Genomic DNA, 562,224 nt, shown 5'->3' with positions numbered 1-562,224 from the left:
CCACTGGGAATGTGATGAAAGCTGAATAGAAGCTTAAATAAATCATTCTCTCTACTATTATTGTGACATTTCACATTCTAAGGCACGGAATTTTTACGATGATTAAATGTCAGGAATTGTGAAAAACTGAGTTTAAATGTATTTGGCTAGGTGTATGTCAACTTCCGACTTCAACTGTGTATATATATAAACATTCAGTACCAGCCAAAAGTTGGCACACCTTCTCATTCAAGGGCTTTTCTTTATTTTTGTAGATTAAGACTTTAGACATCACAGCTATGAAATAACACAAATGGAATCATGTAGTAACAAAAAAAGTGTGAAACAAATCAAAATATATTTTAGATTCTCCAAAATAGCCACCCTTTGCCTTGATCACAGCTTTGCATTCTCTCAACCAGCTTCATGAGGTAGTCACCTGGAATGCTTTTCCAACTTGAAGGAGTGGAAGGAGATCCCACATTTTTTTATTTATTTTTATATATTTAACTAGGCAAGTCAGGTAAGAACAAATTCTTATTTACAATGACAGCCTACCGGGGAACAGTGGGTTAACTGCCTTGTTCACATATGCTGAGCACTTGTTGGCTGCTTTTCCTTCACTCTGCGGTCCAACTCATCCTAAACCATCTCAATTGGGTTGAGATCAGGTGATCGTGAAGGCCAAGTCATCTGATGCAGCACTCCATCACTCTCCTTGGTCAAATAGCCCTCACACAGCCCGGAGGTGTGTTGGGTCATTGTCCTGTTGAAAAACAAATGATAGTCCCACTAAGCGCAAACCAGATGGGATGGCGTATCACTGCAGAATGCTGTAGTAGCCCTGCTGGTTAAGTGTGCCTTGAATTCTAAATAAATCACAGACTGTCACCAGCAAAGCACCCCCACACCATCACACCTCCTCCTCCATGCTTCATGGTGAGAACCACACATGGGGAGATCATCCATTCACCTACTCTGCGTCTCACGAAGACACGGCGGTTGGAACCAAACATCTAAAATTTGTACTCAGACCAAAGGACAAATTTTCACCGGTCTAATGTCCATTGCTCATGTTTTTTGGCCCAAGCAAGTCTCTTCTTCTTATTGGTGTCCTTTAGTAGTGATTTCTAAGCAGCAATTCGACCATGAAGGCCTGATTCACGCAGTCTCCTCTGAACATTTGATGTTGAGATGTGTCTGTTACTTGAACTCTGTGAGGTGCAATCTGAGGTGCAGTTAATTGCAGATTTTCCTGAGGCTGGTAACTCTAATGAACTTATCCTCTGCATCAGAGGTAACTCTGGGTCTTCCTTTCCTGTGACGGTCCTCATGAATGCCAGTTTCATCATAGTGCTTGATGGTTTTTGCAACTGCACTTGAAGAAACGTTCAAAGTTCTTGACGTTTTCCGGATTGACTGACCTTCATGTCTTCAAGTAATGATGGACTGTCGTTTCTCTTTGCTTATTTGAGCTGTTCTTGCCATAATATGGACTTGGTCTTTTACCAAATATACCACCCCTACCTTGTCACAAAACAACTGATTGACTCAAACACATTAAGAAGGAAAGAAATTCCACAAATTAACCTTTAGCAAGGCACACCTGTTAATTGAAAACATTCCAGGTGACTACCTCATGAAGCAGGTTGAGAGAACGCCAAGAGTGTACAAAGCTGTCATCAAGGCGAAAGGTGGCTACTTTGAAGAATCTCAAATATAAAATATATTTTGATTTGTTAAACACTTTTTTTAGTTACATGATTCCATATGTGTTATTTCATAGTTTTGATGTCTTCAGTATTATTCTACAATGTAGAAAATAGAAAAAATAAAGAAAAACCCTGGAATGAGTAGGTGTGTCCAAACTTTCAACTGGTACTATATATATATATTTATAATATATATATATATATATATATATATATATATATATATATAGTGGTGTAAAGTACTTAAGTAAAAATACTTTAAAGTACTACTTAAGTTGTTTTTTGCTTAGCAGGACAGGAAAATGGTCTAATTCAAGCACTTATCAAGAGAACATCCCTGGTCATCCCTACTGCCCTCCACCTGGAAGACTCACTAAACACAAATGCTTCATTTGTAAATTATGTCTGAGTGTCGTAGTGTGCCCTTGGCTATCCGTAAATTAAAAAAAACAAGAAAATCGTGCCTTCTGGTTTGCTTAATATAAGGAATTTTAAATGATTTATACTTTTACTTTTGCATATTTTAGCAATTACATTGACTTTTGATACTTAAGTATATTTAATATCAAATACTTTTAGACTTTTACTCAAGTAGTATTTTACTGGGTCACTTTGACTTTTACTTGAGTCATTTTCTATTAAGATATTGTTACTTTTACTCAAGCATGTTAATTGGTTAATTTTTTCCACCATTTTTAAAAACGTTTAATATATATTTTTGTATATAAATCTACAGATCAATTTGCAATCAGGAAATCAATATATTTTTGATTGTTTCTTTTTTTTCTTCTTGTACTAAATTGTGGTGATGGGGGGGGGGGGGGGTACTAATGGAGAGAAACTATAATCTTGTATAGTTTTGGGGACTGCCAAACTGGTTATATGTGTCTATGTGCTGTCAACCTACAGTACGATTTAGTTGCCTAAGTAATAGAGACAAGAGTGTGAGTGTTTGTATTGTTGCGGGTCTCGTTGAGTCTTAGAGGTCAGATAGCATCCATTCATAGATCTTCAGATGCAGAGGGATTCTGAGGGAGGCACAGTCAGGTGCAACAGGCCAGGTTACACACACACATACACACATACACACGCTCTTACCCTCATGACCTCACACAATCACAATATCACGAGCATGCACAAACATAGTTTCACACTTCACAACCATACTCCCTGAACAGCAATGTAGACAATAGTTCCTTGACTGCCAAGAGCAGGATCACAAAAGGGGAAAAAACACATGCACGAACATACCCGCTTGCAGACAGACAGACAGACAGACAGACAGACAGACAGACAGACAGACAGACAGACAGACAGACAGACAGACAGACAGACAGACAGACAGACAGACAGACAGACAGACAGACAGACAGACAGACAGAGGGAAAATGCTACGGGGTAATTAGAAAGGCGTAGGGGGAGGGTTTGTGTGTTTGAACGGTCACAAAGAGTGAATGGATTGTGGTGGGGTTGAGGTGAGTTGAGACCAGGTGAGACAGGCGGAGAGTGTTAGCTGGAGAACGAAGAACACCGTGTGTAGGACGTTTTGTGCTGTTTAAAAAGAAAACCAAAAGTCCCATCATTGTACTGCAGCAGGTTCATGACCTACAGTAAAATAACGTAACCAAAATTCGTATTCCCCTATTTCTCAGGTGTTGATTGTCCCAGACATACAAGTCCAGTATTCACTTGTCTTGAGAGAGCAGTGGCTGACAGAACTAGCAACGGAAAGGACGACTGATCCATTGTAGGTCAGAGGAGTCTTATAATTACCAAAATGTTACAATAGTAAATGATTAGACCCTGGATAGTGTGGACGTCTCCAACGAACCCATGACAACCACCGTCGCTCAGCACATTTGACATTTTAGCCATTTAGCAGATGCTCTTATCCAGAGCGACATAGAATTAGTTCATTCATCTTAAGATAACTACTGTAGGTGAGACAACAACACATCAAAATGGTATCAAGTACATTTTCCCCCAACAAAGTATTTATCGGCAAAGTCAGTACTAGTGGGAAAAGACAGTGGTGTGGGGGCATGCAAATTGATAGCAATTTGATGGCTTCTTGCGGTCAATTTGCAGAATAACACTGCATTATAATATTGGATTACCGTCACATTATAACCCTTCCTTCGCTAACTGTGCCTTCAGAGTCGTCTTTACATTACTACAAGAGGTTCCTGCTACAAACCACATGGCACACAGTGAATAAATTACACATGGAAGACATCAGCAAAACAAACACACACAAAAAAACAACTTCTGCATTGGTATCAGGTCCATGGGCTCTGGTATCTAAACGACTGTCGGTCTGCCCTCACAAACTACAGCAGGGCCAAAGGATAGCGCAGGAAAAAACACACACAGCATCCAGTGGTTTTAAGCAGGCGCTGGAGATCAGAGAATATGTTGAGCGAAAAGAAACCTCAGTCCACACACTGCGATCTACGCTCCAACGGCCTCGGACAGTAGACTTATGGTTCCCGAACGGCGTGTGATTCGTGTGTCTGGGTATGTCTCCCAGACCGTACTGTGATTTGTACAATGTTTAAAAGTATAATAACTAACTACTATCCAGCTGAATGTAATAGACATATGTTTACATGTTAAATATCACATCATATCTACATTTTATAGAATATTTGTATACATTTATATGAAATTCAATGTGTATTACATTTTTTTTAAAGTAAAAACAGTGGTAAAGAATGCTAATAGTAAATGGATGTTTGCTAATAGTTATTAGCTGTGCGTGTGATTATACAGTAGTTGTCAGTAGTCTAGCTGGCAGTAGTAAGTGGATGTATGCGTGTGTGTGTGTCTTTACATGTGTGTGTCAGTAGTCATAGGTGTGGACATTCTGGCAGTGTAGTCCCCAGTCGGTGTGTGCGTCAGGGCCGGGGGGATGTATCCGGTCACTTTCATCTGGATTTACACTAGTGTACACGTTCTTCTCCTGTACACACACACACACACACACACACACACACACACACACACACACACACACACACACACACACACACACACACACACACACACACACACACACACACACACACACACACACACACACACACACACACACACACACACACACACACAGTTGAATGGCAGCGGTAAGAATTGGTGAGGGAGAACAAAAAAATAAATAAAACCTTCAGTGTCTCATAACATACATCAGTAACATCACAGTATTATGTGCTCTATCTGTCGCACAATAATGACATCACAGTAATACATACAACAGTCCACATTCCTTGGGTCCCTCAAAAGAGAGGTTTACTCACAGTGAGAGACGGGGGGCTGGGTGGGTGGGCTAACAGAGGGGTCAGGTGCTGAAGGCAGGTCTATGGTGTCCATGGGTATCTTCACTGGAGGAGGGAGGGGACTCTTGGACTGTGGCAGAGGGGGGAAACAGGGGGAAACTATCAGCATGCAGGAGGAACTGACAGAGGAGTGGCTTAACAGAGACGTAAGGGATGATGCCCCAAATACGCACACACACACACATCCAAGCACCCGCTCACACACACACATTGCATGCTTAAATCTAAGCAAAACAGCCCAATTCTACTACACAGACAGGATTGAACCATGCAGGTGAAAGTTGGAGGGAGAAAGACATCAAGACACACACACACACACACAGACAGACCAACCAACATCGAGGCAGACAGACAGGCAATAGTAAGTGTTATACAGTGCCTTTTCAGCAACACTGTGGGACAGAGAAAAGAGACGGGTATTAGTCAGAGATAACAATCCCGAGGAACAACACACATCGATATAAACACTCAACAAAACAGATGGAGCCACTCCTACACACCACACTGGCATTACATCCTACTCCCACTGTCATTGTGGCACTGTGTGTGTGTGTGTGTGTGTGTGTGTGTGTGTGTGTGTGTGTGTGTGTGTGTGTGTGTGTGTGTGTGTGTGTGTGTGTGTGTGTGTGTGTGTGTGTGTGTGTGTGTGTGTGTGTGTGTGTGTGTGTGTGTGTGTGTGTGTGTGTCTCTGCTAGTCCTCGTCTCTCACCTCCTCGTCGCTCTCCGGCTCTGCTGCTTTGGTCCTTTTGTTGTCTTTCTTTTTCTTCCCGTCCTTCTCCTTCTTCTTGTCCTTCTCCGGCAGGATGTCGTCCAGCCAGGCCAGGTCGTGTTGAGAGAACATCAGGTCCATCATCTTACGCACCACCATCAGACCCAGGATCTACACATCGAAAAAAGTATGTCTCCCCATCAATCTATGCACCACACACACACACACACACACACATTTACAATGGAAAGAAGGTATAACCAAACGAGCTTCAGCCCAGCTTAAACGTTAAAGGGGAAATTCAGGTGCTCGACTGAGGGATTTGAAAATCCCCAAAACATTCCTTACCCCAGGATACTTCCACTGGTGACTATCCGGGAGAATAAAGAAAATAATCACTCTGCTGCTGCATAAATCTGGTTACTGATCCCGTCAATAAATCTATCAGATATATGCAGCAACAGAGTGCTCCTTTTCTTTATTCTCCCGGATAGTCACCATGTTGAAGTATCCTGGGGTAAGGAATGTTTTTTTTACATTAACATTTTAGTAATTTATCAGACGTTTTATTCCAGAGCGACTTAAAGTCAGTGCATTCATCTTAAGATAGCTAGGTGGGACAACCACATACTGTATCACAGTCATAGTAAGTACAATAAAGTAGCTATCAGAAAGGTTCAAGGTAGTAAACGGGGAAAAAGCCAAGTGCATGTGTTTTGTTTTGGGGGGGTCGTGGTCTGGCGTGAGAAGGGGATGCGAAGGGGGCGGATGCTGTGGGATTATTTAAGATACTCTTTGTAGAAGCAGGGTTTTGGATGTTTTCGGAAGATGGGCAGGGACTCTGCTGTCCTAGCTTCAGGGGGGAGCTGGTTCCACTATTAGGGTGCCGGGACAGAGAAGAGCTTGGACTGGGCTGAGCGGGAGCTGCCCTCTCGTAGGAGTGGGAGAGCCAAGAGACCAGAGGTGACAGAACAGAGTACTCGGGTTTGGGTGTAGGATTTGAGCATAGCCTGAAGGTAGGGAGGGGCCGTTCCTCCTGCTGCTCCATAGGCAAGTATCATGGTCTTGTAGTGGATGCGAGCTTCGACTGAAAGCCAGTGGAGGGTGCGGAGGAGCAGGGTGACATAGGAGAATTTGGGAAGGTTGAACACCAGGCGGGCTGCAGCATTCTGAATAAGTTGCAGGGGTTTGATGGCACAAGTGGGGAGCCCAGCCAACCGCGAGTTGCGCCACTTCCTGTGTGAGGCAGGGCCGTATGCTACGGATATTGTAGAGCATGAACCTGCAGGAGTGAGTCACTGTTTTGATGTTGGCAAAGAACGGCATGGTGTTTTCCCAGGGTCACACCGAAGGTTCTTTGCACTCTGGGAGGGGGACATTGTGGAATTGTCAACCATGATGGAGAGGTCTTGGGATTTGGCAGGCCTACCCCGGGAGGAAAAGCAGCTCCGTCCTGTCGAGGTTGAGCTTCAGGTGGTGGGCCGACATCCAATCTGAGATATCTGCCAGGCACGCAGAGATGCGTGTCGCCACCTGATAGGAGCGGCGTGCCAGGTAGGATGCAATCCAAGAGTGTGAAAAGCCTGAGATGCCCAGCCCTGAGAGGGTGGAGAGGAGGATCTGATGGTTCACGGTGTCAAAGGCAGCGGATAGATCTAGGATGACGAGAACAGAGGAGAGAGGGTCTGCTTTGCCAGTGCGGAGAGCTTCTGTGACACAGAGAAGAGCAGTCTTAGTTGAGTGACCCATCTTGATGCCTGACTGGTTAGGATCAAGAAGATCATTCTGAGAGATAACGAGAGAGTTGGTCAGAGACGCTCAAGTGTTTTTAAAATAAAAGAAAGAAGGGACACCGGTCTGTATTTTCTTTTATGTCAGAGGGACTGAGTGCTGATTTCTTGAGGAGGGGAGCAACTCTGGCCAGTTTGAAGTCAGAGGGGATGGTCAGGGAGGAGTTGATGAGGGCAGTGAGAAATGGGAGGTCTCCAGAGATGGTCTGGAGAAGGGAGGAAGGGATGGGGTCGAGCGGGCAGGTTGTCGGGTGGCCGGACCTCACTAGTTGCAAGATTTTATCTGAAGAGAGAGGGGAGAAAGGCGTAGGGTCGTTTTGTGTGAGTGGGACCAATGGACTCTATAGGCTAAGTGAATGAGGAGCGGATGTCGTTAACCTTCTTTTCAAAGTGGTCGTCCGCGGAGAGCGGGGGGGAGGGGTGGAGGATTAAGGAGAAAGTCGAAAAGAGTTTCCTAGGGTTAGAGTGATAGAAAGTGGTTTTAGCAGCAGATACAGAGGAAGAGAAGGTAGAGATGAGGAAGTGAAAGGATGATAGGTCCTCCGGAAGTTTAGTTTTCCTCCATTTTCGCTCAGCTTCCCGCAGCCCTCTTCTGTAAGCTTACAATGAGTCACTCGGAAGGGAGGTCCGAGCCGGCCGGGAGAAAAGGGGACAGTGCAAGTCAAAGGATGTGGAAAGGGAGGAGAGTAGGATTGAAGAGGCAGAATTAGGATACAGGGGGGGGGGATTAAGCAGAAGTGAGAGATAATAGGATAGGAGAGAATAGTGGGAGAGAGGGAGTGAAGATTGTGACGGCGCATGACCGTCTGGGTAGGGGCTGAGTGGCTAGGGTTGGAGGAGAGGGAGACAGAAAAGCAAACACAGTAGTGATCAGAGACTTGGAGGGGGGTTGCAGTGAGATTAATAGGGAAACAGCCTCTATTAAAGTTGAGGTCAAGCATATTACCTGCCTTGTGAGTGGGAGGAGACTGGGAAAGGGTCAGGTCAAAAGAGGCAAGGAGAGGGAAGAAAGAGTTAGAAAGAAATTAATTGAAGGCAGACGTAGGGAGGTTGAAGTCGCCAAGTACGAAGATCGGTGAGCCACCGTCAGGAAATGAGCTCACCGAGCTCATTGAGGAACTCTTAGGGGACCTGGTGGGTGATAGATAGCAACAATGTTAAGCTTGAGTGGACAAGTGACAGCATGGAATTCAAATGAGGAGATGGACAGGTGTGCGGGAGAAAAGAGAAAATCTCCACTTAGGAGAAATTAGTAGCCCGTTGCCACCACCACCACGACCAGATGCTCTCGGACTATGAGAGAAAACACAGTCAGATGAAGAGAGACCAGCTGGAGTAGCAACTTTCTCTGGGGTGATCCATGTCTCCGTTAGGGCCAAGTCAAGGGACTGAAGGGCAGCATAGGCTGAGATGAACTCAGCGGCCTTGACCACAGATCGGCAGTTCCAAACGCTGCCAGAGACCAGGAATTTCACATGGGTTGTGCGCGCAAGGTACACTAAATTAGAAGGTCTGTAAAGCCTACAGGGAAGGGAGTGAACAGGTATAGAAAACACACACATAGTTGCCAAAGCTACAAAAAGAGCAAAATGAAATCATCTGAAAATAACTAGGTAAGATAGTCAAATGAGAGAGTGGTGTGGAGTCTTCCTCTCTTTCCTTCCTCAAACAACTCGACAGAACAACTCGGCCGAATCGCCTTTGTTTCAGTGGCGGTCTTAGCTTAGTGATGAGAACGCTGCTGAGAAAACAGGGTAGACTGAAGTACTACCATTAATTGCCTTGTAGAGGTGAAGAGCACACCTCCCGGTACTAATTACTGATTGCCTAGGAGAGGAGTGTGAAGGAACATTTTATGTTTGTGCTTTTCTAATAACCAATTTGACTGGGTTCATACAAGTGACTGATTGATCGTGCCTGCGAGGAATCCTCACCATCAGCCTAAGCAATTTGGCAGTACGCCCAGAACAAAGGGATATCTCCGTTTCAAGGTCTCAGCTTGGAGAGAAGAAGCCTCGTGAGGTATTGGTCGGTCGCATGCATGAACCAAACGTTAATGATGAATTAATTATGAATAGTGGATCATGTAAATCATGCAAATATAACCTGTCTGTGTAAGCAGTATATAAGAGATCTAATGGGACTCTCCCGACCGACGTGTACTATGGTGCATTCAGTTTGTTGGAACCTCTCCAGCTTGCTTGTAATAAAGAATGATTTATTTAATATTAACTTCAGGTTGTCGCTGGTATTGAATTTCCACGACACTACCCCTCCAAAACAGACACACACACAGAGCGATCACCATGACAGGGAAGATGATGGCAGCTACGGTAGACTTGAGGGTCCAGAGGACAGCCAGACAGATAATCTGGACCAGGGTGAAGAGATGGACTCTCCTCAGAGGAACGTGACGCAGGAAGGAGAAGTCTGGCTGGTGCTTGGCTGGCATCAGGTACAGCTTGATACGTTCCCAGAACTAGGAGGGAGAGAGGAGGTGGGTGGGTGAGTACACACACACACACACACACACACACACACACACACACACACAAATGTACCTGTATTCCTGCGAGTGAGGCTACTCCCATGTAGAGGAAGACACCGTAGAGAACAGGCATGGGGATGTACTGGGGGGAAACACAATATACAGGTTAACACAATCCTCCATAACACATTTACATTTTACATTTAAGTCATTTAGCTGACGCTCTTATCCAGAGCGACTTACAATTTGGAAAGTTCATACATATTCATCCTGGTCCCCCCGTGGGGAATGAACCCACAACCCTGGCGTTGCAAGCGCCATGCTCTACCAACTGAGCCACACGGGACCGTAACACCATGCACTATGTGATGTGGAGACCCATTCTCTCACTGACTCACCTGAAGGACAGGAGCCAGGAAGATGGAAACTCCAGTTAAGACAAACACCAGAATACCCGTCAACCTCTGCTCCCTGTAAAACACACACACACACACACACACACACACACACACACACACACACACACACACACACACACACACACACACACACACACACACACACACACACACACACACACACACACACACACACACACACACACACACACACACACACACACAGTTAGAACAAACATCACCGTCAACCTCTAACACACTCACCCTGTCACCCACACCCACTATATCTCTCCTCACACATACAAACCCCATATCCCTCCCTACCTGACTCCCAGGAACTGGGGCTGCTCTCCTGGGGCGCTGGACTCACTCTCCATCTTCAGAGAGTCGATGTGGGCGATGGAGATGACAGTAGCAGCCACGTACCAGGGCAGGCCCAGGAAGGAACACACTGCCATCAGAATACCCACCCAGAACAGGTCCAGATGGTACCCACAACCTTTCTGTTGGAGGGAGAAGGAGGGGAGGGAGATGGGGAGCGGAGAGAGAAGGAGGGGAGGGCGAAGGAGGAGAGGGAGAAGGAGGAGAGAGGAGGGCAGCGGAGAGAGAAGGAGGGGAGAGGAGGAAAGGGAGAAGGAGGAGAGGAGAGAGAAGGAGGGGAGGAGAGAGGAGGAAAGGGAGAAGGAGGAGAGGAGAGAAGTAGGGGAGGAGAGAGAAGGAGTGGGAGAGAGAAGGAGGGGGGGAGACAGAAGGAGGAGAAGGAGGGGCGTGAAAAGGAGGGGAGTGAGAGGGAGGAAAGGGAGAAGGAGCGGGAGAGAGAAGGAGGGGGAGAGAGAAGAACGAGGGGAGACAGAAGGAGGAGAAGGAGTGGCGTGATAAGGAGGGGAGTGAGAGGGAGGGGAGGGAGATGGGGAGCGGAGAGAAAGGGAGGGGAGAGGTAGCATTCAAGAGTTATTGTGTTGCTGTTGTGTTCATGGTTGTATTTTATGGTTATTGAATGGCCGTGTTTATGTTGCATTTATATTTATGTTCTTGTTTTTTTGTTGTTGGAGAAGACAGCTCAGAACAGAGTGTGATGGAGAGGATTCACCGAGGGCCTACGCTCCCTAAGTAAGTAGGTGTGTTCATGGTTGCAGTTGTGTTATGTTGTCATTGCGGCCATACTGTACCTTGAGTTTGTTCTCTTTGCGGTTGACGATGACGGCGCTGATCTGTTGGTCCATGAAGATGAGGATGGTGACCAGGAGAGCAGGGACGGCGCTGGCCACATATACCCACCACGGGCACTTACCAAACGGCATCACCACCCAGCCACGGTCTGGACGCGTCGGCTACAACACACACACACATTTATGTAACCTTTATTTACACAGGGAGTTACTTTGAGGCCCAGGTCTTTTTTTCAAGTGAGTCCTGTATGGTGCTGAACACACACACACACACACACACACACACACACACACACACACAAACACACACACACACACACACACACACACACACACACACACACACACACACACACACACACACACACACACACACACACACACACACACACACACACACACACACACACACACACACAAACACACACACACTCAAATGTCATGCAGTTTACATGCATCACTAAATCCAACAAAAAGACACATGCAACTCGTATACAACTCAAACACATAGGCCAAAATCAAACATATTGAATCACACTGAACAATGCATGCATCTGTGAATCACGCACACAGACACATTGGGTCAAGGGTCAGAAATACCTGAAACTCTGTGGGTACAATTAGTTTGGGTGTGTCCAGCCCTACAAGCATATCCAGACCCACAAACGTCATGATTGACATGAAGATGGAGAAATCACTGATCAGCTTCCTCAGCTAGGCCCACCCACACACACACAGATCAACAAGCAGACAGACAAAAAGAGGGGCGGAAGAGATGGAGGAAAAAAGACAGAGAGGTCCAAAACAAATAGACCGACAGGAGAGAGGGATGAAATAAAAGAGAGAGGTGTGAGTGTCAGTATGTTAATGTCTCAAAATCATTCATTTAAAACAGCCTTTTTATCCCCGAATCATTTCAGGAAGAAGGAAGAGATGGAGAGGGAGAGAACGAGCGGAAGAGAGGGAGTGATGGAGCGAGGGATGAGGGGAGGAGAGGACCTTGACTTCAGTGGGCACGTGCAGTTTGGGCGTGTCCAGGCCTAACAGGTAGTCTATCCCACAGAACACCAGGATGGAGATGATGATGGAGAAATCACCAACCAGGGAACGGCACTGGAGCACAGACGGGAAGAGGACGGACGTGGACAGGAAAGGACAGGGTGGGGGGAGGATCGGGGGGGGGGGGGGGGGGGGGGGTTAGGGCGAGAAGGAGAGGGGTAAAGTGGGGAGAGTTGACAGCCAAGGGAAGAGGTTGAGTTTACGTTACCTACCCATCACGCAATATGTAATAAACACCAAGCAAAGATCCCCTGCATCCCACGTCTCACATTCTATGTCCCCCCTGTGTCTCTCACCTTGGTGGGGAAGTAGCGACTGGTCTTGAACTTCTTGAGGGAGACGGTCATGGAGTAGGTGCCGAAGAACAGGATAAAAGATATGAGGGCCAGGTCAGGGACGTACTTACACGCGTTCCCCAGCAGGGCGCCGCCATACTTCACACACTCCTTCTTACTCAGCTGACTCCAGTCCAGACCTGTTAAGTTATACTACACAGACAGAAGGAGAGAGAGAGAGAGAGAGAGAGAGAGAGAGAGAGAGAGAGAGAGAGAGAGAGAGAAACAAGAGAAGAGGGAATACAGAGTAGTGCAGAAACGAACGTGGACAGGCAGCACAGTGCTCCTAGTCCTGTGACTATGTTAAGTCCTACAGTCTATTTTTGGCCACAGGCAGACTGTCCCCCATAGACTCAACCATCTGAGAAACAGATGAGTGAATGTGTCCCCGTTAGCTCCCGAGCCACTTACCAAATCAGTCATGTTATCGTCCGCTAGTGGAACTGAAACGTTAAAAGCCATCGCAGCAGCTGTTAGAGAGAGAGAGAGAGAGATACAGAGAGAAGTCAGGTGCCCCAGCTAGATTACATGATGCCAGTTATATGGGAACATGACCGATTTGTAGCATGATGTAGCAGTATACTCACTCAGATAGCAGCCAGAGAGAGAGAGAGAGAGAGAGAGAAGCAGAAGCATCAGTTACAGTAGTTAGGAGGGCGAACACAGACAGTACAAGGGGATGGCAGGTAGACTCGAGGTTAGCGTGTTGGGCCAGTAACCGAAAGGTGGCTGGTTCAAATACCGGAGCCGGCAAGGTGAACAAAAATCTGTTGCTGTGCTCCAGGGGCTCTATACAATGGAGACCCTGTCCATGACCCCACACCCTGCGGGTGTCTCGGGGGGAGTTGGAATATGCCAAAAAAATACATATTTTCATTACACACTTGTGTGTAACAGACAAATATAAGCACCCTCCCCAAAGCATTATTATTATAGGATACACATCCCCAAACTAGGGGATACGTCTAGAGTAAGAATTGTCAAGGATGTGAACTCCCTAAACTGTCCTGCAGATGGCAATACTGCACTTCATTGGTGTCGGTTCTAGTGAAGCACCCAATTAAGAAGGGGAGGGGAGGAGAGGAGGACGACACTGAGGAGAAACAGGAGGAAGAACGGGAGAAGAGGAAGAACGACATGAGGAGGCGAGACAGCAGCAGAAGAAGAGGAGGGAGAGGCTCACCCTGGTCAGGTGCGATACATTCACACCTGTATGTGGTAACGTAGTCGGGCTTGAAGACACGGTTGATGGGGTAGTACTTAAAGGAGCCCACCTGTAGTAACACATTGCGGAAACAGTTAAGACACCGCGTGAGTGCGTGCGCCCGTGTGTGTGTGTGTGTGTCACCCACCATCTTCTTGATGGCGTCGGAGATGAAGATGAAAGAGATGAGGCTGGAGAAGCCCTCCTCGGTGAAGCGGGTGATGTATTTGATGATGTAACTGGCGTCCGTGGCGACCAGGATCAGACACTGCAGACAGGAGTGGAGACCAATCCACAGACGCAGCTCCATGTAGTCTATAGTGTTAGACCTGGGACACACATACGCACCAGCGTCAGAAGAAACAAACTAAGTGCACAAAAGAAGGATCAGACAGATACAGTGTGTGTGTGTGTGTGTGTGTGTGTGTGTGTGTGTGTGTGTGTGTGTGTGTGTGTGTGTGTGTGTGTGTGTGTGTGTGTGTGTGTGTGTGTGTGTGTGTGTGTGTGTGTGTGTGTGTGTGTGTGTGTGTGTGTGTGTGTGGCTCACTTGCAGAACTCATAGAGCAGTTTCTCGAAGATGAGGATGGGTCCAGTAGAACTGAGAATGATGAGGGGCTGACCTCCTAACAGACAGAACACTGTCCCTGCTAACGCTGTACCCAGGAAACTCTCCATCACACCCTGCCACAGGGAGAGAGGGGAGGGGTAGAGGAGTTGAGACTGCTGTGTAACTTACGCATGTTGGCGTGTAAGTGTGGGTGTGGGTGTACCTGGTAGTTGTCTGTGGCGTCCCCCAGCAGGCCTCCGAAGGTGATGGCGTTGGTGATGCAGCCCAGGTAGATGAACAGAACAGCAGAGATGGACTGGATGTGAAAGCCCTGGGAGAAATCACTAAGGATCCACGGAACCTTCCTCTTAATGTCCAGCCACAGGCCTCCACAGAACCTGACACACACACACACACACACACACACACACACACACACACACACACACACACACACACACACACACACACACACACACACACACACACACACACACACACACACACACACACACACACACACACACACACACACACACACACACAGGTAAGCCCCCCCGGCTAGTTCTATTGGCCCCTGCTTAAAATATTTTTTATTGCTTTCAAATGACAATTTGAGAGTGCCTGCATGTTGCTTTGGGGGTCTGGAGATTCAATTATAGGAAAGTAAACCTCCCAGCATTCCCATACCTGCCAGTGAATTGCAGTTCCTCTCCCAGTTCGTGGGGGGTGGGCATCTCCTCGTCCTCTCCTCCTCCTGGCCCCCCAGCCGTCCCGGTCCCGTTCACCTGGCCTAGCTCGTTCAGGTTCAGCACAGACTTCCTTTTGGGTAGGGGGGTGGAGGTTCAGTGTTGAGTTTGGACTAACTAACAGACGAACTAACCCAGGAAGAATAGCTGCTGCTAACAGGGATCCAAATAAACGAAACTTAATTGAATGTTTCAATTGATCAGTCAGTCACTAAATACATACAGTTTGTACCTCATGTCAGCAGAGGGGACCTTCTTGGGGGGCTCAATGCGTATTTTGGGGTCCCACTCCCCTGGGGGCAGAACGATGACCTCATCCAGAAACTCATCAATCCCCGCGATCAGGTCGTCACGGTCCCGGGCTTTATACGCAACGTCACTGAACAACTGACAGGACAGTAGAGCACACAGTTATACACGGCATATGATGGTGTGTGTGTGTGTGCTTGTGCGTGTGCGTGTGTGTAAAATAAAGAGGACAGAGTTGAACTGCAGAGCCCTGTGTGTAACATACTGACTGAGTGCGTAAGGTAACATATCCACAGAATATCTTGAGGTTAAAAAAAAACAACAACAATATGACAACATCCAATAAAAACGTTTGTCCCTCATTGTGTTTTTTTTGTGTGACTTGACTCCAAAAAAAAAATGATTTGCTCATTCTTACGTCATCCACCATGAGCGTGGCGATAGCTCGGCCAATCTCGTTGTAGGACTTGCCTTTGCCATGAGGACCCAGCAAGACAAACAGAAACCTGCCAGGAGACAAGGGGTTAACACAGCTGTAGAGCAGCAGGAGACACACACACACACACACACACACACACACACACACACACACACACACACACACACACACACACACACACACACACACACATACGTGTACCTGGTAGGTACGGGGACCTCGGTCAGGCCTCCCAGTGTGGTAGCCTGGGCCAGACGTACGAACGCTACAAATGGTTTATCCAGGAAGTCCACTTCTCCAATCAGAACGTTGGACGCCTCTGCATCACGAGGAATCTTCTTCATGAACTTATTTTTCATCTAGGGGGGGTAGGAAGCAGGATGGTAAAGAAAGAGAGAGAGAATGGAGAGAGAGGTGGCAGAGGAACATGAGAGATGTATTTAGAGACCAAAGAGAGACCAGGGCTGCATTCCAAACACGTAAAAGACACACGCTCTCCCCTCAGGCCTCAAATAAAATGGACACTTCTGATGACGTATCATGACTTATGATGAGTTGACACTTGCAGGGCGAGGGAAGAATGAATGAATTTTAAAATGGACCGCCCTTGCCCGGAAATTTGTCACTCGTTCGTCCCACGTTTGTGTTTTCAGTTATCACGGAACCACCGGTATCTGTTGTGTGTGGTTTATATGCCCTACAGTCAATTATGATTGCATTTCATATCTTGGCTAGAAGAGAAGGCATCCGCTGACATCGAACGCTAGCCATCCGATGATATCAGGTAAATCGAAAATTACAATGTATAAGTGCGATGTCAGGGAAAGTTGGAATGCGCTAGCTAACGTAAGCTAACCAAACAAAAACATCATTACTTTTACGAGACGTGTTTGTGCCGGTCATGTGCGTTAGTAGCACAATTCCTAACTTATTCACGCTCGTTTTTTATTTACACCTGTTGACTTCTTCATGTTGATGTCGGTTTGAAGTTTGGCAGACTTTTCTTAGCGGATGTACAATCATTGAAGAATGAAGGCTTTTGTAGCCAAAATGTAAAGGCATGTCTTCCTCTACTGTAATGTCCCACGGCAGAGTGGCTGAAGTTCTGTCATTATTATGTCAGTGTTGATATCTAATCGATAGCTGATCACTCACTGCATGTGATGCATAGGACACGAGACACACACACACACACACACACACACACACACACACACACACATGCACTCCAATGGTACTGTAGCTCAATATTGCTACATACACACACACACACACACACACACACACCCACGCAGACATTCTCCATTGGCCAATCAATACTGCTGCATACAAAAATCACACAAAGCTCAACTCTCAATGCGGTAAACATGCCTCGCTCCTACCTCCCAGTAGCACGTGGAAGTGGAGTGGTTGATGCTGAGGTCAAAATCACCTGCTAATCTTTTAGTGTTGCTTTCAGAGTCAAATCACTTTCTGCCCCTCTGTCTACCTCCACCCCCTCTCTCTACCCCCTCTCTCTACCCCCTCTCTCTACCCCCTCGCTCTCTCTTGCTATACCTCTCTCCCCACCTCTACCCCCTCTCTATCTCTTGACCCACGCTATCTCTCTCTACGTCTCTCCCTCCCCATCTCTCGGTCTCTGTGACCTACAAACTTTTAGAAAAGAAGGTTCTATCTGTGCCTAAAAGGCTTCTTCAACTGTCCCCACTTGAGAACCCTTTGAATAACCATTTTGGGTTACAGGTAGAACCCTTTTGGGTGGAACCCTTTTCACAGAGGGTTCTACATGGAACCCAAAAAGGGTTATTCAAAGGGTTATCCCATTGGCGAAAAAGAAAAAGAACCCTTTTGGAATCCTTTTTGCTAAGAGTGTTCTCTGGTAGTAATTTACTGCCTCGAACATGACGTAAACAATACCTCTATTCAGTATAACAGTCTACTTCAAGGAATACCTCCCCCTTTCTCTCTGTGTGACCTAGTCAGGTGCTGGTTAAAGCCGGGCTGTCAAAGCTCCTACATGTACAGAAGTTTGAATATGAGGACATGGATGTGTGTTTGTGTGTGTATGGCAGGCAGGCAGTTCAAAGTGACCGGAGGGATATTAACGGGGCTAGTTAAGTTGCTTTCTAAATGTAATCTGTTACAGTTACTATACTGAACAAAAATATAAAACGCAACATGTAAAGTGTTGGTCCCATGTTTCATGAGCTGAAATAAAAGATCCCATTAATTTTACATACGCACAAAAAGCTTATTTCTCTCAAATTGTGTGGACAAATTCATTTACATCCCTGTTAGTGAGCATTTCTCCTTTGCCAAGATAATCCATCCACCTGACAAGTGTGGCATATCAAGAATCTGATTAAACAGCATGATCATTACATAGGTGCACCTTGTGCTGGGGACAATAAAAGTCCTCTCTAAAATGTGCAGTTTTGTCACACAACACAATGCCACAGATGTCTCAAGTTGAGGGAGCGTGCAATTGGCATGCTGACTGCAGAAATGTCTACCAGAGCTGTTGCCAGAGAATTGAATGTTAATTTCTCTACCATAAGCCACTCCCAACATTGTTTTAGAGAATTTGGCATTATGTACAACCGGCCTCACAACCGCAGACCTTATGTAACCATGCCAGTCCAGGACCTCCACATCCGGCTTCTTCACCTGCTGGATCGTCTGAGACCAGCCACCCGGACAGCTGATGAAACTGAGGACTACCTGTTTGTAATAAAGCCCTTTTGTGGGGAAAAACTCATTCTGATTGGCTGGACCTGGCTCCCCAGTGGGTGGGCCTATGCTCTCCAAGTCCCAACCATGGCTGTGCCCCTGCCCAGTCATGTGAAATCCATAGATCAGGGCCTAATGAATTTATTTCAGTTGACTGATTTCCTTATATGAACTGTAACTCAGTAAAAATCGATAAAATTGTTGCATGTTGCGTTTATATTTTTGTTCAGTATAGTTCAGTTGTAATCAGTAATGTAACTTTTGGATTACCCAAACTCAGTAAAGTAATTTAATTACTTTCAGTTACTTTTAGATTACTTCCCATTAAGAGGCATTAGAAGACAGAAATTAATATTACCAATCTATTCCAGGACAAATCAGTTTACCTAACTTGCCATGAATGGATATTTTCCTTTATAGGTTGGTTTTGTAGGCTTCGTCTAACCAATTGCTTTCTACTACAGATAATAATACGATTAGGTTATATCTTTATATTAAAATCCAAAGTCTGTCAGAATTCCAGTCATTCCATTTAATTTAATACGCCTTGATCTTCAAGAATAGGACTTGGAAATATAGATTAGCCAAATTGTTTTACTGAAGATTAACCGCAAAACGAAGGACTAATTAGCCCACTCTGTTGTTTATGATTTTGTTGTCATGGAGGACTGATTGGGCTCACTGCTTCGAGTATTAAAATAAATGCTGCTCTTATGGAATGGCATGCTTTGAGCACTACCGAAAAGTGCTATTTGCATATGAAAAATGGATGCCATATGCTGCATTTGCTATAGGCCTATTGTTTGTTTTTGTTGGTGACACTTTGATATGTAGATCATTTGCAGCTCTTTAAAAGGCAACTCCACAGTTCCATCAATACCAAAGCCCGCACCCCGCCTCTGTTTTGGTAAAAATCCCAGGAATGGGCCTGGAGAAATGTAAACACTCTCAGAGTAATAGACAGATCTATGGGTGCAAGGACTGACCATCCATGATATCAACATTTAACCATGTTATGAGGCTATACAGTGTTTGTTTACATTGACAATGTTTACACACATTGGAGAAAAACAAGCTTATATTTTGGGTTCTCATGGGGTGGGTCATTTGTGTTTTGTATTTTATTATTTGTATTTATTATGGATCCCCAGAAGCTGCTACTCTTCCTGTGGTCCAGTAATATTAAGGCCATTTACATACAGTTGCTGGGCTGCTGGTTTTAAACATTACACATGATTACCCACTACTACAACACATCTACAATACACAGGAAGTTGGTGGCAAACTTAAACTCGCACTGTCTTTCAATGCTGATCTGAATGTCATTGAGAAAACAGATAAGGTGTCAAAGATTTTCTTCCCGCTCAAACATCCTTTGGGAATTTAAAAAGTAATCCTCAAAAGTAATCACCTCGTTTTCCAAAAGTATTTATAATCTGATTACAATATTTTTGCTGGTAACGTAACGGATCACATTACCGTTTTTTTGTAATCTGTTACTCCCCCAATCCTGGTTATTAAGCCACTGTTTGGGGGAGTAAATCATTCAAGTGGACTCAGATGGTGTACTGTACGTGTGTGGCTTTGAAGTCCCCCAAACTCTGTCAGGGTGGGCATTGACCCCCTACACATACTCAGCGTCCCCCCCACACACACACCATCTCTATCCACAGCTAAACAATAATACCCAAATCTGTCCTTTGGCCCACGTCGAAAGGAAAGGCAAGTGACTCACATGAGAACAGTAATATTCTTTATCCTGCCCTCTCTCTCTCTCCCTCTCATTTTTGACGGGTGGACGCACCCAAACAATTAAGCCGAGACGAACAACAGGAGCTTAGGGTTATGCAATGTAATAACTTTTCCTTCACACACACACACACACACACACACACACACACACACACACACACACACACACACACACACACACACACACACACACACACACACACACACACACACACACACACACACACACACACACACACACACACACACACACACACACACACACACACAGAACAATGATCTTTGGTGTTACCTGGTCTGTGCTTGGCTTGTCTGAAATGTCGTTCATGCTTCGGCTTTGCGCAGGATCTGAAACATATCAAAAACAAGTAGACACACACCACTTTCCATTGCACTCCACACAAACTCGCATGCACAATAACATGCTCACACGATTCCCCTATTGACACCAATGAATGACTTCGGGCGGGTGAAAGTCTGAGTTAACTAGACGTGAAGTTAGCAATCCCCTCAGCGTATTCACGGGTCGAGAGTTTGTGTGGCGCCCGTTTAATTTTGGACGTTGTGTGGAAGAGGCAGCAGTAGACATCTCCAACCTATCTTTGTAGGTAAACACCAGCTATAGGTATAGTGTGAATGTGTCTTTGTGGCACTGTAGACGGCTTGGGGGTGTGTGAGCAGAGCTTGCCTGATTGTTTCAACTGCCGATTACATCTAACGGATCATTCCCCCTAAAAGCTGATTTATGATTTAGGGACAAATTCATTAGCAGAGAAAGAACAAGAACATACCTCGGTTAAGACCCCCCCCCCACACACACACACACACAAAAATGGACGCAATATGTATTTAGTCCTGCGTAGCCAGACCGTGGGCAATGGCACATTCAAAGATTGCGGAAGTAAGCTGTCTGGCTCAAGAGACTACTGTGTATTAGGAGCCCCCCTGAAATACAGTGTGACCAAAAACTAGCACACTGAAATCACACACATATCTCTATGAGGTTTTGAGGTTAGATATGTGAATTAAAAACACATATCTCTATGAGGTTAGCCGTCAGAGACAGGAAAGAGGGTGAAAGAATATTAGTCTGCATGTATACAGGTGTGTCTATGCGTTGAGTGTGTGTGTGTGTGTGTGTGTGTGTGCCTATGCACTTGAGTGTGTCCGTGCACGCGCAAGCGTGCGCGCGTGTCTATGTGTCTGTGCGCTTGAGTATGTGCGTGCGTGCAGACTCACGCAGGCGGCCAAGGCTGCCTGACTTGGCTCGTAAGTCCTCTGTAGAGTGATGGAGGCCAGAGGCTGAACTAGGAAAGCGACTGACGTTACTACGACTGACATTATGAACAGACTGGGGACTACGGCCTAGAGAGAGAGAGAGAGAGAGACAGAGGGAGGGAGGGAGGAGAGAGGGAGCGCGAGTAGGGGGAGAGAGGGGGAGAAAGAAAAAGGGGGAGAGACACAGGAGGGTTGAGAGAGAGAGAGAATAGGAGAAAAAGGTGGAGGAGAATGAGAAGAGAAAGGTTGGAGTAAACAGAGGAGAGACAGTGAGGCAGTTTGTGAAAAGAGGAGAGAGAAAATATTATTGCTGTATGAGTCAAATCAGCATGATACTACGACAGAGATGAAAATCAACAAGATCACACAACACAGCACACACACTCTCACTCACTGGTGGGGGAATTGTTTGATTTGCCCATGTCGGCTAGCGAGAGGTGGATGGGTTTCTTATGCTGGTGGCGATGTTTCCGTAGCAACACAAAGCTGACCTTCTCCCTCAGTTCTGGACCAATCAGACCGTCTGCCACCTGGCGATCCACGATGTCATCTGGGGTCAGAGGTCAGGGTGAGAGTTCAAGAGTCAGTTGTGCTCAATCCCAAGTCAACCCTTAGCCCCTGTCCACTTCCTTATGCACTTCCAACCGGCCTATCTCGAGGGCAAGATGGATTTGAACCATATTGCTTACACCTATAAAAATCGTTTGAGTCTCCCGAAGTGCACAGGGCATAGGGACGACTAGGGCTTGATTTGGGAATGGGCCATGGTCTGGGTCACACATACACACACACACTCACCCACTATCTGTGGCAGCGAGTATCCCTCCAGATCCAGCAGCACACTGCCAGTCTGGATACAGGTCCTCAGCTCAAACAGACTGTGGAGGGTCAGGGTGGACACATGGGGCTTGCTCCACCTCTCTCCTCCCTCCTCCACCTTCTCTTCAAACTTCACCCACCTGGAGAGGAAGGAGAGAAACCCCATGAAGCCTTTCGATGTCTGGTTATTAAGGCAGGGGGGACCGACACCAGCTCCGTGACACTACTGTAGGGCTTTGTTGCTAACACTCTTCTAATGAAAACTATCTACAGGTTCCCTACCAGCACCTCCCCCTAAATCCCACCTAAAGCCCCCCGACAATCTCAAACTAATGAGGGCACACACTCCAGGGTGGACACACACAAATGGTTGAGGTGTGTGTGTGTGTGTGTGTGTGTGTGTGTGTGTGTGTGTGTGTGTGTGTGTGTGTGTGTGTGTGTGTGTGTGTGTGTGTGTGTGTGTGTGTGTGTGTGTGTGTGTGTGTGTGTGTGTGTGTGTGTGTGTGTGTGTGTGTGTGTGTGTACCTAGCAGACTCTTTCCACTCCATCTCGTCTCCATCGTGTTGCAGCGTGTCCATCTCCGTAAACAGAGTGGGCGTCGGCATGTCGTCATCTTCACCCAGGATGTAGCGCAGCCTCTCCGCCGCCGGGGACACTGGGAAAAGGAGTTCACGAGAGACGAAATATCAAGCTATATAAATAGAATTAAAACACGTATGCATCTACGCATCAAACACATTTACTAACAGCGTGTGTGAGAGCTGTATAAGATATTCCACTAGGATGTACGGCTGATTGACAGTTGATGCAACAGCTTTGGATTGCCGTGACACCGTGTACTCAACTAGGGCATCAAGTTATCAGAAGTCTTAAAGAATGTGTGTGTTTATTTCTTTGTTTATTTGGAACTATTAGGAACCATTTAAAAATGTTCAGCCCGCAACTCTAACTGAATTGGACTGGAAAACTGTAGTACGACCAACCGGGACTCTCAGAATCTCCTGTCGGTGGATCAAAGCTCATTAACTTGCTCCTAACCCCAGGGCTCTAATAACACTGCCATCACACCACTGTGTGTGTGTGTGTGTGTTTGCGTGTGTTGCTCGGCTCCTGGTGGTCCTAATGCAGCTTACTTTGATCCTGTGTGAGTTCCCTTCGACCCCTAACCTAAAACAACACCTCTGATCTTTAACCCACTCACCCCCCCCCCCCCCCACCCCCCCCCCCCCCCCCCCCCCCCGTCAGTCACAGAGTCCCAGTCAATGTGGGTAAATACCTCCCTGCACCCCCCCCTGCACCCCTCTATACAGTCCATGAAAAACAGCCAATGAATAACCTTCCTCTGGTCACTGGGTAGCTAAGCTAAGCAGCACACTGCCTAAGAGCACTGCCCAGCACTGGCCAAGAGTTAGCCAGCGTGAACACATGGAAAGGTCCTGTTTCTAACAGATTACTGCCCACTGATCACACACTGGTTGAATAAGCGTCGTTTCAATAAAATGACATTGAACCAATGTGGAATAGATGTTGAATTGACGTCCGTGCCCAGTGGGTGAGGACAGACATGCAGACCTTGAGGCCCATATTTTATACAAAATGAAAATCAAATATAGATCACAGAGAGGGAGTGAGAGAGAACAACTGAGTGAATCAGAGAGAGAGAGGACAGACAGAGAAAGACTGGTCCTTCAGGGAGCACTGAGGCGAGTGGGCAGCTCTTGACCTCAGATTCCAGTCAAAGACAAAACAGACACCTTGCTACGGTTCTTCGCCTTAGATTCAAACTATCACGCGAGAACTAATCTATGTTCAGTCTACCCGAGGGACCGCTCAGTAACATCCCAGGGACCGGTGCCGGTCCAAAGACCAGAGGTTGAGAAACACAGGCCTCACATGACATTCCCAATGACACGCCCATGTGACAGTGACGGACACCTATTACATGCAGGTCGTTGTTCAACGTCATTCATTAAAATCAGTTCCAACATGGCGAAGGTGACCGTATAACTGACAAGTCACCCCTGAAATACACCCAAATAAGAACCAAGTCTTACTACACAGAAATGACACAAACAACATCGTTATAATAAGAAAGCAAATAAACATTAAGATCGAGCTCTCCCCTCCATTCTCTTCCTGTTCTCTGTACCTCCTCCCCTCCTCTCTTCTTCTTATTTTTTTACCTGTGTGTGAGCCAGGCAGTGTCCAGCGAGAGGCCATACTGGAGGTGATGGAGGAACCAGAGTCCTCCATGGCTAACCACTGGAACCACAACCAGAGACTTTCAGTATACACCTGTACTCCCAGCGGCTCAGAGAGAGATATCCCCAACCAGCTGATAGGTCAACACACTACAGGAGGCTGCTGTCAATGTCCGTCCAGCCCAGAGAGGTAGCACCCTACTAGTCTTGCGGAACCAGACGAGACCCCGACACCGTATTCTCGTTTGACAATTGACTTGTTCTGGAGAAAACTGAAGACAATGGAGTCAAGACTAGACCTCCACTGACGGGACAACCAGGAGAAGAGTGGACACACTCCTTCTTTCCTTCTTTTTTTCCTCCCCACAACTTTCCTGCTCTCTCCCGCTCCCCCTCTCAACGTGTTGCTCCGCTGTCGTCCTCTTCTTATAGCTTCACGCTCTTCTCTTTTCGCCAACTCTGCCTCGACACCTTTCGCTATCCAATAGGCCTTCGTTGTTTAGCGAGCCATGTTTTGCCGTGTGTGGGATGGTGTGTCGTCAGTCAGAACCCAGCGGTCCAAAGGGCTGCACACTGTTCTGTGTGTTCCGTCCTGCTCCGGAATTGTTTTCCTGTGGAGTTGTTTTGGTCTGCTTTAATCTGAAGCAGAAATCCACTGAAATCTCCAGAGCAGCGAAGGGCCAGAGGCTTAAGAGGCCAACACACACCCCACAGCACCCTGAAGTACTCTCCACCCCCTGACACACACACACACACATGCACCTGTGCACACACCCACCGCAGCAGCCTCAAGTACCCTTAACCCTGTGACACACATGCGTGCACACAACAACTACATCGACTTCACTTTTGGCGGTGGGCGCCTTCCTTCCCCTTTTGTGTCCGTGTTCTTCTCCTTGCCTCCGTCCATCCCGGGATCTATACTCTGATGAGTCAATGACGTGACATACTCCTCCTGTGGAACTGGGGCAGTGGAACCCCCTTGAACACATACGCACGTAACCACACACACACACACACACACACACACACACACACACACACACACACACACACACACACACACACACACACACACACACACACACACACACACACACACACACACACACACACACACACACACACACACACACACACACACACACACACACACACACACACACAGGACCGGTGGTATACCAGGGTTTGAGTTCCTCAGCTCTAATCAGCTTACCAGCTTCAAAACGCTGGTCTCCACGGGAACAGGAACCACGCTTTGACACATTCATTACACGCACGCACGCGTGCGCACACACACACACACACACACACACACACACACACACACACACACACACACACACACACACACACACACACACACACACACACACACACACACACACACACACACACACACACACACACACACACACACACACACACCTTGCTGCTAGTTATAAACACGCCTGGAAATGACAGGGGATCATTCCTCAAGACAGCAACAACTGTGGCTGGTCATATACTTCTCACATGTGTACTACTTAAAGTGCGCGTGTCCGCACGTGTAAGTCTGTGTGTGTTTGTGCGTGCGCGTGCGTGTGAGTGCCCACCTGTGGAGTCAGGGTCAAATATGTCATGTTGTTCCTGCTCCTCCTCCTCTTTGTAGTGTTCCTGGTAGTCATGGTGATTGTCGTGGTGTATGTGTTCGTGACGTGCGTGTTCATGGTGTGCGTGTTGGACGCGATGTGTGTGGTGTTTCTCTTGTTCGCGCTGGGAGCGGTGTTTACGGCGTCTCCTTTTGCTGTAGCCGTGTGTTACCGGCACACCAATATACACTGGCTGGGGTTCTGAGAGAGACAGAGAGAGTAGACAGTGAAGAGGAGACAGAGAGATGGTTATCATCCACACAACATTATTTTCCAGAACCCTTTTCTTGACTTGACTGAACGTACACGTGTCTGCTCCTTCCATACATTGGACAATGCACACACTAAACAACTGTGTGTGTGGCCATACTCACCCTTAACATCTTCCTCATATCGGTGGTGACTCCTACTTCTACCTCCCTGCCAATCATGTGCCATCCTGAGAGAAAGAAAGAAAGAAATAGACATTAAATTCTACAACCACCTAAAAGGAAGCAATTACCAAACCTTCCATAACAAAGCCCTCATCTACAGAGAGATGAACGTGGAGAACAGTCCATTAAGCAAGCTGGTCCTGGGGCTCTGTTCACAAAACACAAACAGACCCCACAGAGCCCCAGGACAGCAACAAAATTAGATCCAACCAATGAGAAAACAAAAAGAGAATTACTTGACGCATTGGAAAGAATTAACAAAAAAACGGAGCAAACTAGAATGCTTTTTGGCCCTAAGCAGAGAGTACACAGTGGCAGAATACCTGACCACTGTGACGGACCCAAACTTAAGGAAAGCTTTGACAATGTTCAGGCTCAGTGAGCAAAGCCTTGCTATTGAGAAAGGCCGCCGTAGGCAGACCTGGCTCTCAAGAGAAGACAGGCTATGTGCACACTACCCACAAAAATGAGGTGGAAACTGAGCTGCACTTCCTAACCTCCTGCCCAATGTATGACCATATTAAAGACACATATGTCCCTCATTTTACACAGACCCACAAAGAATTTGAAAACAAACCCAGACTCCTATATCTATTGGGTGAAATACCAGTGTGCAATCACAGCAGAAAGATGTGACCTGTTGCCACAAGAAAAGGGCAACCAGTGAAGAACAAACACCAACACAAATACAACCCATATTTATGTTCATTTATTTTCCCTTTTGTACTTGAACTATCTGCACATAATATGACACCGAAATGTGTTTATTCTTTTGGAACTTTTGTGAGTGTAATGTTTACTGTTATTTTTTTATTTCACTTTCATTTATTATCTAGTTCACTTGCTTTTGGCAATGTTAACATGTGTTTCCCCATGCCAATAAAGCCCTTCAATTGAATTTGAAATTGAGAGAGAGATGAAGGACGAGAGCCTGTACACTTCTTCCTCCTTTGATTCTCTATCGCTCCACCCTGCCTGGTTTCATTACAGAACCCTTTGATATAGGTTTCTCTTGAACACACACACAGACAGATGAACTATACACCGATACAGGCCCTTCAGACCTCTCAGACACAATACACTGAAGAAACTCTGCAGGCACAAACTCCATCTTAATCTGACATACCTGTATATGTAAAGGCATGCAGATTTCAGTGGAACAGTTTGACAGTGGGTGTACACTTTTGAACTTCAGTAGTGCATCACATATCCCCCATAAGGGTTGAGTCTAGAGATCTATGGCTGTGGCATGAATGAAGTGAACAACTTTGTTCTTCACTGTTGAATGTTTTATTCAAGTCATCACTTCATAAAACTAGTTCAAAGAAGAACCTGAATGACCCCCAATTTATTTCCCAGGTAAACTCATTTGTATTCCATGTTGTGATCACGCCCTCTCCTGGGGAGGATCATCACAACGTACAGTATCACCATTTGGCAGTGTGGTAGTCACTGACATTCAAGCCAAGAACTTTTAGTTGGGTGTAGGTGTAAGCAAAATGGTGATGACTCCACCTACAGTGCCTTGCAAAAGTATTCATCCCCCTTGGAGTTTTTCCTATTTTGTTGCATTACAACCTGTAATATAAATTGATTTTTATTTGGATTTCATGTAATGGACATACACAAAATAGTCCAAATTGGTGAAGTGAAATGAAGAAAAAAAAACAATTATTCGCACATATGTATTCACCCCCTTTGCTATGAAGCCCCTAAATAAGATCTGAAAGTAACCAAATACCTTCAGAAGTCACATAATTAGTTAAATAAAGTCCATCTGTGTGCAATCTAAGTGTCATGTGATCTGTCACATGATCTCAGTACATATACACCTGTTCTGAAATGCCCCAGAGTCTGAAACACCACTAAGCAAGGGGCACCATGAAGACCAAGGAGCTCTCCAAACAGGTCAGGGACAAAGTTGTGGAGAAGTACAGATCAGGGTTGGGTTATAAAAAAATATCTGAAACTTTGAACATCCCACAGAGAACCATAAAATCCATTATTAAAAAATGGAAAGAATATGGCACCACAACAAACCTTCCAAGGGAGGGCCGCCCACCAAAATTCACGGACCAGGCAAGGAGGGCATTAATCAGAGGCAACAAAGAGACCAAAGATAACCCTGAAGGAGCTGCAAAGCGCCGCAGCAGAGATTGGAGCATCTGTCCATAGGACCACTTTAAGCTGTACACTCCACAGAGCTGGGCTGTACGGAAGAGTGTCCAGAAAAAAAGCCATTGCTTAAAGAAAAAATTAAGCAAACACGTTTGGTGTTCGCCAAAAGACATGTGGGAGACTCACGAAACATATGGAAGAAATTCTGGTCAGATGAGACTAAAATTGAGCTTTTGGGCCATCAATAAAAACACTATGTCTGGCGCAAACCCAACAACTCTCATCACCCCGAGAACACAATCCCCACAGTGAAGCATGGTGGTGGCAGCATCATGCTGTGGGGATGTTTTTCATCGGCAGGGACTGGGAAACTGGTCAGAATTGAAGGAATGATGGATGGCGCTAAATACAGGGACATTCTTGAGGGAAACCTGTTTTTGTCTTCCAGAGATTTGAGACTGGGACGGAGGTTCACTTTCCAGCAGGACAATGACCCTAAGCATACTGCTAAAGCAACACTCGAGTGGTTTAAGGGGAAACAATTAAATGTCTTGGAATGGCCCAGACCTCAATCCAATTGAGAATCTGTGGTATGACTTAAAGATTGCTGTACACCAGCGGAACCCATCCAACTTGAAGGAGCTGGAGCAGTTTTGCCTTGAAGAATGGGCAAAAATCCCAGTGGCTAGATGTGCCAAGCTTATAGAGACATACCCCAAGAGACTTGCAGCTGTAATTGCTGCAAAAGGTGGCTCTACAAAGTATTGACTTTGGGGGGATGAATAGTTATGCACGCTCAAGTTACGTTTTTTTGTCTTGTTTCTTGTTTGTTTCACAATAAAAATATTTTGCATTTTCAAAGTGGTAGGCATGTTGTGTAATCAAATGATACAAACCCCCAAAGAATCTATTTTAATTCCAGGTTGTAAGGCAACAAAATTGGAAAAATGCCAATCGGGGTGCATACCACTGCCACTGTAGCCGCCAAGAACTTCAAACACTTAAGTAGAATAGGCTAGAGAAGTTAAGCCAGGTCTCGCTGATTATTTATCTCAATGGGATTTCCTGGTTTAAATGATGGTTAAAGGAATAACCCTGTGACTGCCCGTTCAAACCACACAGCAATCTGGTAACCCTGGAGATCAATTGGTGACTGACTGATTGAGAAAACTCAATGGAAAACCACAGCTGCCCTGAGGATGACGACACAACAGAGAGAGATGAAGAGGGAGGCCAGTGTATGGGAACATGCTCAAGGAATTTCCCTCAAAAAGATCATTAACATGATGCACAGTTAATAATCCACCCTAACTCCTTTCCCATAGACACGTCTTACAGATCTGAAAGGGTCGGATTGGTCTAAGAAATATGGCGGAAACTCCATCTGGGCTAGGTGGACCCATACTTTCAGGCTTAAACCCAATCCGATTCTTTCAGATCTATGAAAATTGTCCAGGGGGTGATAGGGGTTCATTTCTGACTGGGCAATAGTGTATGCAGTGAGACAACATACGCAACAGAGATGTAATGATTTTACATCTGTGCCCCTGTGTGTGTGTGTGTGTCACACTCAGTGTTTTTCTAGGCTGATCAATACCTCTGTCAGTCCTGATCACCAGCTGGGCCCTGAGCTCCTGATCACTGGGTGTGAAGGACATGTTTCACATCCCACATACACCCTAGTTGCAATTCATTAGTAGGACAACTCTGAACATGGAATATTTTGGACTGATTAGGCCTACTAACAATCACAGTGGTAGGCTTACAGCTGGGGTGGCCAGCTCTGGTCCTTGAACATCCTGCTTATTTGGGGTTTGATTCCTTTGATTTAGAATTATTTTCTACCTGGCAACCAGGTGTATGCACTTTCATTCAGTAACATTTACTGATTCATTAAGTAGCAGGGAGAAATTAAAACCAGCAGGACTGTGGAGCTGGAGGCCCTGAGTTCTGCATCCCTAGTCCACGTCCTTCACTGCGTCACAATTCTCATATTGGTCAAATTAGTCAAATTAGGGTCATTCCATTCAGTTTACTTCCTGAATTGAAATGGAATTGACCCAAACCCTTAGCCTGGTAATGAGGCAGAGCAGATTGCGCAATCAACCCATGCCAATAGTTCGGAGTCCCTGTCACTATCACAACCAACTGGCGTTGAGCTAAAACCGAGATGAAAGCATTCTAAAATCTCTCAGATCTATTCTCAGACCTCCAGCTGTCGCACATATCATACTCTCTCCACAACGGCACACCTGATTCAACTTTTATCGTAATTATCAAGCCCTTGATTTTGTCAGGTGTGCTGGTGTGTGCCCTGAACCATGATAACTTCTTTCCAGGGCGAACTAACAAAGCAACACAACTAGCAGAGAAACAGCTCATGTTCACAATACGTACTGTCGCTCATCTGGCCATGGTAGGTTAAATCAGTACTAGTCTGATATGCAGGTACTCTATCAAATACTCTCCTGTCTTTTCAATATGATCCCCAAAGGCTTTAAATAATGCAACAAATGCAGGTAATGGCTGGCCCAGCTTTCCAAACCATCACTGATCAATTAGAGCTATTGATTAGGATTTTTTTTTAACGACTCAATGTTTCATTAAACCCATTCGTCTTTCAATGTAACTCCAACAACAGAAAACTCTCGTGGGCAAACACAGCAGAATCCGGCCAAACTTTTTAAACAAAGAAGTTCACCGTCTCTCTCTTAAACCGTAAAAGAGGGTCTATTCAGTGACGTTGTCAGAACAGGCGGACCAGTTTGCAAAGAAAACATATTCTCATGCAATCAGACATAAAAGGAGAAAAAACTCAACCACTCAAACATGGGTTTGAACACCGTTCACAAGAGAGGCAATCAGAATGTATTACCTGTGCAGAGGGTTGGAGCTGGAGCTGAGAAGAGTATTGCTGTAATAGAGACGCAGGTCTCAATGTCACTCTGGGCTTCGCTGCTTCCAACTGTGCTGTGGCAGGGCCAGATAGTTGTAGGATCTCTTTCCTGTGTGTGTGTGGACTACCCTGTACCAGGGCTTGTGTGTTGAGTGTGACAGAGGCCAGTGATGTATGCACTGATCCAGTCACGTTCCCCATCACCTCTCTCTACTGGGCCCAGTAACATGGCCTGGTGCGCGCATGTGCACACACACACACACACACACACACACACACACACACACACACACACACACACACACACACACACACACACACACACACACACACACACACACACACACACACACACACACACACACACACACACACACACACACACACACACACACGTAGCCTAAGATGGACTGATACCGAACCAAACCTCAGAACAGTCAGTTTTACAGCCCCATAGTTTTACCTCCATACAACTAGTAATACACTTTTTATAATAAAAAAAGGTTGACAGCCATGCGTCCTCCGAAACACAACCCTGCCAAGCTTCTTGATACACTGCTCGCTTAACCCAGTAGCATCAATGTGTCAGAGGAAACACCGTGCAACTGGCGACCGCAGTCAGCATGCACTGCGCCCGGCCCACCACAGGGAGTCACTAGAGCACAATGGGGAAATGACATCCCGGTCAGCCAAACCCTCTCCTAACCCAGATAACGCTGGGCCAAATGTGGGCTGACTCATGGGTCACAGCCTGGGATTGGACCCAGGTCTGTAGTAACACCTCTAACACCTCTCTAACACCTCTAGTGCCTTAGACCGCTGCGCTACTTGGGAGGCCAAAGTAATACATTTCTAATGTTTCTGTAAGGTTTTCATGAGGTGGAACTTTAGGAGGATGGAAACACATTGTTTAAAAACACTGCAGAAAGCAGCAGGGAGTACAATTGAGGAGTACATGAATGGAAACCTAGAATTAGAATAGATTCTCGATTCCTCTCTCTGGAAACTTTTCTACCACCCTCAATAGCTACTACCATGTGTGCAATGTTCTTTTCAGATAGAAGGGACATTGTGTATACAATATAACAGCCTGGCGATGTAGAACTATTAGGCCTACTGCGTGATGAAATAAGATCTATAGGCCTTGCTAGAACTAAATAAAACAGTGTAAACTCCTGCACTTAAAAACATGTGCTTTCGTTCACAGTCTCGATTTCTATGAGTTGATTGGCATATATTTATTGACCACACCCCCCACCCATTCACCCATCAGAGGGCGGGAAAAGAGGGAGGTATACTGCGAATTATACCAAGAGCTTCAAGGTTCTTGTTCACAGTCAAATCGATCTGTCTGCTGTCCTACATGCTTAAAACCATTCTGCACTTGTCATAGTAGTTTATTGATCTGTGTGTCCTGTCACTGCTGTGAATTTACCATTCTATTCCGATCTGATTAGGCCTACACCCAATGCATGTTCACTATGGATATCGGTCCGATATCGATTGATCAAAGCGTATCAATGGACAGGATATCATTTACTGATTATGTGGTGAATGGGAGCATGCCAAATTTCAGCATTCAATTTGATACGCCCACGCCCCATTGAATTAACTAACCTACCCTTGGATAGCCAGGGAGGGACAAATGTTTAGGCTGGACCACATAGAATTGATGTGATACTTCATGCAGTAGCCTGCCATTTCCACTCCAATAGGTGTCGCTAGCCACCCAACCAGTGGACTTTATTTTCTCCACTTCTAAATTCTAATTCATATTGTTGTCGGACTCCGGGCGGATGATCTTTGAAGTCCCGCAGTTAGTCAGCTGTGATGTCTATCCTCTAACCCAGTGTTCCCAGACTAGCTACAGTTGAGCTGACGACAACCTCACGCACACTTATAGACCCCAGCTATTGACTGAATAGGCCTGCGGACTCGACACTCATCATAGTAGTAGACTGATGTCGACTCGGCTAGTGATCCCAGCAGGGCAGCCGCAGCTTCAACAATCACGTCAAACAGATGTATTGCTGCCCTGCTACATTGTGACACCGTCGGGCGTCCAGCATTGACATCAACCATTGAGGGAACGCTTCCTTTGAAATCAATGAAAGCTGGGGTGTATTCATTACGCCGATTCTGTGTTAAAGCCTTTCTTAAACGGAACGAAACGGGGACCTACCTGAATTTGCCTAATAAAAACTGTTTTTTAATTCGGCTAAATGATTTCAACCCTGCTATAGAGTACTGCAGTATGAGTTAGAATACCCATAAAACCTAATGGTCAAACAGGGAAATGTTTCAAATCGTTTTCCCACCATACATTTTTTTCATAGGGGATTTTAGAAACACTTGAAATAAGGGCTGTGTTTTGTGTAGGCTTACCCTGGTGTGACGTTTTGATAACCGTGTAAATCTCTCTAGGACAAGAGAGGTGAGGAGAAGTGGAAGAGGGATGGGATGAGGAGGAGAAGCGGAAGAGGGATGGGATGAGGAGAGAGGTGAGAGATTGTCAAAAATGTTCCGGAGTGAACGATCAAAGTCAATTTCCTGGTATTTATCATTCGATAGCCCGGCATGTGTGTGTGTGCGTTTGCCATAGACCAATAGGTGTGTGCCTTATGTCAGTAAACCATGGAACTCTGTGAGTTTGTTCTGATCTTCTGAATTCAAATGCTATCATTTCTAGTTACAGTCCAGCCATCACTTCCCACAACTCCACTCCTGATTACAGTAGGTAGCATACATGACAACACTGCTGGACTGGCTAACTCCTACACTGGCCAGTCTAGTACTCATCACAGAGTGTGCGCAATTCCTAACTGTGCCAGTCCGATAATAAAAACTACTTAAAAAACAACCTGCTGTCACTGTTGGTCATTGTGTGTGTGTGTCTTCAGCCTGTGTTTTAACACTGTAATCAACCAGAACTTGTGATGAACACAATGTGTTTTCTATGTCTGAACACACAAACCATCTGAGTGACTAATTAAAAGAATACACACAGACCTCTCATATCAACAGTTATCATCATATTACAGAGATAGGGAACATGAATAACTAGAAAGGCTAAACGAATCCTCCCCCAAGGAGACATTATAATAGCATAGAGATAAGCATCTTCTCCCAGTCATATCCTCTCAGCTAGTTAATATATTACATAAATATTAGTATAAAGATTTAATACAAATCAAGTTTATAATTGTAATAATATAATGGCCTTTCCAAATAGCAGAGGAGATAAATAATCGTTCAATCTCAGAAAGTACATAAGCAGATAGAAAGAGCATACATCTTCTGTTCTCTAGGGTGCAGTAACAGACAGTCTTCCTCCCTCGCTCTCTCTCTCCCTTAGGATCTCTATTTTTGGTTCGTCACTCTCCTTATCCCTCCTTATCCCTACAAACACGCGCACATGATCGCTTCCTTATCTTTGCTCATTAATATTCATTAGCTGGCGACATCACTGCTTAATTAATCAGGCTAATTTGCATATCTCCCATCCTATTTCCCATTAACAGAGCCACTGGATTACCCTAATCCTGTTGCGCACGAACGCACGCATGCACACGCACACACACACTCAAACAAAGGTGTACACACTCAAACACACACACACATTCAAATGCAGACATTCAAACATGAACACACACACAGATGGCTTGGTTTTTCATGTCTGATGAGAGGGCGAGATATGGAGAGGACATACAATTGAGAGCATCGCAATACACACAAACACAAACACACACGCCAGAAAGGAGACAGATTAGACACAGTTTTGTACTCCACATCACATCATATGGACAGCATATACAGTACACAGTACCGGTCAAAAATGTGGACACACTTACTAATTCCAGAGTTTTTCTTTATTTGTACTATTTTCTACATTGTAGAATAATAGTGAAGACATCAAAACTATGAAATAACACATTGAATCATGTAGTAACCAAAAAAAGTGTTAAACAAATCAAAATATATTTTATACTTGAGATCAAAAGTAGCCACCCTTTGCCTTGATGACAGCTTTGCAAACTCTTGGTATTCTCTCAACCAGCTTCATGAGGTCGTCACCTGGAATGCATTTAAATGAAAAGGTATACCTTCTTACATGTTAATTTGTGGAATTTCTTTCCTTCTTAAAACGTTTTAGGGCTAGGGGGCAGTATTCGGAAATTCGGATGAATGACGTGCCCAAAGTAAACTGCCTGTTACTCAGGCCCAGAAGCTAGGATATGCATATAATTGGAAGTATTAGATAGAAAACACTGAAGTTTCTAAAACTGTTAAAATAATGTCTGTGAGTATAACAGAACTGATATGGCAGGTGAAAACCCGAGGAGAATCCATCCGGAATCACAGCCCATTCAAATGCTTGTTTATGGGAGATTCAAAGTAATACATCCCAGATTGCAGTTCCTATGGCTTCCACTAGATGTCAACAGTCTTTAGAAAGGGTTTCAGGCTTGTTTTTTGAAAAATGACTTAGTAATTGTAGTTTTTCAATGTGGCTCTCATTTTGGACTGTAGTCTTGTGGCGTGTGTGGATGAGGGCGCGCACTTCGTTATTTATCTCCGGAATTGAACATACTACATTCCGTCTTAAATTTTATTGTTTATTTACATATTAGGGTACCTGAGGATTGATTAGAAATGTTGTTTAACTTGTTTGACGAAGTTTATTGGTAACTTTTGGGATTCCTTTGTTTGCACGTTGAACGAGTGGAACGGGTAGATTACTGAATCAAACGTGCCAACTAAACAGACTTTTTTGGGATATAAAGAAGGACTTTATCGAACAAAACAACCATTTGTTGTGTAGCTGGGACCCTTGGGATTGCAAACAGAGGAAGATCTTCAAAGGTAAGTGATTTATTTTATCGCTATTTCTGACTTTTGTGACGCCTCTGCTGGTTTGGAAAATGTTTTAATTATTTTGTGTGAGGGGTGCTGTCCTCAGATAATCACATGGTATGCTTTCGCCGTAAAGCCTTTTTGAAATCTGACAACACGGTTGGATTAATTAACAAGAAGTTAAGCTTTTAAACGATGTAAGACACTTGTATGTTCATGAATGTTTAATATGACGATTTTTGTATTTTGAATTTTGCGCTCTGCAATTTCACCGGATGTTGTCGAGGTGGGACGCTAGCGCTCCACCTATCCCAAAGAAGTTCATGCGTTTGAGCCAATCAGTTGTGTTGTGACAAGGTATGGGTGGTATACAGAAGATATCCCTATTTGTTAAAAGACCAAGTCCATATTATGGCAAGAACAGCTCAAATAAGCAAAGAGAAATGACAGTCCATCATTACTTTAAGACATGAAGGTCAGTCAATACGGAAAATGTCAAGAACTTTAAAAGTTTATTTTAAGTGCAGTCGCAAAAACCATCAAGCGCTATGATGAAACTGGCTCTGATGAGGACAGCCACAGGAAAGTAAGACCCAGAGTTAGCTCTGCTGCAGAGGATAAGTTCATTAGAGTTACCAGCCTCAGAAATCAGCAATTAACTGCACCTCAAATTGCAGCCCAAATAAACGCATCACAGAGATCAAGTAACAGACACATCTCAACATCAACTGTTCAGAGAAGACTGTGTGAATCAGGCTTTCATGGTTGAATTGCTGCAAAGAAACCACTACTAAAGGACACCAATAATACAAAGAGACTTGCTTGGGCCAAGGAACACGAGCAATGGACATTAGACCGGTGGAAATCTGTCATTTTGCCTGATGGTTCCAACCACCGTGTCTATGTGAGACGCAGAGTAGGTGAATGGAAGATCTCCCCATGTGTGTTTCCCACTGTAATCAAGGCAAAGGGTGGCTACTTTGAAGAATCTCAAATATAAAATATATTTTGATTTGTTTAACACTTTTTTGGTTATTACATGATTCCATATGTGTTATTTCATAGTTTTGATGTCTTCACTATTATTCTACAATGCAGAAAATAGAAAAAATTAAGAAAAACTCTGGAATGAGTTTTCCACATCTTGTTACATTACAGCCTTATTCTAAAATGGAATGAATATTTTTTTCCAATCTACACACAATACCCCGTAATGACAAAGTGAAAACAGAGCAAAAACCAAGCCATGAGGTCGAAGGAATTGTCCGTAGAGCTCCAAGACAGGATTGTGTCAAGGCACAGATCTGGGGAAGGGTACCAAAAAAAATCTGCAACATTGGAGGACACAGTGGCCTCCATCATTCTTAATTGGAAGAAGTTTAGAACCACCAAGACTTTTCCTAGAGCTGGCCGCCCGGCCAAACTGAGCAATCGGGAGCCTTGTTCAGGGAGGTGACCAAGAACCTGATGGTCACTCTGACAGAGCTCCAGAGTTCCTCTGTAGAGATGGGAAAACTATCTCTGAAGCACTCCACCAATCAAGCATTTACTGTAGAGTGTCCAGACGGAAGCCATTCCTCAGTAAAAGACACATGACAGCCTGCTTGGAGTTTGCCAAAAGGCACCTAAAGGACTCAGACCATGAGAAACAAGATTCTCTGGTCTGATGAAACCAAGATTGAACTCTTTGGCCTGAATGGCAAACGTCACGTCTGGAGGAAACCTGTCACCATCCCTACGGTGAAGCATGGTGGTGACAGCATCATGCTGTGGGGATGTATTTCAGCGGCTGGGACTGGGAGACTAGTCAGGATCGAGGGACAGATGAACGGAGCAAAGTACAGAGAGATCCTTGATGAAAACAAGGTCCAAAGCTCTCAGGACCTGTCTGGGGGCGAAGGTTCACCTTCCAACATGACAACAACCCTAAGCACACAGCCAAGACAACGCGGGAAATTGCTCCCAAGGATGAACCAGACTTGTGGAGGTCTACAATTTTTTTTCTGAGGTCTTGGCTGATTTCTTTTGATTTTCCAATGATGTCAAGCAAAGAGGCACTGACTTTGAAGGTAGGCCTTGAAATACATCCACAGGTACACCTCCAATTGACTCAAATGATGTCAATTAGCCTATCAGAAGCTTCTAAAGCCATGACATAATTTTCTGGAATTGTCCATGCTGTTTAAAGGCACTGTCACGTTCTGACCATAGTTCTTTTGTATTTTCTTTGTTTCAGTGTGGTCAGGGCGTGAGTTGGGTGGGTAATCTATGTTTTCTATTTCTGTGTTGGTTTTCTGTGTTTGGCCTGATATGGTTCTCAATCAGAGGCAGCTGTCAATCGTTGTCCCTGATTGGGAACCATATTTAGGTATCCTGTTTTCTGTTGGGTTTTGTGGGTGGTTATTTTCAGTCTTTGTGTGTCTGCACGAGACAGAACTGTTTCGTTTCGTGTTATTCTCGTTCATCATTATTTTGTTTGTTTGTTTAACGTATTCTATTAAAATGGATACTTTTCACGCTGCGCCTTGGTCCTCCTCTCTTCCTCCATACGACGAACGTTACACTGAGAGACTAACCTAAGGTTCCAGGTACTTAGGCGTTCACCCCACTCCTCCATCTCTCTTTCTCACATTCATCTTTCTTTCTCACTCCCTCCATCACTCTTTTGTACATTCAGATTTGGAGACCTATGTGCCAAGGGTTTGTCTGGAGGATGAAATGTTTGTTTTAGTCTATCCCACATGAGTTATAACACCCCTCTTTGTAACTTTCCATTACTTCTCTTTCCCCCTCCCCTTGTTTCCCCTCCTCGTCTCCATTATTTCCCTCCCGCCCACTCCCCTCCTCCACTTCCTTTCACTTCCCATCCCTCTCTCTCCTCTACTCTCCCCATCCCTCTCTCCTTTCCTATCTTGAGGTGGATTGTGTTGTTGTTCTGAGTAGTATTAGTAGTACTAGGTGACGTGTGAAATTGGCTTCCATTCCCCTGTTGTCCCCTGTTGTCCGACCCTGTCTGGTCAGAGAGAGAGAGAAGGGGGGGGGGGGGGGAGCAGGGTAAGACAGTGGGAGGGGGGAGAGAGAGAGAAAGGGAGAGAGAGAGAAGGGGGGGACAGGGTAAGACAGTGGGAGGGGGGAGAGAAAGAGGAGAGAGAGAGAAGGGGGGGACAGGGTAAGACAGTGGGAGGGGGAGAGAGAGAGAAAGGGAGAGAGAGAGAAGGGGGGGTGCAGGGTAAAACAGTGGGAGGGGGGAGAGAGAGAGAAAGGGAGAGAGAGAGAAGGGGGGGCAGGGTAAGACAGTGGGAGGGGGGAGAGAGAGAGAAAGGGAGAGAGAGAGAAGGGGGGGCAGGGTAAGACATTGGGAGGGGGGAGAGAGAGAGAAGGGGGGGGCAGGGTAAGACAGTGGGAGGGGGGAGAGAGAGAGAAAGGGAGAGAGAGAAGGTTTGAGGGAGAGAGAGAGTGGGTGGGTTAAGAAGAGAGAAATGGATGACAGAGCGATAGGATATGGGGATAGAGAGTGAGCAGCGAGAGGAAGAGAGCAGAAAGACAGAGAGAGAGACCGAATAGAGTAAAGTAATAGTAATGCGGCCCCTGTCTTGTAAAATAGGCTTTAAATCTCTCCAGCCTTGAGATCCAGACAACACAATATTTATAGCGGGAACTCACACAGACCACTCTCCCTAATGATGCTCCCTCTCTCTGGTAGAGTGGGAGAGAGGGATGGAGGGAGGAGGATAGATAAATGAAGGTAGATAGGGAGACTGAGGAGGAAGGGAGAGAGGAAATGAAGAGAAATACTTGAAATAGTAGACTAAACTCCAGACTTCTGACAGCAGGCCCAGGCATCGACCACGAGGAGCGGAGAAGGGATTATGTTATTTTAGAGCAGGGGACCCCAATTACATTAAGCCGTGGCACGCTTTTTCATTGAGCAGATGGTCGGGGGGCTGGAATATAGTTATAAATAATTTGTACGCGGCAAATTGACAGCAAAAATCCCAAACAGATATAGTATTTCACAAAAACAAAATAATTTCAAACATTGATTACATTGGGATACGATCACATATGTCTCTCTATTTATGTGTGGGAATACTTTAGAACAGATTTCGTCAATTAAAATCACTTTGAGCTGATTTCCTTTTGATTTTACAGTATTTCATTTCCAACAACGACAATTATAAAAAAGATATACATTCATTGCTTTTGCTCAGAAAACTTGGGGGGCCGTGGCCCGCCTATTGGGGAATCCTGAGGGTTGAGATGAAGCCTGGATCGGCTGTCAGGAAGGGAGAGTCATTTAAATGCAAAAATATAGAAGGTCTATGAGTCTGACATGACGGCAGACCCACTCAGAGGACCATATTTTATATAGATGCAGAAAACATTACTTGCAGAGGGAGAGAGATTTCAATCAACACCTGAATACATACATAAATACAGTACATAAAGTATTATAATACATGCACTACATGCCTTGCCGTATGTGTGTGTGTTTGGGGGGGGGGGGGGCTTTACGCGCGTGCTATGTGGCTGAAGTGTGTGTGTGTGTGTGTGTGTGTGCGGCATGGGCATGGCATGCGCCTTCAAATGCTTGGCATTGTGATGGACTCACGAGAGCACATAGTGTTAGTCCATCCCAGCCCGCGCGCGGAGAGAAAACAGTGACACAAGGTTTAGGCCTACCGTTGACGTGGAACTTAACACGAATACAGAGAACGAAGACCATTTCACCGGTAACTCTGATTCCGAGAATTTCGTGTGGATTTGGGAGAGAGAAGTGCGTACACTTGACCAGTGACCCAGGCAACAGAAGAAAGTAACTGCATGACTGCTACGATATTATCCCAGATCAACATTATAATCACTTTCTTTTGTCGTTTTTTTCTGTCACAGTCAAAATATTTTGCGTGTTATAACCCTCCGCAAAAAATTAACATCAGAGCCGTAAAGAATATATATTTTTTGTGAAACAACAATCAAAAATATATATTTTTTATCACACTAAATTCGGCAACTGGAAATATCTAAACTTATTATTAAATATAATATTTATTATTTTACCATATAATATCTGGATTCTTACTCTTTCAACAACAAAGCTCTGAGATCTGAAGATGGACTTGCTGTTGAACATGACGGATTACTACCCTTCCGTTAACGCCACTAACGGCTCCGGTTTGAACGACAAAGAAGACTATAACCAGTTCGTGCAGCCGGTGTGGCAGATCGCTCTTTGGGCAGTCGCCTACTGCAGCATGGTGTGCATCTCTATGATCGGTAACCTGGTGGTCATCTGGATCATCCTCGCGCACAAACGCATGAGGACCGTGACCAACTATTTCCTGGTAAACAAACACATCTTATTAAAATCTAAAGAAGGAGATGGCTTTTTTTAATTTTAATTTAAATTATATATATTTGTATTTTAAAATAATGTGTGTGTGTTTGTCTGTTTGTCTGTGTGTCTCTCTCTGTGTGTGTGTGTGTGTCTGTCTGTCTCCCTCTCTCTCTCCATCTGTCTGTCTGATCCCTCTCTTCCTCTCCTCCCAGGTGAACCTAGCCTTTGCAGAGGCGTCCATGTCTGCCTTCAACACAGTGATAAACTTTGCCTACAGTGTCCATAACGAGTGGTACTTTGGTTTGGGCTACTGTCGCTTCCATAACTTCTTCCCCATCGCAGCTGTCTTCGCCAGCATATACTCCATGACCGCCATAGCACTGGACAGGTGAGCAGTGTGTGTGTTTGTTGTCACTGGAATGTACTCCATGACCGCATGACCGCAATAGCTCGGAACAGGTGAGAAACCCCATATACTGTGTGTGTGCATGCGCGTGCATGCTTTTGTGTGTGTGTGTGTGTGTGTGTGTGTGTGTGTGTGTGTGTGTGTGTGTGTGTGTGTGTGTGTGTGTGTGTGTGTGTGTGTGTGTGTGTGTGTGTATGACCACGCCACAGCCAGCTACAGTAAAGCTTACATAACATGTACGGTGCCTTCATAAAGTTTTCATACCCCTTCACTTATTCCACATTTTGTTGTGTTACAGCCTGAACTCAACAGTTTTTCTCACCCATCTACACACACTACAAAGTCAAAACATGTTTTTAGAATTTCAGCAAGTTATTAAGTTATAGAAAATGAAATACAGAAATATCTCATTTACATAAGTATTCCCACCCCTGAGTCATTACTTTGTAGAAGCAACTTTGGCAGTGATTACAGCTGTGAGTCTTTCTGGGTAAATCTCTAAGAGCTTTCTACTCCTGGATTGTGCAACATTTGCCTATTATTCTAAAAACAATTCTTCAAGCACTTTCAAATTGGTTGTTGATATTTGCTAGACCCCCATTTTCAGCTCTTGCCATAGATTTTCAAGTAGATTTAAGTAAACACTGTAACTCAGCCACTCAGGAACATTCACTGGTAAGCAACTCCAGTGTAAATTTTACCAGGTTCTTGTCCTGCTGAAAGGTAAATTCATTTTGCCTGTGCTTAGCTCCATTCCGTTAATTTTTATCCTGAAAAACTCCCCAGTGCTTAACGATTACAAGCATACCCATAACACGATGCAGCCATCACTATGCTTGAAAATATGAAAGTGATACTCGGTGTGTAGCCTAGCGGTTAAGCACATTGGGCCATTAACCGAAAGGTTGCTGGTTTGAATCTCCGAGCCGGCAAGGTGGAAAAATCTTCCGTTCTGCTCTTGAGCAAAGCAGTTAACCCCCAACCAGAACTGGGTGTTGATGATGTTGATTAAGGCAGCCCCCCGCACCTCTCTGATTCAGAGGGGTTGGGGTAAATGCGGAAGACACATTTTGGTTGAATGCATTCAGTTGTGCAACTGACTAGGTATCCCCTTTCTCAGTAATATATTTTGCTGGATCTACCCCAAACGTAACACTTTGTATTAAGGACACATGTTAATTGCTTTGCCACGTTGCAGTATTACTTACAGGTCTGGACAATCACACTTTTTCCCCATCCCTAGGAAACACACCTGATTTAAACTAATTGCATTTTTATCAAAAGTGTGACACCAATCAGGCCCCCGAGGACTAGGTTATTATTGTGGAGTAACTACAATGTTGTTGATCCATCCTCAGTTTTCTCCTATCACAGCCATTAAACTCTGTAACTGATTTAAAGTCACCATTGGCCTCATGGTGAAATCCCTGAGCCGTTTCCTTCCTCTCAGGCATACTGAGTTAAGAAGGATGCCTGTATCTTTGTAGTGACTGGTTGTATTGATCAGGGGTTGGAACCGGTTCAAGGAACAGAAACGAAACCGGGAACAAAAGTGGTCCACAATGTTCTGGAACAGAACCGTTATTTTAAAAGCATGGCAAATGGTTAACAACGTTATATAAAAAAAATCTAGTGCCACAAAAAAACGTAACAAAGTGAACATGCAAAGCCCTCACTCTGTCCCTCAGAAACGCATTACAGCATCTGCCAGCCAGCTGAAAATATTTGCCAGTGTGCGTGTTTAGGCTACTTGCCCCACCCCTTTTTGAAGGTTGCTAATGACGTTACCATAGGCTACTGTACTGACGTTTGAAGCATGAAAAGATAGGAGAGAGATTTTTAATTAGCTAGAGAAGAATGGATTAACTTTTTCCTATGCTACCTAAGGACACTATAGGCCAAGTTATCTCGTTTCACGTTGGATTTATTCAAGCCTGCTCCTAATCCCTCTCTCCCTCTCTAAACAACTAACTTGCCTGCGCTATCCGCACTGATTGGTGATGTAAATGAATGAGCTAAATGTAAAAAAATGTTGATTTCACAGGTTAAAAAAGGAACGGAAAGGAACGATATCAACCGGTACTTTTTTTGGTTTCGAACCGGTTCAGAACCTTTGCTGGTCGGCACAGTGGAACGGATCAAAGAATAATAGTGGTTCTGTTCAGAATGAAACGATTGGAAAATAATTTCGATTACAAACCCTGGAATTGATATAGCATCCAAAGTTGAATGAATAACTTCACCACGCTTAAAGGGATATACAATGTCTGCTCTTTTTTTTGTACCCATCTACCAGTCGTTGCCCTTCTTTGCGAGACGACATTGGAAAACCTCTCTGGTCCTTGTGGTTGAATCTGTGTTGAAAGTCGCTGCTCGACTGAGGGACCTTGCAGATCATTTTTACTCCTGAACTTATTTAGGCTTGCCGTAACAAAGAGGTAACAAAGGGGTTGAATATCATTTTACTTTGACATTATGGAGGATTGTGTTTAGGCCAGTCACAAAAAATCTACATTTAATCCATTTTAAATTCAGGCTGTAACAAAATGTTGACATGAATACTTTCTGAAGGCAACAGTCATAAATCCCCTCTATACTCTTCAGCATTGGCTTCATTTAAATTAAAAAATATATATATATTTAAGCTTTAATTAACCAGGGAGGCCAGTTGAGGACAAGTTCTCATTTACAACTGCGACCTGGCCAAGATAAAGCAAAGCAGTGCGACAAAAACAACACGAAGTTACACATAAACAAATGTACAGTCAATAACACAATAGAAAAATCTATGTACAGTGTGTGCAAATGTAGAAGAGTAGAGAGGTAAGGCAATAAATAGGCTATAGAAATAATTACAATTTAGCATTAATTAACACTGGAGTGATAGATGTGAGTGCTACGGGGCGGTAATCATTTAGGCAGGTTACCTTCGCTTTCTTGGGTACAGGGACTATGGTGGTCTGCTTGAAACATGTAGGTATTACAGACTCGGTCAGGGAGAGGTTGAAAATGTCAGTGAAGACACTTGACAGTTGGTCCGTGCATGCTTTGAGCACACGTCCTGGTAATCCGTCTGGCCCCGCGGCTTTGTGAATATTGACTTGTTTAAAGGTCTTGTCTAGTCACAACTCAAGTGGGTGTTGTGTGTGTGTGTGTATATACTGTATGTGTTTGAAATGTGTGTTTATGAGCAACCTTTTCCCCGAGATCCATTCTCCAACCCTGCTTCTCTCTCGCATACTGTCATCAGTATGTCGCCACAGCGTAAGTGCGTGTGAGCAGCCTTTTCCTTCAGATCATCCCTGCTCCCCTCTTCTCCATCCCTCCTTCTCTCCATCCCTTGTTCTGGGTTCACTGTCAGAACACAGATCCCCCTCTCATTAGTCTGTCACCACAATGTCAGAACAATCTGAACATTCCAGCATTATTGAAGTAGTCAGCTTTCAGCTCTCTCTCTCTCTCTCTCTCTCTCTCTCTCTCTTGTCTGTGTATGTGTATGTGTGTGAGAGAGAGAGCAGCCTTTTGCCCCAGTTGATACTCACACAGAGTGCCCAGCAAACCGGGAACATTCTCAGAACATTACATTAAGATTCCCCTTAAGTTCCAGTTAGGGTTTGACTTAACATTAGGATGATAACATCCCACAAACATTCAACATTTTTGGGGGATTACCAAATATTTTTTTTAGAATTCAAAGTTGGAAATTAAATATCCTTGGAATTTTCTCCTAACATTCACTAAAATGTTGGTCACAATTATCTGTAAAACTACCACAGAACATTCCCCTAAGGTTCTCATTAGGTTGCCAGGGAACGTAATAACACAACGTTCCGGTAATGTTCTTAGAACATACTGCCGCAACAAAATGTGGGAGCAATAGAAGAGTTTCCGAGGAAACATTACTGGAACGTTCTGCTAATGTTGATGGATATGTTATTCAAAACACCCATAACAACAAGCAGGGAATATTCCTACAATGGTCTCATAAAGTTATAGCGTGACATTATGATATAATGGTTTTAATAACGTTCCCTGAGCATACATCAGAAATTAAGTAAGAGAAGTTAAAAATCTTGGAATATTCAGCTAATGTTGATGGAGATATTACTACTACCACCTATAACAACAAACAAGAAACATTCCTATATTATAAAGTATTTTGTAAGGTTTGACAATCCATAATTGTTCTAAAAACATACTTCAATGAAAAGGAAAAAGTAGTTATCAAAACATTGCTTCAACGTTCTTCTAATATTGAAGTGTAGTGCCAAACTTTTAAACAAATGGCATTTCAATCTTCTCACATCATTATATTGTATTAGGGTATTATCCAAAAATAGCTACAGATTTTTTTAAACAATAGTATTCGAGTATATTTGAACCCGTGATCTGCCATCTTCAAGCCGTCGGCTACTTAATCTGCGGCGCCACCAGGATCATAATGTTTTACTTAATCTGCGGCGCCACCAGGATCATAATGTTTCTAGTGGATTTCCCTTTGTACTGAAATCCTTCAATTATGATCTAAACTATGGCTATACAGTATGTCTTAGTACACATGCACATGTATGTACACCTCACTGAAATCTGCCAAGGCAATCATTTAACACGATTTGTGAAATCAAGTTTGTAGGGAAAATAACAGTCAAAACAACTTTACAGTATATAAAGAAGACGAGTAAATAATAATAGAGGATACTTCTGTAACGATCGTCGTTAGAATGAGACCAAGGTGCAGCGTGGTAGGCGTACATTTTCCTTTCATTTGAAATGTTCCACCAAAAAAACAATAAACAACTCAACGAACGTAAAGCTAGTAGTGCAAACACATGCAACACAAAAAGACAAGATCCCACAACAGAAAGTGGGGAAAAAGGGCTGCCTAAGTATGATCCCCAATCAGAGACAACGATAGACAGCTGCTTCTGATTAGGAACCATACTCGGCCAAAAACAAAGAAATAGACAACATGGAATGCCCACCCCAAATCACACCCTGACCTAACCAAATAGAGAAATAAAACGGCTCTCTAAGGTCAGGGCATGACAACTTATTTTTCTAGATTGAGTTTTTCTCTCTTCAACAACCTGGAAGTAAAGGTGCAAAGAGCTTTATATTTGTGTTTGTCCAATCCCAGTGGCCCAGTGGCTTTATTCCAGGGATACCATTCCAAAGTACTACGCTATTATACTATAAATGTATAAGATATTGTCATGGGACTGACTGATGAAAGAAACCTCCGTGGCCTGTTCAAAATGTAACGTTATCGTTCTGGAAAGCATAGGAATAACATTCTAAGAACATTGAGGGAATGTTTTCTGCAGCCTGATGCAAACGTTGTAAGAATGTCATCACAACTGGACAGATTTTGTGTTTTGGGAACCTACCGTATATCTCTTGTAATGTACCCACACTGTTCCCACAACCTAATGAAATGTTCGTGGGAATCTTTAAAGAAGTCAGGACAGCTGTTCTGTCGACATTCTTGCGACATCAAGGGAATGTTTTGTGCACCCTGGTTGAAACATCGGCGGAATGTCAGCAGAACTGGACAGTTTTAGGTTCCCAAAACACTATCTCTTGTCATATCCCCACAATGTTCCCACAACCTAAAGAAATGTTTTAGGAACTTTTTAAAGAACATAAAAAAAAAGTGCTCTGGGAACATTCTTTTGACATCACGTTAGTGTTTCTTTGCACGCTAAAAGAAACATTGTATAATCATCCCCACAACTGGACAGTTTTAGTGTTTTGGGAACATATGTTTAGTGATATCCCCACAATGTTCCCACCAGACTGTTCGTACAACCTAATAAAACATTCTGGGAACCTTGAAAGAACAGACGAAATGTGTTCTGGGAACTTTCTTACAACGTCAGGCAAATATTTTATACAAACATTGTATAATCATCAGCGCACCTGGACAGTTTTTGTGTTATGAGAACCACAGTTGGACTGTGGTTCACAGAGGGTGGTGCAGTCAGCCCAAAGCATCACCGGGGTGCACACTGCCTGCCCTCCAGGACATCTACAGCACCCGGTAACACAGGAAAGCCAAGAAGATCACCAAGAACCTCAGCCAACCGAGCCACAGCCTGTTCACCCCGCTACCATCCAGAAGGCGGAGACAGTATAGGTACATCAAAGCTGGAACCGAGAGACTGAGAGGCCATCAGACTGGTTAAACAGTCACCACTAGCCTTAGTCACTGTTACTAGCCGGCTCTCACCCGGTACTCGACCCTGCACCTTAGAGACTGCTGCCCTATGTACATAGAGTCATTAATTGAACACTGGTCACTTTAATAATGTTTACATGTTGTTTTACCCACTTTATATGTATATACTGTATTCTAGTCATGGCTCATCCTATATAACTACTGCTGTACACACCTTTTTTATTAAAATACAGTCCATACTCTCTATACATAACATTATATGTATATATACACTACCGTTCAAAAGTTTGGGGTCATTTAGAAAAGAACACAGACACTGGACAGAGAAACTCTGCCTAGAAGGCCAGCATCCCGGGGTCACCTCTTCACCATTGACATTGAGACTGGTGTTTTGCGGGTCCTGGTGTGGGTGAATGGATGATCCCCGCATGTGTATTTCCCACCGTAAAGCATGGAGGAGGAGGTGTTATGGTGTGGGGGTGCTTTGCTTGTGACACTATCTGTGATTTATTTAGAATTCAAGGCACACTTAACCAGCATGGCTACCACAACATTCTGCAGCAATACGCCATCCCATCTGGTTTGGCTTATCATTTGTTTTTCAACAGAACAATGACCCAAAACACCACCAGGCTGTGTAACGGCTATTTTACCAAGAAAGAGAGTGATTGAGTGCTTTCATCAGATGACCTGGGCTCCACAATCCCCCAACCTCAACCAAATTGAGATGGTTTGGGATGAGTCGGACCGCAGAGTGAAGGAAAATGCAGCCAACAAGTAAACAGCATATGTGGGAACTCCTTCAAGACTGTTGGAAAAGCATTCCAGGTGATGCTGGTTGATGCCAATATTGTGCAAAGCTGTTATCAAGGCAAAGGGTGGCTATTTGAAGAATCTCAAATATAAAACATATTTGGATTTGTTAACACCTTTTTAGTTACTACATGATTCCATTTGTGTTATTTCATAGTTTTGATGTCTTCACTATTATTCTACAATGTAGAAAATAGTAAAAATAAAGAAAAACCCTTGAATGAGTAGGTGTTCTAAAACTTTTGACCGGTAGTGTATGTATATATATTTATATTCCTGTCTCTGACATTGCATGTTCTGATATTAATTTATTTTATTTTTCTGTTTTATGTGTATATTGTTTTATAACATTTTTGCTAGGTATTACTGCACTGTTGGAGCTAGAAACACAAGCATTTTGCTGCACCTGTGATAACGTCTGTAAGTCTGTGCACGCGACCAATACACTTTGATTTGATTTGCCGCAACCTTGCAAATGTTCTGGGAACTTTAACAGAACCAAATTTGTTTTGCTGGGTATTTACAAGAGGTGTGTCTGAGGATGATCGATTTTACCTCAACAGGCAGAGGGAAGGAGGGAGAGGAGGATAGAGAGGGAGGTAGGGATAGAGAAAGGCTGGGAGAAAATGAGAATGAAATGGGAAGGGGCAATAATCAAGCGCCTAGCGGGGAGGGGAGGAGAAGAGGAGACGAGCGGATGGGAGGAGAGGGAGAAGGGGTGGGAAGGATGAAGGTGGAAAGGATGAAGGAGAGGAAGGGTCTGCATGTGTGTGTGTGTTACTGATCACTATGTGTATGTGTGTTTGTTCCAGATACATGGCTATCATCCACCCCTTGAGGCAGAGGTTGTCTTCGACAGAGACCCGTGTAGTGATCGGAGTGATCTGGGTGTTAGCTCTACTGTTGGCCTTCCCCCAGTACTACTACTCAGCTACAGAACAGCTGCCTGGTAGGACTGTCTGCTACATCCAATGGCCCGACTACACCAACAACACAACCATGGACTTCAAGAAGATGTGAGTACTGACACACACACAAAGGAGTTTGTTTAATGGAAGCATTAGACATTAGAGAATAAACTGCATCATTTTCTGTCTGTAAAATCTGATTTAGTACTCACCTCCTTTTTCTGTCTTTGAGCTAAAGGTCATCCCACACCATGATAGCCCCAAAATATTTTTTGTATCACAGATTGTTCTGGCAATTCTCACATAAAAACTTCAGGGTGAAGGAAGTATGTTTAACATGCTTTTTACATTTATGCCACAAACCATATTTAAGAACAACATGATGAAAGTGGCCATTTTAGGTCCTTTTTAAACCTATACGTGCCTCCTGTAAGACCCTATGATCCGGGAACCGTACATGATACAGACACCTCGGTGTCATTATACTCCTTATACTGTGTTCTAATATATGGAGTATGTATAGATTCTGAAATACAACTACTCACATTCATTTATTCAACATAAAACAAGTATTATTAATACAGTATATCAAAAGTACACCTTTTGATTTAGCTCATTCTTAGACATTGTTTAGAAAAATCTACCCTTCAAACGCATAACCTTTCCAGAGTGGTCTCTTTGCTACTTTTGAAGAGATTATACATTTTATACATACAAATTGGCATTATTAGGTCATTAACCAATCACAGCCCTCCTGTAGGATTGCAAATTCGGCAAATCACCAGCAGATGGAGTTCTCTTTGAATCAATTTTCCCATTCACTGTGTTGGTGGTGTGCTTTAGAGTATATTGTTTAAAACAATATATCTAAAAATAAACAAAATCAAAAAAGTACTTTTGAGATATTCATATTCATGTGTTTATTTATTTTTATTTGTATCAATACATGCTCTGTAGAGCACACTATTAGAAGTATAATGACACCAAGGTGTTGTCTGTATCATGCACTTTTCACAGATCATTGGGTCTTACAGGGGGCTTGTAAAGGTCAAAGAAAGGCCTAAAATTGCCACTTTCATCGTGATTTTATGGTAAAAACCATATCAAACATCCTTCCTCCCAATGCAGTTTCTATGTGAGAATTTGCCAGAACAATCTGAGATACCCCAAAATATTTCCGGCCCATACTGGAATGGAATCACCTTCAAACGTCTGGATGAATAAGCCCATCTTTTTTGCTTTGTAAACATCCTAGTCTAGTGGAATAGATTCATCAATCTATCCAACCTCGATTAGTCAACAGATTGATGAAGAACCAGACACATAGTAGATGCACAGCCTCTGGGTGTTGTGTTACGATGAACCATCGTTAGGCAGAAGTCGTAGGACTTCAAGGACTTTAATTAATTGCATTGCTGTTGTTGTTTTTCTGTTTTTAAAATGAGCAAATTCAAATCAAGTATATTAAGGATCTGAATATTCCTCGTTAATTAACAGCCTAGGCTCCCTAGACAGCCATGTTCCAAACCGGGACAATATACTGTAAGTTTTTCTCTATAAATGATACAAGTTTTATATCGTTAGTCAATGACGCAGCATTTAAGAGGGCAATTGACATGATGTATTATTTTTGTTTCAGAGGATAATATTTATATGACAAAACAGTACATTTCTACACGTTATCCTTCGTTTGGCACCGCGTCAATTTATCACAAAGCATGATCATTTTTTATCGTTTTGGCATGTCAAACGGTTATGTCATGCGGTGCAATCGTCTGATGTTGACTTTGAACAACAAAAGTGTTGTGAATTTGGTGTAACTCGTAAGAAAACTGCAAATATTTAACTTTGGCATACACATGTGTTCATCCGAAGAGGAGGAGCAGGGATTCGACCAAAATGCAGCGTTGTAGTTCGACATATTATTTATTTACAACAAACAGACGAAGACGAAAAACTATTGAATAAAATACAAAACAACAAACGAAGTAGACAGACCTGGACTACGAACTTACATGTAACGAAGAACAAGTACTGACTACAAACGAACGAACGAACGAACGAACGAACGAACGAACGAACGAACGAACGAACGAACGAACGAACGAACGAACGAACGAACGATACAGTCCCGTGTGGCGCGACAAACACAGACACAGGAGACAACCACCCACAACACCCAATGTGAAAACACCTACCTTAATATGATTCTCAATCAGAGGAGATGAAAACCACCTGCCTCTAATTGAGAACCATATCAGGTACCCATTCACCAACATAGAAACACAAAACATAGACTGCCCACCCAAACTCACGTCCTGACCAACTAACACATACAAAAACTAACAGAAAACAGGTCAGGAACGTGACAACATGTGATAATATAATGAAATATTGTCCAAATATTTGACGAGGATGGAATTATTTTCTTTTAAATAATTGAATAATTTTATTTGAAAATCACTAACATCATATAGTACAACCAACCGTAGAAGGCGATTTTTTAACTACATAACATCATTTCTGTCCATGTGTCATGATATGACATCAAAGCCTACACTGTAGTGGACCCTTCAATTCAGCAGAAAGAAAATCAAATCTCCCACAAATGTTAACAAATTTCACATCTCTGTCCTCTGTCATGACAGAGGATGATTTTCACTGTCATATGGTTAGGGCCCTGTGTGGCTCTGGATCTGATTTTCTTCATAGCGCTAAAGGTCCCGAAGCTTCTGCGCATGTCTTAATTCTATACTATGGACACTCTGCTATGATCGTAGAGAACAGGCTACTCCGGCAAATGGTTCTCGTTTAATAAAGTCAGATCAAAGTTGAATCAATGTCTGCACGATCACATCATGATAGTATTCTACCGAACAGAATATAAAAGCATAGTATAACGTTACGGGAAGACAAAAACACCACCACATTTTTCTCTCGTATGGCCAAAACTCAACTGCATGCCACTAGGCAAAAGACACAGGTGGGCTATGCTACAGTTTGTTAACACCCTATGCTATAAAATTCTCTCACTGTACATCATTCACAACAACACTGTAGGCCATATAGCTCAATAAGATCTGTATGCAGATCCCTGTTAAACTGATTGAGATCAAATGGTTGATGCTGCAAGGCCGTTTCACCGGTAAAACTTGAAGAATTATCATTCATGATTGACAGTGAGAAATGTGAAGGGAAGGAGACCAACAAAATGTGAGTGTAAAGTACAGGTATTAAGACACACCTGTGCAGAACGTGATCCCCATGTGCACAGAAGCTTTGGGACCTTCTGCGTTTGGAAAAGAAGTCGGATCCGCAGCCACAGCCTTTGGTTAATCATGTCACATGACTTGGAGTTTAACCTTTATTTTAAGCCTTTTCCAAATGAGACTTAGATAAAAAATGTAAGCAATTGTCTGAGGATGTTGCTGGACCATCTGATATAAAAAGAAAAGGGGACAGTTTGATGAAAAAGCTTTAATTAAAGGTTCAAATCCAGGTTATGTGACACGATTAACCAAAACACAGGGGCCTACATATGGCACAACCACTAATATAAAATGGTATATAATAAAAACATGTATTTGTTCTTTCAAATAAAGGTGCATATGCATGTTTTTCTAAAAACTCCATGACAACCTTTGAACGGAGAGTTAAAAGCCAATTTGTTTAAATTATGCCTGTTTTCAGCCACTAGGCCACCGAGACTTTATGGTTGCAGTCGTAAATTCACTCTGGCTATCTACTCCGATTTCAGCGCACTCTCGTCTACGTGTGCCAGAAATCAGAAAAGCTGGTTAATTTACAAACGAGCAACACCCTTTGACTATGACTGGTGTCAGTAAACGTCTGCAAAAAAACGTTGATAAATTGTTGCCAGTAGCACAGTTACAGTCACCAGCTCTCTAGATAACATGAAAACAGCCTAACCAGCTTTGCTAGTGTGAGTAAAATGGTCAGAATGATGTGTTCTCTCATTTGTGTCAGGAAGTAGCTAGCAAGCTAGCCAACTTTAGCCAATTATCTTGGGTGTTTGACTGCCGTTGTGAGGTCAGAATGCTTGGATCAACCCTACTCCTCGGCCAGAGCTGAACGCTCCGAGAGCGAAACGCTCAGAATTGACAAAAAGACAATCTGACAATGCTCTGACTTTACAAACACCCAGAGCGCACTCTGAACGCACTCTGGCACTCCAGAGTGAATTCATGAACACCCCTATGTCAATTAATTTGCATAGCCAGGTAAACAGATGAGGGGACAAGATCACTTGCAGTGACAGACTTACTGAGAGTTTAGGATAATTTACATGACACATTATCAACTTCGATAGCTGTTTAATTATATATATATATATTTAATGAAATTATGAAAAATATTTATAACATTCCACCCATGAGGCAACTGGAGAGCGATTTGGTCATTTAACTGCAGGAAAGGGGTCTTCCTGCTTGCTTATTGGATAATGTTTTATAGCTGGTTTGCTAAATAGCTTTCTAGCAAGCTATGCTCAGGGGTGGAAGTTGGCCAGAAACCTCAGTGCTCCTATCTCCTCTGTGCTTGGGGCTACGAACAAATGGGAAAATGCATGCAATAGCCTCTATCCCTAGCCAGTTCATGTAGGATCAGCTGCTAGATAATAATAATAATAATACATTTTATTTGAAGTGCTTTTCACAACACCCAAAGTAGCTTTACATACACCAGAAAATCAGCAGGATAAAAAGCAACACAATCACATATTAAAATAAGCAAGTATATAAAAGTCCACAGAGCATAAGGACAGACTAACCAGGGAAGTGAACTAGACAGAGGGTAAAAGCTAAGACAACAGAGAATCCGGGTAAGTCCGTGTGAACCGGTGTGTGTAGTGTGGACACTGAATATGCGTATGGATTGTGAGGTTCTGACAGGGAGAGGGATAGAGAGGTCCAGATCTGAGGAGCTGCACAGCTAAAAGCCCGGTCTCCCATGGAGCGGAGCCTGACGCGAGGGATGGCGAGGAGGCCAGTGTCAGAGGAGCTGACGACATATGTTAGTCAAGAGTGTAGGGTAATCTGCATCAAAATGTTTCAACAACAATATTATGCATTTACCTGTATTTAAATAAGGTTTCCTACTGTCAAATGACTAAATCGTCCTCTAGTGGCCACATGGGTGGAATATTATTAATATTTTTCATAATTAATAAACATTATTTTAAAAAACCTTCCTAAAATCCGGTGTTTCTATGTCAAACAGTTTTGTTATATTTCAGTCTTCTGTGATGTGTATATAATGTGTAATATTGGGATGCAATATTAAGCCCATAACCATGTGTGTGAGGTGGATACTTCTGTGTTATAGTAGATTTGTTTAAGACTACCAAGAAACACTCTGTATGACCCTGATTTCGCCCCCTGGTTTCTAAGCCTTGAGACAATTGAGACATGAATTGTGTATGTGTGCCATTCAGAGGGTGAATAGGCAAGACAAAAGATTTAAGTGCCGTTGACCGGGGGTATGGTATGGTGTAGGTGCCAGGCGCACTGGTTTGTGTCAAGAACTGCAACGCTGCTGAGTTTTTCATGCTCAACAGTTTCCTGTGTGTATCAATCTATCAAATGTATTTATAGAGCCCTTTTTAAACAGCAGTTGTCACAAAGTACCTATACAGAAACCGATCCTAAAACCCCAGAGAGCAAGCAATGCAAAGGCACGGTGGCTAGGAAAAACTCCCCAGAAAGGCAGATACCTAGGAAGAAACCTAGAGAGGAACCAGGCTCTGAGGGGTGGCCAGTTCTCTTCTGGCTGTGCCCGGTGGAGATTATAAGAGGTCATGGCCATTTAGGCCAGACCGTTCTTCAAGATGTTTAAACATTCATAGAAGACCAGCAGGGTCAGATAATAATCACAGTGGTTATAGCTGAGCATTTAGAGGTTGAGATAGCATGTGCAGGGGGAGGACAGCCAGGAATAGTCATGCCTGGTAGTCCTGAGGCATGGTCCTAGGGCTCAGGTCCTCTGGGAAAGGAGAGAGAGAGAGAGCAAGAGAGAGATGGGAGAATTAGTGGGAGCATATCTAAGATCACACAGTACACCAGATAAGACAGGAGAATTACACCAGATATAGCAGACTGACCCTAGCCCCCCGGCACATAGACTATTGCAGCATAGATACAGGAGACTGAGACAGGGAGGAGTCAGGGGACACTGTGGCTCGTCCAAAGGTTCCCCGGACAGAGACAACCAGGCAGGATATAACCCCACCCACTTTGACAAAGCACAGCCCCCACACCACTAAAGGGATATCAACAGACAAAATGTCCTCGTTCCTCCCTGTATGCAAGCTATTCATTCATAAAAAATATATATAAGTATATATATATATAAAATCAGCAAAAAAAGAAACGTCCTTTTTTCAGGACCCTGTCTTCCAAAGATAATTAGTAAAAATCCAAATAACTTCACAGATCTTCATTGTAAACGGTTTAAACTCTGTTTCCCATGCTTGTTCAATGAACCATAAACAATTAATGAACATGCACCTGTGGAACGGTCGTTAAGGACGGTAGGCAATTAAGGTCACAGGTATGTAAACTTAGAACACTAAAGAGACCTTTCTACTGACTCTGAAAAACACCAAAAGAAAGATGCCCAGGGTCCCTGCTCATCTGCGTGAACGTGCCTTAGGCATGCTGTAAGGAGGCATGAGGACTGCAGATGTGGCCAGGGCAATAAATTGCAATGTCCGTACTGTGAGACACCTAAGACAGCGCTACAGAGAGACAGGACGGGCAGCTGATCGTCCTCGCAGAGGCAGACCACATGTAACAACACCTGCACAAGATCGGTACATCCGAACATCACACCTGCAGGACAGGTATAGGATGGCAACAACAACTGCCCGAGTTACACCAGGAACGCACAATCCCTCCATTAGTGCTCAGACTGTCCACAATAGGCTGAGAGAGGCTGGACTGAGGGCTTGTAGGCCTGTTGTAAGGCAGGTCCTCACCATACATCACCGGTAACAACGTCGCCTATGGGCACAAACCCACCGTCGCTGGACCAGATAGGATTGGCAAAAAGTGCTCTTCACTGATGAGTCACGGTTTTGTCTCACCAGGGGTGATGGTCGGATTCGCTTTTATAATCGAAGGAATGAGCGTTACACCGAGGCCTGTACTCTGGAGCGGGATCGATTTGGAGGTGGAGGGTCCGTCATGGTCTGGGGCGATGTGTCACAGCATCATTGGACTGAGCTTGTTGTCATTGAAGGCAATCTCAACGCTGTGCGTTACAGGGAAGACATCCTACTCCCTCATGTGGTACCCTTCCTGCAAGCTCATCCTGACATGACCCTCCAGCATGACAATGCCACCAGCCATACTGATCATTCTGTGAGTGATTTCCTGCAAGACAGGAATGTCAGTGTTCTGCCATGGCCAGCGAAGAGTCCGGATCTCAATCCCATTGAGCACGTCTGGGACCTGTTGGATTGGAGGGTGAGGGCTAGGGCTAGGTGTTATGCAGGTGAATGAGGACCCAAAAGCGACGTAATAGAAACAGAGTCTTTATTCCAGTATCAAACAAACAATGATTCTCCTGGATATATCAAAGGTAAATCCAAAACAGGAAACTGAAATCCTCTCGTCAGTAGAGAGGAACGACAGGAGACGCGACCACAGACTGCAGGTCGCTTCAGGAAGGCACAGGCCGTAGCTGACATAGACACCTGCTCACACGCAGCATCTGAAGAAGGCAAAAACACGACAGGGCGGAACAAGGACACAGGAACAGCAAACATCAAACAAGAATCCGACAAGGACAGAAGCGGAAAACAGAGGGAGAAATAGGGACTCTAATCAGAGGGCAAAATAGGGGACAGGTGTGGAAGAGTAAATGAGGTCGTTAGGAGAATGAGAAACAGCTGGGAGCAGGAACGGAACGAAAGAGAGAGAGAGCGGGAGAGGGAGAGAGGGAGGAGGAGAGAGAGAGAGAGAAAGAGGAAAAGAACCTAATAAGACCAGCAGAGGGAAGCACAGGGACAAGACATGATGATCAAAGACAAAACATGACAGTACCCCCCCACTCACCGAGCGCCTCCTGGCGCACTCGAGGAGGAACCCTGGCGGCAACGAAGGAAATCATCAATCAACGAACGGTCCAGCACGTCCCGAGATGGAACCCAACTCCTCTCCTCAGGACCGTAACCCTCCCAATCCACTAAGTACTGGTGACCACGTCCCCGAGAACGCATGTCCATGATCTTCCGTACCTTGTAAATAGGAGCGCCCTCGACAAGGACGGGGGGGGGGGGGGGAAGACGAACGGGGGCGCGAAGAAAAGGCTTGACACAAGAGACATGGAAGACAGGGTGGACGCGACGAAGATGTCGCGGAAGAAGCAGTCGCACAGCGACAGGATTGACGACCTGAGAGACACGGAACGGACCAATGAACCGCGGAGTCAACTTGCGAGAAGCTGTCGTAAGGGGAAGGTTACGAGTGGAAAGCCACACTCTCTGACCGCGACAATACCTAGGACTCTTAATCCTACGTTTATTGGCGGCTCTCACAGTCTGCGCCCTGTAACGGCAAAGTGCAGACCTGACCCTCCTCCAGGTGCGCTCACAACGTTGGACAAAAGCCTGAGCGGAGGGAACGCTGGACTCGGCGAGCTGGGACGAGAACAGAGGAGGCTGGTACCCAAGACTACTCTGAAACGGAGATAGCCCGGTAGCAGACGAAGGAAGCGAGTTGTGAGCGTACTCAGCCCAGGGGAGCTGTTCTGCCCAAGACGCAGGGTTTCGAAACGAAAGGCTGCGTAATATGCGACCAATCGACTGATTGGCCCTTTCTGCTTGACCGTTAGACTGGGGATGAAACCCGGAAGAGAGACTGACGGAAGCACCAATCAAACAACAGAACTCCCTCCAAAACTGTGACGTGAATTGCGGACCTCTGTCTGAAACGGCGTCTAACGGGAGGCCATGAATTCTGAACACATTCTCAATGATGATTTGTGCCGTCTCCTTAGCGGAAGGAAGCTTAGCGAGGGGAATGAAATGTGCCGCCTTAGAGAACCTATCGATAACCGTAAGAATCACAGTCTTCCCCGCAGACGAAGGCAGACCGGTAATAAAGTCTAAGGCGATGTGAGACCATGGTCGAGAAGGAATGGGAAGCGGTCTGAGACGACCGGCAGGAGGAGAGTTACCTGACTTAGTCTGCGCGCAGTCCGAACAAGCAGCCACGAAACGGCGCGTGTCCCGCTCCTGAGTAGGCCACCAAAACCGCTGGCGAATAGAAGCAAGCGTACCCCGAACGCCGGGGTGGCCAGCTAACTTGGCAGAGTGAGCCCACTGAAGAACAGCCAGACGAGTAGAGACAGGAACGAACAGAAGGTTACTAGGACAAGCGCGCGGCGACGCAGTGTGAGTGAGTGCTTGCTTTACCTGTCTCTCAATTCCCCAGACAGTCAACCCGACAACACGCCCTTCAGGGAGAATCCCCTCGGGGTCGGTAGAAGCCACAGAAGAACTAAAGAGACGGGATAAGGCATCAGGCTTGGTGTTCTTATTTCCCGGACGATAGGAAATCACGAACTCGAAACGAGCGAAAAACAACGCCCAACGAGCTTGACGTGCATTAAGTCGTTTGGCAGAACGGATGTACTCAAGGTTCTTATGGTCAGTCCAAACGACAAAAGGGACGGTCGCCCCCTCCAACCACTGTCGCCATTCGCCTATGGCTAAGCGGATGGCGAGCAGTTCGCGGTTACCCACATCATAGTTGCGTTCCGATGGCGACAGGCGATGAGAAAAGTAAGCGCAAGGATGGACCTTATCGTCAGACTGGAAGCGCTGAGACAGAATGGCTCCCACGCCCACCTCTGAAGCGTCAACCTCGACAATGAATTGTTTAGTGACGTCAGGAGTAACAAGGATAGGGGCGGATGTAAAACGCTTCTTGAGGAGATCAAAAGCTCCCTGGGCGGAACCGGACCACTTAAAGCAAGTCTTGACAGAAGTCAGAGCTGTGAGAGGGGCAGCCACTTGACCGAAATTACGAATGAAACGCCGATAGAAATTAGCGAAACCGAGAAAGCGCTGCAACTCGACACGTGACTTAGGAACGGGCCAATCGCTGACAGCCTGGACCTTAGCGGGATCCATCTGAATGCCTTCAGCGGAAATAACAGAACCGAGAAATGTGACAGAGGAGACATGAAAGGCGCACTTCTCAGCCTTCACGTAGAGACAATTCTCTAAAAGGCGCTGGAGTACACGTCGAACGTGCTGAACATGAATCTCGAGTGACGGTGAAAAAATCAGGATATCGTCAAGGTAAACGAAAACAAAAATGTTCAGCATGTCTCTCAGTACATCATTAACTAATGCCTGAAAGACAGCTGGAGCATTAGCGAGACCGAACGGCAGAACCCGGTATTCAAAATGCCCTAACGGAGTGTTAAACGCCGTTTTCCACTCGTCCCCCTCTCTGATGCGTACGAGATGGTAAGCGTTACGAAGGTCCAACTTAGTAAAGAACCTGGCTCCCTGCAAAATCTCGAAGGCTGACGACATAAGGGGAAGCGGATAACGATTCTTAACCGTTATGTCATTCAGCCCTCGATAATCCACGCAGGGGCGCAGAGTACCGTCCTTCTTCTTAACAAAGAAAAACCCCGCTCCGGCGGGAGAGGAAGAAGGCACCACGGTACCGGCGTCGAGAGAAACAGACAGATAATCCTCGAGAGCCTTACGTTCGGGAGCCGACAGAGAGTATAGTCTACCCCGAGGGGGAGTGGTCCCCGGAAGGAGATCAATACAACAATCATACGACCGGTGAGGAGGAAGGGAGCTGGCTCTGGACCGACTGAAGACCGTGCGCAGATCATGATATTCCTCCGGCACTCCTGTCAAATCACCAGGTTCCTCCTGAGTAGAGGGGACAGAAGACACAGGAGGGATAGCAGACATTAAACACTTCACATGACAAGAAACGTTCCAGGATAGGATAGAATTACTAGACCAATTAATAGAAGGATTATGACATACTAGCCAGGGATGACCCAAAACAACAGGTGTAAAAGGTGAACGAAAAATCAAAAAGGAAATGGTCTCACTGTGGTTACCAGATACTGTGAGGGTTAAAGGTAGTGTCTCACATCTGATACTGGGGAGAAGACTACCATCTAAGGCGAACATGGGCGTGGGCTTCCCTAACTGTCTGAGAGGAATGTCATGTTTCCGAGCCCATGCTTCGTCCATAAAACAACCCTCAGCCCCAGAGTCTATCAAGGCACTGCAGGAAGCAGCCGAACCGGTCCAGCGTAGATGGACCGACAAGGTAGTACAGGATCTTGATGGAGAGACCTGAGTAGTAGCGCTCACCAGTAGCCCTCCGCTTACTGATGAGCTCTGGCTTTTACTGGACATGACATGACAAAATGTCCAGCAGAACCGCAATAGAGGCAAAGGCGGTTGGTGATTCTCCGTTCCCTCTCCTTAGTCGAGATGCGAATACCTCCCAGCTGCATGGGCTCAGTCTCTGAGCCGGTGAGAGGAGATGGTTGAGATGCGGAGAGGGGAAACACCGTTAACGCGAGCTCTCTTCCACGAGCTCGGTGACGAAGATCTACCCGTCGTTCTATGCGGATGGCGAGTGCAATCAAAGAGTCCACGCTGGAAGGAACCTCCCGGGAGAGAATCTCATCCTTAACCTCAGCGTGGAGTCCCTCCAGAAAACGAGCGAGCAACGCCGGCTCGTTCCAGTCACTGGATGCAGCAAGAGTGCGAAACTCTATAGAGTAATCCGTTATGGATCGATCACCTTGACATAGGGAAGCCAGGGCCCTGGAAGCCTCCTTCCCAAAAACTGAACGATCAAAAACCTGTATCATCTCCTCTTTAAAGTTCTGATAAACGTTAGAACACTCAGCCCTTGCCTCCCAGATAGCTGTGCCCCACTCCCGAGCCCGACCAGTAAGGAGTGATATGACGTAAGCGATCCGAGCTCTCTCTCTTGAGTATGTGTTGGGCTGGAGAGAGAACACAATATCACACTGGGTGAGAAAGGAGCGACACTCAGTGGGCTGCCCAGAGTAACATGGTGGGTTATTAACCCTAGGTTCCGGAGACTCGGAAGACCAGGAAGTAGCTGGTGGCACGAGACGAAGACTCTGAAACTGTCCTGAGAGATCGGAGACCTGAGCGGACAGGGTCTCAACGGCATGACGAGCAGCAGACAATTCCTGCTCGTGTCTGCCGAGCATTGCTCCCTGGATCTCGACGGCAGTGTTGCGAGAATCCGTAGTCGCTGGGTCCATTCTTGGTCGGATTCTTCTGTTATGCAGGTGAATGAGGACCCAAAAGCGACGTAATAGAAACAGAGTCTTTATTCCAGTATCAAACAAACAATGATTCTCCTGGATATATCAAAGGTAAATCCAAAACAGGAAACTGAAATCCTCTCGTCAGTAGAGAGGAACGACAGGAGACGCGACCACAGACTGCAGGTCGCTTCAGGAAGGCACAGGCCGTAGCTGACATAGACACCTGCTCACACGCAGCATCTGAAGAAGGCAAAAACACGACAGGGCGGAACAAGGACACAGGAACAGCAAACATCAAACAAGAATCCGACAAGGACAGAAGCGGAAAACAGAGGGAGAAATAGGGACTGTAATCAGAGGGCAAAATAGGGGACAGGTGTGGAAGAGTAAATGAGGTCGTTAGGAGAATGAGAAACAGCTGGGAGCAGGAACGGAACGAAAGAGAGAGAGAGCGGGAGAGGGAGAGAGGGAGGAGGAGAGAGAGAGAGAGAAAGAGGAAAAGAACCTAATAAGACCAGCAGAGGGAAGCACAGGGACAAGACATGATGATCAAAGACAAAACATGACACTAGGGCCATACCCCCAGAAATGTCCGGGAACTTGCAGGTGCCTTGGTGGAAGAGTGGGGTAACATCTCACAGCAAGAACTGGCAAATCTGGTGCAGTCCATGAGGAGGAGATGCACTGCAGTATTTAATGCAGCTGGTGGCCACACCAGATACTAACTGTTACTTTTGATTTTGACCCCCCCCCCCCCTTTGTTCAGGGACACATTATTAAATTTCTGTTAGTCACATGTCTGTGGAACTTGTTCAGTTTATGTCTCAGTTGTTGAATCTTGTTATGTTCATATAAATATTTACACGTTAAGTTTTCTGAAAAAAACGCAGATGACAGTGAGAGGAGTTTATACAGTATATACACTACTGGTCAAAAATGTTTCTTTATTTTTTACTATTTTCTACATTGTAGAATAACAGTGAAGACATCAAAACTATGAAATAACACGTATGGAATCATGTAGTAACCAAAAAAGTGTTCAACAAATCAAAATATATTTTACATTTTAGATTCTTCAAATAGCCACTCTTTGCCTTGTGGTGGCTTACCACTTCGGGGCTGAGACGTAGTTGCTCCTAGATGTTTCCATTTCACAATAGCAGCACTTACAGTTGACCGGGGCAGCTCTAGCAGGGCAGAAATTTAACAAACTGACTTGTTGAAAGTATTGGACGTTGAAAGTCTCTGAGCTCTTCAGTAAGGCCATTCAACTGCCAATGTTTGTCTGTGGAGATTGCATGGCTGCGTGCTTGGTTTTATACACCTGTCAGCAAAAGTTGTGGCTGAAATAGCCAAATCCACTAATTTGAAGGTGTCTCCACATACTTTTGAATATATAGTGTATGTACATGTCCAATGCCTCTGCCTTGATGACGATGTCAGTATTATCAGCAGCACCTATCTTTTACGAACATTTTCTGTTTTTAATCTACTTTCTTTTTCTTTTCTCTGCCCCGCTTTGAAAGAGACTAATTGCTGCAGCTTCATTTCTATGAAAGACCTTTTTTGCAATCACATTTGCAATTGTTTATACTATCAAAATAAAAACTTTGATTACATTATTATTAACATGGAAAATATGTACACTCGTGTTTTGAGAAGAAAAAAAAAAGTTTTGAGAATGACACAAATATTAATTTCCACAAAGTTTGCTGCTTCAGTGTCTTTAGATATTTTTGTCAGATGTTACTATGGAATACTGAAGTATAATTACAAGCATTTCATAAGTGTCAAAGGCTTTTATTGACAATTACATGAAGTTGATGCAAAGAGTCAATATTTGCAGTGTTGACCCTTCTTTTTCAAGACCCATGCAATCCGCCCTGGCATGCTGTCAATTAACTTCTGGGCCACATCCTGACTGATGGCAGCCCATTCTTGCTTAATCAATGCTTGGAGTTTGTCAGAATTTGTGGGTTTTTGTTTGTCCACCCGCCTCTTGAGGATTGACCACAAGTTCTCAATGGGATTAAGGTCTGGGGAGTTTCCTGGCCATGGACCCAAAATATTGATGCTTCGTTCCCCGAGCCACTTAGTTCTCACTTTTGCCTTATGGCAAGGTGCTCCATCATGCTGGAAAAGGCATTGCTCGTCACCAAACTGTTTCTGAATGGTTGAGAGAAGTTGCTCTCGGAGGATGTGTTGGTACCATTCTTTATTCATGGCTGTGTTCTTAAGCAAAATTGTGAGTGAGCCCACTCCCTTGGCTGAGAAGCAAACCCACACATGAATGGTCTCAGGATGCTTTACTGTTGGCATGACACAGGACTGATGGTAGTGCTCGCCTTGTCTTCTCCGGACAAGCTTTTCCGGATGCCCCAAACAATCGGAAAGGTGATTCATCAGAGAAAATGACTTTACCCCAGTCCTCAGCAGTCCAATTCCTGTACCTTTTGCAGAATATCAGTCTGTCCCTGATGTTTTTCCTGGAGAGAAGTGGTTTCTTTGCTGCCCTTCTTGACACCAGGCCATCCTCCAAAAGTCTTCGCCTCACTGTGCATGCAGATGCACTCACACCTGCCTGCTGCCATTCCTGAGCAAGCTCTGTGGTGGTGCCCCAATCCCGCAGCTGAATCAACTTTAGGAGACGTCCTGGCGCTTGCTGGACTTTCTTGGGCGCCCTGAAGCCTTCTTCACAACAATTGAACCGCTCTCCTTGAAGTTCTTGATGATCCGATAAATGGTTGATTTAGGTGCAATCTCATTGGCAGCAATATTTTTGCCTGTGAAGCCCTTTTTGTGCAAAGCAATGATGACGGCACGTGTTTCCTTGCAAGCAACCATGGTTGACAGAGAAAGAACAAGGATTCCAAGCACCACCCTCCTTTTGAAGCTTCCAGTCTGTTATTCGAACTAAATCAGCATGACAGAGTGATCTCCAGCCTTGTCCTCGTCAACACTCACACCTGAGTTAACGAAAGAATCACTGACATGATGTCAGCTGGTCCTTTTGTGGCAGGGCTGAAATGCAGTGAATTTTTGGGGGGGGATTCAGTTCATTTGCATGGCAAAGAGGGACTTTGCCATTCATTGCAATTCACCTGATCACTCTTCATAACATTCTGGAGTATATGCAAATTGCCATCATACAAACTGAGGCAGCAGACTTTGTGAAAATGTATATTTGTGTAATTCTCAAAACTGTTGGCCACGACTGTATGTATGTATGGAAATAAATTATTGATCTATTATGAATTATTATTTGTCTGTATGGATTCATTGACCTTTTTGGAGGCCTTTTTGTCAACAATGTGGCAGGGCAAAACACCCCTCCCTCTCCATTTCCAACTTTTAAGCTTCCCACAGATTTTGATGCTGAACCAACCTACTGAAGCAAGACAGAATGAAAGCGATGAGCTGAGCAGGCAGGAGAGTTGTATGGTTTTAGTCATGTAACACACACTCTTATCCAGAGTGACTTACCTTCAAACAAGCAACCTTTCAGTTACTGGTCCAACACTCTCATCCACTAGGCTACCATTAGTTCATAGACAATACTTGTGTGAATATAACAATGTATTTAAATGTTAATTCATTAACTTTACATTTTGTCACTCGAAAAAACTTATTTCTCAATTGCCCAAGAATCAGAAAGTGGTCTGTTTAGCTATTAATAAATTCTTCATACAGAATTTACTCTACTAATTACCTGACGTTATTGATTTTATAGTTCGATTGCGGGTTATAGGCATTTCCACTTCTAAAGGAAATGTTCCGGCGTTCGCGGACATCCCATTCACGGTAAACGCTGCTTATGTCAGCTCAATCGGAAATTGCCTTTAAAAGCCGCAATGCCTGTAACCCACGATCGGATCGAATCCCGGCCTCACTCTTTCCACAGTTCTCTCTCTCCCACTGTCCCCACTTTTTTTTGCCTCTCTCTCTCACTTGTTCGTGCTGTTTTTCTCGCCCTCCACCTGCCCTCCCTCTCCCTCTCTCTCTCATGAGTGTGTGTGTGTGTGTGTGTGTGTGTGTGTATGTGTGTGTCTGTGTTATTTAGTATCTCCATTAGTCTCAGGTGTTGAAGGGATTGAAGTCATTTCCATAAGCAGCTGACTCCCTGTAGTTAGTCTGATGGTAATGTTAGGGGCTAGGAGATGATACATTCTCTTTTTCTTTCCTCCTTCCTCTTCCTCGTGACCTTTCCTCCTTCCTCTTCCTCATTACCTTGCCTCCTTCCTCTTCCCTCCCCCTCTCCTCTCCTGCTCTCAGTTAATTGATTTCATGCATCTTTCAGTGCGTCTCGTTGCTCCCTGTAGCGAGACTGATAATCAATCAGCAGACAGTGTGTGTGTGTGTGTGTGTGTGTGTGTGTGTGTGTGTGTGTGTGTGTGTGTGTGTGTGTGTGTGTGTGTGTGTGTGTGTGTGTGTGTGTGTGTGTGTGTGTGTGTGTGTGTGTGTGTGTGTGTGTGTGTGTGTGTGTGTGTATGTGTGGACAGGCGGACGCAGAGATAAGGAAGCAATTCAGAACTCTGTGTTCTACTAGACTACTATCTGAGTGACATTCCTGTCCGACAATCTCATTTGTTTGTGTGTGTAATCATTTGGTGGGTCCCTGTATTTGTATAAGTGTGCATTATTACGCATGTGTGAATTGGAAAAGTTTTTTGCGTATTCCACTCTCCCTGAGACACCCTCGGAGATTGTGGTCATGGCTAGGGTCTGCCAATATCAATGGCGACACTGGAGAAATTAGGGTGAAGTGCCCTTGCTCAAGGTCAATTTGACAGATTTGTGTGTGTCTAACTAACTTTCTATGTGTGTAGGTACTATTTGTCTGTGGTGTTGCTGTACTATTTCCTGCCGCTGTGCATTATGGGATGTGCCTACCTGGCGGTGGGCTTGTCCCTGTGGGCGGGGACTATCCCTGGAGACTCCACCCACCGCTACCGAGAACAGCTCATCGCCAAACGCAAGGTACACACACAATCAACCACACAGACATAACACTCCCTTTCTCTCTCTCTCTCTCTATTTCTCCCTCCCTCCCTCTCTCTCTCTCTCTCTCTATTTCTCCCTCCCTTTCTCTCTCTTTCTCTCTATTTCTACCTCCCTTTCTCTCTCTCTCTCTATTTCTCCCTCCCTTTCTCTCTCTCTCTATTTCTCCCTCCCTTTCTCTCTCTTGCTATTTCTCCCTCCCTTTCTCTCTCTCTCTATTTCTCCCTCCCTTTCTCTCTCTCTCTATTTCTCCCTCCCTTTCTCTCTCTTGCTATTTCTCCCTCCCTAATCTCTCTCTCTATTTCTCCCTCCCTTTCTCTCTCTCTTTTTCTCCCTCCCTTTCTCTCTCTCTATTTCTCCCTCCCTTTCTTTCTCTCTCTCTCTCTCTGTATTTCTCCCTCCCTTTCTCTCTCTCTCTATTTCTCCCTCCCTTTCTCTCTCTCCCTCCATCCCCCTCCCCTCTCTCAGGTCGTGAAGATGATGATCGTGGTTTGATTGACGTACGCCTTTCCTTCAACTCTCTACCTCCCTCTCTCAGGTCGTGAAGATGATGATCGTGGTGGTGTGTACGTTTGCGGTGTGCTGGCTGCCGTACCACATCTACTTCCTGCTCCAGCAGTTCCACCCTGACCCCATGCAGCTGTTTGAGTGGCGCTACATTCAACAGGTCTACCTGGCTGTCATGTGGTTGGCCATGAGCTCCACCATGTACAACCCTATCATCTACTGCTGTCTCAACGACAGGTGGGTCTACGTACATACACAGACATGCTCACACCATTCTGTGGGTGGCAATGAGCTGGTCCCATTTGTCTCTTTGTTCCTCTGTCTGTCTCTATACGTATATGTATCTCTCTCTAGGTTCAGAGCAGGCTTTCAGCAGGTGTTCTGTTGGTGTCCGTGTGTTCCTGCAGGCTCCTACGAGGGACTGGAACTCAAGTCCACCAGCTACCTACAAACTCAGGTGTGTGTGTGTGTGTTTCAATTCTGTCTACTTTGTATATGCATGAATGTGTGTATAAACGTTGTCTCCTTTATCTCGGTTTCCAGGTGAGTGTGTACCGAGCCAGCCGGACGGAGACCAGTGTGTCGACAGTTCTGCAGCCCACTGAGGAGGAGTGCTGTGGGGCCGAGCTGCCAGCTAGCCCCCCTATCAGCCAGACAACTCTGGAGCTCACCTCCATGGACTCACAATCTGCCCCAAACACCCCCGACAGCCCTGTTTTTTTGCGGCAGACGCAACATGGATTACTAGCTTAATAAACACCGAACTGGACTAGTGTCCGAAACATTTCTGTAGGTATATGTGCATTAGTACAGTACCAACTAGTTCACTAAGAAGTATTAAACAGGACTAGCGTCTAGAGCGCTTCTGTAGGCAGACATGGTTTGATGGACTACAACCTTTAGTTCTATTATCCTCGTCTAGTATACCTGACCAGGCCAAGTGGGGAGCACATAAGAATTCTTTCCATCATTCACCACACCGTCCCTGTGTACCCCCTGCCTTACCCCCCTGCATTCCAGAACCATAGGGCTGTGTTTGGAAGACCACCACTTCCCCTAGCAACAACAGCAGCCACAGGTCTCTCGCTAAGAAAACACTGATGATTGTGTGTGTGAACAGTGTCAGGCAGGGTGTGTGCGTGCCTGCATTTGTTTCTTCGTGCAGGCGCGCGTGTGTGTGTGCGTTGTTTCGTTTGTGCAAGCGTGTGTGTGTGTGGATTTCTGCGAGGTGATGTGTGCTGGCCCAGCACTTGTTGTCAGGGATTGCTGCTCAAAGCCGACAATGTGAGGAGCAGTACTCTGTCTGTCTGGTCAGAGCACAGGGCAGATACACTACATGACCAAAGGTATGTGGACACCTGCTCGTCAAACATCTCATTCCAAAATCATGGGCATTAATATGGAGTTGGTCCCCCCTTTGCTGCTATAACAGGCTCCGCTCTTCTGGGAAGGCTTTCCACTAGATGTTGGAACATTGCTGTGGGGACTTGCTTCCATTCAGCCACAAGAGCATTAGTGAGGTCAGGCACTGATGTTGGGCGATTAGGCCTGGGTCGCAGTCGGAGCTCCGATTCATCCCAAAGGTGTTCGGTGGGGTTGAGGTCAGGGCTCTGTGCATACCAGTCAAGTTCTTTCACACCGATCTCGACAAACATTTCTGTATGGACCCTCACCTTCTGCACGGGAGCATTGTCATGCTGAAACAGGAATGGGCCTTCCCCAAACTGTTGCCACAAAGTTGGAAGCACATAATCATCTAGAATGTCATTGTATGCTGTAGCGTTACGATTTCACATCACTGGAACTAAGGGGCCTAGCCTGAACCATGAAAAACAGCCCCAGACCATAATTCCTCATCCACCAAACTTTACAGTTGGCACTATGGATTCGTCCGTAAGACCGCCACATGAAAGACTCCTTGTTCAGGACCATTTAAGACTGTTTTTGAATGAGTAGGTAATGGTCAACAATGGTGAATGCCTTGGAAAGGTTTACAAATAGGGAAGCACAATGTTTTTTATGATCTAGGCAATTTAACACATCATCTAAAACAAGCATTAATTGAGAGTCAGGTGAACTACTGTTCTGTGGTCTGGGGAAATGCAACAGCAAGTGACATTAGGAGGCTGCAGATTGCACAGAGCAAAGCAGCAAGGATTGTTTTACGGTGGAGATATGGTTCTTCTGTTGCAGTCATGCGCAATGCTCTTGGTTGGTCATCAATCAACAAGATAATTGAAAAAAACATACTTATTTTATTTCATAATATACAACATTTAAAAGGGCCAAACTCTATTCACAACGGTATTCAGTTGGTAAGAGACAGACATTCAGTAAATACTAGGAATAGATTGTCCACCATCTACGTTATCCAGACAGAAAAGAGAAATAGGTTAAATAACATTTCGATTTAGAGCAATAAAGAAATTGAATAATTTATCTGAGCAAACCAGAAACCTTTCAATATATAAATTCAAACAATACTTTAAAACCATTTAAATACAATACATAGGAAAGTTGTGCTGGACTATCTTTTTAGACTGTTAAGAGTATTTATCTGGTCAATATGTTAGTGTATTATGTCTGTTTGTAACAGTGTGTTATATGTGAAAATGTGATCGTATTATAAATTGTATTTGAATGTTTAAGGACTCTTGGAAGATAAGTCCAAATGAGGACTAAAAGAGATCCTAATAAAATTCTAAATCAAATATAAATCTAAAACAAGCATAGTGGCTGAAACAGTGCTGTGTTCCACATCTAAAACCAGACTGGTGCATATTTAGAATAGAGTTAGAAGTAAAAAAAAATAAAAAAAGAAGGTCCTTAGCTGGGAGTTGGTAAGAGATTCTAGTACCTTGGCTGAGCAAGAAAACTTGGAGATTTGGCCGGTAATTATCTAAGTCAGAAGGATCTCCCCCTTTATGTAGGGGGAGGACGTGCCACTTTCCAAATTTTAGGGAGGACATCAGTAGCAAATGCCAAGTTAAAAATACAGGTTAAAGGTTCAACAACGAGTGGGGCAGAGAGCTGTAGTAAGAAGGGGTCAAGTGAATCAGCCCCTGTGGATAAAAAAAAAAAAATACTTCTTAGACATCAAATGGTTGAAATTAAAATAAAGTACGAGAGTCTGGTAGAGCATCGTTCTCTACAATCTGTTCTGAGGTGACTAAAGGACTCCTTTTAGTGGGAGGAGATTCATTTTCAGAGACTATCCTTTCAAACAAGTGGGCAGCTGAATCAAAAACGGTTATTAAACGCACTACACATTTTAATTTTGTCTAGTATGGGACCAGAGGCTGTCAAAACCTGCTGAGGCAACGAGGAGATGGAGTTTTGTGTCAAAGATTTGACCACTTTCCAGAAAATTGCTGGATTACCACCAATTTCTGATACTCAATTCAAGAAGTATGTTGATTTAGCTTTTCTAACCAGAGATCGACATCTATTTCTCAAATGTCTGAAGGACTGCCAATCAGACATAGAATCAGTCAGTCTAGCCTTAGCCCAAAGCTACATTTCTGCATGAACCAAGGATTAGATTTAAACAGGGAAATAAAACAATTAAGGGCCTGACCCGAGTCAGTGATAGTAGACAGCAATTAAACAGATGTGTGAGTATACGTCTATGTTGTAAAAAACAATATTATCAACTCCCACATCCATGATTTTACCTATGCACATTTTGTTTTTTGATAGTTCACTGAAAAATGTGGGTAAGTGTACTTATTAAGCCCACCAAAATCTAAGTTTAGACATTTCTAACATATACTGCCCTAATTTTTGTAAGAAACGTGGAGCTAAAATGAAAGGTGAATCTCTTATGTGAGCTTTTAGGAATTTACTTACAAAATGTAATAAGGCATACAAATATTTGATAAAAAGTCTGGACTGGGCTTGGGTACCGAGTGTAAGGGGGTTCCAAATAAGCCCACCTCTAAAATATATATATTTTTTAAATTAACAAATGTTCAAAACTTAGAAACTGACATTTCATGTGTAAAATTTGAATATATATAACTCCCCTGAAGTTATTAAAATAAATGAATCATTGCTATTCATCATGAAAGTAGCACTTATAACAGGGTGGTAGTCCAATATTATCCACAGAGATCAATGTGGACTTACGCTTTTGTTCTTTGCAACCAGTACACACCTGATTCAACTAATCAACTAATCATAGACTTCAATCAAGACACGATTAGTTGAATCAGGTGTGTTACTGCTTGGTTGGAACACAAACCTGCACCCACACCGGCCTCTCTGTGTATAAGAAGCAACGCTCAAAGACCATAAAACTCACAATTGTCAACGAATTATCTGAAAGCTGAATAACAATTCATGTACTGCTAAACTTGTTAATTAGTTCAACTTGTCTTCCTTGAGCCTGTCTGTCTGAAGACAGTTCCAAATCTCCCTCTGCTGTGTATAAAAAAGGTACAGACTAAATGTCCACTCCAAACATCTTAGAGAGAGTACAGAGGTTTAACAATTTTCTAAATGGTTTCTAATCTTGGTAAAGACACCGTGGCTAGATGAAGAATATGCATAATTGTAGTTTTTGTGTGTTTTAATCAACTTAAATCTTAACACAAAACCTATTTATGCTCATGTTCATTGAATATTAGAGAGCTCAATACCCCATCGCCATGTGTTTCAATGAAAACCGGGCTGTATAGGAGCCGTACTGAGTTTAATTGGAATAACAGTAATTGATGAGGAAAAAGACGGAATAGCAAAGTCTACTCATTAAATATTTGGAAACCAATGGTTTGGGGCATAAATATACACTATACACGACAATATTCTGCAAAGTTAGTATTGATCATATTGAACAATATTTATTTATTGTCATTTACATTCTGTATAGAGGGAGTGATTTCTGTGCTACCTAATCCTTTAAGCCCACCTAAGATAAATGTCATATTTTTTTTAAATGCCGTCTATGCATAACATTGCAAGGTTAATTTAACAGTAAAATATGAGAAAATGTATTTAAAATTGTAAGCTGCGAATGCCTGAAATCTAATATCTTGTAGTTCACTAAGTTATGTTGCTACTGTGAGACAGTGACCAGCAGGCACGACTGCTAGCATGAAAAACCCATATTTTCAATTGGCAAGAAATAATAATAATCTATCATGTGCATATATCAGCACAGGCATCTCTTAATTGTACATAAAGTATAATCACTTATCTGAGAAGGTACAAAAAAGATCTGTAAAATGTGTTTATCTGAGGGTAGCCTCAACACAAAGTTTTTTTTTTTCGTCTTTGAAATTGGCCACTAGTGAGAAGTTACACATAACTGTCAATAACTTAGAATATAACAAGTTATGGATATAACAACCAGATGAATAAGTTGGAACATTAAGCCCAAATCTTAGTTTTGAGTGGGCTTAATGGGTATGTGGGCTTAATAGGTACGCTTACCCTAAATGTGCAGAGGTAAAATGGAGAAACACATGGTAGTATGTGACTTAGTATGTGTCTATGCTTTCATGTGTGTATGTGTCATGTACAGTATGTATGTGCTGTATATACATGCTTGGTTGACACAAACAGTGGCACTGGAAGTCTCTGCCACAGCTGTGAGGGTAGGGACTGTTGTCCCTCTGTGTGTTGGTGGAAGACATCTATCACAGCCACGTATGACAAGCCAAGTGTCACCCAATGCTCATGTCTGTGTGTGTGTGTGGGTGTGTGTGTGTGTGTGTGTCTGTGATTTGCTTTGAACACCTGACTGAGCATCCAGTAGCTGCAACTGCTCCTTCCCTAAACCGTGTGTGTGTCTGGCAGAACATGGGTGCACAAACACACACACACACACTGACCACATTCTATGCCTACTGGTTCAGCTATCTGTGTGTGCTGAGTACATGACGATAAGTAGCATAGTGCGATTGATGCATGGTTGTCACTATTTCATTTAGAAGGTAATCAAACCATTTTAAATACCTGAAGAACTGAGAACATTCTGTCCTCCATGATTGCCATTTCACACAACGTTTTATAAATCATAGTCTCGGTTATTTATTCTTATTGAGTGTGTTTACATAAATGAACATGAAAAGTTGAACTGTTTTACGAGTCATGTCATGTTCTGTTATCGTGACTCTGTACTGAATATACAACTGTATCCATGTTTGGTTTTGTCGTGCATCAGAAGATGTGGCCTAGAGCTTTACGGTGTTCATATTTGTGGTGTATTGAATTAAATTGTGACCATTATATTCAGCTCCCTGACTGTAGTATGAATACACATTATTTACTGCGTCAAACAGTAGCCAGACTTCCTTCTGTCAAAGTTGTGAACTATCGGAAGAATGCTGCTGATACACACAAAATGTACGCATTTATGATACAGAAAACTACAAAACTACTAAATTACTTCTAAAGTTGTGTATTATATGTTGGACAACATCAGGAAAGTTAACTTGGAAATGTCTAAATGGGAAGTTCACTTTCTCTAAGTGTTTGTCTCGGCAGACAGCCTGCAGGATAATCCATTCAACAGGAGGACCCGCTGCCTGCCTGGGGAGATGCTGTAAACAGCCTGTTGATTAGTCTTACGAGAACACTTTAACTTCAAAATTAGAGCACTATATAGGGAATACGGTACCTGAGTAACCTGAGGAAAGTTAACTTAAGTCAAATTTACACCTTGCGCTAATATGTGGGTTTTGTGATCTGACCAATATTGACATTTTAGTCATTTACGCAGATGCTCTTATCCAGAGCAACTTACAGGAGCAATTAGGGTTGCTCAAGAGCACATCGACAGATTTTTCACCTTGTCAGCTTGGGGATTCAAATCAGCGACCTTTCAGTTACTGGCCCAGTGCTCTAACTGTGTCTGCATTGTGACCAGATTTCGCGGTGCAAATTATTTTTTGATATTATTTTAAACGAATATGAATTGATTTATTTTTAAGATAATTGATGCCATGAGTCAATGGTGGTACCTGTCAATGGTTTAATAGGCCGGTATAGTGATGATTTCAATGGTTTAATCCAGATCTGTTGACACTTTATTGATATCCAGATACAATGGGTCCCTGGCTACCTCTAGGGGTCGTCAGGAAGATCTGATCACAATCAGATCACAATCCCTCTTTTAACTACACCTGTCAAAAAAATTCAAGACAAAGGACACATGTTAGAACCAGGTATAAACGAGGCTTGAGATGAGCTCTGACTGTCAACAGGTGCCACCAGAGCCTCTTTAACACCTTGAACAAACGTGAGTTTCATGATCTAAACAACATGATCCAATCACTATCTGATCAAGGTTTGTTGCGTCTACACATTGTAATAAAATGTGTCGCTTATCTGTTCACTGTGTTTGCATTGTGACCAGATTAGATGGTGCCTCCCTGTTTGCATATTATTTGAGAGATATTCTTTCAAACTAACATGGACGTATTTTAAGACAATTACTGACGCCGTAAGTCAATGGTGCTACCTGTCAATGATTTTAGAGAACGTCATAATGATGATTTAAATGGCTCAACCATCCAGATCTGTTTACACAATGTGTGCCGGAGGTGGTCATCTGATCCCAATAAGACAATGTGTATTTTAATCGTCTACACCTGTCTAAAATTGTGGGCACAATCAGAATGTGTACAAGATCAGGACAAAGGATGAACATTAGCACCAGATATAAATGGGGCTTGTAGGTGAAGATTCATGCGTATTGTTGATTTTCAGTAATCTGTACTGTTCTCTTTGAAGTAAAAAGAATAATCGATATAAGTTTAAATATTAGACATGTGTAAACAGAATGAAGGCTGAGGCCATGTTAGTGTACAAAGCTGGATAAACATTGAATTGACCATTGGACATGTAAAAAACAGAACGTAAGCAGAATCTGTGTGGATGAGACAAGAAAACCAACAAGACGTGTCTGGTCTGGGCCATATCTGATCTTGTGAAGGCTACTGGACACACACTTGGGTTAATCATACATAGACAACATCGATCTGAACTTGTGAAGACCTTTGGACAGGAACATTAGCTAATCAGGGATAGGCAACAGTAGGAGTATGCATGTCAGGCCACCAATAGAATCTATGCCCCAATGTCTGAGCCAATAAGAGAATGGAAACTAAGTAAGACAACAAGATTCATAAAGTGAAGTGACGACATTATGTAAGGGTAAGACTGTATAAAAACCAAGCACTAAGAATGAAGATTCAGTTCTTCCATGGAATTGCTCGGCTTTGTTACTCTCTGTAATAAAGTCTATTTGAATTCACAAGCTCCGGTATCAGAGAAGTATTTGATTCAATATTTTCCACAACAGACTCTGGTGTCTGGAGGAACTCCACCGGAACAACTTCAGTCTGATCTCATAATAGGTCTGCGAAAATTAAATCAGTTGCTAATTAATCTAAGCCGTGCAGCTGATATTATGGCAGTTAACACATCTGATTGAGTGTTAACAGTCTGAGTGAACACACATTTTAATTTAAATTCAATTGATAGTAAATAAGGATATTGTAAGCCCTCATCAGCCACCTGTGACTGCGTGTTCTGCAATGAGTGAGTGTGTTGAGTGTGTTGACTGTGTGTTTACTGTGCTTTTACTGTGTGTTTACTGTGTGTGTGTGTGTATCAGAGAGAGAAACATAACTGACACATAACTCCTTTGTGTTCCTATCCAATAATGACAGATCATTTTTATTGCTCCTCTCTGTTCAAACCCGTGTTTGACAGCGCTGGTATGAACAAAAGAGAGGGAGGGAAGGGAAGGGAGGGAAGAGAGGAAGAGAGAGATGCAGTGGGAGCAAAAGCAAGGTAGACAAAGAAAGAGACAGCCCGAGACAGAGAGAAAAAGTGACTGAGAGAGGGGAGGAGAGACAGAAACAGGTCATAGAGATATAGACACAGAGAGAGGTTGTTCTGGTTGGCCAGGTTGTTATGGTTACAGCTCCACTACGTGAACCCATCTCCTTTAGCATGAGTGTGTGTCTGTGTGAGAGAGAGAGAGAGAGAGCGTGTGTGTGTGTGTGTGTGTGTGTGTGTGTGTGTGCCTGTAATATGTGGCAAATTGATGTTTGATCAATATTAGCAGCTTTCTGTCTCTCTTCTCCTCTCACTCTGGATGCCATTAGGGCCTATAGGAAATTACCTGCAATTTTCTCGCCATTACGTGTTCACACACACACACGTACTGGCGAGAAAATTGCAGGTCATTTCCTATCCAGAGTGAGCGTAGAAAGAAAGCTGCAGATAGCTGAATATTGATCTCATATCAATGTGCCAAATATTACAGACACACAGACACACACACAGACACACACGGACGTTACAGCAAATAATAATGCAAATCATTTATTACATTTGTAAAGTGCTTTTCAATTTACAGAACAAAGTGCATAAAATAAAAAATTTGACACAGCAACTAGACATAGCAACGGACACAAAGAACACAGCTGACACTACAAATGACAAGTACACCAAGGATGACAGCTATCAACAGACAGCCTTCCTGTCACACCCTGATCTGTTTCACCTGTCTTTGTGCTTGTCTCCACCCCCCACCAGGTGTCTCCCATCTACCCCATTATCCCCTGTGTATTTATACCTGCGTTTTCGGATGGTCTGTTGCCAGTTTGTCTTGTCCCGTCAAGTCCCACCAGCGTGTTACAGTGTTTCCTGTGCTCTAGTTTTTATTTTTCCTAGTCTTCCCAGTTGACTGACCTGTCTGCCTGTCCGACCTGATCCTGCCTGCCGTCCTGTACCTGCCTGAATCTGATTCGGATTGCGACTCTTTGCCTGCCTTGACTTACCTTTTGCCTGCTCCTTGTTATTTAATAAACTCTGAGACTCATACTATCTGCCTCCTGTGTCTGCATCGGGGTCTTAGCCTGAGCCTTGATACTTCCTAAAGAGAAAGGTCAGTTTTAAAGGAGCCCAGAGTCTGGGGTGCCTTTAGGTGGTCCGGGAGGGACCTCGGTGCTTGGTCCTGGGGGCGTGGAGAAGCAGGCTATCGCTTGACCTGAAGGTGGGGTTATGGAGGGAGAGCAGTTATTTGCGATAAGGATTGGGCCGAGGGGCATTGCCATGAATATCCTGGAAAGTCAGCAGGAGGGTTTTGAATTCAATCAGGAATTAGACGGGGAGCCAGCGCAGAGGTGCTAGGATGGTGGTGATGTGATGGTGTTTCCGTACTCTCATCAGGATACTGGCAGCACTGTATTGGAGCTTCTGGAGACTTCTGCCAGGGATCCCGATGAACAGTGCATTGCAGTCGTCCAGCATTGAGGACATAAAGGCATTGACAAGCTTATCTGCATCCGAGTGAGTGAGGGTGGGACGGCGTTTGTCAATGTTCTCGAAGTGATAGAATGACGCTTTACACAGTTGTTTGACGTGGCTGTCAAAGGTCAGGGAGGAATCAAAGGTCAGGGAGGAATTTACACCCAGATTGGAAACTGAGGGGGAAAGAGAGATTGTCTTGTCCTGCATTGGTGAGGTGTGTCTTTGGTGCGTGCTGGACCTGGTGGGGGGTGCCAACAAGTAGGGCCTCGGTTTTCCTGCTGTTCAGTAGAAGGAAGTTTCTGTTATGTAGTTTATTTATATGTAGTTATTTTTTTATGTAGTTTATTTATAGATTTTCAGATATGAGAACAGAAGGAAAAACAGTACAACAACCCCAACCCCTCATTCACCCACCAATTGTCAAGGTGTGGGTGTAGCTGGTGCTTTGGAAGTCAGGCGCAGGAGAGCAGAGATGAGTGGACAAGGCACTTTACTGAGGCAATATATGAATAGAACGCAACCGCGTCACAAAAACAAATGCCCTCAGAACAAGTGAGGCAGCACTAAGTACAAAATAACAAAGTACAAAGTACAGACTGTCAAAAAGCACGGGTGTAAAATATAACCCGGCGCAAACCAGCCGGAAGAGTGCCAACCTGACAATAAACAATTACACACCCAGACATGGGGGGAACAGAGGGTTAAATACATGACAAGTAAGGAGGGCAATGTAAACCAGGTGTGTGGGAAAACAAGACAAAACAAATGGAGAATGAAAAGTGGATCGGCGATGGCTAGAAGACCGGTGACGTCGACCGCCGAACGCCGCCCGAACAAGGAGAGGAACCGACTTCGGCGGAAGTCGTGACACCAATCCCATCCCTCCATCCAAATATACAAGTTATACTAAGTAAAAGATGCTCCACGTATTGTATGAATGGGGACCAGGTTAAGTCTAACTTTTGTCTGGACCCATGCAGTGTACCTAACCTTTTCTGGAGGCAGAGATGACATCACCTCCTTAACCCACTGCATAAAGGAAGGCGGCTTTGCAGACTTCCAGTGAAAGAGGACAAGACGGTGAGCTAGCTGCGAGGCAAATTCTGTCGCATTCGCCTGATATGTGATAACATTCTGGTCTAGGGGAAGTACTCCAAAAATAGCATTGAACGTGTTGGCGCTAATAGTTTTATTACACATACAGTACCAGTCAAAAGTTTAGACACCTACTCATTCAAGGGGTTTTCTTTATTTTTACAATTTTCTACATTGTAGAATAATAGGGAAGACATCAACACTATGATATAACGCATGTGGAGTCATGTAATAACCAAAAAAAGTGTTAAACAAATCAAAATATATTTGAGATTCTTCAAAGTAGCCACCATTTGCCTTGATGACAGCTTTGCACACTCTTGGCATTCTCTAAACCAGCTTCATGAAGTAGTCACCTGGGGCCGGATTCACAAAACATTACTACCGAAAAAACGTAAGAAGTTTCTTAAGGAAAAAAATAAGAAGTTCATAAACGCAATTCCTCAAAATGATCTTAGGAATTCGTAGTTTTCTTAGGAACTTTGTAAATATCTTCTTCTGTGTTATTGACATTAGTGACGTGCTTGAAACCAATAAATAAGCTTATGTGACAGGATTTGGTTATTTCGTTATTTTTCACACATTATAGCCTTCAAACTAGCTACATCAAAATCAGAAATGGATAACCAAGGAAAGCACAATAAAAACTTCAGAAAGCAAGAGCTTGAAGTGATGGAGGAGGAAATAGCAGCCAGGAAAAAGTTGCTGTTGGGGAGACTTGATAGCTGCGGGGTCGCTGCAGAGACCAAAAAGAGAGGATGGGCGAGAGTGGCCGAGTCTGTCTCTGCCGTCGGGGGTATGGCAAGGGACAGTGACGCCGTGTAAAAGCAACATTATAGCCAACAACATAGCTAACGACGTTAGCGTTAGCTAAGTTAGCCAAGTTCTTCTTTGCAAATCTACGATATAGCGCTAGCTATTTAACACTTCTAGAATATTGTAATATATTGTTTATTACTAGCTAGCTAGATAATGCATGTTTAATTTGTTTTCTTGCTATATTTAAATATCCAGTAGCCAACTGTGTCTGTGGCGCAACAAAACGTTAATGTTTACAGACGTATCCATTCGTCTCAAGACAAGGTTTTAGCTGTCCTAAAGTTAAGTATATTTCCAAGAAGAAATCCTAAAACGTTCTTTTCAAGAATCCCATTTCTTCTTAACTTTCTTCTTAGGAAGCAACATAGGAAAAAAACTTTTCCAAGGACTTTATTGAGGAAAAGCGACTTTGCTCGTCTTTCTTCATAAGTCTATAGTTAAGAAAGACATACCTTCTAAGAAGAAGGTTTTGTGAATCTGTTCCCTGGAAGGCATTTCAATGAACAGGTGTGCCTTGTTAAAAGTTAACTTGTGGAATTTCCTTCCTTCTTAATGAGTTTGAGCCAATCAGTTGTCTTGTGACAAGGTAGGGGTGGTATACAGAAGATAGCCCTATTTGGTAAAAGACCAAGTCCATATTATGACAAGAACAGCTCAAATAAGCAAAGAGAAACAACAGTCCATCATTACTTGAAGACATGAAGGTCAGTCAATGCGGAAAATTTCAAGTGCAGTTCCAAAAACCATCAAGTGCTATGATGAAACTGGCTCTCATGAGGACCGCCACAGGAAAGCAAGACCCAGAATTCATTAGAGTCAACTGCACCTCATATTACAGCCCAAATAAATGCTTCACAGAGTTCAAGTAACAGACACATCTCAACATTAACTGTTCAGAGGAGACTGCGTATATCATGCCTTCATGGTCGAATTGCTGCTAAGAAACCACTACTAAAGGACACCAATAAGAAGAAGAGACTTTCATAGGTCAAGAAACACGAGCAATGGACATTAGACCGGTGGAAATCTGTCCTTTGGTCTGATATGTCCAAATTTGAGATTTTTCGTTCCAACTACCGAGTCTTTGTGAAATGCAGAGTAGGTGAACGGATGATCTCCACATGTGAGGTCCCCACAGTGAAGCATGGAGGAGGAGGTGTGACGGTGTGGGGGTGCTTTGCTAGGTACACTGTCAGTGATCTATTTAGAATTCAAGGCACATTTAACCAGCATGGCTACCACAGCATTCTGTAGCAATACGCCATCCCATCTGGTTTGCGCTTAATGGGACTATCATTTATTTTTCAATAGGACAATGACCCAACCCACCTCCAGGATGTGTAAGGGCTATTTAACCAAGAAGGAGAGTGATGGAGTGCTGCATCAGATGACCTGGCCTCCGCAATCACCCGATCTCTACCCAATTGAGATGGTTTGGGATGAGTTGGACCGCAGAGTGAAGGAAAAGCAGCCAACAAGTGCTAAGCATATGTGGGAACTCCTTCAAGACTGTTGGAAAAACATTCCAGGTGATGCTGGTTGAGAGAATGCCAAGATTTTGCAAAGCTGTCCTCAAGGCAAAGGGTGGCTACTTTGAAGAATCTCAAATATAAAACATATTTTGATTTGTTTAACACTTTTTGGGTTGTTGTCTCCACTATTATTCTACAACGTAGAAAATAGTAAAAATAAAGAAACCTTTGAATGAGTAGGTGTGTCCAAACTTTTGACTGGTACTGTATTTGTATTAAAACTATTAGCCCCAACCTGTTCACTGCTATTTCTGTAGTACTTCCCCTAGATCAGAATGTTATCATACATCAGGCGAATGCGACAGAATTTGCCTCGCAGCTAGCTCACTGTCTTGTCCTCTTTCACTGGAAGTCTGCAAAGCCGCCTTCATTTATGCTTTGGGTTGAGGAGGTGATATCATCTCTGCCTCTGGAAAAGGTTAGGTACAATTTGCATGGGTCCAGACAAAAGTTAGACTTAACCTGGTCCCCATTCATACAATACGTGGAGAGCCCTTAACTTGTATATTTTAGTAAGCAGTCATGTCTGTTCTAGTGGCCATATATAGTGCTTATTAGATTCACTATAATTATGATACCGATTTTTTCCCCCCATTGTTTTTGTTTTGTTTTTGTTTCTATTATTGGTGTGGATGGATGGGATGGGTTGGTGAATGAGGGGTTGGGGTTGTTGTACTGTTTTGTTTCTGTTCTCATATCTTAAAATCTATAAATAAACTATATAAAAAAGAAACTACATATAGATAAACTACATAATAAAAACTTCTCTGCAGATCCTCTCAAGCTCTGAAAGGTTGGATGGGGAGCGTCGTTGCACAGCTATTTTCAGGTCTCTCCAGAGATGTTCAAGTCCGGGTTCTGGCTGGGCCACTCAAGGACTCCTGCATTGTCTTGACTGTGTGCTTAGGGTCATTGTCCTGTTAGAAAGTGAACCTTCAACCCAATCTGAGGTCCTGAAAGCTCTGGAGCAGGTTTTCATCAAGGATCTCTCCGTAGGGTATCTCTGTGCATTGAAATTGCTATCGTTAATATGCAATTGTGTTCGTTGTTTGTAGCTTATGCCTGCCCATACCATAACCCCACCACCACCATGAGGCACTCTGTTCACAATGTTGACATCATCAAACCGCTCGCCCACATGTAGCCATACACATGGTCTGCGGTTGTGAGGCCGGTTGGACATACTGCTAAATTCTCTAAAACGACATTGCAGGCAGCTTATGGTAGAGAAATTATCATTCAATTATCTGGCAACAGCTCTGGTGGACATTCCTGCAGTCAGCATGCAAATTGCACTCTCCCTCAAAACTTGAGACGTCTGTGGCATTGTGTTGTGTGACAAAACTGCACATTTTAGAGTGGCCTTTTATTGTCCCCAGCACAAGGTGCACCTGTGCAATGTTCATGCTGTTTAATCAGTTTATTGATATGCCACACCTGTCAGGTGGATTGAATATCTTGGCAAAGGAGAAATGCTCACTAACAGGGATGTGAACAAATTTGTGCTCAACATTTTGATAAGTACAATTTTTGTGCATATGGAACATTTCTGGGATCTTTATTTCAGCTCATGAAACATGGGACCAACACTTTACATGTTGCGTTTCTATTTTTGTTCAGTGTAATTACTATGACTATGCCTAATTCACTTACTCTAGGCTCCACTAGCTTTATCAGCTTGAGCTTAATTAAAAGGAATGAATCATGTGGTCAAGCATAGCCAAGTGTGTGCTCATCTTAAGTCTGGACATCGTTTTTCTCCAGGAGACACATCTCCGGTCCAGCGACCATGATAAACTAAAGAGAGGATGGGTGGACCAAATATTTCACTTCAACTGTAGTGCTAAGGCCAGAGGGACAGCCATCCTTATCAGAAAAGCCACCCCGTTTGTCTCCTCCAAAGTCAATTCAGATACTAATGGTAGATATGTTATAGTGACGGGGAAATTGTTTAACACACAGGTTGTTCTGGCTAACCTCTCTGGTCCTAATTGGGATGACGCAAACATTTTTCCTGACTTCATTGCAACACTTCCCGACCTCAACTCTCATCATTTGATACTGGGCAGAGATTTCAATTGTGTACTACATCCAAGTCTAGACAGATCCAGACCGAAGCCCAACAATGTAACTTCAAAATTGAGCGCAGTAATCAACTCATTTCTAGAATCCCATAATTTGTCTAATCCGTGGGGGAGGAGCAATCCCACTGCTAAACAGTACTAATTTTTTTCTCCAGTCCATCGCTCATACTCTAGGATTGACTTTTTCCTGCTGAACAATAGAATTCTTCCTTTTGTAACTAATAGCCAATATCACAGCATCTTTATCTCAGACCATAGCCCTGTCCAGCTAGATATCCGCTTTCCAGACAGTATTACTACTATCATGTAGTGCCTTTAAAGATATATATATCAACTCACATAGATTTTATTTACAGGTCAACTGCACCCCTGACATTTCTCATTCTACTGTGTAGGAGTCGTTAAAAGCGTATCTAAGGGGCCACATTTTTTCATACACATCGCATGACCACAAAAAGTGCACTAAGTGCATATCGAAGCTATCTAAACCCATTATAGATGTGGACAACAGATATGCCTCTTCTCCAACTCCGGAACTCTACAAAAAGAGACTGCTACTTCAATCGGAATTTAACAATTTTTCCCACAAAACAAGCCGAGCAGCTTCAGATATTTTATGAACACGGAGAGAAAGCTGGAAAGTTATTTCACCAGCTTCCACAATCCGCTGGTAGCAGCACCATACATGAAATCTGTGTTGCAGTCACGTTCTGACCTTAGTTCCTTTGTTATGTCTTTATTTTAGTTTGGTCAGGGCGTGAGTTGGGGCGGGCATTCTATGTTGTTTTTTCTATGTTTTGTTCAATTGTCCTTTTCTATGTGTTTGGCCTAGTATGCTTCTCAATCAGAGGCAGGTGTCAGTCGTTGTCTCTGATTGGGAGCCATATTTAGGTAGCCTGTTTTCCTTTGTGTTTTGTGAGTGGTTGTTTTCCTGTGTCTGTGTTTTCACCATACAGGACTGTTTCGTTTTCGTTTCTGTCTTTCACGTTGTTATTTTTGTATTCTTAGTGTTCAGTTATTAAATTGAATATGGACACTTACCACGCTGCGCTTTGGTCCTCCTCTTCTTCCAACCACGACAAGCGTTACAGTTGCAGCTGATTTAACTTCTACCAATCCCAAAGAAATCAACAATCAATTTAAGCAATTCTACTCTTCTCTTTACTCGTCAGAGTAAAGAGCAGGTCCTCTCGCACATTTTACAGACAGTGATTCCTAGCATAATTAACTCTCACCAAACTGGCTTTATCTCAGGTAGGCAATCTTTCTATAATATAAAGCTGCTATTTAATGTTCTTTATTCTCCCCACTCAACTCTACAGCCAGAGGTTGTCATCTCTCTTGATGCTGAGAAGGCTTTTGACCGGGTTGACTGGGAATATCTATTTACAGTACTAGAGAGATTTGGGTTTGGACCGTCATTTCTTTCTTGGATTAATATTTTGTACTTATCCCCAGTGACTTCTATTTGCACCAACAATGTTACCTCCAGCTACTTCCCTCTCCACAGGGGTGCCACGCAGCGTTGCTGTTTATCCCCTTTCCTATTTGATACGGCTATTGAGCATCTTGCTATCGCTCTGCGGGCGGAGGAGAGGATTAAGGGAATACTAAGGGGCGAAATAACTCACAAGATGTCCTTATATGCAGATGATGTTCTTCTATATATCTCAAGCCCTGTGGAGTCTATACCCTATCTCTTAGTCATGCTACAAGGTTTTGGAACACTGGTGTGTTTACGGACATATTCAATCTCTCCCTATCCCAGTCTGCTGTCCCCACATGCTTCAAGATGGCCACCATTGTTCCTGTACCCAACAATGCAAAGGTAACTGAACTAAATTACTATTGCCCCGTAGCACTCACTTCTGTTATCATGAAGTGCTTTGAGAGACTAGTCAAGGATCATATCACCTCTACCTTACCTGTCACCCTAGACCCACTACAAGTTGCTTACTGCCCCAATAGGTTCACAGATGATGCAATCGTCATCACACTGCACACTGTCCTATCCCATCTGGAAAAGAGGAATACCTATGTAAGAATGCTGTTCATTGACTATAGCTCAGATTTTCAACACCATCATCATTAAGCTCGAGGCCCTGGGTCTCGTTGTTGTGCAACTGGGTCCTGGACTTCCCGACGGGCCACCCCCAGGTGGTGAAGATAGGAAACAACACCTCCACTTCGCTGATCCTCAACACTGGAACCCCATAAGGGTGCATACTCAGCCCCCTCCTGTACTCCCTGTTCACCCATGACTGCGTGGCCAAGCACACCTCCAACTCAATCATCAAGTTTACAGACAACACAACAGTAGTAGGCTTGATTACCAACAACGACGAGACAGACTACGGGGAGTGTGGTGCCAGGAAAACAACCTCTCACCCAACATCAACAAAACAAAGGAGACGATCGTGGACTTCAGGAAACAGCAGAGGGAGCACCACCCTATTCACATCGACGGGACCGCAGTGGAGAAGGTGGAAAGTTTCCAGTTCCTCGGCGTACACATCACTGACAAACTGAAATGGTCCACCCACACAGACAGTGTGGTGAAGAAGGCACAACAGCGTCTCTTCAACCTCAGGAGGCTGAAGAAATGTTGCTTGTCACCTAAAACCCTCACAAACTTTTACAGACGCACAATTGAGAGCATCCTGTCGGGCTGTATGACCGCCTGGTATGGCAACTGCACCTCCGACAACTGCAGGGCTCACCAGAGGGTGGTGTGGTCTGCCCAACGCATCACCGGGGGAAAACTACCTGCCCTCCAGAACACCTACAGCACCCGATGTCACAGGAAGGCCAAAAAAGATCATCAAGGACAACAACCACCCGAGCCACTGCCTGTTCACCCCGCTATCATCTAGAAGGCGAGGTCAGTACAGGTGCATCAAAGCTGGTACCGAGAGACTGAAAAACAGCTCCTATCTCAAAGCCATCAGACTGTTAAATAGCCATCACTAGCACAGAGAGGCTGCTGCCTATATACACAGACTTGAAATCACTGGCCACTTTAATAAATGGAACACTAGTAACTTTAATAATGTCACTTTAATAATGTTTACATATCTTGCATTACTCATCTCATATGTAAACTCAGCAAAAAATAAGCGACGTTGTTGCCGGTGATGTCTGGTGAGGACCTGCCTTACAACAGGCCTACAAGCCCTCAGTCCAGCCTCTCTCAGCCTATTGGGGAAAGTATGAGCACTTATGGATGGATTGTGCGTTCCTGGTGTAACTCGGGCAGTTGTTGTTGCCATCCTGTACCTGTCCCGCAGGTTTGATGTTCGGATGTACCCATCCTGTGCAGGTGTTGTTGCACGTGGTCTGCCACTGCGAGGACGATCAGCTGTCCGTCCTGTATCCCTGTAGCTCTGTCTTAGGCGTTTCACAATGTGGACATTGCAATGTATTTCCCTGGCCACATCTGCAGTCCTCATGCCTTCTTGCAGCATGCCTAAGGCACGTTCATGCAGATGAGCAGGGACCCTGGGCATTTTTCTTTTGGTGTTTTTCAGTCAGTAGAAAAACCTCTTTAGTGTCCTAAGTTGCCATAATTGTGACCTTAATTGCCTACCGTCTGTAAGCCGTTAGTGTCTTAATGACCGTTCCACAGGTGCATGTTCATTAATTGTTTATGGTTCATTGAACAAGCATGGGAAACAGTGTTAAACCCTTTACAATGAAGATCTGTGAAGTTATTTGGATTTTTACAAATTAGCTTTGGAAGACAGGGTCCTGAAAAAGGGACGTTTCTTTTTTTGCTGAGTTGATATACTGTATTCTATACTATTCTACTGTATCTTAGTCTATGCCGCTCTGACATTGCTCGTCCATATATTTATACATTCTTAATTCTTTACTTAGATTTGTGTGTATTGGGTATATGTTGTGAAATTGTTAGATATTACTCGTTAGACATTACTGCACTGTCGGAGCTAGAAACACAAGCGTTTCGTCACACCCGCAATAGCATCTGCTAAACACGTGTATGTGACCAATATAATTTGATTTGATTTGAATCGTTTTATTTTCCTGTTTGTTTCAGACAGTTACTACATCACTGAGGCACCTGGACATCCACATCAAGGTGTGTGTGAGAGTCTGTTCTGAACCAGTGTTCAGACTTCTAAAGCCTGTGGGGAGACCTGGGTTATATGCTCTGTTTGATGTCCCACATAGGACTGTCATCCCTGCCTGACCTCAGAGGAGAGGAATGGAGGGAAGAATGGAGAGAAGGATGAAGGGATGGAGAAAGGGTTCAGAGAGAGGGCAAGTTAAAATAACACACACCTGCATACAAAGAAACACCTGCATGTACACCGATAGACTAACAAACAGACACACACGCAGACACACAGAGCCAAAGTAAGACATACATTGTCGTGGTAACAGAAAAACAAAGTTTAGCCGCTCTAAAGGTCACCAGACAGTTAATTCATCCCCTTTTTCTTCCATAACTCCGCTCTCTGTTTCTCTCCCCCCCTCTCTCTTTTGATCTCTCAGCTTTAATAGATTCCTCCCTCGCTTGTTTACATGACTGCTGTCTTGTTTCATTTCCCTCTCTGTTAATCTTGTTCCCCCTGTCCCTCTTTCTTTTGACCTCTTATGTCATCTCCCCTTAGACTTGCTCATCTCTTGTTCACTGACATACACTCCTCCAGGTGTCTCTCTCACTTTCTCTCTCCTTCTCTTTACCCCCCCCCCCCCGCCCTCTTTTTTTTAAGGCCATCTCTGCCCTCTGGCTCACATCCATCTGAGAGGAGGCAGAGGGGGATGAGGACTGGTTCTGTCCCTCAACAGCAAGCATCTGTTTCACTCTGGTGCCATCTAGTTGATCAGACTAAAACTGCAGCAGACTATATTCTCTCTCGCTCGCTCTCTCGCTCTCTCGCTCTCGCTCTCGCTCTCTCTCTCGAACACGAACACGAACACGAACACGAACACGAACACGAACACGAACACACGCAAACGCTTATTCAAAACAACAGCTGACTCATAGAGTGGTTAGAAGGTGCAGTGGAAATATGTAGAAAAACCTGTCTGAGAAGGAAGAGAATAGGAGAAGGAGAGTTTGGTGAGTGATTAGGGGGTGAATAGATAAACTGTAGTAGTCAATGGGAAACCCACCAATAAATGCTTCAGAAAAGGCATTGCAAAGTTACAACATCATTACGTAGATCATTTAATGAATATGAACTGTTAGTAAAACGTTTATTGGAGACAGGAGATCAAGTAGAGACATAGGACGAGGTGGATTATTATATAATAAGGCCTTTTATTAATATGTAAAAATATCTTAGTAAATCGTACAGTACGGCTCCTTCTGTCTGACTTGTATGAAATCGTCGGAAGAGAGACCCTCTACACAGTACATACAGATTATATAGGCAACAAGCAAAGTAGGTTGATCTTGTCGTCTGGCCTTCCGATTGGTCGATCTGGGTCGTGGGTAGTCCTGTTCGGCCTGATGTCGACGTTTCCATTGGCCCTTCCCACAGTTCATTGTCTTAAAGTCTCATCCTTGAGCAGAATGCATGTGCATCTGTTTTAACAGAGTCCTATTCATGGGGGAGGGTTGAGTATGTGGGTCTGTGGTTACTTAACAAGGTACAAAATGTGGGGGTATAGTGGGGGATGGGTGGATGTTGTGCCAAGTTATAGCTTATGTTGAGAAGTGGTTTTAAAACAAGTTACCAGTATCTTATACAATTTCTTACAAATCCCCCTCTTCACGTCTCACAAGAGACGTGACATAAAAGTAAAAAAGACAAAAGCTATGGGATAAAATTTGTCAGAAGACAAATTTTAATTCCCCCTCTTCACGTCTCACAAGAGACGTGACATAAAAGTTTCTTAGTCCTCAAATAGATAGACAGGTCCAGCTTCCCCATCATCAAGCAATGGGAACATTTGGGCCCTTTCCTGATTAGGGTCTATGGCAGCAGTGATAACACGGCTAGCAAGCGTCCGCGCACATGGAATGCAACAGCATCCACAAAGTACAAGAATGCCTGCAAAAACGGAAATAGATACTAGGATAGAGGAAACCAGCGTCTTATATTTACCAAAAGCATCCATCCATGAGTCCCACATAGAAGTGTCCACTCCAGAATGCTGTTTCATCTTACCATTAAGGGTACGAAGTCCCTCCAATGCTACAGTCAGACTCCCATCCGTAGCTGTGTTGTTGGGAATGAAAGTACAACACTGTTCACCAAACATAGTACAGACCCCCCCCGTTCTGCCAATAACATATCCACCGCGATTCTATTTTGAAATGCCATCAGGGATGTAGCTGCCAATTGTCCATGGACCGCCTCAAAGCCTTGTTGAGTCCAATTTCCCAGTTTCTGGATATTAAAATGAATGTAGTTAATTCTGTCCACATTTTTATTAACCGTACACCACCAGCAAAATGATGATTCAAAACCCGCGGCTACTTGGTCAACCAGTTTATACTCATCTGGTACCCCCCTGGGGACTCCAATTGCATCAATGTACGTTGGGTCCCCAGCAGCAGGACCCACCGTGCGCTTGGTCCTGATAGGCCAATATTCAGGACCCAGAGCTTGTATACGGGTGAGCAGATCTCGGACGCCTATGGGGTAAACAGAGATGGGCAACAGAAGAGTTACAAGTGCACAGGTACCCGTGGCATTGTGGGGAAGTCTGTCCAACAGACTAGTTCCCCCACACCACCACCACACATCAGCTCTAGACACTGGTTTAAAAATTGCCGTAAGCATGTGAGTGTACCAGCACCAACTATCAGGGAGCTTACCCAACAATGTCCCTCCACCTGTCATGTTTATGCATGTAAAGTTAGCTCTAGCCACACTGGAGGAGAATATCGGTTTCTTAACCACCGTGGTGACTACCGGATAAACAGTGTCCCACTGTGAACACTTCTCAGGTGGGTTGTCTTTGTCCATAAGGGGCAATAGACAGTCTCCGCTAATAGCGGCTGGGACTATGCGGAGCAATGGCCTAGCTCCCATGCAAACTACGCAGCTTTGCAGGGTCATGTTAGCTGCTTGTTCGGTCAATAGTAGCCAATTGTTATAGAAACCTGAGATTCCGGTGGCAGTAAGAATGGTATCATCAGGGGTGGTAGGAGTGGTGACCATATTAATAGGACCCCAATCGCCCTTCCCCTTAGATGTTAAAACAGTAAACCGGTCAGTAATAGCAGAGGGCTGAGCCTGCTGTGTAATGCAGATTTTTACTGGCCAGTAGAGTAGATCCTCGCTAGATTCTACATGTGGTGCTAGTATAAAATCCTGACAACCCGTCCCAGTACCTGGTCGGATAATTAGCGATAGACCCCAATTGCGCAGTCCAGTCCTAGTCAGTGACAATCTTTGTCGCCAGATAAGAACTGCTTGCCCTGATGAATAACTGGACCAGTCAGGACCAGTCTCAGCGACCAGGCTCTTCCATGACCACTCCTGAAACCCCCCTCTTGTCATATACCAGTTAAATCTGGTGTACTCCAGAGCATGCCCTCCCAGGCCATTCCTAGCTTTTCCCAATACCCCCCAAGACAGTGTAATGGTGGTGGTCACATTAGCGGGTACACAAGGTGGTGCTTCTAACCTCTGTTGGAGTGCAGGGTTGGTCTGTGATTATAGTGCTACGTTTGTGTATGGCAGGACTGGTGAGATCGAGGGTAATGTTGGACGTGACATTAGTAGTTGTAAGATGTGAGTAGGGTGGATGTGTGAGCTGTTGTATAAGCCATGTGAGAGTTCCTAGGGACACTCCAGTAATGATTATGAAAATAACAAACAAGGGACCTGAAATTCCCAGTTTCTCCCAGGGATTGAGATATCCCTGTCCTAGGCAAGTAGCCTTAGTTCGTGGAAACTGGGGCTGGCGTCCCATTTTCACCAACTAAGGTTTGTTTGGTTGGAGTCGAATTGAGATTGGCCAAATCGGCCCTGACTTCAGTCAGAGTTCTGGAAGGAGTTGGGGCTGGTGTACAATGTGTAAGGTGATGCCAAGGTGCGCCCGATTTACCCTTGACCTGGACTGAGTGTGAAGTAACCTCCTTCAGTTCGTACGGTCCAGTCCACCTGGGTTCTAGCCACTTTCTCTTGTGGACTTTCACCCTTACCCAGTCGCCAACTTTTACCTTCCGTGGTGCAGGATCTCCCGCCAGCTCTCCCTCTTGGACCTTGTGAATCTGTTTGGAGAGAGCTGCAGAAAGTTCCGTCAGTTTTCTCACATATTCAGACATTACAATTTGTTGTACATCAAGGGCGGGCATATGACCTCCCTCTCTTGGTGGACCCGGCATGACCCTACCAGTCATTATTTCATGAGGAGAGAGGTGGGTGCCTGCACCTGGCGAGGCTCTCATGGCCATCAATGCCAGGGGCAGGGCTTCAACCCACGTCAACTTCGAACCTGCACATACCTTAGCTATCTTAGCCTTAAGGGTCTGATTTGAGCGTTCCACGAGGCCCTGCGATTGGGGCTTGTACACTGACCCAAACTTGTGCACAATACCAAATCTTTCCTCCACCTGTCTTAGGTGTTGGTTACTGAAGTGGGACCCATTGTCGGATCGGATTTGCCTGGGGACCCCGTACCTTGGTATGAGTTCGGTTTGCAGCCACTTAATGACCGATTTTGCATCCTCCCTTGCTGTTGGTATTGCCTCGACCCATTTGGAAAACCTGTCTACCATTACCAAAAGGTACCTTTTCCCATTTGTCACATTGTCTTGCCCCATATCTGTGTAATCTATGCTGATGTCCTGAAAACAAGCGTTAGGGACTGGGTATGAACCCATGGGCGTTTGATATGGTTTCTTTGGATTATGGCTACCACAAATGCTACACTCATCACAAAACAAATCTGTCATGTCTTTCATGTGGGGGTGCCACCAGATGTAGGACACCTTCTGTAAAGTCTTTAGTTTGCCTTCGTGTGTGGGCCCATGAGCTTCCCGTATTAGTTCTGGACAGAGGTTTGCAGGGGCCACTAGTCTGCCATCATGGCATCTCCACAGTTCGTCAGGTCCTTTGGTGGCCCCTTTCTGTCCCCATACTGAGTGTTCATAGGGTCCTGCTGTGAACTGGAGTTCTTCTATGTGTTGCTTTGTGAGCTCAGTCCGAGCTGGTTGGATCTGTAGTACCATTTGTCTCGGGGTGTATCCGCCAGCTTTCTTGGCTGCTTTATCAGCTGCATCATTTCCCTCGCTGACTCTGTTTTTCAGTTGTTGGTGTCCTTTACACTTCATGATGGCCACCCTCTCAGGTAGTGAGACCGATTTAATCAGTTTTTTCATCTGTGCCTTGTGTTTGATTGGAAGGTTTCCTGTGGTGGTGAAGTTGCGTCTAACCCATTGTGGTCCATCAGTATGGACTGCTCCATGAGCATACGCTGAGTCGGTGTAGATGTTCACAGTCTTTCCTTCAGCCTTTTCCAAAGCCTGTGTTAAACCTATGATTTCTGCCAGTTGGGCCGATGCAGGTTGTGGGATGATGGCAGATTCCAAGGTCACGTGTGACCCGTCTGGAAGCTGTTGTACCACTGCGTATGCTGCTATGTTCCCTTCCTCTCCTCTATAGCAGCATCCATCTGTGTACAACCATAGGTCAGGGTTGGTGAGTGGTTCGTTCCCCAGGTCAGGTCTCAGTTTCAGTTCTTGTGCAGCTCTTTCTGTGCAGGAGTGGGGTAGACCTTCTTCAGCATTGAGTGCGTCTGCCATGTTTTTGTCAGTGTTGACAAAAGTGATGTGTGATTGTGTGCATTTATTCTGGATTCTTGTTTTTCTTTCAGCGCTGAACGTGAATTCTTTGCTCATCAGATATGCTGCAACCCCATGGTGGGTGTGGATTTCCAATGGATGGCACATTACCAGGTGGGCTGTTTTTTCAATAGCTTTTGCCACTGCAGCCACATACCTGGAGCATGTGGTTTGTCCTACTTCAATGTGGTCCAGTTTGGAGGAGTGATACATCAACACTCTTCTCTCCCCCTCTTGTTTCTGAAAAAGGATGGAAGATGTGAATCCTTCCTTTTCAGAAACATCCAGATGGAATTTGTTCTTGTATTCAGGTGCTGTCAGAGCTGCTGCCACTGAGAGATCTGTTTTCAAGAGTGCAAAAGCCTTTGATGCTTCAGTGGTCCATGTCAATGACGAGTGTAGGTTCCTTGGTCCCGCCTCTCGCACTATTTCTCTCAGAGGCTCCGTTCTGGCAGTGTAGTCTGGGATGTGAGTTCGGCTGTACCCTGTCAAGCCAAGAAAAGACAACATTCCCGACACCGTGATGGGGCGTGTGTGATGAAGTATCGAGTCTCTGTGGGTTTTAGAGAGTCCTGCTCCTTCTCCCGAGATTTCTCTGCCAAGGAAAAGGACAGTTCTGCGACAGGACTGGACTTTGCTCATTTTCACTTTGTATCCTTTAACAGCAAGGAAGTCCAGTAACGTGTTTGTCATCTGTAGACAGAGATCAGAAGTGGGAGCCCCCAACAAAAGGTCGTCTACATATTGGATCAGTATCACACCTTCTGGGATTTTCAGCTCTGCCAGGTGTGTCTTAAGGATATGATTGAATATTCCGGGTGAACACCTATAACCCTGTGGCAAAACAAAATAAGTGTACTGTTGATGTTCATACGTGAAAGCAAAGAGTGGCTGAGAGGCTTCATCAAGTGGGATGCTAAAGAAAGCATTAGCCAGATCCACCACCGTGAAGTATTGGTGTTTTGGTGACAGATTGCTCAGAGTAATGTGAGGGTCAGGGACAGGTAGATCTATCGGTGCAGTAACGTCATTTACTGCTCGGAAGTCTTGAACCATCCGGTATGTTACTCCTCCAGCTTTCAGCACTGGTAGGATCGGCGTGTTCCATGGAGATACAGTTCGATAGATAACCTGTGCTCTCAGTAACCCATCAATGGTCGGTTTTATCCCCATGATCTGTTCGGGTTTCAAACGGTATTGAGATCGGTAGATAGGTATTTGACCTGGATATAGCAGGGTGATGGTGACTGGTTCCACCTGTAGTTGGCCCACATCAAAAGGGGTGTGAGTCCATATTCTTTCATCTATGGTGGAGATCAATGCTTTGGTAGATGGGTGGTCAGTGTATGGCTTGCCATGGTGTCTTGGCAGGGTAAGTCGTTCTGGAAGACAGTGTTCTTCAGTGTCAACAGTCATGAACCTCCACATGTTTTCAGTGGTGGCCTTTTGTATCCCCGGTGTTTGGGTGGGTTCCCACTGAAGTTTGGATGCTCGTCTGATCATAGGGCCCAGGCTTCTTGCTTCGAAACCGTTTCCCACCGCTAGTGTAACATGGGGAGCCGACTCCTCCCCTAGTAGGTACCAGGATTTCAGATGAGGTGGTAAGATGACTGGTGCTGCTACTCCTTCTTGTCCACACACAATGGTGCAACACCTAATGGATGGCGTTAGGTGCATCATGTTCTCATCCCAGTCATCAGTGTATGTGTTCTCGTCATTTTCTGTCACATTCAGTGTACAGTGGATTTCAGCTTGCGGGGTTTTGTATGGGTGTAATGCATATATCTGTGACTTCAGTTGATTGAACTTAAACTGGACCTCTGGAGTCCCAGGACCTGTCTCCATGCATTTTAGCCAATAGATTTCTTGTGTTGCTGACAACTCAGGGGTTGGGATGATGGGTAACATCAGCACCCTAACAGAGTGAACCGGTGTTGAGGGAATGGGATCAATGGAGACCTCCACGCCCCTTTCAGTAAGGTAAATTGAACATTTCAGTTTACACAACAGGTCTCTCCCAAGGAGGTTGATTGGGCAATTGGGACAGTATAGGAACTGATGCTTTATATTGGATGGGCCCCAAGAGAAAAGCAACGGAACTGTTTTATGTTGTGCTTCGGGTGTTCCTGATACCCCCACCACCTGTATTGATTCCGAAGAGAGTGGTTGACGGGATCTTATAGCAGAGTATGTACACCCTGTATCTACAAGGAATTGGTGAGTCACTCCTTCCACCTCACACAGGATTGTTGGTTCTGTGTGTAAGGGGAAGTGCTGGCCCCCCTTCCCGTCCGGTGGTGGTGGGCAGCTTCAGGACCATGGGGCATATTCGTCTGACATGCCCTGGAAGGGAGGAGGTGGCTGCTGATTTGGGTCTGGATTCGGGTGGTTGTATGCGGGTTGAAGGGCTGCACGTGGTTGATACATCATTGGTCGGACTCCTCCCCTCGGTCTCGGGGCGTATCCTCGTCCCCTATTCGCCATCCACTGGTTTTGGGCCACTGTCACTGGGTATGGACACTGACGAGCCATATGTCCTGTCTGCTTACAATTGTAACAGTTCCCCCAGGGTCCAGTGTTCCTTGGTTGTTGTCCCCATGTAGACGAATAGCCTGGTTGTGGTGGGTAATAGTATGGTTGTGCGGCCATCGGAACAGGTTGTTCCATCCCGGGTGCTGGCATGGGAGGTCCCTGTGGTACCATGGGGGGTTGTTGTTGCTGTATCATTTGTGAAACCGTTTTTTCAATGATTTGTGAGATGTCTTGTTGATCTTCAGCCACCATTTGTTTCTTCGGTTTATCTCCTTTCTGGGCCTCTTTCAATTGTAGTTTCAAAAGTTGTACCTGTAGTGACTGGACTTGTGTTTCAGCCCCTCCCTTGTCCTTATTGTATTGTGTGATGTGGTGATGCACATGGGAATTGAACTGAGCCTGGGGAAGTGCCATTAACCCCACAGTGGCCCTAAGTTTAGTTCGGACCTCAATTGGAGCACCGCTCACCACCATTTCCTTCCACATGCTGACCGTGGTGCCAGTATGGTCATATGGTTCTTCATGAACAGTTCTCCATGTGGTCTTCGCTCTGTCGAGGTAGGCTGCCGGTTGTTCCCCTGTATTGATGGTGAATGATGAAAGGGTTGCATGGTTTCGTTCTGTGGGATATGCCCTTCTCAACACTGCCCACAATTCCGCTCGGAAGTCTTCCTGGGCTAGTGCAGCCGGGGCTGTGGCCAGATCTGCATTTCTTATCAGAGCACTCATGGTGGTATGGTCTGTTGCTCTAGCCAGAAGGGCCCTCATGTCACCTAGACAGAGCCGTAGGCCTGACGTCAGTGTTTGTAGTTGAAGGAGCCATGCAGAGGCCCCCCCATGCAGACTGGGTAATTGTGCCATCAAAGTGGTAAGGTCTGTCATTTTCCAGGGTTGGTATTCTTCATGCCCTCCGTCCGGAGTGGGCCTCAACGGCATCTGCATCTCCTTTCCACCATATTGGAGATCCCAGTCTGCCCTGGACGAGACACCCCTGCTGTTCTGTTCCCTGAGACGTACGGACTGTCTGATAGGTTCGACCAAATCTGTCACCTTCCCCAACATTACCCCTTTTATATGGTACGAGCCTTCTCCCCGTTCAGCATCTTCTATCATAGATTTGGCCTGTGCCACTGAGTCCCTGATGTCTCTCTCCACCTCTTCTTCATCTTGTCCTAATCTGTTCTCACCTTCATCGTCCTTGCTGTGATTTCCTCTTAATGAGGCCCCAGAGGAGCATTTTCCTGGTGGCGACCATGACCCTTCAGAGATTAGTTGACTATCCCCCCGTGTTCTGTTTCTGAACCAGTCTGGGTTTGGAGTGGAAGAAAACTGAATCAGCTCTCTGTCTTCTCTCTTCAAAGGGCCTGGTTGAGACCCACCATGTCCCTGTAGTGAGGCGGGGTTCGAACCCCCCCCACGTCCCTGTGTGTGCGCTCTGTCCCTTTCCTCCCTTTCTCGATGATCAGGCCTCTCTTCACACACGAGTTGCCCTTCTTGGATCCCCAAAGTCATGCTTCCTTTTAGGTGTCCTCCATGCACCACAAACACCGGTGCCTGTACCACAGCAGGGGTCAAAAAAGGGTTTTGAGGGAGGTGTGTAAATGGATTTTGAAAATAGGGAGGTGGTGTTATTTTCTCTCCCTGTGGCAGTTCTGGGTATAAATGGGTTGGGGCCGATGGGGCTGCTGTGGTGGTAGGTGGGGCGTCATTATTGTTGGACATGCCCTCTTTGGTGTCAGTTGGGGCTCCAGTGACCACCCCCATCATATCAGGTTTTCTGTAAGGGAGCGCTCTTCTGATTTCCTCAATCGCCCATGTGCCTATTTTTAGCTCTGCCTCTGCTTTCTCCCTCTGTTTTGTACCTTCCTTTTTGAATAAGTGGTTCTTATTCCTTTCAACTTCACTTTCTATCCCTTCCTTCACTACTTCCTCTAATTCTTTCTCCATAGTGAGGAGTTGCCCTTTTGATGGGGCCACCCCACTGAGGTAACCTGCCTGTGTCCATTTTAGCCTCACTCCTTCCCACACCTTCTTAACTTCCTTATACTGCATCTTTCCCCCTGATCTGTCTTTCATTCTCTGATCTAAGTATTCATTGAATTTGTGTTTGGGGACGGTGGTCGTGGCCATTTTGTCGTTAAGCTATGTCTGGCTCTATGCTATTTTGGTGCACTTAGCCCGTCACTGGCCAAAACTAGCGATGTATCTCTGGTGTCTGTCTCCCCCTTGTGCACAAAGAATTTTATTGCTTTATGTTTGGCGAATTAATTAAATACTTTCCCAAAGTATTTCGGCAATATCCTTTTGGAACAATATACTAGTATTATCAAGCGCTTCTATTTTAAATATAATAATATTTTTAGGAACTATTATCAAAAAGTTATTATTCGTTTTCACTTTTTCGATTATTTAAATACTTTGCCAAAACATTTCAGAAATGTCCTTTTGGGACAATATATTAGTATATTCAAGCGTTTCTAGAATAAATATTTAATTAATTCTAGGACTCATTTTTCTCAAACTAATTAAAAAAACTAAAAACTCAAAAACTAACTAATTAATTAAATACTTTCCCAAAGTATTTCAAACGTGTCCTTTTGGGACAATATATGGTGTATCCTAGCGCTTCTAGAATAATTATCAAATGAATTCTAATCCTTAAGTCAATCCCAGCAGCACGAGAGGGAAAAATCAAGTCAATTTATCAGCAGAAAAATTGCTTCAAAACAGCCCACCCCTTCTAACTCGGCGGTCCCTTTCACACAGCCTCAATTTAGCATATGGCTAATCAGTGGCAATCGGCCTCGTGGAACGTTCCATTACCCACATTGATTTGGAGTGTTTCAGGTTTAATACCTTCTACCATTAATTTCGCTAACACAACTTGAGCATACAATATCACATTAGATTCTTCACGGTAACACCTAGCTGATCAATCTATTGCCCGACTATTTGAATCTAATTTTAATTTTAATTAATTTTAATTAATTAATAAAAAAAAATAAAAAAATGTTTTTTTATTTTTTTTATGGATCCTCACGGTAACACTTTAGTTGATTGCCAATTCAACTATTGCCCGACTATATGGATCTCATCTTAGATTCTTCACGGTAACCCCTATCCGATCACTTAACTCAGTTATGGCCCGACTATTTGAATCGTTATAAAGGTCATTCCTCACTGTACATCTAGTCGATCAACATATCGATTAGTGCCAGACTGTGTGAACAAGTCTTTTTATTACTTAGATATCTTTACACAATGCCTTAGATTCTACACAATTTCACAAATATAACAGCAATTCATACTCAGCCTCAGAAACACTGATCTTAATTTGGGTAATTGACTATAATATAATATGCAGATTTCGATTAAACCGGCTCTGCTTACCTTATATTTGTCGAGCTCTTTGATCAGTATTCTTGAGGCAAGATGAATCACTGAATTTCTCCTGCAGGAAGGTCACCTCTCCTTCTGGAATCTTTCTCCCACTCGCCTCCTGTCTCTTGAACTTTCTATGGGCCAAATTCAAAAGGTTTTAACAACCATCCTCTGCTTACCAAGTTTCTGTTAGTAAAACGTTTATTGGAGACAGGAGATCAAGTAGAGACATAGGACGAGGTGGATTATTATATAATAAGGCCTTTTATTAATATGTAAAAATATCTTAGTAAATCGTACAGTACGGCTCCTTCTGTCTGACTTGTATGAAATCGTCGGAAGAGAGACCCTCTACACAGTACATACAGATTATATAGGCAACAAGCAAAGTAGGTTGATCTTGTCGTCTGGCCTTCCGATTGGTCGATCTGGGTCGTGGGTAGTCCTGTTCGGCCTGATGTCGACGTTTCCATTGGCCCTTCCCACAGTTCATTGTCTTAAAGTCTCATCCTTGAGCAGAATGCATGTGCATCTGTTTTAACAGAGTCCTATTCATGGGGGAGGGTTGAGTATGTGGGTCTGTGGTTACTTAACAAGGTACAAAATGTGGGGGTATAGTGGGGGATGGGTGGATGTTGTGCCAAGTTATAGCTTATGTTGAGAAGTGGTTATTAAAACAAGTTACCAGTATCTTATACAATTTCTTACAGAACACTGTGTGCTTTAAAAATTGTACAAGTTGCAGATTAATAAAATATTATAAATCAAAAGGTAACATTTCTAAATCATAGCACACTTTGGGTAATTTCAACTAGCGCATTTTGGGTAATTTCCCCAAGCGCATTTTGGGTAATTTCCCCTAGCAACATTATGAGGTTGCTATGTTACACCCAGGTTACAATTGTTAAACATGTTCCGTTGTCCATGCTTGCAGGAAGCAATTTATGTAAAGGACCAGTGGAATCCTGAAATAATACTAGATAAGAAGCTGTTGAAAGGTGCTAAAAGCATTTTTTCAGCCAGAATAGCGGTTTATGTAGCTTTCTGGACCTTGAATGTTTTGAGAGCTGTTGTTAGCTAGCAAATTGCTCTCTTTAGTTTGGATAGCAGGCAAACACAATGGTGGTCCTTGTAGGCTAAATATATTTGGCAAAATGTCTTATATTAACTGAGAAAACCACTACATGGTTAAAACATATGACCTAATTTCAGGGTTAATCTGGATTAGTGAAGGACTGGTAACGTGCTGCTTGAATTTATGCAAGGACGAACATGAATAGTGTGAGTAGTGTGGAAATACAGTAGTATTTTTGTTGTGTCTTTCCAATATTTAACTATTTTTTTGATGTTTTTGATTCATATTTTAATAATTTAATTTAATGTCCTTGTCTATAACTGTTCTGTACTTTGTCATGTATTTGTTTGTTTTATGTGGACCCCAGGAAGAGTAGCTGCTGTGATTCTAGTAAACTAAACTCAAACGCACAATTACACTACATGACCATAAGTATGTGGACACCTGATTGTCAAAATTCTAATTTCAAAGTCATGGGCTTTAATATGGAGTTGGTCTGCCCTTTGCTGCTATAACAGCCTCCACTCTTTTGGGAAGGCTTTACACTAGATGTTGGAACATTAATGAGGTCGGGCACCGATATTGGGCGATTAGGCCTGGCTCGCAGTTGGCATTCCAATTCATCCCAAAGTTGTTCGATGGGGTTGAGGTCAGGGCTCTGTGCAGGCTAGTTAAGTTTATCCACACTGATCTCGACAAACCATTTATGTATGGACCTCGCTTTGAGCATGGGGGCATTGTCATGCTGAAACAGGAAAGGTCCTAGCCCAAACTGTTGCCACATAGTTGGAAGCACAGATTACCCTTCACTGGAACTAACTAGCCCGAACCATGAAGAACAGCCCCAGACCATTATTCCTCCTCCACCAAACTTCACAGTTGGCACTATCCATTCAGGCAAGTTGCGTTCTCCTGGCATCCGCCAAACCCAGATTTATCCGTCGGATTGCCAGATGGTGACGTGTGATTCATCACACACAGAGAACACTTTTCCATTGCTCTAGAGTCCAATGGCGGTGAGCTTCACACCATTCTACCCGACCCTTGGCATTGCGCATGGTGATCTTAGGCTTGTTTGCGGCTGCTCGGCCATGGAAAGCCATTTCATGAAGCTCCCTACGAACAGTTATTGTGCTGACGTTGCTTCCAGAGGGAGTTTGGAACTCGGTAGTGAGTGTAGCAACCAAGGACAACAATTTTTTGCACTAGGCAGTCCAGTTCTGTGAGCTTGTGTGGCCTACCACTTCGCAGCTGAGCCTTTTTGCTCCTAGATGTTTCTACTTCACAATAACAGCACTTACAGTTGACCGGAGCGGCTCTAGTAGGGCAGAAATTTTTGAATTGAAAGTCATTGAGCTCTTCAGTAAGGCCGTTCTACTGCCAATGTTTGTGTATGGAGATTGCAAGGCGGTGTGCTTGATTTTATAGGTGTGGCTGATCGTCACCGAATCCACTTATTTGAAGGGGTGTCCACATACGTTTGTATATATAGTGTAGTTGAACCACTCAGATGTTCACATTCATAACATTATCTACATAACGTTGTTGACATGTTACAGTTTTGTTTCCAGGGTCACTGAACAACACGTTTGGTTGGTGGCAACATAGAAATAGAATGAAGAGAATGGGCTTGGAAGCTCTAACCCTGGCAATTTGACTGGTAAACTCGCAATGGCTGCCTGGTATTGTGATGCAATAATTTCCATGGTGTTTCGTTCTATCAACTGATGCTGGATTGTCATGGTAATGTAGAATGTTCATTCAAATTATGCCAACTGATTTGGCTCATGCAATGGAAAGTGCTTTTTGTAATGTCATTAGGTCAATAAATCACAGCACATATTGAAGGGTACACTTCCTGCTTTTACTTCGTGGCATGGTTACACTCACAATGGCTGCCAGTCCACCCAATATGCCATTATCATCTTGGAGACATCCTTTCTATTTCTATGGGTGGCCCTGGGACTATAAGAGAGGACTGAAGAATCAGGAAGATGTCTAAATATTCCAAACCAACTCCTTCTTCCTCTCTCTCTTTTCCAAGTTGTTGCATATCAAGTTGTTTTTGATAGTTTGATAGTCTGAGCATCTATAGGGACTATCCAAACAGTGGGATCTTGGCAGTTCAGCACATGCTATAGACTACAGTGCATGTTTTATTCTTCTCTCCCCTCTCTTTCTCTGTTGTGTGTTTACAGTCAAAGCTCTGAGGAAAAAGAGTCTCGTTCCTGATTGTTGGCATAGTAACCGTTGTGATCGTCATCATCTTCATTCTGTTGACCACTGGAGTCATTCCCATGAATGTCACACCTCCCACACCACCCTGAGACTCACGCATGCACACACTGCATTACACACACACACACACACACCGTGTGAATGTTAATGTCTTTGTATGCATTATAAATAAAAAAGTGCACACAATCATGCATACAGTTCTATAATGTATGCATACAAACATGCGTACAGAGCAAACACACACATATCTGAAGCATCATGGGTTATATTGCACTTTAAGTATGAACAGGTCTTTGTGTTATAAATCAATAAAACTATGTTTACCGTCATCACACAGGCACGCACACACCTGATGTAAAATATTACACAGGAGACCAACCCAGCAGTGGAAGTAATGTACTCCAATTCATGGCACATTTATTCATTTATTTACAAAGTTATTCTCGCCACTTAAAAGGAGTACGACGGAGCAAATTCACAAATCCCACATCAGCCATCTCATTCAAAGATCCTGTGTTGCCAAAAAGCACACAATGAAACGCATCCAGACCCTTGTATGCGTCCCAAAAGACACCCTAATCCCTAAATAGTGCACTCTGGCCAAAGGTAGTGTATTATATAGGGTGCCATTTGAGACACAGCCATAGTTTGGACACAAGCATTTTATGTACTATGCTCTTTACATTCAATCACAGAATTATTACTGTGTACAGTATGGTCTATGGCAGGGCCGACAACATTTGGTTTGGCCTCTCATGGTAATGTAGCCCATGTCGGGTAACATATGTTTTTATTGCTAGGTAAGGTAGTCTAGCCAGCTATCTAAACCTTGTAGTAGGCTAGTCACCAAATTACCAACTGGGCATGCAGGCAGGGCATGTGCCCAGGGGAGCTACCCACCAGGGGCATCCCACTGATTGTTTACTTAGTCACTCACTCGTATCATATGAACATGGCATAAGTCATGGCAACATTTGTACAGTGGCGCCTGGGGGGGGGCGACACACACTAAATCGTCTTGCCTGTGAGGTGGTAATCAGAATGGAGTTAGGTTTCAAGATATGGCTACAATGTTTGAAGTGTGATTTTATGTTTGCTTACTAAAAAGCTATTGTTTACTTTTTTTTCTAAATACTTATACGTTCAGCCCGTGGTCCACCACGGCCAAAAGTTTGAGCACACCTGGTCTATGGCCACAATAGACACAGGACACACCATAAACGGCCCAATTCCAAATGAACCCCTGGCCCCTAGCCTTGGACACCCATGAGCATTTGCTGTATGGTGAAAATCCAGAGGGCAAGGTGGAGCTACCAGAGCTATCCAATCCTCTCACATCTACACGGAGTCGCAAGGGTTTAGGAGTCAATTTGGGCTTGGGCAAAGGAGAAGTTCCCAATTGAAAAGGCACATTGGTGTAGTAAAACGTCAGTCATTATTGGTGCCTATGCCATCAGCAGAGGGACATTTCTAGATCAACTAATTTACTTTGAATGAGGCGTTATTCTTAACATTGCAAAAAAAAAAAAAATCATGGGTTGAGGCAAAAAAAAATCCATTCATGGCAGGGCCCACAAATTTAGGTGGGGGAAAAAAAAGAAAAAAAAAAAACTCTGACCTACTACACATAATAAACCGTAGACCTATAAATAATAGACTATGAGACTAGAACAAACTTCCTGATATAGCAGTAATAATCACAACAGGCTTGGCAACTTCTCTGGATCAGCAACCAGGAGATTAGTAGGCTAGGTGGCCACAAACTTAACCCTTTAACACTAGGAGAGCCGAGAGAGTCATTTTGACTGGAAATTCACTTTTTCAATTACTCTGCCATTTTTTAAAGCTGTCAACCCTGTCCTTGACTTGTCCTAAATAAGTCCAACACGTGATCGTTGTTAGAATCGTAATGCTTATAACCTAAATTCTGGTTGATATTAAGAGGATGTCATTCCCCCCCCCCATCAGGTCTGTGCAGGTGCAGCCGATGGCCCATCAGGTCTGTGCAGCTCTGATGGGGGGAAAAATGACATCTTCTTAATATCAACCAACCATCCTCTTAATATCAACCAGAATTTAGGTTATAAGCATTACGAATGCTGACGAAACTACACCTAAACTATAGCAAAAGTAATTTCACACATAGTTAGCATAAAGACCAGATTAAATTGACAATAATGTAATGGGTGAGAATATTATTAATTGCATATGAAGAATCTGATGAACAATTAAATGGTCGATAACCTATAGGGACTAATTATAATGCATGGGCAGAGAAACACAGGACACAGTTCTATTTCCAATTCAATTCCTAAAAATCATTGACTGGAAATACTGTTTGGCTGTTTCATGCATTTGCCTATTTTCCTATATAAATAACAGACCCAGTTTCATCCATGTAGGCCTACCCTTATAAATAACGTAGAATCCCTTCTATTTCAAAATGAGTCAAGCTAGGCTATTAACGCGGGTAAGACAAGAGCCTATTATTTGCGAGGCACATCGGAGCATACATTTAAAGAACTTTATTTCACTGGACTGATGTCCATGAGTCGAAGTGGAGAAGAGCGTTTCATGATTTCAATTTTTTTTTTTTTTTTTTTTTTAAGTGTTGAATGAAAACAGCATTGTAAGCGCTGATTGAATTTACTGAAAATGTCTTAAAGGCCCTTAAAAATTAGAACTGAGTAATATAGAGGGGGACTGGAGGCCCTTCATGGTGAAATCACAAATATCAAATAACACGGCATATGCTCCAACATCCTCTTCTAGAAATGGCATCTTTAAAAAAATGTAAACAGTGAGCTTTGTTGGCTAGTGAGTCTTTGCTGGCTCACGGTGAGTATCCTACAGTCTAGCCTAGCCCCCACAGCTATTGCTACGGTTTACTGCACATGGTATCAGTGTGAAGTGACACATGCAAGAACCCTCCCATTATTTTGAAATTGGTAAGCTGACAGTTTCTCTTACTTCCCGGTAAATAATTCATTCAAATTCATTACATAGGCCTAAATGAAATGGATTTTATGTACAGCACCAGATTTTATGTAAGATGCCCTGAAAAGGTATCTGCCAAATAAAATGTATTGTAAATATATATCCCTTTCATTTTCACACACACCCTTCCTTCTGTTTGCATAGACATGTTTAGGCCAGTGTTTGACTTGCCAGTACTCATTTTGGGTGCCGGTACAGTTTATATTTAAGTGCCAGAACTCCTTAATACTTTGGAGTTAATATTCAATAGGAGGTGCAGGAATTCAAGCAGAAGAACACTGGAGTTGCCAGTACTCAGTTCCAGTGAGCTCCTGCCCAAGTCAAGTACTGTGCGTAGGTAAAAAAAGACAAATAATATCCCATTTGGAACACAGACAAGTTTTGCGTTTTTGGAGCAACCTGAGTGGGTGGGCCTTTGCCCCTGGGTTGGGGATAAATCCCATCTAAATTACAGTCAATTCAGAAAGTAAACCAAATTCCAGTTTCCCTAATTGAAAAGCATGGAAGATAGTTGGAATTTCAGTCTACTTCCTGAATTGACTGGAATTCCCCCAAAAACAAGTTCACTTTTTGATTCGTTGGTCTGGTGAGATATTGTAGAATGAAGTTGCTTTTAGGTGCCGATTTGGGGTCACTTTTCCATTTCTTCCCCTAAAGGCTAAGGGTAGGATTTTCTGATCCTAGGTCTGTGCATACAGGCAACTTCTACACAGACCAGAGGAAAGGAAAGCAAATACAGATCTAGTGGAGTGGTTTTCTATGGCATTTCAGGAATAGTAAAAACACATGATACTAAGTTGTTAAAACATCTGAAGAAATGGAAGGACAAACAGACGAGGAAAGATTCACATAACAGCGAGTGAGGATGCGGTGATGTTCCATGATGTATTCTGAGAGTGGATCCTCATTGGAGGGTTGGACGGGACACCACCAGAGAGCAGAACAAACCGGGGTGGTTCTGCCCTTCCCTGTTGATCGGTGAGTCCTGAACAGAATGAAGGTCTCCAAAGTCTCCCAGAGCAGATGCAGGACCAGGTGAGAACTGTACCAGGTGAGAGAGTTTATAGCTGAGAGAGAGAGAGAGAGATATAGATAGCAGGAAAGAATCAGTGGTTTTTGGAGTTCCAGTGATCATCAGTCTCAATAAAACACATGCAGACAGAGTCCTGCAGAACTGGGCTAGGCAGCTCTCCCCTACATGCGTGTTAGTCCACGTGGTCCTGTATTAGAGGGGTTTGCTCGCTGGATGAAGTGCTGACGCTGGCGTCCGGTATGACAGTCCTCTCACATTTTATGATCTGTCAGGAGAAAGAGAAACGGGATGGGAGAAGTCAGAGGAAAGAGAGCGAGGGTATAAGAGAACGAATGTTAGAAGCACAACACTCAACGTAGTGAGGATCAAGTCTGTTTTGGAGCCGAACCAGGCAGCTGACACCACTGTCATTTCATTCAGTTAATGTGTGCATCACAGGTGGCACCTTATATTTGGAAGAACAGGCTCATAGTAAATGGCTGGAATGGTAGACATGGTTTCCTTGTATTTGATACAATTTCATTCACTTCATCCCATTATGAGCCGTCCTACCCTCATCAGCCTCCCGTAGTGGGCATAGATTAAACTTTTTAATGATCTATCAAACTCCCGCACCAACACCTTTTCACTACAAAAGGCCCATAAACATAATGCCTCGTCCCAAACAGACATTTTTAGACACTTCTTTCAGTTCATTTCACATTGGGTGTATTCATTCGGCTGATTCTGTTGTAAACAGTTTCATAAACTGAAGCAACCGGAACAAAAATGGAGGAACCTACCCGAATATGTTCAATAGAAACTCTTGAGTAGTTTACCTTTTAAGAACCAAATGGAAGCAAACTGTTTCCGTAATGAATACACCCATTTGACTACAGAGCGTCACCTGTAATCCACATTCTGTTAACATCATTTGAACTCCCAAAACATTGATCCTAATCGTATAACAGTAGTCTTCAACCAGAGGGTCTGCTGCAAGAGAATGTGTTAACTATGGCCTGTCGGAGTTCTGGCTCAAACCATGCTCAGATGGACACTTAAACACACACAAACATGGGCAGACCACTGCGTCGTATGAAACATGGCACAACAGCAGTGGATAAGAAGACTGTTGATTTTAAATGATAGTGATGTTGGTAAATTAAATATGGGTCAGCGTGATGCCTCGTGTGAGGCCTCAGTTTGTGTTCGTGTGTGACCTGTAGAAAAAAGGTGTACACACACACAATATACAGGAAAAGGGTGAGTGTGTATGTCGACCTGAAACCTACCTGTGTCATTCATGATAAATGTGTCCATCTGTTTGTGGGCATCTGAGCCGTTTACTGGGTCTTTAACCGTTGCCTAAAAGATAGCCAGACCTTTACTAATGAGCCAGTCAGAAGCAGCTACAGGAAATCATTGACCAACCTGATTGGCTGTCAGGTGGTTGATTTGACTGACAGACAGGAAGTGCAGTATTTAGTCACCCAGCCATTGGGTCATTTAATCATGGGCTGAATGTGTGTGTTCATGCAGTGTGTGTGTGTTCACGCAGATTCAAAACTGAGAAAGACAACAGATTGAAGGTGGAGCATGCAGGGGTCATGCGATTGGTTAATGACGCACCGCAGACAGTCTTGACCAATCAATTGTGACATTTGGATCGATTGACACCTGACCCAGTTGAGAAGGGATGATCAGATTCCATATTCCTCTGATCAAATCAACTTCGTACAGTAACACAATCAGGCTGAAACTGACACGTTATACGCATCGTTCTCCCCCGTGATCAGGAAAACTCCGGTCCGGGAAGGCCAGTGTGTGCAGCGACAACCCAGCTTCCACACACCTGGTTCAGCAAACACAACAGTATGCACGGTCTTCAATCTCCATCAACATGACCAACAGAACTCGACTAAAAATCTAAGACCATGAACACTGTAGTGTGTAAGCGCTTGGCTGGAGCAAAAGCCTGCACACGGGGGAGCAGCCCCCCAAGGACCAGAATTGGCCTTCCCTTCCCCTTATAATCAAAGCCGATCAGAAGCTGTCAGGGTACATCATTTTATATTCATATTGCCGTCACATGCAGGCGTGATTGGGAACAGTAATGTGTAGACCAACCCCATGGTTCTCTATCACTGTGGGCAGATCTGTTTTCAACAACACCTGCAAGAAAGAAAACCGTTCACACCACACAAGTCATAACCACATGACCTGAAATGCCTGTGTACGTGTGTGTGTGTGTGTGCATGCCATAACCATATACAACATGATCACATTGCGTTCCAAAACTAAAATAACCTTGGAAATGTGCATAGAACTGACTTGATACGCCAAATAACGCCATACTTAATCCTGAAGTATCCTTTTAAGAACATTGGCAATGAGGCCCTTTATCTACTTCCCCAGAGTCAGATGAACTCATGGATACCATTTCTGTGTCTCTGTGTCCAGTATGAAGTTAGAGAAGGTACTTTCGTGATCCAATGCTAACTAGCGTTAGCACAATGACTGGAAGTCTGAGGGTATCCGCTAGTATAGACACCCATAGACTTCGTCATTGCGCTAATCTAGCATATACCCATAGACTTCCAGCCGTTGCACCAACTCTAGCTAGCATTGGCTTGAGAGTTATGTTCATGTGTTTATCAAATTAACTGGCTTACGTATAGAGTTAGCTGTGTAAAATACAACATATGCCCTTGGATGAGTGTGTGTTAAGGAAATCTCTCGCGTGATTAGTCTAACGAGAGTAAGGCGGCGGGGGTGGCACTGTGTGTGTGTCCAAGTGGCACCACTGTACAGTATAAAATCACAGTCTACAGCTACTCAGAGGGAGATGGGGGAGACCTCACAGCACCCTTACTGGTGGTTAGAAAGGGGAGTGCCAGTGTGTTGGTTTGTTAGCCGAGGCTGTGGGAAGAGCCTCTTCTCTGGTGGGTAACAGAGGGCTGCGCAAGAGTCACAGTACCTAGTACCCATGCAAACCAAATAATGACTCTTATTTCTCTCCTCTCTCACAACTACTTGCAGCACATTCAGTTTGTGAACACGCATACTATACTCTCTCTCCCACACAAAACGTTCCCATCCACACAGGCAGCGAGCGGTGACCATGTGCTGTAGAGGCCTTACCTTCCCGCTGTAGTGTAGTAGTACAGCTCCCAGTGCGGTGGCCAGGCCCAGGCCTAGGAAACAGTACTGCATGTACACCATCACCATTGGCAATACCACCAGGTTGGTGTGGAACGTTTTCACGATGGCACCGTCCATATACCCATTCTACACGAGAGAGAGAGAGAGAGCGATGTAGAGAAAGACAGGGAACACAAATCTGATGAGCGGACAGAGTTATGAGGGTGTTAAAAGGGTTAAGGTTATATACACACACGTTAGGGCGGTGTTGCTTAATCCTGGTCTTTGGTGAGTTGATTAGTGGAATCAGGTTGGTAGTGCTATTGCAAAAACAAAAAGGTGCACCCCTTTGGGTCCCCAGGCCCAGGATTAAGAAACACTGATCTAGGGGTATGGGTGAGAGAGATAGTGTGTTGGTTAGGTTTGGAGAGTGATGGGGGGGGGGGGGGATAGAGGTACAGTGAGGGAAAAAAGTATTTGATCCCCTGCTGATTTTGTACGTTTACCCACTGACAAAGAATTGATCAGTCTATACTTTTAATGGTAGGTTTATTTGAACAGTGAGAGACAGAATAACCACAAAAATATCCAGAAAAACGCATGTCAAAAATGTTATAAATTGATTTGCATTTTAATGAGGGAAATAAGTATTTGACCCCCTCTCAATCAGAAAGATTTCTGGCTCCCAGGTGTCTTTCATACAGGTAACGAGCTGAGATTAGGAGCACACTGTTAAAGGGAGTGCTCCTAATCTCAGTTTGTTACCTGTATAAAAGACACCTGTCCACAGAAGCAATCAATCAATCAGATTCCAAACTCTCCACCATGGCCAAGACCAAAGAGCTCTCCAAGGATGTCAGGGACAATATTGTAGATCTACACAAGGCTGGAATGGGCTACAAGACCATTGCCAAGCAGCTTGGTGAGAAGGTGACAACAGTTGGTGCGATTATTCGCAAATGGAAGAAACACTAAATAACTGTTAAACTCCCTCGGCCTGGGACTCCATGCAAGATCTCACCTCGTGGAGTTGCAATGATCATGAGAACGGTGAGGAATCAGCCCAGAACTACACAGGAGGATCTTGTCAATGATCTCAAGGCAGCTGGGACCATAGTCACCAAGAAAACAATTGGTAACACACTACGCCGTGAAGGACTGAAATCCTGCAGCGTCCGCAAGGTCCCCCTGCTCAAGAAAGCACATATACATGCCCGTCTGAAGTTTGCCAATGAACATCTGAATGATTCAGAGGACAACTGGGTGAACGTGTTGTGGTCAGATGAGACCAAAATGGAGTTCTTTGGCATCAACTCAACTTGCCGTGTTTGGAGGAGGAGGAATGCTGCCTATGACCCCAAGAAACCATCCTCACCGTCAAACATGGAGGTGGAAACATTATGCTTTGGGGGTGTTTTTCTGCTAAGGGGACAGGACAACTTCACCGCATCAAAGGGACGATGGACAGGGCCATGTACCGTCAAATCTTGGGTGAAAACCTCCTTCCCTCAGCCAGGGTATTGAAAATGTGTCGTGGATGGGTATTCCAGCACGACAATGACCCAAAACACACGGCCAAGGCAACAAAGGAGTGGCTCAAGAAAAAGCACATTAAGGTCCTGGAGTGGCCTAGCCAGTCTCCAGACCTTAATCCCATAGAAAATCTGTGGAGGGAGCTGAAGGTTCGAGTTGCCAAATGTCAGCCTCGAAACCTTAATGACTTGAAGAAGATCTGCAAAGAGGAGTGGGACAAAATCCCTCCTGAGATGTGTGCAAACCTGGTGGCCAACTACAAGAAACATCTGACCTCTGTGATTGCCAACAAGGGTTTTGCCACCACGTACTAAGTCATGTTTTGCAGAGGGGGTCAAATACTTATTTCCCTCATTAAAATGCAAATCAATTTATAACATTTTTGACATGCGTTTTTCTGGATATTTTTGTTGATATTCTGTCTCTCACTGTTCAAATAAACCTACCATTAAAATTACAGACTGATAATTTCTTTGTCAGTGGGCAAACGTACAAAATCAGCAGGGGATCAAATACTTTTTTCCCTCACTGTATAGAGCAGGTTAGGGGGGTAAGCGAACCCAATAATAGTCTAATCACCACTCACCTCCTCAAACCAGATCATGGGCATCACAACCTCTGAGATCTTCCCAGTTTCCCTGCAACAGAAACAGTCACTCACAGAGATGCACACAAATACATTCTAAATAAAAAACTGAAACCCACAGATTGAATGGGATCCTTCAGCTTTTTGGCCTTTGGGGTTAAAGGTCAGGGATAAGGAGTTGTCATCATGAGAGGAGTGCTGGTTGGGGGGGGGGGGGGGGGGAAATAGGGGTTATAAATAAGAGGGGTTGAGGGTTAGGGGTTATCCTTACGTGATACCCGACACCTTCTTCATGTACAGGTTGAGCTGCAGACGGATAGACACATTCAGAGGCACGCCAGTCTCCTGCAGAGAGAGAGAGGGAGATATCTGTACACAAACTGAGAGTCCAAACCATTAAGACGGCCTAATATTGAGTTGCACCCCCTTTTGCCCTCTGAACAGCCTCAATTCGTCAGGGCATTGACTCCAAGGTGTCGAGAGCATTCCACAGGGATGCTGGCCCATGTTGACTCCAATGCTTCCCACAGCTGTGTCAAGTTGGCTGGATGTCCTTTGTGGTGGACCATTCTTGATACACACGGGAAAAACTTTGCAGCGTTGCGGTTCTTGACACACACTCCGGTGCACCTGGCAACTACTACCATACCCTGTTCAAAAGTACAGCAATCTTTTGTCTTGCCCATTCACCCTCTGAATGGCACACAAACAATCCACGAAAAGAGAGAGAGAAAGGAAGAGGATAAGAACAGAGGAGAGAGAGTGTCAATGCAAAAATACTTGCTATAGTAAGCAAGTAAACAAATGCTCCGTTGAAGGAGAGGAAACTCACATCTAATGAGAAAGCAGATGTCTACACTGCGCGTCCTCTAAATACTGCGGTGATCAATGGAAAAATATTTAGTATTCGGACAAAAGGCTCTCTGCCCTCTTAGTTGGAGAGACAGTCGTTACGCTTAGGGAGAGCTAGAACCATACATCTAGTCTCACCTCTTCTACCAGGATAATTCCATTACACTCCCTTGTTTCCAAACACAGTTTTGTGCCACAAACGATAGTGCGCATCCCCTCATAACTTGACAGGCAGTCTACTTTACAGACACCAAGCCATCCACAGCTAGCTTAAAGTCTGCACTTTGTCAAAACAGGAAAAAACACACACCTAGCTAAATGAACACAAGGGGCATACACGTGCAGACGCATACGGACACAACCACTCCACTATGAGCTCAAACGGAGAATGAGCATCAGTCCAACCTCAAACTGTTCAGTTCACTGGCTTATTCATTTTTAAAATGACAATGAAAAATGTGTAAAAACGCCAACTGTGATTAAGATAGTCCTGAACTCAAATATACAGCATCTTCAGAAAGTATTCAGACCCCTTGACTTGTTCCACTTTTTACATTCCAGCCTTAATCTAAAATTGATTAAATTGTTCCCCCCCCTCAATCTACTCACAATAGCCCATAAATGACAAAGCAAAAACAGGTTTTTAGAAATTGCTAATTGATTAAAAAACAAAAACGTAAAAATTTCACAAGTATTCAGACCCTTTACTCAGTACTTTGTTGAAGCACCATTGGCAGCGATTACAGCCTCGAGTCTTCTTGGGCATGACGCTACAAGCTTGGCACACTTGTATTTGGGGAGTTTCTCCCATTCTTCTTCGCAGATCGTGAAGCGCTGTCAGGTTGGATGGAGAGCGTTGCTGCACAGCTATTTTCAGGACTCTCCAGAGCTGTTAGATTTTTGTTCACGTCCTGGCTCGGCCACTCAAGGACATTCAGAGTCTTGTTCCGAAGCCACTCCTGCGTTGTCTTGGCTGTGTGCTTTGGGTTGTTGCCCGGTTGGAAGGTGATTTTCATCAAGGATCTGCCTGTACTTTACTCTGTTCATCTTTGCCTTGATCCTGACTAGTCTCCCAGTCCATACCGTTGAAAAACATACATACAGCATGATGCTGCTACCACCATGCTTCACTGTAGGTGCCTGCCACTGTAGGTGCCAGGTTTCCTCCAGATGTGATACTTTGCATTGAGGCCAAAGAGTTCAATCTTGGTTTCATCAAATCAGAGAATCTTGTTTCTCATGGTCAGAGAGTCCTTTGGGTGCCTTTTACTGAGGAGTGGCTTCCGTCTGGCCACTCCACCATAAAGGGCTGATTGGAGAGCTGCAGAGATGGTTGTCCTTCTGGAAGGTTCTCTCATCTACACAGAGGAACTCTGGAGCTCTGTCAACTCCCTGACCAAGGCCCTTCTCCCCCAATTGCTCAGTTTGGCCAGGCGGCCAGCTCTAGGAGTTGTGGTTCCAAACTTCTTCCATTTAAGAATGATGGAGGCCACTGTGTTCTTGGGGACCTTCAATGCTGCAGAATTTTTGGTACCCTTCCCCAGATTTGTGCCTTGACACAGTCCCATCTCGGCGCTCAACGGACAATTCCTTCGACCTCAATGCTTCGTTTTTGCTCTGACATGCACTGTCAACTGTGGGACCTTATATAGCCCAATCAACTGAATTTACCACAGGTGGACTCCAATCAAGTTGTAGAAACTTGAAGGACGAGCAATGGAAACAGGATGCATCTGAGCTCATTCGAGTCTGAGCAAAGGGTCTGAATACTTATTTACATAAGGTATCAGTTTATTTGTAATAACCTGTTTTCACTTCATCATTATGGAGTATTGTGTGTAGATTGATGTAATCCATTTTAGAATAAGGCTGTAACGTAACATGTGGAAAAAGTGACCTACTTTACTCTTTGCCCTGCTGTCCATTGCGCTGCACTTTGTACCGGAAATATTTCCCCACAATCTACTGTAAGTGATAGAAAATCTATGCAGCCAGAATACACTACCAGTCAAAAGTTTTAGAACACCTACACATTCAACAATTTCTTATTTTTGTCTATTTTTAATAAACTATTTTCTACATTGTAGAATAGTCAACACATCAAAACTATGAATTAACATATGGAATCATGTAGTAACCAAACAATAAAGTGTTAAAAACAAATATTTTATATTTGAGATTCTTCAAAAATCGCCACCCTTTGCCTTGACAGCTTTGCACATGCTTGGCATTCTCTCAACCAGTTTCACCTGGAATGCTTTTCCAACAGTCTTGAAGGAGTTCCCACATATGCTGAGCACTTGTTGGCTGCCTTTCCTTCACTCTATGGTCCAACTCATCCCAAACCATCAGTTTAGTTAAGGTCGGGGGATTATGGAGCCTAGGTCATCTGATGAAAGCACTCCATCACTCTCCTTGGACAAATAGCCCTTAAACAGACTGGAGGTGTGTTTTGGGTAACTGTCCTGTTGAAAAACAAATGAGCACACTAAGCGCACACTAGCAATGCTGGTTAAGTGTGCCTTGAATTCTAAATAAATTACTGACAATGTACCTAGCAAAGCACCCCCACACCTCCATGATTTACAGTGGGAAATACATACGCAGAGATCATCCGTTCACCCACACCACACAGACATGGCGGTTGGAACCAAAAATCTCCAATTTGGACTCCAGACCAAAGGACAGATTTCCCACCGGTCTAATGTCCATTGCTTGCGTTTCTTGGCCCAAGCAAGTCTCTTCGTATTGGTGTCCTTTAGTAGTGGTTTCTTTGCAGCAATTCGACCATGAAGGCCTGATTCATGCAGTCTCCTCTGAACAGTTGATGTTGAGATGTCTGTTACTTGAACTCTGTGAAGCATTTATTTGGGCTGCAATTTAAGGCTGGTGACTAATGAACATGTCCTCTGCAGCAGAGGTAACTCTGGGTCTTCCATTCCTGTGGCAGTCTTCAGAGCCAGTTTCATCATAGCGCTTGACGGTTTTTTGCAACAGCACTTGAAAGAAACTTCGAAGGTTCATGAAATAACACATGGAAATGTGGGTGGACTCTGCACTGTTGAGTGGATTGTTAACCAGCTCCAGATATGTAAATTCAATAAGTTGTTTTAACATACTCTTCCTTTCTGGGAAAAGTCCATGGCAGGCATCGTTGTCACCCTGTGAGACACATCTCAAACTAAGAGCATTGTATGTGGTACAAATCATTCCTTAAGTGCTAGACCTTAGCTGAATCTGGTAATGAATGATGTGGCTGTTGAACAAGTTGAAGAGACTAAATTACTTGGCGTTACCTTAAGATTGTAAATTGTCATGGTCAAAACATATGATTCAATGGTGTCAAAGACGGGGAGCGGTCTAGCTATAATAAAGAGATGCTCTGCTTTTTTGACACCACACTCCGAAAAAGCAAGTTCTGCAGCCTCTAGTTTTGTCTAATCTTGATTACTGTCAAGTTGTGTGGTCCAGTGCCGCAAGGAAAGACCTAGTTAAGCTGCAGCTGGTCCAGAACAGAGCGACACTTTTTGCTCTAAATTGTAATCAGAGGGCTGTTTTAAATACTGAAACTTGAGGCATCACTTCTTTTCATAAGAAACATTGTATTGACTATGCAAACAATTTGGGATTTTCAACTTACACACAGCTCTGACACATACTTATCCCACCAGACATGCCATCAGGGGTCTATCCACAGTCCCCAAAGTGACACCTCGCAGCACAACTCCTCTCCCCTATTTGACCAACATAGTTTGTGTATATGCATTGATATGTAGGCTACGTGTGCCTTAAAATAAATGTATGTTCTGTCCTTGAGCTGCTCATGTTCTGTATTATGTTTCATGTGGACCCCAGGAAGAGTAGCTACTGCTATTGCAACAGCTAATTGGGATCCTAATTTACATACCAAAAATACCTTCCGCTTGCTACATAACTTCTGAGTGACAGGAAACATAAGCGCCAATCAGCCTACACCACTGCGCACTCACCAGTCTAGAATAGCCACGTCAGCAAATGACTGCTGTCTGAACCCACAAACAACTCCGATTTGGTCACTTGTAACTTGCTGTTCGGACAGTCAGTATTCCAACCCTGATTTGAGCAAAAAGGCCTGCAGTTTGATTGTGAAGAAGACATTGTTGTCCAAGCAGACACCTAACTCTGCCTACTTTCACAACTTAAGTCATGAGTCGTTTTTCATCCCATCTGAAACATCAATACCTGCCTATAATCCCGTCACACCATATGACTTAGCTAACAAAATACCCAAAAAGTTACATATCAATATCTAAAAAAAATATTACTATGACTCAATTTTGTTTACTGTAGGTAGCGTTAGCTAGCGCAAGTTAGTTGTACCTGAACCAAAACTCCAGTATTTTTCATCATATAGCTTGTTCTGCAGCTTCTTTTTAAACCCTGTGAGACCCAACTTTGCAAAAAAAATGCATTCGCTAATTTGCATCCTGTACAGGTCCTAAACTAAAAGTCTAACACTACAAAGTGCAGCTCATTAGGCCCACGTATCTCTTAGTAATATTTGCTGTGTGTCAGTATGATTAGTGGCATCTGCAGCCTCAAACATTGGAAAACTGTCCACGCATCTGACACCACACTGATCACCTACAAAAGCTCATGTAGTAAGTCATCCACGCAAGTACATGACTTGAAAATGTGTGTTCCTTCTTTATGTTAAAAATAAATGAAGAACTCCAGAAACAAACATTTCGAGCCAGAGTTAGTTTTGTAAGTGTGGCAAAAACACCACATTGGGCTTACAGGGTTGCCAAACAGACATTGGGTCAAGATCATATATATATATATACTGTACATATATATTTTTTATTTTTTTTTATCCCCTTTTCTCCCCAATTTTCGTGGTATCCAATTGCTAGTAATTACTATCTTGTCTCATCGCTACAACTCCCGTACGGGCTCGGGAGAGACGAAGGTCGAAAGCCATGCGTCCTCCGAAGCACAACCCAACCAAGCCGCACTGCTTCTTAACACAGCGCGCCTCCAACCCGGAAGTCAGCCGCACCAATGTGTCGGATGAAACACCGTGCACCTGGCCCCCTTGGTTAGCGCGCACTGCGCCCGGCCCGCCACAGGAGTGCGATGAGACAAGGATATCCCTACCGGCAAAACCCTCCCTAACCCGGACGACGCTATGCCAATTGTGCGTCGCCCCACGGACCTCCCGGTCGTGGCCGGCTGCGACAGAGCCTGGGCGCGAACCCAGAGACTCTGGTGGCGCAGCTAGCGCTGTCAAGATCATATATTGATAGACAAGTTGGAGAGATTGTTTCCCTTCCAAATACGGACAACCAAATACTTCCGTAACTTTTCACATTAAAATGTCATAGATATATCTATCTTTGAAATTATTGTGGTTTATGAGACCATTCATTTTATGGTAAGTAGTAAGGTTTTCTTCAAATTAAGCCAGAAAAGCCAACCAAATATTACTAAAAATGTGTTAGATGTTCTCCATACATAGAACACACAAAATAGTTACTTTAATAGTACTTTTTAAAAATTTTATAGTATTTTTATTCTAACATTTGGATTGGTCAAATGTATCAATTTGGCTATTTCAGATTCAATATGACTTCATTTCAAATGTATACACCATTTTCCATCGCATGTATATGCTTTTGAGCCATTTTCATGTGATTTTAATATATATCAGTTATTTTAAATGTTTTTTACCATTGAACCCCAAAGTTGCATTTTTGCAACAGTTCCAGCAGATTGTCTTATAAAAATGACTTTGTAAGAGGCTTATTACAAGTATTTGACGAGTAATACGTTTTTCCCCCTTCATTTGGCTCTATGCTTGGGTCTCGCAAGGTTAAATAGTGAGCCAACATGTCAGCACTTTCACTTCCCTGACTGATCAAAACTCGTTTTCAGCATTCTCTTTGTCCCTCTGCAGCAGGCGTATAGTGAGCAACACGTTTGAAACCTCAAAAATCGCAAATACATATCGACTCGTGAGAATCACACTACATATCTCAGCAACTAAGTATCGTGAGGTCTCTGGCAAGTCCCAGCCCTAATATGACTGGATAACATTAGACTTTGGTCAATAAGAGCAATCTCCCCACCATTGGCATATTCAAATTTTACTGCCTATAGCCATAAAACAGACCACTAAATCAAATGTATCGACTGAGTCCACTAACTAACACATCAGTATATCTATAGGTTACATTCATATGCAATGTTACACATGTGAACATTAACAGATAAATCAATAGATGATTGATCTGTCATTATCTAAACCCGAGTTTAGATCGTGACAGACCTTGACTGTAACACACAACCGCCCGACCCGCCCACCTTCTACCCCCAAGCCATAAGACAGTTACATAGTTAACCAATAGCTACCCGGATTATATGCATTGACCCTTTTTGCACCAACTCTTCACACACACACTGCTGTTACTGTTTATTGTCTATCATGTTGCCTAGTTACTTTATCCCTACCTACACTATATGAATACAGTACCGTTCAAAAGTTGGGGTCACTAAGAAATGTCCTTGTTTATGAAAGGAAAGCAACATTTTTTGTCCATTAAAATAACATCAAATTGATCAGAAACGCAGTGTAGACATTGTTAATGTTGTAAGTGACTGTTGTAGCTGGAAATGGCAGATTTATGGAATATCTACATAGGCCTACAGAGACCCATTATCAGCAACCATCACTGTGTTCCAATGGCACGTTGTGTTAGCCAATCCAAGATTTTCATTTTAAAATGCTAATTTATCAGCTTTTGCAATTATGTTAGCACAGTTGAACTGTTGTGCTGATTAAAGAAGCAATAACTTTTTTTTTTTTTTAAATGGCCTTCTCTAGACTAGTTGAGTATCTGGAGCATCAGCATTTGTGGGCATTTATTATTCGATTACAGGCTCAAAATGGCCAGAAACAAAGACCTTCCTTCTGAAACTCGTCAGTCTATTCTTGTTCTGAGAAATGAAGGCTATTCCATGCGAGAAATTGCCAAGAAACAGAAAATCTCAAGTATGTAGTACACAACTTTGTATCTTGTCTGAGCCGCTTGAATTGTGACTCCACTTTGTCTCTATACTGACATTTTGCCTGTTTGATTGCCTTGGAGGGAATGACTACTCTGTATTCGGCCATATTCCCAGTCGCCTTGCCATGGTTAAATGCAGTGGTTCGCGCTTTCAGTTTTGCGAATGCTGCCATCTATCCACGGTTTCTGGTTAGGGTAGGTTTTAATAGTGGGTACAACATCTCCTATACACTTCCTGATAAACTCAGTCACCGAATCAGCGTATTCGTCGATGTTATTCTCAGAGGCTACCCGGAACATATCCCAGTCCACGTGATCAAAACAATCTTGAAGCGTGGTTTCCGATTGGTCACACCAGCGTTGAATAGACCTTAGCACGGGTACTTCCTGTTTGAGTTTCTGCCTATAGGAAGGGAGGAGCAAAATGGAGCCGTGGTCAAATTTGCCGGGGGGAGGGCCTTGTATGCATCATGGAAGTTAGCGTAACAATGGTCCAGTGTTCTTCCAGCGCTACAGTCAATAGAACTTCGGCAGCGGTTTCCTCAAATTTGCTTTGTTAAAATCCCAAGCTACATTAAATGCAGCTTCAGGATATATGGTTTCCAGTTTTCATAAAGCCCAGTGAAGTTACTTGAGGGACGTCGTGGTGTTGGCTTGAGGGGGGATATACACGGCTGTGACAATAACCGAAGAGAATTCTCTTGGGAGATAATACGGTCGGCATTTGATTGTGAGGCATTCTAGGTCAAGTGAACAAAAGGACTTGAGTTCCTGTATGTTGTTACAATTACATCTCAATTACCTCGTACCCCTGCACATCGACTTGGCACCCGGTTTATATAACCAAGTTATCGTTAGTCAGTGTGTGATTTCTAAAATATAATCTCTGCATTGTTCTGAAGGGCCCATAAGTAAACATTTCACTTTTAGTCAACACCTTTTATTTATGAAGCATGTGACAAATAACATTTGATTTGACATGCACAGTTCTGGCTGGGAAGGAGTTCTATGAGAGTTGTGGCCCGGGGCTGTGGATGGGACCACCAGGTGTCAAGCTGCAATCCAACCCCAGATGGTCAATCCCACATCAGGGAGCCTTCCTCTCCATATCCTCTCCCTCCTGGAACTATGCATTGCTCAACAGTCCACGTCTGATCCCACTGCCAATCGTTACAGCAGCAGTTACAAACCATAATGTCCTCACTTAGATAATGACGCCTCCTTGTATGGAAGTAAACTACCAAGAGATCTGGCCCTAATTGGCACAGTTGGTAGCACACCGCATATGCATTAGCCCTGGACCCAAAAAGGTGACTGGCTCAAACTCTGCTGTTGTTCTTAATCTATTTATAGGAGCAATCATGACACCATCATAAAACCCATTTCCTAGTACAGTAATACACAGAAATGCTGCAATTCCAATTTGGCTATCGCTAAAAAAAGGTCACTGACTGTCTTGTGCCAGACAGTTTACCATGCACACGTTTTAGATATTTAGCTGCCAATGTCTGTTCCAGAGAATTTCACTTTGAGACTTGGGAACTTTTATAGTTTCACCACGGACTGGGTGGATTACTGCATGGCAGGCAACCTAACCCACATACATGACCCCCAGGCCTTAGAGGATTGTTAAGATGGCAGCTCTGTATGTTTCTTTGGTGCAATCTATAGAGGACATTTACACTAACCGCTGCCACAGAAAATCGCTGTATATAATTAAGGACCCCCAGCAAGCACGGTCACTAATGGCCTTCAGTCCGACAGAACAACTCACGCTGTGGTCAACGTTCTACAGCAAGGCATCGCGAGTTGACGAGGTAAAAAAATATAAAAAAAAATAAATCTAAATCTGTCGATGTGCTCTTCAGCAATGCACTTAATAACCCTTTGCTCCTGTAAGTCGCTCTGGATAAGAGCGTCTGTTAAAATGACAAATGTACTATGAAAAGAGTCTAGTACAGACTGTACACCATATCCAACTTGGCACAGGAGCTGGACAAAAAAAGAATTGGATGATATCTGCTCTCGTTGGCTGTCCCACAAGTGTATTTTAAAAAATCAAGCTCTCTGTGATTACAGTTGAAGATCACGACGTTTGCGTCAAACATTGAGTGGATATGAACATTTTTCTATGAATGAGTCCTGCCTCTGAACTCATAGGAGTCACAAACACACTATTATTTTTGTAAATACGAGAATGAATGTCCAACAAGTTTCCACCCTCAGCCAGGGGACAATAAATTTGATCTAAAATTAGATGACAATGCTAAGAAATTGCTATGGCCAAGCCTTCTCTGTATGCGTCAGGTGATTGCCTCAAGGACAGGCTGTACGGTGTACGTTCGCTACGGCTATGAGATCAGAGGTGTTTACACAATCAATTTAGATAAGGGGAAATGGCCTCGCTTTTACTGCCAGAGTTATATGTTTATAACATTAATGTGAATGGGCCCAATTTGCACCATTAAAAGCACACACACACACACACACACACACACACACACACACGTCTATAAATGGGGGAGAACTTGGCACAGATGCTTCAGGCTGTCAGACAATGTGGCGCACCCCCCGTCAGATATATGGAGCGTCGTAAATCAAGTCACCATTTCATTTGACCTTTTTGACACCAAGCGGCGACTGTGTCAAAGACCACCTACCACGGTATTGAAACACTTACGCACCCGATACAGACCAGTGAGGCTAAAAACCATCGGCGCAAATCTAACTGGAAGTCACTGCATGTCAGAGAAGTGACATCCTTCATCTAAATAAAACTCAGGGTATAGTTCAGGGGTTAATTGATTGACTGCGAAACTGGAGAGCCACATTGGCTCTGGGTGACAGCCCGTCAGAAACCCACTGGTCTTTGACCCTAATAGATCATAAAGGTGTGTGTGTGTGTTTGTTGTGTGCGTCGCCGTCCAATAATCTGATCTCATCTTATCGAAGACCTATTAGAACAAAGGGGACGAGTCCACAGTCAATGGACACAACTTCCTCTTGCTAAACTCAGCAAAAAAAAAGAAACGTCCTCTCACTGTCAACCGTGCTTATTTTCAGCAAACTTAACATGTGTAAATATTTGTATGAACATAAGATTCAACAACTGAGAAACTGAACAAGTTCCACAGACATGTGACTAACAGAAATTTAATAATGTGTCCCTGAACACAGGGGGGGGTCAAAATCAAAAGTTAGATACTGACTAAGTACAGCAGTGCATCTCCTCCTCCTCCTGGACTGCACCAGATTTGCCAGTTCTTGCTGTGAGATGTTACCCCACTCATCCAACAAGACATTCCTGTCTTGCAGGAAATCACGCACAGAACGAGCAGTATGGCTGGTGGCATTGTCATGCTGGAGGGTCATGTCAGGATAAGCCTGCAGGTACCACATGAGGGAGGAGGATGTCTTCCCTGTAACGCACAGCGTTGAGACCGCCTGCAATAACAAGCTCAGTCCGATGATGCTCTGACACACCGCCGCAGACCATGACGAACCCTCCACCTCGATCCCACTCCTGAGTACAGGCCTCGGTGTAACGCCCATTCCTGCGACGTTAAACGCGAAACCGACCATCACCCCTGGTGAGACAAAACCGCAACTCGTCAGTGAAGAGCACTTTTTGCTAGTCCTGTCTGGTCCAGCGACGGTGGGTTTGTGCCCATAGGTGACATTGTTGCCGGCGATGTCTGGCGTGGACCATGCCTTACAACAGACCTACAAGCCCTCAGTCCAGCCTCTCAGCCTATTGAGGACAGTCTGAGCACTGATGGAGGGATTGTGCGTTCCTGGTGTAACTCAGGCAGTTGTTGCCATCCTGTACCTGTCCCGCAGGTGTGATGTTCGGATGTACCGATCCTGTGCAGGTGTTGTTACACTTGGTCTGCCACTGCGAGGACGATCAGCTGTCCGTCCCTTCTCCCTGTAGCGCCGTATTAGGCGTCCCACAGTACGGACATTGCAATTTATTGCCCTGGCCACATCTGCAGTCCTCATGCCTCCTTGCAGCATGCCTAAGGCATGTTCACGCATATGAGCAGGGACCCTGGGCATTTTTCTTTTGGTGTTTTCCCCCCAGAGTCAGCAGAAAGGCCTCTTTAGTGCCCTAAGTTCATAACTGTGACGTTAATTGCCTACCGTCTGTAAGCGGTTAGTGTCTTAATGACCGTTCCACAGGTGCATGTTCATTAATTGTTTATGGTTCATTGAACAAGCATGGGAAACAGTGTTTAAACCCTTTACAATGAAGATCTGTGAAGTTATTTAGATTTTTACGAATTATCTTTGAAAGACAGGGTCCTGAAAAAGGGACCTTTTAGTTTTTGCTGAGTTTATCAGTGTTCCACTTCAGGACAGCGTGTATGCGTTACTCACAGGGTGGATGTCTATGAATAGTCCGTGTTCGTCCTCAGTAGGCTGTAGTCCCTGTACGTAGTCCAGCAGCACAGGGTCAGCATTGTAGAAGTGGGGTTGGGAAATGAACACTGGGGCGTCTAGAACACAATATTAAGACAACGTCACCTTTACTTGTATTAACATCATCATCATCAATAGCACCATTATCATTCACCATCATACATTTCCTTTGTAACAAGTACACTACCGTTCAAAAGTTTGGGGTCACTTAGAAAACAAGAATTTCGATGAAAACATACATGAATTGAGTTGCAAAATGAATAGGAAATAGTCAAGATGTTGACAAGGTTATAAATAATTATTTTTAATTTAAATAATTGTGACCTTCAAACTTTGCTTTCGTCAAAGAATCCATAATTTGCAGCAATTACAGCCTTGCAGACATTTGGCATTCTAGTTGTCAATTTGTTGAGGTATTCTGAAGAGATTTCAACCCATGGTTTCTGAAGCACCTCCCACAAGCTGGATGGGCACTTCTTACGTACCACACGGTCAAGCTGTTCCCACAACAGCTTAATATGGTTGAGATCCGGTGACAGCGCTGGCCACTCCATTAGACAGAACACCAGCTGACTGCTTCTTCCCTAAATAGTTTTGCCATATTTTGGACCTGTGCTTTGGCTCATTCTCCTTTTCTAGGAAGAAATTGGCTCCAATTAAGCGCCATCCACAGGGTATGTATGGAGTGAAAGCCTTCCTTCTTCAAGTTCACTTTTACCCTGTACATATCTCCCACTACCACCACCGAAGCACCCCCAGACCATCACATTGCCTCCACCATGCTTGACAGATGTCGTCAAGCACTCCTCCAGCATCTTCATTTTTTCTGCGTCTCACAGATGTTCTTTGTGATCTGAACACCTCAAATTTGTCTGTCCATAACACGTTTTATCTAATATTCCTCTGTCCAGTGTGTGTTCTTTTGCCCATCTTAAATCTTTTCTTTTTATTGGCCAGACTGAGATATGGCTTTTCTTTGCAAATCTGCCTAGAAGGCCAGCATCCCGGAGTCGCCTCTTCACTGTTGACGTTGTTTTGCGGGTACTATTTAATGAAGCTGCCAGTTGAGGACTTGTGAGGCGTCTGTTTCTCAAACTAGACACTATAATTTACTTGTCCTCTTGCTCAGTTGTGCACCGGGGCCTGCCACTTCTCTTTCTATTCTGGTTAGAGCGTATTTGTGCTGTTCTGTGAAGGGAGTAGTACACAGCATTGTAAGATATCTTCAGTTTCTTGGCAATTTCTCACATGGAATAGCCTTCATTTCTCAGAACAAGAATAGACTGACGAGTTGCAGAAGAAAGTTCTTTGTTTCTGTAATCGAACCCGCAAATGCTGATGCTCCAGATACGCAGTCTAAAGAAGGCTAGTTTTATTGCTTCTTTAATTAGCACAAGTTTTCAGCTGTGCTAACATAATTACAAAAGGGTTTCTAATGATTAATTAGCCTTTTAAAATGATAAACTTGGATTAGCTAACACAACATGCCATTGGAACACAGGAGTGATGGTTGCTGATGATGGGCCTCTGTACGCCTATGTAGATATTCCATTAAAAATCAGCCGTTCCCAGCTACAATAGTCATTTACAACATTAACAATGTCTACACTATTTCTGATCAATTTGATGTTATTTTAAAAGTGGATTTTTTTTGTTGCTTTTCTTTCAAAAACAAGGACATTTCTATGTGACCCCAAACTTTTGAACTGAGACAAGAGGTTGAATCATAACTTTGAACTTAGTTAGTGGAAGGTGTTTCAACAGTGCTGGCCCATGTGATATTTAAGAGTGGCTGGCCCAGTACTCCAGGTGTCTTGAGAGTTGGAGGGTTAACACCTAGTTGGCACCCCCCCTGTGAATGGAATTTATATGTTTAAATGAGTGATTAGAATAGTCCACCCTGAAACCATATAATTGTATGAAATTGATTAGAATCATAAAATTATTATTAATGTGTGTAGTCTTAGTCAGTAAAAGACTAATTAATGATGTGTAGTTTTAGTCAGAATTAGGGTAAAACAATACATCTGTACAATTAATCTTTATAGTATCTTAAACACTGTCTGAGCAAAACTCGGGGCCGACCTTGCTAGGGGCCTCAGAGAGATTGGGAGAGGGCAGTGAGTACTCCCTAATCTTGAGGGAGGACAGAGAGTGCTTCTCACGGTCCCCAATCTTTGTCGGCTGGGTATTGATACAGTATGTGCGTAGGATACCTACTGTTCGTGTGTATGTATGTGCGTATGATATCTACTGTTTGTGTGTGAATGTAAGTGCGTAAGGAGCCAGTATAAAATGAATAGTTTTGTACAACGGACCAGCGCTCTCGTGAATAAATATTTTGACTATAATAGCTGGGGCCTCCGTCTGTTTCATTCAACCAGTATCTTACAAAATCTGGGTTTCAGACTGAGTAGTTTAATTGGGTTTATGAACATGGAGAACATAATTCTGACACTTCCTCAAAAATGGGAATCGATACATAGTGCTTTCATTTCTAATACAGTAAAATGTATGTATGAAAATACCCTCAAATAATAAGTGACATTCTGCCTGTACTGTCACCTGATATGAAACATTTGATCTCAAATTCAAAATGCTGGAGCACAGAGCTAAACTACAAGTTTTAGCTCCACTGTCCAAAGAAATAGGTAGAGGAGTGTATATGAATCTGTGTCTACACTCACTGGATCTGCAGCTGCTGACGTTGAGGAGGCCAGATTGTCTGCAGGGACAGAAGCCCTCATTGAGAGCGTAGTCGGAGCCATTAGCGAACATAGTCTTAGGAGCCACAAAGCGATAGAGGGGAATCCCTTTCATTATCCCCTCACGCTGGTACACCAGCTCCAAAGACCTATAGAGAGAGAGAGTGCGTGAGACTACCTAGTCACAACACATTCAACTGAAATGTGTCTTCCACATTTAACCCAACCCTTCTGAATCAGAGGTGCGGGGGGCTGCCATAATCGTCATCCACGTCTTCGGAGCCCGGGGAACAGTGGGTTAACTGCCTTGCTCAGGGGCAGAACGACAGATTTTTACCTTGTCAGCTCGGGGATTCAATCCAGCAACCTTTCGGTTACTGGCCCAACGCTCTAACCACTATGCTACGTGAGTGTTTGAAAGCGTGTGTACCTGCAGGCGTCAGGACTGTAGAACGGCAGTGTGGACTCCTTGGTCATGAAGGGAGGCCACATTTGTCCTGCTGTACCGTTGAGCATGTTACACTGGGGAGTCTTCCAATATATCAACTAGAGAGACAGAAGGTTAACATCCGTTACACATTGAGCTCTTTCTAGAACGGGAAAGAAGAACAAAAAATTCATTCAGGATTTGACTAAAGTCAAACTTTATATATTTATATTCATTTATTTAGCTGAGATAGTCAGATTCAGAGAGTTTAATAGTCACATGTACAGGGTTGTCAGTGTGATTGCAGGATCCAGTGAAATAAAAGAATGAAAATGGTCATAAAACCCATAGAAATAGCACTATAAACACATAACCACTGTGGCAGTGATGAATAAATAATACCCATTGGGGTGGAGGCAGAGTGAAGCCTGTTGAGGCGGTGGGGGGGATGATCATAGGGAGCACACCATGACCATTGAGGGGGTGGGGGAACCAAGTGAAAAAGTCCACTCCGTAACAGTAGCGGCAGATAGCATGGTGGGTAGGAGCGTTGGGCCAGTAACAGAAAGGTTGCAGGATCGAACCCCCGAGCAGACAAGGTAAAAATCTGTCATTCTGCCCCTGTGCAAGGCAGTTAGCCCACTGTTCCCCGGGCGCCGATGACGTGGATGTCACCCGCACCCCTCTGATTGAGAGGTTGGGTTGAATGCGGAGGACCCATTTCAGTTGAATTCATTCAGGTTGTACAACGGACTAGGTATCCCCCTTTCACCATTGTTTTCATGGAGTCCTTTTACAAAAAGGGCCCAGATTTGTTTTCCCTCACCTGTGCTTCTAAATTGCCCCTCTCAAACCAATCTGTAAAGGTGAAATGTCATGGCTGTGTGATCCCTAAACGCCAAACATCTCACCTTGGTCAAGCCGTTCCATGAGTTCACTTTGTGAATCAGCCGGATGTCATCCTTCCCCGTGTGGACGGTGAACAGACCAGTGTTGGAGTTGTTGAACTGATGGGAGAACACAGAAAGATGCGCTTTTTAGTGACTGATATGTAACCAAACAGCCAACTTAAAACAGGCTGTAGATAAGAGGTACTTCTATATTATTTGAGAAGGTCCGGTCACAAACACACACTTCCTATGTGTAAAATGTTAAAAAGCCACAGAGGTTTAAGGCTGACCTCAGTACTGCAGGCATGGTTAACAGAAAACAGGATCCCCCATTAGAGTGAATGGAAAAAATGCCAATCTTCGTGGCCAATATAAATAAAAACATTTTTGAAGACAATCATGGTACCAATAAATGCTTCTAATACACCAGATAAGGTTCTTGAACAGATTATTTTCTATATACATTAAAAAGAACCCCCCCCACAGAAGAAGTTAAAGGATTATTTTTATGCCAATTGAAGCCTTGAACTTGAGTTACTCAATGGAGGGGGCAGCACTGAGCTAGCCTGCAAAGTCACTTCCAGGAGTAACTCAAACTGCACATATTAGGTCTCCGTGAAAATAGCATCTTAACAGCGCATTGAAGCCAAATAAAGCCGGTTAAGTCTTCACGTAGGAATGAAAGGTGCCAAGTGATCGATGGCTTTTTCCATTCATACATAGTCATTGCTCACTACCCATGCGACCCCAAACTGTTCAAACTGTCCCCTGGGGATGGAGTGTGGAAGTGGTCATGTAGTGTCCGTCTACGTTCCAACACCAAACTACCCTCCTGGGGTGTGAGGCCACTGGGCACATCATTTGGCTAGGATAACTACAAGATTTAGCTGGTTAGGCTAATTTACAAGATTTAGCTGGTTAGCCTAATTTACCTATCTAACACTTGATCAACTGGACATTTCTGACAGGGTATAAATAGTGCTTTAAGGTCTGCCTGTGAATTACATAATAGGGAAACTGCCCACGCACTACATCATTTCAAAGCCTGACTGAGGCCTCGATTAAATTAGATCAAGCATTAAAGGGATACTGTGAGATCCTAGCAATTGTTTTTCTACTTACTCAGAGTAGAGATGAACTTGTGAATAGCATTTATGTCTCCGTGTGCAGTGTGAAGGAAGAACGAGGTGGTGTCGCAAGCCGATGCCAACTAACGTTAGCACAATGTCGAAGTCTAAAGGTACACTAGCATATGCTACTTTACCTGTAGACTTCTGGTCATTGTGCGCTCATCTCCTCCACCCGCTCACTCACCTCAGAGAAGAGGCCAAACTTGCCAGTGGAGGGCAGCATCCCAGGGAACCATTTATTGAGGAAGTCCACCAGCTTGCTGTCGTAGCCCCACATCAGCTCCCCTACAGACTTGTTTAGGAAGGGTCCCTCCTCAAAGCCCTTAAAGGTGGTGCTGAGCAACAGACGCACTGCAAATGGCATGTTCTCCATCATCACCGCCGCACCCTGGGAGACAGAGGGGAGAGGGAAAAGAGGGTGGGGAGAAACGGGATGAAGTGGGGGAGAGATGAGGGGGGGGGCAAAGACATAGGAGTCAAGTTCATATTGTGTGTGTGTGTGCAGCAGTGCTGTCTTACCAACACCAGCATGTTGGGGATGGTGACCACATCCGACTCGTTGCCCACTGACATGCTGGGCTCAAAGAAGTAGCTCCTGTATTCAAGATACGACACTGTGTCGTTGGGATGGAACGTGATGTTCTGCTTCTGAAGACGCTTCCTGAAACACACAACCACAAAACTCAGGTCAACCTCCCAACTGACCGATGCAAATGGAGACACTTTACAACATTAGAGGGTTTATAGACGTAATAGTTAAGATGACTGGAGATCTGATTGAATAGCTGATTAAGAAAAGAAGCAGAGAAAGGGGATCGAGAGTTAAGCATTGTTATGGATTTAGAACATCCACCATTGTTGTTTTTCAACAACAAAAAAACAGAATTTCTGACACAGTTGGCCAGACTCATTTATCTGTTTCAATAGTAGGCCTACTATTATTCTACTTGCACTGAACAACTTGCAGGGGTAGGGCATGTCAGTTCTCTTATTAAATCACAAAAGGCCATTCCACTGACACTGGCTTCCTAAAATCGCTTACTGAGATTAAAACAGAAGTTATTCAAGGATAAAGGATAAAGAGAAAGGGAGGTAAGGTAATGAGAGAAGGACAGTCAGTTCGAGAACAGAGTAGGGATGCACGATATATGCAAAATGTAATTGTGATTTATTTTTAACCAAATTTTGCCATGTCGATTTTTTGTAAGTAGAAAGCAGCATCGTTCTTGTTTGGAACAACCGGCTGACTGCATTTGACCTAACAGAAGCGCATGGAAACTTAGCTTGAGTGATGGGGCGGGGCTTAACGTGTGCGGAAAGCAGCCGCAAGAGCAGAAAAAAATGAACTATCAAAAAGTTGGTTACATGAGCATTTCAAAATATTGCATGCAATATGGATCTTACAATATGAATATTGCACGTCAGTATTGCAATTTTGATGCGAATTCAATTGATTGTGCAACCCTAGAACAGAGACTGGATAGATAAATTGGATACGTTACAGGGTGAAACAGGCAAGATCCAAAAGGAAAGGGGTTCAATTTGGGGAATTTCTTCCATTCTTCGCTGCAGATCCTCTCAGGCTCTGCCAGGTTGGATGGGGAGCGTCGCTGCAGTTATTTTCAGGTCTCTCCAGAGATGTTAGAACAGGTTCAAGTCCTGGCTCTGGCTGGGCCACTCAAGGACATTCAAAGACTGGTTCCGAAGCCACTGCTGCGTTGTCTTGGCTGTGTGCTTAGGGTCATTTTCTGTTGGAAGGTGAACCATCGCCCCAGTCAGAGGTCCTGAGCAGATTTTCATCAAGGATCTGCCTGTACTTTTCTCCGTTCATCTTCCCTCAATCCTGACTAGTCTCCCAGTCCCTGCCCCTGAAAAACATCACCACAGGATGCTGCCACCACCAGATGCTGCCACCACCATGCGTCACCATAGGGATGGTGCCATGTATCCTCCAGACTTGACACTTGGCATTCAGGCCAAAGAGTTCAATCTTGGTTTCATCATACCAGAGACTCTTGTTTCTCATGGTCTGAGAGTCTTTAGGTGCCTTGTGGCAAACTCTAAGCGGGCTGGCATGTGCCTTTTACTGAGTGGCTTCATCTGCCCACTACCATAAAGGCCTGATTGGTGGAGTGCTATAGAGATGGGATAACCTTTCAGAAGGACAACCATCTCCACAGAGGAACTCTGGAGCTCTGTCAGAGTGACCATCGGATTCTTGGTCACCTCCCTGACCAAGGCCCTTCTCCCCCAATTGCTCAGTTTGTTCCTAGAGCTGGCCGCTCTAGGCCAGTCTTGGTTGTCCAAATGCACTGTATATCGCAGAGGCTTTTGGTGGATCAGAACAGAAAACTTGTTTGGGAAGAACTGATGGCACAAACGTACAATTTTGCAGGACAATCACACACGTCGGGGCGTTCCTCCATTAGGGCATCACCCCCTCCTCCTCAAGCATCCCATTGGTTCCTGCATGAACATCCCCCGGAGCACACCATCTTCATGTTTGTGTGGCACTTGATTTCCACTGATCGCCGACGCAATTAAAATGTGGGTCAAAAATGAATTCTTCAGGGGTGAAGGTTAAGTTTGAGTGTTAAATTGTTACATGCTAGCTAAGGGTTAAGGCTAGGTAACATGTTAGTTAAGGGTTAGAGCAGCATTCCCCAAACTTTGGGTCACACGAATTGACAATGGGGAAACAAAAAGCACTCGCAAATCTGAGCTCTTTGTTGCAGGTGCATGGTAACAGCTGAATAAGACGAAGGAAAGACATCCGCACACTACTCCTGCTAGTATCACTGCTCTTTAAGCTTTACGAATCCGGTCAGGTGTGAAAGCCTACCTGTATACGTATGGTCCTCTCTGCTCCACCATGGGTTTCTCTCCCGCAAGGACTTCGGTGGGGTTGAGGATGTTGAAGAAGTAGACAGACATGAAGAACGGAACAGGGACGTCCTTCCACATGGTGTAGGACATCTCATTCTTAGGGTCTATTATTAAGTTCTGAGAGAATAATGATAAAAGCATATTATTATACATAACATATACAAGGTGTTCAGTATGACAGCTTGTTCCTCTCTGCAGGATGGGATCACTGGCAGTTGACACTCATATCCTGTGTTCCTGATCTACAGGAGAACCAAACCCATAACTGTGTGGCTGCCAGAACCAGTGTTGGCAATAAAGGATAGTGGTAGCAGTATAAAGTGACATTAACCCCAAGGGGGAATTGGTTATGGCAGAATCATCCTTAAAAACAGGAGCAACATCTTGGGAAAGCAAGACATACCGTAGGCCTATACACTATGTGAAGTCAAACATGCAATGCACAGGGCTCCCTGCTGGCTGGGGCTTCTGTATGTCAGGATAGGAAACAATACATTTAGGTAATAGGGCATAAAGTGCATTGAAAATATACTGAACTAAATTATAAAAACGCAACATGTAAAGGGCTGGTCCCATGTTTCATGAGCTGAAACAAAAATTCCCAGAAATGTTCCATATCCACAAAAGCTTATTATTTCGCTAAAAATGTTGTGCAGAAATTTGTTTCCATTCCTGTTAGTGAGCATTTGCCAAGATAATCCATCCACCTGACATATCAAGAAGCATGATCATTACACAGGTGCACCTTGTGCTGGGGACAATAAAAGGCCACCATAAATGTGCAGTTGTCACAACACAATGCTACAGATGTCTCAAGTTGAGGGAGCATGCTACAGATGCCTCAAGTTGAGGGAGCATGCTACATTTACATTTACATTTAAGTCATTTAGCAGACGCTCTTATCCAGAGCGACTTACAAATTGGTGCATTCACCTTATGACATCCAGTGGAACAGCCACTTTACAATAGTGCATCTAAATCTTTTAGGGGGGGGGGGTGAGAAGGATTACTTTATCCTATCCTAGGTATTCCTTAAAGAGGTGGGGTTTCAGGTGTCTCCGGAAGGTGGTGATTGACTCCGCTGTCCTGGCGTCGTGAGGGAGTTTGTTCCACCATTTGGGGGCCAGAGCAGCGAACAGTTTTGACTGGGCTGAGCGGGAACTGTACTTCCTCAGTGGTAGGGAGGCGAGCAGGCCAGATGCTACAGATGCCTCAAGTTGAGGGAGCATGCAATTGGCATGCTGACTGCAGGAATGTCCACCAGAGCTGTGGCCAGAGAATTTTGAATGTTCATGTTTCTACCATAACCCGCCTCCAACATCATTTTAGAGAATTTGACAGTAAGTCCAACCGGCCTCACAGCCGCAGCCCACGTGTAACTATGCCAGTCCAGGACATCCACATTCTTCACGCACGGGATTGTCTGAGACCAGCCACCGGACAGCTGATGAAACTGATGAGTACTTTCTTAATAAAGCCCTTTAAGGGGCAAAATGTATTTGGATTGCCCTCCCAGGTCCACCCATGGCTGCACCCCTACCCAGTTACGTGAAATCCATACACTACTTTCTTTGTTTCAATTGACAAATTTCCTTCTATGAACTGTAAATCAGTAAAATCTTTGAAATTGTTGCATTTATATTTCTGTTAAGCTTAGGCAGAGTGGTTAGGGTTAGGTTTGAAATTAGATTTAAGAAAATAAATTGTAGAAATAGGTGGGGTATATAATCTTGTGGCAGCTAGTGACAATTTATTTTCTTGAGCGGATAGTCAGGGGGCTGGTACATAATTACAAATCATTTGTAGAATCGAAATTGGCCGCAAGAAGCCCGAACGGATATAATATTTGACTAAAACAATTTCAAACCTTACATTTGTTTGCTTATTCCTTATTCGTCCATATATAATCTTCCCAGATCCTCGATTTCCTTTGTCTGCGATTATGGACTGCCCGCTTCAATTCAAATCACTGGTTTCTAATGGGTTTCAACTAAAATCAGAGACTGATGGCCATGGCAAAATGTTGATCTGTGTGGTCAGAACCATTTATTTGTGGGTTTTGTTGGTGTGTGCTTGGGGCTGTGGTCTTGCTACTAGATCCGATTGCAACCAAGTTCCAGCCTCCTGGCAGAGGCTACCAGGTTTTTGGCTAAAACGTCCTGGTACTGGTTTAATGATGCCGTTGACCTTACCAAGGGCTCCAAGACCAGTGTCATGACTCCTGGGAGGATCCAAAGGATCAGGTTACAGCGTATCAGCTCTACAGAACTCCCGCAGAGGGGGGAGAGGGATTGATGTATTTTTTGTTGTGGACACCTCACCCCCATCGGAAATTGTAAGGCAGCAGACGATTCCTTTCTGCTCTAGTTGGAGAGATGGGAAAGTCTGTGTGTCTTATGAAGAGTTTACAGCCCAAAACTAACATTAAACAATGGACACGGACAGATAGAGATACCTCTATCATCCTCCAAATGCTGGTAATGATAAGAGGTGGAATGTGGAAAATTAATGTCTATATTGTGATGTCATTAAAAGTTAAAAAGACATTATGACAAAAACACTAACTTGTTTTTATAATGAGTATCAGGTGTACATACTTTACATTGTGTAGAAAATATCCAGATGAAAGAGAGCGTTTGTGACAATAAGTCTGATTTTAGTTATCTAACGAGATCATAGTAAATTGTGATACCTTGCCTCATAACTAGCTACGCCCCAGGGTACCCAGAGAGCGTGTCAGCAAGACGGAAAAGGACCTTTCTACCCGAGGGTATAAAGCATTGGAGTTAAGAATTAACAGACTAGGATGACCACGTGCTGCAGCAGGGGTCTACGATTAGTCACGACCACAAAACGCAACACGAGGTTGAAGACAAAGGAACCTCTTAAAACCTCTTCAAATCATCGGTTGTCTACACAGTTTACACCCGAGAACAGCCGAAGAACAAGGCCTCACGAGGCGTAACTCAGCCCGCAAAGTCCTTGGCCCAACAAAGACCTTCAACACGTAAATACATACATTACACTTCTTACCCAAAAGAGCGGCAGTTCAGGGCTAGGTATTAGGGATACACTAAGCGTAGTTTACAAACGTATCCAAGTGTTGCTTCTCTTTCCCTCTTTAAATCTCCATCTTGTGTAACACGTGTCATATTGTGTTGATCCACTAGGGACTGTTGTCATCGTATTAAGTTTCTAATCAATACCGGGTGTGTGAATGTGTATGTTATAATTTAGCTTGTTAGTAATTAAATAATCAAATCAATGTGTGGTACAGAATGATCAGTGAGACTCGGTTTTGTGCAGATTATGCGAGACTGATATGAGGAAAATATTCATTATTGACTCATGATATTCTTGAGTTAATTTGGGAAACGGTAACTCATTAAACAAACTCTTCCCACGGTGCCCCAGATTCCTAATGAGTTACATGATAACTTAAATTGGGTAATTAAACTAAGTAGATAATTATTCAATGAATAGCAGTCATCACATTAATGATATTCACGTCACCAGTGAAAGCAAAATAGCCCCATATCAGATCCACCACCATATTTTACAGTAGATATGGGGGTTATTTTCTGCTTATGCATCCTTATTTCAAATATGCACGTTCATATCAATCATTTAAGAGGTCACATTTCTATATTTTAGTTTTAAGAACCAGGAACTTAAAGCTGAAAATTATGCATTACACTGCATAAAAAAAGTACATGATCAAGAAAGAACTAGCTTAACATTTGAAGGAAGTTGTGGGGCAAAACCAATCTATAAAGAACATATCAAATAAAGAGTTTAGATTACTATACTGAACCTTTCTTGACTGTGGCTGTACTATCTAGAGTAAACCACCCATTCACTGATTTTGTCCTTTTGTGGGTAGAATTTTTGGACAAATTATCTATAGGAAAGTCACACACACGAGAATTTGGCTATTTCAGTCACACTCGTGACCGACAGGTGTATAAAATAGAGCACACCGCCATGCAATCTCCAGTGACAAACATTGGCAGTAGAATGGCCTTACCGAAGAGCTCAATGACTTTCAACGTGGTACCGTCATAGGATGCCACCTTCCCAACAAGTCAGTTCGTCAAATTTCTGCCCTGCTAGAGCTGCCCCGGTCAACTAAGAGACGTTACTGTGACGTGGAAACGCCTCGGTGCAACAACAGCTCAGCCAGGAAGTGGTAAGGCCACACAAGCTCACAGATCGGTCCCGCCGAGTACTGTAGGGTGTAGAAATCATCTGTCCACGGTTGCAACACTCACTACCGATTTACAAACTGCCTCGAAGCAGCCTCAACACAAGAACTGTTAGTTGGGAGCAGTGCAGTGTTAGTTGGCCGTGCAGCCGCACACAATCCTAAGATTACCATGAGCAATGCCAAGCGTCAGCTGCAGTGGTGTAAAGACACCGCCATTGGACTCCGGAGAAGTGGAAACGCGTTCTCTGAAGTGATGAATCACGCTTCACCATCTGGCAGTCCAATGGACGAGTCTGGGTTTGGCAGATGCCAGGAGAACGATGCCACTGCCAACTGTAAAGTTTAGTGAAGGAGGAATAATGGGCGGGGTTATTTTCAGGGGTCAGGGTAGGCCACTTAGTTCCAGTAAGGGAACTCTTAACGGTACAGCACACAATTACATTCTTACGATTCTGTGCACAAAGCGAGGTCCATACAGAAATTGTTTGTTGAGATCGGTGTGGAAGAACTTGACTGGCCTGCACAGAGCCCTGCCCTCAACCCCATCAATTATCCTTTGGAATAAATTGGAACGCAGACTGTGAGCCAGGCCTAATCGGCCAACATCAGTGCCCGACCTCACTAATGCTCGTGGCTGAATGGAAGCAAGTCCTCGCAGCAATGTTCCAACATCTAGTGGAAAGCCTTCCCAGAAGAGTAGAGGCTGTTATAGCAGCAAAGGGGAGACCAACTTCATATTAATGCCCATGATATTAGAATGAGATGTTTGAGGAGCAGGCGTCCACATACTTTTGCTCATGTAATTTCCAGAAATGAAATCAAAGTATTATATCGCTCAGAGAACTTGGGGGTGTCAAATCACAGCCAGTTGGGGAACCCTGATATAGGTCTACAGTCATCGACACCAACCGAAAGTCTTGCAGGTGTTTACTCAACACAGTGGTGTAAAAAGTAGCCAATTGTCATTCTTGAGTAAAATTAAAGATAAGCGAGTTACTTAAGTAAAATTATTTGGTTTTATATTTACTTAAGTCTCAAAGTAAAAAAAGAATTGCTCAAATAATTTATTTTTAAGTCTATTTCAAATTCCTTATATTTAGCAAAACAAGGAATGATTTGATTGTTTTTTTTTGTTGTAAATCACATCCACAGAAGTATCGACCGCAAACAGCGGAGTACGTTCTGACTTGTAGAGAACTAGTTAATGTTCCAAACAAATGTATGGCATTAATCTCAGACTGTAACCACATGGTTGGTATTAAGCATAGTTAAGCCCTACAGTAAAATGCCTCGTTTGTTTTCGCTTTCCCAACAATGCAGTAATCAATATCAATATAAAACAAATAAAAAAGTAAAGTAGAAAATAAAAATAAATACCAGTAATAAATCAGGTTCATTCTACGCTATACGTTAGTCGTGACTGACCAGGATAAAACGATGCCTTTTCCATTAGACGTTGGCCTACAACAGAAATATAAAACTATAGGAAAAAGCTACATTATATAGCTTTAATCTCAATCACTTACCTTCACAATTTGGTCGTCAATGATGATTGGTCCAACGAATAGAATAACTAAGCCAAACAGTGCAGTGAGTGTACCTGCGACAAAAAGTCCGATTGCTAACTTAGATTTATTCATTGTTATGAACACAGTTTAACTGTTCACCAATAAAACTGTAGGCCTACTGAAATGTATAGATAAGAACAACGCATGTACGCTATCTGCAATTTCAAATTCCCTGGCTTTTGTTCGGAGCGCTGCCTTGTTCGTTGCAGATCTAGACAAGGCAAGAAGATTACGGAATGTCAACCAACTCACAACAACACCTCAAGTGTTGAAGGACCTTGCCACTCTCGAGAATATGATCTTAAAGTCCAAAAACAGATACATGAATGAGGCTTGTCTTGAAACCGACTGTAAGCGATCATGAGCGGAACCGCAGTGTTTATATTGTACAAGCCACGCCTTCCTACACGCTGAGGCTGGTGGGGGCAGTAGTTTATTTTTAACAGAGACGCATTTCATTTGTAAGTCATAACGTTTCGTGCAAAATCTAAGAAAGTGTGATATACACATTATTCATGTATATAAATATTGTATGAATAGCGTTTCCTCACATTTTAAGAACTGATCATCCACTAACATTTAAAAACTAAACACATTTTATAAACGAGGCCCCAGGTGGGAAAAGGAAGATGGAGCACAACATATTGACCAGTCACCTTTTGTGTTGCAGTTGTGAATTATGAGGCAGACAGACAAACAACAGACAGTAAAGAATAATGCCATGTGTAAATTGTGGTGAAACGCTCCTGGACCGAAAGAGCCCCGTGGAAGACAGCAAATCTGTACACTCAAGGCTGACTTACTGTCATACACATGACAGTTTCAGATGAGTTTTTGAATCCTCCAGCCCTTCAAAGGAACAGTAAAAGGGAAGCCTTTAGTTTAGACAGAAAACACCACGTATTCGTTAACCATTTATGTATTAGAAGATTGCAGTACATTAGGCTTGGCATTAAGCTCTGCTACTCCAGGGCAACTCACTGCCAGAGCATACATCATGTAAGACAATAATAATTACAGGCAGTGAACAAGATATGCTATACCAATCCCCCTGACCGAAAACAAAAGCCGAGCCCAAACAGGTGGAGGCTGGGGTGCGTGGTGGGAAAGCAGAAAACAGACATGCGCCACGTGGCGTCCAGCGCATGTCAAATCAGAATTTGAATGACTTTTTATTCGTCACATACGCAGTGTACAGCAGGTATAAAAGATGCAGTGAAATGCTTATGTGGTAGCTCCCTCAACAATGCAGTACATCAATCAATCTCAATAAATGGTCAAATAGTCTACACAGTTTAGTAGATGTTGTAGTGGGTGCGGCAAAATGCTTACGTTACTAGCTCTTAACACCGCAGTAAAATGTCAAAGAGTACACAATCATTTTTTATTTTAAATACATCAAGAAATGACACAGTGTATCCAATGAACAACCAAATAGCACTGTAACAATTATCCAAATGCAATTGACACAATATATACTAAGAGTGATATGTACAGCAGTAGATATATTAGAATCTAGTATATACATGAGTCAAGAATCTTGTACTGTGACAAATCTTGTACTGTGACAAACTCATATCCTCTTGGTCACAGGCAACCGGTAATGTCCTGCTACAGTGCAGCTACACCACCAGATTTGTGAGTGTGAAAGAAATATGGCCACTCAGTTACTGAGTTTATTTATTTACCTAAATGTCTGCATCTTTGATGTCTTACTTGGTGTAATTTTTCCATATATATATTTAATGTTGTTTGGTCCTTAGTGTGAATTTTCTTTTCCATGACATTTATTGTAAAGGTTTAGCTGCTGTGCTGTTTTTGTTTTTTGGCGAGAATGCATTTCTGCACGTCACACAGGCCGCACAGAACCAAGAAAAGAATTGTCCAGTTATCACCACGAAAGTATCATTAGCTTAAAACGAGCAGTGCTAAAGGACACTTGATGAAGAGCAAAGGTGAAAGTAGATCAAATTTATTCCGGGTACAGGACCTTGCACTGCTCCAAAACATTTTGTGGGCCTAATCATAGATTTACATATAATATGAATTCAATAGGATCTCTATGGGCATAGTCATAAAGATATTGTATGTAATTTCACTTGTAAAGTGTATTACCTTTTATTGTGGCATAAACACAACCAGTCATGATGTTTTTTTATCTGACTGTCAAACAAACACTTTCAATGGCTCCTTCACTAGGCTACCCAAGCGGATTCATCCACTTGAAACATATTTCCAGCCTCCAAACAGTGGTGATTGGAAGGAGACTGTTACACAAAACATCAAAAAGTGTAATGACAGTTTGATGGTTATGCTGAGGAAGGTAGAGCACCTCTTTTGGAAGGTTTGCAAACTTGGTAAAAGAGTGTCAGTAATGAGCTACAGTGTGAAGAGGTTATTGTGTATTTTCCTGTAACTTAACGGCAGCTTGTTGCGAATTTGTCATTTCTTAACAGGAAACTACAATAACTTACTTGCGAAATGTTGCCTGTAACAAACTTGCTGCCACGAGCAATCTTGCCATAACCTACAGTGCCTTCACTAACTTCTGTTGACAACATGCACATCGCTTGCTGATTGGCAGCATACTCTAACAGTGGTAGCCTATCAGAAGATTGCAGGCACAGTTTATTATAGGTGTGGCTTTCAGCTAGCGCTTTTCGGTCTCCCAGAAGAGGGAATGTCATCCCAGTTAATTTGGTCTGTTCATAAACAATTAAGTTGTGCGCTAGCAGGAGGAGGCGAGTTTGATAAGTAATCACCCCGTTCTTGTACAAAGGACTGAAGACAGCCTTATAATAAAGTGATTTTTTTTAAAACCTGTTTTTCATGTCTCCAAAATGTTTTACCTTGTTAAAGAATTTTGTACACATTTAAAACAGCTTTTATAGAATTGAATGTTTTTATAAGAAAAAGTACTTTTATTCATGGTTGTTTCTATTGTTTTTAACAACATGTACTTTTTTAACAAATTTAAATGTAATACTTGAATGCTGTTTTATGTTGTTTTTATGTGTATAAAATTACATGTGTATAAAATATATATGAGCTGTTTTAAAGGAAATTAAACAAAACTTTTCCAAAAGAAAAAATAGCAGGAGGGAGCGAGTTTGGTCAGGGCCTACCCCGTTCCTGTACAAAGGACTGACAACAGCTTTATAATAAAGTTACTTTTAACATGTTTTCATGTCTTAAAAACGTTTTACCCTTGTTAAATCATTTGTACACATTTGAAATGCCTTATACAGATTGGATGTTTTACAAGAAAAAGTACTTTTATTCATGGTTGTTTTTATTGTTTTTAACATGTACTTTTTAACAAATTTAAATGTAGTATTCAAATGCTGTTTTTTATGCTTTTATGTCGTTTTTATGTGTATAAAATGATCTACAAAAATATAATTGAGCTGTTTTTAAAGAAAATTCAACAATAAAACTTTTTCAAAAGAAAATGTTATATCAGGAATAGCGTGTTGACTAGCAGTAGGCAGTGACTTTGATAGCCATGGGATGGTATGGACGAAAGGATGCCTCAGAAGGCATATTTTCTACTGTTCAAGCCACTCTGTCTTTGGGTTGTTGTCCTGTTGCATCACCTAACTTCTGTTGAGCATCAATTGGTGGACAGATAGCCTTACATTCTCCTGCAAAATGTCTTGATAAACCTGGGAATTCATTTTTCTCGTCGATGATAGCAAGCTGTCCAGGCCCTGAGGCAGCAACGCAGCCCCAAACCATGATGCTCCTTCCACCATACTTTACAGTTGGGATGAGGTTTTGATGTTGGTGTGTTGAGCCTTTTTTTCTCCACACTTATTGTTGTGTGTTCCTTCCAAACAACACAACTTTAGTTTAATCTGTCCACGGAATATTTTGCCAGTAGCGCTGTGGAACATCCAGGTGCTCTTTTGCGAACTTCAGATGTGCAGCAATGTTTTTTTTGGACAGCAGTTGCTTCTTCCATGGTGTCCTCCCATGAACACCATTCTTGTTTAGTGTTTTACTTATTGTAGACTCGGCAACAGGGATGTCAGCATCTTCCAGAGATGTCTGTAAGTCTTTAGCTGACACTTTAGGATTCTTCTTAACCTCATTGAGCATTCTGTGCTGTGCTCTTGGAGTCATCTTTGTAGGACGGCCACTCCTAGGGAGAGTAACAACAGTGCTGAAATTTCTCCATTTATAGGCAATTTGTCTTACCGTGGACTGACTTTTAGAGATACTTCTGTAACCCTTTCCAGCTTTATGCAAGGCAACAATTCTTGTGGACTCCAATCAAGTTGTAGAAACATCTCAAGGATGATCAAAACAGGATGCACCTGAGCTCAATTTCGAGTCTCATAGCAAAGGGTCTGAATACTTATATACATAAGGTAATATGTGTAGATTGATGAGTATTTTTTTTAAAAGGCTGTAACGTAACAAAGTGGAAAAAGTCAAGGGGTCTGAATACTTTCCGAAGGCACTATACATGGTTGTGTAGACGAGAGTTTGGAATGCCATGAACTAAGAGGTTGTGAGTTCAAATCACAAGTAAGTACAAGTTGAGTAATAATCACTGTATAAATAAACATAAGCAATGTATTCAAAGTGTGTCAAATATGTAAGTTATTTGGAGTTATTTTAAAAATGTGAAATGTCAGAATAATAGTAGAGAGTATGATTTATTTCAGCTTTTATTTCTTTCATCACATTCCCAGTGGGTCAGAAGTTTACATACACTCAATTAGTAATTGGTAGCATTACCTTTAAATTGTCTTTGGGTCAAACGTTTCTGCTAGCCTTCCACAACCTTTCCACAATAAGTTGGGTGAATTTTGGCCCATTCCTTCTGACAGAGCTGGTGTAACCGAGTCAGGTTTGGAGGCCTTCTTGCTCGCACACGCTTTTTCAGTTCTGGCCACAAATTTTCTATAGAATTGAGGTCAGGGCTTTGTGATGGCCACTCCAATACCTTGACTTTGTTGTCCCTTTTGCCAGAATTTTGGAAGTATGCTTGGGGTCATTGTCCATTTGGAAGACCCATTTTCTATCAAGCTTTAACTTCCTGATTGATGTCTTGAGATGTTGCTTCAATATATCCACATAATTTTCCTCCCTCATGATGCCACCTATTTAATGAAGTGCACCAGTCCCTCCTGCAGCAAAGCACCCCCACAACATGATGCTGCCACCCCCGTGCTTCACGGTTGGGATGGGGTTCTTCAGCTTGGAAGCCTCCCATTTTTCCCTCCAAACATAACGATGGTCATTATGGCAAACAGTTCTATGTTTGTTTCATCAGACCAGAGGACATTTCTCTAAAAAGTACGATCTTTGTCCCCATGTGCAGTTGCAAACCGTAGTCTGGATTTTTTATGGTGATTTTGGACCAGTGACTTCTTCCTTGCTGAGCGGCCTTTAAGGTTACGTCGATTATAGAACTTGTTTTACTGTGGATATAGATACTTTTGTACCTGTTTCCTCCAGCATCTTCACAAGGTCCTTCGCTGTTGTTCTGGGATTGATTTGCACTTTCCTCACCAAAGTACGTTCATCTCTAGGAGACAGAATGCGTCTCCTTCCTGAGTGGTATGACAGCTGCGTGGTCCCGTGGTATTTATACTTGCGTACTATTGTTTGAACAGATGAATGTGGTACCTTCAGGCATTTGGATATTGCTCCCAAGAATGAACCAGACTGGTGGAGGTCTACAATGTTTTTCTGAGGTCTTGGCTGGTTTCTTTTGATTTTCCCATGATGTCAAGCAAATAGGCACTGAGTTTGAAGTTAGGCCTTGAAATACATCCACAGGTACACCTCTGACTCAAATGATGTCGATTAGCTTATCAGAAGCTTCTAAAGCCATGACATAATTTTCTGGAATTTCCAAGCTGTTTAAAGACACAGTCAACTTAGTGTATATAATCGTCTGACCCACTGGAATTGTGATACAGTGAATTATAAGTGAAATAATCTGTCTGTAAACAATTGTTGGAAAAAGTACTTTTGTCATGCACAAAGTAGATGTTCTAACCGACTTGCTAGAACTATAGTTTGTTAACAATACATTTGTGGAGATGTTGAAAAACGGGTTTTAATGACTACAACCTAAGTGTATGTAAACTTCTGACTTCAACTGTATATTTCACTGGTCATCCCCAAAGCAAACACTTCCTTTGGCCGCCTTTCCTTCCAGTTCTCTGCTGCCAATGACTGGAACGAATTGCAAAAATCACTGAAGCTGGAGTCTTATATCTCCCTCTCTAACTTAAAGCATCAGCTTTCAGAGCATCTTTACCGATCACTGTACCTGTACACAGACAAATAGCAGACCCAACTACCTCATCCCCATATTGTTATTTCTCCTCTTGCTATTTTGCACCCCAGTATCTCTACTTGCACATCATCATCTGCACATCTATCACTCCAGTGTTAAATGATAAATTGTAATTTTTTCGCCTCTATGGCCTATTTATTGCCTTACCTCTCTACTCTTCTACATTTGCACACACTGTACATAGATTTTTCTATTGTGTTTTTGACTGTATGTCTGTTTGTGTAACTCTGTTGTTGTTTTTGTCGCACTGCTTTGCTTTATCTTGGCCAGGTCGCAGTTGTAAATGAGAACTTGTTCTCAACTGGCCTACCTGGTTAAATAAGGTGAAATAAAAATATAAAAATAAATAAGCTTTCACCAAATTGACAGGAGGTTCATGATTTTGATTTCCAGGGGTGGATTATCTGTGTCTTCCTTTCCTGTGTCGGTCCCTTTAAATAATATTCTTAAAACATTCTCCGAATGTTACAAAAGTTTTCATGGAATTTTTTCTTAACGTTCTCAGAACAATTTGAGTAGAACTATGAGGAAACCTGTAGGAAATGTTATGCTGAAGTACTGAAATTCCCACAAAAGAACATTGTTTCTTAACATTCTCTGAACTTTCTGAGAACATTCCCAATGTTAAACCAGTTGGAGAACGGTCCTAGAACATTACCAAAAATGTTAATGAAATGTAACCATGTTTGAACTTTTAGGAAACGTTCAGTTAATGTACTGAAATACCAAGAAAGTAATGTTTTTTTTTTGTGAAGTTCCTTAATAAATGTGCTGAGAATGTTCCATAGCCAAGCAACTATCCTGGTTTTATGCAAATTAACCGTAGGTCAAATATGCTCTCACCAAGCTTTAAGAAACATATGGTTCTCACAATGTTGTGTGCTAGCTGGGTGGTAAAAAGCTTGAACAGCAATTGTGGCCAAAGATATTTGAGTTGTGTTCATTAAACCACACATATTTTACACTTTGGGAAGACATTTACATTACATTTAAGTCATTTAGCAGACGCTCTTATCCAGAGCGACTTACAAATTGGAAAGTTCATACATATTCATCCTGGTCCCCCCGTGGGGAATGAACCCACAACCCTGGCATTGCAAGCGCCATGCTCTCCCAACTGAGCCACACGGGACCACAAGACATGGCACGCCCTGACCTTAGAGAGCCTTTTTATGTCTCTATTTGGTTTGGTCAGGGTGTGATTTGGGTGGGCATTCTATGTTCTTTATTTCTATGTTTTGTGTTTCTATGTTTTGGCCGGGTATGGTTCTCAATCAGTGACAGCTGTCTATCGCTGTCTCTGATTGGGAATCATACTTAGGCAGCCTGTTTTGCCACCTTAGGTTGTGGGATGTTGTTTTTTGTTAGCTCTGCGTAGCCTACGGAACGTGACGTTCGTTGGTCTTTTGTTGTTTTGAGTTCGGATTAAATAAAGAATCATGAACACGTACCACGCTGCACCTTGGTCTCATCTTTCCGACGAGCGTTAGAAGAAACTGCAGTTCGCTAAAGCATCTGGGCCTCAAATGGTGTTTTAATGGTAGTCTGGTGAGAGAACAGGCTGCAGGATCAATCAGTCAGTCTTACTATTGGTCTTAGAGGGGATACCCCCTCCAGTTGTGTGTCTTCTCACCCAAAAACACCTAATCCTGGAGCTGACTCGATGGGCTGCAACACACAGACCTGATGCCACTATTAGCTCTACACGACAGACAGGCATGTCTGTTCTACACACTGTGTTTCTATCTGGACATTGTGTATGTTCTGTCTGTTTTTCTGTCTTTTATTTTGATCAAAAAATATATATATATTGAGAACTATAGAAACTGATTGAAGCCGGTGATAAATACTGTTATCATGTGATCAGACATAAAAGCCTGGTGTTACAAGCGCCTTGCTCTACCAACTGAGCTTCAAAGGACCTGTCTGGTGGAGTGATCAAGAGTTGTTCTGTCACATGCCCTCCCGCCCAATCGCTGACGGAAGCATAACACTGTTTTTGACACAGGCACACACTCTGAATCACACGGCCTCTGACATGGTGACAGTCACATTACCAAACACGTGGTTTTCCCACGAGTACTTCCTTTTCTTTGTCTACAGTAACATTTTATCAGGTAAAAACTGCACTGATTTCTATCAGGTTTATTCACAGTGGATACTTTTATTAGTGGTAGAATATGAAGTCAAGAGGACGTCCGTCTGCCCTCTTATTGATCAGTCAGACTCAAACTGAATTCTGATTATAACTTGATTAGATCTACAAAAAAACATTCCTTTCCTAAACATAGCTAAATTCTGTTTTCGAATAGTTTTCTCTCAAGGTATGCATTGTTTTTATAAGCGTCTCAGAGTAGAATTGCTGATCTTGCATTTAAGATTATAATGAACGAACGGGGGACAACTGCCCACAGTGGTGTTGGAATGAAGAGGATGGCCAATCAAATCACAGTGGAGCGATGCACACAATTACTCAACAGCTTCATTTGTTTGTGTTGGGAGAGGTGGACTCAATTCATTACAAATACTCAAAAGTCATGCAGCAGTTAATTTTCCATACTTAATAGGTCACATGCAGGTGATGAGTGTTACAATAGCAAAATAGTTTTAAAAATCCATGTGGTGTTTGGGGAAACTCATAAGGCGAGTAGTAATGTTAGTTACTAGCCAGTAGTAATGTTAGTTACTCGCCAGTAGTAATGTTAGTTACTAGCCAGTAGTAATGTTAGTTACTAGCCAGTAGTAATGTTAGTTAGTAGTAATGTTAGTCTGGAATTCAATCAAACACATGCAACCACAGTGGAAATGGCAATATATCCACTGTCAACTCCCTCCACTGGGACACGCTGCTGTGCAAATCAAATGCAGTTGAGAAAGATTCCAGAAAACGTGCACTGCTTTTTGATTGTATAGTATTTATCCTTTGGTGGTATTTATATTATATGACCAGATTAGTGATTTTATTTTGTGTTGCAATGACATCCTGGTATTTCAAGTACAGTACACTAAAGTATATACAGTACCAGTCAAAAGTTTTAACACACCTACTCATTCAGTGTTTTTTCTTTATTTGTACTATTTTCTACAGTGTAGAATACTAGTGAAGACATCAAAACTATGAAATAACACATATGGAATCATGTAGTAACCAAAAAAGTGTTAAACAAATTCAAAATGTATTTTATATTTGAGATATACCCTTTGCCTTGATGACAACTTTGCACACTCTTGACAGTATCTCAACCAGCTTCACCTGGAATGCTTTTCCAACAGTCTTGAAGGAGTTCCCACATATGCTGAGCACTTGTTGGCTGCTTTTCATTCACTCTGCTGTCCAACTCATCCCAAACCAACTAAATAGGGTTGAGGTCTGGGGATTGTGCAGGCCAGGTCATCTGATGCAGCACTCCATCACTCTCCTTCTTGGTCAAATAGCCCTTACGCAGCCTGGTGGTGTGTTTTGGGTCATTGTCCTGTTGAAAAACAAATGATAGTCTCACTAAGAGCAAACCAGATGGGATGGCGTATCGCTGCATAATGCTGTGGTAGCAATGCTGGTCAAGTGTGTCTTGAATTCTAAATAAATCACAGACAATGTCACCAGTAAAGCCCCCACACCATCACACCTGCTCCTCCATGCTTCACAGTGGGATCCACACATGCAGAGATCATCCAGTCACCTACTCTGCATCTCACAAAGACATCGCGGTTGGAACCAAAAATCGAAACATTTTGACTCATCCGACCGAAGGCCAGATTTCCACCGGTCTAATGTCCATTGCTCATGTTTCTTGGCCCAAGCAGTGGTGGTTTCTTTGCAGCAATTTGACCATAAAGGCCTGATTCATGCAGTCTCCTCTGAACAGTTGATGTTGAGTTGTGTCTGTTACTTGAACTCTGTGAAGCATTTATTTGGGCTGCAATTTCTGAGGCAGCTAACTCTAATGAACTTATCCTATGCAGCAGAGGTAACTCTGGGTCTTCCTTTCCTGTGGTGGTCCTCATGAGAGCCAGTTTCATCATTTCCTGTGGCGCTTGATGGTTTTTGTGACTGCACTTGAAGAAATTTTCAAAGTTCTTGAAATTTTCCAAATTGACTGACCTTCATTCCTACTCACTATGCCTACTAAGCAGAATGCCTTATCCATCTGCCCCATACTTCATCTTCTTTCATTTCACTAACGGTTCCCCACCAATGTGAAAAAGATGGCGCTGGAGAAGAAGGCTGATGTTTTACGTGTTCCTATCCAATTGTGTTTTTTTGTTTGTTTCTTTGCGTTGTTTGTAACTTTTTTTTAAATTATTAAGACTTATTTTGTACATAATGTTGCTGCTACCATCTGTTATGACAGAAAATAACTTCTGGACATCAGAACTGCAATTACTCACCATGAACTGACAGAATTATTTTTTTCCTTTAACGAGTCCGACGAACCCGACGTGAATGACATACTGCTTTCTCGGAAACAGGCCCAGATCCCCATCATTTGCGTGAAGAGAAGGGTCCGGAAAGTGGGCTGCCTTCTGAGAATTCATAGGCAATCGTATAAACTGCCTTCCATTCTCCTAGCAAACGTGCCATCTTTGGAAATAAAATCGATGACCTACGCGGAAGATTAAACTGCCAACGGGACATTCAAAACTGTAATATCTTATGCTTCACAGAGTCGTGGCTGAACGACGACATTATCAACATACAGCTGGCTGGTTATACGCTGTATCGGCAGGATAGAACAGCGGCGTCTGGTAAGACAAGGGGACAGCGGACTATGTATTTTTGTAAATAACAACTGGTGCATGATATCTAAGGAAGTCTCAAGGTTTTGCTCGCCTGAGGTAGAGTATCTCATGATAAGCTGTAGACCACACTATCTACCTAAAGAGTTTTCATCTGTATTTTTCGTAGCTGTCTACATACCACCACAGACTGATGCTGGCACTAAGACCGCACTCAATGAGCAGTATTCCGCCATAAGCAAACAGGAAAACGCTCACCCAGAGGCAACGCACCTACGGAAAAATACTCTGGACCACCTTTACTCCACACACAGAGACGCCTACAAAGCTCTCCCTCGCCCTCCATTTGGCAAATCTGACCATAATTCTATCCTCCTGATTCCTGCTTACAAGCAACAATTAAAGCAGGAAGCACCAGTGACTCGATCAATAAAAAAGTGGTCAGATGAAGCAGATGCTAAGCTATAGGATTGTTTTACTAGCACAGACTGGAAAACGTTCCGGGAATCCTCCGATGGCATTGAGGAGTACACCACATCAGTCATTGGCTTCATCAATAAGTGCATCGATGACATCGTCCCCACAGTGACCGTAAGTACATACCCAAACCAGAAGCCATGGATTACAGGCAACATCTGCACTAAACTAAAGGCTAGAGCTGCCGCTTTCAAGGAGCGGGACTCTAACCCGGAAGCTTATAAGAAATCCCGCTATGCCCTCCAACAAAACATCAAACAGGTAAAGCGCCAATACAGATCTAAGATCGAATCGTACTAAACCATCTGACCCTCGTCAGATGTTGTAGGGCTTGCAAACCATTACAGACTACAAAGGGAAGCTAAGCCGAGAGCTGCCCAGTGACACGGGCCTACCAGACTACGTGATCAAGACAAAGGAGACGATTGTGGACTACAAGAAAAAGAGTACCGAGCATGCCCCCATTCTCATCGACGGGGCTGCAGTGGAGCAGGTTGAGAGCTTCAAGTTTCTTGGTGTCCACATCACCAACAAACTAACATGGTCCAAGCACACTGAGACAGTCGTGAAGAGGGCACGACAAAACCTATTCCCCCTCAGGAGACTGAAAAGATTTGGCATGGGTCCTCAGATCCTCAAAAGGTTCTACAGCTGCACCATCGAGAGGACTGGATGCATCACGGCCTGGTATGGCAACTGCTCAGCCTCCGACCGCAAGGCACTACAGAGGGTAGTGCGTACGGCCCAGTACATTACTGGGGCAAAGGTTCCCACTATCCAGGCGGTGTCAGAGGTTCTCCACTATACCAGGCGGTGTCAGAGGAAGGCCCTAGAAATTGTCAAAGACTCCAGCCATAGACTCCAGCTCTAGTCATAGACTGTTCTCCCTGCTACCACATGGCAAGCGGTACTGGAGCGCCAAGTCTAGGTAAGAGGCTTCTAAACAGCTTCTACCCCCAAGCCATAAGACGCCTGAACATCAAATCAAATGGCTACCCAGACTACCCTTTTACACCGCTGCTACTCTCTGTTGTTATCATCTATGCATTGTCACTTTAATAACTCTACCTTCATGTACATATTACCTCAATTACCTGGACTAACCAGTGTCCCCGCATATTGACTCTGTACCGGTTCCCCCTTTATATAGTCTTGCTGTTGTTATTTTACTGCTGCTCTTTGATTACTTGTTACTTGAAATTCTTAATCTTATTCGTCATTTTTTATTTTAACTGCATTGTTGGTTAGGGGCTCGTAAGTAAGCATTTCACTGTATGTTCTACACCTGTAGTATTCGGCGCATGTGACTAATAAAATGTGATTTGATGTGTCTCCATGCGCTCACTTCCTCCAAATGGCCCTGGTTTCCTGTTCTAAAGCCGTCACGAGACACTGCAGTTTAACTGACCCCCGGCCCAGAAAGACAATTTCCATAGACGGCCACATAGATAAGTAAGATTAGAAAATTCTTAATAAGACACATTAGTCATCTGTGCACAAAACATCCGTTGAATTAATCAAACAATTGTCGCTGAGGCAGTTTTTTTTTGTCATCATTCACAGCCCAACGTGATGACGTTGTGCGTTAGTGTGCATGTCAGCATAAACTGGATGCAACCTGGAAATAGGCGGTCCATAAATTGGCATATGCAAACGTTAGTAGATTACATTGATAACAACGGTCAGACATCTTGGAAGAAATCTCCAGTTCTTATTATACCTCAGTGAGTAGGGCCCGACATTACAGTCCAAGATATTGATATCGGAGAGTACCAACAGTCATTTGTAGTTGGGACACTGTACAGACGGGTTGGTTGTTTAGCAACAAAACCGACACGTGCGCAACTATGGGGCAAAAGAGACGGGGTTGGCTTAGATTGTTGATAACATGTAAATTATGTTTAGTCTCCAAGTATTTAACTAAAACATAAATACATTTGCACAATGAGCATGTCACGCCCTGGCCTTAGTATTCTTTGTTTTATTTATTATTTTAGTTAGGTCAGGGTGTGACATGGGGAGTGTATGTGTTTTTGTAGTGTCTAGGGTGGTTGTAAGGTTTAGGGGGTTTATTAGAGTAGTTGGGTTTGTTTAGTATAGGTATCTAGCTGTGTCTATGGTTGTGTGTAGTTGTCTAGGGAAGTCTATGGTTGCCTGAATGGGTTCTCAATTAGAGACAGCTGGTTATTGTTGTCTCTGATTGGGAGCCATATTTAAGGTAACCATAGGCTTTAGCTGTTTGTGGGGTATTGTCTATGTCGATGTTCTATGTTGCTTGTAGGCACTAGTTCATATTTAGCTTCACGTTTGTCTGTTTTGTTATTTTGTAAAGTGGTTTCGTTTGGTGTTCGTTCTCTTCAAATAAAAGGAAGATGACTTACTTTCCACGCGCTGCATGTTGGTCCTCACTCTCTACTATAGACTATCGTGACAGAATACCCCACCAATGCGGGATCAAGCAGCGCGAAAAGCGGCAACAGGAGCAGCGCAAGGAGGAATGGAAATGGGAGCGTAATCTGGACTACACTACGTGGGAGGAGATCGACAGGTGGGCGATCGACCCAGGGCGAGTGCCGGAGCCAGCCTGGGATTCTCTGGAGCAGTGTGAGGAGGGATACCGGCGAATGGAGGCAGCACGACGACGCGGTAGGAAGCCTGTGAGTCAGCCCAAAAAAATTATTGGGGGGGGGCTTAGAGGTAGTGGGCCGAGGGCAGGTAGGAGACCTGCGCCCACTTCACAGGCTAACCGTGGAGAGCGGGAGTACGGGCGAACACCGTGTTACGCAGTAGAGCACACGGTGTCTCCTGTACGTGTTCATAGCCCGGTGCGGGTTATTCCACCTCCCAGCACTGGTAGGGCTAGATTGGGCATTGAGCCAGGTGCCATGATGCCGGTTCAACGCGTCTGGTCTCCAGTGCGTCTTCTCGGGCCGGCATACATGGCACCAGCCTTACGCATGGTGTCCCCGGTTCGCCTACATAGCCCGGTGCGGGTTATTCCACCTCCCCGCACTGGTCGGGCGACGGGGAGCATTCAACCAGGTAAGGTTGGGCAGGCTCGGTGTTCAAGGGAACCAGTACGCCTGCACGGTCCGGTATTTCCGGCACCACCTCCCCGCCCCAGTCCAGTTCCACCAGTGCCTACACCACGTAACAGGCTTCCAGTGTGTCTCCAGAGCCCTGTTCCTCCTCCACGCACTCGTCTTATGGTGCGTGTCTCCAGCCCGGTACCACCAATTCCGGCACCACGCACTAAGCCTCCTGTGCGTCTCCAGAGTCCTGTGCATCCTGTTGCTGCTCCCCGCACTAGCCCTGAGATGCGTGTCCCCAGTCCGGTACCACCAGTTCCGGCCCCACGCACGAGGCCTAATGTGCGTCCCCAGGGTCCAGTATGCCCTGTTCCTTCTCCCCGCACTAGCCTTAAAGTGCGTGTCCTTAGCCCGGTGCCTCCAGTTCCGGCACCACGCACCAGGCCTACAGTGCGCCTCATCCGGCCAGAGCCATCCGTCTCCCCAGCGCCATCTGAGCCATCCGTCTCCCCAGCGCCATCTGAGCCATCCGTCTCCCCAGCGCCATCTGAGCCATCCGTCTCTCCAGCGTCATCTGAGCCATCCGTCTCCCCAGCGCCGTCTGTGTCATCCGTCTGCCCAGAGCCATTAGAGCCGCCCGTCTGTCCCGAGCCGTCAGAGCCGTTAGTCAGTCAGGAGCCGCTAGAGCCATTCGTCAGTCAGGATCTGCCAGAGCCGCCAACCAGACAGGATCTGCCAGAGCCGCCAACCAGACAGGATCTGCCAGAGCCGCCAACCAGACAGGATCTGCCAGAGCCGCCAACCAGACAGGATCTGCCAGAGCCGCCAACCAGACAGGATCTGCCAGAGCCGCCAACCAGACAGGATCTGCCAGAGCCGCCAACCAGACAGGATCTGCCAGAGCCGCCAACCAGACAGGATCTGCCAGAGCCGCCAGCCAGCCGTGAGCAGCCAGAGCCGTCAGCCAGCCGTGAGCAGCCAGATCCGTCAGCCAGCCGTGAGCAGCCAGATCCGTCAGCCAGCCGTGAGCAGCCAGATCCGTCAGCCAGCCGTGAGCAGCCAGATCCGTCAGCCAGCCGTGAGCAGCCAGATCCGTCAGCCAGCCGTGAGCAGCCAGATCCGTCAGCCAGCCGTGAGCAGCCAGATCCGTCAGCCAGCCGTGAGCAGCCAGATCCGTCAGCCAGCCGTGAGCAGCCAGATCCGTCAGCCAGCCGTGAGCAGCCAGATCCGTCAGCCAGCCAGGAGCAGCCAGATCCGTCAGCCAGCCAGGAGCAGCCAGATCCGTCAGCCAGCCATGAGCAGCCAGATCCGTCAGCCAGCCATGAGCCGTCCAGCCAGGATCCGCCAGAGCCGTCCAGCCAGGATCCGTCCCTCAGTCCGGAGCTGCCGTCCCTCAGTCCGGAGCTGCCCCTTATCCTGGTGCTGCCCCTTATCCTGGTGCTGCCCCTTATCCTGGTGCTGCCCCTTATCCTGGTGCTGCCCCTTATCCTGGTGCTGCCCCTTATCCTGGTGCTGCCCCTTATCCTGGTGCTGCCCCTTATCCTGGTGCTGCCCCTTATCCTGGTGCTGCCCCTTATCCTGGTGCTGCCCCTTAGTCCGGTGCTGCCCCTTAGTCCGGTGCTGCCCCTTAGTCCGGTGCTGCCCCTTAGTCCGGTGCTGCCCCTTAGTCCGGTGCTGCCCCTTAGTCCGGTGCTGCCCCTTAGTCCGGTGCTGCCCCTTAGTCCGGTGCTGCCCCTTAATCCAGTGGGGTTAATGTGGAGGGTGGCCATTTGGAGGAGGCTACGTAAGCGGGTAGTGACTATGGTGGGGTGGGGACCACGACCTGTGCCGGAGCCGCCGCCGTGGAAGGAAGCCCACCCAGACCCTCCCCTAGACTATGTGCTGGTGCGCCCGGAGTTCGCACCTTAAGGGGGGGGTTATGTCACGCCCTGGCCTTAGTATTCTTTGTTTTATTTATTATTTTAGTTAGGTCAGGGTGTGACATGGGGAGTGTATGTGTTTTTGTAGTGTCTAGGGTGGTTGTAAGGTTTAGGGGGTTTATTAGAGTAGTTGGGTTTGTTTAGTATAGGTATCTAGCTGTGTCTATGGTTGTGTGTAGTTGTCTAGGGAAGTCTATGGTTGCCTGAATGGGTTCTCAATTAGAGACAGCTGGTTATTGTTGTCTCTGATTGGGAGCCATATTTAAGGTAACCATAGGCTTTAGCTGTTTGTGGGGTATTGTCTATGTCGATGTTCTATGTTGCTTGTAGGCACTAGTTCATATTTAGCTTCACGTTCGTCTGTTTTGTTATTTTGTAAAGTGGTTTCGTTTGGTGTTCGTTCTCTTCAAATAAAAGGAAGATGACTTACTTTCCACGCGCTGCATGTTGGTCCTCACTCTCTACTATAGACGATCGTGACAGAGCACTTGTCTCTCAAATACATTGTTACATTTGTTAGTTAGCTAGCTAGCAAATCTTTGCAAATATTAGCATTGACATGAAGTCGGTAAAAACACCTCAAGACAAGACATGGTATCAATAACAATACAACGAGCTGAAAAGCCATCTTTGATTCCCCACATGCTTTTTGTCATTGTCGCTAGATATATCTGACCGTTCAGAATCATAACAACTCTCAGCTTCCCGGGCATATCAACAGGCTAAGCTAGTTTGCCTTAGCCTGTATGGCTGAAGCTCCCGGTAGCTGCCCTGCTGTGTGAAACGTTAGCTGTGTGAGAAGATAGTCCAGTATTTGAGGCCAGAATCGTTTTCCTTGTCAAATCACACATACAACAGGATATACCAAAAATAACTTGACAATGACGTGCAAATGTTTTCAAAAGTGTTTATTCCTCCAAAATCACATTTCAACCATGGATGGAAGTAGTTGTTGAAATAATAATGTTTGCAGTAACATTTACATCATCATGAAAACAAATATATATCTCTCCTGACGTGTTCAGGACTAGGGAGTAAGTTGAGAAATAAATAGAAGTTAATACATTTAATAATTTTGCTCTAGTGTTGAAATGCTCTCCTGTGTGGTGACAGTCTGGAAAGAGAAACACATCATGTATTTATGTGTGTGTAGTCACTCTATCATTCCAGTAGAGTGACTGTAGTAGTATTGTGTGTGTAGTAGCAGTGTAATCTTTCAAGTTCATCTTCCCTCCTACGTTCTGCTCCAACCAATCAGGGCTCTTCATCCTCCGTCTCTGTTTTTCATGGGGTCAGGCTTGTCGTCTGTGCTAGACAAACCCATAATGAGGATTGTGAGGCAACACACTCTGTTATAACATTAGACTGTTTATTTATCAATTATAACGTCTCACCTTTTCCACCCTTTTCTGCATCTTAGGGATGAGGGCAATCATGTGACCAGCGTCCTCCTTCAGCTTCTTATAGGTCGAAATTGGAAGCGCCACCTTTTCCAGTCTGCTACTAAGACCTTCCTGGCTGGTGGATTTTAGCCATATTAGCATATTATAATATTTTTTTGTATTTATTTAACCTTTATTTAACTAGGCAAGTCAGTTAAGAACAAATTGTTATAAGCAAGGGAGAGTGAAGAAAGGTAAATAGGGGGAGGTGGTAGAGAGAGAAAAGAAGGTTAGCCTGTCTAAGTCTATGACATTAACAAGATGTATAATAGGAGTCCAACATATTATGTGAGTGAGTGAGTGAGTGAGTGAGTGAATGTGAATGAATGAGTGAGCGTGTGTGTGAGAGAGGGAATGAAAAGAGAGAGAGGTACGTGTGCATGTATAACCCAGTGTGTCTGCCTCCAGGGCCTGCAGCTGGCTGGGGATGTTGACCACACTGCCCCTGTCGGACACCACCTCAGCCCCTACGCCTGGTGTTGCCTCCCTGGACCCTCCAGACTTCCAGCCATACGCCTTCTCCTTCACTGCAGCTCCACGTAACAGCCCAAAGTTACTTCAACACACACAGAGAGAGACTTAACATGTTTGTGTCCAGTCGTGGCCAAAAGTTTTGTAGAATGACACAAATATTAATTTCCACAAAGTTTGCTGCTTCAGTGTCTTTAGATATTTTTGTCAGATGTTACTATGGATCACTGAAGTATAATTACAAGCATTTCATAAGTGTCAAAGGCTTTTATTGACAATTACTTAAAGTTGATGCAAAGAGTCAATATTTGCAGTGTTGACCCTTCTTTTTCAAGACCTCTGCAATCCGCCCTGGCATGCTGTCAATTAACTTCTGGGCCACATCCTGACTGATGGCAGTACATTCTTGCTTAATCAATGCTTGGAGTTTGTCAGAATTTGTGGGTTTTTGTTTGTCCATCTGCCTCTTGAGGATTGACCACAAGTTCTCAATGGGATTAAGGTCTGGGGAGTTTCCTGGCCATGGACCCAAAATATTGATGTTTTGTTCCCCGAGACACTTAGTTATCACTTTTGCCTTATGGCAAGGTGCTCCATCATCCCGGAAAAGGCATTGTTCCTCACCAAACTGTTCCTGGATGGTTGGGAGAAGTTGCTCTCGGAGGATGTGTTGGTACCATTCTTTATTCATGGCTGTGTTCTTAGGCAAAATTGTGAGTGAGCCCACTCCCTTGGCTGAGAAGCAACCCCACAGGATGCTTTACTGTTGGCATGACACAGGACTGATGGTAGCACTCACCTTGTCTTCTCCGGACAAGATTTTTTCCGGATGCCCCAAACAATCGGAAAGGGGATTCATCAGAGAAAATGACTTTACCCCAGTCCTCAGCAGTCCAATCCCTGTACCTTTTGCAGAATATCAGTCTGTCCCTGATGTTTTTCCTGGAGAGAAGTGGCTTCTTTGCTGCCCTTCTTGACACCAGGCCATCCTCCAAAAGTCTTTCTCTCACTGTGCGTGCAGATGCACTCACACTTGCCTGCTGCCATTCCTGAGCAAGCTCTGTACTGGTGGTGCCCCGATCCCGCAGCTGAATCAACTTTAGGAGACGGTCCTGGCGCTTGCTGGACTTTCTTGGGCGCCCTGAAGCCTTCTTCACAACAATTGAACCGCTCTCCTTGAAGTTCTTGATGATCCGATAAATGGTTGATTTAGGTGCAGTCTTACTGGCAGCAATATCCTTGCCTGTGAAGCCCTTTTGTGCCAAGCAATGATGACGGCACGTGTTTCCTTGCAGGTAACCATAGTTGACAGAGGAAGAACAATGATTCCAAGCACCACCCTCCTTTTGAAGCTTCCAATCTTTTTTTTTGAACTCAATTAGCATGACCGAGTGATCTCCAGCCTTGTCCTCGTCAACACTCACACCTGTGTTAACGAGAGAATCACTGACATGATGTCAGCTGGTCCTTTTGTGGCAGGGCTGAAATGCAGTGGAAATGTTTTTGGTAATTCAGTTCATTTGCATGGCAAAGAGGGACTTACAATTAATTGCAACTCATCTGATCACTCTTCATAACATTCTGGAGTATATGCAAATTGACATCATACAAACTGAGGCAGCAGACTTTGTGAAAATTAATATTTGTGTCATTCTCAAAACTTTTGGCCACGACTGTATGTTACATGACTGGTTATGAATGTGTTTGTGTAAAGGTTCAAACAAGGACTTTGTCATTGTCTATCGTAAGTGGTGTCATGGTCAAAACATACCCTACATAAACTGTGGCATGTAAAGAAGGTAGATGTATCCAGTATCTCTGTTTGTCCATTATGTCATTAGCTATTCAATATATATATTTATCTTGTAGAAACAGAGTAAAGTACAGATCCTTATCTTTATTGGCCACCACTCTTTCACTCAGTGTGTGTGTGTGTGTGTGTGTGTGTGTGTGTGTGTGTGTGCGTGTGTATAATGGTGTGAGTATGGCTCATTCACAATGTTATCATCCAGCAGGAGAGTAAAAGTGAGGCCATTTCTGCTTATTTAAATTGATTGTGTAAACACCTCTGATCTCATAGCTCTAGGGCAGTTGGAATATCCACTTTACATCCTGGCCTTGAGGCAATCGCCTGACACATAGAAACAGAGAAGGCTTGGCCATAGGAATTCCTTAGAATTATCATCTAATTTTAGATAAGAGAATGCATAGCCTTCCATGCTGATATTAGGTTCTGGCTCCTCCCAGCGAGATGCTATCTTGTATGGACATTGTCCCTCCACACACACCTTATTCAACAACTCCTGCACCTGGGTAGGTGTGAGCCACAGCACTCGTGACAGTTAGATGTTGTGAAGGACAGCTCGCCTGACGCTGCCGGTGAGCTGTCGGTCAAAGAACACACAGGCCAACAACCCCCCACGCGACAGCACCTACAGAGAGGGAGAGAGATGAGTGAGAAAGGGCGGAGAGAGATGAGAAACCATGAAGTATATTAGCTTTCTCTCTTGAGCGACTCTAGTCTTCACATAGTGTATGTGAGTCTTACATTGTGCTTTAAGAGGCAGTCGGATCTCTCACATGTTATCCCCTCTCCCAACTTCTCTGAAAAGAATTAAGAACAACATAATGCAATTTTAGTACACACTGCTTCTGGCATATAACTTTCCCCAAACCAGTCTTTTTGTATCTTCATACCCACTTCTTTCTCGCTCTCTCTCTTCCTCTGTTTCTCTTCTCCGTCGTCATCAGTCTCCTCCTCCCTATCCTCCGCTGCTCTCTTTCTTTATCCGCTCATCCTCCTGAAAAAGAGAGAACATGTATCATGTTGTTTATTGTGTGTGTGTGTGGGTGGGTGGGTGGGTGGGTGGGTGCGTGCGTGCGTGGGGGGGGAGATAGAGAGAGGTCATTATAATCATTTATTTTGTATCATGAGGATTAACTTACTCCAAAGCAGATTAGTACATTACATATCAGTGTAACTCAGTGTGGTCTAGGGGACTACTTTACCTCGAAGGCCTCCTTGGTTGTGGAGGTGTGCTGCTTCAGGAGAGAGGAGAGGGGGACGGAGCAAAGGGCTAGCCCAGGACTACGCTTCGTAACCAGGCACAGGTTGGCAGGGAGAGGGGCCTCCTCCTGATACACAGACATTCTCAAAGCTTTAGAATAGCAGCGAGCTGTGACTACTAGATGATACGGATGGAACTCACTCACAAACACACACACACAAGGTCACACACATCTGATGTTGAGTTCTGAATGTGTTCTAGTCCTCCTCTGTAGGTACCATCCGCCAGACATCAGGTAACAGAAACACTTATACCTGCTGGAGAGAGAGGGAGGGTTGTTCATTCCAATTCACTGTCACTGGTTTGTAGATGGAGTACCACATAGAGCGGAAAAGGGAAAAACAAAACAAGCATCTGATTGGCTGTTGTACTGCTTATGTATATGTGTGTGTATATCTGTGAGAGTTGAGAGCGGGCGGATTTGATTATACTGAGCCGTGGGGCACGGGTCTACGGCCCGTGACGTGAACGGGCAAAAACTGTGATGCATCATCCAGAAACATACATCTCTTATCCATAAAATATCTGTTTGTATTTTCAAACTAGTTTTCATTGGGAATGCAGATAAAGCTTTTTTGTTTTAAATCAATACTCAAAATGCATACGGCACTTCTGTTTTGAGCCAATTACGTCACCATTTTTTGGGGCCGACTTTGCCTTTGAACAGGAGGCTGCCCGATTCCAAAACGGATACACTCATCTTTAACCCAGTGCAAAACACGCATTCCTGGACGCCCGAATGAATCTAATCTCCTCAGTGTGTGAGCATGAACATGTGCTTGTGTGGTGTGTGTGTGTGACTGACTGTGAACGTGTGTGTGTGTGTATACTGACCACTGGGAGCAGGCGCTGAGGTCCAATCCACTACGTTCCATCACGCAGTGCAAGGCAGTCCTCAGCAGTGCCTGAGGGTCCTTCAGCAGACTTGGACCCCACTTCCCCCAACAGGAACTGTCGAAGAAGGGGGAGAGGAGAGAAAGATGATGTGCTTATTATAGTTGAGGTAAATTTCAGTCTGTACCCAATCACAACGTAACCGTCCTCACCTTGATGAAAGAGGCATGGTGCCCACAGCACTGTCTGTACAGCTCCTCTGATCTAGCCATGGACAACAGCAGCACCTGTGACACACACACACAGTTACCATCCATTGGGCAAACAAGACACACAGGTGGTGAGTGTGTGTGAGGGCCTTATTCTGTGCCCTCTCTCTCTGTGTGTGTGTTGGTTGGGCTCGGGCTGGGCCGGACCTATGTAGTAAGAGACAGGGCTGTGGGAAGGGGAAGGGGGGGGGAGGGAGGGAGGGAGGGAGGGAGGGAGGGAGGGAGGGAGGGAGGCTGTCAATCCAGTTGATTGTCAGGTGGCAGAAGAAGGAGGTGGGGGTAGCGACGCTGTAGCTCTAGACTGTCACAGGACACACTGAGGGAGACAGGGAGAAGGGAGGGGCGGATCAATTACCAGATGTACAGATTTGTTGAATGACTGATTGGATAAATTAATGAATGACAGGTGGATTCACCAATCTCTGGGGAAGCAAGAGAAGAGGGCAGGACTTTGAGATGTGGTAGTGGAGGTCTTTTTGGGATGAGCTCACTTCTCATCCTCCTTCCACCTCCTCCTCTTCTGGTCACAACCCCTCACTCTGCTGTCCTCCCTGAAACACACAGACGTACACATGGCCCAATCTCACAGAACATACATTTTCCTTTGAGGTGAACAACGAGACAAATCACACACCTCAGCGGGTCTCTTTCTGGTGCCTCTGCCCCCCCCCCCCACACACACACACAATGGAGTCTGCAGCAATCCCTCTGAGAGAGAGAGCGAGTGAGAGAGAGAGAATGTGAGAGTGAGAGATTGACATTGCGAAGAGAGAGGGAGAGATTTTAAATGGAACCCTATTCCCGATATAGTTCACAACTTCTATAGCCTTTCTGTGACCCTAGGTGGATCTAGGCCAAATTAGTGCACTATATGGAGAATAGGGTGCGATTTTGGTCTACTGACGCTTGGCCTCAGAGTGGCGTATGCTGGGGATGAGAGGGGGGATCTTGGGAGATTTGAGGAGAGGCTGCGGCTTGCTACCCAGCATGCCTGGTTTCTGTCAGTGTGCTGGCATCATGGAGGGCAGAAGAGGAGGAGGACACTTTGATGTCTGAGAGATGGAGGAAGAAAGAGAGGATGAGGGGTAGTTTACCTGGCCGAGTTGAACTTTTATTTTTATCTTTGTCTCTCTATTCAACCCTCTTGTCTGCCTTTTGTTTGCATAAGGTGATTAGTCAGGTCATAGGTTAGGTTAAGTTTAAAGGTAGACTTAGCGACGAGATGATGTAGACGCACAAAGTAAACTGTAGCAGTGGGACAATTTCTGCAACAACCAGGAGCATTGAGGCACGAGGCTTCACATCTCCGCTGTTTTGGTTACCACGTTGGAGCAGCGTGAAGCAGACCTCTGCATATGCGCAGATACTCTGTGTGACTTTGTGAGAGCAAAGCCTTGCAGCATGCTCATCTCAATGGCCCCGTTCAAGCAGATCACTTTTGTGATGACCATCGTTGGTCACCGCCTTTCAAAGTGTGTTGCATTCCGGGGAGAAAAATTGTCAGACAGGTGCAAGTGTAGCACATGTGGATGTGTAAAACGTACTCCTCAGCCTGAAGTGTCCCCACTTATGCAAGCAAATAGCTAGCTTTTAGTGTGGTGCTGACTGGTAAGATACTTCGGGAGGGTGGTCACGTGTGCTAGCAAGGCATAGGTACTGGGTTCGAGCCTCAGTGCGAGCATAATCAGGAGAAGGTGGTACTCGCTAAGCAAGCAGCGTGACGTCCTGTACACCTACATTGCTTACAACCATTTTCAGGTTCTTGCCATAGATTCTCAAGCAGATTTAAGTCAAAACCGTTACTCGGCCACACAGAAACATACACTGTCTTCTTGGTAAGCAACTCCAGTGTAGATTTAGGTTATTGTCCTGCTGAAAGGTGAATTAATCTCCCAGTGTCTGGTGGAAAGCAGACTGAATCAGGTTTTTCTCTAGGATTTTGCCTTATCTTAGCTCCATTTTTTTTATCCTAACAAACTCCCCAGTCCTTACTATCATACTCATAACATGATGCAGTGACCACTATGCTTGAAAATATGAAAGTGATACTCAGTAATGTGTTATATTGGATTTTCCCCAAACATAACACTGTATTCGGGACAAAAAGTGCAAAGCTTTGCCACATTCTTTAAGTGCCTTGTTGCGAGCAGGATGCATGTTTTGGAATATTTTGTATTCTGTACAGGTTTCCTTCTTTCACTCTGTCAATTAGGTTAGCATTGTGCAGTAACTAAAATGTTGTTGATCCATCCTCAGTTTTCTCCTATCACTGCCATTAAATGGTTTCCTTCCTCTCCGGCAACTGAGCTAGGAAGGACGCCTGTATCTTTGTAGTGACTGGGTATATTGATACACCATATAAAGTATAATTAATAAATTCACCAACATCAAGGGATATTCAATGTCTGCTTTTTTATATTTTTACCCATATGCCAATAGGTGCCCTTCTTTGCGAGGCATTGGAAAAACTCCCTGGTCTTTGTGGTTGAATCTGTGTTTAAAATTCACTGCTTGACTGAGGGACCTTAGAGATAATTGTATGTGTGTTATGCAGAGATGAGGTAGTCATTTAAAAATCATGTTAAAACTTCTTTGGGATAGGGGGCAGTATTTTCACGTCCGGATGAAAAGCATGCCCAAAGTAAACTGCCTGTTACTCTGGCCTAGAAGCTAGGATATGCATATAATTTTTAGATTTAGATAGAAAACACTCTAAAGTTTCTAAAACTGTTACAATTATGTCTGTGAGTATAACAGAACTGATATGGCAGGCAAAACCCAGAGGACAAACCATCCCCCCCAAATTTTTATTTCAGCTTACCACTATTTTCAATGGCTTGTACTATAATTATAAGCCCAAGTCCTCCCAGATTGCAGTTACTAGGGCTTCCACTAGATGTCAACAGTCTTTAGAAAGCGTTTCAGGCTGGTTTGTGGAAAAATGACCCAGAAATTGTAGTTTTGGCTGTAGTGTTTCCAAGCGCGTGGAAGAAAGCGCGTTCTTTCTTATTTATCTCCGGTAATGAACATACTATTCTCTGTCTTAAATTTTATAGTTTATTTGCGTATTAGGATACCTAAGGTTTGATTATAAACGTTGTTTGACTTGTTTGGAAAAGTTTATTAGTAACGTTTGGGATTCATTTTGTATGCATTTTGATGGAGCGAAACTGGATGGATTATTGATTGAAGCTAAACTGAGTTTTTATGGATATAAAGAAGGACATTATCGAACAAAAGGACCATTTGTGATGTAACTGGGACCTTTTGGAGTGCCAACAGAAGAAGATCATCAAAGGTAAGGCATTTTTTATATCGCTATTTCTGACTTTCGTGTCGCACTTGCCTGGTTGAAATATGTTTTTCATGTGTTTGTATGCGGGGCGCTGTCCTCAGATAATCGCATGCTTTGCTTTCGCTGTGAAGCCTTTTTGAAATCTGACACGGCGGCTGGATTAACAACAAGTTAAGCTTTATTTTGATGTATTACACTTGTGATTTTATGAAAGTTAAATATTTATAGTCATTTAATTTGAATTTGGCGCTCTGCAATTTCACCGGATGTTGTCGCACGCCTTTCCCAAACAGGTTTTAAACACTAATATTGAAGACAGAGTAAGGCCATGCAACTTATTGTCTTGTTAAGCACATTATAACTGTTTTAGGCTTCCCATAACAAAGGGGTTGAAGTCTTATTGACTCAAGAAATTTCAGCTTTTCATTTTCAAGTAATTTGTCAAAATTTTGAAAAACATAATTCCATTTTGACATTACGGGGTATTGTGTGTATGACAGTGACAAAACAAATCTAAATGTTATCCATTTTAAATTCAGGCAGTAAAACATCAAGGGTTTTGAATACTTTTTGAAGGCACTCTACATGAACTTTACAAAAATTACGTGATCCAAGGTCATGACGTTTTGACTGCAGTCAACTGCAAGTTTCTGCAGTTGCTTCTCACCAACTGCCCCATGCAGCCATCACCTGCATTGTGGGAGGCTCTATTGTCAACCAATCGTTAAGGTGTTCTTGTTTAACCCACACGAACATGAGAAAATACATGACTGAAACAGGAACCAATTTTCCCAGGATTTATGTGTACGCTGGATATATTCAAATATATCTCTCTCACTAATTGATTGTACAATGTGTACACATTATATTATGATTTCAGTTTGTGAGTGAGTGATATGGGGCTTAGATACATGTTAATCTCAACATAAGAAAACCTTTTATTAACAATGGCAACACTGCCATCTGAGACTTGCTGTTGGAAGACCACATTAGTGTCTGACTTTGGGCTGTCGCATTTGCACCTCCTCCTATTTCACTTCTAGACTTTCGTCTACGATCGGTTGCTTTAGCCTTACCACTCAAACACACCCAATATCTGCGGTGCTGTTTGTGGCAACGTCATCTCGCTGAGTCTACCTTTGACTTTGTAATTTAATCTCAATGTGACCAACCAGATTTAGATGTTTGAACCCCCACCCCCCCACCCACCCGAAAAACTTGAAAACCCCATTAGATTTTTGCCCCCCAAAAAACTAAAACTAAACATAATTCATGATGGTTTTTATTTTATTTTAGTTCGTTTTGTAGATTACATTTAGAAATTACAGCAGTTTAAGTCATTAATCGTTAATAATGATGAGTGATTAAAATTAGCAATCCCCATAGACAAACAATGGCAGTAGAATGGCCCGTACTGAAGAGCTCAGTGACTTTCACCGTGGCACAGTCATAGGATGCCGCCTTTCCAACAAGTCAGTTCGTCAACTTTCTGCCCTGCTAGAGCTGCCCCGGTCAACTGTAAGTGCTGTTATTGTGAAGTGGAAACATCTAGCAGCAACAGCATCTCAGCCACGAAGTGCTAGGCCACACAAGCTCACAGAACGGGATGGCAGAGTGCTTTAAAAAAATTACGGCCTACCCCGGCCAAACCCTAACCCGTCTCCATTTTGAAGTAGTGCCATTTTCTACCAATATTTCTATGAGGGGCGGCAGGTAACCTAGTGGTTAGAGCGTTGGGCCAGTAACCGAAAGGTTGTTAGATCAAATCCCTGTGCCGTCGAGGTAACGATCTGTCGCTCTGCCCCTGAACAAGGCAGTTAACCCACTGTTCCCCGGGCGACCGAAGATGTGGATGTTGACAGAGGGGTTGTGTTAAATGCGGAAGACACATTTCAGTTGAATGCATTGTTGTGATTGGTTATCCCCCTTTCCCTAATGCTCTCTCTCTATAGGTCTTTGGAGCTGGTCCTTGTAAATAAGAATTTGTTCTTAACTGACTCGCCTACTAAAAAAAAAAAATGAGTTGGTTAACAAACTGAAAGGGTGCATACTGCCATCTGGAGTGTGTTGTTTGAAGAGGTATAAAGCCAAGGTTGGTGATTTACTGCCACCTGCAGTAAATTCATTATCTGAGCCTTCCTGGTGACATGGATGGAATTATGTGATCCTTCCTACAAATCTTGATAGATAAGCAGCACATATCAGCCTACAACTTGTAAATCATTTTCTCCATTCCTGTTCAGAAAGTGTGATTATACTGTGTCCTAATAGCCTTGTTAATATTCATTATATTTCACTTGTAAATAAATGAGATTTTCGTTTTGGTTTCTTTTATTTTTTGTTGAGTGTGTATTGATTTCAGGACCATGGATATTACCAGGTAATTTAAAGCTGTGTTTCTGGATATGTAAGACACAGTCCCCCTCAAAAACGAACCATATTTGGTTAGTAGAGAATAGAGACCCACCCACTTTAGCTGAGCCAGGTAGAATAGTTCTCTCTACAACCCAATAAACTATGTATCCCATGTACAGTGTATTGCATTTGGGGCTATAGAAGAGGTGGAGAACGAAGTGGATACATAGTTCGATACAGTGGATTTGGTGGACACTGGATTTGTTCGATACAGTTTACCTCCAAAACGAACCATATTTGGTTAGTAGAAACCCTACTTTCTATTTTCCACCCCACTTTAGCCAAGACCGGTAGAACAGTACTCTCTACAAGCCAATATTTTCCCCCAAATATAGTGTATTTTATTGGGGGCTATTGAGGGGTGGAGTGAAAAGCCAGCAGCAGGTAATGTAACATAGTCCCCCAAAACAATATTTGGTTAGTAGACACCCTACTGAGTATTTCACACCCCAGTTTATGAGACAGTTAGTAAAAATAAAAAAATCTTTACAAACCAATAAGTATCCCATATACAGTGTATTGCATTGCTAAGTTTTGCTTAAATAGTCAAAATGATTCATTTATTTTTCATATATGGTTGCAATGCTGTGAAAAACAGTTGCACTGCACTTTGCAGGGGACATATTTTGAGAAAAAAAAATCTGCGTTCGTGCCCCGTGGCTCGTGCGGTCAGCATAGTATCCTGCTGCTTGGAGAAAGGTATATATCATGTATATATCGAGATTAAAAACGTGTGTTTTTAAGGAAAAGTAGTCTAATATCGCCATCCAGAGTTTATTGGTATTTACAAAATTGAGTTGTGGTATAATAATCTATTTGATCTATTATTGCATACGTGATTTGTAAATATTTTAACTAATTAAAAACGGCCAAAATATAGATTCGAAAATGTATTAATTGACGGGAATAATGTTGCCTTTCGTAAAAACAAATAAAAAATGTTCTACGCGTCCCTGCTCAAGTGATGGATGACGTAGAAGTCAAGCGACGTACACACGTGTTGAAGCCTGGTGGAATCAGTAGAGACAAGAAATGGCTACCGACAGGCTGCAGTTCCATGAAATGGGCATAGATGATCGCATTTTAAAGGTAGATGTTCTTCTCTCCTGTGAAACTATATGAGGATAACTGAATTGTTAAATTGCATGACCTCAATTGTGATATAAATCTGAGAACTATACGCCAGTAGACACTGAACGATGCTAGGATAGCTAACATACATCGCTAACGATAGCTAACTGTTAGCTAGCTACCATGTAAAAGTGTTTACTTTGCCTGTCAATCTGTCTGGATATCAACGTATTCAATTTTAAATGGGACGTAGAATTAACCTAGTTAGCTATGTAACTACGTTATTTCAATATGTAGCTAGTTATTTAAACAATCACCTTAAATACAGGAAATTCAAGAAGTTGTCATGCAGAATATTTCAGAAAGAAACGAATGAGATAAGATAACGTCCCACAGCATTTTGTTCTGATATGATATCCTAGCTAGTAACTTAGACACTTATTTTTTTCCCCCACCTAGGCGCTGGCGGACTTGGGCTGGGCTCAGCCCACTTTGATCCAGGAGAAAGCCATTCCACTAGCTCTGGAGGGCAAGGACATTCTAGCCCGGGCCAGGACTGGCTCAGGAAAAACAGCTGCTTACGCTGTGCCCGTCATCCAGCGTATCTTGACATCCAAACAAGTGAGAAGTAGTAGTAGCAAAGGCCATACTGTATCAAGTGGTTTATAACATTAGACCATGGGTGTCAAACTCATTCCATGGATGGAGGGTGGTATGGCTGTGGTCTAAACATCACTGTTACCATGGGTGCTCCATGGCTATCAGTCCAAAATAAGTCGCTTTAAAAAATATTCAATAGTTTCAACAAGCCAGAATGTTGAATAAAATAATTTTTAAACGTACTATACTGGTTGTCTGTGCTGTTGGTACATTTGGCTGTAGGAAGTGTGGATGGGGTATCCACAGGAAAATGTTGTTTACCCAACGTTTTGCAGCACCGGTAGGTTCTGATGAGTTTCATGTGATGCACAATATGTGAACAATAGCTGCAGGTAACCGAACGTTGTCGACCAAAGCGTGTTCCTTTGCAAGCACCTGGAAGTGCTTGTGAAATTTGCCGGCTGATTGCGTGGGATAACATTTGGTCTGTGCTTTCGGGTTAAACTCGGCCATTGTTGACATACTATGCAAGTCGCATGCTAATAGCGTTCGCATTGAAAATATAAAACTGATATACAGACCAGCATACTGAAAGTCCGGTTAATAGCACTACTCTCTGGGTATTTTGTCTCCGATTACCTCCTACATGACAAAATTAGAACAACGGGTAGAGTACATTCATGGGACTGTTCACAAAATGTTAGACGAGAGAGAGGAGTCTTTCACGCTCTGATTCATAGAGGCTAGAGCGTGGCCAAGTAAGACCTCAACCAGGTGAGTGCAGTTCCTAACTAACCAGTGATCTTAACTGATTATTCTTTGGTCCATCAAGTACAAGGGAGGAGTGACTTGAGTCTTCCCTCCGTTGAATGAGTTTGACACCTGTGCTTTAGACCATCTCTGGTAGTAGTGGCATAGCCCTTCGATTGGGCTAAGAGTAATCAGTAGTTATAGCGAGGGTGAAACTGCTTGAACCTTGCTGTGTTCTCTCCAGAATGTCCGTGAGCAGGCAGTGAGAGCGTTGATTCTGGTTCCTACCAAGGAGCTGGGGCAGCAGGTACAGGCCATGATCCGCCAGCTGACTGCCTACTGTGCCAGAGACGTGAGGGTGGCAGACATCTCCGGCAAGGCTGACCTGTCTGCCCAGAGGTCCGTTAGCTCAACTGTCATCATCTAACATATTGTTACAGGATACATTGTTCTGGTCTGTGTATTAATGCCTGGGAAGAAGGATGTGTAGTCTTCATGCTTGTGTGTGTACCTGCACTTACTAGTGTGTGTGTGTGTGTTTCATGACAGGCCCATCCTGATGGAAAAGCCAGATGTGGTAGTGGGGACCCCCTCTAGGGTTCTGGCCCACCTCAGTGCCCAGAGCCTGGACCTGCAGGCCTCGCTGGAGACCCTGGTCATAGATGAGGCTGACCTGCTCTTCTCCTTCGGCTTCGAGGCCGACCTCAAGGGCCTGCTGTGGTAAGACACCAAGACGGAGAGACGTACACACACTCTGATAGTGTCACCAATCTATAATGGAGTACTGTTTGTGAGTGGTTATGTTGAAATGTGCTAGATTTCCATCCAATTGGCAAAAGATGTATGTGACTGTTCTAAAATCAATATGCTCATTTTCCCAACAATAGATGTTTCCATCAAATTGACGTGTTTTGCGTAAAGGGCTGTGCGTGATGACAGTGCACATACAAATAACATTTGCGGTTAAATTCCCTTGTACCGACCCCCCCCCCAAAAAAAATACAAGCTACATGGGTTTCCATCGCTTTTTCAACTCTACTGATAATTATATCACAATTAAATGTTGCGATGTATAGCGAATGTACCCACTCTGGTCTTAGCAGGTGTTCTCTAGCTAATAGCTTGCAGATAGTGCGGGAAGACTACCTACATGATGAGATTATTGTGGATAAGCGCAAGATTATTTTTTATGTGTCACACGGCAGCCAATCATGCCCCCAGAATAAGACCCTCGATATTCATTTGAAAAGCAGCGTCGACCCTCATCACCGTGCACTTCCACCCCCCTGTGAAGTTCATCATACCTTATTTCATCTGTAGCCTAATAAAGTGCGTGCTTTACTCGCATCGCGGTGGGAGGACCACACAATAAGTCGCTCTGGATAAGAGCGTCTGCTAAATGACTTAAATGTAAATGTAAATGTAATATCAGTGCTTGTCTCCGTTTACTTCGATACGATGGTTATTATATCAATCTTTTCGCATAAAGGGGTTTCCACCGCAATTTCTCGCATAGCTATCTTTGCAGACACAGAAAGATCCCACCTAGTCTAGGGTCATTTTGTTTTGTTGACACGTTTCCTGTTTCCATCAGGCCTGTCGTCACATTTACTTTACTTGCGTAAAAAGGTTGGATGGAAACCTGTTTAGAGGGAATCTCCCTTTCCCATGTACCTTACATTTTATTTGTGTGTGTCATTCCATCAGCCACCTGCCAAAGATCTACCAGTCCTTCCTAATGTCAGCTACTCTCAGTGAGGATGTCCAGGCCCTGAAGGAACTGCTGCTGCACAATCCTGTAAGACAAACACAAACAAGAGTAGTGCTCATTTTAGTTTTCCTTTTCAAAACGTTTTTCGACAGTGTGCCCAACTGAACATGGCCCTGCTTTAATAGCATATTCTCTGTCGGAATTCCTCTCATACGGTGTGTGTGTCCTAGGTGATTTTAAAGCTGCAGGGCTCCCAGCTGCCAGACAGCTCCCAGCTGCAGCAGTACAGTGTTCAGTGTGAGGAAGAGGATAAGTTCCTGCTCATCTACACCCTGTTGAAACTGCACCTGGTTCAGGGCAAGACCCTGGTGTTTGTTGGGGCAGTGGAGAGGTGCTACAGACTCAAACTGTTCCTGGAACAGTTCAGCATCCCCACCTGTGTACTCAACTCTGAGCTGCCTGTCCACTCCAGGTGAGGAGGGAGGGTGGGAAGGAACGATATGGATGTTGATTGACATCCATCCGTTTATCCAACAAAATCTGAACACTTTCCTGCGCTCTCTCTCTCGCCCCCTCTCCCCAGGTGTCACATCATCACCCAGTTTAACCAGGGGTTCTATGATTACATCATCGCCACGGACGAGCAGGTATTGGTTGATCCCACCACCACAGCGCAGGCCGCCGAGGGGAAAGGGAAGAAGAAGAAGAAGAACGCAGGGAGGTATGGGATACTGCACCATACAATTTAGTCATTTAGCAGTCGGTCGTTTTAAAACGCCTTATCCAGAGTTGAAATGATACTGTTTGTGCCCAGTTTGGACTGAAGCTGTTTGTTGTAGCAGAGAAGGAGCCACTTAGTTAGGAAGCTGTTCTTCAACTCTGCACTAATGCAGGGGGGTAATCAGTAGTGTACACTGTAGCAAAACGTTTCGCAACGGAAACGAGAGTTCCTATTGGACAAATTCACGTGGGTTCGGTTCATAGGTAATACACCCGAGGCGACGGTATAATGACCCTTGACCTCTCACACCTGACTCCCACAGAGCCAAGGACAAGGAGTACGGCGTCTCCAGGGGAATCGACTTCCAGAATGTCTCCAACGTCATCAACTTTGACTTCCCCACCACCGTGGAGTCCTATATCCACCGTGTTGGGCGGTCAGTGTCAACATAATACAACAGAATACAATTGTATTGCCCAATTTTGATGTAACAAGCCTGTACCTCCTGAAATAACACACAAAGGCTACATCTCAAATCACGCCCTATTGCTCCTGTAGTGCACTACTTTTGAGCGGAGCTCTAGAAGAGGGTGTCATTCAAACTTTGCCCCTGAGCTCTCCGCTCAAAGGATGAAGGTATTGGGTAAAGCTGAACAATTCAACCTTTTCCTCCTGTAGAACGGCACGCGCAGACAACCCAGGCACCGCTCTCACCTTCATCTCACACACAGAGCTCCCCCTGCTGGTAGAGGTGGAGGAAGCACTCATGGGAGGTAAGATCAGCCACTGTGTTTCTATCTGAGGTAGTCTGTCTTTGTGACAGACCCTGTTCTCTGTGCGGATGTAACGGTAGTCTGTGTGTGTTTGACCTAGCGCCTCTGTGTTGTGCGTTTTCAGATAACGCTGAGTGTGCTCTGAAGCCGTACGAGTTTAAGATGGAGGAGATTGAGGGCTTCAGATACCGCTGCCGGGTACGTACATTACACCTGGGATGTTATATCACACCTGTTCACCTCACACTAGAGGGCTGCGGGTCCCAACAGAGATCATTGCGGCGCGGTCTGGATTTTTCATGCTGCGGTTGGGAGCAGGCGGTCAGACAAGACAACTTTGGGATTCAACTATTTTTGTTGTTCCGCAGATCATTTGGAAACGGTTGTCTTTCTGCTTTGCATGAGTCGGCCTACATATTGTGTTAAAAGCCCTTTTTTTTGTACAATTCGCTCCTGAAGTTAAGTAACCCTCCTGGTCGGGCGTGTGAGATCAAGTGCACCTAGTTTGAGTGGTCTCAATGAAAGAGAGTAGGCTGCCTTTGCATGGGCGGGGAGAATCACGTGGCGGTTACCTCCAAGGAAATGTAGTTTTAAATATGATTAGACTAAGTTTTGCCAGTAAATATTGATAGTGGAAAGATGTGGAGGCGCAATCCTTAATGACATGACGGTATAAAGGCGCAACACGTGCGCATAGGCTACCATGGTGAGCGACGCGGGCGGTTTGATTTTTCATACAAATGACCCATTTTGTCTCTGCCTGAATATCGTCCTCCTTAAAGGTAGGCTATATCCTATAGGACAATGCAATATGTAGAAAGTGTCGCTGTCGTCATTCTTGCTGCTTCCAGTTCAGTAGTCATACCTGCCAGATCAGGTTTGTGTGTGTGTGGTCTCAATTAGAGTAGGATACAGCCTTGTGCATGGGCAGAGAAGCATAGGGCAACTTTCCAAGGAAGTCTTTCCAAGGAAATGTACTTCCTAAATATGATTAGCCTAATATAATGGGCCATGTGAGAATGTCTGGTAATTTAACCTACTACTTGGGTTATTTTTGCGTGTTTTTGATATGGCTGGCAAGTGAGCTGCGTCCCATACGCCTAAAATAACATTGTGGGACTGCGTTTGGGCTCGGGACCAGTTCTTGCGGTAGCGGGTGGGAGTTGGACAGAACCAGCGGGTGTGGGCAGGTGCGGTATGAAAAGCTGTGGGCTATACACCAGGTAGTTTGGATTTTGTATGAATAAATGTTTGTGTCTAGGATGCCATGCGGTCAGTAACTAAGCAGGCGGTGAGGGAGGCCAGACTGAAAGAGATCAAACAGGAGCTGCTCAACTCAGAGAAACTCAAGGTGAGTGGGCTTCTCTCTCTCTCCTTCTCTCTCCTGCTCCCCTTTGTGTTTCTCTTCCTTTTCCACGGCACTGATTGGTCAGTTGTTCTGTCACTTAGACGTACTTTGAGGACAACCCCCGAGACCTGCAGCTGCTGAGGCACGATAAAGACCTGCACCCTGCTGTCATCAAGCCACACCTGAAGAACGTACCAGAATACCTCAGTAAGACACACACGTTGCTAAGGGGACCTCTCCTATCAATGGTTTTCAACATTACACTCAGCTTACGGTGATATGTAAACACTATTCTCATTGGCCGTTTCAGTCCCTCCGACGCTGAGGGGAGTGGCCAACCCAATGTCCAGCAGGAAGAGGAGGAGGAGAGAGAAGCCCAAACCTGACGGGGTCGTCAAGACAACCTTTAAGGTAAGGTTCCGAACTAACTCTAGCCCAGACATAACTCTAACCCTATACCCCTAGCCTTAACCCTAACCTAGCTCAACAAAGACCAGGCTGGGGAGTTGCAGCTGTTCCATTAGCTTTTTCCCCCCCATTATTTCCTTCACACTGGGTGCAACAAACAATAAGCAAACATTTACTTTCAAAACTGTAATGGATACTCTGATCCGTCTAACCCCGTCTCATCCCTCTTTCTTCTTAGAAGGACTTCCGAAGCAAGAACCCCTTGAAGAGTTTCCGCTACACTGGGGGGAGGAGCCGAGGGGGCAAGGATGGCAAATCCTAGGCCTCCATGTCAACGTGCACCAATCAGACTTGCTGTGCACAGCTGGGCTATGACATCACCAGTTTCCAGATTAGTTCAGATGGAGAGGAGACAAACTGAGGAAGCCATTGTAGACTACTGAGATGCAGCCGGTGTGTCCAACATCAGGGTGGTATTCACTAGATTCCAAACGGAAGAGAACAGACTGAAACAGGGCGGGACTGCCTGAACTTTTCCAATAAGAAACGCTTATTTGAGTTTTGCTACGTCTTGAACCGGTGTGCGCTAATGAATACCACCCAGGTTTGAGGAACCTACCAGCAGCACCATTACTCCTGTCAGTGAACCAACATCTGAGTTTCCATTGTCTGGTTAGAAAACATGTGAACTCAACAGAATGGGCCTTCCCTCAACACAACAGGTGTTTCTCACGGTAATGTAAAAAATGACTGCATTACTCTGAACCTCCACTGAAGCAAATGACCTTCACTAGTGTTCAAAATCCTAATTTGAAGAATGAAAATGGCCATTTTGTTTCAATAAGTAATTTCCTATTATTGAATTGGAATCTCAATTTACTTCCGTAACTGAAATGCAACACCTGTTTTACTACACACGTGATGTACTTTGAAATGTCTGTGTGATTTCAGATGGTTACATGTGGGTATTGTGTCTTTGTAACATAAGAATTCAGAAAAGTAACATTTATTAAATGGTTTGTGCTCTTTAAGCTGTTTGCTATTAATCATGTCAGTTGCAGAGGTCTCTCCCTCTAATGAAAGGTTGTTTGGGGACATGCTTTGGATGTATGCATGAAGTGGTGCTATACGAGTGGACACCGTGTAGAAAAGCTAGAGGAATTTACAAACGCCATGACATGGTTTAAAATAATTTAATTGGTTGTAATTGCAAGGCCATATCTTGTTTCCACATTTAAAACAATGTACGCGTATGGTTACATTTGAGAACGGTAAGTGATTATTTATTTTTTTTACCATGAAACAAGTATATTGCATAAAATGTTCCAGGTGTCAAAGGCATGCTGCACACATGGTTGGTAGGCAGCTTAACCTGAATGATGGTATAGAACATTTGGTACATAGTGGGGCTGTGCTGTGGTGTACTTGGAGGCATGGGCGTGCCATGGCCTGGAGGGAGTTATACCATGGATTATTTTAGTAGTCCAAGGGCATGACAAAAATGTTTTTGTCCATCCAGTTTCCAGAGACAGGTATAGAATCAGTTCACAGTCCAGGCCTACATGTAGAGAGAAGGCACGTTGCAAGTCCTGGGATTTAGGTGGAGAATTAGAACACAATCACCCCAAAAGTCAAATGGTCCGTGCTATCTGGGCCTTGGGACGTTCCTATCCATTCATTAAAATAATTAAGGGTTAAGTTTGAGTAGGGACGTCCCGAGGATTCCGGATTGTACTGACCAAGTCAAACAATTTGATGAGTTCTTCCAGTCGTGTGTGCAATTAAGTCACTATAACCAGAAAACGGCACAATCAACCGCAAAAAGAGGACGGGTTTGTATCAACTAGCTAAATATAACATATATCAGACAACGTTTTGTTAAAAGAATAATCAGATCAAGTGTCTATCAGTAACGAATTCACCAATGTTAGCTAACTAGCTGCACCAGCAATAGTTTGTAGTCATTAGAATATTTTGTAGGACTGTTGGCTCTGTACGTTTCAGCTAGCAGTATTTCTGGTTGAACCTCAGGGTACATAAAGATAACTGGAAACAATGTCAGATTGAAATATCACTAATTATTCATTGATTTATAGGCTGATATATTTCGTTTTTCAGACCCCCTGGCCCAGAAACTCACTCCCCCAGTCTGTGAAGAGGAGGTTTCCTGTGGGCAGCTGCACTGAACAGGAGTGGAGCCCCAGTCTGGGGCAAGAGGACCCAGAGCCCACACATATTAAAAGAGAAACAGGACGAACTCAGGACCGGTCAGGAGGAAGAGCAGTTTCAAGCTATGGAGTTTGACGCCAAAGACCCCATATTCACTATTGCTTGTGTGAGAAGCCTAACCCAAAGTGAAGAAAACAAAGGGAGACTACCCAGCTACTCAACTGGACAGATAAAAACAGAACCTGATGGAGAGGGCAACAAATCAAATAGTTTTTGTCACATGTTTCATAGGTGTAGACAGTGAAATGCAGTGAAATGCTTACTTACAGGTCCTTTTCCAACAATGCAGAGTTAAAGATAAGATAAAAAAAATAAAAATAGAAACTGACACGAGGAATAAAAACACAGTTAAATAATGATTTAAAATAACATGGCTATATATATGAAGCTCCATCTCTGAAGCTGGAAACACTTCTCTCCCTCACTAGCTTTAAGCACCAGCTGTCAGAGCAGCTCACAGATTACTGCACCTGTACATAGCCCATCTATAATTTAGCCCAAACAATTACCTTTCCCCCTACTGTATTTATTTATTTTGCTCCTTTGCATCCCATTATTTCTATTTCTACTTTGCACATTCTTCCACTGCAAATCTACCATTCCAGTGTTTTACTTGTTATATTGTATTTACCTCGCCACCATGGCCTTTTTTTTGCCTTTACCTCCTTTATCTCACCTCATTTGCTCACATTGTATATAGACTTATTTTTCTACTGTATTATTGACTGTATGTTTTGTTTAGTCCATGTGTAACTCTGTGTTGTTGTATGTGTCGAATTTCTATGCTTTATCTTGGCCAGGTCGCAGTTGCAAATGAGAACTTGTTCTCAATTAGCCTACCTGGTGAAATAAAAAATATAAAAAAATATATATACGTAGGGAGTAAAAAATAACATGGCTATGTACAGGGAGTGCCAGTACTGAGTCAGTGTGCAGGGGTACAATATAATTGAGGTAGACATACTGTACATATACAGTCCATTCGGAAAGTATTCAGACACCTTGACTTTTTCCACATTTTGTTACGTCACAGCCTTATTCTAAAATGGATTCTAGAAAATAAATAATCCCTCATCAATCTACACATAATACCCCACAAATAGTGACATTTATTTTTACAAATGTATTAAAAATAAAAATCTGAAATATCACATTTAACATAAGTTTTCAGATCCTTTACTTAGTACTTTCTTGTAGCACCTTTGGTAGCAATTACAGCCATGATGCTACAAGCTTGGCACACCTGTATTTGGGGAATTTCTCCCATTCTTCTCTGCAGATCCTCTCAAGCTCTGTCAGGTTGGATGGGGAGCGTCACTGCTCAGCTATTCTCAGGTCTCTCCAGAGATGTTAGATCGGGTTCAAGTCCAGGCTCTGGCTGGGCCACTCAAGGACATTCAGAGACTTGTCCCGAAGCCACTCCTCCTTTATCTCACCTCATTTGCTCACATTGTATATAGACTTATTTTTCTACTGTATTATTGACTGTATGTTTTGTTTAGTCCATGTGTAACTCTGTGTTGTTGTATGTGTCGAATTTCTATGCTTTATCTTGGCCAGGTCGCAGTTGCAAATGAGAACTTGTTCTCAATTAGCCTACCTGGTGAAATAAAAAATATAAAAAAATATATATACGTAGGGAGTAAAAAATAACATGGCTATGTACAGGGAGTGCCAGTACTGAGTCAGTGTGCAGGGGTACAATATAATTGAGGTAGACATACTGTACATATACAGTCCATTCGGAAAGTATTCAGACACCTTGACTTTTTCCACATTTTGTTACGTCACAGCCTTATTCTAAAATGGATTCTAGAAAATAAATAATCCCTCATCAATCTACACATAATACCCCACAAATAGTGACATTTATTTTTACAAATGTATTAAAAATAAAAATCTGAAATATCACATTTAACATAAGTTTTCAGATCCTTTACTTAGTACTTTCTTGTAGCACCTTTGGTAGCAATTACAGCCATGATGCTACAAGCTTGGCACACCTGTATTTGGGGAATTTCTCCCATTCTTCTCTGCAGATCCTCTCAAGCTCTGTCAGGTTGGATGGGGAGCGTCACTGCTCAGCTATTCTCAGGTCTCTCCAGAGATGTTAGATCGGGTTCAAGTCCAGGCTCTGGCTGGGCCACTCAAGGACATTCAGAGACTTGTCCCGAAGCCACTCCTGCGTTGTCTTGGCTGTGTGCTTAGGGTTGTTGTCCTGTTGGAAGGTGAATATTCGACACAGTCTGAGGTCAAGAAAGCTCTGGAGCAGGTTTACATCAAGGATCTCTGTACTTTGCTCCGTTAACCGTTCCCTCGATCCTGACTAGTCTCCCAGTCCCTACCGCTGAAAAACATCCCCACAGCATGATGCTCCCACCACCATGCTTCACCGTAGGGATGGTGCCAGGTTTCCTCCAGAAGTGATCCTTGGCATTCAGGCCAAAGATTTCAATCTTGGTTTTATCAGGCCAGATAATCTTGCAGATAATCATACAAATCATTAAAATCCAGACAGAAAATATTTACACAAGAAGCAACCTAATATCACACAGTCAACTCTAGTCATTTAGTAAGTTCACCATTCTGCGATTCTCACTGTTAAACATCGCACAGTGTTCAACACAATGCTCTTTATGTCATCATTTGATCTGAACACAGTCACTTATTCACAATTTGACAAACACTTGATAATGCCTAGAATTTCATGGTTGCATCCCATTCGTGTGGCAGTAATCTACCCTAAAAAAATCCATGCCTTTTGTGGCCATTGGCCGTTGTGGTCTTCTCCCTGAGTGCTGCGCGCTCCGCATCACCTGTCACTCACATGGCTCTCCTTCACATCTTTCTCATAAGGTACAAGTGAAGACAGACACACCCGGGACGCAACCGCGCGTTCCTAGGTGCATATTGAAGATATTGGAAGAACTGTCCACATTTACTTTTCATCAGCCAACAAGATGAGTAGGCCTAACGAACAAAAGCACTAGCCTATGTCAGTCTACTATCCCCCATAGTACAAAATAAATGTTGCGCAACGAGCTCATGGGCTCTCATGAAGTGTTTGACTAGATTTTTGATTACATTTTCATTGATGTCAGAGTGATTAGAAGGACAATAGAGTGCTGAGTACCATGCAGTTAACACGTTTGGTAGGTTACTAATGACCAGCATCAGAGCTTGGAGAAGCCTAATTACCGTGACTAAACGGTTACGTGAAATTTGACTGCCTTCATGACTCGTGATCCATGGTGTGGTGGTAATATGGTCACTACAACAGTCCTAAGTGTGGTGTCCCGCAGGGTAGCAGACTAGGGCCATTATTGTTTTCTATTTTTACAAATAACCTTCCAATGACCTTTAATAAAGCCTATGTGTCTATTTACGCTAACAACTCAACAGTATACATGTCGACTGCAACAGTAAAATAAATAACTGAGACACTTCACATAGAGCTCCAGTCAGAATGGGTAACTAGCAATAGGCTGGTGCTAAATATCTCAAAATATAAAAGCATAATTTTTGGGACAAATCACTCGCTCAACGCTAAACCTCGTTTAGATCTATTATTGAATAATGTGGCTATTGAGCAAGTTGAGAAGACTAAACTGCTGGGTGTAACGAAGCAGCACGTAACACACTTAGATGAACACGGAGGGAAAGTGTCAGTAACATGCATGTCAGTCTCCTGGCTCAAAGTTGAGGAGAGATTGACTGCATCAGTATTGGTCTTTGTGTAAGGTATTGATGTGTTGAAGGTACCAAACTTTCTGTTCAAGCAGTTGGCACTCATCGGCACAACACAAGACATGCAACCAGAGGTCTCTTCACAGTCCCCAGGTTCAGAAAAAGAGGCTGGGAAACGCACAGTATTAAATAGAGCCATGACTACATGAAACTCTCTGCCACCCCAGGTAACTCAAGCTAGCAATCAAAACAGTTAAAAAAACACATAAAAGACCACCTTACTGCACAAAGGGGACTGTGAAGAGACACAGCCATTTTATATACAGTATATACTGTATATGTTTGAATTTTCATTGGATAGGCAAATAAAGCGTTTTAATCAAAAACAATCACTTTTGCAAATAGAAACAGAATCCTACTCATTACTCCACGTGCTTAATCTACGTCACTTTTGTTTTGAGCTGACTTCGCCGTTGGCCAGAATGGGGCGGCAGCCTGGATCCAAAACAAATTCACTTTTCACCCGGTGCAAACTCCACCCACCTGGGCACCCGGTCCAGCTTAATCGAATCTCCTGATTGACTTGTTAATAGAGACAGGTGACTAAACATAATTTAAACGGCCCTACTCCAAAAGAGCCAAGTGAGCTACTGGGTGTGCCGACCAATGTGCCAATCCTGCAGGAACACTTCTTGATTCAGCTAATCAAGGAGCAGCTGATTAGTAGAATGTGTGTATTCATACTGGGGCTGGAACAATGTCCTGCGGAAGTGTAGGGCAGCCCTACTCTACACAAGGATGGTTAGCCAGCCACCCCTGTCATAAACCATATTGGGCTGGTTTCCTGGACACTGATTACACATACTCCATGTTCAACTGAAATGATCAATTTAAAGGTCTTTTTAGGCCATGACTAGGATTAATTGTGTCCGGGAAACTGGCCCATCGATAGATAGATAGACTTTGTCTTCTAACGCAGCCTGCAATGACCAAGACATGTTTCACTTTCAGCTACATGCCGCTGCTGTCATGCAGATTTACTGTCATGCTAATTTCCATCCACATGGATGTGCATGCACACATGTGACATTATCACACTCAACAGCACAGGGTTTGTAGCTAATGTTAGTTAGTTAGCTAGACAGCTGTTACAAGTTACAAACTTGTTACTGACATGGTGAATAACGACACAACAGGACATATAGGCAGCAGTTTTTCCTGTAGTACAACGTTTAATAACAAAACAAAATTAGCTGTAGCAGCTAAGAAACTAGCCAGCTAGCTAGTGCCTAAAAGCTACAGGGAGAAGTGTCACTGTCGGATCAACTTTCAGTTTTTCAACACAGCAACAGATTTCTGCTAATGACAGTTTGTCCGGTTAAAGGCTGTGACAAGTGACAGCTGGTTGACAACTGAAACATAGCTAGCTAGGTAGATAAAGTAGTTTTACCTTGCTCTTTCCTCTCGACACCAGAAACTGCTGGCTAGCTAATGTTAGTCTAAATCTGAACAAAAAATTGCGAATATAGCTAACGTCACTGCCTGGCTAGTCTATGTAAACAATGTTATTCACTATAAGCAGAGATGTTGCTATCTATAACCATTAAGGTATCCCCCCCAAAATCCCAACTTCCTTTCGAAACTTCCTATGGAGGAGTGAGAGGGAGGGAGAGGAACAGACGGGAGCCAGCTGGTCATGTCCAGTACAATCTTCTCTATTGCTTGGGGTAAAAAAAGCTCAAAAGCTGATTGTATATCATGGACTCGAGTGACAGCAAATCGTGTCGGCCCTGGAACAACTCTGATTACATTGGAAGCTGACAGTCTACCTTGACTTTGTTGTGGTGACGGTGACCATTCTATATTCCCATCTTTAGACTAGAGGACCTTGTCCTCTCTTCTCTGGATGATGGTTGTTGCATGCTCTCTCTCTCTCTCTCTCATCTGATGGAGGCGATAGTATGGCAGATACCTCCTCTGAAGCCTTTTCACCAAAGAAGAATTCACAGTCTGGATCATCAACGGCATTGTCCTCCATCTCTGAAATGTCCTCTGTCTCTGAAACCTCTTCTTCTATTTGACTGTCACAGTCCAGAATTTGTGATAAGGCTTCATTGACTGAAAGTCTTTCTCCCGCACTGAGAAGGAGAAGCTTGGGAAAGCTCCTTTTCACCCCAAAATAATTATAAAAGTGCAACCAGAACCAGTCAAAACAAAATACATCAAAGACACTTGTTTATTTTGGATGTATCTATACACATGAAAGCCTCCGGGTCAAAATGACCTCCAACATCATGTTTTTATACACAACCTAGACAGACATTCCACAACACATCAGCGTGTCCCCATTTTGAAGTGAGGTTCATGACCCTGAATGAGGAAAAGTCATTTCATTTCATGGAGAAAAAGAGAGGTCAACTAGTATTTTAGACAACTCAAACGTGGAAATGGGTCAAATTGACCCGCAACATAATAGCAAGGCTGGATATCTCAGAGTAGGCTTGCTTGAGTAATTAATACCAATAACATGCCTTTGACTCCCTGATCTGCACAGAAAGAATGTCACCTATTCTCTGATCAATGTGTGTGCGTCACAAAAATATATCAGAATAAATGTAAAACCATCAAGAGACATTCATAGAAGAGCACAAAGAAAGTATTATTATTTTAATATAAAAAGTGCTACAAAAATGCAGTTACAATATTGTCTTTCAGCAGAATTAAAGTTGTTTTTTATTTCCCACAATTTGAATAATGCCTTGTAGCTATGATTGTGTATTTACAAACTGTAATTTGTTACTTTAGCAATTCAATACAATTTAGTAATCATCAAACTTGTAATCAAAGGTGTAGTCCTCTGTGGGCTCTAACTCCTGGATTTCTGTGAGGATCTCGGCCTGCGTGGGCTCTGTGTACGAACTCTCCACAGGGAACCACGAGTCATACCAGGAAGTAGTGCTCTCGGTCACCAGCTCCGCCGTCGTCGTGGGGGCCGGTGTGGTGGTCGTGGTGGCAACGGTCGTGGTGGTGGAGAGGTTGGCCCTGAGTCTCCGCAGGCGCAGCTGGCGCAGGCGCATCATCCGTAAGCGGCGGAGATTCTTAGCATTCTGGGAGTCGGCCACCCTGCCACGGGTGTCCGTCTTTGTGGTGTCCATGCTGCCGACGGCTCCACCACTGATATCAATTCCTGCCTGGGGCGGTGCCTTGGTGACAAGCCGTATTGGCCTCTTTCCGTGGAGGTCCATGATCTGCTTGATGCGATCCCAGTTGGACTTGGCCAGGGTGAAGCTGCAGGGGGTGGCCCCGGAGTCGTAGCCCACCATGCACAGCCGGATCTGGGGAGTGTGACCGTCAGCGCGGGCCATCACACGGTACTCCCCAGGGTTCAACAACCGCCAGTAGTCTCCGGCTGCAGCTACGGGGGGGGGGGAGAGCGAGAGGAGCAGAAAGAGAGAGCGAGAGGATCAGAAATGTCATGTTATATAATCATTTTGGAAGGAACTACCATGTACATTTGTCTTTGGTCTTCCTCTGCGATGTGCTGTGTGTGTGTGTGGTTAAATGCAGGTTTACCAGTCTTGACGTCATGCTTGATACCTTCCACAGAGATGGTGGCATTGGCCAGAGGTTTGCCCTCCATGTCCCTCACTATACCCTTTATCCCACGATGCACCTGGCACAGGAAACAGAAACTCTATCAGGGCTCAACACTCAGATGACATCACTGGGCGCAATTCAATCAAGTGCAGCATTTACTCAGTGGCATTTAAGGAAAGGGGGATTCCTAGTCAGTCGTACAACTTAATGACTTCAACTGAAATGTATCTTCCGCATTTAACCAAACCCCTCTGAATCAGAGGTGCGGGGCGCTGCCATCGACATCCACGGCACCCGGGGAACAGTGGGTTACTGCCTTGCTCAGGGGCAGAACAACATATTTTTACCTTGTCAGCTCAGGGATTCGATCCAGCAACCTTTCGGTTACTGGCCCAACACTCTAACCACTAGGCTACCTGCCACCCTTACTTTCTTGGGGACCTGAATATTGACTGGTTTTCATCAAGCTGTCCGCTCAAGAGGAAGCTTCTTACTGTAACCAGTGTCTCTAACCTGGTTCAGGTTATTAATCAACCTACCAGGGTGTTTACAAACACTACAGGAACAAGATCATCCACATGTATTGATCACATTTTTACTAATGCTGTACAACTTTGTTCTAAAGCTATATCCGTACCCATTGGATGCAGTGATCACAATATAGCGGCTATATCCAGGAAAGCCAAAGTTCCAACAGCTGGGCCTAAAATAGTGTATAAGAGATCATACAAAAGATTTTGCTGTGACTCATGTGGATGATGTTAAAAATATGTGTTGGTCTGATGTGATTAATGAGGAGCATCCAGACTCTGCACTTGATGAATTTATGAAATTGCTTTTTCCAATTATTGATAAACATGCACCTGTTAAGAAACTGACTGTTAGAACTGTTAAGGCTGAGAAATTGAAAAACTGTATGGTTGAAAGAGATGGGCAAAAGGAGTGGCTAATAAGTCTGGCTGTACATCTGACTGGATTATTTACGGCAAATTGAGAAATTATGTGACTAATCTCAACAAAAAGAAGAAACTTTATTATGAAGCCGAGATCAATGATATAAAGAATGATGGAAAAAAACTTTGGAGTTCTTTAAATGAAATTATGGGCAGAAAGACAAATTCAACTCCATCTTTCATCAAATTAGATGGCTTATTCATCACAAAACCATTTGATGTTGCCAATTATTTTAATGATTATTTCATTGGCAAAGTGGGCAAACTTAGGCAGGAAATGCCCACGACAAACAGTGAGCAATTATCTTCATGCATAAAAAAACGAATTATGAAAGAAAAGCAGTGCAAGTTTGAATTTTGTAAAGTTAGTGTGGGAGAGGTGAAAAAAGTATTGTTAATGATCAATAATGACAAACCTCCTGGCATTGACAACTTAGATGGAAAGCTACTGAGGATGGTGGCTGACTCTATAGCCACTCCTATCTGTCATATTTTTAATCTGAGCCTAGAGGAATGTCTTTGTCCTCAGGCCTGGGGGGAAGCCAAAGTAATTCCGCTACCCAAGAGTGGTAAAGCGGCCTTTACTGGTTCTAACAGCAGACCTATAAGCTTGCTGCCAGCTCTTAGCAAACTGTTGGGGAAAAAATTGTGTTTGACCAAATACAATGCTATTTCTCTGTAAACAAATTAACAACAGACTTTCAGCATGCTTATAGAGAAGGGCACTCAACATGTGCTGCACTGACACAAATGAGTGATGATTGGTTGAAAGAAATTGATATTAAGAAGATTGTGTTAGATCTCAGTGCAGCCTTTGATATTATTGACCATAGCCTGTTGTTGAAAAAACTTAAGTGCTATGGCTTTTCAACCTCTGCCATATTGTGGATTCAGAGCTATCTATCTAATAGAACTCAAAGGGTTTTCTTTAATGGAAGCGTCTCTAATGTCAAATATGTAAAGTGTGGTGTACCGCAGGGCAGCTCTCTAGGCCCTCTACTCTTTTCTATTTTTACCAATGATCTGCCACTGGCATTAAACAAAGCATGTGTGTTCATGTATGCTGATGATTCAACCACATACGCATCAGCAACCACAGCTAATGAAGTCACTGAAACCTTTAACAAAGAGTTGCAGTCTGTTTTGGAATTGTTGGCCAGTAATAAACTGGTCCTGAACATCTCTAAAACTAAGAGCATTGTATTTGGTACAAATCATTCCTTAAGTGCTAGACCTCAGCTGAATCTGGTAATGAATGGTGTGGCTGTTGAACAAGTTGAAGAGACTAAATTACTTGGCGTTACCTTAGATTGTAAACTGTCATGGTCAAAACATATAGATTCAATGGTTGCAAAGATGGGGAGAGGTCTAGCCGTAATAAAGAGATGCTCTGCTTTGTTGACACCACACTCCAAAAAGCAAGTTCTGCAGGCTCTAGTTTTGTCTTATCTTGATTATTGTCCAGTCGTGTGGTCCAGTGCTTCAAGGAAAGACCTAGTTAAGCTGCAGCTGGCCCAGAACAGAGCGGCTCTTAATTGTAATCAGAGGGCTGATATAAATACTATGCAAGCCAGTCTCTCTTGGCTAAGAGTTGAGGAGAGACTGACTGCATCACTTCTTCTTTTTATAAGAAACATTAATGTGTTGAAAATCCCAAATTGTTTGCATAAGCCAACTTACACACAGCTCTGACACACACACTTATCCCACCAGACATGCCACCAGGGGTCTTTTCATAGTCCCCAAATCCAGAACGAATTCAAGAAAACATACAGTATTATATAGAGCTTTTATTGCATGGAACTTCCTTCCATCTCATATTGCTCAAATAAACAACAAACCTGGTTTAAAAAAACGGATAAAGCAACACCTCGCGGCACAACGCCTCTCCCCTATTTGACCTAGATAGTTTGTGTGTATACCTTGATATGTAGGCCACGTGTGCCTTTAAAAATGTATGTAGTTCTGTCCTTGAGCTGTTCTTGTCTAATGATGTTCTGTATTATGTCATTCTTTATTATGTTTCATGTTTTGTGTGGACCCCAGGAAGAGTAGATGCTGCTTTTGCAACAGCTAATGGGGCTCCTAATAAAATACCAAAATACCAAATACCAAACGTTCATAAAATAACATAAAGTAACAAAAGGCACAGTAAAATACATTTCATTTATGTTGTCTTTGTAGTGTGTATTCTGACCTGTTCTATGAAGGACAGTAGTGCCTCTCGGTTGTTCTCCCACTCCAGAGGCAGCTCACTCTCGTGCGGAAACTTGTCACAGCCCAGGAAGACGGACAGCTCAAAGCAGTTAGTGTGCAGGTAGCTGAAGTCATTCATACCTGGGGGTTTAAATCACGAGGGAAGTATAAAACATGAGATAGTGTTAATTAGGAGTTTCTTAACGCTTTCTGCTTCTCTCTATCTCTCTCTCTTTAACCCGATTCTTCATACTTCTTTCTTCCGCTCTCTGTCACACCCTGATCTGTTTCACCCATCTTTGTGCGTGTCTCCACCCACCTCCAGGTGTCGCACATCTTCCCCATTATCCCCAGTGTATTTATACCTGTGTTCTCTGTTTGTCTGTTACCAGTTCGTTTTGTTTCGTCAAGCATACCAGCGTTTTCCCCGTGCTCCTGTCTTGCTCTAGTTCCTGTTTCCCCGGTTTTGACCATTCTACCTGCCCTGAGCCTGCCTGATGTTCTGTACCTTGTCACGCCACCCTGGATTACTGACCTCTGCCTGCCCTGAGCCTACCTGTTGTTCTGTACCTTTTGGACTCTGCTCTGGATTACTGACCTCTGCCTGCCTTTGACCTGTCATTTGCCCGCCCCACTGTTTTTGTAATAAACTTTTGTTACCTCAGAACTGTCTGCATCTGGGTCTTCTCCTGAGCATTGATACTATCTCTCCTATCTCTCTCTCTGCCGCGCCCTCCTTCAGACTCCTCTCTTCTCTCGCCTCTCCTCCACTCTTCCCGTCTTTCCCCGTCACCCATTGACACTCACTCCCCACCACAGGTTTCCAGCTGGCCCTGTTGATGATGCCCTGACCCCCAGAGATGTCGTCGGTGTGGCAGGAGCCCCGCTGGGTCTCCGTCATGGTCAGGTGGCTGTGGGCGTACGACATGGCCAGCCAGCGGAACATGGTGTCGTCTGCCGTCTCCCGTAGTGCGTCCCCGTTCTGACGCTGCATCCGGGCCCACGTTTCCTCGTTCATCTCATGGTCCATACCGGGTCGAGACCCACGCCGAGACCCCAACGTCTGTTGAAAGACACAGGAATCAGATTATGTTAATGTAATAGAAGATAGCAGGGCTGGAACTGGGATCCTGTGCAGATTAAAATCTATGGGTACGTCTGAAATTCCCTAGATAAAGATTCCCAATATAGGATACTACTTTTCCTGCTTTATCTTATTTCAGTCACAACCGAACACACCCCTGCAGCCTTTGGAGGCCGCTGCATATCAAACGGGTATGCCACCACTTTTTCTCCCCCCTGCAAATTGGCCCCCAACACAAATGGGGTCCGCTCCATCCAGTTAATGACAGCTTTGGTCTCCAGGGCAACCTACAAAAAGAGAGAGAGAGAGAGAGAGAAAATAGAGATGTAACCCCAGAAATTCAAACTGTAGTATAATTGGAAATTGTCAGAGAGAGAGAGAGAGAGAGAGAGAGAGAGAGAGAGAGAGAGAGAGAGAGAGAGAGAGAGAGAGAAAGAGTGAGACAAAGCGAGAGAGAAAATAGAGACTGTAGTGTAATTGGAAATTGAGCAGTACAAAATCAATAACAGAAACAACAACAACAACGTCTCGAGCCCAAACACCCACAGAGCCATTGAGGAAGTTCTCTGGGAGTGGGATGTGGTGATTGGGTACAATGCGTGGGACCCAGCCCCTGTCCTCTGCCCCCCACAGAACACTGTTGAGGTCCGGGAAGTTCTGGAAGATATCGTATCCCTCCTCCGTCCAGTGGCCCAGACCCCAGTTCCCCATCTCAGAGCCCTAGAGATGAGAGAGGAGAGGTGAGACAATGCGATCTCTATTGGAGAGATTATTGCAAATACATTTCTTAGAGCAGGCAGTTTGCGACTAGGGGGGAGAGAAATTAGATATGGAAAGGACATTATGTAATGTTACATTGGTTCCAGTTTCATCAATTAATATATATCCCTTGTTGGAGCAACTTTCTGGATTGAGCCCAGGTCCCTCACCATCTCGTAAGCCAGTTCGTAGGCGTCTGGGTTGAGTGAGGGAACCAGGTGTATTCTCACACCCTCCACCAGGCGGCGCACTCTGGGGTTGTCGTCATTGTACTCCTTACACATGAACTGCATCAGCAGGAGGAGCAGCTCCCGCCCCAGCACCTCGTTGCCATGGAGACCCGCCGTGTAGCGGAACTCCGGCTCACCTGTTGAGTAAGATGATGTCTTTATGTGACAGTGTCTTGTGATCACTTAGTATGTGTGCGAGTTCCGTTGCTGTATGGCTCACCTATTACTCACTCGCTCGCTCACTCACTCACTCACTCACTCACTCACTCACTCACTCACTCACTCACTCACTCACTCACTCACTCACTCACTCACTCACTCACTCACTCACTCACACACACACACACACACACACACACACACACACACACACACACACACACACACACACACACACACACACACACACACACACACACACACACACACACACACACACACACACACACACACACACACACACACACACACACACAGTCTTGTACAGCTAACCTTGTGGGGACATACAATTCAGTCCCATTCAAAATCCTATTTTCCCTAACCCCTAACCCTAACCCTAAACCTAACCCTAACCCTAATCCTAACCCGTACTCTTACCCTAACCCTAACCCTAACCCTAACCCTAACCCAAAAACCTAAACTTTATCCTAACCCTAAACCTAACCCTAACTCCTAACCCTAACCCTACAACTAACCCTAGCTCCTAACCTTAATATTTAACTTAATTCTAACCCTAACACTAATTCTAACCTTAACCCTAAACCCCCTAGAAATAGCATTTGACCTTGTGGGGACTAACAAAATGTCCCCAGCTGGTCAACTTTTTGTTCGTTTACTATTCTTGTAGGGACTTCTGGTCCCCACAAGAATAGTTAAACACGTCCACACGTCCACACGCACACGCACACGCACACGCACACGCACACGCACACACACACACACACACACACACACACACACACACACACACACACACCTGTCTGGTGTTCCCCGGGGTTGTCAGAGATCTCCATGGCGTACATCTTCAGGCCAGCAGAACTCTTCCCAATGTTATAGATCCTTGTGATGTTAGGACACTCCTCATTTATCACCTTCATCATCTGGGATGGAGAGAGGGAGGAGAGAGAAGGGAGGGAGGAGAGAGAAGGGAGGGAGGAGAGAGGAAGGGAGGTGGGAGAGAGGAAGGGAGGAGAGAGATGTGGGAGTGATGGAGGGAGGGAGATGGGAGTGATCGAGGGAGAGATGGAAAGATGGCGGGAGCGAAGAGAGTGATGTGTTAGGTGGGCGTGATGGAGGAGGAGAGGGAGCAGGAGGAGAGAGAGGGAGAGGAGGAGAGAGAGAGGAGAGGGATGAGGGAGAGATGAAAGAGGGAGAGTGGCTATCTCACCTGACATACCCACCTGTGCCCCACTCTCATTTCAGACTCACCTGTCTCATGTCCTTATAGTTGTGGTGTCTGTAGTCCAGGTCGTCTGTAGGGTGGACCTCATTCTCACTACGGAAGCTGCCTGCGGGGAGTGAAGGGAGGACAAACATTGGAAGCATGTGGTGGAAGCATGTGGTGGAATTCATATGGGAGATATCATTCATGGGAGAGTAACGGGGATGGTTGTGGGCGTGATGATGATCATTTTAGAAGTTCTGGAGGTGATGGAGTTCGGGATGTGATGAGGTTCTGGAGTTTTTGGAGGGGATGTTTTCACTGATGTGATGGGGTTATGTATAGTATTGTACTCACTTGGCAGTTGGCAGGCCATGACCTCAGCTCTGAGACACAGGCTACCGTTCCAGCTCTGGGGGAGGATACGGATGTAACGTGCCACGATTGGCCAATCAAACTGCACCATCACTGGACTGTCCCTATCCACATTGCCATAGAACAACTGGAGGGATGGAGAGGGGCAAGATTAGAGAGGAGGAAAGTTGAGAGATAAATTGGATAATAAATTGGCAGCTGCACTGACCAATCTTAAGAGGTTACTCACCCACTCAGCATAGCCATCATGGAGCACCGTCCAATCACGACTGTCGTTACTGAAGGACACGTGGAACGTGGACACAAAATCTTCCCTGAAATACAGAAAGAGAGAGAGAGAGAGAGAGAGAGAGAGGAAGAGAGAGAGAGAGAGAAAGAGAGAGAGAGAGAGAGAGAGAGACTTTACAAGTCATACGAATATCCAAGTTGTGTAATCTTTAACATTCATAGTGCCAGTTGATTCCACAGGAAATATTCAACTTCCTATTACTTTTTCCTTATAATCACTTTTGCAGCATTCTGCTTATCTAATGGATAAAAAAAACCTATTGATGTTTATGTTGTTTGGTTTGGATTAATTTCATGTGTTGTTCATTTCAAATCAATTGTGCAGGCTAATGGGGATTCCAACTGGCCCTGGCTGTGTGAACGGTGCAGTGACCCCAGGGCAGTGATCCTGGACAGCAGGACTTACGCTGAGTCTGAATTCCTGCCCTGTACAATGACTCCAGTGAACTCCACCTCTCTGCGAGCGTCCACCTCAAACCAGTGGTTATGCTCCTCTGGCTCTGCGCACCACGCACCCCCGTACACACCGTCGTCATCACCGGAACTCTGGGGAGACAAAATAATCCCCTCACTGGTCAATCATGCAGCATCCCCTAAAGATATAACTGAGGAGATAGTTGGAAGGAAAAGCTCCCTAGGTTGGAATGAACCTTGAGAGGAACCTGTGCCCATTTTACAGTACTATGGTGACAAGATGGCGCCGACAGACATGGCAGCTCTGCTTCTAGCTCCTAAGCAACTTTCCAATATTTAGTATTTTGTGTTATTTCTTACATTATTAGCCCAGAACATTTATTGTGTTATTGCATACAGCCAAAAATAACTTTTGGATATCAGAGCGACGGTAACTCACCAGTATTACGACCAGGAATATGACTTTACCAAATTGGATCTTTTGTTCATACCCCCCAGGGCAATTGAACTTATCCCAGAGGCTGCTCCAAGACGCCGGCGGCGGAGAAGGTATTCGGAGTGGGCTTCTAGTCCGACTCAGGAGGCGTGCACATCATCCACCACTTCCAAGTATATTACTCGCTAATGTTCAGTCTCTGGACAATAAAGTAAACGAGCTCAGGGCGAGGATCTCCTTCCAGAGAGCCATCAGGGACTGTAACATACTCTCTTTCACGGAATCATGGCACTCTCGGAATATACTGTCCCCGTTCATACAGCCAGCTGGGTTCTCAGTACATCGTGCAGACAGGAATAAAGAACTCTTCGGAAAGAACAAGGGCGGTGATGTATGTTTCATGATTAATAACTACTTATGGCGTGATTGTGATAACATAAAGAAACTCAAGTCCTTTTGTTCACCCGACCTAGAATACCTCACAATCAAATGCAGACCGAATTACCTCCCAAGAGAATTGTCTTTGGTTATAGTCACAGCAGTGTATATTCCTGGACATAATGGACATAATGCAAACTGGACATAATGCAAACTGGAAACCACATATCCTGAGGCCGCATTTATTGTAGCTGGAGATTTTAACAGAGAACATTTTAGGAAAACACTACCAAAGTTCTATCAACACATTTGCTGTAGTACTCGCTCTGGTAAAACACTCCCCCTTTTGAAATACCTACAAGGCCCTCCCCCGCCCTCCCTTCAGCAAATCAGATCCGAACTCCATTTTACTCCTTCCTTCCTATAGGCAGAAACTCAAACAGGATGTACCCGTGCTAAGGTCTATTCAGCGCTGGTCTGACCAATCGGAATCCATGCTTCATGATTGTTTTGATCACGCAGACTGGGATATGTTCCATGTAGCCTCTGAGAATAACATTGACGTATACACGGACACGGTGACTGAGTTCATCAGGAAGAGTATAGGGGATGTTGTTCCCACTGTGACTATTAAAACCTACCCAAAGCAGAAAACATGGATAGATGGCAGCATTCGCGCAAAACTTTGCGCAAAAGCGTGATCCATCGCATTAACAATGGCAAGGTGACTGGGAATATGGTCGGATACAAACAGTGTAGTTATCCCCTCCGTAAGGCAATCAAACAGGCAAAACGTCAATACAGAGACAAAGTGGAGTCGCAATTCAACGGCTCAGACAAGAGACAATCACAGATTACAAAGGGAAAACCAGCCACGTCGCGGACACCAACGTATTGCTCTCAGACAAGCTAAACACCCTTTTCACCCGCTTTGAGGATAACACAGTGCCACCAACGCAGCCTGCATCCAAGGACCGTGCGCTCTCGTTCTCCGTGGCCGATGTGAGTAAGACATTTAAGCGTGTTAACCCTCGCAAGGCTGCCGGCCCAGACGGCATCCCTAGTCGCGTCCTCAGAGAATGAGCAAACCAGCTGGCTGGAGTGTTTACGGACATATTCAATCTCTCCCTATCCCAGTCTGCTGTCCCCACGTACTTCAAGATGTCTACCATTGTTCCTGTACCCAAGAAAGCAAAGGTAACTGAACTAAATGACTATTGCCCCGTTACACTCACTTCTGTCATCATGAAGTGCTTTGAGAGGCTAGTTAATGATCATATCACTTCTACCTTACATGACACCCTAGACCCACTTCAATTCGACCCAATAGATCCACAGATAAAGCAATCGCCATCGCACTGCACTCTTCTATCCCATTTGGACAACAGGAATACCTACGTAAGAATGCTGTTCATTGACTATAGCTCAGCCTTCAACACCATAGCACCCTCCAAGCTCATCATTAAGCTCGGGGCCCTGGGTCTGCACCACGCCTTGTGCAACTGGGTCCTGGACTTCCTGACGGGCCGCCCCCAGGTGGTGAAGGTAGGAAACAACACCTTCACTTCGCTGATCCTCAACACAGGGACCCCACAAGGGTGCGTGCTCAGCCCCCTCCTATACTCCCTGTTCACCCATGACTGCTTGGCCACACACGCCTCCAACTCAATCATCAAGTTTGTAGAATACACAACAGTAGTAGGCTTGATTACCAAAAATGGAAACCGCAGAGGGAGCAAGCCCCTATCCACATCGATGGGACCGCAGTGGAGAAGGTGGAAAGCTTCAAGTTCCTCCGCGTACACATCACTGCCAATCTGAAATGGACTACCCACACAAACAGTGTGGTGAAGAAGGCGCAAAAGCGCATCTTCAACGGCAGGAGGCTAAAGAAATTTGGCATGGTCTGTAAGACCCCCACAAACTTTTACTGATGCACAATTGTGAACATCCTGTCGGGCTGTGTCACCGCCTGGTAAGGCAACTGCACCACCCACAGCCGCAGGGCTCTCCAGAGGGTGGTGCGGTGCATCACCGGGGGCACACTGCCTGACCCCCAGGACACCTAGAGCACCCAATGTCACAGGAAGGCCAAAAATATCATCAAGGACATCAACCACCCGAGCCACGGCCTGTTCACCCCGTTATTATCCAGAAGGCAAGGTCAGTACAAGCGCATCAAAGCTGGGACAGAGAGACTGAAAAACAGCTTCTATCTCAAGGCCATCAGACTGTTAAATAGCCATCACTCACCGGCTACCACCCAGTTACTCAACCTTGCATCTTCGAGGCTGCTGCCCTATATACATAGACATGGAATCACTGGCCACTTTAATAATGGAACACTAGTCACTTTAATCATGTTTACATACTGCTTTACTCATCTCATATGTACAGTGGGGAGAACAAGTATTTGATACACTGCCGATTTTGCAGGTTTTCCTACTTACAAAGCATGTAGAGGTCTGTAATTTTTATCATAGGTACACTTCAACTGTGAGAGACGGAATCTAAAACAAAAATCCAGAAAATCACATTGTATGATTTCTAAATAATTAATTTGCATTTTATTGCATGACATAAGTATTTGATCACCTACCAACCAGTAAGAATTCCGGCTCTCACAGACCTGTTAGTTTTTCTTTAAGAAGCCCTCCTGTTCTCCACTCATTACCTGTATTAACTGCACCTGTTTGAACTCGTTACCTGTATAAAAGACACCTGTCCACACACTCAATCAAACAGATTCCAACCTCTCCACAATGGCCAAAACCAGAGAGCTGTGTAAGGACATCAGGGATAAAATTGTAGACCTGCACAAGGCTGGGATGGGCTACAGGACAATAGGCAAGCAGCTTGGTGAGAAGGAAACAACTGTTGGCGCAATTATTAGAAAATGGAAGAAGTTCAAGATGACGGTCAATCACCCTCGGTCTGGGGCTCCATGCAAGATTTCACCTCGTGGGGCATCAATGATCATGAGGAAGGTGAGGGATCAGCCCAGAACTACACGGCAGGACCTGGTCAATGACCTGAAGAGAGCTGGGACCACAGTCTCAAAGAAAACCATTAGTAACACACTACGCCGTCATGGATTAAAATCCTGCAGCGCACGCAAGGTCCCCCTGCTTAAGCCAGTGCATGTCCAGGCCTGTCTGAAGTTTGCCAATGACCATCTGGATGATCCAGAGGAGGAATGGGAGAAGGTCATGTGGTCTGATGAGACAAAAATAGAGCTTTTTGGTCTAACTCCACTCGCCGTGTTTGGAGGAAGAAGAAGTATGAGTACAACCCCAAGAACACCATCCCAACCGTGAAGCATGGAGGTGGAAACATCATTCTTTGGGGATGCTTTTCTGCAAAGGGGACAGGACGACTGCACCGTATTGAGGGGAGGATGGATGGGGCCATGTATCGCGAGATCTTGGCCAACAACCTCCTTCCCTCAGTAAGAGCATTGAAGATGGGTCGTGGCTGGGTCTTCCAGCATGACAACGACACGAAGCACACAGCCATGGCAACTAAGGAGTGGCTCCGTAAGAAGCATCTCAAGGTCCTGGAGTGGCCTAGCCAGTCTCCAGACCTGAACCCAATAGAAAATCTTTGGAGGGAGCCGAAACTCCGTATTGCCCAGCGACAGCCCCGAAACCTGAAGGATCTGGAGAAGATCTGTAGGGAGGAGTGGGCCAAAATCCCTGCTGCAGTGTGTGCAAACCTAGTCAAGAACTACAGGAAACGTATGATCTCTGTAATTGCAAACAAAGGTTTCTGTACCAAATATTAAGTTCTGCTTTTCTGATGTATCAAATACTTATGTCATGCAATAAAATGCAAATTAATTACTTAAAAATCATACAATGTGATTTTCTGGATTTTTGTTTTAGATTCCGTCTCTCATAGTTGAAGTGTACTTATGATAAAAATTACAGACCTCTACATGCTTTGTAAGTAGGAAAACCTGCAAAATCGGCAGTGTATCAAATACTTGTTCTCCCCACTGTATATACTGTATTATATTCTACTGTATTTTAGTCAATGCCACTCCGACATCGCTCGTCCTAATATTTATATATTTCTTGATTGCATTCTTTTACTTTTAGATCTGTGTGTATTTGTGTGAATTGTTAGATACTACTGCACTGTTGGAGCTAGGAACACCAACATTTTGGCTACACCCGCAATAACATCTGCTAAACACGTGTATGTGACCAATAACATTTAATTTTATTTGGTGTCCAGTATGTAGTATTCTAAGTATATCTGCAGTACTATGGTGTGTATGTTCTGTGTGTATGTTATGTAGTATATATTATACAATACAGTGTGTACCTGCATGTGGAGCAGAGAAACCGTGGTGAGACTGAGACAAGGCAATACTATGGTGTAGTACTGTGTATCTCTATACTATAGTGTAGTGTAGTATAGTGTACTCTGTGTACCTGCATGTTGAGCCTGCCTCTCTGAGCTGAGAAGCCGTGGTGAGACTGAGACGAGGCCAGCAGCTGGTCATCATCAACACGATGGGACTCCAGGCCTAGAGGAGGGCATTCTGGGAAAACCAAACAAAACAACTGAAAACTAATGGGACACACACCAAAACAAAACAGTTCAGCCAGCCACGCTAAATGTTTTGGTCTGTAGTCGTCAAGAGCAACAGGCTAAAAACACAGTCCAATACTGACCACATCTTACACAAATAAACACAGGCACGCACACTCACCCACAAACACACAAAATGCTTTTTTGAATTCTGTTCTGAAAGGGCTAAAAGGGAATGGTTGTTTTCAAGTGCGGCAAAAAGTTTTTGCTTTCTCATAGCATTCTTTTTCCTTTTTATGAGGTCTCGGAGGCCAAAACACGAGTCTCCGATCTGGTACTTGGAAGAGAAAGAGAGAGTGAGAAAGAGAGAGAACAGGCTAGTCGTCTCCTCGTCTGACTGTACAGTAAACATCTATTTCTGGCCGGTCCAGAAGGCTGATTGGGGAGAAAACAAGGTTACTACAGGAAACAGAAGAAAACAGGCCAGCATTCCAACAGTATCTAACTGCGACAGATAAACACTCACATATCAAACACTGTGACCGAGACATTTACTGCAGGGAAGGGTTGGGAGTATAGGGTTAGGGGTTCAAGTAAAGTTGAAGCTGATCATTGATGAATACGATTATGAGGTATTGAGGTGATTTTCTTACTCTTGGACTCGGCGTGTAACGGGATCTGCCTCAGCCTCTCCGCCTCTTCCTCTTCCCACATCTTCCTCAGCCGCTCCACTGTGGTGCAAGACACCGCCATTACTCTCCAGCTCAGCAAGCATCAAATACTGTACTTTCATATGTTCTGCCAGTATAGCACTGCACAGTTACTGCCATTCCATTTCCCTCCAATAAGTCTGCATATTCTCATAAACAGATGGCTCAGTTTACTCTATCGAACTATACTGACAGGCCTACACTGAGTGGTGAATTTATCTCCACTTTACATCATCAAATGTACACTTGAAATCTCTCAGCCTGCTCTGCACACACTCAAAATTAACCCCAACCCCCCTCCTACCCTCCCTCCCTTCTTCCCTCTCTTCATCCCTCCCCCCTTGTCTGTCTCACGGATACTGAGGCCCAGGGCCCCAACACGTGACAACAGCTGTTTTGATAAACCCTATTCATTTCCTTATCGCTCTCCCTCCCTCTCCCCCTTTCTCTCTTTCTCAATCCACCCCATTCTCTCTCCAACAGCCACATGGAGATGGACTTCTCTCCTTCCACTCCCCGACATTGACAACGTCGCAATCCACAGGCTATAACATACCGTGTCCCATAAATAACCCAGTCGTCTAAGTGATGAATTAACACATACGGGTGTTAAAAGGGACAGAGCTACAGGGTTCTCCCTGACAGAAAGATCAAAGGGATTCAGACCTTTTTCCTCCTTCTCCTTGCGAGCTTTCTCTGCCTCCTCCTCTAGCTTCTTAGCTGCCACTGTGGAAAGAGAGAGAGCAGAGGTTAGACGTTACAGGGGGGAGTGCTCTTACAGAGCATGATAAATAACCAGACAGACAGGTGGTGTACCTACAATCTGCATAATCATACTCTTCGTACCAGGGCATGGGCGGCACAGTGGTTTCCTCTGAAAGAAAAATACATTTATTTGTGTGCATGTTAAATAAATGCAAAATAAACGATTGAAAATAGTACTGTAATTTGTTACGTGGCGGGATTGGCTGTTACCTGGTACATACATAATGACCTCAGTGGTGGTCCTCTCTCTGTCAGCTGTAAACAGACGTTTAGATGTCTTACAGGGCTGAACAACAACAGTTTTCTGTTTCTGTACTCTACATGAACGTGTTTCCTCTCAACTGTCACGAACATTAGGCTTTGACAATATTAGTGTCTTGCTTTTTTTTTGTCATTTCTTATCGATGACGTATGATCATAATCTCTGCCAAGCTGAACTCATGCGTCAAAACAGAGAAGATTGGATTGAAAGTGACTGTTGAGTCATGTCAGACGCACGCTTGGCATCCCAGTAATCTTGGTCATGCTCTGTCAGAGTCTTGGAGCCAGTAGAGGGAGGCGTGGGCCCCGAGGGTCTCCTGTCTACTGGGCAGAAACAACACAAACACAAACCCCAACGCAAAGTCAACAGAGACCTATTGGCTACAAAACCTGCGCATTGCGAATGAACAAGATTATACGGAAACGTTACATGAACGTGACCCTGCTTGTTTTCGAAGGTCTAACGTGAAAAGAACCAGCTCATAGCACAGAGATAAGCTGATTTCTCATATGTGATCCCGTTGTCTTATATCAAACCATCTCTTACCCTGGCCTGGCTCTTGAGGCTCCTTGGGAGTCACAGGTGGAATCACTGCAAAGACAGATCTGTTAAGTCACCAACCGTTATATTCAGTCACAAACCAACACACTGCATTAAAAGACTATATTGTCTACGCAACCTACAGCCCAGCTGCACTAAAAGACTAACGTAATATTGTAAAGCATCTTTGGGTCCTAGAAAAGCACTGAATAAATCAAATATACATCTGTAACATCATTATTAAAGCCTCTGTATAAGTACATCTATCCCAGCCCAGCTCAATCAGCAGTTTCTCCTCCTCTTCCTCCAGAGTGGGTTTTTTGGCCACCGGCTCCACCCCCTCGTCCTTCCTTCCAGTCGTCTTGGAGGCCTTCGTGGCTTTGGGCTTGGTGACCTTGGGTGCCTTGGTGGCTTTAGGTGCCTTGGTAGCCTTGGGCTTCTTAGGTGCCTTGGTGGCTTTAGGTGCCTTGGTGGCTTTAGGTGCCTTGGTAGCCTTGGGCTTCTTGGGTGCCTTGGGGGCTTTCTGCTTCTTGGCTTTGGCCTCCCTCTCTGCAGCTTTCTTTGCCCTGGCTGAAGAGAGAGAGAGAGAGAGAGATAGAGAGAGTGTGAGAAAAAGCGTTCAATTAAAAATGACCACCACCATTACTACACCCTAGCTCCATCCAGAAAATTTGAGAAAGAGAATGAAAGGTTGGAACAGAAGACGGGACCACTAACTACAGCAAGAGACAGAGAGAAATCTCTCCACAGGTATCCCTTTGCCCTCTCTTTCCTTCTCTTCTCTTTCCTATTTCCTGAAGGACAGGCCTGAACACATTCCCCCTCTCCCACAGGGTTCAATGGTTCAACAATGAAGCTGAACCCTTGTACGGACAGACAGGGTCAGCCAGGTCACTGCTTTGTTTTGGTTTGCAGGCCAGGCAGCCAGCTGGCCAAGCTCAAACCCACTGTGTTGACGCTCCTTCAACTCTCTGAGTGTCGACAGCTGTCCAACTGTTCCTGGTTGGTTCGTTGTGGCTTGTGGATCATGCTTCATTAATGGTATAATAATTTACACTTCAGTCCCCGCACCAAGCAATAAGTTGAGTTGTAGAGCTACAGTGCTCACCCAGGAAAGTATTGTGGAATACTACTATCTCATATAATGATTTAAAAGCAGTTTACTTATGGTTAACAAACATTTTTTTAAACTAGTTTGTAATCAAAAGTGTTCAGAGACTTGCCATACTCAGAGACATTGCAGCTGTGGAAAGAGTCTAGTCAACCATTGCCATCCATGTAATTGCCCTCAGACTAGCAGACAGACACAGGACTGTAACACACAGAGTAGTAGCTTAACTATCCCCAGACTAGCAGACAGACACAGGACTGTAACAGACAAAGAAGCGCTTGTTTTCTCCCGGTAGACTTCAGTAGACCTGCTCCTGCAGCTCTGTTATGGTTCCATGATCACAGCATTACCTAGCTGTCTAAAATGTAAATGTCAACATCCTCACACACACAGCCAGGCCAGCTAAACACACTGCCCAGGAAACTGTCTGCTCTTTCTCTGTCTACTCACCTTTTCCACTAACCTCCTATTGGTAGGTAAGGATTTTCCTCAAGTGCTGTTAACCAATGAATAAGTGAGAACTCAAGCCTGAAGAAGGCTGTTTTTCCCATGAAGATACGTGGATATCTGAAGGTAAAAACAAGAAAACTCTCCTGGATCCCTGTGAGACATCTTTGGCACTGTGAATCATGCCCTTTAATCACAAGTTAAATACATAAATCAAGCATTTTTTGTTCATAATTGTATCTCCCTGCAGCACAACCAAATGAAAGATCACTCAGTGGTTCCTGGTTCTGCAAACTCAGCCTTTTTTTTTTATTGTAGCCTAATTCTAACAGCCCGGGATGGATTTGGAAAGAACTAGTAGAGTTGTGGCTTTGCAGTGGAAAATGTAATAGTGCACACATTAAACATCAATTCCATTGTTACAACTGGGCCCAGTCATTAATTCTCTCTCCTTACTGTGAAAATGTTTCTGTATTTTACACAAATCTTCTGGAAATTGACGGCCTGGGTATGCAGAAAGATGTTATAATATATTCAATCAGATAGGCAAACAATGCAATATTTTCTCTCAGATAAATGATATAAAGTGTGGGGAAACGGAAGTTAGGTGGAAAATACTGTATCCTTGAAAACCGGAAACGTACCCTTTCTTCCCACTGAGTGAGCACAACTGTGCATCAGCCAAACACCACATGGTTACTAACCGGTTAAATCCACAGTAGGGAGTCTTCCCCACTTTTCCACAACACAAACTTGTAAAACTTTTTAAGTAAACTGTATGCATATGTATACATGCCTCTTAGAAAATTGGTCTTCGGAGGTCATTTGTGGATAATAAAGACTACTGCACTACAGAGTCTGGACGTCAACAGTCTCACTGAAAACATATTGTTGACGCAATGGAGAGTGTAGCGAGGATGGAGGGGGGGGGGGGGGGGGGGGGGGTTTGGTGACGTAAAGAGGAGGGTAAAGAGAGAAGGGTTATAAAAAGGAGGATGATGAAGGGATGGAAAGGAAACCCACTGAACCACCCCTTACCACCCTGCTTCTACCCCTTACCACCCCGTACCTCTTACCACCCTGCTTCTACCCCTTACCACCCTGCTTCTACCGCTTACCACCCCGTACCCCTTACCACCCTGCTTCTACCCCTTACCACCCCGTACCCCTTACCACCCTGCTTCTAGCTCTTACCACCCCGTACCCCATACCACTCTGATTCTACCCCTTACCACCCCGTACCCCTTACCACCCTGCTTGTACCCCTTACCACCCCGTACCCCTTACCACCCCGTACCCCTTACCCCCCTGCTTCTAGCCCTTACCACCCCGTACCCCTTACCACCCTGCTTCTAGCCCTTACCACCCCGTACCCCTTACCACCCTGCTTCTAGCCCTTACCACCCCGTACCCCTTACCACCCTGCTTCTAGCCCTTACCATCCTGCTTCTACCTCTTACCACCCTGTACCCCTTACCACCCTGCTTCTACCATGATCCAGACCAGATGTGTTTGCCATCTACACATGCAAGCACGCACACACACACACACACACAAGCACACAAGCACACGCACACATGCACACTGCTGAACTGGGATGTTTCCCACTGCCCAGAAATTGTGAGTGAGAAATTGTGAGTCATTTTTGACAGTAAGATGCTCAAGGAACGACTCGGGCTCCCACACATTGTTCAGTACTATTATTACATATCTAAACCACAGAGAAACAACATTATAGAAAAGTGCTGCAGCTCCGTTACCCTCCTCTCTCAGATCCGATAGCATCAGGCATGTTGGGTTTGGATGAGACACACCACGTTGGTTGGCTCCATGCACACGTGTTTCAGAGGGGAGTGTGTGGGAAGCATTCAGCTGGGAGCTCTACTGGACCAGGATCGTCTCTGCCAATGCCTCTGTCAAGGTCTCCACGCATGTTTGTGAACAAGACGCAACAAGGGGGAAACTGGGCCAAGTCTTTGGTAAGTTTGTTCCCAAGAGGTTGTTACAGGGATTGCTGGTTGATGGACCACCATGAAGATACAGTCAAGGAGAGAAAGAGGACAAAAAGAAGAAGAAGAAGAAGAAGAAGAACTGAAGGAGCCACCTCTTACCTGCCTCTACCTCCTCTGGAGATTTCTTCTTCTTTGGTTTGCTCTCCTCCACCTCCACGCCAGGGTCGTCCATCATAACCTCCTCCCTGTCTTCCTCCACTTCTCTCCCATGAGCCACAGGTCCAGCCTGTCTCACCTGTAACTGGACATGTCCAGTGTCCTGTCCCTCCATACCTCCAGCCCAGCCCAGAACCCAACAGCACAGGGCCAGAGACACCCACAAACTCAACACTGCACCCCTCATCTTCTTACTACACTCAGAACCAGGACCAGAACTCGCAGTGCAACCTGACCCCAGCTCTAAGAAGGCCTTATCTGCCGTGCAAGAGAAGATTCCTCAGTCACTCTGGTTGCGCCAACGAAACAAAGGCAAGGTTGCAGACCAAATAGGTCAACTAATGTTTCAGTGACGCACAAAATCCTCAGGCCACCCACAGACTCTCACACAGACCAGTCAGAGTAGTCAGCTAACAGATGACCTGCATGTGCTAGACGAGCAACAACAATAGACCATCCAACAGTCCTCAGGTTTAGAAGAAGTCTCAACCGGAATCAGTCTGTCTTGAAGAGTCTCTACGAGCTTGAAGAGTCTCTAAGAGCCAGGAGACTGAAGGAAAGATTGTCGAAATCTTTGGTGTGTAGAAGGTTTTGGTTTGTAGAAAGCTGTGGTGAAAACTTTGGTGTGCAGATGCGTATAGAACTTAGTCCTGTTTGGTGGTGTGTCAGAGAGAGGAGAGGAGGAGGATAGAGCTGTGGGCTCAGGGTTTTTAAGCAGCCTCCTGGCAGAGACCAAGGAAAGGAACCGCAGATGCATGCAGGAGTCTGGAGTCTCAGAAGCAGTTACACAGCACACCTCCTGGCTCCCGTCTGTTCCTCTCCCTCTCACTCCTCCGTAGGCATTCTTCTCTTATCCCCTCTCTCCTCCTCTCCCTCTATTCCCCTCTCCCTCTCTTCACTAAACACAGGGGAGGAGCCTTCCACACTTCACATTCCAGAGGAGGAGAGATAGAGAGGGAGAGAGAAAAGAGAAAAGAGAAGAATAGTAATGAGAAAAAGCTTTTTAAGAATGTTTAGACTCAAAAGTTGACAAGAGTTGACAATTGACAAGGCGTTTGCACAGAAAGACAAAATAGTGAATCCATTTTATCCAGCTAGGTCAACATGTTCAATGTGTTCCGGAAAAACAACAGTATTTACACATTAAATGATTTGTTGGAGAGGAAAACTCTTTCCATCTTTAAGAATGTACCCACATCGTGTGGTTGGATATAAGTGCTTCAGCAGACTTGCTAAAAGACTGCACACACACACACACACACACACACACACACACACACACACACACACACACACACACACACACACACACACACACACACACACACACACACACACACACACACACACACACACACACACACACACACACACACACACACACACGCCAAAACAACCCAGCTCAGCTTCACATGCCTCCAGGTCATACAGGAGATGTCAGGACCTATCCCTCTCGCCTACTCTGCTCTCAAGCAGAAAACAGGAGAGAAAGAGAGAGAAAAAAGAGAGAGAAAGTGTGGAAAGGAGAGTGTGAGCTGAAAGTGAATTTCCCCCCCAAAAATACATGAAGTTACACTGGTTCCCAAAGGTGGGTCGGGACATAGCGGTGAGTTGCAGTTCATTCCTTCAGAGTTATCTGGGTTTCCGGCTAGAAACATTGAATGAGAAAGAACCTACAGCTTTGCGTTGGTCGATATACTCTTATAACAAAGAAATATGTTCGTTACTATTCATTTGTCATAGACTTGTACCGAAAGTGACTTACAGCTAATACATTTAGTATGACCCCAACTCATGCTGGGACTACTGATTCTAGGGGCCACTGAGTTACAGAGAGTTATTTCTCCTGTGAGAGTAATGGCAGTCAGATGTGCTGTGATGTCTACGCGCTCTATTTCTAGGCCAGATGTGCTGGGATATCTACGTTCTCCATTTCTACTCTGGAGCAGTGAGTCAGACTGCAGAATGTCAGCAGGAGGACATTCCTTTGTATTGCCATGCATCAAAGAGCACATCTGATCTGATGTACAAAGAAACGATAGAAGTCTGCTATTCACAGATCGTCAGAAGTCGGTGAGCATGAATTAAAATGCTATGAACTCTGGGAGGTAATCCAGCAGTGTATGTACTTAGCTCTACATACCTGGTTATCATATGTTGTACATTTGATCATGTATAAAAGTTATAAATGAATGGGTTGTGAATTCCTGTACAGTTTATGATTTGGTAGATACGTCTATGTTGAAGCCTCAAGGACGGAAACATACCTTCTTCATTATTACTGTAGCATGTAACCAGTCACCCAATCAGTCATACTGATGTCTGCATTGTATCATCTGTATCTGTGTGTCTCATGGAAAATTGGCAGATTTATTTCCATAAGATCTCGTCTCTCTCTCTCTCCTGTTCACTTACACACATTTGGCCTCGCTGTTACTGACTGTGATAGGCCTACAAAGGGTGACCTGCTACTATTAACTGTGTGTGTGTGTGTGTGTGTGTGTGTGTGTGTGTGTGTGTGTGTGTGTGTGTGTGTGTGTGTGTGTGTGTGTGTGTGTGTGTGTGTGTGTGTGTGTGTGTGTGTGTGTGTGTGTGTGTGTGTGTGTGTGTGTGTGTGTGTGTGTGTGTGTGTGTGTGTGTGTGTGTGTGTGTGTGCACTATTGGACTCAGTCTTATATTAGTCCCACAGTGACTGAGGTCATTTCATGGAGAGAACCAGAGAACCCACCCTCCATTGTTAAAGACAGAGTCAGTGTTGACACTGCCCAGCGGCTGTGTCCGATTATCAAAGCAAGGACAACGAGCTAGGTTTAACCCAATGATGAGGACCATCCAATGACCCATATATTAGCCTGGGTACCAGTCTGTTTGTGCTATCATTCCACTCCTTGCCTCTCTTTGTCATGTGAAGCATGAATGATAGCACAAACAGACTGGTACCAGCTACTACATACAGTATATCAACAGAACCAACAAAGTATATACCCACGGAAATCAATCCAGAGATCAAATATCCTATCATGTGGATGTTGTTCTTTAATTCTGGAAGAAAAAATTATTTGTTTCTTATTAAATGTAATAGAAATTCAAGTCGCCATTTTCTCTCTGTTTGAGTTAACAATGTTCTCCCTGTTGTGCATTCTTCTGCGGTGGATCCATCTGGTTGTAATAGTGGTGCTGGAGGGGGTGCCTGGTGGTCAAGGAGGAGTTCTGCTCCACTAAGATCTCCAGAACAAAACAATGTGCTTTAGTTCAGATGGCTGTACAGTGCTTTTTAATGGACAGAGATTATTACATGGAAAGATCTTCCATATAAAAAGCGTAAGGGTTAATATTCTGTTAGAGAGATCGCATATCTCAGTGGTTACAGAGCAGTGTCGACGAGTTCCCTTATAACTTGAAGTGCTCTCTAACTTCTGTCTCGGTCTGTCTGTCCCCTTTGGCTACATGACAAAGTACAAGGAAATTGCTGTGAAACAACCAAGCCAAAGCGATTTACACCAATGGGTATATCTATTATTTTACTGTTCCTCTTTGGTTTTTGAGTGACACTTGGAAGTTAGATTGCAGTGCTCTGAATTGCCATATTAGGGCTGCCCTAAAATACCCTGAACATTTCGAGCTGCTTATCTTTGAGGATCCATATTAAGAAAACATAAGAAGCATAACAAGGATTATTTAATAGCTGCGTCTCCTTAGTGATTATTCTGCTGGGGCTGGTGATAGTGAGGGAGGTGGTGGAGGGGGATCTAATAACTGATGACCCTCTGACATCGACGATAACACAGAGCATGTGGTGGGTCGCACACTGATGTGCTCTGGCTGTTTGGATCCAGTGTGTGTATATATATATATATGTGCTCCTGCTGGCCTGATTGTATGCCTTCCTCATCTGAGTGGTGCTGTCTCTCGTCTCAGAGACCAGGAAACCACTTGAAGGACTGGCGGCTATTACGATCATATCCGCGCCATCTGTGCGTGTGTCTTTCTTGCATAATAAAATGCAGGAGTGATTTACTTATTTTATTTGGAAGAACACTCATGGTACAGTACAAAAATATTTCATTTTCATGCATGGAAATGTATCAAAATAAATTCAAAGCTTTCAACAGTAAGAAAGATAAGCCTATCAGTCAACATGTCACAGCAATAATCCTTTGGCACATTACAGGATAGCTTGGCATAGTTTTCCCACTGGCTTTCAAACAGCACATAAATAGTAACTCAAATACTTACATTAATTTACAGTGGACTATAGTATATTGCACAAATACATTTATGATAGAGCAGGTTATAGTATCTAAACTGTGAACTCCGACTTCAATCTCCTCACAACACCAATGTCAGTTCTTACAAACAGGCTCCATCCTTTCTCATTTAATACGGATGACGGTGGTATTGTGGAACGAGGAAGCTTGGTGGCGTGAATAGTTGAATCTGTGGTCCCTGGTGACAATGCATAGTGCTGTATAGTGGCAGGGTTGTAGGATAGACAGGAAGTGGTGAGGGGTATCCGACTCCACACTGGAGCTCCTCTTCAGGCACCCCTTTCCCCTCACACTCTTTCTTCCACTTGGTGCGTCGGTTTTGGAACCAGATCTTCACCTGGTTCTCTGTGAGACAGAGTGTCGAAGCAATAGCATAACGCTCAAATACAGACAGGTAGTGGCTGCTATGGAAACTATGTTCTAGAATGCGTAGTTGATCCAGGGTGAACGCTGTCCGGACCCGCCGCAACTTGCCCTTTGACCTCTCCAGGCAGTGGCACGCAGATGCAGGATGGGCCTCGCTCGCTACCGACGACATAGCTGATTCCACTGTGGTGGCGCATTCACTGGCTGCTGGACCACTTGGGAATTCTACTCTGGATTGGCGTTCAGGAATGGCTGCCCCACCTGAATAGAAAATAGTAAGTTTAGAGCAGGAACTCATCCATTCTTAAAATAAATCAGCAGTTATGATGATATTAGTTGAATGCTGACGAAGAAATAACCTTTTCATGAAAGTTTGTCATTATGATACTAGTCTGAGGCTGGGCCAATAATAAATAACCCAACACTGACCTCTCCTGGGATGAAACTAATACTACTGCATCTAACGTTGGAGGATACTCTTATTAAACTAAACTTCTGCATTAAACCTATACCTCAGTCCAAGGATCATATTTAGAAAAAGCAACAGCTCACTAGTAATTAAATTGTTTCGAAGCCATTCGTGTATTTGTAAAGCTTTAAATCCCTTTAAGCTTCCAAAATGAATAGATAGAACAACAGATATCTCACCTGTGGTCCCTATCGCTGCGTCAATTTCAATTGAACCATGGTTTGGATGAGTACTGCTTGGTCTCCCAGTGAATTTAGACGGATCCAGGATGTCTGCAACAGAGAAAGAGGTTCTGCTGACCTGCAGCAACTTGTCTGGCTGCATTTCAATTTTTTGTTCTGTAAAATTGGACGAAAAGGCACGTTGTTCGCTGAAGACGGTGGCAGACAACTCGAGTAGACTACCACTACGCACGTATCGCATATCCACCTTGCTTCCCTGTGATCTAATGCATGTGGCCCGTCCGCCACATCTATTTATACAGGTCAAGAACACGCCCATCACAAGCATAACATTTACATTTCCAAAACAGTAAAGGTCCACAATGACAAGTCACTGCGCAATGCAAGACAAAACACGCGCTCCTTCTTCCTGCGTGCCTAATTTGGCGCGCGCCACACACACACACACAAAATCGACCTCGTGCGCGGAAGAAGGAACCCCCGCGCGGGTACTTTAAAATGCTAATGCGCGCGCTCAGCTAGCTGGGTTACTTATTGCAGGGCATCTGGTTAAAATGTGCCCCTTTCTTTACAACCGTGTTCCTGTTTTGTCGTTTGAGTTGTCGTTATTTGCAATTGTGTGATTTTACGCTGGTAGGACACGTAAACGCGGGTTGTAATGCTAATTAATCGACTCTACTCAGAGGGATTTGCAGGCACAATTCTGCTGCTTCACTTGTGCACGAATATCAATAGAGGCATTTGGTTTTTTTATTGAATGTGGTAAAAGTGTATAGCTTTGTAGTCAGTCTAATCACACAAAGTACTTAGCTATAATTAGAGGGCCACACAATTAGAACTAACAAGATTATGAGTGCCCATCTGCCTGTTCAACAGGAGGAAACTAGACTCTGATTTTTATCATTGGGACGCATGTTGTGCCTTTTTGTTCATTTATTTCCACTGTAGTCATTAAGTGCTAATGTAGCCTACTGTTAGAAAGCTAGTTTAAAAATCCCTTGATATTGGTTCTCCAAATGCTCTTCATTGGTGTACAGTTTCTCACCAGTTTCCAAATACACCTGCTGGGGTTGAAGTGGGAACCTATTGCTATCCGATTGTGGACTGTTATAGGTTACAATTCAAACCAGTCAACAAACGTCTATACAAAATCTCTTAGTCTCTTTCATGTCAACCAAACCAAGATGAAAGCAACATCAGCCACAGAGCATAATATGACCACAGAGAGATCCACCGGGAAGTTTGTACTGTATAATAATCAAGCCCACTGATAAGTGCACATTGGATAAGTGCAAACTTTGTTTAGGTGGTGCAGCGCAGTGCAGTCTACTAGTCTTCCAAATAACTGTAGGGCCTACTATACATTCTTTGCAGCCTACATGTTGTATATCTGCATCCTCTATCAGGAATGGTCTATAATTGCACCAAGCACTTTTAAGCATTAGTAATAGTCCTGTCCTTGGCTGTACAGTAGTAATATGACTTCTACTGATCTGTAGTCTCCAGAGAATGAGTAAAGGGAAAGAGGGGGGGGGGGGTGAGAGGCTCCAACCGAAGGGTGGTCCGGAGGGGTATATGAGGGGGTTAAATGACCTGACCCCTTGGAGCAGGCCAGATCGTAAAGGTGGGATAGCAGGATGGCATCTGCCAGCGTCCTCCCAGCAGTGACCCCTACAGAGCGGCTGGTATTGAGGGGAGTAGAGAGGCCGGCCCACCGGGACAATTAGCAGATGTCACCAGTGGGCCTGACCCTCCCTGACCCATGCCTTTGTCCAGCAGGACCAGAGGAGACCAGGGGGGGACCATTTATGAAATGTGTGGTGAAGAGCATCAAACTTGTCAACCCACACCAAGCACTGGCTTACCCAGGGTCGAAGAAAGAGTCCTAAGTACTATTGCATCAACTTTATTCTATATTCTTGACATAATCTTGACTTAAAAAGTGAGTGTATTTACCTTACATTTTTACATGGCCTTCCATATTGCTAAAAATCGAATAAAACTGGTATCTGATCTAAATCTGACGGAGAGGGGTGAGAAGGAGGTGAGGATAAGGAGGGGGGAGGGCAAGAAGAAGACTGTGGAAGAGGCAGAGATTTTCTCGATTATACAGTATACTTTTGATCTTTAACCAGGCCCAGGTCTATCCTTTGTGTCTATTAGTAAAGCCTAAATAAAGATTGAACTTACCCATCAACATTGTGTCATGATAGACATCATGCATTGTGGTTAGATATCGTTAGCTATACCGATGGTAGAGCCTAGGCTACAGTGGGGGAAATAATGAACTAGTATCCATCCGTATCCCTCTCCTTTGGTGAAATGTATGTATCCTGACAGTCATGGTGTAATTGAGAATTGAATGGGCATACAGGGGGTACCCCATTCATAACTACCCCTCACCCCTCTCCTCCTTACCCCCCTTCGACCTGCCTCTCTCCACTCTATCTCACAGATGGGCTCCACTACCATAAGAGAGCGAAAAGGAGGAGAACCTACAAATATGTAATCTCCTTAACAACAGTTAAAAGCACTTCTAACCACACTCAGGGGTGCTCTTAGCATTCCACAGCAGTAGGATTCCTTTACGGTCTATCTGTCTGCCACACTTTTGGACACACGCCTATGGGGTATAATGGTGCCCTTCTGTCCTCATGGTAAAGCCGGAGGAAACTGCCAATAAATATCAGAATGGCATTATAGCATTGATTGTGGTAATAAATGTGTTTTAGACATGTTTAACCACACATTAGTGTGTGTGTATGTCGAACTGCTTTGCTTTATCTTGGCCAGGTCGCAATTGTAAATGAGAACGTGTTCTCAATTTGCCTACCTGGTTAAATAAAGGTTAAATAAATAAATAAAATAAAAAACCACACATTAGGAAGGGGTTTGTCTGTGGTCATAAATGTAAGCGTATGTGTTCAAACAAGAAATTGCTATTTCATTTATAGATGTGGGGTTTGACTAAAAAACATGTTTTACAACAGGCGTGGGCAATTCCAGTCCCCGAGGGCCTGATTGGTGTTACAGTTTTGCCCCAGCCCCAGCTAACACACCCGACTCCAATAATCACCTAATCACGATCTTCAGTTTAGAATGCAATTTGATTAATCACCTGTGTTTCTGTTCTACAATAATGCAGCACTCAGAGTGTTGTTTTTTATAAGGACCATCCTAGCAGAGAAAAGTCTAAGTGGGAACCTTGGGACGTTCACCTCTGACCCAATTTAAGTTGAAATGTAAAACGGGTTATGGTATGGTATGATTGATATAAGGGTTAAGGTTATGGTTAGGCAAGAGTTTGGGTTTAAGGTAGGGACTTCCCAAGGATTCCAATTAGCAACTACCCTCCGAGCAGTGCAAAACAATTTCATGGAACACTCACAGTAGTTTCTACTTAATTGTCACTGATATAGGATCATATTTCCCCTACCCCAATGCATGTATAATGTTCACATGCGAAAAGCTGAAACTGACTCCAGATCAGCGCTTGGCGTTTAGCGTCAGTTTACACCAAGACGTCTCGCGAGATGTGATATTTCATAGATTTGAAACATGGCGTCGGAAGGAGAAGCGGGCAGTGCTTCTGTTGTTGAACCAGATACTGGAGACTGGTAAGTCTCCATTAAAACAGGGAAAGGGCAGTCGTTTTGTTTGTTGTTTAAGTTTGATGCTAGACAACCAGATGAATATTGCTCAACAAGCTAGCCCGCTGACGTTAGCTAACTGAACTGAACTGAAGCTAGCTGGCTAGCAAGCTAACAACGTTAGCTGTCTCATTCAAATGCCCAACTAACTTGCAACAAACCAACTAAAGCATGAAAGAACAGGTTGATTTCCTTGTCGAATATTTGCTTCTAAATAAATCTCTAGCATGAATCCTGCAGAACCTAGCTAACTAGCAAACCAAGTGAAAATAGCTAGCTCAGGTCCGGGAGTTACGTGCGGCTTGCGGATGCTGAGCCAAGGCTGAACGTTCTTCAGCGCGGCTCTGCATATTTCTCTATTACTTTCGTTACTCACAAAAGTAAAGATGTTACTATAGTTCTGAATAACATTTGTCTGTGTGCACAAGCTGTCATTTATCCCAAATACGAAATTAACGAGTTTTGAACGCTTTATCCTAGTTGTCAGCATTGATTTGATTGGTATTTTATTAGGATCCCTAACGTTAATACTAGTTGTTGCGAAAGCCGCAGCTAGTCGTACTGTGGTCCACACAGAACATGACATAATACAGAACGTTAATAGACAAGAACAGTTCAAGGACATAACTACATACATAGCCTACATATCAATACATACACAAAATATCTAGGGCAAATATGGGACAGGTCTTGTGCTGTGAGGTGTTGCTTTATCTGTTAAAGAAAAACAACAGGTTTGCTGTTCATTTGAGCAATATGAGATGGGAGTGCCATGCAATAATGGCACTATATAATACTGTATGCTTTCTTGCATTTGTTTTGGATTTGGGGACTATGAAAAGACCCCTGGTGGCGTGTCTGGTGGGATATGTGTGTGTGTCAGCTGTGCATAAGTTGACTATGCAAATCATTTGGAATTTTCACATTGTTTCTTATAAAAAGTGATGCGGTCAGTTTCTCAACTCTTAGCCAAGAGACTGTCATGTATAGTATTTATATTAGCCCTCTGATTACAATGATGCGCCACTCTGTTCTGGGCCAGCTGCAACTTAACTAGGTCTTTCTTAGCACCACTTGACCACATGGCTAGACAATAATCAAGAGAAGACAAAACTAGAGCCTGGAGGACTTGCTTTGTGGAGTGTGGTGTCAAAAAAGGAGAACATCTCTTTATTACGGACAGACCTTTCCCCATCTTTACAACCATTCAATCTATGTTTTGACCTTGACAGTTTACAATCTAAGGTAACACCAAGTAATTTAGTCTCAACTTGTTCAACAGCCACACCATTCATTACCAGATTCAGCTAAGGTCTAGAGTTTAGGGAATTGTTTGTACCAAATACATAGCTGAAGCTAAGCTAATGTTCATGTTGATATGTTTGTTTACTTTCAGTGATACTGGATTTGGGGACCTGACGGGCAACATGGACACTGAGTCATCAAATGGCAAAGAGGCCATGGTATTACACCGCTTATACAGCAGTTCTCTGGGCATCCCTGTTCTCAGACAGTAGCTAACCCTTTCCCTGTGTTCTCCTCAGGACACGGGTGGTGAGGGTTTGGAGGCGGCTGACACCCAGACAGGTTCTGGGGACGAGGAAAGCGGCAGGCACCAGGGAGAGGTGGAGCTGCAGTGTGCTCTCTGTATGAAGTGGTTCACGGCCGACACCTTCAGCATTGACACCGCGTACGTCTGACTCACTGACTAACTCAATCTCTCTCTTATCATGGAGGCCTTTGGCCAACTGATTTTAAGACTAATAAGCTTGTTAGACCTTTTTAAATTGCTCCCTGTAGCTCGACTAACCAGGTACTGGCTGAGATGAACATATCAGGATCAAGTTTTTTTTTGATGAGTCTTTCTCCCTCTCTCTCTCCAGGACTTGTTTGCCTTTCATGACCAACTATGTGTTCCATTGTAACGTGTGTCATCACAGCGGCAACACCTACTTCCTCAGGAAACAAGCCAGTAGGTGTTCTCATTCAGCTGATACACTTCCGTGTGTGTGTGTGAGCTTGGGGATTATTGATGGTCTGTTATCGATTGATTGTACTGATTGAGTGTCGCTGTGTGTTCCAGACCTGAAGGAGATGTGTCTGACTGCCCTGGCTAACCTCACATGGAGGTCCAGGACTCAGGAAGAGCACCCCAAGACAATGTTCTCCAAAGACAAGGTCAGTCCTCTCAACAGTCCCTACATAATCCACTTTGAAAGCCAATGTGATCTTTTGAAAAGGCTTGATACTACATGTCACGCCAAGATACGACACAGTCTTTTGCGTATGTTTTTCCGTTCTTTACACCTGCTTAAAGACTCTGGATGTGTTTTGTTTGTGTTTTCCTGTCCTCCCCCTCTCTCCTTGCAGGACATCATCCCGTTCATTGATAAGTACTGGGAGTGTATGACCACCCGACAGAGACCTGGAAAGCTCACCTGGCCCAACAACATAGTCAAAACCATGGTGATTCTATGAGCAACCACCGACTTACACATATGCACCAAACTGCACACGTCACACCATGGAAAAAGTACCATGGATAAAGTAGCCGGACTTTCTCTTTTAGAATCATGTCTTTACTTGATTTGACTGTGTTTCAGAGTAAAGAGCGGGATGTGTTCCTGGTGAAGGAGCACCCAGACCCAGGCAGTAAGGACCCAGAGGAGGACTACCCCAAGTTTGGCCTGCTGGACCAGGTAGGAAAATATAATACAATACAACACAACACACACACACACACACACACTGTGAGGCTGACTATAGGTTGATTTTTCATCTCAGGATCTGGGCAACATTGGACCATCTTACGACAACCAGAAACAGACCACCGCTGCTCCCACTCCTGGAGGGCTCAACGGTAAGCTCAAAACATACCAACACACTCGCTAAACACATCGACACAAATTCGCACCAAACACACGACACGTGTCACACACAGTTTTTCATGGAATTAGTTATGAAAGTGTCACAGAGCATAATTCCACACTAAAGCCCTAAGGGGTGTTATAAATGCTCTGTACATGCTGTGTTGCGTTCCAGGTGGACCTTGTTTCTCAGGTGAATATGATGTGGTGGTTTGGTATCTACCGCTGAGCTCTGTGTTTTGTGCTTTCGCAACTTTCCGGGTAGAGGTTGCCATAGGCACAGATCTAGGATCAGCTTACCCTCCCCCATTCCTTAGCTAAACAATTAAGGGGCAAAATGCAATCTGACCTTAGATTAGCGTCAATGGGCAACTTCACCCTGCTCCAATGGAAACCTCATCCCTCACCTGCTCTGCGCTTATGCTTGGTTCCCTGAAGCTTTTACCCTTTTGAGCTGGCTTTTGATTAGTGGACTGATTGAATGATTTCATTTCCTCTGGCTTTCTGCTCCTGAGTTCCCGGGCTTCATCCCAATGCTCTGGAACAGCCTCGTCTTCCTTTCCGTACCCAGTGGTGAGTGGTAAAGGACAGACCAAAGGAGGCTGTTATTGTTGGGATGCAGCCGCGAAGTGGTGTGAAATAATCCCCTGGCTTCCTCTTGAGTGTCTGCTACTCTTCTTTCACCCTAATATGTGGTGTCCCTCCCTGCTCAATCCACGCTTGTGCCTCTTTGGTGACTTTTTGCTGAATGTGTGTGTGTTCTATATTGTAACTTGTGTATTTGTCGTGTGAAGGTGGTCTGGCCCCCGGCCCAGGGAAAGGTAGAGGAGCCAAGCGTAAGCACCAGCAGCAGCAACAGGAGGGATCCACAGCCGGATCAGCCAAGAGAACACGCAGGTACAACACAGACTGAAGCATATGTCCTTGGTGTTCTTATAGGTCTGAAGAGATATAGGATGTATTTTAATATGCAATCAATGTAACTCTCCTCTCTCTCTCTGTTATTCTCCTTCTCTTTCCCTCCACCTCATTTCTCTTTCTATCCCAAATACACACAATCCTGTTCTCTCTCATTCTTTCCTCTCTCCTTCCCCTCTGTAGTGACCCTCTGTTTTCGGCCCAGCGTCTACCCCCCCATGGTTACCCCCTGGAGCACCCCTTTAACAAAGATGGCTACCGCTACATCCTAGCAGAGCCGGACCCCCATGCCCCCGACCCAGAGAAACTAGAGCTGGACTGCTGGGCTGGGAAACCCATCCCCGGAGACCTCTACAGAGCCTGTCTCTACGAGAGAGTACTGCTAGCCCTGCACGACAGAGGTATACACACACACAGGAAATCCTACTGTAATGTAGTGGAGATGGGCTTCTTCTTATTAGCCTTAACCAGTAATGTCTTTCACCTTCTCTGAGAATATTGTCTGTGTGTGTGTGTGTGGGCATCTTTGTGCTTGTGTGTGTGTCTGTAATTTCAATTTTACGACACTGATACCGAGTGTGTGTGTGTATATACAGTTGAAATCGGAAGTTTACATACTTAGTTTGGAGTCATTAAAACTCGTTTTTCAACCACTCCACAAATTTACTTTGCATGACACAAGTAATTTTTCCAACAATCGTTTACAGACAGATTATTGAACTTATAATTCACTGAATCACAATTCCCGTGGGTCAGAAGTTTACAAACACTAAGTTGACTATGCCTTTAAACAGCTTGGAAAATTCCAGAAAATTACGTCATGGCTTTAGAAGCTTCTGATAGGCTAATTGACATAATTTGAGTCAATTGTAGGTGTACCTGTGGATGTATATCAAGGCCTACCTTCAAACTCAGTTCCTCTTTGCTTGCCATCATGTAAAGATCTAAAGAAATCAGCCAAGACCTCAGAAAAGATATTGTAGTCCTCCACAAGTCTGGTTCATCCTTGGGAGCAATTTCCAAATGCCTGAAGGTACCATGTTCATCTATACAAACAACAGTACACAAGTATAAACACCATGGGACCACGCAGCCGTCATACCGCTCAGGAAGGAGACCCGTTCTGTCTCCTAGAGATGAACGTACTTTGGTGCGAGAAGTGAAAATCAATCCCAGAACAACAGCAAAGGACCTTGTGAAGATGCTGGAGGAAACAGGTACAAAAGTATCCATATCCACAGTAAAATGAGTCCTATATCGACATAACCTGAAAGGCTGCTCAGCAAGGAAGAAGCCACTGCTCCAAAACCGCCATAAAAAAGCCAGACTACGGTTTGCAACTGCACATGGGGACAAAGATTGTACCTTTTGGAGAAATGTCCTCCTGTCTGATGAAAAAAAAATAGAACTGTTTGGCCGTAATGGCCATCGTCATGTCTGGAGGAAAAAGGGGGGAGGCTTGCAAGCCGAAGAACACCATCCCAACCGTGAAGCACGGGGGTGGCAGCATCATGTTGTGGGGGTGCTTTGCTGCAGGAGGGACTGGTGCACTTCACAAAATAGATGGCATCACGAGGCAGGAAAATTACGTGGATATATTGAAGCAACATCTCAAGACATCAGTCAGGAGGTTAAAGCTTGGTCGCAAATGGGTCTTCCAAATGGACAATGATCCCAAGCATACTTCCAAAGTTGTGGCAAAATGGCTTAAGGACAACAAAGTCAAGGTATTGGAGTGGCCATCACAAAGCCCTGACCTCAATCCTATAGAAAATATCTAGGTTCAACTGACAAAGCATGTGCGAGCAAGGAGGCCTACAAACCTGACTCAGTTACACCAGCTCTGTCAGGAGGATGGGCCAAAGTTCACCCGTATTGTGGGAAGCTTGTGGAAGGCTACCCAAAATGTTTGACCCAGGTTAAACAATTTACAGGCAATGCTACCAAATACCCATTGAGTGTATGTAAACTTCTGACCCACTGGGAATGTGATGAAAGAAATAAAAGCTGAAATAAATCATTCTCCCTACTATTATTCTGACATTTCACATTCTTAAAATAAAGTGGTGATCCTAACTGACCTAAGACAGGGAATTTTAACTGATTTAAATGTCAGGAATTGTGAAAAACGGAGTTTAAATGTATTTGGCTAAGGTGTATGTAAACTTCCGACTTCAACTGTACATGCATATGAAATATTGTTGAAACAATAGATTTTCAGGACAAAACCTTAAAATGTATGATCAAGGAAAACAAAACCTGTATGTGAATATTCTAAGTTATTATATTTCAGTAATCACTTTAATTTTGTTCAATATGGGAAAAATAATACATTTCCCAGAATGCATTGTTTAACCCTCAACTTAACCCTGAAGCCTTACATTTATTTTCCAATCAAATGCAATGGTTGGTGGAAATATAATTGGCTATTATTAAGTTTCAAAGAGCATATAGACATTTTTTATAGAGAAGTTATATATTCTTTGCTATCTGGAAGTGTGACCTGTCAGATTCAATTAATTTATTTAACTTCCGACTTCAACCGTATATGTATGTGTGTGTTTATGTGTATATATATTTATTATCTGTGTGTGTGTGTGTATATATATATGTGTGTATATATATATATATATATATATATAGCCTTTTTTTTTTGACTTAGTATTGATTCCATGTTTTTTTAAAGAATCTATTCTGGATTTGACAGTTTTCCATTTCTTTACATTGAATACTGCGTTGAGGATGAGCTTGCAAGTAAGCATTTCACGGTTCTTTTCACACCTGCTGTATTCTGTGCACATGACAAACGTTGATTTGAGTTGTCTGTATGCAGCCCCCCAGCTGAAGATCTCAGATGACCGTCTGACAGTGACGGGGGAGAAGGGTTACAGCATGGTCAGAGCCTCCCACGGTGTCAGGACAGGATCCTGGTACTTTGAGGTCTCCATCGATGAGATGCCCGCCGATACCGCAGCCCGACTGGGCTGGTCTCAGCCTCTAGGTAGATACTACAGAGACACACACTCGCACGCACTGAGAGACAGGTACAAACACCACAGCTACATCTAGTGGGTCTCGATACCACGCGTTAAAACATGTCCTGTCTCCCTGTGTGTGTGTGTGTGTTGTAGGTAACCTGCAGGCCCCTCTGGGATATGATAAGTTCAGCTACTCGTGGCGCAGTAAGAAAGGGACACGCTTCCACCAGTCTGTGGGGAAACACTACTCCTCAGGCTATGGACAGGGAGACACTCTGGGCTTCTTCGTAGAACTACCGGACGGCACTGAGACAGCCAAGGCACTGCCTGACACGTACAAAGACAAGGTCCTTTAAAAATATATATTTTTCAAATACCATAGTTGATTAATGAGTAACTGAGAATTAATAAAATATCCTAATTATGATTAGCAAATAGCAGACATCCACTCTCTGTTTTTATGAGACTTGACCGCTCATCACTTTGTGTTTTGTGTTCACTCAGGCGCTGATTAAGTTTAAGAGCTACCTGTACTTTGAGGAGAAGGACTATGTGGACAAGGCAGAGAAGAGCCTGAAGACTGTTACCCCCAGCAGGGTGAGGCTCCAGCATAGAACTAGAACCAATATCTCAGACATTCAAAGCAGTGGAACGCATAACTAGAACCAGTAGATCATTCAACGTAGTGGAACGCATAACTAGAACCAGTAGATAATTCAAAGCAGTGGAACGCATAACTAGAACCAGTAGATCATTCAACGTAGTGGAACGCATAACTAGAACCAGTAGATCATTCAAAGCAGTGGAACGCATAACTAGAACCAGTAGATCATTGAAAGCAGTGGAACGCATAACTAGAACCAGTAGATCATTCAAAGCAGTGGAACGCATAACTAGAACCAGTAGATCATTCAAAGCAGTGGAACGCATAACTAGAACCAGTAGATCATTCAAAGCAGTGGAACGCATAACTAGAACCAGTAGATCATTCAAAGCAGTGGAACGCATAACTAGAACCAGTAGATCATTCAAAGCAGTGGAACGCATAACTAGAACCAGTAGATCATTCAAAGCAGTGGAACGCATAACTAGAACCAGTAGATCATTCAAAGCAGTGGAACGCATAACTAGAACCAGTAGATCATTCAAAGCAGTGGAACGCATAACTAGAACCAGTAGATCATTCAAAGCAGTGGAACGCATAACTAGAACCAGTAGATCATTCAAAGCAGTGGAACGCATAACTAGAACCAGTAGATCATTCAAAGCAGTGGAACGCATAACTAGAACCAGTAGATCATTCAAAGCAGTGGAACGCATAACTAGAACCAGTAGATCATTCAAAGCAGTGGAACGCATAACTAGAACCAGTAGATCATTCAAAGCAGTGGAACGCATAACTAGAACCAGTAGATCATTCAAAGCAGTGGAACGCATAACTAGAACCAGTAGATCATTCAAAGCAGTGGAACGCATAACTAGAACCAGTAGATCATTCAAAGCAGTGGAACGCATAACTAGAACCAGTAGATCATTCAAAGCAGTGGAACGCATAACTAGAACCAGTAGATCATTCAAAGCAGTGGAACGCATAACTAGAACCAGTAGATCATTCAAAGCAGTGGAACGCATAACTAGAACCAGTAGATCATTCAAAGCAGTGGAACGCATAACTAGAACCAGTAGATCATTCAAAGCAGTGGAACGCATAACTAGAACCAGTAGATCATTCAAAGCAGTGGAACGCATAACTAGAACCAGTAGATCATTCAAAGCAGTGGAACGCATAACTAGAGCCAGTAGATCATTCAAAGCAGTGGAACGCATAACTAGAACCAGTAGATCATTCAAAGCAGTGGAACGCATAACTAGAACCAGTAGATCATTCAAAGCAGTGGAACGCATAACTAGAACCAGTAGATCATTCAAAGCAGTGGAACGCATAACTAGAACCAGTAGATCATTCAAAGCAGTGGAACGCATAACTAGAACCAGTAGATCATTCAAAGCAGTGGAACGCATAACTAGAACCAGTAGATCATTCAAAGCAGTGGAACGCATAACTAGAACCAGTAGATCATTCAAAGCAGTGGAACGCATAACTAGAACCAGTAGATCATTCAAAGCAGTGGAACGCATAACTAGAACCAGTAGATCATTCAAAGCAGTGGAACGCATAACTAGAACCAGTTGATCATTCAAAGCAGTGGAACGCATAACTAGAACCAGTTGATCATTCAAACCAGTGGAACGCATAACTAGAACCAGTTGATCATTCAAAGCAGTGGAACGCATAACTAGAACCAGTAGATCATTCAAAGCAGTGGAACGCATAACTAGAACCAGTAGATCATTCAAAGCAGTGGAACGCATAACTAGAACCAGTAGATCATTCAAAGCAGTGGAACGCATAACTAGAACCAGTAGATCATTCAAAGCAGTGGAACGCATAACTAGAACCAGTAGATCATTCAAAGCAGTGGAACGCATAACTAGAACCAGTAGATCATTCAAAGCAGTGGAACGCATAACTAGAACCAGTAGATCATTCAAAGCAGTGGAACGCATAACTAGAACCAGTAGATCATTCAAAGCAGTGGAACGCATAACTAGAACCAGTAGATCATTCAAAGCAGTGGAACGCATAACTAGAACCAGTAGATCATTCAAAGCAGTGGAACGCATAACTAGAACCAGTAGATCATTCAAAGCAGTGGAACGCATAACTAGAACCAGTAGATCATTCAAAGCAGTGGAACGCATAACTAGAACCAGTAGATCATTCAAAGCAGTGGAACGCATAACTAGAACCAGTAGATCATTCAAAGCAGTGGAACGCATAACTAGAACCAGTAGATCATTCAAAGCAGTGGAACGCATAACTAGAACCAGTAGATCATTCAAAGCAGTGGAACGCATAACTAGAACCAGTAGATCATTCAAAGCAGTGGAACGCATAACTAGAACCAGTTGATCATTCAAAGCAGTGGAACGCATAACTAGAACCAGTTGATCATTCAAACCAGTGGAACGCATAACTAGAACCAGTTGATCATTCAAACCAGTGGAACGCATAACTAGAACCAGTTGATCATTCAAACCAGTGGAACGCATAACTAGAACCAGTTGATCATTCAAACCAGTGGAACGCATAACTAGAACCAGTTGATCATTCAAACCAGTGGAACGCATAACTAGAACCAGTTGATCATTCAAACCAGTGGAACGCATAACTAGAACCAGTAGATCATTCAAAGCAGTGGAACGCATAACTAGAACCAGTAGATCATTCAAAGCAGTGGAACGCATAACTAGAACCAGTAGATCATTCAAAGCAGTGGAACGCATAACTAGAACCAGTAGATCATTCAAAGCAGTGGAACGCATAACTAGAACCAGTAGATCATTCAAAGCAGTGGAACGCATAACTAGAACCAGTAGATCATTCAAAGCAGTGGAACGCATAACTAGAACCAGTAGATCATTCAAAGCAGTGGAACGCATAACTAGAACCAGTAGATCATTCAAAGCAGTGGAACGCATAACTAGAACCAGTAGATCATTCAAAGCAGTGGAACGCATAACTAGAACCAGTAGATCATTCAAAGCAGTGGAACGCATAACTAGAACCAGTAGATCATTCAAAGCAGTGGAACGCATAACTAGAACCAGTAGATCATTCAAAGCAGTGGAACGCATAACTAGAACCAGTAGATCATTCAAAGCAGTGGAACGCATAACTAGAACCAGTAGATCATTCAAAGCAGTGGAACGCATAACTAGAACCAGTAGATCATTCAAAGCAGTGGAACGCATAACTAGAACCAGTAGATCATTCAAAGCAGTGGAACGCATAACTAGAACCAGTAGATCATTCAAAGCAGTGGAACGCATAACTAGAACCAGTAGATCATTCAAAGCAGTGGAACGCATAACTAGAACCAGTAGATCATTCAAAGCAGTGGAACGCATAACTAGAACCAGTAGATCATTCAAAGCAGTGGAACGCATAACTAGAACCAGTAGATCATTCAAAGCAGTGGAACGCATAACTAGAACCAGTAGATCATTCAAAGCAGTGGAACGCATAACTAGAACCAGTAGATCATTCAAAGCAGTGGAACGCATAACTAGAACCAGTAGATCATTCAAAGCAGTGGAACGCATAACTAGAACCAGTAGATCATTCAAAGCAGTGGAACGCATAACTAGAACCAGTTGATCATTCAAAGCAGTGGAACGCATAACTAGAACCAGTTGATCATTCAAACCAGTGGAACGCATAACTAGAACCAGTTGATCATTCAAACCAGTGGAACGCATAACTAGAACCAGTAGATCATTCAAAGCAGTGGAACGCATAACTAGAACCAGTAGATCATTCAAAGCAGTGGAACGCATAACTAGAACCAGTAGATCATTCAAAGCAGTGGAACGCATAACTAGAACCAGTAGATCATTCAAAGCAGTGGAACGCATAACTAGAACCAGTAGATCATTCAAAGCAGTGGAACGCATAACTAGAACCAGTAGATCATTCAAAGCAGTGGAACGCATAACTAGAACCAGTAGATCATTCAAAGCAGTGGAACGCATAACTAGAACCAGTAGATCATTCAAAGCAGTGGAACGCATAACTAGAACCAGTAGATCATTCAAAGCAGTGGAACGCATAACTAGAACCAGTAGATCATTCAAAGCAGTGGAACGCATAACTAGAACCAGTAGATCATTCAAAGCAGTGGAACGCATAACTAGAACCAGTAGATCATTCAAAGCAGTGGAACGCATAACTAGAACCAGTAGATCATTCAAAGCAGTGGAACGCATAACTAGAACCAGTAGATCATTCAAAGCAGTGGAACGCATAACTAGAACCAGTAGATCATTCAAAGCAGTGGAACGCATAACTAGAACCAGTAGATCATTCAAAGCAGTGGAACGCATAACTAGAACCAGTAGATCATTCAAAGCAGTGGAACGCATAACTAGAACCAGTAGATCATTCAAAGCAGTGGAACGCATAACTAGAACCAGTAGATCATTCAAAGCAGTGGAACGCATAACTAGAACCAGTAGATCATTCAAAGCAGTGGAACGCATAACTAGAACCAGTAGATCATTCAAAGCAGTGGAACGCATAACTAGAACCAGTAGATCATTCAAAGCAGTGGAACGCATAACTAGAACCAGTAGATCATTCAAAGCAGTGGAACGCATAACTAGAACCAGTAGATCATTCAAAGCAGTGGAACGCATAACTAGAACCAGTAGATCATTCAAAGCAGTGGAACGCATAACTAGAACCAGTAGATCATTCAAAGCAGTGGAACGCATAACTAGAACCAGTAGATCATTCAAAGCAGTGGAACGCATAACTAGAACCAGTAGATCATTCAAAGCAGTGGAACGCATAACTAGAACCAGTAGATCATTCAAAGCAGTGGAACGCATAACTAGAACCAGTAGATCATTCAAAGCAGTGGAACGCATAACTAGAACCAGTAGATCATTCAAAGCAGTGGAACGCATAACTAGAACCAGTAGATCATTCAAAGCAGTGGAACGCATAACTAGAACCAGTAGATCATTCAAAGCAGTGGAACGCATAACTAGAACCAGTAGATCATTCAAAGCAGTGGAACGCATAACTAGAACCAGTAGATCATTCAAAGCAGTGGAACGCATAACTAGAACCAGTAGATCATTCAAAGCAGTGGAACGCATAACTAGAACCAGTAGATCATTCAAAGCAGTGGAACGCATAACTAGAACCAGTAGATCATTCAAAGCAGTGGAACGCATAACTAGAACCAGTAGATCATTCAAAGCAGTGGAACGCATAACTAGAACCAGTAGATCATTCAAAGCAGTGGAACGCATAACTAGAACCAGTAGATCATTCAAAGCAGTGGAACGCATAACTAGAACCAGTAGATCATTCAAAGCAGTGGAACGCATAACTAGAACCAGTAGATCATTCAAAGCAGTGGAACGCATAACTAGAACCAGTAGATCATTCAAAGCAGTGGAACGCATAACTAGAACCAGTAGATCATTCAAAGCAGTGGAACGCATAACTAGAACCAGTAGATCATTCAAAGCAGTGGAACGCATAACTAGAACCAGTAGATCATTCAAAGCAGTGGAACGCATAACTAGAACCAGTAGATCATTCAAAGCAGTGGAACGCATAACTAGAACCAGTAGATCATTCAAAGCAGTGGAACGCATAACTAGAACCAGTAGATCATTCAAAGCAGTGGAACGCATAACTAGAACCAGTAGATCATTCAAAGCAGTGGAACGCATAACTAGAACCAGTAGATCATTCAAAGCAGTGGAACGCATAACTAGAACCAGTAGATCATTCAAAGCAGTGGAACGCATAACTAGAACCAGTAGATCATTCAAAGCAGTGGAACGCATAACTAGAACCAGTAGATCATTCAAAGCAGTGGAACGCATAACTAGAACCAGTAGATCATTCAAAGCAGTGGAACGCATAACTAGAACCAGTAGATCATTCAAAGCAGTGGAACGCATAACTAGAACCAGTAGATCATTCAAAGCAGTGGAACGCATAACTAGAACCAGTAGATCATTCAAAGCAGTGGAACGCATAACTAGAACCAGTAGATCATTCAAAGCAGTGGAACGCATAACTAGAACCAGTAGATCATTCAAAGCAGTGGAACGCATAACTAGAACCAGTAGATCATTCAAAGCAGTGGAACGCATAACTAGAACCAGTAGATCATTCAAAGCAGTGGAACGCATAACTAGAACCAGTAGATCATTCAAAGCAGTGGAACGCATAACTAGAACCAGTAGATCATTCAAAGCAGTGGAACGCATAACTAGAACCAGTAGATCATTCAAAGCAGTGGAACGCATAACTAGAACCAGTAGATCATTCAAAGCAGTGGAACGCATAACTAGAACCAGTAGATCATTCAAAGCAGTGGAACGCATAACTAGAACCAGTAGATCATTCAAAGCAGTGGAACGCATAACTAGAACCAGTAGATCATTCAAAGCAGTGGAACGCATAACTAGAACCAGTAGATCATTCAAAGCAGTGGAACGCATAACTAGAACCAGTAGATCATTCAAAGCAGTGGAACGCATAACTAGAACCAGTAGATCATTCAAAGCAGTGGAACGCATAACTAGAACCAGTAGATCATTCAAAGCAGTGGAACGCATAACTAGAACCAGTAGATCATTCAAAGCAGTGGAACGCATAACTAGAACCAGTAGATCATTCAAAGCAGTGGAACGCATAACTAGAACCAGTAGATCATTCAAAGCAGTGGAACGCATAACTAGAACCAGTAGATCATTCAAAGCAGTGGAACGCATAACTAGAACCAGTAGATCATTCAAAGCAGTGGAACGCATAACTAGAACCAGTAGATCATTCAAAGCAGTGGAACGCATAACTAGAACCAGTAGATCATTCAAAGCAGTGGAACGCATAACTAGAACCAGTAGATCATTCAAAGCAGTGGAACGCATAACTAGAACCAGTAGATCATTCAAAGCAGTGGAACGCATAACTAGAACCAGTAGATCATTCAAAGCAGTGGAACGCATAACTAGAACCAGTAGATCATTCAAAGCAGTGGAACGCATAACTAGAACCAGTAGATCATTCAAAGCAGTGGAACGCATAACTAGAACCAGTAGATCATTCAAAGCAGTGGAACGCATAACTAGAACCAGTAGATCATTCAAAGCAGTGGAACGCATAACTAGAACCAGTAGATCATTCAAAGCAGTGGAACGCATAACTAGAACCAGTAGATCATTCAAAGCAGTGGAACGCATAACTAGAACCAGTAGATCATTCAAAGCAGTGGAACGCATAACTAGAACCAGTAGATCATTCAAAGCAGTGGAACGCATAACTAGAACCAGTAGATCATTCAAAGCAGTGGAACGCATAACTAGAACCAGTAGATCATTCAAAGCAGTGGAACGCATAACTAGAACCAGTAGATCATTCAAAGCAGTGGAACGCATAACTAGAACCAGTAGATCATTCAAAGCAGTGGAACGCATAACTAGAACCAGTAGATCATTCAAAGCAGTGGAACGCATAACTAGAACCAGTAGATCATTCAAAGCAGTGGAACGCATAACTAGAACCAGTAGATCATTCAAAGCAGTGGAACGCATAACTAGAACCAGTAGATCATTCAAAGCAGTGGAACGCATAACTAGAACCAGTAGATCATTCAAAGCAGTGGAACGCATAACTAGAACCAGTAGATCATTCAAAGCAGTGGAACGCATAACTAGAACCAGTAGATCATTCAAAGCAGTGGAACGCATAACTAGAACCAGTAGATCATTCAAAGCAGTGGAACGCATAACTAGAACCAGTAGATCATTCAAAGCAGTGGAACGCATAACTAGAACCAGTAGATCATTCAAAGCAGTGGAACGCATAACTAGAACCAGTAGATCATTCAAAGCAGTGGAACGCATAACTAGAACCAGTAGATCATTCAAAGCAGTGGAACGCATAACTAGAACCAGTAGATCATTCAAAGCAGTGGAACGCATAACTAGAACCAGTAGATCATTCAAAGCAGTGGAACGCATAACTAGAACCAGTAGATCATTCAAAGCAGTGGAACGCATAACTAGAACCAGTAGATCATTCAAAGCAGTGGAACGCATAACTAGAACCAGTAGATCATTCAAAGCAGTGGAACGCATAACTAGAACCAGTAGATCATTCAAAGCAGTGGAACGCATAACTAGAACCAGTAGATCATTCAAAGCAGTGGAACGCATAACTAGAACCAGTAGATCATTCAAAGCAGTGCAACGCATAACTAGAACCAGTAGATCATTCAAAGCAGTGCAACGCATAACTAGAACCAGTAGATCATTCAAAGCAGTGGAACGCATAACTAGAACCAGTAGATCATTCAAAGCAGTGGAACGCATAACTAGAACCAGTAGATCATTCAAAGCAGTGGAACGCATAACTAGAACCAGTAGATCATTCAAAGCAGTGGAACGCATAACTAGAACCAGTAGATCATTCAAAGCAGTGGAACGCATAACTAGAACCAGTAGATCATTCAAAGCAGTGGAACGCATAACTAGAACCAGTAGATCATTCAAAGCAGTGGAACGCATAACTAGAACCAGTAGATCATTCAAAGCAGTGGAACACAACTAGAACCAGTAGATCATTCAAAGCAGTGGAACACAACTAGAACCAGTAGATCATTCAAAGCAGTGGCAACCATAGACCATATTGGATGTACCATTTGGAATGTTGATGAATTTGGATAATCTCAATCTATTTTTGTCAATATCAAACGTTTGTTGACAGTAGGTATAGGAATCGGCTTTTCCATTTGTTGAAATCTCTGTTCTTCCCTCTTTCTAGATGCTGTTCTATAAGAATGGGGTGAACCAGGGTCAGGCCTATGAGAACCTGTTTGAGGGGCTTTACTTCCCTGCCATCTCTCTCTACAGGGGCTGCACGGTTAGTGCTGTGTGTGTGTCTGTTCTATTTTCTCTCTATCTCCATCTGCAGCAGCCTTAAAGTATGGGTCGTGACCCACGGACCTGTTAATGGTGGGTCGTGACGTGTCAGAGTCAATTTATAATTATTTCATTAATTACCGAAATTGATTTGGCAAATTGAATTTGCTCTCTCTGTTCAGTGCGCGCTCTGCTTAGCAGCGGTCTCTGCTCAGTTTGGCAGCTGCGGAAGTGTGAGAGGGAGATGCCCATGTGCTTCGCGGTTTACCAGAACTTTTTTCTGCAGTTTTCTTTAAGATCACTCGGCGACCCACACGCTGCAGCGCTGTCGTTCAAGTCACTGTCTTGTTATTCCCACTCGCCATCACTCACCGCTGTCATCAAATGGACTCATGCTAGCCACAAGTTCTGACTGAGCTCAATTCATACAAACTTATAACGAGGAGCGTCCACAATGTGTTTTGTGCGGGGAAGCGCGTAGTAATGAGTCTCTCATAACGAACAAATTAATAAAATGACACGTCCTGACCAAACATCCAGAGCATGATGGTAAACCCAGGGAGTTCTTTCAGAACAGGGCAGAATGCTTCAGGAAACAGTGCTTCAAACATGAAAAAGTAAGTCAGCTAGCAAGGCATTGTTGTCATTTTATAACAGGTGATGATAAGCAGAAATAAGGGCATACTAACTGTCATAGTAGATGTGAGTTTCTCTTTCAAACAATCCCCTGGCCTTGTACACAGCTAATAGCTAACATTCGCCAAAGCAAGCTAGCTACCCTAGTAACAGTACAGATGAAGATGAAAAATGATCAGGCCTACTGTACATCTTACTCATACCTATGCGAGTCAGGGTTCTCAACTCTGACATACTTATAAAACAAGTACAGAAACCGTTTCAAGGCTGAGCATGACCTCAGTGTTACACTGTCAAAAACAGAGCCCAGAATAGACATGCTCTCATTAGGACTGTGTGTTTTCTGGTCTACATCTGTGTGATGTGATCAATCAGTTTATTCCAGTTCAGAATAAAAAATATGTATTGTATTTTAACAGCAACAGTTCCAACATAGACAGATATGTACGAGTGTTTTTTAATGGTGGAAAATAAACATGAATATATATTTATATGGATATTTAATTCCATTATTATTTGTTTTTGTCTCTATTGCATTTGTTTCAGGCATAAGGGCAATGAAATGTACCGATATTTATGTATAGTTGCATAGTTGACATCCTCCGATGTCAACAACTACAGACCAGTATCCCTTCTTTTTTTTCTCTCCAAAACTCTTGAACGTGCCGTCCTTGGCCAGCTCTCCTGCTATCTCTCTCAGAATGACCTTCTTGATCCAAATCAGTCAGGTTTCAAGACTAGTCATTCAACTGAGACTGCTCTTCTCTGTGTCACGGAGGCGCTCCGCACTGCTAAAGCTAACTCTCTCTCCTCTGCTCTCATCCTTCTAGACCTATCGGCTGCCTTTGATACTGTGAACCATCAGATCCTCCTCTCCACCCTCTCCGAGCTGGGCATCTCCGGCGCGGCCCACGCTTGGATTGCGTCCTACCTGACAGGTCGCTCCTACCAGGTGGCGTGGCGAGAATCTGTCTCCGCACCACGTGCTCTCACCACTGGTGTCCCCCAGGGCTCTGTTCTAGGCCCTCTCCTATTCTCGCTATACACCAAGTCACTTGGCTCTGTCATATCCTCACATGGTCTCTCCTATCATTGCTATGCAGACGACACACAATTAATCTTCTCCTTTCCCCCCTCTGATAACCAGGTGGTGAATCGCATCTCTGCATGTCTGGCAGACATATCAGTGTGGATGACGGATCACCACCTCAAGCTGAACCTCGGCAAGACGGAGCTGCTCTTCCTCCCGGGGAAGGACTGCCCGTTCCATGATCTCGCCATCACGGTTGACAACTCCATTGTGTCCTCCTCCCAGAGTGCTAAGAACCTTGGCGTGATCCTGGACAACACCCTGTCGTTCTCAACTAACATCAAGGCGGTGACCCGTTCCTGTAGGTTCATGCTCTACAACATTCGCAGAGTACGACCCTGCCTCACGCAGGAAGCGGCGCAGGTCCTAATCCAGGCACTTGTCATCTCCCGTCTGGATTACTGCAACTCGCTGTTGGCTGGGCTCCCTGCCTGTGCCATTAAACCCCTACAACTCATCCAGAACGCCGCAGCCCGTCTGGTGTTCAACTTTCCCAAGTTCTCTCACGTCACCCCGCTCCTCCGCTCTCTCCACTGGCTTCCAGTTGAAGCTCGCATCCGCTACAAGACCATGGTGCTTGCCTACGGAGCTGTGAGGGGAACGGCACCTCCGTACCTTCAGGCTCTGATCAGGCCCTACACCCAAACAAGGGCACTGCGTTCATCCACCTCTGGCCTGCTCGCCTCCCTACCTCTGAGGAAGTACAGTTCCCGCTCAGCCCAGTCAAAACTGTTCGCTGCTCTGGCACCCCAATGGTGGAACAAACTCCCTCACGACGCCAGGTCAGCGGAGTCAATCACCACCTTCCGGAGACACCTGAAACCCCACCTCTTTAAGGAATACCTAGGATAGGATAAAGTAAACCTTCAACCCCCCCCCCCTTAAAAGAGTTAGATGCACTATTGTAAAGTGGTTGTTCCACTGGATATCATAAGGTGAATGCACCAATTTGTAAGTCGCTCTGGATAAGAGCGTCTGCTAAATGACTTAAATGTAAATGTAATGTAAATGTAATATTTTCCTAAGCTTGGGTCCCAGGAAAAACCGAATTTCTAATTTGCGTCCCAGGCTGAAAAAATTTAAGAACCCCTGCCCTACAGCACTGTAAATAATTCAATGCCCCAAAGTTTTGTGCTCTGATATAGCCCAGTATCTACTTCCCATTTCCATTTGAATTACATTATGTTGATCGTCCCTCCTTTCTCCCAGGTGTCCGTTAACTTTGGACCACATTTCAAACACCCTCCAAAGGACCTCAAGTACCAGCCAGTGAGTACACACACATGCATGCTTTTTTTATTTGATTAGTCAAGCAATAGAGATACAGTACTTGGGAGTTTTGACGTCACTTGAGGTTGTAGATGGGATTAATTGGTGTCCCGTTTGTGTGTCTCCCCAGATGAGTGACATGGGTTGGGGAGCGGTGATCGAACACACGTTGGCTGACATGCTGTACCACGTAGAGACAGACGTGGACGGACGGCGTAGCCCGCCCTGGGAAGGATGAACACACGCGCACACCAGAGCTCAACACACAGACGGCCAGTTGAGTGTTCGGACAAAGGCACGGAGGAGTCCATTCCGGCAGATATAGGTGGGTTGATGTCGACCTGAACACCGACACACTGTACTCTCTTTGTACTCTCTCACTGTACTCTCTAAACATTACCTTCATTGGTAACTTTTGAATAAATCCTAATGGAAAAGATGTGTGTGTGATCTAAAATAGGGAGACTTTGATGTCAGTTGACAGTGATTTTTACGTGTGTCTGAACATAACACTCTTAGCTTATGAAGCACTTCCAAGTGTTTCAGCATTGTAAATTCATGTACTAGTATGCAAAAACAGTTAAAGGGAAGTGTAAAAAAAAAAATACTTCATATTCATCATCTCCAGCATCACCCCAACGTCAACATATGTGAAAATGGCGCGTTTCTGTTTTTGTAGTAAAAAAGATAGAGAACGTAAGTGTTTCCAATGACATCATCGGTGTGCATCATGTGATTTTAACCAATTACGAGTAGGCATTGCCTACTAATTGGAAATACAGTTTCCTCTTTTACTACAAAACATAGAAACGCGCCATTTTCACATATGTTGGAGTGGAGATGATGAATAAATTGTGAAATTTCCCTCAAAAGGAAGGAACAAATCTGTACATTGTTTTGACCCAACTAAGCTTCAATTTCATTATCCAATTTAATATATCTAACGTTTGTCAGCACCCCAGGTAGTCTTATTGACAGACGTTCTCTCTTCAAATGAACAGATTCAGTTGCCTATGTTCTGTTATTTGTCATAATACACTATATATACACAAAAGTATGTGGACACCCCTTCGAACTAGTGGATTTGGCTGCTTCAGCCACACAGGTGTATAAAATCGAGCACACAGCCATGCAATCTCCATAGACAAACATTGGCAGTAGAATGGCTTTACTAAAGAAATCAGTGACTTTCAACGTGGCACCGTGCCACCTTTCCAACAAGTCAGTTTGTCAAATTTCTGCCCTGCTAGAGCTGACCCGGTCAACTGTAAGGGCTGTTATTGGAAGGTGGAAATGTCTAGGAGCGTTGAGCAATAACGAAGTATGAGGCTCAGCTGCGAAGTGGTAGGCCACACAAGCTCACAGAATGGGACCACGAGGGCTGAAGGGCGTAGTGCGTTATCTGTCATTGGTTGCAACACTCACTACCGCGTTCCAAACTGGCTCTGGAAGCAACGTCAGCACAAGAACTGTTCGTCGGGATCGTCATGAAATGGGTCTCCATGGCCGAGCAGCAACAAGCCTAAGATCACAATGCCAAGCGTCGGCTGGAGTGATGTAAAGCTCGCCGCCATTGGACTCTGGAGCAGTGGAAACTCGTTCTCTGGAGGGATGAATTACGCTTCAGTATTTGGCAGTCCGACGGACAAATCTGGGTTTGGAGAATGCCAGGAAAACACTACCTGCCACAATGTGTAGTGCCAACTGTAAAATTTGGTGGCGATGGAATAATGGTATGGGGATGTTTTTCATGGTTAGGACTAGGCCCCATAGTTCCAGTGAAGGAAAACCTTAACGCTACAGCATACAATGACATTCTAGATGATTCTGTGCTTCCAGCTTTGTGGCAACAGTTTGGGGAAGGCCCTTTCCTGTTTCAGCATGGCAATGCCCCCGTGCACAAAGCTAGGTCCATACAGAAATGGTTTGTTGAGATCGGTGTGGAAGAACTTGACTGGACTGCACAGAGCCCTGACCTCAATCCCATCGAACACCTTTGGGATTAATTGGAACGCCGACTGCGAGCCAGGCCTAATCGCCCAACATCAGTGCCTGACCTCACTAATGATCTTGTGGCTGAATGGAAGCAAGTTTCCGCAGAAATGTTCCTACATCTAGTGGAAAGCCTTCCCAGAAGTGTGTGTGAGGCTGTTACAGCAGCAAAGGGGGGACCAACTCCATATTAATGTCCATGATTTTGGAATGAGATGTTTGACGAGCAGGTGTCCACATACTTTTGGTCATGTAGTGTAGCTGCTAGCAGGTCTCGTAGATGTAAAATACGATTGTTTTACCAAGTAGTTTGGTCTGTCTGTTTTATTTGTACGATGTTATTATGTTTTACATTCATACTGGTTTTAATAAAGTGAAGATTTTTGGAAAGATTTGTTTTCAGGCTCTTTATTCTGAGGTTACATACAAAACACAGGTAGGTACAATATCAAAACACTGTGTCTTTGATGAGGGTTCCCTTTGATCGTTCTCATTCTAAATGAGTGTTTTACAGGAATAAGACCGCCTCTCCTCAGTATGATAGTATGGGGATGGTCCCTTTGGCCTGTGCTGGTGAATGACAGACGGTATGGCCCGAGTGTGTGACAAAGACATCTCTTAAATAAAGCCCTGTTTTATCCCTTCATCTTTAAAGTGTGCGTTCTGTAAATGCTGGAGAGAAAGTGAGAAAATATGGCCACAGATTCTTGTTCTTCTTTGGCTGTGTTTGGGTTGTTGATTTGCAGAAGGTGGCAGCGTAGCCTAGTGGTTAGAGCGTTGGGCTAGTAACCGAAAGGTTGCAAGTTCAAATCCCCGTTCTGCCCCTGAACAAGGCAGTTAACCCACTGTTCCTAGGCCGTCATTGAAAATAAGAATTTGTTCTTAACTGACTTGCCTAGTTAAATAAAGTTGAAAAAAAAAAAAAAAAGTAAAAAAAGGCCTACAGTACTGACTGGTTGATCTGTGTATTGATCAGTGTGCTGATTGATCATCAACACCAACAAATTATTCATATATATTCATTTTACTCTACACCGGGTAAGCTGATTTGAGGGAATGTTCTCATTTACAACAAAAGTTGCAGTGGTGAGAGGGTTTGAGGAAGCCCATCCATCAACAGGTGTGTGTCTTGTGGAAGATGCGGTCCAGCAGGCTACGTTTAGGTTTCTCTGGGGCAGGATTCTGGTCCCAGTCCAGGTCAGGGGGTCTAGAACCCTGAGGGCCAAACACATTCAGCTCCTTGAAACAACCCATCTCTATCATCTATAGATAGAGACGGGGGGGGGGGAGAAGGGAGTGATCTCTATTAGCCTATGACATAACCATACCTAACCTTGTGTTCAAATTGCTACCAAGAGGATAAATTGGATTGAATTGAACAAAACGTAACTAAATCAAAGGTAATTTGCTGCAGTTGACTTTACCTCTGTCTGCCAGGGTATGGCCACGCAGCCTGTGTTAAACTTGGTGTAGAAGTCGTTGTCTGTCCTCTCCAAAATGACTCCTTTTACTGTGGAGAACTCATCAATGTCCCGAACATCCTTGCAGTACACCGCCCTGGGCTGGACAGAGGGAGGGAAGGTTGGGGATGATGACGACATGCCTTCATTAGGGTTAAGGCTATAGTTGGGGGTTAACAAGTAGAGGTTAGTGGTTACAGATAGGGTATGTACATTCGGTTTGAAGGGTGGCTCAATGACTCCGGCCTCCAGCCTCCTGAAGTTGATGGTGCTGAAGAAGGGATGGGACTTGACCCCTTCCACCCCACACCTTCGACACCCCAACCTCTGTCTCGGGTCTTTGGTCAACAGCTGAGAGAGCGGTGGGGAGTGAAAGAGAAGGATTAGTGAGAGCGAGAGAGAGACAAGCATCGATGCAGTTATAATATAGAACTATAGGTAACTGCTAAAATAAAGGAAAAACTTGAGTATATTGAAAGCAGGTGCTTCCACACGTGGTCCCTGACCCATGCTCCGGGTCAATTATAAAAATGACCAGTTGTCCATTATAAGAGATCTTAGTGACTTTCAAAGAGGGGTGTCAAAGGAGCATTAAAGGTTGTCTCTGTCACCAGATCTTAACCCAATAACGCGTATGGGAGATTCTGGAGTGGTGCCCGAGACAGTGTTTTCCACCACCATCAACAAAATACCAAATTATGGAATTTCTCAGGGGGAAAATGGTGTTGCATCCTCCCATCAGAGTTTCAGACACTTGTAGAATCTATGCCAAGGTGCATTGAATCTGTTCTGGCGGCTGGTGGTGGCCCAACGTCCTATTTAAGACACGTTGTTGGTGTTTCCTTTATGTTGGCAGTTACATTTGAACTACATTTAGTTGACAAGCTTCAGGTCAAAGCTGAGCAAAAGTCTAGTCTCACAGAGCGGCAGAAGTCTTCTGTCTCGCTGCTAAATGTCTTCCTGTACTCCTCTTCTGTCTCCTGTATCCTTCTCTCCATCTCCTTTTCCGTCAATTGCTCCCCTTGTCTTTTGAACGGGGATCGTCCGGCAGTCATCTCGTACACAAGGCAGCCCAGGCCCCACCAATCAGGGCTTATCCCGTAGTACTTATGGCCAATCACCTCTGGAGCTGAGGGAAAGAGGGATGGGTTTAGAAATGTCTACTCCCTGTTTGTTGTTGCTCCTAAATGAGATCTTTAATGAGACTTAGTACAACATCTGGAAGGAAAATGTGAATGTAAAAAAAAATATATATTCATTTTGACCACTGTGGGTATTTGGCATCTAAACAGTGTTGTAATGATATTTCATATACCTTACACCTTTTGAAGTCCGCAAGATATGAATACACAGCCTGTGTTGGAGCCAACTTCAAGACCATGATTGTAATTTTGTCAAATCGCCATCACAAAAGTTCAAAATGTCCACTATTTCAACTGTATTAGGGCAAAATGTTGAAGTGGAATCAACCAATCACATTTTGACTTAATGGATGGGACCATTTTTACAATAATTTAGGGGAACTTTCTGTCTTCTTGAAGGCCAACAGCTTACTACGCAATAGCGAGCAGTAGTTTTTCCATGGACGGGCTAGCTAGCTTTTGTTGTCAGCTAGTTTGCAGCGGCAGCAGCAGGTGTTACCAAAGAGGGTGTTGTTGCTAATTTGTTAGCTTCTCCCTTTTCAGGAATAACTTTCAACAAGAAATTACATTTCAAATGATCATCTGGTGAGTGGAACTTTTTTAAATTTATTGCAGCTCGTTTGCTGTTAGCCATCTCTTTGAAAATAACTTGTGTGTGAAACATTGTTGCATTTAAAGTGGAAGTGACAGCATTTTAGCCACATGCAATCTTATTAAAATCAGTTCATATAAACCCCCAGGAAGAATGCCACTTAAAAAAAACATTTTCTGACAAGCGACTACTTACATATGGTCATTTTCATGTTTTCATAAATTCTTCATGTTTGGGAATTACGTATTCTAAGGCATTTGTGAAAATTCTATAGCAATATAGAGTGGGAAAGCGGCCGTGCATTTGGACAATTAATACACTACAGTAAATAAAACTGAATAAAAAGATCTGTGTTGTCCAGGACCGGTCTACACAGACTGGTGCACCATAGCCAATCAGAGCTAAAGTAGGCCTTTATACAAACAAGCCATTTGTGTCGGAAATACTTCTTAAAAATATATCTTAGACACCGGAGCTTGTGAATTCAATATTGACTTTATTACACAGTAACAAGCCGAGCTGGTCCACGAAGCAACTGCTGGTCCCAGACTGAGATCACTTTATATACCGTTTCAGTTTGACACAACCTACATAGTCACTCCTCTTTATGTATATGATCCACATCTTTTGGTGTTCTGCAATTATTATTTCATAATCTTACTTCTAGTCTGTCTATGACCATCTACTTGGTTTCTCCTCCCCTTCTTGACACATACTTCAGGGCATAGATTATATTGGTGGCGTAACCATATCAATGATACAAAAAATAATACAGACATGCATTCATAATGCAGGTGCATGTGCAAGGACAACCACGGGACTAGACAACGGCCTCCCCCAAGCCCACAATGATTGTGCTCACCACTCCGAGACACGCAACACATGCACCGGAAAATCCCCGGTATATGCCACACGGGCCTGCCATCATTCACTTTGAAATGAACTGTTTTTACAGGCAGTTGAAATAGTGTTACTTTAGATCATTACAACACATTCACCAAAAGCCACAAAATACACCTGAATCGATTTCTGAAAATAAATATGTAAACACCACAGGAGTCCTCTTACATTTGGGAACTTTACAGTCTTATTGATCAAACAACTATGAAAAAGGTAGGCTCCCTCACACACATCAACAACTAATACTAGCCAGAGCAAGATGGGCCAAAATCTAATGAAGGAACATTAGATAAACCTTCTCAAACTTTTTCAGCTACTTGGCTGTCAAAATTGCACTGAAAAACGATGGGGAATTGTAGCCTCCTCATCCTTCTGCAGCTCGCCTGCCAATTCTTGCTTGTCCCAACCAAGCACCCAAGCTAACTGGCTAAAGTTGGCTAGCTAGCATCTTCCAGACACAAATGAGAGAACACCTCACGCTGACCATTTTACTCACTGTAGCAGGGCTGGTTAGGTTGTTTACATGTTATCTAGGGCGTTCTTGACTAACTTACTTTTTTTTTGCCTACGTTTACTGACACCGGTCATATTCAGCAGGTGTTGAGCGTTGGTAAATTCATCAGTTCTGCGCTCTGGCACACTCAGATGAGTGCTCTGAAATAAGAGTAGATAGCCAGAGTAAATTTGTGAACGCAAGAGACATGCTAACTGGATAACAGTTGTTCAAGTTCTTGCTAGCTAACCAAATGACACCTGCATCTCTAGCTGTGTGTAGCCACCGAAAAACAATATGAGGGGAAAAGTCAGTCACTCACCCACTCCTCCAATGGCATGACATCCTCCTAGCTGCTAGCTAATGTTATGCTGTTTCATATTAAAATGCTGACAGTTCCACTTTAAACTTTGTCACTGGTTACTTTGTGTGCTAAATGTGATGTTTCTTTGGGAAGTAATAGTTGTACATTTAGATTGGGAAATGCTTAATGGTTTTTGTATTGTTATGATTGGGACTTACTGGCTTATGTCAGAGTTTATGGACTGCTTATCCTTTAACGTCATGGGAGCTCCCGTGTGGAGCAGCAGTCTAAGGCACTACATCTCAGTGCTAGAGGCGTCACTACAGACCCTGGTTCGATTCCTAGTTAAATAATGGTGAAAAAATTTAATGTTTGACCTGTCCCCAAATTAATATACTTGGTTCAAGGTTCGTTTTGATATTTCAACCTGTGTGTCCTGATCGCGTCTGGTGTGGATGGACAAAATCAATATGCTCTCAATGGCGTGCGCTCGAGCCCGGTATAGTCAGCATGTAAGCAGTACCCTAGTGGGCATTACGTATACTTCCTTCTTATTCCCTACTGATGCGTATCGAAGTAGTGGAGGTATACGACTTATTATGTAGTACAATAGAGAAATCATGCATAAAGCTGCCTACACAATCGCAAAGTACATGAAATATATTCACATATGCGCCGCACACATAGCTTACTTTCAACGGAATATCATCTGCAGGCAGCAAGTGTGTGCAGCTCAACTGGTTTTGGCATGGAGCAGCTCACCGAAGAATGACATCGGTAGCCGGTAGGGTAGGAAAGACGTTTTAACTTATATCTGCCAGTAAATGCTAAGGAAACAATGGGTACGCAAACCAGGTATTGAAAAAGTTTAGTCTGAGGTGTTGGTTAGTAGGTTATTTGTGATGTGCAATTTTCTTCATGTGCTATTTGCATCAGGGGCGTAGACATGGATGGGGCCTGGGTGGACAGAGGCACACCCACTGGTGAGCCAGGCCCTGACTGGCCCACCCAATCAGATTTGATGTGGTTTAAGCATTGTTGTGGACTTAGACCATCAAATTGTTTAAAAAATATATATATTTAAAAATAAAACTACTGACAGTGAAAATCAGAAAAATCTATAGGAAAACAAACAAAACAGGATTTTTCACACGGTGCATTTCCTTCGCTGGGCGGGCCGTGTGGGAACTTTTTGGCAAAATTTGAGTATACCCACTCCACTGCATAGGGCCGATGGAAAGACAGCAGTCACAGAGAATATATTTTTATTTTATTTAACCTTTAACTAGGCAAGTCAGTTAAGAACACATTCATATTTACAATGACGGCCTACATCGGACGATGCTGGGCCAATTGTGCGCCGCCCAATGGGACTCCCAATCATGGCTGGTTGTGATACAGCCTGGATAAGCATTATACATTCATGGCGATTTAGCTAGCTAATTTGGGTTGTTATTGTACCTGAAATGCACAAGGTCCTCTACTCTGACAATTAATCCACAGATAAAAGAGTAAACCTGAGTTAGTTTCTCGTAATCTCTCCTTCAGTCTTTGTCTTCTTTGGACTTTATATGGCGGTTGGCAACCAACTTTAAGGTGCATTACCATCACCAACTGGACTGGAGTGTGGACCTTAGTTCATCTTCAATCACCCATGTGGGTATATGCTCCTATAAACCAATGAGGAGATGGGAGAGGCAGGACTTGCATCGTGTCAAGCGTCACAAATAGAACCAAGTTCTATTTTAGTGCCTGGCTACGCAGACACTCGTGAGCAGTTTGGATGCAATGATTGAATAACGTATGTGTACATTTATTTTGCAACCCTCGCTCACGTAATGCGAGCGGTGTGGTTAGCATGTTATACCAGCCTGTAGCCTCCACTACACCACTGGCCCTTTGTGTTTGACGAAAAGTACACTCCTACATTTCTGTCCTTTCAGAATCACAAACCTGTCACACTGAAAGACTATAGATTCACTACTTCACAAACATGGCTATAACATGTATAAAGGCTGTTAAGATACTGTATTAATGTTTCAAGAAAGGAGTGTATATATCTGGCGAAGTGGTTTTATGCGCTGACTTAATAGATGCTGATAATTGAGTTTTTTTACTCGGCTGGTCTCGGGAAGAAATTACGAGTCCTTACTGTCCGAGACCGAGTCAAGGCCCAGTACAAATGTATCCAATCAATATGTGGTCTCGAGACCGGTCTCGGGTACTACAACACTGACTGAAGCTAGTGTAGCTCTGACTGATTCTGATTTTCGCTTTGTGCTACTCACTGTGGAGAAGAGTTATGAAGTGCGGTTACTCTTTCTATTACTCAATCTGCTCGAGGTGTTGGACGAATTCGGGAACTTTTGAGATTGTGGAACTTTAGCGGTGTGTGTCTTCTGTTGGATTCGCGCTCTGAGTTGAGCGCTCTCTTTGCAGCGGAGAGAAAAGCAGACGCTTTGCTGATTGTCTGTTGTGATGACGTTGTGTGTTGGGCTCATTCATTAAGCTGTGCCGTGCTAAACTGTATTCCTGCTGTGCTGATGGTTGCAAATCAATGGGATTTATGTTCAGTGTTACGTGCCTTTTTAAAATGGCTACAATGGAAACTGCAAAAATTCTAAGGATCTAGAAGTGCACTTACTTATTAAAAGAGATGAGATCACAAAGCTTATGGTGGGCGACGAAAATGTTGAATTGGTTGACAAAGTTGTGCACTGATTTCTCAAAGTTGGTTGAGTTGCATGATCTCAATGAGTCCACAAAGGCTTTGTTACCTGCAGAGGAGGCAGAAAAGGATCCGGTTGAATGGTCTGGCTCAAACGCCAGTCTGAAAAGACAGCCTTCTTACTGGTTGAAGTTGAAGCATTGAAAAGGAAACAAGCATGGGAAACACTGGTAAAGCAGCAAAGGTTGTCCTCATCACCTCTTAGTGTACCAGTGTTTAAGGGTGACACACTAGACTACAGGTTCTTTGTTCGTGCCTTTGAACATGCTATTGAAGACCGTACCGAGAACACCAAAGACAGGCTGTGCTTTTTGGAGCAATTCACCATGGGCCAACCCAGACATCTAGTCTGCAGTTGCCAACATGTGGAGGCTGACAGATTATGCAGATGCCAAAAGGCTCCTGGGGAAAAAAACACTGGAGATGAGTATAGAATCGCCACAGCTTACATTGAGAAGGTTCTAAGCTGGTCGCCAATCAGGGTTGAAGATACCGAAGTTTTTCTCACTGGATGCCTCAACACTATGGATAATGTTCAATATAGGGAGGAAATGGACAGCCCAACAAATGAGAGCTATAGTCTCAAAGCTGCCATATAAGTTTTAAAGAAAATTGAAGAGGGTCGGCTACCTACAAGAGAAATGGAAGAAGAGACAGGTTTGCTGATCTGGTTACCTTTTTGTTGATTGCCTAGCCAGGATAGCATAACATCCTGTGTTTGGAAACCTAAGGGAAACCCCCCCCACCTCAGCAGTGAGGGGAGGTTCAGAACCTGTAAATAGGTCAAGTGTTTTGAAAGAGAGGGAAAATGGTTTTGCCATCAGTGTCACACCAGCTGTGAAAACAGTGAAAGAGCTGGGTTGGCAATCCCTCTGGTGCGGCACTCCGGCAGTGTCCGTTCTGTCAAAGAGAACACAGTCACATGCACAGAACTGAACAAAAAGACACATCGAGAGAAGTTGGACTTGTTGAAGATCCAAAGGAGTCTGCTTCGGTTGTCTGACCCCTGGAAACACGAGCAAAGGATGCACACAGACTTACCCGTAAAGTTTGTTTGCGTAAACATCCTACCATGTTGCACATCACCTACAAAAAGGTAAACCGCGGCAAAATAAATGAAAACGGAGAGCAGAGTGTTACCAGCGCGTTTGTTCATTTGGATGGAGATGCTGAGAGTCACGCTGGAGACGGGAATCCTCATTGCATCCTAGTCATCGTGCCTGTCAGGGTTAATAAAATCACATTAAAAAATGTAAGAACTTAACTCCGATTGGAAATTGGACTAATGGATCATTGCATGCAGAATGTCAGGTTATTGGAATCGCTTATGAATCGCCTGTGACAACAAATAAGGGTTGTGGCAAACATTTCCCTGCGAAACAAGAAGAATCCGGGAGCCAAGTCTTCCGCGACATTGCTCATCAAAGGACATTGGTAGGTGTGCTAAACTCTTGTGTTGCGTGAAGCAAATTGAACATTTTGTTTTGTAAATTGAAGCATTGTGGAATAGGAATTGGAGTCAGTGTTTCATAGGGAAATGCTATCCAATATGTTGATGCTTCATTTATGAACAGTAGAACAGAGTATTGGGCTCTGTATTATCTTCGCATTGGTGAAAAGGCAAAGAGTGGCGTCATGTCATTGAATAATCAAACATTCTGGTGAGTGGGCTTCATGAGAAGAAGATGGATTGTAAAGGAAGAAGTGGAGAACTACTGCTCTGATAACATGTAAGAAATTGATAGATAAAAACTCCAAAATGGTGGATTGGCAGCGATGCTCCACAGGCCATCGACCCTGCTGGTGACGACCGTGTTGGAGATGGATCCGATTGGTGTGGGTCTCTGGCGGTCCCTTAGGAGAAGGTGGTGGCAACCCAGGACAGATTGTCTGCCCTGCTGTTACTGCCCACCCCATCTACACACAGGAGTGGCACACTGGGGTCAAGCTACTTTAAAAAAATGTAACTAGGGAAGTCAGTTAAGAACAAATTCTTATTTACAATGACGGCCTACCCCGGCCAAACCCGGACGATGCTGGGCCAATTGTGCGCCGCCCTATGGGACTCCCAATCACGGCCGGATGTGATTTTTTAATTTTACCTTTATTTAACCACGTAGGCTAGTTGAGAACAAGTTATCAATTTGCAACTAGGACCTGGCCAAGATAAAGCAAAGCAGTTCGACACATACAATAACACAGAGTTACCCATGGAATAAACAAACATACAATCAATAATACAGTAGAAAAATCTATATACAGCATGTGCAAATGAGGTAGGATAAGAGAGGTAAGGCAATAAATAGGCCATGGTGGCGAAGTAATTACAATATAGCAATTAAACACTGGAATGGTAGAATGTGCTGAAGATGAATGTGCAAGTAGAGATACTGGGGTGCAAAGGCGCAAGATAAATAAATAAATAAATACAGTATGGGGATGAGGTAGATTGGATGGGGTATTTACAGATGAGCTATCTGCAGGTGCAGTGATCTGTGAGCTGCTCTGACAGCTGGGGCTTAAAGCTAGTGAGGGAGGTAAGAGTCTCCAGCTTTAGTGATTTTTGCAGTTTGTTCCAGTCATTGGCAGCAGAGAACTGGAAGGAGAGGCGGCCGAAGCGTGCTACGGGTGGGTGCGCGTGCTACGGGTGGGTGCTGCTATGGTGACCAGTGAGCTGAGATAAGGCGGGGCTTTACCTAGTAGAGACTTGTAGATGACCTGGAGCCAGTGGGTTTGGCGACGAGTATGAAGCGAGGGCCAGCCAATGAGAGCGTACAGGTCGCAGTGGTGGGTAGTATATGGGGCTTTGGTGACAAAACGGATGGCACTGTGGTAGACTGTATCCAATTTGTTGAGTAGAGTGTTAGAGGCTATTTTGTAAATGACATCGGTGGGATGGTCAGTTTTACGAGGGTATGCTTGGCAGCATGAGTGAAGGATGCTTTGTTGCGAAATAGGAAGCAGATTGTAGATTTAATTTTGGAGATGTTTAATGTGAGTCTGGAAGGAGAGTTTACAGTCTAACCAGACACCTAGGTATTGGTAGTTGTCCACATATTCTAAGTCAGAACCGATGTAGCCTGGATTCAAACTAGGTACTGCAGTGATGCTTCTTGCACTGAGATGCAGTGTCTTAGACCACTGTGCCACTCGGGAGCTACTACAGAACTTAACTTGTTATGCTGAACAGGGGCAAAGTGCTAGCCACCTCTGGTCCTGAAGATCATCCCTCCACGAAGACACATCCACACACATACATTGTGTAATTGTTTCTTCCCTAAGTCAGAGAACAATTAGGGGCCGGTGTGTAGGAGCCATTTTTTCCTGTTTATGTGTTGTGTATATGTTGTCTGTCAAGGGCTATTTTAACTTGTTTTGTACACTATACGGTTGGGTCAATGGTCGTGTGTGTGTGTGTGTAGGTAGCACAGGTGACCAGGAAGGGGTAAGCACAATTGAGAGGAGAGTGCATTCAGTTCTTAACCATATCACAGATACAGCTTATAAAATGCTTCTCTCTGCACCTTTTGTAAAGGAATATGTGTATTGGAGCTATTTATATTTTAAACGCGCAATAAATGGGAACTTCACCTGACAGGAGTAACGTTTGGAAAGTTGATTCTTGTGGACGGCTCTCTCCTGTGCCCGCGGCTTTTCATAGGGAATCACCACTACAACCTGTAAGTGTACAGTAGGTTAGAGCCACGTACCCATGTAACCCAGGGTCCCCACCCTGCCTCGTACCAGATTCCCCTCAGATAGCTTCACCGCCAGGCCCAGGTCTGAGATACGGATGTGCCCTAAGAGAGGAGGGGATAAGTGGAGCATTAGTTCATATAGTATGGTAGCTACAGATTATTTCACGTAGATTGACGTTTTCCCATGACAGGGAAAATCATGGAACACAAAGTACATTTACATTTACATTTAAGTCATTTAGCAGACGCTCTTATCCAGATCCTCTTATACAAATTGGTGCATTCACCTTATGATATCCAGTGGAACAACCACTTTACAATAGTGCATCTAACTCTTTTAAGGGGGGGGGGGTTAGAAGGATTACTTTATCCTATCCTAGGTATTCCTTAAAGAGGTGGTACAGTGCATTCGGAAAGTGTTCAGACCCCTTCACTTTTTCCACATTTGTTACGTTACGGCCTTATTCTAAAATTGATTAAAGAAGAATGTTCCTCATCAATCTACGCACAATACCCCATAATGAGAAAGCGAAAACAGGTTTTTTGAATTTTTTCAAATGTATTGAAAATAAAAAACAGACACCTACGTAAGTATTAAGACCTTTTGCTATGAGACTCAATTGAGATTAGTTGCATCCTGTTTCCATTAATCATCCTTGAGATGTTTCTGCAACGTGATTGAAGTCCCCCTGTGGTAAATTCAGTTGATTGTACATGATTTGGAAAGGCACACACCTGTCTATGTAAGGTCCAACAGTTGACGGTGTATGTTGGCGCAAAAACCAAACCATGGAGTCGTAGGAACTGTCCGTAGAGCTCCGAGACAGTGTCGAGGCACAGATCTGGGGAAGGATACCAAAACAATTCTGCAGCATTGAAGGTCCCCAAGAACACAGTGGCCTCCATCTGAGGAAGAAGTTGGAAGAAGTTTGAACCACCAAGACTCTTCCTAGAGCTGGCCAAACTGAGCAATCGGGGGAGAAGGGCCTTGGTCCGGGAGGTGAACAAGAACCCAATGGTCACTCTGACAGAGCTCCAGAGTTCCTCTGTAGAGATGGGAGAACCTTCCAGAAGGACAACCATCTCTGCAGGACTCCATTAATCAGGCCTTTATGGTAGTGGCCAGATGGAAGCCACTCCTCAGTAAAAGACACATGACAGCCCTCTTGGAGTTTGCCAAAAGACACCAAAAGGACTCTCGGACTATGAGAAACAAGATTCTCTGGTCTGATGAAACCAAGATTGAAGTCTTTGGCATGAATGCCAAGCGTCACATCTGTGGAAATGTTTTCAGTGGCAGGGACTGGGAGACTAGTCAGGATCGAGGGAAAGACGAACGGAGCAAAGTACAGAGAGATCCTTGATGAAAATCTTCTCCAGATCGCTCAGGACCTCCTATTGGGGCGAAGGTTCACCTTCCAACAGGACAACAACCCTAAGCACACAGCCAAGACAACGCAGGAGTGGCTTCGGGACAAGTCTCTGAATGTCCTTGAGTGGCCCAGCCAGAGCACAGACTTGAACCCGAATGAACATCTCTGGAGAGACCTGAAAATAGCTGTGCAGCGACGCTCCCCATCCAACCTGACAGAGCTTGAGAGGATCTGCAGAGAAGAATGGGTGAAACTCCCAAAATACAGGTGTGCCAAGCTTGTAGCATCATACCTAAGAAGACTCGAGGCTGTAATTGCTGCCAAAGGTGCTTCAACAAAGTAATAAGTAAAGGGTCTGAATACTTACAGTATGTAAATGTGATTTCTGTTTTTATTTTTAGTAAATTGCAAAAATTACTAAACCAGTTTTTGCTTTGTCATTATGGGGTATTGGGTGTAGATTATAATTTTTTCCCTATTCAATGTAATCCAATGTCGAATAAGGCTGTAACGTAACAAAATGTGGAAAAAGTGAAGGGGTCTGAATACTTTACGAATGCACTGTATATGAGGGAAGAAGTAGGATGTTTCTGGCAGGTGACATTGGCAGTGTGTGTGTGTGTGTGTGTATCCTGTGAGGTAGTTATTAATTACAGTGGTATGGTTAATATATTCTATAGGTGCTTCCAACACACTGCCAAGCTTGGAACAGGTGCAAATAAGTTGATCTAAATATATACTAGACCCGCTTATCACACACTGTTAACTTACTTCCTGATAGACCAACCGTTTGTGTGAAAAGAAAATCTGAAATTACGTCACCAGGATATCCTGCTTGGGGAAACTAGATTCTGCATTGATGGAAGAGTGATCTGATCTGGGCGTGAAGCACAGATAAGGTTGCGACAGGGGCGCAACTTTCAACTTTTGTTTGGAGTGTTTATCTGGCTGAATAATAATAATTATGTCCCCCCCCACCACTTCTAAAACCAAAGTTGCGCTCCTGGATTGCGATATTATTAAAGTGCCAATTAAAAGTACCATTGTCATCCAGAAGTATGTTCTCCGGTTTTAGATCCCTGCAACAAAAAACAAAAGACAGAAGTCAGTACAGTGCCTTTTCAATCTCACAATCTGTTTTAATCTGGTTGTGTTCCAGTTCTCCACCCTTTTCCAGAAGTGTGCAAGAAGTGGACAAACAATTTCTCGCACAGATTTAACAACGGGGGCCAACTCCTTCCAGTCAATGCTTACACCAATCCTATGCTTTTAAATCCATGAAGGGGGAGAGTGTGCGAGTGCACACTTCTGGAAAAGAGTGTCGAATCAGGACAGAGCCCAGTGTCTACTGACCTGTAGACAATGTTCCTCTGGTGGAGGTGGTGGAGACCACAGCAGACCTCAGCAGCATAGAACTGGACCCTGGCCGGCTCCAGGCCTGGAGGACCCATGTTATAGATGTGGAACCGCAGGTCTCCTCCGTTCATCATGCTTAGCACCAGACAAAGAGATCGTTTGGTCTCATACGCATACGCCAGACTCACCTAGAGATAGAGTTGTGGCAGGATGGAGGGGAAGAGAGGACATAGAGAGACAAAAAGGAAAGAGGGGATGAGAGAAAAGGATGGAAAGAAAGAGAAGAGGATGGAGAGAGGGAGAGAGAGAGTCGGATTGTGTGAAGAACCCTACCACAAATCTGCTGTTGAGCTTTTCCAGTATCTGTTTCTCGTTGAGGGCCATGGCCTCTCCTCTCCTCTTCTTCATGTGAGTCTTCTCCAGCTTCTTACACGCATACATCTTCCCAGAGGCTCGCACCTGGCATGCCCACACCTGGGGGAGAGGGGAGGAAGGGAGAAAAGGATGGGGAGGAGGAGATTGTATGAGCTGAATCCTCACTATCAAAATTGTAGTTAATAATTTGTATCTCAAGTTGGATTTGGGCTCTATGTTTTCAGAGTTTTGATTTCTCTCCAAAACTTTGTGAAAACATGTTTGTTTTGTCGTGAAAGAAGCCTAACCTCCCCGAAGCCTCCCTTGCCCAGCATCCTGTACTGTCTGAAGGTGTGTTTGGTAACGGGCTGTCTGGGGGGAGAGAAATACACAGTTAGTGGCTGGGTGTCAAGCACTTGGGGACATATCTCACTTAGTTTGATTACTCAGTCAAACACACACCCGTCCATATGCACTGACCTCTCTACCATCTTCCACTGCAGAAAACGCTCAAAGTACATGCTCTGCAGGTACTGAAGGAAGGGGGCACCACTCAGGAACTCATGGAGGTCACTGTAAGCACACAGTGAAAGAAGGGTGAATTACTTCCCAGCACACACATTCACTCACATGCGTGGGGTAAGATAGGAGGGAAGGGTGAGAGCAACACGGGGAAGGTTGGAGTAAGAGGGAGGTCAGGGTTTCGAGATCTGTGGTTAGGACAGGGGTCAGACTCACTCTGTGCAGTCAACGAAGATGTCTCTACCGTGCCACACCTCCAGACTCTCTCTGCACCTCTTACCATAGCTCTCCACAACCTGTACACACTCAGACGACTGGCAGGAGAACATACACAGTTACTTAGCACAAATCTAAAGTCAGAAATCAACCTTTAGTGTGTGTGTGTGTGTGTGTGTCGGTGTGTAAAGACGGTACCTGTCTACTGAGGAACCTGTTAATGATTTGCATGCCAAAACTCTCCCTATCTTCATCTGATTGCACCTCATACTCCCCCTGTAAAAATTCAAAGAGATCTGCACTTGTGATTCCTGTTTTGTCAACATGAATTTTGAAGATCTCTGTCTAGTATCTGTCACTGATTGCTTGATCGTTCTTCATGAACGACCCAGGTCACTAAATCTCAGCATGCCATTGAGTCCAGGCCAATAAGGAAATACAGAGAGATATGAATAACAGTTATTTATAACCCAGTAGACATAAGTCGTCTTCTGCATACTGTAACATACTTTACATACATTTCTAACAAAGTTATCATGTTAGAACTCTTTCCTGGCTGTGCCCAAAACACACACCCTTCGGGAATATGGCATCACTTTGCTATGACACAGGTCTTTCAGCAGAGTGTACTTTAACATCAGCTCACAGCATTCTGTCGGATCATCTCCCCCAAAATGGACCATACCACCTCCTTCACAGTGAATAAGGCCTATATAGTAGATCATACCATTTTGTCCAGTAGGGAGTTGCAGTGCCGTAGCTCAGGTTTGCTCTGACAGAAGAGACAGAATAGTTGTCTGCCAATAGGCTGCTTCACACACAGACTGGAGTAGTCTCTCGCTGAAACAAACACATTACAAACATACAGTATTACACATACAAAATGTGCACTCACACATGCACATAGACACACATACACACCAGGGTTGTGCTCAATTCAGAATTGAATTGAGAATGCGTCATAAATCATTTTGAATGGAAGTAGTGAACATGATACAGAATTTCAATTGAAATTGGTACTAAAGGCAATAGAACTGAATTCAGTGAAATTAATTGAAATTCAAAAGCCTCTTCTATTGCATATTAGGTGTAGCCTATACAAATATACATATTGTACATAAAACATCAAACATGTCGTTATATACAGTTGAAGTCGGAAGTTTACATACACTTAGGTTGGAGTCATTAAAACTCGTTTTTCAACCACTCCACAAATTTCTTGTTAACAAACTATAGTTTTGGCAAGTCGGTTAGGACATCTACTTTGTGCATGACACAAGTAATTTTCACAACAATTGTTTACAAACAGATTATTTCACTCATTCACTGTATCACAATTCCAGTGGGTCAGAAGTTTACATACACTAAGTTGACTGTGCCTTTAAACGGCTTGGAAAATTCCAGAAAATGATGTTATGGCTTTAGAAGCTTCTGATAGGCTAATTGACATCATTTGAGTCAATTGGAGGTGTACTGTGGAGGTATTTCAAGGCCTACCTTCAAACTCCGTGCCTCTTTGCTTGACATCATGGGAAAATCAAAAGAAATCAGCCAAGACCTCAGAAAAAAAATTGTAGACCTCCACAAGTCTGGTTCATCCTTGGGAGCAATTTCCAAACGCCTGAAGGTACCACATTCATCTGTACAAACAATAGTACGCATGTATAAACACCATGGGACCAGGCAGCCGTCATACCGCTCAGGACACGTTCTGTCTCCTAGAGATGAACGTACTTTGGTGCGAAAAGTGCAAATCAATCCCAGAACAACAGCAAAGGACCTTGTGAAGATGCTGGAGGAAACAGGTACAAAAGTATCTATATCCACACTAAAACAAGTCCTATATCGACATAACCTGATAGGCCGCTCAGCAAGGAAGAAGCCACTGCTCCAAAACCGCCATAAAAAAGCCAGACCACGGTTTACAACTGCACATGGGGACAAATATCATAATTTTTGGAAAAATTTCCTCTGGTCTGATGAAACAAAAATAGAACTATTTGGCCATAATGACCATCGTTATGTTTGGAGCAAAAAGGGGGAGGCCTGCAAGCCGAAGAACAACATCCCACCGTGAAGTACGGGGATGGCAGCATCATGTTGTTGGGGTGCTTTGCTGCAGGAGGGACTGGTGCACTTCACAAAATAGATGGTATCATGAGGCAGGAAAATTATGTGGATATATTGAAGCAACATCTCAAGACATCAGTCAGGAAGTTAAAGCTTGGTCGCAAACGGGTCTTCCAAATGGACAATGACCCCAAGCATACTTCCAAAGTTGTGGCAAAATGGCTTAAGTACAACAGTCAAGGTATTGGGGTGGCCATCACAAAGCCCTGACCTCAATCCCATAGAAGATTTGTGTGCAGAACTGACAAAGCATGTGCGAGCAAGGAGGCCTACAAACCTGACTCAGTTACACCAGCTCTGTCAGGAGGACTGGGCCAAAATTCACCCAACTTATTGTGGGAAGCTTGTGGAAGGCTACCCAAAACGTTTGACCCAAGTTAAACAATTTAAAGGCAATGCTACCAAATACTAATTGAGTGTAAGTAAACTTCTGACCCACTGGGAATGTGATGAAAGAAATAAAAGCTGAAATAAATCATTCTCTCTATTATTATTCTGACATTTCACATTCTAAAATAGTGTGGTGATCCTAACTGACCTAAGACAGGGAATTTTTACTAGGATTAAATGTCAGTAATTGTGAAAAACTGAGTTTAAATGTATTTGGCTAAGGTGTATGTAAACTTCCGACTTCAACTGTACATGCATATGAAATACTTATTTTCCACCATAATTTGCAAATAAATTCATAAAAAATCCTACAACGTGATTTTATGGATTTATTTTTCTCATTTTGTCTGTCATAGTTGAAGTGTACCTATGATGAAAATAACAGGCCTCATCTTTTTAAGTGGGAGAACTTGCACAATTGGTGGCTGACTAAATACTTTTTTGCCCCACTGTATATATATATATATAAACACGCACGCACGCACGCACGCACGCACGCATCGTGGTAATGAGCCATCCTCCCCTCAGCAGCCTCCACTGGTGTCTACAGTACCCCTTGGGGAGGGTATACACACACACACACACACACACACACACACACACACACACACACACACACACACACACACACACACACACTGACCGATGGTGTTGCCCAGCTCCATACACTGGCTGATGTGAGGGAAGCGCAGCATCCTTCTCCATTTCCAACTCCTGCCTTTTCCTCCTCCACCTGGAGAGAGATGCAATAGGGTAGGGAAGAATGAGAAGACATTTGATATTACAGCTGAGCTGTCATAGTATACTGTTTTTCTTAACCAAAAGCATGTGAGTTTATTCAACCCTTTGGGTTATGTATTGTGTGTGATATGTTAACAGGCGGCTTCAGAAGTAAAATAAATAGATAAACAATAACAGGTCAGATTCAGGCTTCTAGTTGAGCAGTTACAACCTTAGCCTGAAGGTCTTTGCTCTGTTTACCTTTTCGTTCACCTCAACACACTGGAAATAGATTACTATCAGTATGTCAACAACAGCCTTTGTTCCAGTGTGTGTGTGTGTGTGTGTATAGTTTCGTTGTCAATCAGGTTCCAGCCCTGGCATCCATCAACTCCAAAAGAGAGATCTATAAATAGGTCTAGGAGCAAGAACAAAGCCTATGGGTCCACATACAGTAGCACTGCATCCTGCACACACACACAGACACACACACATGTTTGGGACCAAACCATTGATTCCCATTCAAAATCCTATTTTCCCTAACCCTAATTCTAACACTAATTGTAAACCAAACCCTAAACCTAACCCCTAAGCCTAAAATAGCCTTTTTCTTTGTGGGGACCAACAAAATGTCCCCACTTGTCTGAACTTGTCCAAAATGTCTGGTCCCCACAAGGATAGTAAAACCAAAAACACACACACACTCACAGTGTAAACAATAGCTGTTTCCTGCTTACAGGTGTTCCCTACTGATGATGTCGTTGACAGATGGAATCTAGAGAGGAGTCCAACCTGTTTTGTGACCTCACGCAAAATCCCAACATTAATGTCTCACAGAATGGACAAACAAAATCTAAATTCAACTTTTGATGTGTGTGCCTACCACAGGAGGTTGGTGGCACCTTAATTGGGGAGGACAGGCTCGTGGTAATGAGCCATCCTCCCCTCAGCAGCCTCCACTGGTGTCTACAGTACCCCTTGGGGAGGGTATACCCCAAAAAGCGTATGTTGGAGAAAAAGCAAATAAGAAGCGTTACATATGTTACATGAAATGGACCAACTTTTTGGGCAGACTGAACATATTAGCAAAAGTCTGAGTTTGTAGACCTTAGGTCAAAACATGCATTGTCAGTTGGAAGGAAAGGCTTGGTTGAACACATAAACAATCATTAAAAGAAATGTGTCATTTCCATGAGTACTTTACAGAGTAAAAACAACCGTTGTGGATGTTACAGAGTCTGAAATAGACATTCAAATCTTAAACATTTCTTGATTAAAAATCTATCACAACACATTTGTTGTCATTTGGAATGTTTTTTAAAAATCCTGTAGAAAGCATAGTATATTAGGATTGCATACATGTAGCCTGGATAATATACGGCCTGGCACCACACCCTAATAGGTCATTTATTTTCTCTTGATGTATTTAAAAATGTACCTTTACCAGTTAAATAAAAACATTTTGGAATATTTAAATGTTTCTGAAACATTGTAACAAAGCATGCAATTAAGACCATAGCCGTGCCTATACTGCCAATCCACTTTTCTGGACACTGGATGAAGTCAGTATATTTTGGGGGGCTTGCATTTGAAAAGGACACGTATCTTTCTATCTAAAAAACAGTACTGCCATATATGACAAATGTATTTCAGCATATATTTTCCAAGAGAATCTTAGCTAGAACCTATAATTGTCAAGATATCAACAATTGCTTAAAGTAAAAGTCTGAAGAACACAGTGCATTCGGAAAGTATTCAGACCCCTTGACTTTTTCCAAATTTTGTTACGTCACAACATTATTCTAAATTTGATGAAATCATTTTTTCCCCCTCATCAATCTACACACAATACCCAATAATGACAAAGCGAAAACAGGTTTTTAGATTTTTTGGCAAATGTATTAACAATAAAAAACAGAAATATCTTATTTACATAACTATTCAGACCCTTTGCTATGAGACTCAAAATTGAGCTCAGGTGCATCCTGTTTTCATTGATGATCCTTCAGATGTTTCTACAACTTGATTGAAGTCCACCTGTGCTAAATTCAATTCATTGGACATGATTTGGAAAGGCACACACCTGTCTATATAAGGTCCCACAGTTAACAGTGCATGTCAGAGATAAAACCAAGCCATGAGGTGAAAGGAATTGTCCGTAGAGCTCCGAGACAGGATTGTGCTAACGCACAGATCTGGGGAAGGGTACCAAAAAATTTCTGCAGCATTGAAGGTCCCCAAGAACACAGTGGCCTCCATCATTCTTAAATGGAAGAAGTTTGGAAGCACCAAGACTCTTCCAAGAGCTGGCCGCCAGGCCAAACTGAGCAATCGGGGAGAAGGTCCTTGGTCAGGGAGGTGACCAAGAACCCGATGGTCACTCTGGCAGAGCTCCAGAGTTCCTCTGGGAGATGGGAGAACCTTCCAGAAGGAAAACCATCTCTGCAGCACTCCAACAATCAGGCCTTTATGGTGGAGTGTCCAGACGGAAGCCACTCCTCAGTAAAAGGCACATGACAGCCCGCTTGGAGTTTACCAAAAGGCACCTAAAGACTCTTAGACCATGAGAAACAAGATTATTTGGTCTGATGAAGCCAAGATTGAACTCTTTCGCCTGAATGCCAAGCGTCACATCTGGAGGAAACCTGGCACCATCCCTACAGTCTGAATACTTATGTAAATGTGATATTTCAGTTAAAATTCTTCAAGAATTTTGCAAAAATTCATAACCTTTTTTCTTTATGGGGTATTGTGTGTAGATTGATGAGGGGGAAAAACTATTTAATCCATTTTAGAATCAAGGCTGTAAAGTAACAAAATGTGGAAAAAGTCAAGGGGTCTGAATACTTTCCGAATGTACCGTATATCACAGAACAAGCACAAAGCATGTAGTGAATTCACATGCTTCTGAAACTATGATATAATACATACAATACCCATCACATCCAGAACTGTGATGGATGTTACAGATATCAACACGCTGAAAAAGGATACTGACAATGAAAAGAGAGAGAAACCAATTATAGACCATATAAAACCTTGATGAAAGTTTGCTTACAGAGAACGTTTCAAGAGGATCTGATGTAAGGTGCATGTTTTACAAAAGCCTTTCCTAAAAAACGTTATGGACGTTCCATTGTTTCTCTTTCAAGGAATGGAGGAAGGAAAGATGCTTTTCTTAAGTATTAAAACAGGCTTTTATATTCCTATTTCTCTCTGTGTGTGTGTGTGGGGAAGGAAAGTTGAGGAAGTAGTACTGTAGAAAATACCTGCATGTTAATTCTAAGGGAGTATCAATCAGTCTTATTTGATCATACATCCTTTCCATAATCCTTCACCACGTACATTGTTCCTCAGAAGGGAGTAACATTCTCTGGAACCCGTAGTCTCAATCACTCACTCTGACATCACTGTAAGTTAACAGTCGGGTTAGGTAAGGGAATGTATTGCACACACATGGTAGAAGTCCATTGTGGCACTTGCCATTCTGCAATAGTTGCAATCACATTCTACAGTGAGCTTGAAAAGTATTGAGACAGTGACACATTTTTTTGTCGTTTTGGCTCTGTACTCCAGCACGTGATACAATGTGTGTCTCTACCTCACTCATCATTATTCACGATTCAATCAGGATTATCCGTAATCATGTGTTAGCATCCACATTATTATAGAAGTGTTTAGAAATATTATATTCTTATTTACATTAAAAGTGATTCCATAATGACACAATACATTATTTACCATTAATTTCTATTGGGCACAAAATCATCTGAAACACAACCAAAACAAACAGCAAATGTATCCAACAAATTTGTAGTCACAAACTTGATGTAGTCATTGCGTGCTATGAATATGGGACCAAATGCTTAACTTTTGGTCCCCTAAAATGTACAAAAAGTGCTGTAATTTCTAAACGGTTGAGCCGATATGTATAAAAATCCACTCAAATTAAATCCGACATTCTGCACTTTAACCTCATAGTCATTATATCATTTCAAATCCAAAGTGCTGGAGTACAGAGCCAAAACAACAACAATCTGTCACTGTCCCAATACTTGTGGAGCTCACTGTACGGGACATTCATAAAAATGTCGGGACGTTCATGAGAATGTACAGTACTAGTCAAAAGTTTGGACACACCTACTCATTCAAGGGTGGCAACTATGAAGAATCTCAAATATAAAATATATTTTGATTTGTTTTGTCACACCCTGATCTATTTCACCTGTCTTTGTGCTTGTAATAAACATTTGTTACTTTGACACTGTCTGCATCTGGGTCTTCCCTAAAACTTGACAGTACGAACTGGCCATGACTGACCAAGCAGACTTGGACCAGCTCCGCAACACCTTCTCCTCCCAAGGAGCCACCATTGGAAGGCACGAGGTGTTGCTTCATGGTCTTATGGAGGGGTTCCAGACCTTGGCCAAACGCCATGACCGAGTGTTGAACACATTGCTGGAGCAATTCCGCAGGTTGTCTGTTAGGTAGCCTACCACGACGGTAACCTCCCAGCCCCTCAGTAACCCGGCTGATAGTAGCGCCGCCACCCCGGTTTCCCGGGAACCCTACTTACTTCCCTCGGATCGCTTCGATGCCTGGAAGTTACTCCCGCAGTGTGGCAGACTATGCAGTGGATTCCCGCACGTTGGCAGCTGAGAGTGCCTGGAATCCGGAAGCACTGTTTCGACATGTTCCTGCACGGAGTATCGGAAGAAGCAAAGGATGCGCTTGCAGCCCGGGAACTACCGTCTCTGGGGCCTATGAGAGCTTTATGGACACTACCCTGGCGTCCGAGCTGGGCATCCCCACTCAGCCCCTCTCCATTCCCATGGACGTTAGAGTGCTGGACAGCCGCTCTATAGGCCGGGTCACCCACAATACCACCCCCATCAACCTACGTGTGTCAGGGAACGACAGCGAGACAATCCAATTCCTGCTCATTAAGTCTCCTCAGGTTCCCGTGGTACTAGGATTCTCTTGCCTCCAGCGACACAATCCCCTTATTGACTGGTTGGCTGGTGCCATCATGGACTGGAGCCCGTTCTGCCACGCTCATTGCCTGAAGTCAGCGCATCCTGCCCCGGGGCGTCTTCCTGGGATCTTGGAAGTTGCCCCGAACCTCTCCGCCATTCCCGCGGAGTACCAGGACCTCCGGGAGGTGTTCAGTAAGGCCTGTGGGATTGACCTTCTCCCAGGTACCACTCCGCCCCGGGGACGACTGTACTCTCTGTTGGATCCGGAGACCAATGTTATGGAGACCTGCATTGAGGACTCCCTAGCTGCAGGTTTCATCCGTCCTTCTGCCTCCCCCGCCGCCTCAGGGCTCTTCTTTGTGGAGAAGAAGGACAAAACCCTGTGCCAGTGCATCGACTACTGGGTCCTCAACGACATCACGGTGAAGAACTGCTACCACTCATCTCCTCGGCCTTCGAGCCGCTCCAGGGGGCCACTGTGTTTTCCAAGCTGGACCTACAGAACGCTTACCACCTGGTGTGGATACGGGAAGGGGACGAGTGGAAGACTGCATTCAACACGGCCAGCGGTCACTACAAGTATCTGGTCATGCCATTTGGCCTTACCAACGCCCCAGCCGTGTTCCAGGCGCTGGTTAATGATGTTCTCCGCGACATGTTGAACCGGTTCGTCTTCGTCTACCTCGACGACATCCTCGTCTTCTCCCTCTCCGCCCAAGAACACGTGCTCCACGTCCAACAGGTTCTCCAACGCCTCCTGGAGAACCAGCTTTTTGTGAAAGCAGAGAAGTGTGAATTCCATTGCTCCACTATCCCCTTCCTGGGTTACATCATCACTGCAGGGAGTTTACAGATGGATCCCGGGAAGGTAAGAGCGGTGGTGAATTGGCCCCAGCCTAAGTCCAGGGTGCAGCTGCAATGTTTTCTGGGATTCGCCAACTTTTATTGACGCTTTATTCAGGGTTACAGCACCCTGGCTGCCCCCCTTTCTGCACTCACCTCTCCCAAGGTTCCGTTCACGTGGCCCCCAGCTGCTGACCGGGCGTTCCGGTCAAACACGGTTTCACCACAGCTCCCATCTTGGTTCATCCTGACCAATTCCGCCAGTTCGTAGTGGAGGACTTCAGTTCGATGCTTCGGATGTTGGAGTGGGGACTGTCCTGTCCCAGTATTCTGCCCTGGACCTCAAGTTACATCCCTGCACCGCCCTCTCCCATCACCTCTATGCCATGGAGAGGAACTACGATGTGGGGAATCGTGAGCTCCTCATGGCGAAGATGGCGTTGGAGGAGTGGAGGCACTGGCTGGTAGGGGGTGGAACATCCGTTCATTGTTTGGACTGACTACAAGAACCAGGAATATCTCCGCCTCGCCAAGCGTATCAATTCCAGGCAAGCTAGTGGGGCCCAGCTTTTCTCCCGGTTCAACTTCTCCCTCTCATACCGACTGGGATCCAAGAATGTCAAGCCGGATGCTCTGTCACGCTGCTATAGCCCCACGACTACAACCCCGGAACACGAGACCATCCTTCCCACCTTGTGCCTGGCGATTGCATTCAGCTGGGGAATAGGGAAGCAGGTTTGTGAGGCTCAGCATTCCCAGCAGAAGCCTGGGGGGAGGCCCAGATAACCGGATGTTTATTCCTGACGTGGTCCGCTCCTCGGTCCTGGAGTTGGCCCACTTCTCCAGGCTTGCCTGCCACCCGGGCTCCCGTCAAACCCTGGCCTTTGTGCGACAATGCTTATAGTGGCCCTGACGTCTCTGCATTCGTCGCCGCATGCACGATCTGTGCGCAGAACAAGACTCCTCGGCAAGCTCCGGGTGGTTTCCTTCAACCTCAGCCTGTCCCTCACCGTCCCTGGTCTCGCATTTCCCTGGACTTTGTCACGGATCTCCCCCCATCTGATGGCAACATCGCCATTTTGACTGGAGTGGACCGGGTTTTCCAAAACTGCCCACTTCATTCCTCTTCCCAAGCTACCCTCTGCCAAAGAGACGGCCCAGCTCATGGTGCAGCACGTCTTCCGGATCCATGGACTCCCATTGGACATGGTCTCCGACTGGGTAGGCCGTCATTGTAAATAAGAATTTGTTCTTAACTGACTTGCCTAGTTAAATAAAAAATATATAATAATTCTCGTCCCGGTTCTGGAAGGCGATCGGCACACTCATTGGGTCGTCGGCCAGCATGTCCTCCGGGTTCCACCCCTAGTCCAACGGCCAGTCGGAGCGAGCCAACCAAGACTTGGAGTCGACTCTTCACTGCCTGGTCTCCGCCAACCCTACCACTTGGAGCCAGAAACTAGTGTGGGTCGAATACGCCTGCAACATCTTTCCTTGCTCTGCCACGGGTCTCTTGCCCTTTGAGTGTTCCCTGGGTTATCAAACCCCGCTCTTCCCTGAACAAGAGCGGGTGGAGTCCCGCAAACTTTCCCCCCGGGTTTATCGGTCCTTTCCCCATCTCCAAGGTCATTAGCCCCTCTGCTGTTTGTCTTCTGTTGCCCCGTATCCTCCTTATACATTCACCTTTTCATGTGTCTAGAAACAAACCCATGTCTCACAGCCCTTTGTCTCCTGTTTCCAGGCTCACCCCTCTCCCCCGTCTCATCGACGGCCAATCAGTGTACACGGTGAGGCGTCTCCTGAAGGTTCGACCTCGGGACAGGGGATTCCAGTACCTGGTTGACTGGGAGGGTTATGGCCGGAGGAGAGGTGCTGGGTCCCCGCTAGGGACATCCTGGACCCAGGCCTCATCGCTGATTTCCAATGCCGGCACCCCGGTCAACCACTCATGTGCCCAGGTAGAACGCCAGGTGGTGCCGCTAGAGGGGGGTTACTGTCACACCCTGATCTGTTACACCTGTGCTTGTCTCCACCCCCCCCTCCAGGTGTCACCCATCTTCCCCATTATCCCCAGTGTATTTATACCTGTGTTCTGTTTGTCTGTTGCCAGTTTGTTTTGTTCGTCTAGCCTACCAGCATGTTTACCCTTGCTCTTGTCTGTTTCTAGTTCCTGTTTTCCCGGTTTGACCATTCTGCCTGCCCTGACCCTGAGCCTTCCTGCCGTTCTGTACCTTGTCACACCACACTGGAATATTGACCTCTGCCTGCCCTGACCCTGAGACTGCCTGCCGTTCTGTACCTTTTGGACTCTGATCGGGATTACTGACCTCAGCCTGCCCTTGACCTGTTGTTTTGCCTGCCCCCTGTTCTAGTAATAAACTTTTGTTACTTTGACACTGTCTGCATCTGGATCTTCCCTAAAACATGATATGTTTAACAATTTGTTGATAGTCAAAATAAAGAAAAACCCTTGAATAAATAGGTGTGTCCAAACTTTTGACTAGTACTGTATACCAAGTTCAGAATACCACGGGTACACTGCAATCTCCCACAAAGCAGGGCATGGCCTGTAGCCAGTGGCGACGTATTATTCAGGGTCACGTTTAACTAAAAAATAATAATATATAGATTTTTTTGCCTGTTTTGCATGTTATTTTGGTATTAATACGTGTCACATATCAGTTTACAAACGCTGCATACAAACATTTGTATCTTTTAGCCTTCTTGAGTAAGGCAGCTCCAAAATACAGGTGTTTCAGCCTAGCTCAGTGCTTCTGTGGTGGTGGGGCAGCCAGCGGAAAATATGGAGTGTAGAGGTTGGTAATGTTCTCTAGTTGCGCCGTGATTGGCTCAGTGTTCTGTCACTCATGGGGACACTACGTCACCACAAAATCTACGGGTAGAGCTCGAAAATTCAAGCCACTTGGGTGCTGCCATAGACCTACATTAGAAGTGCCCATCCAAGAAGGCTCAAGGTCATTGGCCACAGATAAAATTATATCAAATCACGTTATATCTACCGTGGCTTTGATTGGACTGACCATGTCATCATACTTTCAAAATATTAGCGAGCAAGCTAGACAAGCAGTCATGCATCAAGTAGGCAATCTACTGGCAAATCTTTTTCAATCCTTGTCATATGAAAATAAATTATAGATAAAACATATCGGTGCCTATCGGCCATTGGACATAAGCATTACACAACAAGTTGGAAATCTGAAATTCAACAATGAGTGCTGAGGGATTTCGTTGTCTCATCATGCTCTAGCGACTGCTTGTGGCGGGCCAGGGGCCTGCAAGCTGACTTCGGTCGTCAGTTCGACAGTGTTTCCTCCGACACATTGGTGCGGCTGGCTTCCGGGTTAAGCGAGCAGTGTGTCAAGGAGAAATTCGTAGGGGAGTTGCAGCGATAAGACAAGATTATAACTACCAATTGGATATAAAAAAGGGGGGTAATGCCATGGGCCAGAAAAGTTTTAATACATTGGCCATGCTGTCAATCTAGCATGACTTCTGCCGCGTTCAAAACAACTGGAAACTCGGAACTGGGAAATCTCAGACTTCAGTGACAACTGGGAACTCAGATAAAACTAGCTCAGATTGGGAAAATACGGAAAATAATTTCGAACAGGCATCCAACTCGGAATTCCAACTCGGGATTTCGGGCCTCTTTCTAGAGCCCACAAGAAGGACCGCCGCGCCACCTTCCTGTGCAAGTGAGCACAACTGTAAGGGGGCGTGCTGGTGGCAGGGAAGTCAGGCGCATGAGATCGAACTTGGTATAAAACGGAGCAGTTTAATAAGTGCTCAAAAACTCAGAAAAACAAAATATACAAAATAATACAAGCGGGTACAAAACCCGTCGCACACCAGAACATAACTTGCACATAGCTTACAAACAAACACTGACAAGGACAATGAGGGAGAACAGAGGGTTAAATACACAACATGTAACGTATGGGATTGGAACCAGGTGTGATACAAGACAAGGCAAAACCAAAGGAAAATGAAAAGAGGATCAGCAATGGCTAGAAGGTCGGCGACTTCGAACGCAGCCCGAACAAGGAGAGGGACCAACTTCGGCGGAAGTCGTGACAACAACACAACAAGGTGAGTCCAAAAGTGTCTTGCATGCTGCTGCATAAATTATGTAATATGCCAGGGAAATATGTATACTGAAAGTAATGCTAAGTGTATGTTGTGTAGTAAGCTGTTAGTAGCCCAAGTGCCTCACCCTAATAATTTGGTCCCTTTCCTACCTCATAATTTAGCCTACTGTTCTGACTGTTCTAACTGTTAAGATGGCGCTGAAGAACACGTTTTACATTTTCCCAACCATTTGTGCTATTTTGTTATTTTTGTACTCAAAGCATGCGCGGACCAACTGTCAAGTGTCTTCAATGACATTTTCAACCTCTCCCTGACCGATCTGTAATACCTACATGTTTCAAGCAGACCACCATAGTCCCTGTGCCCAAGGAAGCGAAGGTAACCTGCCTAAATGATTACTGCCCTGTGGCACTCACGTCGGTAGCCATGAAGTGCTTTGAAAGGCTGGTCATGGCTCACAACAACAGCATCCTCCCGGACACCCTAGACCCACTCCTATTTGCATACCACCCCAACAGATCCACAGATGACACAATCTCAATCGCACTCCACACTGCCCTTTCTCATCTGGACAAAAGGAACACCTATGTGAGAATGCTGTTCATTGACTACAGCTCAGCGTTCAATACCATAGTGCCCACGAAGATCATCACTAAGCTAAGGACTCTGGGACTAAACACCTCCCTCTGCAACTGGATCCTGGACTTCCTGATGGGCCGCCCCCAGGTGGTAAGAGTAGGCAACAACACGTCTGCCACACTGATCCTTAACACTGGGGCCACTCATGGGTGTGTACTTAGTCCCCGCCTGTATTCCCTGTTCACCAACGACTGTGTGTCCAAACACGACTCCAACACGACTCATGAAGTTTGCTGACGCCACAACAGTGGTAGGCCTGATTACCGACAACAATGAGACGGCCTATAGGGAGGAGGTCAGAGAACTGGCAGTGTGTTGCCAGGACAACAACCTCTCCCTCAATGTGAGCAAGACTAAGGAGCTGATCGTGGACTACAGGAAAAGGCGGGCCGAATGTCCACATCACCAACGAACTATCATGGTCCAAACATACCAAGATAGTCGTGAAGAGGGCACGACAAAACCTTTTCCCCCTCAGGAGACTGAATAGATTTGGCATGGGTCCCCAGATCCTCAAAAGGTTCTACAGCTGCACCATCGAGAGCATCCTGACTGGTTGCAACACCGCCTGGTATGGCAACTGCTCGGCATCTGACCGTATGGCGCTACAGAGGGTAGTGCGAAAGGCCCAGTACATCACTGGGGCCAAGCATCCTGTCATCCAGGACCTACAGTGGGGAGAACAAGTATTTGATACACTGCCGATTTTGCAGGTTTTCCTACTTACAAAGCATGTAGAGGTCTGTAATTTTTATCATAGGTACACTTCAACTGTGAGAGACGGAATCTAAAACAAAAATCCAGAAAATCACATTGTATGATTTTTAAATAATTAATTTGCATTTTATTGCATGACATAAGTATTTGATCACCTACCAACCAGTAAGAATTCCGGCTCTCACAGACCTGTTCGTTTTTCTTTAAGAAGCCCTCCTGTTCTCCACTCATTACCTGTATTAACTGCACCTGTTTGAACTCGTTACCTGTATAAAAGACACCTGTCCACACACTCAATCAAACAGATTCCAACCTCTCCACAATGGCCAAGACCAGAGAGCTGTGTAAGGACATCGGGGATAAAATTGTAGACCTGCACAAGGCTGGGATGGGCTACAGGACAATAGGCAAGCAGCTTGGTGAGAAGGAAACAACTGTTGGCGCAATTATTAGAAAATGGAAGAAGTTCAAGATGACGGTCAATCACCCTCGGTCTGGGGCTCCATGCAAGATTTCACCTCGTGGGGCATCAATGATCATGAGGAAGGTGAGGGATCAGCCCAGAACTACACGGCAGGACCTGGTCAATGACCTGAAGAGAGCTGGGACCACAGTCTCAAAGAAAACCATTAGTAACACACTACGCCGTCATGGATTAAAATCCTGCAGCGCACGCAAGGTCCCCCTGCTTAAGCCAGTGCATGTCCAGGCCTGTCTGAAGTTTGCCAATGACCATCTGGATGATCCAGAGGAGGAATGGGAGAAGGTCATGTGGTCTGATGAGACAAAAATATAGCTTTTTGGTCTAACTCCACTCGCCGTGTTTGGAGGAAGAAGAAGTATGAGTACAACCCCAAGAACACCATCCCAACCGTGAAGCATGGAGGTGGAAACATCATTCTTTGGGGATGCTTTTCTGCAAAGGGGACAGGACGACTGCACCGTATTGAGGGGAGGATGGATGGGGCCATGTATCGCGAGATCTTGGCCAACAACCTCCTTCCCTCAGTAAGAGCATTGAAGATGGGTCGTGGCTGGGTCTTCCAGCATGACAACGACACGAAGCACACAGCCATGGCAACTAAGGAGTGGCTCCGTAAGAAGCATCTCAAGGTCCTGGAGTGGCCTAGCCAGTCTCCAGACCTGAACCCAATAGAAAATCTTTGGAGGGAGCTGAAACTCCGTATTGCCCAGCGACAGCCCCGAAACCTGAAGGATCTGGAGAAGATCTGTAGGGAGGAGTGGGCCAAAATCCCTGCTGCAGTGTGTGCAAACCTAGTCAAGAACTACAGGAAACGTATGATCTCTGTAATTGCAAACAAAGGTTTCTGTACCAAATATTAAGTTCTGCTTTTCTGATGTATCAAATACTTATGTCATGCAATAAAATGCAAATTAATTACTTAAAAATCATACAATGTGATTTTCTGGATTTTTGTTTTAGATTCCGTCTCTCATAGTTGAAGTGTACCTATGATAAAAATTACAGACCTCTACATGCTTTGTAAGTAGGAAAACCTGCAAAATCGGCAGTGTATCAAATACTTGTTCTCCCCACTGTATATAATAGGCCAGAGGAAAGCCCATAAAATTGTCAGAGACTCCAATCACCCAAGTTATAGACTGTTTTCTCTGCTACCGCACTGCAAGCGGTACTGGAGCACCAAATCTAGGACCAAAAGGCTCCTCAACAGCTTCTACCCCCAAGCCATTAGACTGCTGAACAAATCACAAAAATCGCCACCGGACAATTTATATTGACCCCCCCACCCCCTTTTGTAGACTGCTGCTACTTGCTGTTTGTTTGTTATCTATGCATAGTCACTTCGCCCCCACCTACATACTGACTCGGTACCGGTGACCCCTGTATATAGCCTCGTTATTGTTATTCTTATTGTGTTACTTTTTATTATAACATTTTATTTTAGCCTACTTGGTAAATATTTTCTTCTTGAACTGCACTGTTGGTTAAGGGCTTGTAAGTAAGAATTTCACAGTAAAGTCTACACTTGTTGTATTCGGTGCATGTGGCAAATAAAGTTTGATTTAATTTGACTTGATGGTGCCCATGTAGCCTATAGACTGTTTTAGAGAAATGTAATCATTGAATATTGTAAGAGCTTTCATTGTCTGCTTATCTGCCCCCAAGTCATAAGACTGCTGAACAATTAATCAAATGGCCACCTGGACTATTTACATGGACCCCCCCCCCCCCCATTTGTTTTTACACCGCTGCTACTTGCTGTTTATTATCTATGCTTGGTGGGGCAAACAAACAAAACATGTGGGAGGCATACCAACAAAGCCACTACACAGCACAACACTAAACAATACATTAATTGCACTATAACGATGACAAACGGTGCCCACAAACTGTTCGGGCCTACATAAAGTTGTCCCAGCAGAGTCCCAGCACCTTACCACTGCTACACCTAGCTTTCAGCGGAGCCTTGTCTGGCAGCGAAACAGTTCATTCAGCCTCATTTACTGCCTTTAAAAAAAGCATAGCTGTTATGGCTGACTTGCTTAAACAAATGTGGTTTCTACTGACAATTGAGATGTACAAACTATGGCATAAGGGGACGACAAGCAGATAAGAGGCAATCCGTAATTTCGATATAGACATTAATGAGCAAGCGACGACGGACGTAGTCAATATAACTATATGTTCGGCACTTTTGAAATGTACAGCGTTAGAATTCAGAACATGGGCCGTTCTTACAGTATTCTCCCTGCACACCAAGTCAGAACTGTAGGATAAATAAAGGGGGCATATAAGCAGACAATGAAAGCTCTTACAATATTCAATGATTACATTTCTCTAAAACATATTATAGGCTACATTTTTGGACTCACGTTGTTGTGATGGGCTTGAACAGGAAAGTGGTGCGGTGGTCCTTTGTGGGCAAATTTTGTCACCAAAGAGAAAGATTTACAATTCTGAGTTTAATGACTGTTCAAAGCGTATTTTCCGAGTTTGAGCTTGTTTATTCCCGACTTCCCAGTTGCAATGCTTGCAGTTAGCCACTGTCCCCGATTCCTTACAAACGACTCATTGTTGAATTTGCGGTCTCCAAATTGTTGTGTAATGTTTATGCCCAATGGCCGATGAGCACCGATACATTTTATCTGTATTTTCTCTTCATTATTTCTCTTCATATGACAAGGATTAAACAGGATTTGGCAGTAGACTTGATTCATGATGATGGCTGCTAGCTAAGATTGTGAAAGTATGATGTTGACATGATCCGTCCAATCAATGCTACTGTACATATAACGTGATTTGACGTCATTTCTGTGGCCAATGACCTTGAGCCTTCTTGAAATGGCAATTGTAATATAACTCTATGGCAGGACCCAAAGGGCTGAAATGTTGGATGTCTATCCTTACTAAGGACTTAAGCTTGGCGATTGCATAAGGTCCCCATGAGTGACAGAACACTGAGCCAATCACTGTGCAATGCTCCTATTTTCTGCTGGACCGCCCCACCACTACAGAAAGCACTGAGCTAGGCTGAAACACCTAACTTTTGAAGCTGCCTTACTCAAGAAAAAAAAAAGAGACCATATTATTTGTATTTTCTTTAAATTGTTTTCTAAAAATGTGGGTCTCAAAGCCCCACCTGCCCTGAATGACGGGTCGCCACTGGTCACTTTACCCCTACCTACATATACAAATTACCTTGACTAACCTGTACCCCCGCACACTGACTCGGTACCGGTACCCCTTGTATATAGCCTCATTATTGTTATTTTATTGTGTTACTTTTTATAATTTTTTACTTTAGTTTATTTGGTAAATATTTTCTTAACTCTTTCTTGAACTGCATTGTTGATTAAGGGCTTATAAGTAAGAATTTGACGTTAAGGTCTACAGCTTTTGTATTTGGCGCATGTGACAAAGTTTGATTTGATTTATCCTACGGTTCTGACTTGGTGTACAGGGAGAATAATGTAAGAACTGCCCATATTCTGAGTTCTGTCACTGTACATTTCAAAAGTGCTGGTCAAATAGTTCTATTGACTACGTCTGTCCTAGCGCGCTCATTATAATGGCTTAATTCAAAATGATGTATTGCCTCTTTTCCACTCGTCGTTCCCTCATGCCAGGTTTGTACATCTGAATTGTCAGTAGAAACCACATTTGTTTAAACAAGTAAGTCATATCAGCTATGTTTTTTTTTTTTAAAGGCAGTGTAATGAGTCTGAATGAACTGTTTCGCTGCCAGACAAGGCTCCTTCACTTCATCGTGTTGAAAAGAAAGCTCTGCTGTTGGGACAGCTTTATGCAGGCCCTACCAGTTTGTGGTCACCTTTATAGTGCAATGAATGTATTGTTTAGTGTTGTGTAGTGACGTTGCTGGCATGCAACGTTTTTAGTTTGCCCCACCAAGATTGACATGCTAAAATCGCCACTGCCTGTAGCCTACTGTAACCCTCCTACTCATATGTGGCAACACAGCATTGTAACAGAGGGCAACACAAACTGGAATAATGTTGAGCTCTGAATACAGTACTGCTTGAGTTAGGTGTAAATAGGCTATGTTTTTCTAAACTTCTTAAACGAATATACTGTACAACTAACTCTAGACGCATCATTACTGACTTCCATGGTTAAATAAAACGAATACATAAAGACAGACATGTTGACAAGTGACACCTAGAAAAATGTAATTTCCTGAAGAAAATGTTTTCTTGCTTCTGTATGGTATTAGAAGAAGTCGTTTTTCTATGTCTTTCTTACCTTCCCTGGCACGGATGAGTGCGCTGTTTGCCACCATACCATCTATTTCCATTGTTGCAGAGGGATGCGGACTGGAACAACTTTCTTTTATTCTCGCCTTTACCTTATTCAAACCATCCGTCTGCAATGACAGATTTAACCACCATCCATTCTACAGATGACGCGCATAGCCTGGTTCTCGTTCTCATGCGCAGATAGATTCCATAAAATGTGAAAGTGTTTCTTAACCAAATACCGATCTAAAAACGCAGTAGCCTACCCTACCCTAACATAAACTTGTTTAAAAAGTGGGATAAAGTAGGCTAGGCTAAAGCGTTCGATCTGTCAGAGCTTAGGCCTACCGACCACACGAATACAAGTGCGCCCAGGTGCACCGGCAGCGGCATCACCGTTAGGGTACAAAGGGTGGGGTAAGTGTCCCCCCCCGTAAATCACATTAAGACCACAAGATGTCACCAAATTATTTCCCCAACAATTTCCCTGGCTGCCACTGCTCTTGCTCAACAAAACATTTCCTCTGTATCGTCACAACTTTTGGAGATATTTCAATAATTCATGTTTAAATATACCAGTAGAAAAGCCTTAAGATAAGTAATCCACTTTTAGCTAATTTACACAGCATTTTATGTTATATAAGTTAGCTAGCTATGATTTTAAGAGAGCACTTTTCAATTGGCATCTCTCCCCCTGTTTTCAGTCACAGGTGGGGGCTGGATTAGGCGTGAGCAGTGCAGGAGGTGGGCTCATGAGTTGTGCTCCTGGGGATAGCTTTATTTGTGACCCGGGATCGTGCAATAGCATAGCATAAGATAGTTGCCACATCAATGTTACACTGAATTAATTAGTTATTGTTATTAAATGTTATATTCCAATGTTATTTCATGTTATTAGTTATATTCCATTCCAATATTATATTCCAATTTATATTTTTGCATGAATTAAAAACAACAATTGAAAACCTTGTGCTCCTGAATGGCCTTTTTAAGACTGCTGAGATTTAGTGCAATTGTACATAATGGATTGTATGGAAAAGGACCTACACAGAAAGAACAAAGAAAATGAATGTGAGTTAAAAAGAGGGACTTTACATCAAATCTCCCCATACATAGTGCAGATATTAATGGTGACATGTGGAACACCATTTATCCCCCATATTTGATTTCAATAATTAAAATAAGACAACTAGATTGAGCTTTTAAATATGACTTACTAAGTCATTTCTAAGTAAAACTGATTGAATGGATTTTAACACACTTGTGTGAAACCCTATGCCATAATCTTCTGTCGTTGTACCGGGGTAACTGGCACCCCCCATGAAATAACAAAAACATTTATTTCCCTTTATAGTTTATTCGCCTAAGCATGATCTTCATCCACATCCCCCCAAAAATCTCTCCAAAATGTGCTTTTTTTGTGTCAGCAATTAGACATTTGTCTTATGGGGACTAGTTAGCCCCTAGTACTAAGTTGCTGCCAAAGGCAAGCCATGAAAAAAATATAAAAGTGTACTGCAGTTGAACTGCAGTTATCCTCTACAACAAAAACATTTCCCAGTACATAGACATATCTGTTAGGTGCAGAAAGCTTAAGCTATAGTAGATAAATGTACCTAAAATAGAGAAAGCACGTCCTCTGTTGGTAATAGAACTACAGCACTGCCAGCTTGTCAACTGTTTTGTTCCTCAAACTCTTCCGTCAGTTGCGTTGTCAAGGGGATCAAAACACAGGCGCTGTCCACGGTACAACAAAATGAGATGACCGTTCTCCTAGAAGCGGGAAATCATGCTGGCAGCACGATGGTGCATTTCTTTTCAAAATAAGAGTCGCCTTTGGAACCACCTTCGGAAGAATAAATAGATAATTTGATGTACTTTTATTTTTTATATTGTATTATTTATATCATTTCTTTAGAAGGTTTACACACCAATACTGGTATGTTAAAAGCTATTGTCTAGGCTACATTTAAAGAAATACAATTTTAATAAAACACTAATACACATTATGTACAAAAGTATGTGGACACCCATTCAAATGAGTGGATTCGGCTATTTCAGCCACACCTGTTACTGACAGGAGTATAAAATCGAGCACACAGCCATGAAATCTCCATAGACAAACATTGTCAGTAGAATGGCTTTACTGAAGAGCTCCGTGTCTTTCAATGTGGCACAGTCATAGGACCCCACCTTTCCCTTCTAGAGATGCCCCGGTCAACTGCTGTTAATGCTGTTATTACATCTAGGAGCAATAAAGGCTCATCCACGAAGTGATAGGCCACACAAGCTCACAGAACGTGCCGCAGTGTGCTGAAACGGGTAATGCGTAAAAATCGTCTGTCCTCGGTTGCAGCACTCACTACCGAGTTCCAAACTGCCTCTGGAAGCAATGTCAGCACAATAACTGTTCTTCTGGAGCTTCATGGAATGGGTTTCCATGGCTGAGCAGACGCACACAAGCCTAAGATCACCATGCGCAATGCCAAGCGTCGGCTGGAGTGGTGTAAAGCTCGCCGCCATTGGACTCTGGAGCAGTGGAAACAGTAGTCTGACGGACAAATCTGGGTTTGGCAGAAGCCAGGAGAATGCTATCTGCCTGGATGCATAGTGCCAAATGCAAAGTTTGGTGGAGGAGGAATAATGGTCCTGGGCTGTTTTTTATGGTTGGGGCTAGGCCGCTTACTTCCAGTGAAGGGAAACCTTAACGCCACAGCATACAATGCCATTATAAACGATTCTGCGCTTCCATCTTTGTGGCAACAGTTTGGGGAAGGCCCTTCCCTGTTTCAGCATGACAATGCCTCTGTGCACCAAGCGAGGTCCATGCAGCAATGGCTCATCGAGATTGGTGTGGTAGAACTTGACTGGCCTGCCGCAGAGCCCTGACCTCTACCCCATCCAACACCTTTGGGATGTATTGGAAGGCCAACTGCGAGCCAGGCCTACTCGCCCAACATCAGTGCCTGACCTCACTAATGCTCTTGTGGCTAAATGGAAGAAAGTCCCCGCAGCCATTATGGCAAAAAAGGGGGGATCAACTCCATATTAATTCCCATGATTTTGGAATGAGATATTTGACGAGCAGGTGTCCCCATGCTTTTGGTCATGTACTGTATATGTAATTGGGATTACTCAATAGAGTCTGCAAAACTTCAGTTGGTCTCTTGTGCTGACCAATGAGTTTAATATAGAGTGCTGGTGACTCATTACTCCACCCACTCCATTCACTGCAATGCATTACACTGTATATAATTGACATAATTGGCTCAAATTGGCTCATAGAGAAAAAACGATTATTGTGTGTAAAAAGTAAAAGTGACGTTGGAAATACTTAGTAGGGTCTGTAGAATCTATATATGGTGTTATTTGTTGGGGGACTGAGGTCTAATTACCCAGCAGCACTTTCTACTCCACCCAGTCCATTCGATGCAATGCAAGACACTATAGGCCTATAAATTACATATTGGCTTATAGAGAAACTATTCTATGTGCCGAGGTAAAATTGGGGTTGGGAATACTCAGTCGGGTCTGTATAATCTATATATTGTGCTATTTCATGGGGGATTGAGGTCTAAAAACCCAGCAGCACTTTCTACTCCACCCACACTCCATTCACTTGCAATGCAATAAGCCTGCACTAGACTCTTAGAAAAAGGTGCTATCTGGAAACTAAAATGGTTCTTCGGCTGTTCCCATAGGAGAACCCTTTTGAAGAACCATTTTTGGTTCCAGGTAGATGTCCGTTCCTGACCTGTTTTCCCTTGTTTTGTATTTATTTAGTATGGTCAGGGCGTGAGTTGGGTGGGTTGTCTATGTGTGATTTTCTATGTTGGTTTTTTTGTGTTCGGCCTGGTATGATTCTCAATCAGAGGCAGCTGTCAATCGTTGTCCCTGATTGAGAATCATACTTAGGCAGCCGGGGTTTCACGTGTGGTTTGTGGGTGTTTGTTGTCGTGTTAGTGTTTTTTCACCACACGGTACTGTTTCGGTTTTCTGCACATCGTTTATTGTTTTTGTATTTCAGTTTTCAGTTCGGTTTTAATAAATCATCATGAGCACGTACCACTCTGCATATTGGTCCGATCCTTCTCGCCTCTCCTCGTCCGATGAGGAGGACGAAATAGACAATCGTTACAGTAGAACCCTTTTGGTTGCAGGTAGAACCCTTTCTACAGAGGGTTCTACCTGGAAGCCAAAATAGTTTGACCTGGAACCAAAAAGGGTTCTCTTATGGGGATCACCGTAGAACCCCTTTGGAACCCTTTTACATATTGGCTTATAGAGAAAAAACTATTCTACCTGCCGAGGTAAAAGTGCGATTGGGAATACTCATTAGGGTCTGTAGAATCTAAATATGGTGTTATTTGTTGTGGGACTGTTGTGTAAATACCCAGCAGCACTTCCTACTATGCAATTTATAGGCCTATAGTGTATTACAGTGAATGTAGTGGGTGCAGTATAAAGTGCAGCTGGATATTTATACCACAGTCCCCCAAGAAATAACACCTTATACAGTACCAGTCAAAAGTTTGGACACACCTACTCATTCAAACATTTTTCTTTATTTTTATTATTTTCTATTTTTCATTGTAGAATAATTTTCATAGTAGAATAATAGTGAAGACATCAAACCTATGAAATAACACATATGGAATCATGTAGTAACCAAAAACGTGTTGAACAAATCAAAATATATTTTATATTTGAGATTCTTCAAAGTAGCCACCCTTTGCCTTGATGACAGCTTTGCACACTCTTGAAATTCTCTCAACCAGCTTCATGGGGACTGCTTTTCCAACAGGCTTGAAGGAGTTCCCACACATGCTGAGCCCTTATTGGCTGCTTTTCCTTCACTCTGCAGTCCAACTCATCCCAAACCATCTCAATTGGGTTGTCTCAGAGGGGGACAAGGTAGGAGTGAGGCCTAATAGGGTTTTATAAATAAGCATCAACCAGTGGGTCTTGCGACGGGTATACAGAGATGACCAGTTTATAGAGGAGTATAGAATAATCTCTAATATAAAATATATTTTAATTTGTTAAACACTTTTTTGGTTACTACATGACTCCATATGTGTTATTTCATAGTTTTGATGTATTCACTATTATTCTACAATGTAGAAAATAGTTTAAAATGAAAGAAAAACCCTTGAATTAGTAGGTGTGTCCAAACTTTTGACTGGTACTGTATATATTCTACAGACCCTACTGAGTAATCCCAACGCCACGTTTACTTCGACACATGGAATATTTGTTTCTCTATAAGAAAATATGTAATTTATGTGCCTATAATATATGCCTATAGTATGCCTATATTGCAGTGAATGTAGTCGGTGGAATAGAAAGTGCTGCTGGGTATTCTACAGGCCCTACTGAGTATACCCAACCCAACTTTTCCTCTGCACATAAAATAGTTTTTTCTCTACAGCCCAATACTGTGAACATAGCAGTCTGAACATTGTATTGTTCGATAGTGGTGTTCATTTTTTGGGGGGGAAGCATAATTGTTTCCATAAATTCCTTATCCTTATAAGCACAATACAAATGGACATTGGTTAAAATGTAATATATTTTGAATGAGTTATTCACATTTGCAATGTTTAGAAATGCGGGCTTTTATTTTGAAGGCTTCAGCCTTTCCATATGAAGTGACGTCATCATTTGTGCTGCTGGCCTTGCATAATTGTTGTCAAAATGACTCTTCCACCGACCCAGGCACAGTGACAGCCAGGCAGGGGCACATCTGCTGTACGACAGTCTTGTCCCGATGATCGGACGATATTCACTTGCTATCATTGCATTTGAAAGGTAACTCGATACAATCTCTAGATTAAATGGCGAAATTCTATTATGTGGATGACACAAAAGACAATTGATGTATTATTGTTCGCTAGGTGCAAACTAGCGGTGTGAGGCAGTCAAGCCAGCAATGTCAACTGGTGTTAGCTAGCCTGCTAGCCCTGCAATTTACTCTACTCAGCCACAGTGATTGAATAATGATAGCCAGCTATCGCAACCTAAACAAACATTTGCTTTTACGGGGATGAAACACAGTGTCTAGCTAGCTAACGTTAGCTATATCTTGTGGGAAGATTTTGCCCAAACCTCACATGCAATAGCCTAGTTTAAAGCCTTACTTAGCTAGATGCTAGGTAACTTAATGATGACAGCTGACGTGGGCTTCGTCCATGGGCGGTTTCACTGAATCATCTGTAGTCTAGCTGAACTGTCGGCACCGTTGTAACGTTAGGCAAGCTGGTCCACGAGTGGTTACACTGTAGCTAACGTGTGACTGGAAAGCTATGCAAAATTCTGTTTGCCACTGGCTCACACATTATTTTCGGGCTGTGCATTATTGCCGAGCCCTGCCTTGTGGTATTGATTCGTATAATGAGTGATCATTATGTAAAAGTGAAGGTTCAACTCGAACAAATGAAATCATCAGGCGAGGGTGTGGAGAAGGAGGAGGCAGATATTATCGAGGATGAGGTGCTGGTGGCATCCCCGCCCGCATCTGTCTCCCCAATCCCGGCTAGTGGTGCCCCCGCAGCCCAAAGGGAAACACCCAAGACCTCTGTCACTTGCAGGAATCAGAGTAAAAGTAGGAGCAAACTAGGCAAAGATGAGAAGAACACCTGCACCAAGCAGGATTCAGTCCCTGCACTGCAAGGGACAATAGTAGCTTCCAATGCCAATTCGGGGAAACCAGTGAATCGAAAAGACAATGAACAGCAGATGCTTCAAATCAAAGGGACTGGGAAGATGCTGCAGGGGAAGACAGAAACAAACGGTAACACTGTTCCCATCCACCCACCGGAAGACATCAAAGTAGGCCCACACAACAAAGAGGACGCCAACAAAGTTGCAAAGAGGAGGAAGCCAGTCACCGTGGACACGTTCAAAGCCAAAACCTCTCTGGAGGCACTGAAGCTCAGCATCAGGCAGCTCAAATGGAAAGAGGTAAGTCCTTGTTTCATTGATTCATATTTATTGCCAAAATGTAGGCTATAGATAGTCAAGATTGTCTCTGTGCTTAAGTTAGGAAGTTCAGAAGCCTCCGGGCCGGTCCTTGCCATTCCGCCGCCCTAGTCGAGACCAGAAAATGTGGCAACTGTAAAACTAGTATAGTCCCAGTAAGCTAAATGACATTGAAAATAAGTCTAAAATACGTATTTTCCAGATGTTGAAGTCGCGTTCAATTTAGGTTCTGAATGAAAGGTGAAAATACGTGTTTTCCGTACGTTTAGAATACATATTTTACAGGACGTTGAGAAGGCGTCTTCCGGACGTTGAAACTAGGTCATTTTTAGGTTCTGAATGAAAGTTGAAAATATGTAATTTATAGATGTCTATGTTTGGGCCAAATCAAGGCTGGTCCAGACCTGACCAAATCTGAACCAAATATAGACATCTATGATTGGTTCAGATTTGTTCCGGACCAAAAAAACAATATCTGTGGATGTGGAAATCAAGGCCGGTCCGGACTGCACCAAGAAAAGCATCCAGTCGGCGTCGGCCTGCGCTTTTCTGAGGTGTAGCCTACAGTGTTACCTGAAATAGAGTTTTATGAATGCCCATCTATGTGGTAAGCCTACCGTTTGTAATACACCCATAAAAGACGTCTGGACAAGACCAAAAAAAACCATCCAAAAGACGTTGGCTCGTGTTTACTGGGGTGTAGTTTACCATGTCAGCCCTCAATGGAATTGTATGAATGACCATCACAGGCGGTTGGTGGCACCTTTTTAAATGGGGAGGATGGGCTTGTGGTAATGGCTGGAGCGGCATGAGTGGAATGGTATCAAACAAATGGTTTCCATGTGTTTGATGCCATTCTGTTTGCTCCGTTCCAGCCATTATTATGAGCCGTCCTCCCCTCAGCAGCCTCCACTGGTACTCATCCATGTGGTAGGCCCACCATTTGTAAAACAGGCTGTTGCATTGGCTTTATTAGTCCTGATTCCTGTGCCTTATCAATTTGGCCTTTTTAAGCTCTGAATATCAGCTACCAAACTTTATCAGGAGTTATTGTGAGCCTATTTGCAATGTGTTTACATGTATTTATTATTTTCGCTATGATCAGCTTATCAAAAATTGACGCGTACAAACTTGAAACCACTGATCGTGACAATGGGGTGAAACTCCTGGACAACAGTTGCGATTGTCCAGTACATATTGTCCATTTTACTTTGACCTGTCCTGTTTTTAGGATATGTTTGTTAACATGACAGCGCATTAAAAAAAATATTAGGCGCCATTTAGGTTAGGCTATTTGATTGGATAAACCTGCGTTATGTAAAAAGAGTCTGTCTCATTTAGAGGTCGACTGATTAATCGGAATGGTCTATTAATTAGGGCCGATTTCAAGTTTTCATAACAATCGGAAATCGGTAATTTTGTACACCGGTTTTGCCGATTTTTTTTATTATTTAAAAAAAAATTTAAAATGTATTTTTTATTTAAAATAAAAAATTATTTAACTAGGCAAATCAGTTAAGAACACATTCTTATTTTCAATGACGGCCTAGGAACGGTGGGTTAACTGCCTTGTTCAGGGGCAGAACGACAGATTTTTACTTTGTCAGCTCAGGGATTCAATCTTGCAACCTTACGGTTAACTAGTCCAACGCTCTAACCACCTGCCTCACGAGGAGCCCGCCTGTTACGCGAATGCAGTAAGAAGCCAAGGTAAGTTGCTAGCTAGCATTAAACTTATCTTATAAAAAACAATCAATCAATCAATCATAATCACTAGTTATAACTACACATGGTTGATGATATTACTAGTTTATCTAGTGTGTCCTGCGTTGCATATAATCGATGCAGTGCGCATTCGTGAAAAAGGACTGTCGTTGCTCCAACATGTACCTAACCATAAACATCAATGCCTTTCTTAAAATCAATACACAGAAGTATATATTTTTAAACCTGCATATTTAGCTAAAAGAAATCCAGGTTAGCAGGCAATATTAACCAGGTGAAATTGTGTCACTTCTCTTGCGTTCATTGCACGCAGAGTCAGGGTATATGCAACAGTTTGGGCCGCCTGGCTCATTGCGAACTAATTTGCCAGAATTTTACATAATTATGACATAACATTGAAGGTTGTGCAATGTAACAGGAATATTTAGACTGATGGATGCCACCCGTTAGATAAAATACGGAACGGTTCCGTATTTCAGTGAAAGAATAAATGTTTTGTTTTCGAGATGATAGTTTCCGGATTCGACCATATTAATGACTTACGGCTTGTATTTCTGTGTGTTATTATGTTATAATTAAGTCTATGATTTGATAGAGCAGTCTGACTGAGCGATGGTGGGCACCAGCAGGCTCGTAAGCATTCATTCAAACAGCACTTTCGTGCGTTTTGCCAGCAGCTCTGCTGTTTATGAATTCAACAACCTAAAACTTCTTACCTGGGAATATTGATGACTCATGTTAAAAGGAACCACCGGCTTTCATATATTCTCATGTTCTGAGCAAAGGAACTTAAACGTTAGCTTTCTTACATTGCACATATTTAACTTTCTTCTCCAACACTTTGTTTTTTTATTTATTTGAGGCTAAATTGATTTTATTCATGTATTATATTAAGTTAAAATACTGTATGTGCTCAATCAGTATTGTTGTAATGTCATTATTACGAATACATTTTAAAAAATCGGTTGATTAATCGGTATCGGCTTTTTTTGGTCCTCCAATAATCGGTATCGGCGTTGAAAAATCATAATCGGTCGACCTCTAGTCTCATTACATCGTCGTACATTGTATCTCCAGTCTGTAGGCTACAACAAAGGCCACGTACTCTTTCTGCCATATCCTGTACCTGTATCATTTATATTAGATGCATTTCTTTGTCTGAATGTTGGTGGAGCGCCGCAGCGGAGCGTCTCATCAACAGCACCCCGGAGAGGCACGCTGGGAAATGGACACGCAACATATTTTGACAAAGTGGGCACTGCTTATCACAGGGCGACATCAACACTCAACCTAAAAAGCCGTTATGCCACTGGATGAAGTAAATTGTCATTGTTTTGGGAGCAGAATTGTGAGGTTTTATGTGTTGTTGTTGGTCAGTTTACCTCAGAAAAGGCCGCCCGCGTCAATCTGCCGCCATAGACGGCCTCCTAATCCCGCCTAATGAGCGGGCCGGCCGTGAGTGGCCTACATCGATCAGGGGTGCACGACTCCAGTTTACTGTGGGACTGACGCTTATTCCGCTTACGTAATAATACAAACAGCATAAATTACTATAGCAACTATATAGAGGAGCAACAATGTTGTTATAACAGGTATAGCAGCTACCGCTATACACCCCATTAATCCTTGCTGCATCAACAGTTTTAATCTGTTCACAGTCTTTTGTCCCTCAAGGGCTTGATAAAGAATAGCATAGAAGGCCTTCAATGTTAAAGTGTTGATTGACAGTGTCCTACAGCACATTGATGAGGTCACACGGTCTCTGTTAACCCTTTCACTCCGGCCTGACTGCTCCAAGTCCAGTATACCGTTACACAGCCGGCACCTGGGTAGGTGTCGTCTGAAAGTTGTGCTTAATGGAAAGGAATGTCTTTAATACATTTATGAGATGGCTAATTGATACGGGTCCCCTCAAGTCGCCAGGCGAGCTCCATCTGTTCGGCCCTACCGGCATTGAACGTGACGCAATTAATACCTGTCTTCAGCCATTATCAACGGTGTGGTTCATTATACATGAGACCCAGAGGAGTTTGTGAGAGGTAAACAACTCTCTTTACTATCCCCATGGATGACCGTCATGCGTAGAAACGTAATCCTTTCCAAGTCCGCCTCAGCACATCCGATCTGGTTTCAAAACTTTTGTAGACTGAGGCCCTATACGTTACCCTTTGTTCTGACAGATGCACCTTTAACATAGTCAAGGGCGTAACTGATCCCCTGTCAGTCTGAAAAGAGGTTTGAGGCATGCAGTGCTGAGGTGTAGTGAGTGATTTCTCACAACTAGAACAGAACAATATCATTTTGGGGGGGGGGATTTTCACAAATTTCTATCTATATTTATGTTCCTTTTGGAGGAAGGATTGTTGACATACAGTACCAGTCAAAAGTTTAGACACCTACTCATTCAAGGGTTTATTCTATTCTTTTTTTTAAACTATTTTCTACGTTGTAGAATAATTGTGAAGACATCAAACCTATGAAATAACACATATGGAATCATGTAGTAACCCAAAAAATGTTAAATCAAAATATGTTATATTTTAGATTCTTCAAAGTAGCCACCCTTTGCCTTTGACAGCTTTGCACACTCTTGGCATTCTCTCAACCAGCTTCAATGCTTTCCCAACAGTCTTGAAGGAGTTCCCACATATGCTGAGCACTTGTTGGCTGCTTTTCCTTCACTCTGCGGTCCAACTCATCCCAAACCATCTCAATTGGGTTGAGGTCGGGTGATTGTGGAGGCCAAGTCAGATGATGCAGCCCTCCAGCACTGTCCTTCTTGATCAAATAGACCTTACACAGCCTGGAGGTGTCCTGTCATTGTCCTGTTGAAAAACAAATTATTGTCCCACTAAGCGCAAACCAGATAGGATGGCGTATTGCTACAGAATGCTGTGGTAGTCATGCTGGTTAACTGTCCCTTGAATTCTAAATAAATCACAGCAAAGCACCCCCACACCATCACACCTACTCCTCCATGCTTCACGGTGGGAACCACACATGCAGAGATCATCCGTTCACCTACTCTGCGTCTCACAAAGACACGGCGGTTGGAACCAAGAATCTCAAATTTGAACTCATCAGACCAAAGGACAGATTTCCACCGGTCTAATGTCCATTGCTTGTATTTCTTGGCCCAAGCAAGTCTCTTCTTATTGGTGTCCTTTAGTAGAGGTTTCTTGCAGCAATTTGACCATGAAGGCCTGATTCACATAGTCTCCTCTGAACAGTTGATTTTGAGATGTCTGTTACTTGAAATCTATGAAGCATTTATTTGGGCTGCAATTTCTAAGGCTGGTGACTAATGAACTTATCCTCTGCAGCAGAGGTAACTCTGCATCTTCTTTTCCTGTGGCGGTCGTCATGAGAGCCAGTTTCATCATAGCACTTGATTGTTTTTGCGACTGCTCTTGAAGAAACTTTCAAAGTTCTTGACCTTCATGTCTTAAAGTAATGATGGACTGTTTCTCTTTGCTTATTTGAGCTGTTTTTGCCATAATATGGACTTGGTCTTTTACCAAAAAAGTATGTCTTCTGTATACCACCCCTACCTTGTCACAACACAACTGATTGGCTCAAACCATTAAGAAGGAAAGAAATTACACAAATTAACTTTTAACAAGGCACACCTGTTAATTGAAATGCATTCCAGGTGACTACCTCATAAAGCTGGTTGAAAGAGTGCGCAAAGCTGTCATCAAGGCAAATGGTGGCTACTTTGAAGAATCTCAAATAATAAAATATATTTTGATTTGTTTAAACACTTTTTTTTGGTTACTACATGATTCCATGTGTTATTTCATAGGATTGATGTCTTCACTATTATTCTAAAATGTAGAAAATAGTAAAAATAAAGACAAACCCTTGAGTGAGTAGGTGTGTCCAAACTTTTGACTGGTACTGTATATTTGATATTTGTATCTTAAAGCATAATTTACATAATTAATTTTAAGTTGGAATATTTGTAACATTTTGGCCTTACCCAGGCCTCCTTTGAAACTCTGTTTCATCTGTAGTTGCTAAACAGCTAAAGTTGGTGTCATATGAAACTTGCTCTGTCATATGATTTGGTATTTTCAATAACAATTTTCTTACATTAATTTATGAATATTGAAAAATATAAACTTATATTCATATATTTATTTTCATGATGGAGGCTTTGGTAAGGCCAACATGTCATAAATTATTTCTCAATTATTTTTTAAGATATGTGTCACAAATTCTTCCTCAAAGTCCATTCAAAGGATTACATTTTGTGAAAATCCCCCAAATCATGGTATTTTTATTTTAGTTTCGTAAGGAATCACACTAGTGTAGGTAGGAAAGTACATTAAGGCCCACCTTTCAGTGGCGGGGAATATTCAGCTTAACATGTTTTGAGTGACACTTTGACCTTTTAGTAGACTAAAGCCAGGTGTATGGAGAAGAGGAACTTGGAACGATTTGATTATTTAATGTCATTTATTTTCTGAGTAGGTCTTTGAAGATTTTGACCCATATGTGAACTCAGATAGCGGTTCCTCCCTCTATTCAATTACAATAATTACATTACAATAATGACATCTAATTCCCCCATTCCTTCCTACAGCAGGAAGCGGGTCTAGTTAGTTGATTCCAGAGCCATTTACTGTATGGCTCTGGTTCTCAACTCCGCTTTTCACTGATAACCAGTAAGGGACATGCGGTTTTGAGTTTTGCCAGTAGCCTAACATGACATTGGATATGCTTGCGGTGCATTGCCTCGGCGAATACTGAAACGATGTGGGCTAGGCCTATAGACGAGATGCACAGTGGGAGAATCGCACTGTCTTCCCACTAAGCCTAAATGTATTGATCGACGGCAGAGAGAAAGTGACCCATCTCTCCTCTCATTTCCTACACTACCTCCGCACTCCACGGATGTTATTGATCCATGCTCCACTGCAGATGACCCACCCTACTGTCATCTGTGGTTAGACACTACCCTCAGTCGCTCACTAAACCCACTCACTGCTATCCATTTCCTCTGTTTTCTTTATTTTTAGGATGAGGACTGAGACTAGTGTTATTCCCGAGGCGTAGGCTAGTCTTGTGTAGAGTAGTTTCAGCCTGCATGAGAGAAACTGTCCAAAGCCTGGCTCTGCTATGGGGGAACAAGCCCTCTGTATCATTGACTGTCACTAAGGGCATTTTGTTCGTTAGATTATAGCACTGTAATAGGCCCTGGGCAGGGTCCTAAGCATGATTTGCTCACTGAGTTAGTGTAGCCTATAAGGCTTGGCCATAATGTGTCAGTGAACTAGGCCTAACATCCTGGCCGCTGTCTCACCGGGTGGTTTTGATGGCACAGCACTTTTGAAGCCCCAGAGGCCTGCTGGCTTTCAGCATATGGCCTTCTCTTAACGGTAGGAAATGATTAGAGGTAATCTCTGATAATCCAATATGATTATATTCCCCTCAGGGAACAGGAAAGAGTCAGATTGAGAGGGTGAAAGAGCGAGTCAAACGTCACGTGAAATAGGGAGGATAATGTCTGTTTTAATTTGGATCTGACAGATTATCTTTCTGTTTTCTACTACTTGCCAAGTGAGGTTGAGGAAAAATAAAGACAGTAGGCTGTCATTGACCTTTTCTGGATTAAAAGAAAAAGATTTTAGTCTAACCTTAGTTTTTCTGTGAAACCTTAAAGGGTTCTACTGGAACCAAAAAAGGGTTGTCCGACGGAGTCAGACAAAGAACCCTTAGGAACCCCTTTTTTCTAAGAGTGTAGGCAAGTCTTCAGGTCTTGAGCAAGGTTACCAGTCACCTGAACGTGGTTCACCAAGTCACCTCTGTTAAACCTGTCTGTCTCTCACTTGTCCTCTAGCAACAACACCATACATGACCACACGTGTCAAGTGCTGACTTAACCGCTTGGCATATTCGGCCACGTGTAGTGAGGTTGACATGGATAGCTTGCCTAACAACTCCAACTTTAGTATGATGTGAAAGAATAGGCAGGCGACGGGTTGACAGGCAGAGTACAGATCTTGTTGTGAAACTGTTACGTGCCCACTGCCAGGCAACCTTACCAGGCTGGATCGGGAGGAACGATCAGGCTTGCCAAGACAAGTCTGCTAGTTCATGCCAATGTCTCTCAGCCAATTATGATTGAATGTTAAGGAGATGCGCTCATGTCCTCTTCTGAACTGTGGGATGGTGCCAGAAGAATTAGAATTGTTAATTGTTCACTCAAATCACGCAATGTCCACAAGTGACCCTGTGTGTGTGTGTGTGTGTGTGTGTGTGTGTGTGTGTGTGTGTGTGTGTTAGATTAAGTTCTGGAATGCACTCACAGATGGGGCTATTCCCGTCTCTCTTCCCCCTCCTCCACTAGATACTGCCCAAATTAATGTAACCCAAATTGGCTGATAAGATTAAGGGGTGGTTAAACATTGAAATCTATGAGATCGTATTTATAGCAGGCTTTGACTGTCATGCATGTTTTTCTCTTGCACTCTTTCTTTCTTTATTCCGTTTCGCACACGGGATGGTCCTACACCTCCCCTGGCATGTAGCTCCCCATACAGGAACAAAAACGAAAGGACTTCACATGTGGAAAATCACGATTTCATATTTCACATGTTGTTTCGTGTTGTCACGTTGCTTTGCATGTTATCACGTTCACTTCACATAAGATCACGTGTTCACATCTGAAATTCCAGTCGGTTTTTCTTCAAGGGTCACCGTGGGCCTATTCACTGAGGTGGCAATGAGGATATTTTAGAATATTGCGGATAGAAATACAATGTGTAGAGTTGTGAGATTGCCTAACTTAACCGCCATAAAGGTAGATTCCAGACGATAACCTACATTTTCTGTCTGATGTGACGAGACGGTATGTTGCCACCGCTGGCGACCCCCATGGGTTTCTGAGTGGGTCGTGGTGTGTGTGTGAAGGGTTAGCAGGAAGGTTTCAGTGGTCCAGGCCCCAGCAGGGGGTTGTTGTAATCCTGTCAGAATATCATGTCGTCCCCCTGCCAGGGCTCCTCCTAAACGTAGACTTACAGTATATGATTAGCTAACACAGGATTGCAGTCTCATTCACTTTACCCACTGGGAGGATAAGCTCTGTCTCCTAGTGTCACTGGAAGAGCCACCTCTACGCCTTGGCCTGAAATGATTTCTTTATTCGTTACAATCAAATGGCCTCATCAAAACCCCATCCTCAAACATCTCTCTCCTTCCTTTTACAGTTCCCTGTGGGTAGACGGTCTGCCTGTGACATCTACTGGCATGGAGTCTCTTTCCATGACAATGACAACATCATCTCTGGACAGGTCAACAAGTTCCCAGGTACACTGATCCCCTCTATTTCTGGAAAGAACCTATGGGAGGTGCCGGACACCATTTTGTATGTTGTCACAGTGTTTTCCGTAGATGGTTTCCCAATTCAACATCCAGGGCCTCTTTAACTAAAAATGTATTAGTCAGTCCTACAGCAACAATCTCTTGGTGTCCAACCCACACTTATACATAAGTTTTAAAGAACTTGTATATAATGTTATGGTGGGAGACACTGTTGTCAGGCAGGTTTTTGGCATGCGTCCTGTTGAGCCCTTGCTAAGCCCAACTTAATGCCTTGTCATGCCAAGGTAAAAACCAAGTATTACTGATTTTATTGTAATGTCTTTCTACATCACCGGGTTCTACCTGGAACTAAAAAGGGTTGTCCTATGGAGACAGCCACCTTTTTGAAACCTTTTTTGTTGTTGTTGTAAGATCTTAGTCAAGTCTTCAGGTCTTGGGCAAGGTTGCTAATCACCTGAATGTGGTTCACCAAATCACCTCTTTTACACCTGTCTGTTTCTCTCTTGTCCTCTACCTCTCAATATACACTATATATACAAAAGTATGTGGACACCCCTTCAAGTTAGTGGATTCGGCTATTTCAGCTACACCTGTTGCTGACAGGTGTATAAAATCAAGCACACAGCAATCTCCATAGACTAACATTGGCAGTAGAATGGCCCGTACTGAAGCGCTCAGTGACTTTCAATGTGGCACTGTCATAGGATGCCACTTTTCCAACAAGTCAGTTTATCAAATTTCAGTCCTGCTAGAGCTGCCCCGGTCAACTCTAAGTGCTGTTATTATAAAGTGGAAACGTCTAGGAGCAACAACGGCTCAGCTGCAAAGTGGTAGGCCACACAAGCTCACAGAACAGGAACACCGAGTGCCGAAGCACGTAGCGTGTAAAGATAGTCTGTCCTTGGTTGCAACACTCACTACCGAGTTCCAAACTGCCTCTGGAAGCAACGTCAGCACAAGAACTGTTTCTTCGGGAACTTGGTTTTCAATGGCCGGAAACAAGCCGACGATCACCATGCACAATGCCAAGCGTCGGCTGGAGTGGTGTAAAGCTCGCCGCCATTGGACTCTGGAACAGTGGAAACACGTTCTCTGTAGTCATAAATCACGCTTCACCATCTGGCAGTCCGATGGACGAATCTGGGTTTGGCGGATGCCAGGAGAACGCTACCTTCCCCAATGCATAGTACCAACTGTAAAGTTTGGTGGAGGAGGAATAATGGTCTTGGGCTGTTTTTCATGGTTCAGGCTAGGTTCCAGTGACGGGAAATCTTAACGCTACAGCATACAATGACATTCTAGACGATTCTGTGCCTCCAACTTTGTGACGACAGTTTGGGGAAGGCCCTTTCCTGTTTCTGCATGAAAATGCCCCCGTGCACAAAGCGAGGTCCATACATAAATAATTTTTCGAGATCGGTGTGGAAGAACTTGACTGGCCTGCACAGAGCCCTGACCTCAACCCCACCGAACACATTTGGGATGAATTGGAATACTGACGGAGCCTAATCGCCCAAAATGAGTGCCTGACCTAATGCTATTGTGGCTGAATGGAAGCAAGTCCCTGCAGCAATGTTCCAACATCTAGTGGAAAGCCTTCCCAGAAGAGTGGAGGCTGTTATAGCAGCAAAGGGGGGACCAACTCCATATTAATGCCCATGAATTTGGAATGAGATGTTCGACGAGCAAGTATCCAGATACTTTTGGTCATGTAGTGTACCTTTTTAACTTGGCCTCTGTCTATCTGGCCATGTGTGAATTGTTCTGTAGGTATGATTGAGATGCTGAGGAAGATCAACCTGACCCGAGCTGTGAGGACCATGCAGGAGCTGTTCCCTGAGGAGTACAACTTCTACCCCCGCTCCTGGATCCTGCCCGAGGAGTACCAGCTATTCTCCACACAGGTACAGGACAGTAATTGGGCAAAAGATTAGAATTGGGCTGCCTGTGTAAATGCCTGTCTCCCCACCTCTGTTTTCAGCTGCGCTCAGCGTTTCCCCTAGGATTTTTTTCAGCAACGGTGGCAAAGTTAGTGTGGGTTTTAGAGGCCCTCTGTTTTAATGCACATTTCTTGCAATTATACAAATTCTGCCATGGCTTATGCCATGTTCTTATATCTAAGTGACAAAAAAATCTAATCAACGGGGGCCCCATGCCATGACACTTTGAGAATTTTTGATTCTCCCTGACTCTAGTTTTTTTGGGGGGGTGATTGTTAGTTCTCAAAGATTATCTTATAAAAAAAAAATATATATATAGCATTATCATTTCTGCATACTTTATATCTGGTTTTAGTAGTTCAAGTTTACACTGAACACGTTTTATCATCCCCAAAATTATATATAAAAACATACAGTATATACACTCCGTGGACTGTTTATTTGCTCCCACAGACAATGGCCGTGGCTTGTTATATAAAGCAGACATCGAGGTATTCAGTTACTGTTCGATTGAACATTAGAATGGGCAAAACGAATGACCTAAGCGACTTTGAGCATGGTATGATTGTCGTTGCCCCTCACGCTGGTTCCAATATCAGTCAATGTTTTCCTGGCACACGTTTGGTCCCTAAATACCAATTGAGCAAAGTGTCCATGCCCTGAAGAATTCTGGCTCTTCCAGAGGCAAAGGGTGGGTCTGACCCGGTACTAGATGGGTGTACCTAATAAACTGAGGTATATATTCTTATCATTAATCTTTTTTTTGTGGTGGCAACGATTTAGCACCGGCGACCCGCCCCTGCTAAATTAATATAGGGGAAACACTGCATAGTCCATAGTGGACCAGGGACATTCACTCCCCATGGCATCCAGTCACAAGGCTGAGCTCTTGACCTTAATTGGATGTTGTAAAATAGTGTAAGTGCTCGCTGGCTCCTCTGAGTCAATGATGAGGTTTTACTATTCTTAGTTAACTTTCTTTGGCACAGTTTGGAGATGTACCGCCGACCCATCTGTCGGAAACGGCAATCTAGACAGTGTCTTAACTCCTATGGCACCGTTTTGCGTCCAATGATTTCATGCAAACTAGTGGTGCACAGGCCTTCGTGTATTCCACACACACGTACACTAACACACACACTTCTGGGGTAATTGGCAGGGACAGTGGATCTGTTCTGAGCGTGCTCAGTGCGAACAGGGCATGGCTAAGCAGTTTAGCACAGAGAGAGCCAGCAGCAGCTGCTAATAGTGAATGACACACTCTCTAACAGGCTGTGACACGCCCTGGTCCCTAGCATACCACAGGATACCACACACACATACTGTACCACAGCGCCAGCTGTGTTAAACACACACACACACATACTCTAATGCTCGCATGCACTCACATACATACATACATACAGTGAGGGAAAAAAGTATTTGATCCCCTGCTGATTTTGTACGTTTGCCCACTGACAAAGAAATTATCAGTCTGTAATTTTAATGGTAGGTTTATTTGAACAGTGAGAGACAGAATATCAACAAAAAAATTCAGAAAAACGCATGTCAAAAATTTTATAAATTGATTTGCATTTTAATGAGGGAAATAAGTATTTGACCCCTCTGCAAAACATGACTTAGTACTTGGTGGCAAAACCCTTGTTGGCAATCACAGAGGTCAGATGTTTCTTGTAGTTGGCCACCAGGTTTGCACACATCTCAGGAGAGATTTTGTCCCACTCCTCTTTGCAGATCTTCTTCAAGTCATTAAGGTTTCGAGACTGACGTTTGGCAACTCGAACCTTCAGCTCCCTCCACAGATTTTCTATGGGATTAAGGTCTGGAGACTGGCTAGGCCACTCCAGGACCTTAATGTGCTTTTTCTTGAGCCACTCCTTTGTTGCCTTGGCCGTGTGTTTTGGATCATTGTCATGCTGGAATACCCATCCACGACCCATTTTCAATACCCTGGCTGAGGGAAGGAGGTTTTCACCCAAGATTTGACGGTACATGGCCCCGTCCATCGTCCCTTTGATGCGGTGAAGTTGTCCTGTCCCCTTAGCAGAAAAACACCCCCAAAGCATAATGTTTCCACCGCCATGTTTGACGGTGGGGATGGTTTCTTGGGGTCATAGGCAGCATTCCTCCTCCTCCAAACACGGCAAGTTGAGTTGATGCCAAAGAACTCCATTTTGGTCTCATCTGACCACAACACGTTCACCCAGTTGTCCTCTGAATCATTCAGATGTTCATTGGCAAACTTCAGACGGGCATGTATATGTGCTTTCTTGAGCAGGGGGACCTTGCGGGCGCTGCAGGATTTCAGTCCTTCACGGTGTAGTGTGTTACCAATTGTTTTCTTGGTGACTATGGTCCCAGCTGCCTTGAGATCATTGACAAGATCCTCCTGTGTAGTTCTGGGCTGATTCCTCACCATTCTCATGATCATTGCAACTCCACGAGGTGAGATCTTGCATGGAGCCCTAGGCCAAGGGAGTTTGACAGTTCTTTTGTGTTTCTTACATTTGCGAATAATCGCACCAACTGTTGTCACCTTCTCACCAAGCTGCTTGGCAATGGTCTTGTAGCCCATTCCAGCCTTGTGTAGATCTACAATCTTGTCCCTGACATCCTTGGAGAGCTCTTTGGTCTTGGCCATGGTGGAGAGTTTGGAATCTGATTGATTGATTGCTTCTGTGGACAGGTGTCTTTTATACAGGTAAGAAACTGAGATTAGGAGCACTCCCTTTAAGAGTGTGCTCCTAATCTCAGCTCGTTACCTGTATGAAAGACACCTGGGAGCCAGAAATCTTTCTGATTGAGAGGGGGTCAAATACTTATTTCCCTCATTAAAATGCAAATCAATTTATAACGTTTTTGACATGCGTTTTTCTGGATTTTTTTGTTGTTATTCTGTCTCTCACTGTTCAAATAAACCTACCATTAAAATTATAGACTGATCATTTCTTTGTCAGTGGGCAAACGTACAAAATCAGCAGGGGATCAAATACTTTTTTCCCTCACTGTACATACATACATACATACATACATACATACATACATACATACATACATACATACATACATACATACATACATACATATATGCATATACAGCCCCCCCTCCCCTCTACTCCTCCTGCCCCCTTATGGAAGCCTCAGCATTGGCACCAATGACTGTACAGTATATACAGTCAGGCCCATGAGTATTTGGACAGTGACACACTTTGCATCATTTTGTCTCTGTTCTCCACCACAATGGACTTGAAAGGAAACAATCAATATGTGCTTTAAGTGTAGACTGTCATCTTTAATTTAAGGGTTTTGTCAAAAGTATTGTGTGAACGGTGTAGGAATTACGACCATTTTTATACATAGCCCCCAATTGTAGGGTCTTAAAAGTAATTGGACAAACCAAGCTAATCATAAATTAAATTGTGAGTTAATTCTTGATTGCAAATCCTTTGCAGTCAGTGACTGTCTGAAGTCTGGAACCCATAGACATCACCAGATGCTGGGTTTCTTCCCTGGTGATGCTCTGCCAGGGTTTTACCTCTGCTGTCGTTAGTTCCTGCTTGTGCTTGGGGCTTTTTGCCTTCAGCAAGTGAAATGCATGCTCAGTTGGATTCAGGTCAGGTGATTGACTTGGCCATTGCAGAACGTTCCACTTCTTTGCCTTAAAGTATTGAGTTGCTTTCGCAGTGTGCTTCAGGTCATTGGGGCGGCAGGTTGCCTAGTGGTTAGAGCGTTGGACTTGTAACCGAAAGGTTGCAAGATTGAATCCCCGAGCTGACAAGATAAAAATGTGTCGTTCTGCCCCTGAACAAGGCAGTTAACCCACTGTTCCTAGGCTGTCATTGAAAATAAGAATTTGTTCTTAACCTACTTGCCTTGTTAAATAAAGGTAAAAAATGTAATTGTACATCTGCACTGTGAAGCGGCGCCCAATGAGTTTTGAAGCATTTGGCTGAATCTGGGCAGATAATATAGCCCTAAACCCTTCAGAATTAATCCTGCTGCTTCTGTCATCAGTCACATCATCAATAAATACAAGGGAACCAGCTCCATGGGCAGCCATACATGCCCACGCCATAACACTACCTCCACCATGCTTCACAGATGAGGTGGTATGCTTCGGATCATGAGCAGTTCCTTCCCTTCTCTATACTCTTCTCTTCCCATCATTCTGGTACAAGTTGATCTTTGTCTTATCTGTCCATAGGATGTTGTTACAGAACTGTACAGGATTTTCTTTGGGGGGGGGGGGGGGGGAACTCTAGTCTGGTCTTCCTGTTTGAGGCTTACCAATGGTTTACATCGTGTGGTAAACCCTCCACATTTACTCTGGTGAAGTCTTCTCTTGATTGCTGCCTTTGACACAGATACGCCTACCTCCTGGAGGGCATTCTTGATCTGGCCAACTGTTGCGAAGGGGTTTTTCTTCACCAGGGAAACAATTCTTCTGTCATCCACCACAGTTGTTTTCCGTAGTCTTCCGGGCTTTGTGGTGTTCCTGAGCTCGTCAGTGCGTTCTTTCTTTTTAAGAATGTACCAAATAGTTGATTTGGCCACACCTCATGTTTTTGCTCTCTCTCTGATGGGTTTGTTTTGATTTTTCAGCCTAATGATGGCTTGCTTCACTGACAGTGACAGCTCTTTGGACTTCATATTGAGGGTTAATGGCAACAGATTCCAAATGCCACACATGACATCAACTCTAGACCTTTTATCTGCTTACTTGTAAATTAACTAACACACACCTGACCATGGAACAGCTGAGCAGCCAATTGTCCAATTACTTTTGGTCCCATAAAAAGGGGCGGACCACATATATAAAGTACTGTTGTTCCTACACCGTTCACCCGATTTGGATGTAAATACCCTCAAATTAATATTCATTATTTAATATGCTGTGGTAGACAGGTAAAATAATAATAATTTGGTCAATATCCAAATATTTATGTACCTGACTGTATGAATGGATAACGCCTTTGATCACGTGACACCATATATGTCTAATAACGCATTGAAGCCAAATGAAGTCGGTTATGATGGCGTCTCATGGAGACATAACATGTGCAGTTTGAGCTACTCCAGGAAGTGATGTTGCAGGCTAGCTCAGTGCTGCCCCCTCTCATTGAGTAACTCAAGCTGATGGCCGACCGGGGTACTGCAGGCTCCCATTAGCAACTCGATTATCTTTATAGCTTATTTTGTGTGTGATTTTAAAATGATTGGTTCAAGGACATACATCTGGTGTATTAGAAGCAATTATTGGTACCGTGATCGTCTTTGAAACATTTGACTATTTACAAGAAGATTGACCTATTCATTAATAATGGGACATCCTGTTTTCTGCTAACAATGCCTGCCGTACAGAAGTTGGCATTGAACTGTTGTGGCTTCGATGAGAGGGGGCAGTCGTTCTCCCCTGGTTGGCATGCAGGATTATTTAGAGCTAGAAAATGTAATGGTGTTTGACCTTCGGAGGTCACTGTGACTTTGAGAGGGTGTGTCCTCAGACAGCCTCCCTGCCTAGCATAGGGATGAATGGTGGATGGGTCATTCAACTGGCTTTGTGAATGAACTGACATTGAAAGGGTACAGTGTAAAAAGATACAGCTCAGCTAGTCCAACAGAGGGGGGCACTGCAGCCCCTTTTTAAAAGGCTCTGCATCTTAACCACAGACAGTCTACAGCAGGGCTCTCCGATTTCTGGAGAGCTACCGTCATGTAGGTTTACGCTCCGACCCTAATCTTGCGCACCTGATTTTAATAATTAGCTGGTCGGTAAGATGACTCAGGTTAGTTACAACTGGGGTTGAATTGAAAACCTAGAGGACGGTATCTCTCCAGGAACAGGGTTGGAGAGCCCTGGACTAGACATAGACTAACCTTGATGGGGCTGTGCCATAGGATCCTATCAGAGCTGAGGGCGTTAAGTATTAACATTAGTCTGAATTACTTAATTCTTCAATCAAGGTAGGTCACGATAAGGAATGAGACTGTGTATGTAGTTAATATGAATTAATCCCAGTGTAGGAAATTGCTCTAGATAAATATAAGCCCTCCGAGCTCAATATCTGGCCTTGGGATGTGGTGTCTGACTGGTGCAAAAATACTAATGAGAGAGTGAATATTGAAAAATGTCCATACAGACATTAGCAGTAATGTTTTTCCAGAGAGGCACGGACAGGATAATGTCCTCCGCTAAAGATGCAGTCATGCATAGACAAAGCCAATAGTTACAGTATTAGACTTGATATCGCTCTCCTTATATCACTCTGTATGAGCTTAAGTCACGTTTACGGGGATGACAGGAAGTCCTCTATCATCTTTCAGCACTAAATGTACTGGGATTTGACTCAGAGGGGGCTCCTTTACAATCCAGCTGATTTGGCCTCTTTGCCATTGATGAGAATTGGTTTGAAAGTTAAAGAGCAAAATTTTTTGGCATTTTCCCCTAAACATCAAATCAGATGACCCTTGCTTGATTGACCTTTAACGTCTTCTTCCATTTAGACTCCTGGTTGGTCAATGTTTTATTTATGAGTGTTGCTGTCTGTCTCAGATCAGTCTGGCCAAGGACATTGACCTGTCCCAGAAGCCCACCTTCATCATCAAGCCGGACGGAGGGTCCCAGGGGGACGGCATCTACCTCATCCGTGACCCCGGCGACCTCAGGGTCATAGCGGGGTCACATACCAAGCAGTCCGTGGTCCAGGAGTACATCCACAAGCCCCTGCTCATCGACAAGCTCAAGTTCGACATCCGTCTCTACGTGCTGGTCAAGTCCCTGGAGCCGCTGGAGATCTATATCGCGAAAGAGGGGCTGTCGCGTTTCTGCACCGAGCCATACCAGGTAAGAACATGCATAAGGACTTTATAACATGTTCATAAACCCATTCGGCACCGAGCCATACCAGGTAGGAACACTTTATCGCAAGAGTACCTACGCATGGACTTCATGACGCATACATACCGCATTCATAAGCAGTACATATGATATTTTTTCTTCCGTTCGGCCTGAAAGCATACTACTAGCATTTTAAACATTGCCTTTGTGTTTTAAACAGTGAATATAGTATTCTGAAATGTGTTTCTCCCATCTCCATGCCACCCCACTAGGAGCCCAGTCAGAAGAACCTGAGCCATGTGTTCATGCACCTGACCAACTACTCCCTCAACGTCCAGAGCGGGAACTTCGTCCACTCAGACAGCCTGTCGTCGGGCAGCAAGCGCACCTTCTCCAGCGTGCTCTACCGCCTGGCCTCTAAGGGGGTGGACATTAAAAAGGTGTGGTCAGACATCATCTCGCTGGTCATCAAGACGGTCATCGCCCTGGTCCCTGAGCTCAAGGTTTACTACCAGGCCGACATACCGCCCGGCAAACCAGGACCCACCTGTTTCCAGGTAGGGACAGGAGAGTGTGGTGTGTGTGATTCAGTTAGTTGTCATGTGAATCTAATGGGAAAGAGGTTTTACAATCTAATATAACTATTGTCGTTGAATATTCTAATCAAGTGAGAGAGACTTTGTCATGTCTTCAAACAATCATCTTTATTCAATATTAATGAATTATTGCAATAATGAGGCTGGTCGAGTAACCTAACCTTTACACAAATGCAGAGTCCTATATATAGCTGACACTAAAAATGCTTAGTCATGATTGGTTCCACCCATCCCATGCAGATTGGGGCATCATAAGCCACTCTGGGGTTCATCAAGTCGTTATCTGCAGGGGGTTGTTGTCTTAACCCCACCCTGTTTTTAGTTTCCCAGATGCAAGGATGATTTTGAGACAATGAGGGATCGTTCTACTCCTAAGCTATCCCTAGTAAAACACATTCTTGTTTCTGTAATGCAGTCTTTAACTCATTTGTCAGCTCAAGCCTTCTCTGGTGACCATACGCCCAGATTAGCTGCAGGGAACTAGAGTGGAGACCATTAAAAACCCAGACACTAGTAGGACAGAAATGTCTTACTATTGGTTAAATATTAATTGTTAACCATTAATCTGAAATAAATCAGGTAAATATGTAATTTTCCTCTCACACTATCTTCAGTTGTATCAAGGTGAAAGACCATGAATCCACGTTTCGATACCACGTTTCGATAGCCTTGAGCTCAGACGGAGTTATGAAAAACGACACTAATATGGATGATATTAAAATGTGTTCTAAGGTACTAGATGTATTTTAGGGATAGTGTGACTGAGTTGTAGATGTGGTGTTTTGCAATACATAACGCCCATTTCTACCGTGTGTGTGTGTGTTAGATCTTGGGATTTGACATCCTCCTGATGAAGAACCTAAAGCCAGTTTTACTGGAGGTCAACGCCAACCCCAGTATGAGAATAGAACACGAGCAGGAGGTGAGTAGGACCACCATCATCATCATCATCACTGCCATGCTCTGAAGTGCTAATGGTGTGTCTGTTTCAGGTGTCCCCGGGGGTGTTTGAGTACGTCCCCAGCCCTGTAGATGAGGAGGTGAAGGTGGGAGTCATTAGGGACACACTTCGTCTCATGGACCCTGCTCAGAGGAAATCACTCACGTGAGTCACACACACACACACACACACGTGGCCATGAAGCTATGGTTAAGGCAGGGGTTTGGATTGACTTGGAATGTGGACATGAAGTTAGGGTTCAGGGCTCTATGACATCACAGCGTTAGGCTGTCCTCACGAGTGCGTTCAAGTGCGTGTGTCGCGGCTAATTCTCTTCACAATATACAAACACAGGCTCATTCTGTTCAGAACAACCCAGGGTAGCCTAGCGGTTAAGAGCATTGGGCCAGTAACCGAAAGGTCGCTGGTTCGAATCCCTGAGCTGACTAGGTGAAAAAATCTGTCGATGTGCCCTTGTGCAAAAGCACTTAACCCTAATTGGTCCTGTAAGTCGCTCAAGATAAGAGCTGAATGACTACAATGTAACTGTACATCAAGTGTCGCGATCATAAATGTTGACACTGTGTATGACATTTTGTTTTTATGCTCTGGAAATGTGAAGTGCGCATTTGGACTCATGGGTGTTGCTTGTATGACATCAAAGCGGTATTTATTATATTCCTCAATGTCTTATCGTTCAAAATACAGAGTCCTCTTAATTTATAGCATTTCCCTCACTCTGATAACAAAAACATTTTGAAATATTTGCCCAGTTAGCGGGAGGGATGGGGTGGGTCAACGTCTTGTCACGCGAGGTGCTCAAGTTCAGAACGGCTTTCAGTCAAAACCCCATCCAGCGCAGAGCCAGAGCTCTGACGTCTTGTATAGCATGTTACTGTACAGCCACTGTGTTCCAGTTTTAGCCGTTTATCGGTGACCAAATATGCAATGTAGTGTAAAAGGCTACAAAGCTTTATGATATTTGAGCAATGTAAGACATTACTCTATTCTTTAGAATTGCATTGCGTTTATTTTTGTTTCCAAAGTAGGCCTGTCTTTTTAAGATTGACTACAGTAGGCTAGCCAAGACAAATGCTAGGTGTCTTTTTGTACCTTTTTCTTTTTGTAAACTGTCAGTAGCCAATAGACACTTTTTCCCCCCAGTGACAAGTAAGACAACCTAGATGGTAGCCTATGATTTAAAAAAAAGTAAGCTATTTCATCTGACATATCCAGGGAATGCGTGATTGATATTTTGATGTGCAACCTATCGAATTATCAGATTTTTAATTTTTAGGTTGTTTTTGTGCATATTGGCCTAGGCTATATTATTCACCACCTGAGGAAGTGAGAACTTCAACACACTTAGATTGTTAACTTTAAATATGACAATGTCGCTAGATAGCCATGTAGGCTAATTGAGTCATCTATCAGTAAATGTAATGTCCTACAACAACTTTCCAGCGCTAGGCCTATGCAGGCTACTTTAGGTAGGCCTAGTCACCGCAAGTGGCGCCGCTCCGCGGGCGCATCCAAAACCATATACTACATACCACTAATAAAACTTGTAGTATAGTATGTACGGGATACACATGGTTTCTTGCAGGTTCCTTCTCGACGATGCAACAGCAATACGAAATAATGAGAATACGAACATAAAGCAAATGGCTCAGTAGAATATATATATATGTATATTTAGCAGAAGTATAATAATAGTATAAATTGTGCAGTATTTAGCAATCATAATAAGAGTCTGGTAGCGGTGTGTGTGTGTGCTAACGTGTGTAGAATCAGTGCAGGTGGTCAGTCCCAATTCAAGTCTTCGACAGTCTGATGGCTTGTAGATACCAACAGGCTCCGAGACACTTTCTATCAGACCTCATGCTTCCGATACTGTCTGCCCGACGGTAAGGCACAGCTCTTGGCTGGGGTGTGTGGAGAGCTTGAGGAGGATGCCGCCTTAGGAAGTAGAGACGCTGTTGCGCCCTCTTGACAACAGTGGTGGTGTTATTGGTCCATGTCGTGTCCTCGGTGATGTGGACGCCGAGGAACTTCAAACTGCTGACTCTCTACTGCAGTCCTGTTGATGTGAATCAGGGCATGTTCCCTCCTCTGCTTCCTGAAGTCAACAATCAAGTCATTTGCTTTGCTGACGTCGAGGGAGAGGTTGTTCTCCTGGCACCACAATGCCAGTTCACGCACCTCCTCCCTATAGGCTGAGTCGTCATTGTTGGTTATCAGGCTACAACTGTGGTTTTGTCAGCAAATTTGATGGAGTTGGTGTCTTGCAACGCCTCTCAGTCGTTGGGTGAACAGGGAGTACGGCAGAGGGCAGAGGACACACCCCAGGGGGGCCCCTGTGTTAAGAGTCAGTGTGGAGGAAGTGTTGTTGCCAATACTCACAGCCTGTAGTCTGCCCGTCAGGAAGTCCAGAATCCAGTTGCAGAGGGAGGTGTCCAGACCCAGGGTTCTGATCTTGGTGTCGAGCTTGGAGGGAACAATAATGTTGAATGCTGAACTGTAGTCAATGAACAGCATTCTCACATAGGTGTTCCTCTTGTCCAGATGTGTTACGGCCGTGTGAATGGCGATGGAAATGGCATCTTGCGTGGAGCTGTTGGCGGTACGCACTGGTATGTTGGCCTTGATGTGGGCCGTGACCAGCCTCTCGACGCACTTCATGATGACCGGGGTGAGGGCGACGGGGCGATAGTCATGTCACCTTGTTTTTCTTGGGCACTGGGACGATGGTGGTCTCCTTGAAGCAAGTGGGGACTACAGCCTGGGACAAGGACAGGTTGAAGATGTCCAAGAAGAAGCCTACTCTGATTGTAAAGTGACGCTATGAACTCAATATCAAGAGGTGAGAAATAAATAATGTACTCCCAGAAAGCCGTGACTCTCCTCTATGTAACTAGAACAACAGTAGTTAATTTGAAAACGTTTTATTTTGAGGCTAGGGTTAGGGTTCAACTGAGATGTGGATGAAGCTTAGGGTGAAGCTGCATCATTCCCCCATTACCATAGATGGTGTCAGCGACCCAAGTCTCTCCTTCCCTACCTCCCTCCCTCCATCTCGACTAAGTTCATCCTGTGTGTGTGGTGATATTACCCAATCAGTGTGACGTGTGTGGGTCTGGGCTCTAGGCTGGACCTGGGGATTGCTGATAGGGGGAAGTCTATCTCTCTCTCTCCCTCTGGTCTCTCTGGCCAGCCAGCTTTAGAAACGCCCCAGTGATCAGCTCTCCATAAGCCTGTTAAAGGGAAACATTCAATTCCAGCCCAGCCGTGATGAAATTTCACACATGACTGCCGTGTGTGTCTATACCGGGTATGTTTGTGTGTGTGTGTGTCTGGCAGGCAGCTCGATGCTCTGCAGCCCATGGGGTGGCCATCACTAACCTCCCCTTACCACTATTCCGTTCAGACATACCGTTTCGTTACGGTAAATCTCTGCCTCTCTCTGTCTCTCTCTGCTTTCTCTGCCCTTTTCTATCATTTTCATCCTCTCGCTTTCTGTCTTGATCTATCCCTGTTCTCTCTCGCTCTCCCTTCCTTGGTTATCAAGACATGGCTTTCACAGTCAGAATGATTTCACACAGTCTCTCTCTCTCTCTCCGCATCTTTCTCTATACAATGATCTTCCATATGTGACTCGTTTCAGGAAACTAGGCACATGTTGCACATCACTACTTCACAGGAGCGCCATTTGAACGTAAACTTCTGGAGCATGTGATCTTTCATGTGCCTTAATAACAAACTTGTATGCCATCTGTAAATACGAATACAAATGTTAAATTACGAGCCTAGTTGGTTTAGCCACTGAAAAAGTCAGCAACCTTCCCACTAGCCATGACTGGCTGAAATAATGAGTTGGCTGGACATGCCGAGAGATGAGTTCGGATTGGTCTGCCATGTAGCACGCTTCTGTCTATTAATGAGCTGGTCAGTATGTGTAGGTAATCATTTCTAACGTGTACATTTAAAAAAGAAGAAAAAAAGAAAAGAAAAAGGATATCACGTCGTAGAGCTGCATAAGTGTTCTCCACTTTCTGGAGGACTGAGTTTTGAAATCAGTGGAATTAGAGTATGATAGCTAAGAGGAGAGAGACAAATATGCAGACTGAGTCGAAAAGAGACACCTGTCTCCGGATTACATCTTCAAACAAAGGGCAACCATGACATCTGTGACAGAGGGAGAAGCGTTCATCCATGTATACGGGTAAGAGAGTCTAGCTAACATTTTCAGATATTACATGTTTCTAATTTTGTCAGAAAGTCATTTTATATTTCAAGTTAAAGTGTACTGTTAGCTAGCTAGCTAGTTAACGTTACGTGTATGACATGTGTAGTAATATTATTCATATCTCAGAGCCATTTGCATTGCTAAACTCAACAAAAAAAGAAACGTCCCTTTTTCAGGACCCTGTCTTCCAAAGATAATTTGTAAAAATCCAAATAACTTCACATATCTTCATTGTAAAAGTTTTTAAACACTGTTTCCCATGCTTGTTCAATGAACCATAGACAATTAATGAACATGCACCTGTGGAACGGTCGTTAAGACACTAACAGCTTACAGACGGTAGGCAATTAAGGTCACAGTTATGAACTTAGGACACTAAAGAGGCCTTTCTACTGACTCTAAAAAACACCTAAAGAAAGATGCCCAGGGTCCCTGCTCATCTGTGGAAATGTGCCTTAGGCATGCCTCGTGGCATGAGGACTGCAAATGTGGCCAGGTCAATAAATTGCAATGTCCATACTGTGAGACGCCTAAGACAGGACGGACAGCTGATCGTCCTCGCAGTGGCAGACCACGTGTAACAACACCTGCACAGGATCGGTACATCCGAACATCACACCTGCGGGACAGGTACAGGATGGCAACAACAACTGCCCGAGTTACACCAGGAATGCACAATCCCTCCATCAGGGCTCAGACTGTCTGCAATAGGCTGAGAGACGCTGGACTGAGGGCTTGTAGGCCTGTTGTAAGGCAGGTCCTCACCAGACATCACCGGCAACAATGTCGCCTATGGGCAAAAACCCACCGTCTCTGGACCAGACAGGACTGGCAAAAAGTGCTATTCACTGACGAGTCGCAGTTTTGTCTCACCAGGGGTGATGGTCGGATTCGCGTTTATCGTCGAAGCAATGAGCATTACAATGAGGCATGTAGTCTGGAGCGGGATCGATTTGGAGGTGGAGGGTCCGTCATGGTCTGGGCAGGGTGTCACAGCATCATCGCATTGAGGTTGTTGTCATTGAAGGCAATCTCAACGCTGTGCGTTACAGGGAAGACATCCTTCTCCCTCACATGTTACCCTTCCTGCAGGCTCATCCTGACATGACCCTCCAGCATGACAATGCCACCAGCCATACTGCTCGTTCTGTGCGTGATTTTCTGCAAGACAGGAATGTCTTGGTGGAAGAGTGGGTTAACATCTCACAGCAAGAACTTGCAAATCTGGTGCAGTCCATGAGGAGATGCACTGCAGTACTTAATGCAGCTGGTGGCCACACCAGATACTGACTTACTTTTGATTTTGACCCCCCTCTTTGTTCAGGGACACATTATTCCATTTCTGTTAGTCACATGTCTATGGAACTTGTTCAGTTTATGTCTGTTGTTGAATCTTATGTTCATACAAATATTTACACGTTAGGTTTGCTGAAAATAAACGCAGTTGACAGTGAGAGGACGTTTTTTATTTTTTGTTGAGTTTAGTTATAGCCTAATGTTAGCTAGCTGACATTGAACCCTGTTGGTTAGCTACCTGCAGATTCATGCAGTGTAGTAACGTTATGAGTTGGGATTATGGTTCATTGTTTAGCTAGCTAGCTAGCTACATGTCAAAAAACAAGACTCCACAATGCAAGTAACTATTTCAATAGAATGTTTATGATGTCACTGCGACAACAATCAATTGACGTAGCTGGTAAATTCAGTCTGGCTATCTACTCTATTTCAGAGCACTCTTGTCTGAGTGTGCCAGAGCGCAGAATAACTGACAAATTTACGAAACACTCAACACCCGTTGAGTATGGCTGATGTCAGTCAACATTGTATTCACCAACGCTCTGGATAACATAAAAACAGCTTAACCAGCTCTCTTGCGTTAAGTAAACTGGTCAGTGAGCAGTTCTCTCATTTGTGTCTGGAGGTAGCTAGCCAACGTTAGCCAGTTAGCTTGTGTGCTTGACTGCTGCTGTTAGGACAGAACGCTCGGATCAACCCTACACCTCAGCCAGAGCATCCAGTGTGCGCTCTGAACGCTCCGAGAGTGAAACGCTCTGAATTTACGAACGGTTCTGAGTTTATGCAAACCCAGAGCGCCTTCTGGCACTCCAGATTTCATTTAGGAACACACCCGTAGTATAAACCAGCCGTTAGTCTTAATCTTTGGTTGTTTAGTAGAGTGGTCACCAACTGGTCGATCATGATCGACTTGTCGATTTTCCAAGGCATTTCTAGTCGATCGCCAAACATTTCTGTACGAAACCCAACGATAAAGCCTTGTGTTCCTATTTTTTTTTATTGGTCTCGGGCTGTTGATAGTAGGTGCTGCCAATTCAGCTGCCCTGTGCGCCGGGTAGGCAAACTGTTGCCATTTCATGTGTCTGAAGGTACAAACTATGCCTTCCCGGTGGGCCTAGAGGAAATCAAGTGCCTATGTCACCACTGGCCAATCAGATTGCTCAGATGAACAAGTATGCAAAATTGAGATTTCAAAACTTTTAAAACCACGACTAGAGAGAGACTGTCAACGAATACAGAAAAGAGCTGCTGTTTTAATGAGTGAGTTCATGTTTAAGTGCAGTCCATGAGGAGAGGCACTGCAGTGTATTCAACACTTTTATAAACCATAAAATGTGTGTTCTTCCTATTTCCACTCAGCGCTACAACAAGCACTGCAGCAATAATGAATGAGTTGGAAAGTGTATCTATAGACTTGTGTTGTTGTTATTAGCGGCTTTGGTCTTTTTTAATATCAAGGAATATTTCACTTTCTCTGTTCATAGGAGTAACAACATGAAATTGTGCATGAAGCAGAAATAATGCGGTGCGACTCGAGTTTCGCCATCAGCTGGAAGACGGTGACGCTTTTTGGTCAGTGGAGGAAAGGGAGAGCGGAGGGATGTTGAGAGACGGTCCCTCAGTCTGCTGCTCTCTCCCTCCGCTGAGACTGACCATCAGATGCAGGGCCCATCAGCCCAGTAAAGTTAAAAGCGAATTATTTGAATGTATGCTCACTCAGCTGTGCCTCACAAGTAATACAACAATGGATCTATTACCGGTGTGATCGTATAGCCTACCTCAAATTTTTGAAATACAATTTAAAAAAATGTCCCCAACAACAATGCATTGGCAGGTAAATTCAAGCAAAGCCAGTATGCGGTGATAATATATTGGACCTATCGCTTACTGCACAAACCTCACTGCTACAGTACTGTTTTCAATTGGTTAATGTTGCATAGGCTTACATTTTTTAAGTCATGTTAATAAAAAATCAGAGCAGTAGATCTCTGCATACATTTTGACTCAGGAAAGGTTGATGACCACTGGTTTAGTACATGGCCTCACATTTGAATCCTTAAAGAGATGGGTGGGGCTAAAGCTTAAGAGAGTGTGAATGATGCTGAATGGGTGTAGACAAAGAAGAGCTCTCCAGTAGGTACCAAAACATTCAAGGGCCATTTTCTCAAATGTGAGGTTACAAGTTGATCAACTTTCAAAGCAGAATTACTTTCCCATTGTTCCTCAACTGTAGTGTTTGATGTACCATTTTCTAGCTCTGAAAATAATGAACATGTTGCTACATAAGACCGAATCGAGCCGGTCGGTCACATATCTTCTATGATCAGTCAGTTTTTCCTCTGAGAGTCGGTGAGAGGAATATCTGCTGGGGGATAATGCCCTTTCAGCTATTACCATATTCATGACCAGGACCTTATTGATATAATCCTGTATAATATATCTATAATCCTGGATCATCCTCACTGCATATCTCTCGCTCTTTATTCAACAGGTGTGGGGCTAAACCTGGATGCTGATTGGTTAAAACCGCATTCCAGCCGGTGTCTATTCCACAAGTTAACACCGGCTAAATCTTATGTTGAAATGCCTATTTTACTCTGTTCCATCTGACTGTTCAATCCACTGTCTTTTCAGCTCAGCCAGGCAGTTTATATACTAGAGCTACACTGTAAAAAGGATCTAGACATTATCTTCCATTTTCTTTTCGTCTCGCATTTGGTTTTCAACAGCAGAGATTTGTAATAACCTTGCCGTCTGTCTCCAACATTTGCAACGTTGTTTCAATATTGAAGTTCGATCTCCAACATGCCGGGACAAGAAACAGGCTGGCAGCTTTTCTTAGCCAGTCGAAATCATGAATTGGCATAATTTATATGGATGTACATAAAGAAATATCAATAGAAAACCACAAAATGCAGCTAGTTTGCTTTCATTCCATCTTTACTTTTGAAGCGATTGTGTTAACTGTGTAGTTGGCTATCTCGTCTGAACAGTGGACCTGTCAAGAGAGCAAGGTGAATGCCAGGTTAAATCATGCATCATTATCTCATTGTTATGGATGTCGCCCCCCCCCCCCCAAAAAAAAAATCACTAGAAAACAGCTTAAACAAACGTAAATGCAGCTACTTTGATGTTATTCTGGCTGCACTGTTTAACTTTATTGTGTTAGCCAAAGTTGGCTAGCTAGCAAGCAAGAGATAAGAACGTTGCCAGCCATCATGGCAACCAAACCGATAGAACGAACGACCAGCCGGCTTGGGTAGCAACCCTAGATTTGTGTCGGGACTATATCTCGTAGACGGATGAAATAGAATGAATAAATTCATCAAAATAATGAAGATATGTCTAATTATTTGAATATGTTGGTAACCCGTTGTATAAAAGTGAGTGAGGCGTTCATCACAGCTGAATAGGGCAGTATTTTCATATTTAATGAGTGATTCATACTTTCTGTGACGTCGTTAGCTGAAAATAAACTGACCAGTAAAGTGATTTCTGGATTATTTTCCTCAACAAGGTGTAATGCCATAGTTACAGTACTGCCATAGATATCATGTATGACACCAATGACAACCAATGACATTGGTTCCCACTACCAGGAGAGCTATGACCTTCTGGAGACTTGATTCAGTTGTCATGGTGTTTGGCATTGGTATTCCCTTGTCATCATTTCTGCTTTAGCCCACTTGTTTTCTATATCAGAGGACGGGAGTATTGAGTTGCTTTTAAGCCGTCAACAGTTTCTGGTTTGTCTTCTAGCCCACAATTCTGTTTGATTTAGCGTTTCAGTCTGCTGAAATCTGCTGAAAACTATAAAGTAGTGGAAAATGACACAACAAATCAGATTGTTTTGCTTTGGTTCCCTTTATGTATTCTGATAAGACGCACGCACCCACACAGCACACACTCCTCCTGCTTTCTGCCAGGCGGGAACAAAAATGTGAGCGATCGTGTCAGGCAGGTAAGGCGGTGATTGCGTGGAGATGTGTTGTCAGCTGTGCAGATGGAGTGTGACAGAGTCCGATGGTTGCCTGTAGTGGAAAACGCTAATTATCCCCGGCTGGCTAGCGCTAATGCTTATTAATTTAGCCATTTAGATTTGATGTGTTGCTAAAACACGCAATCAGTGCAGCGCCAGGCGATACAGTGAACAAAATGAGAAGACGTTAATCATGAGTTACTGTGTGTGTGTGTGTCCTGAGCTGTGTTTATCAACTCTATGCCTATCGAACAAAAACCCATCGTTAAACTACGTGACGCAGCTATGGCAACAGCCAGCCAAAACTTGCTGCCGATGGCTTCATCTGATGTATGCTAAACCAGCCACACTGACAGGCGCCCCCCCCCCCTCCATACCTTCCACAGCAGCCAAACACGTCCGATTTCCAGTAATGATCTGCAAAATTATATTAAATGAAGTGTAAAAATGGATGGGAGACATTTTGATTTGGGAATCGTCACGGGAACAAATGAACAAAAGTAATGGAGGGTGGCCAAGGGAAATCAAGGTGTGAGGTCACATCTGTGTGTCAAACCCACCCTGAAGGTGGTTCTAAGGCCAGGGCCCATATCCACAAAGCGTCTCAGATTGCTGATCCGGAATTTGTCCACATAATATTATGATCTAAAAGGCATAACTGCTCCTAGATCAGCACTCCTTCTCCGAGATGCTTTGTGAATACAGGCCTAGATCGTACTACCCCCCATCCATAGCTGCTGGTACTGTTCATCTCTCTACTTCTCGCTCTCCCAGGGGATGTAGTGTGCTCAAAACAGAACAGGCAATAACAATGTTAGCAGGAAAGCAATAACAACTCGAACAACTCTGCAGTTTTCACTGGAACTGGAATGGGATACACTTCTGCTTTCCTCGTCCTTGCTCTGGCTGGCTATTAATGAGTAATAACTGCTCACTCTCTCAGCATACCTCATTATCCAACATTTACTGTTCCAGAATGCATTTAAAACGCTGATCAGGGACTCTAACTCCAGAAAAACAATGTGTTTTCAGCGTCATTTGGGGGAACTAAGACGTTGCTTACTCAGCAGATGGCGCAGGTACATCCGTAACCAAACGTACCAGAGTGGATTATAACCGCAGGCAGCTTTAGACGCTGTAGAGAGGTAGGATGTAGGAAAGGTCGGACGTAGGATGAAGAAAGGATGGCACAGAGAAAGGTAGGACACAAAGGTAGGATGTAGAATAGAGACATACACTATATATACAAAAGTATGTGGACACCCCTTCAAATTAGGGATTTGGCTATTTCAGCTACACCCGTTGCTGACAGGTGTATAAAATCGAGCACACAGCCATGCAAACTCCATAGACAAACATTGGCAGTAGAATGGCCTTACTGAAGAGCTCAGTGACTTTCAAAGTGTCACTGTCATAGGATGCCACCTTTCCAACAAGTCAGTTCGTCAACTTTCTGCCCTTCTAGAGCTGCCCCGGTCAACTGTAAGTGCTGTTATTGTGAAGTGGAAATGTCTAGGAGAAAAAACGACTCGGTTGCGAAGTGGTAGGCCACACAAGCTCACAGAATGGGACCGCCGAGGGCTGAAGCTCGTAAAAATCATCTGTCCTCTGTTGCAACACTCACTACTGAGTTCCAAACTGCCTCTGGAAGCAGCGTCAACACAAGAACTGTTCATCGGGAGCTTCGTGAAATGGGTTTCCATGGCAGAGCAGCCTAAGATCAACATGTGCAATGCCAACTGTCAACTGGAGTGGTGTAAACCTCGCCCTCGCCTTCATTGGACTCTGGAGCAGTGGAAACACGTTCTCTGGAGTGATGAATCACTCTTCACTATCTGGCAGTCCGACGGACAAATCTGGGATTGGCGGATGCCCGGAGAACGCTATTTTCCCCATGCATAGTTCCAACTGTAAAGTTTGGTGGAGGAATAATGGTCTGGGGCTGTTTCTCATGGTTTGGGCTAGGCCCCTTAGTTCCAGTGAACGGAAATCTTAACGCTACAGCATACAAAGACATTCTAGACTATTCTGTGCTTCCACTTTGTGGCAACAGTTTGGGGTCCCTTTCCTGTTTCAGCATGACAATGCCCCCGTGCACAAAGTGAGGTCCATACAGAAATAGTTTGTTGAGATCGGTGTGGAAGACCTTGACTGGCCTGCACAGAGCCCTGACCTCAACCCCATCAAACACCAGTGGTGTAAAGTACTTAAGTAGTACTTCAATGTATTTTTACTTACATCGTTTTTTGGGGTATCTGTACTTTACTATTTATATTTGACTACTTTTACTTCCCTACATTCCCAAAGAAAAGTATGTACTTTTTACTCCATACATTTTCCCTGATACCCAAATGTACTCATTTACATTTTGAATGCTTAGCAGGACAGGAAAATGGTCTAATTCACATACTTATCAAGAGAACATCCCTACTGCCCATCCCTATCTGGCGCTCACTAAACACATGCTTTGTTTGTAAATTATGTCTGAGTGTTGGAGTGGGCCCCTGGCTAACTGTAAAAAATATATATTTTTTAAAATGTATAAATGCAAATAGTCTGGGTAGCCATTTGATTAGCTGTTCAGGAGTCTTATGGCTTGGAGACAGAAGCTGTTAAGAAGCTTTTTGACTTAGACCTAGACTTGGTGTTCCGGTACTGCTTGCCGTGTGGTAACTGAGAGAACAGTTTATGACTAGGGTGGCTGGAGTCTGGCAATTTTTAGGGCCTTCAACTGACACCGCCTGGTATAGGTGTCCTGTATGGCAGAAAGCTTGGCCCCAGTGATATACTGGGCCGTACGCACTACCCTCTGTAGTGCCTTGTGGTCGGAAGCTGAGCAGTTACCATACCAGGCAGTGATGCAACCAGTCCGGATGCTCTCGATGGTGCAACTGTAGAACTTTTTGAGGATCTGAGGACCCATGCCAAATCTTTTCAGTCTCCTGAGGGGGAATAGGTGTTGTCATGCCCTCTTCACGACTGTCTTGGAGTGCTTGGACAATGATAGTTTGTTGGTGTTGTGGACACCAAGGAACTTGAAGCTCTCAACCTGCTCCACTACAGCCCCGTCGATGAGAATTGGGGCATGCTCGGCCCTCCTTTTCCTGTAGTCCACGATCGTCTCCTTTTGGCTTGATCACGTTGAGGGAGAGGTTGTTATCTCTGGTCTCTGACCTCCTCCCTATAGGCTGTCTCATCATTGTCGGTGATCAGGCCTACCACTGTTGTGTCATCAGCAAACTTAATGATGGTGTTGAAGTCAAATATTGAGGCAAAGTAAAAAAGATTGAGAGCGTGGAAAGACATTGGTGAGGTTTGACATGAGGGAGTGAGAGAGCTAGACAGGCAGGATGAATAATTACGGTTCGAACGACACCCAGAGAGAGGTAGAATGGAGAGGTTTGATGATATCACTGACACACTCAGACATGCAGCACTCTCACCTAGCACATTAATCTTTCAGCACAGACTCTGTGTTACGCTGAGCTACGGTGAGCTGAGGTGTGTGTCGCGTTGAGCTACGACGTGTGTCCTGTGCCGTCGGCGAGGGCGATTTATGAGTCGGAACGAGGTATGTGTGTGTGTCATTACTTCACACACACATCCCAACCTACAGGAAGCTTTACCTGACTAAAACCCACTTCACTTACCCTGGGGGCGCCCCCAACAGCACGGGACGACCAGGGCTGCGTGAGTTCCCCTATCTTCTTCACGCTGTATACAACAACAACGACGACAACAACTGCGTCATCAGGTACCCCAACAACGACGCGGTTAAGCTCTCGGACAAAACCGCTGTCCTCGGGCTCCAGATTCGTCCGTCGGACTGCCAGATGGTAAAGCGTTCTCATCACTCCAGAGAACGACGGCAGAGAGCTTTTACACCACTCCGGTCGACACCAACGGCCACAGGGCAGAGCTCAACGTATTCGTCAGATGGTGTGATGAACATCACCTACAAGTGAATGTGAGAGAAAAAAACACCAAAAAACAGAGGAGATTATCCTCAACCCCTAAGTCCATTGGGCCCCATAGGGGTGCACAGAGGGAACGTTGAGCAGGTCAACTCCTACAAGTACCTGGGGGTCCACGATGACATTGGGCTGTGCTGGCGCACCGCTGTGGAGAGCGTGTGCTCACGCATCCAGGGGCGCCTGCGCTTCCTGCGTCAACTCCGGGTCTGTGGCGTCAACGCTACAGCAATGCTACATGGTTTGGTAACCTGACCGTGTAGCTCAAAGCCCAAATCTTGAGATTAACCAAGACCGCAGGGAAGATTTATAGGCATGACACTTCCCTCTCTCTAAGACACCATCATCACAGGCCAGAAAGGTCATATGGGACCCCATACATGCACTGAAAACAGAGTTCCAGCCAGCGAGGAGACGTTATAGGGTGCCTATATGCAGGCGGAACAGATATAAACATTTAGCTTGTACCCAATAAAACATCTTAACAACAGGGGAGACATACAGTAGAGATGAGGGAGTTGGCAATGACTGACTGGAGCCTGGCCCGTAGTTCTTCATGTGGAACTGCCACCTAGTCACGGCCTCGCCTGACATTAACTTACGAACTTGTTGTGTGGTGGGGTGTGTGTGATTGGGTGTTATTCTCAATTGATTCTATTTATGTGGGAGCAGCAGAATTCTCTATTGTCCAAGGGGACAATAAAGTATATTTATATCAAATGAGAGGACCATTTGTAGCATTTCCTGCTCTGGTTCTGTTTGGATCTGCTTTTCTTGTTGCCGGGCTGATTTGATGTGGAGCTGGGCCACTGGAGCCTTTTCTCGAATTCTAAAACTCCTGGAAAAGGTGAGGCTGAGCCAACTGGCAGAAGACACATAGTAAGGAAGACTGCCTTTCCTTCAAGCCAAACCTAGATTACACCGACTGCCTGGTGACAAATTCACACTATCCTGCGTCATCACTCTTTTCTCCCAACACTCCTATTCAACTTCAATGGGATGCTTCAGCCTGAATCTCCATTTCGTCTTTTAAATCCGTCTTTTCCCACCTAGTGACGGCTCCGATTCAGACAAGTAGAAAATCAGTCAGCTGCACACTTTAGTAAACGACAACAGGGCTGTTTATCGTTGATCAATGCTACTTTCTCGTCTCTGTATTCACGCCGGTTACTGGAGGGTGAAGATTCACGAAGTTGCTGTGAGAAAACAAAGTGGAATATAGATTGTTTTAGCTCCTTAGCTGGCTACGGTTGGCTTGGCAGGGAGTGTTTTGGAAACGCTAGCTGCTGGTTAAACCCCCTTCTGCAGTGTGACAGCAGGTTTAGGAGTTATGTGGCCACTCTGCTACCACCACAGCAATTTCAGTGGAGAGGGAGAGCGAGAGAAAGAAAGGGATATGGGGGAGGGAGAGAGGGAGTGGATGACAGGAGAGTGGACGGATAAAGGGTGGGAATGATGTTGTTTTTTTCTGTCATTGATTAGCTGTAGCTCAGCTCTGTGGGCTTAGTGGTTACCCTTTCCAATGGACAGACATTATCTCCATCTCCATCTCGCTCTCGCTCTCTCTCAGCCCTACTATGTACCAACAGTAGACCCTAATCGCTCCTCTGCACTCTATCCATTCTCCTATTTCTCCTTTTTTTTTTTTATAGCTTCTCTGTCCTTTTCTCTCTCCCTCTCTTGTTCAACCTATTGTGCACTCTTTCTCATGCCTCCACCATGTTACCATCACCCGCACATAATCATCCAGGGTAAATCGACTCTCCAGTTTGTAGAAACAAAGTCGGACAACACTTTCTTTAGACAAGAAATGTCATAATTTCTCTCCTAGATGATGATGTGGCCGGTGACACTTTGCTTCTTGAAAGTCCAATATCTTGAAAACTTGACTGATGACATGCAAAACACTTTGGGACTGTATTAACAGTCAACTAATTAAAAAAATGTTGTTGAGTGGATAATTGATTTGTGTTTTGAGAGAGGTTGTAGAGGGCAGATTGGTCGTTGTTGTTTTCTGGGCCTGTCGAATAGTATAGTTGTATAATTATCGGTAAAGCTGTCTCTCGCTTTCGCTCTCTGCTTTTCACATCTGCAGCATTCGTAAGCTCACAGGGACAGAATATACAGTATCAGTCAAAAGTTTGGACACACCTACTCATTCCAGGGTTTTTCTTTATTTGTACTATTTTCTACATTTGTAGAATAATAGTGAAGACATCAAAACTATGAAATAACACGTGGTAACCACGTAACCACAATATTTGAGATTCTTCAAAGTAGCCACCCTTTGCCTTGATGACAGCTTTTCACACTCTTGGCATTCTCTCAACCAGCTTCATGAGTTAGTCACCTGGAATGCATTTCAATTAACATGTGTGCCTTGTTAAAAGTTAATTTGTTGAATTTCTTGCCTTAATGCATTTGAGCCAATCAGTTGTGTTGTGACAAGGTAGGGGTGGTATACAGAAGATAGCCCTATTTGGTAAAATACCAACTCCATATTATGGCAAGAACAGCTCAAATAGGCAAAGAGAAATGACAGTCCATCCTTTAAGACATGAAGGTCAATCAAAGTTTCTTCAAGTGCCGTCGCAAAAACCATCAAGCGCTATGATGAAACTGGCTCTCATGAGGACCGCCACAGGAAATGAAGACCCAGAGTTATCTCTGCTGCAGAGGATAAGTTCATCAGAGTCAACTGCACCTCAGATTGCAGCCCAAATAAATGCTTCACAGAGTTCAAGTAACAGACACATCTCAACATCAACTGTTCAGAGGAGACTGTGAATCAGGCCTTCATGGTCGAATTGCTGCGAAGAAACCACTACTAAAGGACACCAATAATAAGAAGAGACTTGCTTGGGCCAAGAAACATGAGCAATGGACATTAGGCCGGTGGAAATCTGTCCTTTTGGTCTGATTCCAAATTTGAGATTTTGGGTTCCAACTACCTGCCGTGTCTTTGTGAGATGCAGAGTAGATGAACAGATGATCTCTGCATGTGTGGTTCACACCGTGAAGCATGGATGAGGAGGTGTGATGGTGCTTTGCTGGTGACACCGTTTGTGATTTATTTAGAATTCAAGGCACACTTAACCAGTATGGCTACCACAGCATTCTGCAGCAAAACGCCATCCATGTGGTTGGCGCTTTGTTTTTCAACAGGTCAATGACCCAACACACCTTCAGGCTGTGTGTAAAGGCTATTTGACCAAGAAAGAGAGTGATGGAGTGCTGCATCATATGACCTGGCCTCCACAATCATCCGACCTCAACCCAATTGAGAAGGTTTGGGATGAGTTGGACTGCAAAGTGAAGAAAAAGCAGCCAACATATGCTCAGCATATGTGGGAACTCTTTCAAGGCTGTTGGAAAAGCATTCCAGGTGAAGCTGCTTGAGAGAATGCCAAGAGTGTGCAAAGCTGTCATCAAGGCAAAGGGTGGCTACTTTGAAGAATCTGAAATATATAAAATATATTTTGATTTGTTTCACACTTTTTTGGTTACTACATGATTCCATGTGTTATTTCATAGTTTTGATATCTTCACTATTATTCTACAATGTAGAAAATAGTACAAATAAAGAAAAACCCTTGAATGAGTAGGTGTCCATACTTTTGACTGGTATTGTATGTTTTTCACTTCTGCCTTATTCTGTCTTCTGTCATTCATCAAAGCATGGCAAACAATGCATAAAGGTCAAACCTAATAGGTAACGTCAAATACGAAGATATTCCTAGAGAACTGTCTTGAGACAGAATGGGTTTAAACTGAGTCTGACATAGAAACATGACAGTTAATCTGAGTTAGTCTGTGTGAGCAGAGGGATGAGGTGTCTCTCTCTCTCTCCCTCCCTCCACATTCTTTGTCTAAGTCATGAATGTCAAGCGCTATCTGTTCTCCTGAGCAGCAGTCGGCCACTCAGAACTAAACACTAATTGTTCTGCCGCTACAGCTCTGCTGAATATCCTCCACAGCCAACGCTGAGTGTTTATGAATTGCTCACATAGGGGAGCTTAAGGGATGTATCTGTGTCCCGTCTCCTTCCAGCATGTGTGAACGTATATTAATCTGCTCCTAGGCCTTTAACCAGGGCATCCCGAAACTCCTAATTACCTAGCGGAGCTAGCACTGAACCACCTACCTCTGAAAGAAGGAAGTTAAGAAATACCTAATTCTTACACAGCTTCTGAAAGGGCGAGTTGCGTTTGTCTCCTCTGATGGAACACGTGTGTGAGTGATTTTTGTTCCACTTCAACTAAAGGAGCAGAACCGCTAAATGTCTTTAACAACATTACAGTTTTTCCCCAATGTGCTGCTGATTTTGTACAATTCAGTATCCTGACGAGACGAAGGTGAGGTAGTATGCAGGGAGAGTGAGGATTGGAGATTGCATTGTAAGCTCAAATGTTTTGTTCTCGGGAAGTGGTACTCTGCCCAACTGTTTTCAGTTGTGTTTGTGACTGGTTTTGCGGATTGGCTTTACATTTCTGTTGACGTTGTCCTTTGTTCATTAAACACAAGCGTACATTAGCATAGTCAGCCGTTTGTATAGGAGAGGAATAAAGATATAACCTACAGCAAGTTAAACCAGAGTGCTGAGCGTGCTACCTCATTTGTTCTCTGTGTGCGTGCGGGTTCTTTCACCTGTGTGGGTGCTGCGGGCCGTGGGTGCATTATCGTAATGATTCGCCACAGTGGGCCAATGGTGGTAGACCCCTGGTCCCTCTGAGTACATGGGAGCACCACTAGAAGGTTGGTGGGATGAACTCCTGCACCCTGTCCTCTCTGGACCTCTCTCTCCTCCCTTCGGCCCCCTCTTCCTCCACTGCCTCGAAGACTAATTGAAAGTAAGGCGTGTGGCCTGCATCACATTAACATAATTCAGAAATAATTGCTTTTGTTTCTACTTGAACCGTAAGAATGTTATGTTGTGCTCCCCTTTTCTCTCTCCTCCTCTCCCTTGGTCCGCTAAGACAGGCCTAGACATCTGCCTGCCCAGGAACGGAGAGGAGAGCTTAGCATCTTCCTCTCTTCACCACTTAGTTTCTGTCTTGTTTGTAGTCCGTCTGGTTGCTGGCCTTTTAGGTGACATTTGCGACGTGTGTGTGTGTGGGGGGGCCAGGCATGAGTGTGTTATCTGCTCCAGTGAAGAGCCACAGCACAGTGCTTGTATAGACAGATGATTTAATCTCCCGACAGAGAGCAGTGAAACCTTCCATCCATATATCCTTACCTTCCGTCCTCCTTTTCCTCCGGCTCCCCTGTCCATCTCCTCTCTTTCTTTCTTTTTTCTCTCTTTCTCCTCCTCTCCAGTATACCAGCTGACTCATTAGGCTGGCCTTATGCTCCTATGTCCAGAAGGACTATAGAGGCCATTACTCAGCCCTGCTGCCTGGGTACATGGGGTCAGACACCGCATCAGTGTTACATCACTATAGGCGTCTACACAAGATGGATACCGCTCTTATTCACTCATAGATCACCTCCTATCAACACACAATTCCCCTAAATAACCTCTCTCTCTCTCTTCCTCTCAATCTATCTTTGTCTTCACACACACACACACACACACACACACACACACACACACACACACACACACACACCTGACCTCCATAGAATAGGTGAATCTAGTGGATATACCCACTTCCCATCAATAACCCTCTCCTCCCCCAGGTCCTACCCAGAGCACCAGCAGGGGGAGATGTTGGAGTCACCAGTGAGAGGGACTGGGGAGGAGGGGCGTGTCCTGCCCTCTATGTGTCTGAAGCAGGTTTTCCCTAAGTACACCAAGCAGTTCAGCTACCTGCGGACCGTGGAGCGCATCACTGCCCTCTTCCTGCGCTTCCTGGGGGTCAAGGGCAACATGCGCCTGGGGCCCACTGGCTTCAGAACCTTCATCAGGTACTAGTTCCTCTTCCTCACCCCTACACACAGAGTTAGAGAGCTTACATTGGTATGTGCGTGTACTTATTGTCAACTAGTTCCTTAGCATGGTTCTTTTTAGTAAGTAACCTATTTTGTCTTCTTGGCTGCCAATGGTGCGTTGTGCTTTTTCTAGCCAATGAAACCAATAGCCTCCATAAAACCATGCGGTCTGTCTGTGTGTAGGAACTGTAAACTGAGCAACAGTCACTTCTCCATGGCGACTGTGGATATCCTCTACATCGACATCACACGACGCTGGGCCAGCATGCTGCCTGACTCCAGAGAAGCGGGTAACCCTCCAGCCAATCACAAGTCACCTCTCACACAGCCCGCCAATCACCAGTCACGAATCACTCTGCCCAGCAATAACAACAAAACGTAATTGTGTTAGCCCGCTGAACTAAATACTAGGCATTAGTTGGGGGAGTTGATGCACGTCTTCGGGTCTCCGGCAGAACTAGCTGTGGCCTTTTTAGAATTGGCCAGGTTTTGTTTTTGGCTCTAACTGCTCACGGAATCCTCTCACGTCATCAAAATGAGTTCACAGCGTAGTGACAACATTTGTGAGAGCATCCACTATGAATAATTCACCAGCTTCCACCTGAAAATATGCAGAGGGGGCAGGATGATGAGGAAGAGGGAGGAAGAGCGGGGTACAGCGGTACGATTGCTTGAATGCTGTTCGAGTTTCCCCCTGTTGGGCTCGGCTGGCATGGAGGGACAGTTTTTAGCAGGACGCAACGCGAGGAGATGTGAGCTGAATATTTGGTTCCAGACAAATCAAGGGGTGAGAATTTGGTCATTACCCCTACGGGTAATAGGAAAACAGAGCCAATCTCTCTCTGATGATTGGGTCGCAGTGTTGGGGAGGGAAGGATTGTGTACTGTAGGTAGGGGTAGGGATAAGGCAAGTATTTATTATTAATAATAAAGTTTTGTGTTTTGGGAAGTGCTGACTCAGGACTTTAGCTGAATGCTAAAAGCCCCTTATCACCTCAGAAGAAAGTCGCTCTCTCTCGCTCTCCGGCTTTCTCTCCCCCCCCCCCCCTTTCCACGAGACTTTATAGGAAAATAACTCTCGCCCTCACTTTAAACCTTTTCACTTTCTTTGTGTGTTTCACCCACTCATCCTAATGTTTTATTGAGAACCACAGCACAGTTTGATGAAACGTGTGGTTAAAAAGTAAAAGCTAGAATAAATGGTGTGCAATGTGCAAATACTGTATATTAAAGAGATGTAGTGTACCTACCTGGATGGTGTGTCTCTGCGTGTGTTCTGGTTGTTTTAAGTTTAGGACAGTCAGAGCTTCTGTGTGTTGTGGTTAGGTTGATTTATTAGTTTGACTTCATCTTGATGTGGATACCGACAGGTGTGGCATGTCAAGAAGCTGGTTATTTGAATGTTCATTTCTCTACCATGAGCCACCTCCAAAGTCGTTTTTAGAGAATTTGGCAGTATGTTCAACTGGCCTCAAAACCGCAGACTACATGGCGTCTTGTGGGCGAGCGGTTTGCTGATGTCAACAGAGTGCCCCATGGTGGGGTTATGGTATGGGCAGGCATAAGCTACGGACAAGAAGAGGGATGTGGGAGAGCTAGTGGACAGCTACGGACACAATTGCATTGTATTGATGGCAATTTGAATGCACAGAGATACCGTGACGAGACCCTGAGGCCCATTGTCGTCCCATTCGTCTGCCGCCATCACCTCATGTTTCAGCATGATAATGCATGGCCCCATGTTGTAAGGATCTGTACACAATTCCAGGAATCTGAAGATGGCCCAGTTCTTCCACGGCCTGCATACTCACAAGAGATGTCACCCATTGAGCTTGGGATGCTCTGGATCGACGTGTACGACAGCGTGTTCCAGTTCCCGCCAATATCTAGCAACTTCGCACAGCCATTGAATAGGAGCGGGACAACATTCCACAGGCCACAATCAGCCTGATCAACTTCATGTGAAAGAGTTGTGTCGTGCTGCATGAGCAAATGATGGTCACACCAGATACTGACTGGTTTTCTCATCCACTCCCCTACTTTTTTTTTTTTTTTAGGTATCTGTGACCAACAGATGCATATCTGTATTCCCAATCATGTGAAATCCATAGATTAGGGCCACATATTTATTTTTTTAAATTGACTGATTTCCTATATGAACTGTAACTCAGTAAAGTCTTAGAAATTGCATGTTGCGTTTTATATTTTTGTTCAGAATAGTTACTCATTATTGGAGAGTGACTCAAGGATCAGGGAGAATCAGTTTGATACACGGCAAATACTCTCTCTCTTCCACCTCCATGTTTCCTCCTTTTCCCGCTCTCCTCTCACCCTTCTCCCTCTCTACCACGTCTCTTCTATTTGTCTCCTCTCAGGGATGGCTCTGCAGGCATTTGTGGAGGCCTTCTTCTACCTGGCCCAGCGCCGGTTCAAGTCGCTCCCCCTGAGGGAGCAGGTGGTGTCCCTGCTGGAGGTGTGTGAGGCTCAGCTGGAGAACCAGGGAAGAGGGGATCCTGTAGGAGCTCTACCCGAGGACAGCACCTCCTCCACCAGGCGCTCGGTAAGCTGCGGCAGGACCCAGCCAGGCAGGACTCAACACCCCCACCATATGTCAACCTCCACCCCAGGCCAGGCTCTGTCGGCCCCCCAGCTCTGCTCCCCGGCCACCCCGCGCAGGGCCTCGTCCCAAGACTACAGGCTGCATCAGAGACTACGGCCCACACACAAGGGCAATGTAGAGAACTGACCCGACTGGGGCCTAAGGAGCTATACTCGCACACACACACTCCTAACAGAGGAACACAAAGACTGGCTCAAATTCCCCCGGGGGGTCCTGTTGAGAGAAGAGACACAGATTGTTGGGAGCTGACCTCAGAGGCTCAGCACCATGAGGCCTTTTCTGGAATTCATTACTTTTCCTTAAAAAGAAGAGGAAGAAGTCCACAGGGTGGTTGAGGAAGTGGGAGAACGAGGTATGGAGGGGGGGAGTGTGTGTGTGTGTGTGTGTCAAGAAAAGCCACTCAGGTCCAGAGGGGGAGATGGTTGGTTGTAATTATTGATTAATAACTTCAGGGTAGGTTGTGTCTCGCTTCAGCCCTGTCGAGCAACCCACTGAGCAATCACACACACACACACACGCTCTCTCTTCAGGGAAATCCACACACGTACTGCAGTTTTACACACAGTGTATGTTGCGGGTATGGATCTGAGCATTTCCACGATAGCTTTAGAACCTACAACATTTGCACAAATGTGTGTGTGAGTGTTTGCATGCATGTGTGTTTAGTGTATTTGAGATAACGGCCATAAACTGTAATGGCCAGCGGTTCTGCCATTCGGCTGTTCCTGCTCACAGAACCAATCAGTGATGAGATGTCTCATCATTGTACCAAAGGGAAATGGACATCCTCCCAGACAGTTCCGCCCAATCACAAATCGTCCCTTAGCCCAACAGTACCCCATATGCACTGAAGACCACCTGAGAAGATTGGATGGTATATAAGTAATATGAAAAAAACACTTAAAACAGCCTATCTGAAGACAAAGTGAAGTAATTAATGAATTCCAATACCTATCATATACTCTCAGATCTCCAGAAGTGCATAGGTTGTATGGGCTATGGTTTGATTTGGGACTGGGCATTTCCTCTCCTTTTCATAACAGCAGCTACTCCAATAACATAGCAGCCTTAGACAAAAAGCAGTGAGAGAGACAGATGGTTAGTCAAAATGGCCGCCACAGACCCAATAGGAGCACGTCTCCTTTGCTTTGACACCCTACATGGGGAATAGGAAGTTATCTAAGAAAAGAACCAGGGCTGTATCAGGAGAATGCCGTCGTTCAACACTGCTTGTTTACGAATACCGTGTCATCCGTATCCATAGGAATGTTTGAATTGTACTTGATTTTGTTCCGTTTTTTTTCTCTCCACATAATTTAGTCCCGTCAGTCAGTGTCACCTATAAACAGTTGCTGCTTGCAGGAGAATGAAACTGAACACTAAAGCTATCATCTTGATTCCTTCAGTACCATATGGGCTGCTGCTTGTTCACAAGCCCATAATTAAGAACACACACTACACTACTATAGACGTTTGCTCCATCTACTACTGCACTCCACCATAGCATCTGAGAATATAGATACTCAACCATAACCTCCATTGGGATGTACTGTGCGTCTGTTCATAGCACTGCAATACAAAATAAAGGACTGTATTTAAACCAGTTGAAAGGGTTTTTCTTGTTCTCTGAATGAATATTGACAGATTGTTGTTTTTACGATCTCCTAACTCCCAATAGGTTTTGAATGTGCAGTGCATATACTTATTGCCTGCGCCAGTGTGGATGAAGATGTATGGGGGTCAATTTCAAGCCATATGTATTCAATTCAAAATGAAATAAATCGTGAACATGAAGAATAAAGTTGAGAATGTAGGCAGCAGGTAGCCTAGTGGTTAGAGCGTTGGGCCAGTAATCGAAAGGTTGCAAGATCGAATCCCCGAGTTGACAAGGTAAAAATCTGTCGTTCTGCCCCTGAACAAGGCAGTTTAACCCACTGTTCCTAGGCTGTCATTGTAAATAAGAATTTGTTTGCCTAGTTAAATATAAACATTTTAACATTTGAGGACAGGTGAAATAATGGATGTTGAAATCAAAAACCAAACGGTTGAAAGCTAAATGTATAGAATTGTAAACAAAAATAAGATGTCAAAAGCAAAACCCCAAAACTTGTAAGCAGATCATTTTAAAGCGAGAGCTGAACTCTGACAAATGTAAAAAAAAAAATTAAAAAAAAACGTTTTCGGTTACCAGAGTAGCAACCAATCCTATTGAATAGATTTTGCCAAAGCTCTTCCCTGCATGTACTACCTTTTGGTTACGCTACTCGTATTTTTGCTTTCAATGTCTGTTTCTTTGCTTTCACTGCCAGTCTTTTCGATTGCGAGTTTTGGCATTATTTTTCCGTGAAGGGCGGGGTTTAGAGGGAGGCGTAGACAATGAGTCTCCATTGGTCCGCTAGTTTTGGAGTGACGGTTCGTCTTAACCCAATCAATGAACATAATAGACAGGCTTTTTTTCTATTGCCTACTTAAGTAGACGGTCTGAAGTCACCTCGTTTTCAGTAGCCATGCGCAAATTAATAACAGTATAGCGCCAAACCTACTGAGTTGATTTATAAAATGTTTTAATTCTATGCCAGGACTTTTCACTGCATTTTTTAAAAACAATTTGTATCGTGTTAAATGTTAGCCACTATCAGTAACAACCGTCAGTTATACCCATAACCTACATTTATAACTGTAATTTGAATGTCAATTTCCTTACGTTTAGCATCATTCCATTACAATGTTATTTTAGCATTCTTTCTTCTGTCACATTCATGTGGTTGTTCCTGAGGATCCCTAGCAATAGTGGATCATATTAGACTAACGTATTACAAGTTGTGCAATAGTGTAGCTTGTTTGAATTATTATGGAACTCTTGTTTAAACCTGGAGCCTGGCACGGTTCATGAAGGTTCACGACTACTGGAACATTGTCATCACAGTTCCATGATTAGTGATAATTATTAGAGTAAATGTATAGAACTAACTGTTCAACCCCTATTGTACACTTTAAGCACCTTCCAATATTATTATTTTATTTTTATTTTTTACACTTTTTACCCAATTGCAATTGGTAGTTGCAGGCTTGTCCCATCGCTGCAACTCCCGTACAGACTCGGGACAGGTGAAGGTCAAGAGCCATGTGTTCCCCCAAAACACGACCCTGCCAAGCCGCACTGCTTCTTGACACACTGCTCTCTAACGGAAGCCAGCCGCACTAACGTGCTGGAGGATTCACCGTACAACTGGCAAACGTATCAGTGTGCATGCAACTGGCCCGTCAAAGGAGTCTCTAGAGCACGATGGGACAAGGACGTCCCGGCCGGCCAAACCCTCCCCTAACCCAGACGACCCTGGGCCAATTGTGTGTCGCCTCATGGGACTCCCGGTCACGGCCGGCTGCGACACAGCCTGGGATCGAACCCAGATCTGTAGTGACGCGTCAAGCACTGCAGTGCCTTAGTCCACTGCGTCACTCAGGAGGTGAATTGAACATTATTTAATATGGCAATTTTCAGGATGAATCAAACCACTATTTTTATTCAACAATATATTTTGTGCATCAATTTTTTTTTTTACTATTAATAAATGTTTTCCTAGCCCTAAATAATATACAAGATCAGAGTATTTTAAATCTGCTGAAAAGGAGACTAATATGCATGTATTTAAATGGATTTCTTTCATTGACCCCTACTATTCTGAACTGTTCTCTCCATAAATTATTGTGAGTCTGTTGAGAAAACTCGAATTAAAAGCCACACCAAATGTTAAGGAATTGCTTCAGATAAATGTACTGAAAACCCTATTGAACTCCACAAGAAAATCTGTTGACCAGCAAGTTTTTAGCGGTTTAATTAAATGTATTCAGCACGCTCAAGGGAATCACGCCTGCAACGCACGTTAACTTATGTTGGTGCTTAAGTCGGAATACCAACTACGGAGAAGTGCGTAGGAAAGGCATGTGTAGGAAAGACGTACATTTCCTAAGTCTGAATCGGACCTTAAGTGAGCCTCACGGGAGCAATTAAAGGCATCTCTGTGAAATAAGCATGAGGAGGCATTATGAATGAGGTCCGTTCCCTACCCACCGTCTTCTCCCTCCCTCCCCGCTAGCTCCCTGCTCCTAGGCCTGAGTCAATGAAAATGCATTCATGAATTCAATCAATTCAGCCTCTGAAGTGTATGTGGAAAGACAAGCCGTTATGTTATAGGATGATGGTAATGCTTTGCATCATTCTGGGCTGCCTGTGTCTAATCTTAGATTTGTTAGGATCTTACATAATGTACATTTTCTACACAGTCTAATATGTGGTCCACAGCACGTGCGGTGAGGTCCGTGGCTGGGTAGGCACTGGCTATGATCAAATCCAGATTTAAGGATCTATTCAATCTGTATCGCTGAAGTGTTACAGATTGCACGATAGAAATGTAAAGGTAAGTTCCGATTGAGCCGACATACTGTATGCAGCTTTTAACGTGAATGCGGTCTCCGCTAACGTGGAAACATTGCCTTTAGATTTCAATCACGCTGTTACGCTGAACTTCCGCGATACGGATTGAGTCGAGCCCTTAGTCAATAATAAACATTGATAATGCCCAACTTCACCATACAACAGATAGCTCTAACAACCAGTGACATAGGCTATTAACCAAAATTGTACATGTAAATACCAATGTAGCCAAGATAAAAAATTAATAAAAAAGAGCCTCCAATGGCAGCATATTTCGTATCATCTGACAAAATGACACTGCACAACTGAGCTCAGCCATAGACCGATGTAGCATCCACAGTTACAACCAATAGGTGGCACTAAAAGACCAATGTATGGACACATTTTATCTGAATAGTTTTCAACGCAAACTCCATAGCCTTTCACAATGGATTTACAATTCTTCCAATGCACTGCGCGGGACACACACACACAATAATATTATATTATGTGAAATATTATTACCCACAAATATTTAATAAATACGGTTCTAATGGATTTTCCATATCAACAATCGAAATGACTGAAAAATGCAGTTCAAAACGTCAGTCTCATCAAAAAATTCTAGCTTGATAAATCAAATGCATCAAAGGGAATGCTGTCTATTCTCATGTTTATTCAACAGTTGACTAACCCGCAAATTGCAAAAGAAAATGCATTTAGAACTAACTTTACTTAGTCTGTCTTAGTCCATTAGTCTGCCCTTCAGGGTGAACCTCTCAGTAACAGGATTGTAGGGCCAAGGATGACAAAATGATCAAACCTGGCTTTCATTTGAACACTGATATTGTCCAAAATGTTGTAAAACATTCCTCTCATCTCCGATCGGCCGTCTGCTCCGGATTACTTTGTCTGTTAGGCCGAGTGTGGTGCATTTCTCCTCAACCCAATCATAGAAACACTTGCCTCCTGGCATCCACAACGTTCATCGTGTCGCTGATACGTGCACAGCAGAACCCCATGTCCATTATTTTATGCTGCAGAACACGAACGAGTGCATCAGTTTCTCTGAAAATCTTCCCATAGACCATCAGCAGATACCGGTTGAAGCCTGTGACAGCCAGGTATCATATCCAGAGGCCTTGGGCAGCGTGTCCAGACCCGGCGCCACGATAAAGTGACTAAGGGGGCAGTTGAAATCGGTGAGGGTTTGGCACGAAATCTGCATCCCATCTCCGCTGTGCTGTATCGGCACAATTGACAGCGCCCTAGACACTAAAGCAAGGCCTATTTGGCAATGAATTTAGACTACAAGCTAGATAGACTGTTTGTAATAGGTGAATTACCCTATGTGAATGCAGCCGTACACACAGCTGTCTTACCAAAACAATACAAACTAAATGCTGAAAGTAGCTTATTCAATCAAAACAAAAATACTGAATAGCAGTTTGGCTTAGAATACCTACACAACTGCGAATGAATGCGAACAGAACAAAACAGCGGTAGGCCTACCATAGGCCTATAAACAAAATATCAGATTGATAAAGTTATGACACAATCTGTATTTAGGCTAGTTACATTAATAGTAAACAAACGCAGTAAACAAAAGGTGAATGCAAATAACCAAAACACAGCCTACTACAGTGAGATGCAGCCATGCACAGCTGCCTTGTCAAATAAATAGGCCTATAGGCCCGCTTCAAACAGAGAAAATCACGCCGCTCATTAGTCCAGCAACATGTTGGGTTGTGTATATGGTAATACACTTCCGTGGCTCAAATTCGACCCACCCATGTAATCAATTAAGCAATGCCGGCCTACCATAAACACGGTACCAGTATGGACAGTTCCATTTACAACCAGGAAAAGCAATAGGCTACCAAGAAATAGAATGTAACCCATTTGTTTCTATGATCAAACATACCGATATGCAACTATACCCTGGGGCATTGGAATTATATTGAATTCTGCTTATATCATGCTATACCACAACGAACATAAAAGTTCTATTCCCATTTTGCTATTCCCTATTCCCTAGGTTTTTGCTGAAAATGACGCCACTCGCTATACCACCAAGATTTTGATCAAAACCAACCAGCTAGATTGTTAGCTTTTCAGAAGAGTTGAGAAATCGAGCATTTCATTCCTGCCGAAATCTTCTTCTAAAATCCCCCTCAAATCCCAGTTGGATTAGTTGAGCTTTCCTTGGGTGTAGCATGCTTCGTCTGTGCTGACTGAACATGTCTATGTGCCAGGGGGCTAGGGTCAGTCTGTTTTATCTGGTGTAATTCTCCTGTCTTATCTGGTGTCCTGTGTGAATTTAAGTATGCTCCCTCTCTCTCTCCCTCTCTCCCTCCCTTCCTTCCCGGAGGACCTGAGCCCTAGCATCATGCCTCAGGACTACCTGGCCTGTTGACTCCAGACTGTCCCCAGTCCACCTGGTTGTGCTGCTGCTCCTGTTCTGCCTGCGGCTAGGGAACCCTGACCTGTTCACCGGATGCGCTACCTTGTCCCGTACCTGCTGTTTTCGGCTCTCTCTCTCTCTACCGCACCTGCTGTCTCGACCTCTGAATGCTCGGCAATGAAAAGCCAACTGACATTTAATCCAGAGCTACTGACCTGTTGCACCCTCTACAACCACTGTGACTATTATTTGACCCTGCTAGTCATCTATGAATGTTTGAACATCTTGACGAACAATCTGGCCTTAAATGGCCGTGTACTCTTATAATCTCCACCCGGCACAGCCAGAAGAGGACTGGCCACCCCTCAGAGCCTGATTCCTCTCTAGATTTCTTCCTAGGTTCCTGACTTTCTAGGGAGTTTTTCCTAGCCACCGTGCTTCTACATCTGCATTGCTTGCTGTTTGGGGTTTTATGCTGGGTTTCTGTAAAACACTTTGTGTCATCTGCTGATGTAAAAAGGGCTTTATAAATACTTTTGATTGATTGATGGTTTGTCAAAGTGGAAAATTAGTTATTGCCAGCTGCCTATCATTAACACGTGTTGACATCTCATTTCCCATTGAACTTCGAACTTGTTTTCATTCCACAGTGCAGTACCTTTAAAATTCTCCTTGCTTGATGCGAATCATTTGGTTGTATCAATAGCATGCTTCCAGCTACAATATCCGCCTTGGGTGAAGGCCCTGTTTGCATTAGGATTCTAGGCTAACCTGGGCTGGCTCCTCTGTTCCAAGAAGGTCAGGAACAGTTGGAGGGGGCTGTTGAGCCGTTATCCTGGCGCCACTTTTGAAAGGGGGGATAAGCTCTTCAAGCATCATCGCTGCTGGGCGGCGGCCTCGTGGTTTGATTTCTGAGATCCTTTGTGGCAGTGGCAGATTAGCTGGTTGAAGCTAAATAGGCAAAAAAAAACGCTAATGCCTTTTACAGCTAGCTAAGCAGCTAACATATTTCTGTAGTGGTGGGGTGTGAGGCAGAGTTGAGTGAAGCAGCTTCAACTGTAAACTTGACCCCGTCCTTATGAATCAAAATCAAAATTACAGGCGGAGGCGTATCACAGTATTCACATAGCCTACCACGTTATCCACATAGCCTACCACGTTATTCACGTAGCCTACCACAGATAAGTAGTGTTTTTTCACGCTTATGGAAACCCGAAGGAGTCTTAGCCTACCTAACCGCCCAGTGGCTTTCCATAGCCCGCTTACACACACTCTCTCCGCGGGGCGCTCTGTCCATGGTTGCTGATCAGCGCAGTGGAGACATTGATTTTGCGCCAATCTGTCACTAAATCATTTTCACTTTTTTGCTATTTTTATACAGGGATATAAAACTAAAACTGAGGTGGCAAATCTACCTTTTGCCACCTCGTGGAGCCGGGCCCGAGCGTGTCCTTGTCCTGATGACTTTCTGTCGCTTCCTCTGATGAAGGTCGGCAGCGCAGGTGTTGGTCTTCCCCTCTGAATTATACCAAGTTTGGAAAATGTTGTGTAATGTAGTATAATGTCAATTTGCCAGGTTGTTTTTGCAAGCTAGCTACTGTAGCTTTGTTCAGTTCAAAGGAGCGCCAAATGATGTAGACACATGCCCAAAATTACCCACAGGCTTACCCACACAACTTGTTTAGGCAATACGCATGCGCAAAATATGAAATGGGCTCAATGCAATGACTGAAGCTAGGCAGCAAGACCTATGCTGAGCCTGTCCAATAAGAGTGACTGTAGTCAGGGATGGCCATCGTCAACGATTTAAATGAATTTGAATGGATAGGAAGGAAGGCATGCGCACTCTGGTGCCTTTTCTGAAGTTTTGATGCAGTTTTAGCACTTTTAGATTTTGAGCATGAAAACCACCAGACTCATTGATGAAAAACATTAGATAGTAAAAAAAAACAACACACGTGGGTGATGTCACTGACTGGTTAAGACTTCATATGAAAAACTATTTTCTAATTTAGAAGGCTAACATCCCATTACATGTTCTCACAAATAGTTTCATATTTAGTCATATACGTTCCACAGCATCTAGATGTGAATCGGATCAGTGGGAAAGATACACATTCAGGGATAGTTATGTTCTACTGTCCATAGTTACTTCACAAATTAGTAATGAATTAGACATGATTGTTCTTTAAGTACCCACGGACCCTTCCAACTGTTTGGATTACAGAAATATTGTTTCATTATTCAACCTTTTGATGTTACCGTACTGCAACGTCTCTCTCTGTGGTAACAAAGGCATTTAGCTTCCATTTCTGAAAGAGTGGGAGAAAGAGTTTTCCTGCAGGTATTTACAACCGTCATAAATATTCAGACCCTTTGCTATGAGACTCGAAATTGAGCTCAGGTGCATCCTGTTTCCATTGATCATCCTTGAGATGTTTCTACAACTTGATTGGAGTCCACCTGGGGTAAATTAAATTCATTGGACATGATTTGGAAAGGCACACACCTGTCTAAATAAGGTCCCACAGTTGACAGTGCATGCCAGAGACAAAACCAATCCATGTGGTCGAAGGAATTGTTTTGTAGAGCTCCAAAACAAGATTGTGTGTCTGCACAGATCTGGGGAAGGGTACCAAAAAATGTCTGTAGCATTGAAGGTCCCCAAGAACACAGTGGCCTCCATCATTCTTAAATGGAAGAATTTTGGAACCACCAAGACTCTTCCTAAAGCTGTCGGCCCAGCCAAACTGAGCAATCGGGGGAGAAGGGCCTTGGTCAGGGAAGTGACAAAGAACCTAATGCTCACTCTGACAGAGCTCCAGAGTTTCTCTGTGGAGATGGGAGAATCTTCCAGAAGGACAACCATCTCTACAGCACTCCACCAATCAAGCCGTTATGGTAGAGTGGCCAGACGGAAGCCACTCCTCAGTAAAAGGCACATGACAGCCTACTTGGAGTTTGCTTAAAGGCAACTAAAGGACTTTGAGAAACAAGATTATCTGGTCTGATGAAACCAACTCTTTGGCCTGAATGTCAGTTGTTTTCCAGAATCAGGGCTTGGGAGACTGGTCAGGATCGAGGGAAAGATGAACGGAGCCAAAGTATAGAGGGATCCTTGATGAAAACCTGCTCCAGCGCGCTCGGGACCTCAGACTGGGGTGAAGGTTCACCTTCCAACAGTACAACAACCCTAAGCACACAGCTAAGAAATCGCAGAAATCGCAGTTTCTGAATGTCCTTGAGTGGCCCAGCCAGGGCCCGGACTTGAACCCGATCAAACATATCTGGAGAGACCTGAAAATAGCGATGCTCCCCATCCCACCTGACAGAGCTTGAGAGGATCTGCAGAGAAGAATGGGAGAAACTCCCAAAATACAAGTGTGCCAAGCTTGTAGCGTCATACCCAAGAAGACTCAAGGGTGTAATCGCAGCCAAAGGTTCTTCAATAAAGTACTGAGTAAAGGGTCTGAATACTTATGTCAATGTTATTTAATTTTTATAGAACTATTTTTGCTAAAATTGATAAAAACACAGTTTTTCCTTTATCATTGTGGGTTATTGTGTGAATAAAAACGATTTAATCTGTTTTAGAATAAGGCTGTAACTTAACAAAATGTGGAAAAGGTCTGAATGCTTTCTGAATTAAATGAGTAAAACAGTATCAAACATTATTAAAGTGACCAGTGTTCCATTATTAAAGTGACCAGTGATTCCATGTCTATGGATATAGGGCAGCAGCCTCTATGGGGCAGGGTTGAGTATCCGGGTGGTAGCCGTGACAATGACTAAGTTCAGGGCAGGTGCACTGGTTGGAGGCCGACTAGTGATGGCAATTTAACAGTCTAATGGCCTTGAGATAGAAGCTTTAATGCATCTGTATTGACCTTGCCTTCTGGATGTTAGCGGGGTGAACAGGTCGTGGCTCGGGTGGTTGATGTCCTTGATGATATTTTTGGCCTTCCTGTGACATCGGTTGCTGTAGGTGTCCTGGAGGGCAGGCAGTGTGCCCCCGGTGATGCGTTAGACAGACCGCACCACCATCTGAAGAGCCCTGCGGTTGCGGGCGGTGAAGTTGCCATGCCATGTGGTGATACAGCCCGACAGGATGCCCTCAATGGTGTATCTGTAAAAGTGTGTGAAGGTCTTAGGGACAAGCCAAATTTCTTCAGCCTCTTGCGGTTGAACAGTTGCGCCTTCCTCACCACATTGTCTGTGTGGGTGGACCATTTCAGATTGCCAGTGATGTGTACACAGAGGAACTTGAAGCTTTTCACCTTCTCCATTGCGGTCCCGTCGATGTGGATGGACCCTCCTCTCCTACCTGTAGGCTGTCTCGTCTTTGTTGGTAATCAGGCCTAATACTGTTGTCATCTGGAGGCGTGCGTGGCCATGCATGTCATGGGTGAACAGGGAGTACAGGAGAGGGCTGAGCACACACCCTTGTAGGGCCCCTGTGTTGAGGATGTGTAGTGCAGGTGTTGTTTCCTACCTTTACCACATGGGGGCGCCCCGTCAGGAAGTCCAGGACCCAAATGCACAGGACGGGGTTCCGACCCAGGGCTCCGAGCTTAATGATGAGCTTGGGGCGGTATGGAAATTGAAGTGGGTCTAGGGTGTCAGGTAAGATGGAGGTGATATGATCCTTAACTAGCCTCTCAAAGCACTTCATGATTACAGAAATGAGTGCTACAGGGCGATCGTCATTTAGTTCAGTTATCTTTGCTTTCTTGGGTACAAGAACAATGGTGGACATCTTGAAGCAAGTGGGGACAGCAGACTGGGATAGGGAGAGATTGAATATGTCCGTAAACACTCCAGCCAGCTGGTCTGCGCATGCTCTGAGGACGCGGTTAGGATGCCGTCTGGGCCGGCAGCTTTGCCAGGCTAACACGCTTAAATGTCCTACTCATGTCGGCTACGGAGAACGAGAGACCAGAGTCCCTGGGAGAGGGCCGCGTTGGTGGCACTGTGTTATTCTCAAAGCGGGTGAAGAAGGTGTTTAGTCTGTCTGGGAGCAAGATGGCGATGTCTGCGACGTGGCTGGTTTTCCCTTTGTAATTCATGATTGTCTGGAGTCCCATCCACATGCGTCTCGTGTCTGAGCCTTTTAATTGCGACTCCACTTTGTCTCTGTACTGACGGTTTGCCTGTTTGATTGCCTTACGGAGGGCATAACTGCACTATTTGTATTCAACCATATTATCAGTCACCTTGCTGTGGTTAAATGAGGTGGTTTGTGCTTTCAGTTTTGCGCGAATGCTGCCCTCTATCCACGGTTTCTGGTTTGGGTATGTTTTAATAGTCACAGTGGGAACAACTCAGTCATCGTGTCAGTGTATACGTCGATCTTATTCTCAGAGGTAACCCGGAACATATCCCAGTCCGCGTGATCCACAGGAGGTTGGTGGGACCTTAATTGGGGAGCACAGGCTCGTGGTAATGGCTGGAGTGGAATCAGTGGAATGGTATCAAATAGCTCATCGTTTCCTGAGGGGAGGACGACTCATAATGACGGCTGGAATGGAGAAAATGGAATGGCATCTGTGAGAGAAAATCACATATTTACCTGATTTGTTTAATATTAATAGTTAACAATTACTATGCTTAACAATAGTAAAGACATTTCTTTAGTGACAATGCTGTGCTTCTGAGAAAGGATGATTCATCTCTTCCACGTTCACTCCCCGCTGCTGGTCTAGGCGTGTAGTCAAGGACATGGGATGGAGATAAACTTGAGGAACAGATAGACCTGTATTGTTTTCAATCATCTTTGCTTCTGAGTAACCCGGTCACACAGCATAAGACAAAGAGCCTCTGAGAGTGACCACAGTTCTTCAGTCCCTCCTGTTCTTTTACTATCTTCCAAGGGCACAGGTGTGGGGAGGTGGAAGAGAATGGAGACTAGCTTGGTAGAGAAAGGAGTAAATGGAACAGCCGTTATCACTTGTTTCTGCACTATGACCTCACACAACCAATACACCTGGCCACAAGAAGAAAACAAGGTAGCTTATGATGCCCTGATCTGCCGGGGAGGAGTGGAACCAACCATGACTTAGCAGTTCTTGGGTTTCTATGTAAACCCCTTGCGTCTCTGTATTATTCGAGAACTCAATCGATTCACCTTGTATGTTGCATTGACCTACACCCTTATCGATACGTTTTTAATAAAGTTAATATCCTTATTGGTGATTGACCTTCTCTCCTCATTATTGATTAGAATTACCACGACACATCAACCACATGGAAACCATGTGTTTGAGGTATACATATATGATTCCAATGATTCCGCTCCAGCCATTACCACTGGCATGATCAAAACAATCTTTAAGCATGGACTCCGATTGGTCAGACCAGCGTAAATAGAACTTAGCACGGGTACTTCCTGTTTGAGTTTCTGGCTATAGGTCATGATATGATTTGTGAGGTTTCCAGTTTGCACAAAGTCCAGTGTAATTCCTTGAGGGCCGTTGAGGTATTGGCTTGAGGGGGAATATACACAGGTGTGACTATAACCGAAGAGAATTCTCTTGAGGTAATACGGTTGGAATTTGATTGTGGGGTATTCTAGGTTGGGTGAAAAAAAGTACTTGAGTTTATGTATGTTATCACAATCACACCATGAGTTGTTAATCATGAAACAAACACCTCAGCCTTTCTTCTTCCCGGAGAGTTCTTTATTCCTGTCTGCGCAATGTACTGAGAACCCAGATGGCTGTATGGATGGGGACAGTATATCCGGAGAGTATGTTAAAGTATGTTACAGTTCCTGATGTCTCTCTGAAAGGAGATCCTCGCCCTGAGCTCGTCTACTGTATTGTCCAGGGACTGAGTATTAGCGAGTAATATCCTCAGATGCGGTGGATGGTGTGCACGCCTCCTGAGTCAGACTAGAAGTCCACTCAGAATACCTCTTCTCCAACGGCGGTGTCTTGGAGCAGCCTCTGGGATAAATTCAATTGCCTTGGGGGATCCGATTCGGGAAAGTCGTATTTCTGGTAGGAATGCTAGTGAGTTACTGCTATTCTGATACTCAGAAGTTCTTTCAAAAAAACGTTCTGGGCTAATAATGAAAGAAATTACAAAAAAATATAAAAATACTGCAAAGTTACTTATGAGCTAGAAGCAGAACTGCTATGTATATTGGGGCCATCTTATAGTCTTTTCACAGACTTAGCACTGCCTACCTTGCCTACCCTTACTGCACATCACTGCCTGTTACTGGCCCACAGGGCAATAATTCTACACTGGTGTTAAGCCATTTTCTTTGAAGTGTAGCATATAGCACACTTTAACGTACTGTAATCAGGGTTGGTGAGTAACTGATTACACGTAATCGGATTACAAAAAAAACTAACTGCAATCAGTTATGTTACCAGCAAAAATATTGTAATTAGATTACAGATACTTTCAAAAAACTAGATGATTACTTCGGCTGTGTTTACACAGGCAAATTCTGATATTTGTTTCACTAATTGGTGTTTTGAACAATCAGATCTGAAAAAGATCAGATGTGATTGGTCAAAAGACCAATTAGTAGAAAAAAGTTCAGAATTGGTCTGCCTGTGTAAACACAGCGTTCTTGGATTACTTTTAAATTCAGAAACGATATTAGTGAAAAAAAATACGTTGACACCTTTCTGTTTTGTCAATGACATTCAATGCAGCATTGGAAAAAGGCACAAGTTTACGTTTGTTCCACCTGAGCGAGTCTGACCACAAGTCGGAGACCACTATGATGACAAACCAAACACGTTTGATGGATTATTTTTGGCTTCTTCTAATGCCTCTTATGGGAAAGTGATCCAAAAGTAACTGAAAGTAATCAGATTATTTTACTGAATTTGGATAATCCAAAAGTTACATTACAGATTAAAATGTTGGACAGGTAACTAGTAACTGTAATGGATTACATTTAGAAAGTAACCTACCCAGCCCTGACTGTAATACATGGCAAGAAATAATGTCTACCTTGGGTAAGGTAGGATAGAGTTTTTGAGCATTTTCAGCTCATGTGTTTTGGAGCATTCTCCCTCTTTCCCTCTTCTCTTCTTCTTCTCTCCCAGCTACTGTGGGGAATAACAATCAGACAGTATGTAGGTCAGCCTAGCTGAGGAGCATGCACCACTCACTACCCCTCTTTTACCTCTCCCCATCTTCCTCTCATCTTTTAGCTCTCTCCCTCTTTAGGCTCTCTCCCTCCATCTTCCCCTCCTCTAAATGGTTCTCGTAATCATCATTCTATTACTAGACTGAGTATCTTAGAAGATGTGTACATTTTCTCATCATAAGCCAAGTTGTATCTGATTTAATACCTGTCAATCATCTAAAACAGTGTTTACCAAATTATAGGTCTGAATCTACTGGTTTGCGGCTGAATTATAGGTTGTGGCTGGAAATATGTTGAGGTTTTTCGTCTGAGTCACATGAAAACCGCATATCAATTTGAGACAACCGTTACGTGATTGTTGCACTTACCAAAATCACATGGTATTGAAAATATAAATGTATTGGAAAATGTATTCACCACAGTGGCAAGAAACACACAAGGCAGAGGCTTAAAATAGCTAAATAAAACTTTAATAAGTCTAGTTGCAAATGTACATAAATTGCACAGCCACATTGTTTTTTTTTATATATATATCGTCAACACAAACAAATTCCTCTGTACATTATTGTTTTTGTCACTGTTGTCCAAGGAAGCAGAATCCAGCAAATACTTTACTTTCAACATCATTACAAAAGCATTTTCTACAAGATATTAGAAAACATACATCTTTTACTTTATTTATAGATATATTTTTAGTTTATAGTATTTTTTTTCCACTGGCTGTAACTGTACTGTATGTACTGTATAATTGTGTGTGTGTGGCTACAGAGACATCATCATCACATTTCTCTCTCTGACTCTCCTCTCCTACATTCTTTAAAAACTTAATGAAGGTGGAACAGAGGTGGGACGTGACCAGAAACATACAGAGGATTTAGAATTGATAGCCAAATGAAGGACATTGCATTGCCTATTTCTATGTGAGTGACATTATGCTATGTGGCACTGGTAACACTAATAGATAACGACAGTTTATACCACTATTAAACTAGCTGATTTGGGAGAGTTGGCATTTTCCTTTTCCTGTTTCACTTTAGAGGTAGAGACTATACAGAGGACTAGAGAGAACACATCCCTAAAGACAGAAGTCTTGACTTCATTAAGCCCTCTCTACAACAGTCAGTAATCTCTTTTCCCCTCAAAATGCTGGACATAAAATAGACAATTGAAGTAAATTGAGTGAGCAAATTATATGAGTATTGCACTCAGTAGTACACTCCACGACATGGCTGATCAAGCCAGGAGTGCACACTTCTGCAGTCCAAAAGACAGGGGTGTGTTTATGGAACGTAGACTAGGGGCTGGATTCAATCCGTGTCGCGGAAGATCCACGTTAAAATGTCTAGATCATTTCCAATTGAGCTGACATATGCAGCGCTTACGGGTAAATGCAGTTTCCGCTCCGCATTACATTCGATCCGTTGACTGAAACTCATCCCTGTATGTCAACTTCGTGGACTATGAGAAAGCATTTGACAGCCTAGACAGAGACGCCCTATGGAGGTTCCTCAGACACTATGGTGTACCAGAGCTTGTCAGAATGATCTGCACTACCTACAATGGCATAACATGCAGGGTTGTGCATGCCGGCAAGCTTAGCACACCCTTCAGAGTCCTGACTGGAGAAAAACAGGGATGTCTCCTGTCACCCTTCTTTTTCATGTTAGACATTGACTGGATCATGAGGAAGACAACCGAGAACAGATGACATGGCATACGATGGTCTCTATGGACACAGTTGGACGACCTCAAATCTGCGGAGGATCTAGCACTCCTGTCACACAGTCAACAGCAAACGCAAGATAAAACGTCAGACCTGGACACCACATCATCCCAACCAAGACTCCATATCCACAGAAACAAAACCAAGATGACGATCAACAACGAATCTAACAATCCAATCACCCTCAGAGAAGAACCCCTGGAGGATGCCAGTTCCTTCACCTATCTGTGATGCGTCATCACCAAACAAGGCGAAACCGAGCAGCGTGTAAAGGCAGAATTCAAAAAGCAAGAGTAGCCTTCATCTCCCAAAGAAACATCTGGAGCTCCAGGAAAATAAAAAACACAAACCCTTTCAACACCAATATTAAGTCAGTGATGCTGTATGGCTCAGAAAAACGGAGGACAACAAAACCCACAATAACAACAACTCAGAGCTTCATAAACAAGTGCCTGCGACGCATCCTTAACATCAGATGGATGGACAGAGTCAGTAACATTGACCTGTGGGAGCGCACCAGCCAGGTTCCGGTGGAAGAGGAGATCCGGAGGAGAAGATGGGGATGGATCGGCCTCACCCTCCGAAAGTTCCCCTCCAACATCACCAGGCAAGCGCTATACTGGAACCCACAAGGGAGCTCCCAAAGGAGCGAAGTAAGTAAGTCTCTGCGAACGCGGGAACATTGCCTTTGAATTTAAATCCGATAAGGTTTGAATCCAGCTCTATCAATGCTTAAAACCTCCATTGTAAAAGTGCAGAGCTGGGCTGATGACAAATGGGGTTTTGTGCTTGTGTTTCTCTCTCACCACACCTGATTGGGTCATAGGTCGCTGGACGTTTGGACTCTCTCCGACCTGTACACACCAGACATCATCCAAAACCTCTCAGAGTCAACATAGTCATTTACATTTTTTTGCAATATACTTTTGAAGTGTTTTTCCCTTGATAAAAAAAGAGAATACTGAATGCGGGGGGGGATTAGAGAATTGCGCTAAAACCTGGAGATCTAACTGAACAGGACAGATGGCTGGTTGAGCTATTTACAATATCCATGATGTCATATCAATCGATACAGCAGTATTATTGAACACAAGGTACATTTACAAAAAAAGGCTCTCTTTTTAACATTAGTTAAAAATATTGTGAACATTTTATCTACACTCTCGTCTCCAAGGCTGTCCAGCCTCTTGATACACTCATCATTATCATATATTTATATGATATATAAATCACATATAAATCATGTCTGCAGCAACTCATAAAAACAACATTTCATCATCTTCCTATATTGGAAACGTTTAATTTTTTGAATGGTGTCGCAGTGAGTCGCTACCATTCGTTATAGCGCCAAAACGAAGCATGCAGATTTTTTCAATCCTTAACTCATCTGTAAAGGTAAGAAGAATGAATACAAAAATATACAAAATATAGATGCTGAAAATGCCTGTGGGCTGGTGGGAGCAAGCGGAACAGTAGCTATAGGATCATTCAGGGACAATAGGCCTAGACCCCACATTAAGACCAACCGTGTGTTTGAGTAGCATCTTCACATTCAATAGAGAGAGGGAATGAGGGAGAAGGGGAGAGAAAAAGAGGAGAGGAGAGATAGATGCCTCGAAGCGAAGTGGGGGGTCACAGTCTTTATGCAGCATGCTTCTTTGACATGAATTAGCAAACAGGAGAGTTTTAAGAAAGAGTACGATTCTAACCTGTGAGGTCACATATAACACACACCAGTCCAGTGTACAGTATAATATTGTGTTCAACAACACAACTCTCTCTGTCCTTGTGCTACAGGGCTATCAGACCAGCCATGGCGAGGGTCCTGAACGCAAAGCGACACACAACCAACATACATCATTGTTTCAACGTCGATTCAACATTATTGATGAAGCACTAAAGCAAACCTCAATCCAACCAGGTCTGTCTCCAAAACCTGGATAAAGTAAAGGTTAAGAAGAAGAACTAAAACTGGATTGTATTTCATCTGTTGATTGTGCTACTCACAGCATAGTGTGCAGTCTCTCCCTCCCCCGAAGCCCTATAATACACACTATAGCCGCAATCACCCACTCCTTGGAACGGGCTTCTTTTGTATTTGACATGACCAAATATATCTATATCTCATGAATAGTTTATAGAGGAAAAATGAAATATGCATACATCTATCTTACATTTCATTAATATATTTTCACACACAGGTCATGATTTAGTGTTCATAACACATTGCGTGATGTATTTGTACAATATATTTATATTCCTTTACAAATCCACAGTATCATAACACGTGCCTTTTTTTTTGCAGGAATAGGGGGTCTGAAGGACAAAGTAGAGATGTGTTCCTTACTTAAGGCGTTTCATGTACCAATAGCTTTCACAAAGTGCACTATATAGGGAGAGGATGAAAACCAGAAGTGTTTCGACCCTCCAGGACTGACATTGAACAGCCCTGTGGTAGGGCAGGAGTAGGCAACTAGATTCTGCTGCGGGACTATTTTTGACGGAGTGGATGGTTGGGGACCGGAACATTGTTATAATAATTTGTACACTGCAAATTGACCACAACTAAGCCCAAATGAAGATTATTATTTTCAAATACAATACATTTCATACCTTGATTACATTGAGACACGGTCACATACAGTGCCTTCGGAAAGTATTCAGACCCCTTCACTTTTTCCACATTTTGTTACGTTACAGCCTTATTCTAAAATTGATTAAATCCCCCCCCCCCCCTCATCAATCTACACACAATACCCCATAATGACAATGCAAAAACAGGTGTTTAGAAATGTTTGCTAATAAAAATTAAAACAATTAAATATCACATTTACATAAGTATTCAGACCTTTTACTTTGTTGAAGCACCTTTGGCAGCAATTACAGCATCGAGTGTCCTTGAGTATGACGCTACAAGCTTGGCACACCTGTGTTTGGGGAGTTTCTCGCATTCTTCTCTGCAGATCCTCTCAAGCTTTGTCAGGTTGGATGGGGAGCGTCGTTGCACAGCTATTTTCAGGTCTCTCCAAAGATGTTCAATTGGGTTCAAGTCCGGACTTTGGCTGGGCCACTCAAGGACATTCAGAGACTTGTCCCGAAGCCACTCCTGCGTTGTCTTGGCTGTGTGCTTAGGGTCGTTGTTCTGTTGGAGGGTGAACCTTCACCCCAGTCTGTCCTGAGCGCTCCAGAGCAGGATTTCATCAAGGATCTCTACTTTGCTCCATTCATCTTTGCCTCGATCCTGACTAGTCTTCCAGTTCCTGCTGCTGAAAAATATCCCCACAGCATGATCCTGCCACCACCATGCTTCTCCGTCCGGATGGTGCCAGGTTTCCTCCAGACTTGACGCTTGGCATTAAAGCCAAAGAGTTCAATCTTTGTTTCATCAGACCAGAGAATCTTGTTTCTCATGGTTGGGGGGTCTTTAGGTGCCTTTTGGCAAACTATAAGGAGGCTGTCATGTGCCTCTTACTGAGGAGTGGCTCCGTCCGTCACTCTACCATAAAGGCCTGATTGGTGGAGTGCTGCAGAGATGGTTGTCCTTCGGGTAGGTTCTCCCATCTCCACAGAGGAACTCTAGAGCTCTGTCAGAGTGACCACCGGTTTCTTGGTCAGCTCCCTGACCAAGGCCCTTCTCCCCCAATTGCTTCCATTAAATAATAGTGGAGGCCAGTGTGTTCTTGGGGATCTTCAATGCTGCAGAATTTTTTGTTACCCTTGCCCAGATCTGTGCCAGGACACAATCCTGTGTCGGGGGTCTACGGACAATTCCTTCGACATCATTACTTGGTTTTTGTTCTGACATGCACTGTCAACTGTGGGATTTGATATAGACAGGTGTGTGCCTTTCCAAATCATGTCCAATCAATTGAATTTACCACAGGTGGACTCCAATCAAGTTGTAGAAACATCTCAAGGATGATCAATGGAAACTGGATGTACCTGAGCTCAATTTCGAGTCTCATAGCAAAGGGTCTGAATACTTATGTAAATAAGGTATTTCTGTTTTAAAATGTTAAAACATTTGCAAACATTTCTAAAAACCTGTTTTCGCTTTGTCATTACGGGATATTGTGTGTACATTGCTCAGGATTTAAAAAATGTAATCTATTTTAGAATAAGGCTGTAACGTAACACGTGGAAAAAGTCAAGGGGTCTGAATACTTTCCGAAGCCACTGTATGTCTTTTTCAAATTTTATTAAATGTATTTTATTCTTGGGAATACTTAGGAACAGTAAGTTCCTTGGTCTTTTTGACCACAAACTAAAATTCCCCCAAAAAGTATTATTATTGTACGGGATTGCGGGGCACTTTGGAACACACCCAAGGACTTAAACAGCAATATCAGTCTGGACAAAAACATATTTCAAAGCTCATATTTGGTTTTTAAAAGAATGAGATAAGATCTAAATAAACCATTGGACAAAAATACTTTTCTTTGAGATTTAACACTACTATAAATTATTTTTCTGTTATTATTGTTTTGTTTTGTACACGGTCCACATGACCTGGTCGTAACAGAGAAGAGAGGAGGTCAGGAAAGGAGAGGAAAACAGAGGAGAGGGGAAGAGAGAGGATTGGGTGACTATTTGACAGACATTGTGTTGATTATAGTGATTTGTCCAAAGCTTTAGGGAAGAGTGTCTGAAATTGTCCCAGCAACTGCATACATCCAATGGAAACATCCAAATCGGTTGATTAATGGAGCGTTCAGTTCATATCTACAGCTTGTCCCGCCTCCTCCTCTGCAGGGCCCACTGGTGTTCAGCTCTGTCCATTGATTCGCTGTCACTGACTTGGTCAGCTGTCTGTCAAACTGAAGTCCCGCCTCCTCGCTGCTTGGCCCCTCACAGTGGTCTCCTCACTCAGACTAACCCCCGTTTAGTGTCCATATAAGGAAGTGTCCTCTACAAGCACCAGCCAACACACACACGTGCGCACACACACACACACTCTATCAGTCTCTCTCTAGCAGTTGCTGCTGTTCCTGAACTCTCCGTTCTCAGTGATCTGGAGCTTGGTGGGATTGGTCGGGGAGATGCCATTACGGGTCTGCATGCTGTAACGCTCCTTCAGCTGGGTCAGAGCACTCATCAGACGGGCGTTGGCTGCGTCAAGAGACGCTATACGCTTCTCCTGCAGAGAGAGAGAGAGAGGGGGAGGGAGAGAGAGAAACACTGGGTTAGAGAGCAGGAGAGACGGAGGGAGGGGGGTGAGACAGAGCAGCAAACAGCAAGAGAGAGATACCAAATATAGGCCTGTGCAAAGATAGGTCGGTGAAGTACACAGACACAGATAGCCAGGCAGCCAGACAGACGACCAGCCAGCGAGGCAGCCAGCCAGACAACCAGATGCATTAATGGCAAAATGGAGATGTAGCCTCCCTGCTCCTGTTAGTGTTGTTTACGGTATCATCTGAAGTCCCATCGCGTTCATGTTCATCCACCCGAGGTGCTCTCTAATTCACGATTCACTTCTCTCCCTCTCTTCTTAATGAGCTTTCCATATTCATTCTCTCTGTCTGTTGACTCAGGGAGCGGCTCATTGCCTTACCACCGCCTCTCTGTTTGCACACTCAACTCCCATTACTTTACTGTGCAGATGAGCTTCTGTTTGTACGTGTGTGTGTGTGTCTGTGCACCGCTGTCTGCGAGTTGACATTGCGCCGTCTTTCAACTGCATTCCTACAACTTTGTTTGACTCACGTCGAAGCTTGTGTGCTTGCGTCGGTGTCAAGGTTTGCATCGGAAAATGTCATGCCACAACACAGAGCTGCCACTCTGCCGTCAGAAGTAGACAAGAGTTTACAATGTAAAATGAGTCACGGCCATTGACAGACAGGCAGGGGCGGGAATGAGTCACGCTTGTTGACAGACAAGTAAGGAAGAATAGTGTTAATGTAAATATTAGTTAGTCTGTAACACTGAAGCGTAGGGTCGCGTTGTCGCGCTCAGCTGTTCAAGCCTCGTCACCGCCACAGAGTTCTGACTGGTTGAATTAAACATCTCTATGTATTTCCATGTTCTGTCACCCTTCACGTCCTGTAGCAGATGTCACAAAACACACACACACACACAAAACACACACACACATACACACACACAAAACACACACAATATATTGAGCACAGTTGACTAGGCGCTGCATGGGCTTCTTTGTTTTCTCCATGCCTCTCTCTCTATGAGGTTCAAACGTTGCAAACACAGGACGTGTGTGTGAGCGCTCGACTCTCATTCCAAGATTATCATAATGACCTGCAGTACTGTTTTATGCCACCGCAGACTGCCCTGCCCTCTCTCATTGGGATTTTATATAGTCAACCAACTAACTATCCCTGAGAATGCTTTGGCTAAATCTATCTGTCACAAGCTTCATTAGGAAATATGTTGATGATGTTGTACCCACAATAACAATCCGGACATACCCCAACCAAGAACCCTGGATGAACAGAGAAATCCATACCACGCTGAGAGCCCGTACTATCATTCAATGTCCGCAGAGCGAATCCCGATGACGCGCGACACGTACAAAGCAAGCCAGGTACAAGCTCCGCAAATCCATTAGGGACGCAGAAAGACAATACAGACTCAAACTTGAATAGACGTTCGACAACTCAGACTCACGACACCTGTGGCAAGGTGGCGGGTAGCGTAGTGGTTAGAGCGTTGGACTAGAAACCGAAAGGTTGCAAGATCGAATCCCCGAGCTGACAAGGTGAATATCTGTCGTTCTGCCCCTGAACAAGGCAGTTAACCCACTGTTCCTAGGCTGTCATTGACAATAAGAATTTGTTCTTAACTGACTTGCCTTGTTAAATAAAGGTAAAATAAAAAAAAGGACTACATACTAACACAGACTACAAAGGCAAATCCAGCTGTGTGCTGCCCACCGAAGCCTCCCTCCCAGACGAGTGTTGTAACAAGAGCCCACAAGGGGGTGGAGAACTGATATCCCAAATTCTAGCCTCCCCTTTACAAGCTATCACAAGACAAATAAACTCTCCCTTTCCCCATTTACGACTCTGGGGAGCCAGCAGACAGAAAACAGAACGTCTTGTGATCTACTTTTGTTACTGGCTAAATGGCTAGCCAGTCTTTTTGAGTCTGAAGGACATTTAAACATGTTTTCGTATCAATGTTATCTGGAAGCATAATGTGCTATTTTCTCCTGATTGTCCTATGTCATTAAAGGGGGTATAACAGGTATTTTGCTATAACATAGAACGGATACATTTTACCAAAAGCATGTTTGGTGCCTAAAAGGCTTATGTGTTTCATCCTAGAGATTGTTCAACTGTGCAGTAGAAACATGCTGTGGACACTTATGAGGAAGACTCTGGTTTGTCTCAAAAAAACATAAAATGTGTTGAATTCTTAGAATCACCCTGTCCGGACCGGCATCAGCCTGCCCACTGTGAGTATCCCTATAAATGACAGAACTTGCTAACAGATGTGAGATCAAGTTTCTGCGAGGTGCGGCCACGCCCACGGGAACTCTTCGGAAAGCAAACACCTACTGATGAGAACCTATCCTCAGCTCTACTGTCACAAGAGACTTGGCTTCATCCCATCCTAGCAGAACCCCACTGAGGCAACCTCGACATACAAGTAAATGATCCTGTTACATTCTTCCTTACCTCAAAGTGGTGTAGCGTGTGTGTAAAAGTGGTGGAAGTTATTAAGAATCGTAAGGCCCACACCAGATGCGGACATTCTAGCCCATTGGTTGGTGGAACTCTCTACACCCTCTGCTGTGCTCCCTGCTCACCCACAGCTGTGTGGCTTTGCATGACACCAACTACGTCATCAAGTTTGATGACGACATCGTACGGTTGTAGGCCTGATAACCAACAACGATGAGTCGGCCTATAGGGAGGAGGTACGTGAACTGGCATTGTAGTGGCAGGACAACAACCTCTCTCTCAGCATCAGCAAAACAAGTTAGTTGTTGACTTCAGGAAGCAGAGGAGGGAACATGCCCCAATCCACATCAACAGGACTGCAGTAGAGATAGTATGCAGTTTTACAGTGCCTTCAGAAAGTATTCATACCCCTTGACTTATTACACATTTTGTTGTGTTACAGTGTTTTATTTTTCCTTTATTTAACTAGGCAAGCCAGTTAAGAACAAATTCTTATTTTCAATGACGGCCTTTATTTCAGGGCCAGAACAACAGATTTTTACCTTGTCAGCTCAGGGATTCGATCTTGCAACCTTTCGGTTACTAGTCCAACGCACTAACCATTAGGCTACCTGCCGCCCCCATTCATTAAACATATATTTTTTGCCCCATCTACACACAATACCCCATAATGACATAGTGTAAACATGTTTACATGTAAACAACGTGGTCCCGTGTGGCTCAGTTGGTAGAGCATGGCGCTTGCAACGCCAGGGTTGTGGGTTCATTCCCCACGGGGGGACCAGGATGAATATGTATGAACTTTCCAATTTGTAAGTCGCTCTGGATAAGAGCGTCTGCTAAATGACATAAATGTAAATGTAATGTTTTTAGACATTTTAGTAAATTTATTGAAAAAGACCCATGAGTCAATACTTTGTAGAATCACCTTTGACAGCGATTACAGCTGTGAGTCTTTCTGGGTAAGTCACTAAGAGCTTTCCACACCTGGATTGTGCAACATTTGCTATAATTATTTTCAAAATTCTTCAAACTCTGTCAAATTGATTGTTGATCATTGCTACGCAACCATTTTCAGGTCTTGCCATAGATTTAGAACTATAACTCGGCCACTCCGGAACATTCACTGTCTTCTTGGTATTGTCCTGCTGAAAGGTGAATCCATCTCCCAGTGTCTGGTGGAAAGCAGACTGAACCAGGTTTTCCTCTAGGATTTTGCCTATGCTTAGCTCCATAGCATTTATTTTTTATCCTGAAAAACTCCCCAGTCCTTAACGATTACAAGCATACCCATAACATGATGTAGCCACCACTATGCTTGAAAATATGGAGAGTGGTATTCAGTAATGTGTTGTATTGGATTTGCCCCAAACATAACACTTTGTATTCAGGACAAAAAGTTAATTGCTTTGCCACATTTTTTTCAGTATTACTTTTAGTGCCTTACTGCAAACAGGATGCATGCTTTGGAATATTTTTATTCTGTACAGGCTTTCTTCTTTTCACTCTGTCAATTATAGGTTAGCATTGTGGAGTAACTACAATGTTGTTGATCCATCCTCCGTTTTCTCCTATCATGACCATTAAACTGTGTAACTGTTTTAATGTCACCATTGCATTGGCCTTATGGTGAAATCCCTGAGTGGTTTCCTTCCTATCCGGCAACTGAGTGAGGAAGGACGCCTCTATCTTTGTAGTGACTGTGTGTACTTATACACCTTTCAAAGTGTAATTAATAACTTCACCATGCTCAAAGAGATATTCAATGTCTTTTAAAAAAACGTTGGACCCATCTACCAATAGGTGCTCTTTGTGAGGCTTTAGAAAACCTCCCTGGTATTTGTGGTTGAAAATGTGTTTGAAATTCACTGCTCGACTGAGGAACCGTAAAGATAACTGTATGTGTGGGGTACAGAGATTACCTATTCATTCAAAAATAATGTTAATGTTAATCACTACTTATTGCACACAGAGTGAGTCCATGCAACACACACACACACACACACACACACACACACACACACACACACACACACACACACACACACACACACACACACACACACACACACACACACACACACACACACACACGCGCTGAGCAGAGTGGGAAGCCCACACACGTCATACGGTACATTTTTTCTCCTGAACTAATTTACGCTTACCATAACAAATGGGTTGAATACTTACTGGCTCAAGGCATTTTTGAAAAAGTAATTCCACTTTGACATTTTAGGGTTTTGTGTGTAGGCCAGTGCCCCCCCCTCCCCCAAAATCTAAATTGAATAGATTTTAAATTCAGGCTGTAGCACAACAAAATGTGGAAAAAGTCAAGGGGTGTGAATACTTTCTGAAGGCTCTGTAAGTTCCTCGGTGTCCACATCACAATAAGACCAACAACACCACCACTCTTGCCAGGAAGGAGCAACAGCATCTCTTGACGCAGCTGAAGAAATGTGGCATGCCACCCCGGGTCCTCTTCAAATACTACTCCTGCACCATCGAGAGCGTCCTGACCGGTTGCATCCCGGCCTGCTATGGGATTTGCTCCGTTCAGAACCGCAAGGCCCTCCAGCGGGTGGTGAAGTCGGCCCAGTACATCACTGGGTCCGTGTTCCCACCTATCCAGGACGGTGCCTGAGGAAGTCCTGCAGCATCACCATGGACCCCACACACCCTAGCCACAAGATGTTCACCGTTTCTATCTACAAGCCATCAGACTTCTGAACTGAACTGACTACCTGCACTGACTCTCCGCACCTATGTACACACCCACACAGACATACACACATACACATATACCTTCATACTACACACACATCACAATGGCTGCTAGCACACTCTTATTTACTATTGCTAATACTGCACAATTGAAACACTGTGTAAATATTGTACTATAAATTGTGCTTTCCTGTATTATACTAATGCTAAAATGTTTATTCTATTCTATTGATCCATTTACTTTGTTTGTAATATTTTATTATTTATTACTGTTGTTGCATTGTCAAGAAGGAACCTGCAAGTAAGCATACCATGTGTATACTGTACATACGACTAATACAACTTAAACTTGAAGTCATGCAGGGGAGATGGAATATGGGATAATATACCCACGTATGGATGAGGGTAGTAGTATACTAAGGGTTAGGGTAAGTGTGTGTGTGTGTGTGTGTGTGTGTGTGTGTGTGTGTGTGTGTGTGTGTGTGTGTGTGTGTGTGTGTGTGTGTGTGTGTGTGTGTGTGTGTGTGTGTGTGTGTGTGTGTGTGTGTGTGTGTGTGTGTGTGTGTGTGTGTGTGTGTGCGTGCGTGCGTGCGCGTGTGACTGACCTGTGCATCAATGACCTTCTGTTTGGAGTCGACCACAGCCTGCATATCACTATGGTCTTTCTTCAGCTCCTCTTCCACAGACATTAGCCTGGACACACACACGTACACAGCAAGACATGACGCACACACACTGTGTTAGAGGGACAGTAGCGACACAAACAGAAGGACGCACACAGTGTAAGAACCAAGGTATGTGGATACAGTGCAGGAGCGTGCGTAAGGAGCGTGCTACTCTTGACACACAGGGGTCTGCTAGTGCTTTAAAGGTGTATGCCGGACTGCACGCCGCACATCCTGTAATGGAGTTATTGGAAGGAGGTTATCTTGGGCCCGCTGGTCTGCTATGTATTTAAGAGGTGTGTGTAGGAGTGTAGCTTCTAATTGAGTTTGTGAGGTGTGTGTGTCTCGGGCACTGGTCTGCTAGGCATTTAGACATCAGGATAACACTTTTCACTTTAATTGAGTTTGTGAAATGTCAGTATATTGAGTTTTGTGAGATGTGTGTGTGTATTGAGTAATGTGAGGTGTGTGTGTGTGAGTTGTGTGCTTGTGTGAGTGTGTGTGTGTGTGTAGGCTCTAACAGCAGAGTGCAGTGTGATAAGGATCTGACGGGAACAGGGAAGCGTTGTGTCTCCTGACATCACAGACCAGCAGATAACATCAGGAACACACAGCAGATAACATCCCCCATCTCTCTCTCTCGCTCTCTCTCCTTCCCTTTTATTCCGCGCTACCACAGTCCGCTTCACTTTGTCACAGGTGACCGGTTTAATACTCGTCGCCGCATCCTTTATCAGAAGGTCGGCTTGGACCTCTCGAAATTCCCGTAGATCACTTTCTCCCTTTTTTTGTTTCCAAATCTCTGCTGCACAAAGCTTCTAACATATCTCACTTCTCTGCTAAAGCATAGAAATACGAGGCATGAAACCCACTCACAGGGATGGTTAACTCTTGAGGTCCCTTGTGTCTCTACAAACCTAGGTAAAATCAGCCTTTAGTTTGACCTTTTTGTCTCGTACGACACACACCCTCCCCCTCTCTCTCGGCGTGTCCTCGCTCTCTCTTACCACACGTTCACGCTCTCTTTCTACACCTCCGACGTTATCGCCATCCCTCCACTCTACCTCTCCTTCTTTACATTGACCGGGCTGTCGGGAAAGGGTCTGATCCCCCACGCCAGACGTACCTGCTGATGATACCCTTCATCTGGAGGTCCTTGTCGTCCTGCTGTCGCCTCAGGCGTTCCTCAGACTCCTCCAGCCGTGCCTGGTACTCCATCAGAACCTTCGGACCTCCGTCATCCTGGCCCTTCAGACGAGCCTCGTACTCCTCCAGCTTCTGGACCGACACACGCAGCTTCTCCTGGAGGACCACGATCTCCTGCTGGTACTGGAGAGAAAGAGAGAGAGACAGGGTTAGAGGAAGAGTCAGAGTCACCAGCAATACAGCCACCTGCTATTACAGACAGGAGAGAGCGAGAGAGTCCGAATTTGTATTATTATCATCATCATCATCAACAGTGCCAGCCCAATAATTGTTTCAAATGGTGCAGACCCATACTAGCCCATTCAATTGTCCTGTTATTTCTAGGTTAAAGAGGGCATTAACCGTCAACATTATCACCACTGTCAAAGTCCTCCTCATCAAAGTGGTCCTCCGGTAGACCATGACAGGTGTATCACCTAATTGTCACACAATTTCTGCATCTCGTTATTTTTTTGTCCACCTGGTTTCAAGTTTTAAATGGTCAAATACTGAAGGGAAACTGAAACTAGGCAGGATTATAAAAAGGGCTGAAAGTGTGGAAGACGATACGTACCCATTAGCCAACACTCATAGTAAAACTTCAAACTTTTCTAAGCCACCAGTATTCCTGGGAGGGATACGTTTCCATTCCTTCCATGTCTCAAATCCCACCAGCACTTGCCTTTGATCCCTAACCTCTAAACCTGGGCCTGTGAGGACTTAAGCTGAGCACTGTTCCAGAAGAAAGAGGGAGAAGGAAGAGAGGGAATAGACGGAGGGATGAGAGGGAGAAGACGGACCTGTGAACGGTGCTGGAGAGGAGAGAGTTTGTGCTGGCTGGGAGAAACGAGGAGCAGAAGCAAATCCCTTTAAGAAAACACATCCTGGATCCTGCAGCTGCATTTAAGGGTACGCACTAAACAATAATGGTTCTAAATAGTACCAGATAGGGGTTCTAAATGGAACCTATATGGTGGTATAAAGAACCCTTCCCTAAGGATCTATAAAGCACCCAAAAAGGGTTCCGCTATGGTTCCAACCCACAATTCTTTATAGATCCCTTTGAAGAACCACAGGGTTTTCTATCAGCCATATTGTTAAAATTCCATAGGTGTTATTATTGTGTTAATTGACAAGTTGAATCAAGTGTGCCACCTTTGAAACAGCTGGGTGTCCCTGAGGAGAGAATTGAGAACACCTGACTGATTTAGTCAACCAGTCTCAATTGATACAAGGCCATCCTGGAGTGTTTCACAAGACAGCTTCACTGGTCATAGTCTTATATAACATGTAACGGCATAAAAACACATTACATAAACAGGAATGACACTCTCACTCACGGTTGCACAAAAAGAGCGGTAGGCAAACCACACCCCAAAATATTATAGTGAGCCACCTACCCTACATTTTAATATTCACTAAAAGAGCAAAGAACTATTTTGTGAACTGTAAAGAACCATTGGAGAACTCAAAGGGTTATTTGAGTCATTCTGGTTCCACATAGAACCATCCCCTTGAGGAACCCAGATTTTTTTGTGTGTAGTTTTAAAACGTCCTCTGAAGGTTCCCATCAAAGCTGGAGTTAATTATTGATTGTGCATTGGTTAGGCACGCTCCATCTTCCTCAACGTTTGATAGAGCTGTAATGATCATGTATGAATCATGTGCAGCCGAGGTGTGAGTGTGACAGCCAGTCAAAGCATGAGGAGCTGAGAGCCAATGAGATGTGCTGGTGGGATGAGAAGCAAGTGAATAAGCAGAAGGAAGCATAAACACACACACACACACACACACACACACACACACACACACACACACACACACACACACACACACACACACACACACACACACACACACACACACACACACACACACACACACACACACACACACACACACACACACACACAATTAAAAAAGAGAATACCTTAAAGTTGAAATCCTTTGACCATTCAGAGAATTGTTATTAGAGATGCTGGGTTACTGTGAGTGATTGTAAGTTGTAAGGGGGAAAAGTTAAGGGTAGGACGGAGGTCCTGGCATTGGGAGTTGAGGGGAGTAGAGAGAGTACTGGTTACAGGGAGTGATAGTGTTTACAGTTGAGGGTTAGGCGGAAAGGTAGAAGATGGGTGCTGAGGAGGGGGGGGGGGGGGGAGTGGGTAGTTATGGAGGTAAAAGGGAGGCTGAGAGGGGGTTAAGGTTGGTTTGGGAGTTGGACGTTACCTTCTCGGCCTGAGTGAGATCCTCTCTGTTTCTGAACTCGGGGTCCATCCCCTCATGGTCTACATACTGCACATTCATATTCAACAGCCAGGCAGCCGTACGGTCCAGCGCATTGGGGTTCATTGGGGAGGGGGCCTAGTGGAACCAACACAACACACACACATGAGCTGAGTCGAGTGGGACGCCCACACACGTCATACGGTACACACACACCGGCATACGGTGCACACACACCGACATACAGATTACATACACACCGGAATAAGCATGAAATGCACACGGAACGTGACGAACACATAATGTGATCACTAGAGCAGAGTGTCGTGTGTGTGTGTGTGTGTGTGTGTGTGTGTGTGTGTGTGTGTGTGTGTGTGTGTGTGTGTGTGTGTGTGTGTGTGTGTGTGTGTGTGTGTGTGTGTGTGTGTGTGTGTGTGTGTGTGTGTGTGTGTGTGGTATGTGTGAGAGTGTATGTGTGTGTGTTTGAGTGTGAGATAGAGAGCGAGTGTGTGTGTGTGCGTGTATGAGTGAGAGAGAGTGTGTGTGTGTGTGTCATTAAATGTGTCAGTTATGGTGACTGACAGTTGGTCAGAGGGAGATGGAGCTTTTGGACTGTGAAGGGAGTGAAAGAAGAGTAGGATCGTTTCACAGACAAAGTCCAAAATACTCTTTGGAACTGAAACAGTGAATATATTTACTTGACTCTCAGATATGGTGAACTGAATGAATTGAAATGTATTAGCTCAAACCTCACACTGTCATTTCATTGTCATTGGACACTTCTCAGAACAATACCAAGGTCAAGACAGACAAGAGATTTCTACTGAATATATAACGTTAGGTAGTCTGTTAGTTAGCGACATATTCACGTGATGTTCGGCGACATGCACAACAGCTTATCATCATTTCTGGACATCATTCTAAAATGGACTGAGACAGGATCATTTCGTAAACTCAGAACCTAGCCAGGTTTGATTACAACTGTGTTACACGGATTAGAACTATAGTTGCAATCTTCTCAGTATATAAGCACCGAGCTCTATTAAAAATACATGCATCTCCAGACAGAGCTGAAAACCAGTCAGTGCAGCCAGACAGCGACTCAATCAAGCAATTGATTTCCTTCTCAATGTCTCGCTCTAATCCTCCTGCCATGTCTCTCTAATGGAATTCAGAGAGGAAGGAAGGAAGAAGACATTCAAAACAACATGCTTAACTAATCCCCGAGGGCGCGCATGGTGTCCGTCTGGTTTCCATTACGACCCCATTAACCCTCGACCCTCGGGCTACACCAATCAGTCAATCACTAAGCCGGGCCAATCACTCCCTAAGGGAGAGCAGGGTATTGCGGGAAACTGGGAATGTAAATGTCCTTTCTGTCACCTTGAGGCCAGAGATCCCCCGGGGGGGGAAACCATCGAACAGCCAGTCTGGTCCTGCTGACTATGAGGTCATCTTTAACAGCCCAAGGATGCCAGCAGATCAATTATACACTAGAACAACTCCCAGACCCAACAGCGAGAGACACACAGCCACACACACACAGCCACACACAGCCACACACAGCCACACACACACACACACACACACACACACACACACACACACACACACACACACACACACACACACACACACACACACACACACACACACACACACACACACACACACACACATAACCGAGCGCAAGATTTGAGTAAGCGTGCGTGTGACCTGCTACCAACCCACCAACCCCCAAAAAACGACTAACTAATAAACTAACTAGCCTGTCTATCTCGATGCGTCAGTACGAAAGCGGGAAACAATAGACCGGTGCCTGCATCCATCACTCTACCTGTGATCCCGTGCTATTAGACGTCCACGTGTAAGCGGTGCAGAGACGTCGAGCGCGGCATTCACGGCCATTACAAAGCATAATGGGATGAAGTGGTATTAATGGAAGCTTTCCGTGACACTGCGTCATTTGTTCATTTAAAGCCTTATTTAGCCTGAGAACTCATTGAGGAACACATTATCTGGTTTCAAAGCTGATACGGTACGAACCCTGGAAGCCAATTTTGAAGTTACCAACATGACTGCCAGCCAAGAACCACGCTGTAACAGCTATCCCATACACAGTCATTTGAACAAGCGTACGTTGCCTGACCTGTTTGTGCTGGGCTCTCTGCTTGGTCTCGGGGCTGTCTCCTTTTGATGACGACGACTGTTGCCGTAGCCGCGCACCACTGCCGGGCCAGTCGGGCGATGATGACATCATGCTGCCGCTGGAGGGGCGCGGGTAGGGCCCGCTGTTGAGCAGGTTGGGCGGCGTGCGGCCCCTGGTGACGGTGGTCTGCGGAGGGGGCTGGTCTATCCTGCGCTGGGGGCCGGCGTTGTTTTGTCTGGGCATGGTGGGCTGGGCCTCTGTGAGTGACAGCTGCCTCCGCGTGCCTACAAACTCCCCCGAACGACGTGCATACTCCTCCCCGCTACTCCCCCCACCTCCTCCTCCTCCTCCGTGGTTCAGGAAGGTGTTGTGCTTCCCTCCTCCTCCCAGCCCGTCCTCGTTGTTGCTATGGGAACTGTGGGAGCTGTGGCACTCGGAGCCTGAGTCGGCCATGCCTCGCGGCGACACTGGCAGCCCTACCGCCATCTGGTAGACGGGGTTCTGGAAGGACAGGGGGGCTAGAAGCTGTGCCGGCCTGCCTGGGGCGCTCTCCGACCCAGGGGTGGTGGGGATCTGGACAGGCCTCCTCAGTGTAGGACCTCCAATGATGTTACCCTGGGGGGTCCGGGCCGACCACACTCCCCCAGGAACGATGCCCTCTCCCAGTCCGTCTGAGGGGCCGCTCTCTAAGATGCGGGGGTCCTGGAGGTCCACCATGGACAGGCTTTTGCTGCCGTTGGCAATGCCCAGCTCGGGTTCATTGGACTCGGAGTAGCTAGAGCTGCGGGCCGGAGAGGGGTGGATCCCAGAATTCCTGGTGACGAAGAATAGGTCCTTGTTCTCCGGGGTCGGGGAGGGTAACCTGGTGAAGTCCACCAACCTGAGAAAGGAGAGAGGGGGGTTGAGGGGAGGAGGAGCAAGAGGTAAAAAGGAGGAATGACAAAGATAGAGAGAGAGGTTTTGACTATTCTGTAAAACAGTTGTACACTGCTGTATCTATTGACCCTTACAGACATGAAAAATGACCAGTCAAACCCTTCAGCCCACACATGAGAAACAGTTAACTTTTTATGGCTGCAGGGGCAGTATTGAGTAGCTTGGATGAAAAGGTGCCCATTGTAAATGGCCAGCTCCTCAGTCAGTTGCTAATATATGCATATTATTATTAGTATTGGATAGAAAACACTCTAAAGTTTCCAAAACTGTCAACATATTGTCTGTGAGTAAAACAGAACTGATATTGCAGGCGAAACCCTGAGGAAAATCCAAACAGGAAGTGGCTTCTATTTTGAAAACTCCATGTTCCATAGCCTCCCTTTGCTGGATTTAAAGGGATATGAACCAGATTCCTTTTCCTATCGCTTCCTCAAAGTGTCAACAGTCTTCAGACATAGTTTCAGGCTTTTATTTTGAAAAATGAGCCAGAACGATAACATCTCGTCAAGTGGTCACATGAGTTTTGCTCGCGCAACAGAGTTTGGACAGCCATTGTTTTCCCCTCTCCTACTGTGAAAGACATTTGCGGTTGATATATTATCGATTATATATTTTAAAAAGAACCTGAGGATTGATTATAAAAAACGTTTGACATGTTTCTGTGGACATTATGGAAACTATTTGGAATTTTCGTCTGCGTTGTCGTGACCGCTCTTTCCTGTGGATTTCTGAACATAACGCGCCAAACAAACGGAGGTATTTTGGATATAAAAATAATCTTTATGGAACAAAAGGAACATTTGTTGTCTAACTGGGAGTCTCGTGAGTGAACACATCCGAAGATTATCAAAGGTAAATGATTCATTTGATTGCTTTTCTGATTTTCGTGACCGAGCTACTTGATGCTAAGTGTACTTAATGTTTTGTCGAGCGATCGATAAACTTACACAAACACTTGGATTGCTTTCGCTGTAAAGCATAATTTCAAAATCTGACACGACAGGTGGATTAACAAAAGGCTAAGCTGTGTTTTGCTATATTGCACTTGTGATTTCATGAATATAAATATTTTTAGTAATATTTATTGAATGTAGCGCTATGCTATTCAGCGGTTGTTGATGACACTTATCCCGTTAACGGGATTGCAGCCATAACAGGTTTTAAGTGTGAAATCTCAATGAACACTCACCCTACACAACAGGACACATGGTATATAAACAGCAAACCAGCAGCAGGTGAGGATGTGAGTCATAGGGAGAAGTTAAGTGATCCACACTCATTCTCTCTCCCCCCCTCCCCTCCTCCTCCTCTCTTTTCCTCCACCACCCAGTCAGGAGCTTTATTGTCTGGAGACGATTACCTTGACAGCCACGATTTATGTCCCCATAATCTCTCTCTCTCACTTTCTCTCTCTCTGCTGCTTTCTCTCTCTCCTCTCTCTATATCCATCTCCCTCCCTCCCTCTCTGTGTGAATGGGATGTAATTAAGAAAGACTGCTAGAATGCTAGGCTTGTTCACTCCAGCCTCCATAAATCTGACTGGGGTTACAGGTTCTCTGCCAGCCTGATAAGGAGGGAATGGAGGGGACAGAACAGGGATTGTGACTGGGTCGACACACCATAGTGTGGTCTGATAAGGGGAGGGGGGGGGGGGGGGGCGACAACGACGACAGTGGCTAATTATACCGATTGATCCTGGACCAGTGTTGAACACAATAGACAACAATGACCTTCATCTAACCCTAACCCTAACCTTCACCTAACAAAGAAATGAACTTACAAGAGATCTTCATTATCATTCTTCATTGTTGATCTTCATTAGAGATCTTCATTACCTTTCATCTCACGTCAAATTTGAAGAGCAAACCTTGACCACCTTAACCATCCTTACCCATACCCATACCGTTTCCTTGTTTTGTTTGTTCTCCCTAACCTTTACCCTACCCTCACCCTGTCCTTACCCTGAGAGGTCATTGTCGATGACCATCTTCTGCAGGCCGGTGGAGATGCTGCAGCCTGCCCCGGCGTTGGGCGGCGACCCCGTACGGTCAGAGGGGGACGGAGCGGTCATGGTCATGGTCATACTGGACGGGTTGGTCAGCGCTGTGTTCACCTCCCGGAGGATCCTGGGTAGAGGCCCCAGTTTGGAGGCGGAGGTCTGAGGGGCAAAAGGTTAAAAGTCAGAGATGGGCTCAGGGGTGAGGGTAGCGCAGTATAAAAGTTGAGGCCTTTAAGCGCAGATCTAAGATCCACTTCCACCTCCTGCAATCCTAATAACTAATTAGGGCGGTGGGGTGCGGAAGACATTAGACTGACAAGACTGACATTAGATCAGTGTCTAGGCTTGGGGGCAAACTTCCTCCTACTTAGGCTCACTCTGTATTAATGGTATTCTTCACGGTCTTCTACTCCACTACATGAATCCATTTTAAGCATTCATGTGGTGCCGTTGCAACTTTTATAGGCACTAACTGAAACCTTGGATCGCAGACGAGACCGCAACTATTTTCCTCCAAAATGTCCGTCCCCGTGTCTGTATCAGTCAGTCAGCTGCTAGATGGCGTATTATTTTTCCAATTACAGGGTGCTAATCTTCCTCTAATTATCCCCTTCAGTTTGAATAATGAATCAGAGCCGGGGAGGACTTGATGTCGAACGGAGACAGACGGGAGTTTTTTCTTTCATAAAAGGAAGTTTGTTGTTCTCTGTGAGGATCGGATGGAGCGCACACATACAAATGGAGTCTATGGGTTTTGCCCCCAATGTACCTAGTAATTACCACGCTGGGATGGCTCTCCATACGGAACCATGGCTTATGCACTAGGTGTCCCAGCAAATCCATTTGCAAGTCAGAGCATACCAATAGTGCACTCTCATTGACAGAGAGTGATAGCAGTAGTTGTATTACATAAGCAATAGTGTGCTGTACACATTGTTGAATGCTGTTAGGTAAACGTGCTAATGCACCCTGTACATCATGAAATACTGAAGGGTAGTGATAATACACTAGATCATTTTTAAGTATGTACTTTCAAAGGACGTATTTAATTAGGGCCAGAGGTTTTTCCTGACTACATGACCTGACCAGAGGAAAGGTCTGGGGCCTAGTTGTATAGGCTTTCACCAGGGCTCAGAGTTGTTCTTGGCCAATTCTGATCATGAAAATCCACTTATAGCTGGGGCCTTGAGTGGTCAGGACAAACTCCCGTCTCCTTTCAATTCTTGAAAAACGATATACAGACGTAAGTGTATATGAACGAATGACAAAATGTCCCCTTGTATTCATTGTTGTCCTCCCCCCTGGTTGTCAGCGCTACCTGGTCCATGGTAGAGACGACCTCTGACAGCAGGTTGTGCAGGGTGGACAGCTCCCGTCCCAGGTCGATGTAACCTTCGAATCCTGCTGTGTTAGAGATGGTCTCCGGGTTAGAGATCTCCAGCAGGAAGCGCTGCATGTTGGTCCACTCATGCTCCAGGAACTGGTTCATAAAGGACATGTACTCCTCCTTACTGCCAAACCTGGGATGGAGGGAGAAAAAAAGAAAGAGAAAGAGAGAGAGGAGGGGGAGAGTGAGTGCCTGCGTATAGATAACAAGCTCTCTCTCTCTCTGCACACACACAAACACAGTAAAAACAGACAACGTCAACACACACACCATCAACACACACTCACTTGGTGAAGTTGGCCAGGTTCTGAGTAACCTTGGCGATGAGCGTGAGTGTACGTGCGGTGCGGTCGTCAGGGTACTCCTGCATCAGGTTGAAGAGCGACGGTGACATAACGGCCGGACACAGGAAGCGCAGGAACAGAGACGCACTGATCAGACGCTCGCTGATGTCCGGTCGGCCCCGGCTACTGCACTCCTGTCGCCACGACGCAAACACCTCCTTCAGTTCCCGTGGAAACACACTGCCAGGGAGGGGGAAGTATCAACAACGTTAGGGAGGAGATACGACAGTGTACTGTTACCTGTGCTACAGTGGTTCCTAAAATGTCATGAGAGATACATGGTAGTGTATTGTGGCTGGTGTCCCAGTAGTTACCAGTAGGAGTTGATGATCTTGCAGAAGGCCAGCTCGCAGCACATCTTCAGGTTGCTCTGGTGCTCCTGCAGGTCATTGGACGAACACTTGGACGGGTCCACCTCACAGTTCTCATCTGACTCATACAGCGCCTTGATAAACTCACCTATAACACGGGGAGAGAGAGACAGTCAGACACTGACATTCAGTCAGTATGGAGAGTCAACAGGGTTGGAGAGGGAGACAGGTGAGTAATGAGACACAAACATTCAATAATTCAGACACAAACATTCATTAATTCAGACACAAACATTCATTAATTCAGACACAAACATTCATTAATTCAGACACAAACATTCAATAATTCAGACACAAACATTCATTAATTCAGACACAAACCTTCATTAATTCAGTCACAAACATTCATTCATTCAGTAAACAGTTTGTTGCTGGGGGTAGTTATAATGATTGACCACCAGGGGGCTGTTTTTGCTATTGACCGCTGCAATTTTTTTATTAAAGTGACACTGAATCGCTGAAAGAATTAATTCAAAACATCACACCATAACAGCATACCATAAGCAAGACATCACTTCAGACCGTCACCAACTATCCAATGGCAACAAGATGTCAACCAACAATAAGAACCCTGAGTGAACCTGAGTGGAGACCCAGGTCATCCCAGGTAACACGACTGATGTTCATGCGCTCAATCTTAGTCAATGCACCAGACGACGTAACAACAAGACAGACAACATTAGGACAACGCTCCATCAACGTTCCACAAACACCCCACCCCCTCTCCCCCTTCCTGTCAACCTTGTCCTTCCCATGTGAAGGAGAACAAGAGAGTTAAAGTGAGGGAAGAGAGAGAGAGAGAGAGAGCGAGAGAGAGTAGGAGAGAGAGAGAGAGAGAGAGAGAGAGAGAGAGAGAGAGAGAGAGAGAGAGAGAGAGAGAGAGAGAGAGAGAGAGAGAGAGAGTGGATGTGGTAAGACTATAAAAAGAAGATCTCATCTGTAGTTTGACAGTGATAAGGTGTAATCATTTTCCCTGTACAGTTTGTCTGTCTCTCTCCCTACCCCTACTCCTGGTCATCCTTATGTCACCCCTGCATAGCAGACCAGAACCAGTCAATCTTTGGTAGCGATGAGTTGTTCCATTATTCACCTACGGTAAGCTTCAAAGCACATTAGCTCCAAGGAATACACACATGGGTGATTCACTGAGGCTCCAATATATGCTTAACACAACCCCAGAAATAAAGACACAGACAGACAGACAGACAGACAGACAGACAGACAGACAGACAGACAGACAGACAGACAGACAGACAGACAGACAGACAGACCTTTTAGATCTATACACAGAGAGGGAAATGAGAGACGGATGGAAAAAGAAAGAGCATTTGCCGGAGAGGACGTGTGCTTTTCTGCAGCTAAAACTGCTGCTGTGTAGGTTTCTAAATCAGGCTGGATGAGGTAAATACAGCAACATGCACCAGGCTTATCGCCGGGACCACAGCCAGACAATAACACAACACTGGACTAACCTTCTGGTAGGGAAAGGGAGAGTGAGATAGGGAAGGGGGGAAAAAAGAGAGAAAGTCCTGTGTACAGAGGGTTGGGCCTTCTCTGCCTTAAGACCTCCACTACAGCTCAATGACCTTTGACCTCTACTACAGCTCAGTAAGCTCTTTACTGTGAACTAACAAAAAATGTGGTATTTCATTACTTTAACAGAACATTTCCTAAAACTTAAAAGATGGATATATTTAATTTCAATTTTGGTAATTTTAAAGGAACGTTTCTCCGACTGGTTTGACATTGAGAATGTTGTCAAATATTTCGGGGGAATGTTAAGAAACATCGTTCCTCTGTGGGAGTTTCAGTACTTCAGCATAACGTTTCCTACAGGTTTCCTCGTGGTTCTACTTAAAGCCGTGTTCTCAAATTGTTCCGGAACGTTAAGAAAACTTTCAACAAAAACAACAAGGAAACTTTAGTAGCGTTCAGGGAACGTTCTAATAATATTATTTAAAAACATACATTTCGGATCTCAGAACATGAAGAAAACGTTCCATAAAAACCACAAGAAAACTTTAGTAATGTTCAGAGAATGTTCTAAAAAATGTTATTTTAAAACATATACATTCCATTCTTCTCAGCATCAACAAAACTCTATAATTTGCCACATCTGAACTTAAAGTGGAACTGGCAGCAGTTAAACTACTTTGCAGATATGAAACAAACAGACAATCGTAATATCAGACATCATGATCAATATAAAATATTGCTATCAGGTTGTAAATCACAGCTGGCTTGTATATTGTTTGTTGCCTCCATTCATTCGGGTTCCACTGTTTCAGTTTCAATTACTCAATATTTTGGACAAAAACTGACGAATGTAACTAAGGCTGGGAATGTCAACACAATCAAACTAGCAAGAGCATGGATCACAAATCAGTCAACATGGCTAATAGGCTAGCGCATCTATTTATTTAGCTATTTATTTAGCAAGCTAGAAAACGAGAGCCTAACGTTAGCTAGCTGCTTGGAGGATGTCATGTCATTGGAGGAGTGGGTGAGTGACCGACCTTTCCTCTCAATTTTGTTTCCGGTGGAGACAGATGTTTTTATTAGGCTTTATTTACTGCAGTGTCTATTAATTGTCCAAGCGCACGGCCGCTATCCCACTCTATATTGCTGTAGAATTTTCACAAATAGCCTCACTCTACGTCATTCCCAAACATTCTATGAATTTATGCTTGTTTGATTAATAGTGTGAAGACTTGAAGGCAGGCATCAGAGAGATAAACAGTATTTATTTTCTCTCCTCCAGAGGGTGGGCTGCGCTGAAGGAAAATGTCACGGTCCACAGACTGGAGCAGTCATCTCTGCAGCCATCTCCTACAGCTGAATACAAAGACCATATCTACAGCCCCATCCTCCTCTTCTGTACAGCAGATCCTATCACATTCATCGTCTCCAATAGCCTTATCTCTCCTCTCCTATAACTGAAGACATAGAGAGGCTGGAGAAGGCAGGAAGGCAGACATTCAGAAAAAGAGGCAGACAGACAGATATATAGATACAGACAGACAGACAGACAGACTTACCAAGTGCATCCTGCAGGTACTTCTGCCCCACCAGTTTGAGGTACTCCTCTATAGCCTTGGTGGCCAGGGTGTTCTCTCTGAAGATCAGGTGCTCGTTCTCCCCACACCGGTCCACCTCTGACATCATCAGGTCAGTCAGGAAGTCCTACAGCAAAACAGGAAGAGAGAACATGTTGCGATGAGACTACAACTCCCAGAAGACACTGCAACTCCTAAGCCAGCAGCATACCACCCTGCATACCACTGCTGGCTTTCTTCTGATGCTAAGCAGGGTTGGTCCTGGTCAGTCCCTGGATGGGAGACCAGATGCTGCTGGAAGTGGTGTTGGAGGGCCAGTAGGAGGCACTCTTTCCTCTGGTCTAAAAAATATCCCAATGCCCCAGGGCAGTGATTGCCCTGTGTAGGGTGCCTTCTTTCGGATGGGACGTTAAACGGGTGTCCTGACTCTCTGAGGTCATTAAAGATCCCATGGCACTTATTGTAAGAGTAGGGGTGTTAACCCTGGTGTTCTGGCTAAATTCCCAATCTGGCCCTCAAACCATCACCTAATAGTCCCCAGTTTACAATTGGTTCATTCATCCCCCTCCTGTAACTATTCCCCAGGTCGTTGCTGTAAATGAGAACGTGTTCTCAGTCAACTTACCTGGTAAAATAACGGATATATATTTTTTTTAAACAGTTAAATCAATGCTGGGGATAAATGCATAATGATTTAAGCCAGTTGCTATATTTAAAAAAAAGGCTAAGCAATGTCAATGTGCATTTGGGAAAGTATTCAGACCCCTTCACTTTTTCCACATTTTGTTACTTTACAGCCTTATTCTAAAATGGATTACATCGCTTTCCCCCCTCATCAATCTATACACAGCACACCATAATGACAAAGCAACATTCATTTTTTATATATTTTTGCAAATGTATTAAAAATAAAAAACTGAAATATCACATTTGCATAAGTATTCAGACCCTTTACTCAGTACTTTGTTGAAGCACCTTTGGCAGCGATTACAGTCTTGAGTCTTCTTGAGTATGACGCTACAAGCTTGGCACACCTGTATTTGGGGTGTTTCTCCCATTCTTCTCTGTAGATCCTCTCAAGCTCTGTCAGGTTGGATGGGGAGCATTGCTGCACAGCTATTTTCAGGTCTCTCCATAGTTGTTCAATCAGGTTCAAGTCCAGACTGGCTGGGCCACTCAAGGACATTCAGAGACTTGTCCCGAAGCCACTCCTGCGTTGTCTTGGCTGTGTGCTTAGGGTCGTTGTCCTGTTGGAAGGTAAACCTTCGCCCCAGTCTGAGGTTCTGAGGGCTCTGGAGCAGGTTTTCATCAAGGATCTCCCTGTACTTTGCTCTGTTCATCTTTCCCTCGATCCTTACTAGTCTCCCAGTCACTGCCGCTGAAAAACATCCCTGCAGCATGATCCTGCCACCACCATGCTTCACCATAGGGATGGTGCCAGGTTTCCTCCAGACGTGATGCTTGGCATTCAGGCCATAGAGTTCAATTTTGGTTTCATCAGACCAGAGAAACTTGAACTCTTTGGCCTGAATGCCAAGCATTACGTCTGGAGGAAAGGTGCCTTTTGGCAAACTCCATGCGGGCTCTCATCTGCCTTTTACTGAGGAGTGGCTTTCGTCTGGCCACTCTCTCATAAAGGCCTGATTGGTGGAGTTTAGCAGAGATTTCTGGAAGGTTCTTCCATCTCCACAGAGGAACTCTGGAGCTCTGTCAGAGTGACCATTGGGTTCTTGGTCACCTCCCTGAACAAAGTCATGTCCAATCAATTGAATTTACCACAGATGGACTCCAATCAAGTTGTAGAAACATCTCAAGGATGATCAATGGAAACAGGATGCACCTGAGCTCAATTTCAAGTCTCAGAGCAAAGGGTCTGAATACTTATATAAATAAGGATATATTTTTTTATTTTTTATTATTCATTTGCAAACATTTTTAAAAACCTGTTATCGCTTTGTCATTATGGGGTATTATGTGTAGATTGATGAGGATTTTTTATTTTATTTAATCCATTTTAGAATGAGGCTGTAACGTAACAAAATGTGGAAAAATTAAAGAGGTCTGAATACTTTCCGAATGCACTGCCTTAAATAAAACAGCAATTTACTGTGTTAGTCGGACGTGTGTAGACCTATGACACAACTCATATCTTATTTGCATTGTGCAAGTAATACTACAAATAACAATAATAATTTATTCAATTTATATAGTGCTTTTCAAAGAATCTCAAAGCGTTTCAAAGCAAACAAAAAAGACAAGTAATTTATTGTCCGTTCATGGCTTGAGAGGTTATCTGAGGGAGGTGGTCAAGTGGGAAGAGAAAGTCCGTAGGCAGGCAGGAAACGCAGTCTCATCAAGGCGTCTCGCGGTCTCTGGCTTTTCCGTAGTAGAACTCAGTCAGATGAGGTTGTGGCTAAGCCACTGCAGTTCATGGACTCTGTAGTAAGTAGGTAGCTAGCTAACTACCTACTTCACTACCCCAAAAATGATGCCCTCACAAGGATGATGCTATGGCAGTCACGACGTGGTGCCAGAAAGCACACAACATTTCAATAATATTTAAAGAGCAGCCTTCTAACTCTGTCCTCCCTACGATCCTCATCGCAGCACACCACTGCCGTCTTGCTTTCGGATTCTCTCCATCCTCGACCTCCGGACGCTGGCTGGTATTCGAATCAAAACAGCTAGCCAGCTAACGTTAGCTAGCCAGCCAATGAAACAAATTCCTTGCCAGCTTCAGTCTTAACGCTGTGGTGGATTCTGATTATATGCAGTGGCATGTATTCATGGATGCCAGGGAAGCCAGACTTCCCCAAATATTTGACCAATAAAATAAATAAATAATAATAATAATTTATCTTTCGTCTCTCTGTGTTTTCATAATTTTCCGTCAATTCGCTAGTGGCTGAATCTCACCGGAGGAATCATCCGAGCGAGGGAAACAACGCCCCTCTGTCTCAGTATGTGTAGCCCATGTATCGGTCTGGAGCAAAAGAGTATGACATGTTGCCGCCGTAGCATTTGATTGATTGATGCCAGCAAGTATTTTGCCTCCCTTGATAAAACAATTATAAACGAATTAGCCAATCAGCGTTGAGCTGAGCTCAACTGTGGGTTGTCCTGGCACAGCAAAATGCCCCCCAAGGGAAGCCAGTTTGGATTTGGCTTCACACCAATCAAATCACATCCTAATCAAAACGTCATCCTTGTCAGACAAACGTGTTTGTTTCATGTCTGCTTGTGTTGATGTCCTGCAGTAGCTAGCTTGCTAAATCGGCCCTTTCCTAAGCCGTGGATGGAGATGTGGATTTGGACTTGTGGTTTTGACATAATGCTCTGTACAGGCCAACGATTATGATCGAACCATAAATGAATATATTGTGCCACTGGCCTGAGACAACTGAAGTTCAATATGTAGCCTGGATGTAGCCTAGTAAGCTCACGTTAACTAGCTAGCTAATTTAGCTGGTTCATTTTTGCCCATCCGAGGAAGTTAGGCTACCTACTGTGGCTAAAATGCTTGCTAGCCTATGAAAAAACTAAAAGCGTAGTATATGACAGACCATAGACTGTTTTGGCAACACGAGGAGGATGGCATTGGCGTTCAACTAGTCTACAAGTAGTGCACGCAAGCACGTACACACACACACACACACACACACACACACACACACACACACACACACACACACACACACACACACACACACACACACACACACACACACACACACACACACACACACACACACACACACACACACACACAGGGAAATCAATACCACGGACAGCCACATGATATTAAGCAACATTGATTGAGCTAAATAGTTTTTGGTATCTTTAAGTTTGTTTTCAGTGTATTAAACTAAGTATATATTTAGCCTTATTGATTTGATGATGTTTAAATGTTTCAGTGTAAATGGTGCTGGAATAGCAGAGGCATTGCTCCTGTTGTCTTTATGCTGACTTGTGGTAACTACATGGTTATAAATCAGTTTCTGTTTAGTAAACTGTGGAAAACATGAACTTGTTTCACCGTGCTGCAGGTCATATAACTGTTTGTTACGTTCAATATTTGCTTTGTGGACTTCACCGGACAGATGTTGCTCTCCGGTTTTGTGATGAAACAAACGTATGTGTAGTTGAATTTATTCCGCCACTGTGTGACTGTTGTCTTTTCGTTGTCATGGCCTTACTGCATATCACGGTGGAGTACGAACCAATGGGTTATAGAGCACACAACGTTGTAATATAGCTTTTTTTTAATTGGCTTGGCTTCCCCAGTGATTTTACCCACGCACTGCAACTGATGAATTGTTCATTCTTTTATCAACTTGACCAGACTCAAAGCTAGGCACATCGACTCCCTCTCAAGGTAAATCTGAACTGATTTGTTCCCTGTTTTACAGCATTGAGTCCCTCCCGGCCACATCGGCAACTCCATCTGGAACTAACCCATCACTCAGGTTACCGCACGTTCTTAAAACAGATATATTGTCGGTAAAAACAATGCCATAAAAAGGAATTCATGGTAAAGAAATATTGGTATAAGGTACAGGAGCTCTCTGCTTGGGCTGCTGCCGAGGCGCCATGGCACTACGTTTCATTTCACATGTTGATAAATAAAAAAATTCAACTGACAAAGAAAAAGTGTCATTTTTCCGGTCCATTTCTATCCCCATTAGCAGTCGAGTGAGAAAGTGAGACTGTGTGTGTGCGTGTGTGCGTGTGTGCGTGTGTGTGTGTGTGTGTGTGTGTGTGTGTGTGCGTGTGTGTGTGTGTGTGTGTCACAGTGCCAAGCCCTGCCCATAGCAGTGTGATTACGGCTCACACTGTGATAATGGTTTGTCTCATTCTTCTGACGCAGTCATGGGGGAGTCTGTATTATCTAGAACACACACGCGCACATGCACACACACACATACACACAGTAATGGCAATATGGAGATGTGTTATCAAAATCATCCACAAAAGCCAGTCAGTATTAACTAACCTAGCTCAGAACCATACTACCGGACAAGCGGAGAGCTAGTAGCACATGACGATGATGGCTAAATGGCCTGTGGCAGCAGGGCTGTTCGTTAAGGGAATTTGCGTGTGTGTGTGTGTGTGAGATGAGCCCAGTTTAGTGTGAGGAGTGCGCGTGTCGATCTGTGAAATGTGCAGGGATCTGCACGGCTAGGGATAATTGGAAAACTGGGAAGAGGAAAAGGTATCATGGACAATCCCGGTCCCTGCCATCTGTCCCTGGCAAATACTTCCTAAACACTTCCAGAACCTCACTCAAACCAGACACTATCAGAGCAGGAAGCAGGGTAGAGCTGCCTCTGAAATGGAACCCTACTCCCTATATAGTGCACTACTTTTGACCAGGGCCCATAGGGAATAGGGGGCCATATCAGCCTAGATATGCAGCCAGTGTGCAGTTTACCAAACTAATATGCCATTTTGTCCATTTTGTGACTCAATTGTAACCCAGTATCTGCGACGCACATAGGGAATAACGACAAATCTTAATAACTCTCTGAAAATGACAGAGCCGGGAAGTCCCTGGACATCTTCTTAACCAGAGAACGCCAGCAGGGGCAGAGAAGAGACAGATGTGGGGAGAGAGGGGAGAGAGGAGAAGAAACAGTGGGGTACCGTCGTCTTTAAAGAACAGACGAGGAAAGAGAGCGAGGCAGGGAAGAGACAGAGGGAGAAAGAGAGAAGAGAGTGAGAGAAGAAATTGGAGCGAGAGAAAGCAAGTCAGAGAGAAATAAGAGAAGGAGGGTACTCAGACAGGTCCTGTGGTTCTAAGCATGTTATCCCAGAAAATCAAAGACTAGCAGCAGGAGGCCAATCAGAGAGCTTGATGTGAATAAAAAGAGAGACTTTCCGTTAACACACACACACACACACACACACACACACACACACACACACACACACACACACACACACACACACACACACACACACACACACACACACACACACACACACACACACACACACACACATCTCTGGGTGGTGTGGCAATAGTCAAGCTGCTGCTGGGGAAATTGGCAGGGATAAGGGATCAGACACACACACAAGGTAGCCTGAGGATACCTGACCTTTCCTGTGCGGATGGGCAGCCACCTGGCCAACCATTAGACTAGGGGTTCTTCTTCTCTTCTCTTTACCCTGGGAGAATGTCAGCCCAATTATGATCTCTTCTCCAACCTCCACCCCTCTCTCTTCACCTCCACCGCTTTCCTTTCCTTTTTCTTCCCTTTATCGCCATATCTGGCAAATTCATACCCGATTAGAGAGGAGTTAGATGAGAGAGCAGGGGCAGAAGAGAGAGAGAGGGGGATGAGAAATGGGAGGGGGTGCAGAGAACGGAAGAAAGAGGGATAGAGAGAGAGGGGGGGGCATGTAGCTTAGATTCAGTGTCTCGGGAGCAAACTATGACCCCTCCACTCACCTAAATTGAGTAGTGTACTGACTGGGTTAGACAGGGATGCTGGATAAAAGCAGAACCTGTTCAATACATGCAAAGGTCTGATCCTAGCTTAGCAACAGGGCTGTGATGAATCTAAATCGTGTGGTTCCTAGAACAGACTAGCAATACTCAAGGAATACAGAAACCTTTGGTAGGGCAGTGTGTGTGTGTGTGTGTGTGTGTGTGTGTGTGTGTGTGTGTGTGTGTGTGTGTGTGTGTGTGTGTGTGTGTGTGTGTGTGTGTGTGTGTGTGTGTGTGTGTGTGTGTGTGTGTGTGTGTGTGTGTTGTAATCACAGGGCCAGCTGAGACCAGTCTCATAACAGAGTATTACTAGGAACCCCACTCGGCCTCTCTAATACTCCGAGACAAGGGCCTAAAAAGAGCTCCAACCCCCCTTCCCCTCTCTCTCTCTTTCCACCACTCCTCCCTCGTTCGCTCTCTCCTCTGGCCCGCCCCCCCTCCTCCCTCGCTTCAGTGCTAATGAGGAAAAACGGGACACTTTCTATATTACTGTCACATCCCATCACCCAGACTATACCTCACTACCACCACAACCTCCCATGCAGAGAAACACGAGGGAGACAGGAAGGAGGGAGTGAAGAGGGAGGGGGAGGGTAGGAGGGAGATGAGCGAGCCCGGAGAAGAAAGTGCAGCTCAACAGATCAGAGTTAATAAACGGAGCAGATGAGGGGAGGCAGAAAGTGGATGGAGAGAGGAAGGGAGGAAGAGGATGGTGGAGAGAGTGGGAGAAGAAAGTGCAGCTCTACAAATCAGAGTTAATAAACGGAGGAGAGGAGAAAGGACAGGGAAAGAGGGGAGAAGTCTATTACCTAATTTAACCAGGATTCACGGTATGTTGCCTGTAAAACAAAAAAAGCGCAATGTTTATATGATCCCCTTTCAAACAGTCCCATTTTTACCTCTTTCTTGTTGGCATTTGCCATTTATACATCCAGTGCTTGGCTGGGAGAAGAGACATTTAACTTTGACCCTGTTTTTGTGACAGTTGTCATGGTAACCTGACTAACCCAGCATTGATTAAGTTCTAGATTCCTCCGACAGAATGCACTGCTATCATTTCTTTACATTCGCAACAGTAAGTTGGCTATTTTTAGCGCATCATACTTGTAAAAAAAACTATTACCTTAACAGTTAACCGTTTTCAGCTGTGCTAACATAATTGCAAAAAGGTTTTCTGATGATTAGCCTTTAAAATGATAAACTTGGATTAGCTAACACAACATGCAATTGGAACACAGGAGCGATGGTTGCTGATAATGGGCCTCTGTACGCCTATGTAGATTTTCCAATAAAAATCTGCAGTTTCCAGCTACAATAGTCATTACACTGTATTTCTGATCATTTTGATGTTATTTTAATTGAAAAAACAAGGACATTTCTAAGTGACCCAAAAACTTTTGAATGGTAGTGTATAGGTTATGTTTCAATTTGTTAATTTAAAATTATTTTCAAACAAGTTACATTTTCTAACAACAGTTTGAATTAAGGTGTGTTCTGCCTCGTCATTAATTGACATAGAAGAAGCCCATTTCACTGTTGACGACAATTTATGTTTGAGGCTTTCCTGAGCCTGACAAACTTCTCTCTTCGACTAGAGCCCAAGCACATCCCCAGTGTTTCCCCAGATCAAGTGCGCAGACGTTTGCACAGTCTTGCACAAACCTTTTCCCCCTGGCACATTTTCAGGCTGGCGCTCAGATTGCCTTCATTGTTGTTTTCCTAGGGAATAACTTTGGAAATGTGTGTGTTTCTATCAAAGTAAGTGCCTATATACTGTTTCTAATGTAGCATACCGTATGTACAGAACCAGTCAAAAGTTTGGATGCACCAACTTACTCATGGGTTTATTTATTTACACTTTTTTGGTTACTACATGATTCCATATGTGTTATTTCATAGTTTTGATGTCTTCACTATTATTCTACAATGTAGAAAATAGTACAAATAAAAAAAAAACTAGAATGAGTAGGTGTGTCCAAACTTTGACTGGTACTGTATGTATGGCGCATAATGTATTTACTGTTTTATTCACGTTTTCAAGTACTGGTTACAAATAAGGCATTCTGATTCTTGCATAGATTGTAATGGACACATGTGATGTGTGTAAAATACTTTTTTGAAGGTTGTACTGATTATAATGAGCTAATGCTAAGCTATTTGGCCAACTATGTGTGGCGCCATGTTTGTTGACATTATAAAATGCATTATGGGTGTCACATAAACGTTTGTCAGACCAAAGATGTTATAACAAAATTAGGTGAAGGGATGGTTCACTCATCTTTCGAATAAACTTCCGGAAGTGGATGAAGGGAAGTGAATGATGGTAGACGACACACCCTCTTCAGCATGCATACTGCAAACAGACCAAACTCATCTTGTCTCCTCTTCTTATCTTTGGTTGACGCGAAGAAAAAAAAACATGGCGGAGCGCACAAACTACCCATCGTCAGATTACTTTCGATTTTTAGAAAGCGTTTTATTCAATTATTTTGATCAATGGTGAGCTCACCTGTGGACTGATTCATTTTAAATAGTCATTGCTATTTGCTAATTCATATTATGGTTTCTGTCAGCCGAGAGTTAGCTAAATATGACCGCTTGTGTTTAATCAATGTCTCCTCAGTTAGCGTTAGGACTAATGTGGCCCGCATTTTCCGGTTTGGATGATTGTGTTATGCTGTAGCTACTTCTGTGAATGTCTGAAAGCTGCATCGAAAAATAAACTGCTCACAATCAGGACGTTAACGTTGTAAGGACTGTGTTTGTGCAAAATGTTTCTGTGAAAAAAAACAGTGTGGCCAGCTCAAACGCTGACTGTTGCGTCAATCATAACTGGATGTTCTAAATAAGCGTTCTATTCACACCGGTTTGAGCGTACACTGCAGGGACCACTGTAGAATGATCACACCCGTGCGTTGGTACGTGTCAAACGGTTAATGCGTGCCAAAGTCGGTAAGATGAATGGCAACGCTTTATACTGAGGCGTTGGCGGGTGTTTGAAACATAATACCGCAACCATGTCTACCTCCCTTGGCGGAAATCAAAGTACCGGCTTCACCTTTCCGATACAAAGAAAAGGCGTTAAAAAGAAAACGGCATGGTTAAGTTGGCGGGTTTCCGTCTTGGTATAAAAGGGATATAAGAGATTAAACTCCAGCAGAAGAGTCTCCCTGCAGACTGTCTTACCTGGCAGCACCTAACTCATAAAGCCTTGTCCATCCCAGGTGTGCGTGTGTGTGTGTGTGTGTGCGCGTGGTGTGTGTGTGTGTGTGTGACAGCACTTCGGAGATCAGCTTTCTTGCGTTTTCTCGGGGGCAGTAGTGAGACAGCAGATGTGTGTGTGTGCGTGTGTTGGCATGTGCTTGTTTGCTGGGGTGAAAGTGTTTCTTGTGTTCCCTTCCCATTAAGAGTGTCTCCATCACCACCGAACAATGACAAATCCCCGAGGTCAGAGGTTTAAAGGCCACAGAGACCACTCTTCCTCTCACCAATCCATCCTTCCTCTCTAGTGGTACTCGGAGGAACAGAGGCCTGAGAGTCAATTGATGACAAAACTACCAATACAAAAGACAGTGTTACGCACAAAGAAATGGGAGTTTCTCAAGGGTTCTTTGGGAAGGGTGATGGTTCTATGTGGAACAATAATGACTCGAATAACCTTTTGAGCTTTCCAATGGTTCTTTACAATTCACTCAAAAGGGTTCTTCGCTCTTTTAGTGACAATTTAAATGTAGGGTAGACAGCTCATTAGAATATTTTGAGGTGTGGTTTGCTCATCGTTCTTTTTGTACAACTGTGAGTGAGAGTGCCATTCCAGTTCATCTAATGTGTTGTGTTATGCCATTACACATTACAACTATGGCCAGCGACAGTGTCTTGTGAAAGAGTCATAAATAGCCTTGAGTTACTTGAGAACAGTCGACGAAATCAGTCAGTGGTTCTCAGTTCTCTCCTCAGGGACCCCCAGCTGTTCCAGAGGTAGTCCACTTGATTCGCCTTGTCAATTAACACAATAATAACGACTATGGAGTTTCAACAATATAATATGGCTGACCAGAATAACAAGCCCTGTATGGTTCTTCAAAATGATCTACAAAGAACCTTTCAGATTGAGAAAGATTATTTATAGAACCATTCTCCATAAAGATTCTATAAAGATATAGCCTATATATAGCCCCAAAAAGGGTTGTAAACATAGCGCTGCTTTTTTTGGTGCTATATAGAACCTTTTAAAATGGTTCTTTATAGAACCGTAGGAAAGGGTTCTTTATAGCACCGTACAGGTTCAATTTAGAACCTTATGAGCATGGTTCTTTATTGAGCCTTCAAAAAAGGGTTCTACAGTATTTAGAACCAAAAAGGGTTCCAGCTACGATTACATGCCAATTACATACCCTTTCTGGTACTATTTAGAACCATTATTTGTTAGTGTGTACATGTCAACATAAACAGGAGCTGGATACAAAAAAAGATAGCTGAAGAAATCAGGACTTCGACATTGCCTGCGCCAGGTGTACCTATTGAATACATCTCGTTACAAAACACTGATTATAACACACACACACACACACACACTGAATATACTCTGACCCTCAGAATACAGAGCACATTCCATTCCCGGCTATCACAGACAAGAAAAGTAAAAGAAGACGAAGAAAATAAGTCCATCATTCTCTGTTGATGCTGAGCTCTCTCTCTTTCTCTAAAGTGTTTCCATAGCAAAATTAGTCAGCGAGAGATAGTGGGAGTCTTGGCATTTCCCTTTAGGGCTGGGCAATATGGCCAAAATATCACATCACAAGTCTTTTCTCACTTGTGACTGTATTTTATGTTTCTTAATAATAAAAGCTCTAAATATGCTTGTGTAGTGGTTTTAAATGGGGCTTTCTCTCTTCTGATTGTTAAATGTTTAAAAAAAAGTATAATAATTTACCGCATTTCCTGAAATTTCCGCATTTCCTTCACTCATTTGTTATCATTTCCACAGTGTACCACATTTTTCTGTGTTTGTATGCCTCTATTTTGGGTTTAATAGCCAACACCATAAAATCCCAAAGGCAAGACAGGAAGCTTTTCCAATAAACGAGGGAAGACAAGCTATTGGACAACTTTTTTTTTAAGTATAGAAAAAAGAGAGGGCGTAGAGAGAAGAAAAGAGATTACATCAGCGATTCGGCTGATCGATAACTGTGGCTTAGAAGCCCCAGGCTGAGACTCTAGGGGAGCGGACACGAACCACTCTCACTCTCTCTCTCATCTATTCCCCCTCTCTCCTTCCCTCCTTCTCCTCTACCACTCCCTCTCTTCCTATGGAGGGTATAGTACATTGTATTACAGAGTAGGGTCAGCTGGGAGAGCTAGCTGGGGATGAAAATGAATCCCAGTCTTCCCACAGGCACAGAGTGAGGCGGTGTCTCAAATGGCATCTTATTCCCTAGTGCACTACTTGGGCCGTAGCCCTAGTGTCAGTCAGCCTTACAGCAGAACAACAACAGGAAGCTAGGACCAAACCTCTCCACATCACTGCTGTGGTAAACACACTGTAGTACCATGATAGCTGGAGGAGGGCTTTCATCCAATGTCATCAGCTCCTTGCAGATATGGGGGGGATATGTGTGTGTGTGTGTATGTGTGTGTGTGTATGTATGTGTGTGTATGTGTGTGTGTGCATGTGAATGTCCTGACCAAGGTAGGAAAACATTATTCTTTTAAAGTCAGGACTTGTTTCATGTCCTGAATTTGTTAAAATGCTATTTTAAGCTTAAGGGTTAGGTTAATGGTTAGGTTTAGGGTTAGTAGTTAGGGTTAGGTTAAGGGTTAGGTTTAGGGGTTAGGGAAAATAGGATTTTGAGTGGGAATACATTTTTACTCCCCAAAAAGTCCAGAAAATTCTCAAAAACAAAGCTGTGTGAGAGTGTATATTTTCTGGCTCTCTTTGTAAGGGTAATATTGTGCCAGTTGTGACTTCAAAGAAGGTTCTGGATCATTTGGGTGGGGGGGTATTTCCCATGCAGACCATTGCTGGTTAGTTCCCCAGTTCCAGGTTTGACTGAAAGGGTAAAGTCAAACTGACAGTTAATGCAATCTGTCCCTCTAGCTCTCCCTTTTCCTCTCTCCTCCATCACTCCCTATTCCTCTCTCGTCATTCCTTTTTCTCTTCCCCCCTCTCGCCATCTCGATACACAGTGTCTCTCTATCGCAGGCATAAACTGTATAGTGAGAGTTGTGGTAGGAACATGTCAAATTCAAAGCAGTTGTTAGAGAGATGTAAATAATTCTCTAGCATAAGCTACAGAAACATAGTGGGAATATACTGTATGTTTATATTCTGCAAGCATTGCAAAGACGATGACCGGAACTTCATCTCCAGCTGTTCATCATTCATCTCCAGCTGCTGAAATCTTTCCCCGGTTTGACCCATCTGAACCACAGCCTGTGACTGGCTGTCATCTGTGTATGTGTGTCTCCCAGCATAGTGTGTCTCTGAGAGTGACAGGGTGACTGCTTACAGCGATGTGACACAAGTGGGTCACCCAGTCACACGCTGGGCTCTGAGGAGTCGGTCTGTCTGATGGCCTCTCCATCACCTCTCACTGGTCCTGGCCTTCATGACATCACAATCATCACAACTCTCCTCACCAACTAGAATTAAGCAATAAGGCCCGAGGGGGTGTGGTATAAACCCCCGAGGTGCCTTATTGCTATTATAAACGGGTTACCAACGTAATCAGAGCAGTAGAAATACATGTTTTGTCAGACCGGTGGCTGTCAGCCAATCAGCATTCAGGGCTCGAACCACCCAGTTTATAAACAAAAACAACCTCCCAGCCCAGAGCCTAAAGAAAAGTAGAGCACTGTTAAAGACCCAGTAGCTGTCCGCCAACAAGCATCCAAGAAAACCATCTTGTACCCCGAGACACTCATTAGCAGCGTGTGTGTTCATCCGTGTGTGCGATTGCACACAGCAGGTTTTAATCGATGAATCGAGCAGACTAGCAGTGCTGCTGCCCCGCAAAGACCGAATTGACCGCTGAGCAAGAAGAGGGGATGTCTGCACTTCATCTAATTAAATAACGAGAGCTCTGCTGCTCGGGGGAGAAGGAGGGTTAGGAGGATAGGAAGGAGAGATGGAAAGATGGAGGGAGGGCGAATTTGTTATCTGACTGACTGATGAAGGGCCACTTAATACCGTCTGTTAGTTTCCTTTACCTCCAAGAGCAGTAAAACAGAAACAATAACAGCAGAAGCAGACACCACCTCTCTGCTTTCTGTTCTCTATGGCCAGCTGAGCGCTGCACTCCATAAGTTAAATCATAGGACTCCGATGAGGCCCTGAATAGCCGCTCCGAGACGAGGCGCCTTATTCCTACTTGCCACAACGGGCTGGAGAAGAAGACTCAAATCAATAGTGTTTGCAAAGTCATTTTCACCAACAGAAAAGTGGATGCTGAGAATGCTGCCTGGGGGCACCCCAACACATTGCCGTCTTGTTGTTGTTGTTGATGTGTGTGTGATGCGGCCAACGCTGCTGTGTGAGTGCACTGAGACGCTGGTCGGGTCAGAGAGTGGAACAAGCCTCCCGAGGGAAAGGATGGAGAGAGGGATAAAGGTGTGGAGAGGGCGATAAAGGGATGGAGGACCTTGTGTTTTCTGGAACATTCTCAAGACAATGCCCCTAATAAAGCAATTACAAGTCTTCCTCGTGCGTAAACACAAAGGAATTGACCTCCCCTCTGATGTCTTGTTATGTGTGAGTGTGATCCCCAGGCCTACGGCATTGAGTGACTGCCGTGACAACCAAGGCGTCCGGGTGGACGGCGATAAAGAACCGTCAATGACATACCCTCAAGCATCCCTAGCCTTAGAACGCACTGAGGCATGAGAGAGAGAGAGGGAAGGAGAAAGAGAACACGAGAGAGGGAGCTATAGAGAGAAAGGGAGAGGGAGAGCGTTGTGGTTTGTTATATATTTCACTCGCTTTGGCAATGTTAACATATGTTTCCCATGCCAATAAAGCCCCTTAAATTGAATTGAAATGTAATTGAAGAGAGAGAGAGAGAGAGAGAGAGAAGGCAAGAGAGTGTTAGTGAGAGACAGAGAGAGAGAGAGAGAGAGAAGGCGAGAGAGTGTTAGTGAGAGACAGAGAGAGAAAGCACTAAAAGCGAACCTCCTTCGTGTTAATAAAGAAAACACTGTGTTCATCATCATCACCTAAAAAAACTGCACGAGCTATTAACAACCAACCACAATGTAATCACCAGAGTCCCCTCCAAACCTCCCCAACATAAATCAACAGAGAGACTAGAGGGGCTACACAGCCTGAGAGAGCGAGAGAGAGAGAGCGAGTGAGAGAGAGACAGACTCCCCCTGACAGGGCAGGTGGTAGACGCGTCTCTCCAACCCAATGACTGTAATCATAATTAACCAGCTGATCGTGACGCACCACCGAGGAAAGTCTGTCTCCATGCTATTTTAAGTTAACGCCGCTAATGTTACCACAACTGACTTCACATCAGCATCATTAGAATCAACAGCAGGGTGAAGGGATGAGTGAGTGAGTAGGTAGGTAGAGGATCAAACGGTTTAGAAATGTTCTGTAGACACTACATCGGCACAGTCACAAGACTAAATAATAAACAAGACAGGTTGTAAAACAGCCAGCCCTGGTTCAATTCCAGGCTGTATCACAACCGGTCGTGATTGGGAGTCCCATAGGGTGGCGCACAATTGGCCCAGCATCGTCCAGGTAATTGGTAGGAAAAGTAGGAAAAGGAAAAAATTATTTGTTCTTAACTGACTTGCCGAGTTAAATTAAATAAATACAAAATGGAATGCGATAACAAAAACAACCGGCCGAATGAACTTTGGCTCTCCAGATGCTATCGCTGTCCAGATAAGATGGCAGATTCCTTCAAATGAAAAATACGATGGGTTCCACGCAAGGATTGTGTGGATGACAAATATTTTGTAGATGTGTATTTGGTTGCTTTGGTCAAGGAGCAGTCGTAGACTTGGATGAAAAAGACAGCCAGCAGATGAAGTTAATCCTAAAAATAACTGAAAGATGAGCTGAGCAGAAGGAAGTTTGGCCTAAGGCTTAATCTGTAGCTTGTATAAAGGACAAACCACACAGCGTAAATCCGGATATGAATATACACAGCATCGTATTAGGACTGGGTCAAATATAGTTTGGAATATTTTTTGGGACTATTAGTTGGGAATATTCTGGATGTGTTGTGGTGCTGTGGGCTACAATCTGTGTAGTGCTCCATCGAGAATGTAGCCTAGGATTCAAGGGTAATCTAGTGCTAAGAAATTGTACTGCATGTGTGCACACATGAAATGGCCAAACCAGTGGGGACAAACAACATCATATCTAAGTTTCCATTAATTAGTTAAATCCTTTTAGAAGGAGGGTAGTTTGCTTGTCTGACCACAGCTGAAGCCAACCAAACTAACATCCAAACGGAAAACAGCTTCACTTGAATTAATCAGTCAATACATTTCTTGACCAGGCTAAATGTATCCATTTGATTCTGTCTATCCCTTTAAAGGCTATTACTGGCTTTTAAATGATTAGTCTGGTCGCAATAAACATTTGTAGAGCGAATGAGGGCAATACTTCCGTTGGGATTGTGTGATCTACCAAACCTGTAGATTTGTGGGGGAAAATAAAGACGTCCCGGTGTAAATCAACCTTGAAACTGCTTCTCTCCGCTGGTATTAAAGTTTAACGACCTGTCTCCATTTAAGACGACAGGCAGAGGGAGGAAGGAGGTAAGGGAGAAAGAGGAGGGAGGGAGGAGAGAGGTAAGGGAGAGGCGAAAGTTGAACACTTTTCAGGGAAACTGTAATTAATTAGGTCTAATTAACAGTGTGACCATCTCTCCAGAGACCTATAGTACCTTTGTAACGTGTGTGTGTGTGTGTGTGTGTGTGTGTGTGTGTGTGTGTGTGTGTGTGTGTGTGTGTGTGTGTGTGTGTGTGTGTGTGTGTGTGTGTGTGTGTGTGTGTGTGTGTGTGTGTGTGTGTGTGTGTGTGTGTGTGTGTGTGTGTGTGTGTGTGTGTGTGTGTGTGAACCCAACCCAGAACAGGGACAGCGACAGTCTACTGTGGTTCAGGGGGACCTCTTAAGTACTAATTGCTCATCACGGCAGTCTCGCTCTAAAGTCAGAGAGAGAAAGCCAGGGAGCTTCAACTGGAGAACAACACGAAGAGATAAAAGAGCAATTAATCCTTCTCCTACCGAGGCAGCAGCCAACGAATTGTGCATACGACTCATGACAGGAAGTGCAGTAGATAACCAATAAGACAGCTCGAGCAAGAGCGAGAGAGCGAGAGAGGGCGCGTCAGTGTGGTAAAGTGTAGACTGCTGAAAGGATGAGAGATAATCTCTCCAAAATGGCTCCCCGTTGTGGTAGACTTAAAAAGGAATAAAGTAGACATGCCAAGACTGCAGTGGGTTAATCTAGGCCTAATAACACAACAGCTAACACCCAGCGCGTCTCTGCTGTTATGTTCTGTTATGTTGAACATCCGTCCCAAACATCTCTGAGCTACAACCCTGCAGGAGAGTGAACTAAGGAGAACTGAGGATGGATTAAACGCTAAGTTGGGATGTAATACTTCCTCTGTTGAACGAACATGTGGCCATCTACTCCAAAAGGAAAAAGGCAAGACTCTCTGTTGAACAAGAAATCACCTGTCTGGCCGGGTCAAAGTTGAAAAAAAATGCATTTCGTCAAGTTTGGCCGCATTCATTGGCTTCACTTGCCTTCAGTTTGAACCTGGTGACACAGAATAACACTGTAATACAGAACACAGGCTGAGTTCTAATACCTACATGTTGAGGATGAAAGATAAGTAAGAGACCTTACTTAGCCAACACTCCTGATGCAGTTGCTACCTTGAGCAAAGCATTTTACGGGAAACATTGACCGCGGATATAGCCAAAACATGTGTCAAATAAAAGTAAATGTGTATGTAAATGTGTATGTGAGAAAGAGTAGTCTTGACGATCGCCAGTTAATATAACAATAAGCGACTTACAGTCGTGTATGAATACATAGTTCCTACCTTGGCCTTGCCAGTGCTCTGTAGAATGTGGACCAGGGCAGAAGCCATCTCCTCCTTGTTCTTCACACTGATGCCAGGCTCCAGCACAGAGCACAGCAACATGTAGTTATTGGTGGTGTACTCTGCAAACTCCTTATACATCTCCATAGGCAGGATGTTCATGCTCTGGTAGCAGGCCTTGATCCGGATCATGGGCCCTGGCGTCTTACCCTTATTGGGCGTCGGCGTGCTCACAGAGTACCACTTCTCCATGAACTGCCTCCCAGTCACCGCGGCGACGGGGATGTTGACCAGTCCAATGTAGTTGTTCTTGTCTTTCTTCTTCTTCTTGTCCGAGTCCTTGTAGAGGTGGGCCGTGATGCTTTTGACGGCCGGGAGGTTGTTGAACTCAAAGTGCTCGCCCCAGAAGACGTTGTCGGTCTTGAGCTTGCAGGTGGTGCGGGCGTACAGCGCGTCGTCCAGACACAGCTCGCAGAAGTACTTCTTCTTGGCAGGAAGGTCCTTGGCTTCGATGATCCACAGCTTCAGCATGTTCTCCACCCGACGGCTGTTGTCCTGTGTGTGGATAGAGAGAGGGAGGGCTGGGTTTAGGGGTGGATCACAGACCTGGGTCTAGACTCTTGTACATACTCACTGTAACTCAAATACTTTCAAATATTTGAGGGAGCGGAGAGGGGCGGTTAGGGTCAGTGGTAGCCAGATCTGGATCTAATACAAATCTCAAATAGTGTGCAGGTATATTGGTGCCACTAGTAGTTTTCTATGGGAATGTGGTGCTTCTCTCAGTAAACATTGTAGTTTCCGAGCCTTCCAAAAAAACGAAAAATAACAGCATATCTAAAATATTTAAAAATACTTGAGGTGTGCTTGATTAAAGCTTGACTCACTGGAGTGCAGGGAGGGTGGGTGAAGATTAGCATATAACGGGCAATTAAGATGTTAACCCCCCCCCCCCCCCCCAAATTATAAAAAATAAATAAGATGTTAAACATTAATAAGCAGATCGATAGCTGATTAAAATGCACATGTTAATGGGCCTGCACGGTAGCTACTGCATATAAACACAGTTCATTATGCAAATTGAATTTAACCAGTAAAACAATAAGTATCTCATGAATAGAACTCTGAAACTGGCTTTCTGACTATTTTGGATATGACACGTCATTTAACACCCACCACAAAGACTTTCCTCCCCTTTTCTTGTTTGAAAAAACGCCTTAACATCTGTTTCTCCCGCTGATGTGTACGGACAGACATGCAAACTTACACTGTATCTAATCTGTGGAAAATCACAAAATAATTTAAAACTTGTAAGGTTGAGATGGAAAAATGAATATCTGTGCCAGGAGAGTATTTTGAGAAGAAGAAAAAAGGCAAAGGTTCAAGCCAAACTTTCTCCTGAAAGTTCTAATTAGCAAGTCGTTTGCTAAATAAAGAAAGATGAAAGCGGGAAAGTGCTGTCAGATTAGCATTTTTTTTTGGGGGGGGGGGCTTGACGCAGGGAGCCATATGTTAGCCGCTCGCCTGCCGGCTTTCTGCGCTGTTGTGATTAAAAGGAAAACATTTGGAGCCGAGAGGAAAGCGACGGAGGGGAACGGCGAGCGAGAGAAAGAAAGAGAGAGCATTGGGACCTCTATTTGACACTGGCAGTCTGGAGACTGTTTGGACTGTGTCCCTTTACAGATCCGTCTCTCTGTCTCACTGGGAGGGCCATCACACCACTGCGGATGTACCATACTGTACGCCAGACCGTGTGGATGAACCAACTGCCTCGGTCTAAATGTCTGACTCAATGGCTCAATTCCAATTAGGTCACTTGGCTATCTTTCCTGGGCCCTTGTTGAGTTGTGAGTGATAGGTTCGGGATCCAGACGGTCTCTGTCTGGACTTGAACTAGATTATCCCCTTCCTTTGTCAGAAGCCTGACAAAGACCTTCTGGTGCAACAGTGTCTGGTTAAAACAACAGGAGGCTCCAACAGTGCGTAGGCATCTATTTTTTTTTTTTTTATGAACCTACACTTGGTCAATCATGTCTCACCTTGTTGGGGTGGACGGCTCTCCTCAGGTTCTCCATCCATTTGTCCCTTTCGGCTGACGATCGACAGGAGAAACATTTAGTTCCCGTTGAAGTGGTGACCTGAAACACAGAGAAACACAGTGACTACTGTCCTTCATACATGGGAAAAACAGATACAGGGCACAGGACATAGTTGTACGACTATTGTACAACTAATCTTATCTTGGCTTATGAATACTAGACTACACACACACACACACACACACACACACACACACACACACACACACACACACACACACACACACACACACACACACACACACACACACACACACACACACACACACACACACACACACACTCTGTGCGGTGAGATGAGGTGTCTGACCGAGGGTTGGTGGAACTGAAAGAGGAATGATGCGATTGGACAGAATCCTCTGTGGTGATTGGACATAAGAGAGAACGAGAGAGAGAACAACAGAGAATATACTAGAGAGAGAAAAAAAGCGAGAGGAAGAGAGAGCATATGCGAGAGAAAAGAAAGGGCGAGCGAGAGAGAGAGTGGTGTGATGAAGGCAATAGAGAACGGTGAAGGCCTCTTCAGTCCACGCTAGACAATGGCTGGTTATTTTTCACTCTCAGCCTGCTCACACAGTGCTCGTGGAGTGCTTAGTCACTCACTTTCCTCTCCTCTCAGTGCCGTGTCTACTGCCAGCAGGGCTCGTTTTAGAGCCGCGGTCCTGCTGTGTGCGTGTGCGTATGGTAATTGGGCTCATCTCAAGGCAGTGCTCCTGTGGTGTGTGTGTGTGTGTGTGTGCGTGTGTGTGTGTGTGTGACAGTGTGCTCTCAATGAAGAAGGCCTTGCCAGGTGTATTATGTGGGTGTGTGTTCAAGTGAATGTGTCTCTAGTGTTTATCTCTCTCATTGAAGAAATATCTTTAAAAAAGCTAATTTTGTGTATACAAGCGTGTGTGCACTTGTGTGTCTGCACATTTGCAGCCCCTGACTTCAAAGCAGTTATCCTGGCCCTAGATGCTGTGAGTATGTGAGTGCACGAGTGTTTGTGAATGTGTGTGCATACGCTTGTGTGTGCCCGCTTACTGCATGTGCCTCAGTGTGTGTGTCTGCCTGTGTGTGTGTGTGTTTCCATGTGTTCTGACCCTCACCTCGAAGCAGTAGTCCTGTCCGAGGATGGAGCTGTGAACAGGTTTGATGAGCACCTCATCCTCCATGCTGAGGTCCACGGCCTCCACAGCACTACCGGGGCTGAGCAACGACTCGTGGCTGCGAGACTCCTTCAGCCTCGGCATCAGATGAGATCTGGAGGGGGAGGGAAAGAGGGGGGGGGAGAGTTAGTTAACACGCATGGGTGAGAGGGTGAGTGTGTGTGTGTGTGAGAGAGAAAAAGAGAGAGGGGAAGAGAGAGAGAGATGTGTGTGTGAAAAGAGAAGACACTGTAAGTGAGGAAGAGAGAAAGCCATGGGTATGCTCCTAAGTCTTTTCTCAATGTCTCAATTTCTCAATAATGGAAACCCTTGAGTAAATGAGTTATACAAAGTATATTGAAAGCAGGTGCTGGTTCCTGAGTTAATTAAGCAATTAACATCCCATCATGCTTAGGGTCATGTATAAAAATGCTGGGCAGGCCATTCTTTTGGATACCATGGCTATGCCTCCATATGATGACAATGTCCCCATCCACAGGGCACGAGTGGTCACTGAACGGTTTGATGAGCATGAAAACGATGTAAACCATATGCCATGGCCGTCTCAGTCAACAGATCTCAACCCAATTGAACACTTATGGGAGATTCTGGAGCGACGCCTGAGACGGCGTTTTTCACCACCATCAACAAAACACCAAATTATGAAATTTCTCATGGAAGAATGGTGTCGCATCCCTCAAATAGAGTTCCAGACACTTTAGAATCTATGCCAAGGTGCATTGATGCTGTTCTGGCTCGTGGGTGGCCCAACGGGGCGGCAGGTAGCCTAGTGGTTAGAGCGTTGGACTTTGGACTCCCCGAGCAGACATGGTACAAATCTGTCGTTCTGCCCCTGAACAAGGCAGTTAACCAACTGTTCCTAGGCCGTCACTGAAAATAAGAATTTGTTCATAACCAACTTTGTTCATAACTAACTTGCATTTAAAAAAAAAATATGCCCTATGAAAGTTTCCTTTATTTTGGCAGTTACCTGTACACAGTCTTAAATCAACACATGTTCACTCACACGTTCCGCATCACATTCAGCTAACATGTTCTCAGGTACTTTGAGAAATCTCTCTTTCGTCATCTCTGTTAAACAACAACTATATATTGTGTTGTGCCCTGTTTCGCCTTCGATCTACCTCTCAAACCATATGCTGTTTAACCTTATTGTCTATATACAGCGAGTGAAGTGTTGTAAAGAAAAGCATGGTCATTCACAGGAGACAACTCATTTTTTGTTTTCTGTTGTCAGAAGGAGAATATTATTCAATTTTCCCCAAAAATTGGCAGACATATACAAAAAAACGATATACAGTATATGCAAATTATTGAATGAGGAAATGTATGCTCGTTAAGATAGGGACAATTGTTTAATTACTGTGTTGTTTTACGCAGCTCTGCACACACACACACACACACACACACACACACACACACACACACACACACACACACACACACACACACACACACACACACACACACACACACACACACACACACACACACACACACACACACACACACACACACACACTTCTATACCAGCTAGCTGACTACAATGCTCTTGAGTGCTCACACTCAGTACATTCAGTTCAAATAAAGACTGACTTAAAGCCCACATCCATCTTTCAGCCACAGAAGAATGGAAAAACAAAGAGGTTTCTTTTGGCACGGTGTTTGATATCGACCCACTTGCTCTGTCTGAGAGAGTGCTTTCTACTGCCACCTGAAAACACACAAAAGACTGTTCTGTTCAGTTACAGTTCTATGGAGATAATATAGTCTGGGATAAGATGGTAGTGCTACAGAAGCTGAGGGAGGTTTCCATTAACACATATAAGTCCACAATCGTATCATGGCCACTTTTGATGATGTCACACCGACAGTCAACAATACAGCCCAAATCAAAATCCTACTATATACAGTATGATCTTATGAGATATGTAATAAAGCCACTGGAAAGCGCACACAATACTGGGACACTTTAAAGGCCACCATTGATGATGTCATCACAGAGGGAAGAATGGTTAAGCCAGCTATAGAATTAAGCACCTGCATCAGCCAATGAAAAGGCTCCATCACAGGTATAATACTGACAGTAAATGAAACATAATATTCTGCACAATATTTGAGTGCCCTACCAAGCTAATTACCGTTTTGTCCTAACCGGCTAATTAGCGCGAAGCATCCACATTTCTGTTCTCCCTCAATTTAAAACACAATCAACAGCTATACCACCTATATATGTTAATTTAAGTTTTGTTTTTAGAAATTTCAACAAATTAATAAAACATTTAAAGATGAAACGTCTTGAGTCAATAAGTGTTCAACCGCTTTGGTATGGCAAGTTTAAATACGTTCAGGAGGAAAAATGTGCTTAACAAGTCACATAATAAGTTGCATGGACTCACTCTGTGTGCAATAATAGTGTTTAACATGAAGTGTACCCCACACATACAGTTATCTGTAGGCTCCCTCCATCAAATAGAGAATTTCAAGCACAGATTCAACCGCAAAGACCAGGGAGGTTTTCCAATGACTCGCAAAGAAGGGCACCTATCGGAAGATCGGTAAAAAAAATGCTGACAATTTTTTTAATTTTCAAATTTTATTTCACCTTTATTTAACCAGGTAGTATTGGAAGCTATTTTGTAGATGACATCGCCGAAGTCGAGGATCGGTAGGATAGTCAGTTTTACTAGGGTAAGTTTGAGTGAAGTGTGAGTGAAGGAGGCTTTGTTGCGAAATAGAAAGCCGATTCTAGATTTGATTTTGGATTGGAGATGTTTAATATGAGTCTGGAAAGGGAATGAATATCCCTTTACGCTTTGGATGGTGTATCAATACATACTAGTCACCTTAGGAAGGAAACCGCATAGGGGTTTCACCATGAGGCCAATGGCAAAGAAAATTACTTTTTGTCCTGAATACAAAGCATCATGTTTGGGGCAAATCCAACACATCACATCATTGAGTACCAATCTTCATATATTTAAGCTTGGTGGTGGCTGCATGATGTTATGGATATGCTCGTCATCGGCAAGGGCTATGGAGTTTTTTTGAAGGGGATAAATTATGAATAGAGCTAAGCACAGGCAAAATCCTAGAGGAAAACCTGGTTCATTCTGCTGTCCAACAGACACTGGGAGACAAATTCACCTTTCAGCAGGATAATAACCTAAAACATAAGGCCAAATATAAACTGGAGTTGCTTACCAAGACGACATTGAACGTTCTTTAGTGGCCTAGTAACAGTTTTGCCTTATATTGGCTTGAAAATCTATGGCAAGACTTGATAATGGCTGTCTAGCAATGATCAACAACCAACTTGACAGAGCTTGAAGAGTTTAAAAAAGAATAATGGACAAATAATGTACAATCCAGGTGTGCAAAGCTCTTAGAGACTCACCTAAAAAGACTCAACAATGTAATCCAGCCAAAGGTGATTCTAACATGTATTGCCTCATGGGGTTGAATACTTAACTAATCAAGGAACACCTATGTGAGATTGCTGTTCATTGACTGCAGCTCAGCGTTCAACAACATAGTGCCCACAAAGCTCATCACTAAGCTAAGGACCCTAGGACTAAACACCTCCCTCTGCAACTGGATCTTGGACTTCCTGACGGGCTGTCCCCAGGTGGTAAGGGTAGGCAACAACACATCTGCCACGCTGATGTTCAACACTGGGGACCCTCAGGGGTAAGTGCTTAGTCCCCTCCTGTACTCCCTGTTCAACCACGACTGTGATTCTTCACCCACGATTGAGATTCTTCAAAGTAGCCACCCTTCGACTTGATGACAGCTTTGCACACTCTTGGCATTCTCTCAATCAGCTTCATGAGGTAGTCACCTGGAATGCATTTCAATTAACAGGTGTGCCTTGTTAAAAGTTAATTTGGGGAATTTCTTTCCTTCTGAATGCGTTTGAGCCAATCAGTTGTGTGGTGACAAGGTAGGTGTGGTATACAGAAGATAGCCCTATTTGGTAAAAGACAAAGTCCATATTATGGCAAAAACAGCTCAAATAAGCGAATAAAAATGAAAGTCCATCAGTACTTTAAGACATGAAGGTCAGTCAAATCGGAAAATTTCAAGAACTTTGAAAGTTTCTTCAAGTGCAGTTGCAAAATCCATCAAGTGCTATGATTAAACTTGCTCTCATGAGGACTGCCACAGGAAAGGAAGACCCAGAGTTACCTCTGCTGCAGAGGATAAGTTCATTGGAGTTACCAGCCTCAGAATTTGCAGCCCAAATAAATGCTTCACAGAGTTTAAGTAACAGACACATTTCAGCATCACCTGTTCAGAGGAGACTGTGAATCAGGCCTTCATGGTCGAATTTCTGCAAAGAAACCACTACTAAAGGACACCAATAAGAAGAAGAGACTTGCTTGGGCCAAGAAACACGAGCAATGGACATTAGACCGGTGGAAATCTGTCCTTTGGTCTGATGAGTCCAAATTTTGAGATTTTTGGTTCCAACCGAAATGTCTTGCAGAGTAGATGAACGGATGATCTCTGCATGTGTGGTTACTACCGTGAAGCATGGAGGAGGTGTGACAGGAGGTCTTTGCTGGTGACACTGTCAGTGATTTATTTAGAATTCAAGGCACACTTAACCAGCATGCTACCACAGCATTCTGCAGCGATACGCCATCCCATCTAGTTTGAGCTTAGTGGGACTATCATTTGTTTTTCAACAGGACAATGACCCAACACACCTCCAGGCTGTGTAAGGTCTATTTGACCAAGAAGGAGAGTTATGGAGTGCTGTATCAATTGACCTGGCCTCCACAATCACCCGACCTCAACCCAGATGAGATGGTTTGGGATGAGTTGGACCGCAGAGTGAAGTAAAAGCAGCCAACAAGTGCTCAGCATATGTGGGAACTCCTTCAAGACTTTTGGAAAAGCATTCCAGGTGAAGCTGGTTGAGAGAATGCCAAGAGTGTGCAAAGCTGTCATCAAGGCAAAGGGTGGCTATTTTGAAGAATCTAAAATATAATGTTTTACACTTTTTTGGTTACTACATGATTCCATATGTGTTATTTCATAATTTCAATGTCTTCACTAATATTCTACAATGTAGAAAATAGTAAAACAAAGAAAAACCCATGAATGAGTAGGTGTGTCCAAACTTTGACTGGTACTGTATATACTAGGCGGTGTCAAAGGAAAGCCCAAAAAATAGACTCCAGTCACTACCTCATGGGAAGCGGTACCAGAGCACCAAGTCTAGGACCAGAAGGCTCCTTAACAACTTCTACCCCCCCAAGCCATAAGACTGCTGAACAATTGGTCACCTGGACAATTTACAATGACCCCCCCCCCCCCCCCCTTGTTTTTACACTGCCGAGACACTGCAGAGTCACCTTACAAATTACCTCGACTAACCTGTACCCCCGCACATACCCCCTTGTATATAGCCTGGTTATTGTTATGTAATTATCTTCTGTTCATTTTTCTTTTTTTTCTTTTTTTTTTATTTTTTTTAAATTTTATCCCCTTTTCTCCCCAATTTTCGTGGTATCCAATCGCTAGTAATTACTATCTTGTCTCATCGCTACAACTCCCGTACGGGCTCGGGAGAGACGAAGGTCGAAAGTCATGCGTCCTCCGAAGCACAACCCAACCAAGCCGCACTGCTTCTTAACACAGCGCGCCTCCAACCCGGAAGCCAGCCGCACCAATGTGTCGGAGGAAACACCGTGCACCCGCCCCCCTCAGTTAGCGCGCACTGCGCCCGGCCCGCCACAGGAGTCGCTGGAGCGCGATGAGACAAGGATATCCCTACCGGCCAAACCCTCCCTAACCCGGACGACGCTAAGCCAATTGTGCGTCGCCCCACGGACCTCCCGGTCGCGGCCGGCTGCGACAGAGCCTGGGCGCGAACCCAGACTCTGGTGGCGCAGCATAGCACTGCGATGCAGTGCTCTAGACCACTGCGCCACCCGGGAGGCCCTTCTGTTCATTTTTCAATTAAATGTTTTACTTAAATATTTTCTTAACTCTATTTCTTGAACTGCATTGTTGGTTAAGGGCTTGTAAATAAGCATGTCATGGTAAGATCTACACCTGTTGTATTCACCGCATGTGACAAATAAAATGTGATTTGATATACTAGTTCTATTTTTCACGAAGCCACCCCCAATAAAATAAAATCCACTTTGACATTACAGAGTATTGTGTAGATTGTAGGAAAAAAAGACAATTAAATCCATTTTAATCCCAATTTGTAACACCATTTTTTTTTTAAAGACAAGGGGTGTGAATACTTTCTATAATTAGTCATTAGCCTGTAGATTATGCAGCTAGGGCTAACAATATCCATTTGCACTTAGCCTCTGATTCTCCAGGACCAGTCTCTGTGGATGATGCAGCTAGCGCAAACATTAATCACTAGCATTTAGCCCCTGACTCTCTCCTGACTCATGCCGCTAGTGCTAACATTAGCCAATAGCCTCTGGTCTACTGGCAGCACAGTGACAATCTGGGTCAATAGACTCTGTAATGAGAGGAACTATTTGTTTAATAATGCTCTCTATGGAAGGTTTACATGCTAATCCTGTGTGTATCTGTGTGTGCCCTAGTCCTGGTTCTCTAGTATAATCGCATTGCAGGAAAAAAAAGGCACGGAGAGGACAGAGCAGCTATAGCTGCAGATTATAACCCTAGGAAGCTCTTTGTAATGGTAGCCAGCTTTGTCCTCGTATCCGCTGGCCAGCCTTCATCTGGATCTCTCTCTCTCTCTTCAAAGTGGCTTTATTGGCAAGAGAAACATGCAACAACAACAAAAACGAACATTGCAAGTTAAACAAAACAAAGAGAAAAACAATCCGACATTAACAGTAAACATTACACACACAAAGAGAATAACAATGTTTCAAATATTGTTTTTTTATTTTTAACTTTATTTTACTAGGCAAGTCAGTTAAGAACGTGGGTTAACGGACTAGGCGGTGACGGACTAGGAACCGTGGGTTAACTGCCTTGTTCAGGGGCAGAACGACAGATTTTTAGCTTGTCAGCTCGGGGATTCAATCTTGCAACCTTCCGGTTACTAGTCCAACACTAACCACTAGGCTACCTAGTACCTATACAATTAGCGGGGAAGAAAATGTAGTATAACATTTACAATTTTACATAAGCTATGTACAGTGGCAAGAAAAAGTATGTGAACCCTTTAGAATTACCTGGATTTCCGCATAAATTGGTCATAATATTTGATCTGATCTTCATCTATGTCACAACACCTGACAAACACAGTCTGCTTAAACTAATAACACACAAACAATTATACATTTTCATGTCTTTATTGAACACACCATGTAAACATTCACAGTGTAGGGTGGGAAAAGTATGTGAACCCTTGCATTTAATAACTGGTTGACCCTCCTTTGGCAGCAATAAACTCAACCAAACGTTTTCTTTAGTTGTGGATCAGACCTGCACAACGGTCAGGAGGAATTTTTAAACATTCATCTTTACAAAACTGTTTCAGTTCAGCAATATTCTTACGATGTCTTTTGTGAACCGCTCTCGAGGTCATGCCACAGCATTTTAAATCGGTTTGAGGTCAGGACTCTGACTGGGCCACTCCAGAAGGCGTATTTTCTTCTGTTGAAGCCGTTCTTTGTTGATTTACTTCTGTCTTTTGGGTTGTTGTCCTGTTGCATCACCCAACTTCTGTTGAGCTTCAATTGGTGGACAGATAGCCTTACATTTTCCTGCAAAATAGCTTGATAGACTTGGAAATACATTTTTCCGTCGATGATAGCAAGCTGTCCAGGCCATGAGGCAGCAATGCAGCCCCAAACCATAATTCTCCCTCCACCATACTTTACAGTTGGGATGAGGTTTTGATGTTGGTGTGCTGTGCCTTTTTTTCTCCACACATAGTGTTGTGTGTTCCTTCCAAACAACTCAACTTTAGTTTCATCTGTCCACAGAATATTTTGCCAGAAGCGCTGTGGAACATCTAGGTGCTATTTTGCGAACTTCAGACGTGCAGCAATGTTTTTTTTGGACAGCAGTGGCTTCTTCTGTGGTGTCCCCCCATGAACACCATTCTTGTTTAGTGTTTTATGTATCGTAGACTCGTCAACAGAGATGTTACCATGTTCCAGAGATTTCTGTAAGTCTTTAGCTGACACTAGGATTCTTCTTAACATCATTGAGCATTCTGCACTGTGCTCTTGCAGTCATCTTTGCAGAACGGCCACTCTTAGGGAGAGTAGCAACATTGCTGAACTTTCTCCATTTATAGACTATTTATCTTACCGTGGACTGATGAACATCAACGTTTTTAGAGATGCTTTTGTAACCCTTTCCATCTTTATGCAAGGCAACAATTCTTAATCTTAGGTCTTCTGAGATCTCATTTGTTCGAGGTATGGTTCACATCAGGCAATGCTTCTTGTGAATAGCAAACTCAAATTTTGTGAGTGTTTTTGTTGGGCAGGTCAGCTCTAACCAACACCTCCAATCTCATCTCATTGATTGGACTCCAGGTTAGCTGACTCCTGACTCCAATTAGCATATGGAAAAGTCATGAGCCTAGGGCAGGGGTGTCCAACCCTGTTCCTGGGGAGCTATCTTCCTGTATGTCTTTGCTCCAACCCCAGTTGTAACTAACCTGGTGCAGCTTATCAAACAGCTAATTATTAGAAAGTGTGCTAGATTCGGGTTGGAGTGAAAACCTACAGGATGGTAGCTCTCCAGGAACTGGGTTGGACACCCCTGGCCTAGGGGTTCACATACTTTTTCCAACCTACACTGTGAATGTTTAAATTATGTATTCAATACAGACAAGAAAAATACAATAATTTGTGTGTTATTAGTTTAAGCACACTATGTTTGTCTACTGTTGTGACTAAGATGAAAATCAGATAACATTTTATGACTAATTTATGCAGAAATACAGGTAATTCCAGAGCGTTCACATACTTTTTCTTGCTACTGTACATTGTTGTGACAATGTGCAAATAGTAGAATGTACGAATGACGAAGGGGAAATATATAAATATATAGGTTGTATTTACATTGGTGTTTTGAACCACTGGTTGACCTTTTCTTGTGGCAGCAGGTCACAAATGTTGCTTCTGGGATTGTATTTCGCTTAACAGATACAGTGGCTTGCGAAAGTATTCACCCACCTTGGCATTTTTCCTATTTTATTGCTCTACAACTTGGAATTAAAATGAATTTTTGGGGGGGTTTGTATCATTTGATTTACACAACATGCCTACCACTTTGAAGATGCTAAATATTTTTTATTGTGAAACAAACAAGAAATAAGACAAAAAAACTGAACTTGAGCGTGCATAACTATTCACCCCCCACAAAGTCAATACTTTGTAGAGCCACCTTTTGCAGCAATTACAGCTGCAAGTCTCTTGGGGTATGTCTCTATAAGCTTGGCACATCTAGCCACTGGGATTTTTGCCCATTCTTCAAGGCAAAACTGCTCCAACTCCTTCAAGTTGGATGGGTTCCACTAGTGTACATCAATCTTTAAGTCATACCACAGATTCTCAATTGGATTGAGGTCTGGGTCCCCTTAAACCACTCGAGTGTTGCTTTAGCAGTATGCCTAGGGTCATTGTCATGCTGGAAGGTGAACCTCAGTCCCAGTCTCAAATCTCTGGAAGACTGAAACAGGTTTCCCTCAAGAATTTTCCTTTATTTAGCGCCATCCATTATTCCTTCAATTCTGACCAGTTTCCCAGTCCCTGTCAATGAAAAACATCCCCACAGCATGATGCTGCCACCACCATGCTTCACTGTGAGGATGGTGTTCCTGGGGTGATGAGAGGTGTTGGGTTTGCGCCAGACATAGCGTTTTTCTTGATGGCCAAAAAGCTCAATTTTAGTCTCATCTGACCAGAGTACCTTCTTCCATATGTTTGAGTACCTGTTTGAGTACCAGAGTACATTCTTCCACATGCCTTTTGGCGAACACCAAACATGTTTTCTTAATCTTTTATTTAAGCAATGGCTGTTTCTTCCGTAAAGCGCAGCTCTGTGGAGTGTACAGCTCACAGTGGTCCTATGGACAGATACTCCAGTCTCCGCTGTGGAGCTTTGCAGCTCCTTCACGGTTATCTTTGGTCTCTTTGTTGCATCTCTGATTAATGCCCTCCTTGCCTGGTCCGTGAGTTTTTGTGGGCGGCCCTCTCTTGGCAGGTTTGTTATGGTGCCATATTCTTTCAATTTTTTAATAATGGATTTAATGGTGCTCCGTGGGATGTTCAAAGTTTCAGATATATATTTATAACCCAACCCTGATCTGTACTTCTCCACAACTTTGTCCCTGACCTGTTTGGAGAGCTCCTTGGTCTTCATGGTGCCGCTTGCTTGGTGGTGCCCCTTGCTTAGTGGTGTTGCAGACTCTGGGGCCTTTCAGAACAGGTGTATATATACTGAGATCACGTGACAGATCATGTGACACTTAGATTGCACACAGGTGGACTTTATTTAACTAATTATGCGACTTCTGAAGGTAATTGGTTGCACCAGATCTTAATTAGGGGCTTCATAGCAAAGGGGGTGAAAACATATGCACGCACCACTTCTCCGTTTAAAATAATATATAGATATATAGTCATTTTAAAAATGTCTCTTCACCAATTTTGACTATTTTGTGTATGTCCATTACATGAATTCCAAATACAAATCTATTTAAATTGTATGTTGTAAAGCAACAAAATAGGAAAAACGCCAAGGGGGATGAATACTTTTGCAAGGCACTGTACGTGAGTTTGTCAAAGTTGTATTTGTGTTCGAATTCTTTGTGGGTGTGTGTAATTTGAGGGAAACGTGCCTCGTATATGGCAGTGGCCACATATCCTGTCTTCTCCTGAGAGCCAGCTCTGCCTATGGGGACCTCTCTCAAGAGCTAGGCTATGCTCACTGAGTGTGTACATAGTAGGGCTGTCCCAGACAAAAAAATAATCTTAGTCGACCTAAGGTCGTCTGCTCTTTCGACCAATCGATTGGTTGAAAATGTTTTAAATAATTAAACCAACTATATGTATTGAGCTTGTCTGATGCTTAAAGCTTAAGGTTTGATGAAATAAGAAAAATGTCTCACGAGGGCGCCAGAGATCTAGATAACCAGAAAAAAATAAAACTATTCTCATCCCGCTCTGCTTTCACAGATTCTGCCATTACTCTCCTGAAGTTGCCGGTAATAGGCTACACGAGGAGTCGACAACCTTTCTCATGTTGAATGCCAATTTATCTTACAATTTCTACCGATTTTGGTGCTAGTTATGGTTTTCAGATGCACATTTACGTGAAACAGTTTCATTCAATTTATAATAACGTCTTCATATCTCAAAATCATTGTCAAGTGGTTAATCAAAATAATATCCAAATCTAAATGAAAATGATACAAACCTAAAAAGTTACTTATATTGCCAAATATGTAAAACTAGCCTACATAGAGCCAACAAATAAAAACCTTGCAGCCTGCAGGTAGAAAATATCCTGATCAAAATAAATATCCTATAAATCCCACTGGCTACACATGGCTGCAATGAACTTGAAACATTGTATCAACTATTAATTTGGGTACAGACTGGAAACTTGCTAGCGAACTTGCAACATTGTATAAAATATTGGGACAGACACATCTGTAGGCTATTTGCACAATGGATAAGAAGCAGTGGTTGACTTGGACAGGAGCTCACCTGAGTTGAGTACCGACACTTTAAATGTTCTACTGCTTGAGCTCCTGTTCCTCTTATAGAATATTAGTTTAAAAGTATTGTGGAGCTCCTGCACCTAAACATCAACAGTACCAGCACCCAAAAATCCACATCGACGGGACAGCAGTGGAGAAGGTGGAACGTTTTAAGTTCCTCTGCATACACATCATGGACAAACTGAAATTGTCCACCCACACAGATTGTGGTGAAGGCGCAATAGCGCCTCTTCAACCTCAGGAGGCTGAAGAAATTTGGCTTGTCACCTAAAACCGCCTGGTACGGCAACTACACCGCCCAGAACTGCAAGGCTCTCCAGAGGGTGGTGTGGTCTGCACATCGCATCACCGCAGGCAAACTACCTGCCCTCCAGGAAACCTACAGCCCCCGATGTCACAGTAAGGCAAAAAAGATAATCAAGGACAACAACCACTCAAGCCACTGCCTGTTCACCCCGCTATCATCCAGAAGGCGAGGTCAGTACAGGTGCATCAAAGCTTGGACCGAGAGACTGAAAAACAGCTTCTATCTCAAGGCCATCAGACTGTTAAACAGCCATCACTGACACAGAGGCGCTGCTGCCTACATACAGACTCAAAATCATTGGCCACTTTAATAAATGGATCACTAGTCACTTTAACAATGCCACTTTAAATGTTTTTACATATCTTGCATTCCTCCTCTCATATGTATATACTGTATTTTATAACATCTACCGCATCTTGCCTATGCCGCTCTGTCATTACTCATCCATATATTTATATGAACATATTCTCATTCCATCCCTTTACTTAGATTCGTGTGTATTGGGTAGATGTTGTGGAATTGTTCGGTTACTTGTTAGATGTTACTGCACTGTCGGAACTAGAAGCACAATCTGCTAACCGTGTGTATGTGACCAATACAATTAGATATGATTTGGAAATTAGTACCGGAACATATTTCAGCATAAGCAGTGATAAGAAGTAATCAAGTAGGCCTATTTTTCAGAGCATGATGTTCTTCCACTTTCACACTGAGTGGTTATCAAAAGAGAGAGAGCTGCAACGATTTTTCAGGTAGCCTATAGGCCTACTTCTATGTGTGTGCATACTTACCTCAAATAAAAGACAATGACTAAATTGACAAAACTGGTAAATGGAATGACATAAACTTAAACTTGTTTCTCACAAGTGTAGCATAGGTTGTGCACTCGGCAAACAACGTGTCCACTCCGACAATGAGAATGGGAAGACTGTAATAATAATATTGAATGCATTAAAAGAATTAGTGACCAAAGTAACAAGCATTGTAGATCAGAAATGATAGGAATTAAAGGTGAACTACTGGTGATATAAAGTGCCTTTAGAAAGTATTCAGACCCCTTTGATTTTTCCACATTTTGTTACGTTACTGCTTTATTCTAAAATTGATTAAATATAACCATTTCCTCAGCAATCTACACACAATATCCCATAATGACAAAGAAAAAACAGGTTTTTAGAGTTTTTTGCAAATGTATTAATATTAAAAAACTGAAATTCATTATTTACATAAGTACTTATGTGCATCCTGTTTCCATTGATCATCCTTGAGATGTTTCTACAACTTGATTGGAGTCCACCTGTGGTAAATTCAATTGATTGGACATGATTTGGAAGGGCAATTACCTGTCTATATAAGGTCTCACAGTTGATAGTGCATGTCAGAGTAAAAACCAAGCCATGAGGTTGGTGGAATTGTCCGTAGAGCTCCGAGACAGGATTGTGTCTAGGCACAGATCTGGGGAAGAGTACCAAAACATTTCTGCAGCATTGAAGGTCCCCAAGAACACAATGGCCTCCATCATTCATAAATAGAAGAATTTTGGAACCACCAAGACACTTCCTAGAGCTGGAGCCCGGCCAAACTGAGCAATCGGGGAGATTGCTCAGTAAACGGAAATGAGATATTTCCGTTTATAAAAAAAAACTAATTGCAAAAATTCCTAAAACCTGTTTTTGCTTTGCCATTATGGGGTATTGTGTGTAGATTGATGAGGGGGAAGAAATATTTTGTTAATTTTAGAATAAGGCTGTAACCTAACAAAATGTGGAAAAAGTCAAGGGGTCTGAATACTTTCCGAAGGCACTCTATGTAATGGGGAATTGATATACACTAACAAGCAAAGCAAACAATTCACACAATGAAGTTATGAAACAATGAATGTGCACAAATTGGCGGGAGAGAGCGCATTCTGGAGAGAGAAGTGCGTTGTGCATCTGGGTGCACGGTCATCCGACATCTGCATTGGCCATGCAGCATTTACAGTGATATGGCCTCAGCAGAAGTCAGGGCATTCATATATGTACCTGTTGCGCTTCACGGAGCAGTGCAGAGCTGTTGTCAAGGAAGTGAGTTTGTGTTTATACAGGATGTACCGCCCCCACCTACCGTCAACCAATCATGTCAATGCGGAGCTATACAGAACAATTTCTTGCATTGAATTTTCATTCCTGTCTCAGAACAAGAATAGACTGACGAGTTTCAGAAGAAAGCTCTTTGTTTCCGGCCATTTTGAGCCTGTAATCGAACCCACAAATGCTGATTCTCCAGATTCTCAACTAGTCTAAAGAAGGCCAGTTTCATTGCTTCTTTAATTAGCACAGCAGTTTTCAGCTGTGCTAACATAATTGCAAAAGGGTTTTCCAATGATCAATTAGCCTTTTAAAATGATAAACTTGGATTAGCTACCACAACGTGCCATTGGAACACAGGAGTGATGGTTGCTGATAATGGGCTTCTGTACATCTTTGTAGATATTCCATAACAAATCTGCCGTTTCCAGCTACAATAGACATTTACAACATTAACAATGTCTACACTGTATTTCTGATCAATTTGATGTTATTTTAATGGACAAAAAATGTGCTTTTCTTTCAAAAACAAGGACATTTCTAAGTGACACCAAACTTTTGAACGGTAGAATGTATATGTATATATATTTGTTACTGTTTGACTAAAACAATCTTGGTCGACCAACAGCCTAACGACCAAACAATCGACCAGTCGACTAATTTGGGTTAGTCCTAATACAGTGGTAAGGTATTCTGCCACTGTGTACTCTCTGTTTAGGGCAAGGTAGTATTCCAATTTGCTTTGGTTTTGGGTTTATTCTTTCCAATGTGTCAAGTATTTCTCTTTTTGTTTTCTCATAATTTGGCTGGCTCTAATTGTGTTGCTGTCCTGGGGCTCTGTTTGTATTTGTGAACAGAGCCCCACAACCAGCTGGCGGGGTATGCTTCTCTGTTTTTTTCCTCCCTCCCTCCCTGGACCCTGGCCAGTCAGACACATCCAGAACATACATTTTCCTGACCCTATCCAGAATGACAGGAAGACCGAGGGAAGAACCTCCGACTCTTTAGATGGAGCTTGACACTTCGGACTGGAACAAGCCCTAACACTCACTTCCATCCTGTCAGTGCTATGACCTGTCAATCAACAAGGAAGCCGGCCCTGTACCGGCCCCTGCTAGGGCCAAACAGAGCGTGCGTCCTCTAACTCAAAGAGGAATAAGAGGAGGAATCCTCATGTGGCACCAGATGGGCCTCAGATAAAGTACTGCTCTGCTCTCTGTCAGACAGACAGACAGCTGGGTAGAGAAGAGAGTTTGGACACCAATCAAACACGAACAATCCCATTTTGTCTTTATATTCATTGCTGCGCTGCTTCCAGGTCTGCTAGTTTGAAGTCTAGAGACAGAGAGATAGGGAGGGAGGTACAAAAACAGATTGTTGGGGAAGATGGAAATGCAATGAAAGAATTTCAATCAAATATTTATTTTTGGGATGGTGTTTTTGTACATTCCTCTGGGTGTGGAAACAAAGAGAGGGAAAAAATATTGACTGGCAGACCATGCTGTGCTGTTTTTCATAGAAAAGCCAAGAGGTTTGGAGGATTATGTCTGGCTGGAGCAATTGTGAGTTAGACAGGAAACATCTTTCAAAACACTCCACTACAGCTACACGTCCTGCTCTTCAAACAAACAGCACAACACACACAGGAAACAGCCATTGACGAAACACAAGATGACTTCCTCTCTCTCTTTCTCTCCACAGACATCACTCTATAAGTGGGAAAATTAGAATGAAGGTGAATATATGAATACCAATATGAAATGTTTATTTTTTTACCAGGTAAGTTGACTGAGAACACATTCTCATTTACAGCAGTGACCTAGGGAATAGTTACAGGGGAGAGGAGATGAATGAGCCAATTGTAAGCTTGGGATGATTAGGTGACCGTGATGGTATGAGGGCCAGATTGGGAATTTAGCCAGGACACCAGGGTTAACACCCCTACTCTTACAATAAGTACCATGGGATCTTTAGTGACCACAGAGAGTCAGGACACCTGTTTAACGTCCTTTCCAAAAGACAGCACCCTACATAGGGCAATGTCCCCAATCGCTGCCCTGGGGAATTGGGATATTTCTTTTAGACCTGAGGAAAGAGTGCCTCCTACTGGCCCTCCAACACCACTTCCAGCAACATCTGGTCTCCCATCTAGGGGCCAACCAGGACCAACCCTGCTTAGTTTCAGAAGCAAGCCAGCAGTGGGATGCAGGGTGGTATGCTGCTGGCAATGTAATCTGTATTGTATAGCAGTTTATCTGTATTATGTGATAGGCACCTCCACCACAACGTAATAGCGCTATGAAAGAAGCTGTTAACATGCATGTCAAATAAAATGCATTCTGAGAAGTGATGCTTATAGCTCCTGCATCAGAGTAGATCCCCTGTAATATACAGTTGAAGTCGGAAGTTTAAATACACTTAGGTTGGAGTCATTAAAACTCATTTTTCAACCACTCCACAAATTTCTTGTTAACAAACTATAGTTTTGGCAAGTCGGTTAGGACATCTACTTTGTGCATGACAAGTAATTTTTCTGTCAATTGTTTACAGACAGATTATTTCACTTATAATTCAGTGTATCACAATTCCAGTGGGTCAGAAGTTTACATACACTAAGTTGACTGTGCCTTTGAAAAGCTTGGAAAATTCCAGAAAATTATGTCATGGTTTTAGAAGCTTCTGATAGGCTAATTGACTTAATTTGAGTCAATTGGAGGTGTACCTGTGGATGTATTTCAAGGCCTACCTTCAAACTCTGCGCCTCTTTGCTTGACATCATGGGGAAATCAAAAGAAATCAGCCCAAAATTGTAGACCTCCACAAGTCTGGTTCATCCTTGGAAGTAATTTCCAAACGCCTGAAGGTACCACGTTCATCTGTATAAACAATAGTACGCAAGTATAAACACTATGGGACCATGCAGCCGTCATACCGTTCAGGAAGGAGACGTGCTCTGTCTCCTAGAGATGAATGTACTTTGGTGCGAAAAGTGCAAGTCAATCCCAGAACAACAGCAAAGGACCTTGTGAAGATGCTGGAGGAAACAGGTACAAAAGTATCTATATCCACAGTAAAACAAGTCCTATATCGACATAACCTGAAAGGCTGCTCAGCAAGGAAGAAACCACTGCTCCAAAACCGCCATAAAAAAGCCAGACTACGGTCTGCAACTGCACATGGAGACAAAGATCGTACTTTTTGGAGAAATGTCCTCTGGTCTGATGAAACAAAAATAGAACTGTTGGCCATAATGACCATCGTTATGTTTGGAGGAAAAGGGGGGAGGCTTGCAAGCCGAAGAACACCATCCCAACCGTGAAGCACGGGGGTGGCAGCATCATGTTGTGGGGGTGCTTTGCTGCAGTAGGGACTGGTGCACGTCACAAAATAGATTGCATCACGAGGCAGGAAAATTATGTGTATATATTGAAGCAACATCTCAAGACATCAGTCAGGATGTTAAAGCTTGTTTGCAAATGGGTCTTCCAAATGGACAATGACCCCAAGCATACTTCCAAAGTTGTGGCAAAATGGCTTAAGGACAACAAAGTCAAGGTATTGGAGTGGCCATCACAAAGCCCTGACCTCAACCCTATAGAGAATTTGTGGGCATAACTGAAAAAGCGTGTGCGAGCAAGGAGGCCTACAAACCTGACTCAGTTACACCAGCTCTATCAGGAGGAATGGGGCAAAATTCCCCCAACTTATTGTGGGAAGCTTGTGGAAGGCTACCCGAAACGTTTGACCCAAGTTAAACAATTTAAAGGCAGTGCTAGCAAATACTAATTGAGTGTATGTAAACTTCTGACCCACTGGGAATGTGATGAAAGAAATAAAAGCTGAAATAAATAATTCTCTCTACTATTATTCTGACATTTCACATTCTTAAAATAAAGTGGTGATCCTAACTGACCTAAGACAGGGAATTTTTACTAGGATTAAATGTCTTGAATTGTGAAAACTGAGTTTAAATGTATTTGGCTAAGGTGTATGTAAACTTCCGACTTCAACTGTATGTGCGCGCTCGTGTGTGTGTGTGTGTGTGTTTGTGTGACTTGTATATATTCTATTTTACCCTTAACATTAGTCTTCTCCTCCCATCTCACTCTTTCCCTGCTCCCTACCCATCCCTTGTTCCATGGACAGGGTGGAGTCTCGTCTCCTCCTCATCCTCCCTCTCTCTGTCTCCAGTCCTCTGGGTTCTATTCTTTCCATGTAAATATTTCAGAGGCAGAGCAGGAATAGAGCAGAGAAGCCTTATTTCTCCCAGCCAGAATATTCCCTCTGACTCGCAGAGAGAGGTTGGTGCATAAATACAGAAAGGCTATGTGTGGAGAGATACTATAAAAAATAGGAACAACGTTGCAAAGAGGAAGCCAATTTTATATACAAGAACATGCACCCAGAGACCAAAATATGTGTGTACGCGCACACACACACACACACACACACACACACACAAGCACACACACACCCTTGTATCTCTATCTGTCGTTGAGCAGTGTGTGACGTTGAGATGCATGGTTGTACAGTGAGTAATCAGCGAGCGGGGGTTGGCCATGGCCCGGCTCCATTCCACCGTCTTATCGACCGGCCTGAATGGTTGCCTGTTCTCTTCTCAGAATACACTGATGATTCACTTAGCAGGCAGCCTTTCCACCGGCCTCGCCAGGTCCTGTCCAGCCCTACTACCCAGCCCAGAGCCCACCGTCACACTATCCAGTCCGGAGCAGGCCTGGGTCGATGGAAACCTGGTTAGGACCGGTCCTAGGGACCGGAGAGAGAGGAGTAATACACTCTAAGAGGTTTTGAACCTACCCAGCCAGAGTCTGCATCCTGTTTCTCTGTTGTAGTAAACGATCTGACTGAGTTTCTGGTAGGAACCCAAATCGCTCTGGGCCACAGAGGCGTCAGGGCACTTAAGGAGTAACACCACGCTGACTGACTGAGTGCTCCACCAGGGACTGTAGATACATTGACAGCTAACCAACTGTAAATAGGAGGGTAAAGTACTGAAGAGATAAATAACCCAGAGAGAAAGATCACTCCACCCGATAACTCAGAAAACCACGACACCATCAAAACAACAGCCATGCTTTACCACTCGACTGTCCAACAAGAGATACTTTGGTCATATCAATTGGCTGTCGCTAGTCTATAGCAGCAAAAAAGGGACGAGAGCAGTAAGACAGTCAGCCGGCCAGGCTGATAAACAGAGCAGAGTTAATGGAGGATAGCGTTAACACCGAGGCCTGTGTTTGTTTGGAAACTCTGTGATTCACAGCAGCAGCCGGGCTGGACCCTCTGTTGACATGGCACTCTGTTTTCAGCCCAGCAACGTGTTTCACATTTGATAAATGTTTCTGCACACACACACACACACACACACACACACACACACACACACACACACACACACACACACACACACACACACACACACACACACACACACACACACACACACACACACACACACACACACACACACACACACACACACACACACACACACACAACATAGGCAGTCATCCACCCTGGGAGAGGATTTGGCCTTTCCTCTCATGTCAATATTTGCAGCACTGACTGTAGTGAACACAGAAATAATGCATACATACACAATGAATACGGGTAGGTTTCTATAAATCCCCTTGGCCCAAAAAATGACGTTGGCAAGCTCAATAAAGCTGATTGGCAAAGAGGTTGAGAACAGTGAGTTGATTAGTGTAAAAGCCAAGTTGATTGGGTGTGAGGTGCAGAGAATAGAGATAGGATAGGACAGCTGATTAGGTATGAGATCCAGTGAACTGATTGGATAAGAGCTTCTCAGACTACAGAGGTAATTGGGTACTGGGTATGAGCTGTAGTGAGCTCCTCTATAGCGTATGCTGTGGTTGAAACCTCCAGCCAGCTAGCTAGTCGGCCATAGGTCAAATTGGGCATGCACCACGGCACAAACACTAACATACAAATCAACGGTCACACACACGCGTATGCAGGTACACACACAAACACACCAACAAACAAGCGATTATTCACACACCCCAGCCACACAGTAAATGTGCATTAGTCCCATTCGCCTTGACGTTGAGGCTGTCTTTGTAGCAGAGAAAACACAACTATCAGACTGGCCGTCTGTCTGTCTGTCACGCCGCCATACAATCTGTCACAGGCTCCATCTCTCTCTCTGTTGGCCAGAACAGAACAGATGTGCTGTTTCCTCCTTCTCTCTACGTTCAGATGGAATAATGAGTCCCTCGGGTCTCCTCACAACAGATCTCGGCATGGTGCTGTTTGGCGTGTACGTTTTTGTTGACTCATCTCAAAGCGGTCATTTTTTAAATAGTTTTTATATGGATGCAAGGATGCTGATATTTGTGTGTGTGTCCACCTGCCAATTGCAGAGAGAGAGAGAGAGAGAGAGAGAGAGAGAGAGAGAGAGAGAGAGAGAGAGAGAGAGAGAGAGAGAGAGAGAGAGAGAGAGAGAGAGAGAGAGAGAGAGAGAGAGAGAGAGAGAGAGAGAGAGAGAGAGAGAGAGAGAGAAACCGCCCTTCCTGCCGTGAGAGGACAACAGAACGGAGGGATCCTGTCAGGAATCACTGGAACGGAACGGAGGTTGTGTGTGAGCGGATCCGTTGACGGAACCACTGACGTCTAGATACGGACCTTAGAACCCGAACGCTTCTGTTAATCAGACACACAGAAACAGAACCAACTCACTGTTTCAGACTGAGATACCTCAGGGAACTCTAGGGACTGAGAGAAACTACGCAAATACACTCAGACGAGACACTTTTCTCCTCAGTTGGAGCCATTGAGTTAACGCAGCATCAGCCATCCCAGGCAACTAAATGATGCCCCTTACAGTGGAATCTCTTCCCATAGAAGCCTCAGCCAGATAATAATAATTACCCAATGGACATCTGACACAATGGGTGGCCTTGATTGGTTTTGAGAGAGAGAGAGAGAGGGCGGGCGGGAGAGAGAGAACAGAGAGAGCAGGAGCAGTCTGGTACCGCTGCATCTAGCCTGGTACCGACAGAGGAAGAAGAGAGGACCACTCACTCTCTCATTCTCTCAGAGGCTAATGCACACAAGACAAAATAAGGGGATTACACCAGGGAGAGGGAGGGGGGAAAAAACAGGTGCCCCAAGCAGCCCTGAAACAGACAACAAGGGATGAAAGACTAAGCCATACGGTGCGCCTTCCCTTTTATGAGGAATAATAACAGCAAACACATCCATTTCTCTTTGAGCCTGCTGCCTGCCTCACTGAGAGGAGACGTGAAAGCACGGATACTGTATGAGAGGAACAGCTGAACACAGAGACATGAATTAGGAAAAAAGAGGGGGGCTTTTTTTGAGGGCTGTGACACAAAGAGAGCAGGAAGCTGTGTTGGCTGTAAATGACATCATCTCTCTGGCTCTCTATCGCTCTCTGCCAGGACCCTTTAGGAGCCCGTCGGGATTCCTGGCTCACTGACTCACAGCAAAGCAGCAGTGCATTATGGGTAGTGCTGTCTGGGAGCTGAAGTCCTGTGGTTAAACAACATCTGCTGTGGATCCAACACAGCCGGGGCTAGGGTGCAGAGGTCACCAGAGGAAACCAAGCCAACACACACACACACACACACACACACACGCACACGCACACGCACCACACACACAGATTACTATGACAGATCACGTTACATGCTGGGTGGGAGGTTTTCTGTGTATTCTGTGTAACACCTGCTATAGGACACAGAGAGGAAAGAGGACGCAGCCTATTCAGCTGCAACTGTACAGCTGGCTGCCTCACAGACTGATGGCATGATGTCATGGTCCTCGTTGTTTTAAGTAGCAGAGCAGCTGTCCACTTCAACAGACCAGAGGATGAGCTGACCGGACCTGACCAAAGCGGAGCAGACCACCAGCTTATATTATTATGTCACTCTCCAGTGATGACCACTTTAGGAAATGACAGACAGATGATGAATAGAATATACCAAACTGTTTCCATGTGCTGAGAACACGGAGTGGTGTTGCGGAACTAGCCAAAGCTATAATCATTTTGTGTGTGTGTGTGTGTGTGTGTGTGTGGACGTGTTTAACTATACTTGTGGGGACCAGTAAACAAACAGAAATATGACCAACTGGGGCCATTTTGTTTGTTCCCACAAGGTCAAATGCTATTTCTAGGGGGTTTAGGTTTAAGGTTAGAATTAGTGTTGGAATTAGGTTTAGGGTTAGGAGCTAGGGTTAGGTTTAGGGTTAGGAGCTAGGGTTAGGTTTAGAGTTAATGTTAAGTTTTGGGGTTAAGGTTAAGGTTTAGGGTTAGGGAAAATAGGATTTTGAATTTTGTGTCCCCACAAGGTTAGCTGTACAAGACTCGGTGTCTGTGTGTGGCAGGGTGTCACAGTAATCACAGCAGGAGTAAAGTGGCCTTATAGATGAACTCCCTGACCGTCTGTATTGCCACGGTAACTGGGATGCATTAACGAGGTCAAAGGTCAGGCTGATAAAGGACCCTTAAATGAACCAATCAGGTCAGGGGTCAGAGGTTAATGAGGATGACAGTCAGAAGGAAAGAATATTACTACGCCTTGAGAGACATGCTTGGCTAGCTACTGATACTAGCTCCATTTCCAGTCTTGACTTGTGAGACTAGCGATATACAGTGTCTGGAAAACAGGTGTATAGAAAGAACAGGAGACATGAGCGTGAATACCAAGCTTGATGAACGATATGATTAACAGGAGACCGTCATGCATAGACCAGCATCAGCTCATAGCTCATCCCCCTCTGGCCTCAATGTGATCTCAAATACACAGCATGGTGCCCCGCTAACAGAATGATGTGGAGAAAGAGAGCGCAGGATGGGTTAGAAGAACGTGCCCCCATGACACTGATTCAGAGAGAGACAGATTGGTTGGTTTCCAATCTCTCAGAGGAAGCCTCATGTTGGAGCAGGAAGTGTGCACTCTGACCCGCAGACCGCTGAGGGGTAGTAGCAACAGGGAGGGAGGAGGGGGAAAAAAGAGGGAGAGAGAGAGAGAGAGAGTAGGGAAAAGGCAGAGAGGAAGTAAAAGATCCTCGGAAAAACACTCTCCTTCATGTTGACCTCTTCACAGCCAACGTTAATTTCTACCTCCCTCACTATATCCTCTCTGTTAATATCTAGTTAGACAATAGTGTAATGAGTGTTATGCCTATTTATCAGCAGCAAATAATTTGATTAAGGTTGATGCCATTCTCTTTAATGTTTTTATTTTAAATAAGCTGTTATGGTACTGTTTTATTTACTATAACACTATTACTAATCAAATGTATTGTAAGGGAGACTAAAACATTCAACATGTGGCAGTAGGCCTTAAGAATAATGCAAAACATATCCTTGACTCTATCCAGCGATGGAAACGATTCCAGCCCACTGAATGAATTGACAAACGGATGGAACGGGCGACAATTGTGCAAGTTACTTCACAATCGAATTTCAAATTAGGCCTAACTGAATGATGAGAAGGAAGAGGTTGATTTCATTTAGAACAATAGTGTAATGATGAGTTTGTGTTGTGCCTATTTATCAGTGTTGGCCCTCATGTTAATAATTTGACTGCAGCGCCTCGCGGGTTGACGCCGTTCTCTTTTACGTTTTACTTTGTAAAAAGAAGCGGTTACGGGACTGTTTGATGTACCGTAACTCTGCTGCTAATCAAATTTGTTGTAAGGGAAACGAAAACATGCTACTGTTGCAGTAGAACTCTAAAGTTATGCAAAATATATCCTTCAATCCAGTTAATGAGCGGGAAACAAACGAAGTCAGTCAGACTGCACAGCCGGCCCATCGAAACTACACCCAAACTACTCCGAATAATTTCACACATAATAAGATTTAGCCTATAGACCAGACTAAATCGACAATAATCTGACGAGTCACAATATAAGGCCTATCACTTGTCAAACTGTACATTAAGAGGAAAGTAGCATCACTTTATCAAATCCTCCTCCAGTCACACGCAGGTAAAACATTTGGATTTCTATATAGTATCAGAAAGAGCATATTCTGCAGTTTCTGTGACACTTACCTTTGTCAAATAGCTCTCAAAATTCGCGAGGGGCAGTTCTATTTACAAAAACTTTTCCCAAGAATATTTGTGCTGTCCCTGCATTCAGCACATGACCAATCGCGCGGCATCATTGCTCTGGCTACTAAGCAAAAAACGAGTAACATAATAAACTGAACGTTTAAATATGCCATTTTGTGGTCAGTGGATGAACGGGCGATAGAAACCAGATAGAAACTGATAATGGTGCGTGTGACTTCAACGAGGAGGGTGAAGATGGTGGTCGAATTTGGCTGATCCGAATGATGAGGGTGAAGAGGATGATTGAATTTAGAACAATGGTGTACTGATGATGAAGAATTTTGGACGTTGTGGGCGATCACATTATTTTATTATAAAAGGCTGGAAATTGTATATAATTTCCGCTGGGAGAGTCAAATCAGACACTGAGTACAACTGTAGAACGGCCCTTGGCGTTGATGGAATCGTCCTTTAATTCATGGCCACTTGCTCAGCTGGGCCAGGGGCGCTTTAATTAAGTCCGACAGACCTCAACTTATTAAAAGGAGGAAATCGTCCCCGCCCAACCTGGCTGCTTTCTCTTCCTCAACTCCCATCTAATCCAGACATTCTGTGCGTCCATGGATCAACGTAAGTCCCCCGAATCTATTACCTTTCATCTGTTACCTTTCATCTGAACCTTTCATCTGAACTACCTGTTGCGATCCCGATCGGGAGAGTGGACCATCAGTTATTGTATATAGTTGTTACCGCGGAGCGCGGCTTGGAGCGCACGCTTCAAACCTATTGGGTTATGTCAACGGACAATGATCACGGCCCTACGGATCATCACAGGCCAATTATGCCATTGATATCTGGTTAATATGTAAGGGTGAAATATGAAACGTCAACATTGTTTGCTGAACTGATCGATTCTGATATCAAACTGATAACAGATTGAATAACTGATCACTGATCGATTTATTTGCGTTATCCTTCTCATGATTATGATGGATGGTTATGATCCTAAATGACTCCATTCTGCTTCATATTGAATTCCTATGGAACCTTATTGTCGAATTACCTCATTCTGTTAATAACGAGAATGATTGTTATGATTTGACTTTCTGATTTGAATTTGATTGGATACATTCTGATTGGATATTCTGTTTCTTTTGTTATGCAGCACAGACAAACTGCCCAGTAAATATACCACTTTTTGGTTAAAGGAATTCCTGCCTCAGTCTCATCCATTCCTCTGTCACCTGACACGTGACCACCTGTTCACCTTCACTATTGTCAGTTAGCTTACCTGTCCAGCTACCCACACAGATTCCAGTAATCTTTCAACAACATACAACGTGTTTAGTTCCCAATGGAAAGCCGAACGAAACAAATGGACACACTGACAGCATTGCAAATGCTGCAGAATTTAGATGAGCTGGAGTCGGACGGAGGACAGGATATTGAGCTTGAAATCGATGTTGCTGATGAAGAGTCTTCATCTGATTTTGATGTTGACTTCGAGCCTCCTCCTCTGATCCCTGAGCCTCGCCGCGGAAAAAACCATAACAGAGACAAATAAGACGGTGATCCCAACTGCCACGGTGAGACAGGAGTCTGGGAGGGATGGCACGGTTTGGGTAGAAACGAGTGATGAGTTTAAGTGACATGCAGAAGTTGCAGCACATCAGAGATTGATTGTACTGTTGCTCTTGCGCACAGAAAAGGAAACAGTACGTGGGACATGTCTACGGACAAACTCAAAGCATTTATTGAACTCTTGTATGCCCGCGGGGCTTACGGTGTAAAGAGCATGGATGTGGAGTCATTTTGGTCTGATAGGTATGGGGTTGACTTTTTCCCAACCACTTCAGAGAGAGCATGCTACACAACCGCTTCAGAGAGACCACGCCACGCAACCGCTTCAGAGAGAGCATGCCACGCAACCGCTTCAGAGAGAGCATGCCACGCAACCGCTTCAGAGAGAGCATGCCACGCAACCGCTTCAGAGAGAGCATGCCACGCAACCGCTTCAGAGAGAGCATGCTACGCAACCGTTTCAGAGAGAGCATGCCACGCAACCGCTTCAGAGAGAGCATGCCACGCAACCGCTTCAGAGAGAGCATGCCACGCAACCGCTTCAAAGAGAGCGTGCCACGCAACCGCTTCAGAGAGACCGTGCCACGCAACCGCTTCAGAGAGAGCATGCCACGCAACCGCTTCAGAGAGAGCATGCCACGCAACCGCTTCAGAGAGAGCATGCCACGCAACCGCTTCAGAGAGAGCATGCCACGCAACCGCTTCAGAGAGAGCATGCTACGCAACCGCTTCAGAGAGAGCATGCCACGCAACCGCTTCAGAGAGAGCATGCTACGCAACCGCTTCAGAGAGAGCATGCCACGCAACCGCTTCAGAGAGAGCATTGCTACGCAACCGCTTCAGAGAGAGCATGCCACGCAACCGCTTCAGAGAGAGCATGCCACGCAACCGCTTCAGAGAGAGCATGCCACGCAACCGCTTCAGAGAGAGCGTGCCACGCAACCGCTTCAGAGAGACCGTGCCACGCAACCGCTTCAGAGAGACCGTGCCACGCAACCGCTTCAGAGAGACCGTGCCACGCAACCGCTTCAGAGAGAGCATGCCACGCAACCGCTTCAGAGAGAGCATGCTACTCAACCGCTTCAGAGAGACCGTGCCACGCAACCGCTTCAGAGAGAGCGTGCCACGCAACCGCTTCAGAGAGAGCATGCCACGCAACCGCTTCAGAGAGAGCGTGCCACGCAACCGCTTCAGAGAGAGCATGCCACGCAACCGCTTCAGAGAGAGCATGCCACGCAACCGCTTCAGAGAGAGCATGCTATGCAGTGGCTCAGAGAGATTATGCGACACCTGCGGCAGGTGCACACGAAACAAAGCCCATGAAAACTGCGTGCAGTGCAACCAATTTGTTTGTGGGGCCCGAAGTTGTGTGCTGACTGTGGCCCCGAAGCACAAAGAGAAGACGAGATGAATTCATGCATAAAGGCACAAGTATAAGAGCACAATACACTGTCCAATGCAATCAACAAATGAATGTTTTACATCTTGTCATGAATATATTTCCACAAATATTTCTTGATGCATTTCATCCTTCACGATTGTTCATGCACTGGTGATTTTGTTTAGGAATACGGCAAATAAATTGCACCTGGCTGGTTATATTAGTATCTTCTACTTTCTTAATATGTCAAAATAAGCTGTAACTGGAGTTTCTTAATTACTATAACTCTACTACTAATCAAATCTACAAAATAAAGTTGATCAAATGGACTAAACAAATAACTCTTAATTTTTATTTTATTTTTATTAATATATTTATTCATGCAATTAATCATTTACAATAGTTTATGCACCATCTGTCATGCGTTGGTGCATATGTTTGTGTGGGTTGATATGCATCGGATGCATATGCTAAAGGGGACGCTTGGCAACATTCTCTAGCGGTTGTTTCTAGGCTCAAAGGCCAGTCTGTTCTAGTGTTAAGGAAAGGAGAAATATTTGCTTGTGTCTTACATACGCTGGTGGCTTTGATTGACGGGTGCTTTTCCGGGGGTGTGCGTGTGTGAGTTCGCTAATTCTCTCTGTAGGCCTATACACTGAGTGTACAAAACATTATGAACACATGCTCTTTCCATGACACAGACTGACCAGGTGAAAGCTACGATCCGTTATTGATGTCACTTGTTAAATCCACTTCAATCAGTGTAGATGAAGGGGAGGGGGCATGTTAAAGAAGGATTTTTAAGCCTTGAGATAATTGAGACATGGATTGTGTATCTGTGCCATTCAGAGGGTGAATGAGCAAGACAAAAGATTTAAGTGCCTTTGAACAGGGTATGGTGGTAGGTCCCAGGTGCACCAGTTTGTGTCAAGAACTGCAATGCTTCTGGGTTTTTCATATCGAGAAGGGTCCACCACCCAAAACTTGACACAAATGTGGGAAGCATCGGAGTCAACATGGGCCAGCATCCCTTCGAAATGCTTTCGACAGCTTGTAGAGTCCATGCCCTGACAAATTGAGGTTGTTTTGAGGCCAGAAACAGAAATGTGACCCCCCCCCCCCCCCCCCGTGTACATTTGCCTGGCCAAATTCCAAGACCGTCACACGTCACAGCCCTAAAGCCATGTATTCTCACAACTAGCCATGTATTCTCACAACAAAATATAGGTATTGTTACACATATAGTTCCACTGTTAAACTATTTCATTTAATCAAGACTAGGATTTACTTAAACTACTAGCACACAGCTCAGACACACATGCATTGCCCACAAGACATGCCACCAGAGGTCTCTTCACAGTCCCCAAGTCCAGAACAGACTATGGGAGGTGCACAGTACTACAGAGAGCCATGACTACATGGAACTCTTTTCTACATCAAGTAACTCAAATACACCTTATGGAACAGAGAGGACTGTGACGAGACACACACAGGCACAGACACACGCATATACACACACACACATGATAACATATGCACTATACACACGCGTGCAAATTGATTTTGTGTTGTGTATATATGTAATAGTAGAGTAGTGGCCTGAGGGAACACACTTCATGTGTTATGAAATCCATTGTGAAATGTAATGTAATGTTTTTAATTGTATATAATTGCCTTAAATTTGCTGGACCCCAGGAAGAGTAGCTGCTGCCTTGGCATGGGGATCCATAATAAATACAATACAATACCTTCTAAAGTGAAGTGGGCATTTAGAGGAGCCCTTCTACACTATTTAAATGAATGCAAATGAATCTCTCTATAGCCCTACAGTAGAGCGGTTTCAATAATAATTAGGAGATTGGAGACTCTTAGTATACACTGATGTTAAGCATGACTATGGGTTTTAACTAGGCTACTCCCTGCTGAGAGAGAGAGCGGTGTTTGTGTGTGTGTGTGTGTGTGTGTGTGTGTGTGTGTGTGTGTGTGTGTGTGTGTGTGTGTGTGTGTGTGTGTGTGTGTGTGTGTGTGTGTGCACGCAGAAAGAAAAAAGAGGATGAGCAGAGAGGGACACAGTCAAATAACCACATTACATAATTGTTATCATGCAGCATTCAGTATAAGAGCTGCTGGGGAAAATATTAATGAGTTACAAACAAGCAGGCTTCTTACTTAAACCGTTACATAACAGTGACATCCTTATACCAGTGCTAAGGGAACATAGCTGAGGGAAGGTATTTGGGGGTGGGGTTACTGCAACAACAACAAAAAATGCTAATACAGGACTAGTAAAGGCCAAGTGCACTACTTTTTATATTTAAGTAGTGGTGCTGTACAGTACTGTCACCTCCCTTACATAGCCACTGGAAGTAGGGGTGCAGAGAGTGCTACAGCACCCCCTGAGAAATCAGAGGGGGAAAAAATAAATACACATTTTTAAAAAACATATATATACAGTGGGGCAAAGAAGTATTTAGTCAGCCACCAATTGTGCAAGTTCTCCCACTTAAAAAGATGAGGCCTGTTATTTTCATCATAGGTACACTTCAACTATGACAGACAAAATGAGAAAAATAAATCCATAAAATCACGTTGTAGGATTTTTAATGAATTTATTTGCAAATTATGGTGGAAAATAAGTACTTTTTTGCCCCACTGTATATATATATATACTTTATTATGATTTTTCAGGGGGTGCTGTAGCAATGTAAGGGAGGTGATAGTACTGTAAGAAAATGAGATGAGAAAAGGAGGAAGAGAGAGAATGAGCTCCTTACAAAGTTACTTGGCAATGGATAGGAAAGTGCTGAAGGAACCGATGATTGCCTGCAATAAGCCAAAACTTCTTAGGCAGATAAAGTATGGTAACACTTACAAGGAACAACACTAGAGCATGGCTGAACTGGCATTCAGAGCAAGCTTTTAAGGTCTGTCTCCCACTTCTATTATGTTCTGCATTGTCTCTACATCAGAACTATTCTAGATCAAAACACAATAAAAGAACGATACAATTGACTAATAGCGATAAATAAATAACAACATGATTACAAGCAATTTCCTCACAATAGTAAACTGAACTATATGCTTTGATGTCGTGTTCTGCACTACATTAGATTCGCCCCTGGCACGGAATATTTCCATCTACAAGTCTGAACGCGTCCGCGTCCCTAAGCCCTCGTTCGCTACCCTTTCCCAACCAGTCTGCTAGACGTTTTCCTGTTTACCCCAAAACATTCCAATTCCAGTAAGCATACTCTCCAAGCCATAACCTTCGTAAACACGATGTAACAGCTAGCGACAATAATTTGTTTACATCCCTGAGGGGAAAGAGGGCGGAGGTCGCAAAATCAAACAGCGCGCAACAACTCTATCCATCACCAACACACACCAGCCAAGTTTTTAGGGAAACATGAAGGCAAAATAAGATAAGAACACTTACGATTTACTAAAGAGGTGAAACATTACTCCATGGAAAGCCGCACAGATTCCCAAAAACACACCACTTCAATTTGGGTCGCATTCCTACGCGCGCTAATCGCAGCTTGTTTTCCGACTATTTTTGCATCCCTGGGAATGGGCCGCAGCCTACCCTTTGAGCCTACCATGCACAACGACTCCGAATATAGGCTGCTGTAGTCCGGAGGGAGCGGTCTGCTGTGAGTCAAACACCCCCCCGTATCTCTTCCTCTCTCCACATCCCCTTTAAAAAGCTTTTAGCTGATGCGTATTGACAGTTTATTTCGGATAAATACATAAATAGCATTTCATATATCAGTAGGCTACTTATTTTCTAATGTCGTGTATCCTAAATTGTAAAGGGGTAAGGGGTACACATCAATCATTACAAACTGATTAATAACATAGTTATGTTGCTACCAATAATTTAGTAATGAAGCAAAAAAACGGTTGTTTTATGACTGAGGACGCCGTGTGAGTGATGGACATTGGACACCCAACTGAATTACTGAATCAAAGAAGCACAAAAGACGCACAAAATCACAGCCACTTGGAGGTGGGGTGCTTACCAAGGGTATGGAGAATCATACAGGCAATAGCACCCCCAGCTACACAGAATACAGATGATATCATCAACCAAGCATACTCCTTCAGAGTATGTTGCCCATGGATACGGATGTCAGTTTCGTGCTACCACCCCTAAGGGAAGGTAAACTGATCCTAGATCTGTGCCACCAATACAGTGGCGACCTGTCATTCAGGGCAGGTGGGGTTGTTTAGCTTTTATAAAAAATAGTTTGCCTGTTTTCCATGTTATTTTGCCATTAATACGTGTCACATATCAGTTTGCAAACAATGTAAAAAAAATTTAATAAAAAGTTAATAAAGCTGCATACAAATTTAGTCTCTTTTTTGCTTTCTTTAGTAAGACAGCTCCAAAATGCTGGTGTTTCAGCCTAGCTCAGTGCTTTCTGTAGTGGTGGGGCAGCCAGCGGGAAAACACGGAGCGTAGGGGTTGGTAGTGTTCTCTAGTTGCACCGTGATTGGCTCAGTGTTCTGTCACTCATGGGGACACTACGTCACCTCAACATAAACTAAAGCCCCTTGGGTGCTGCCATAGAGTTACATTACAAGGGCCCGTCCAAGAAGGCTCAAGGTCATTGGCCACAGATAAAATGACGTCTAATCACGTTATATCTACCGTAATTTTGATTGGACTGATTGATGTCAACATCATACTTTCAAAATCTTAGCTAGCAAGCAAGCAGTCATCATGATGAATCAAGTCGACAATCTACTGGCAAATCCTTTTCAATCCTTGTCATATGAAGAGAAATAATGAAGAGGAATTATAGATAAAACATATCGGTGCTCATCGGCCATTGGACGTAAACATTACACAACAATTTGGACATCTCAAATTCTGTAATAAGTAGTTTGGAAGGAATCAGTGGCTAACTGCAAGCATTGCACAGCAATCACTAGCCTGCTATTCAATGGAGTGGGTGTGTGGTCCCGAGTCTGGGTTGAAGGGTCTCTTTTCCAAGCTTAAAAGGATAAATATTCAATATTGGCCATGCTGTCAATCCAGCATGATTTCTGCTGCGCTCATAACAACTGGAAACTCGGAACTGGGAAATCTGACTTCAGTGAGTTCAAGACAACTGGGAACTCGGAAAAAATACGAGATCCGACTCGGAAAATAAGTTTTGAACGGTCATCCAACACGGAATTGCAAATCGGGAACTCTGGCCTCTTTCTAGTGCTCTGACCTGAAGATCACTGATGTCATCATGATTCGACCTTGTTTTTTCTTAGTTCCCAGTTGTCTTGAAAGCATCATAAATCCAGAGAATGCCAGACTTTCATGACAAAGTTTGATGTCAAAATTTGCCCACGAAGGACCTACATGCCACCTTCCTGTTCAAGTGAGCACAGCACATCAAGGTCAGTCCAAAAATGTATTGTATGCTGCTGCATAAATTATCTAATATGCCAGGGAGATATGTATACTGTCTGTAGCTAAGAAAATAATACTAAGTGTATGTTGTGTAGTAAGTTGTTAGTAGCCCACGTGCCTCACCCTAACAATTTTGCCTACTGTTCTGACTTGGTGGTTCACATGTAGCCTGTAGCCTGTTTTAGAGAAATGCTTCATTGTCTACTTATATGCCCCCTTTATTCATCCTACGGTTCTGACTTGGTGTACAGGGAGAATATTGTAAGAACGACCCATGTTCTGAATTCCGTTGCTGTACATTGAAAAGTGCTGAACAAATAGTTATATTGTCTTAATCGAAATTACGGATTGCCTCTTATCCACTTGTCGTACCCTTATGCCATATTTTGTACATCTCAATTGTCATTAGAAACCACATTTGTTTAAGCAAGTCAGCCATATCAGCTATGTTTTTTTAAAAGGCAGTAAATCAGGCTGAATTATCTGTTTCGCTGCCAGACAAGGCTCCGCTGAAAGCCAGGTGTAGCAGTGGTAAGATGTTGGGACTGCTGTTGGGATTCTGCTATTGGGACAGTTTTATGTAGGCCCTATGAGTTTGTGGGCACCGTTTGTCACCGTTATAGTGCAATTAATGTAATTTCTTGTGTTGTGTTGTGTAAGGTCTTTGCTGGCATGCAATAAAAAAACGTATTTTTCGAGATTGACATGCTAAAATAGTTTATAGCGCACTACTTGTGACCAGGGCTCATAAGGCTCTGGTCAAAAGAAGTGCACTATATAGGGAATAGGGTGCCATTTGTGACGGAACCAGGGAGTCGACAGGGGAGCCAGAGTAGTGACTTCAAATGACCTTAGAACACACACAGATGTTTGCACTTCCAGGAGGCAGAGAGCCTACTAAACTCACCCCATACTGTTTAAATAATGAGGTGCAAATTGATACAGTGTTTCATGTAAGCGAGTCAGTTAATACAAGTACTGGTACTGTACTCTCAAAATGTATACTAATTTAATGGATGTGTAATGGTTTCTGCTAGATGTTACTGCAAAACCTGGGAGTGGAGAGGCACACTAACTATCCTGTAGACAGAGGGCCATAAAGTGTAAGAAAAGTTTAGCAAGAAGAGTCTGTGTCAACAGTGGACACGTAAAAGGTAGCTTAGGCGTAACCAAGGCGCTGGAAACCTTACGAAACAGTGTCCTTACAACAATAGGCAAGCAGGGAGGGACTCTAATCTGCCTGGAAGAAGCGAAACTGAAGGAGGTTTGGCGTGTTCACTCCTCTGCAGTAGATTGGCGTGGCTTCTAATCATAAACAAACTGTCCAGGCCGGGATTTTACAGCAGGCAGGGCTGGTTAAAGTCTAACTACAATGCCATGGTAAAGTCTAGGACCTAGACTCTAGAACAATACATTGGGAGGATGTATTCATTTCTCTAGTTTTGTTCATATTATACCCTAACACATAGTATTGTCAGACTGTTTACAATCAAAATGCCATTGGGGAACTACTCTTCAAGTGTGTTTGTGTCCAGTGTAGCGAAAGACAGACCATGGTGGAGCACATGTCATATCTCAGTGGCCGTGTCCAAATACCCATACTAGCATACTACATACTTAATTACTGCAGTGGGCTAAATTAGGGTCACACAGATTGTTTCTTTGTAGTCTTAAACACATTCACTTTGAAACAAAAGTATACACCTCACACACATGGTTGTGGGCTGACAAAAAAGAAGACATCTGTACCATGTCAGATAGTGTTGAAATGTATTACATTTGGAGTTTGCATCCCAATATTACACTTTACATACATCACAGACGGCTGAAATATAGCAGAACGGTTTCACATAATAACCCCGGATTTTCGGCGTTTTCTTTTAAATAACGTTTATTAATTAGGAAATTACGAAAAATATTATTAACATTCCACCCATGAGGCCACTAGGTAATTTGACTGCAGGAAATACACTGAAAACTATGTACTCATTGTCGCATACTATTTAGCACTTCGTTTTTAGTAAAAAGTATGCAGTATGCCACATTAGCAACGCAGAGCGGCCCCTGACTGGCTGAGTAGGTGGGGCTGGGCCGAGTGCGGGTGGATTTGTCCAAATTCAACAGACACGCGTTGCATTAACCAGCCTGATAATAGTTAAATTCCAATTCGATTAATTTCTCTAAACTCTGAATAGAATAGTAATAGAGTTATAGGCCTACTTAGGCTGGTTATAGGCAGACAATCACATTTGACTCATACCGTAGTAAACAATATAGCCCATCTATTTAAAAAGTGCTGAAGACAGAAACAGATAATTTGGTTCCATTTCAACATATGTTTTAGTGAAACTAAAGTGCTGTATATATAATATATTAATATATCAATTAAATCAAATAGCCTAGTACTCACACCAAACCTTTTCACATGTTCAAATCAAAAGGCTACTGCACAGAACATTTTGGAAAGTCGGGTGTAATTGCAAATTCAGCATCGCTGGACGGCAACATAGTGAACTAAAGCACTGATCATTGGGATTGAGATCAGAATGACTGCTAAGGCTTGATCCATACATTTAAAAAATTAATAGGTAGCCTAAAAAATGTAAACAATCCTTAACTCAAATCAAAAGGCCTGGTTAACATGACATAAATAACGCAGCCACATCCCGAGTCCCCGATGCCGACGCATTCAGAAATTAGGAGATGGTTTAGTATTTAGTTTAAAATCTTTGACGAAGGCCAAGAGAACAAGAAACTATTTTCAATGAGAAAACAGAAATCCACTTTGGGTTTAAAAAAAGACGATGTAGCCTACGATGCGATACGATGCGAAACTACTTAGCCTACATTTGAACACCACCGCAGAAGCTTCGCTATTCCGTATCTTCCCAACTAAGTATCCTAGTTTTGTTGTTTGGCTATTTGGAGAGAACTAGGGCCTATCATTCACTGTCCACCTCTTCCAATGCATTGTGGAAAGGTGTGCATCAAATTCTACTAGATAAAGAGCTGAAATTAGTATAACAACCTGGCATTTAACCCATACTTGATTTTCTAAAATTCACGTACTATAAAACATTCTATTTTTGCATACTGAGAATGCGTCATGTGCCATTCCGTTGTTTCCCGCTATTCATTGATTTTGGTAGTGCATCCCCATATCTTATTGATCAGCTGGTGTCAAAGCCACAATTATTATGACATCCAAGCATTTAAAGTACACTCCATTTTCAAAATGTTGCATACTATTAAATGCAATTTTTTTTTTACGCATACTGAAATGGCCTAGTATTTAGGGCGCAAGTATGGGTGTTCGGGACACAACCAGTATCTTTGCTATTCATAGAGGAACACACAGTGGTTCTAAATAGACAGCCTGTTGTCTAGTACCATGAATAACATTCATAGAATCCGAGGCACGATTGCACGCACACAAATATCTGTGTTCGGAATGTTAGCCTGAGCAGCACTGTGTGTACACAGCGATGAATGTGTGTAGATGGATGTGTGGTGTGTGTATATGGTTGTGTGTGTATGTGGGTGTTTATGTGTGCTTTGGTGTGTGTACATGTGTGTGCATGCATGTGTGTGTGGTTGTGTGTGTGTCGGTTTACACTAGAGGGAGGCAGGGAGGAGCTTGTTGGGGCAAACAGACATAATAGAGGTCAGGAGGTAAGAAGAGGAGACGTCAGGGAGCTAAGCGTCTGTTGGGAGTCCCCTAGGAGCCCCACCTCTAAGAGTTCATCCCCCTGGTTCCTGCTAGCAGCTAACCTGTTTAACAGACAGAACACCACCCTGCAGCACTGACACAGACAGAGGGATGGAGGGAGAGAGAGAGAGGGGGGGGGGGAAGAGCTGTAGACAACAAATTATTTCAGACAAGCATCTACGGGCCTCCACTACAGGCAAATAGAGGGACAGGGAGAGAGAAAGTGAGAGCGATAGAGAGGAGGGAGGAAAGAGAGAGGGAGAGGAAGAGAGAGACAGAGATAGATGGTTAGGAATTGTGTGTGTGTGTGTGTGTGTGTGTGTGTGTGTGTGTGTGTGTGTGTGTGTGTGTGTGTGTGTGTGTGTGTGTGTGTGTGTGTGTGTGTGTGTGTGTGTGTGTGTGTGTGTGTGTGTGTGTGTGGATGTGTTTAACTATACTTGTGCGGACCAGATGTCGACACAAGAATAGTAAACAAACAAAAATGTGACCAGCTGGGGACATTTTGTTGGTCCCCACAAGGTCAAATGCTATTTCTAGGGAGTTTAGGGTTAAGGTTAGAATTAGTGTTAGAATTAGTTTTAGGGTTAGGAGCTAGGATTAGTTTCGGTGTTAGGGTTAGGAGCTAGGGTTAGGTTTTCAGGTTAAGGTTAGTGTTAAGGTTATGGTAAGAGTTATGGGTTAGGGAAAATAGGATTTTGAATAGGACTGAATTGTGTGTCCGCACAAGGTTAGTTTAAGTATTCAACACTCAGAAGGAAGGCAAGGAACATTTCACATCGCTGAACATTACTGCAGAGGAAGACTGAGAGACGGGAAATTATAGGGAGATTCACTCTGCAATAAAGAGGAGATTGATCAGAAATAAACCGAAAGCATCTCCTCAGGCCACAGGGTCTCTCTCTCCCCATCTCTGCCTCCCTCTCAAATCAATTCAATTTAAGTGAAATATATAATAAATGAAAGTGAAAAATACAAAACCTTTTTTTACAGTAAACATTACACTCGCAAACATTGCAAAAGAATAAAGACATTTCTCTCCCTCCACCCCTGCCTCCCTCTCTGCCTATATCTCTGGATGCCTTACTCCCTCTCTCCCTTCCTTCCTTCCTCTTTGGTGAGTTTGAGAATTATGCAACCCAACCCTTCTGCCTTGCCAACTGCATTATCAGATCCCTCCTCCTCCCTCTGTCCCTCCCCCTCCATCCCTCTCTCCATCCTCTCTCTGCAAAGCAGCTTACAGTAGAGCCCTACAGTCAAATAAAACACTTCAGACCCGTAACATCCATTCTAAAAAGGAGCAAGTATGTAGGGCTGATGGTACGTGCTTTCATCCACATTCGCTCATTCCTATATTTTATTTCATTTTATTTAACCTTTATTTAACTAGGCAAATCAGTTAAGAACAAATTCGTATTTACAATGATGGCCTACCCCGGTCAAACCCTACTGACTCTTTGTGTTGTGACCTTTGGGCGTCAGAGAGAGGCCACAAATTCCAATTTGCTATACTTAAAATCTTTAACATCATCCTTAGCTCTGGCATCTTCCCCAATATTTGGAACCAAGGACTGATCATCCAAATTCACAAAAGTGGAGACAGATTTGACCCCAATAACTACTGTGGGATATGCATCAACATCAACCTTGGGAAAATCCCCTGCATTATCATTAACAGCAATGTACTGAGCAAATGTAAAATTAGCTTTTTACCAAATTACCGTACGACAGACCACGTATTCACCCTGCACACCCTAATTGATAAACAAACAAACACAAACACAAACTGGCCCAAAGTGCTAATCACTATGCTACCTGCCGCTCATTTCAAATGTCATATTATGTCGATATACAGTGTTGTAACAATGTGCAAATAGTAAAAGTACAAAAGTGAAAATAAATAAACATAAATATTGGTTGTATTTACAATAGTGTTTGTGACTTGCAATATTTGTGACCTGTTGCCACAAGAAAACAAACACCATTGTAAATACAACCAATATTTATGTTTATTTATTTTCATTTTTGTACTTTTACTATTTGCACATTGTTACAACACTGTATATAGACATACTATGACATTTGAAATGAGCGGCAGGTAGCATAGTGGTTAGCGCTTTGGGCCAGTAACCAAAAGGTTAGATTGAATCCCCGAGCTGACAAGGTAGAAAACTGTCATTCTGCCCCTGAACAAAGCAGTTAACCCACTGTTCCTAGGCCGTCATTGTAAATAAGAATTTGTTCTTAACTGTTTTTATTCTTTTGGAACATCTGTGAGTGTAATTTTGACTGTTAATTTTTATTGTTGATTTCACTTTTGTTTATTATCTACTTCACTTGCTTTGGCAATGTTAACTTATGCCAACGTATGCCATGCCAATGAAGCCCTTAAATGTAAATGCAATTGAATTGAGAGGTTATTGACGACACAGCTGTGCTCCGTCAAGAGCACATGATTTTCTCTCATATCAAGAAAGAGAGACAGCGAGAACATGCAAAATGTGTTATGAAATGAAAGACCCTGTCCTTCACGTTACAGTTCTGTACATCCTCCAACTCCCCTCTCTCTCCAGATGAAATCTCGCGTCTTGTGACGGCCGGCCGCCCAACAACCTGCCCGCTTGACCCTATCCCCTCCTCTCTTCTCCAGACCATTTCCGGAGACCTTCTCCCTTACCTCACCTCGCTCATCAACTCATCCTTGACCGCTGGCTACGTCCCTTCCGTCTTCAAGAGAGCGAGAGTTGCACCCCTTCTGAAAAAACCTACACTCGATCCCTCCGATGTCAACAACTACAGACCAGTATCCCTTCTTTCTTTTCTCTCCAAAACTCTTGAACGTGCCGTCCTTGGCCAGCTCTCCTGCTATCTCTCTCAGAATGACCTTCTTGATCCAAATCAGTCAGGTTTCAAGACTAGTCATTCAACTGAGACTGCTCTTCTCTGTGTCACGGAGGCGCTCCGCACTGCTAAAGCTAACTCTCTCTCCTCTGCTCTCATCCTTCTAGACCTATCGGCTGCCTTTGATACTGTGAACCATCAGATCCTCCTCTCCACCCTCTCCGAGCTGGGCATCTCCGGCGCGGCCCACGCTTGGATTGCGTCCTACCTGACAGGTCGCTCCTACCAGGTGGCATGGCGAGAATCTGTCTCCGCACCACGTGCTCTCACCACTGGTGTCCCCCAAGGCTCTGTTCTAGGCCCTCTCCTATTCTCGCTATACACCAAGTCACTTGGCTCTGTCATATCCTCACATGGTCTCTCCTATCATTGCTATGCAGACGACACACAATTAATCTTCTCCTTTCCCCCCTCTGATAACCAGGTGGTGAATCGCATCTCTGCATGTCTGGCAGACATATCAGTGTGGATGACGGATCACCACCTCAAGCTGAACCTCGGCAAGACGGAGCTGCTCTTCCTCCCGGGGAAGGACTGCCCGTTCCATGATCTCGCCATCACGGTTGACAACTCCATTGTGTCCTCCTCCCAGAGTGCTAAGAACCTTGGCGTGATCCTGGACAACACCCTGTCGTTCTCAACTAACATCAAGGCGGTGACCCGTTCCTGTAGGTTCATGCTCTACAACATTCGCAGAGTACGACCCTGCCTCACGCAGGAAGCGGCGCAGGTCCTAATCCAGGCACTTGTCATCTCCCGTCTGGATTACTGCAACTCGCTGTTGGCTGGGCTCCCTGCCTGTGCCATTAAACCCCTACAACTCATCCAGAACGCCGCAGCCCGTCTGGTGTTCAACTTTCCCAAGTTCTCTCACGTCACCCCGCTCCTCCGCTCTCTCCACTGGCTTCCAGTTGAAGCTCGCATCCGCTACAAGACCATGGTGCTTGCCTACGGAGCTGTGAGGGGAACGGCACCTCCGTACCTTCAGGCTCTGATCAGGCCCTACACCCAAACAAGGGCACTGCGTTCATCCACCTCTGGCCTGCTCGCCTCCCTACCTCTGAGGAAGTACAGTTCCCGCTCAGCCCAGTCAAAACTGTTCGCTGCTCTGGCACCCCAATGGTGGAACAAACTCCCTCACGACGCCAGGTCAGCGGAGTCAATCACCACCTTCCGGAGACACCTGAAACCCCACCTCTTTAAGGAATACCTAGGATAGGATAAAGTAATCCTTCTAACCCCCCCCCCCCCCCTTAAAAGAGTTAGATGCACTATTGTAAAGTGGTTGTTCAACTGGATATCATAAGGTGAATGCACCAATTTGTAAGTCGCTCTGGATAAGAGCGTCTGCTAAATGACTTAAATGTAAATGTAAATGTAACTTTGTTATTCAATGACCTTTGAAACTAACTTTGTGTTGAGATGAAGGAAAGAAAGAGAAAGAGTTGCACTCTTTATCTGACTAAGGGAGAGCAAAGCCTCAGTAATGATTCATAATTACACTGCAGCATTTAAAAATCAGATATTTAATCTCCCCAGGCGGTGGTTGAACCTCACTTTCATCCGCTCTACATCCACATCTAAATCCTCCGCTATAGCACTTAGCCTGCTAGTCCCGGTTAATACTACAACCAGCCTGTCTGTTGGTGTCTGTCTCTCTGTTTGGGTCTGTCTGTCTCTTCATCTTTGTGTGTGCGCCTTTCCATCTGTGTGTGTGTGTGTGTGTTTGTTTGGTCTGTCTGCCTGCCTGCTTGTCCACCCCTGCCCCTGGAGGGACTTGCTCCTATCCCCAATACTGTGGACCTTTAACCCACAGCAGAGTGCCACCAGCCTGGTTAGAGGAGCCCTCTGACCTCCCTCCTCCCCTCCATCTCTCCCTCCATCTGGCCGAAGCACTGTGGATCCGCTCTGCTTCATCAGCTCTCAGTAAATCAATGGACATGACAGAGATGGGCTTTGACAGCCTAATTACAGAGAGTGGGAAGGATGGAGCGGGTACGGAGGGAGGGAGAGGGGAGAAGAGAGGGAGGGATCAGGGATAGAGTGAGGGAGGGACTACAGAGCATTAACTTGATGTTTTCTCTCTCTCTATTCCTCCATCGCTCTGCTTTTCTCCTGGCCACCCATTGTGTCAGATTATTATCTGGCTGAGGCTTCTATGGGAAGAGATTCCACTCTAAGGAGCATCATTTAGTTGCCTGGGATGGCTGATGCTGCGTTAACTCAATGACTCCAACTGAGGAGAAAAGTGTCTCGTCTGAGTGTTTTTGCGTAGTTTCTCTCAGTCCCTGAGGTATCTCAGTCTGAAACAGTGAGTTGGTTCTGTTTCTGTCTGTCTGATTAACAGAAGCGTTTGGGTTCTAAGGTCCGTATCTAGACGTCAGTGGTTCCGTCACCGGATCACACACAACCTCCGTTCCGTTCCAGTGATTCCTGACAAGATCCCTTCGTTCTGTTGTCCTCTCACGGCAGGAAGGATGGTTGCTTTTCTGCCTTCCTACTCTCTCAGGGCTTTACTGGCATGGGAAACATATGTTTACATTGCTAAAGCAAGTGAAATAGATCATATTTCTTTTTACAGTAAACATTACACTCACAAAATTTCTAAAATAATAAAGACATTTCAAATGTCATATCATGTGCAAATAGTACAAAAGAGAAAATAAATAAACATAAATATGGGTTGTATTTACAATGGCGTTTGTTCTTCATTGGGTGTGGCAACAGGTCACAAATCCTGCAGATTTTTTATTTTATTTTATTTTATTTTTCCCCTTTATTTAACCAGGTAGGCTAGTTGAGAACAAGTTTTCATTTACAACTGCGACCTGGCCAAGATAAAGCAAAGCAGTGCGACACAAACAACAACACAGAGGTACACATGGAATAAACAAACATACAGTCAATAACACAATAGAAAAAAAGTCTATATACCGTGTGTGCATATGAGTAAGTTAAGGGAGGTAAGGCAATAAATAGGCCATAGTGGCGAAATAATTACAATTTAGCAATTAAACAGTGGAGTGATAGATGTGCAGAAGATGAATGTGCAAGTAGAGATACCGGGATGCAAAGGAGCAAAAAATAAATATAACAGTATGGGGATGAGGTAGTTGGATGGGCTATTGACGGATGGGCTATGTACAGGTGCAGTGATCTGCTCTGACAGCTGGTGCTTAAAGTTAGTGGGGGAGATATGAGTCTCCAGATTCAGTGATTTTTGCAATTCGTTCTAGTCATTGGCAGCAGAGAATTGGAAGGAAAGGCGGCCAAAGGAGGAATTGGCTTTGGGGGTGACCAGTGAAATATACCTGCTGGAGCGTGCGCTACAGGTGGGTGCTGCTATGGTGACCAGTGAGCTGATATAAGGCGGGGCTTTACCTAGCAAAGACTTATAGATGACCTGGAGCCAGTGGGTTTGGTGACGAATATGAAGCGAGGGCCAGCCAACGAGAGCATACAGGTCGCAGTGGTGGGTAGTATATGGGGCTTTGGTGACAAAACGGATGGCATTGTGATAGACTGCATCCAATTTGCTGAGTAGAGTGTTGGAGGCTATTTTGTAAATGACATAGCCGAAGTCAAGGATCGGTAGGATAGTCAGTTTTATGAGGGTATGTTTGGCAGCATGAGTGAAGGATGCTTTGTTGCGAAATAGGAAGCCGATTGTAGATTTAATTGGATTGGAGATGCTTAATGTGAGTCTGGAAGGAGAGTTTACAGTCTAACCAGACACCTAGGTATTTGTAGATGTCCACATATTCTAAGTCAGAACCATCCAGAGTAGTGATGCTGGACGGGCGGGCAGTTGCTGGTAGCGATCGGTTGAAGAGCTTGCATTTAGTTTTACTTGCATTTAATAGCAGTTGGAGGCCACGGAAGGAGAGTTGTATGGCATTGAAGCTCATCTGGAGGTTAGTTAACATAGTGTCCAAAGAAGGGCCAGAAGTATACGGAATGGTATCGTCTGCGTAGAGGTGGATCAGAGACTCACCAGCAGCAAGAGCGACATCGTTGATGTATACAGAGAAGAGAGTCGGCCCGAGAATTGAACCCTGTGGCACCCCCATAGAGACTGCCAGAGGTCTGGACAACAGGCCCTCCGATTACTGTCTCTCTGTCTCTGTCTCTCTCTCTAACACGCAACATATTCATTCACATCAAAGTGAATACCTCTTTCACTTCATATTAAAGATGTTTTATCATTAGTACCAACAGCCCTCCTCTCATCCCGTTCTCCTTGTCTCTCCCTCCCGATCTCTTCACATCTATCATTTAAAAATGATAGGCTATTAAGAATGCACATCAAAATCTACACAATGGCACTCTGTCCTTTCATCTCTCTCATCTCCAATCCATTTTCTTTGCTTTCGTCTCTCCTTGACTCTCTCTCTCTCTAATCTCCATGTTCATGCCGTCTCGCCCTTGCATATTCTGCCACTGTATGTGTAAGGTTGTGAAAATGACTTACGGCTCTTTCTCTCACTCTCCCATTTTCTCACTTGGCTGTCGGTTAGCGAGATCTCACTGTCTCTCTACATTGGGTAAACAAACGCACACATGCACATGCAGTCACACTCATATACACGCACCTACAATCTTATGAACAGCACGCACACACACGTGCACGCATACACACACAAAGTATGCACCTGCCAGCAGTTATCATGTACAGCATCTCCTTCTAGCGCTGATTAATATGTGAGCTACTGACATACAGAGTTCTGTAGGCTACAGTCAGTGTCCAGTGTAAACATACCTGTAACATATAAACGCAACATGTAAAGAGTTGGTCCCATGTTTCATGAGCTGAAATTAAAGATGGCAGAAAGTTTACATACACACAAAAAAGTGTATTTCTCTCAAATTTTGTGAGCATTTTAGCCTTCGTCAAGATAATCCATCCACCTGACAGGTGTGGCATATCAAGAACCTGATACAACACAATGCCATAATGTAGATGTCTCAAGTTTTGAGGGAGCGTGCAATTGTCATGATGACTGCAGGAATGTTCACCAGAGCTGTTGCCAGATAATTCAATGTTCATTTCTCTACCATCGTTTTAGAGAATTTGGCAGTATACCTAACCGGCCTCACAACTGCAGACCACGTGTAACCACGCCAGCCCAGGACCTCCACATCCGTCTTTTTCATCTGCAGGATTGTCTGAGGGGAGGGTGGGCGGTTGCTGAGGAGTATTTCTGTCTGTAATAAAGACCTTTTGTGGGGATAAACTAATTCTGATTGGCTGGGCCTGGCTCTCCAGTGGGTGGGCCTATGCCCCCCCCAGGCCCACCCATGGCTGCGACCCTGCTCAGTAGTGAAATCCATTATTTGTTTACTTCAATTGACTTATTTCCTTATATGAACTATGACTCTTTGAAATTGTTGCATGTTGCATTTATATTTTTGTCCAGTATGTTTGGAGATTAACAACACTGCATCAAACTATGCTGCCGCTTAATCTGAATGGCAGCCAATCCCGATGATGATAGTCGGGAGGGCATCACAGACACAGCAGGCAACAAACAAACAGCACTACCAGCCGAGCTCTCCTCTCCTCTCCTCTCCTCTCCTCACCCCTCTCCTTTCCTTTCCTTTCCTTTCCTCTCCCCTCCTATCCTGTCCTCCCACGTTCAATTCAGAATTTCAGATATCTCTAAGCTAACATTTACCCAGACAGTCACTACACCAAAGAGTGATTGTCCATTGTTGCCTTTAGAATGTGCCTTTAGGATCCATTGTTTGAACGTTATTCATGATCTGTGTTGTCTCTTTTTTTTTATTACACTGAGGGATAATTAATGTTAGCGTTCTGCTGTGCATCTCTGGTAATTATTTATCTTTGATGAATAAAAACAAATCAATCACAGCTTTGTGAGTGTCCTTATAATGAACACTGTATATTCACAGTGCATTGGTACAATATTTGAAAAGATTACACAGTACTGGATGCAACAACACCATCAACAACAACACTATTATACAAACAATTTATTCGGAATAGGACACAGAAATAATCAAACTCTAACTAGGATAGAGAATTTAACAAAACGAAGGTACAACACATAAATCGAATCAACATAAAACATGATTCTTCTGAGTAAGAATAATTCCTAGAGATTTATGTACATCACCATCTCTGAATTATACCATCCAATAACTCTAATATGGTATTTCTGAGAGATTAAAAAGACCTTGCTCTCTCTAAACAACGGACATAAAGACTGGGTGTATTGCTCAATTAGTAACAGACAGACTGGGGACGTAGAGAGAGAGAGGGAACAGACAGATCGGCGGTTAGCTCAACCAGCAACGGTAGCATTTCCCGTCATCTCCTCCTCTCCTGAATGAAAGAGACAGTGTCTCTGTAAATGAAATTAGCGGTCACTCTCCTCCCCAGCGGTATGTGTACCGATCTCTCTGTTCCCTTGCTAAGGGTCAAAGGGGCATCATGACAACGATAATGACTTCATACTGCCTATGGTTCCAGAACGGCAACCCAAATCAGCCACTGACCATCTAGCAGGCGGCGGGAGTGGTGGCCAGTCATCTGATTTCTGTTAGCGGGGCTGGAGAGGCTGATGACTCTCTCACAGACACACACACACACACACATACACACACACACACACACACACACACACACACACACACACACACACACACACACACACACACACACACACACACACACACACACACACACACACACACACACACACACACACACACACACACACACACACACACACACACACACACACACACACACACACACACACACACACACAATTTCTGTGGTAGAGCAGCACTGACACTGGTTCTCATTCAAACCCCAAGAGCTCAGGTCCTTATCAGACAGTGGGAAGGTGTTAGTTCGTGCGACTCATATACAGTCCAGTAGATTAGTATGTTATTCCATATCTATGAGTATGTAATTCCATAAGAAGAACTGACTGCTGATCATGTTGAATACAATTGTGCACTACACTACACTGTTTTTTCAGTGACACCTAGTCCTATAACAGAGATAGGATATTTTAATTTCCTCAATTCCTCATTTAATTATGTTTCTAGATGTTTTATTTGTCAAATAATGTAATATCTTGTCATGCCAATAAAGCTAATTGAAATTAATTAATTTTAGAGAGAGGACAGCGCACCGCAAAATAACAGGACGGACGCTGGAATAAACCCCGGCATCTCAATAAAACCCCTTCTCCTTTACTGTCCCTAGCTTGTTTCCATACACACGCATACAAACACACCATTGAAAGCCTGAACTCACACAACGCAGTGTGAGGGACATGTGATAAGCAGCAGAACACAGGGCACTCACCAGGCATGGTCAGAATTCCCCGGAACAATCGAACAACGCTTGGCAGATAGACGGAGAGAGAGAGGAAGAGCCGGAGCTTGTGCCGGAGCAAATTAAAAGAGGGAGGACCGGAGGAGTGTAGAGCAGAGCTTTCTCAAAGCACAATTTTTCCCTTCCCACTGCAGAGTACTTGCTCCTTCTCTCTGTTTTCCTTGTGGCTCTCTTCCTCCTCCCTTTCTCTCCCTCTCTTTCTTGCTGCTGCTACTTTGAGGTGAGGGGCGGAGAATCAGTGCTACAACGCTCTCCCTCGCTCTCCCTCGCTCTCCCTTATCTCTCTCTGGTTTTCTTTTTTTCTCTCTCTCCCTTCTCTCTCTATCGGTACAGAGGCTGTCCTATTTCCTGTGCCCTCTCTGAAGTGGGACACAGCCTCTCCTCTCTCAACCTCCGCATGTTTGTGACTTCGTGTAAGCGTGCCCGTACACAATGCTCAGAGCAGGGGATCTTGCAGCCTTTTCTCTCTCTCTTGCTCCCTTGCTCTCCCTCCCCGCGTGATTGACTGTAACCTCCCCCTTCTCTTTCTCTCTGCATGCAGTGGGAGGGGTGTGTATGAGTGTGTGTGTATGTGGTGCAGCCTGGATCTGCCCCACTGTGTCTCCATTGTGTGTGTGTGTGTGTGGGTGTGTGTCTCCATTGTGTGTGTGTGTGTGTGTCTCCATTGTGTGTGTGTGTGTGTGTGTGTGTGTGTGTGTGTGTGTGTGTGTGTGTGTGTGTGTGTGTGTGTGTGTGTGTGTGTGTGTGTGTGTGTGTGTGTGTGTGTGTGTGTGTGTGTGTGTGTGTGTGTGTGTGTGTGTGTGTGTGTGTGTGTGTGTGTGTGTGTGTGTGTGTGTGTGTGTGTGTGTGTGTGTGTGTGTGTGTGTGTGTGTGTGTGTGTGTGTGTGTGTGTGTGTGTGTGTGTGTGTGTGTGTGTGTGTGTGTGTGTGTGTGTGTGTGTGTGTGTGTGTGTGTGTGTGTGTGTGTGTGTGTGTGTGTGTGTGTGTGTGTGTGTGTGTGTGTGTGTGTGTGTGTGTGTGTGTGTGTGTGTGTGTGTGTGTGTGTGTGTGTGTGTGTGTGTGTGTGTGTGTGTGTGTGTGTGTGTGTGTGTGTGTGTGTGTGTGTGTGTGTGTGTGTGTGTGTGTGTGTGTGTGTGTGTGTGTGTGTGTGTGTGTGTGTGTGTGTGTGTGTGTGTGTGTGTGTGTGTGTGTGTGTGTGTGTGTGTGTGTGTGTGTGTGTGTGTGTGTGTGTGTGTGTGTGTGTGTGTGTGTGTGTGTGTGTGTGTGTGTGTGTGTGTGTGTGTGTGTGTGTGTGTGTGTGTGTGTGTGTGTGTGTGTGTGTGTGTGTGTGTGTGTGTGTGTGTGTGTGTGTGTGTGTGTGTGTGTGTGTGTGTGTGTGTGTGTGTGTGTGTGTGTGTGTGTGTGTGTGTGTGTGTGTGTGTGTGTGTGTGTGTGTGTGTGTGTGTGTGTGTGTGTGTGTGTGTGTGTGTGTGTGTGTGTGTGTGTGTGTGTGTGTGTGTGTGTGTGTGTGTGTGTGTGTGTGTGTGTGTGTGTGTGTGTGTGTGTGTGTGTGTGTGTGTGTGTGTGTGTGTGTGTGTACTCTTTGTCCGGTAAGCTCCATCTGAGGAAAGACACCTCCCAGGAAGCCACTGCTGCCACTCCTTATAGGCAAGGACTTTGGCCAGGGCTATGACTGGAGATACAGTGCCATGCAAAAGTATTCATCCCCTTCGTGTTTTTCCTCTTTTATTGCCTTACAACCTGTAATTTAAATGGAGTTTTATTTGGATTTCATGAAATGGACATACACAAAATATTCCAAGTTGGTGAAGTTAAATGAAAAAATAACTTGTTTCAAAAAATTCTAAAACTGAAAAGTGCTGTGTGCATACTGTCACGTCAGTCGTAGGGAGGAGACCAAGGCGCAGCGTGGTATGCGTACATTCTCTTTAATATAAGAATGAACACTGAACAAACTAAACAAAACAACAAAACAAACCGTGAAGCTATACAAAGAGTGCTGAACAGTCAACTACACATATACAAGAACAAACAAAACCAAAAGGGAAAATGGCAACCTAAATATGATCCCCAATCAGAGACAACGATAAACAGCTGCCTCTGATTGGGAACCAATTCAGGCCACCATAGACCTACATTTACCTAGACATACCAAAACCTCTAGATATACAAAAAACCCTAGACAATACAAAAACAAGCATACCCACCCTAGTCACACCCTGACCTGACCAAAATAATAAAGAAAACACAGATAACTAAGGTCAGGGCATGACACATACAGTATGTATTCACCCCCTTTGCTATAAAGCCCTAAATAAGATCTGGTGCAACCAATTACCTTCAGAAGTCACATAATTAGTTAAATAAAGTCACCATGTGTGCAATCTAAGTGTCACATGATCTCAGAAAATATACACCAGTCTGAAAAGCCCCAGAGTCTGCAACACCACTAAGCAAGGGGCACCATGAAGACCAAGGAGCTCTCCAAACAGGTCAGGGACAAAGTTGTGGAGAAGTACAGATCAGGGTTGGGTTATAAAAAAATATCAGAAACTTTGAACATCCCACGGAGCATCATTAAATCCATTCTAAAAAAAATATAAGAATATGGCACCACAACAAACCTGCCAAGAGAGGGCCGCCCACCAAAACTCACGGACCAGGCAAGGAGGGCATTAATCAGAGAGGCAACAAAGAGACCAAAGATAACCCTGAAGGATCTGCAAATCTCCACAGCGGAGATTGGAGTATCTGTCCATAGGACTACTTTGAGCCGTACACTCCACAGAGCTGGGCTTTACGGAAGAGTGGCCAGAAAAAGCCATTGTTTAAAGAAAAAAATAAGCAAACACGTTTGGCGTTCGCCAAAAGGCATGTGGGACACTCAACCAAACATATGGAAGAAGGTCTCTGGTCAGATGAGACTAAAATTGAGCTTTTTGGCCATCAAGGAAAATGCTATGTCTGGCACAAACCCAACACCTCTCATCACCCGAGAACACCATCCCCACAGTGAAGCATGGTGGTGGCAGCATCATGCTGTGGGGATGTTTTTCATCGGCAGGTACTGGGAAACTGGTCAGAATTGAAGGAATGATGGATGGCGCTAAATAAAGGGAAATTCTTGAGGGAAATCTGTTTCAGTCTTCCAGAGATTTGAGACTGTTACGGAGGTTCACCATCCAGCAGGACAATGATCCTAACCATACTGCTAAAGCAACACTGGTTTACGGGGACACATTGAAATGTTTTGGAATGGCCTAGTCAAAGCCCAAACCTCAATCCAATTGAGAATCTGTGGTATGACTTAAAGATTGCTGTACACAAGTGGAACCCATCCAACTTGAAGGAGCTGGAGCAGTTTTGCCTTGAAGAATGGGCAAAAATCCCATTGGCTAGATGTGCCAAGCTTATAGAGACATACCCCAAGAGACTTGCAGCTGTAATTGCTCGAAAAGGTGGCTCTACAAAGTATTGACTTTGGGGAGGTGAATAGTTATGCATGCTCAAGTTCAGTTTTTTTGTCTTATTTCTTGTTTGTTTCATAAAAAATATTTAGCATCTTCAAAGTGGTAGGCATGTTGTGTAAATGAAATGATACAACCCCCCCCAAAATCAATTTTAATTTCAGGTTGTAAGGCAATAAAATAGGAAAAATGCCACGGGGGGTGAATACTTTCGCAAGCCACTGTAGCTGTAGGCTGGGTGGAGGCAGAGAGTAAGGGCCAGTGTTGGAAATAGGGCTGGGGCTAGCACTGGGGATAATCTTATACAGTAGCCTACAAAAGGTGAAACCCATTGCTTAATACCTTCAATTAAACCCTAAATACTTTCACAATATATCCTCCATCAAATCACTTGTAAAATTCCACAGATGCTTACTGCTTTCACCCATTTTGCTGCTGCGAAATGTTCACTATACCTGCTGCCTCCCAGATGAAAGAGCAGCGTTGTCTGTAGTCTAAAAGCTATGAAAGCCTTTGGCTGCTGTGCTGCAGCGGTGGAAAGCCAGACAGCCAGCCAGTGCACTGCTTTCTTAAAATGAGTGCAGCTGCTATTCACAACCAACAAAGCCATAAAACACTCTCCTCTTTATCTCTTTCACCCTTCTCTCTCTCTCTCTCTCTCTCTCTCTCTCTCTCTCTCTCTCTCTCTCTCTCTCTCTCTCTCTCCCCTACGGATCTATCATAAACTCATCTAGTCTCTACAGTCTATCTACAGAGCAGTCGGTCCATAGGGTTAAAAAAGGCCACATCCAAACGGATAGCCCCTTGGATGAGTGAGGAAACGAATCAATTAAAGAGAAATTGCAGAACGTTTGAGCGGAAGAGGAGAAAGTCAAAGTTGCAGGTCTATTATCTGAGACAGCAACTTGGCATACACAACAAGGAAATCCGGACGGACAACTTTTTCTAACCTGGTCACTAATAATCGGAATAATTCAAGAGTGCTCTTTTCGACCATTGATGGCCTGATAAATCTTACCCCGGCAAACCTATGTGAACTTCACTCCACATCTAAATGTGATGAGTTTGCGGCATATTTCAGAGATAAGATTTATTATAATAATTTTTTCTTTATTTCACTTTTATTTAACCAGGTAGGCCAGTTGAGAACAAGTTCTCATTTAGAACTGAGACCTGGCCAAGATAAAGCAAAGCAGTGCGACAAAGATAACAAACATTAGGCTCGGTATTAGACAAGCAAACTATTGTTAATCACTCCATGTTCACAGGCACTTTTCCACTAAAAACTGCTACGGTAAAACCCCTTATGAAAAAAAAAGTTATTTCGATTCTTCAGCTCTTAGCAATTTTCGGCCAATTGCCAACCTTCCGTTCTTAAGTAAAATTCTGGAGAAATTGGTTTTTAAACAGCATAAATGTCAATCTGGTTTCCGTGCCTAACCCCAGCACAGAGACAGCCTTACTTAAAGTGGTAAATGATCTTAGAGCCGACACAGATGCCAAACAGCTCTCTGTCCTTGTACTCTTGAATGTAAGGGCAGCATTCAACACTGTTGACCATGACGTCCTTCTAGACCAACGTTTCTCAAACACCCCTTGTGGTCCCGAGGATCGAGTTTGAGAAACACTGTTCTAGACAGACTGGTTGTGGGTTGGCCTCTCGTGTCCAGTTCTAAATTGGTATTTAACTGTTCGAGAGTTTTTTGTCACCCTTGGTGAACATAACTCAGAGAATATAGATATCACATGTGGCGTTCCACTCGGTTAAATTTGGGGTATATGTTACCCCTTGACGGCATTATCAGAAAGCACAGAATTATTTTCAGTGCTATGCAGATGATACAGAAATTAAAATGTCTGTGTCACAAGCGGACTTTAGCTCGACAGATACATTATTAGACTGTATTGGTGACTTAAATACTTGGATGAATCATAGCTTCCTCCAGCTAAATCAAGACAAGACCGAGGTACTTATTATTGAAGCCAAAGCACAGAGAGAGAATCTGGTCACACATTGATTTATTAGGATCCCCATTAGCCAACGGCAGGTAAAAAATACCAGGTAAAAAACCTAGGCGTCAGTTCAGATTCCAAACTCAATTTCGAATCACACATTAGGAATGTGACCAAAATAGCTTTTTACCACCTGAGGAACATTCTCTCTCAGGCTGATACAGAGAGACTCAACCATGCTTTTATTACAAGCAGGCTTGACTCCTGTAATGCTCTCCTGTCTGGTCTACCCAAGAAAGCCATTAGTCAACTGCAAAACATACAGAATGCTGCAGCACGGGTAGTGACCAAGACCAGACAGAGAGCACACATTACACAGATTTAAAGTCTCTTCACTGTCTGCCTGTTTCAGAATACATTTTAAGATGATTCTATTGGTTTTTAAATCAATCCACAATTGTGCACCCCAATACATGTCAGACATGCTTTTTAGTTACAGCGCACTCTCGGAAAGTATCCAGACGGACTTTTTCCACATTTTGTTACCTTAGACTTATTCTAAAATGGATTAAACTGACCATTTACATAAGAATTCAGACCCTTTTTCAGTACTTTTTTGAAGAACCTTTGGCAGAGATTACAGGCTCGAGTCTTCTTGGGTATGACGCTACAAGCTTGGCACACCTGTATTCAGGGAGTTTCTCCCATTCTTCTCTGCAGATCCTCTCAAGCTCTGTCAGGTTGGATGGGGAGGATTGCTCCACAGCTATTTTCAGGTCTCTCCAGAGATGTTCAATCGGATTCAAGTCCGGGCTCTGGCTGGGCCTTTCAAGGATATTCAGAAACTTGTCTCGAAGTCACCCCTGCATTCTCTGTGTGCTTAGGGTTGTTGTCCTGTTGGAAGGTGAACCTTTGCCCTAGTCTGAGGTCCAGAGCGCTCTGGAGAAGATTTTCATCAAGGATCTCTCTGTACTTTGCTCCATTCATCTTTCCCTCAATCCTGACTAGTCTCCCAGTCCCTGCCGCTGAAAAACATCTCCACAGCATGATTCTGCCACCTCCGTACTTCACTGTAAAGATGGTGCCAGGTTTCCTCCGTACGTGACACTTGGCATTCAGGCTAAAGAGTTCAATCTTGATTTAATCAGACCAGAGAATCTTGTTTCTCATGATCTGAGAGTCCTTTGGGTTCCTTTTACTGAAGAGTGGCTTCCGTCTGGCCACTCTACTATAAAGGCCTGATTGTTAGAGTACTGCAAAGATGGTTGTCCTTCTGGAAAGGAACCATCTCTACAGAGGAACTCTGGAGCTCTGTCAGAGTGACCATTGGGTTCTTGGTCACCTTTTTGACCAAGGCCCTCCTCCTTCACCCTGATTGCTCAGTTTGGCCGGGCGGCCAGCTCTATGAAGAGTTTTGGTGCTTCCAAACTTCTTCCATTTATGAATGATGGAGGCCACTGTGTTCTTGGGGACCTTAAATGCTGCAGAAATGTTTTGGTACCCTTCCCCAGATCTGTGCCAGGACACAATCCTGTCTCAATTCCTTCGACCTCACGGCCTGGTTTTTGACATGCACTGTCAACTGTGGGACCTTATATAGACAGGTGTGTGCCTTTCCAAATCATGTCCAATCATTTGAATTTACCACAGGTGGACTCAAGGATGATCAATGGAAACCGGATGTACCTGAGCTCAATTTCGAGTCTCATAGCAAAGGGTCTGAATACTTATGTAAATAAGGTATTTCTGTTTTTTTTCTCGCTTTGTCGTTATTGAGTATTGTGTGTAGATTGATGAGGACACATATTTCTTGAATCCAGTTTAGAGTAAGGCAGTAACGTAACAAAATGTGGAAAAGGGAAGTGGTCTGAACACTGTATGTACAGTGGGGGGGGGGGGGGGGGGGGGTGAAATTGTGGACATATTTAGAAGGGATCTTAAAACACAACTTTTTCTTTTTAGCTCTGCTTTTCCTTGGGGTGCTTTTTAGGCTTTCCGTTTTTATTGTTATTCTTTTCGTTTTTTCCCCTCTGATGTTTGTTATGTAGTAAATATTTGTTTTAATTATTATTATTATTTTTAAATGTATGTTTTTTCCCGTGAAGCACATAGAGTTGCATCCATGTCTGAAATGTGCTACATAAATAAAGCTTGATTTGATAGAGTAGAGATGGTTGGTTAGGAGTGAAAATAGGATGGAGATTGTGATATGGAGTGAGCCACATAGGGCCTTTCAAATAAGGCTTTCTCTTAAGAAGAAGAGAGAGGTGAAAGAGCTCTGATAGTATAGCTACACTATACGCATATGCAATAGTATGTAGACACCCCTTCAAATTAGTAGATTCGGCTATTTCAGCCGCACCCGTTGCTGACAGGTGTATACAATCGAGCACACCGCCATGCAATCTTCATAGACAAACATTGGCAGTAGAACGGCCTTACTGAATAGCTCACAGACGTTCAACGTGGCACCGTCATAGGATGCCACCTTCCTAGAAGTCAGTTCGTCAAATTTCTGCCCTGCTAGAGTGACCCCATTCTGAGTGACCCCTCAGAATGGGACAGTCAAGTGCTGAAGTGCGCAGCGCGTAAAAATAATCTGTCCTCGGTTGCAACACTCACTACCGAGTTCCAAACTGCCTCTGGAAGCAACGTCAGCACAAGAACTGTTCGTTGGGAGCTTTATGAAATTGGTTTCCATGGCCGTGCAGCCGCACACAATCCTGAGATTACCATGAGCAATGCCAAGCGTCGGCTGCAGTGGTGTAAAGCCGCCCGCCATTGGACTCTGGAGCAGTGGAAACGCGTTCTCTGCAGTGATGAATCACGCTTCAACATCTGTCAGTCCGACGGACGAATCTGGGTTTGGCGGATGCCAGGAGAACGCTACCTGCCCCAATGTATAGTTTCAACTGTAAAGTTTGGTGGAGGAGGAATAATGGTATGGGGATGTTTTTCATGGTTAGGACTAGGCCCCTTAGTTCCAATGAAGGGAAACCTTAACGCTACAGCATACGATGACATTCTAGATGATTCTGTGCTTCCAAATTTGTGCCAACAGTTTGGGGAAGGCCCTTTCCTGTTTCAGCATGACAATGTCCCCGTGCACAAAGCGAGATTCATACATAAATGGTTTGTCGAGATCGGTGTGGAAGAACTTGACTGGCCTGCACAGAGCCCTGACCTCAACCCCATCGAACACCTTTGGGATGAATTGGAACGCTGACTGCGAGCCAGGCCTAATCGCCCAACATCAGTGCCCGACCTCACTAATGCTCTTGAGGCTGAAAAGAAGCAAGTCCCCGCAGCAATGTTCCAACATCTAGTGGAAATCCTTCCCAGAAGAGTGGAGGCTGTTATAGCAGCAAAGGGGGGACCAACTCCATATTAATGCCCATGATTTTGGAATGAGATGTTCGACGAGCAGGTGTCTCAGATACTTTTGATCATGTAGTGTATAGTACCCAAACACACAGATACAGACAGTAGCTACTCTAGTTCAGTGGTAGAGCTGGGAGAGAGAAGTACAATACTGTAAAATGAAACTACTATATCGTAAGCAAGTAAATGCTACTGCAATTGCAATCTTCTAAACTGCCAGTGACCACAGGGTGAAACGGATCAAAAGGACATGGCTAAACACTCAGCCACCTTGTTTAAAAGTGTTTTTCTGTAACTGGGTCACACTGCATCAGTGGAGCTGTACTGTGCTCTCCCTCTCACTCCCTCTGTTCCTGCTCTTTACATCTCTTTTTTGGAAGTGACACATGACAGTGTGTGTGCGTGTGTGTGTGTGTGTGCGTGCGTTCGTGCCTGCATGTGTGTATGCTTTGAGAGAAAGAGAGAGCTTGATAGAGAGAGTTGGAGAAACCATCCTTTGGCAAAAACTGTTTTAAAAAATCCCAGAATGTTCTACCTCAAAATCCTCAAGCTCTTTAAAGCTCATTATCAATAACAGGAAACTCTGCTCAGTGGCTCAATCTTCTCCTCTTCTAACTTAAGTGAGAGGTCCCTCTATACCTCTTTCTGTATATATATATAGAGAGGTATAGAGGGACAGAAAGAGAGATATACAGTGGGGAGAACAAGTATTTGATACACTGCCGATTTTGCAGGTTTTCCTACTTACAAAGCATGTAGAGGTCTGTAATTTTCATCATAGGTACACTTCAACTGTGAGAGGCGGAATCTAAAACAAAAATCCAGAAAATCACATTGTATGATTTTTAAGTAATTAATTAGCATTTTATTGCATGACATAAGTATTTGATCACCTACCAACCAGTAAGAATTCCGGCTCTCACAGACCTGTTAGTTTTACTTTAAGAAGCCCTCCTGTTCTCCACTCTTTACCTGTATTAACTGCACCTGTTTGAACTCATTACCTGTATAAAAGACATCTGTCCACACACTCAATCAAACAGACTCCAACCTCTCCACAATGGCCAAGACCAGAAAGCTGTGTAAGGACATCAGGGATAAAATTGTAGACCTGCACAAGGCTGGGATGGGCTACAGGACAATAGGCAAGCAGCTTGGTGAGAAGGCAACAACTGTTGGCGCAATTATTAGAAAATGGAAGAAGTTCAAGATGACGGTCAATCACCCTCGGTCTGGGGCTCCATGCAAGATCTCACCTCGTGGGGCATCAATGATCATGAGGAAGGTGAGGGATCAGCCCAGAACTACACGGCAGGACCTGGTCAATGACCTGAAGAGAGCTGGGACCACAGTCTCAAAGAAAACCATTAGTAACACATTACGCCGTCATGGATTAAAATACTGCAGCGCACGCAAGGTCCCCCTGCTCAAGCCAGCGCATGTCCAGGCCCGTCTGAAGTTTGCCAATGACCATCTGGATGATCCAGAGGAGGAATGGGAGAAGGTCATGTGGTCTGATGAGACAAAAATAGAGCTTTTTGGTCTAAACTCCACTCGCCGTGTTTGGAGGAAGAAGAAGGATGAGTACAGCCCCAAGAACACCATCCCAATCGTGAAGCATGGAGGTGGAAACATCATTCTTTGGGGATGCTTTTCTGCAAAGGGGACAGGACGACTGCACCGTATTGAGGGGAGGATGGATGGGGCCATGTATCGCGAGATCTTGGCCAACAACCTCCTTCCCTCAGTAAGAGCATTGAAGATGGGTCGTGGCTGGGTCTTCCAGCATGACAACGACCCGCAACACACAGCCAGGGCAACTAAGGAGTGGCTCCGTAAGAAGCATCTCAAGGTCCCGGAGTGGCCTAGCCAGTCTCCAGACCTGAACCCAATAGAAAATCTTTGGAGGGAGCTGAAAGTCCGTATTGCCCAGCGACAGCCCCGAAACCTGAAGGATCTGGAGAAGGTCTGTATGGAGGAGTGGGACAAAATCCCTGCTGCAGTGTGTGCAAACCTGGTCAAGAACTACAGGAAACGTATGATCTCTGTAATTGCAAACAAAGGTTTCTGTACTAAATATTAAGTTATGCTTTTCTGATGTATCAAATACTTATGTCATGCAATAAAATGCTAATTAATTACTTAAAAATCATACAATGTGATTTTCTGGATTTTTGTTTTAGATTCCGTCTCTCACAGTTGAAGTGTACCTATGATAAAAATGACAGACGTCTACACGCTTTGTAAGTAGGAAAACCTGCAAAATCGGCAGTGTATCAAATACTTGTTCTCCCCACTGTATATATAGAGAGAGAAAGGGCGAGAGAGAGGTATAGCGGGAAGGAAAGAGATATATATATATATAAAGAGAGGTATAGAGGGACAGAAAGAGATATATATATATATATAGAGAGAGCGAGAGGGCGAGAGAGAGGTATAGTGGGACAGAAAGAGATATATATATATATATAGAGAGAGGGCGAGAGAGAGGTATAGAGGGACAGAAAGATATATATATATATATAAACAGAGAGAGAGAGGTATAGAGGGACAGAAAGATATATATATATATATATATATATATATATATATATATATATATATATATATATAGAGAGAGAGAGGTATAGGGGGACAGAAAGAGAGATATATATATATATATAGAGAGAGAGAGAGAGAGGTATAGAGGGACAGAAAATATATATATATAAACAGAGAGAGAGAGGTATAGAGGGACAGAAAGATATATATATATATATATATATATATATATATAGAGAGAGAGAGGTATAGAGGGACAGAAAGATATATATATATAAACAGAGAGAGAGAGGTATAGAGGGACAGAAAGAGATATATATATATATATATATATATATATATATATATATATATATATATAGAGAGAGAGGTATAGGGGGACAGAAAGAGAGATATATATATATATATATAGAGAGAGAGAGAGAGGTATAGAGGGACAGAAAATATATATATATATAAACAGAGAGAGAGAGGTATAGAGGGACAGAAAGAGATATATATATATATATATATATATATATAGAGAGAGAGGTATAGAGGTACAGAAGGAGAGAGAGATATATATATATATAGAGAGGTATAGAGGGACAGAAAGAGATATATATATATATATATATATAGAGAGAGAGAGGTAAAGAGGGACAGAAAGATAGATATATATATATATATATATATATAGAGAGAGAGAGAGAGGTATAGAGGGACAGAAAGATATATATATATATATATATATATATAGAGAGAGAGAGGTATAGAGGGACAGAAAGATATATATATATATATATATATATATATATATATATATATAGAGAGAGAGAGGTATAGCGGGACAGAAAGAGAGATATATATATATACAGTATATATATATATAGAGAGAGGTATAGCGGGAGTGAGAGAAAGGAAGGGTGGATAAGTAGGTAAAAACAAAGGTTCAGTCATATGATGGGATCACGATCAGCAGGACTGAAACGGGTCAGTTAGGGAAGTGGAGTGAAAGTGGGGAGTTCTATCCTATTCTAGTCTAATATCACCATGGACATTTACCCAGGGGGACTTGGGGTGTCAGAGAGCACAGTTGAGGTGTCACGTCTGCTGAGCTCTGCGTCATCTGGATGAGCTGGGGTTTGGCTGGTGTGTGTGTGTGTGTGTGTGTTTCTCCCTCATTGATGTGAATGAGTGATACTACTGTATATGTAGGTTCAAAATGTATATGTATGCATGCAAACATATGTATGGAGAATACAGTATGCACTGTGTGTGTGTATATGTTAGTGTGTGAATGAGTGTGTGTGAGTACTCTTTTCAGAGCACTGTCCGTTGGGTTCCTTTGATGGTGTGCTCTGTATTCAGATCACAACCAGGCCCTTTCTATTAAGCCTGGGAGAGGAGAGGAGGAGGAGAGGAAGAGAGGAGAGAAAGTGAGGAGAGAGGAGAGGAGAGAAGGATCCCTAATCCCTGCTTTAAACATTAGCTTGGTTCAACCCATGGTCAACCATCTGTCCAAAAGTCAACACTACAGTTTACAGAGCAGTCAACACTACCAGCATTCACTTCACTAATATACAGTTTACATAGGGGTCAACGCTACCATCATTCACAACATTAATATACACATTACAGAGGGGTCAATACTACCAAAGTCAACACTAATATACAGTTTACAGAAGGGTCAATTCTACCAAAACAACACTAATATACAGTTTACAGAAGGGTCAATTCTACCAAAGTCAACACTAATATACAGTTTACAGAAGGGTCAATACTACCAAAACAACACTAATATACAGTTTACAGAAGGGTCAATACTACCAAAACAACACTAATATACAGTTTACAGAATGGTCAAAGCTACCAAAACAACACTAATATACAGTTTACAGAAGGGTCAATACTACCAAAACAACACTAATATATAGTTTACAGAAGGGTCAATACTACCAAAACAACACTAATATATAGTTTATAGAAGGGTCAATACTACCAAAACAACACTAATATATAGTTTATAGAAGGGTCAATACTACCATAACAACACTAATATATAGTTTACAGAAGGGTCAATTCTACCAAAACAACACTAATATATAGTTTATAGAAGGGTCAATACTACCAAAGTCAACACTAATATACAGTTTACAGAAGGGTCAATACTACCAAAACAACACTAATATAGGGTTTACAGAAAGGTCAAAGCTACCAAAACAACACTAATATACAGTTTACAGAAGGGTCAATGCTACCAAAACAACACTAATATATAGTTTACAGAAGGGTCAATACTACCAAAACAACACTAATATACAGTTTACAGAAGGGTCAATGCTACCAAAACAACACTAATATACCGTTTACAGAAGGGTCAATACTACCAAAAGAACACTAATATATAGTTTATAGAAGGGTCAATACTACCAAAACAACACTAATATATAGTTTATAGAAGGGTCAATAATACCAAAACAACACTAATATACAGTTTACAAAGGGGTCAATGCTACCATCATTCACAACATTAATATACACATTACAGAGGGGTCCATACTACCAAAGTCAACACTAATATACAGTTTACAGAATGGTCAAAGCTACCAAAACAACACTAATATACAGTTTACAGAAGGGTCAATACTACCAAAACAACACTAATATACAGTTTACAGAAGGGTCAATACTACCAAAACAACACTAATATACAGTTTACAGAATGGTCAAAGCTACCAAAACAACACGAATATACAGTTTACAGAAGGGTCAATACTACCAAAACAACACTAATATATAGTTTACAGAAGGGTCAATACTACCAAAACAACACTAATATATAGTTTATAGAAGGGTCAATACTACCAAAACAACACTAATATATAGTTTACAGAAGGGTCAATTCTACCAAAGTCAACACTAATATACAGTTTACAGAAGGGTCAATTCTACCAAAGTCAACACTAATATACAGTTTACAGAAGGGTCAATACTACCAAAACAACACTAATATACAGTTTACAGAAGGGTCAATACTACCAAAACAACACTAATATACAGTTTACAGAAGGGTCAATTCTACCAAAACAACACTAATATACAGTTTACAGAAGGGTCAATACTACCAAAACAACACTAATATATAGTTTATAGAAGGGTCAATGCTACCAAAGTCAACACTAATATATAGTTTACAGAAGGGTCAATACTACCAAAACAACACTAATATACAGTTTACAGAAGGGTCAATACTACCAAAACAACACTAATATATAGTTTATAGAAGGGTCAAAACTACCAAAACAACACTAATATACAGTTTACAGAAGGGTCAATGCTACCAAAACAACACTAATATACCGTTTACAGAAGGGTCAATACTACCAAAAGAACACTAATATATAGTTTATAGAAGGGTCAATACTACCAAAACAACACTAATATATAGTTTATAGAAGGGTCAATACTACCAAAACAACACTAATATACAGTTTACAAAGGGGTCAATGCTACCATCATTCACAACATTAATATACACATTACAGAGGGGTCCATACTACCAAAGTCAACACTAATATACAGTTTACAGAATGGTCAAAGCTACCAAAACAACACTAATATACAGTTTACAGAAGGGTCAATACTACCAAAACAACCCTAATATACAGTTTACAGAAGGGTCAATACTACCAAAACAACACTAATATACAGTTTACAGAAGGGTCAATACTACCAAAACAACACTAATATACAGTTTACAGAAGGGTCAATACTACCAAAACAACACTAATATACAGTTTACAGAAGGGTCAATACTACCAAAACAACACTAATATATAGTTTACAGAGCGGTCAATGCTACCAAAACAACACTAATATACAGTTTACAGAAGGGTCAATGCTACCAAAACAACACTAATATACAGTTTACAGAAGGGTCAATACTACCAAAACAACACTAATATATAGTTTACAGAAGGGTCAATACTACCAAAACAACACTAATATATAGTTTATAGAAGGGTCAATACTACCATAACAACACTAATATATAGTTTACAGAAGGGTCAATTCTACCAAAACAACACTAATATATAGTTTATAGAAGGGTCAATACTACCAAAGTCAACACTAATATACAGTTTACAGAAGGGTCAATACTACCAAAACAACACTAATATAGGGTTTACAGAAAGGTCAAAGCTACCAAAACAACACTAATATACAGTTTACAGAAGGGTCAATGCTACCAAAACAACACTAATATATAGTTTACAGAAGGGTCAATACTACCAAAACAACACTAATATACAGTTTACAGAAGGGTCAATGCTACCAAAACAACACTAATATACCGTTTACAGAAGGGTCAATACTACCAAAAGAACACTAATATATAGTTTATAGAAGGGTCAATACTACCAAAACAACACTAATATATAGTTTATAGAAGGGTCAATAATACCAAAACAACACTAATATACAGTTTACAAAGGGGTCAATGCTACCATCATTCACAACATTAATATACACATTACAGAGGGGTCCATACTACCAAAGTCAACACTAATATACAGTTTACAGAATGGTCAAAGCTACCAAAACAACACTAATATACAGTTTACAGAAGGGTCAATACTACCAAAACAACACTAATATACAGTTTACAGAAGGGTCAATACTACCAAAACAACACTAATATACAGTTTACAGAATGGTCAAAGCTACCAAAACAACACGAATATACAGTTTACAGAAGGGTCAATACTACCAAAACAACACTAATATATAGTTTACAGAAGGGTCAATACTACCAAAACAACACTAATATATAGTTTATAGAAGGGTCAATACTACCAAAACAACACTAATATATAGTTTACAGAAGGGTCAATTCTACCAAAGTCAACACTAATATACAGTTTACAGAAGGGTCAATTCTACCAAAGTCAACACTAATATACAGTTTACAGAAGGGTCAATACTACCAAAACAACACTAATATACAGTTTACAGAAGGGTCAATACTACCAAAACAACACTAATATACAGTTTACAGAAGGGTCAATTCTACCAAAACAACACTAATATACAGTTTACAGAAGGGTCAATACTACCAAAACAACACTAATATATAGTTTATAGAAGGGTCAATGCTACCAAAGTCAACACTAATATATAGTTTACAGAAGGGTCAATACTACCAAAACAACACTAATATACAGTTTACAGAAGGGTCAATACTACCAAAACAACACTAATATATAGTTTATAGAAGGGTCAAAACTACCAAAACAACACTAATATACAGTTTACAGAAGGGTCAATGCTACCAAAACAACACTAATATACCGTTTACAGAAGGGTCAATACTACCAAAAGAACACTAATATATAGTTTATAGAAGGGTCAATACTACCAAAACAACACTAATATATAGTTTATAGAAGGGTCAATACTACCAAAACAACACTAATATACAGTTTACAAAGGGGTCAATGCTACCATCATTCACAACATTAATATACACATTACAGAGGGGTCCATACTACCAAAGTCAACACTAATATACAGTTTACAGAATGGTCAAAGCTACCAAAACAACACTAATATACAGTTTACAGAAGGGTCAATACTACCAAAACAACCCTAATATACAGTTTACAGAAGGGTCAATACTACCAAAACCACACTAATATACAGTTTACAGAAGGGTCAATACTACCAAAACAACACTAATATACAGTTTACAGAAGGGTCAATACTACCAAAACAACACTAATATACAGTTTACAGAAGGGTCAATACTACCAAAACAACACTAATATATAGTTTACAGAGCGGTCAATGCTACCAAAACAACACTAATATACAGTTTACAGAAGGTTCAATACTACCAAAACAACACTAATATATAGTTTACAGAAGGGTCAATGCTACCAAAACAACACTAATATACAGTTTACAGAATGGTCAAAGCTACCAAAACAACACTAATATAGGGTTTACAGAAGGGTCAATACTACCAAAACAACACTAATATACAGTTTACAGAAGGGTCAATACTACCAAAGTCAACACTAATATAGGGTTTACAGAAGGGTCAATTCTACCAAAACAACACTAATATACAGTTTACAGAAGGGTCAATGCTACCAAAACAACACTAATATATAGTTTACAGAAGGGTCAATACTACCAAAACAACACTAATATACAGTTTACAGAAGGGTCAATACTACCAAAGTCAACACTAATATAGGATTTACAGAAGGGTCAATTCTACCAAAACAACACTAATATACAGTTTACAGAAGGGTCAATACTACCAAAGTCAACACTAATATACAGTTTACAGAAGGGTCAAAGCTACCAAAACAACACTAATATATAGTTTCCAGAATGGTCAATGCTACCAAAACAACACTAATATAGGGTTTACAGAAGGGTCAATACTACCAAAACAACACTAATATACAGTTTACAGAAGGGTCAATACTACCAAAACAACACTAATATACAGTTTACAGAAGGGTCAATACTACCACAACAACACTAATATACAGTTTACAGAAGGGTCAATACTACCAAAACAACACTAATATATAGTTTACAGAGCAGTCAATGCTACCAAAACAACACTAATATACAGTTTACAGAAGGTTCAATACTACCAAAACAACACTAATATATAGTTTACAGAAGGGTCAATGCTACCAAAACAACACTAATATACAGTTTACAGAATGGTCAAAGCTACCAAAACAACACTAATATAGGGTTTACAGAAGGGTCAATACTACCAAAACAACACTAATATACAGTTTACAGAAGGGTCAATTCTACCAAAGTCAACACTAATATAGGGTTTACAGAAGGGTCAATTCTACCAAAATAACACTAATATACAGTTTACAGAAGGGTCAATGCTACCAAAACAACACTAATATATAGTTTACAGAAGGGCCAATACTACCAAAACAACACTAATATACAGTTTACAGAAGGGTCAATACTACCAAAGTCAACACTAATATAGGGTTTACAGAAGGGTCAATACTACCAAAACAACATTAATATTCAGTTTACAGAAGGGTCAATGCTACCAAAACAACACTAATATATAGTTTACAGAAAGGTCAATACTACCAAAACAACACTAATATAGGGTTTACAGAAAGGTCAATACTACCAAAACAACACTAATATACAGTTTACAGAAGGGTCAATACTACCAAAGTCAACACTAATATACTGTTTACAGAATGGTCAAAGCTACCAAAACAACACTAATATATAGTTTCCAGAATGGTCAATGCTACCAAAACAACACTAATATAGGGTTTACAGAAGGGTCAATACTACCAAAACAACACTAATATACAGTTTACAGAAGGGTCAATACTACCAAAAGAACACTAATATATAGTTTATAGAAGGGTCAATACTACCAAAACAACACTAATATATAGTTTATAGAAGGGTCAATACTACCAAAACAACACTAATATACAGTTTACAGAAGGGTCAATACTACCAAAACAACACTAATATAGGGTTTACAGAAGGGTCAATACTACCAAAACAACACTAATATATAGTTTACAGAAGGGTCAATACTACCAAAACAACACTAATATATAATTTACAGAAGGGTCAATTCTACCAAAACAACACTAATATATAGTTTACAGAATGGTCAATACTACCAAAACAACACTAATATATAGTTTACAGAAGGGTCAATACTACCAAAACAACACTAATATATAGTTTACAGAAGGGTCAATACTACCAAAACAACACTAATATATAATTTACAGAAGGGTCAATACTACCAAAACAACACTAATATATAGTTTACAGAAGGGTCAATACTACCAAAACAACACTAATATATAGTTTACAGAAGGGTCAATACTACCAAAACAACACTAATATATAATTTACAGAAGGGTCAATACTACCAAAACAACACTAATATATAATTTATAGAAGGGTCAATACTACCAAAACAACACTAATATATAGTTTACAGAAGGGTCAATACTACCAAAACAACATTAATATATAATTTACAGAAGGGTCAATACTACCAAAACAACACTAATATATAGTTTATAGAAGGGTCAATACAGTGATCCCTCGCCACTTCGCGGTTCACTTATCGCGGATTCGCTATTTCGCGGATTTTCATAATGCATTTTTTTTTTTTTTTTGGTGCATTGTGCTCTGCATTCTGATTCGCTAAAAACTCACTCCCGCTTCTTGTATCAAAACATGCTACGAATTGTGCTATCATTTTGTCGTCTCGTGCAGTTATGTGTACGTACATAAAACAGCTTGGCAAATTTACATTAAGTTGGCCAAATTATCTTGTAATTTCGAACATCTCCTAAACCCATAATGTCGACGAAACGGCCTACACGTGAGTCACTGTATTTGTATACATGTAATAGTTGCTAATTGTAAAAAAAAAAAAAGTTTTCTATTTCGCGGATTTCACTTATCGCGGGTCATTTTCGGAACGTAACCCCCGCGATAAACGAGGGATTACTGTACTACCAAAACGACACTAATATACAGTTTACAGAAGGGTCAATACTACCAAAACAACACTAATATATAGTTTATAGAAGGGTCAATACTACCAAAACAACACTAATATACAGTTTACCGAAGGGTCAATTCTACCAAAACAACACTAATATACAGTTTACAGAAGGGTCAATGCTACCAAAACAACACTAATATATAGTTTACAGAAGGGTCAATACTACCAAAACAACACTAATATATAATTTACAGAAGGGTCAATACTACCAAAACAACACTAATATATAATTTACAGAAGGGTCAATACTACCAAAACAACACTAATATACAGTTTACAGAAGGGTCAATACTACCAAAACAACACTAATATACAGTTTACAGAAGGGTCAATACTACCAAAACAACACTAATATACAGTTTACAGAAGGGTCAATACTACCACAACAACACTATTATACAGTTTACAGAAGGGTCAATACTACCAAAACAACACTAATATATAGTTTACAGAAGGGTCAATACTACCAAAACAACACTAATATATAGTTTACAAAGGGGTCAATACTACCAAAACAACACTAATATATAGTTTACAAAGGGGTCAATACTACCAAAACAACACTAATATACAGTTTACAAAGGGGTCAATACTACCAAAACAACACTAATATACAGTTTACAAAGGGGTCAATACTACCAAAACAACACTAATATACAGTTTACAAAGGGGTCAATACTACCAAAACAACACTAATATATAGTTTACAAAGGGGTCAATACTACCAAAACAACACTAATATACAGTTTACAAAGGGGTCAATACTACCAAAACAACACTAATATACAGTTTACAAAGGGGTCAATACTACCAAAACAACACTAATATACAGTTTACAAAGGGGTCAATACTACCAAAACAACACTAATATACAGTTTACAAAGGGGTCAATACTACCAAAACAACACTAATATACAGTTTACAAAGGGGTCAATACTACCAAAACAACACTAATATACAGTTTACAAAGGGGTCAATACTACCAAAACAACACTAATATACAGTTTACAAAGGGGTCAATACTACCAAAACAACACTAAAAAACAGTTTCCAGCAGAGCAGATAAGACTGTCTCTGAGAAGCTTCTGACAAACCACTTATTAAAACAAACATCCGCTTTAAACACACACACAAGAAAACACGCACACGAACACAACAACACATGAGTGCAGACTACAGGAGGTTGGTGGCACTTTAATTGGGGAGGACGGACTAGTGGTAACGGCTGGAGCGGAGTAGGTGGAATACACACACACACACACACACACACACACACACACACACACACACACACACACACACACACACACACACACACACACACACACACACACACACACACACACACACACACACACACACACACACACACTAGGCATCAAGATAACAACAGGGACGGAAATATGTTTCTGAGTTTATTAAAAATGTCATTTTATTATAACTTATTTCTGATTTCATTGTTTCTATGACAATGGCAACATCATTCTGTTTTGGGAGGGGTTGATATGTGTGTGTTTGTGTGCAGGCGTGAGCACATGTGTGCGTGTCTGTATGTGTGTGTGTGTGCAAGCGTGTTGGTGTGCTTTGTTCACCTAGCAATCAGAGAAGCAGCTGCAAGCTAAGGACCCTGGGATTAAACACTTCCCTCTGCAACTGGATCCTGGACTTCCTGACGGGCCACCCCCAGGTGGTAAGGGTAGGCAACAACACATCCGCCACGCTGATCCTCAAAACTGGGGCTCCTCAGGGGTGCATGCTTAGTCCCCTCCTGTACTCCCTGTTCACCCACGACTGCGTGGCCACGCACGACTCCAACACCATTAAGTTTGCTGACAACATAACAGTGTTAGGCCTGATCACCGACAACGATGAGACACCGTATAAGGAGGAGGTCAGAGACCTGGCAGTGTGGTGCCTGGACAACAACTTCTCCCTCAACGTGAGCAAGACAAAGGAGCTAATCATGGACTACAGGAAAAGGAGAGCCGAACAAACTATCATGGTCCAAACACACCAAGACAGTTGTGAAGAGGGCACGACAACACCTTTTCCCCCACAGATCATTGAAAAGATTTGGCATGGGTCCCCAGATCCTCAAAAAGTTCTACAGCTGCACCCTCAAGAGCATTCTGACCGGTTGCATCGCCGCCTGGTATGGCAACTGCTCAGTGTCTGACCGTAAGGCACTACAGAGGGTAGTGCGTACGGCCCAGTACATCACTGGGCCAAACTTCCTGCCATCCAGGACCTCTATACCAGGCGGCGTCAAAGGCCCAAAAATTGTCAAAGACTCCAGTCACCCTAGTCATAGACTCTTCTCTCTGCTGCCGCACGGGAAGCAGTACCGGAGCGCTAAATCGAGGTCCAAAAGGCTCCTTAACTTCTTATGGCTGCAGGGGCAGTGTTGAGTAGCTTGGATGAAATGTGCCCAGAGTAAACGGCCTGCTCCTCAGTCCCAGTTACTAATATATGCATATTATTAGTAGTATTGGATAGAAAACACTCGGAAGTTTCTAAAACACTTTGAATTATGTCTGTGAGTATAACAGAACTCATATGGCAGGCAAAAACCTGAGAAAGAATCCAAACAGGAAGTGGCTGGTCGAGTTTCAACCAAGATCCCATTGAAATCACAGCGAGATATGAATGAGTATTCACTTCCTACGGCTTCCACTAGATGTCAACAGTCTGTAGAACTTTGTCTGATGACTCTACTGTGAAGGGGGGCCGAAGGAGACAGGAATGAGTCACCACTGCCATGAGGTGAACATTCTTTGACCACGTGCGCTCACATGAGAGGCAGCTCCGTTCCATCGCTCATCTGTAGTCAATGTAATCCTCCGGTTGGAACGTTATTCAAGATTTATTTTAACAACATTCTAAAGATAGCCAAGACACTTTTAGAGACAGGAGAGTTTGCTTCATTGAACAGGAGACTGAACAGGTCATGCGGCTTTCTGAAATGGCTTTCTCCTCATTATCAGTTAGCAACTGGCCTACTCTGTGGAATGTCCCCGTGGCTGGCAGGACTCACAACAATCACGACAAACACACTTCTTACACACACATTGAGCACCAGTCAGGATCCAACATTGGATTTTAAAACATGTCAAATCAGCCGTATCTCCCTCTCCTCTCCCCTAAATTGTTGTTAACTTGATAGGTAGCACTAAAATTAGAAAGGGGGGAAAAAATCGTGCTTCCCTTTACATTCTGATGTGCATTATGGTGTCTAAAAAAGAAAACATTCTCATCCCATGACATTTCATATTACGACGACTCGAGTGGCACAGCGGTCTAAGGCACTGCATCTCAGTGCAAGAGGTGTCACTGCAGTCTCTGGTTTGAATCCAGGCTGCATCATATCTGGTCGTGATTGGGAGCCCCATAGGGCGGCGCAAAATTGCCCCAGTGTCGTCCGGGTTTGGCTGGGATAGGCCGTCATTGTAAATAAGAATTTGTTCTTAATTGACTTGCCTGGTTTAAAAAAAAAAACATAGACATGTAGATTGTAAGTCTCTTTCCTCATGGTCTGTCTGATGTTTAGTCTCCTAGAAAAATGCCAAAAGGTGGTTGGCTATGGACTGGCTGTGTACATACAGACAATCAGTGACCATGAAACATTACCATCACATCGCCAGCCAGCTAAACAGCCCAGGCCTCATAAAATGAGAATGAGAAGGGAAGGAATGAACGCTCTGTTCCAGATATATTCTATCCCTGGACAACTTTGTTAAAACGTCTAACAATATATTCATATTCCGTAGCTACACCACAGCAGTAGCTGGCATTGAGGGCCCACTCTGTTTCTGACTGGCATAACAATGGGAGAAAATGTTAGACTGGGTACTGTATGTCCTTGAGGTAAATGACTAGCTACTATTGGACCAGCCGCAATGGAGGAAGTAAACTTTTAAACAACTACAACAGCTCCACCACCAACCTCATTACACAGTTCTATTACTTTGTAATGATTGTATTATCTCGGGAAAAGATAGAAACAGAAAGACGTGAATGACAATCAAATCTCCGCAAGCATTTCGATGGAAGAACAATAATATCCATAACCAACACAATAACGATTGAATTAGAGGCATGAAGTTGAACATGTTATTGAACGTCCTATCTCCACCATATAGGTTTCAGGCTGTATGTATTAAGTGTCTCAGAGTGCTGATCTAGGATCAGGTCCCCCGTGTCCATGTAATCTTATTCATCATGATGTAGAAGGTAAAGCTGATCCTTAATCAGCCCGCCTACTCGGAGATCCTTGATACATATGGACCCATGGCCTTTACCTAATCTGTACGGGCTCCTGCCCTTCATCCATCCTTCTCAAATCACATCCAACTCATTTGTTTCCTCACAGCGCCATTTCAGCCAAACCAAATGATGGTCTTGAATTATAGATGAGTGCCAGAGAGGAGAGACGTTAAAAGAGAGGGAAGAGAGAAGAAAAGGTGGGTGATACACAGTGTTCTCTGATAAAACCATTCCCTGCCCTCGACACAGCTGAGGTAGGACAGAACTACAACACAGTCCTTCAACATACTGCACGTATTTCCGCCTGATATTTCGATGTATGCGTCTTGTATGTATGTTACTGACGAACAGAATTGGATCGTTAGATGTTCAAACAATGTTGTCTGACTGACATTCCTCACCAATCTACGTGCCTGCTCACCAATTGTTATTCGTTAACGGATGGAACAAGAATGAATGAATGCATGAGACAATGACTGAATTAACCAATCAATAAATCCTATTCAAAGTCCTCTACGCGGGCGTGTGAGTCAATACATGTGCGCATTAAGAGAAGCAGTAGGTGTGACATTTAGGCAATTTAAAGCCCTGCGAGTATGTGATGTGAGAGATCATGAGTGTGTGTGTGTGTGTGTGTGTGTGTGTGTGTGTGTGTGTGAGTCAATACATGTGTGCATTAAGAGAAGCAGTAGGTGTGACATTTAGGCAATTTAAAGCCCTGCGAGTATGTGATGTGAGAGATCATGAGTGTGTGTGTGTGTGTGTGTGTGTGTGTGTGTGTGTGTGTGTGTGTGTGTGTGTGTGTGTGTGTGTGTGTGTGTGTGTGTGTGTGTGTGTGTGTGTGTGTGTGTGTGTGTGTGTGTGTGTGTGTGTGTGTGTTTGTTTGCGTATGTGTTTGTTTGCGTATGTGTGTGTGTGAGTGAGTCCATACATGTGTGCATAAAGAGAGGCAGGTGCAGTGAACCATGACCGTCCAGGCGTGATCTCTCTCTGACTCTGACCCTGCAAACAAGAAGAGGTGGAGGGAAGGGAAAAGAGAGGAGGGGAGGTAGAGTGAGAAGAGGTGGGGAAGGGAAGGGAGAAGAGAGGAGGAGGGGAGGTAGAGTGAGAAGAGGTGGGGAAGGGAAGGGAGAAGAGAGGAGGAGGGGAGGTAGAGTGAGAAGAGGTAGGGAAGGGAAGGGAGAAGAGAGGAGGAGGGGAGGTAGAGTGAGAAGAGGTGGGGAAGGGAACGGAGAAGAGAGGAGGAGGGGAGGTAGAGAGAAGAAGAAGAGGAGGAGGAAATGTAGAGAGAGAAGAAGAGGAGGGGAGGTAGAGAGAGAAGAAGAGGGGAAGGGGTTGTGACAGGTCATCTAAGGACAGGGCTACGAGAGTTCTGCATAGGGTTTAATGTAGCAGACATCCACCAGAGAGAACACTTCCTCTCAACAATATTAGCCACACACACACACACACACACACACACACACACACACACACACACACACACACACACACACACACACACACACACACACACACACACACACACACACACACACACACACACACACACACACACACACACACACACACACACACACACACACACACACACACACACACACACACACAGAGGAAAGACTGAAAGGAGAGAGAGAGGGAGTGAGAGGAAGGGGAGGGCGGGGGGAATAAAAGAGAGAGAGACAGGGGGGAACATGACACAAATGATAGATATTACAGTGAAACCACTTGGAGAATATTTAACGAATTTAACAACGTTAAATGTCATTCGTTTATTGGATTTGTGGATTGATGCCTTGGAAGTGAACAGAGGCACACAATCACAAACACCTCTCTTCTCTCTTTCAATTCAATTGAAGGGCTTTATTGGCATGGGAAACATATGTTCACATTGCCAAAGCAAGTGAAATAAACAATGAATAAAACAACAATGACCAAAACCAACAAACACAGTTAACATTATACATCGATAGTGACGTGTTGTTTTAATGTCATATGTTGAACAACGTTGAACATCCTTTTACTGTCTGTCTATAATGCTAAACTGGGCAGTAGGTTAGAGCGTTGGGCCAGTAACCGAAAGGTTGGTGGATTGAATCCCAGTGCTGACAAGGTACAAATCTGTCGTTCTGCCCCTGAACAAGGCAGTTAACCCACTGTTCCGAGGCCGTCATTGTAAATACGAATTTGTTCTTAACTGACTTGCCTAGTGTGGGGTTTTTATAAGGTTTTTTGACATGCTTAACTAACTATAAGCTAGTAGGGCTTCTTATGCATTAAAGTTTGAATTACTGACTCATGTGAACCTGCATTTTCCATTAGTCTCTACTCTTACCAGTGCTCTGTCTAACCATGAGGCCACAGCCTGAAATTGCAACAAATGTATCTGAGCATAAGATATGAACAGCAGTCTGAAATGTGTGTGTGTTAAAAAGGGCGCTGTGGGCGCTGTACTGTGTGACCGAGACTGTGCTAATCTTAGAGAGACACAGGAGGGGGGTGAATAAGGGGACTGCTGACTGTGGTGTACAATAGACAATAATAGATCAACTATACACAAAGATCATCTGTGAAGTTCTGAATTATGCACTATAACCCAATTCTGAATTATGCACTATAACCCAATACTATAACACATGTGATTGAATATTAGTAACTGTTGGCCTGGGAGACTGGGTGTCTGTGTGTGTGTGCTGGAAGTAACAGTTAGCCAGATAAGAGTGCTGGGAAGCTGTGGTTAGCCTTGAGCGAGAACAGTGGCCATTGTATACAGGTGCGAATAGCTCAGACAATATTACAGAGCTGTCTGACCTCAGTCTTTGGGGTGAAGGAGCGTAATCTACACAGCAACAGCGTCGGGACATCACATGCGCTAAGGGGCCAGGACTGGCTTAAGGCGCCAACATCAACGATAGGCTGGGTGAGTCTAAACCACGCCCAGTCTCTACTCTGACAGGCCGGCTCGGAAGTGGGAACTATCTCTGTCATGAGTATTTATTATAATATCTTTGTCAGTAACAAGTGTCTTCTCTGTTTTCATCCTGCGTGATGTTACAGTGAACCCGTATATACGGAAATTGCATTTGCCATTTATTACTTAGTTAATAAAAAGTACATAGCCTACAATTAGTGACTCATTGTCATACTTGTCCTTATACCAGATTGAATTGACGCAACCCTAACACTAGTTAAATAAAATAAAATAAATACAAATATGGACTATGGAGTTCTTTCAATTCAAAGTGCTTTATTGGCATGGGAAACATACGATTACATTGCCTAAGCAAGTGAAATAGACAAGAAACAAAAGGGAAATGAACAGTAAACATTACACTCACAAAAGTTCTCTCTCTCCAAGACAAAGTGGCCATTCACACCTAGCTGTGACACCATGTGACAGGACTACAAAAGGAGTCTGCTGTCTTCCCCTCACGCTCTTAGCCTCTTATCCGGCTGGACATCTTAACTCTGGACAGGCCGACCACAGGCCCTGAACCGTTGGCTTTAATGGCCAGAACTGGCAACAAGTTAGGGGAAGGTACCTTTTAGGGAATAGTAACTAATCCAGTACAGAAAGTGGTATGGAAGTGCCCATGCACTAAAACAGGCTCAGAAGAAGACTTTGTCTCAGAAGAAGGCATACGACTTAAAAGAGCTAGTGTAGCCTGAACGGTAAACTTAAACTAACCTTCGTCAAAGGAGCAACCTAAAGGAGGAACCACGCAACTCATCAAGAAAGGACACAGCCATCCTCTTCCTTTGTTCTCCTCCACGCGGCCTGAGCAATCAAGAAGCCACAACGGACGTTGATCACAGACTGCGTATGACATCGTTTCATGTTGGGGATCTCGAGGTCTTCACTTCTGATCTTCCATTCTGTTTCCTACTCCGTGACCATTCTCATTATGTTTGTAAATGTGTTGATGAGTGTTCTTACATGTTGATTGTGTAGGGAAATTGCGTTTGACTGGCGCCCCGTTAATAATCTCACCGCAATACTGTGCGTGTACACACTACCTTACACACGTCTCTCTTTCTCTCTCTCTCTGCCTTCTTCTCTCCACCTCCTCCGTATCAAAATGCTGTACAGTATATCCATCTCTCCACCCTTCCTTATTCCATCTCTCCACCTCATCCTCCATTCCCCGTACCACATCCCTCTCTCTTTCTCTCCCTCCCTCTCCATCTATATAGAGAAGGGAGGATCCTCTCCTCAGCCGTTCCATTGTCCGGACCGTCATTTCCACGTCATTGTACTCGTCGGTATTTATGGACGTTAGACAGATTAAGCATTTCTATCGAGAGCTCTCGACTTCACCTAATGGCTGTCCTTCTCAGGGAGAGAGGGAACGGTGGAGGGAACAAGAAAGGCTTTTAGCTCTGACTATAGTCTCAGTAACAAGGAATTTGATACTATAGGCTATACTATAGAGTCTGTGTGCTCACCAGCCAAGAATTCACCAAATAATGCATGCGGAGCAAAATTAAGCCGATACCCGCTAATTATCAAAATCCAGAAAAGAGACATTAAATTCTACAACCACCTAAAAGGAAGCGATACTCAAACCTTCTATAACAAAGCCATTACCTACACAGAGATGAACCTGGAGAAGAGTCCCCTAAGCAAGCTGGTCCTGTGGCTCTGTTCACAAACACAAACAGACCCCACAGAGCCCCAGGACACCAACACAATTAGACCCAACCAAATCATGAGAAAACAAAAAGATAATTACTTGGCACATTGGAAAGAATTAACAAAAAAACCGGGGCAAACTAGAATGCTATTTCGCCCTAAACAGAGAGGACACAGTGGCAGAATACCTGACCAATGTGACTGACCCAAACTTAAGGAAAGCTTTGACTATGTACAGACCAAGTGAGCATAGCCTTGCTATTGAGAAAGGCCACCGTAGGCAGACCTTGTTCTCAAGAGAAGACGGGCTATGTGCACACTGCCCACAAAATGAGGTGGAAACTGAGCTGCACTTCCTAACTTCCTGCCAAATGCATGACCATATTAGAGACACAGATTTGTGACCTGTTGCCACAAGAAAAGGGAAACCAGTGAAGAACAAACACCATTGTAAATACAACCCATATTTATGTTTATTTATTTTCCCTTTTGTACTTTAACTATTGGCATTTTTTAAATGTAACCTTTATTTAACTAGGCAAGTCAGTTAAGAACAAATTCTTATTTACAATGACTGCCTACCCCGGCCAAACCCAGAACGATGCTGGGCCAAATGTGCGCCGCCCTATGGGACTCCCAATCACAGCTGGATGTGATCCAGCCTGGATTCGAAACAGGGACTATAGTGACCCCTTTTGCACTGAGAAGTAGTGCCTTAGACCGCCGTGCCACTCAGGAGTACAATGTTGAAATGTCTTTATTCTTTTGGAACTTTTGTGAGCGTCATGTTTACTGTTCATTTTTATTGTTTATTTCACTTTTGTTTACTATCTACTTCACTTGAATTGGAATTGAAATTGAATTGAGAGAGAGGGGGGGGGATATGAATAAAATGTAATAAAATATAAGGTTTCCCTTTTTTATATCAACATTTGTCACGAAGGAGCAGCCATGTGTTTCACCTGGTCCAATGAGTCATGTCTTCTCAGAACTCCAACACACACTCACACTCCTCTCCATCCTGTGGCTATCGGAGGTGCAACTGAAATGTGATTTGTGTTCCCTAGAGAGATCAAAGAGAGATGCTGTCTGATTCATCTGCCGACAGACAGATGAATATGAACCAGACCCAGCCCCTGGCACGCACGCATGCAAAGAGCACACACACACGGGCACACCACACACACACACACACCACAATTACAAACATCCACACACACACTATAATCACATTACACATAGATGGACAGGTAGAAGGAGGGAGAGAAAGAGAGAGAGAGAAATTAGGTAATGCAAACGGATTTGGTAATTGGACTAAGGAGACGGGTAAAAAATGACACAGTTGGTGAGGGTGTGTGTTTTTGTGTGTATGTGTGTGTTTATATGTGTGTGTGTTAAAATAAGGAGGAATTACATGACAGAGATAAGCATTTTTCAGTAGTGTTTGTGTGACAGCGTGATGTGTTCCCAGCAATCCCGCACACACACACACACACACACACACACACACACACACACACACACACACACACACACACACACACACACACACACACACACACACACACACACACACACACACACACACACACACACACACACACACACACACACACACACACACACACACACACACACACACACACACACACACACACACACACACACACACACACACACACTCGGCAGGACTGCAGCTCCTCTGGTTCTGAGCTTAATGATACAAAGAAAGTGAAGAGATGGTGTTGGATTGTAATACACACAGAAACACTGGGATATCTGTCTGACGTGATGCAACAGAGAGAAAATACCCCAGGGAAGGTAGTTGACATGAGAAAAACATACCTTATTCTCTACACTCTAAAAAAAAAATGCTGTGTTAAAAACCCAGCACTGGGTAAATATTGGACACAAAACACGTTGGGTTATTTTTGACCCAGCCTCCTGAAAATGATCTACAGTGCCTTCAGAAAGTATTCACACCCCTGAACTTTTTCCACATTTTGTTGTGTTACAGCATGAATTTAAAATGTATTACATTTAGATTTTTTTGTCACCGGCACACAATACCCCATAATGTCAAAGTAGAATTCTGTTTTTCTAATTTTTTGCAAATGAATAAAAAATGAAGAGCTGAAATGCCTTGAGTCAAAAAGTATTCAACCCCATTGTTATGGCCTAAATAAGTCCAGGAGTCATAATGTGCTTAACAGGTCACATATTAAGTTGTACGGACTCACTGTGCATTAATGGTTTTTAACATGATTTTTTAAAGAACTGCCTCATATGTGTACCCCACACATACAATTATCTGTAAGGTCCCTCAGTTGAACAGTGAATTTAATAATTATGGTGCGACAGGAGTTGGCTGCCGTTTTACCAGCTCCTAACCAATTGTGCTATTGTGTGTACATAATGTTTCTGCCATCGTCTCTTATGACCAAAATGAGCTTCTGGATATCAGAACAGTGATTACTCACCTCGTACTGGACAAAGATGTTCTCTTTAACGTGTCGGACCGAAGAATTTACTTCAGACACCGGGAAAGGCCCAAATCCCAGTCATTCGCATGAAGAAGAGACAGAGATATAAGGGTCGTAGGTCGGGGTGCCTTTTAAGAGTGGGTAACCCGCCTCTACCATCCGTCCTATTAGCCAACGTTTAATCATTGGATAATGAACTGGAAAAGCTCCGATCAAGACTATCCTACCAACGGGACATTAAAAACTGTAATATCTTATGTTTCACCGGCTGAACGACGACATGGGTAACATACAACTGGCTGGGTTTTCGGTGCATCAGCAAGACAGAACAGCTGCCTCCGGTAAGACAAGGGGTGGCAATAACAGCTGGTGCACAAAATGTAATATTAATGAAGTATCTCATGATACCATCTATATTTTTCATAGCTGTCTATTTACCACCACAAACTGATGCTGGCACTAAGACCGCACTCAACGAGCTGTATAAGGCCATAAGCAAACAAGAAAATTCTCATCCAGAGGCGGTGCTCCTAGTGGCCGGGGATTTTAATGCAGGGAAACATAAATTAATTTTACCTAATTTCTACCAGCATGTTACATGTGCAACCAGAGGAAATAAAACTCTAGACCACCTTTACTCCACAAACAGAGACAAGTACAAAGCTCTCCCTCACCCTCCATTTGGCAAATCTGACCATAATTCTATCCTCCTGATTCCTGCTTACAAGCAGAAACGAATGCAGGAAGTACCTGTGACTTGCTCAATACGGAAGTGGTCAGTTGACGCAGATGCTAGGACTGTTTTGCTAGCACAGACTGGAATATGTTCCGGAATTCTTCTGATGGCATTGAGGAGTACACCACATCAGTCACTGGCTTCATCAATAACTGCATAGATGACGTCGTCCCCACAGTGACCATACGCACATACCCCAACCAGAAGCCATGGATTACAGGCTACATCCGCACTGAGCTAAAGGGTAGAGCTGCCACTTTCAAGGAGTGTGATAGGAGTGATAGGAGAAAACTGAGGATGGATTAACAACATTGTACCAACCTAATTGACAGAAAGAAAATAAGGATGCCTGTACAGAATAAAAATATTCCTAAACATGCAAAGTAATTCAATTTTTGTCTTGAATACAAAGTGTTATGTTTGGGGTAGTTCCAATACAACACATTACTGAGTACCACTTTCCATATATTCCAGCATAGTGGAGGCTGCATCATGTTATGGACATGCTTGTAGTCGTTAAGGACTGGGGAGTTTTTCAGGATAAAAAATAAACAAAATGGAGCTAAGCACAGGCAAAATCCTAGAGGAAAACCTGGTTCAGTCTGCTTTCCACCAGACACTGTGAGATTAATTTATCTTTCAGCAGGACAGTAAGTAACCTAAAACACAAGACCAAATCTACACTTGAGTTGCTTACCAAGAACACAGTGAATGAGTGGCTGAATGACAGTTTCAACTTCAATCTACTTGAAAATCTATGGCTAGACCTGACAATGGTTGTCTAGCAAATATCAACAACCAATTTGACAGTGCTTGAAGAATTGTTTCAAAGATTAATGGGCAAATGTTGCACAATCCAGGTGTGGAAAGCTCTTAGTGACTTACCCAGAAAGACACACAGCTGTAATCACTGCCAAAGGTGTTTCTACAAAGTATTGAATCAGGGGTATGAATACTTTATAAAGACACTATCATTTGAAAGGTCATTTCATGACCTTTCAGAACCACTTGTCAAACAAAGTTTTAAAATATATCAGAGTTTCTGTTTTTAAAGACCTTTATATGGGTAATTATGTTATGTACCCATGTAAATGAGATATTTCTGTATTTCATTTTCAATACATTTGCAAAAAAATTGCTAAAAACATGTTTCCACTTTGTCATTATGAGGTATTGTGTGTAGATATGACTCCCTGATCAAATAGAGGTTAAACAAAGATGGGCGAGAAAAAAAATCTTAATTTGAGCCAGTTTGCTATACCAGGAAAATAATTCTTCAGCAATAGGAAATGTGAATCATTATGTGGATTATAATTAATGGACATTTTTGTGGGGGTTAACACATTTTCCATAAGGGAAAATCAAGTAAAATTTCAAAGTGGAAATTAGAAACTTTTTTAACCTCAAATACACTATGCGTTTAAAATGTCCTGCGTTGCAGGAAGTTCTCCTGCAACAGAGTGATCAAATGAAGATTCTACATCTGTAGCTGCTGTCAGCAGAAACAGCAGGCTATAGGAGGCTATAAAATGCCTCTGGGCTGGAGAAATTGACCCATCAATACCTTTGTCATTACACTTCCATTAGAAAGACCTCCCATTGAGCTCAACTCATTGTGTTACCTGATAACACTGCTCTCCTCGGGCCGTAGAGAGGATACAGAGATGGTATCTTGATGACTGCAGCAGTCTATATCACTAGTGGGCTGATTAGGCGTTGTGTATTAAAACTTTTGCCACTCCTTTAAATGAGACACACATGAATGCCCGACTCATGCATGCTCACACACACACACACATGCAGTAACATAGTCCTCAGGGAATTAGGAGTGCTGGTTAATAGTAAATAAAACATTACTAGGGTATCTGGCTGCAACATGGACAGACTGATCTGTGTATCTATGTTGTACTACACTTCTCTTTGATCAGCCGATACATACATCTGCTCTGTACTGTAACATTTAACATTTTTAACATTTAAGTCATTTAGCAGACGCTCTTATCCAGAGCGACTTACAAATTGGAAAGTTCATACATATTCATCCTGGTCCCCCCGTGGGGAATGAACCCACAACCCTGGCGTTGCAAGCGCCATGCTCTACCAACTGAGCCACACGGGACCCTTCTGTGGTGTGTGTGTGTGTGTGTGTATTCCTGTCTGTCAATCTCCATTGGCTCATTCATCCCCATCCTTTCCCCTCCACTCTATGGCCACTCCTATCTGTCATATCTTTAATTCGAGTCTAGAGTAAGGGGTTTGCCCTCAAGCCTGGAGGGAAGCCAAATACTATATATACTGTGGAGCCATTATTGCATGGAACCCTGTTGCATCGCATATTGCTCAAATAAACAGCAAACCTGTTTACAAAAAACAGATAAAGCAACACCTCAGGGCACAACGCGTCTCCCGTATTTGACCTAAACATTATGTGTAGGTATTGATATGAAGGCTGTGTGTGCTGTAATAAACTGTATATAGTTCTGTCCTTTAGCTGTTCTGGTCTATTATTGTTCTGTATTATGTCACGTTTCATGTTTTGTGTGGACCCCAGGAAGAGTAGCTGCTGCTTTTACAACACCTTATGGGGATCCTAATAAAATACCAAAATACCCTGTCACTATTCCCAGGTCGTTGCTGATGAACAGTTTTGAATAGTTCATCCTGTCCAGCTGCTGTTCATCTGCAGCTCAGTCTGAGTGACAGACAGACAGATTCAGGTTTAACGGGACCGTGTGTGCTGTTTACGGGTGTGTGCGTTCTCCCTCCTCCTTCCCCATCCTCCTCGCCCTACTCCCCTATCCTCCGTCCCCGTCCCACCTCAGATGACTCTGGTGTTTCACTTGCATGTGACTCTCTGTGACTGTGTGCCATGTGAGTTTCAGTGTGCATGGGACTCTGCCCTGCTGGAAGCCTGTTCCTGAGCTGACAGACAGTGGAGTGTCATCAACTGCCTTCACATGAGATCACACTCTACAGGGGGGGATGTTAATGACATAGACACACTGCACCGTACTGGCAGGGGAATGTATCAAAGTGTCACCTGGGTCCCTAGATACTAGATGGTAGAAATGAAACTGTTATCAGTCTTGCGTGTGTGTGTACGTGGGTGTATAAAAATAATGATGTGGGTGTGGGTCTGTGTGTGTGTATGTGTGTTTGTGGCGTTGTAGGGGAGATAAGGAGCTTCCTGGACGGACTAATTTCCTGTCCGATATTTGCGTTCTGCACTGAGCGCTTTATCACAGGAAGACACAGAGGGAAACTAAACCCACTGTCCGAGACAGGGAGACCGAGAGAGAGAACAAGAAAGAAAAAGAGACAGAGGGAGAGAGGGAGGGAGGGGGAAGTAGATAGAGCCATGTAGCCATGGTATAATTTGTCCAAGCAGTGGGAGGAACAGAACAGAACAGAACAGCACTCCACTCTACTCTACATTGACGGAAAACTCACAATGTTCCACGATGACACCTCCTGATTCTAATGGCTCATTAAAAGTAGCTGGGTAGTCTCCAGCTATAGCAGAGTCTACTGACAAGCTCAAAGCAGCAGACACACACACACACACACACACACACACACACACACACACACACACACACACACACACACACACACACACACACACACACACACACACACACACACACACACACACACACACACACACACACACACACACACACACACACAGAGACAGGCCTTCTGACAGGCTCAGAGCAGCAGAGAGACAGAAGAACTCCACATACAAGTACAGTGCTCTAATTACCCAGCCCAGACGGACAGATCGCCCAGACGGACAGATCGCCTCATCTCCGATCCAACCCAATCATCATTTAAAGTGCCAGCAGAGCTAAAAGTCTTTATCTGACACGAATACAAGGGACAGTCAAACACAAAGTGCTAGCGTAGGAGGATGAGCAGTGAAAACACAACTTAGACTCTCTGGGATGAAACCTAATTGGGATCGTTCGAATGGAGCAAAAACGTTTTCAAAGTGGCTGATTCCGAACTCATGAGTAAATGACATGATCTTATTAAAGATTTCATTTAAACTAACAGCAATCAAAATCACTCCGATTGAGCTCTGGGCGAGGAACCAGTGTGACTCAGAAATCCACATTCATTTCCCACAGAGATTCGTCGCGAAACATTTTCTTTTGCTTTCTCACATATCCAATAGGGTTCGAATGGAGCATTTCAACATGAAGGGACCGGCCACATGTAATAGAACCGGTGGTGAATGGCAAGCGAAGGGTAAAATGGAACCTGGAGTAAGATGTGTGACATTTAGCCATAAATCACCTGTGAGACAGACAGAGCCAGGGCCGTGGGCTTCGATTGGTCCAGTCTACGCTGCAGCAGCAGGGCCACAGAGGTAAGAGTGTCACCACTAAGACACACGCAGCACTCACACACAGAGGAGAGCACATCCATCACACTCAGCCTCAGCCCACAGAGAGAGGGAGAGAGAGAGCGAGAGGGATCGGGGAGGAGGGATCGGGGAGGAGGGAGAGAGGGAGGAGGGAGAGAGGGAGAGAGGGAGAGAGGGTGGAGAGAGAAGGAGGAAAACTGAGCGAAGCAGAAACCGAAATAAAGGGAGGAGGAGAGAAAGAGAGGGAGAGTTGGAATGACAGATTGGAGAGCAGAGCCCGGCTGGTTTTCACTGACAACACACGCATGTCGACAGCGACCTCCGTAACCGGCCATCAGTCAAAGACGCGTCCAAACAAAACACATCTGCCAGCACACAGTCTAAGGACACACAAACAAACACAAACACACAAGTCCCCCAAAAGGCAGACCAAAGATCCAGTATCAACACAGGCCCTCACACACAAACTAAAACCAGTGTGAAACCACAGTGTAAAACAGCTGTAATGTAAAACCACTGGGCCTACTGTACCTCTCATTGTCCACACTCCTGAAGCCAGGCAGGATGTGTCTGAAGCTGGAGTTACGGTCCAGTTTGGGCTGGCTCTTAGTACGCTTTATAGAACCCTTCAGCCTCCGACTCAGAAAGCCCTGGAGAGAGAGGGAGGGAGGGAGGGAGGGAGAGATGGAGGGAGGGAGGGAGGTCATCAATAACAACATAATGACTTAGGATAATGACATGAAATGAATAAGTAGATGTGTTCCCAATCAGTCCATTGTTACAGTAATAATTCTATTGATAAAGCAATATCTGTCTAGTGAATAAATTATCGATATTAGCTCATAGATGGGCTTGGAAAGTCAAGTCAAGGACAGACAGGCCTGGTGATTGAGAACTGTCTGTAGATATGAGGCTATATGAGCCCTTAGAGAGATGTCACACGCCCTCAAAGGGAATATTCACACTCTCACTTGTACATACCACTAATCAGTCACTCACAGTCTGTCTATTTATCTTTTTAGCTTTGGCGTCCATCCTTTCACCCAATCCCTCTCTCTCTTTCTCGTGCTCTCTCTGCACTTTTCTCAAGATCCTACTCCGCCACATCTGCATCCCATGTCAGACTCCCTCAAGTACTTCTCTGTTTCCATAGAAACTGTTGGCTGGCATTGAGAGAGAGAGAGAGAGAGAGAGAGAGAGAGAGAGAGAGAGAGAGAGAGAGAGAGAGAGAGAGAGAGAGAGAGAGAGAGAGAGAGAGAGAGAGAGAGAGAGAGAGAGAGAGAGAGAGAGAGAGAGAGAGAGAGAGAGAGAGAGAGAGAGAGAGAGAGAGAGAGAGAGGGGGGGGGGGGCGTGGCGTAGAAAAGACCGGGACGGAGACGTGGCAAGTTTTCGAGGAGAACAAAAGGCCTAGCTTGTGATTTCCAGCTGACACAGCAGAGAAAGAGGAGTGATGATAACGACATTAAGACTCACTGAGAGAGAGGAGAGCAGAGAGAGTCACTTTAGTGTGCCCTCAATCTGTCTGAGGTGAAGGGAGGGGAGAAGAGCGGGAGGTTGGGCAGAGAAAGAACTATAGGAAAAGAGCAAAAGACAAAGAGAGAGAGAGAGACGTACTGCTGCTCTGTGAGGACGCTGTTGCCTCCACCTGAGCGGCACGATGCCACACACACACACACACACACACAGATACACACAGGCACGCACAAACACAAACAGCCTGCAGCACATCCACCCTGGACGATGACAGAAAACAAACGATAAACAGGCCTCTATCCAGCTGATAAAACACCTGTATAATTAACACCTGCAATGTGAATGAGTGTGTGTGTGGCTAAGTGGCATGGTACGGTTGCAGCTACAATAATAATGATAGAACCTGGCCAGCAGATCACAGAGAACAGTGTTATTGTCATTCTCTGGATAGGGAACAAAGACCATCCGCTGTCACTCATCCAGTCACAGGAACTTACTACACAATGCTTGAGACGCACAACGCACTCGAAGTTCAATCGTTGTTGACATGACTAAACACGAGGTATGTGAGGCAGCGCCACGCGGCTACAGACGCTTTGTGTGTTTTCAAATGTGTGTTTATGTACAGAAACGTACAGTGATGTGGGATCAGGTAACCAAACCACATGTAGGTGCAGAGGTACAGCCTGTAGCTGCTTCTCTAGTACGCTCCAGCCAGCCTCTTCAAATCCCATTAGCTAAATGAATAAAGCTTCATCAGTCCTGATGGCTGGGAGGTCTAGACAGCCCCACTGCTCTCCTCTCCCCCCCCCCCATCCCCCTCCCCCTCCTCTCCTCTCCTCTCCTCTCTTCCCATCCATGCAATGACTCACCGGCTGAGGGATTAGCCCAAATAAATCAGTCATGTAACTGAGCGGCTGGGTTTGGCTGACAAGCAGACCTTGGTGTGTGTGTGTATGTGTGCTGTGTGTGTGTGTGTGTGTGTGTGCGCAGTGTTTGAATAAGGAACGGGGTAATCATAGGGTAGAGTGAGTCAGACTATTCACTCTGAGTATTTACTGCATGACGCTGTAATGAGGTTGGCATCTTTATTTAGTTCCAGCCTCCAATCAGACCATTCACAACATGACATGTCTGTCTTGCCAACGAGGAGGGAGAGAGAAGGAGATAGAGAGGAGAAGGAGATAGAGAGGAGGCTGGTTGGAGGTGCTATAGGCGTACAGGTTCATTGTAATGGCTGGAATGAAACGTTTCAAATATCAAACATGTGAAAACCACGTTTGACTAACATTCACACGTTAGTCATTTAGCAGACACTCTTATCCAGTGCGACTTACAGGAGCAATTAGGCTTATGTGCCTTGCTCAAGGGCACATCGACAGCGCTCTCAACCGCTAGGCTACCTGCCTCCGTTCCATTCATTCCGTTTCAGCGCTTACAATGAGCCCGTCCTCCTATAGATCCCACCCCACCAGCCTCCTCTGGTAAAGAGCGAGGTAGAGTGTGTGTGGTATGTTGTCTCGGGTTGTTTGATCCCCTGGGAGCCTCAGAAAGTTTGCACGGCAATATCAGACACACACACACACATGCACGTTCAGGACACAGGTACGCGCACGCTAGCGAATGCGTGGGCTGATTTATAATCTGCAGTCGCAGTTATTTCTGCGGGCGGGATGACATGAAGAGAAAACAATACACGGCGTGGGTACATTGAGGTTTTTCGTTCACTATCGTAGGCTGTCTGCCATCAGTGCGTAAGCCTACGCTTCGGGGCCTATAACTGTTCGCACAACAACCAGCCTGCATGCCAATCGCCAAGTGCTTTTGGGAAAGGTGCAGAAAAAGGTCACGCCGATCCGCGGTGGCAAAAAAAAAAAGGGACGTCAGAGTTCAATTCAAGGAGAGAAAAGCTGCGAAGAAAAAAAAGTCACGTTGAGGAAAGAATTAGTGAAAGAGGGTGATAGCGGTGCCGCTGTGCTATGTGCGATGATGGCGAGGCGCTATACAAATTCGACAATCAGAGGACAGGCCTAAATAGGCCTTAAGGCAAGTCAAGGGAACTGTAGCCTGATGTTCAGATGGGTTACATGGAAACTGAAATCTGGACACGGACAGTAGATCTAGGAGGAATTGGTGCCTCTAGGGTATTTCAGACTGTTTACTGAAGAGTCTGTCCGTTTTCTATGATTGGGCTTTGCTTATCGTGTATTGTTGTGTATAATAACATGTATTTTATTGTGTATATTGTGTTTTTTTCTGTGTATTGTGGTGCTATACAAGGCTCATCTGGAAAAGAGACATTGGTCTCAGCACTGACTCTCTGTCAAAATAAACGTTAAATCAAAAAATACAGTAAAAAAAGCTCTCACTTAACCTTAATATTAAGTTCTGCAGAATTAAACATTTCTTGCAGTAAAATGATACACCAAATGTAGGCTATATTTTAATTCGGGAGCAGGAGTGACCCACGCACCACTAACACACATACACAGTCTTGTCCAGCTAACCTTCTGGGGACACACAATTCAGTCCCACTCAAAATCCTATTTTCCCTAACCCATAACCCTAAACCTAACCCTAACCTAAACAAGTACTCTTACCCTTACCCTAACCTCAACCTCAACCTCAACCCCAAAACCTAACCATAACCCTAACCCTAAACCTAGCTCCTAACCCTAACCCTAAAGCTAACCCTTAACGTAATTCTAATCATAACACTAATTCTAACCTTAACCCTAAACCCCCTAGAAATAGTGTAATCGATGTGAAATGGCTAGCTAGTTAGCGGTGGTGCACGCTAATAGCGTTTCAATCGGTGACGTCACTCGCTTTGAGACCTTGAAGTAGTGGTTCCCCTTGCTCTGCAAGGGCCGCGGCTTTTGTAGAGCGATGGGTAACGATGCTTGTTGAGTGACTGTTGTTGATGTGTGCAGAGGGTCTCTGGTTCGCGCGAGGGGACGGACTAAAGTTATACTGTTACATTGATGCTGTTGATCCGGATCACTGGTTGCTGCGGAAAAGGAGGAGGTCGAAAGGGGGGTGAGTGTAACCGATGTGAAATGGCTAGCTAGTTAGCGGTGGTGCGCGCTAATAGCGTTTCAATCGGTGACGTCACTCGCTTTGAGACCTTGAAGTAGTGGTTCCCCTTGCTCTGCAAGGGCCGCGGCTTTTGTAGAGCGATGGGTAACGATGCTTGTTGGGTGACTGTTGTTGATGTGTGCAGAGGGTCCCTGGTTCGCGCCCGGGTCGGGGCGAGGGGACGGACTAAAGTTATACTGTTACAATAGCATGTGACCTCGTGGGGACTAAGAAAATGTCCCTAGTTGGTCAAATTTTGGTTCATTTACTATTCTTGTGGGGAATAGTTACACACACACACACGACTCTGTAACCCTCTAAAGCAGAAGTAATTCCACACCTCACACACACAAAGGCAGCCTTTTTTCCCCTGCGAGAGTGTAGGACTGCACGCGCGCTGGGCTAACAAATGAAATCCCCATCCATTCCTCTCAGCCAGATAACTAAAGTAAGTGAATGGAGTCCTGTCCCTGTAGGGTAATGGAGGGGGGGGGGGGGTTATTAGTGGCTGGCTGGCTGCTTTGGCTTGCGTTGTTGGTCTCTCTCTCCCCTTCTACCTCTCTCTCTGTCTCTCCTCCCTCTCTCTCTGTCTCTCATTCCCCTGACTGATGGGGCCTGAACCTCAGCTACAGGCTGTTTAGAGAGAGGGGGGGAGGGACGGACAAAAACTACAGGTTCTTTTCCCACTACTTCTCCTCCTCTCTCTCCTCTAACTCATATTTGATCTGGGGGACATGATGAGGGTGTGTGGGACTATTTCCTCTGTGATTTGAAACGCTCTGTTCACAAATTCATGTACTGCCTGTCACGAATTTCATATAAGTTGATTGTGTCTATTTTCTGATAATTTCTGATAATTTCTGATCACACTAGTTTGGTAGGAGTGGGTTAAGGGCATACAGAATAGCAGCCTACACTGTACACTCTCAGTCAGTTCAATATAAATGACGGGTACCAGAACTAGCAACTACTATCTAGCATCCGAGCCTCTGGGAACCAAGGACACTGCCCTGCCAAGGTGAACCATTCATCTAGCTCAGGGGTAGGCAACCCTGGTCCTGATTAGATAGAGAGACAGGAGTGAACGAAAGAGAAGGTGTGATAGAGAAACAGGGGGGAACGAAAGAGAAGGTGTGATAGAGAAACAGGGGGGAACGAAAGAGAAGGTGTGATAGAGAAACAGGGGGGAACGAGAGAGAAGGTGTGATAGAGAAACAGGGGGGAACGAAAGAGAAGGTGTGATAGAGAAACAGGGGGGAACGAAAGAGAAGGTGTGATAGAGAAACAGGGGGGAACGAAAGAGAAGGTGTGATAGAGAAACAGGGGGGAACGAGAGAGAAGGTGTGATAGAGAAACAGGGGGGAACGAAAGAGAAGGTGTGATAGAGAAACAGGGGGGAACGAAAGAGAAGGTGTGATAGAGAAACAGGGGGGAACGAAAGAGAAGGTGTGATAGAGAAACAGGGGGGAACGAAAGAGAAGGTGTGATAGAGAAACAGGGGGGAACGAAAGAGAAGGTGTGATAGAGAAACAGGGGGGAACGAGAGATGAGCAATACAAAGAGAGAGGAGTGAAAGAGGGCGAATGAGCAAAAGAGTAAAGGACCACCTCCCTCCTGGCGACTCATGGCTCATATGTGTTGTATAACTGATGTGTGAGCTGGTTGGTTTGCCGATCAGGCCCTTGTCACTGCCCGGTTCTCTCTGACACGCGTGGACCCACTCCACATTAAGACTCAACACGGGACGGAGGACATTTTGGATCGAGTTTAACACTGTGACACCTTCCCTCGTTGCACCCCTACTACTACTTGTACTGAGACGGCCCTCTTCGTCCTCAACTCAACCTTAAATATAGATCAAACTATTATGTGCTTTGATCGCTGTGACGTGTTCTCATAAATGATCAATACTTCCACATATTTCCAAACCCTGTACTTGTCAAAGATGATCAATACTTTAATACATAAAACCTTCACTGTATTTAAATTACGGCAAAAACTAAGGTAAAACATTGCAATATGCATGATGTAATTGACCTTGTTAGAAATTACGCTCTGAGGTTATCAGTACTGTACATTGACTTCATTTAATGACATTATATTCTTCAAAGCTCCATAGTTTATAACATGCACCATACATTCCACCATCCAAGACACCAAACTCATTTATGCCAAACACATTAAACATGGTTCTGACTGTTAACAGTAAAGGCTGTTTACAGAACAGCACCTTTCCGTTCATTATTATGGCACATATTCTCCTAGCCTGTGGTTATCACTGTGATAACACGCTAGTAACATGCCAGTAACACGGAGTGGCTGTATGACGATAAGGCTGTCACAGCCAGAGGACACCACTTCACCATTACATGTTAACACACTGTCAGTCACAACAGCCTCGCTCGTTAGTCCTAACTCACCTGGGCTGACAGCTAATTAGGCCTAGTGTGTGTGTATGTGAGAGTGTGTGCGGGCGTGATGGTATGGCTGAGGTCAAAAATAACCGAACGCATGTTCTGTCCACTATTTACCCAAAGCTGAGTTGCATTTAACCCAGCATTTTTCAGAGTGTAGCAGATAACAATATAGCCATAAATCCAGTGAGGACCTGCAGTACACACGAGTAAAATAACAGAGAGTAAACATACGGCAAGGTACAGTAAAGCCCTAGAATACACAATCAAATATGGATTTGTTGACACTTACAGTGCTGTGAAAAAGTATTTGCCCCTTTTCAGATTCCCTATATTTTTGCATGTTTTTTACACTGAATGTTATCAGATCTTCAACCAGAACATAATATTAGATAAAGGTAACCTGAGTTTACAGATAACAACAAAATGTGATACTTATTTAATTAATTAACAAAGTTAAGCAACACCCAATTCCCCTGTGTGAAAAGTAATTGCCCCCTTTTCACTCAATAACTGGTTGTGCCACCTTTTTAGCTGCAATGACTGCAACCAAATGCTTCATGTAGTTTTGATCAGTCTCTCACGTCGCTGTGGAGGAATTTTGGCTCACTCTTCCATGCAGAACTGCTGTAACTCAGAGACGTTTGCTCGTTTCAAGTCCTGCCACAACATCTCAATTGGGCTTAGAACTGGACTTCGACTAGGCCATTCCAAAACTTCTTCAAATTTGTTGCTTTTTAACCATTTTCATGTAGACTTGATTGTGTGTTTTGGATCATTGTCTTGCTGCATGACCCAGCTGCACTTCAGCTCCAGCTCACAGACGGTGGCCTTGTAGAATTCTCTGATACAGAGCAGAATTCACGGCTCCTTCTATTAAAGCAAGCCGTTCAGGTCCTGAGGCAGCAAAACATCCCCAAACCATCCCACGACCACCCCCATGCTTGACCGTTGGTAAAAGGTTCTTCCTGTGGACCCACCTCGTCTAAAGTACCGGAGTATCAAAAATATGCGAAAGTAGAGACAATTTGAAAGGGGACAAATACTTTTCCACAGCACTGCATGTGAACACCTGTATGTCTGAGATGACTCATTCAAACTTACTGTATTTCTGCGTGTTTTTGTTCGTGTGCGCTGCAGTCATGTGTGTGTGTGCACGCACGTGTGTGTCCATACTCCTGTTTCCTCTGAGCCAGGGGTTTGTTGAATCATCGTGATCAGGACAGCCAAAAACCCATGGGATTTATTTTGTTTGAGCAGAGGGGACACCAGTCACAGCAGGCTACCATTCCACAGCCCCCACCCCCCCCCCACACAAACACACAAAATCACTGGGCCAGAGTCTCCAATTAAACCCCTAGAACAATCTGAGAGCGAGGGGGAGGAACGTAGGGGGGAGAGTGGGAGGGATAGAGGGAGAGATTGGATGAGAAGAAGTCCTAATTCAGAATCAATTTGCAGAGGCGTTGCAATCAGCCTCAAGGGTTTGTTGTGTAGCTGTGCGAGAAGAGTCAAATTGGGTTGGCACCACTCTCTCCACTTTCGAGAAGAATAGGACAAAATTGTGTATCCTGCACTCTTAGAATCTAGAACCTAAAACAGTTATTCAGCTGTCCACATTTATTTATTATTTACTTAACTAGGCAAGACAGTTAAGAACAAATTCTTATTCACAATGACGACCTACCCCAGCCAAACCCTCCCCTAACCTGGATGACGCTGGGCCAGTTGTGCACGGCCCTATGGTACTCCCGATCACGGCTGGTTGTGATACAGCCCGGGATCAAACCAGGGTCTGTTGTGACCCTTTTATCACTGAGATTCAGTGCCTTAGACCGCAGTGCCACTTGGAAAGTCTCATTGCAGAACCCTTTGAAGAACCTTTTTGGTTCCAGGTAAATTCTTTTGGTTCCAGGTAGAACCCTTTTGGGTTCCATGTAGAACACTTTCCACAAAGTAAAAAAAAAAAACCTGGAACCAAAAAGGGGTTCTCTTATGGAGTCAGCCAAAGAACCCTATACACACATGGCCTCCCGAGTGTCACAGCGGTCTAAGGCACTGCATCTCAGTGATAGAGGCGTCACTACAGACCCTGGTTTGATCCCGGGCTGTATTACAACCGGCCTTGATCGGGAGTCCCACAGGGCGGCGCACAATTGGCCCAGCGTCGTCCGGGTTAGGGGAGGGTTTGGCCGGGGTAGGCCGTCATTGTGAATAAGAATTTGTTTGTAACTGACTTGCCTGGTTAAATAAAAAATATATCATTCTAAGAGCATGGGTTAGTTATTTGGGGGAGAGAGAGAATTCTTCAACCATGTGTGTGTGTGAAGTCTTCTTATCGAATCAGTGTGTGTGTTTGCATGACAGAGTCCGGGGCCGGGATAACTGTGAGAGAGAGTCATTTTGACAGATTTAGCTCAAAGCCTAGGAGGGGGTAGTTTAGATGTCAGGACTGGTCTTTCAGGAGGAGAGAGAGGACAAAGAGCCGGGATGTCCTTTCACCAACTGGCCAGGATGGATGGAGGGCGAGGGATGTCACTCACTCACACAAACGCATTCACACACTACATTGCATCTAAGTAAATGCTGTGGGCAAAAAGTGGACTGTACCCTTATTTGCCAGAAGGGGGCAGTGCAATGACAAACATATGGAACAGTCTGCAGCTACTCTGATGTTAAATCTATTGTCGTCTCATTGGAGGGATATAAAGTTACCCTGATTCTATGGCAGGTTTGAGATTTTATCGCTTATGGTTTAAGGGATGGTTTGAGTTTGGTAAGCTGATCTGAGATGTGTGCCTAATGGGCCAGGTACCTTCTACCTCTATCATATCATATCCAAACATGAACCTAACGGCCTCATGACTCAGAAGAAAGAGAAATGGTCATGTGACTCTACAGCGAGACACAGTGGCTTCATCTCATCACTTGTCTCCTCTCCTCTCTCGTTCTCTCCATTCCTCTCCTCTTTCCTTTCGTCCCTGCAGAGAGCAGCTTAACTGGCACCCGATCAATATTAAGCCTACTCTCTGTCTGTCGGACTCCTCTGTGTCTCACTAACCCTTCTATTTGTCTCCTCTCTCTCCCCCTTTTGGCCCTCTTCTGCACTCTCTCACCTCCTCTTACTCTCTCTCAACTTCTCTCTTACTCTCTCGCTCGTACGCGCACACACACACACACACACACACCGTGAATGTTTAGCCACAGCATGCGTAATCCCTTGCCACAACACTCCGTCTACATGTGCAACCACGCTACCATTCTCCATTCATAATTTCAACGAGCCAATCCACAGCAACTTCATTTTCTATTAAAACCCGGTGGCGGAAACAACCGCTCAGTTCATAAAACACACTTCAGTCGCACTTTGTGGAAGTTCAACCGCTCCGTGTGTTGTTAATATGGCTTCCAGTACGCTCCGTGTGTTGTTAATATGGCTTCCAGTACACTCCGTGTGTTGTTAATATGGCTTCCAGTACGCTCCGTGTGTTGTTAATATGGCTTCCAGTACGCTCCGTGTGTTGTTAATATGGCTTCCAGTACGCTCCGTGTGTTGTTAATATGGCTTCCAGTACGCTCCGTGTGTTGTTAATATGTCTTCCAGTACGCTCCGTGTGTTGTTAATATGGCTTCCAGTACACTCCGTGTGTTGTTAATATGGCTTCCAGTACAGTCCGTGTGTTGTTAATATGGCTTCCAGTACGCTCCGTGTGTTGTTAATATGGCTTCCAGTACGCTCCGTGTGTTGTTAATATGGCTTCCAGTACGCTCCGTGTGTTGTTAATATGGCTTCCAGTACGCTCCGTGTGTTGTTAATATGGCTTCCAGTACGCTCCGTGTGTTGTTAATATGGCTTCCAGTACACTCCGTGTGTTGTTAATATGGCTTTCAGTACGCTCCGTGTGTTGTTAATATGGCTTCCAGTACGCTCCGTGTGTTGTTAATATGGCTTCCAGTACGCTAAGTGTGTTGTTAATATGGCTTCCAGTACGCTCCGTGTGTTGTTAATATGGCTTCCAGTACGCTAAGTGTGTTGTTAATATGGCTTCCAGTACACTCCGTGTGTTGTTAATATGGCTTCCAGTACGCTCCGTGTGTTGTTAATATGGCTTCCAGTACACTCCGTGTGTTGTTAATATGGCTTCCAGTACATTTACATTTACATTTAAGTCATTTAGCAGACGCTCTTATCCAGAGCGACTTACAAATTGGTGCATTCACCTTATGATATCCAGTGGAACAACCACTTTACAATAGTGCATCTAACTCTTTTAAGGGGGGGGGGGGGGGTTAGAAGGATTACTTTATCCTATCCTAGGTATTCCTTAAAGAGGTGGGGTTTCAGGTGTCTCCGGAAGGTGGTGATTGACTCCGCTGACCTGGCGTCGTGAGGGAGTTTGTTCCACCATTGGGGTGCCAGAGCAGCGAACAGTTTTGACTGGGCTGAGCGGGAACTGTACTTCCTCAGAGGTAGGGAGGCGAGCAGGCCAGAGGTGGATGAACGCAGTGCCCTTGTTTGGGTGTAGGGCCTGATCAGAGCCTGAAGGTACGGAGGTGCCGTTCCCCTCACAGCTCCGTAGGCAAGCACCATGGTCTTGTAGCGGATGCGAGCTTCAACTGGAAGCCAGTGGAGAGAGCGGAGGAGCGGGGTGACGTGAGAGAACTTGGGAAAGTTGAACACCAGACGGGCTGCGGCGTTCTGGATGAGTTGTAGGGGTTTAATGGCACAGGCAGGGAGCCCAGCCAACAGCGAGTTGCAGTAATCCAGACGGGAGATGACAAGTGCCTGGATTAGGACCTGCGCCGCTTCCTGCGTGAGGCAGGGTCGTACTCTGCGAATGTTGTAGAGCATGAACCTACAGGAACGGGTCACCGCCTTGATGTTAGTTGAGAACGACAGGGTGTTGTCCAGGATCACGCCAAGGTTCTTAGCACTCTGGGAGGAGGACACAATGGAGTTGTCAACCGTGATGGCGAGATCATGGAACGGGCAGTCCTTCCCCGGGAGGAAGAGCAGCTCCGTCTTGCCGAGGTTCAGCTTGAGGTGGTGATCCGTCATCCACACTGATATGTCTGCCAGACATGCAGAGATGCGATTCACTACCTGGTTATCAGAGGGGGGAAAGGAGAAGATTAATTGTGTGTCGTCTGCATAGCAATGATAGGAGAGACCATGTGAGGATATGACAGAGCCAAGTGACTTGGTGTATAGCGAGAATAGGAGAGGGCCTAGAACAGAGCCCTGGGGGACACCAGTGGTGAGAGCACGTGGTGCGGAGACAGATTCTCGCCACGCCACCTGGTAGGAGCGACCTGTCAGGTAGGACGCAATCCAAGCGTGGGCCGCGCCGGAGATGCCCAGCTCGGAGAGGGTGGAGAGGAGGATCTGATGGTTCACAGTATCAAAGGCAGCCGATAGGTCTAGAAGGATGAGAGCAGAGGAGAGAGAGTTAGCTTTAGCAGTGCGGAGCGCCTCCGTGACACAGAGAAGAGCAGTCTCAGTTGAATGACTAGTCTTGAAACCTGACTGATTTGGATCAAGAAGGTCATTCTGAGAGAGATAGCAGGAGAGCTGGCCAAGGACGGCACGTTCAAGAGTTTTGGAGAGAAAAGAAAGAAGGGATACTGGTCTGTAGTTGTTGACATCGGAGGGATCGAGTGTAGGTTTTTTCAGAAGGGGTGCAACTCTCGCTCTCTTGAAGACGGAAGGGACGTAGCCAGCGGTCAAGGATGAGTTGATGAGCGAGGTGAGGTAAGGGAGAAGGTCTCCGGAAATGGTCTGGAGAAGAGAGGAGGGGATAGGGTCAAGCGGGCAGGTTGTTGGGCGGCCGGCCGTCACAAGACGCGAGATTTCATCTGGAGAGAGAGGGGAGAAAGAGGACAAAGCACAGGGTAGGGCAGTGTGAGCAGAACCAGCGGTGTCGTTTGACTTAGCAAACGAGGATCGGATGTCGTCGACCTTCTTTTCAAAATGGTTGACGAAGTCATCAGCAGAGAGGGAGGAGGGGGGAGGAGGGGGAGGAGGATTCAGGAGGGAGGAGAAGGTGGCAAAGAGCTTCCTAGGGTTAGAGGCAGATGCTTGGAATTTAGAGTGGTAGAAATTGGCTTTAGCAGCAGAGACAGAAGAGGAGAATGTAGAGAGGAGGGAGTGAAAGGATGCCAGGTCCGCAGGGAGGCGAGTTTTCCTCCATTTCCGCTCGGCTGCCCGGAGCCCTGTTCTGTGAGCTCGCAATGAGTCGTCGAGCCACGGAGCAGGAGGGGAGGACCGAGCCGGCCTGGAGGATAGGGGACATAGAGAGTCAAAGGATGCAGAAAGGGAGGAGAGGAGGGTTGAGGAGGCAGAATCAGGAGATAGGTTGGAGAAGGTTTGAGCAGAGGGAAGAGATGATAGGATGGAAGAGGAGAGAGTAGCGGGGGAGAGAGAGCGAAGGTTGGGACGGCGCGATACCATCCGAGTAGGGGCAGTGTGGGAAGTGTTGGATGAGAGCGAGAGGGAAAAGGATACAAGGTAGTGGTCGGAGACTTGGAGGGGAGTTGCAATGAGATTAGTGGAAGAACAGCATCTAGTAAAGATGAGGTCAAGCGTATTGCCTGCCTTGTGAGTAGGGGGGGAAGGTGAGAGGGTGAGGTCAAAAGAGGAGAGGAGTGGAAAGAAGGAGGCAGAGAGGAATGAGTCAAAGGTAGACGTGGGGAGGTTAAAGTCACCCAGAACTGTGAGAGGTGAGCCATCCTCAGGAAAGGAACTTATCAGGGCGTCAAGCTCATTGATGAACTCTCCAAGGGAACCTGGAGGGCGATAAATGATAAGGATGTTAAGCTTGAAAGGGCTGGTAACTGTGACAGCATGGAATTCAAAGGAGGCGATAGACAGATGGGTCAGGGGAGAAAGAGAGAATGTCCACTTGGGAGAGATGAGGATCCCAGTGCCACCACCCCGCTGACCAGAAGCTCTCGGGGTGTGCGAGAACACGTGGGCAGACGAGGAGAGAGCAGTAGGAGTAGCAGTGTTATCAGTGGTAATCCATGTTTCCGTCAGTGCCAAGAAGTCGAGGGACTGGAGGGAAGCATAGGCTGAGATGAACTCTGCCTTGTTGGCCGCAGATCGGCAGTTCCAGAGGCTGCCTGAGACCTGGAACTCCACGTGGGTCGTGCGCGCTGGGACCACCAGGTTAGAGTAGCAGCGGCCACGCGGTGTGAAGCGTTTGTATGGTCTGTGCAGAGAGGAGAGAACAGGGATAGACAGACACATAGTTGACAGGCTACAGAAGAGGCTACGCTAATGCAAAGGAGATTGGAATGACAAGTGGACTACACGTCTCGAATGTTCAGAAAGTTAAGCTTACGTTGCAAAAAATCTTATTGACTAAAATGATATAGTACTGCTGGCTGGTGAAATAGGCTAGCTAGCAGTGGCTGCGTTGTTGACTTTGTTTGAAAGTGTAGCTGGCTAGGTAACCTCTAACTGGCTAGGTAACCTCGACAATTACTCTAGACTACACAATTATCTTGGATACAAAGACGGCTATGTAGCCAGCTAAGATCAGACAAATCAAACTGTTGTACTGTAATGAAATGAAATGTAATACTACCTGTAATACTACCTGTGGAGCAAAGCGGAATGCAACTACTCGCTCCAAACCAAACCGGAAGTGCGTATCGTAGAGGGAGAGGCAATAGAAGTGTTGTTTCTTGTATTATTGTCTTTTGTGTCTTTAGAGGACTGCTTCACCTTAATGTCCCCTTTCCCTTTTCTTCTGTCCTTATTTTGTCCCACTTTGTCCCTTCTTTGTCCCTTCTTCTCTTCTGCCAACTAGACACTCCTTGTTAGCTAGCTAGCTTCTTTCAGGAATGTCCCTAGCAACTGCCTAGCAACAGGTAAACAACTTAGCTAGCTAAGAAAACGGTACGCTCCGTGCGTTGTTAATATGGCTTCCAGTACGCTCCGTGTGTTGTTAATATGGCTTCCAGTACGCTCCGTGTGTTGTTAATATGGCTTCCAGTACGCTCCGTGTGTTGTTAATATGGCTTCCAGTACACTCCGTGTGTTGTTAATATGGCTTCCAGTACGCTAAGTGTGTTGTTAATATGGCTTCCAGTACGCTCCGTGTGTTGTTAATATGGCTTCCAGTACGCTCCGTGTGTTGTTAATATGGCTTCCAGTACGCTCCGTGTGTTGTTAATATGGCTTCCAGTACACTCCGTGTGTTGTTAATATGGCTTCCAGTACGCTCCGTGTGTTGTTAATATGGCTTCCAGTACGCTCCGTGTGTTGTTAATATGGCTTCCAGTACGCTCCGTGTGTTGTTAATATGGCTTCCAGTACGCTCCGTGTGTTGTTAATATGGCTTCCAGTACGCTCCGTGTGTTGTTAATATGGCTTCCAGTACACGGGGTTAGTGTGAGAGGCACATCAACTATCTTTATAGGTACAGTCAACAGACAGCAATAGGACTCTGTGGACACACGGTGTGGAGTGGAGGGTTTTGCCATTGTCATAGAGAGATCGATGGAAGGAGAGCGAGAGACAGAGACAGGAGCACACCACATCAGCTTGAGTTCGACAAAAGACGGAGACCTTGGTAACCGACACGAGTGAAGCTAATGTATATGTTGTCAGGCTATAGGAATAATCTCCGTTTGAACCAGTCACGCGTGCTCTGCGGTGGACAGCGGAGCATTTCCATTGGATCAGCAACATAAAGAGTTTCTTTGCATCCTGAATGTATCCCAATGACTGTGTACAGTTCACCTAGAGGTCCTCCTCTTCACTCTCATCTCTAATTTGATGGGGATGCGCTCTGCTAATAGGTGGTAAGCTACTTATGGATGACTCACAGAGCATTTCTGCAGTTTATTAAGTAGCAGTATTGAATAAAACACGGTGGCTTATTTCGAGCCAGCCAGGAAAACACATGTAAAGAGAAAATGAAAATGAGGCCTATTGCACCACAGATGTATCTTTCCACAACGGCCGGAAAGTTCAGTAACTCCACACAACCTGTACATCAGAGTGTATTCAGAATGGGTGTTACGGAGAAGCTCAATGAGTTTCAGACTGGCATAGAACCACCTGGAGACCAGACCAGACTTGTATTCACGTTGATGTGACATCTTAAAGACTACTGTACTCTCCCTGTCTCTGGTAGTCTTTCTTCCAATTATTATTTCTTTCTTTCTGTCTCTGTTTGTCACACGGGCGCGTGCAGGCACACCCGCTGCGTGCTCCGGCAGGCGAGTACTCACGGTGACTCTGAAGGGCGTGGCAGCAGCGGCAGGTTCCATGGTGTGGGTGATCTTGTCCGGCGCGCTACCAGGCATGCTCCGTCTGCGGCCCGTTCGCTCCGGGGGCGACTCTGGAGGAGACAGGGACGAGAGAGAGACAGGGACGAGAGAGAGACAGGGACGAGAGAGAGAGAGACAGGGACGAGAGAGAGACAGGGACGAGAGAGAGACAGGGACGAGAGAGAGAGAGACAGGGACGAGAGAGAGAGAGACAGGGACGAGAGAGAGAGAGACAGGGAAGAGAGAGACAGGGAAGAGAGAGAGAGAGACAGGGACGAGAGAGAGACAGGGACGAGAGAGAGAGAGACAGGGACGAGAGAGAGAGAGACAGGGACGAGAGAGAGAGAGACAGGGAAGAGAGAGACAGGGAAGAGAGAGAGAGAGACAGGGACGAGAGAGAGACAGGGACGAGAGAGAGAGAGACAGGGACGAGAGAGAGAGCGACAGGGATGAGAGAGAAAGAGAGGGAAGAGAGAGAGGGAAGAGAGAGAGAGAGAGAGACAGGGATGAGAGAGCAAGAGAGGTAAGAGAGAGAGAGATAGAGACAGAGAGAGAGATAGAGACAGAGAGAGAGAGAGATAGAGACAGAGAGAGAGAGACAGAGATAGAGACAGAGAGAGAGTTAGAGACAGAGAGAGAGAGAGACAGAGAGAGAGATAGAGACAGAGAGAGAGATAGAGACAGAGACAGAGAGAGAGAGAGAGAAAGAGAGAGAGATAGAGACAGAGAGAGAGATAGAGACAGAGAGAGATAGAGACAGAGAGAGAGACAGAGAGAGAGATAGAGACAGAGAGAGACAGAGAGAGAGATAGAGACAGAGAGAGAGACAGAGAGAGAGAGACAGAGAGAGAGATAGAGACAGAGAGGACATCAGTCAGGATAACGGAGTAAAATACATTTTGTGCAACCAGCTTTGTTTCCAGAAGTCAGGCACAGTTAAGAAACCAGTAGAACGTTTCTTTAATTTTGCACATTGTTTTCATATTCTTGTTCAACTCCATTTAATTTGTTGGTCTCTAAATAGACAGCCCTGGGATCTATCTCGATCTGATACCGCTTTGTCTGTCAATGTGTGTCTGTTCTATGTTCAGTGATTTCACGCGACTCCAGTTAACACGGACAGTGATCGCTACCACTCTATCAGAGCCATAAGGTACCACGAGCTGCAGATCGGGACATGTCCACTCCAAGAATGTGAGACATGCCAAGTATGCACGTTGACACAGCGATAAGCTTCAGACGACAGTACAGAACAGGACTGACATCAACCACGGGTTGCCCTGTTTTTGTAGATGGGTGAACTAACTTGACCCCTCCATTTTAAACTGTAGCAATTAGCGCTTGATGCACATAGCTAATTGTTGTTTTGTTTTGACAGGAGAAGTTTCATGTCTTGCATTGTGTTCTGGTCCGTCTACCTAGTGATCGAAAGTGTACACGTTTCCCTTAAAAACACACAAAATCACCCTTGTCAGATATCGCGCACTTCAAGGGAAAGGAAGACATTAGGAGGCATTTCTGGTGTTGTCAGTGTCGGTAGTCAGACTCCCCTGTCTGTCTGTTAGCCTGTCAGCATTAGCTGTGCTACAGTAAATTAGAACGCCTGCTATGTTACAGGGCTGTCTGCTGTTTTAGTGTGAGAGTAACTGAATAAAGACAAGACAAGGTCTGACTGAGGGAGAACACACGCATCCTGCTGGGACTGACAATCAATGGAAACATCCTGTACTGTATACACCTCGACTCAGTCACTATTGTGCTGACGCCAGTATGCCGTGCAACTCGCAGTAGGCTACGCATGAAAGAAAGCGTTGGAGCTTACTTTCGCACTTTTACATTATGTGCACACTGAACTATCAAATCAAGTGTTATTTGTCACGTGCGCCTAATACAACAGGTATCGACACCGTTGCTTAGTGTGGACTCTCCCTTCATGCAAGTACTGTCAATCTCCCCCCAACCTTCTATAGCAGACACAGTGACCCCCCTCCGTCGACCTCTGGGAGGTCACTGGCAGGCCAATGTTGATCTATGTCAGCTTAGGTGACATCACCGGTCTCTCTCTCTAATTCACTCTCAATTTTCAATTGAAAGGGGCTTTATTGGCACGGGAAACACGTGTTTCCATTTTCCAAAGCAAGTGATATAAACAAAAAAACACTAAAGTGAGAAGACACAAAACAATATCAACCAAAAAACGATTAGAAATGAACAGCAAACATTGCCCTCACAACGGTTTGAAAAAGATAGACATTTCAGTGTTATATTATCAGCTGTGGAACGTGTTTTAGCAATGTGCAAATAGTTGGAGTACAACTAGTAGGGGAAGATAAATAAGCAGATACATATTGGTGGTATTTACAATGATGTTTGTTCTCCACTGGTTGCCCTTTTCTCAAGGCAACGGGCCACAAATCTTGCAGCTGGGACTGCACACTGTGGTATTTCACCTAACAGATATGGGAGTTTATCAATGTTTGATTTGTTCTCAAATTATTTGTGGGTCCATGTGATCTGTGGGAAATATGAATCTCTAAGGCGGTAATATGCTTGGCAGGGGGATAGGAAGTGCAGCTCAGTTTCCACCTCATTTTGTGGGCAGTGTGCACAGAGCCTGGCTTCTCTCGAGAGCCAGATCTGCCTATGGCGGCCTTTCTCAACAGCGAGGCTATGTTCACTGAATCTGCACATAGTCAAGGATTTTCTTAATTTTGGGACAGTCACCGTGGTCAGGTATTCTACCACTCTGTACTCTCTGTTTAGGGCCAGATAGCGTTCCAATTGTATTGATTCTTTCGAGTGTGTCAAGTAGTTATCTTTTTGCTTTCTCATAATTTGTTTGAGTCTAATTGTGTCTCGGTCCTGGGGCTCTGTGGGGTCTATTTGTGGGGTCTATTTGTGTTTGTGAACAGAGCCCCAGGACCAGCAGAGTCTCAATTGGGTGTTTGTCCCTTCTTGTGAATTGTTGGTTGGTGAGCGGACCCCGGACCTCACAACCAAAGAGGGCAACGGGTTCTATAAGTAATTGAAGTATATTTTTTAGCCAGATCCTAATTTGGGATGTTAAGTTTTATGTTCCTTCTGATATAATGTAATGTCATACGTTTTTCCCCCCCCAACACCGCTTTCCATCAGTTTGCATAGCAAACCACCACGTCAAATTGAGTCTCTCTCTCAACTCTTTTTTTTGTGCAGTTCAACAAAAACAAACACACATTTTGTACGTGCATACCTATACTGTATGTGGTGTTCACTATAGGTCCCAAAGCTACATCTGTCAATCAATAATAAGTCATGTCCTTATAAGGAAATAGTACAGTTTTACCATAAGCCCAATGGAGTACATGTAAGGGTGCATAAGGTTTGCCAAAGGGTACACTATTACTCTACAGAATACACACATGTTTTAATTAGAAGGATTTAAGAGGCCATGGTAAAGAGAGACTGTAAAACGTGTTTTCTGGGACTCATAGGAACAGCAGCCGGTTCTCCTCGTATGGTACACACTGTGCAGATGGTAGCAACATGTGTAGGCATGCAGCGCAATTTGACACACTAATTAGCTCACCACATAATGAGGCGTGTGTGTGTGTGTGTAGAGTACTGCAGATCACAGTAGTTTCCTCTCTCATAGGGAACACATGCAGGGGCCAGCTGTGGATCCTACACTCAGTCACTGGTTGGAGGGATGGTTGGCTACAGGTTGGCTGTAAAGTGTTAAACGCACACACACACACACACACACACACACACCTGTGTACCAATAGGGACTGGGAAAAGCAGAAGATGCACTAGCGAAACATAGGTAATACAGAAGACACTTGTGGAAGAAGAAATGCTAATTGAAGTTGCCCCTGTGTGAGTTAAACGTATCAAACCTTTACACATCCTCAGTGATCTGAGCACCCGGCGATCTGAGGAGAATTAATTCCCTTGCTGCCATGGCAGCAGCATATCAGGCACTTTAATATTCTTCAAGAGAATGTGTATCTTTGTGTGTGTGTGTGTGTGTGTGTGTGTGTGTGTGTGTGTGTGTGTGTGTGTGTGTGTGTGTGTGTGTGTGTGTGTGTGTGTGTGTGTGTGTGTGTGTGTGTCTGGCAGCAGACAGAGGTGTGTGTGTTATCTGGCAGGTCAGCTAGAGGGCACATACAGTAGATGTTTTGTCTTTGAGTATTTGAGTATTGAGTATTGTCTCAAAGAGGTCCACCCTCTGCCCTGTACAATCCCCCCCCCTCTACCTCACCTCGTCCTTCAGCATCTTCTCGCTCATACTTCCTCTACCTCTCCCGTCCTTCATGTCTTTCTCCTTTTCCTCCTCCATAGCCCGAAAAAAAAACAGCCCTCCCTCCTATCTTCCCTACAGCTCTCACTCTCATCCTCCCCCTTCCTCTACTTCTGTTTGCCCATAAACAGATCTCTCCATCCTTCTCCCTAGCCCTCCCTAGCCTCACTCCATCTCCCTATCCTTCCCTCCATCCCTCTTAACAGTTGGTTAATAGGACAGAGTCTCACACCACCTGGCAGTGTGTCTCAGGGGACCTGGGAGCTGACGAAGCCCAGATGGCAGTCACCTGGCTGGGCTTGTAACGTTGCTCCGCCTGGGTCTCCGAGTGTAGTTAATGGCCCTCTATAGGAGAGGCTACAGAGCCTTGGGTCTGGCAGGGGAAGATAAGAGGCTGGATGGAGGAGAGAAGTGAGTCACTTCGCTCCTCCTGAGAAACAGTAGGAACCCATGAGAGATTGATAAGGTGCTGGAATCGTAGAGAAGGTGGTTAAACAATTGTAGAGATGTGTGCGTTTGTACATGCAGTATATGCATCTCTTTCTCTCTCTCTTTCAGTTCAATTACAATTCAATTTAAGGGCTTTATTGGCATGGGAAACACATGTTAACAGTGCCAAAGCAAGTGAACTTGATAATAAACAAAAGTGAAATAAACAATAAAAAAAACAATAAACATTACACTCATAAAAGTTGCCCAAAAAAATAAAGACATTACACATTTCATATTATGAGCAAATAGTTAAAGTACAAAGGGGAAAATAAATAAACATGGGTTGTATTTACAATGGTGTTTGTTCTTCACTGGTTGCCCTTTACTTGTGGCAACAGGTCACAAATCTTGCTGTGATGGTACACTGTGGTATTTCACCCAATAGATATGGGAGTTTCTCTCTCTCTCTCTCTCTCTCTCTCTCTCTCTCTCTCTCTCTCTCTCTCTCTCTCTCTCTCTCTCTCTCTCTCTCTCTCTCTCTCTCTCTCTCTCTCTCTCTCTCTCTCTCTCTCTCTCTCTCTCTCTCTCTCTCTCTCTCTCTCTCTCTCTCTCTCTCTCTCTCTCTCTCTCTCTCTCTCTCTCTCTCTCTCTCTCTCTCTCTCTCTCTCTCTCTCTCTCTCTCTCTCTCTCTCTCTCTCTCTCTCTCTCTCTCTCTCTCTCTCTCTCTCTCTCTCTCTCTCTCTCTCTCTCTCTCTCTCTCTCTCTCTCTCTCTCTCTCTCTCTCTCTCTCTGACATGTCTGTAACCGACCCCTATTGTCCCTTTCAACCTCCGGAGTGACAGCTACCCTTCTCCTTCGCTCGCTCCTCTCATTGTTCGCCCCCCCAAGGACAATTTCCTCAATGCTCCATTCCCTTGGCAACCCCACCAGCCGAGCCGCACACTACCCTCCAGATGCCCTGACCAGGACATTCCAGGGAGAGGCATGCTCTCATTCCACCGCCAGCCCCCCTCCCCCATCGAGGAAGCTTTCAGCTTCAAACAGCTTCAACTGAAATACCAAAACTAATGAATTCATCAGCGTCCCATTTGGATTTGGTTATGTCAGCATGTGTGTGTCTGTGTCAATGTCTGTGTGCTAGGTGCATTTGTATGAAGCACAGTGTGCGGCGAGGTACATGTAATGTGTCACACACTGTGATAAGACAAAGAGACACTAGCTAGATAGCATCAGGGTTAATTCTAGTAGGGTACGCGGAACATGCTGGATATAGCAAGTACACTTTGCATGGTGAGTCAATATAGTGTGTGTACGTATGAGTGTGCGCATGTGTGCACATGCATTTGTGTGTATGAGTGCGTGTAAAGGCAACATGCCCATGGGGGGCACAGTGGAATGTGCCCTCTCAGATTTGTCCTAGCCACAGCCATTTTATGAAGTTGGCTTTAGCTAGCCCAGAAAGGTTCCCAATCTCCCAACCTCATTACTAGCAACCAAGAAGCCATCTCAGGCTATCAATCAAGTTGGAGTAGCTAACTTGTCTTTTTTGCCAGAAATGCCTTCTGCAACATGTGAACTGTTATCGTGTGTGTGTGTGTGTGTGTGTGTGTGTGTGTGTGTGTGTGTGTGTGTGTGTGTGCACATGTCTGTGTGTGTGTGCATATGTCTGTGCCAATGTTTGTGTTGCTTCACAGTCCCCGCTGTTCCATAAGGTGTTATTCTATCTGTGTTTTTTCAATCTGATTCTACTGCTGCATCAGCTACCTGATGTGGAATAGAGTTCCATGTAGTCATGGCTCTAGTTACGGCCATCTATTGTATTTTATGAACATGTGTACATGTATAGACAATAGTGAACAATCCACTTAGCTGGATGTGGCTGGAGGTTATAGCATTTCCATCACATGACCAATCAATTTAGACAAGTGTGTCTGGTATTTGTCATCTAGTAATTGAAAAATATTCTTATCTGGACACATTCTGTTTTTGATATCGCTACTATTCAAGTAACCATTGCAGTGTGTTTACCACATGGCCTCACATGTGAATCCTTAAAGAGATGGGTGGGGCTAAGGCTTTAGAGGGTGTGAACGATGCTGAATGGGTGTAGACCAAGAAGAGCTCTCCAGTAGGTGTACCAAAACGTTCAAGGGCCATTTTCTCAAAAGTGGGGTCACAAGTTCATCAACTTTCAAAGCAGAATTACATCCTCATTGTTCCTCAACTGTAGTGTATTACATACCCTTTTCTAGCTCTGTCTCTACTTTCCTCCAATGTAAAAAAAAAAAACACAATTTCAAATTTTGCTACATAAGACGGTGGTCGGTCACATAATTATTTTTTAAAGAACTACCAGTAAGGAGGATACAGACAGCTCAACAGGTATGATTACATACGCATAAAATATATTTATATATTTTTACATAGAATTAAGCATGTATCATCCTCAAATACTTTGTGCCCCCCTTTTTGGGGTACGTGTGTGTGCGTACAGATGCTCGTTTGCGTGTGCATGTTGCTGAGCAGCTGGCTAGCAGGCTGTGGTGTTATTGGGCTGAGCGATGTAAAGATGAAGAGAAACCAGAAGGCTGTTAGCTGTAAATCACATGGGCTCAGTGTGTAAAACAGGATGAAAGTCAAGTACTGTAGAAGAAACTTTTAGTTATCTGTTCTCTACCCACTATCCTCACCAGCTCTACAGCACGGGATAAATAGACAGGAACATACACAGTGTCCAAACATTAGGAACACCTGCTCTTTCCATGACATAGACTGACCAGGTGAATTCAGGTGAAAGCTACACTACATGACCAAAAGTATGTGAACACCTGCTCATCGAACATGGGCATTAATATGTAGTTGGTCCCCCCTTTGCTGCTATAACAGCCTCCATTCTTTGGGGAAGGCTTTCCGCTAGATGTTGGAACATTGCTGCGGGGACTTGCTTCCATTCAGCCTCAAGAGCGTTAGTGAGGTCGGGCACTAATGTTGGGCGATTAGGCCTGGCTCACAGTCGGCATTCCAAATTCATCCCAAAGGTGTTCATGGGGTTGAGGTCAGGGCTCTGTACAAACCAGTCAAGTTCTTCCACACCGATCTCAACAAACCATTTCTGCATGGACCTCGCTTTGTGCACGGGTGAATTGTCATGCTGAAACAGGAAAGGGCCTTCCCCAAACTGTTGCCACACATTTGGAAGCACAGAATCATCTAGAATGTCATCATATGCTGTAGCGTTAAGATTTCCCTTCACTGGAACTAAGGGGCCTAGCCCAAACCATGAAAAACAGCCCCAGAGCATTATTCCTCCTCCACCAAACTTTACAGTTGGCACTATGCATTGGGGCAGGTAGCTTTCTCTATTGGAATCCTCCAAACTCAGATTCGTCCGGCCGACTGCGAGACGGTGAAGCGTGAGAACGTGTTTCCACAGCTCCAGAGTCCGACGGCGACAAGTTTTACACCACTCCAGACGACTGTTGGCATTGCGCATATAACTTCACGGCTGAGCCATTGTTGCTCCTAAACGTTTCCACTTCTCAATAACAGCACTTACAGTTGACCGGGGCAGCTCTAGCAGGGCAGAAATGAACGAACTGACTTTTTGAAAAGGTGGCATCCTATGACGGTGCCACTTTGAAAGTCACTGAGCTAGGAAGGTGTTTTATGTTTTGTACACTCAGCTGTACATACAGTAAAGAGATGGCTCTCAGAGAATAAAAATGTATGCCTCACTCTTTGTATGTGTGTGCGTGTGTATGTGTGTGTGTGTGTGTGTGTACAGTGGATTGCGGACTCCTTGACTTTTTCCACATTTTGTTACTTTACAGACTTATTCTAAAATGTATTAAATACATATTTTTCCTCATCAATCTACACATAATACCCCATGATGAAAAAGCAAAAAAGGTTTTTAGATTTTTTTTGCAAATGTATAAAAAATCAAGAACAGAAATAACTTATTTACATAAATATTCAGACCCTTCGCTATGAGACTCGAAATTGAGCTCAGGCGCATCCTGTTTCCATTGATCATTCTTGAAATGTTTCTACAACTTGATTGAAGTCCACCTGTGGTAAATTCAATTGATTGGACATGATTTGCAAAGGCACACACCTGTCTATATACGGTCCCATAGTTGACAGTGCATGTCAGAACAAAAACCAAGCCATGAGGTCGAAGGAATTGTTCGTAGAGCTCGGAGACAGGATTGTGTCGAGGCACAGATCTGGGGAAGGGTACCAAAACATTTCTGCAGCATTGAAGGTCCCCAAAATCTCAGTGGTCTCCATCATTCTTAAAACAAAAGAAGATTGGAACCACCAAGCCTCTTCCTACAGCTGGCCTCCCGGCCAAACTGAGCAATCGGGGAGAAGGGCCTTGGTCAGGAAGGTGACCAAGAACCCAATGGTCACTCTGACAGAGCTCCAGAGATCCTCTGTGGAGATGGGAGAACCTTCCAGAAGGACAACCATCTCTGCAGCACTCCACCAATCAGGCCTTTATGGTAGATTGGCCAGACGGAAGCCGTTCCTCAGTAAAATGCACATGACAGACCAATTGGAGTTTGCCAAAATGAACATAAAGTACTCTCAGACCATGAGAAACAAGATTCTCTGGTCTGATAAAATCAAGATTGAACTCTTTGGCCTGAATGCCAAGTGTTACGTCTGGAGGAAACCTGGCACCATCCCTACGGTGAAGCATGGTGGTGGCAGCATCATGCTGTGGGGATGTTTTTCAGCGACAGGGACTGGGAGACTAGTCAGGATCGAGGGAAAGAGGATTGGAGTACAAAGAGATCCTTGATGAAAACCTGCTCCAGAGCGCTCAGAACTTCAGACTCGGGCGAAGGTTCACCTTCCAACAGGACAACGACCCTAAGCACACAGCCAAGACGACACAGGAGTGACTTCGGGACAAGTCTCTGAATGTCTTTGAGTGGCCCAGCCAGAGCCCAGACTTGAACCCGATCTAACATCTCTGGAGAGACCTGAAAATAGCTGTGCACCGACGCTGCCCATCCAACCTGACAGAGTTTGAGAGGATCTGCAGAGGAGAATGGGAGAAACTCCCCAAATACAGTTGTACCAAGCTTGTAGCGTCCTACCCAAGAAGACTTGAGGCTGTAAATGCTGGCAAAGGTGCTTCAGCAAAGTACTGAGTAAAGGGTCTGAATACTTATGTAAATGTGATATATCTGTTTTTTTATTTTTTATACATTTGCAACCTGTTTTTGCTTTGTCATTATAGGATATTGTGTGTATATTGATGAGGGAAAAAAACAATTCAATCAATTTGTGTATGTTTCTCTGTGTGTGTGTTTGTGTGTGTGTGTGTGTGTGTGTGTGTGTGTGTGTGTGTGTGTGTGTGTGTGTGTGTGTGTGTGTGTGTGTGTGTGTGCGTGCGTGCGTGTGTGCGTGCGTGCTTGTGTGTGACCATGTGTGTAGCTGTTTATCATGTCAGTCTTTTATTGGATAATTTCCCCGGTGATACAGAGAGCATAAATCCAGGCTACTACCGCTGTCTGGACCACACGCTGACTGACAGCCACGGGGCACCTGTCAATCATCAGCCGTAGTCCCAGCAACAGATTGACATATTATGGCCTCCCTCAGGGTGCCTGGGAGTGCATACGGATTGGTCTGGGCTCTTGTTCTAGCCACTATCGCTGCTCATGTCCTGGTAGATAAGGTCAACTTCTATTGAGCACATCTTATGTTGTTCCCTCCAATTGTGAAAGCACCATTGAGCTACTTTGCATCGTGACTCATCTAGTAAGAGGAGATGTAGAGGAGACGACTCGTCACAGGAGGCAGATATGGAAGGACTGTAAAGACAGTGAATGGTAAGTCACCTCCCGTCTTTATTGCCGCAATGGAATACACACACAGAGAATGCACTCAGATGTGCAAGTACGTAGGCACACAAGCACGTGCAAGCAAACAAGCAAGCAGGCGTGCACACACACAAACATTGCTGTACTGTGCTTGAAGTACCCTCTCACCATTTGTTCTCTAGTAGTATATAAATAAAAGTTCAGGCTTTTGACTGATTCTGACAGTAGCAACACAACAAATAAATACAGGTGTCTGAGCACGCCCTTGGCATGCTGTTATGGATAGCCCTAGCTAGTTTGTACGCCATTTTAGAAGATCTCTCTCTTCCTTCAGCCAAATAATAGCTCAACCACTCTAAAGAGGACACACAGCTACAGTATGTTATTATAACAGGAGAGAGAGAGCTGACACCGGCTGAGACCGCTCCAAAGACAATGCTCTCTTCAGCCAAATATCAATAGCTGTTTCATCATGTCACTCATAGAGCACTCTGCGTATTATCTCACGTTTATTTATTTCATCATTGTGAGGATATATATACAGTGGGGAGAACAAGTATTTGATACACTGCCGATTTTGCAAGTTTTCCTACTTACAAAGCATGTAGAGGTCTGTAATTTTTATCATAGGTACACTTCAACTGTGAGAGACGGAATCTAAAACAAAAATCCAGAAAATCACATTGTATGATTTTTAAGTAATTAATTTGCATTTTATTGCATGACATAAGTATTTGATCACCTACCAACCAGTAAGAATTCCGGCTCTCACAGACCTGTTAGTTTTTCTTTAAGAAGCCCTCCTGTTCTTCACTCATTACCTGTATTAACTGCACCTGTTTGAACTCGTTACCTGTATAAAAGACACCTGTCCACACACTCAATCAAACAGACTCCAACCTCTCCACAATGGCCAAGACCAGAGAGCTGTGTAAGGACATCAGGGATACAATTGTATACCTGCACAAGGCTGGGATGGGCTACAGGACAATAGGCAAGCAGCTTGTTGAGAAGGCAACAACTGTTGGCGCAATTATTAGAAAATGGAAGAAGTTCAAGATGACGGTCAATCACCCTCGGTCTGGGGCTCCATGCAAGATCTCACCTCGTGGGGCATCAATGATCATGAGGAAGGTGAGGGATCAGCCCAGAACTACACGGCAGGACCTGGTCAATGACCTGAAGAGAGCTGGGACCACAGTCTCAAAGAAAACCATTAGTAACACACCATGCCGTCATGGATTAAAATCCTGCAGCGCACGCAAGATCCCCCTGCTCAAGCCAGCGCATGTCCAGGCCCGTCTGAAGTTTGCCAATGACCATCTGGATGATCCAGAGGAGGAATGGGAGAAGGTCATGTGGTCTGATGAGACAAAAATAGAGCTTTTTGGTCTAAACTCCACTCGCCGTGTTTGGAGGAAGAAGAAGGATGAGTACAACCCCAAGAACACCATCCCAACCGTGAAGCATGGAGGTGGAAACATCATTCTTTGGGGATGCTTTTCTGCAAAGGGGACAGGACGACTGCACCGTATTGAGGGGAGGATGGATGGGGCCATGTATCGCGAGATCTTGGCCAACAACCTCCTTCCCTCAGTAAGAGCATTGAAGATGGGTCGTGGCTGGTTCTTCCAGCATGACAACGACCCGAAACACACAGCCAGGGCAACTAAGGAGTGGCTCCGTAAGAAGCATCTCAAGGTCCTGGAGTGGCCTAGCCAGTCTCCAGACCTGAACCCAATAGAAAATCTTTGGAGGGAGCTGAAAGTCCGTATTGCCCAGCGACAGCCCCGAAACCTGAAGGATCTGGAGAAGGTCTGTATGGAGGAGTGGGCCAAAATCCCTGCTGCAGTGTGTGCAAACCTGGTCAAGAACTACAGGAAACGTATGATCTCTGTAATTGCACACAAAGGTTTCTGTACCAAATATTAAGTTCTGCTTTTCTGATGTATCAAATACTTATGTCATGCAATAAAATGCAAATTATTTACTTAAAAATCATACAATGTGATTTTCTGGATTTTTGTTTTAGATTCCGTCTCTCACAGTTGAAGTGTACCTATGATAAAAATTACAGACCTCTACATGCTTTGTAAGTAGGAAAACCTGCAAAATCGGCAGTGTATCAAATACTTGTTCTCCCCACTGTATATACAGCACCAGTCAAAAGTTTGGACACACCTATTCATTCAAGGGTTTTTCTTTATTTTTTACTATTGTCTACATTGTAGAATACTAGTGAAGACATCAAAACTATGAAATAACACATACTGTATGGAATCATGTAGTAACCAATAAGTGTTAAACAAATCCAAATATATCTTATACTTTATATTCTTCAAAGTAGCCACCTTGATGACAGCTTTGCACACTCTTGGCATTATCTCAACCAGCTTCACCTGGAATTATTTTCCAACAGTCTTGAAGGAGTTCCCACATATGTTGTGCACTTGTCTGCTTTTCCTTCACTCTGCGGTCCAACTCATCCCAAACCATCTCATTTGGGTTGAGGTCGGGTGATTGTGGAGGCCAGGTCATCTGATGCAGCACTCCATCACTCTCCTTCTTGGTCAAATAGCCCTGTGTTTTGGGTCATTGTCTCACTAAGCGAAAACCAGATAGGATGGTGTATCCCTGCAGAATGCTGTGGTAGCCATTCTGGTTAAGTGTGCCTTGAATTTTAAATAAATCACCGAAAGTGTCACCAGCAAAGCACCCCCGCATAATCACACCTCCTCCTCCATGCTTCCCAGTGGGAACCAAACATGCGGAAATCATCCGTTCACCTACTCACAAAGACACGGAGGTTGGAACCAAAAATCTCACATTTGGAGTCATCAGATCAAAGGACAAATTTCCACCGGTCTAATGTCCATTGGAGACAAGCTGGAGTGGAGTTGCTGTGCGGGGGATAGAGCAGGAGATAGAATTATGGCCAAAAATAAAAGTACAAAAAAAAAAAAAAAAAAGTCAAAATGAAACATAATAAAAAGTACGTTTGAATGACACTGAGGGGCAGTGTTTTTACAACTAATGCCGGTTTGCCTGAGGCTGATGCCGTGCAGGTGTTTGCACACATGCATATACACACACTCTCATTCAAATAAACACATACAAGAACACACACATCCATGTAATAGTGCCAGACATGCACACAAACATATACATTTGGCATGTTATGATTTTAGTTATCCTTGATGTCCTTTGTTTAAAATTGATTTATATTTTTGCATTGTTGTTTGCTATTTTGTTCTGTCTTTCTTTTTTTCTCTTTAGTTCATTATCTTGGTTCTTGGTGCATTGGGAGATTCTTGGGGGTGGGGAATGGAATTAATTGTATTTTTTATTTACATTTTTCTTCTTGGGGGGGGACTGTGGGATGGGTCTCGAATGGTTGAGAGACAGCTATTGGGGAACTGTGGGGGGGATCTTGGAGGGTTCGGGTTCACGTTTTTTGGCCCGGTGGGAGATCTGTCAATGTGCCATTGAGCAGGGCATTGACCCTGGATGCTTCTGTGTGTCGCTCTAAGCGGCTTCACTGCAAGTATATTGTATGTTTCGGAAATTCTCTCTCTCAAAAAAAAGTCCATTGCTCGTGTTTCTTGGCCCAAGCAAGTCTCTTCTTCTTATTGGTGTCCTTTAGTAGTGGTTTCTTTGCAGCAATTCGACCATGAAGTCCTGATTCACCAAGTCTCCTCTGAACAGTTGATGTTGAGATGTGTCTTTTACCAAATAGGGATATCTTCTGTATACAACCCCTACCTTGTCACAACACAACTAATTGGCTCAAACACATTAAGAAGGAAAGAAATTCCACAAATGAACTTTTAACAAGGCACACCTGTTAATTGAAATGCATTCCAGGTGACCACCTCATGAAGCTGGTTGAGAGAATGCCAAGCGTGTGCAAAGCTGTCATCAAGGCAAAGGGTGGCTACTTTGAACAATCTCAAATAGAAAAAACATTTTGATTTGTTTAACACTTTTTTGGTTGCTAGAGAAAATAATCCCTCTAATTGTCTGCACATGCTGGTGTATTGTTGCATAATTCAAGAGTGTAATATGGTTTGGTTGCATTATTCATATTGTAATATGTTTAAGAAGAAAAGTTGCTTGGATTGTTAAATAGTTTGTGCTTACTGGCTTGTGGCTACTGTGATATCTACGGTCAGTTTGAGCTGGGGACCAAGAATGTTGAGTTGCCAGCCACAACAAAAGAAACACAAGGATGTAATGTGAATTAAAAAGTAGAAATCTATTCCGCCACTCTACTCCTCAGACTGTCCTTCATCTCTCCTATTGGGAATAGGGCCTTAGTAGTGTGTTAACACTGAGTTGTGAGGAACACCCTGCACCCTTTTGACCTCTCTCTCTCTCTCTGTGCAGATATGTACCCTCCACTTAGCGGGTGATAAAAGGCGTCAAAGTGTCTTATCCTCTGAGAGAAACAATAAACACCTGCAGACACACACAGTCACTTAACCAGCAAGCGACCCTGTTGTTGTCAGCTCCTGCGTAAGTTCAGGAACGTAGGGAACTCAAGTAGCTTTCCTCTTACACAATACTCAACTCACAAACTTACAAACGCATCCTCTCAGAACTAATAAGCACACACCGCCAAGAGCACTGGTACTTTCCACAAGAAGCAGTAAAATCACTATCAGATGCATATACAGTTCCAGAATTCTGTAACCATACGAGAGAGAGAGAGAGAGAGAGAGAGAGAGAGAGAGAGAGAGAGAGAGAGAGAGAGAGAGAGAGAGAGAGAGGAGAGAGAGAGAGAGAGAGAGAGAGAGAGAGAGAGAGAGAGAGAGAGAGAGAGAGAGAGAGAGAGAGAGAGAGAGAGAGAGAGAGAGAGAGAGAGAGAGAGAGAGGTGCTGTTTCTTATTTAGCTTGGCTGCTGAGGGCCTTTGTCTGTGTGTTTGTGGGAAAGGCTGTAGGAGGCGGAGGAGGAGGAAGTGGGTGTTTTTGCAGGGAGGGCGACATAGTTGCAGTATTCCTGCCAGTGCCGCCTGAGCCTGTTGACCACATTTTTCAGATTAGAGGATTTTTATTGTGGTGATTTTAGGACGGTTAATACAGTCAGCGATGGCCAGGCAATCAGTCTAGCGCACATGTGCACACCCAAACACACGCACGCACAGACACGAGCAGATTAACTTGGTCAACAATGTTATTTTTTTAAAGACCATCAAAGAATGTGTCGTTAACGCTGACATTTTTGGTATAACTTGTTTATTTTTTAACAAAAGCCACGACACTAGCGTATGAGTGAATCACTCAGCTTTATGATGCCAAATATCACACTTCACTCGAGTCATTTAACATTAGTTAACAAATTATTTTAAATAACAAAAATAGCCCAAAGAAAATAGAAAAATAGCCTATGCTACAAAATAGGCCAAGCCTAAACAAATAAATGAATAGCCTAAATAAAATAAATACATTAAATAGTTCAGCTCTTGCCCCTCCGTATTCACAATGTGCATAAATTGTTCTCCTACAGATGACTTGCCTGCGTGTTTTTCCTAGTCATCACTAGTTACCACAGCCACAAAGCTAGAAGGCCCGCCTACCCGACCAATCGGATGAGGGAGTGTGATGATGCGTATTCCGGTTTGCGGGAAGTGCGTCATTTTTGAAATGGCAAATCTTGAGTTTAAGTTTGAGGACTACATAACTAAATACATTTGGGAACAAGAATTGGCAAAGTCACTAAAATTTCAGAACACTGAGAAAAGGACAAAAGTTTTTGGCCAAAAGGGTAAGTTGTCTTTTCTTTTTCAGATAACTAGCAGCTAACTTGTGCTACTCTCATCTAAAATGAGCTAACTAGCTACCATAAGGGATTCCATTCCAAGCACAGAGGAGTTATTCTATTTGATAGAGCAAAACTGTTAGCTTGCCTACAGGCCTTTCATTCTAATAGTAATGTATCATATTATTGACCTTGAACAGATGCACAGCCTTTGGCAGAAAAAAATAACTCAGTTGGGAGAGTAAAAGTCTCCCATTCAATGGTGTTCTGTTTCAAGTGGTGGGCACAAAGACATATGAACGTCACCAGGGGAAAGACAAACAAAAACCAAAGAGAAATATGCTGCTGAAATGAACAAGAAGGCAGTAAGTTCAAAGATACAATATTTGTAAAAAATACAAAAACGTAAAACAAAGTTACTTTTGTCCTCTGAGGGGTGGGGTGGAGAGGCCAATAAAATACATATAAAGAATTTGTAAGTGGGTTTAGGGTGGTGAGTTTCCCCCTACACTGTAAAGAGTCCAATCAAGTTTTATTATTATTAAATGTTTTGCCATCATCTATAGCTTGAAGACCATACCTTTTTACTAGTAAAAAAGAAAAGAAAAAAAAAGTGGAATGCAAGGCAGTGTTAACCTAAATAAATACATGACTATAGTAAGTGCCTAGATGCCAAATAAAGTAACATGGTTGAAGTTTATCTTAAATCAGCCAAAGATCTGACAATTTCTAAAAATGAAATGTGTGTGAACATTTCTGTGAAAATACTCTCCCAAGTAATCTAATACTAACGTCCGTTTGGATATTTGAATATTCAAATAACCGCGCAAATCCCAAACAGACACACAACAGATAACATGTACTGCCCTAATAGAACGTAGCACACTCAAAAGTAAACTAATATGGCCTGCAGATGAATGCACTAAACCAGGGTTTCTCAAACTATTGGTCAGGACCAACACTTTCTCTTCTTCATTTGGGTTGTTAGAGGACCAGTTGGATTCGGTAGGATGGTCAATTTCTTATTTGGGTCTCGAGGTGAAAAGGTTTAAGAACCCTTGCACTAAACTAACGCACTGTGGATCAGTGCGTGTCGTGTGTGTGTGTGTGTGTGTGTGTGTGTGTGTTGACAGGAGGGTCTTAGATAGAAGGACGGGTAGAATCACAGCCTGTCCTCTACCTCCCTCTCCCCAGACATCCACACCCACAGCCAGACCACTCTCTCTGCTCTCTCTCTGTTCCCTCTGGTAATCTGAGGGTAAAGCTCCAGGATTAGGGTGGGGATCAACCATCACCTGTCTCCCCATTATTGGAGTCTCTTTGGGGCCTGAGGAGTGCTCCGTCATCTGGCCCTCGCCACCTAGGCCAGTCCAGGCTGGTTTAGGAAGCAGCTTCCATGCAGGGCTATAAGCTCAAACTTCCATCCAGTCTAGTCTAGTCCTGGCTGGTTTAGGTACTACAGGGAGCAGCTTCTAATGCCACTGGCTTTATGAAAACAGCCGGGACTAAAACCCTGATCCTGGGTTAAATATCATGATGATCCCACGTTAAATATCATGATGATCCCACAGTATCTCAATGTCTCTCTTCTCTATCTATCTCTACACAAACACAACAGCAGAGTACAGGCGTCAGAACCAGGCTGTGTTCCAGTTTCCTGTTTTTAGCTGGAAATGAGCCTGGGTTTTGGAAACTGAATCATCGTTCAGCACCATGTTGGTGCAGCCATGTTTCCCATCCACAGGCCTGCTTCACTTCCTCACTTCCCGCTAGTTTAGTGAGACACACATGGAGAGGAAAGCAGAGATCTGTCATAAACAACATTATGAGAGCCAATGCTGACACACTCACCCTATCGAGGAGCTGTTTAGTGAGTATTGTAGACTTCCATTGTTTCATTCTGATAATAAGGCACAGCAATACCGCTTCTTGTTGTCAGGGCCTTGTGTATTTTTGCACCAATTGACCTGGCATGGGAAAACATCAGCCCCAGTTATGGTTTCTACCTAGGGCCCAGTGTCTTTCTGTCAAGACTTCCGCCGAAGTCGGTCCCTCTCCTTGTTCGGCGGTCGACGTCACCGACCTTCTAGCCATCACCGATCCATTTTTCCTTTTCCATTGGTTTTGTCTTGTATTCCTTCACACCTGGTTCCAATCGCATCAATTACATGTTGTGTATTTAACCCTCTGTTTCCCCTCATGTCCTTGTCGGAGATTATTTTGTTTGTTTGTGATGCGCGTTTTAGTGTTGGTGTGCGACGGATTTGTACCCACATGTTATTTTGTATATTTTTTTGTTGTTGTTGAGTTTTGTCAGTATTTATTAAACAACTCCGTTTATACCAAGTCCGTTCTCCTGCGCTCGACTTCCCTGCCACCAACACGCACCCCTTACACTTTCCTGGCTAAATTACATGATCGGGTGATTCCGTACGGTTAATGTTCCACTACATGGTGTTCTATTGTGTGGGTGTGATAGTGTTACCAGGGTGTGATAGTGTTAGCATGGTGTGACTGTAGCCTACAGCTGGTAGTCACACTGTAACAGCCACATAATGGCCAAAACAGATCTACATCTGTCGCCCAGCAGACGAAAGAGAAGAAAGAACAGATCCCACCATTTCAAAAGAGAGAAAGAGAAAGCAGGGGGCTCGGTTGTTCAAAAGGGAGCGTATATCCTCGGCCCATCCCAGACAGCTGCTGTGGTGTGTGTGTGTGTGTGTGTGTGTTTATGAATGTTACACAACCTACCATTCAACAGCAGCTGCTGGGTGCACTGATGTAATGTGAGTTTTGTTGGCGAGAATAAAGAGAGAGAGGGGGAGTATGATGGACAGATAGCGAAAGACGGCGATAACGTCCTGTAGGAGAGAGGACACACAAGAAGGTAAAAAACAAAATCACACAAACACTACCCTGCCCTACACCAAACATAGAGCAACACAACTCAGGAATCAAAGTTCAGCATAGAACCGGACACAGTAGAACCCTTCAGTGTAGAAAGAAAGCATTAAAGCACCATAAACATAGACAAACGGTGTTCTGGGCTGTGATATGTTGCTATTAACTCTTTATTACCAAACCTAATTAAACCTACTTAACAACCTCTCTCTCTCATGGAAAAACACACAGGAGATTTACTAGACAAAGAGCTCCTGGCAGTTTTTGTCCATAGTTTCCCCATACTTCCACTGGCTGTGATAGAGCTAGGTAATAGAGCAGTGTTTGCATAAGGAGTATATCTGTCCACATAGGCGCACAATGAAGCTCTTCACAGGTCAAGTCCTACCACAGACAACCAGCCGCAAGCTAGCTAAGAGTTTCCCCTGGCTTCTGATGAGAGCATCAAACACACTCATGACCAGATATAACAATGTGTGTGCTTTCGTGTATCTCAATCAAAAGTATTTATAAAGCCCTTTTTACATCAGCAGATGTCACAATGTGCTATACAGAAACCCAGTCTAAAAACCCAAACAGCAAGCAATGCAGATGTAGAAGCAAAACTCCCTAGAATGGCAGGAACCTAGGAAGAAACCTAGAGAGGAACTCAGGCTCTCAGGTGGCTTTTCATAGCCGAGCGTTCAGAGGTCGAGACAGCAGGTGCGGTAGAGAGGAGAGAGAGAGAGAGAGAGAGAGAGAGAGAGAGAGAGAGAGAGAGAGAGAGAGAGAGAGAGAGAGAGAGAGAGAGAGAGAGAGAGAGAGAGAGAGAGAGAGAGAGAGAGAGAGAGAGAGAGAGAGAGAGAGAGAGAGAGAGAGAGAGAGAGAGAGAGAGAGAGAGAGAGAGAGAGAGAGAGAGAGAGAGAGCCGAAAACAGTAGGTCTGTGTGTGGCTAAAGCGTGATTACTTTATGATTGTGCCCAGGTGATGAGATAAGGGAAGCCATAACCACCAGGAAGTCTGAATATGTAAATGTCAACCACCTACAGGTACAGTTGTAATCATGGCATGACAAGACTAGCAGTGATAGGATCTGATAGAGACACACAGAGACAGGGCTTAGAAACCACCACCACACACACACACACACACCGACTGTCTGTGTGTGTACTGTACCAGCCATAGAACGTACATCAAAGGCCACTGCAACTTCCATGAGATAACACAAACTTGTTCTCTGTGCAGACACACACGCACACACACACACACACACACACACACACACACACACACACACACACACACACACACACACACACACACACACACACACACACACACACACACACACACACACACACACACACACACACACACACACACTGATGCAAGTGCACTGAAAAAAAAAGGTTCTTATGGTTTTTCCTCAGCTGTTAAGGTTCTTTTGAGGACTGTTGCTCAAAAAAGAACCACTGAGCTAAGTGTTGCTCTCTTGACTTGGCATCTGCGGTTCTTCAGAATTCTAAAATGTTTTTGAAATGTAGGGAAGCCTGCAGATGTGTCCCTTCCATAGCACGCAGCGAGTTGAATTTTCAGTGTAACATTTCTAGTGTTGATTCAGGAGTTAAATTTACACCGTAAAGAGTCCTATTTAACGCAACAGGTTTTTTTTTGGTGACAAAACTACCAGTAGAGTTGAAAACGATGGAAACACATTGAACTTTCGATTTTTAATTCAGAACATGAAAACGTAAGCGAAAAAGTACATCTTGTGTGCACTGCGTCATCAAACACTGAAAACGTCAATTTGGTGGAAACACACCACTAGTGGGAAGATGTGCATATTTTCTTTATGCGGTTTCGAGAATTTTCGTATGAAAAATCTGTTGCCAATTGGATGGAAACCTAGGCCCAAACAACAAAACAAAAACAAAAACAGACCAGTAAAAGATCACAGTGTGCAGTGCCATAGGACCCCTCCGTATATAATGGGGGAAAACACATACACCCTGGGTGATTACAGAGTTAAACTCCCATTCACTTTTCCTCTCTTCTCCATTCACTTCTATTCGTCTCAAACAACAGACTGCGACGACCACTCGCTAACGAGCAGAATTGGGCTCAATAGAGCATCGAGAAAGCAAATAGAAAGACACAAACACATGCATACCCTCCCTCGGTCCACTTCATTATTGGACAAATCCCCATCGGAGATAAGTTAGTAAACAAAGATAACTATTTTTCAGATATACCAGTGCAAGCTTAGCCAGGAGAGTCAGTCAAGGAGACAGGCACATACAGAGCACAATATCATCAAATCCCTCTGTCATTGATATAATACTGTATCACAAAGCAGGCCGGTGTAGGGCAGTGTGTGTGTGTCTGTGTGAGTATGTGTCTGTCTGTGTGTGTGTGAGTATGTGTGTCCTAAAGTGAGTACAGAGTTCAGCTCTGGTCTGTCTGTCTGCTCTTCCAGCTCTTCTGGTTCTGTGGCTGAGTGTGTAAGAAAGATCAAGGTGGGACAATTGTCCTCGGAACTCCCAACTCCCCACGTGTGTGTGTGTGTGTTATTTTTACTATTTTCTACATTGTAGAATAATAGTGAAGACATCAAAACTATGAAATAACACATATGGAACCATGTAGTAACCAAAAAAGTGTTTAACAAATCTAAATATTTTGTATATTGAGATTCTTCAAAGTAGCCACCCTTTGCCTTGATGACAGCTTTGCACACTCTTGGCATTCTCTCAACCAGCTTCATGAGGTAGTCACCTGGAATGCAATTAAATTAGCAAGTGAGCCTTGTTAATAGTTAATCTGTGGAATTTCTTTCCTTCTTAATGCATTTGAGCCAGTCAGTTGTGTTGGGACAAGGTAGGGGTAGTATACAGAAGATAGCCCTATTTGGTAAAAGATCAAGTCCATATTATGGCAAGAACAGCTCAAAAAAGCAAAGAAAAATGACAGTCTATCATTCCTTTAAGACATGAAGGTCAGTCAATATCAAGAACAACAAAATATTCTTCAAGTGCAGTCGCAAAAACCATCAAGCACTATGATGAAACTGCCTCTCATGAGGACCACAAGACCCAGAGTTACCTCTGCTCTAGAGGATAAGTTCATTAGGGCTACCAGCCTCAGAATTTGCAGCCTAAATAAATGCTTCACAGAGTTCAAGTAACATCTAAACATCAACTGTTCAGAGGAGACTGTGTGAATCAGGTCTTCCCTTTTCAAATTGCTGCAAAGAAACCACTACTAAAGTACACCAATAAGAAGAAGAGACTTGCTTGGGCAAAGAAACACGAGCAATGGACATTATACTGGTGGAAATCTGTCCTTTGGTCTGATGAGTCCAAATTTTAGATTTTTTTGTTGTCTTTTTGTTTATGTGAGACAAGGTGAACGAATGATCTCTGCATGTGTGGTTCCCACCGTGAAGCATGGAGGAGGAGGTTTGATGGTGTGGGGTACTTTTCTGGTGACGCTGTCAGTGATTTATTTAGAATTCAAGGCACACTTAACAAGCATGGCTACCACAGAATTCTGCAGCAAGTGAAGTTTGACCGCAGAGTGGAGGAAAAGCAGCCAACAGTGCTCAGCATATGTGGGAACTTCTTCAAGACTGTTGGAAAAGCATTCCAGATGAAGCTGATCAAGAGAATGCCAAGAGTGTGCAAAGCTGTCATCAAGGCAAAGGGTGGCTACTTTGAAGAATCTCAATATACAACATATTTAGATTTGTTAACCTTTTGTCAATAGGGGGAGCTGTTAGCATTATTTTTTTTTTTACATTTCCAAATTAAACTGCCTCGTACTCAATTCTTGATCGTACAATATGCATATTATTGTTATTATTGGATAGAAAACAGTCTATAGTTTCTATAGGAGTTGAAATTTTGTCTCTGAGTGGTACAGAACAATTTCTACAGCACTTTTCATGACAGGGTTCAGATTTCAGAAATTTTTACCTCTGATCTGGGGTCTGTTTATAAGGCCACAGTGAATGCTATGAAGAAACCGACACTACCTACGTCTTCCTCTGGGTGTCTGTACGTCATCACGTTTTCAATGAACTCTATGGGACGTTCACAGCCATTATAAATGACAAAAATGTACAGAGACCCCTCTTTCTCAACGTGCGCCTCAAGCGTGAAGGCCATCGGACCTGCCTCGTTCCAAATCGTTTTCTAACCAGCAGTATTTCTCCGGTCATGTTTTCAGTCGTTATAGTTGTTAAAAACATCATAAGGTAGTGAATTTTAACCGTTTTATAGCAATTTATATCCGTTTAGTGCGATTCTGAGGAATTTATTTGTCGTGCACTTTCTAGCTTTGGGAACGTTTCGCGGTCTCGGTCGTTGTTAGTGGACATTTCGAAGGACAGAGGACATCTATCGACCAAAAGACGTTTATAACATAGAAAGGATACATTGCCCAAGAATATGATGGAAGATCAGCTCAAAGTAAGCAATATTTAATATGATAAACCGTGTTTCTGTCGAAATATTTTAAACGCATACATCGCCATTTTGTTTGGTATAGCTTCACTTGGCCAACCCTGTATTGAAAAGTAAGGATAATTTTAAAAATGTAAATCAGCGGTTGCATTAAGAACTAATTTGTCTTTCGATTCCTGTCAACCCTGTATTTTTTAGTCAAGTATATGATTAGCTTTTAATTAAACTAGATCACTCTGATAGATGACGTCAGACATATTGAGGCTTGATTTCCTAGTATTTTCATTGTGTAACCACGGTTTTGTATGGCTAAATATGCACCTTTTCGAACAAACTGTATATGTATGTTGTAAAATGATGTTACAGGAGTGTCATCGGAAGAATTCTGAGAAGGTTAGTGAAAAAATTAATATCTTTTGGCGGTGGTTACGTTATAGCGCTCTTTGGCTGGAATCGATGCTCTGGTAACGTTGGAACATGTAGTATGCTAACTTATCGATTTATTGTGTTTTCGCTGAAAAACGCTTAGAAAATCTGAAATATGGTCTGAAATCACAAGAACTGGGTCTTTCCATTGCTATGCTTTGTCTATTTTTATGAAATGTTTTATGATGAGTAAATTGGTCATACACGTTGCTCTATCTAGTAATTCTAGTGGATTTGTGATGGTCGGTGCAATTGTAAACTGTGATTTCTACCTGAAATATGCACTTTTTTCTAACAAAAACTATCCTATACCATGAATATGTTATCAGACTGTCATCTGATGTTTTTTTTTATAGGTTATTGGCTATCAATATCTTAGTTGAGCCGAATTGGTGATAGCACCTGAAGGAGTAAGAAACTGATGGAGTTAGAATAGTGGTGTATTTTGCTAACGTGTTTAGCTAATAGATTTACATATTTTGTCTTCCCTGTAAAACATTTTAAAAATCTGAAATGGTGGCTTTATTCACAAGATCTGTATCTTTCATCTGGTGTCTTGGACTTGTGATTTAATGATATTTAGATGCTACTATCTACTTCTGAAGCTATGCTATCTATGCTAATCAGTGTGTGGGGGGTGGGGGGTGCTCCCGGATCCGGGTTTCTGAGGCAGTAAAAGTTAAACACGTTTTTGGTTACTACATGGTTCCATATGTGTTATTTCATAGTTTTGATGTCTTTACTATTATTCTACAATGTAGAAAATAGTACAAATAAAGACAAATCATTGAATGAGTAGGTGTGTCCAAACTTTTGACTGGTACTGTATGTCTTTGTTTATGTGTGTGTACAGTATGTAAATATTTATGTGTGTGTGTGTGTGTGTGTGTGTGTGTGTGTGTGTGTGTGTGTGTGTGTGTGTGTGTGTGTGTGTGTGTGTGTGTGTGTGTGTGTACATATCTGTCTTTGTATGTGTTTGCCTTTGAACTTTTTGTGTGTCGGAGAGTATGTGCACTTTGCCATAAAGATGTGGTGTGATCATCGTGCCTCAATGACAGAGGAGACATCAAAACTACCCTGTCATCTCACAGAGACAGACAGACAGACAGACAGACAGAAAGCACAAAAAAACAAGAGAGAGAGAGAGAGAGAGAGAGAGAGAGAGAGAGAGAGAGAGAGAGAGAGAGAGAGAGAGAGAGAGAGAGAGAGAGAGAGAGAGAGAGAGAGAGAGAGAGAGAGAGAGAGAGAGAGAGAGAGAGAGAGAGAGAGAGAGAGAGAGAGAGAGAGAGAGAGAGAGAGAGAGAGAGAGAGAGAGAGAGAGAGAGAGAGAGAGAGAGAGAGAGATAGTGGACTGTGGTGGTCTGTGTTACCCCTGCTGGCTGCTGGTCTGGTGCGGCTGCGGGACCTGCTGCGTTGCCGTTGGAGACGAGTGCGGCCCAGAAACCTGTAGTAGTACGAGGGTCTCCCAGAACCCTTCCTGGTAATGCCTGCCCCTGCCATGGTCCTTCCAAAAACCCAGGACCAAGCCAGTGCAACTATCACACTATCCCAAGTACACTTCAATTCCACTCACTCAGTGTCCCTCTTATCAAAACGTCCCAAAACTCTTGTCCAACTTCCAAAATACACTCTAACTTCACGCCATTCACTGTATCCAAAACGTCCAAAAACTCTGCTCCAACTTCCAAAATAAACTCTCTTATAAAGTTTCCCAGAGCGTCAGACACAAGAGTGTCCTGAATGCTGTGTTTCTGTATTCTGAATCACAGGAAAGCTGTTCCCATTCCCATCGCCAGCCAGTGACTGGAGGAATTCTGCAGAAAGAGAAACAGAGTCCACTCCTCCTCTGTCGTTCTCTCACTCAGTCATTAAGTCAGCCACTCGGGGAGAAGCCTAGTAGTTACCCTGAGAGATACTTTTACAATGCCTCTCCTCCCCTGACCTGCCAACCTGCAGGGCGGTGTGTGTGTAGGGCTGCAAGTCTCTCAGTTCATGCCATTAAGTTAAGAGAGAACAACAGAAGAAAAGTTTGGGCTGTGGTGAAAACCTGGCAGGTATCAGCAAGTAGGGTGGAATGGGGTGGAAGTGCAACGGGAAGCCTTTGGATTTACATGGCTTTACATCTGTTTGTCTTTACATCTGTTTGTCTTTACATCTCCATTTCCTTCCTCAATCTCTTTCTTCCTCTCCATTTTTCATTCATTATTCTATTGCATTTTGGCTCCCGAGTGGCGTTGCGCTCTAAGGCACTGCATCTCAGTGCAAGAGGTGTCACTGCTGTCCTTGGTTAGAATCCAGGCTGCATCACATCCGGCTGTGATTGGGAGTCCCATAGGATGGTGCACAATTGGCCCAGCATTGTCCGGGTTTGGCCGGGCTAGGCCGTCATTGTAAATAAGAATTTGTTCTTAACTAACTTGCCTAGTTAAATAAAGGTACAATATAAAATATAACATTTCCACAGACTTGGACCAAAATGAAATGATCTGTAAACCTCAACAAAATACACTACAATATGATTTATTCTGTCTAACCTCATTCCATTCCTATGCTACAATCCCAGTCCACTCCAAATGACTATAGAACCAAGTATAGTACCAGTTTAAACTCACAGTCCAGTCGAATCCAGTCCACACTTTAGGATAATCTCATTATCACGGGCTCATACTGGCCCCTCTAGGCATGCCAGTGACAACCAATGGAAAAGCAGCTCTAGACATGTCAGAGAACCAATAGGAGTGGGCTCCAAAGGTGTGGGTCAGGCAGCTGGACTAGACTGCCAGATGGACACAAAGAGGTAGAAACACACACACACCTCAGATACCCATTCATACATATTTGGACAATACACAAATGTACAATGGGTCTATTTTGAGTTCTATAATAGAAGATGAGTTTCATTGTGTACAAAGACCTAGACCTTAACACCTGGCAGAGACAGCAGAGACACAAGCCCTGCCGTTACATCAAACAGATTATGTATAGGATAGTCATTACAGCATCTACAGTGAACCACAGTTGGAATCAAACTCATTTTCTATAAAGCATTGATGAAGGAAAATGTAATTTTACGTCTCCAATAGGGCTCCCGAGTGGAGCAGCGGTATAAGACACTCAATTTCAGTGCTAGAGGCATCACTACAGACACCCTGGTTCAAATCCAGGCTGTATCAAAATCAGCCGTGATTGGGAGTCCCATAGGGCAGTGCACAAATGGCCCAGCGTCATCCGGGTTTGACCGGTGTAGGCCATCATTGAAAATAAGAATTTGTTCTTATCTGACTTGCCTTGTTAAATAAATAAAAAAAGATACAGTTGAAGTCTGAAGTTTACATGCACCTTAGCCAAACACTTTTAAACTCAGTTTTTCAAAATTCCTGACATTTAATCCCAGTAAAAATTCCTTGTTTTAGGTGAATTAAGATCACCACTTTATTTTAAGAATGTGAAATGTCAGAATAATAGTGTAGAGAAAGATTTATTTCAGCTTTTATTTCTTTCATCACATTCCCAGTGGGTCAAAAGTTTACATACACTCAATTAGTATTTGGTAGCATTGCCTTTAAATTGTTTAACTTGGGTCAAACGTTTCGGGTAGCCTTCCACAAGCTTCCCACAATAAGTGGGGTGAATTTTGGCCCATTCCTCCTGACAGAGCTGGTGTAACTGAGTCAGGTTTGTAGGCCTCCTTGCTCACACACGCTTTTTCAGTTTTGCCCACAAATGTTTTATAGGATTGAGGTCAGGGCTTTGTGATGGCCACTCCAATATCTTGACTTTGTTGTCCTTAAGCCATTTTGCCACAACTTTGGAAGTATGCTTGGGGTCATGTTCCATTTGGAAGACCCATTTGCCACCAAGCTTTAACTTCCTGACTGATGTCTTGAGATATTGCTTCAATATATCCACATAATTTTCCTGCCTCATGATGCCATCTATTTTGTGAAATGCACCAGTCCCTCCTGCAGTAAAGCACCCCCACAACATGATGCTGCCACCCCCGTGCTTCACGGTTGGGAAGGTGTTCTTCGCCTTGCAAGCGTCCCCCTTTTTCCTCCAAACATAACGATGGTCATTATGGCCAAACAGTTCTATTTTTGTTGGAGCCAGACACAAACAAACAGTACCAGTGCCTTTGTGTGAAATTATAGTATGTTTGATTTTTATGCCTGTAGCCTGTAGCTGACCCAGTTCATAGTGTTGGCTAATGCTGACACCTTTACTGTCGTTCCTCGGTCCTCACTGGGTTCATTGTGATGGGATAGCTAACATACTAGAGTAATATACCGCTGCTAACACACTGGGGCTAGGCTGAAATACTGCTAACACACTGGGGCTAGGCTGATACTCTGCTAACACACTGGGGCTAGGCTGATATACTGCTAACACACTGGGGCTAGGCTGATACTCTGCTAACACACTGGGGCTAGGCTGAAATACTGCTAACACACTGGGGCTAGGCTGATATACTGCTAACACACTGGGGCTAGGCTGATATACTGCTAACACACTGGGGCTAGGCTGATATACTGCTAACACACTGGGGCTAGGCTGAAATACTGCTAACACACTGGGGCTAGGCTGATACTCTGCTAACACACTGGGGCTAGGCTGATATACTGCTAACACACTGGGGCTAGGCTGAAATACTGCTAACACACTGGGGCTAGGCTGATACTCTGCTAACACACTGGGGCTAGGCTGATATACTGCTAACACACTGGGGCTAGGCTGATATTCTGCTAACACACTGGGGCTAGGCTGATATTCTGCTAACACACTGGGGCTAGGCTGATATCAATTTTTTTTATTTATAAAGCCCATTTTACATCAGCCGATGTCACATACTGCCGCTAACACACTGGAGCTAGGCTGATATACTGCTAACACACTGGGGCTAGGCTGATATACTGATAACACACTGGGGATAGGCAGATATACTGCTGCTATCACACTGGGGCTAGGCTGATATTCTGCTAACACACTGGGGCTAGGCTGAAATACTGCTAACACACTGGGGCTAGGCTGAAATACTGCTAACACACTGGGGCTAGGCTGATATACTGCTAACACACTGGGGCTAGGCTGATATCAATAAAATGTATTTATAAAGCCCATTTTACATCAGCCGATGTCACATACTGCTGCTAACACACTGGAGCTAGGCTGATATACTGCTAACACACTAGGGCTAGGCAGACATACTGCTGCTATCACACTGGGGCTAGGCTGATATACTGCTAACACACTAGGGCTAGGCTGATATACTGCTAACACACTGGGGCTAGGCAGATATACTGCTAACACACTGGGGCTAGGCAGATATACTGCTAACACACTGGGGCTAGGCTGATATACTGCTGCTAACACACTGGGGCTAGGCAGATATACTGCTAACACACTGGGGCTAGGCTGATATACTGCTAACACACTGGGGATAGGCAGATATACTGCTGCTATCACACTGGGGCTAGGCTGATATTCTGCTAACACACTGGGGCTAGGCTGATATTCTGCTAACACACTGGGGCTAGGCTGAAATACTGCTAACACACTGGGGCTAGGCTGATATACTGTTAACACACTGGGGCTAGGCTGATATACTGCTAACACACTGGGGCTAGGCTGAAATACTGCTAACACACTGGGGCTAGGCTGATATACTGCTAACACACTGGGGCTAGGCTGATATACTGCTAACACACTGGGGCTAGGCTGATATACTGCTAACACACCGGGGCTAGGCTGATATTCTGCTAACACACTGGGGCTAGGCTGATATACTGCTGCTAACACACTGGGGCTAGGCTGATATACTGCTAACACACTGGGGCTAGGCTGATATACTGCTAACACACTGGGGCTAGGCTGATATACTGCTAACACACCGGGGCTAGGCTGATATTCTGCTAACACACTGGGGCTAGGCTGATATACTGCTGCTAACACACTGGGGCTAGGCTGATATACTGCTAACACACTGGGGCTAGGCTGATATACTGCTAACACACTGGGGCTAGGCTGATATTCTGCTAACACACTGGGTCTAGGCTGAAATACTGCTAACACACTGGGGCTAGGCTGAAATACTGCTAACACACTGGGGCTAGGCTGATATACTGCTAACACACTGGGGATAGGCTGATATACTGCTAACACACCGGGGCTAGGCTGATATTCTGCTAACACACTGGGGCTAGGCTGAAATACTGCTAACACACTGGGGCTAGGCAGATATACTGCTAACACACTGGGGCTAGGCTGAAATACTGCTAACACACTGGGGCTAGGCTGATATACTGCTAACACACTGGGGCTAGGCTGAAATACTGCTAACACACTGGGGCTAGGCTGATATTCTGCTAACACACTGGGGCTAGGCTGATATTCTGCTAACACACTGGGGCTAGGCTGATATCAATAAAATGTATTTATAAAGCCCATTTTACATCAGCCGATGTCACATACTGCTGCTAACACACTGGAGCTAGGCTGACATACTGCTAACACACTAGGGCTAGGCAGACATACTGCTGCTATCACACTGGGGCTAGGCTGATATACTGCTAACACACTGGGGCTAGGCAGATATACTGCTAACACACTGGGGCTAGGCTGATATACTGCTGCTAACACACTGGGGCTAGGCAGATATACTGCTAACACACTGGGGCTAGGCTGATATACTGCTAACACATTGGGACTAGGCTGATTTACTGCTGCAAACACACTGGGGCTAGGCTGATATACTGCTAACACACTGGGGCTAGGCTGATATACTGCTAACACATTGGGACTAGGCTGATTTACTGCTGCTAACACACTGGGGCTTGTCTGATATACTGCTAACATATTGGGACTAGGCTGATTTACTGCTGCTAACACACTGGGGCTAGGCTGATTTACAGCTGCTAACACACTGGGGCTAGGCTGATTTACAGCTGCTAACACATTGGGACTAGGCTGATATACTGCTAACACACTGGGGCTAGGCTGATATACTGCTAACACACTGGGGCTAGGCGGATATACTGCTAACACACTGGGGCTAGGCTGATATACTGCTAACACATTGGGGCTAGGCTGATATACTGCTAACACATTGGGGCTAGGCTGATATACTGCTAACACACTGGGGCTAGGCGAATATACTGCTAACACACTGGGGCTGATATCCTGCTAACACACTGGGGCTAGGCAGATATACTGCTGCTAACACACTGTGGGATCATTGGAGCAAAAGTGGGACTTGGTGGTTTGCTATGGGCTAATTTTCCGACTGTGCATGTGTGCATACATGCATGGATTCTCCCTTACACTCTCACGGCAAAGAGGACCTCAGTCAGCCATTGTTGATTAACACTGAACAGTGTGTGTGTGTGTGTCCGTGTGTCCGAATGCACACATGTGCATGTATGAGGAACTCAGTCAACCATCCTCGACTAACACTGAATAGAATATGTGTGTATTGTGTTACTGTTTAAATACATCAAGATATTCCAGCAGCTCTGCTCTGTGGTCTCTATTACAGGAAGCAGAACCAGGCCATGGAGTGTGTTAAGGGGTCACAGTCAGGGTCAGTCTCAGGGACAAGGTCACTTCCTGCTCTCAGAACCTTCCTGGGACCAACTAACACACTCCTGGGAATACACTGACATCACTAGTGTGTGTGTGTGTGTGTGTGTGTGTGTGTGTGTGTGTGTGTGTGTGTGTGTGTGTGTGTGTGTGTGTGTGTGTGTGTGTGTGTGTGTGTGTGTGTGTGTGTGTGTGTGTGTGTGTGTGTGTGCACAGTATCGTTGGTTTTTGTGTGTGTCTAATTTTTGGAGTGAATTCTTGTTTGTGTGTGTGTGTGTTGGAAGTCACCCGAGCCGTGGCAGATAAAGAGTTAAATAAAAGGATTGCTGCTCTTACCTGTAGAGGAAATGTAGGAGGAGGATGAAGGGGAAAGGTCATATCCAGAGCAGAGACATGCAAAACAAAGGGAGACATGGATTAGGATAGCATGAACATTCATGTCCCCAAGGGAGAAGAAAATATTTGACACACAGTACCGCTCTATACAAAATAAACACGGTATATTCCACACTTAACATAATACACACAGTACACTGCACGTTACTCACGTACAACTGTTGACAAAAAATGTGCTGAATAATAAATACAGACAATAAAAGGGCTTCAGTTAATTAACCACCCAAAAGTCAATAGATTTCCACAAAGAATATTAAGGTAATTCCTCTCGGAAAGCAAACAAAAAGAGAACAATTGATTCCCATTTGAAATCCTATTTTCCCTAACCCCTAACTCATAACCCCTAACCCCTAACTCATAACCCTAAGTGTAACCCTAAACCTAAACCCTAAGGCTAAAATAGCCTTTTTCCTTGTTGGGACCGGGATTTACTATCTTAGTTGAGCAAGTCACTCTGCATAAGAGTTTCTGCTAAATAACCAAAATGTATACGTGAAAATGAACACACCAAAGCACACTGGGTATTATTATTGGCCTTGTTTCGGGGAGGAGCTCATTAAAATTATACTCAGCATGCTTAGCAATTGTTAATTGTTCATTTACATTTTAGTCATTTAGCAGACACTCTTATCAAGAACAACTTACAACTAGAGCATTCATCCTAAAAGGAAACGTCACAATTTTTCTACTTCAAATTCATCATTTCCAGCATGACCCCAACATCAACATGTTGACACCTCTTCAAATTAGTGGAATGTTCTATTATCATAACTCACACCCTTAGTGGAATGTTCTATTTCAGTCACACCCGTTGCTGACAGGTGTATAAAATCGAGCGCACAGCCTGCAATCTCCATAGACAAACATTGGTAGTAGTATGGCCTGTACTGAAGAGCTCATAGGATGCCACCTTTCCAACAAGTCAGTTCATCAAATGTCTGCCCTGCTAGAGCTGCCCTGGTCAAATGTAAGTGCTGTTATTATGAAGTGGAAACGTCTAGGAGCAACAACGGATCAGCCGCGAAGTGGTAGGCCACACAAGCTCACAGAACAGGACTGCCGAGTGCTGAAGAGCATAGTGTGTAAAAATCATCTGTCCTCGGTTGCAACACTCACTACCGAGTTCCAAACGGCCACTTGAGCTTCATCTGGAGCTTCATGAAATGGGTTTCCATGGCCAAGCAGCTGCACACAAGCCTAAGACCACCATGCACAATGCCAAGCGTGGGCTGGAGTGGTGTAAAGCTTGCCCCCATTGGACTCTGGAGCAGTGGAAACACGTTCTTTGGAGTGGTAAATCACGCTTCACCATCTGGCAGTCCGACGGGTAAATTTGTGTTTGGCGGATGCCTGAAAAATGCTACCTGCCCCAATGCATAGTGCCAACTGTAAAGTTTGGTGGAGGAAAAATAATGGTCTGGGGCTGTTTTTCATGGTTCGGGCTAAGGCAATCATATCACTACAGCATAAAATGACATTCTAGACAATTCTGTGCTTCCAACTTTGTGGCAACAGTTTGGGGAAGGCCCTTTCCTGTTTTAGCATGACAATGCCCACGTGCACAAAATTAGGTCCATACAGAAATGGTTTGTTGAGATCGTTGTGAAAGAACTTGACTGGCCTGCACAGAGCCCTGACCTCAACCCCATTGAATACCTTTGGGATGAATTTTAATGCCGATTGCGAGCCAGGCCTAATCGCCCAACATCAGTGGCCGACCTCACTAATGCTATTGTGGCTGAATGGAAGCAAGTCCCTGCAGCAATGTTCCAACATCTAGTGGAAAGCCTTCCCAGAAGAGCGGAGGCTGTTATAGCAGCAAAGAGGGGACCATCTCCATATTAATGCCCAGGATTTTGGAATAAGATGTTCGATGAGCAGGTGTCCACAAAATGTGAATTGCTATAAAACAATTGTTTAGAAAGGTATTTTGCATTTTGAAAATACAAATTACAGTATTTTGAAAATGCAAAATACAAAAATACATTGTAGTGTAGTTCAGCCCTGTGTAATTCAAATGACAAAATACTCAGAAGTAATTCAAATACATGTAACATAAACACTGCCTGTCTCTTGTATCCCTGCTATCAGGAGAAAAACAACGAGAGCTGGATAGAAGAAAGTCAAACTAACTTTTGAGTTAGACAGACGGACTGAATCGCAGGCAGCCTGTGAGAAAGTTATGTGTCTAGTAGAGTTGTGTGAGATTGTTATGCAGAGAGAAAGAGAGAGTGATATTTATCTCTTCTTCTTCATCGATCTCCTTGCATAAAGAGGCATTACGATTGAATGACAAAGAAAAGCTGCCGGCTCTATCATAGGCTTACTCAATACGGCCACCACTGCTGATGTTATTAACACTCAACATTCTCAGGAAACAGATCAGCACACTGAGTATACACAGACAACCTCTCTATGTACCCCCCTCTCTCTCTCTATGACCCTCCTCTCGCAATTCAATTCAAGGGGCTTTATTGGCATGGGAAATGTGTTAACATTGCCAAAGCAAGTGAGGTAGATAATATACAAAAGTGAAGTAAACAATAAAAATTAACGGTAAACATTACACATACAGAAGTTTCAAAACAATAAAGACATTACAAATGTCATATTATATATATATATATATACAGTGTTGTAATGGTTTCGGTCTCTCTCTCTCTCTCTCTCTCTCTCTCTCTCTCTCTCTGTCTCTCTGTCTCTCTGTCTCTCTCTGTCTCTCTCTGTCTCTCTCTGTCTCACTATGTCTCGCTATGTCTCGCTATGTCTCTCTCTCTCTCTCTCTCTCTCTCTCTCTCTCTGTCTCTCTGTCTCTCTGTCTCTCTGTCTCTCTCTGTCTCTCTCTGTCTCTCTCTGTCTCTCTCTGTCTCTCTCTGTCTCACTATGTCTCTCTATGTCTCTCTGTCTCTCTGTCTCTCTCTCTCTCTCTATGTCTCTCTCTCTCTCTCTCTATCTCTCTCTCTCTCTCTCTCTCTCTCTCTCTCTCTCTCTCTCTCTCTCTCTCTCTCTCTCTCTCTCTGTCTATGACTCTCTCTCTCTCTCTCTCTATGACCCTCCAGTGAACTGTCTGTCTGTTTGAAGGCCCGGGACACCGCTGCTGCAGGTTGTTTACATCAACATCTGATCAGAGTTGATGTTACAGATAGTCACACACAAACACGTTCCCACTATCAGTGGACCCTCCTCCTCATAGTTTTGGCCCAGTGGAGCAGAGGCGGTCGTATCCCCCATGCTATGAGTGAACGGATGCCTGGCTGTAACCATGACGAGGAGGGTCTGCAAGAAAAGCCAGGAGAAAACAGAAGCTCTGGAATTCTGACTGTCTGGGATCATGGAGCATTGTGGGAATGTTGATTAGCCCTGAGGAATGGCCTCCACAGCAGAGCCTAGGTGCTCTGCAGTCATTGTCGTGTTTTAATTAGGAGTCGGATATGACGACCCTCTGACTCTAAACACTGTGATCAGTGATGGGCTGTGATGTACACATGGACGCAAGCGCACAAGTGCTTTCGGCGTTAGCCAATGGGAGAGATTTGAGCGCGGAAATTATTTTTAATGGGGTGAGAAGAGACGGAGAGGGGGAAAGGGTGAGGGAATGAGAGACGGCTGGAGTATCAGAGAGGGAGAGAATAAAAGAGAGACCCCACTTCCTGCCCATAATGTCAGTCCTCGTCTGGCTCAGGCAATAATGAGAGACGGAATGAAAAGCAGACACGTTGTAGACCCCCACGCCTCCCCTCTCTCTCTCGCTGTGACTGAGTGAGTGTGTGTGTGTGTGTGTGCTTGTGTGTGGTTGAGTGGGGGTTGTTGAAAGTTAGAGAGTGAGCAGTACTCTCCGTAGCTCTTTGATGTGTGGATGGGAGACATTGTGAGCAGGCTAGCAGGCAAGGGGCGTATGGGAGCAGTTACTTTAGCTCTTAGCAGAAACCAACACTTTCAAAGCACAGGAAGGCAGACAACATTTTTTGACATTTAGCCTACGCTCTTATCCAGAGCGATATTGCATTATTTATTGCATTATTTTTAATATAGCTAGGTGGGAACAACACCAAACAGTCATAGTAAGTAGGCTTACATTTTCCCCCAATAAAGTATCTATCAGCTAAGTCTGAGCTAGTAAGGGGGGAATTCAAGTGTGAGTGTCGGTTCACAAAAGGCATGTTTTCTTTGTTTTCGTAAGATGGGCAGGGACTCTGCTGTCCTAGTTTCAGGGGGAAGCTGGTTCCACTATTAGGGTGCCGGGACAGAGAAGAGCTTGGACTGGGCTGAGTGGGAGCTGCCCTCCCGTAGGGGTGGGAGAGCCAAGAGACCAGAGGTGGCAGAACGGAGTACTGTTCACTCTATGCCTTAACAAGGTGTCACGCCCATTGAGGAACTCTCTACCAGGGGACCTGGTGGGCGATAGACGACAAACATCTTAAGCTTGACAATCACAGCATGGAATTCAAATGAGGAGATGGACAGGTGGGTGAGGGAGGAAAGAGAAAATCTCCCCTTGGGAGAAAGGAGTAGGGTAGAAATGTTGGGGAGAAACGCTGCTGAGACACGTGCGCACAGCTCTACATTGTCCTTCAGAGTTACGGAGAACCGAGGGTCATAATAAGCTTGAGGAAGCAGATTGGGAACAGACTTGAGTACCAGGCTACACTAAAACAGCTTCAATAACACTCTAGTAGATAGCATCCACTATGGACTCTCGAGCTGGGTTGAACAGAGAATCAGATACAGTTAGAATGGCACACTTCAAACAAACCTTCTCAGGTGCAGGGTACATGCAGGACAAAGGAGATCAATATCTGCACACTTTTAGAGTGCTATCAAAGTGTACTCGATATTTCAAGGCACGGGTCTTGAATGCCATGCACATTCAGTCTAACAGGAGTTAGCTGGTGAGATCCTCGGCGAAGCAGTCGTGTTGGACCGCAATGGCGTTACAGAAGTTGATCAAAAGTGTATCCACACTGCCCTCATCTGGACATAAGGTAGAATTGCAGCATTAGAAATCGAGGCTAATGACTGGAACTCCGAGCTTACCTCAAAGCTGTTCCAGCATGGCTGTGTAGTGACTCCCGTGGTCAGATAGGAGTGGGTCACCTCTCTCTAACCACTGTTCTTAACTCCTGTCCCCTGGAGCTATATCTTTATTCCCTGCCTTCCGTAACGCTCATCTGACCATCGTCTCTGTCAATATGACTGCCGGTAGAGAAGAGGTGGGGAGAGGGGGGGGGGGGGGGGATGAGGCCGAGAGACGAGAAGAAAGCGAGAGAGACAGACCGACAGATAGAATGAAGGAGGAATAGAGGGTGAAAGAAGATGAGTTTGTTTGTGTCTGCTCTTGAGCAAATATTTACATCAAAAGGAAAGCACAGCATTCGAGTGGATTAGAGGAATGCTTGTGAGTAGATCAAAGCCAGTTTGATCTCTCTCGCTCTCTCCGACACACACACACACACACACACACACACACACACACACACACACACACACACACACACACACACACACACACACACACACACACACACACACACACACACACACACACACACACACACACACACACACACACACACACACACTTAGTGTTGGTAGCTTATTGGTTAAGAGTGTCGGGCCAGTAACTAAAAGTCGCTGGTCCAAATCGTTGAGCAGACTAGATGAAAAGTCTGTAGATGTGCCCTTGAGTAAACCACTTAACCCTAGTTGCTCTGGGTGAAAGTGTCTGCTAACTGACTAAACTGTAACACACACACACTGATTACAAAGGGAAATCAAGTGAAGCAGCAGTCCAAGAGATGAGGTTTAGGAGACAGGCAGAGAGGAGATCATTGAGTTGACCACTCCAATCGACAGACTCCCATGTATATACAGTGGGGAGAACAAGTATTTGATACACTGCCGATTTTGAAGGTTTTCCTACTTACAAAGCATGTAGAGGTCTGTAATTTTTATCATAGGTACACTTCAACTGTGAGAGACGGAATCTAAAACAAAAATCCAAAAAATCACATTGTATGATTTTTAAGTAATTAATTTGCATTTTATTGCATGACATAAGTATTTGATCACCTACCAACCAGTAAGAATTCCGGCTCTCACAGACCTGTTAGTTTTTCTTTAAGAAGCCCTCCTGTTCTCCACTCATTACCTGTATTAACTGCACCTGTTTGAACTTGTTACCTGTATAAAAGACACCTGTACACACACTCAATCAAACAGACTCCAATCTCTCCACAATGGCCAAGACCAGAGAGCTGTGTAAGGACATCAGGGATAAAATTGTAGACCTGCACAAGGCTGGGATGGGCTACAGGACAATAGGCAAGCAGCTTGGTGAGAAGGCAACAACTGTTGGCGCAATTATTAGAAAATGGAAGAAGTTGAAGATGACGGTCAACCACCCTCGGTCTGGGGCTCCATGCAAGATCTCACCTCGTGGGGCATCAATGATCATGAGAAAGGTGAGGGATCAGCTCATAACTACACGGCAGGACCTGGTCAATGACCTGAAGAGAGCTGGGACCACAGTCTCAAAGAAAACCATTAGTAACACACTACACCGTCATGGATTGAAATCCTGCAGCGCATGCAAGGTCCCCCTGCTCAAGCCAGCGCATTTCCAGGCCCGTCTGAAGTTTGCCAATGACCATCTGGATGATCCAGAGGAGGAATGGGAGAAGGTCATGTGGTCTGATGAGACAAAAATAGAGCTTTTTGGTCTAAACTCCACTCGCCGTGTTTGGAGGAAGAAGAAGGTTGAGTACAACCCCAAGAACACCCTCCCAACCGTGAAGCATGGAGGTGGAAACATCATTCTTTGGGGATGCTTTTCTGCAAAGGGGACAGGACGACTGCACCATATTGAGGGGAGGATGGATGGGGCCATGTATCGCGAGATCTTGGCTAAAAACCTCCTTCCCTCAGTAAGAGCATTGAAGATGGGTCGTGGCTGGATCTTCCAGCATGACAACGACCCGAAACACACAGCCAGGGCAACTAAGGAGTGGCTCCGTAAGAAGCATCTCAAGGTCCTGGAGTGGCCTAGCCAGTCTCCAGACCTGAACCCAATAGAAAATCTTTGGAGGGAGCTGAAAGTCCGTATTGCCCAGCGACAGCCCCGAAACCTGAAGGATCTGGAGAAGGTCTGTATGGAGGAGTGGGCCAAAATCCCTGCTGCAGTGTGTGCAAACCTGGTCAATAACTACAGGAAACGTATGATCTTTGTAATTGCAAACAAAGGTTTCTGTACCAAATATTAAGTTCTGCTTTTCTGATGTATCAAATACTTATGTCATGCAATAAAATGCAAATTAATTACTTAAAAATCATACAATGTGATTTTCTGGATTTTTGTTTTAGATTCCGTCTCTCACAGTTGAAGTGTACCTATGATAAAAATTACAGACCTCTACATGCTTTGTAAGTTGGAAAACCTGCAAAATCGGCAGTGTATCAAATACTTGTTCTCCCCACTGTATATATACAGTGTTGTAATGGTTTCGGTCTCTCTCTCTCTCTCTCTCTCTCTCTCTCGCTATGTCTCTCTCTCTCTCGCTATGTCTCGCTATGTCTCGCTATGTCTCGCTATGTCTCGCTATGTCTCGCTATGTCTCGCTATGTCTCGCTATGTCTCTCTCTCTCTCTCTCTCTCTCTCTCTCTCTCTCTCTCTCTCTCTCTCTCTCTCTCTCTCTCTCTCTCTCTCTCTCTCTCTCTCTCTCTCTCTCTCTCTCTCTCTCTCTCTCTCTCTCTCTCTCTCTCTCTCTCTCTCTCTCTCTCTCTCTCTCTCTCTCTCTCTCCCAGGGGGTATGTTTAGTTTAGTTAGGGAGGCCCTCTCTCTCTGACTCTCACAGACCTCTCTATCATAACTTCTCCTAAAAACTTCTCCTCTCTCCTTCTCCGGTTTTCTAAACATCCCCCCAACTTGGAATGGACAGAAATATGACTGCATTACATAACCTACAGAACTCCATACGCACACCAATACTCATACAAGGAGTAGTGGAATACCAAATGCTGTTTGTCGTTAGCATAGCTGTCTGAGTTTTAGTGTGTACTTGCTATGTTGCCCACATCTTACTACAACTATACTTCACACTAAAAAGTGTATTCCCTTTCTTTGCCACTAGGTGGCTTTACTAGAGGAGGCATGCTGAGCACATCTCTTCTGCGATGCCAAGCACACACAGTGTGTTTGTGTGTGTGTGTGTGCGCGTGCATGCGTGCGTATATACGTACATGTGTGCGAGTACAAGCGCACGTGCACACGGACGAGTCTGATTGTGTGTAGGTGTGAGAGCCTCTGTGTGCGCGCGCGTGCGTGCGTGTGTGTGTGTTATGACAGTGGCCTTTTCACCTCCATCATAACCACGTTAGCGGTCTGTGTGCTGCTGGGAGCGGGGTCATGGGATGGGTAAATGTAGTGTTCCTGCTAAGGCACAGGAGACTAATGGGACTAGGGCCTCAGGCTGCCTGTCTCACACTGCTCCCATTCACTGGAAATATAACATGAGGTACACAAACGCATGCACACGCATAGGGCTGGCACAATATGGATGAAGGCCGTCTTGAAACAAAATAATCGGCATAAGCGTAAAAAAAAACACATTGTACACAGCACACAAACAACTGAATATACGGTAGCGAATTATACACACAGTGTGAAGCCTTGATATACTGAAAGGGCCCTTAACTGAGTCGTGACTCATCAACAGTCAGTCAAGCGGCCAGTGTGTGTGTGTGTGCGTGTGCGCGTGAGCGCGTAGTTATAATTAGCACTACTCAGAGACCTTTTGGCTGGTGAAAAGGAGTCGTGAGGTAGTTAGTGAGGGACAAGCTCACTGATGGCACAGAGTCAAGGCCAGTAAATAGGGAGAGATGGAGAAAGAGAGAAAATGAAGGAGGGTTGTGGTAAGATCGGGCCTTTTGACAAACTCATGCAAAAACATCTTCTGCCTGGAGAGACTGTACACTGGGGACTCAATCAGCGAGTGTTAGTTGGTGTCAAAAGCATGTGCTCTCTCTCTCTCCATGCCCTCCATCTCTTTCCCTCCCAGCATCAGTCATTCTTCTCTTGAGAGGACAACAGTATACCAAGGCTTATAGAACAGAGGACAGAGGGATAGGGTTGCTCTCTCTCTCTCTCTCTCTCTCTCTCTCTCTCTCTCATCTCTCATCTCTCAACAGTATTTCTTATTAATTAAACATGCTATGCCTATCCCATACACACTTAAACGTGCTTTACATAACAAATTCCCTGAGATGCAACTTAGACACAAGTCCCGGTGGGATGTAATATTGCAGAGAGTAAGGTAACCCTACAAACTCGTATATGAGGAGATACAGTTCCTTGACAAGTAACTTTTGAACAGCCTGGTCTGTGGTGGATCTGAATGAACTGAGAGATGAGGAACAGAGAGCATGTCTTTAAAGGACAATACAGAGAGAGAGAGAGAATGCGTGGCCTGAAAGCTGACAGAGGGCTTGACCTCGAAAACAATTTCAATCTGAGTCCCGGACATGTGTTTGCGCATGCGTGCGGAGAAGCAGAGTGGTGATCAGAGATGCCTCTGGAGCCTTCCAGCTCTCAGCATGGGTCTTGAAACAAGACACATCGAAAATGACGTTCCCCCAAACTTCACCGGCCCATCTGAACGCCTACACAGACACCTCCTACACCCACTCCTCTCCCATACCGCAGCTAGACTGGAAAAGGGTTCAAGTGAATTTGACGGTAGCTTACAGGCGGCTCGGTGACAGGTAAAATTCTGTATTTCATATTACAGTACACCTACTGTAATATAAATATGATATCAAAACACAAACTGTGTAATGACACACAATACAATCCGTGAAATGTACTGTATTATAATGTAAAAAAGTAAATGCTACTTCAATGGGAATGCATGAATGAATGGATGAGTGAAATTCATCGTATTTTACAGGATTTTACTGTCATTTGAAGGGATTGTTGCAAGCAGGTTGCCTGCTAGGTAAAGTGTTTACACATTAAGACTTGTTAATGAATAGTTGGTGTTTCAAAGCACTTGCTCTTCTTGAGACCTTAAGAAAGGCTTTCAACCTGGCAACAACTACAGGACAAAACAGAGCAAAAATACATGGCAAAATGCTCATCCATTTAAGGTTAAGACGTGCTGCTACTCAAATTTGTCCCCTATTCATTTCACATTTCACAGGGCTCTATAACCACATATGAGTTTAATTGGTACAGCATTCTCACTCACGGTTGCAACAAATATAGCCTCTTATAAGGCATTCCTCAAAATATGTTAACGAGCCAGAAACAACAAACGGTACCCTCTTTTGGTCAAAAGTGTTTTTGCGCTCCGAAGACGTTTCAGATTTTTTTTTTACTGTTCATAATACCCTAAATGACCATAGAAATGTCAGTTTACCGTTACAATGTAGGAATTCACTTAGCTACTTCTCCAGAGTGCCCTGGGGGTGTGAGGGAGGCAGGGACAGACCCTGTACTGTGTACTGTGCCCTTCAGGTAAAACCAGACTGTGAGGAGAACCTATACAGTGCCCTCCAGGTAGAACCAGGCTCCTTGGGCCATGTGCAATGACAACTCTTATTACGGAGCCCAGCAACAGCAGATTAAATAGGTCACACAGAATTAGATTCACAGTGTCATTATGGGACAGAGGGTTAGGTAGAGTTGTTCCCATACTGCTGCTACAGAACCTCTCCAGTCTTCTCAGAGGGCAGTGAAACACAGCGAACACAAGGCTGAGGACAGGAAGTGAGTTATTGGCTTGGACAATAGCCAGGTGTTGGGTCAGGTTGGCCCAAAATGTCGGAAGGAGGAGAGGTGAGGTAGGTTAGCACTGGTATTCTCCCTACCTCCCTCATGTGAAAGCCAAACAGTCTAAAACCGCGGACAGCAAACTCAACTCATTATAGCAATTATACAACTGCATAGAACAGAGGAGTTTTTGTGACACTGCTGGACAGAAAGAAAGAGAGAGAGAGCAAGGGATAGAGATGGGGGGAGAGAGAGAGAGAGAGAGAGAGGGGGGCAGAGACAGGGGGAGAGATAGGGAGAGAGGCCTTTCCATCTATAATGAAAGAAAATAACAACAACAGGGAAAGAAAAGGAAAGCCTGAAAGGGGGAAGAGAGCAGAGGAGAGGAGAGCAGAGAGTGAGAAGAGGAGTGTGGGGAGAATTGAAAGGAGATGAGAGGGACTGTTGAGTTTCACTAATGAAGGCTGCCTGATTGAAACCAACCACTCGAGAGGTTCACACACAAAATACTTCTGGCACCAAAGGTCCACCGCCTGCCCTGAAATAAACAATTACACAAACACACGCATGCTTGAGCATGTATACACACATGTACTCACACGTGCATAGTTGGACTGTAATGCACTCACAAACAAAATCCATAAAAACACACGCACACATGTGCACCCACAAACACTCAACCAGGTACGTGTCTTCGAGTACGTGTAAGTGAAACTGTCAAACTCAAGAGTATCTCTGACCATCCAGCCCCATAGAATGTACTGTCATCTGTACAACCTTATCATGTTCTCTCGGAGGATATGTCAAGTGGGTGTCCACTTAGTCCTCTGGCCATAGTATACTGTAATATCTCTTATTCACTGAGTCCTGTCAGGTCGTCTGACCTGATGAATAATTGACCTGATGGTGGTGTCTGAATAAATCTGCTCTCATGATCTAACAATCTGTTCAACTCTCAGGTTTGATATTTAATGTAGAGATCATTATCGACTTCCTCAACACACCCTGCCCAGTACCCACTGAGCCATCTGAGACATAGAAGTATATTATATAGAGAGCAAACTGTAGTCCCTTGCCGTCTTGCGATGTAACATGTGTCATCATGTTTCATATGTAGGTCCAGTGGCCTATCTTCAGGCCATAGGGTTAGATCCTTCTGGAACTATATCTCTGACCTCCAAGTTAATGGTTAGACTCTGTTACACTGAGTCAATAGTCAGAGTACTTAGCTAATTGGTTATGCCCACCAACGACGGTTAATGGTCAGTGTTCGTGTTTGCCAGTTAACTGGCACAGTAATGGTCAGTGGCTCACTGATAACCGTCGGACTGAACCACTTTGGGATCTGCTCGGTCAGTTAACGGCCTGACAATTGGGTTTGTGCGAGTGTGTGTGTGTGTGTGTGTGTGAGAGAGCGAGAGCGAAAGAGAGGGAGGGAGAGAGAAAGAGAGAGAGGCTAAGCATTACAACTCTAGAGAGTAGCTAGCGATGAAGAGGGACATCCCTGAAGATCTCAAAGCCACTAACAAGCTTTCTGCTTAATGTGCAGACAGGGCAATTAAAGGAGATAGTGAGTTATAAGGAGATAGTGACTTCTAAAATAATTAAGATTGATTCATGTTCAGAACTTATAACCTTCAAAGCCTTCCACAGATTTGGCTACGTGAGACACATACACTGAGTGTACAAAACATTAGGAACACTTTCCTAATATTGAGTTGTACCTCCGTTTGCCCTCAGAACAGCCTCAATTCGTCGGGACATGGACTCTACAAGGTGTCGAAAGCGTTCCACAGGGATGCTGGCACATGTTGACTCTAACGCTTCCCATAGTTGTGTCAAGTTGGCTGGTAGTGGATCTTTACTGCGAATACCTCATTCCATCTCATACCACAGATGTTCAATTGGATTGAGATCTGGTGACTGGGCAGTCCACTTCAATAGCTGAATTCACTGTCATGTTCTTGGAACCATTCCTGGACAATCCTAGCCTTGTGGTATGGGACGTTATACTGCTGGAAAAAAAAATCGATTTTGCAGACGGATACACTGCTGCCATGAAGAGATGCACCTGGTTGGCAATGATGTTCAGATATCCTGTGGCATTCAAACGTTGCTCCACTTTTATCAAGGGACCCAATGAAAACACACCCCACACCATCACACCACCAGCCTGTAATGTTGACAAGGAATGATGGAGGCATGTACTCATGTGGTTTTCTCCATACCATAGTTCTCCCATCAACGTAAAACAGCAGGAACCGGGATTCATCAGACCAGGCAATGTTTTTCCAATTCTCCACTGTCCAGCGTTTTTCATTCCTTAGAAAAGTTCGTGTTCGCAGTTTCGTGTTTCTTGCCTAAAGAAGTGGTACTCTGTAAGGTCGTCGGCTGCCTTAACCCATTCGTGTCAAGGTACGACCAGTTGCGCATTCTGTTATGGGTCTTTGGCCACCAATGTTGCACTGGACTGTCAGTTGACTAACTGTAGTCCGTCTGTTGCTCTGCACAATTCCTTGTCAGTCTCCTTTGTCGTCTTTCATAAGTGACCCGTTTTCGACCACTGACCTGCCGTTGGGTGGATGTCCTCTGGGTGGTGGACCATTCTTGATATACACGGGAAACTGTGTGCTTAGACAGAGAGAAACCAGACACACGGGCAGTGGCGGTCGGTGCCATTTAAGATGAGAGAGGACGATTTTTGGGGGGGGGGAGCATGTCCTTATTTCTGTTACAGCATATTGGATGACTCTCATTCATATTCCATTCACCCAGTTCAATGTAACAGCGATAGGTTTAGACTACTACATGATACACACATTTTCCCTATACCCATCATGGGGTTGCTACAACCTAGCCTATGAATGAAAGTTTACAACACAGGTTGCCCAGGCCCGAGAGAAACTCTGAGCAATCAAGGTGGCAAACAGTGACACATTCAATACCGCCTTGCACAGTCTTGCCTGTATCTAGCTGATCTAGGGTGTAATCATTAGTCCCACAGTTGCAAACGAGAGTTTCTATTGGACAAATTCAGGTATGTCAGGTAAGCACTTCACTACACTCGCAATAACATTTGCTAACCATGTGTATGTGACCAATACAATTTGATTTGATGATTTTGATTTGTTTATCCCCGTTTCAAGAAACGTTTTTTTAACAGAATTGGCAGAAAGAATACACGCCTGATCACACGTAAACACAGTTCACTTTCATAGCAGCAAATTGGATGCAGTCTATCACAGTGCCATCCGTTTTGTCACCAAAGCCCCATATACTACCCACCACTGCGACCTGTACGCTCTCGTTGGCTGGCCCTCGCTTCATACTTGTCGCCAAACCCACTGGCTCCAGGTCATCTACAAGACCCTGCTAGGTAAAGTCCCCCCTTATCTCAGCTCGCTGGTCACCATAGCAGCACCCACCTGTAGCACGCGCTCCAGCAGGTATATCTCTCTGGTCACCCCCAAAGCCAATTCCTCCTTTGGCCGCCTCTCCTTCCAGTTCTCTGCTGCCAATGACTGAAACGAACTACAAAAATCTCTGAACCTGGAAACACTTATCTCCCTCACTAGCTTTAAGCACCAGCTGTCAGAGCAGCTCACAGATTACTGTACCTGTAAATAGCCCATCTATAATTTAGCCCAAACAACTACCTCTTCCCCTACTGTATTTATTTATTTATTTATTTTGCTCCTTTGCACCCCATTATTTATATTTCTACTTTGCACATTCCTCCACTGAAAATCTACCATTCCAGTGTTTTACTTGCTATATTGTATTTACTTCGCCACCATGGCCTTTTTTTGCATTTACCTCCCTTATCTCACCTCATTTGCTCACGTTGTATATAGACTTATTTTCTACTGTATTATTGGCTGTATGTTTGTTTTACTCCATGTGTAACTCTGTGTTGTTGTATGTGTCGAACTGCTTTGCTTTATCTTGGCCAGGTCGCAATTGTAAATGAGAACTTGTTCTCAACTAGCCTACCTGGTTAAATAAAGGTGGGGGAGAAAAAAAAAATATATATATAATCAGCATGATCACTTTGTTTGTTCATTCCTTCTGGCTTTAACACGTTCTCCTCCTGTCACCTTTTCCCTTTGCTTCAGTACACAACATATCAGCTGTCTGGGAACCAAGCCAAAAAGAAAATCCTAGCCAAACCTTCATATCATAACCGCTAACCACTACACATAGCCTGCATCGTTGTCACCATATTAGCTAACGTCAGTCAACATACAGTAGCTACTAGAACTATCACGTTAGTAAACCCTCTACAATCATGTGTACAGTTAGAAAACAGTTTAGCAGTTACACCACCGGGCCTCAGTGGCAATAAATGAATAAAACCAGAAGATTACCGTGACTTGGAAACGTTTCAGTGTTGGATAGCCATAGCCAGCTAGCGAACATGGCATCCCTCTCTGTTGGAGCCAGGTGTTTGAGTAAGCTAAACTAGCTACATTCGCTAGCTAAGTAAGTGAAAGTGAAAGTGAAAAAAAATACAACGAAATATAGCTAGTGCTCTCTCGCTCTCTCTCTCTCTTGCTTTTCGTTCATTTTTGAAGAAATTAATTTGTTCAGAACTGTTCAACAAATATATTTTTCCCTCTTTGAGTAAAGTACTCACCACAAATTTTCCACTGCAGTGTTAGCCAGCTGTAGCTTATGCTTTCAGTACTAGATTCATTTTCTGATCCTTTGATTGGGTGGACCAGATCTCAGTTCATGCTGCAAGAGCTCTGATAGGTTTTAGGACGTCCTCCGGATACTGTCATAATTACTTTGTAAGTCTATAGAACGGGGTAATAACCATGAGCCTCCTAGGTTTTGTATTAAAGTCAATGTACCCAGAGGAGGACCGAAGCAAGCTGTCCTCCGGCTACACCATGGTGCTACCCTACAGAATGCTGTTGAGGCTACTGTGTTGAGGCTACTTGGTGGCATGTGAATATGTTAAGTATAGTTTTATCTAAAAAAGATGACTTTTAATGTTCCACAATTTTTATTTATATGAAATTCACTGAGGAGGATGGTCCTCCCCTTCCTGTTCTGAGGAGACTCTACTGTATGCAGGGTTGGCAGAGAGGCTGATTCTGAGCTGTCCACACAGCCAGTGGTCTTCCCTGTGGGCCTGAGCTCCTGTCTTATCTCTACCCTACACTGTTCTGGTCTGGTGGGCCACTCTGATTCAAACACCCACATGGAAACACGATACATGCACTTCAACCTGTGCAGCTAGCGCTGCTACAACAGGGTCATACATCTACCCCAGCCACCACGGAGTCCTTCAGCTACCAAAGGGCTGACACAGGGTCCAACTACCACAGGGCTATCGCAGGGTCCGACTGCTGATTGTACAGAGAGAGATTCAAAGCCATTAAAGAACGAAAGCCCCAATCAGCGAACACTACCCACATATCAGGACAACTCAGAATGGGGCTTCCCACACTTCCAACACAAGACACCCCCTCTCTTCTTTTCCTATTTTTGTTGTCATGATATGTTCGACTATGAGAAAAGGAAACAAACCTTGGCCTTCCTGCTAATCTAAAAGGCACGCCTCATTCTGTGAGCGAGAGAGAGAGAGGGAGATGAAAGAGAGATGATTATGCAACACTGAGCAGCACCGCAGTGTGCCCCGTGACATACCCAAGCATGTAATATAGTGCCCCTCTTTTTCATGAAGAGTGCATACCTAAGAAGGGCTATAGGACAGTATAGAAAGATCAACTATATGTTCAACCATTTCTTTCTTTGTTTTGTATTCTATTACATTCAGAGACAGCAATACTGGGACTCCTGTCTCCTGTTCTAATGAAAAACCCTATAGTGGTGGTCACACACACACACACACACACACACACACACACACACACACACACACACACACACACACACACACACACACACACACACACACACACACACACACACACACACACACACACACACACACACACACACACACACACACACACACACACACACACACACACACACTTCATACTGTAAGTCATGAATATATAGACATTTACGGGTACCGAAAGCACCTTCTTGACAAAGCACATCTTCCCCAAAAGTGTCCAAAACATCGGCAGCCCTTCCCTGCAGGGTTTCCACAACTCACAGTGTGTGTCACTTTATTTATTAAGGATACCCATTAGCTGCTGCCAAGGCAGCTGCACTCTTCTTGGGGTCCAGCAACATTAAGGCAGTAATTTACAATAAAAGAATACTACATTACATTTCATAACCCTTTTCACAACACATTAAGTGTGTGCCCTCAGGCCACTACCCCACTACCACATATCTACAATACAAAATACATGTGTATGTTATCATGTGTATGTGGATGCTTGTGTCTGTGCCTGTGTGTGTGTGTGTCTTCAAAGTCCACGCTGTTCCATAAGGTTTATTTTTGTCTGTTTAAAACAACATCTGAATCTACTACATGCATCCGTTACCTGATGTGGAGAGTTCCATGTAGCCATGGCTCTATGTAGTGCTGTGCGGTCTGTTTTTGACTTGGGGATTGTGAAGAGACCTCTGGTGGCATGTCTCGTGGCGTATGCATGGATGTCTGAGCTGTGTGCTTGTAGTTCAAACAGACACATCGGTGCATTCAGCATGTCAACACTTTTTACCACAACAAGTAGTGATGAAGTCAATCTCTCCTCTACTTTTGAGCCATGAGAGATTGACATGCATATTATTCATTTAAGGTCCATCCGTGCTGCCCTGTTCTGAGCCAATTGCAATTTTCCTACGTCCTTCTTTGTGGGACCTGACCACACGACTGAACAGTAGTCCAGGTGTGACAAAACTAGGGCCTGTAGGACCTGCCTTGTTGATAGTGTTGTTAAGAAGGCAGAGCAGCGCTTTATTATGGACAGACTTCTCCCCATCTTAGCTACTACTGCATTAACATGTTTTGACCATGACAGTTTACAATCCAGGGTTACTCCAAGCAGTTTAGTTTCCTGAACTTGATCAATTTCCACGTTATTCATTACACGATTTAGTTGAGGCTAACGGTTTAGTGAATGATTTATCCCAAAAACAATGCTTTAAGTTTTTGAAATATTTAGGACTAATATATTACTTGCCACCCATTCTGAAACTGACTGCAGCTCTTTGTTAAGTGTTGCAGTGATTTCACTCGCTGTAGTAGCTGACGTGTATAGTGTTGAGTCATCCGCATACTGGCTTTACTCAAAGCTTGTCATTAGTAAAGATTGAAAAAAGTAAGGGGCCTAGAGACAGCTTCCCTGAGGAATTCCTGATTCTATCTGAATTGTGTTGGAGAGGCTGTCATGTTTTGTCTTTGATCATCATGTCTTGTCCCTGTGCTTCCCTCTGCTGGTCTTATTAGGTTCTTTCCCTCTTTCTATCCCTCTCTCTCCTCCTCCCTCTCTCGCTCTCTCTCTCTATCGTTCCGTTCCTGCTTCCAGCTGTTTCTCATTCTCCTAACGACCTCATTTACTCTTTCACACCTGTCCCCTATTTTGCCCTCTGATTAGAGTCCCTATTTCTCCCTCTGTTTTCCGCTTCTGTCCTTGTCGGATTCTTGTTTGATGTTTGCTGTTCTGTGTCCTTGTTCCGCCCTGTCGTGTTTTTGCCTTCTTCAGATGCTGCGTGTGAGCAGGTGTCTATGTCAGCTACGGCCTGTGCCTTCCTGAAGCGACCTGCAGTCTGTGGTCGCGTCTCCAGTCGTTCCTCTCTACTGACGAGAGGATTTCAGTTTCCTGTTTTGGATTTACCTATGATAATTTCCAGGAGAATCATTGTTTGTTTAAGCCTGGAATAAAGACTCTGTTTCTTTAAGTCGCTTTTGGGTCCTCATTCACCAGCATAACAGAAGAATCCGACCAAGAATGGACCCAGCGACTACGGATTCTCGCTACACTGCCGTCGAGATCCAGGGAGCAATGCTCGGCAGACACGAGCAGGAATTGTCTGCTGCTCGTCATGCCGTTGAGACCCTGTCCGCTCAGGTCTCCGATCTCTCAGGACAGTTTCAGAGTCTTCGTCTCGTGCCACCAGCTACTTCCTGGTCTTCCGAGTCTCCGGAACCTAGGGTTAATAACCCACCATGTTACTCTGGGCAGCCCACTGAGTGTCGCTCCTTTCTCACCCAGTGTGATATTGTGTTCTCTCTCCAGCCCAACACATACTCAAGAGAGAGAGCTCGGATCGTTTACGTCATATCACTCCTTACTGGTCGGGCTCGGGAGTGGGGCACAGCTATCTGGGAGGGCTGAGTGTTCTAACGTTTATCAGAACTTTAAAGAGGAGATGATACGGGTTTTTGATCGTTCAGTTTTTGGGAAGGAGGCTTCCAGGGCCCTGGCTTCCCTATGTCAAGGTGATCGATCCATAACGGATTACTCTATAGAGTTTCGCACTCTTGCTGCATCCAGTGACTGGAACGAGCCGGCGTTGCTCGCTCGTTTTCTGGAGGGACTCCACGCTGAGGTTAAGGATGAGATTCTCTCCCGGGAGGTTCCTTCCAGCGTGGACTCTTTGATTGCACTCGCCATCCGCATAGAACGACGGGTAGATCTTCGTCACCGAGCTCGTGGAAGAGAGCTCGCGTTAACGGTGTTTCCCCTCTCCGCATCTCAACCATCTCCTCCCACCGGCTCAGAGACTGAGCCCATGCAGCTGGGAGGTATTCGCATCTCGACTAAGGAGAGGGAACGGAGAATCACCAACCGCCTTTGCCTCTATTGCGGTTCTGCTGGACATTTTGTCATGTCATGTCCAGTAAAAGCCAGAGCTCATCAGTAAGCGGAGGGCTACTGGTGAGCGCTACTACTCAGGTCTCTCCATCAAGATCCTGTACTACCTTGTCGGTCCATCTACGCTGGACCGGTTCGGCTGCTTCCTGCAGTGCCTTGATAGACTCTGGGGCTGAGGGTTGTTTTATGGACGAAGCATGGGCTCGGAAACATGACATTCCTCTCAGACAGTTAGGGAAGCCCACGCCCATGTTCGCCTTAGATGGTAGTCTTCTCCCCAGTATCAGATGTGAGACACTACCTTTAACCCTCACAGTATCTGGTAACCACAGTGAGACCATTTCCTTTTTGATTTTTCGTTCACCTTTTACACCTGTTGTTTTGGGTCATCCCTGGCTAGTATGTCATAATCCTTCTATTAATTGGTCTAGTAATTCTATCCTATCCTGGAACGTTTCTTGTCATGTGAAGTGTTTAATGTCTGCTATCCCTCCTGTTTCTTCTGTCCCCTCTACTCAGGAGGAACCTGGTGATTTGACAGGAGTGCCGGAGGAATATCATGATCTGCGCACGGTCTTCAGTCGGTCCAGAGCCAGCTCTCTTCCTCCTCACCGGTCGTATGATTGTTGTATTGATCTCCTTCCGGGGACCACTCCCCCTCGGGGTAGACTATACTCTCTGTCGGCTCCCGAACGTAAGGCTCTCGAGGATTATCTGTCTGTTTCTCTCGACGCCGGTACCGTGGTGCCTTCTTCCTCTCCCGCCGGAGCGGGGTTTTTCTTTGTTAAGAAGAAGGACGGTACTCTGCGCCCCTGCGTGGATTATCGAGGGCTGAATGACATAACGGTTAAGAATCGTTATCCGCTTCCCCTTATGTCGTCAGCCTTCGAGATTTTGCAGGGAGCCAGGTTCTTTACTAAGTTGGACCTTCGTAACGCTTACCATCTCGTACGCATCAGAGAGGGGGACGAGTGGAAAACGGCGTTTAACACTCCGTTAGGGCATTTTGAATACCGGGTTCTGCCGTTCGGTCTCGCTAATGCTCCAGCTGTCTTTCAGGCATTAGTTAATGATGTACTGAGAGACATGCTGAACATCTTTGTTTTCGTTTACCTTGACGATATCCTGATTTTTTCACCGTCACTCGAGATTCATGTTCAGCACGTTCGACGTGTACTCCAGCGCCTTTTAGAGAATTGTCTCTACGTGAAGGCTGAGAAGTGCGCCTTTCATGTCTCCTCTGTCACATTTCTCGGTTCTGTTATTTCCGCTGAAGGCATTCAGATGGATCCCGCTAAGGTCCAGGCTGTCAGCGATTGGCCCGTTCCTAAGTCACGTGTCGAGTTGCAGCGCTTTCTCGGTTTCGCTAATTTCTATCGGCGTTTCATTCGTAATTTCGGTCAAGTGGCTGCCCCTCTCACAGCTCTGACTTCTGTCAAGACTTGCTTTAAGTGGTCCGGTTCCGCCCAGGGAGCTTTTGATCTCCTCAAGAAGCGTTTTACATCCGCCCCTATCCTTGTTACTCCTGACGTCACTAAGCAATTCATTGTCGAGGTTGACGCTTCAGAGGTGGGCGTGGGAGCCATTCTGTCCCAGCGCTTCCAGTCTGACGATAAGGTCCATCCTTGCGCTTACTTTTCTCATCGCCTGTCGCCATCGGAACGCAACTATGATGTGGGTAACCGCGAACTGCTCGCCATCCGCTTAGCCATAGGCGAATGGCGACAGTGGTTGGAGGGGGCGACCGTCCCTTTTGTCGTTTGGACTGACCATAAGAACCTTGAGTACATCCGTTCTGCCAAACGACTTAATGCACGTCAAGCTCGTTGGGCGTTGTTTTTCGCTCGTTTCGAGTTCGTGATTTCCTATCGCCCGGGAAATAAGAACACCAAGCCTGATGCCTTATCCCGTCTCTTTAGTTCTTCTGTGGCTTCTACCGACCCCGAGGGGATTCTCCCTGAAGGGCGTGTTGTCGGGTTGACTGTCTGGGGAATTGAGAGACAGGTAAAGCAAGCACTCACTCACACTGCGTCGCCGCGCGCTTGTCCTAGTAACCTTCTGTTCGTTCCTGTCTCTACTCGTCTGGCTGTTCTTCAGTGGGCTCATTCTGCCAAGTTAGCTGGCCACCCCGGCGTTCGGGGTACGCTTGCTTCTATTCGCCAGCGGTTTTGGTGGCCTACTCAGGAGCGGGACACGCGCCGTTTCGTGGCTGCTTGTTCGGACTGCGCGCAGACTAAGTCAGGTAACTCTCCTCCTGCCGGTCGTCTCAGACCGCTTCCCATTCCTTCTCGACCATGGTCTCACATCGCCTTAGACTTTATTACCGGTCTGCCTTCGTCTGCGGGGAAGACTGTGATTCTTACGGTTATCGATAGGTTCTCTAAGGCGGCACATTTCATTCCCCTCGCTAAGCTTCCTTCCGCTAAGGAGACGGCACAAATCATCATTGAGAATGTGTTCAGAATTCATGGCCTCCCGTTAGACGCCGTTTCAGACAGAGGCCCGCAATTCACGTCACAGTTTTGGAGGGAGTTCTGTCGTTTGATTGGTGCTTCCGTCAGTCTCTCTTCCGGGTTTCATCCCCAGTCTAACGGTCAAGCAGAAAGGGCCAATCAGTCGATTGGTCGCATATTACGCAGCCTTTCGTTTCGAAACCCTGCGTCTTGGGCAGAACAGCTCCCCTGGGCTGAGTACGCTCACAACTCGCTTCCTTCGTCTGCTACCGGGCTATCTCCGTTTCAGAGTAGTCTTGGTTACCAGCCTCCTCTGTTCTCGTCCCAGCTCGCCGAGTCCAGCGTTCCCTCCGCTCAGGCTTTTGTCCAACGTTGTGAGCGCACCTGGAGGAGGGTCAGGTCTGCACTTTGCCGTTACAGGGCGCAGACTGTGAGAGCCGCCAATAAACGTAGGATTAAGAGTCCTAGGTATTGTCGCGGTCAGAGAGTGTGGCTTTCCACTCGTAACCTTCCCCTTACGACAGCTTCTCGCAAGTTGACTCCGCGGTTCATTGGTCCGTTCCGTGTCTCTCAGGTCGTCAATCCTGTCGCTGTGCGACTGCTTCTTCCGCGACATCTTCGTCGCGTCCACCCTGTCTTCCATGTCTCTTGTGTCAAGCCTTTTCTTCGCGCCCCCGTTCGTCTTCCCTCCCCCCCCCCCGTCCTTGTCGAGGGCGCACCTATTTACAAGGTACGGAAGATCATGGACATGCGTTCTCGGGGACGTGGTCACCAGTACTTAGTGGATTGGGAGGGTTACGGTCCTGAGGAGAGGAGTTGGGTTCCATCTCGGGACGTGCTGGACCGTTCGTTGATTGATGATTTCCTTCGTTGCCGCCAGGGTTCCTCCTCGAGTGCGCCAGGAGGCGCTCGGTGAGTGGGGGGGTACTGTCATGTTTTGTCTTTGATCATCATGTCTTGTCCCTGTGCTTCCCTCTGCTGGTCTTATTAGGTTCTTTCCCTCTTTCTATCCCTCTCTCTCCTCCTCCCTCTCTCCCTCTCCCGCTCTCTCTCTCTATCGTTCCGTTCCTGCTTCCAGCTGTTTCTCATTCTCCTAACGACCTCATTTACTCTTTCACACCTGTCCCCTATTTTGCCCTCTGATTAGAGTCCCTATTTCTCCCTCTGTTTTCCGCTTCTGTCCTTGTCGGATTCTTGTTTGATGTATGCTGTTCTGTGTCCTTGTTCTGCCCTGTCGTGTTTTTGCCTTCTTCAGATGCTGCGTGTGAGCAGGTGTCTATGTCAGCTACGGCCTGTGCCTTCCTGAAGCGACCTGCAGTCTGTGGTCGCGTCTCCAGTCGTTCCTCTCTACTGACGAGAGGATTTCAGTTTCCTGTTTTGGATTTACCTATGATAATTTCCAGGAGAATCATTGTTTGTTTAAGCCTGGAATAAAGACTCTGTTTCTTTAAGTCGCTTTTGGGTCCTCATTCACCAGCATAACAGAGGCATGCATTAAAGAACACCTTCTGTGTTCTGTTAGACAAGTAACTCTTTATCCACATCAAGGTTTTCCTTAATTTTTTTAATGATTTTCTACATTGCAGAATAATAGCGAAGACATCAAAACTATGAAATAACACATATGGAATCATGTAGAAACCAAAAAAGTGTTAACTTTTGAATGGATTATGATAGAGACATGAAGTTGGGACCATTTCTTAGAGGATTATCTACACAATTAACATAGTTTTTTTACCCATTGGTCAAAATATGTGTTTTTATTTGGAGACTTTATATACATAATTACGTGCTTCTTTGTGATGTGAGAGACTGTCTGTGTATGCAAGGCACTTAATCCTAATTGCTCCTGTAAATTAGTCTGGATAAGAGCGTCTGCTAAATGACTAAAATGTAAAAATATGTGTGTGTGTTTGTGTGTGAGAGATGAGAGGCTGGTGCAGTTCCTCTAGCTAGTGGGATTTGAAGCCTAGCAGCACGTTTTCCATAAAACCAACAAATAGATGAATTATTGAAGCAAACTAAAAGACTTCTGCTCTGATGAATATTTCAAAACGAGAGAGAGAGAGAGAGAGAGAGAGAGAGAAATAAGAGTTTACTTTAATTGAAAAATCCTATTTTAATGGTTCTTCTTGGATTGTGAGTGTTTGTCTCATTTTGAAAGGTAAAGAAAAGAGAAAAAAAAAGTTATGAACTCTTTTTACGTTGCATGTTGGAATATACAAGGATTGAAGTCCTCTGCTTTTGGGCTAAAGAGCAGAAACCCAGACTTCCTGAAAGAAATTGATGATGTTGATATTTTAGTACTACAGGAAACATGGTGCAGAGGTGATGTTTCCACTGGCTGTCCACTAGGTTATAGGGAGATAATCATACCATCCACTAAATTAAAAGGAATCAAACAGGGCAGAGACTCAGGGGGAATGCTAATATGGTATAAATCTGAACTAATTAATTCAATCGAATTGATCAAAACAGGAGAATTCTTTATCTGGTTAAAAATCAACAAGGAGGCTATCTTGACAGATAAAAACGTCTTCCTCTGTGCCACATACATTCCCCCCTCAGAGTCACCCTACTTCAACGAAGAGAGCTTCTCCATTCTAGAGGGAGAGATTAGTCACTTTCAGGCCCAAGGCAACGTACTGGTCTGTGGAGACCTGAATGCTAGAATAGCAGAAGAACAAGACACTATTAACAGTCATGGGGATAAACACCTACCAGGAAGCAATAACCTTTCCCTCCCCACATACCCCCACAGAAACAACTATGACAAAGTGAAAAACAAAAATGGATTACAGCTCCTGAGGCTCTGTCGAACACTGGGTCTGTACATAGTCAATGGCAGGCTGAGAGGAGACTCTTTTGGTAGGTACACCTACAGCTCATCCCTTGGCAGCAGCACTGTAGACTACTTCCTCACCGACCTAAACCCAGAGTCTCTCAGAGCCTTCACAGTCAGCCCACTAACACCTCTCTCAGACCACAGTAAAATCACAGTGTATCTGAGAAGAGCAGAACCCAACCATGAAGCATCATGGCCCAATAAATTACATGGTACTAAACAAGCCTATAGATGGAGTGCAAACAGTACAGACATCTACCAAAAAGCAATTAGTAGCCAAAAAATACAATCTCTCCTGGACAACTTTTTAGCCTTAACATTCTCCTTCAGCAATGAAGGTGTAAATTTGGCCGTTAGGAACATAAACTTTATATTTGACAAATTAGCCTCCTTGGCTAATCTAAAGAAGCATAAGAGCAAACCAAAAATAACAGATAATGAAAAATGGTTTGATAATGATTGCAAAAATCTAAGAAAGTCATTGAGAAATATATCTAATCAAAAACACAGAGAACCAGACAACAAAAATATACGCCTTCAATATGGGGAAACACTGAAGCAATACAAACGCACCCTAAGAACAAAAAAGGAACAGCACATTAGAAATCAGCTGGATGGAATTGAGGAATCCATAGAATCAAACCACTTCTGGGAGAATTGGAATAAATTAAACAAACCTCATCATGAGGAGTTGGCTATCCAAAATGGGGATATGTGGAGAAATCACTTTGCAAACCTCTACAGCAATATAACAAAGAGCCCAGAACAAAAAGATATACAAGAAAAATTACAAATCCTTGAATTAGCAGTCAAAGACTATCAGAATCCTGTGGATACCCCAATTACAGAAGAAGAATTATTGGAAAAAATATGCAATCTCCAACCCAAAAAGGCCTGTGGTGCTGATGGGATTTTAAATGAAATGATCAAATATACAGACCACAAATTCAAATTGGCTATACTCAAACTCTTCAACATTATCCTCACTGCAGGTATTTTCCCCGATATTTGGAACCAGGGACTGATCACACCAATCTATAAAAATGGAGACAAATTTGACCCAAATAATTACAGAGGAATATGCATTAACAGCAACTTGGGGAAAATTCTCTGCAGTATTATAAATAGCAGACTACATCATTTCCTTGACGAACACAACGTCCTGAGCAGAAGCAAGATTGGATTTCTAAAAAATTATCGTACAACAGACCACATTTACACCCTCCACACTCTAATTGATAAACAAGTTAACCAAAACAAAGGCAAAATCTACTCGTGTTTTGTAGATTTCAAGAAAGCATTTGATTCAATTTGGCACGAAGGTCTTTTTTATAAACTAAGAGAAAGTGGTATTGGAGGGAAAACATATGATTTTATTAAATCAATGTACACTAAAAACAAATGTGCGGTTAAAATTGGCAACAAGCAAACAGACTTCTTCTCTCAGGGGCGGGGAGTGAAACAGGGCTGCCCAATAAGTCCAACATTATTTAACATCTACATGAATGAATTGGCAAAAACATTAGAAGAATCGACAGCACCTGGTATCACCCTACACAACACTGAAATCAAGTGTCTGCTGTACGCAGATGACCTGGTGCTGCTGTCTCCCACTAAAGAGGGGTTACAGCAACACCTAGATCATCTTCACAGGTTCTGTCAGACTTGGGCTCTGACCGTTAACCTAAAAAAAACAAATATAATGATATTCCAAAAAAGGTCCGGAAATAAGGATGACAAATATAAATTCTATTTGGACACAGTTCTATTAGAACACACCAAAAACTACACATATCTAGGACTAAATATCAGCAACACAGGTAGCTTTCACATGGCTGTGAATGAGCTGAGAGACAAAGCAAGAAGAGCATTCTATGCCATTAAAAGGAACATCAAAATTGAAATTCCAATTAGAATCTGGCTCAAAATTTTTCAATCAGTTATAGAACCAATTGCTCTATATGGCAGTGAAGTATGGGGTCCACTCTCTAATAATGAATTTACTAAATGGGACACATATCCAATTGAAGTATTGCATGCAGAGTTTTGCAAGACTGTATTGCAAGTACAAAGAAAAACTCCAAATAACGCATGTAGGGCAGAATTGGGCCAATATCCCCTCCTCATTCGAATAGAAAAAAGAGCCATCAAATTTTACAACCATCTAAAAACAAGTGACCCTAAAACATTCCATCACACAGCTCTACAATGTCAAGAGATGAAACCAGAGAAGAGTCCCCTCAGCCAGCTGGTTCTGAGGCTCAGTTCACCAACCCAAACCAACCCCATAGAGCCTCGGGACAGCCCTCAGAAAATCTGGCCCAACCAAATCATCACAAAACAAAAATAAAAATATATAACCTATTGGAAAGACACCACAAAAAATCAAAGTAAACTTCAATGCTATTTGGCTCTAAACAGACAGTACATGGTGGCAGACTATCTGACCACTGTGACTGATAGAAAACTGAGGAAAACATTGACTAGGTACAGACTCAGTGAGCACAGTCTGGCTATAGAGACCGGTCGTCACAGACAAACCTGGCTGCCCAGGGAGGACAGGCTGTGCTCACTCTGCTCCAGGGGAGAGGTAGAGACAGAAGTGCATTTCCTACTACACTGTGACAAATACTCAGACCTAAGAGCATATTTCTTTCCCAAAATTATAATTCAATACAAAGAATTTGAAACTATAAAATATATTTGTTGGGTGAAAAGCCAAAATGTGCAGTTTTGGCAGCCAAATATGTGTCCTCCTGCCACAGCCTGAGGGACAGCCAGTGAAAAATGCAAAGTAATGTTGATAATATTTCCCATTTAGCTTAGTTTTGTTTTGTCTTTCGTACCAGGTCATGTGTCTTCTCAGTCATGTTGACACTGGTCTACTACTGTTGCTTTAATGTATTGTTGTTCTGATTAATATTGTTGTTGTAGCTGTTATTAATGGTAATCCCATGTCCACTACTACTATTATTATTGCTGTTAGTCCCACCATTTATTTATATATAAATATATATATATTTTGTGTATATATATACATATATATTTTATTACAATTTTTCGATATGTATACTTTGACAATGTAAGTAATAATAACTTGCCATGTCAATAAAGTCAATTGAATTGAATTGAATTGAATTGAGAGAGAGAGAGAGAGAGAGAGAGAGAGAGAGAGAGAGAGAGACACCAGACAAACAAGAGGTTATGGGAAGAGTGTCCTCATTAGGAGTTCAGTAAACTACCAGTTTGTGTGGGTGTGTGTGTGGGTGTGTAAGTTGCATAGTTTCATCCATTGTGATGCTAAATACACAATTAACACTCCCCTGTGACCTTTTCTCGCTACCCTAGCCTGTCCTTCTGTAAGCTCTAGTCTGGTCTCCCCCTGCTCTGTCACTACACACTGTATGACGTAGCCTAGTTTCAGTTACAATATACACTACAGTCGAGCCTAGGGTTGGCGTCAATAAACCCTGTGACAAGATCAACCAAAACAGCAGAGAAGTGTCCTGTGTGGCTCAGTTGGTCGAGCACGTCAAAGCCAGGGTTGTGGCTTTGAGTCCCACGGGTGACGTAAATGTAAGCCCTCACTGAGTCGCTCTGGATAAGAGCGGCGAATATTAATATGAATAAAGTTTGGTGGTTTTGATTTCCATTTCACTTCCTACTCAAGTCAGCTTGCGAGGGCATTGAATACCACAGCAAATACTTTCCACTTTTTTGGATTCCCATGTGTTGAGTGGACGTACTGATATGATCGAGTGTGAATATATTTTTCCAACAGACCTATATATCATTTCTACAGCTTAATTGTTGTGCTCCGTGACATCAGTGATAACTTTCCTTGAACATTCTCTGCTTAATGAGTGCAGTTTCCTGAAGTACAAAGGCATTTGCTCATGATGTATTTATGACACGTCAACACGTCTACACACATTCCATACGGTATTGCCCTACTTCCTCACGTGGGAGTGTATTGCTCTGTCTTTCACACATACTCACACTTGCATAAACACACATGCAAGCACACGCACACACACATTCACGCACACACAGTTTCCTCTGTTAGGCAGAGCTGTCTGTGCTGGTGTAAGGACAATTTGTTCTGTGCAGGAAACAGAAAAGAGGGGGAAAATGTGTTTCACTCCAATGTTCCCCCTCCTCTCACCCTATCCCCTTACAACCCCCCCATCCCCCAACATCCCTGACACCTGGACATTCCAAATGTTGCCAAGGAAACCAACCTAAGTCCCAATGCTTGTGCTTGTTAGTTACAATGTCCCATTGTCATTATGACCACTCTTATACACTGTCATTTCAGACATTACTCACTGCACTGGCCAGTGATCGAATCCCCGAGCTGACAAGGTAAACATCTGTCGTTCTGCCCCTGAACAAGGCAGTTAACCCATTATTTCTAGGCCGTCACTGTAAATAAGAATTTGTTCTTAACTGACTTGCCTAGTTAAATAAAGGTTAAATAAAAAAACTGAGGGTACCGGGCAGTGTGTGTGTATTCCTGTGTACTCCTAAGAATACACACACGACTACAGTGTGTCTAGACTGCCCTGTCGAAAATAACAACTCCCCTTCTGTGTGTTCGACTCAAAATCTCCTGCCCTGAATAGCCACACGCAAACACACAAACACACACACACACACACACACACACACACACACACACACACACACACACACACACACACACACACACACACACACACACACACACACACACACAAAACGACCCCTATTTCAGACACTCACTCACACGTACACACAGCCCTGTTTGAGAATCAGGGTGGTAAAAACAACCCATATTTCCTGCACATGGCCTCCGCCCCCTAACCTCCCTTTTACAGAGACTATCTACAGCCACACAACTAGTTCTGCTTGACATCAGGGACAGTTAGTCCTGCCAACAGCTCTCTTCCTAACAGCTCTTTGCCTCCCTGTGTCTGTGTGTTTGTGTCTATGTGTGTGTCAGACTATTAGAAAGAGTGGGCCATGCCATGTTCGCAAAGCTATGAAAGGAGAATTCACCCAGTTAGTTTCAGGGAGTCCTCTCTTCCCTGTGACTAATGACCTATGATTCACTTCTATACCAGTACAGGACCTGGTTCAATCTTTTCACCACTACAGTTTATCATAAGCCTCACTAAGGTGAAACAAGGACAGAGAATACACACTGAAAAATAATATTCGGGAAGGGTGATGGTTCTATGTGGAACCCATTAAGCTCGTCAATGTTTTTTTTATAGTTCAGAAAAAGGTTATTTTGTCTTTTAGTGATAATTAAAATGGAGGGGAGCGACTTATTAGAATATTTTGGAGTGTGGTTTGCACACAGCTATTTTGTGCAACCGCGAGTGAGTGTCATTCCAGTTTATGTAATGTGTTGTGTTATGCTTTAAATATGATACGGATATATATATGATATTCATGCATCTGTGACTTTCCCACTCATCATTATTCAGGATTATCTGTAATCATGGTAGCAACAATATTAATGTAGAAGAGTTTAGAAACATATTCTAATCTTAATTATAATAAAAGGGACAAAAAAAACGACAATACATTAGTTACCATTCATTTCTATTGGGCACAAAATAATCTGAAACACAACCAAAACAAACAGCAAATTCATCAAGAAATTCGTAGAGTCACAAGCTTGATATGTAGTCATTGCATATGAATATGGGACCAAACACTTAACTTTTTAATACTTGAATACACATAAGTGAATTTGTCCCAATACTTTTACTCCCCTAAAATGGGGGGTCTACGTACAAAAAGTGCTGTTATTTCTAAACTGTTCACCCGATTTGGATGAAAATACCTTAAATACCTCAAATTAAAGCTGACAGCCTGTAAGTGGTTGACTAAATCAATCAGTGGTTCTCAATTATCTCCGCAGGGACCCCCAGCTGTTCCAGAGGAAACTCACTTGATTCAACTTGTCAATTAACACAATAATAACACCGACCGAATTTGAACAATATAATATGGCTGACCTGAATAAAAAAAACTGTGGTTCTTCAAAAGGATCTACATATCTTTATGGAACCATTCTCCATAAAGATTCTATAAAGAACCATAAAAAAAGGTTCTATATAGCCCCAAAAAGGGTTGTAACCATAGCAGAACCCTTTTTTTGGTGCTATATAGAAGCTGTTTTCATGTTCTTCATAGAACCGTAGGAAAGGGTTCTTTATAGCACCGGACAGGTTCCATTTAGAGCCTTATGAGCATGGTTCGTTATTGAACCTTTAAAAATTGTTCTACAGTGCATTCGGAAAGTATTCAGACCCCTTCACTTTTTCCACATTTTGATACGTTACAGCCTTATTTTAAAATTGATTAAATAGTTCCCCCCCCTCAATCTACACACAATACCCCATAATGACAAAGCAAAAAAAAGGATTTTAGATTTTTTTTCAAATTATTAAAAAATAAGAAATAGAAATACCTTATTTACATAAGTATTCAGACCCTTTGCTATGAGACTCGAACTTGAGCTCCGTTGCATCCTGTTTCCATTGATCATCCTTGAGATGTTTCTACAACTTGATTGGAGTCCACCTGTGGTAAATTCAATTGAGTTGACATGATTTAGAATGACACACACCTGTCTATGTCGGGTCCCACAGTTGACAGTGTATGCCAGAGCAAAAACCAAGCCATGAGGTCAATGGAATTGTCCGTAGAGCTCCGAGACAGGATTGTGTCGAGGCAGAGATCTGGGAAGGGTACCTAAAAATGTTTGCAACATTGAAGGTCCCCAAGAACACAGTGGCTTCCATCATTCTTAAATGGAAGAAGTTTGGAACGAACAAGACTCTTCCTAGAGCTGGCCACCCAGCCAAACTGAGCAATCGGGGTGAGAAGGGCCAAGAGGTGACCAAGAAACCGATGGTTTCCAGAGTACCTCTGTGGAGATGGGAGATCCTTCCAGAAGGACAACCCTCTCTGCAGCACTGCACCAATCAGGCCTTTATGGTAGAGTGGCCAGACGTAAGCCACTCCTTAGTAAATGACACATGACAGCCCATTTGGAGTTTGCCAAAAGGCACCTAAAGGACTCGCAGACCATGAAAAACGTGATTCTCTGGTCTGATGAAGCCAAGATTGAACTCTTTGACCTGAATGCCAAGCATCACGTCTGGAGGAAACCTTGTACCATCCCTACGAGGAAGCATGGTGGTGGCAGCATCATGCTGTTGGGGTGTTTTTTAGTGGCAGGGACTGGGAGACTAGTCATGATCGAGGGAAAGGTGAATGGAGTAAAGTGCAGAGAGATCCTTGATGAAAACCTGCTCAGGACCTCAGACTGGGGTGAAGGTTCACCTTCCAAGAGGACAACGACCCTAAGCACAAAGCCAAGACAATGCAGAAGTGCCTTTGGGACAAGTCTCTGAATGTCTTTGAGTGGCCCAGCCAGAGCTCGAACTTGAACCCGATCGAAAATCTCTGGAGAGATCTGAAAATTGCTGTGCAGCGATGGTCCACATCCAACCGGCACACACCAGTACCCCCTGTATATAGCCTCGTTATTGTTATGTAATTTTCTTTTTTTTCTTTTTTTTTTTACTATAGCTTATTTTGTAAATATTTTCTTAACTCTATTTCTTGAACTGCATTGTTGGTTAACCTTTTCTCAATCTAGGGGGTGCTGTTTCCACTTTGGAAAATATCGTCTCCAAATTAAACTGCCTCATACTCAATTCTTGCTCGTACAATATGCATATTATTATTACTATTGGATAGAAAACAATCTCTAGTTTCTAAAACCGTTTGAATTATGTCTGTGGGTGAACCAGAACTCTTTCTGCAGCGAAATCCATGACAGGAACTGCGAAGGTCTGAAAACGAGGCTCTGTTCTCAGATCAGTTTAAAGCTCTGTATGTATCCTATGGGTCGACATGAACTGCACCCGCCTTCCCCTGGATGTCAGTAACCAATGAGAAGTGGAATGGAGTGTCTACGTAGTTCTCAGAGCTTATAAAAGGCCAAGGAACGAAGTGAGCTCTCTTTTCGTCGTTCGTCATTGCGCAAAGCAAGACCTCAAGATGGCATTTTGAAACGCTCAGTTATCGGCCTTAGCTATATCCGTCTGTAATTTAATTCGATATAGGTGTTAGAAACATCATAACGAAGTTATTTTAAACCGAGTTATATCAGTTTATGCGAGTATATTGCTATTTTCGGAATTTCCTTAGTATTGCGTTTTGGGGATTTGGGCATGTTGTGGCCACATAGCTATTGTTAGCTGCTAATTCCCGAAGTTGAAGACAACGTTTTACAACCAAGCAACGATTCTTTTGGACAAAGGACACCTTGCCCAAGATTCTGATGGAAGCTCGTCCAAAAGTAAGAGCTATTTATGATGTTATTCCGTATTTATGTGGAAAAATGTAAACGCATTTGTCCGCCATTATTGCGGCACTAGTCTGGCTGTAACGCACACTGTATGTCTAGTAACGTTAATTTTAAAAATCTAACTCAGCGGTTGCATTAATAACTAATGCATCTTTCATTTGCTGTCCAACCTGTATTTTTTTGTCAATCTAATCGATAAATAATCGTAAACTTAGGTGCCTTTCCAAGATGGCGCCGGCCAAAATGCATGACCTGTTGCCACTGATCACATTGTATAGCCACGATTTGTGCTGCTAAATATGCACATTTTCGAACAAAACCTATATGCATTGTGTAATATGATGTTACAGGACTGTCATCTGACGAAGTATATCAAGGTTAGTCAAAAATTATATATCTTTTGCTGTATTGTTACGATCGCTAACCTGTGCTGCTGGTAAATTGCTTGTGTTTCTGGTTATTGTGCTAAGCTAATATAATGCTATATTGTGTTTTCGCTGTAAAACACTTAAAAAATCTGACATATTGGCTGGATTCACAAGATGTTGGGCTTTCATTTGCTGTACGCTGTGTATTTTTCAGAAATGTTTTAAGATGAGTAATTAGGTATTTGACGTTGGTCTCTGTAATTATTCTGGCAGCTTCGGCACTATTTCAGATTGCAGCTGCAATGTAGAACTGTGATTTATACCTGAAATATGCACATTTTTCTAAAAAAACATATGCTATACAATAAATATGTTATCAGACTGTCATCTTATGAAGTTGTTTCTTGGTTAGTGGCTATTTATATCTTTATTTGGTCGAATTAGTGATGGCTACTGATGGAGTAAAAAACTGGTGGAGTAAAAAAAGTGGTGTCTTTTGCTAACGTGGTTAGCTAATAGATTTACATATTGTGTCTTCCCTGTAAAACATTTTTAAAAATCAGAAATGATGGCTGGATTCACAAGATGTGTATCTTTCATCTGGTGTCTTGGACTTGTGATTTAATGATATTTAGATGCTAGTATTTACTTGTGACGCTATGCTAGGCTATGCTAGTCAGCTTTTTTACTGTGGGGGGTGCTCCCGGATCCGGGTTTGGGAGGAATTAGAGGTTAAGGGCTTGTAAGTAAGCACTTCACGGTTAGGTCTACACCTGTTGTATTCGGCGCATGTGACAAATACAGTTTGATTTGATTTTGAAACCTGACAGAGCTTGAGAGGATCTGAAGAGAATAATGGGAGAAACTCCCCAAATACAGGTTTGCCAAGCTTGTCGCATCATACCCAAGAACACCCAAGGCTGTAATCGCTGCCAAAGGTGCTTTAACAAAGTTCTGAGTAAAAGGTCTGAATACTTATGTAAATGCAATATTTAATTATTATAATTTTTATATGTTTGCAACAATGTCTAAAAACTTGTTTTTGCTTTGTCATTATGGGGGTATTGTGGGTAGGGAAAAAAACGATTGAATCCATTTTAGAATAAGTCTGTAACGTAACATCTGGAAAAAGTGAAGGGGTCTGGTCTGGTTGCAAGCCAAATAACCCCTGTCTGGTCCAATTTAGATTTTCTGTATGTATTAAATGTGTTTGTGTAAATCTAAAACTGTGTGTGTGTGTCTGACATTGTCTGATGTCTGTCTGTCTGTCTCTTTGTCTGTGCTCGTGTGTCTGCATTGGCCTTTTCCTGTTTTTCCACCTAGGAACTCAGTCCAGAACAATCTAAGATTGGCACTGGCACAGAAGAAGGGTGTGTGTGTGTGTGTGTGTGTGTGTGTGTGTGTGTGTGTGTGTGTGTGTGTGTGTGTGTGTGTGTGTGTGTGTGTGTGTGTGTGTGTGTGTGTGAGCCACAGTGAGGCAAGGTCAAAGAGCCAAACAAATGTCAAACACAGCATGACGCATCTGGCACAACAACACTGGTGCATTCCTTACCACCCACACACACGCGCAAACACACGCGCAAACACACACACACACACACACACACACACACACACACACACACACACACACACACACACACACACACACACACACACACTCACACTCACACTCACACTCACACTCACACTCACACACACACACTGCCCAGGCCCTGCAAACCTAGACAGCCAGCTTCTACTGTTTCAAACCCACACACAACTACAGCACTTGCTTGCCTGAAACCTGAAGACTGATAGATCTGAAGACTGTGGTAACACCCCACACTATAACACTTACAGATGTAGGATCTTAATTTGAGCCAGTTTGCGACAGCAAGAAAATAATCCTGCAGCAACAGGAAATGTTAATTATTATGTTTTATAATTAATGGACATTTTTGTAGGGGTTGATATATTACTAATATGTGAAAATCAAGTCTAAAAGTGGAAATTACACATTTTAGAAGCCTTTTTAAACCTCAAATACACTAGACGTTTTAAATTCCCTACTAGAGCAATACACGAGACCAATACACACACTAAACCAATATACACTCACAAGAGCAGGCATACTGTAGCCATAACATATGCCACTTCACACAGCTCATGAGTTCATGGTCTTTGAGTAAAAAATAAGAAGACAATGAGTCTGTTGATAGTGTTCATTAAGGCTGCTTCTTTCAAATGGGGCAGAAGGGTATGAAATAGCTAATTGATTATTTTATTGAGGAGTGCAGACTCTCAAACTTCTTGTGTAAACACACACACGCACACACACACACTCAGTCACAATCATAGAACCCGAAACACACAAACATTGTATAATCCACCCTTCCACACACACACACACACACACACACACACACACACACACACACACACACACACACACACACACACACACACACACACACACACACACACACACACACACACACACACACACACACACACACACACACACACACACACACACACACACACACACACACACACACACAAACAAATGCCATGCGCACACACACAAACACATACTCTTCTCTATAGCAGACACCATACATCGCACAGACAGGAATACCGGGAAGAAGAAATGTGGGGGTGTATGTTTCATGATTAACCAGTCATGGTGTGACTGTGATAACATACAGAAACTCAAGTCCTTTTGTTCATCCGACCAAGAATACCTCACAATCAAATGCCGACCGTATTACCTCCCAGGAATTATCTTTGGTTATAGTCACAGCCGTGTATATTCCCCCTCAAGCCAACACCATGACGGCCCTCAAAGAACTACACTGGACTTTATGCAAACTGGAAACAACATATCTTGAGGCAGCATTTATTGTAGCTGGGGATTTTAGCAAAGCAACACATTGGACCACAGATACTCGACTTTTCAAAATGCCTACAAGTCTCCCCCCTGGTCCCCCTTTGGCAAATCTGATCACACATCCATTTTGCTCACCCCTTCCTATAGGCAGAAACTCAAACAGGAAGTGCCCATGCTAAGGTATTTTCAACACTAGTCTGACCAATCGAAATCCATGCTTCAAGATTGTTTTGATCACGCAGACTGGGATATGTTCCGGGTAGCCCCCGAGTATATCATCGACGAATACACAGATACGGTGACTGAGTTCATCAGGAAGTGTATAGGCGATGAACCCACTGTGAATATCAATAACCTTTTCACACATGAGTTCCAAATATCTCTCACGGTCGCCCCAGCGTGAGTTGTTTTATGCACCTGATGTCAGAATGCACATGCTGTTCCAAAATGTGATTTTAACGCAACAGTACAGTTAACACTCATTGTCTGCCTGCTAATTATCTATAGGCTATGTTTCAAAATTATTTTCTAGCAAGTTTTGATTTCTAACAACAGTTTGAATAGAGGTGTGTTCTGCCTCCTCATTAATAAACATAGAAGTTGCCCATTTCAGTGTTGCGGACAATTTATGTTTGAGGCTTTACTGAGCGAGGCAAACTTCTCTCTTCGAGGAGAGCCCAAGCACTTCACCAATGTTTCCGCAGATCAAGTACGCAGACGTTTGCGCAGTCTTGCACGAATTGGCACATTTTCTAGAGCTCACATTGCCTTCCTTGTTGTTTTCCGTACAAATAATGACTTTGGACATGTGTGCGTTCCTATCAAAGTAAATGTCTTATTTCTGTATATCATGTTGTCGTTTCTACTGTAGCATACAGTATGTATGTATGTATGTATGTATGTATGTATGTATGTATGTATGTATGTATGTATGTATGTATGTATGTATGTATGTATGTATGTATGGAACATAAAGTATTTACAGTTTTATTCACATCTTTTAAAGTACTGGTAACAAATAATGCATTCCAATTATTGCATAGATTGTAATGGACACCTATGATGTGTGTAAAATACTTTTTTGAAGGTTGTACTGATTATAATGAGCTAATGCTAAGCTATTTGGCAGCTATGCTTGGCACCATGTTAGTTGACATTATATAATTCATTCTGGGTGTCAGGTAAATGTCTGTCAGACCAAAGATGTTATAATGAGGTGAGGGGTAAACTTCTGGAAGTGAATGATTGTAGATGACACAACCCCCTTCAACATGCATACTGCAAACAGACCAAACTCATCTTGTCTCCTCTTATTATCTTTGGTTGACACGAAAAAACACACATGACGGCGTGCACAAACTACCCATCGTCGGATTACTTTCAATTTCTAGAAAGTGTTTTACTCAATTATTTTAATCAATGGAGAGGAAACCCGTGATGTGATGAATTATAAATAGTAATTGCTATTAGCTAATTCATGTTGTGGTTTCTGACAGCCGAGAATTTTCTAAATATGACCACATGTGTTACATCAATCTTTCCTCAGTTAACGCTAGGACTAATGTAGCCCACATTTTCCGGTTTGGATGATTGTGTTATGCTGTCACTACTTCTGTGAATGTCTGAACACTGCGTCCAAAAATAAACTGGTCACATTCAGGATATAACTTTGTAAGGACTGTGTTTGTGCAAAATGTTTCTGTGAAAAAACTGTGTGGCCAGCTTAAATACTGACTGTTGCTTCAATCGAAACAGAACGTTCTAAATGAGCATTCTAATCAAACCGGTTTGAGCGTATGCTGCAGGGACCCTCCGTAAGGCAATCAAACAGTCAAAACGTCAGTACAGAGACAAAGTGGAGTCACAATTCAAACGGCTCAGACAGGATACATATGGGAGGGTCTACAGACAACCACTGACTACAAAGGGAAAACCAGCCACGTCGCGGACATGGATGTCTTGCTTCCGGACAAGCTAAACACCTTCATAGTCCGCTTTGAGGATAACACAGTGCCCCCTACGTGGCCTGCTACCAAGGACTGGTGGGCTCTCCTTCTCTGTGGCCGATGTGAGCAAGATGTTTAAGCGTGTTAACCCTTGCAAGGCTGTCGGCCCAGACAGCATCCCTAGCCACGTCCTCAAAGCATGCGCAGACCAGCTGTCTGGAATGTTTACAGACATGTTCAATCTCTTCCTATCCCAGTCTGCTGTCCCCACTTGCTTCAAGTTGTCCACCATTGTTCCTGTACCAAAGAAAGCAAAGGTAACTGAACTAAATGACTATCGCCCACGTAGCACTCACTTCTGTCATCATGAAGTGCTTTGAGAGGCTAGTTAAGGATCATATCATATCACCTCTACCTTACCTGACACCCTAGACCCACTTCAATTTGCTTACCGCCCCAATAGATACACAGACCATGCAATCGCCATCACACTGCACACTATAGTCAATGAACAGAATGCTGTTCATTAACTATAGCTCAGCATTCAACACCACAGTGTGTACCTTCACAACCCTGGGTCTGAACCCGGCCCTGTGCAACTGTGTCCTGGACTTCCTGACGGGGCGCCCCCAGGTGGTGAAGGTAGGAAACAACACCTCCACTTCACTGATCCTCAACACAGGCGCCCCACAAGGGTGCATGCTCAGCTCTCTCCTGTACTACCTGTTCACCCATGACTGCGTGGCCAGCACGCCTTCAACTCGATCATCAAGTTTGCAGATGACACAACAGTAGTAGGCTTGATTACCAACATTGACAAGACAACCTACAGGGAGGAGGTGAGGGCACGCGGAGAGTGGTGCCAGGAAAACAACCTCTCACTCAACGTCAACAAAACAAAGGAGCTGATTTTGGACTTCAGGAAACAGCAGATGGAGCTTGCACCTATCGACATCGACGGGACTGCAGTGGAGAAGGTGGAAAGCTTCAAGTTCCTCAGCATACACATCACTGACAAACTGAAATGGTCCACGCACACAGATAGTGTGGTGAAGGCGCAATAGGACGATTAATACATTTGTCTTGGCCCCTAAAACCCTCACAAACTTTTGAGAGCATCCTGAGAGCATTGAGAGCATCCTGTCGGGCTGTATTACTGCGTGGTACGGCAACTGCACCGCCCGCAACCACAGGGCTCTCCAGAGGGTGGCATCACCAGGGGCAAACTACCTGCCCTCCAGGAAACCTACAACACCCGATGTCACAGGAAGGCCATCCAGAAGGCAAGGTCAGTACAGGTGCATCAAAGCTGGAACCAAGATACTGAAAAACAACTTCTATCTCAAGGCCATCAGACTGTTAAATAGCCATCACTAGCCGGCTTCCACCCGGTTGCACAACCCTTTACATTAGAGAATGCTGCCCTGTATACATAGACTTGGAATCACTGGCCACTTTAATAATGGAACACTAGTCACTTTAATAATGTTTACATACTGCTTTACTCATCTCATATGTATATACTGTATTCTATTCTACTGTATTTTAGTCAATGCCACTCCGACATTGCTCAATCTAATATTTATATATTTCTTGATTGCATTCTTTTACTTTTAGATCTGTGTGTATTGTTGTGAATTGTTAGATACTACTGCACTGTTGGAGCTAGGAACACAAGCATTTTGTTACACCCACAATAACATCTGCTACAAATTTGATTTGATTTTGACATACAGTATATCACTCTCCTCTCTCTTTCTGTTCCACGGTGGTTTACGACCAGCAGCAATTACACCTTTTGTTGAGTGGGCCAGGTCAAAGGGCAGAGAGGGAGAGGGAGGGAGGGCCCCCATTCACACAGCCCAAATGGAAGCCTGTCTATAAAACTCTGAGCTTTTAATGTCCACCCAACACACTAAAAAATAATGGTTCTAAATAATGCCAGACAGGGGTTATTTGGCTTGTAACCATAGCAGCACCCTTTTTGGTGCTATATAGAACCCTGTTTTGAAGGTTCTAAAAGGAACCTGTACAGTGCTATAAAGAACCCTTTCCTAAGGCTCTATATAGCACCAAAAACAGGTTCCGCTATGGTTGCAACCCTTTTTAATGGTTCTTTATAGAACCTTTATGCAGAATGGTTCAGATAAAGAACCTTTCCCAATCTGAAACACTCTTGGTAGATCCTTTTGAGGAACCATACAGATTGTTTTATTCAGGTCAGCCATATTATATTGTCAAAAATGTTATTATTGTGTTAATTGACAAGTTACAAGCGTAACACTACACATTAAATAAACTGGATTGACGCTCTCATTCAAGGTTAAACAGAAAGAGCTGTGTGCAACCTCCCAAATATTAAAATGAGCCACCTTCCCTACATTTTAATGATCACTAAATGAGCAAAGAACCCTTTTGTGAACTGTAAAGAACCGTTGAAGAGCTCAGAGGGTTCTTTGAGTCATTATGGTTCCATAGAATCATCACCCTTCCCAAAGGACCCTTGAGGAACCTAATTTTTGAGTGTGAACAGCCATAGGTTGTGATTTTCCACTGGACATCAGCACAAATGTGTGTACCTTCATAACCAACACTATTATATCAACATTCTAACCACCCCCCCACAATAGCTTTCTATATCCTTACTGATCCTCTAGGGAAAAGTTAACATGTTTGTCTCATGGATAATAAACTCTATCCATATTTAGATAGAAATCGAATCTAAAATGTCTCATGCGTCATCACACAATGTCCTGAACAAGTACGTTCAAGACAAAGCGTGGAGCAAGAGAAAATTGCAAGAGACACACAGTTTCGCAATGGTGCAGCTGGCTGCAGCACACCTGACATGTCTCTACACATACACACCAAGTCACAGACCACGCAATCAACACAGCAGTGAATTCTGGGAAAGGAAGGAGGAAGTTAAAAAGGACTCTTGATTCACTACTCTACATACTGTAAGATCTATGTGCGTTATATACAATAAAACATCTGACGTGTAAATCCATTACACGATGTTGATAATGTTCACCAATGGTAAGTCGTAATGGTCTACTGGCATGGAGGTAAGACAGACCATAAAACAAGGGTTACCAGACAAGTTCAAACACCAGATTGTAGATTCCACTATCCTCAGGCAACAGGTAGTTAATCTGACATTCCTTAGGTACCTATCAAGAGGGGGATGAGGGAGCGAGAGAAGAGGGGGATGAATGGAAAGTGGAACGAAAGAGAAGGAAGAGATAGGGAGAGCTATGTGGCTACATCTCATCTCCTTAGACAAACACTGAAGCAGATTATCAGACGACTCAATCAGCCATTCTTTATCTGTCGCTTTCACTGTCAGACCACTTAAGAGTTTATCGCCTCCAAGTCAGCTATGGAACAAAAGCAAGGACAGACAGGTTGTTGAGAGTAGTACGCTACATCTGTGACAGCGATGAGCAGTCTTTATTCATATTTTCTTTGACTGTTTCGATTTTAAAGAGCAAAACGGTGGTTCTTGAGATCCTTTAAATGCACTTCAAGTAAAGCTTGATTGGCTTTGATGTGACACCTGGGTAAACAGCAGCTAATAGAAATCTGAATGTCGAAGTTAAGACGATTTGAGTCTGATTCCTCTGCTGTAGCTCCTTCCAGCTTGCAACCATGCTGAGTATTTCTCCAGAGGATATAGTGTATCAGACCATATCTCTCTCCAGTCTCTGTGTTCTGTAGAGTTCAGGTCCACCTCACTAGGAGTAACGCCAGATCCACATCAGATGTTCTGCTACGGTCCCGTTCACGTCACTGATTCCCATCACCTCGGGAACGCTGTTCTGTAATTCCATAATTCCCGCTCGGTGGTCCTAGTAATCCCTCTTCTCCGTCTGGCTGGCCGCTCCAAGACCACTTCCTTCCCTTCCCTTCCGGGCTTCTCCCCTCTCAGCTGCCTGCCTGCCGGCCCAGCCCACACTATTAATAGGGCAACAATAACAACCAACCGCCCGGCCCTGGCCAGCGCTGACCAAGAGACAGGGTCGAGGAGAACATACGGTATCACAACAATAACTAGAGTACACTAGACAAGGACCGAAATGGACAGAATATATCACCATGACAACTAGACTAGGGCGGCTAAAATCCATGCCACATGATACAGTATGAAGGCTTGATAAGTCCTCAAATGGTATACAACACATGATATAAAGCCTTGAATTACTTTCGATGTAAATAGGCTACTTATGCTAAATGTCAAAAGCTGTGAAAGTCACAAGAGTGCTTGCATTTGCTGTGAATGACATGCTAAACACCAAAATTATATTTATGTCAATCAGAAATACTGTCATTACTGAGATTGCAGTACGTTCATGCTGGTTGGGTTGACGGTCTAGTTTTTGGGTTGAGGTGTTGTAACACACAGTATTAACAGTTGTAAAGAGAGACATGATGATGAGCTAAATGCTACAATTAGTTAGTGCTACATGCTAAAATGAGTTGGTCGTTTATTTGTCACATGAGCAGAATACCACAGGTGCAAACCGCACAGCGAAATGCTTACTTAAAGGCTCTTCCTCAACAATGCCGTGTTCAATATCAAAGGTGCGAAATGGAAAATACAACTTTCAACACTAGGTCAGACCAAAAATAAAAGCGAGCAGGAAATAAAACACACAAGATTGTAAGTGACATACGGTCAGCATCCGTACCATATCAACGTGCAGGGATACGGTGGTAGTTGCGGTAGATATGTACATGTACTCGAGGGTAAAGGGACTAGGCAGCAAGATAAATAATAATAAAATAGTAACGGCAGCGTGTATGATTATATGAGTTATCTACAGTAGTCAAGGAAACAGCCTCTGGTTGTAGGCAGGCAGTAGACACAGTAATCCTGCAGACTTGATACATGTGGGAATGAGACTGCTAAAGTAGTTAACTACCACCCTCTCCTCCTCGCTGCACTGTCTTGAAATGTGACTCCACACTCCAGATTATAAACAGGGAGCCGTCTTGAACCACACAGAGCTACCCAGAAACACACACCAGAGAGAGAGCAACGTTAATCAGAGAACTGGAGATATCCAGAACAACACACCAGCGAGAGAGAGCCACATTAATAATTAGAGAACTGGAGACTCGAGAAAGCATGGAGAAACACAGCATACAGTAGTCAAGAAAGAGAAAGAGAGCTGTGCTAGAATTTCCACTGTCCGTTTGAAAGTGTTTCACTGCTCCTGTTTTAACAACAGAGTTGTTAAACACATGTAACGGACCCTTTGTGTCTTTCAGTCTTTTTCTCCCTCAGTTTTTTCACTCTGTCTTTTCTTACAGAGGGGCCAGTCTGTTCATTCAGTGAGGGCTCTCTGTCTTCCACTTTACTCAGAGGAGTGTAGCTCTGTTCTCTCTGGCACGTGAAACACTTCCCTCCACACCTCCCTCTCTTCCCCCGCTCCACAAAGCCAGCATTCCCACAGAAACCCCCTCAAACTCTGGTTTGAAATACTACCCCCGTTTTACCTCCTGTCTCCTCCTCTCCTTCCCTCTCACCCTGAGAAACAGCAGCAGTAAATGGTAGAAGCTGCGAGGTTCTTACCTCAGACAAGCTCCCACTCCAGCCAGGAAAACACAGGGAATATCATCCTCAACGCTCCGCACGGAAAGGCAAGAGCAACAAGTAGTAACAAGGAACGATTTCCCCTCCCTTCTCCCCCTCTCTCTCTATCACTCTGCTTCTGCCTCTGCTTCGCTCCACTCCACTCACTCAGCTGCAGTGGTCTGAGGGAGTGTGTGAGAGTGTGTGTGCATCTCTCTCTCTGTCTCTCTCTCTCTCTCTCTCTCACACACACACACACAAACACTTTTCTTTCCCTGCCTCATCCCCTCTTGCTTGCTTTCCCATTTTCAAGCCTTGGAACTAAGGGACGGTTCAAAATTTAGTCCCAAATACGGGATGGTTGTCAAACTTTGCGTTTTGTTTTGAGCACAGGCGAGGGTAGTGCATTTTTTTCTCTGCTTTACATTCACTCATTTGCAGGTTTTAATATGTAATGCCAAATGTCCTCATCTGCTTGCGTGCTCCTCCCCTATGTCAAGGTGTGTTGGTACTTCCCTTATGCACTACGATTTTCCACGTGCTAACTTTTACTATACCACAGGTCGATATAGTCTACTAGTCTATCCTGCCCACTATCCACCATTCATAGTGACAATAGTGGAAGGTGGATCGCTTGTCCAGATCTGCAATAGGCTAACAAGCAATCATACCACACATAAAAAGCATTCAAAGCGCCATCGATTTTCAACATGAATCCACAAGAACAAATAGGAATAGCTGATGAAAGAACAGCGAAGACATGAGACATGCAGCTCAAAAAAAGCACCCCTGTTTATCTTGTTCAAGGAATATACAATTATTCTACGTAGACTAGCCTACAACACCACAATGCAATGAATAATGGCATTATTGCTTTCAAATGAGTACAAACGTCTAGAAAAGGTACAGTAGCAGGCCAGTCTGGCTGTATTTTTACTTCTGATACCGAGATGCGCTGTCTGCTGCAGATCATCATTCTCCCAAGTCGTCCTATAACAATGTGGCCACATACGCAACCGGCAGGCCCAGTTGTTCAGGAAAGCTTAACACGCGCTCTGCCTCTTCTCCAATCGGAGCGGCTATTCCTCACGTACTTAGAACCGAATGCTTCAATACAGCCTAAATATGGATCATAAACACAGTCAGTCACAATATTTTAATCTGATTAGGCTGCTTCAAATGTCTCCCAGGTAAAAACAAATGTTCGCACAACTTTAAAGAACGTTCCCTTATGTGTCTCGTTAGGTCGTTAACTAACGTTTTCATTGGAATGTTTCTAAGAAACCATTCCCTTAACTTCTTTGGGGTAGGGGGCAGTATTTTCACGTCCGGATGAAAAGCATGCCCAGAGTAAATGGCCTGCTACAAAGCCATAAAAGCTAGAATATGCATATTATTAGTAGATTTGGATAGAAAACACTCTGAAGTGTCTAAAACTGTTTGAATGATGTCTGTGAGTATAACAGAACTCATATGGCAGGCAAAAACCTGAGAAAAAATCCAACCAGGAAGTGGGAAATCTGAGGTTGGTCCATTTTCAACTCAGCTCCTATTGAAGATACAGTGGGATATTGGTAATGTTGCACTTCCTAAGGCTTCACTAGATGTCAACAGTCGTTAGAACCTTGTCTGATGCTTCTACTGTGAAGTGGGGCCGAAGGAGAGAGGAGTGAGTCAGGTCTATCATGACCTGAACATGCCCTGACCATGCGCGTTCACATGAGAGCAAGCTCTGTTCCATCGCACTACTGAAGACAATGGAATACTCCGGTTGAAACATTATTGAAGAATTATGTTAAAAACATCCTAAAGATTGATTCAATACTTCGTTTGTCATGTTTTTACGGACTGTAATATAACTTTTTTAACTTTTCGTCCGTACTTTCCGCTGGACCTGCCCGCGCGTCGTGAGTTTGGAAAGTGTACTGAACACTAGAACAACAAGGAGGAATTTGGACATAAATGATGGACATTATCGAACAAAACAAACATTTATTGTGGAACTGGGATTCCTGGGAGTGCATTCTGATGAAGATCATCAAAGGTAAGTGAATGTTTATAATGTTACTTCTGACTTCTGTTGACTGCATAATATGACGGATATATTTGTGTCTTGATTGGGCTCTGAGCGCTGACTCAGATTATTGCATTATTAGCTTTTTTCGTAAAGCTTTTTTGAAATCTGACACAGCGGTTGCATTAAGGAGAAGTGCATCTAAAATTCCATGCAAAACAGTTGTATCTTTTAGCAATGTTTATTATGAGTATTCCTGTAAATTGATGTGGCTCTCTGCAAAATCAAAGGATGTTTTGGAACTTCTGAACGTAAGGCGCCAATGTAAACTAAGATTGTTGGATATAAATATGAACTTTACCGAACAAAACATACATGTATTGTGTAACATGAAGTCCTACGAGTGTCATCTGATGAAGATCATCAAAGGTCAGTGATTATTTTTATCTATATTTCTGCTTTTTGTGAATCCTCTCTTTGGCTGGAAAAATGGCTGTGTTAATCTGTGAATAAGCGCTTACCTAACATAATCGTTTGGTTTGCTTTCGTCGTAAAGCCTTTTTGAAATCGGACACTGTGGCTGGATTTACAACAAGTGTATCTTTAAAATGGTGTAAAATACATGTATGTTTGAGGAATTTTAATTACGGAATTTCTGTTGTTTTGAATTTGGTGCCCTGCAGTTTCACTGGCTGTTGACGAGGTGGGACGCTACCGTCTCACGTACCCTACAGAGGTTAAGCAGCAATGGCTTTTTTTCTGCCCACTCTTCCATAAAGCTCAGCTCTGTGGAGTGTACGGCTTAAAGTGGTCCTATGGACAGATTCTCCAATCTCCGCTGTGGAGCTTTGCAGCTCCTTCAGGGTTATCTTTGGTCTCTTTGTTGCCTCTCTGATTAATGCCCTCCTTGCCTGGTCCGTGAGTTTTGGTGGGCGGCCCTCTCTTGGCCAGTTTGTTGTGGTGCCGTATTCATACAATGTTTAAATAATGGATGTAATGGTGCTCCGTGGGATGTTCAAAGTTTCTGATATTTTTTTATAACCCAACCCTGATCTGTACTTCTCCACAACTTTGTCCTTGACCTGTTTGGATAGCTCCTTGGTCTTCATGGTGCCGCTTGCTTGGTGGTGCCCCTTGCTCAGTGGTGTTGCAGACTCTGGGGCCTTTCAGAACAGGTGAATATATACTGAGATCATATGACAGATCATGTGACACTTAGGTTGTACACAGGTGGACTTTATTTAACTAATTATGTGACTTGTGAAGGTAATTGATTGCACCAGATCTTATTTAGGGGCTTCATAGCAAAGGGGGTGGAATACATATGCACGCACCACTTTTCCATTTTCCATTTATTTTTATTTTTTAGAAACAAGTAATTGTTTTTTCATTTCACTTCACCAATTTGGACTATTTTGTGTATGTCCATTACATGAAATCCAAATAAAATAATTTAAGTTACAGGTTGTAATGCAACAAAATAGGGACAACGCCAAGGGGGATGAATACTTTTGCAAGGCACTGTATTTTATATAATTATAAATATGGCTAGCTGATCATTGTCTGATGCCGGCTCTGATTGTAATGTAGGCCTAATGTAACAGGCAGGGAGAGTGAGCTTGTCCTTGGTGGTCGGCGATCCCTCAACGTTCTGGCCCTTAGCTCTGCATGGCGTTGACTGTGCAACATAAGAATGCTAAAGTGGAAAAGTCGATATCCACTTTTAGAAACACAGTGTCTCTACAGTTATTGTTATTTGTAGTTGTAAAAATTATTTTGAGTTAAGTCTATGAGGGAGGAGGGTGTGCAATTTTTGTTTACAGTTTAAGGGAAGGGTCAGGTGAAAATATTTTAACGTTGGGGAGGGGGGTGCATTTTTTTATGAAACCTTGATCGCTTATGTGTTTTTTTGTAGAGGTAAACCTTTTGTGGAAGTTACTACACAGCGCATAGAACCCTTTGCACACTCAACGTCGTCGAGATATAATATGTAGATTTCCCTTGTAGACCTATTTGGCGGGGAAACGGTGATGCCAGCTGTATAGCCTATTTCCGGTTTCTGTTTACAAGTCTTTTATTAAAGAATTTGAAACAATGTTGTGTGTGTTTTTCACTCTTCATTAAATCATACATAGCTGTTCTTTGAATGGCCTGAAGTAAATGTGTTCCTATGGTCAGAATAGTATCTATAGCATTCCACATTTTGATCACTTATGAAAATAGAATATTCCATGCAAAAACAAATATCTGGTAAAAGGCTGACATTTGGACGTTTTAATTTAAAAAGACTCGGTCACATGACTAATGAAATTTGAACAGCCAGATCTGAATAAATGGGTTGGATGGATGACTTTGATTGTCCAGAAAACTAATTACAAGTCCTTCATATGTTAATAATCCAAATATTCTGCTTGAAAAGATTTTGCACTGCTACCCTCAGCATTCATTATTCTTAGAGGAGGTCAGAACAAGCAACAGGGACGTCACCAGAGTTTCATAACCAGGGGCTCAGCCCTGAAGACCAGGGGCTGACAGGGAACCGCAAATCGTCAATGCCTTTTCTAAAATAATTTCCTGCAATTCTACATCATTTTACATGACTGGAGACATTACAATAAAAAAATTTAATACCACACAAATTACAAAATGACAAGATACACTGACATTGACATACTGAGATCAATAAAATGAACGACCCAGGTCTTAAATGCAACCAATAGCATAGGCCAATGAAAAGAGTGGACATACAGATTGTAGGCCTAAAATATGAGAAGGCAATGATAGTCCACCAACTTTCCAGTGGCACTCACTTATCCAAGGTCCTGGCGACATCCCTAACTGAATTTATCGTCTCTGTGCTTCCCAAAGATATCCTGGCGCATGACGGCTACACCTACAGAGAGGTGCAGAGGTCACATACTGTAGCGCTCACTGATGGGGTTATCTCCAAGTTATGCTGGATACACGGTTCTTTCAGGGTCCAGAACATCAACTGGAGGAGCTCCTGACATACTTTGAGGTAACATGGGTTGGGGAGAAGGTTGGACGTATTCGAAGAAAGCCAATAGGCATGTCTCGATTAACATAATAATGGCTTTCTTACTCTTAATCTTATTATTGATGAGAGCATGCCCAAGGCCAATAACATGGTCTCTTTTTTTTCTCTTTCTCAGAATTATGGAACTGCTATGACGCTGTCCTGCAAGACATGGCGAATCTTATCGCTACCAACCCTACCATTTGGAAGTTAAATTGAGCCATTGCAATGACAGCAGCAAAGAGGGTAAATGAGAACGGGGAGCAGCAACTTGTTGGTGTTCCACCGCCATGGCAAAGACCCCGCTACCGCAAGCAACAGAAGGATCTGAAGTCACTGGTTCAGAAGAACAGAAGTCTGAACGGCTGGAGTCTTACCTGAAGAGCGTTGCCTACACAGTTGCAGTTTCAAGTTGCATCTGAGAAAAATGAGCACCTAGCCTTCTTCGACACTTATTCATGACACATCCATGTCAATACTTTCAATGACTCCAAAAATCCTTTTGAGACCAGAACACTAAACACATTCTTGGAGGATTTTTTCCTGAACATGTTTTTATGGCCCTGCATTCATGTAGCCTATTCTTATTTTTGGTATTTTTTGGAGTACATGTTTCAGGCCTACTTATTGTCTCACCAGGATTTTTGTATTTTCCTAAGCTTTTCCATTGATAAATAAATGTTTTATAGTGAATGGTTGGTGTGAAAGGATAGCGTAGAAAAATGATATCAAATGAAAATACATTCTTTAAAATGAAAATACATTGTAGAAACTAGAAAGGCTATTGGCTGTTTTTAGCATTCCGCCTTTATATATCCATATGAACAAATGTATATAAAACATTCTGCGGATATGAACGACTTTACATAGGCCTAGGCTACAATATTCTGCCCATACAATATTTGTAGCCATACATGATTTAATGAAAATCAGTAAACATTCACATTTAATAACAGACTCAAATACAATCACACAATAGTCTACAGCTGGCTTCACAGCTTCCCCAGCGCTTCACAGCTTCCCCAGCGCTTCACAGCTTCCTCAGCGCTTCACAGCTTCCCAGGAAAACTCAACATTTTGTAGAGGAGGAAGGAGTTCGCTTTTTGCTGCAATGTTCACGTTAAAATATTACATTGTGCAGGTGCTTCGAGTTGGATCAGCCCCCCTCCAGTAAAATTTGAACCGTCCCTAAATGCTTCGGTCACTCTCTCTCCTTCCCTCTCATACACAATGTCACTCTCTCCCTCACACATACACACTTTCCCCCTGCGTGTGTGTGTGCAGAGGGAATGCCGTTGTGTTCCAGCGCAACCCGGGCTCAGAGGGGGCGAGATCTAGACCTCAGAGAGCAGAATTCCTTCCTGAGAATGGTCCAATCAGAGCCAGAGCTGTGGTTGACCAGAAACAAAAAGTGCATGGCTGAGGCCAGGACTCTCTCCCTACCAAACTACAGCTAGAAAGAAGACTCTTACTACTCTCACATACACATACAGGCTCTTCCACTGCTATATCTTTATGCTATCCTACAATATTCATTATAACGCTATTATAAAGAACCTACACTGCAGTTGACTTGGCTGTTCCATACATGGATAACGTGAACTTAAAGCTATCTATCTATCTATCTATCTATCTATCTATCTATCTATCTATCTATCTATCTATCTATCTATCTATCTATCTATCTATCTATCTATCTATCTATCTATCTATCTATCTATCTATCTATCTATCCCTCCCCTCTCCTCCTCCCTCCCAACCTGATCAATCCTTTCAGGTTTCTGCTGCTGTTCTAGTCCAGGAGGAAGAGAGACATTCATCCACAGAATCGACATAATACCTCCTCCTCCGCCTCCACACTCCTCCCAATCCCCACCAACAGGGCTACTACCTCATCCCCCTCTAAACACCTCACAATTCCTCATTTCATTTGAGTGACAAAGCCTACCAGATCCCACCATAAAGCCTACCTGATCACCACTACCCCCTATAACTGTACCACGGGACTACAAACTACCCATTTAGCAGACATACCAGGACATCCGCTCGCCAGACCTTAACCTTTCCCTAAACGTTTCAAACAGGACTACAACCCTTCAAATATGACTACAAAGTCTCAGTGGTTAGAGCGTTGGGCCAGTAACTGAAAGGTTGCTGGATCAAATCCCCGAGCTGACAAGGTAAAAATCTGTCGTTCTGCCCCTGAGCAAGGCAGTTAACCCACTGTTCCCCGGGCACCAAAGACGTGGATGTCGATAAAGGCAGCCCCCGCACCTCTCTGATTCAGAAGAGTTGGGTTAAATGCGGAAGACACATTTCAGTTGAAGACAGTCAGTTGTACAACTGACTAGGTATCCCCCTTTCCCTTTCCTGCTAAGCTCTTCTGACTCCACTGTGATTTACTGAGGGAGTGGGGAGGATAGACAGACATACCGGTCTGATACCGGGATACCGATTACCTGCATTATACCCTAACACACATACACTTGCACAGAAAAACAAACAGAGGGAGGAAGAGAGGGGTTGGTGCCAGAGGAGAAGGATAGAGGGAGAGACACAGCCATCCTGATAGCCCTCCTGACAACCCCCCACACCCACTGAGAACATACACAAGACACAGATTGTACTCCTTATGGACTCAAATGGGAAATATATACAAGAAAAAAAACTTTTCCCCAACATAGTGTGGCTAAACTCTGGTGTCCAAACACCCAGTGCGCCCTAGACCTTCTGTCTGAGGACCAACTAGGTTCACCTAGCCACATAATAGTACACTCAGGCACAAATGACCTGAGAGCACAGCAGGATTGGGTGGCCACAGCACTCAAGGGAGTGATTGAAAAAGCTTTTTCTACTTTCCCCAATGCACAAGTTTATATCCTCACTGCTACCATGAAAAGACTTCCACCCTGCTACCATACAGCAGGTAAACACAAGTATTTCCCATGACTGTGTCTCAAAACCAAATGTTTACCTGGCCCACCACTCCACCCTGGACTTGAACAGCCTCTATGACCAGGTCCACCTATACAAGGCAGCAGTGCCCAGCTTCGCTCGAACCCTAAAGGACATCGCGCTCAAAAGCAGCCCCAACACTTCACACAGGAGCAACAGATCAATAGACACCCCTCCCAGACCAGCGAGACACTCTCCCAGATCTGCAGGTCCCCCCCCCGGACCTACACATAGAGGACCCACGCCGAGAGGACTTACATCAAGACCACAACACCACCAGCCACATACACACCCCCATCCCAAGTCACACATATGCCCAGGCCGTGAGCAGGCAAACAGGCCCAAACCCACTCTTACATTAGCCCAAGCTAATGGCATGTACCAGATGCTCAGCAGGCTCTGCTCACACTTACTGGCCTGAGGCCAAACCATATGACCAACAACATTGGACACTTTATGGAACACAAAGCCTTCACTATCTCATCCTGGAATATCCAAGGCCTGAGGTAATCTGCCTTTGGCCTAAAGAGCAGGAACCTGGACTTCATCAAAGAAATCGGAAATACAGACATTGTCATCCTACAAGAAACATGGTATGGAGGAGATGGACCCACTGGGTGCCCTCTAGGTTACAGAGAGCTGGTAGTCCAATCCACCAAACTACCATGTGTTAAACAGAGAAGGGACTCAGGGGGTATGCTAGTTTGGTATAGAGCAGACCTTTCTCAATATTAAATTAATCAGAACAGGAACATTTTACATTTGTCTAGAAATTCAAAAGGAAATGAGAAAGATGTCCTCCTGTGTGCTACCTATATCCCCCCACTAGAATCCCCATACTTTAATGAAGACAGCTTCACCATCCTGGAGGGGGAAATCAATCATTTCCAGGCCCAGGGACATGTACTAATCTATGGCGACATAAATGCCAGAACTGAACAAGAATCTGACACCCTCAGCACACAGGGGGACAAACACCTGCCTGGAGGTGACAGCATTCCCTCCCCCATATGCCCCCCTAGGCACAACTATGACAACGTAACCAACAAAAACGGGTCACAACTCCTGCAGCTTTGTCGCACGCTGGGTATGTACATAGTCAATGGTAGGCTTCAAGGGGACTCCTATGGTAGGTACACCTATAGCTCATCTCTTGGCAGTAGTAC

The 562,224-nt window shown here is 43.9% G+C and overlaps 9 protein-coding genes, 2 long non-coding RNA genes and 1 pseudogene across 27 annotated transcripts; 5 read left to right on the top strand and 7 right to left on the bottom strand.

Moving 5' to 3' along the window:
• Positions 1–1,933: 1,933 nt before the first annotated feature.
• Positions 1,934–25,635, bottom strand: LOC139552099 (electrogenic sodium bicarbonate cotransporter 4-like). The gene is made up of 25 exons (XM_071363512.1): positions 24,925–25,635; positions 23,267–23,396; positions 22,721–22,881; positions 22,313–22,472; positions 21,884–21,963; positions 20,937–20,992; positions 16,364–16,521; positions 16,142–16,229; positions 15,707–15,861; positions 15,416–15,547; positions 14,949–15,123; positions 14,726–14,859; positions 14,327–14,507; positions 14,158–14,248; positions 13,386–13,444; positions 12,936–13,127; positions 12,580–12,693; positions 11,581–11,742; positions 10,736–10,914; positions 10,412–10,484; positions 10,087–10,155; positions 9,831–10,004; positions 5,736–5,906; positions 4,988–5,096; positions 1,934–4,653 (listed from the first exon to the last, which is right to left on the bottom strand). Coding segments are annotated over exons 1-25 (3,075 nt in total). The 5' UTR covers positions 24,995–25,635; the 3' UTR covers positions 1,934–4,651.
• A 15,863-nt stretch (positions 25,636–41,498) lies between these two features.
• On the top strand, positions 41,499–74,572 carry LOC139552087 (substance-P receptor-like). The gene is made up of 7 exons (XM_071363490.1): positions 41,499–42,220; positions 42,426–42,601; positions 50,423–50,626; positions 67,663–67,813; positions 68,373–68,578; positions 68,696–68,798; positions 68,885–74,572. The coding sequence occupies exons 1-7, from the start codon at positions 41,990–41,992 to the stop codon at positions 69,092–69,094; spliced, it is 1,281 nt and encodes a 426-aa protein (XP_071219591.1). The 5' UTR covers positions 41,499–41,989; the 3' UTR covers positions 69,095–74,572.
• Positions 74,573–103,521: 28,949 nt separating this feature from the next.
• LOC139552093 (scavenger receptor class B member 1-like) lies at positions 103,522–138,913 on the bottom strand. Of its 7 annotated transcripts, XM_071363502.1 has the most exons (14): positions 138,499–138,913; positions 132,722–132,882; positions 130,399–130,540; positions 130,064–130,267; positions 128,771–128,866; positions 127,863–127,978; positions 127,415–127,581; positions 124,686–124,804; positions 112,676–112,749; positions 112,405–112,456; positions 110,286–110,432; positions 109,272–109,316; positions 107,331–107,430; positions 103,522–107,199 (listed from the first exon to the last, which is right to left on the bottom strand). In XM_071363502.1, exons 1-13 carry the CDS (start codon positions 138,610–138,612, stop codon positions 107,338–107,340), a joined length of 1,530 nt encoding a protein of 509 aa, XP_071219603.1. In that variant the 5' UTR covers positions 138,613–138,913; the 3' UTR covers positions 103,522–107,199; positions 107,331–107,337. The 7 variants fall into 7 exon arrangements, with proteins under 7 accessions (XP_071219603.1, XP_071219602.1, XP_071219606.1 ...); XM_071363501.1 differs by having other exon boundaries at positions 103,522–107,430; XM_071363505.1 differs by lacking the exon at positions 107,331–107,430.
• A 17,372-nt stretch (positions 138,914–156,285) lies between these two features.
• On the bottom strand, positions 156,286–162,556 carry LOC139551686 (cell division cycle and apoptosis regulator protein 1-like; annotated as a pseudogene).
• A 5,170-nt stretch (positions 162,557–167,726) lies between these two features.
• Positions 167,727–175,228, top strand: ddx56 (DEAD (Asp-Glu-Ala-Asp) box helicase 56). The gene is made up of 14 exons (XM_071363489.1): positions 167,727–167,904; positions 168,346–168,507; positions 169,481–169,635; positions 169,786–169,956; positions 170,944–171,034; positions 171,178–171,419; positions 171,531–171,668; positions 171,991–172,104; positions 172,347–172,441; positions 172,566–172,639; positions 173,703–173,792; positions 173,891–173,996; positions 174,100–174,200; positions 174,436–175,228. Exons 1-14 carry the CDS (start codon positions 167,848–167,850, stop codon positions 174,517–174,519), a joined length of 1,680 nt encoding a protein of 559 aa, XP_071219590.1. The 5' UTR covers positions 167,727–167,847; the 3' UTR covers positions 174,520–175,228.
• A 7,103-nt stretch (positions 175,229–182,331) lies between these two features.
• On the bottom strand, positions 182,332–203,634 carry LOC139552085 (inactive carboxypeptidase-like protein X2). Of its 3 annotated transcripts, none has more exons than XM_071363486.1 (21): positions 202,690–203,634; positions 199,282–199,590; positions 199,027–199,071; positions 198,717–198,803; positions 198,429–198,473; positions 198,274–198,327; positions 198,120–198,179; positions 197,397–197,474; positions 196,644–196,753; positions 191,383–191,522; positions 190,918–191,002; positions 190,671–190,815; positions 190,361–190,440; positions 189,909–190,032; positions 188,873–189,069; positions 188,490–188,663; positions 188,099–188,230; positions 187,667–187,922; positions 186,861–187,000; positions 183,687–183,786; positions 182,332–183,528 (listed from the first exon to the last, which is right to left on the bottom strand). In XM_071363486.1, exons 1-21 carry the CDS (start codon positions 202,931–202,933, stop codon positions 182,933–182,935), a joined length of 3,201 nt encoding a protein of 1,066 aa, XP_071219587.1. In that variant the 5' UTR covers positions 202,934–203,634; the 3' UTR covers positions 182,332–182,932. The 3 variants fall into 3 exon arrangements, with proteins under 3 accessions (XP_071219587.1, XP_071219588.1, XP_071219589.1); XM_071363487.1 differs by having other exon boundaries at positions 198,717–198,800; XM_071363488.1 differs by lacking the exon at positions 198,717–198,803.
• A 3,121-nt stretch (positions 203,635–206,755) lies between these two features.
• On the bottom strand, positions 206,756–208,498 carry LOC139552084 (uncharacterized). Its single transcript, XR_011670382.1, has 2 exons — positions 208,029–208,498; positions 206,756–207,641 (listed from the first exon to the last, which is right to left on the bottom strand). It is a non-coding gene; the product is annotated as an uncharacterized lncRNA (long non-coding RNA).
• A 3,022-nt stretch (positions 208,499–211,520) lies between these two features.
• On the top strand, positions 211,521–231,389 carry ash2l (ash2 like, histone lysine methyltransferase complex subunit). Of its 2 annotated transcripts, XM_071363481.1 has the most exons (17): positions 211,521–211,648; positions 213,078–213,144; positions 213,226–213,371; positions 213,565–213,653; positions 213,765–213,859; positions 214,052–214,147; positions 214,285–214,380; positions 214,466–214,541; positions 214,724–214,741; positions 215,343–215,445; positions 215,650–215,867; positions 218,300–218,467; positions 218,598–218,791; positions 218,949–219,041; positions 227,860–227,958; positions 230,893–230,952; positions 231,083–231,389. In XM_071363481.1, exons 1-17 carry the CDS (start codon positions 211,590–211,592, stop codon positions 231,188–231,190), a joined length of 1,785 nt encoding a protein of 594 aa, XP_071219582.1. In that variant the 5' UTR covers positions 211,521–211,589; the 3' UTR covers positions 231,191–231,389. The 2 variants fall into 2 exon arrangements, with proteins under 2 accessions (XP_071219582.1, XP_071219583.1); XM_071363482.1 differs by lacking the exon at positions 214,724–214,741.
• A 1,947-nt stretch (positions 231,390–233,336) lies between these two features.
• Positions 233,337–267,677, bottom strand: LOC139552083 (G protein-coupled receptor kinase 6-like). Of its 2 annotated transcripts, none has more exons than XM_071363483.1 (15): positions 267,352–267,677; positions 251,246–251,335; positions 248,810–248,922; positions 248,281–248,358; positions 248,083–248,180; positions 247,825–247,917; positions 247,653–247,716; positions 247,324–247,464; positions 246,988–247,178; positions 246,676–246,713; positions 244,274–244,363; positions 235,325–235,533; positions 234,618–234,755; positions 234,369–234,506; positions 233,337–234,207 (listed from the first exon to the last, which is right to left on the bottom strand). In XM_071363483.1, the coding sequence occupies exons 1-15, from the start codon at positions 267,401–267,403 to the stop codon at positions 234,058–234,060; spliced, it is 1,683 nt and encodes a 560-aa protein (XP_071219584.1). In that variant the 5' UTR covers positions 267,404–267,677; the 3' UTR covers positions 233,337–234,057. The 2 variants fall into 2 exon arrangements, with proteins under 2 accessions (XP_071219584.1, XP_071219585.1); XM_071363484.1 differs by lacking the exon at positions 267,352–267,677 and adding an exon at positions 252,206–252,299.
• Positions 267,678–273,038: 5,361 nt separating this feature from the next.
• On the top strand, positions 273,039–317,339 carry LOC139552080 (tubulin polyglutamylase TTLL11-like). 3 transcript variants are annotated; one of them, XM_071363478.1, is made up of 10 exons: positions 273,039–274,307; positions 283,265–283,364; positions 285,150–285,283; positions 291,873–292,163; positions 292,430–292,714; positions 293,580–293,675; positions 293,746–293,858; positions 312,865–313,092; positions 313,300–313,406; positions 315,492–317,339. In XM_071363478.1, exons 1-10 carry the CDS (start codon positions 273,738–273,740, stop codon positions 315,860–315,862), a joined length of 2,295 nt encoding a protein of 764 aa, XP_071219579.1. In that variant the 5' UTR covers positions 273,039–273,737; the 3' UTR covers positions 315,863–317,339. The 3 variants fall into 3 exon arrangements, with proteins under 3 accessions (XP_071219579.1, XP_071219580.1, XP_071219581.1); XM_071363479.1 differs by having other exon boundaries at positions 273,042–273,155; XM_071363480.1 differs by lacking the exons at positions 273,039–274,307; positions 283,265–283,364; positions 285,150–285,283; positions 291,873–292,163 and adding an exon at positions 292,213–292,227.
• A 13,773-nt stretch (positions 317,340–331,112) lies between these two features.
• Positions 331,113–553,223, bottom strand: LOC139552090 (disabled homolog 2-interacting protein-like). 5 transcript variants are annotated; one of them, XM_071363495.1, is made up of 16 exons: positions 553,053–553,223; positions 477,007–477,116; positions 461,330–461,448; positions 377,820–377,973; positions 376,672–376,770; positions 374,633–375,187; positions 357,049–357,193; positions 353,954–354,098; positions 353,583–353,819; positions 353,227–353,428; positions 351,871–352,067; positions 348,974–349,853; positions 346,828–346,962; positions 344,543–344,745; positions 343,357–343,444; positions 331,113–337,524 (listed from the first exon to the last, which is right to left on the bottom strand). In XM_071363495.1, the coding sequence occupies exons 2-16, from the start codon at positions 477,079–477,081 to the stop codon at positions 337,357–337,359; spliced, it is 3,402 nt and encodes a 1,133-aa protein (XP_071219596.1). In that variant the 5' UTR covers positions 477,082–477,116; positions 553,053–553,223; the 3' UTR covers positions 331,113–337,356. The 5 variants fall into 5 exon arrangements, with proteins under 5 accessions (XP_071219596.1, XP_071219594.1, XP_071219595.1 ...); XM_071363493.1 differs by lacking the exon at positions 553,053–553,223 and adding an exon at positions 502,497–503,073; XM_071363494.1 differs by lacking the exons at positions 346,828–346,962; positions 553,053–553,223 and adding an exon at positions 502,497–503,074.
• LOC139552091 (uncharacterized) lies at positions 493,173–558,749 on the top strand. The gene is made up of 3 exons (XR_011670383.1): positions 493,173–493,363; positions 557,935–558,085; positions 558,240–558,749. It is a non-coding gene; the product is annotated as an uncharacterized lncRNA (long non-coding RNA).
• Positions 558,750–562,224: the final 3,475 nt, after the last annotated feature.

The sequence above is a fragment of the Salvelinus alpinus genome, chromosome 24 (assembly GCF_045679555.1).
Source record: "Salvelinus alpinus chromosome 24, SLU_Salpinus.1, whole genome shotgun sequence".
In the NCBI taxonomy this organism is placed as follows: Eukaryota; Metazoa; Chordata; class Actinopteri; order Salmoniformes; family Salmonidae; genus Salvelinus; species Salvelinus alpinus.
This window is presented reverse-complemented; position numbering and strand designations above follow the sequence as displayed.

Bases quoted from the DNA above. Each gene is read 5' to 3' on its own strand.
- LOC139552099 (XM_071363512.1), bottom strand. From the start codon at position 24,994: ATGGAGGACTCTGGTTCCTCCATCACCTCCAGTATGGCCTCTCGCTGG. The intron at 13,128-13,385 runs GTAAGTGGCTCG...CTGTCTGTGTAG, and splicing joins ACGATAACATGACTGATTTG to TATAACTTAACAGGTCTGGA. The intron at 12,694-12,935 runs GTGAGAGACACA...TCTGTGCTCCAG, and splicing joins GTCGCTACTTCCCCACCAAG to TGCCGTTCCCTGGTTGGTGA.
- LOC139552087 (XM_071363490.1), top strand. From the start codon at position 41,990: ATGGACTTGCTGTTGAACATGACGGATTACTACCCTTCCGTTAACGCC. The intron at 42,221-42,425 runs GTAAACAAACAC...CTCTCCTCCCAG, and splicing joins CCGTGACCAACTATTTCCTG to GTGAACCTAGCCTTTGCAGA. The intron at 68,799-68,884 runs GTGTGTGTGTGT...CTCGGTTTCCAG, and splicing joins CCAGCTACCTACAAACTCAG to GTGAGTGTGTACCGAGCCAG.
- LOC139552093 (XM_071363500.1), bottom strand. From the start codon at position 138,612: ATGAATAAATCTAAGTTAGCAATCGGACTTTTTGTCGCAGGTACACTC. The intron at 127,582-127,862 runs GTACACACGCTT...CTCTCTCTATAG, and splicing joins TACAGTCCTGACGCCTGCAG to GTCTTTGGAGCTGGTGTACC. The intron at 110,433-112,404 runs GTGAGTGGTGAT...TCTCTCGTGTAG, and splicing joins CCATGATCTGGTTTGAGGAG to AATGGGTATATGGACGGTGC.
- ddx56 (XM_071363489.1), top strand. From the start codon at position 167,848: ATGGCTACCGACAGGCTGCAGTTCCATGAAATGGGCATAGATGATCGC. The intron at 172,105-172,346 runs GTCAGTGTCAAC...TTCCTCCTGTAG, and splicing joins TATATCCACCGTGTTGGGCG to AACGGCACGCGCAGACAACC. The intron at 173,997-174,099 runs GTAAGACACACA...TGGCCGTTTCAG, and splicing joins GAACGTACCAGAATACCTCA to TCCCTCCGACGCTGAGGGGA.
- LOC139552085 (XM_071363486.1), bottom strand. From the start codon at position 202,933: ATGAGGGGTGCAGTGTTGAGTTTGTGGGTGTCTCTGGCCCTGTGCTGT. The intron at 188,231-188,489 runs GTGGGTGTTTGG...CTCTTTTTGTAG, and splicing joins AGAACTTCCTCAATGGCTCT to GTTGCCCTGGAGACCAAAGC. The intron at 183,529-183,686 runs GTAAACCTGCAT...CCCCCCCCGTAG, and splicing joins CAAGCATGACGTCAAGACTG to CTGCAGCCGGAGACTACTGG.
- ash2l (XM_071363481.1), top strand. From the start codon at position 211,590: ATGGCGTCGGAAGGAGAAGCGGGCAGTGCTTCTGTTGTTGAACCAGAT. The intron at 213,372-213,564 runs GTACGTCTGACT...CTCTCTCTCCAG, and splicing joins ACCTTCAGCATTGACACCGC to GACTTGTTTGCCTTTCATGA. The intron at 227,959-230,892 runs GTTAGTGCTGTG...CCTTTCTCCCAG, and splicing joins CTCTCTACAGGGGCTGCACG to GTGTCCGTTAACTTTGGACC.
- LOC139552083 (XM_071363483.1), bottom strand. From the start codon at position 267,403: ATGGAAATAGATGGTATGGTGGCAAACAGCGCACTCATCCGTGCCAGG. The intron at 247,465-247,652 runs GTTAGGCTTCTT...CCTCTCCCCCAG, and splicing joins GCAAGGGAGGCTTCGGGGAG to GTGTGGGCATGCCAGGTGCG. The intron at 235,534-244,273 runs GTACGTGGCTCT...TCTTTCCCTCAG, and splicing joins GGGGACCCTGGGTTACATGG to CTCCAGAGGTGATTGGCCAT.
- LOC139552080 (XM_071363478.1), top strand. From the start codon at position 273,738: ATGAGTGATCATTATGTAAAAGTGAAGGTTCAACTCGAACAAATGAAA. The intron at 283,365-285,149 runs GTACACTGATCC...ATTGTTCTGTAG, and splicing joins ACAGGTCAACAAGTTCCCAG to GTATGATTGAGATGCTGAGG. The intron at 313,093-313,299 runs GTACTAGTTCCT...GTCTGTGTGTAG, and splicing joins GGCTTCAGAACCTTCATCAG to GAACTGTAAACTGAGCAACA.
- LOC139552090 (XM_071363493.1), bottom strand. From the start codon at position 502,626: ATGGCAGGGGCAGGCATTACCAGGAAGGGTTCTGGGAGACCCTCGTAC. The intron at 357,194-374,632 runs GTAGGAACTATG...GTTTTGCTGTAG, and splicing joins AGAGCACTGGCAAGGCCAAG to GACTTCCTGACTGACCTGAT. The intron at 349,854-351,870 runs GTAAGGACAGGG...CTCCTTTCTCAG, and splicing joins ATCGACAATGACCTCTCAGG to GTTGGTGGACTTCACCAGGT.